The following is a 576,716-nucleotide window of genomic DNA, read 5'->3' on the forward strand; positions in this document are numbered from 1 at the left end:
GTTTGTTTCTTCCAGTGGGCTTGTGGTCTCCCTGGCCTCAGAAGTGAAGCTGCACACCTTCGCGGTGAGTGTTACAGTTCATAAACGTGGCGCTTCCGGAGTTGTTCGTCCCTCTCTGTGGGTTGGTGGTCTCACTGGCTTCAGGAGTGAAGCTGCAGACCTTCGCAGTGAGTGTTACAGCTCACAAAGGTGGCGCAGATGCAAAGAGTGAGCAGCAGCAAGATTTATCGCGAAGAGCAAAAAAAAAAAAAAAACTTCCACAGTGTGAAAGGGCACCCAAAGGGGTTGCCCTTGCTGGCTTGGGTGGCCTGCTTTTATTCCCTTATCTGGCCCCACCCACATCCTACTGATTGATCCATTTTACAGAGAGCTGATTGGTCCATTTTACAGAGAGCTGATTGGTTCGTTTTACAGAGAGCTGATTGGTCCGTTTTTGACAGAGTGCTGATTGGTGCATTTACAAACCTTTAGCTAGACACAGAGTGCTGATTGGTGCATTTACAATCCTTTAGACACAAAAGTTCACCAAGTCCCCACCTGATTAGCTAGACACAGAGTGCTGATTGGTCCATTTACAAACCTTTTGGTAGACACAGAGTGCTGATTGGTGCGTTTACAATTCTTTAGCTAGACGGAAAAGTTCTCCAAGTCCCTACCCGTCCCACAAGCCCAGCCGGCTTCACCTCTCACTGGCACTCGCCATGGGACTTCGTGGCACCTAGCCCGTGCACTCCCGCAGCCCAGAGGGAGCTCATCCCTGATTAAGCCCACCAGGCGGCCGCGGGCTGCGCAGAGTGCGAGTGCGGGGCCTCCAAGCCCACGCCCCGGAACCCGCTGCCGCAGCGACTGCCTTGTGCAGCCCCAGCTCCTGCCTGCGACTCTCCCTCCACACCTCCCAGCAAGCAGAGGGAGCTGGCTCCAGCCTCGGCCAGCCCCAGAGAGGGGCCCCCACAGCGCAGCAGTGGGCTGAAGGGTTCCTTGAGCATGGCCAGGCGGATGCCCGAGGCCGAGGAGGTGCAGAGAGCAAGTGAGGGCTGCTAGCACGTTGTCACCTCTCAATAAGTCATAAGGAGCTGTCAGAGCTGGAGTTCTAATTAGTGTCTGTCCTGGCAATGTGCCAGCACACAGGGGACGTGTTGGAGGTCATCTGAGCTGGTAGGGTAAAAACAAGTATAACTCTCGGGGGGTATCTGCAAGAGAGCCCATGTCTTTGCAGCCACACAAAGGCAGTAAGAGCCACGGGCACACAAGTAAAAGGGAGTGTGTGTTTAAGAAGTCATGTGGCATGCAAAGTGAAAGCAAAGAGGCAGACTTACCCCTGAGGTGGACAGTCCAGCAGGTGTGCAAGGCCATTTCAGAACATACAGAGAAAAACAGGAGAATAGGCAGTGTGTGTTCTTGGGAAAGAGCCAATTTTAGTTGAAAAAGCAGAGGAAACCCCAGGCATTGCACAGTTTTAAGCTTTAGCATTACCATTCTCACAAGCCTTCTGTTTAGGAGGGTCTTTAGTGCCTCAGTTTTACTTGGTGAGGACCCCAAGGTCCTTTCCACCCCCATGAGCCATCCATTAGGGTGAGCTGTGAGATTAGCTTGAGCGAGCACTGAGGAATCATTCTGGGAGTTGGTTAGTAAGCAGGAGAGTAAAAGGGGAGAAGAAAATCATATATGGGGGAGTTAAATGCCTCCAGCCAAGGCAAGTGAAATGTAGAGGTGTCTTACCACTGGAGAACATATCCTAGTCATATAGCACCAAAGTGTGCTAGTGTTGGAAGTTATCCAAGTCATACAGCACCAAAGTATGTTACCGGCGATGAATCCATATGGGTCTGCAGCAACCTCAATTCTTGCTTCCTCAGAAGAAAGAATTCAACTGAGGGGCATAAGGCAGAGTGAGAGACTGAGGCAAGTTTTAGAGCAAGAGTGAAAGTTTATTAAAAAGCTTTAAAGCAGGAACAAAAGGAAGTACACTTGGAAGAGGGCCAAGCAGGCAACTGAAGAGATCAGATCCATGGTTTGACCTTTTGACTTGGGGTTTTACATGTTGACATTCTTCTGGGATCTGCATTACTTCTCCCCTGATTTTTTTTCCCTTGGAGTGGGCTGTGCACATGAACAGTGGCCTGCTAGCACTTGGAAGGGGAGAGGGGAGCATGTGCAGTGTTTCTTGAAGTTGTACAGATGCGTATTTGAGGTATTCTTCCCTTACCAGTTGAGTGTCCCTAGGAAGTATACCAGTTAAACTCCACCATTTTGCCTCTTACTGCACATGCTTGAGCCCACTTGCCCAACTCCTGAGATTTTATCAAGAAGCTGCTGATCACCAGTTTCAGGTTTTTTCCTGTCTACTGAAAGACTGGCTTTTCCTGGCGCTGGCTGCTACCAAGTATTATTTTAGAGAGACAGTTAACAACTGCCTGACCACCACTTGACGGTCACCTGACATTCCTGGTGGTTGGGAGGGGTGGACCCTCTCCTGCCCTGCTCTTGCCTGACTACCTACCTACTATAACAGTAATAACTTTCCACTGTTACTGGTCTCTGGTCCTTCATCAACCCTTGTTTGTTCTCCTCATTTGCTCCATACTTCTATTGAAGTTTTTCAACAAGTCTCTTCATTTGAAACAATCCTGTTTTCTGCTAGAATTCTGACAAACTATCGGGAAACAAATTTCTCAAAAAAGGAATTTTTATGTTTTGTTAGTGATAAACAGATCTCCAGTATAGGGTCTTTCTGTACTTTCATGTTTTTTTTTCTCTTCCTCTTATATTTTGTAGATTCCTCATAGAGATCAGAATTGTTGGTTCATTCATTCATTATTCAATATTTATTTGGAATGAAACAGGGATTTTATTATATTGATGTACAAAACAAACAATATTGGAGCTATAGCCCAGCAATGAGGTGGAGGGAGAGTCCTCAAATAGTAAAAAACTATGAAATTACAATCTGTCTTATCTGACGTATATGTATATGTATAAAGTAGAACATATTCCTCCTATCTAGTTGTAATTTTGTATCCGTTAACCAATATCTAGTTATCCCCCTCTCCAACTCGTCCTCTATTCTATAAATATGTATTATCATGTGTCAATTAAAGTAATAATTTTTAAAAGTAGAGGGGGCTGTGAACATGAAAAGAGGGTGACTAACTGACTTTGGGGGAGAGGTTGATGGAAACTTCCTCCTGAGGTGGGGGAGAGGTTGATGGAAACTTCCTCCTGAGGTGAGATATGTGCTGAGAGCAGAGTGGAGTGGGGAGAAAGCAGGTAGTGTGGTTAGAAGAAAGATTCAAGCACTGCACAGAATGTGCAAGGCCTCAAGCAAGCATAGAACTTAACATGCTTGAGAAATCTAGAAACCAGTGAAGCTAGATGGCTGAGAGCAAGGAGAATGGTAAAAGGTACTATGGAGAACAAGTCGGGGCCAATTAACTAAAGATTTTGCATCCATGTCAAATACAATAAATATTTTGGTCATTGTATTAAGAGCTACTGGAGGCCATTGAATGATTTTAAGCATATGATTGACTTAAAAAAAACCTTGTGTTTTTAAATAATAACTGGCTTCCGTGGAAAGGATGGTTTGTGAGAAAGCAGTAAGATATGAATCTAACAGGGTGGAAGATTTCTCATTCAGGCAAGTGATGAGGGTAGCCTGGGCCAGGATGGACATAGTGGAGATAGACAAAAAGGGACAAATTTGGGAGTTTAAAATTGCCAGGACTTTATGAAAAATAGGATAAGAAAGAGGGAAATATCAAGAATGAGTTCTAAACTTCCAGCTTGGGCAACTGGATGAGGCCTTTCTGAGACAGGGACCATTGGAGGAAGTCCAGGTTTTGAGAGAGGGATGGCGTATGTTTACTGTAAGATGTGCAGCATTGAAATGACTTTTAGGCTGGACACTCAAGTAGTTGAATCTCATAGACAGAGGCAGAAAGTTTCTGACTGACATCTTGAGTGACGAGGAGGGAGAAAAGAATGAGATTGAAAGAGGATTTTTAAGAAGTTTAGAGTGTAACCGAAGTGGGCATTGTGATTAATCCAGGGGGCTTTGGATGAAATACGTCATGCGTTTTGAAACATTTATCAAAGGTTTTAAGAGCCCTTGAATCTCTGCTGCCCATTCCTTCACCTAAGTTGTAATTATACTACCTTTTTCTAAAAGGAAATATTCTTCTTCTCTTTTTCTGTTCCTATCTTGTTGAAAGAAATTAAGCAAAAAAAAAAATCTTAATTTTTTTTCTCATATTCCAAATAAAATACATTTCCATTTTCTAGTAATTGGTTATGAATTTAGTTATACAAATGATAGGTTTTACTTATAAAATTTTTGAATAGAGGTTTTTTTTGTGGTGGCTCTTAATTTTGAGATGTCATGGATCTTCGAGAATCAGATGAAAATAACTCTAGTCTCAGAAGAAGGTAAATATGCCCACATGCAAAATTTTGGAATCAAAGTCATGAAGCCAGAGACCTCCTTGAAGTCCATCATCTATCCAAAGATTCCCTAGAGATATGAAAGTAAATCCTCTTACTTTAAAGGATTACAGAAAACGTGTTTGCTATTTTTATCCTAATTTTGGTGGTACAGCGAATGGCTTTGATTTTGGATGCATTAGGTATTTTTTTAAAGACTTGAATTCCTGATATTTTACATATGTTTTGTTTCAGAACTCATGGCTTCTAATGGTTATATATTTTGATACTTTTCATGGCATTGAGCTTCTCCACAAATGACACAATGGAAGATCAAAGAAGTTTTGAAGAGGGGAAAAAAGCAAACCTTGATTTCACAGTAACTATCTCTAGAGACTAACTTTCAACCTGATAAATTTTTCCTTTGGCAACCAAATTATTTTTTCCTTGTGCACAAACACATTTATTTGATTTCCCTTATTGTTTTCCCCAGGAGGAATACACTGAAACTAAGCTGCATAGGAAGTATGAGAAATCTTTTCTAGACCTTTATCTAAAACATAACAGATTGTAAACACAGTAATGTAAGACATGCAAAATTAATGTCTCTACTTTTCCCATAATTTTTTAATAGCAACCATTCTTCCTTCTGACAGTCCCTTACTGAAACTGTGAAGCCACTGTTTTTTATTGTGGGTTTTAGTTTTTGGCATCCCATTTTACAGCAATATACTGAATGTATGCTAGCTTTCTAGCTGGAACGTTGTTGTATATATAGAAGATTCTTCAAAATGTGCATGTAGTCAGATTTGTTTTATTTAAAGTCAGTCATTTGGCTGTTCTGGCCGCTGATCCCTGGCCCCTGAGAAAGGAGACATTGATTACTGTGACCCATGCCTGGCACACTGCAGGCCCTCATAAGTAATTGCTGCCACGAAGCAAGCCAAGCACGACTTAGTGCTGGTAGAAAATCTAACTCCTCATTGCAGCAGCACCCCTGCTCTCATCCAATGTGAAGGGCAGCAGTCCGAGAAGCGTCAGGTTGGTGAGACCGGCCTGCTTTGTAAACATTTCCTTAGAGGAAAAAAAATAAAAATGAAGGCAGCAATATTTCCAACCCAAAAGCTGGGCAAAAAGGGTGGGAGAGGCTATCACAGAGTTGCCAAGCCAAGAGCTCACGATGATAGTAATAAAGGTAGTAGTTCACAGCATGAAAGAGAAAACACAATAAACAGGACACAATGCTCCTGATGACATGCCAAGGATGTGCCAAATTCTAAATTTGCCACCTAGATATGATAACCCAAAAGGAAGGACAAGGCTTAAGATTGTTAAATAGGTTTATATTTTAAGTTTTTCTCAAATATGTGTTTTTGAAATCCTATGAGACGAACATGCACAATGTTATTTCATTTTTTACATCTTTAGAATTGTCAGCAAGACAACCGCGGTTTTCACACATGTGACAGTGGCAAGTATCAAATACAGATCCAAAAACATTTTCCTTTGTGGTTAGTTCTGAGGGATTATCACAAGGTAATGGTCCCTGAGAATTTAAATATCAGGGAATTTTGAGACCAACACTTAGCACATCTAGGCATAGATATGCAAAGTTGCCTAGAGCAGTCTATTGCTCCAAGGTATAGATAGTGAGTAGGGAGGAGAGGATTCCCTCTGGGGATGCTGACATTAAACACTAATATTTCTGCAATACTACAGAGATAAGTCAATCAGACCAGGGAGCCACTGATCAGACTTACAAGAACAGCAATAAAGAAAGAAACATGGGCAGGCGCAGTGGCTCATTCTTATAATCCCAACACTTTGGGAGGCCAAGGTGGGCAGATCACCTGAGGTCAGGAGTTCAAGACCAGTTTGGCCAACATGACGAAATCCCATCTCTACTAAAAATACAAAAATTAGCTGGACATCCTGGCAGGTGCCTGTAATCCCATCTACTCAGGAAACTGAGGCAAGAGAATCCCTTGAACCCAGGAGGGGAATGTTGCAGTGAGCCAAGATCATGCCACTACACTCCAGCCTGGGAGACAGAGCAAGACTGTCTCAAAAAAAAGGAAAGAAAGAAAGAAGAAAGAAAGAAAGAAAGAGAAGCCTATAATATTAACAATAGCTCATATTTATTGAGAACTTAGTGTTTGGAGCCTCAGTACTATTCATTCCTCATACTTATCCAATTTTGTAAGTATCAGCATTTTTCCTATTTTACACATGAGAAGATTGAGACTTGGAGCAAATAAATAACTTGCTCTGTTCACACAAAGTAATAAAGTATGAGTTCTAATCCAGACTGTCTGGCTGCAGGGTCCATTCAGATGTTGACACCGCACTGTGGGACCAGGAACAAAGACATCTGACTTCCAGCATTCAGTTGCTAATGCCTGCCCATTGTTACAAGGAGAGATACGCTTCAGGCAATCTTATCCTGGTGCCATGGTATCACAGTATATATTTCACTCATTATTTTTTGTTTACTGTTTTGACAAATACTGTTGCATACCTATTATGGGCAAAGCTGTGCAAAGCATTAGGATGCAAGAATGATGAGTAAAAATGATACAAGTTTTTTCTGTCATGGAGCTTACAAATATAACATGGCAATGGTGACTCATGTTATGAAGGATAGGTAAATGGGACTGTAAGAACCTAGACAGGGCAATTTGTCCAAGTCAGCGTGGCCAGCAAAGGGTTCATTGAAGAAACACTATTTGAACCAGATCTGGAAGATGTGCAGCAGCCAATTCCTTGAAGAGGAGATGGGTATGAGAGTACGATAGACAGGAGGAACATTATGTACCAAGTTCTGTGCCTCTGCAGGTACAGCAGATAAGAGATGCTGAAACACCAGGTGGCTGGAGCTGTGGGGGTGCAGGGCTGCAGAGGAAGATAAAGCTGGAGAGGGGTACTCAGACCATGCAGAACCTCAAATGCATTTAGAAGATTTGAATTCATTTATCCTAATAGCAGTGGGAAATCATTGCTGGTGGGTTCTGGGTGTATTAAATGTGAAGTGTTTTAAATGAAACGTCATGGTTAAAATATGAAGAAAGAATTGGAAAATGAAAGCTTGGAGATCATTTAGAGGCATTTCTCACCAGGTGAGAGATGAGGGTGATTTGAACATGGTTATGTTGATGGTGATGGATGGAAGTGTAGAGGTTGGTGAGAGGTTTTAAAAGCTAGAATCAACAGAACTTGGACAAGAATCAGCTAAAAGGGTAATAAGGGAGAAGACATCAAAGATGGCCTATAGGAGTCTATCTTATTTAGCCATGTGAATGCAGTGCCATTTACTGAAACTGAGAACACTAGGAGAGATGGCTTTGAGGGGAAAGCTCCTGAGTTGGTTTGGGGGAAATATTTGTTTTGAGATGCCTTTGAGACATTCAAGTGGAAATGTCAAATAGGTAGATGTATGGGATGAAACCCGGGGCAGAGGCTGGGAATGGGGGATTCAAATTTGTGAGTCATCTGCTTCTATTCAGTGAGGTAAATTAAGTGTGTGGGTGAAGTAGCCTGGGGAAAGATACAGAGCGAGAAGAAGAGGGCCCAGGAGGAAATCTGGAGATTCATCTATTCCAACCCCGCTCTCTTTGATTCCTGCTTTCCAAGCACCTTCAGGTTCCAGGGCGATCTGATTGCAGGGAGAGAAAGCACACATCCTACAGACATCAGGTGTCCTTGTTCCTGTGGCAACCCACTCACAAAGGAGTTTCACAAGTTATTTCTGATAATGATGTAGATTCTTATGTACAGGTTCACATGAGGAGAGAGTGTGTGGATCGTGTGAATGAGACAGTTACATTTGGTGTTTTAAATGAATAGATTGGCATTCTGCTGCTGTCTCACTTTCTTGCATTTCAGGTACAGTGAGTCAGTCTCTCAGAACTACACATGACAGTCTTGGTATCTTTTCTTTCTCTTTCAGGGGGCCATATCCAGCCTGACTCTCCCTCCTACAGACACCACTTTTAGCCTCCATGCAATTTAGTTATTTTCATTTCCCAACTTTCAATATCCATGAAACTAAAAGCAAGGTCCTGCTATCAAGAGGTTCTAAAGAGACTGGGACCTTGAGGAGGATGGGAATGGTTGGAAAGAGGCATTATGTGGTGTTCTAGGGAATCAATGTGGTTTGAATTAATAATTGGCAGTAAAGACCCAATTTAAGGTAGAGATTCTGAATTTGTAGAAGACCTGAACTGTACTGTTACATGACTTTCTTCTTCAAAACCAGGCAGTCAAGCCTTAATTTCTTATGCTCTCTAGATGCTCTTTTTGAGTGAAAAGCAGTTCATAGTTTAACTCCTAACAGTGATTAATGTTTACAGTAGGAAAGCATAATGGAAAAATGTATGATATTTTGGTTCATACTTTTATTATTAAAGGCATTTTGGTTGCTAGTAAATGAACATGTGTTCACATCTCCATAATTATGTTCATATTTGGCGCATTTTGCTTTTCAGACCTTTTGTTTTGCTGTCATGTAATCAAATTATGTCTTACAAATAAAGTATAAATAAGAGCAAATTTCAACAAGTTACTTAACCTTTTTGTGCCTCAATTTCCTCATCTTTCAAACAAGGACAATAATACCTAGAGAAGGGAGAAAACAATTTTCTCCCATTTTTTTTCACTCTCCTCACTTTTCTGCCTCAAAATAGACACTTCTCCCTCTTAGAGATTTTAGATTAAACCTTTCAGTTCTATTTTTCCCCCTTCTCACTAGCTTGTCCCCACAGGATGATAGCAATTTATATATTCCTACATTCAAATAGTACCTGGCATTGTGCCTGGTACATGCTAGAAACAGGATTAAAGTACCAAATATATTAGGTTTTCTAGTTATTATCCTCAACTTGGTGCCTTAACTCTTTGTTTGTGTTTTGTTTTGTCTTTAACAATAACACACTGCCATTCTAGTCTCATTTATAGGTCTACAACATGTTCCATCAGGATGCTTCATTTTTAAATTTGAATTTAACATCACAGATTGTTCATAGATGATTCCTCACTTGACCTCCATTTCTTCCTTTTTTCTTTCTTTCTTTCTTTCTCTTTCTTTTTTCTTTCTCTCTCCCTCCCTCTTTCTTTCTTTTCCCCTTCCTTCCTTCCTTCCTTCCTTCGTTCCTTCCTTCCTTCCTTTCTTCTTCCTCCCTCCCTCCCTCCTCCCCTCCTTCCCCCCACCACCTCTTTGGCTCTTTCTTTCTCTCTCTCTCTTTTGTGACAGGGGCTTACTCTGTCACCCAGGCTGCTCTGCCACCCAGGCTACAGTGCAGTGGTGCATTAATGGTTCACTGCAGCCTCCAACTCCTGAGTAGCTTGGACCACAGGCGCGTACAACCATGCACATATATACAAAATTTTTGTATTTTTTATAGAGACAGGGTTTCACTATGTTGCCCAGGATAGTTTTGAACTCCTGGGCTCAAGCAGTCTGCCTGCCTCAAAAAGTGCTGGGATTACAGGAGTTCTGTTTATTTCTTAGTTGATATTCAGCCACGCTTAGAGAATACCTCTTGTATCTTTAGTAGCCTGGAAACACTGACACAGATTTTTAAAGTTCTACTCATTCTGCTGAAAACCACCGTATCTTTAGATTATCCAGGGAAACATATGACTGTCTTCTGTGTCAATACTTCTGATGCTCTGACTGTCCTACCTGATCTCCTCCCCACTTGAAATCAAATCCCCATTATTCTGCACACAGATTCTCTTGCTGATTTCCTGAGGATATCTCAACCAGCTCATTGGCTTAATTAACCACCACCAAACATTGGTCCCTGATATGGTTAGCTTTGTGTCCCCACCCAAATCTCATCTTGAATTATAATCCCCATAATCCCCAGGTGTCAAAGGAGAGACCAGGTGGAGGTAATTGGATCATGGGGGCAGCCCCCCACCCCATGCTGTTCTCATGTTAGTGAGTGAGTTCTCACAAGATCTGATGGTCTTATAAGGCTGGGCACTTCTCCTTCCTGCCCCTTGTGAAGAAGGTGCCTTGCTTCTCCCTCACCTTTCAACATGATTGTAAGTTTCCTGAGGCCTCCTCAGCCATGCTGAACTGTGAGTCAATGAAACCTCTTTCCTTTATAAATTACCCAGTCTCAGGCAGTTTTTTTATAGCAGTATGAAAACAGACTAATATAATCACCATGGATGTGTAGCCTGTGGAGCCATATGTTAACAGAATGATCTAAATCTCTTACATTTATACAGTGCTTCCAACTTCACAAAATAGTTTATCACCCATTATCTCATTTAATATCCAAATAAGCTCTGCGAGCAATTAACTCAGTTTCAAAATAAGCAAAGTAGTAATTTAAGAGGTTAAGCAACTTCTTCAAGATCCTCCACTTTGTAGGACCTTGGGTGGCAACTCAGAAGTCCTGGTCCTATATAACAGCAGTCCCTAACTTTTTTGGCACAAGGGACTGGTGTTGTGGAAGACAAATTTTCCACAGACCAGTCGGGGCTGAGGGGCAATGGTTTTGGGCTAAAATTGTTCCACGTCAGATCACCAAGCATTAGATTCTCATAAGGAGCAAGCAACCTAGATCCCTTGCATGTGCAGGTCACAATGGGGTTCACACTCCTATGAAAATCAAATGCCTCCACTGATCTGACAGTAGGCGGAGCTCAGGTGGTAATGCTTGCTAGCCTGCTGTGCAGCCCTGTTCCTAACAGGGCAAGGTACCAATCCATGGCCTGGGGGTTGAGGACCTCTGTTTTATAGAACACTTATTTCCATTTAAGCCATATTTTCTTTGAAATTATTAAACAGACACATTTTCCAATCTTAGCTTTACTATTCTATTTACTTTTTCTGCCCTACAGTTTCTTCAACGCTCAGACAGGATTAATAGTATTGACCTCTCAGGATTTCTATCAATCAGCCTGGGCCCCCAGCAAGCATTCAATTATGTTAAAAGAAAGAACAAGAGACCAGAAGTAGAGGATTAAGCTTCAGAGAGAGAAATGAAATGACTATGAGATACTATCTTATGTTTTATTCTGGGTAATTTTTCATCCCAACCCTAGATCTAAGAAGATTTCTAGGGCATTTGGCTGCCTTAAGAGGAGTTTGTAGATCGCCACTAAAACAAAAGTACCTGAAGACCACCACCTCTACATGTGTAAACTCATAGATTAGAATAGGTCTGGTATCTCTAAGATTACAGGCCCATGGGATTAGTGGGGATTCTCAGTCATTTTCAACCCACTCTCTTGTAGTACCTGAAGGAAGTGATCTTAGAAAGATCTGAAAAAAAATTGGTGGATTTGGAAGGTTAAACATTTGACTCTGAGATTTTGGCACCAATAAGATTCTTAGGCCCCAATCATGGCGGAAGGGCTGCCAAACTTCAAGAACTCATAATAGGATAAACCTGAAGGGCTCCACTTCCATTTTAGTGAGCCACATAAGATACTACATTCTCAACAGGGGCCAGGAAAAGAGAGCAGGTTCCCACCATATAATTGAGTTTTAATCTCTAAACATTGCAGTGTGACAGTAACTGCTACAGTTAGCTTTCTTTAAATTAATTAATGTAAAACAATGTGATGTTCCTTACACACCTTCTTTGGAGTACTAAGATTCACATCCATTAAAATGGCATTAGAGTGAGAGGGGAGAAAGGGAAGAGAGATTAATGCTAGTGTGATAAACCATAAGAAAAGGGGAGAAATCTGCATACGAGAGAAGGAAACAATGCCAAAATATGGCTGTAGAGTAAGAGGAATAATTAAATGCCAATGGGAAAAATTTATAAATTTCCATTAATCTTGTGGCTATGGACTGAATATTTGTGTCTCCCCCAGATTCATTTGAAGTCCTAACCCCAAGGTTAAGAGTATTAGGAGATAGGAATTTTGAAAAGCAATTACGACATGAGGGCTCTGCCCTCATGAATATGATTAGTGCCCTTATAAAAGAGGCCCAAGGGGGCTGCCTTGCCCCTTCCATCATGTGGGGACCTGGGATCTATGAACCTGGAATAAGGCCTTCACAAAACACTGAATCTGCCAGAGGCTTAGTCTTGGACTTCCCCACCTCCAGAACTGAGAGGAATAAATTTTTGTTGTTGATAAGCCACTCAGTCTATAATGTGTTATAGCAGCCCAAACAAACTAAGACACTTGTTAACTCTCCTGAGGAGTGGCATTATAACTTTCTGCATAATAGTCACCTACTGGACAACTATTGACAAAGTACCTTTGTTCTTAGAAGCTTGACTTAAGTGGTGCCATCCATCCACAGCAGACTGCCAGAGGGAAAATGATATTTACCTCATTCCTGTGTTCCTTAGTGATAGGAACGTTGTTACTTACTTACTGTTACACCCCCAGCATCTTGCAGATAGAAAGTACTCAATAAACCTTCCCTGAACATATGTTGGACTGAATAATTGAATGAATTCTGCTTTATAAAACCTTTGGAACATCTCCTATAGATATTTCACTATTCACTAAACAGAGGTCCAGTTACTTCCACCAAGGTTTGTCTAAGAGAAATAAATGGGCCTAACCTCCCAATATCAATTTATATCTGTAATAATCAGATATTTCTGAAGCTGCATCTTACTCATTTTAAGTGATCATTGTTTACAAATCAAAACTCAGAAAATACAGATGAACTTTTATTTGCTTTAAAACAGTCAGCAGGACGTAGAACACATAATCAGATATTTCTGAAGCTGCATCTTACTCATTCTAAGTGATCATTGTTTACAAATCAAAATTCAGAAAATACAGATGAACTTTTATTTGCTTTGAAACAGTCAGCAGGACGTAGAACACATAATCACTCTCCATGTGTTTCTTGATGATCGCATGTGAAATAACAAGGATCCTCCTTGTAAGCAATAGTTCAATTGTGTGCATCTGGTGGTAGAGAGAAAGAACGCATTGCCCTCTGGCTTATGGTTCCATTTTAGTAACTAAAAAAATATATAAAAATAGGAAGACTGTGTATAAACAAGTAACTGTAGCATATTTCTCTCTACTGTTGGTACTCATCACTTTCTAATAGAATTAATGATTTAACATATGCTGTTAAGTTGGACTTCATCATAGAAGCCAAGGTTTTCTTAAAAAAATCAATATTTAAATATATTTTGTACTTTAAACTGCTTCCTAGAAATAAATGCAGAAAAAGGATGCAATAATTCAGTCCAGTAAGCACTAACTATGAAACCACTGTGTGCCTGCACTGTTTGGGGAATTTGTCTTTAACCATAAAAGGCAAAATTTTGGTTTTTTTTTTACCCCATTCAATTTACTTGAATATTTTCAGGCTGTTGGAAGTTTTAAATATCTTGATGCTCAATGTGGAAGTGGAGAAAAACATCAAGCAATATGTGTAGCTTAACTGGGGGCAAAATGCAGTTCTTATTTCTTCTCTGCCTGGGAATGGGAAAATAGACATAGATCATCTTATTATTTTTAAAAAAGGTAAAGATTATTTTGTGATCAGCATATTTATATGGAAGCAAAATTTTGGGTGTTTTACAAGGCAAGAATATGTATTAGGCAAAATAGCATCATGCTAACAAAAAGTGTTCAATATATGGCTTTTGTGGTGCTGATTTTTAGATACACAGTACAACTGACAAAACTAATCTCTTTTGTGTTATCACCAAGAAAAGTAGGTCAGTCTATTCTAATTGGAATGTCTGGAAAATCTTAAAAACTCAAAATAAGTGTAATCAAGTTGTTTTTTTGCCAATTAATAGACAAGTTGAGGGAATATATTAAAATAAATGAAGAGCAGTTGAAAATACTTCAGAACGATGTTCTCTCTCTTCTCCCTCTTCCTGCTCTTCCTCCTCTTCCTCTTCTTCCTCTTCCTCTTCTTCTTCTTCCTCTTCCTCTTCCTCTTCTTCTTCTTCTTCCTTTCTCTTCCTTTCTCTCTCTCTCTCTCTCTCTCTCTCTCTACCTCTGTCTCTCCTGGTCACTGGGCTTTCAATTTCTAACTCCTACATCGGTGATGGATAAGAGACTGACTTTAGTAGTTTCTCATGCATCAGAAGCAACAGCTGTTTTAACTGGCAGATCAATGCGACCATTCCTGACAGGAAGTGCACTAGGACAATGAATGTAATCGAAGCTGCAGAATTTAGGGAGGCAGCATACCATTGACCAACTTGGAATGTGGCCAGATTATTGCAGCTAATACTTCTTTCCAGAGGAAGGAACTCACTGCACAAAGTCATAACTTCATCTGGACTGAAGGCCTTTTCTCTCTGGCAGTTCTATCCTTCTCCTCTTAATGATATGCCATAGTTTAGAATTATTTTTTAAAGAAGTACCCAGCATGATATATGAATGCCAACTTCTTTAAATGTATGTTTTGCCATTTTTACAGTTTATCAAACCAGATTTACACAAAATACCTAGGGAAAAATAAATAACAGAACAGATAAGGTAGTTGGGTAATGGTATGGTGAAAGGATTACATAAACTGTTTTTATTTTACAAATTAAAATTCTAAAACAGATCACTTGAGAACTGGACGACTTACAATTCCACTTGAGTGATGTGCATTTATGGAGCAGGTGTTATGAAAAGGACTGGAGCACGGAAAGAATGAAGCTGTCTTTCAACATTTTAATCTCAAGGGAAATCTTACAGAACCAACAGCATAGATGGATACTGAGTGAACAGATGACAAGTGGGGTTGCTCCATTCTCTGGAAAATATGATGATAAGCAACAGATTTCAGCTGTTCCTTAAATTTTTCCTCTACTGGAAGACAAAGCTGCCAAGAAATGAGGATACACAGATTATGACACAAAAATAACCCCTCCACCTGTATCACATCCTGACAAGTCACAGCATTTCTTTGATTCAAGTGTAGGAGACCTACTCATGAAGAGAAATTATCTTCTCATATGAAATATTGTATTCCACAAAAGAATAAAGCAAAACAAATAAGTATTTCTGTGACATTCTTTAGCAATCAGTTTAAAATACCTCTTAACATCTGTAATCAGGGGTTCACATAAATACTAGCATAGAAGGTTGAATCCCACTTTCAAACAACACCACCATCACAACACAGACAGCAATTACCAAAGCTAGGAGAAATTAAAGGCAAAGTTCTAATTACTCGAATTAAATACACATTATTTACTCTAATTTAAATACACATTATTTTTTAGCTCTTGTGATACAAAATGGAACTTATGCCTGCTCCTAACATTTGTGGAGGCCAAGGCAACAATATAAAAGCAGGCCTATATATTACCACATATCTTTTAAATTAAGTAAACAGATCTTTCCATTTACTGTAACAAATACACTTTCACAGCAAATGAAACAAAATCAGAAAATATGTGTAAAGCTGTGTGTTTTACATGACTTAAACTTGGCAAAATACCAAAGCTGAATGAATTTAATGACTATTGCTTGTATTGGGTGTTTAGTTGATGGGCAAATGATGTCTTGATTAATCATACAATTAACAACCATAATAAATATATTATTATATGTTATGGGCTAATGATGTCTTGATAATACAATTAACAACCATAATAAATATATTATTATATGTTTTCTATAAAATTTGTTTTCTTCATTTCAGCAAACTCATTAAATAGGTTTTTGAAATCAAGATTTTTACATATGTAATTTGTTTTCTTATAACATTAATGATCTAAAGAACTAAATATGTAATTATATTCAAAGTATACAGAATTTGAATATATTTTCATCAATAATAAATGTATGTAAATGGAAACATTTTAATTATTTTGTTATCAAACAAAATTATGTCTTCTAAAATATTCTTAAAAGGTAGAATTCAAATTATAATTATTAAACATAAGTACTTTAAAAAATTACTTAAATCTTATTAAATAATTTTATTAAAATAAATCAATTTATAGCTCTACTATTCAAGGTTCATGTGGTTGCCAATGTAAAGAATCAGTATCACACATTTTATTACTAGACCTACAAATACAAAGTTAAAAGAATGTCCTTCAGCTGCCATGTGTAACAGTTGAGAATAGCATACTAAATTTGTGAGTACAGACAGAATCACGAATGGGGAACATATAAAGAAGAAAGGCACATTGGGACCTAAGCAGTACAATGTGGTTGAAGGTGCTGAAAAAAATAGTTGCTGTGGAAGGAAAACCTACCCCAGCTGTTGGGTGATTTCATGAGGGAACTCTCTCGCAGTCCAGCATACAGAGTCCAAAGATGCGTGATGAAGTTGGGCTGATTCCAGCAGGTATGGCTATCCAAGGAGATTCAATCTGCTGGGTGGGAATACAGCCAAAGGAGCCCATAGGCATCAGGCTGTACTAGAAGTAAAGAGATGGATGGAACTGTGGTTTGAAGTGATATACAGCAGAACCTCCTCGAGTAGTGGAAGGGTCCAGGTAACAGAGCTCTACCTCCATAGACAAGCCTGTCAAAGCTAGGCAGGATGTCAGGGCCCCAGCCAAGTGGGCTTGGGTGTAGGGAAAAGCTCTATATCCAGATGGCTTTGAAATAATTAGAGAAAACCAAAGCAGATGTCTGGATGTATACATAGATTCGCTCCATACAACTAGGGTGAGAGGAAAGCAATGATTCAACAGGCAAATGATGGGGGTGAAACAGGAAGCATATGGACCCCTGGTCCCCTCCACTTGCTGATGGTGCAGATTTTAGGCTCTGGTGAAAACTGTTTCTGGTTTTGGTTGAGGTTGACTCTATATAGAAAGGGCATTAATTATTATAGGTGAGTGAAGCTCAGGAAGAGATTGGCTGAACAATATTAAAATAGTTCCATGAGAGGGCAAATATTTTTTAAGTGTACATATGGGATTGGTAGGGAAATTATTTATTATTGGTTTAATCCATGGGTCCAACATATTGGTGAAAGCTAATTTAACTTTCGCTATGATGACATTTTGACCCAATATATGTGGGTAAATTTGGCATTAAAACATTATACAAGTTTTCATTGATAATATCACGTGAAAGGATATATAAAATCAATTTTGGAAAATATTTATCATACATATTAAGACTCTTGAAACTGCTATTTTCTATAAGTCAAAATGGGGCCCTGTGACTCTGCAATTACCTTAATATGGATAGTTTTTGTGACAATGCTGAATGACTGAAATTGTGTATCACTTTTTAGTATCCAGTATAAAATAGATCTCTATTATGAGACTAAGCTGATCCATGGATCAGCTGTGTCTGTGAAAATGCAAATTTTTGAACACAAGATTTTAGAGGAAAGATGAAGTATATTCTTTCAAGTCCAAAAAAGTATTCTAGATTAATTTCACATTCTGAAGATGACTTTCAATGCTTTCAGTAATGCTGACATCGTACAGGATTTCAAAGAAAGTTTTAGATTTGGAACATGGGTTTCAAGCGGCTGGCAAGCAACATGCAGCATTTGCTTGTTCTTACTGGCTTTTAAAATTCCAGATCAACAACTTTGTCTTTATATGACACAAGAGACTCATAATCAAGGAGCCACGTAGTCATTTAGACTTGGGGGTCTGCACTTTATAAAGTAATAAGTGAATCATAGGAAATCGAAATAATTTGTATTGATGTTTTTCCTAAAAAAGATCCTATTTTAAATAATATTTTAGCTCCCCTGACTGATGTAAACTAGGAAATGACCTCTCCTAGGAAATCACTTAGGTGGAAGAATTCATTTTGCTGATATTCAGGAAAACACTTTGATTTTAACTGTAGTTTAATATTATTTCCTGCTTACCTCCTTTACATAAGAGCCAACATATCAGTCTCCCTTTAAAAACATGTTCCTATTTCATTTAAATTATTCTCCCACTAGTCAGCTTCTTGAAATAAGGGTTGGCATTACAGACATAAGCTGTAGTGTGTATTTAAAAAATATATTTAGTAGCATTAACTAAAAATACACAAAAATATTAATACTTAAGTCCAATGATATCTAAAAAAACTGATAATGATATGACATGAGTGTGTGCTCTGCCAGTACTTATTCATAGTCACCTAAAGTGATTTCCTAGCATCACTTTTTTATTGCAGTAACAAAAATAACACACAATGAAATCTACCTTCTTAACAAAGTTTAAAGCATACTGTACAGAATTGTTAACTAATATACACATTGTTACACAGCAGATCTCTAGGAGTTTTTCCTGCCTGTGTGACTGAAATTCTATACTCATTGACAGCACCTCCTCATTTCCCCTCCTTCCTGACCCCTGGCAACCTTCCAGTTGCCACTTTTAATGAATGATCCTTTATTTAATAGTCTGCATTTCTAGAATTCTTCATAAGTACCTATTCCTATTGTTATGAATTTTTGTTTTGAGTTGTTTTTACTAAATAATTGTTTCCAGAATCTTCAAAAGCTTTCCAGGGATGACTAGCCATTTTTTTACTTCTTTGTTATCTGGTGTTTCTGTTACAAAACATAATTCTTAATTAGAAATTTTAATAAGATGAAGTGACAGAAAATGTAATTGGTACATCTTTGTGTATACATTGCATTCTTTAATCTCTGCATCTGACCTCAAGGTAAAAGGCTAATTTTATTCTGTCTACAAAATAATTTGATACGGTATTCCTTGATGTCTATCTGTGCATAATGGCGTCATCCCCCAGTTGGCTCTGAATACTAGTTTGTGAGATAAGACTTCTAATAGTAGTAGTCCATTCCCTACCTGAATCTTAGCTTCTTAGTATTCTCTACAGGAATTTGCTACTACTAGTATGTCTATCTTTTCTATTACAAATTCTTTATATCCTGCCCAAACTCTAGACTTTGCCTTCATTTTTGTTTATGCAAAATCTAAACATGATTGTGTTTTTATGGTACACAGGTCTATCTACTTCCATTCCATTTTCTCACAAAAAGCTCACCAGAGCAAAGAAGACCATTGACATTCTCCCAAAAGCTGTTCCCTCACCATATTACAAAGGGCTTAAAGAAGGAGAAAGCTACCATATCAAATCTTAAATTACCCTATCCTAAAAATGGTTCTCAATACTGTTAATAAGATGGACACCGTAATATAAAGACCTAAAAGGCTTTTGGAACAGGCAGACATAATATAGAATCCTGGGTCATCGTTTGGTCATTGCACAGTCAAGTTACATAATATTCTTGACTTTCGATTTTGTCATTTTTGAAAAAACAATAATAATATCAATCTGAGCAATACTATCAATTCTCTATTGCGAAAATTAAGTTATATGCATATTTAAAGTACCTGACATGGTGCCTGTGCAGATTAAGTGCTGAACACATATAAAGATCTTTCCTTTTGTGTTCTTACTTCGGAACCCTGACTTGTTTTAGTAGTGGCTAAGAGAGACTGTTAAGGAGATGAAGAGATTAGAAAAGACATTGTGTTCAAACGAGGTCTACACGTGGGCAGCCTGAGTGCTTAGCTGTAAGTAGAATTATTTGGGCAGATATTGACACGTGTACCCAGAGCCAGGTTAAAGGATGGGTCAGCTGATCTATTAGAGATACCAAGTCACCACTGGAATTAATTAGAGATATGGTGCTTATGTGAATCCTTTTATGAGTGGCAAAGTGTAAAAATGATCGATCCCTTGAATTGCAACTCAAAACTACTCTGGGCCAGAATCAACCTATCTCCACTAGCTATTCTGAAGTATGCCCCTGTAAGTACATGGCCCTGTAAGTACAGGCCCTGCCACCAACCCTGAGACTAAAGTCTGTAGTTGCTGTCAGCTGAAATGTTAAAACTGACTAGAACACATGGTATATGATATTTGTTGAGAATCAGTGATTTATATCTGAAGTTTAAGCACTGATATGTTTCCAAAGATACTGTCTGGTTCTGAAACATCACAAAAGTAAAACTGAAGATAGAACAGAAACCACAGAAAAATGAAAAATGTTTTGTAGGTATTAATATGCAAGAGATAGAGAAAGAGAGAGAAGAAAAAAATTTAAGTACTAGAAACTTGTAACTATATCCATTAAAATCACTTATCACTTGTGAATGCTGGTGACTAGTGCTGTCCACGTGACAGTACAGATATGAGTGATAATTTCAGATAAATTAAAATGTTATATTGCTTTTAGTACATATCACAAATTCCTCATTTTGAATATAAAGAGAAATACATGTGGAACAAATACTTTAAGAATATTGATGAGAAGGGATGACACTCACATATTTTAATCCTACCCAGCCTGTTTTGCTAGTCGATATTTTAGGGCATAGATATTTATTCTACTTTTTGTACAAAGAAACTCAGAGAACAGACATAATCACATTCATATATCTAAATGCCTACATACACATAATCACATACCTCCATGTAAATATACTCAAGATATAAATAAATAAGAAAACAAGAGCCAAATTATAGGGACTTATAATAGCAAATGGAAATAAAATTTTAAGTGTTATAATTAAACGGGGTTTGGAAACGATTTTCAAAAAGAACAAAATTGTAGAAATTATACTACCCAACTTCAACACTTATAAAGGTGTAGTAATCAAGACAGTTTGATATTGGCATAAAAATAGACAAAATAATCAATAGACAGTATATATGCACAGAAATGGACCTACACACACACACACACACACACAAACACACACATATATACCGACATATGATATATATGTATATATATCAATTGACAAAGATGCAAAGGCAATTCAGTGGAGAAAATAGACTTTTTCAACAAATTGTGCTGGAACAAATGAATATCCAAGGACAAAAATTGACGAGCCTTTGAGCCTAGCAGTGGCATGTGATTAATGCAGGGAGCGGGTTATAGAGGATGAGCGCTTCTGACACAGGTTCCCATTTGTGCTCAGTTTGGGACTGATGAATTCAATGTCTTTTTCATCATTTGTCCACTTCAATCCAAGGACTGACTCTGTGGAACTGACTGCCAAGAAATAAATGTCTTTGCTTCAAATCAATCATTGCAGACAATCTATTTTATTAGTTTGTATATCTCAGGACAGATCTTTACAACACATATGAAGGTGACTTTGTGGTTTTGTGCATTAAGTTTTAAATGCTTTTGTAGAGCAAAATATGGAAAACTGAAAGAATAGGTTAGAAAGGACCAAAAAAGATGAAAAGAAGGACATTTGGAAAGAGAAACACAGTGCGGTGGAAGTCTATATGTAAGGCTACAAATATGCAATTCACTTATAATTACTAAATAAAGTAATAATATTACAAATTATAATTTTTAATGAGGAATTTCATTAAATCTATTGCAAAAGTTTTAAATACATTGATTTTGTCACCTATTATTAGATTAATAGGTCAAATTGCAAACAGACTTTCTAGTCATTTCAGAGTAATAATAAATGGATTAAACATGTAAGGTGTGAATTTGTAGTGGGGTTTTTAACATGATAATATTTACTTCTGCAAATCTTTTATTTGGTTTTCCAAATTGTAATTTACATTAATACTTTCATTCTTGTGTTGGAGTGTGGGTTAGGTTATTTATCCTTTTTTTTTTTTTTTTGAGATGGAGTCTCCCAGGCTGGAGTTCAGTGGGGCGATCTCGGCTCACTGCAACCTCTGCCTCACAGGTTCAAGTGATTCTCCTGCCTCAGCCTCCCGAGTAGCTGGGATTACAGGCATGTGCCACCACGCCAGGCTAATTTTCGTATTTTTAGTAGAGATGAGGTTTCGCCATGTTGGTTAGGCTGATCTCAAACTCCTGACCTCCTGATCCACCCACCCTGGCCTCCCAAAGTGCTGGGATTACAGGTGTGAGCCACTGCGCCCGGCCTATCCTATTTTTTTTTATAATGGATACAGTGTATTGTATTAGAAAAAATGTATATGCATGAGTTGAATATGTTATTAAAAATGTGTGTGTGTGTATATTTTATGGGGGAGAGTTTCTGTTATACGTAAGCATATAGTCTTTGCAGGTTTCTACACCAGATTGGGGAAAAATCAGGCAAAAGTGGTAGACTAAAAAGGCTTCCACAGTATTCTATCCAAAATGATCTGAGGGAGCGTAGAGGAGAAAGATTAATTTAACCAAAGCATCGTGGCTGTACCCAGGAATTCCCACTCCTGAGGTAGATCCTAAGTGGGATGAGGTCTTTTGAATGGAAAAATAAGGAATAAGACTACTGAGTAGTGGTTGAAGCACAGACTTTTGGAATAAAAGACATAAGTTAAAATATTAGCACCACCACTGAGAGGTTGTTCAGACCATGAGCAACTTACTAAACTTCTCTGTGTCTCCTTTTCCTTATCTGCAAAATACAGATAGTAATGGTACCTACCTCCCTGTGCTGTTATGACGATTAAATGAGATAGTAAATATAAGGGGCTTAGTATGATGCCTAATACCTAGAAAAATGCTCAATAGCTGGTAGCCGTTTTATAAATAAAAGCAGGTCACCCATGGGGAGCACAGAAGTTCACATCAAATGATTCAGGGCTAAAGCTTTGACCTGTGGGAGGATGTTGACAACTAACTGGCTTTTACATGAAATCCACCGTAAAACACAAGTGGTGTTGGTCAGCCGACAGCTTACGCTATTCTGTCTAATAAATTAGCCACTAGCCACATGTCACTAAATTTAAATTAATTGAAATTAAACAAAATTAAAAATGCAGTTCCTCAGTCACAGTAGCCACATTTCAATTGCTCAATGGCCACATATAACTAATGAACAGTGCAACAGAAAATCACCTCTGCAGCAAGTTCTGCTGGACAACACTGGCTTAAAAGTTTCATATGGGTTAAACATCAAGGCAACATTCATGAATAGCTGGTGAATTTAACTAATGTCCACGTCAAAATTAATTTTCCTTAAAGAATCTGAGGCTTATCAAAATTTGTTTCCTGATGGTGCAATTTTTCAAGCTGTTAGAGCATTCTTGATCACTGTTTATATCAGTGCATGTGAATGCATTCAGAGAGATTCTATAAAGGAGGCTGTCCTTGCTTTTCTTGATTGAGTTTTTGAATTCTATCATTAGCCTCAACATCTCTGCAATTATTCATATCTGGTTATTAACATGTTATTTCTATACTCCTCCTCCTCCTTGTCTCCTCCCTCACCCCCACATTCTCAGACTTGGAAGCTGGGGAGACTGTGAGATTCTTAAAGTGATCATTATTTTGCTAGCAGCTGGTTCTTAACAGTCCCTGTTTTGAGACACAGGTGACAAGATCTGTTTCCGTGGCTGCCTTGTTCTACTTCTATTCCTAATGGATCACAAGTCTTGGGATAAAGTGATGTTATACATTGTAGTGTCTGCAGGGCAGCACTTTATGGTATGCTGGGAAGAATCTAAATGTAACATGTGTTGCCAATGCATTTACAGTCATTAGTTAACCAAGCCGCCCATGTGCCTGTCTCAGCTCCCTGACCCACATTTCATCCATGCTCTGCTGTTTTTCTCCTGCAGGGTTATTTCCTGAGTAAATCCCAGAGCTTATGAGTCCCCCAGCAGAGAGCTCTGTTCTGACCTCCCTAAACAGGCAGTTTCACCTGCTGGGCTAGTGTTTTTCTGCTTCTTAGTCAATCTGTTAAAATTTTAGCAGGAGATACTTGGATACCTTTTCAGAAAACATATGGAAGATTGTAATTATTTTGGCCCAGTACAATTTTAGAATTGAGAGAGCAAGGAAGAGGCGCAAATCTCCTGCTCATAAATAACCAAATCTGTGGGCACTTTAAAAAGCATTCTGTGCAGCAAGAGAATTTACGTGCCACATTTCACCCTTGGCACACTTTCCAAATGAATTGTTCAAAGAGAAGTTATATTAGGACAAATAGAAATGACGACCAGGACCAGATGTGGATCTTTAGTTAATATTTATGCAACACCCAAAGGGAAGATAGTATTGCACAATAAACTAAAAATGTCTTAGGCAAATAAGGAAATCTTTACCCTGAGGAACTGGCACTGCAAAGGTATGAATTATACAACAAAGGACTGAGAATGCAGAACAAATGCAGGGTAGGTCGGGGCTACTATAAAAAGGAATTCATTGAGGAAGTGGTGAGGTAGCAGATGTGTGGAGCCTACTTCAGGAAAATAAGGGCTTAGCGCTTTTTTGGCCAGTATTGTGTCTAAGGTAGAAAATTCAAGCCAGCCATCCTAATTTCCTTCACCTGTGGAGAGCAACTGTCGCTTTAAATAGAACATACACATATTCAGAACTGATGCTGCAACCTTACATCAAATAAGTACACCTTGATAAACTAAAAACCTATGTCCTCAGATTTTAAATGATCTCCAACAATAATGATGACATCTTTAATCTGATTTTCCTCCTAAAGTTGTTCCAGGAAGGTAGAAAATTCAGGAATTGGCTGCTTCTCAGCCCTTGGAGAGCAATCTAAAAGAGACCATGGCTTAATGCTCTGGAAGGATATTGAAACCTACATTAAATTATAATAGAAAAATTTGTTAAAAGCAACTGGATTTCTCAAACACAGCTAGGTTTTCAGCCTTCTGTTTATCAGGGAAGGCAAGATGTGCCATTTTACAGCCCATCTCCCAGTCACCTAGGCTTCCAATTCAGAGGTATTGGGAGGTGGGGAAAGGAGAAAACGAGGAGATGGAGGAGTGTATAAAATTTATTTAAAACTATTGGAGCCATGGCTGGGCGCAGTGGCTCATGCCTATAATCCCAGCACTTTGGGAGGCCAAGGCAAGTGGATAACTTGAGGTCAGGAGTTCAAGACCAGCGTGGGCAACATGGTAAAACCCCCGTCTCTATTAAAAATACAAAAATTAGTCGGGCTTGATGGCACACACCTACAATCCCAGCTACTGGGGATGCTGAGGCAGGAGAATCGCTTGAGCCCGGGAGGCAGAGGTTGTAGTGAGCCAAGATCGGGCCACTGCACTCCAGCTTGGGCGACAGAGTGAGATTCTGTTTCAAAAAAAAAAAAAAATTAAAAATTAAATTAAACTATTGGAGCCTTAAAAATGAACACAGCTGTGGAAAAGGCTTACAAGCTTTTAGCATGTGGAACCCAAAGCTCTCTAATATTTTTACATATCTGAGTCCTCTTAATAACTGAAGAGACCTGTCCATGTGACTCCCCTTCACGGGTATTCCTGCAGACTTGATGTATTCTGAAAAACTGTGAACCTGCTCCCTTCCTCTCTCCTTGGTTAATACTTCACGATCTTTAACACTAACGACAAACAATAAATCAGCGATGAAAATTTTTGGATTTTCCAGCTGTTACGTAGTTTCTCCTAAGCACATTTATTTTGTTCATTTATTAACAATCTTTTTAAAGTTTCTTCTCCGTGTCCAGATGTTATAGGCTCTGGGTTTTATGTGGAAAAGAAGACTGACAGGATCCCTGACCTCATGGAGCTTCCACTCAGTGGTGCTTCCAGATACTAATACATACTATGAAGAAACTAATACATGGTGGTTGGATAGAGATTGATGGGGGAGAGCCTACTTTATTTCTGAGGTTATGCCATTTGAGCTAAGACCTGAATGGTGAGAAGGAGCTAGAGAAGGTTTGAGGAGAAGAACCTCATGCAGGAGGAAGAGAAAGTGGTTAGTTCCTGAGAAGGATGTCTGTGTTGTACACATATGAACACAACATGAAGCGGGAGGGGTAGTCTGGGCTAAATGAAGGCTTGGCTGGCCATGGTAAGAATTAGTTTTATTAGCTGTAAAACAGGAAGTTGTTGGACATTTAAAAATACAACAGGAAGTTGTGGAACATTTAAAAATTGGGAATGTATAGGTTTTCAAAGGAAACTTCTGCCTAAAGTTAAAATTGGGGAAGGGAGGCATTGCAGGGGTAGAAGTACGGGGACCACTTAGAGGGCTACTGCATTTGTCTATGCAGGAGATGAGGGCAGCTGGGCTGTGGACTCAAGTAGTAAAGATGTGATAGGATGTGTTTTGGAGGTAACTGTCCAGGTTTTTGTTAACAAGTAAAATGAAACGAGGAAGCTAGAAAGCATAGTAATAATGATATACTAGCTAATACTTCTGTAGCACTTTCCTGGTCCCTTTTAGATATTTTACATAGGTTAACTACTTTAATACTCATAATAACAGTACTCATAAGATAAGTACTATTATTATCACTGTTTCATAGATTAGAAAACAGAGTCACAAAGAGGTTGAACGACTGGCCAAAGATCGCCCAAATAGTAATAGCAGAGTATGCACTCAAACTTAAACATCTGATCCCACAGTATGTGTTCTTCCTTCAGTGTTCTAGGACACCATATACATATTTTATATATACTATATATATCTCAGCATGTAAGTGCATTGGAGAGACACAGAGCATCAGGATGGACTAACTGATATGATTTTCAAAATTTTCAAGTGAGCAAAGGTTATGGAGGAAAAGGGTAAAAGATCAGTCCCTACCTGTAAAGACATAATTCCTTTTATTTTTGTTTACATATATTTGTCCAGGGCACAAAAAATGTGCTACTGTGGATGGCATAACAGGTATAATATTAATAAATATTCATCATTTTATCTGTGTGTATCCAATACAGATTTCTCAGATTTCCTTGTGAAATCAGGGAAATATGTAGCTTTGTTCTACAGAAGCCCAGACCACGGTATTTTCTTTCCAGGCCACTGCTAGACACCCAGGGGGCTCAATTTCTTGCCACAGTTTCGGAGAGCTTGCTGGTTAGGTGCTGCTCTTGGTTGGAACCAGTCGGCCCGCATGCAAAACAGACCTGTCTTCCACACCTTGTGGTTACTATGCAGCAGGGGGCGCTGCAGTAGTGTACATCGCGGTGCACCGGAGCTACTCTCCTGGCCAGAAAGCCAACAAGCCGGGAGGAGGCGTGTCAGGCAGCCCTGGGTCCTCTTTGGTCTTGCAACTTTAGTACCCAGAGCTTGTTCTACACAGACCATTCTACACCATATTTCACCATGTTGGATGCTTTCCATCCAGTCCTGCCTCCGAGCGGAAAGGAAAGGGCATTAGCTTACTGCCTTACTAGGTTTAAGTATAATGCTGTACCGGCTTGCACTAGAGGTTTCTCTCCTGTGTTCTCAGGGTCAACCCGACAGTCCCTCTGAAACCACGAAGGGGTCCCCGGGCAGTTGCTGCGGGGTGTGTGTGTGTCTTTCTTTCCCTTTTTGGGGTCCTTTCTTTTTAACCTTACTGAAGGAGGAAACGTTTCTCTCCCTACACGTCTTTCCACTGACATTGTGGCCAACCGTAGGCTAAGAGCTGAAATCTCTCCTTCCTAAGTTGCCTCCAAGCTCTCCAATACTACCTCCTCCCCCCCATTTAGTCTCACACACAGTGTGCGTGAGAGATCGCCAGTGAGTTTGTGACAACCGAAGCTGCAGCAGTCGCCAAACCTGTTCTTCCTCTCCCGGTCTCAGAAGTCTCTCCAGCTGACCGGACTTACGCCTGGCAGCTCTTGGCACACACAGCGCTGTGGCTGAGATTCAGCCGTGCCAGGCGCTGCCAGGCAGCAGCGGGGCGACCGACCACCTCCTCCTCGACCTCCTTTCTCCCAGCTTCCCCTCCCAGGGTGCACTGTATCTACTCCTTTGGGCTGTCTTCCAGCCGTCGCCCTTGGGTCCCGGGGGCTTTCCAGAGTGAAATCGAAGGTGAAAGAAACAAGAGGACGGGAGGCTGGTAGGAGGAGCCTCCAGGCCGGGGAGGGTGGGAGGAGCCTCCAGCCCGAGGGGCAGGGTAGGAGGAGCCTTCCGGGAGGATCTGGGTGGAGAAAGGGGCTGGGCCAAGCCGGGATGGAGGGTTGGTCACGCAGGCGCGGGGGGCCGCGTCGAGAACCCCACGCGGGAGCTTCTGGAGTCTCCAGCCACCGCTTCTCACTTCACTGGAGAAGGGAGCTGGGGCTGGGGCTGGGGCTGGGGCTGGGAGGGAGCTAATAAACATTGAATGTGCAGCAGCTGCCTTGGCGGCCGGAGTCCGCCCGAGCGACACCGGAGCAGTGCGCCCGGGAGGCGGCGAGGGGAGGCGGTTCGCCTTGTCCCTCCCACCCGCGCCTCTTTCTCTCTCTTCCTCCAGCTGGTCCCAGAGCCCGGCTTGGTCCGGTCCCTCTGCCCCCATCCCGCACCCTTCCACCTCCTCCGAGTCCCACTCCTCACCTAGGACGCCCCAAACTGCCATGGGTTAGGGTGGGGATCGCGACCCGCGCGAAAGACCAGCCCTGCGCTTCCGCCGGGGGACGCGGAGCCCAAACGCCGCTCACCGCTTGCGGGCGCCGGGCATGGGGAGTGTGGTGTGAGCCCGCACCCGGGGAGGACGCAGGAGCTGCGGAGACGGGCGCGAGGAGGAGGAGAGGAGTCGTGGATTGGAAGGACCCGAGGGAGGGAGGGTGGGGAAGCGAGGGAAAAGTGAAGCTGGGAGGAGAAGGCGGCGGAAGGTGGAGATTGATGCTTCTGTTTTTTGTTGCCGCTGCTGCCCTCGCGCTGGGAGCCGAGCCGGAGGGAAGGCGGTGGAGAGATGATTGCAGAGTTGGTGAGCAGCGCTCTGGGGCTCGCCTTGTATCTCAACACCCTGAGTGCGGATTTCTGCTATGATGACAGGTAAGGGGCCGAGAGGAGGGGGCGACGGGCTGCAGGGGGCACACTCCGCAGTGGCTCTGAAGCTTCCCTCTTTAAGGCTCAAAGTGCGTCTTGGAGGAACTGGTTCAGCACCTGATGGTTTAGGCGACACGTAAACATTAACACCTAAATCAAACACCGGGGACGTGAGGCGCGCTGGGCGGGCCGAGGGAGTTTCCGCTCCTAGTTTGCAGCAGGTTCTCTCCCTTGCTTCTCGGCTGTTGGCAGACGCTTGAGTTTCTTAGCGGAAATCCCGGCAATTTGGGAAACTGTTTAATGAACGTATTAAATTAAAGTCTTAGGTATTCCTTGATGCAACAAAGCACATTAAGTGATTTTACGTCTGGTTGGGAGGAAGCCTCTCCTCGATCCCTGATAGATCCTCCCTGTCCCGTTTCCTTTTATTGATGGGACACTTTTATTTCCCGAAGTTAAAACACACGTTTGATAGTTGCCAAAATTGTGAAAAGGGAGATCGTTCTCTGCTTTAACTTTCCCTTTTAACGTGTATAGACTTTTACTTTGAGCCAAAATAATGCTGCTGATGGTCTCTCCCGCCGCCCTAGCCTCCTTCACCAATCCATTGGGCAGCACTTTATAAAAGCCTCGGCTTTCTCATTTCTGTTTGGGAGTTGTACATTAGATGTTAGTGGTTCTTTTGTACTAATTGGAGAAGAAGACGCCCCTAGAGACTGAAGTTGTCTTCTGCACTTAGGTTAGTTTGGGTGGCTAATGAGACCTGAACTGTGTTGTCAAAGAAACTGCATCGATTTCTGGAAAATGTCACCGTTGTGTTGGTGTCTCTTCCTATCTTTTAAACGTTATTAGTGTTCAGAAAGTGATGAAAAGCCCCTATATCCATTAGGGAAAATTCCAATTTGTGTCCTTCCGGTGTCTTAATCTGATTACAATTAAAACAGATGCATAATTAAAATATATTAGGGATAACAGCACGCCTGGCTAAACTTATTAACCGTCCTGGGGTGTTTCATGCTCCATTGAAATTAAACCATCCAAAAAGTGAGCACAGATTTACTTTGACAGCTTTTCAGCAGCCTCTCTGAGCTATGAAAAGTGAATGGATCCCCAGGGTTAGGGCGAGGCAGTGAGAGCACTTACGCAAAGTGGTTGACAGTGAGGGGAGGTGAAGGCAGAATCTTCTTCTCGTCGTAATTAGCCACATTCTGTATTCTCTGGTGTGCCCATTCTCCTGCTAAAAGCATCTTCACATCTCTGTTAAAAAATCACCTGATAATAGGTGCCAGAACATCCAGCAAACCCGTCTTAATGCATTTTATGTAGTGCCTACCAGAGGCTAGTTGATAGGGAACCACTGTTAGACATACATTTTTTCTTAACTTTTACGCAGCATACTGATTTTAGCAACTACACAGCATGCTCTGAGAAATGGTCTGTAGGAGTGAGGTAAATTTCTGTTCTCTCCAATTTTGTGTAATGGTGCACCTGCTATTTCTAGCATATTCGTGGAAAAAGCCCTTGTTTCCAAAGATGGGTGACTTTTCACTAAAACCAGCTTGGGTCAGTGTGGGCAGTTACTGGCTCTGTTGGGGGCGGTTTGAATAGTAAGCATTTAAACCAAGAATATAGAGTTTATTTAAAAAAAGAAACTTACTATAATAATGCAACTTGATGGGTGACTTTTCACTAAAACCACCTTGGGTCAGTGTGGGCAGTTACTGGCTCTTGGGGGCAGTTTGAATAGTAAGCATTTAAACCAAGAATATAGAGTTTATTTAAAAAAAGAAACTTATTATAATAATGCAACTTGTTATAGAACACGGTGGTGAATCAAGTATTCCTATTGTATGCCCTTGTTCATTGCTGTCTAATCCTTAAGAAAATACACATCAGAAGAAGCCATTCTTTAAAAATTAAGGTTAAATTTGGATATGCATTTTTCTATAGGTATAATTGTTCTGTGCTCTTGAGTCATCAGAAGTGTTAGGACTGGACCTTGTAACTTGGAAGAATGGTGTGAGTGTGATGATAAATTAGTTGTGCTTTGATGGTTGGCAGTTGTAAGTTTTTCAGATGCAATAGTCTAATGGAGTGTTAAAATTCGTGACTTCTATCTTGTAGCTACATAGGTGAATATAGTATGATTATTTGCCCATATGATTTTATTGATAGCATGCTCAATATGATGTCTAGATAGTATATATTGATAAAATATTGAGGGCCTGTAACTGTGAATTATACTTTGCTACAATTTGAAAAGTGTATTTTACACTGATTTCTTAGCAGAACTACATATGCCATCACATATTCTTAGAATGTGAAATCTTAAGAGCAGCAAACTTTGTTTTTATGTATCCTAGAAATTATGAGACACATAAATAGGAGCACTGAACTTATTTGTTGTATGCACAGCCTGTTCAAGTGATTCATTGTGAAGTTACACTATAAATTGTGGCTTTTCTGATATATTTTCTATCTAACTACTGTAACTCACTGGTGTGTGAAGGGGGAGGAAAGCTGGGGAGCCAAGTGTAAACTGTAGGATGATGATAATTTGTTTATTTCCGCTACTACATTTCAGATGCAAAGATTCATGTTTAAAACATTGCTTAAACTAGACCTGTGGATTCTGCTGCCCTCCAGGAACTTTTGTGAAATCCAGTTCTGTAAGGAGAGGCCAGTGCCAGAAGTGAAGGGAGAAGCACTCAAGGGAGATGGCTGTTATTCCTGACTTGCTTAACTAAATCATTATTGCTGTGGTACTTCTCAAGGTTATCATTTCTTTTAAATATAGTGATCGTTTACTTTATAAACTATATATAATTTCTTTCCATGTTTGATGTAGCTTGGTTGAAATTAAATGGTAACATGAAACTTTCTTATAGCACAATCAATTTCTCTATGGTAAAATTTAATATTTTACAAGTGTTTCTGTGCTAAATTTAAGAATATGCCTCTGATGTGATGAAACAAACAGTGGAGGAGAAGAATTCACAGTATCTGATGAAAAAGGGTATGTGGTTTCAGCTTCATCCTCCCTCCCCTTGCTTTCAATCTAGTATTGAATCTTAAGTTGTGGTTAGAGGAAAATTGAAATTAACAATATGCAGTCTTTGCCAAATTTTAAGTTATGTTGTATGTGATTCCTTAAAGGATTTTCTCTTATTTTCTGGAGAAATTTGGTGTTTAGGTCAGTGGTAAAACTTCTCTGACCCAAAACTCTCTGCATTCTTACGCATTTGTTGAGGATGACATGGCATCACTTTTTTCTTATCCTTTTTAATAATACTGTTATGAGTTTCTTATGGAGATAACACCATGAGAGGAGTCAGTTTACTTCAAAGCAGACAAAGGTAAACAAACCATAACTGTTCTAAACTTTAGAAGTCTGATTTCACTTAGCACATATCTTCTAATTGGTGACATGCCCTTTTTATACATCGACAAGTAAATAAGATAATGCAACTTTTACATGCTTTAAATTCTCATATGAGTAAAATAATTTATTAGTTTGCAAAGACAATTTGCAGGTTTGGAAGTAGAAAATATATTTGCGACTCCTCTGAAAATTTATTTTCTTATTGCCCATTTTGCATTTGTTAAACTCAACCAGAATCATTAATGTTACCTGTAGATCTCTTAGCTATTCCACTGTGCAGTAATTTTTTGAAACTTGGAGAAACAACTACACAGCAGAAGTTTCTACTATGGAATTAAAATTACATCAAGCTCTTAATAATTCACTCCTAGTTAGCTTTTCATTTGGGTATAAATGGAAATCTCAGTTTTTATAAACACATGAGTTAATTTTTTCTTTATAATGATTTTAATATTATTTAAAATGAAGGAATGGAATTTAAGTATATTAACAATTTTTTTAAAACCTGCATTCTTTCTAAAGATATTGAACTATTATTTCTGCTTGATCTTTTAATGTTATTGTTAGTTTGGGTTTTTTGACCTGGTATGATAGGAATCCCTCGTGAAATAATCACTCTGTTAACTTATCTTTAAAAAGTTCTCTCTAATAGACTTGTCTTTGACCAATCTGAGATTGTTATCTTAAGATTCCAGCATGTGTAACTACTGAAGGCAGGCCTGGTATTTAGTAAAAAGCATGTTTAGAAAGAATTACTATATAATTAAGTAAGGGAGAAGCTCTCTTTGTATCAGTGGTTGTCTTATCAAGTGATTATTATAAGAAGCCACTGTATACAGAAGTATGGTCTTACTCTTCAGTTTCCTTCCCAGTTTTCACTGGAATACAAGTTAGAGTTTATAAATTATTTTAGGTGGCATTTTATTTTCTAACTACATTTTGATTGTTTAAACAAACCTATTTGGAAAAAGTTCATTTTGCTGTTTTGAATAAGTATATCTCATCAATAAATTAAAATTAGGTGAAGTCAGTATGAACCGCTTTACCTCCATTGAGCCTGTCACATGATGTTTATCATAGTAATTGACCCACATACATGCATTGAATGGACATGTGCAAATGCCACAGGGAAAATTGCCATCTGTCTCTTAGTTGTTTTCATACACACATACACACACACATACATGCACGATTATTACATTTACATTGGTGATTCTATGGGCTTTTGTTTTGTCATCTGCACTTAGTTCTTCAGTGCTAATGTGCCCCTGTTGTTAATACTGAATTCTCTTCTGCTATAATTTTGAAATAGCAACAACCTTTTGCATTCCAGCATGCATTAGGAACATAGTTTGTCTTTCTAACAGTTTTGTTGCTGCTCAGCACACTAAAAGCACTTTTCAAAAAAATGCCTCTGGTGGTACAACTGTCTTTCGTAGGCTAAAGGTGCGTTGTCTCTAAAGCAGGAACCTTTGTAATATTAGGAAAGGATGACGTTTACCCTTAAGGCTCTTTGAAAAATCTGTGGCTGACAAACCTACTTTCTTATAACTTTATTATACTCATCTGAAGTGCTTTTAACACAGCAACTTTCATCTGTTAACCTTTCTGGTTCTCTCTTAGGAGCAGAGTATTGTATCAGCTTTGGATACTTATTTTAATGGCTTCACAAAAGTGACAAGTGTGGCAGCCTCCAAGGAAAGGAACGGTGGGTTATTGAATGTAAAGACCTCTCCTCTATAAATAGCTGTCCTCATTTAGGAGCTCAGTTTTTTAAAAAAGTGGAGGGATATTTCAGCAGGACTGCATACCTTCTTTTTTTCATTGGGTGAAAAAGGCATAATATTTTGAATAATTGCTGGTGTAATTACATACAGTGCTAAATGTTTCTTTGAAGATATGATTTGTATGTGCTTTTGAGGAATAAACTTACATTCAATAATTCACAAATTATGAATATTACTACATATGAGCTTCTTTGTATATGTAGTGCATAGTACAACTACAGCACTGCTTACCTTGTTAACAAGCATCCCACAAAACATTGTGCATTCTTACCTGTACTTTAGCAGGTACTGTAAAGGGTTTGAATCTGAGAGTCTAATGATAGATCTATACAAATGCTGATAGGTTGACCTCTGGCAGGTGGAATTCCACTTGAATTTATCACTTGATTGTTACCTTTTAATTATTTTACTCATGTTTATTTTTATTGATACTCATATTTAAAAACTTTCATTGGGAGTCTGTTAGCTTCTTTTCCAAAACACTCACTCCTAAGATTCATGATTGGTACTTTGGCCTGGCCTTATTTTGGGTCTGTACTTACTGGTGCTTCATTCATACATGCAGAAGCTTTGGAATGCCTCTTCCAAATGTCTCTTTCCTACTTGTTCAGGACAGTCGTTTTTCTTGGATGTCTGAACTCTTTGAGTTGACTAGATTTGCCTCAACTTGTCATAGGGATTCAAGATTTTTGCCTCAGGTTTTTGGCCGTATTTTCAAGACAGTTAGGTCCAAAAAGATGCAGCTCTTCTAAATTTCTGTCTCACCCTCTTCCTCTCTTTTTCTCCTCTGTGTTTACCTTTCCAGTTATATTTGTCAGTTGTTTTGATACTCAAGGTTTCTAGAATAAAAGGTGTGGCCGGGCGCGGTGGCTCACGCCTGTAATCCTAGCACTTTGGGAGGCCGAGGCGGGTGGATCACGAGTTCAGGAGTTGGAGACCAGCCTGGCCAACGTGGTGAAACCTCGTCTCTACTAAAAATATAAAAATTAGCCAGGCATGGTGGCGGGTGCCTGTAACCCCCGCTACTCAGGAGGCTGAAGCAGGAAAATCTCTTGAAACTGGAAGGCGGAGGATGCAGTGAGCCAAGATCGCGCCACCATACTCCAGCCTGGTCAACAAGAGTGAAACTCCATCTCAAAAAAAAAAAAAAAAAAAAAAAGGTGTAAATGTTTGCTTCAGTCTTTTAGAAGCATTTTGGGATTGGTTTTTTGGGTTTATAACTTTGACTTTTTTTTAATACAGGTAAATGGGAAACAATTAAGTAAACCTATCTGTGTAAACCTGAGAATTTTGAAAAAGGCAGGAGGACTGAAATGATTGTTTTCAAGATTCCACATTAAAAGTTGATAGCATTTTTTAGAGTAGTTTATTTTATTTAAGGACATTTCATAAGTTCCATTAATTTGAAAAGCTAGAGATAATTATTTTAAAGATGAGATAGAGAGGTTTTGATTTATTCATGTCTAAAAAAATTATATGGAAAAAAGGTGAGAATTGAAAATATGAACCCTGGATTTAGATTCCATTTTATTGTGGAATTAAATGGAATTAAAGATATATTTACTTTTCTTGAAGGTTATTCCTGTACCACATTGCTTGAGGGCAGTGCCACTGTATCCGTTTTAGAAGTACCTTAGTATTTGGCAGAGGATATGCTATTTGCTTATGATGATTCGATAAAGCTTTTGTTTCTTAATTTCTTTGCCGGGGCATTTTGTGATGTTGCAGTGAGACATGGTATGAAGTGTGGCACAGCATGTAGTTATAGTCAAGATGACTGGCTAAATTACATGATTTCTGAAATGAAACACACATTAGTGCCCTTGGAATAGCAGCTGTGTGCTAGGTATTATCAAATAAAATGTTTCTGTGAGGTCTTTGTCTTTGATGATTAATCATCATTTTTGTGAAATTTATTATAAAAGTATAATTATTCCACAGGAGATTTAAGTTAAAAAAAAAAACTGGTTCACTATAGCCATGTGATCATAATTTGTTTAATTAGGAAACGGTATAAAAAATTGCCTTGCGGTAACGGAATTGATTGAGATTTGAAACCGAAAAATTCACGACTTTTGATAATGAAAGTGCCTTTTTCCTAATTGTGATTCCAGAGATTATTGATTTCCTTAGAAGTAGAAAATTTTGACTGTACCAGCCTAGGAATTCTCACTTGACATCATTTAGAAGTATTTTAACTTCAAAGGATGTGTTATTTGCTGAAGAGTGGCCACTGGGACGCAATATGGCTCTTGACATTTTGAACAGTGTTAAATGATGGGACTGAAGTATTTCAAACAGCCATGTTTCAACATTGTTTAAAAATCCGGTGGGAAGAATGGCAGTCCATATAACCCTGCATACTTGGAATTCTTTGGTTATTAATTTGAAGTGCAGTTCATAAGTTTATTTCTTACCTAATAAGTTTTTAAGGTGAATAATGCTCATAAAATTTTTACAGCTGTGTCTTATGAAATTCTGTTTCCTTTTTTTGGTTGCTTATATGTATTCTATAAAGACACTGAAAGGATGCAAACTATTCTCTTGCTTTTTTTGTTTTTATGTTAATCTGTTAGGTCATAGATCTGTGTTAAGATCATTGTTATAAAGCATATTGTTATTGAGTTCTATTGTAAACCCAAAATTACAAAACTGGTCTTTGAGAGAGGTAGATAAGTCAAAATACTTTGTGAAAAGTAAACATCTTGTTTTTGTTAATTTCCAATTTGTTCCACAATGAAAGCATGTCTGCTCAGTTTTCTTTTCTGTTAGTTGTGTCTCTTGGATTAAATGTGAGTAAATAAACTCTGGAGTAAGGCTGCTCCAGAGGGAACTCAAGGACTTACTGGTTGTCAGTGCATGTAGAAGTGACATCCCTGCAAATTGTGTCCTCTGCGGGGGGTGCTTTAGGTGGTGGCTATAGAGATTACATTCATAGGCTTGACTGCTTTTCTGTTTGGGGAGGACACTTGTCATTACAGAACCATTCCGAAGAAGGGGTTCTCAAAGTGGGGCTGGCAGCTGAAATTAGCCTATAGTGGTTCCTCTGGGACATTTCTCATGGTTTTGTAAATTGGTTTTTGGCTACTTCTGCATTCCTATCTTCAGCTTTAAGAAACTAGGCCTGTTGCCTTCAGTTGTAAAATGTCTCAAGGTAAAATAGTTGGGTTCAAATGTTTTTTCAAGTATATTTCCTTTAGAACAAGTTCCTCCTCTCCTGCCCCAAATAATTAACTATACAACTGTTCTCCCAAAGCAATGGAAAAGATCTCATTTTGACAAAGCAAGCTGTTTATGACAAATTTTCCAACTAGAAATTTGCAGAAGAAAAGTTCTCAAATGATGAAGAAGCTTAATCAGGCAAAAAGACATTTTTATTTGCAGAAATAGGCCCTTTAGAGGGAGGCAATTATTTATAGCTGATAGGAAAAACTGGTATACCTGAATTCGTTTGGTAAACTTCATTTAAAATAGGAAGGTTATTCTTGTTATTCTAGTGAAAGAAAAAAAATATGGTACTGAATTATGTTACAGATTTATATTAAAGAAACAAAGTTTTATACATTAAACCACTCTTACAGGGATATATACTGATTTAACTAAAGAAAATGAATTTGAGATTTAATAAAAATCTTTTAAAGATACCAGTGTGCAGCTTGAAATCAACTATAGTGTACCATGAATATCTATTTGAAATACCCAGTTGAAATGACCACATTAAGATTGCTTCCTTTCACCTCTCTATTTAAGTTTAAATTTACTTTTTTTCTTTTATAAACAGTGGTGTTTTTTGGCTTTTGTTCCATATTGAACAGAGGATGAAATCAGTATTTCAAAACCTCTTGTATGTCATCAGGATAAATAGTGTAGTATTTCTAGGAGGGAATTATTGGTTGGCCACTTTTCAATACACTCCTGGCATGATGTTGAGGATGCCTGTGGCTGGCAAGGAGTTTTAGACCTGGCCCTCTGATAACTTGCCTCCCTGCTTTCATATGGACAATTGACTTTTTAAAAGTCTTTTTAAGTGCAGTTCAAATTCAAATTCCCAGTTTTTTGGAGCTAGAAGCATCTCCCTAAAGGGATGCTGAGATGGCTTCTTGCCAGCTCTCTTTCTACATACATACATACGTATATATATATATATATATGTTTCTATTAATAGATCAGTGCTACCCTAACTTCAACCTCTGTGGGAAACACATATGGACTTGTTAAAAATGCAGATTTTGGCCGGGCGCAGTGGCTCATGCCTGTAATCCCAGTACTTTGGGAGGCCGAAGGAGGTGGATCATGAGGTCAGGAGATTGAGACCATCCTGGTCAACATGGTGAAACCCCGTCTCTACTAAAATACAAAAAATTAACTGGGCATGGTGATGCATCCCTGTAATCCCAGCTACTCAGGAGGCTGAGGCAGGGGAATTGCTTGAACCTGGTGAGCAGAGAATGCAGTAGGCCAAGATCACGCCACTGCACTCCAGCCTGGTGACAGCCTGTCTCAAAAAAAAAAAAAAAAAAAAGGAAAAAAAAACAATGCAGGTTTTGCATTACTGTTATTCCCACGTACAGCAGATGCTGCAGATTCACTGACCACACTTAGGGTAATAAGGCTGTAGTTCATTTAAATGTATTACAGATAAGCTATCTAAATTCCTGGATTAAAAATGGTTGAGTATAAGGTGTGCTTGTTATGGATATGACTTTAGACAGTTTATTTAATCTGTGTTTTATTTTTCTTATTTGTTCAACAACGGCATCTTTAAGTTGATCCTATGAGTTTGAGGTATTCAGATTTTGAAAAGATAGCTTGTTGAAATCCTAGGCGATGATCTCTATTTAAATAATCTGTCACCATCATATAAAACAATGTCATCTTCTTTGTAAGATGACTGTGGGGGCAGATATTGGATTCTCATTTTGACAAATAAACTGATACGCAGTTGCCTAGGGCTTATGCTCAAGTAGGTGCTGATGCCTAAATGGAGTCTCTAGAGTCAAGTGTCTTTATTGGTTTGTGCTTTTGTTGAACAACCCATTTTGAGGAAATTTGGTTTGCATTGCATGAAGACTTTATAGATTTCAGGCAAGCAGCAAAAATGAGAGTTTAGGTAGCTGAAAGTAGGAAGATAAAAATTTGTTATTGATTATTATTAGTGACATTCAGGCACCAAGTGATGCTCTTCAGTGAAGGTATCTAAGTAAGGTTAGAAATGCTTCGGCCTGTATGACTTTTTAACCTGGTACACTTAAACCTTAGCTTTAAGGCACCTTGGGGGGTTTCTGAATAGGTGAATGCACTATATCTGAAGTTTTAAAGTCCTAGTTAATAAAAACCTTTTTAAGGAACTTGTTGTAAAATGAGTTATACTTTTTCCTTTCTTTTTAAAATACTGTATGTACTGTGTAGTAGAGGCAGGGTTGTGAACGAATGCTGGACCAAGATAAAAGATTACAGTTTTAGTCTTGGAATACCACTGTACTAGCTAAGTACTTGAGCTGCTCAGCTCTCATGAACTCAGTATTTTAATTGGTCAGGAAACAAAAATAATAATAGTAACTGCCAACCACAGAGTGAGACTCAAATGAAATAATATGATGAACGTTCTCTGTGGTTTTAAAAAGCTGCATGGTTATATACTTAGCTGTAGAGTGGTTGGACCAGGGGGCTGAATGACTTGGTTGATCACTGTACATTAAGTACAGCTGTCCCCGCTTATCCTTGGAAGATTTATTCCAAAACCCCCAGTGTATGCCTGAAACTGAGGACAGTACCAAACCCTGTATATAGTATAGTATGTTTTCCTCCATACATACATACCTGTGATAAAGTTTAATTTATAATATAAAGTAGGCACAGTAAGAGATTAATAATAATAACTAATAACAAAATAGAACAGTTATAATATACAAGCACCACTACTCTTGTGCTTGGAGTCCATATTAAATAAAATAAAAGTCACTTGAACACAAACACTGTGATACCTCGTCAATTGATCTGATTAACCGAGAGCTATTAAGTGATGAATGAGCGGGTAGTGTAGACTGTTGGATTCGCTGGACCAAAGGATGATTCACATCCAGGGTGGGATAGGGCAGGATGGCATGCAGTTTCATCATGCTACTCAGAACAATGTGCCCTTTACAACTTATGAATTGTTTATTCCTGGAATTTTCCTTTTAATATTTTTGGACCATAGTTGACCATGGGTAACTGAAACCATGGATAAGGGGGTCTACTGTATCTCACTCTCATCTCCCGTGAGAACAGAGCCATGCCCTACTTTGATGCTGTTGCTGACTTTTTCACTTGGAGTCTGTGGTTGAGCCCCTGCTATCTGAACTACTATTGCATGGCCTGCTCCATCCCCCATACACCGTTTCTGCTTTTACTCTCTATCCACTCTTGTGGCCAGCAGTTTCCAGTCTCATTACAAAAGCAGTTTTTGTTCTCTTCTGTTTCTTTTCTGTTGCTTTTCCTATGTTTCTAGTCATTGTACACGAAGGCTTATTTTGAATAGGCATTCTGGCCAACCTGAGTACTTCTTTCCTTCTGCGGAGTAAACCGACCAATTACAGTGCATCTGGTATAAATAGTCTTTGGTACTTTGGTTCTGCTTGGCAGAGCATATTGTTACTGGGTACTCATGGTCTCTCTCTTCATTGACGACCCTTTTTCTTTTTGGAATACGCTCATATTCAGAGTAGTTCTGGCAGTGTGGCGATTAGGAAAGCTGTTTGTCAGATGAGCTGCAGTTTTCCTGCACCGACGTGTTTGTGTCAATCAGTTTTGTATATCAAGAATTTGCAGTGAGTTTTGTTTAACACAGGTGCAGGGTGGCAACGTGTAATAAATTAGCCTGGTGGTACATTTTGGGTAACAATTATAAAAAATGTCTTTCAGAGTTTTTCAAACAACAAGGAGGCAAAGAGTAAAGATCACAGAATTTTGGAATCAGAGGTCCAGTGATCTAATCCCAGAACTATTATAGCCAGCCCTCCACATACCTGGGTTCTGCATCCATGGATTCAACCAACCATGGAATGACAATATTTGAAAAACAAAGATTGTGTCTGTACTGAACATGTACAGATTTTTTATTGTCATAATTTTCTAAATATAGGATGACTATATTTATATAGTACTTGTATTAGGTATTGTAATCTAGAAATGATTTAAAGTATATGGGAGGATGTGCATAGGTTATATGAAAATGTGATGCCATTTTATATAAGGTCCTTGAGCATTGTGGATTTTGGTATCTGAGAGAGGTCCTAGAACCAAGCTCCCCACTGATACCAAGGGGTGACTGTACGTGCTAATGGTGTTATTTTGATTGTGTTACTTAAACTCCTTTATCCTCTGTTCTCTCTTATATAGAATAAGAATAGCAATACCTACTTAATAGAGTTGTTGGGAGAATTTAATGAGATAAGTTATGTAAAGTACTTGGAACCATACTAGTGTCTAGGATACTTACTAAATATTTCTTTTAAATTATTCATTAATGGTATTGTTGAATAGTTTAAAAATCACTATGTAATAACATCTGAAACTATTATAGGGCATTTAAAGATTTTTCATAAAAGCCAATATCCAAAATTTAAACTTACTTTTGATAATAACTTAGTATTTTAGGTAGATTTAGGGTAACTGAAAAGATTTCAGTGAACTATAATAATTAGGTAATGATTTTGTAATTGAAATTTTATCCTGAATTTTAAGTTTGGAGAAGTGATGTTGAGATTTTACCATTATACACACACACAGGCACCCATACAAGCATGCATGTACATATATGCAAATTTTGCCAATAAAGTATTTGCAGTGTATAGTTAATGAAATGTACATATGAAAAACATTGTTAGATGACTTCCAAATTCTTTACCATGATTGACTTTATGCTTTTAAATTAGATGATATAGTATCTAGGAGTATGTATTAGTCCATTTTCATGGTGCTATACAGAAATACCTGAAACTGAGTATCTTATAAAGAAAAAGAGGTTTAATGGACTCACAGTTCAACATGGCTGGGGAGGCCTCACAATCATGGCAGAAGGTGAAGGAGGAGCAAAGGCACGGCTTACATGGAGGCAGGCAAGAGAGTATGTGCAGGGGAGCTACCCTTTATAAAACCATCAGATCTCGTGAGACTTTTTCACTATCATGAGAACAGCATGGGAAAAACCTGCCCCCATGATTCAATTACTTCCCACCAGGTATCTCCCATGATAAGTGGGGATTATGGGAGCTACAATTCAAGATGAAATTTGGGTGGGGACACAGTCATACCATATGAGAGTATATGCAAAGTTATGATTTTTTACCGTATTGTAAGAATGATTCTATTCTACAGTATATATCTTAGGTAATGACATATCTTAAAAAATGAAAATACAGACTTAGTTTACAGACTTGGTTTGTATTGGAAAAGATTGTGTTAAATTGATAGCCCGAATCTCAGGAATACTTTTATGTACTGTTTGTTTTACAGTAAGCAGCACTGAATATAAAAGCTCTGTTTGAATCCTTTTCTGGGAAGCTTGTTCTCACTCATTCCTTCATACTCTCACCAGGACCTACAACTTGTATTACTTTATTTATAAGTAATTGTGCACTTATGAATATTAATCTTGGCCGGGCACTGTGGCTCAAGCCTGTAATCCCAGCACTTTGGGAGGCCGAGGCGGGCGGATCACCTGAGGTTGGGAGTTTGAGACCAGCCTGACCAACATGGAGAAACCCCGTCTTTACTAAAAAAAAAAAAAAAAAAAAAAATTTCTGGGTGTGGAGGTGCAAGCCTGTAACCCCAGCTACTCGGAAGGCTGAGGCAGGAGAATCCCTTGAACCTGGGAGGCAGAGGTTGCAGTGAGCCGACATCGTGCCATTGTGCTCTACCCTGGGCAACGAGCAAAACTCCGTCTCAAAAAAAAAAAAAAGAAAAAAAGAATATTAATCTCTCTCCTAATTAAAACATCTTTTACATATTTAACATTTTTCTAGGGATTCCCTGTATAAAGAAAATATGTATTAACTTAAAATGTTAACAATTTTTTCTTTCCTCTTCACCCCCATTTCCTTGAAAGAGAAAGATTTTTAACTCCCCAAAAAAACCTAAACATGCTGAAGGTGATCTACTACCGGAGGCAATAAGGCTTTCTCTTTAAAGTCAATGTGTTTCTGATTTCCCCTGCCCCCACCCCAGTCCCTTCTAGATTAAAACAGGTCACAGTTTTATAACGATGGGGTTGGTTATATTTGCTTAAGAAATATAGTTGAAATTGGCCATTTTGGAGTAATTAATAACGTTTGGAGTAAAACATTAGTGATATTGCCACACTTACAGTGGAAAATGAGCAAGTTAATACAATAAACCATATCAACCAAAGATATTTTACCTCAGCCACTATCATTATTCATTTCTTGTATGTTACCTTATTCTCACTTGGAATGTTTACTCTGTTCCTACTGATAACTAAAGTCTAACAGCAAGTGGAAAGCTCCTAAAAAGAACACTTTTGGTTCTTGTTGGATAGCAGCCTAGTTTTCTCTAATCCACATCTGTTCTTTGGCATATTTTTAGACTGTTCAGGTGAAAATTTACCCCGTATCTTAATAAAACAAATTCTGTTACTGATGGGTTAAAAAAAATCGGTCATACTATTTTTAAGTTGTTAATGGGAAAACAAGTCAATTTTGCAGGATGGCTCTCAAGTCTATGGAATTAATTTACATTGGTGCAAGAAACCAACTGTTCAAGACTTTATTAAACATGCTTTCACCAGATGACTTTTAGAACTAAACAGAAGAAGCCAGGTGTGGTGGCTCACACATGTAATCTCATCACTTCAAGAGGCTAAGAGGGCAGGATTGCTTAAGCCCAGCAGTTTGAGACTGGCCTGGGCAACATAGCGAGATTCCATCTCTACAAAAAATAAAATAGCTGAGGCAGGAGGATCACTTGAACCTAGGAGTTCAAGACTAGCCTGGGCAACACAGGGAGACCCTGTCTCTATAAAAAATAAAAATTAGTTGGGCAGGGTGGTGCACACCTGTGGTACCAGATACTCAGGAGGCTGAGATTGGAGGATCACTTGGGCCTGGGGGATCGAGGCTGCAGTGAGCTGTGATTGTGCCACTGCACTTCAGCCTGGGTGACAGAGTGAGATTCTGTCTCAAAATAAATAAATAAATAAAATAAAATAAATAATAATTAGCTGGGCTTGGTGGCAGGTGCCTGTAGTCCTGGCTACTTTGGAGGCTGAGTGGGAGGATCACTTGATCCCAGGAGTTTGAGGTTACAGTGATAGTGAGCAATGATCATACCACTGCACTCCAGTCTGGGCCAACAGAGTGAGGTCCTGTCTCCAGAAAAGAAAAGAACTAACAAAAGACTAGTAATTGGGTTTTTCCACTTTGGAGTTGGATGGGAAGGTGTAGTTATCTATTATGAGGGGAGAAGTTTAAGTATGACCTCCCTATAAATTAACTTTGGTGATATTGAGAGAAGTGGACTTGGAGAGGATTTTGCCTCTTCCTTGCTGATGATACAGTGCTTTCCTTTTATGATATAGAGGAGGGATGATTCTAGGGAAAATTGGATAAACTTTTTCTTTGTGGGGAGAAAAAAGATGCACTGTAATGGAAGATAGATAGTTTCTTTCTTTTTTTTTTTTTTTTTTGAGACAGAGTCTCACTGTGTCGCCCAGGCTGGAGTGCAGTGGCACGATCTCGGCTCACTGCAAGCTCCACCTCCCGGGTTCACGCCATTCTCCTGCCTCAGCCTCCCGAGTAGCTGGGACTACAGGCGTCCGCCACCGTGCCTAGCTAATTTTTTCTATTTTTTGGTAGAGACGGGGTTTCACCATGGTCTCGATCTCCTGACCTCGTGATCCGCCCTCCTCGGTCCCCCAAAGTGCTGGGATTACAGGCGTGAGCCACCGTGCCCGGCCAAAGATAGATAGTTTCAATGAGTATCTTTGTGAATTGGAACCAGAGCATCAAATAAGCTTTTGAGGTGACATCAAGACATGTTAGAATGGAAGTTCTCCAGATTCAACTGTCTATAGAAGTAGCTCTGTGGTATTTAGCCTCTAGGATATATTTTGATTATGTGCTGAATTTTTGGCATGTGTTATAAAACAGTGGCTTGTTTGTATTTTTTAAAATGCTATAATCATAGTAAATACCTTTATGCTTATCTTTATGTACTTAGAATTTGAGTTCTGATAATTTATTTTTTTATGGGAGGTGGGGAGGTTTATTTTTTAAATTGCAGTCCAAAGGAGTAAATTTGATGTTACATTGGACAGTTTATTCAGATACCACAAACTTTACAGATTTAATTAGATAGATAATGGATGATGTTAAAAACTAAGCAGCATCTTAAGTTTAAATTTTTATTTTTATTTCTTTTTCTGTCATCATTATTTATGAAAACTGGTTGAAAATGAAGTTAAAAGATTTTCTGTACATCATAAGATTGGACAGAAATATTATTTACCTTAAAACTTTTTCTGAGTAAAAATTTAAACATAAACTAGAACTCAGCCTGAATTTTTTTTTAAACCATCTTTGGAAGCACATATAAAAGTAGAGTAAATACATCGAATGTAGCTTACCTACTGCATTTGAAGAAAATCTTTTGTGTATGTCTGTAAGCTATTTGTGTGTTTTGAAACAGTTTACCAGAATAGACTGAAACTGGTAGAAACAGGCATAAGTAACTCTGCAGTGGTAGTTGTATTGAAAACTGGAATGGTAGTCTCTTTCAAAATCTTGAAGAGATGGAAACTAATGAATCTTTTTTTTTTTTGGTAAAATAGTATTTTTTTTTGTTCACTTAAATGAAATTATTTGTACTTTAAGTTTTGTTCCAGGAAATTACTTCAGTTGTAGCTAATTTATTGGCACCCTTTACTAACAAATTTCTGTTCTGTATTAAGATTAGTATTAGAAAAAAAAGGAGATGTATGGAAATTAAGAAAGCAACAAAAATTATAAGAATAATTGCCCTTATAAAGAAGTCATTATATGAAAAAGATACTTGCACACGCATGTTTATAGCGGCACAATTCGCAATGGCAAAAATGTGGAACCAACCCAAATACCCATCAATCAACGAGTTAATAAAGAAACTGTGGCATATGTATACGATGGAATATTACTCAGCCATAAAAAGGAATGAATTAATGGCATTCGCAGTGACCTGGATGAGATTGGAGACTGTTATTCTAAGTGAAGTAACTCGGGAATGGAAAACCAAACATCCTATGTTCTCACTCATAAGTGGGAGCTAAACCACGAGTATGTAAAGGCATAAGAATGACACAATGGACTTTGGGGATTCAAGGGGAGAGGGTGGGTAGAGGGTGAGGGATAAAAGATGTTGGGTGCAATGTATACTGCTCAGGTGATGAGTACATCAAAATCTCACACATCACCACTAAAGAACTTACTCGTAACCAAAGACCATCTGTTCCCCAATAACCTATGGAGATAAAAAAAATTCAAAAAAAGAAAATTGTCCTTATATACATGTCAGACAAAAGATTTAATTATATTTGGTAAGAACATTGTAGATTGTTTTGTAGTGTATTCTGAGAACTTATGTCAGAGGCCAGAAATGGCCATTGTTACCAGAAGTAATGGAAGGAAAGGAAAAGTAAGGGTATGCTTACCATTTTAGGTAATCTGATTTCTGCATATTGTAGTGTAAAAATATGATAGTTCTATTCAAAATTTTGGAGAAACATTTGAACTTCGTTTATTTTAAATTAGGAAATCAGCTCAAATAGGCATTGGCCTTTGATTTAAGAGTGTTAAGTCATTCTTATGTAGAAATGTGCTATCTCCCGAGAAAGCATCAGTGTGGGATGCCTTCAGCTCATGCCATCCCCTCTTCCATTAGGAAGCATTTGTAAATGCTTAGCCGTGTTAGGGATCATGTTAGATATTGGGGGCAGTGACTCTGAAGAGATTGTGCGACATAATCTCAAAGAGCTTAGGGTCTGGTAGGGAGACAACCAAGCAAACAGCTACTCTAAAATAGAGACATGCTTATGGCTTGAGTGAGTACATAAGAGGGGCACCTGACCCAGACTGGGAGGGAAGGAGGCACTTGTGAGATGCTTATGCTTGAACTGACTCCTGAAGAACAAATAAGAATTAGATTAATAAAGATGAGAGAGAAGGCTGGGTGAGGTGGCTCCTGCCTGTATTCCCAGCACCCTGGGAGGCTGAGGTGGGTAGATCACCTGAGGTCAGCAGCTCAAGACCAGCCCGGCCAACATGGTGAAACCTTCTTTCTACTAAAAGTACGAAAATTAGCTGGGCTTGGTGGTGCATGCCTGTAATCCTAGCCACTAGGGAGGCTGAGGCAGGAGAATCGCTTGAACCTGGGAACCTGGGAGGCGGAGGTTGCAGTGAGCCGAGATTGTGCCACTGCACTCCAGCCTGGACAACAGACAACAAAGCAAGAGTCCATCTCAAAAAAAAAAAAAAAAAAAGGATGAGAGAGAGGAATATTTCAGGAGAAATATGTAGGGAGAGAAAAGCTTGGTGTCCAAGAAAAGGGAATAAAGCTGGAGGATAGGATGGAGGGAGGGAGAGAAGAGAGATGAGTTGATAGGAGCCAGATCACCAAGGGCCTGGGGTTCTCTGATAACATTTAAACAATTGTCTGAAGTGGGATAAAATCCAACACAGAAAAACAGGTAGCTATTATAGGATTATATTGGCTATATAGGATTATATAGGCTGTATAGGATTATATTGGAGGATTTGTATTGCCAGTGGTGATTAGTATTTTAAAAAGTTAAGAACAAAGATGAAAATAAATTTGGATATAGTAGAAATGGAAAGGTGGAGAAAACTTGACTTTACTTGGTAAGTAGCTGAATGTGGAGGGTTAAGGGGAAAGAGAGGTTTAAGACTATTCTCAGATTTCTGTTGGACAAGTGAGTAAAAAAGAAACACATATGTAGATCACTTTTGGGTGAAGGGAGATGGAAAGACGTGCCTACTTTCCTTAATGAGTAAGAGGAGGAGAGGTGAGATGTCAGAACATCTCTGCTCACAAATGTGTGTTGTGTGGATGCTTCAGAGTTTGGCACGCCTGTATTTGCTACTTTCAATTGGTGCTAAAACTTCGTCATTGCACCTTTATTTTTGCTGGCATATTATTTCTTTTGATAATAAAGACTTTTGGTTATAAGTGATTGTCTCAATATGTTTGAGCTGCTGTAACAAAATACTATAAACTAGGCAGCTTATAAACAACAGGAATTGATTTCTCACAGTTTTGAAAGCTGGGAGGTCCAAGATCAAGGTGCTAGCAGATATGGTGCCTGTAGAGGCCCCACTTCCTTGTTCAAAGTGGCTTTCTTTTTGCTGTGTCCTTACATGGAGGTCGGGGGCAAGGGAATTCTCTGGGGCCTGTTTTCAAAAGGCATGAATCCCTATAATGAGGATTTCATTCAGATGACCTAATCACCTCCCAGATGCCTCACCTCCAAATACCATTACACTGGGCATTAGGATTTAACATAGGAATTTTCAAGGACACACACATTGTGTTCTTGTCATTAGCAGTGACATGAGCACAATTCAGGAAAGGTGGAGCCTCTTGCTTGTCTGAACCAAAGAGCTCTAATGAGGCCATGAGGACTCTGTTTCTTTCTTCATCTCTTGGTCCGGCTATGGTGATCTTCATGACCATTGGCAACCTAGAGTTTTCTCCCTAATTCTCTCTGAAGTGCTCTGTGGAGGACTTTAGGTATCCTGACTTGGGGAATGGTAGGGATACTTTGTCTAGGCCAAGGCCTTGTTCCTGCACTTACAGTCTGGCATATGAGTGGAAAGGAGGCAGGTTTGTCTGTGTGACACTATATGGAATAGGTTCACCAACAGGAAACACACTCTGTTAGGAGGAAGGGCAAGGTATTCTTGGAAGGTGGGAGGATCACAGAGGTCGGTGAAACCTATGAAGTCCTCTTCTGTTCTACTCTCATGACCCTTGGCAATAAGTAGTATTCTTGGTTTCAACTCCATCATAAATGCAATATTTGAAATCATGTAGGCCCACAGAATTATGAGGTGGTCACCTATAGGAGATAGTTGATTCATATAGATATGCGTGCACAAGCATGTGTTTGTGTTGGATTATTATCTGTCTCGAGGGTGAGCATCTTGTGGGGCAAACCCACCCTGCAGTCTGTTTTTTTAAACCAGCCACGCCCATTCATTTATGTGTTGTCTGTGTCTGCTTTCTCTCTACAATGTCAGGGTTTAGTAGTTGTGACAGAGACCTTGGGGCTTGCAAAGCCTAAAATATTTACTATCTGGCCCTTAACCGAAAAAGTTTGCCAACCCCTGATCTAAATGGAAACACATAATTTTAAAACTCTTCTGGCAAACTTACTGATCCCTGAGAGCACATCTGGACATTCTCAGGGGTTCTCCGACCACAGTTGAGAAACACAGGTCTACGATGTAATTGTTAGGAGTGAAAGCTCAAGGTCAGACTTAGAGATGTAAAATTTTACAGACTTCCCTTTCCCTGAGACCACACTACAGTGAGCACTATCTGTGACTTTTGCAGAACTTGGCAAGCATGCTGCCTAGGAGACTATACTAGCAGTAAGTGACTAGATGGCATGGACCCCATGCTACTATAATCGTTACAGGTTTTGTCCCAACTAATCCTATCTGAGTGTGCTGGCGAGCAGCGATTTTCATGCAACTGTAAGTCTTTGTGTGCTGGTCCCATCAGCCCCTGTCACGTGGTCCTGGCAGTCCTGTTTGGCCTGCAGGAAGTGCCTGCTGTTTCATCTCAGAATGGCTGCTTCTACGATGCTCGAGTTGCTGTTTGTTAACTTGGGCCCCCTCTGCCTCCTTAGCTGCAAGCCTGTGTTTCCAAGCAGTTGTTTCCCAGCTGTCTGTTGCTTTGTTACATTGTTTCAGGCTGTGCTTCAATGTGCTCTCCAAGTGTTTTGCTTGACCTCCCCATGGGTATCTGCCTTGCTTTAGCTCAGTGCTAAGCAGCAGTTTGGTATTCTTCTGGTATCCATTTTTCTCATGTGGTCAGCCTACTGGTCCTGATTTTCTGTGATTGAGGTTTTGACACTTGCAAAGTGACTCTGCATCATTGCTTGGTTGTTGACAGACTCGTCTTCATGCTTTTTTGTTCTTTGGGCTACCCAGGAGTCACCTTTGATAAAATGTCAGTAACATACTGCTGTGATAGGATTTTTTTTTTTTTTCTTATTGGCAAGAAAAAGCCATGTTTTTGCCGTGATCTGGATTGCTATCTTCTGTACTTTTTGAGACTCCCCATTTGTCAAATGGTTGCAGTTTGAATGTGGTTGTCCTCAGGTAGGAAAGTCAGTGTCAGGACCCAGGATTGCCTACTGCAGAGTTATATCTGATTCTTATGTTTTTCAGGAATGTTGTTAATTTATGTGGCTAGAAATGTGAATTTTACAAAATAGTAACAATTGGCTTTTCAAAATCTGTAGCTGAAATGTTGGTTTGTAGATTTAAAATAATACATGGGTTAATTGAGTGGAAAATGCTGCCTTGGATATGATTTTTAATAGTGAATTTGAAAAATGACTAATTTTATATGCATGTGAAATGAAATTGTAAGTCCTGACAAGTAAATGGAATATGTTTTAGCCAACAGCTACCTGTACTTAAAAACAAAACCCCAAAAACCTGCTCATTTGATTTTCAGTAAGAGTCTATTAAAAATTCTTAAATCAGAAACCAGGTAGTAAACAATTTCTGTAAAAGCCGATTTTCAAGTGGAGACATTTTGACCTGGAGCTAGTGAATTCAATGAAAAAAACAAAAAACAAAAAACAAAAAAAGCTAAGAGAGACACATTATATCCAATGTATGTTATAATACTTATTTAAAGGGTATCATAATATTTTGAGTTTGGGGAAAGTTCAATCCTAATGTTAATGTTTATGAGGAAATGTGTAATATTCATGCATTTCTATGCAATTCTCTACTTGCCACAAGCCAAAGAAGAAACAATCAATTTACAAATAACACAGAGGCAGTAAATTTGTTGGTGGTGATGCTAGCTAGGCCTATTGTAATTCCATAATTCTGTAGTTTTTTTTCAACCTGCAAGTGGTGAATTGCTAATGTTGCTGGGAGCCAAAGATATGGTGATATGTGAAAGTGTCCAGGCAGCGCTTACATTATGTAAGGCTTGGAGGTATTTTGATGTCAGTAAAATACTTTATGGGAGTAATAGGAAAATGTGTACTGTTGAAATCATATCCAGAAAATTCAGAGTTTATGTTGAATTTTATTTCCCAACTCACATTTGAGGTTTACAAGTTTTGCTTAGTGTGCTTGGTGCTACTCGATCAATTGAGACACAGTTCCTCTCTGGTGGGGGTTCATGTCTGTGTCCAGACATCTTGTTGGCTGTGCTCTAATCACAGTGATCATTTTGAGCTGTTGTTAAGAAAAACATGGCTTCCAACATAGATGCCTTGTTTTCTCCAACAAATATTTAAGCTATATTGCCACCTCCATTTTAGTTGTTTCTCTTTAGATCTGGCTGTCATAATTTATCTGTTTTGCTTCATCCAAGATGATTGCTGTAAACAGGCATAGGGTGCTGTCTTCCCTTCTAGGCAGCCCAGTAATTCCATCTCAGATAATTTCTAGTTACCTGTTGGATACTTACGTGAAGGTCTGAATAAATTATGATCATTACGAACATGATACATGAGTAATGAATTAAAAGAAATATTTAAAAGTTTTATATTTTAAGTCTCCAGGGAGTAAGGCATTGAGAAAATGGGGTAAATATTTCTTGTCGAAGAGAAATCAAATATGGGTGAATCATTGACTACTGGGAGTCCTTGGGTTTATTCTCAGATCTTTCACTTTTTGGCAGTATTCTGGAAGCAAGTTAGTGACTTGACTGAAGCTCAGTTTGCACATCTGTGAAGAGGACAGTAATTTCTGGTCTCATAGGGCTGTTAAGAGCATGGAATGGAATCCAATTCGGCTTCATCTATCTTTATTTTTCATGTAATCTGTCAGGCACCATGTTAGTGGAATGTCTTGTAAATAATGAATCGTATAGCCTCTGGTCTCAAGGATCTCATAAACCTACTGGACAGATATTATGTATTTTGGTTTCCTACATGACATCCAAGTTCATGAATCTTTTGAATTCTTTCCATACAACCCAGGATGCAAGCTTCTGGTAAGACAAATGGATATTTATTAAGATCCTGTAAGAAACAAGGCAGAAAATTAAAGTCATTAGGAGTATAGAAATAAAAGATTTCTTGGGCTTTCACCTCTGTAAACTTGAGGAGTTTGGCTAAGTCAGTAGTTGGAAGCGTAGTAAGGTCAGAAGTCACCGTCAACTTCCGTTAAATCCCAAAGCTTACAATTATTTAACAGAGGATCACCTACGCTAACAGAATGTTGGGATTTTGTTTGTTTGGGGTTTTGGTAAATAATTATATACATTCAGGGGTCTTAGTACTGGGTAGCTTATATAAGTCCAAAAATATGATTGTTAGCCTTGCCTTTTGATTAATAAAATGGGGGAAATATGTTGTTAAAAAAAAAAACGAAAAAGGGCAAGAAACTATTTGAAAACCAGGCATTGGGTTGAATTGGAAGTGAATACACTTCAAAAGGTCTGAGGAGAAAATATTAGAAACCACTGATTTGGATAATGTCTAATAGCTCTTTTAACTCTTAGTCTTTTACCTAAATATCCTTGATATTTACAGCATAGTAAAATCTGGTTTTCCAAGGATTCTGATGAAAGAAAAGAAAAAAAATGAAAACAGATGGACAATCTGAGAAGTAACTAGTGATTGATGGTAAATGTGAACAATGCTTCAGAAAGGAAATGAAATGTCTGCAGCAGATAGAAGTGTGTAAATTTTGCCTTCACTTTAGAGCTAGAATCACTATGAGTGGTAGCATTTCAGAATCAGAAGAATGGAAAGCTCAGTTGATTATCATTACACATAGGAGTAAAAGGAAAGGTTCACATTTTTATTGACAGCTCATATCGAAAAGACAGCTCCTCTTAGAGAGAAGTGAATTCTCCTCCTTCTTGTTGTTTCTTCTGCCACCTTTGCCCTCATACAGCACGCTCTATCTTTATCTTCTTCCCTTTTCCCTCCTCCTTTCCTGTCTTTTCTTATCTTCCTCCATTCTCTCCCCATTTCCTTTCTGTGCTCCCTCTCCTTTCTGCACTCACCTCCTTCACCTTTCATCTGTAGGTGACACTAAACCGAGGTTTAAGAAGAGCCACCTTGGCTGGGTGCAATGGCTTACGCCTGTAATCCTAGCATTTTGGGAGGCTGAGGCAAGTGGAACACAAGGCCAGGAGTTCGAGACCAGCCCAGCCAATGTGGTGAAACCCTGTCTCTACTAAAAATTCAAAAATTAGCTGGGCGTGGTGGCACGCGCCTGTAATCCCAGCTACTCGGGAGGCTGAGGTAGGAGAATTGCTTGAAACCAGAAGGTGGAGGTTGCAGTGAGCCAAGATCGCACCACTGCACTCCAGCCTGGGCAGAAGAGTGAAACTCCGTCTCAAAAAAAAAAAAAAAAAAAAAGCCACCTCACAGAGTTGATGGCAGTGTGAGTGCTGCTTTTTGTACATTACCTCATTCAGTTCTGGACACAGGAGGGGTCTCCAAATCATGCTGCGTGGGCCAGGGAGTCTGATGGAAGAAGTCATACTTGAGTTATGGCTGTCTCAGGGATGCTGTGAGTTGACTAGCTTGCTGGGAGGCTGGAGTCTGGCTCACACATTCAGAACATTTGCAGGTTACTGAGACAACCAGTACCAAGGACTTGTTCTGGAGACTAACCAGATATGGAAAACACTGAGGTAGGCAGAAATCAGTTTGTGATGGGCTATTGATGGTAAACTAAGGAGCTAAATGGAAAGCTCTGGCAAACCCTTGAATGAGAGAGAAATGATCTAACAGAGAATCCTCTAACAGAAGTAGGATGAACAGATTAAAGGAAAAAGTAGGGGGAGACCAGGTGGGAATCTTTCGCACCAAGTCAGGAAGGAAATAGAGTTGTCACAAAAGCTGAGGGAAGGAAGAGGAGGAGAGGCAAATTCAAGGGACTAAAGAGGTTGACTCTTTAGAACTTGGCGATGATGTGAAAATGAGTAAGAAAGAGTTTAGGAGGCCAGGCGCAGTGGCTCACACCTGTAATCCCAGCACTTTGGGAGGCCAAGGAGGGCGGATCATCTGAGGTCAGGGGTTCGAGACCAGCGTGACCAACATGGTGAAACCCCGTCTCTACTAGAAAGACAAAAGATTAGCTGGGCGTGGTGGCACACGCCTGTAATCCCAGCTACTTGGGAGGCTGAGACAGGAGAATTGCCTGGGAGGTGGAGGTTGCAGTGAGCCAAGATAGTGCCATTGCACTCCAACCTGGGCAACAAGAACGAAACTCTGTTTCAAAAAAAAAAGAAAAACAAAAAAAAACAAAAACAAAAACCGAGAAAGAGAGAAAGAGTTTATGAATTTGTCATTGTATTAGTCTGTTTTCATGTTGCTGATAAAGATGTACCAGAGACTGGGCAATTTACAAAAGAAAGAGTTTTAATGGACTTACAGTTCCATGTGGCTGGGGAAGCCTCACAATCATGGCAGAAGGCAAGGAGGAACAAGTCACGTCTTATATGGATGGCAGAAGGCAAAGAGAGAGCTTGTGCAGGGAGACCCCTGTTTTTGAACTCATCAGATCTCGTGAGACTTATTCACTATCATGACAACACCAGAAAGACCTGTGCCCATGATTCAGTTACCTCCCACTGGGTCCCTCCCACAACACTTGGGAATTCAAGATGAGATTTGGGTGGGGACACAGCCAAACCATATCAGTCATAGTGTATGACTGTCTGGCTTCTCATAGTATTTTCTGTGTGAAAAAACACAGGAGGAAAGTAGTTTTGAGAGGATGGATATACAGTTTGTTTTTGGGCATGCTGAATTTGAGGCTCCACTGGCTCTGAAACTTTTGTAGAGTTACAAGCAAATAGTATCAATGTCTTAACAAAATACTTAATTCATTTATTGTGCACTTGATAGGTGCCAGCCTGTGTCCTAAGCATTTCACATGGACTGTCTCATTTATTTCTTATAATAATCACGTGAGGTGTAGAAATCATTATTGCGAGGGAAATTAAGCACAACAATGTTAAGTGATTTCACTAAAGTTACACATTTAGAAAGTGGTGGGATATTGTGTAATTCCATTTGTTTGAAATGCTCAGAAAAGGCAAATCTGTAGAGGCAGAGAGTAGATTAGTTGTTGACTGGCATTGAGAATGGGATTATTGTAAATGAACATTAGGGATCTTAAATGATTTATGGTGATGGTTGCACCACTTGGTAAATTTACTAAAAATCGTTGAATTGTGTACTTGAAACCGATAAATTTTATATGAAAAATAAATATTTAGAAAGTTGTAAAAAAGTAAAAGGATTTCAAATTGGAATTGTTATATTTAATTTTAGGTGTTTTCAGTGGATTATAATAGAAAAATGCTCTTAAATGTAGTAGAGTGCTTCCTTATCAGAAAGGTGCCCTGGAAATTGTGTCTGTCCTTTTTTTTATTTTCCTTTTTAAAAAACAAAAGGTATTTGGGTCTTTTATTTCTATGCTAGTGTTTCAGATGTTTGTTGATTACTACCTACGAAGCATTTTCCTGTTACTTCCTGGAACCTGCTGTTCCTGATCTCTTTCAGGATAATGTGCTAGATAGCTAAGCTGGCTTCCACCTCCCTCATTTTCCTTCGCTTCCTCTCTTCCTGCTGAATTCAGGAATTGTGTTAGGGACCGTGAATTTTTTTTAAAAGGATAATTAAAATGTTGTCACATAGCTCACATTCTAAAATTAGATATTAAAAAAAGTCAGTGGGGGTTTCCTCATAGAAACAAGGGAAGACCTTTACTGAGATTGCTTCTCAGTTTATTGGTCTTCATTTGTTTTTTGGCTCATGGGACTTGAACATAGGTAGGGTACAACTTTATTTACATAGGAGCCAAGAGAAAACTTCCTCTTGCTATCTCTAGGTTTGCTAAAAATCAGCTGACAAAAAGCAGATTAATAGAAAAGGCATACAAATCTGCCGGGCACGGTGGCTCGCACCTGTAATCCCAGCACTTTAGGAGGCCAAGGCGGGAGGATCACGAGGTCAGGAGTTCGAGACCAGGCTGGCCAAGATGGTGAAACCCTGTCTCTACTAAAAATACAAAAAATTAACCAGGCATGGTGGCGGGTGCCTGTAATCCCAGCTATTCAGGAGGCTGAGGCAGAGAATTGCTTGAACCCGAGAGGTGGAGGTTGCAGTGAGCCAAGACGAGATCACGCCACTGCACTCCAGCCTGGGCGACAGAACGAGACTCCATTTCAAAAAAAAAAAACAAAAAAGAAAAGGCATACAAATCTTTTAACATGCATAAGGGGAAAATCAGAGTGATGACACCACCATGCAGTGAGATATGGATGTTTATATCCCCTTTTTCTTAGGGGAAAAGGAGATGGGAAAGTGTGGATGATTTTAGGGGGATAGGAAATGATTTTTAGGGGATTTCGGTGGGCTTGAAAAATATTCAGTGGTCTGGAACAAAGTCTGTTGGCCACGCAGAGCACACAGTGGTTTGTGACAAGTCTGTCCAGGTGTACTGACAGACTTCAGACTTTCTTCCTGCAGTAAGAGTTCAGTGAATGAAAACTCAGAGAAGCAACCAGAGGTAGTTCTTTTCTTTGTTGGGTCTGGACTTTAGGCAGATAAGGAAACTTTAAAGAAGGACTTCATCTTCTGCCTTGAAAGAGAGAGAATTGAGAGACAGGATGGTGGGGGATGGGATGGTAGGGATGGGGTAGGGATATCAACCTTGAAGCTGCCCGTTCAGTTCAGCATGTCAAAAAACCATTTGGGATATTGGTTTCTGAGCCCTAACATTTAGAATATTTCACATTTTACTGTAGCTGCTGTAAAAGGTTCCCTGTGACTGTATCAGCCATGAGTCCTGTAGAAATCAGATAATGACAACAGAAGCAATTACTTCCTTCTCCCCTCCGCTCGTATTATCATCATCTACTTTTGTTATTTTCATTAGGAAGTAGTGTATTAGATCATCCAATGTTACGTGAAATTGAAGAGGGATAAGAGGTGTTTTGATTCTTTTGCTTGGTTTTGGAAAACTTGGTGTCTAAATTGTTTCTTCTTTTTTGGGGTCAAATGAATCTAATTTTGAATGCAATAGGGAATTTTTCGATATATTTTTGGTATATCTTTGGGCAAATGGCAACTTGATATGCTAGTTTAAATACTGTCTTCTAAAGAGCAAGCTTTTTATTTCTAGACATCTAGTCTTATTTGTGCCATCAGAGAGCTTGCTGGTAGCAGAATTAAAAATCATTATGCTATTACCAGTCAGTGGACACTTGTTAAGAGTTACTGGTACATTCACATTCGTATGCTTGTCTGGTACATTTTTTTTTTTTTTTTTTTTGAGACGGAGTCTCGCTTTGTCGCCCAGGCTGGAGTGCAGTGGCGCGATCTCGACTCACTGCAAGCTCCGCCTCCCGGGTTCACGCCATTCTCCTGCCTCAGCCTCCCGTGTAGCTGGGACTACAGGCGCGCGCCACCATGCCCGGCTAATTTTTGTATTTTTAGTAGAGACGGGGTTTCACCGTGTTAGCCAGGATGGTCTCGATCTCCTGACCTTGTGATCCGCCTGTCTCGGCCTCCCAAAGTGCTGGGATTACAGGCGTGAGCCACCGCGCCCGGCCTGTCTGGTACATTTTTGCTGAGTGCCAGTTAAATGTAGGGGTGGACATACTATCAGGTGCCCGGATTTATCACCGAATCTAAGTAATGTGTGTTTAAGATTGCACTATAGTCTACCATGTGTTACATCATTCACTAATAGAAAATGATAACATTGACACAGAAAGCCAAGACTTAAGGTTAGTGAAATGCTTATAAGCCTCTTCTGCTTCTGACATATAAGTACTGTATTGCTCTTTCTGCAATTTGTTGATACAGGGCTCTGCAGTGAGAAAGAAAGGTATATATAGAGGAGATAATACTTACCTGGTCCTGTAGAAATAAAACAGAAATAAAAACCTCCACATGTAAAGCATCACGAATCTTAAGGGTGGAAGCTGATAGGGTGATTTAGGGATGTTTGTACCAATGAGGAATATATATCACCTCTGCCTTTGTGTGCCCAGAAGTTGAGGTCCTTCAAGCAGTTCTGTGATAAAATTCTTTCTCACATTCGGAACCTGCTCCCAAGACAAATGTATTATCTGTTTGCTGATTTTACTTTACAGGCAAAAGGCACTTTTTTTTTTTTTTTTTATCCTGGAGACAGAGTTTTGCTCTTGTCGCCCAGGCTGTAGTGCAATGGCGTGATCTCATCTCACCACAACCTCCACCTCCTGGGTTCAAGCGATTCTCCTGCCTCAGCCTCCCAAGTAGCTGGAATTACAGGTGCTCACCACCATGCCCGGCTAAGTTTTTATTTTATTTTTTTAGTAGAGATGGGGTTTTACCATGTTGGCCAGGCTGGTCTTGAACTCCTGACTTCAGGTGATCCACCTGCCTCGGCCTCCCAAAGTGCTGGCATTACAGGTGTGAGCCACTGCACCCAGCCCGGCAAAAGGTATTTTTTATTTTTTGTACTGTAAGCGTCTTATCTTAGGCACTTAACTTGAACAAATAAAAACCAGCTCTTTAAAATATTCTAAACATTTGACAAATGCAAAGCAGGAAATCAATTATACAATATACTTTAAATTTTCAAGGTACCTCTATTATTTATCCAGAAGACATTCATTTAGTAAATTGTTTAGCACTGAGAATGGGTCAGGAATTTTACTAGGTTTGAAATTACAAATTGTTAGCTCAGTTTTTTATTTAGCTTCAATTATGTTGTAAAAAACCAAACCAAAGCAAAACAGAACAAAATAAAGTCGCCAACAAAGTAGCCTAATTTCCTGTAATCAGGAAATTTTATTCCCTGACTCATATTTCCAGCTTTCTTAATTAAAACAATTAAAAAGGAGTTGGCAACAGTGGTCTTATATCCATGAAACCAAGTAGCAGGAGCAAAAGAGTGCCTGCCCTCTCATTACCAGTTTTATAAATGAGAACTTAACCCATTTATGCCTGGTGTTCCATTATTGGAACACTAAGCTTATGGGAGTTATTTATATCCTACTGCTCAAGGTCATTGCCAAGGTCTGATTTTTTACACACACAAAAATTGCAACCTCTGGCATAAATGGATTAAGGAACACAGAATTAGGCAGTATCCATAAAGACACAAAACTGGTTATTGGGCTTGATTTGAAACTTCATCTAATCCAATTAAAAAGCAAAAATCAAAAAACTGCTCCATCTATTCTTTCACATTGCAGGGTATTGTGGAAGTTGCAAAACTAAGCAAGACATGAACTAATATTAACTACATATGGTAATGCTAGAAATCAGTTAAACCTGAATTATACCTGTAGATCCTCATATCACCGTTGTAAATCCAGGCAGGGGTTTTAATTCCCAGGTTTCAGAAAGGGAAGCTGCAGAAGCCCAGAACATAAAGTATTCATGGCCACAAATCTATTAAGTGACGGAGTCCATATTTGAACCCTGGGCCCCTGTGCCCTGGTGTTGGAGCTTTTGGGATACTGTGAACGTCAAGGGTTGGCTCACCATCTGAATACTAAGCCTGAACTCAGAAGATGTGTTTTTCTTATGTGTAGGTTGAACCACATGACAGGGCCATTTTTGCCTGCTAAGAATGAGCAAAAATTCATATGGTTCAATGGGTACTTCTAAAACATACCCATGCCCTATTATTTCTGATATGTTTTACTTTTATGTTTGTGGAAATTTAACTCCTCATAGGAAAATGGAAGTTGGTAGTATACCATAGGAAAATAGGAAGTTTTAGACAAGTTTATTAAGATTCATATAGAAATTGTGGATCCAAATAAACAGATTAAACATAGGATTTAGGATTTAGCCCTACAGATACCACATTCATGCCCATTCTATAATCTGTAGAGTTTAATCCTATTGATTATAAAAATGAAGCAGTACTTTTCCCTTTTAACATATATATTCAGAAAACTGGGTGCTAGTATATAGAGCTTAATACAATTCTACAGCTTTAGATGATTTTATATATATATATATATATATATATATTTTTTTTTTTTTTTTTTTTTTTTTTGAGACGGAGTCTCGTTCTGTCACCCAGGCTAGAGTGCAGAGGCACGATCTCAGCTCACTGCAACCTCTGCCTCCCAGATTCAAGCAATTCTCTTGCCTCAACCTCCCAAGTAGCTGGGATTGCAGGCGCACACCACCACACCCGGCTAATTTTTGTATTTTCAGTAGAGACGGGGTTTCACCATCTTGGCCAGGCTAGTCTCTAACTCCTGACCTCGTGATCCACCCGCCTTGGCCTCCCAAAGTGCTGGGATTGCAGGCATAAGCCACCGTGCCCAGCCTGGATGATTATATTTTAAATAACCCTGAATCATTAAGCACAGTTACAAAATAAGCAAAGACTGAAAATCAGTAAAATATTCACTTAAAAATTTTAGTGACTCTTACTTTGCAGATGGTAGACTCTTGGGAAATAGTTATTAGTGAATAAGTGAAAATATCATGCAACACAGGTACAACTGTGAGCAAATGCCTTTTCCTTTTTTATACCTAATTACTCATGTAGCAATTTCCTTTGGGCATATGCCTGATTGAGGAAACATGATTCTATGTCTCTCTGTCTTTTTTTTTTTTTTTTTCGTAATGTCATAGTGTAGGGTAAAGAGCACAGTTTTGGCCCCAAGTAACCTTGGATACATCTTCTGATTCCCTTGGTTTTCTAACTGTTGTGACCACAGGCAAGTTATGCATTCTCGTAGATTCTTACTTAACTGCATAATGGAAATGTTTTCTGTATGCTACGAGAGTTTGAAATGAAACGTAAGTTCATGGCAAATAGTACAGGCTAGGCAAACAGTAGTCTTTACTAATTTATTTGTTTGTTGAAACTTTTTATAATTAAATATTTGCAATTAAAGTGATGCCAATTTTGAAGTGCAATTATTCATTTAACTGATCTCTACACTTGCATATTTTCTGTTTTTTTGTCTGTTTCTTGGGAGGAGGAACAGGTTTATTGATACATAATTCACATATATACAGTTCACCCATTTAAACTCAAACTCAATGGTTTTTAGTATATTCACAGGTGTCTGTGACTGTCTCTACAATGATTAGAATATTATAATCACTTCTAAAAGAAACCCTGTATCTTTTAGCTATCACCCACCTATACCTTCATGTCCCCGACCCCAGCCCTCTGCAACCACGAATATACTGTCTATATAAGTTTGCATGTTTTAGAATATTTTTGTAAATGGAATTATATGTGGTCTTTCATAACTGGCCTCTTTTACTTAGCAAAATATTTATAAGGTTTATCATGTTGTAGCATGCATCAGTAGTTCATACCTTTTTATAGCCAAATACAATTCCATTGTATGAATATTAAACATTTTATATTAAATATTAAATATTAAATATTTTCATCAGCTGATGGCCATTTGAGTTGTTTCCACCTGTTGGTGATTGTGGATGAATAGTACTGCCTTGAACAATATTTTACAAGTTTTTCCTTGAAAACCTGTTTTTAATTCTTTTGGGTATATATGTAGCAGTGGAACTGCAGATACGATCATTATCTGTTTAATCATTTGAGGAGCTGCTGCACTGTTTTCCAAAGTGACTGCCTTATTTTACATTCCCACCAGCAGTGTTGATGTCACCAGCGCTTGTTGTTATCTGTCTTTGATTCTAGTGAGTATGAAATGCTATCTCGTTGTTTTATGTTTTCTTGATGATTAGTACTTTTGAACGTCTTTTCACATGTTTTCTTGTCATGTAGTTATGAATCTTGAATAAAGCAAAAAGCTCTAGATTTTGGCTTGTTTGTCTTGTCCAATTCCCAATGGCCTGGTTGAAAAAACATTTTATTTGGGTCTAGAAAACTCAGCAAAGAATGATGTCACAGATGTTTCTCACCTCTGCTGTGTTTTAGCTGTAAGTAGATCAAGAAAGGAAAGCAAGACTAGAACTAATTGCTCATCAAGAAAGGATTTACAAATATAAGTGGTTCTGATACACATTTAAATTAGATTACATTTAACGACAGGTTTTGTAAATGAAGTTAATTTGAAAGGGCACACAGTCATTGGGTTTAATCTGTAAACAGCTATCATCCTTCCTCCTCCATCCAGTTTCTGGTAAATAAAAGTTACTCTTCTAGAAGAGTATTTACTTGCATGTTGCCCATGCTGTCTGTCAGTGGCAGCTGCTGGGTCGGTTTATAAGGGGATGCTACCTGGTTAGGGACGAAGCTCATATTTTTGCAGTTTTCCTATGGACCAGAAAATATTGACAAAGGAGAAGGAAATAAGATTTTCTGCTTGCTTTTGCCCTTATAATAGTTTAAATTGTTTTTTTAATTTTGTTTTTTTCTTTCTGAATTAAATTATGGTTTAGCCACTTGAACTACTAAAATTAAAAAATAAAACTAGAAATAAGACTTCTTTATTATAGTTGCTGCTGAATAGGAACTGTGTCTCCCATTATGCAGTGAACCTATTGTCTGAAAAAGACCCACTACATCCAACAGTTAACTGAGATAATTTCTAAAAATAATGGAGTAAGAGCATAACTGACTAATTTAGCAAACTCCTTGACAAAAATTCCAAGTTCATTTTGATGAGAGAAGGCAAAAATAGAGATTAAAATATGCACGCTATTTAAATATTTATGGAAAAGTCAGTGTCTTGCCCTGACTAAATTTCTGAGATTTCTTTAATAATATGTGTGACTATTTACGTAGCATGTAACCTTTTATTCTAAGTGTTTTTCCATTCACAATTGTGTTTGCCTCTTCATGAGTACTATGTGATATAAATAGGGCAAGCAATATTATCTTCAGTTTAGAAATGAAGAAATTGAGATCCTGAGATGACAGTGACCTACCTGAGTCTGTCCTCTAGCAAGAATTAGAATCTGGGTCTTCTGACATCATCAGGGATTTTTCTCATATACTCTGTGGATGTTTCACTTTTGTTGGATTGCTTCTGGAAGAACTGTAAGGTTTTATTCTGTGTGTATTTTGTAAATTGTTCACCAGCTCTCCCATTTCTGCCATTATAAAGACACTCCTAATGAATTATGCATCAGCTTTTGACTTAAAAAAGAAAAATCAAAGGACTTGGATTTAAGTAGTATTCTCACACAGAAACATACTACTTCTTACTTGCCTTTCTTTTCCCCTAAAATTGTGAAAGAATGATTTAAATACTAATGTGAGGTTGGGCGCGGTGGCTCACTCCTGTAATCCCAGCACTTTGGGAGGCCAAGGTGGGCGGGTCATGAGGTCAGGAGATTGAGACCATCCTGGCTAACACGGTGAAACCCCGTCTCTACTAAAAATACAAAAAAAAAAAAAAAAAAATTAGCCGGGCATGGTGGTGGGCGCCTGTAGTCCCAGCTACTTGGGAGGATGAGGCAGGAGAATGGCGTGAACCCGGGAGGCAGAGCTTGCAGTGAGCAGAGATCCTGCCACTGCACTCCAGCCTGGGCCACAGAGTGAGACTCCATCTCAAAAAAAAAAAAAAAAAAAAAAAAAATTAGCCGGGCATGGTGGTGCACGCCTGTGATCCCACCTACTCGGGAGGCTGAGAAAGGAGAATCACTTGAACCTGGGAGGCAGAGGCTGCAGTGAGTTGAGATCATCCCACTGCATTTCGGCCTGGGCAATGAAGCAAGACTCCCTCTCAACAACAACAATAACAAAATAAATACAAATGTGAAATCTCAGAATGCTGCTGCCTCAAGAATATCTGATTTACTAAACAGAGAAACAGATAGTTTTAAAGAAAAAGTAGCTTCATTAACATTAAAAAATTCTGGGTCTTTCCCCTTGATTTTACTCAGTGTCAGTAAAATCCATCTTAAGAAACAAAGTGGATTTCAACCTTTCTGCCTCAAGTTATTGTCATTGGGATTTAACATGTTCCATTCAACTTTTCTGTAAAACTGTAGTTTTTTCATGGAAAAATGTCTATTCATAGCTTCATAGTACCTAGCACAGAGCCTGACACATAGTAGGCACTCATTAGTTACATTTATGCCACATCAATAAATTAGGATTCAGTTGATCATCATTTGACTTAAAGGAGAAACATAATCACACAAGTAAAGAGACGATTTTAACTATAGTAATTATTGGCCCTCAGGCTCATAGTTTGGTGTCGGAGAGGGTTTGATCATGAGAGTGGTGCAATAAACCTACTCAAAACCAGGGACTCTCCTAGTGGTTGGAAAGCTTGAGGTGTAACAGTTTCTATTTTAATTTAGGAGCTCCAACCGCAGCTTTCTGAGCCCTGTTAGTTATGGTTATGCAAGGCTTCCTGAGAGTTAAGATCTAATAAAGGTTTATTATCTCTCCCTTACCTGAAATGCTTGGAACTAAAAATATTTCTGATTTTGGATTTTTTTGGATTTTGGAATATTCGCACATACATCATGAGGTACTGGGGATGGGACCTATGTCTAAACATGAAATTCATTTATGTTTCATGTACACCTCATATACATAGATTGAAAGTAATTTTATTTTTCTCTTGGGAATGCTGAATAAACTGTACCTGCATTTTGACTATGGCCTGTCACATGAGGTCAGGTGTGGAATTTTCCACTTGTAGCATCATGTTGGCACTCAAATATTTCAGATTTTGGAGCATATTGGATTTTAGATTTTCAGATTTGGTATGCTCAACCTATATGGCCTTTCCTGCATTACCAAACCAAAGCATAGGCTAGAGTACATTCCAAAGCATCTAGGACTTCTGAAAACACACCTAGCCTACTCTGTGTACTACAGGGCTGCTGGTGTGAGCAGAGTATTGGCTTTCTAGCTAAAGAACCACCTGAGTTCCAGCCCCACTTTGTCAAAAGAACCACCTGAAATTCAGCCCCATTTTGTCATTTATCCAGGGTGACCCTGGATAAACCACTTAATTTTTCTGACTTCTGATTTCCTTGTCAGTAAAATGGGGATACAAAGAACTTCTGGATTTGTTTTAAGAGTTAGAGATAATATCTGCAAGATGCCCTGGGGAAAGAAATTTTGTCTGGTTTCTCTCTGACACAGCTCACGTTTGAGCATAGGGCATTGAGACTGTGCAAGGCAAACTAGAAATTCAGAAACAATCATTTATTAACTTTGGAGCCCTAAATGTGAGTACCACGGCATGCATTAAGAATCCTTCATTACATTATGAGGAATGAAGGGAGATGTTGGTTTTAAATAGGAGGAACATAACAATTAATGCTGCTTATTAGACTTGTGATATGGTTTGGCTCTCTGTCCCCACTCAAATCTCATCTCGAATTGTATATGTATAACCCCCCGTGTTGAGGGAGGAACCTAGTGGGAGATGATTAGATCATGGGGACTGTTTCCCCCATGCTGTTCTAGTGATAGTGAGTGAGTTCTCATGAGATCTGATGGTTTAAAAGTGGCAGTTCCCCTGCGCTCTCTCTCTCCTACTGCCTTGTGAAGAAGGTGCTTGCCTCTTCACCTTCCACCATGATTGTAAGTTTCCTGAGGCCTCCCCATGCTTGAGGAACTGTGAGTCAATTAAACTTTTTTGTTTAAAAATTATCCAGTCTCAGGTGGTTCTTTATAGATGTGTGAAAACGGACTAATACAACTTGGAAAGACTTACAACCAGTTGTCAGGTTTATTTTCCATCATTCCGTCTTCTCAAAATAGGTTGGTGTGATTCTCTGAAAACATGGCCATTATTGAATAATGTTACTGTCTTATATTTTGTTTCTTATAGATAGCAGTATCAGTATACTTTTCCATAGAAAATACTGTGTGACTTCATGACCTTGGTGACAATTTTATGTTTGTACAATAAACACATTTCTGCTGTGAGGGATGATACATGCAGGCTGTAGGGCATCAGGCGATCAGGGGATGTGAAGGTAATTGTAGGCTGATCACTGTAGGCTGAACACCTCAAATTTTTGAGAGCTTGTCCTATTAATTATCCAAAATTTCTGAGCATTCTTTTCTAGCAGTAGGAGAGTAAGAAATTATAAATTTGATTTTGATTAAGAGGCCTTTCTCCTTTTTCAACAGTGTTGATTTTTAAAAAGTCTTAAAAAAAAAACAAAAAAACTATCAGTAGAGAATATTTTTAGAAGACATCCAGATATCCAGGTTTGGAAGTGGAGGGTTAGGGGATACTTTTTTTTCCTCCAAAAATACCTTGCTAATCTGTATAACCAAAGTAAGTTTTCTTTTGACCCAGTCACTTTTCTAGACTTATTTTATATTTTCTGTCAGCTTCTAATGCCTAAAGGAGTTTTTGTTAGATGTGAATTTATTTTTAATATTAATTTTTTATTGGACAGGTCACTTTAGAAAATTGAAATTACAGTTTATGAATCACATTTTGGGATGGATAGTCTACAAGATTCTTATTTCCATTAATACTTTGATATCATAAAAAGAAAAATAAAATCCCAATTGTTAATGGTGCACACTATCAACAAAGAGTCAAATTCTGTAAAATATTTGGAGAGATTTATTCTGAGCCAAATATGAGTGACCATGGCCCATGACACAGCCCACAGTCCTGAGAACATGTGCCAAGGTGGTTGGGGTGCAGCTTGGTTTTATACATGTTAGGGAGGCATGAGATGTCAATCAGATACACTTGATAAATACATTGGTTTGGTCCAGAAACATGGGACAGTTCGAAACCAGGGGTGGGTGGGGCATCCAGGTAATAGGTAAATTTAAACATTTTCTAGTTTACAATGGGTTGGGTTTGTCTAAAGACCTGGGATTAATAGAAAGGAAATGTTCGGATTAAGATAAAAGACTGTGGAGACCAAGGTTCTTTTGAAGCCTCATAGTGGCTGCCCTTAGAGGTGACAAATGTTTCCCTTTCACACCTTTAAAAGGTGCTAGACTCTCAGTTAATCTCTTCAAGATTGGGAGGGCTTGGAAGAAAATGATCTAGTTATGTTAATAGAGATTCTTTACAGATGCAAATTTTCCCCCACAAAGGACCACTTTGCAGGGCCATTTCAAAATAAGGCAAAGAAACATGTTTTGGGGTAAAATATTTTGATTTTTTCTTTGTCACATAATGTTATTCTAGAGTCAGATTGGAAAGTAAGCCGTGATATATAGGGTGAAATAAACCCATCTGATGAGAATTTATGATTTGTAGGGCATGACTCCCTAGACCCCTCAGATAGGAATTTGGGCAAACTAAAAACAATCAGTTTAGTTCTCAACACAGATTAAGATTAAAAACACAGGGTACATCATAGATGACTTAATAGTATGCATGAAGCATACCTACCAGATGATAATGAGATGGTAATGACACTTGTGGTTCTTTTTCCTAGCAAAAAGACATTCTTTGTGTTTTTCTTATGTGCCAGGTGTTGGGCTAGACACTTTACATATACTTTCTCCACCAGAGACTTTTCAGTGATGCTGGTAGGAAGGTTATGTTATTTGCATGTTTTACAAATAGGGAAATTGAAGCTTGGAGATGATAGGGATTTTCCTTTTGGTCACATAGCTAGAAAGTGGCAAAGCCAAGTCTGGTGTGGTGGCTCACGCCTATAATCTCAGCACTTTGGGAGGCCAAGGTGGGCAGATCACAAGGTCAAGAGATAGAGACCATCCTGGCTAACACGGTGAAACCCTGTCTCTACTAAAATTACAAAAATTAGCCGGGCGTGTTGGTGGGCGCCTGTAGTCCCAGCTACTCGGGAGGCTGAGGTAGGAGAATGGCGTGAACCCAGGAGGCAGAGCTTGCAGTGAGCTGAGATGGCGCCACTGCACTCCAGCCTGGGCGAGAGTGCAAGACTCTGTCTCAAAAAAAAAAAAAAAAAAAAAAGGAAAGTAGCAAAGCCAAGCTTGGAGCTCAAATAGAGTACCCTTAACCAATTCTACTGTACTGCCTTTGAATTGCTGTGTATCCTTAGAAAAGCCCCTTTTCTTTCCTGAGCCACAGTTGAGTGACCTGTTAAATAAGGAAAACTAGATGTTTTCTTTGTTCCCCTTCTAATTCTGATCTTTTGTGTTGGAACTTTAAAACTAATTGAAAAAAAAAACAACCAGAAAACTTATAATGTTTATTTTCTTTCTCCCATTATAGAAAATAGAAAAGAAGAATAATTAAGCTGTAATTCTACCACCTCAGTATAGAATCAGTCTTAACCTTTCTTCTAGTCTTTTTTCCTTTTCCGTGTATGTATCGATATATTTATTTTACTGAGATTAAAATTACATCACATATATAACCATTTGTATTCTGCTTGTTGGGCTTCGGATTTTCAATATGATTCTCTGTTATTGGTGAGACTGAATCTTTTCCAGAGCTACCCTGACCCCTGACTGGAAAGGTTGGGATCATTCCCAAGACTAGAGGATTCATAACTTAAAATTTTCTGTTTTTTTAAGGCTGGGCGTGGTGGCTCACGGTGGAGGGTGGATCACCTGAGGTCAGGAGGTTAAGACCAGCCTGACCAACATGGTGAAACCCCATCTCTAATAAAAATACAAAAATTAGCCAGGCATGATGGCGTGGGCCTGTAATCCCAGCTACTCGGGAGGCTGAGCCAGGAGAATCACTTGAACCTGGGAGGCGGAGGGTGTAGTGAGCTGAGATTGTGCCATTGCACTCCAGCGTGGGCAACAGAGTGAGAGTGTCTCAAAAAAAAAAAAAATTCTTTTGAAATCCAACTTTCACCTGGAAACCTGGGTGCAGGGAAAGAGACCACTCCATTATATAACTCCACTAGAAAGTATTACCAATTGAAGGATAGTCTAAGAAAGGCCAAAAAAAAAAAAAAAAAAAAAGAGAGAAGGAAATGGCAGATTACTAGATAGCTGAACAGGTTATATCTGGTAAGCACTTTCATGTCTGTTATTTTGGTGTCTCCTTTTAACACTCTTGAGGTATAGTTTCAAGAGGGTAAGTCAAGGATATGAGGTCCCTTACATCGTGGCAGAGCCATGGCTGAATATGCAGTCTTCCTCTCTTACACTGTTCTTCCTGTGGTACCAGGCAGTTTCAAGCATTTGCAATGCACACATTAGAATTGCGCACATTAGAATAGCTGGGAATGGCAGGCCCCACTGCTGTTCCCCAACAACTGCTTACTTGGTTAGGTAGGGTGCCTGGTTCTCTGCTGGCCCTCTGCTTGTGAGAGCTTAGGTAATAGAGATGAGTCCTATTCTGTTTTTTATTTTTGGTACCCCAGAGCCTGGTATACAATAGGAGGAACTCTTACTTAAAATTAATTTATGATTATTTAAGTTTCTTAGTTTTTATAAAAAGGTTTTTTTTTGTTTTTGTTTTTGTTTAATTGATCTTTCTCATTTGAAAAATCAAAAGTACCTGAAGGCTTTTAATGGAAAACAGCAGACCCAGGCTGGGCGCGGTGGCTCACTCCTGTAATCCCACCACTTTGGGAGGCCGAGGTGGGCAGATCACCTGAGGTCAGGAGTTCCAGACCAGCCGGGCCAACATGGTGAAATCCTGTCTCTACCAAAAATACAGAAATTAGCTGGGCATGGTGGTGAGAGGTGACAGCGTGCTGGCAGCCCTCACAGCCCTCGCTTGCTCTGGGCACCTCCTCGGCCTTGGCGCCCACTCTGGTCACGCTTGAGGAGCCCTTCAGCATGCCGCTGCACTATGGGAGCCCCTTTCTGGGCTGGCCAAGGCCGGAGCCAGCTTCCTCAGCTTGCGGGGAGGTGTGGAGGCAGAGGCGTGGGCAGGAACTGGGGCTGCACGCAGTGCTTGCAGGCCAGCGCGAGTTCCAGGTGGGCATGGGCTCGGCGGCCCTGCACTATGAGCAGCCAGCCAGCCCGCTGCACTGGGCAGTGAGGAGCTTAGCACCTGGGCCAGCAGCTGCGCTGGACTTCTCGTCGGGCCTTAGCTGCCTCCCCGCCAGGCAGGGCTCGGGACCTGCAGCACCCCATGCCTGAGCCTCCGCCCTCACCCTGCGGCCTCCTGCGTGGCCCGAGCCTCCCCGACGAGCGCTGCCCCCTGCTCCAGGTGCCCAGTCCCATCGACCACCCAAGGGCTGAGGAGTGCTGGCGCAAGGCCCAGGACTGGCAGGCAGCTCCACCTGTGGCCCCAGTGCGGGATCCACTGGGTGAAGCCAGTTGGGCTCCTGAGTGTGGTGGGGGCTTGGAGAACCTTTATGTCTAGCTAAGGGATTGTAAATACACCAATTGGCACTCTGTATCTACCTCAAGGTTTGTAAACACCAATCAGCACTCTGTGTCTAGCTCAGGGTTTGTGAATGCACCCATGACACTCTGTATCTAGCTACTCTGGTGGGGACTTGGAGAACCTTTATGTCTAGCTAAGGGTTTGTAAATATACCAGTTGCACTCTGTATCTAGTTCAAGGTTTGTAAATACACCAGTCAGCACCCTGTGTCTAGCTCAGGGTTTGTGAATGCACCAATCGACACTCTGTATGTAGCTAATCTAGTGGGGATGTGGAGAACTTTTGTGTGGACACTGTGTATCTAGCTAGTCTCGTGGGGAAGTGGAGAACTTTTGTGTCTAGCGCAGGGATTGTAAATGCACCAATCAGCACCCTGTGAAAACGGACCAATCAGCTCTCTGTAAAACAGACCAATTGGCTCTGTGTAAAATGGACCAATCAGCAGGATGTGGGTGGGGCCAGATAGAATAAAAGCAGGCTGCCCAAGCTAGCAGTGGCAACCCGCAGGGGCCGTTTTCCGTGCTGTGGTAGCTTTGTTCTTTTGCTCTTTGCAATAAATCTTGCTGCTGCTCACTCTTTGGGTCCACACTGCCTTTATGAGCTGTAACACTCATGGCGAAGGTCTGCAGCTTCACTCCTGAAGCCAGCAAGACCACGAACCCACTGGGAGAAAGGAACAACTCCAGATGCGCTGCTTAAAGAGCTGTAACACTTATCGGGAAGGTCTGCAGCTTCACTCCTGAGCCAGCGAGACCACGAACCCACCAGAAGGAGGAAGCTCCGAACATATCTGAACATCAGAAGGAACAAACTCCGGACACGCTGCCTTTAAGAACTGTAACACTCACTGCGAGGGTCTGTGGCTTCATTCTTGAAGTCAGTGAGACCAAGAACCTACCAATCCCAGACACACTGGCACGTGCCTGGAGTCCCAGCTATTCAGGAGGCTGAGGCAGGAGAATCGCTTGAACCCAGGAGGCAGAGGTTGCAGTAAGCCAAGATTGCGCTACTGCACTCCAGCCTGGGCAACAGAGCAAAACTCTGTCTCTCAAAAAAAAAAAAAAAAAAAAGCAGACCCTACCTCATCCACTCCCTATCTTATATAAAAAACAACCACTTTAATCTCTTGGGCTTTTCTTCTGCTATTGGAATAATAATAAGAGTGTAGTCTGGGGGTCACTCAGACTTGAGTTCAAGCTTTGCTAGTTATCAGTATGTGCCCTCCAAAAAGAAGTGGAGGTGCACATGCTTCTATGTCCACTTTAAACAACATTGACTCTAGTTAGATTTGTGAGTGCTTTGTGACTACTGAGCATTCTCTTGAATCCATGCAGAGATTAGCACTTTTAGCACACTGTTTTGTACAGTTGTGTATCACATATTTTTATTGAAGACACTAGTTTAAGAGTTAAGAGTGAGGTAGTTAAGTAATCTCTAAATCAGATACAGTGGAATGAGAAAATAGGTTTGATGGAGCCATCTTGAAAAGAAAGTTGTGGCCGTACATCAATAACCTTACCTTATTGTGGGCTCCTGTCCTTTCGAATTCCAATGGACACACTAGCAAGGTAGGATCTACTTAGAAATTGTGAGATACAATTTTCTAGAGAGGTAAAATCAAACGGGTATATGGATAGCTATTCTGCTTTTTCAAGTATATAAGTCGTTTTGATTAATGTGTTTGCACATGGAAAACTATTGGATTCAGAGTAGCTAGCAGCTATTTCTAGTAGCTTGTGGAAAAGCAGACATCTTCAATAAGGTAATTATTTTAAATGCATCTGTAGCTATGTAATGTGCACATGTGTTTGTAATTACAGTTGGAGAATTTAGAATCAAGTGCTAGACTTATCGGTGTTTATACATTCAACAAATGAAAAAAAATCGAGTATTGGCTGCTACCTTTGCAAATGTGCATTGTCTCAGAGTCTGCAAAGCATACCACTTGATAGTTGTCACAACTTAAATTTGCTGTGTAATGTGTAGCACAAAAGGTTGTGTTGCGTAACCTAACAGGCTTATCGCTGAACTGAGCAAATGTTTCTGCGTAGGTTGCCAACGTGGGGCTCCAGAGTGTCTGGCCCTGTGGTTTTAAGATTTGGCAAGTATGAATTTAGAGTTTTTTCTCATCTTTTAAAGAAAGAAAATTATACGTTAGTGTGAGTACAGTAATATGTTCAGTAAGTAGAAATAACATGCTGTCATGACATAATTTATGAGAAGTATTTAGTAGGCCATATACAAATTTTAGACCAGTGGGAATTTTTGGCTAGGAATTTATAGCTGTTTGTTCTTAACAAAACTGTAGGCATCAGAAAGCCGACATAGAAATACTTGATAATTAGTTTACTTATCAATTTATTGAAAGTTTTAGACTATTACTATAAATAATAGGCTTTATTTTAGGCAAAGTGAAGAAAAATATGGGATACAGCAAAAGCAATGTCTTCAATACACAGTCTAGTTATGTGTGTGTGCTGCAATTAAACTGCTGTGTAATCAGCAACTAGTAAACCAAGTAAGTGTTTAGCTGACAAGGTTCAATTTTACATGGAATGGTTTGTGTGATAAATGACTAAATGGTTCTGACTTCAGTTCTTGGATCATGGTAATATATGCAAAAATAATATAGAGCCAATTCTTGATTAATAGGAAGTTTATCTAATTTGTAAGTCATGAGGGCTTTCCCTTTTCTTTCTCCTTGCTTGTTGTCTCTTTCCCTGGCTTTGCTCATTTTCCTGTTAACGAGGGATGATGCTTAGACAAGGGTTGGGGTCAGGAGAGTGATGGGAATTTATTTGTTCTAGATTTTGGCTAACATTTTTGGAAACTAAGAATTGTTAAAATGTTTTACAGGTGTTATATTTCAAACAGAATTAAGTACTTATGTATTTAAAAATTATTTAGCTTTCTTTACCAATTTCAAGTTGACTCCTGCTGCGTAATACCAATTTTGGAAGTTTAAAATTCTGTATCATACTTTATTGATTGATCTTTCTACAGATTCTTGTCAGAGTAAATGTCTCAGTGGGGCTTATTTTACTCTGGCTACTGTTTCATTGAAGAATAGGATAACCTTTTTGCATTTTGGTTCTCATCATGTTTTTTTTTTATGAGACGGATTCTTGTCCTGTCGCCCAGGCTGGAGTGCAGTGGCGCGATCTCGGCTCACTGCAACCTCTGCCTCCCAGGTTCACGCCATTCTCCTGCCTCAGCCTCCTGAATAGCTGGGACTACAGGCACCCGCCACCACGCTTGGCTAATTTTTTTGTATTTTTAGTAGAAATGGGGTTTCACCGTGTTAGCCAGGATGGTCTCGATCTCCTGACCTTGTGATCCGTCTGCCTCGGCCTCCCAAAGTGCTGGGATTACAGGCATGAGCCACCGCACACAGCTGGTTCTCATCATCTTTAAGGCTAAGGGAATGACTGAATATGGTAGCTATAGAAAGACAGATGAGGACTAATTTTGGTTTCCAGCTGTGTGGAAGTGTAGTTTAATCTGTATTTCTGTAGGTCACACAATTAAGTAATTTTATAGTTCTAATTTGAAACATCCTGGCACCTACCTAAAACACTGTTAGCTGGAGCTTAGAATATGATAAAGCATTGATTTCTCTTAGATGCTATCCAAATAAGGCTAATTGCCTTAAAAGGACCTTGTTGTAAGGGAGTTCCAAAGCTTGGAAACTAATGCCAGCCTCATTGTTGGATGTTAGTGGGTTATATTTACATAATTACAACAATTATAGGCATTGACTAATATATAAGACATCTTTTTAAAGGTTTTTGATTTTAATTGTTCTCAGAGGGAAGATCTCTTTATTTTTTTTCAAAATGTTTCATTTGTGAAATCCTTTCTCCATTATGCATACGTAAATACTGTTAAGAAAGTAAGTTGAGTAATAGAAATGATGCAATTAAGGAAAGCTGAATATTGGAAAGGATCATTTATTTTAAACCAGCTCAGTTATAAGTAATTCATTGCTGTGAGGTGAGGATATTGTATGTGTTTAAGGACACCAAAAATCATTACAGATTTTACTGCTATTTCAGTTCAGCAACATGCGTTGAGTACCTGCTAGGTTACCAGGTATTGTGATAAATGTTTGGGATTCAAAGATAAATAAATACATAACATGCACACTAGCTCCTTTTTCTTGCAGTATTTAGGGCCCTATAGGTGGTCAGCATTAAGCAGCTAATTCCTGTAGTGTGATTTCAGTCTTTTGTGCATGTGTAGGGAGGGTGGGGGATCTTCCCTTCTAAGAACTACTTATGAACAGGCAGTCTAGATGATTAATTTTACTTCATTATCTTTCTGTAAATGACATGCCTTTGACGATATCCTTTGTAGAAGACAGAATTAGTTTCTAGTGGAAAGTTTCAGAGATTATGGTTTTGTTTGTTATCCCAGCAGCAAAGGAAAAACTGGAAAACAGGACAATTGGAGTGAAGAGAAGTAAGGTACGTGGTGACACTGGAGATACTTTATCTAATATCTTTGTGGAGGATATAATGCTATTCTGTATCGAAATTTGTGTACTTCTCTATAGATTATAGAAAGATGGAGCATATTCCAGTAAATATCATATATTTACATAGCTGTGGAACTGGTCTTAGAAAATGTGTGTTCTTTCAACTGTGTGCCAGGATACGAAAAAGCAAGATTTAGCTCACAAATATTAATTGAGGGCCCAGGTAGGTGCAGGTCACTTCATTTTCATTATCATTGCTGTCAGTACTTTAAACCTTTATTGAAGAACTAGTATGTGAATTCATTCATGTCTTCAGTGTCAACTCTGTGTTTATAATGTGCCTGGCCTTGGGCAGATCACATCAGGGTATGTGAGTAAATCTCTAGGCCTTGGTAATAAGAAGGTTAGATGAAAAGATAATTGCAATGTTTGTGATATGATGAGGTTATACGTAGGTTGATATATTAGTTTTCTATTGCTGCTTAAAAAATTACCACAAGAGCGAGCAGGCTTGGCTGTATTCTCTGCTCAGGGTCTAATAGGGCTAAAGTCAAGGTGTTAACTGCTTCTTCTCTGGAGACCCTGGGAAAGATCAGTTTCCAAGCCTTTCCAGGTTGTTGGCTGAATCCAGTTCCTTGTGATTGTAGGAGTGAGGTTCCTGTGTTCTTGCTGGCCATCACCAGAGGCCATGCTCTGTTATCAGAGACCGTTCACATTCCTACTCAAGTGCCAACCCTCCCTCCACCTTCAAACTAGCAGTGGTGTGCATCCTTCTCTTGCTTTGAATCTCTCTGACATCTCTTCTGCCACCTGCCTAAGAAATTCTTTCCTTTTGAAGGGTTCATAGGGACCCTTTTGCCATAATCATAGGAGTAATACCAGGAGATGGAGATCATAAGTGTCATCTTAATATTATGCCTACCACAGTTGCTATTGGAAACAGAAGACAAGTACCAAAATCCAACTTGAGAGGTTTAAAAGTGAGTTCCTGGAGGATGAAGTCCCTGAGATGCCAGGACATGTACTTGAGTTAAAGTCTAGGTCTCTACTTATTTTCTTTGTTATTATTATCCAACCAATATTTACTGAGAACTTGTGTTGGGGCCAAGTCACTGCACTGTCAGAAACTCAATTTCCTTAGTGATAAAGTTGGGATGGTTATATATTTTTGAAGGTCTCTTAAGAGAATTAGAAATAATAATGAAAGGGTCTAACAAAGAAGGGTGCTCAGTTAATAGAGTTTGTATCAAGAGAGCCCACGTGGTATATTGGGAACAGTCTGAGATTCATTGCAGGTTAATTCACACATTCTATTCCTTATTCCACAGATACTTATTGAATCCTAAACCACAGGGCTGAGACTCAAATGAAGTGAGAGAGATACTTGCCTTGAGCACAGAATTTCAGGATGTGCCCCTCAAAACATCTATGTTTAAATCAAATCAATCATATGCTAAAATAATATAAAGTTAATTTAGAAATCTATATCAAATACCAAAATAAACCCAATATCACAATACAGAATCAGTAACCACTTATACTGAGCCATGTTAGAGTCCAAGGGAAAAGGAAAAGTCAGTGATACTGATCTGATCTGTCTTTAACAGTTTTATACATTAATTTTGATTTTTTTTTTTTTTGAGACAGAGTCTTACTCCGTCGCCCAGGCTGGAGTGCAGTGGCGCGATCTCGGCTCACTGCAAGCTCCGCCTCCCAGGTTCATGCCATTCTCCTGTCTCAGCCTCCCAAGTAGCTGGGACTACAGGCGCCCGCCACCACGCCCGGCTAATTTTTTGTATTTTTAGTAGAGACGAAGTTTCACTGTGTTAGCCAGGATGGTCTCGATCTCCTGACCTTGTGATCCGCCCTCCTTGGCCTCCCAAAGTGCTGGGATTACAGGCGTGAGCCACCGCACCCAGCCCCCCTAATTTTGATTTTTTAAAGATGTATTCATTTATCTTGGTCGGGTGCGGTGGCTCACGCCTGTAGTCTCAGCACCTTGGGAGCCCGAGTCAGGTGGATCATGAGGTCAGGAGTTCAAGACCAGCCTGGCCAACATAGTGAAACCCCGTCTCTATTAAAAATACAAAAAGTAAAATAAAAAATAAAAAAATTAGCCTGGCGTGGTGGTAGGCACTACTTGGGAGGCTGAGGCAGGAGAACCGCTTGAACCCGGGAGGCATAGGTTGCAGTGAGCCAAGTTCATGCCATTGCACTGCAGCCCAGGTGACAGTGCGAGACTCCGTCACACACACACACACACACACACACACACACACAATTATCTTGATTAATGAGTTTTAAATTTTGCTCCGGAGATGAATGCCTCCCTCGCCTTATCCTACTCTTGCCCTGGTTGCTTGATAGAAGACTTTGCTTTTTCCATTTAGGGACCATAGGAAATGAGCAATAGGATAAAGAAGTTAAATAAACAGTACAGAAAATGTAATCGGAGTTGAACTTTGCTTGTAATATTATTTTGACTACATCTAAGTATTATTTTAGGTTAACATCCTAGCATTCTTCTCAATAGTTCTTTAGATTCCTCAGTTATTAAAATAATTATTAGCAATTTTCAAGATGATTAACTTTAAAAAAAAACAACATGTCCTATATTTAAAGTACAGAATTTCTTTTTATTTTGGAGTTACTTTAAACATCTTCCAGTATTAGTAAAGTCCCATTATCATGTTCATATAGTAACACATCTGTCAGTTTTTACTTTTTTGTTTGATTCCTCTGTGATTTCAGTAGCTTTATAATCATTCTTTTTAGCTATTGCATTCTATTATGCATGCTTTCCAGTAATGTAAGTGGTTAAGGTAATTGCAACCTAATATCAGAATGACTTTTTCATTTCAAACCTTTACTAGGTTATGTTTTCCTTCCACAGCCTTGTCAGAGAGGGCTAAAATTTTCTATGGTCTGGGCATTATTCCCATGATGGATATTTAGTCCCATGATTGCTATATTATTGCTAGCATTTTAACATTTCTGAGAAGTACAAACCAAGATTGCCACTTGCTATTTTGAATGTATTTCAAATAATAGTCTTTATCTGAGAACAGATAGTTAGAAAAGGAAAATATTGGAAGCTTCTAGTTAATCAGAGGTGAAATGAAATCTCTAACATTAATGAATATCCCAGTTATAGAGCTTTTAAGACATAGTAGGTAAACTTAATCCTTTTCTTCTGCCTTACAAACTAACAAATGCCCTATTTGTATAAACTAATGTACCCATGATTTTAGACATTCTTAAATCACATAAAATGTAAGCAACTAAAGATCAGTTAGAATTTATGACCGGTAAAATAAAAAGTCCATCAGGGAGATAGTATTAATCAATCTGAGGGAATGATACTTCCATTTAGAAATTGTTCTGAATAACTATAAGCATTAAATGAGCAATGCCATGAGTGCTTTTCTTTATACAATTTTAACTAGAATTATAAAATCGTGGTATTGTTTAAACTCTTTATCTTCAAACTTTCATCACATTGATGTAATTTAAATACCAGTTAAGTTTAGCAGTAATTTAGCCAAATGATTAATTCCATCCTACATTATGTTCAGCTAAACAGTCTAACACTTTTTTTTTGTTTTTTAATATCAGGTCTAAAGTGACACCACTGTGAGAGTAATGGTAATAAAAATTGTTACGTGCAGCACTGTTTAGAAATGAATTTGAACCTATATTCAAAGCATCTGTCTTGTGAGACTCGACAGTTCTGTTTACTGCTTTAAAGCAGCCACTCTGTGGGAAACTTTTAAAAATAGCTGCATTATTAATATATTTATTTAAAATGGCTGCCATCTTTATCAACCCCAGGAAGGGAGCAGGAAGTAGATGCCAGTATAAGCAACATAATAGGCTTGCAGTTTGGTTTTGTTTGTATACATTTTGTAAATAGTTCAGGAAATATAAATGAATAAGTAATCAGAAGTCAAAGAGTAAAATAACACAAAGCTTTTCCAGCTACAGGTTTGATTGTTTATACAGGAATTTGAGGTTGACTTAAATCTGTAATGCTCAACCTTACCAGTAGTAAGTCACAAACACCCCATTGAGCTTTGTTACATGCTTTTAAAAAGGAGAATATTTTATCTTTCTAATGCTGTTTCTAATGCCTAAATACCAGTGCCCAAAGGGAGACAGTTCCCTGATGTTATTCTTCCAAGGACCACATTCTAAAGAAAGCTTTTTGGGCAGTGATATGGAATAATAAATGTATGTTGGGAGAAGGGAAGAGAGTCCATTGGGGTGGCAAAAAAACTAAATTCTCTCTCAACTTTCTCATTAGTAATTTACTGGGCAGCATTGAGTTGCTATGGTATTTTTATTGTTGTCTCCCTTAGAAATTTCCAGTTGTTCCAAGGTAAACAAGATAGTATAAGTCCTTTGGTCTAGTATAATTAGGTAATTTTTTTATTCTGTTCATTTGCAAGCTTGAAAAGGACCAATGGCAGAAATTAAGTGCTCCCTTAAATGACTATGCCAGGGCACCAATGTATATTTTATCTTCATTGTTCATAAAAGTGCATCTATCTTTACTGATGATGAATTGGGGATGTCATGGAGGATTGATTTTTATCCTGTAGTTTCAGCTACTTGATCAGACCTCTTTTCCTTCTAGTTAGCTTATTAGGACATTTCTTATTATTTTGATTATGCAAGAAGAGTGATCTAGTGCCTTTTAAATTTTATGATCACTTACTGAGTGACAGGGATATTTACATTCTAAATGAATGCACCAAGAGTTTAATAGTTACTTATACCTTAAAGAGACACAAATAAGGTTGGCTCACGTGTTCATTTTGGTTTTATAGTAGTATTCAGGTGTTAAGTGCTGTGTATGAGGTTAAGAACAGGAAATGTTCTCCTCTGAATCACTTGGAATAAATTGTCTTTGAACTAGTAAGAAAACGTGATAGTTAAAAATGCTGTCATTCATATGGAATGAGAATTCTAAATTGTTTGCCACCAAATATTTAAAAATTTTGAGGCAATAGTGTCAAACCAGAACCAAGTATAATTATTAGTTATTTTAATGTCAACCATAGTCATTTTTATCAGTGATGAAAAAAATTAGTAAAATGTTATTTAATAATTCTTCTTTCTAGTTAATGAAAAATGATACATGGCTGGGTGTGATGGCTCACGTTTGTAATCCCAGCACTTTGGGAGGCCAAGGTAGGTGGATCACTTGAGGTCAGGAGTTCGAGACCAGCCTGGCCAACAGGATGAAAGCCTATCTCTACTAAAAATGCAAAAATTAGCCAGGTGTGGTGGCGCACACCTGTAATCCCAGCTACTCGGGAGGCTGAGGCAGGAGAATCACTTGAACGTGGGAGGTAGAGGTTGCAGTGAGGTGAGATCATGCCACTGCACTCTAGCCTGGGCGACAGAGTGAGACTCTGTCTTAAAAAAAAAAAAAAAAAGAGGATACATAGAAATATGTTTGATACATGCTTATTCTATGAATGAATATGGCAGTGATTGTAAATATCATACTGCCAAACATTTTAAACAGTGCCAGAAAATGTGTTGGAAACTTGAAGTTGAATAAGACACATCTCTAACCTGTATAAGAGCTCAGATTTTCCAGCATCTTTGTGAGCAGGTGTGGCCATATGATTTAGTTCTGGGTGGAGAAGAGATATGTGTAACTTGATTGCTGTTGTTTCTTTTCCTGTTTCCCACTGCCTGAAATGCCAATATGATGGCTGTACCTAGATGGGCCAAAAAGCAGATGCCATGAGTTAAATACAGCAGAGCAACAAGGTAGATGGAGTATGGGTGCCTTATAATTAGGACTTGCCATTTCTAACACTGGACTATATATTTATGTAGATTGATGAAATTCCATCATGTTTAAGTCACTTTTTGGAATTTCTATTTATTTTTATTTCTATTTATTTCTATAAGACATTTTACAATCATTGGTCAATAAACCAGACGTCTAAGTGAGTTGAGTAATGAAAGAAAAGGCCATCTGTTAGGAATAGCTGGGTTGTAATTAAGGCAAGCGTCCAAGTTTATCTATCTTTATGTGGGTAGAACATACTAGATAGGAACCCAGGAAGACTTTCAGATAAAAATTTAGAGGAAAACAGAGTATTCTAGAGTTGACTATAGAACCAGTATTGTAGAACCAGTATTGTTGTTTACTACTCCATAAGTCCTAGTTTCTTAAACTATGAAAGTGTGATTGTTATAAAGATGAAATGGAACATGTATGGTAAATTGCTTTGCAAACCATACTCTGGGTAGTAGTCAGTATGTTTGAACATATACATGTAATGGATGAAAGGAAAATGCAAATTTAAATTGCACTTCCTACTATCAATTGAATATATATTCAGATGGGAAAGTTTATCCTCTGCTGTTAATGAAAATTCTAGCAGATCCTCTGATTTTTCTGTTACTAGAAATCCTTATAATCCCTTTAAATTACAAATACAGTCTCATTTGGGAAATAAATCTTTGCCTCTGGTGTACCTTGCTATAGAAGGGAATCTGCATTCTGGAAAAGTGGGGTGTGATAGGTTTTCATTTGTTGAGCAAATATTTATTGAACAGCTACTATGTAGCAGGCATTGTTCTAGGCTGGGAAACAATACAGCAAGTGACAAAACAGATAAATCCCTGCCTCTTGGAACAGACTATCTAATGGCTACTTATTTCCTCCTGGTCATTTTTTCTTCCATTTACTGGCTCCTGACATGGACTCTTCAGAGATGTAAGAATGGTGTGAAGGATCCGCAGGGAAGGTCTGTGTGTGTTGTGGATTTAAACTGATGTTATGTACTCTGATCCTAGCACATATTCAGAGCTGACTCATTTTCTTATGGGTGTGTCTCGAATTCATTAGAACCTTCCCTGCTGGGATTCTCTAACCACAGCTCGCCTGAAGTATTTTGCCTTTCCCTCTGGCTAACAGTTTCCCCTCAGCCCTTGGTTTTTTGGTTGTCTGTGCCACAGACTTTCTCTATCTGTGACCCTCCCTCTCAGGAAGGATTCACAATGGCTCCATACCGGCTCTTCTTTCTGCCAAGTCTGTGAGTCCATGGAGAACAGTTGCCTACCTTTCTTTGACCTGCTCTCAGAAGGGGAAGCTAAAAGGCCTCTTTCATGCTGCCCGAGCAATCTGGTATTTCTCAGGTTAGAGACGCCAGAAAAAGGTGTCTTCCAAACTCGAGCACAACATAGCCAGCTCTTGACATGGCCTTGAGCTTTCTCTGTCTTGATGTGAAGGAGGTGGCACTCTTACCCCAGCGCTCCTCAGCCTTTATTACCTGTCACTTGTATACCCACTATATCAACAAGGGGTCATGTACTTTAGTGATACCCACTTTGAAATTTGCATTTTGGTTTGCACTTCCCTGTGAGTCTGACACTCATCTCCTGAGGCCTAAGCCTAAACTCTTATTTTAGTATGTAGTTACACATACTTTTCAATATAAAAGTTGTTTATTTGTATTTCATCCCAAGAGTGCTTTCCTGAGGTGGTTTGTTTGTTTGTTTTTTGTTGTTGTTGTTAAATACTTGACTGTTTCCCACAGCTCAGATGTAGAGAAAAAGTCGGAGCTTTTTAGCTTTTTTTAGACGGAATCTTGCTCTGTTGCCCAGGCTGGAGTGCAGTGGCGTGATCTTGACTCAGTGCAACCTCCACCTCCCAGCTACAAGCAGTTCTCCTGCCTTAGCCTCCTGAGTAGCTGGGACTACAGGCACGCGCCACCACGCCTGGCTAAGTTTTGTATTTTTAGTAGAGATGGGGTTTTACCATGTTGGTCAGGCTGGTCTTGAACTCCTGACCTCATGATCAGCCCACCTTAGCCTCCCAAAGTGCTGGGATTACAGGCGTGAGCCACCACACGCAGCTGGTGCTTTTTAGCTTTTCAATTTACCAATCTGACCTTCTTTACCTGCTAGATAGTAGTGAAGGAAACCAATGTGTAATCAAATAGAAGAAATTTCATCCATGACATGATTTAAATCGTAATTTGATGTAAAGTGTGGAGGCTGTAGTGTTTATCTTCCTGTCTGCTCTCCTTTAAGATGTCATGTATATGGGGGAGGAAGTGGGACACTGGGTAGTGGGGAAGAATGGTCCTTAGACCTATGTGGAGTCCTTGGGATTCTTATTTGTTCCTGTGGCTGGTATTACTGGTATTACAGTGATCAAGAAGAGCAATGACCAAGATGCAAGGAGTTCTGGTTTTTCTGTTGAGGAAATCTGGACACATCTCTTGTTTGCATCCCAGTGCCCTTCTCCCAGTCATCATGTATATGTTTCAGCGTGAATGTCCCCTACTGGAGCCCATAAAAATTCTAGGTCCACTGCGTACCATGTGGAGGCCTAGTATGGCCCAGGATAGTTGTCAGTGCCCTAATGCTTTGGGGCTTCTCCTAAGGCGCATCCCTACTTATTTACTGGAGTACCATGGAATGTGACCTCGAGACCCTCCTGTGTCTGCATCCTTATGACCCAAATCCTTCAAGACAAACAGAGGCATGTCTTCATGTATTTCTTCCTGAAACTTTCCCTAGGTCATGCCATTCTTTTTTATGTCTTTAGCCTCGGAGCTAAGCTAAGAGACCCAAATGACAAAGGGGCCTAAATGAAGAAGTTTAAAAAAAAAAAATGCCGTGTTGTCTACAACATTTACATTATATGCCACCACTATATGGTAGCTAGGAACAGGTAGTAACTGTATAGTGTTCAAATGAGAGTAAATAAGAATTTAGTAGTTGCTGTCTAAACGAGATGACTTCCCACTATATCCTGTATATTCTTTTTTTTTTTTTTTAAGGTGGAGTTTCACTCTTGTCGCCCAGGCTGTAGTGCAATGGCGCATTCTCGGCTCACCACAACCTCCGCCTCTCGGGTTCAAGTGATTCTCCTGCCTCAGCCTCCCTAGTAGCTGGGATTATAGGCGCCTGCCATCATGCCAGGCTAATTTTTTTTTGTATTTTTAGTAGAGACAGGGTTTCACCATGTTGCCCAGGCTGGTCTCGAACTCCTGACCTCAGGTGATCTGCCTGCCTCAGCCGCCCGAAGTGCTGGGATTACAGGCGTGAGCCTCCGCTTCCAGCTATATCCTGTATATTCTTCATTCCCTAGATCGAGTCCATTTTTATTAACACCACTTCACCATTTCACCAAGGTCATATGATTTCATTAACTCAAGTTTTTAGCCACTCTAGTGCATCATGATTGTTTTCTACGTAGACAGTTGCCTTTCTGTGACAGTTTTCATTGTGTTTATCTTATTTGCTGTCTTTGTTAGGAAATTTTTTCTGCAGTTGCAATAGTAGCTGTGTGGCTGTAGACCTTGTTACTTATTTTCTGAGCATTGATTTACCTTTTGGTAAATGAGGATAATAATACCTGTATCACACAATTATGAAGATTTAAATGAAAAAGCAGATGTAGCTGGGCGCAGTGGCTCAGGCCCATAATCCCAGCACTTTGGGAGGCCGAGGTGGGTGGATCACGAGGTCAGGAGTTCAAGACCAGCCTGGCTAACATGGTGAAACCCCATCTCTACTAAAAATACAAAAATTAGCTGGGAATGGTGGTGCGTTCCTGTAATCATAGCTACTCGGTAGGCTGAGGCAGGAGAATTGCTTAAACTGGGACCCAGGAGGCAGAGGTTGCAGTGAGCCAATATCACACAACTGCACTCCAACCTGGGCTACAGAGCGAGACTCCGTCTCAAAAAAAAAAAAAAAGAAAAAGCAGATATATGGCTTTTAGTACCATGTTAGACAAGAACTGCCAAGTACTCAATAAATAATTTATTATTAATATTATTATTCCTTTTCATTGTTTCCCACAACCCACCTTCCCTTTCAACCAGGCTGGTGGTGTTACTTTCCTAAACATTCCATGTCCAATTTTGATCTTGGTTCTCAGATTTGGCTTTTATACTATAATTTTTTGAGTGCCCTTCTTCCTCCACTTTGGTTATTTAATTACTACCTATCCTTTCAAATCTAATGCAAGCCCTGTTTAACAAATAAATGCCTTTCTGATAGCTTTATTTTAAACTAATCTGCTCTTTCTTTTAGCTCCCTTAATACTACAGAAAATATGACTCTGTTGTCCTAATGCATCGTGACTTATCTATTCCAGGGATGTATTATATTTTGCATTGTTTCTCATTGTTTTCTATAGTTTTTCTATGTTTTAATTTTTGTATGATGGTTGGTTGCTATATTTCTAAATGTCAGGTACAGGTTTTGGTCAGAAAGGAGGGGGGTGCTGGGCATGGTTGCTCGCACCTTTAATCCCTGTGCTCTGGGAGGCCAGGCGGGAGGATCGCTCGAAGCCAGGAGTTTAAGACTGGCCTGCGTAACAAAACGAGACCCCAAGAAAAGTCTCTAAAATATATATTTTTAAAAATTAGCAGCCGGGCACGGTGGCTCATGCCTGTAATCCCAGCACTTTGGGAGGCCGAGGCGGGCGGATTGTGAGGTGAAGAGATTGAGACCATTCTCGCCAACCAACATGGTGAAACCCCATCTCTATTAAAAGTACAAAAATTAGCTGGGCGTAGTGGCACATGCCGTAGTCCCAGCTACTCGGGAGGCTGAGGCAGGAGAATCGCTTGAACCTGGGAGGCAGAGGTTGCAGTGAGCCAAGATTGTGCCACTGCACTTCAGCCCGGTTGACAGAGCGAGACTGTCTCAAACAAAAAACATTAGCTGGGCATGGTGGCACACAGCTGTTGTCCTAGCTATGTGCCAAGACATAACTGAGGGGCTGAAGCAGAGGATCACAAGTTCAGGGCTGCAGTGGGCTGTGATTATACCACTGCACTCCAGCCTGGGCGACAGAGACTCTGACTCTAAAAAAAAAAAAAAGAGTGAAGGCAGCAAGGGGTGGACAGGGACACATCTGCCAGTTATTTTAAAAATATTTTTATTTATAGAAATAACATAAAGTTTTATGGAACTCTGGCCAGAAACCCTCCACTTAGATTTCTTTGCATGGAATTATGTCACGTGTTGACCCCTCTCTAAAAGTTGCCTCTGGCAGGGGCTAGCAGAAGGTTGCTGCAGACAACCAACAGTATCCCACATACATAGTAAGCAACAGCTTAAATAGCTACTTTCCCTATGGAAACTTCAGTCTGAAAAAGCCCTCTACATGTATCTTTCAGAAAATAACTTTTCAAGTTAATGAAACTACTAACTTAATTTCTGAAGGGAAGTTTATAGTTTTATTTGGGGGGAGGATTTTGATGCTTATTGGCTTTTCTTTGTTGTCAAAGAATGTATACAAAAGATATTGCTATTTCAGGTCTGGATTGAAGAACTCCTCAGAATATAAATCCTTGTTTTATTGCTGGAAGGAAAAAAGCAGAATAAGGCACGAGTTAGCATCTTGAAAGACACAACAGGGATTTATTTTCCCTTCTCTTCGTGTGTGTGCCCTTTAATTTTTTCATTCCTCAAGCAGAACTCAGGCAACCCCAAATTAAAGCAGTTCAGGACGTACATCACATGATGATTACATTGTATCTGGCTGTTCTGGAGATGGACAGATAACAGTTGTTGTAGAAAACCTTTTGTAGTGTCTGAAAAGACAACTGTCACAAAGAATGCTGTAACTCCCCTGTGTTACAAGATAAAGTTAAATTAGATCAGCTGAGGTTCTTTACAGGTAGTGATCTCTTTAGTGGTATTTGAAATGTGTTGACTGAACAGAACTAGAGTGTCCTAAGTGAAGTTTTGTTATCCATGGGAGCCTGTTGTAAATGCCACAGTGTTGTGATGTATGTTTAACTAATTTCATGTTCTTTCGAAGCTCCTGTTCAGTAGCTTAAAATGTTCATTACCAGTAAACATTGTACATTAGCAGACAAGAGCCTAGAGAAAACACCACTTACCCTTTGGTAATGGACAAATAGATAATAGTGGAAGATGAGAATTAATTGTCTTTATGCAGGTGTCACATCAGCCTGCAATAGAACAGGATTATTTATGCTTTCAAAAAAATACCATTGTGCTTTTATGAGATACAGAGCAGGCAAATAGCTGCTAAAGAATAAATTATTTGAATTGGTATTAATGTGGTGACTTAATTCAGAGCATCGAGGAATATAATGCACGTTTCTAACACCCCTCCCCTTTTTCTTAAATTCAAGAAGTACTGCAAAATGATTGAGACTTCAGAATTAGGAACTGTGGCAGAACGATTTGTTCTTTTATCCTGCTTTTTACGTGGGCAGTTTGTTTGCTTATCAGCACTCTTGAAGGTGCTGATCCTAAATTGTCAGGCCTATTGGTCCTGGCTGGAGAGAGCATTGTTTGCCTTATTGTGAGAGTGAAAGCATTATGGAATACATTTAAGAATTTTTATATAGAGGCCTTCATTTGTCTTAGAATTATTCAGTGATACAAAGAGCTTTCATAGCTGTTACTGGACACTAGAATACTAAGAACTGCATGTATATTCAAGAAATATTTTTGCCCATTTGCTCACTTATTCAGCTTTTGATTTGCCTCTGGCATTTTTGTATTGAGACAACTAACATCAACATCTTGTCCATAGGTCTAATAAAGCATGTCCTTTGAGTTAGGTATATATTTCATTTTTATCTTGAGTGCCAGGGCTCAATTAATAGTAGTATTTGGCACTGTGCATGTTTTTGTCTACTGGGAAGTATTTCATTTAATTGAACACATATTTATGGGATGCATCATATTTCAGCACTCGTGTGTATAATGGGGTACAAAGAAGACTATGGCTTTGAGCTTTGTGAGGGACATACACCCACATGAACCTTCCTTTCTCTGCCCCCCATCTGCCTCCAAAACACATTGTAGGCAGAATTCTAAAGAAGAGAAGCTAGGGTCCTGTCCCCTGGCTATTCAAACCTGAATCCAGGCCCTATTGCAAAGGGACTTCGTAGATGTAATTAAAGTCCCAAATCAGTTGGCCTTAAGATATGGTGATTGTCCAAATGGGCATGACCCAGATGGATAAGCAAACCATTCAGAGAGTTTTCTCTAGCAACGGCAGAACAGGAAGCCAGCGATATGCAAAGCCTGAGAAGGACTCTACTCACTCTGCTATTGCCAGTTTGAAGACAGAGGAGGGCCAAATGAAAAGGAATGTGCACAGCCTCTAGAAGCTGACAGTGGCTCCTGGATGGCAGCCAGTAAGGAAATAAGGACATCAGTCTTGGAATAGCAAGGAAATGGAATTTGTCCAACAACTTGAATGATCATGGAAGTAGATTCTTCCTTAAAGCTTCCAGATAAGAGCCCAGTCTGGCCATTACCTTGATTTTGGCTTGATGGGGCTCTAAGCAAGAGAACCCACCTGAGTTATTGCTGAGTTTCTGACCTACAGAACTGTGAGCCAGTGAGTTTGTTTTGTCCTAAGCCTCTACCATTGTGGTGACTTGTTATACAACAATGGCAAACTAATAAACACACACAGAGTGATCATTTCCTTTATACCAGGATATATGAGAGGTGCTAATTAATTTCAGTTTTCAGGACCAAAAAGAAAAGGTTTAGATAATATTAACAGGATTTTAAATTTACTACAAATATCTTCATTTTATACATGAGAAAATAGAAGTTCAGAGAAGTTAAGGTTTTATCCAAGATTTTAGATCTGGCTAGTGGCAGAGCTGGGATAGAAGCTTGTCTCCTGATTCAAGGTTCAGCATTTTTTTAACTGTATCTTACTATGGTGCATAATGACTTCCAGCTTTAAATTGGAACCAAAGTGTAAAAAAGCTAAATAATGGTAATTTCTCTGTCATAATGCCAAGTGTAATGAAGGAAAGAAATGGAAGAAAAAGGTAATTTCAGGAAAGCATTATTATTTTTTGTCTAAAGATTTTAGAGCATGGAATTGAGTGCATTGCTTTGACTTACTCGTTAGGCAATATAGAAGCATTCATACCTTCAATGGAGTATTGTTCCTTCTAACAATATCGACCCACTGCTGAATTCTTCTAATGATGTTGCTATTATTTGGCATATCATGGGAGTAGCTTTTTTACTTAAATACGTTTAGCACTTTCTTTTTAGCAACTATTTGATTGGGAGGATTAATATGATATTGTTTCCAGTAGCTTGTAGATAGTTCTAATATGAAGAATCAGATTTGGTGATCATCCTGAATAATATAATAAACACCAGTTGGGCTAGTATATAAGAAAATTGGGCTAGGTAATATAACCAAAAGAAAATACTGGTGTTAAGTATTAAGTTGGACTTTCTTATTTGTTTTCTAAATTCAATCTAATTAACCGTAGTTTTTAAAAAAAGTTTAGGCCAGACGCGGTGGCTCACGCCTGTGATCCCAGCACTTTGGGAGGCTGAGGCGGGTGGATCACGCGGTCAGGAGATTGAGACCATCCTGGCTAACAGGGTGAAACCCTGTCTTTCCTAAAAACACAAAAAAATTAGCCAGGTGTGGTGGCACGCACCTGTAGTCCCAGCTACTCAGGAGGCTGAAGCAGGAGAATTGCTTGTACCCAGGAGGTGGAGGTTGCAGTGAGCCGAGATCACACCACTGCACTCCAGCGTGGGCGACAGAGTGTGACTGTCTCAAAGAAAAAAAAAAAGTTTAGAAGTCATTTTGGAGCAATGTTGGCATGACTGGAGTGAGTATCCCATCTCTTCTGGTAGGTAGTTAAATACAGTATGCGCTTTGGAGGGAATTGAATCCCAGCTTGGCAACTTACTAATGGTATGATGGTGTACAAATTACTTAATCTCTTCAGACTCCAGTTTCTTCACGTGTAACATGGAGACTAATAGTATTAACTTTATACCTGTCACATAAGAGGTACTCCCTAAGCAAATGAACTGAGTGGATTAAATACATTAGTGGGGGCCAGACTCGGTGGCTCACACCTGTAATCCCAGCACTTTGGGAGGCCAAGGCGGGTGGATCACCTGAGGTCAGAAGTTCAAGACCAGCCTGATCAACATGGTGAAACCCCATCTCTACTAAAAATACAAAAAATTAGCAGGGTGTGGTGGTGCATGCCTGTAATCCCAGCTACTTGTGAGGCTGAGGCAGGAGAATCGCTTGAACCTGGGAGGCAGAGGTTGCAGTGAGCCAAGATCGTGCCATTGCACACCAGCCTGGGCAACAAGAGCAAAACTCCATCACAAAAAGAATCACACACATACACACACACGTATGTATGTGTATATATGTATGTGTATCTCTATATATATGTGGGTAAGCTTCTTATATATAAACCTAATACATAGTTTGTGCTACGCATTGTTTGTCTCTTAAAATGTTTTTAGTGGTAGTTAAATGATATGTTCAGGTTTGATGAATAAGTGTAGCTTCTTGTTTTACTTGACCCCAATAAATAGAATTCCCCAGTGAATCTTATCCTTTGCTTATTTCACGTCAAATATGTGCATAGCACCTCTTTGACGGTGGCTCAGAGTATGTTTGCTGACAACTGGAGGAGTTAAAGTGGGTGGTTCTCTGTTTTTATAACCTTCTTTTCCTGCCTTGGGGACACACGTTACCCAGAATCACACTGGCTTCTCCTGAGTATGCTAAACTCTTTTAATTTAGACTGCTTCTACTTTAGAAACTAATACTCACACATTTGTATTTACACTATGAGAAAACAAAATCCTTGCCCTCGTAGACTTACATTCTCATGGGAGACATGGGAAGCAAACAATTTTTTTACTTGCTTGGTGTCTCTCACCTGAGTTTAAAAATCTGGACACAGCTCCACTTTGTAGATTTGATGCTTTTTTGTTTTTTTTTAATTTGGTATAAAAGCTGTACTGTGATTGTGAGACACAGCCTCAGCACAAAGAACTGAATGTCTTCATCCCTATTGGTCCAGGTGGGCTCCTATTCTCTTGGTCTCTTGCAGCCTTACTTGTTCTGTGGCTCCTCAGAGCAGATATAAGCAGTAGCAATGCTAGTGCTTCAGGAACAAGGGTAAAGATTGTGTTAACAGATAGAAACTGTTTGTTTTTCTTTCTTTCTTTCTTTCTTTTTTTTTTTTTTTTGAGGCGGAGTCTCGCTTTGTTGCCTAGGCTGGAGTGCAGTGGTGCCATCTCAGCTCACTGCAACCTCCGCCTCCCGGGTTCAAGCAATTCTCCTGCCTCTGCTTCCCAGGTAGCTGGGATTACAGGCATGCACCACCACGCCCGCATAATTTTTACATTTTTCGTGGAGGTGGGCTTTCACCATGTTGGTCAGGCTGGTCTTGAACTCCTGACCTCAGGTGATCCACCTGCCTCGGCCACCCAAAGTGCTGGGATTCCAGGCATGAGCCACTGTTCCCGGCCCATGAAACTTTGTTTTTCAATCCTGTTTTGAAGATGGAAGAGAAGGGTTCTCACAGAAAAACATACAGTAGCCAATTCGGATATTTCTGTGATGGCTCACTACATACTTATTTGTAGTTTTTTTTCTCATTCCTTTAATTGTATTTCATTCAAATTTTGAAGTTCCTCTTTTGTTTTATACCACTGAACTCTAAAAGTTTAATCTTTTTTTTTTTAATACAAAGAATGATTGATTTTAAATACTTTCTACAATGCTGGCCATATCAAGCAGCTTTCTATAGAAACTAGCATGCTTGTTTAAGATGAAGAGAAGAGATGGCCCTGGATGTCTTTTCCTCATGTTTTTGAGAAGTGACCTCAGGTTTGGCATTTCTTTAGGGGCTTAGAGGATCTTGTTGGCAATTGGCATTCTGCACTCTGTTCTCCGCACCCAGTACCTCCAGGGGATAGAGATTGCATCAGAAATAATCAAGTTGATTATTTTATGATAATAGCTGATATGTAGAGAGGTTTTTTTAAAAACCTAACGGTAAGTGCTTTGTATGAACTGGCTTATTTAATTTTCACAGTGCTGTGAGATAATAATAGCTATCGTCAGTCCTGTGAGATATTATTATTAATCCTGACTTTATGTCTATTGTCTCTCCTTGTTTCAGACACTATACAAAGTGCTTTATAGGTATTATTTTTCTAATTCCTCCCCAAAGTCTTCTGAAATATCCCACTAGAATATAAGCTGTATGAGTGTTATGACTTTTTCTTCTTCTGGGCTAAATTCTGGGAGAGCATTTAGTATAATACCTATTGCAGGATAGGTGCTTAGTAAATAGTTATTGATTGAACAAATTCCAGTTTTTTTTGAACGAGGAAACTGTTAAGAAAAGTTAAATAACTTGCCCAAGTTCAAGTGATGAAGCTGGGAATTACACCCAGGCAAGCGTGACTTCAGAGCCTGCAACCTTTATCTTTGTGTTATGAGAGTTATTTTTTCTTTGTTAACAAATTTCTGGGATAATGTTGAATTCTGAGGCAGAATGATGTGTTAAACTAGGTTTCTAAAATTAAATATATACACAATAGCAAAGACTTGGAACCAACCCAAATGTCCAACAATGATAGACTGGATTAAGAAAATGTGGCACATATACACAATGGAATACTATGCAGCTATAAAAAATGATGAGTTCATGTCCTTTGTAGGGACGTGGATGAAATTGGAAATTATCATTCTCAGTAAACTATCACAAGGACAAAAAACCAAACACCGCATATTCTCACTCATAGGTGGGAATTGAACAATGAGAAGACATGGACACAGGAAGGGGAGCATCACACTCTGGGAACTGTTGTGGGGTGGAGGGACGGGGGAGGGATAGCATTAGGAGATATACCTAATGCTAAATGACGAGTTAATGGGTGCAGCACACCAGCATGGCACATGTATACATATGTAACAAACCTGCACATGGTGCACATGTATACTAAAACTTAAAGTATAATAATAATAAAATAAAATAAAATAAAATATATAAAGTTATTTTGGAAACTTCAAATTTTTGAAATTTGTAAATTGTCACTTAATGGGAAAGGTTTTAAGGTTTACAATGGCTAATAAAGAAATCATGGATAATGGTAATGTTGCTGGTTCATGGGAGGTGAGTATATTAACATTCATATGAATGTATGTGAATATTAAGATTCTCTGATACATTCAATGTTTGTAGTCTTTTTAAAGAAGGAAAATAGTGTGGAAAAAGTATCTGGAATTGTATGTTGTGTGGAATCTGAAATATTTTTTCCATATTTACATATTTTGGATGGTTCCAGTTAAACAGTTTTGTGTTAAAGGATGAACAAAATGCCAAAGTATTTATAAAAGGAGTGTGTCAGTCTACACTGCCTCTCGATCATTGTGAACATGTACTTTATTCAGACCAATATTATTGGCTATTGGTGTTTAAACGCATTGACATTTTTATATGGGAAAAATGCCATTCCATTAGTAATTTGCAGTCTGTATTTAACATCTTTCCAAATAGTTGTTAAATAGATACATTATCCCTCTCCCCCATAGACTGTCAACTATGTTTTTATATTTATTGGAAGCTCCTTTTTTTTTTTTTTTTTTTCTGAAGGCTTTCTCGTTGCTTATAAGACTCTCAGGCTGGGTGCGGTGGTGACTCACGCCTGTAATCCCAGCACTTTGGGAGGCCAAGGAGGGCAGATCACCTGAGGTCAGGAGTTTGAGACCAGCCTGGCCAACATGGCAAAACCCTGACTCTACTAAAAATACAAAAAATTCGCCAGGTCTGGTGGCTGGCGCTTGTAATCCCAGCTACTTGGGAGGCTGAGGCAGGAGAATCACTTGAACTTGGGAGGCAGAGGTTGCAGTGAGCCGAGATCATGCCATTGCACTCCAGCCTGGGCGACAGAGCGAGACTCCATCTCAAAAACAAAACAAAACAAAACAAAGAATCTTAGGGCTGGAGTTACCCTGAGTGACGATAGGGGCGCTGTTTATAGTCTTGGGAGCATAAACTGGGGAGTGGCGATTCTTTTGGTAAATTGGCTTAGAGACTTCATAAAGACCAACTACCACCTCCAGCAAATTAATCTTAAAATAGGCCTATATAGCTGCATAACATCATCATGTATCTTAGTGGACATGAGTAAACATCTAGGATGCAGAACTTTAAAGACAAATGTGTGCTGTATTTGGGGTTTGCTTTAAATAGGGACAGTGAACTTCATAAATAATCAAGATTTTTAGGGAGCTAGGTTTAGCAACACATTGAGTCACATCTCTTCTGTCTTCTGTTTATCCCTGCTCAGCTGTGCCATGGAGTAGCACAGCTGGCTTTAAAATATCCAACATCAGGTGTCACTGTCTTGCTTTTATTAGACCCCTAGGCTAAAATCACCTTGATCACTTGTTCCTGCTGTTCTCGAGGGCTGCTACAGTGAGAATTTCTCTCTCTTGGTCTTTTCATCATCTTTTTGAATGAGCGGCTCTCTTAAGCCAATAAGATAGAAATATATACCCTGTTGACCTTGTGGCTTTTCTTTTCTGTTAAAGAAGCATTCAGGCAGATACCAGATATATGAGGCGGTCCTTTCAGCTGCTCATCTTTTCCACTCATCACTTTTGCCCTCCTACCCTCAGGAGCCAGGTCATTCTCCGTAGGTGAGCTGTGTAAAATCTATTTTATAGACGTATATAAGGAGAAAATAATTTATTTCTGCAGTCTTCATATTGTCATGCCAGTATGCTAGCTGAAAACATAATGGCTTTTTTTTTTTTTTTTGAGGAGAAGTTTTCTGGTTTTTTAGCAAAAGAGACTGACCATGTGTAAACATTCTTTAAACTGTTTCCTCACTGTGGTTTTACTGTGTGGAGGGCTAAATTTTAAAAGTAAATATAATGTTATAACAATTTGCTTATTACCAGCAAGTTTTTAATATTGACCAATGTTTTATGTATTGGGTGGCTTAATGGTTTTAACTGGAGAAAACTGATTAGGAAGACAGTTATTCACTTCTGTTTGCTGAACTGGAAGGAAGTCATAAAAAAAGAAAACTTCAGAAGCTGACTTTTTTCAAAGAAGATATGAGAAGTTTAGATATAACTTGTGAAATTTAGGTCTCTCTCATGAGATTGCCAAAGGCACAGTTAAATTCTCTGGGAGGCCCAATTGATTATTGTGTAAAGCTGTTTAAATTTTCAAGGATCTTCTAAAATGCATTTCTAGTTTTTGATACAAAAGTTAATTGATTTCAGATGTCAGCTTGTGTCTTATGGTGATGAAAGTGGTTGAGGAAATACAGGTAAAAATAAAGCGTACTATATTAATTGGAAAACATTGATGGAGTTGGAGCTGTCATTGAGTGGATTCTCTAGGGAGTCTTAGTAGGTCACGTTTTTCCAGGCATTGGGGCATTCTGGGATCCAACAGTTAAATCTGTGAAGGGACAAATAGAGATGTCACCAGAATCAGGAGATTGAGATTTATGCCCAAAAGTCCAGATGCTTTCTTGGGAGATACCCCAAAGAAATGATATCTACTAACATTTCTGCCTTTAGTTTATCAGAAAGAAGTTGAGAGAAGATCAGGAATAAGGCATTTCTTATAATAAGAGTAATTGTATTTTTTTGAAGGTACTCCTTTCTTAGTGGCTTCTAGAAATACTGTCATTGATTTTTCATATCAATAGTTTAATTCACTGAGTTAAGAAAACTGTTATTTTTTAAAAAACAAAACAAAACACAAAGAAAAACCCATGGGGTTTTGGGGCTTAGAAACTTTGTGTTATAAGAAGTATAATAGCTATGTTCTGCTAATTTATTTATATAACAAAACTTTTTAAATTAAATATTTGGATTGTAGTAGAGGTACTTGCCTTTAAAAAGTACTTCAGGCCGGGTGTGTTGGCTCATTCCTGTAATCCCAGCACTTTGGTAGGCCGAGGCGGGTGGATCACTTGAGGTCAGGAGTTCGAGACCAGCCTGCCCAACATGGTGAAACCCTGTCTCTACTAAAACGGTACAAAAATTGGCCAGGTGTGGTGCTGGGCATCTGGAGTCCCAGCTACTTAGGGGGCTGAGGTGGGAGAATCGCTTGAACCTGTGAGGCAGAGTTTGCAGTGAGCTGATATTGTGTCACTACCCTCCAGCCTGGGGGACAGAGCAAGACTTCATCTCAAAAAAATAAAAATAAATAAATAAAAGGTACTTCAGCTGAGGCAGTTCATGCAGTAGTGTATCATTTTGGAATGTGGGTAAGCACCCCTGAATTTACATGGCCTGGAAATTTTTTATATTTGATTTTCTCAAAGTGCAGTATAACATACTCATCTCCTTGTGAACAGAAATGTTTGAGGATGGGTTAAATGAACTGTAGAAAGCATCTCAGAAAAAGGTGTTATGCAAGGCATAATTATTTTCCAAGTGCTATCTGAGCAGCTTTCACCAATCAAAGCTTCCTTGAAATAGAGATTACAATCAAAGTTCATCTGTATACTATTGTGTTTGGAGTACATGCCAACATTCCAACTTGAAGTTGCTTTGAGGGAAAAGTTCTTCAAATTCATCAGTGTTGTGGGGAAATGTGATTTAAATTCTGATTACTGGAAGCCTTATTACAGAGGAGGTGGCAAGCAGGTGAGTTGAGCTGTTCAGGATGTCTGTTTCTTATTTGTTCTTTTAAGATATTGCAAAGAAACTGATTGTGGTGTCTATCTGTTGCTAGTTCTTCTCCAGCATCAATTCCCATTTTCTTCTTATAGTCTGGAATTTCCTTTGGGAAACCTCCTATATTCTTTGTCTATGTAGTTCAAGAGGGGCTGCTCACACCCCAACCCATGCTGCAATCAAAAAGGGGTTCATCTGCTGCCCACAGTGACTAACTGATGATTAATTAATCAAAATTGTTCAAATGAAATTCAGTTCCTGGCATTTTTGTTGAAATTATTTAAAAGAAGACTTTACTTTTTCTTCTGGAGTTTTTTTAGCCAATAATAAGCAAGATCACCGGTGTTAGTGGTAGTTCTTTTGCTACCATCACGTTTGAGAGGAAGGCAGAGCTTGGAGCTGGAGATACAGAATCCTGAGGACCTAGTCTGAATACCTGATCAGTTAGGCAAGCCAGTGAACTCTTCTGCTTTGTGTAAACCAGTTTGAGTTGGATTTCTGTCACTTGTAACTGAAATAGACCTGATTGACACACCCTTGTAAGTTTAGTGTCGGAACTGCTTTCACCCCAAGAGCTAACTTTTGTTATATGTATGTCATTGATTTTTGTTGTGGTGGTTGTTGTTAGTATTTTTCTTAAAAAATAAAATAGGGGTTTTTATCATAATAAAAATAGAAATTACTAAATATAAAATGCTGTACTAGGAAAAAAAAACCCTGATATTTGTGCTCAAAGGTGACATCAGATGCCTGTGTCTAGTTTGGGAGTCAGGGTGACAGTACCTCATAAAATAAGTTGAAGGAACATTTCTTCTTTTTGTATTTTGTTAAATAATTTGTAGTTACCTGTTCTTTGAATGTCATAAAATTATCTGTAAAACTATCTAATCATAGGTTGATTATCTCCTTAGTTTTTATTTGGGTATGTTCTACTTTGTTTTTCTAACTTCTTGAGTTGGATACTTAGTATATTTTCTTTATTTACTAAAAAGCTTGTAAAATTATTTTAAAAAATCCTTGTCTCACAATTCTTCTCCTATCAATAATGATTTGAAATTTTTCCATGTATATGAAACACCTCCAAGGACAGATAATGTCCTTGATTAGCAGAGTAGCTGGGTTATTACAGTCTGTCTCAAAGAGTTGAAGGGAAAAGCCTACATATATTCTTTACAAAAAGAGAGGTTAGATGTGCTTGGGAGCAATCATCCTGCCAGTAAAGCTGCGTGAGGGTTTTACCTTACTGATGTGGCCTCCCTGCGTTGGCAGGTATTACTGCTTCCAGATTTGGTCACAGCATGGGACAAAGGAATATACAGACCTCCTTCCTGCCTTTGAATAATTAGCATCAGCAGAGTATCCTGAATAGTGATTAGATATAAACAAAGCAAACAGATAGAGAACCTGGAGAGAGTTAGCTTTTAGGAATGCTTTAGAAATGATCACCAACTCTGTCAAATGTGGAGGCATTTGTGGATTTTGATAGTATTTATTTATTTATTTTGGCCTAGCAGCATTTACTTTTTTTGGAAGACATCCACCCTGTACTGCAAGTGATGGCCCTACTGGCTGTATATACAGATGGGCAACTACGATTCCAAATATCACACAGCTATAGTAGGGTTCACCCAAATGGAGCCCTTTGCCTCCAGGGTCTTTTTCTTCCTGTGAAGAGAATTTGAATCAGTGCTCTAGTGGTAATAATACAAATATTGCTATCTTAGAAGTACTTAAACCTCTATATTTTCTTATTCCAGGTGGTTTTCCTGAAATCAAACTCTGATTTCCAGGGATAAAAAGACAACACGTGAAAAACCCCTGGTATTCTCAGATTTGACATGACTTTCACTGTATACATGGCTTTAACTCTATTTAATAGAATGTTCCTGTGAAGCTGAAAAGTAAGTGGATCCTGTTTTTGACTTAGTGGTAGAGCTTGCAGTTTAAATAATTCCACTGGGAATCTATTAGGAAGCAAATGAGAGCCTCCTCCAGAGATCTTTGAGAGAGGCTTAAGGAAGCATTCCTCTGTTATTTGTTGTGCTATGTTCATCTGGTTCTAAGTCAAGATAAATATTGCTTCATTTGTATAGTTGTTTTCTTTTGCAATTTGCTCATGAGTGAAATCTCTTTAAAACGTTAACATTTGATTAAATATACTTGAATGCTTACAAAGAGTTTTTCATATAATTTATCTTGTTTATCTTTATAGCAACATTAAGGGACTGGTAGATATTTATGTTCCTCTTGGTGAGTTCATTGAAGAGCAATCTGAGGCTTTATATAGGTTAGGAAATACACTTTTTATATTTTGGGAATCCAGCCTGTACAGTGCTTATTATCACCATTTCTGCAGTTATGAGGTTACTCTTGAAGACAAGAAAATATTTATTAATGAATTTTCAAATTGCTCCTTATTTGTATATTTCTCTCTGCTTAATGCTACCAACATTTCCACTCTTTGGCATCAAGTGTTGATAATTCTTTTACTGTCTTCTGTGAATATCTCAAAACCACATGCAAATGCATTGCAAAATGCACAGTCAGATTTTACATCTTGCAAAGGATGCAGGATTCCATGAAGTCAGGGAAAGTGGCTCAGTAAGATCTGCATTAACATATAAACCCCTAGGCAAATTGGTATGGCAGGATTGGATCAGGCAATTATCACCATAGATAATGACAAGAGAAGCCCTTCAAGAGTCTGATTGAAATATCAAAGGATTACGTGAGACTCTTGGGAAATCAAAACCCTTGACTATTTTTGGCAGAAACAGTGTTTTTGTTCAGATTTTACTGTAAGTTGTATGAAGTAAGATTTGTGTGGTCCTGTTATCACTTAAGAAATATAAATTTTACCTTATTTTATATTTATAAAAGAATATGAATAACCTGAATATCTGTATACTTCTCCCAGATATCATATTTCTGTCTCTACTATGAAAATCTGGAATTCTGTGTTTATTCTCCAGTTTTTTAAAAAGTAGTTTTACCCTGTATGTGTATATTCCTTTATTTAGATATGCATGGTTTTGAGCTTTATAAAAATGTTATTGATCTCTATGAAGCCTCCTGTCATTTGCTTTTTAAAACTCAATATAATGTTTTAAAAAGTTATCTTTGTTGTAGTATGTAGCTCTGTTTTATTCATTTGTACTGCTGTATAACATTCTACAATATGACTCACAATATCAAAAAATGGTGTGGATTCATGGAGTTTCTTATGTATTGCTGGTATGAGGATAAGTTGGTATAAAACTTTGAAGAACAACTTGGCATTCACTTCTAAAGCCATTTCTGCAGTTCCATTCCTAGGCATAGATCCTGTATCTAGAGTTATCAATCTGAATTATAAATTTTGTAAAATTATTCACAAAAGCACTTATTTTGTAAGTGTAGTGTAGAATGTTAGATGTATGACCTATAATTAATTCCATTAATCCTCAAATAAAACTGTGGAATCATTTTCCTTTCAAACAGCAGTTTAAATTCAAACTGTATTACCATTAGCATAAGAATAGCTTTTAACAATAATTAAAATCCTAATGGTATCATGAAATAATTTTAGTTTAGTTATCCTTTTGATGTAAATATTTATCCAGTGGGAGAACCTGATTTGTTAAACATTTTATATGAATTTGATTTGAGAAATGCACAGCACCATATAAATATATCACTGTAGGAGGCAGTGTAGCCATAAGGAAAACATACCGGATTGAGTGTCAAGAACTGGTGTCTGTATGGTGCTGTACTGCACAAGCTTCATATGACCTTAATTTCCGAGCATCAGTTTCATCATTGGTTAAAAAAAAAGAGATGACAGTATCAGACTTGCCTCACGGCTGTCTGCCAATTAAGTGAATTAGAAAATTATTTTCAATTATATAGTGCTGGGCAAGGTGAATGATTGCTATTACTGTTGTCATCACTGTTGTTTGAAGCACTGTGCTTTGGGAAGCAAATCTGGTTCACATCTTTTGAACATTTAAATGAAGAGAATGTGTCTCAGTGCTCTAGTGTGTATTAAAACAGCCTTTTAACAAGAATGTTTTGAACCCTGCCCAATACCTGCACATGCTTTTGTTAATACTTCATTACATAAAATGACCAAGAAGCTGTCATAAGAATTTAAAGGAACATTTACCCTCATCTTTAAAATGTATCTTAAAAGAGAGATAAGATTCTAATTACAAATTTTGAACAGTTTATTTTCTCTCTATGAAAAATTTCCAAGAATGATACAAAAGCACTTTTATGTGAAGAGGATACACTGGAACATTGAGGTCTTGATCTCATTTTAGTAACTCTCTGATGTGATTAATTCATAAGCACTGAGTTGTAGCTCATTCCTTCTGGCAAAATTCCAGCACTTGATTGTTACCTTATAAACTTTTAATAAGAGTAATTTTAAAAACTGCACTTGACTCTTGCTTTATGAAAAGCTGGAAATGTAAAAAGTTAAAAATGCTTGACAATTTTTCTGAGCTCTAGTCAGAAACAGTGGCTATGCCCTTTTATAGATGACAGCCCAAAGGCGAGTTTGTAAAACGATAAATAAATTGTAAAGATCTATCGAGTGGCAACTTGGATGGTTTAATGCCTATGGGTTAGAAACCCAGGAGTTAATGTTTAAAGTGATTTGGATAAATGTGAACATGTTTAAATCTTTAGTATTATTCCTTTAAGCCAAATGTGAACGATAGTTATTTTGACAAAGTTTGGGTTACCTCGATAGCCTGATTTTTACAGAAGTACCGTGTATCTCAAATTGTTAACTGATGAATGGGTGGTGCTGCTGGATTATTTCCTGTGTTTTGTGTTTTTCTTAGTTTTAATTTCTTTGTTATTCAAGTTATACTATCACCTCGTCCAAAGTTGGGTCTCAGGATTAGATTAATAAACTAACCAAGTAAATTTGGGAAGTATGACTAACTTACATAAAGAAAATAATTGGGGTTATTTTTTTGTATTATTATTTTAAAATATGTAATCAGCACTTTTGAGAAGCTCTCATTTTGTTGAATCTCTAGGCAGACCTTTGTGGTTAAGCATCATCCTGGAAATTTTTTCTGACAGTCATTTGACCAGGTCTTTCTGTTTATACTCAGTGTCAAAACAACAACAACAAAAATGCGTATGTATCCTCAGGTTTTTATTCAATGAATTATATTTTCTTAGTTTTAGGAGAATATTAAATTGTCTACTAAAATTATGCTTATTTGGCTTGCACTGTGCCCAGGGTTTTTTTTTTTTTTTTTTTTTTCTCGAAAGCTGTCAGTGGCAGATTTGTAGTTAGAAGCTAAGCATTTCTCCAGAGAAAGAGACATTTTAGCTTGAGAATGCAGTAAAGCAGGGGTCCCTAACCCCCAGGTCATGGACCAGTATGGGTCCATGGCCTGTTAGAAACTGGGCCACACAGCAGGAGGTGAATGGCAGGTGAGCCAGCGAAACTTCATCTGTATTTACAGCCACTCACCATTGCTGGTATTGCCCCCTGAGCTCCACTTCCTGTGAGATCAGTGGTGGCATTAGATTCTCATAGGGTGCAAACCCTGCTGTGAACTGCGCATGTGAGGGATCTAGGTTTCATACTTGTTATGAAAATCTAATGCCTGATCATCTGTCATTGTCTCCCCTCACCCCCAGATGGAACCATCTAGTTGCAGGAAAACAAGCTCAGGACTCAGGACTCCCACTGATTATACATTATGGTGAATTGTATAATTATTTTATTATATATTATAATGTAATAATAATAAAGTACACAATATATGTAATGCACTTGAATCATCCTGAAACCATCCCGTGCTCCCAAGCTTGTGGAAAAATTGTCTCCCATGAAACTGGTCCCTTGTACCAAAAAGGTTGGGGACTGCTGCAGTAGAGAAAACAGTAAGGAGTGTGGGGTTTAGTCTCAGATTTCAGTTTTTATTCTTGCTACTCAGGAGCAGTGTGATCTTGATCAAGTTTGTTAGCTTCTGAGTCTGCATTTTCTCACTCTGAAACAACAAAGTACCTTTTTCATTGGACTAAATGTTAAAGGAGATATGGATATAACATGCGTTATTACCATTCAGCCTGGTATGTTATGATGTTTACTAATGGTTTGTTCTTAAGAGACTTGTGGCTGGTCAGATAAGAGAAACTGCAGAGCAATGAGGGTGGGGATGAGTACAGTGTCAGTTGGGATGGAGATGGCTCATCAGGGAGACTCATACAATTCACACCCGTGGCCATCCAGTCCTCACAGATTCAAGCGAGTATTCGCTTAAATTCCTGTCCCACATGTGGTGGGATTCTCTATGGCCTTACCATCTATAGGGGTGCACACAAAACTCACATTTCTCTTAGCCACTGCCTACTACAAGTTTTTGCTGAGGTCTTGATCACTCTTACACTTTGTATCTCCTCCTTATGGTGTCTCTTTTCCACCCCGGAACCCTGCTTGGCAGAAGTGACCTCTTTATTTCCAGGAGTCCCATTAATGCTAGTGCTGTGTACCCAGATTTCATGAAGGTTTTCTGTCAGTGAAGGGTTTGCAGTGCAACCCAGCAACAACTTTAAACAGACCCTTAGAAATCTCATCTTCTTACAGCCGCTTAGCTATTGCTACTCTGGAAAATATTCATTGACTGTTTCTCTTTCTCTCTTTCTTTCTTTCTCTCTCTTTCTTTCTTTCTTTTTCTTTTTCTTTCTCTTTCCTTTCTTCCTTCCTTCTTTCTTTCCTTTCCTTTCCCTTTCCTTTTTTTTTTTTTTTTTTTGGCCAAGTCACGCTCTGTTGCCCAGGCTGGGGTGCAGTGGTGCGATCTCAGCTCACTGCAACCTCCGCCTCCTGGGTTCAAGTGATTCTCCTGCCTCAGCCTCCTGAGTAACTGGAATTACAGGCACATGCCACCAAGCAAGGCTAATTTTTGTATTTTTTTAGTAGAGATGGGGTTTCACCATGTTAGCCAGGCTGGTCTCAAACTCCTGAACTCGTGATCCACCCACCTCGGCCTCCCAAAGTGCTGGGATTACAGGTGTGAGCCACCACGCGTGGCCGACTGTTTCCTTCTACTCTATCTGGAACCAGTTTTCTGGCACATTGCTGGGCATCATGTCTCCTCCTTAACTCACTCATCCCCTACCCCTCCAATGCTCGTGCAGTTCTACTGTAGAGCCATTTATGTGTCTTTTCCCAATGCATCCTGTCGTTTACCGTATACATAATGCCAGCCTTGCCACCAAACAATTCTCTTCCTGAGAGGAATGCCGTGGCCGCTTAACCTCTTTTTCCACCTCCCTGTTATTCAAGTTATTTCCTTTGATGATATTTTAGAGATAGAATATAAGAGATAAAGAAGAGAGAGTCAGCTGGGTGCAGTGGCTATTGTCAATCCTGTCATAAAAGAGAATGCAAACGGTACCAGTAATTTATAAAAAAATGAGTAGAGAAATATGTAAACATAAAAGGAAACATAATATGCCAAATAAAAACACAGGGAGAATGGTGATCAAAGGAAATAAAATTGAGTAAATACTGTGAATTTTAAAAGTGGATATCAATGTACTTTTTCTTATAAAAACAAATTAATGAATAGGAAAATACATGTTTATGTTTTTTAAAAATTTAAGGTAGATATTAGTGGAACAAAAAAAAGATGCATTCCTCTCAAATAACTTAAAAAAGGAAAAATCCATCAAAAGCATAAAACTATGTGAGAGAATATATATGGGTAGTGTATTAGTCCATTTTCATACTGCTATGAAGAAACACCCGAGACTGGGTAATTTATAAATAATTAGTTAATTAATTTTTTAAAGATGTGACAATATTTTGTGCCAAGTAGTATAATAGTTAGTTTTTTTAAATGTGACTATATTTTATGCCAAGTAATATTGAGACACAAATTTAAAATAAAATGCTTTCATCCCTAAACACTGTAAAGCAGACAAAGTTAAACAGATATTCAAGCATAGAAGCTAGAAAAAAAAAACAAGAAAAAAATAATTAAGATATAAAATCTGAGCCACAAACTGAATAGAAGACAGAAAGACAGAAAGTAACATGGTAGAACTAACAGATTAGTACATCCAAGAAAAAGTGTTACAAAAAATAGAACCCTCTAGATCAGTTCTCAAAATTTCCTGTACTGAAAGGTCACTTAGGGGAATTATTAAAATGTGCTGACCCAAGTGGGGAGAGTGCTATCCAGGACTGTCCACTTAAAACCAACCACCCCAGTGATTGTGATGCCTACAGCCTGACAACAATAACCCTTTGAAAACTTGAGAAAATGTTTCATACCCAGCTCTGGTCTTTTAAAGAGAAGTAAATAAACTGAAGAACTTGATAATAAAAGAAGACACAGACAAAAATATGTCAAAGGCTTTTCAAGTTATAAGAAAACATTGTCCACTGTTTTATCCTAATAAATTCTAACCACTCAAAGATATGAATGACTCTCCAAAGAAAAAGAAAAACGTGACTTAAGAAGGAAAATAAAGCTAAACAGATCAATAGCCACAAAAACAATAGAAAGTTGTCAATGAAGTACCTTTTAAAGAGAACCAAGCTAATATGGTTACATAGATAAATTCGCAGAAACCCAAGGGACAAATACTCTTGTCATGGAAAATGTTTCAGAGAACGTAATAGCTTCTCAAATCATTTTATGATGCTAGCATAATCCTGAAAAATACAGCTTAAAAAAAGAAAACCACAGCCCAATCTCACTCATGAATACAGGTACAAAAATAAACTACTTGCAAGAAGACTCTAGGTGAATATTAATATATCATACTGTATTTATGTTGGTTTTATTCTCTGGTGCAATATTCATTTAGTTTTAGGAAAATTATTAGCATAATTCTTTACATCAATATGGGAAAGCAGAAAACATGGGTAACTACACAGATATACATATACACACACATACACACTTTTTTTTGAGATGGAGTCTCATTGTGTCACTCAGGCTGGAGTGCAGTGGCACAATCTCGGGTCACTGCAACCTCCGCCTCCCGGGTTCAAGCTATTCTTCTGCCTCAACCTCTAGAGTAGCTGAGATTACAGGCATGCACCACCACACCCAGATAATTTTTGTATTTTTGGTAGAGACAGGGTCTCGCTATGTTGGCCAGGCTTGTCTTGAACTCCTGACCTCAGGTAATCCACCTGCTTTGGCCTCCCAAAGTGCTGGGATTACAGGTGTGAGCCACCATGCCTGGCCTATACACTTTTTTTTAATGGAGGCTTTCTGTTAAAGTCAGCAGAGAGTGAAAACATGACTTTGCCTCTGCTCTCTCACAAAATCCAACAGATATATCAATGGAGGGATCTTTTACAGGAGCATAAATGCTTAAAGATACTTTATTAAAAGACCACATTTTGCCCTTAAGCTCTGTCAATCGAGAAAAATGATGAGACAAGTCTCAATCATTTTAGGAGGTTTATTTGCCAAAGTTAAGGACACCACGCCGGGGAGACAGGTCTACGCCTTTCTCCGAAGATGATTTTGAGGGCTCCAATTTTAAAGGGGAAAGGGTGAGATATTTAAAAGTACACAATTTTCATGTAAGAGGGGGGTAGGGAAAAATACTCATTCATGCCTTTGGCTCAGTGAATCTGCATTTTTTTTTTTTTTTAACATAAGATGACATAGACAAATAGGGCAGAGGAAAAATGCAGGGAATCTGCATTTTACGTAAGACAACACAGACAAAACAGGGCAGGGGAACAATCAGATACTCATTTGTGTCTGGTGGGCGGGGGGGTGACTGCACCTGTAAAGGTAAGCTATCAATTTACATTGCCATGGTGAAATTTTAACAGAAACACCTTAAAGATCTTGCAGCTCACTAGGCATTTCCTTGTGGGCAAAATATGGGGGAGGCATGTAGCTTTTAATCTTGCAGCCACATTATTTAGGAACCAAAAATGGGGAGGCAGGTTTGCGCGACCCAGTTCTCGAGCTTGACATTTCCCTTTGGCTTAATGAGTTTGGGGGTCCCAAGATTTAATTTCCTTTCATATTTCAAAGCACCTTTCTATATGATATTACTCAATCATCCATTCAATAAATATGTATCAAGTGTTTAGTCTATGTCAGATAGTATGTTGGGTGTTCTCAATTTCTCTCCTTCCCCCAAACAGACTAATGACTCCCTAAAAACAGGTGCCTTGCTGGCCGGGCGCGGCAGCTCGTGCCTGTAATCCCAGTACTTTGGGAGTCCGAGGCGGGCAGATCACCTGAGGTTGGGAGTTTGAGACCAGCCTGATCAACATCAAGAAACCCCGTCTCTACTACAAATACAAAATTAGCTGGGTGTGGTGGCACATGTCTGTAATCCCAGCTACTCAGGAGGCTAAGGCAGGAGAATCACTTGAACCCAGAAGGCAGAGGTTGAGGTGAACCAAGATTGCACCATTGCACTCTAGCTTTGGCAACAAGAGTGAAACTCCATCTCGAAAAAACAAAACAAAACAAAACAAAACAAACAAACAAACAAAAAAAAACAAAGAAAAAACAGGTACCTTGCTATCATATTCATCATTCTCTCACCCAGTCATATCACTGGGGCTCAAAAAGTATTTGTCAGAAAAAGAAAAGAAGAAAAGGAATGAAGAATCTATGTATTAAAAGATAATACTTTTTAAAAGGGGCTGGGGATAGATGATCAAACAAGAGTTTTCATTGGAAACACTGAAAAATGTTCATGAACTCAGTGGGTTTCAACATCATTATTTCTGACCATACCCGGCTTCTTTGGGGTGAGGCCCAAAACGTGTATTGCCATTTTAAGCCAAGGTAAAACAGGTTCCAGTCCTGGCCCGGGCTCTGCTGGTCTAGGATCCCATGACAGTTTCACAGTTAAAAGACTGCTTTGGATCCTAAAGGCTTGGAAGTTTCTCTGTGTCTGGGCTTTCAGTGCTAATGCTTAAAAAGCTCCAAATTTCTACCTATGTTCAATATCACCTCAGGGCAGAGTATGCTTCAAATTTTACTTGGCCCTCTCCTTCTCGCTTTGGGCTATGCACTTTCCACTGTAGGCTTCCTGGAACATAGCAAAGGCATACTCTTATCTGTGACTACATTCTTCCATTCCTAGGGAGAATTCCAATGAGCTAAGTTACTGTGTCTCTCCCAGGTTCCTGTTTTTCATCAACTAAATGCCCCAAAGAAAGAAAATGGTATTGACTAAGGGTCTCCCCTGAAATGATCCTTCCCAAAGCCTGGAAGAGTTGACAAACATCTGCCTGATGATTGATCACTAGGCACACTGTTTTGTCTTAGCTTCTTCACTTCACTTCCTCTTTCTTAGAGGAATCACAATTAATAACAAATGGGTTTTATCTGCCCTTCCATAGTTGCATTTTTTAGCCTACATCTTATGAAGATGATTATTCTAGATCAAGTCCGACGAAAATGCCAAATATGGCAGAGATTCCAAATATTCAGATTACTGTCCCTGTATACCATGTCAGTCTCCTTGAATAAAAATCCCACTTACATTGTAGGCAATACTATTCTTCTAGTCTCTCAATCTAGAAATTCTGGTATCATTGTTGATTCTTCTATTTATTTATTTATTTATTTATTTTGAGACGGAGTCTCGCTCTGTCACCCAGACAACAGACTATAGTGCGGTGGCATGATCTCGGCTCACTGCAACCTCTGCCTCCCGGGTTCAAGCAATTCTTCTGCCTCAGCCTCCCAAGTAGCTGGGACTACAAGTGCACGCCACCACACCCAGATAATTTTTTTGTGTGTATTTTTAGTAGAGATGGGGTTTCACCATATTGGATTGACAATAGCTTTTTTTTCATCTTGGTATTGGCTCTGTATGTGAAGGAATACTGTCTTTACATACAAACATGTGAGGGCTCCTTCATACCTGTCACTGTTCTCTATTTTAAATCATGAGTGAACAACTTGTGTGGTTATGTAATTCTTGAATTACAGTATTGCTGCCTTTTGGAAGATTTGAAGCCAGTCTGATTTTACTCCCCATACTTTGTAGCTTTTTAATTTCTCTTTTTTCTGCTTTTGAGATTATTTCTTAAGTTCTTACACTTTAAAGTTGAACTAGGGTATGAATGGGCACTGTGGCTTATGCCTGTAATCCCAGCACTTTGAGAGGCCAAGGCTAAGGATTGCTTGAGTCCAGGCATTTGAGACCAGCGTGGGCAACATAGTGAGATCCTGTGTTTACAAAAATAAAAAATAAAATTAGCTGGGCGTTGTGGCACACACCTGTGATCCCAGCTACTTGGGAGGCTGAGGTGGGAGGATCACTTGACCCAGGAAGTCGAGGCTGCAGTGAGCTGTGATCACACCACTGCACTCCAGCTTGGGCATGGAGTGAGACTCTGTCTCAAACAAAAAAAAAAGTTGACCTAGGATATGGCTGGATGTTGGTCAGTTTTTATTAATTTTGTCCTTTACTGAATATTGGTTTCTCATCTTTCTACTCCATACGTAGCTTTTCCTCCTTCTTCATCTGTTTTTGTCTTTTCTTTGGTACACAGGAAGTTTGTTTTCTACGATTGGTTCTATTGTTTATTTCTTCTTACGAAAATTGAAATTCTGCTATTCTGAAATTTTCAACTTCAGTAAACCATTTCCTTAAAGAAACCCAGCTCCCCTTAAAGTGATCCCTCCTCAGGTGATCCTCCCCTGCTCCTTTACAAAATCCTATTCTATTCTGTGGTGTCTCTTATTCCATAGAGAAACAAAGGTGAATTTAAGAATGTGCTTCCTGAAACAATTCGTTTCAAAAGTTTGTTTTTCTCCATATTACTTTGTGTTTTAAACTTACTTACTCATCTTTACCTATCAAGAGGTCTGCTCAGAGCAGTTTATCTCCCTGTCCTACAGGATAGCCAGGGGCTTCTCCTCTCAGAACTTGTACAGGAGCGCTAATTGATAGAAACCAACACTACAGTTGAAAGATGCTAGAAGTTAGAAGGGAATCATAGCAGAAGATGGAGCTGCCCAGAATCCAGCACAAGAGTTTGTGTCTGCCGTCACTCCCTCTGCAGTTGCATCTGTAGTGCCAGACCTAATGTGGAGTGCCCGTGTTTTTGCTTTGATCGTAACACCTGGTTTGTGCAATAGCTGTGTCTAATGCACGTTCTTATACTTCAGCATTTGACAGAAAGAAAAGGCCCTAGAACACTTCTGATTTTCTGCTTGTAAAAGAGGCTGTGTGTGTGTTGGGCCTTCTAGCACAGCTGCTCTGAGTTATGCTAAATAGTGTGCGTCCCATCTTCCATGGCCTGTCCGCACTTCCAGCTCTCAGCCCTGCAAATTAAGATGCATTAGTGGAATTTTGCCAAACACCTTTTATTTACATCCCACAATGCTGGGGAGTTTTCTGGCAGTGAGTCTGGTTTTTTCGACTCTTCATGTCTGTTAAAATTAGGTTCCATATTCAATATATACAGGAGAAATTCCTCAAGGTTTCTGGCATCTTGGTGGTGTGCTTCCTTAGTTTATAGTGTTGATGCAGGATTTTCTACAGTTGTATACTTATTGGTCATTACAGTTGGGGTTCCGAGAGCCTATAGTATTTTTTTTCAGTTAAGGCAGAACCAAGTGAGAGGGAGATACAAGAATGATGGGGATCACACACTGCTTAATTATGATAAAGCTGTTTTGACTGTGGCAAGATTGTGACAATTGAGCATGCTAATGCTTTTTCCTTAATGAGGCTTCCACACCCAGTCATAAGCAGTGTGGCTGCAGTCCTCTCCCAAAGAGAGAGCCTGTCTAGCTGCTATGTGGCCAAGACAGCATACCAAAACACACACTGTCTGCAGGCAAGCAAATCCCAAAGAGCTTCAGGGGCTAAGCCATATGCCTAGCTCAAGCCCCAGCTCACAAATCTAGTATGTCTCTCCTTTTCCCTCAGGCGCATCAATTCAGTGGCCACGAGAATCTAGCAATATTACTTTAAGAGCAACTTAAGATGTAAGTGGTAGGCCAGGCATGGTGGCTCACTCCTGTAATCCCAGCACTTTGGGAGGCCGAGGCGGGTGAAACACCTTAGGTCAGGAGTTTGAGACCAGCCTGGCCAACATAGTGAAACCCCTGTCTCTACTAAAAAAATACAAAAATTAGCCAGGCGTGGTGGCAGGTGCCTGTAATCCCAGAGACTCAGGAGGCTGAGGCAGGAGAATCGTTTGAGCCTGGGAGGCAGAGGTTGCAGTGAGCTGAGATTGTGCCACTGTACTCCAGCTTGGGTGACAGAGTGAGACTGTCTCAAACCAAAAAAAAGAAAAAGAAAAAAGATGTAAGGGTAACTGCTGAACAATTATGACAACAACCTACCAGGCTGTGTTCAAGCCATTATCTTGTCTAATGTTTCTGGAGCATAAAAGTCAGAAGTGATGTTAAAGACACTTACTATTTTTATTTTGAAATGGAGTCTTGCTCTGTCGCCCAGGCTGGAGTGCAGTGGCGCCATCTCGGCTCACTGTAGCCTCCACCTCCCGGGTTCATGTGATTCTCCTACCTCAGCCTCCTGTGTAGCTGGGATTACAGTTGTGTACCACCATGCCCAGCTAATTTTTGTATTTTTAGTAGGGTCAGAGTTTCGCCATGTTTGCCAGGCTGGTCTTGAACTCCTGACCTCAGTGATCCACCTGCCTCGGCCTCCCAAAGTGCTGGGATTACAGGCATGAGCCACCATACCCGGCCAAGACACTTATTTTTTATGGATATCTGAGTTTTGTTTTCTTTTAATATAGTTCTCTCATCCCTGAAAAACCAAGATGCCTATATTCTAAGTTACTTTTTATTGAAAATGATATATTTTACCTTAAGTATAAAATTCTACTACGAGAGTTTAATTTGTGTGTGGGTGCGAATTCCCATAGAATTTAAGTGTCCTTGAGTGATTTATTATGTTACCCTTTATAAAATGTATAACTGCAAGTCAAACTGTGACTTTTACTTGAGTTTGCCTAGGAAACGATAAGCCTTCTAATCTGTGAATTTAGTATCCCATTTAATATAATATGACTGTGGTATATGGTTAGACAATTAAATTTCATAGACATATGCATTTGATGATTCAATTTGCTTCTGGTCATTCTGAGTCTATTGTTTATAAGAGTATATCAAAGATTTAGGGTTTCAGATTTTCAAATATGTTTTACTCTATTGCAGAAAATTAGAAGAACTGAGCACTCTATTTTATAGTTCAGTAGGATTTTTCCATCTATTTAAAGGTTCAGTAACTTTCTTAGATAGAATTTAGTATGCCTAAGAAGATGCGTTGATTCTCAGAGCAAGTTAAATAGACTCAACCACTGACCTTACCCTGAGTCATCCCTCAGGTAATTTTATCTTTCATTTGTGTGAGAAAAACCAGGGGGAAGATTGATTTGTCCCGAGCACTTAATCTAAATGAGCCTATAACTCTTTTATCACATAGCTCTACTTTATTTTATTGTTTGAATACAGGGTCTCCCTGTGTTGCCCAGGCCAGACAGGAACTTCTGGGCTCAAGTAGTCCTCCTTCTTCAGCCTCTGGAGTTGCTCGGATTACACGGTGTACTTAAAGTATAACCTTTATGACTATCTAAAATTATCTTATTAGTTGTTTCCTTGCTTATTATCTATTTGCCCTATCAAAACTAAGTTCTCACAGAGCAAGTACCAAATGTCTCGATCACCAAAATATTCCTAGCTAGGAACACAGTAAAGAGTTGTTGCGGGGTGCAGTGGCTCACGCCTCTAATTCCAGCACTTTGGGAGGCTGAGGTGGGCGGATCACGAGGTCAGGAATTTGAGACCAGTCTCACCAACATGATGAAACCCTGTCTCTACTAAAAATACAAAAATTAGCCAGGCATGGTGGCACTCATCTGTAATGCCAGCTACTCAGGAGGCTGAGGCAGGAGAATTGTTTGAACCTTGGAGGCAGAGATTGCAGTGAGCCGAGATCACGCCACTGCACTTCAGCCTGGGCGACAGAGCAAGACTCTGTCTCAAAAAAAAAAAAAAAAAAAGTTGTCGAATGCAAGCGAGTTTGCCTAGAGCCCTTATCCATTTGGGCAGAGGTCAGAAATCAGTACCTTGCAGTATCTTACCAGAAAGCATTTGTTTGATACCTTCAGTATCTTTTTTGGTCTTTCAATTAAATAAGTGAAACATTTATAAATTGTGTTTTAAATAATCACCTGAGATTCTGACTTCCCTTGAAAACTTAAGGCCTTATTACCATGTGGCACCATCAGCAGGAAGTAGATAATGCTGTCACTTATCAATTAGATGGGCCCCAGTTTTTTGTGTGTGTTTTTTTAACTGCTTAGTCACTGAAAGCTTTTGATTTGGTACCCTTGCTTTCAAACCAGTCCTTAATTTTATTATAACCAAGAATAAATAATGGTATAACTAGATGCAATGCTTTTAAATTTGATAACTGTAATGTAAATTATATTGATATATGCATCAAAGATAAGTAATTCAGTAGGACAGAAAGGTTATGCATAAATAACTAATGAACAATAGAAAGTGATAAGTGCTATTTTAGTAGAATTCCATTTAACTTATATGAATTTAAATATCTAGGATGTGTACCAAAGGGGTGGGGAGGGGAAGTAGGTAGGAAAGGAAGTAGGTAGATAGGAAGGAAAGTAGGTAATCAAGAAAGGAAAACAGTAGTGAGGGAGACAGGTGCCATTATATGGGTTCTGTCTATACCATGCCATATTTGCACTAGAATATGGGCAAATCAATCTTCTATTCTCGCAGATTGTCTCATTAACCTTGTTCGTCTCATAGTAACAACATCTCCCTCTGCTGCTGTCAATTGGATATTTAGATGTGTGTGTGTATGTTTTTTTCTTGCACCATGGCGCTTAACTGTAAATTTCCTGCTGCATTTGTTGTTTAACTGAATGAACAGGAATTTGTTTCCAGCTTGGGAGAAAAATGGGCTAGACTTAAGAGTTACTGTTTATCTTGATAAGGGGTTCCAGACAGTTATCTTGGCTAGACCAAAAGTTTGCCTTGCATGCTGAGCCAACTTCATGCATTTTATCTATGTGTACATTTAAATTGCTGTGGCATACCAGAAGAAAAGGTTTTAACTTTTAAGCTGCAGGATCTGGGACTGCTTTATAGAGGAGACAGCATTTTCAGTGGAGTCTTGAAAGACTGTGGAAGTACTGTTTTATCTAATGTTGTAGCCAGTAGCCACATGTGACAATTAAAATTAATTAAAATTTTTTTTTATAATTCTATCTTCACTTACACTAACTACATTTCAAGAACCCAGTCAACTCTTGTGAGTAGTGGCTACCAGTTTGGAAACTGTAAAACATTTCCATCATTGCAGAAAGTTCTCCTGAAAGCGTTAGTAGACATAGTAGTCTGCATCACAGCAGCAGGTAGAAAAAATGTTGGTTTCTGTAAAGGGGAGTAGTGAGTAGTTAACTTCTTAGAGTTAATTATCCCTGTCTCTCTTCCTGGTCCATGTTCCACCCCCTGAAATAAATTTAATTCTTTTTTTTCCCCTGGAACCAAAAGCTAAGCCAAATAATGCTACTTTCCCAAGAAAATTCTGTAATTTTACACCTATTTAAATTCTACGTTGGGTGCTTTTTTTCGCTAATGATCTGTGGAAATTATTTTGGTGTTGACACAAATGGGAAAGTAGTGTCGGAGTGGGGGGAGACAGCTCTCTTTCCTAGGTATAAATGAAAAAAGGATAATTATTAATTACTTTAGAAAATTGTCTTTCTACTTCCTTATTTTCAAAGGTTTGAAAGGTATTTTTTGTTTGTGTTTAAATATAGTTTGGTATTGTCATGAATATGTAGTTTACAGTTTTTCTTCATAAAATTTATATGCCATGTTGGTTTTTTGATGGAAAATGGATCCCAAGTGAAAATGTTATATGTTGCTTTGCTGCTTCTAAACTTTCTCCCACCACTCTTCTTCTCACTGTTATTCCTGAGTTAGTTATATTGGTTGTCACCAGTGACTACAGCTTCTATGTCTTTTTGGCAGTTTGAGAGTCTTGTTTCAAATTGTATATAGTCAAAAGCTTGACAGTGATTTATTACTACTCAACCTAATGTTCTTTTGATTGTATTGCAGTTTGTGATAAAATGTGTTTGTGATAAATAATTAATATTACTCAGACTGTTGGAGTTGCCTAGGTAGTGGTTTGTGTCCTGAGGACTAAAGAAAATTTGTCTAGAATGTAATTCATCCACAGCAAAATGAGAAGTGATATTTCTTTTTTTTTTTTTTTTGAGATGTAGTCTCGCTCTGTCACCCAGGCTGGAGTGCAATGGTGCGATCTCGGCTCACTGCAGCCTCTGCCTCCCGGGTTCAAGTGATTCTCCTGCCTCAGCCTCCTGAGTAGCTGGGATTACAGGCGTGTGCCACCAGGCCCAGCTAGTTGTTGTATTTTTAGTAGAGACGGGGTTTCACCATGTTGGTCAGGCTGCTCTCGAACTCCTGACCTTGTGATCCACCTGCCTTGGCCTCCCAAAGTGCTGGGATTACAGGCATGAGCCACCACACCTAGCCACTGATACTTCTTTAGCCAGGATATTAATGCTTGAGCCCTAAAGTGACTCCAGGAGCCCTTCCCCAACCATTTTCTTAACCTTTTATTTTTTTCTTTTTTCTTTTAATTCTGGCAGTCCAGAGATGAGAATTTTAGGGAAGATTTTTCTGTGTTGGAATGAAAATAATAATCCCTCATTGTGGTATAAGCTATGTATATGTATTTTTAAAATGTAATAATTTGATGTAGTTTAGAATTGATATTGCCCTGCCAATGGTTAGGAAGAATACTCATCCCAAGATATTTTAACTTTTTTTCCTCTATTATTTAAGAAATGAAGAACAATGAAGAGAAATAAAGAAAAGCTAATTTATTCAGCAGTTTACAGGTTGATGCTGTTATATATGTGTGTGTATACATATGTATACATATACGCACATATATACACACATGTGTATATATGTACACGTGTACACAAATGTATATGTGTATATATGTGTATGTGTGTGTATATGTGTGTATGTATATATATGGTGCCAAAATAACAGTGACATCAATGTGATAGAAGTTTATTTCTTGCTTATAAAATTTTTGTGTAATGTCCAGGTGTGGTGGCTCACGCCTATAATCCCAGCACTTTGGGAGGCTGAGGAGGGTGGATTACCTGAGGTCAGGAGTTTGAGGACAGCCTGGCCAACATGGTGAAACCCTGTATCTACCAAAAATACAAAAACTAGCTGAGCATGGTGGCATGCACCTGTAATCCCAGCTACTCGGGAGGCTGAGACAGGAGAGTTGCTTGAACTGGGGAGGTGGAGGTTGCAGTGAGCTGAGATTGAGCCACTGCACTCCAGCCTGGGTGAAAGGGTAAGACTGTCTCAAAAAAAAAGAACAATTTTTTTTTTTTTTTTTGTCTGGGGATGATAAAGTTCCTTTGAGCCATCCTCAAGAGCAGGCTTTCATCTCGTATCTTAGATGCCTGCCATGCCTTCCAGCATGTCTCCAGTCTGGGCTATACCGAGGTGATGGGAGGGGTGGCACACACTTTTCTCTAAGGGCAAGACCTGAAAGTTGTGTTTATTACTTCTGCTCTCTCTCGTTTGCTGCCTGTCATTTTTCTGCAGTTTGCTCACACGGCCACAACCAGCTGACAGGGAGGGTGAGAAACAGTCTTTAGGTATTCACGTCCTCAGCCCCAGCTGAATGTTGTATTCTAAAGGAATAAGAGGAAAAATCTATCAGGGACAAGTTGCTTCTGCCATAGATCAACTAATTGTGAGTCTTGCCATTGGTAAGACACCAAAATGTCATTAGTAAACCAGGGTTTATTTTACTATTAGTAACACAATTTAACCACAATGAAAAAAATTAAAGCAGGGGCTCCTTACTTTTTAGGTCCTTTGTGAAATAAAGATAGAAACAAGATTCCCGGCCAAGCACAATGACTCACACCTGTAATCCCTGCACTTGGAGACCGAGGCAGAAGGATTGCTTGAGCCTAGGAGTTTGAGACCGGCCTGGACAACACAGCAAGACCTGGTCTTTATAAAAAATTAAAAAAAATACCCAGGCATGGTGGTGTGTGCCTCTGGCCTCAGCTATTCGGGAGGCTAAGGTGGGAGGATTGTCTGAGCCTGGGAGATTGAGGCTGCATTGAACTATGATTGCACCACTGTACACCAGCCTGGGCAACAGAGTGAGACCCTGTCTCCAGGGGGGCGGGCGGGGAGAGAAAAAGAGAAACAAGATTTCCATACTCAGGAATCAGGAGTGACGTGTATAGAGAGGAAACTATGTGAGACATGCAAATGGAAGTTAGGAGAGGGCATGTAAAGTAATTAGAGCTGATTTTAGGCCTCATGAAATACATAGAGTTCTAAGTAATGAATAATGGTCACTGAAATTTTTCACAGTCTCAAAAAGAAAAATATTTTTACTGGAGAATAAAAATGTTCTGCTTGAGGCCAGCCTTGGTCTCTAGTAGCAATAAAAGCCTGTGATATATAATGATGCTCATATTTCTTCCATTTTCAATAGCACTGTGGTAGGGAAAGTAAATGTACCAACCCATATCTAGTGGAAGGAGACAAAATTCTGCTCAGTTTCCTTTTATGCTTCGTTTGATTTTTTCTCTGACACATTTATAATTTTTTAGTTTCTTTAGTCTCTAGTTGAGGGCTTGGCAGATTTTCATTTTTTGAGAGGATCGTGTTCTTTCCTTTTGAGAGGAAACATAATTTCCTCTCAAAGTTGTACATGCATGGGTTGCCTGTGTGTGCACCCGTAAAACCCAATTTCTGGTTTTACCAAGAAAATCAGCTATGTATATGTATACAGTGTCCCATTGAATTGAACCGTTATTGAGTTTCCAGTGTTACCTACATAAATATTAATACTAGCTAACATATCTTAGGACTTTCTTGGCTTATTCACGTTAGCATTTTTTGAAACTGCTTGCTTTATGTTTAGGTCACTTTTTTCAACATACATATGCTAAATGTAATGTAGCATGAACTAAAGAGAGGAAAAGGCCAACCTAGGCCTTCCTGATGGTTCCTAGGTGTTACCAAATGGTGTGGTGCTATAAGTAGTCCCCAGGGAATGGCAGACAAACATCCTGTGTCCACTCTGGGTATATGCTGGACTTGAGATTACCTGTGCATTTTATTTCCTGCTTGGTATTTAGTTTGGACACCAAAATCTGCTGGGTAAATGAGTATCATACTAAACAAGCTTTAAAAGGTATACTTGGTCAGGCATGGTGGCTCTTGAATGTAATCTCAGCACTTTGGGAGGCCAAGGTGGGAGAATCACTTTAACCCAGGTGTCCAGGTGTTTGAGACCATCCTGGGCAACAGAAAGATGTTGTCTCTAATGAAAAAAAAAAAAAAAAAAAAGAATCTGGGTGTGATGGCACATGCCTCTAGTCCCAGCTACTTAGGAGGCTGAGGTGGGAGAATTGCTTGAGCCCTGTAGTGAGCTGTGATCACACCAGTGCACTCCATTCTGGGCAACAGAGTGACAGCCTGTCTCAAAACAAAAACATTACTTTAGCTAGTGGTTGTGGCTCACACCTGTAGTCCCAGCTACATGGGAGAATAAACTGGGAGGATTGCTTAAGCCCAGGAGTTTGAGTCTGCTGCAAGCTATGATCATGCCACTCTACTCCAACCTGGGTGACACAGACCCCATCTCTAAAACATAAACAAATAAATAAATGAAGGTGTACCTTAAACTGCCCTGAAAAAGAAGCCAGCCAACACACTTTGATCTACATGGTGCCCTGTTTGTCTGAGTTGCACAGCTCTAGGGGATACCATATTCATAGATTTTATTTACAGTGAAATCTGTGAAACCCCCATGGAGTTGAACATGAAGTCTCTGGTCACACCCTTGAATTTGCTATGTTAGTTGTAGTATGTTATAGCTAGGATGACTTTATCATTTATTGTCCAAGCCAGAACACTTTTTAGAGTGAAAGGGGGCAGATTTTATAACCATAGTAGAATAGTGGGCATGAACTTGGACTCTTTTGGGAATATAGACATTTATAGTTCTTCTACTTATTGCAATCAATATAGAACTGGTTGGTTATTAAGATAGGTTAAATATGCTTTTCTCTTTAAAACATTTCTATTGGTATAGCAAGGGAGTAGAACAAATAGAATCAAAATGAAATATGCTAATAATGATTCTCTCTTTCCATATTGTTTAATTTCTGAAAGAAATCTTTAGAGGATACATTTCTTTTTCAGGGTATTTTTTGGCCACCTTTACAGAGGATTCAAAATGTTCCACTCTTTTATGTGTTCAAATCTAAGTTTCTCTAGCTGCTAAACTGTTAAACTTATATTGAATTCTAGTGTGGTTTTCCCAATAAAATGTTCTGGAGAGTATTAAATGTCTTTTAAAAATTCTTTAAATTTGAGGTTGCCTTGCTCACAAACTGCCAGTAGCAAACGTTTATATACCATCTCATTCCAAATGCCTATTCTTGGCTTTGCATCTCTCTTTATACTAGCTCCATTTCCCATTCCTCAGCTGAAATTTTTGCTCTTGCACATTCATCTCTTCAGTGGCTCCTAAATTGTTGATGTTCATGCTTTGTTTCCATTGGTTTTCACCACGATTTGCCATTTTCTCTCTTTCTGCCTGCCCAGATGCTTCCCTTTCTTCCAAGGCCCCTGTCCTCTGCCTGCTCTCTTTGTGGGGGCTGTACCTCATAATCTAGTGACTCAATTTTATTTTCAGTAATTTGGGTATATTATGAAACATTTTTTCACCCAGATACAAGGATTAAATTTGGTCATATATAAAGATTACTCTTCGCATTGTAAAATACTATGTAAATATTCTTCAGTATTACTCTAGTCTTTTATTTTTGCTCAGATTTTATTAGGGTCTGCTAATTATTTTATGTACAATAGTCTCTCACCTCTCCAACAATATCATATATAGCTTAAGGGCAGAGAGCATATCTAAAGTTTCATTATTCCCCAATCATGACTAGAGATGTGATGAACACAGAGAAGCAAATAATTTATTATTTTTTTAAATATTGAACATTTTACATCTGTCCCCCATCTTCCCTGTTCTTCAATTTCATCCTTCTGACAAAGTTTGAAATAAGATTTGCTAAGTATTAAACTGGAAGGTTCTTTTTATTATGGTTGTCAGTCAATTAAGAATTCTCATGGCTGGGCCCAGTGGCTCATGCCTGTAATCCCAGCACTTTGGGAGGCCAAGGCGAGCAGATCACAAGGTCAGTAGATCAGGACCATCCTGGCTAACACAGTGAAACCCCAGCTCTACTAAAAATGCAAAAAATCGGCCGGGCGCAGTGGCTAACGCCTGTAATCCCAGCACTTTGGGAGGCCGAGGCGGGCGGATCACCAGGTCAGGAGATCGAGACCATCCCGGCTAAAACGGTGAAACCCCGTCTCTACTAAAAATACAAAAAATTAGCCGGGCGTAGTGGCGGGCGCCTGTAGTCCCAGCTACTTGGGAGGCTGAGGCAGGAGAATGGCGTGAACCCGGGAGGCGGAGCTTGCAGTGAGCCGAGATCCCGCCACTGCACTCCAGCCTAGGCGACAGAGCGAGACTCCGTCTCAAAAAAAAAAAAAAAAAAAAAAAAAAAAAATGCAAAAAATCAGTTGGATGTGGTGGCATGCACCTGTAGTCCCAGCTACTTGGGAGGCTGAGGCAGGAAAATTGCTTGAACCCAGGAGGTGGAGGTTGCAGTGAGCCAGGATTGCACCACTGCACTCCAACCTGGGCGACAGAGCGAGACTCCATATCAAAAAAAAAAAAAAAAAAAATCTCACACAGCCTGAAATTTAAAGGCTGAGTAGCTCTCTGGGCAAACAATAGTGGCAGAGGAGGGCATTCCAGACAGAGCATAATATATGCAAAGGCAAGGAATCCCAACATCACGGCAGGGTAGAAAGTGTAAGGAAGTCTGAAATGGTTGAGCGTGTGCTAGGTGATGATATCTGATGGTGGGGGCAGAAGTGGGAAAAGTTGGTGAGGGCAGAGGCTGATGGGCTTGCCGATGGAGAGAACTGAAGGATTTAGGCAGGGGATGTCAGGATATATTAAATAAATCATTCTGATGTCACTCAGATAGCAAATAAGAATGTTTCATGCGATAAGCCTTTCAGGTATAACTCACATTTATTATAACTAGAAACTTGATATTTGGGGCACAGCTGTACATTGTAAAACCTACCAAGATAAACTTATGATTAATATCTCTGTTATTCTATGATCAACAAGTATAGATTAAACTGTAACCAAGAATAGTGAAGATGTGATAATAGATGGCATCTTTTCACAATTTAACTTAGTGTAGCTGTTAAACAAAATAACTATAGTTCTAGGCTGGGTGTGGTGGCACATGCCTGTGATCCCAGCACTTTGGGAGGCCGAGACAGGTGGATCACCTGAGGTCAGGAGTTCAAGACCAGTCTAACCAATATGGTGAAACCCTGTCTCTACTAAAAACTACAAAAATTAGCCGGGTGTGGTGGCATGCTCCTGTAGTCCCAGCTACTCGGGAGGCTGAGACAGGAGAATTGCTTGAACCAAGAGGCGGAGGATGCAGTGAGTCAAGATCATGCCACTGCACTCCAGCCTGGGCAACAGAGCGAGACTCCGTCTCAAAAAAAAAATAGCCATAGTTCTCATGATGTTACATGCCAGAGTTACGGCATTAAGTGAGACTCATCCATTCGACTGCTACTTCAAGAGTAGGGGCTGTCCCTTAAAAGATGGGTATTTTTTAGGTATTTTTTGTACCATTTACTTGTAAATATTTAATTACAGGAAAGATTATAGTTTTACTAATTATCTGTTCTCAGTCTTTTCTATTTGCCTTTTAGCACGTCCACGCCAGTTGTATAATTCAGTTGTTAATGCATTGAACAAAGCACAGTATAAGATTTTTGCTAATATTTAATGCAAACTTGCATGCCTGCTGTGGATAATCTTACAGTGAATGAAAATACCTGGCTCATTTTCCTTATGAAATGAGGTTAACTGACCATTCTGATATCTAAGAAAAATAGCTTTCTCCAGCTTCAAATAGAAATAGCATACTTTATTTTTTTCCCTTTTGCAAGAAACAGAGAATAGATAACTTTCTGATAACTTCCCTAAAATATCAGACCCATTGCTTCATTTTCACAACAGTAAACAGTTTTTTTTTTTGTTGAGTGTTTATGTTATGCAGACCTGATTAAACACATGATATAAAATGTATCATACCGATACCTTGTGATGTGAATATATTAAAAGCGTAAGTAATATCATACAAGAGAAGTTCACAAAGTTAGTTTGCATGCTTCTTTGCTTCTTATGTCAAATGAAAAGAAAGATTAGGAAATGTGCTTTAAAAAGTCTCTTCATAAGCAACAACAAAAAAATGTTTGCGTCATGAGAAATTTGAACTAACACTTCGTTTGGTGGTAAAAATGTGTTTGTATTCTCAGAGGCAAATCTTAAAGAAGGCACGTGACACAAAATGTCAATTGTGTATTTAAATAAAATTTCTCAACATGTAAGAAGTTTTGTTTTTTTTTTTAATTTGGCTTAATGAGCTTTCTGGTTGCAAATATTTTTTGTTTTCTAGTTGCAGTGTGGTGTGGAAGAGGTTTTTTAATAGGGTTATGTCTCATGTTTTTGTTACAAAGACAACTTTTTATTTTAGAAAGCAGGGCTGGAATAATGAATGTTAGCTTTTATTTTGAGTTTTCTAAACTACAGTTTCTTTTTGAGTTATCTTGGAAAAATGTTGCTTTTGCAGTTTTAGATATTTTTTTACCTTAAATGCATTGCTGGTATAATAAAATCTCTTCCCATTCAGAGTAGCTGAAACTTTTCCCAAGATGGATTTGAGCAAAAGCAGGATTAAAAACAAGACAACAAACAAAATAGGACACGAGAGTATCGTTGATGAGTAGATCAAAATTAATAGGGTTCAAAATGCTGAAAATATATCTCTCAAACTTTTCAAAATCAAATTTCTGCAATTATCTTGCAGTAATTTGAAGAAGAAAGAATTTTTATTGCTAGGAGAATGGAAAAACCAACAGTCCTGTAGTACATTTTAAGAAAAGGGTTCTTTGTCACGTTTGAATAGAGTATGTGTGTGGAGTTTGCTCTTTTTTTTTTTTTTTTTTTTTAGCAGAAAAAAAATCTACAAGTTGGCAGTTGGTTGTACAGATTTCCTCTTTGTGGTGGAAATACTGGGATGTTGTGGGAGAAAACCGCTGTCCATCTTAACACAGATGCTAATTGTATTCTGTAATTCTTCTTGGTTGCCATTGCGATGTTCTTAGCTGCCTTTTATTTGTTGTTTCTCCAGGACAGAAGTGATTACTAATTACGTATCATGCTACACAGAAGAAGTAGGCCATTTGGTTTTCTTTTCTTTTTCTTTCTTTCCTCTGTTGTTATTATTATTGTTTTTTTTTTTTTTTTGGAGAGGAAAGTGAAAGGCGGCTTAGAGGTTTTAATGCTGCTGCTCATCTCTACATGCCTAGGCTGCTTCTCTAATTTGCATGGGTACCTTGGGCATTGTCCTGAGGGGCTGGGGTAGTTTGACCTCCTCTTTAGTTTAGTGACCCTTGTCATCTTGCTGTTCATTCCTGGGGCCTGTTTAATGCTAATTAGGCCTTCAACCAGTTGCTGTTTACAACTGTGTGCTTTAGAAAGCAGGGCCTTCCCCAAAGACCACATTGGTGGTCCTAAGCTAAACTGGTAGAATTGAAGACCTCCCCCATCCGCAGAGAAAAGCCTCTTCACACTTCTATTTATTTAGAAATATGTAACAGTCACACCATTAACATAAATAAATAAACAATGAAGGATTGAATATTTGACTCTGATGCTTCCTAATGATGGCTGGATGCTTCTTAGGAAAACTTAACTTTGAGGTCCTAAAAAAACAGATCATCTCAGCCTCTCCTCCCACTGTGAACACTGGGTAAAGATAGGGCAAGAGTGTTTAAAAAGAGGACAGTTAAATGGTCCCAGGTTAAGAAATATTTATATTATGTTTATCTACTGTTTGATTAAACTGATTGAACAAAACGAAAAAATTCAGTGGACTCTTATGTATGATATGTATCGGATGGTACTAAATATAGGTCTCAGAATTGATTACAGGCTTTATTCAGTAGACATTTTATCTTCATTTCAGCTGAGAGCTTTGCTAGCCTTCCTAGTGTTTGGATAAAGGAAGGAACAGGAACTCTAAACAGAGCTCTTTGGCCAATACTGTCTCTAATACTCCTCCTGCCTAATTTTATGAAGTTATTAACTGATGTTTGTACAAGTCAAAGATCTCACTCATGATCACTTTGGAGAGCTGATTACAAAGGCACATTTTGAAACAGAACTTCTGAGATCAGCGTTTGGATAGTCATTGAACCACACTATCTCCAAGAAGAGGATAATGAAAATAAATCTCTGTCCTATGGACATTGATATTTTCTACCTTTTCTAGACTAAGTACAATGTGGATGGCTATTTGTGGCGTTATGATTCAAGGCTTGTGTGATGCACAGTGCCTTTGAGTTACTTCTAAGTAGCCTCTTTATTCCTAATTTTGATAATGTGACATTTATTGCAATGAAATTAACAAAAATTATTGAATGTTCCTTTTTGCACAGAGACAAGATATGGAGTTTATAGAGGGAAATGCCTTCATTTAGTCTTTCATGGGTATAATAAATATAATGTTGACAAGCTACTTTGCTTGATAAACTTGTTTATATAGTTTCTTTCACAATGAAAACAGGGTACATTAGAATTTTTGATTAGAAATGCTTCAATTAAGGGCAAATGAACTTGGATGCTAAATGAGTTTGAATAATTTCCTGGACTTTGAGGGAAATTAATAGGTATTTAAAAAAGCAAGTAGGGCTGGCCATTTAAATAGAAGTCCTTAGAACAATTCATAGTATTAGAAGATAAACCTATTTTTGTGTAGGTGCTGGGTAGGTTTAAATAATTTTTTTGTAGCTGTTTTAACAAGAAGGTATATGCCTCTGTGTGTGTGTGTGTGTGTGTGTGTGTGTGTCTGAGAGAGAGGGGTGGGGGTGGCAGACAGCGTGCTTCTAAGCCTTCCTGAAGATCCTCCCTTGCCTCTTGTCTCCTTCTCATATAAAAAGGGGTTGGCTGGAGGCAAACCTTCCCTTTTGTTGCCATTGATCTGACACTAGGATATTTTGTAGTCCAGTGAGTAGAAATGTGTCCCAGCTGTAAGATTCTGATTGTGGATTTTTCTTCAGTAGGTTACTGATCTTTCTTTATGCCTAAATTCACATTCTTCTAAGTGGAGGATTTACATTTATGATTTCATCTGGGTTTAAAATCTGGCCGGAAGCATGGTTATGTGTTTAATGCAAATCCGGGGGAAGAGTGCTTCCTACTAAGTTGTCATTTCATGAAGAATTTAGCTTACTTATTTTCTCCACCATTTGAAGGATCCTCAAGGGGGTGATTTTTTTCTCAAGGGTACAAGCTTCTGCAGTAAATGAAGTGAAGGAATGGAGGAGCAACTGGGAAGGGTGGGGAGGAGGAGGATCAAAGCAGCAATCAACCTCAAATGGTTCTCTCCTAGTCTTGGTTTGCTCAATTGTTGAAATATGGGATTGCACCTCTCTCTGCCTGCTATGTCCAAGATTGTGATACATGAGAATGTTTATAACAATATTCTACAAGTTGTAGAATGGAGTACATGGATGATGAGAATTCTGATTATAGCTATATTTTCCATTAATTATTAGCAGACATGAATATGTAGAGTGGGCCTGCTGTAAACTGGAGTGGTTCTTTTTTTTAACCAGTTCACATCATCATTCCAAAACACATGTATACTACATATATATTTAAAAATATACACAAATAATACTTGAATAGTATATTTTGAATATTGTAAGTCTAAAATAAATGGAAACCCGAATAATGTGACAGAAATAGAAGTTCCAGATATTTTTCCCATACCCCAGTTAATTATTTTGTGCAACTCTTTCCTTTTTTGGCATGTGGAAGCCACTTTGAAAGGCATTGGCTAGGGGACTATATCTTAGAGAAGGTGTGTTGGGAGAACCTGCATATTAAGTGGAAAGGATACATGAAATTGACATGGTATATTATGGTTAAGTATATCTCCTACATGGAGTTGGGTATTAGGTCTCATGTAATTACTATGATCGCACGGCCTGATACATCGGTGTTTCCTCCTACCTTGTAGAAAATAGAGGGGTACAATTTGATACTGGGGACTGGTTTCCTGCTTTACTGCCAGTGGGAAAGCTGAAGTTGTGAACATTAAAAGGAAGCAAGACTTCTAGCTTTCCTCTTTCTCATTCACCTTAAAGCCACCTCTATTTGTAGGCGAAGGGTAACTTCCTTTTAACTTCCGTCTTGAAGTCTGAAAGTGGTTAGGAAATGTGGGGTTGGTATGTTGTCAGAGCAATTCCATGCTTCATTTTTGTATTTGGAGGTTTTAATTTTTCCAGCGTATTTTCAGCTGGAGTTAACAGCATATTAATTTTTTGGTGGAGAACACTGGCTTTATTACAGAATTCTGCCCTGCAGCTTTCTGAGTTTCACTGATTTCCTTGCGTGTGTGTCTTTTTTTTGTTTGTTTTGTTTTTGTTTGTTTGGTTTTGGTTCCAAAGGCTTTAGAATTTTCAGAAAATAGCTTAGTTTACAATTTCTGTGTCTTTTTGTTCAGTTTCCAATTGGGAATAATAAGAGTGAACAACTGAAGGCTATTACCTGGCATAGAAGGGAAGAGACTTTTCTTAATAGTTTTTGCTTCTCTTAAAGATGTAGTCATGTATAGGATTCATAGAGATCCATGCCAATGGGAAAGAACTCAGTTTTACTTTGAGGCCTCTCTTTAGACCCGGAAGCTGCTGGGAATCTCTTGAGCACTAAAACATTAGATGAGAAAGACTTAGCGGGAAAACTCCATTTTACTTTGATACCAAAGGGATTGAGAAATGCAGTCGGGAAGGAATTTCCCTACCCTATGCTGAATCCTGAGCCCTCTTATTCTTTCTGGTTTCAGCTATTTTAATTTTTAATCCAAAATAAACAAACAACCCCCCCCCGTCCCCCCCAAACACAAAAGAAACAAATAACAAAATAAAAACAAACCAGGGAATATTATTAGAGCACTGGAATGTGAGAATGTAACTTTTTCTTTTCTGTGTATCACATGACTTTTATTTAGTTTACCAAGTTGCTGGCAGTAAAGCTCTTTGTTTTCAAACAGGAAAATATATTTAGCAAAATATATGTCCATTCATATTTGTCTGCCTGTTGTTGGACTGCATAATTTAAGCAGACTTCACAAGATAGGGCAGCAGCAAAAGGAATGGTTTATTACCACATTCATTCTCAAATCCCAAATGCCCTCAATAAAATAATGATATCGAAGATTAAAATGGCAGTCTTTCACTGTCTAACCTGATTTACAATCCTGAAACATGGTTCCCTTTGTCACTTTGGAATTCTCTAGTCTCCTTGATTCTAGAGACCATGATTCAGAGATTATCCTTGTCCATTAAAAGATTTGGTTCATTTCTGCAGATATTTGTTAAATAGCTGCTAAATGGGTAAAAGGCACTGGGTAGAAGTTTATGTCACCATCTCGATTTAAGTATGTTGAAATTCTAAGTGTGGCAAGACTACTTTGTTTTGTGTCCTTTTCTGATTTTTAGATTTCTTCCCATGTTCTGGTTGCTGCAGGGGCTACAGTCTTTTAAGTGTTTTTCATTGCCTGTCGAACAATACAGAAGGTTAACTGGCTCTGATTACTTGATTTGTGTTTTGCTGATGTCTTTCTTTTCTTGATCTCCCTGTGTTCTATTGCCTTAGATTTCCTTTCCACTAAGAAGCCATAGAGAAAATCATCTAATATGTATCTGCATGGGTGTAAAGTGTTAGAAAGAAAAATGCAAGGAAACATCTTACTTTCTAGCTTCCTTCTTCAAAGGAATTATAGTCTAGTTGAGAAATGATGACACACACACCTGAAAAGATAAATGATTAGTCTCCCCTCCCCCAGTTTAAATAATGGTATAAGGCAATAATGGAAAGGTATCACAAGGTATAGTACATTATATGTTGCCCAATAAATTGTAATGGCTCTCACCGTTCAGAAGTGATTCCTTGTATTGTAGTCATTTTATTCACGTTGACATAGAGATCAGTGGTGCTGACTTAATTTTCTCCAATTTGTACTTTGAAAATTACTTCTCCGGCTGGTATTTTTTGATAGTGAAAAAATATATTTGATTAAATTTGGGGTAAAAAAATGAGCATCTGCCATTATTTTGAAGTAACACTGATGAACTAGTGTTAAATGTTTACTTTTTAGACTCTTATTACTGGGAATTCCTTGATTAGAACACTGCTTGGTACATCTCTTCCCTTTGTCTCAACAGTGATCTGGGCCTGGCATCTTTGAAGAGAGTGTCTCCAGCTCCTTAGAGCTTTTAACAAGAGATTTTCCTTAGTCTTTGTTGGGGTACTGTGAAGTCGGAACCACTCCATGTACTAGGGATCTTACAATAAAAGTTTTTGTTTTTGTTAGAACATTTTTACTCCTCAGCTATGCTGTAGTTGATTTATGTATATGGCATTTTAAAATAAATTCCTCATGCATACCTACTTTCTTATTACAAGCTAGAGAAAATGAAAAGTGCTTAATTATAGGAGCCTATATAACCATACAGTTTGTATGTAGCCCTCACACTATTTTGTTTGTTCAGAGAGCTTTATCAGGCTGTTTCTATCAAATATTGTGTTTTCGTTGGGGGCTAGGGTTACATATTTTAATTATCATACCCAGTATGGAAACTGGTGAAACTTTTTCATATTTATATTTTCACTATCTACTAGACAAAGCAGTTTTTATCATTTTCTATCTTTCATGTTTTTTTCTCCCAGAGTTAATTTTAGATGGTGTGAGTCTAATGAGGTGGCTAAGGGACATTATTTATGAAATGTCATTGGACTTATTTTCTGAGCTGAATTCCATTTTACATGTGGGATAGCTTGTTTGTTGTTTTAACTATTTCTGAGTTGGAAAGGGGATATTTAAGGAATTGTTTGTAATGAGGTTTAGACTTTATTCTTAAAGGATTTGAAAAAAATACAGAACCTAGTTATATGTAAATGAATGTATATTTTTCTCTGAAATGTTTGCTAAACTTTTTCAGACAGTTGCTTAAGTTAGATTTACTTCTTAAAATCTTTATCCATTAAAATTATCTTTGACCTAATTCATTTTATGATGTCAGTATGGATTTGTATTTCTGTAATACTCTTAGCGGATTAAAAACAGATATTAGGAATTAAATGTCCTGGCCAGACGCAGTTGCTCACTCCTGTAATCCCGGCATTTTGGGAAGCCGAGGTGGGTGGATCACACGAGGTCAGGAGTTTGAGACCAGCCTGGCCAGCATGGCAAAACCCCGTCTTTACTAAAAATACAAAAAAATTAGCCAGGCGTGGTGGTGTGTGCCCGTAGTCCCAGCTACTTGGGAGGCTGAGGCAGGAGAATCGCTTGAACCTGGGAGGTGGAGGTAGCAGTGAGCCAAGCTATCACGCCAATGCACTCCAGCCTGGGTGACAGAGCAAGACTCCATCTCAAATAATAATAATAATAATAATTTTAAAAAAGTAAATGTCCTTAGACCACCAGTAGGCTAAAATTTTCTTTCCTTACTTCATCTTGAGAATGTATGTCCTCTTTTAAGAACGTGGTTACGTGGTTTCCAAAAGTGGTATTTTGGCGTGAGATGAGAATAGACTTTCCAGTGTCCCCACATTTAAATGATTTCCTTACAAAACGACTGTAATGGATTTTCTTTAAAAAAGTCAGATCTGCTACTATATTTTAAATATGACTTAATAAAAATATGTATTATTTTGGCAACATCTTTTATTTTAGGGGTAAGTTATAGCAATGCTATTTGAGTACAGAGATGATATTACAATATACCTTCTGACCCTTTATATAAATATTTAGAGTAAGGGAAATAAGTATTTTTCTACAAATTCAATGGAAATATTCTAAATTCTTACATCATTGCAACTATTGGTAACTACTAGTGAAGTTGAATTTAGATGGCACAAATTGACTGAATTTTCATGGGTACATGATTTTTAAGTTTTTACTGCAAGGTTTGGTAGCCTAGGAACAGCAATAAGAGCACAGTGGGGTTGCTTGAGTGGTGGGTTAACAATGCTGGGTAAATATGTCTGTTCTCCCCACTTATATTTTGCATGTCTCTTTACCTAATTAAATTTGTTTAGTTACAATCTCCTAGAAGGATAAGAAAAAACTTACTACCTTACTTACCTTTCTCTCCCTCACAGCCTTCCCAGAACTTTTTCATGTTCAGGAGCTAATGTCCTGGTCTTTTCATCTCTGGAGAATGTATAATCACATCCTTAACATCTCCTTGCACTCACCTTAAGCACTGCCCTGCTCTTAGGTTCTTGGCCTACTCTGCTTTTCTTCTCTTTCCAGGGTGCTGAAGTTCTAAACTCCTGCAGCTTTTCTCTCTCTTCACTTTCAGAACCAAGAGGTTCTGAATGGACTTTTACAGGAAAGCCTGGCCTGGAGGAGTGGCTCATGCCTGTCATCTCAGCACTTTGGGAGGCCAAAGCAGAGGACCACTTGAGCACAAGAGTTTCAGAACAGCTCAGGCAACATAGGAGGACTCTGCCTCAAAAAATAGATAAATAAAAGAAAGGAAAACCTGTTACCTACTTCTGTCTGTCACCAGCTCCTCCTAACCCATTTAGGGATGCTTCTTTGAGGTAATACTTTTTTGATTCGGCTTCCTTTTGCCAAATGGCTTCCTCAAGTCTCCAGATTCACGCTTTTGTCGTTTTGAAACCAGTGTCTGATATGTACGATAAAGTTAAATGGGTTTTCTAATCTTGTGAATTGCAGGTGTAGGAGGTGGAGCTTTGCCAAGCAATCATGACCATCTAGAACTGTGTCAGGGGAAAAAAGAGAATTGCAACCTGTGGGGTCTAATTGTGTGTATGCTGAATTTTAGAGGTTATTAATAAAGAGGGAGGAACAAATAGGCTTAAGTATACTATAATGGTTAAGAAACATTTAAAACAATATAAGCAGACACACAGCTTAATGGGTTCTATGAATTAATATTCCCGTGATGAATTAGCAACATGAACAATGGAAAGATTCATTAGAGTTTGTCCTTTCATCTGGTATGATTAATATTTATTTGAAGTAAAATGCCACCCGATTTAAATTATATAGAAATATAGACTAAGCCAGGCTCTCTACTGGAATATGCAAACAATTCTGATTCATGTTCACCTCTGATGAAACAGTGAACTGTGAACAAAGGCAGAGAATCTAAAGAAACTTGTGTTATTAATACTATAGGAAGAATCCTAACTGATGGACATTTGGTTCATCTTCCCTCTTTGAATGTAACCTTGAATCTATTGTAAGATCATGATAGGAATACATAGACTAAGAGTTTGCTTTATGCCCTCAGTTTGCTTTCTGTGTTCTATTATATTTGCTTTTCACATCTAACTGGTAAAGTAGGCAAGACAAGTACTATTAATGTTATCTTTCATTTTACAGAGGAGGAAGCTGCTCAGTAAAGATGAGTAAGCTATCTGGGCACAGTGGCTCATGCCTGTAATCCCATCACTTTGGAAGGCCAAGATAGGATGATTCCTTGAGGCAAGGAGTTGGGGCAACATAGTGAGACCTCATCTCTACAAAAACAGAAAAAATTAGCTGGGTGTGGTGATGTATGCCTGTGGTCTCAGCTACTTAGGAGGCTGAGGAGGTAGGATGAATTGAGCTCACAGGTTCCTTGCACCATACACTCTAGCTTGGGTGAGACCTTGTCTCTTAAAAAAAAAAAAAAAAAAGATGGGTAAACTGTCCATGGCCATGTTGTCATGGACAGTCTTGTGCTTTCAGATGCTGAGCCCAGGGCTTTGAACCAAGGATTTCATTACTGTAATTGTGAGGGGGTGGATTGGGCCTGTAGGAGTTGGTTCTGTCTCTGTTTACAGTTTACTGTCCCTCTTTGAGAGAGTCAATATTTGAAATTTCTCAAAATGCCAGTAATTTGTTTGGCTTTGGTTTGGAAATGTCATTTGATAGCATTTTTTAAAAAACTATTCTTATGAATTCTCTTCACAAGAAGAGGATGTTGATTTTCCTGGGAAGAAGTAAATTGCTGGACCAGACTCAATGTGTTTGAAAAATTTCTTCTTGTGGCCGGGCGCGGTGGCTTATGCCTGTAATCCCAGCACTCTGGGAGGCCGAGGTGGGAGGATCACCTGAGGTCAGGAGTTCAAGACCAGCCTGGCCATGGTGAAACCCCGTCTCTACTAAAAATACAAAAAATTAACTGGGTGTGGTTGTGCATGCCTGTAATCCCAGCTACTCAGGAGGCTGAGGCAGGAGAATCACTTGAACCCGGGAGGCGGAGGTTACAGTGAGCTGAGATCGCGCCTTTGCACTCCAGCCTGGGCAATAAGGGTGAAACTCTGTCTCAAAAAAAAAAAAAAAGAAAGAAAAAGAAAAAGAAAAAATTCTTCTTTTGCTTACCTCCCTGCCTCTTTCCCTTTAAAAAAGAAATATTCGAACAGAGTGTTATAATTGCTGGGGAGCTATTGTGCCACTTTACCCCTGTTTAGGGGAGCCAGTTGAGTGAGCTCATCCATATGACCTGGATGGGGGTGAGCATCATCTCTGGGCTTCTGTATTGTAGGACCAGATGCTTCTCCTTTCTGCTTTTCCTTCATGGAAACATAGCTTATCTTTGACATAGCTTATTCTTTCTACATGACTTCTCCTCTAATCAGTCACTACTTTGAGAAAAATTATATTCCCATACTATGTAATTCCAATTCTTGAGCTTTTTATCTTTCCGTATTACTAAGGTTTTTTATTTTTACTGATATAGCTGTAGGTCATAACATCCCTACCTCCAAACCCTATTTTTGTTATCCTACTTTAAGTTTTTATTTATTTATTTTTACTTTGGACATTGCAATAATCTTGTCTGTATTCTCTGCTACCAGTCCTAAATCAAATGTTATATATATTTCCATAAGTTATGGAATGAATGGTGAAATTAAGACAGGCAGATACTCTCAGATATAAGAATCAGACCTACTACTAACTAACACAAGTGAGAGCTAGGCTCTTTGTCACAGAAAAAGTGGTACAAAGGCTTTTCCTCCTGATAAATACCAACTTCAGAAGGGAAGGGATTTAGTAACTCCACTGCAAGATAACTTTTCCATATATAGTGTTATATATGTTCATAAAATCATGTTCCTTTTCTACTTAAAAACCTCTGATTATTCTATAGGCCAGAAGTTCCTAAGTTATAGTCACTGAACCAGCAGCATCAACATTGTTGGTAAATGTTTAGTAATGTAAATTCTCAGACACCACCCTAGACAAAGTGAATCAGAAATCTGTACTTTAGGAAACCTGCCAGTGATTTTGAGACACTTTTTGAGAACTACTGCTGTAGGTAGCAAGACAAAGCCTGTACTCCTTACCAGGCATGGAGGACCTTTGATAAGCTTTACCTCCACAGCCACTGCTTATGCTATATCTTCATTGCTCTCCTACCCCAACTGTTACCGTTCTAAGCTTCTTATCATTCTCAGAACATGACATGACGTATACTTCCCTGCCCCATGCTTTGCTAAGCTGTTCTGATTTAATCAAGAGTGTTTTTTCTTACCCACCTGCTTGGGAAATTCCCACAGAAGCAAGAAGCAGCAAGGTAGAGGGGAAAGAGTGTGAACAGCCTTGAGTTAAAATCTGTCGACTGTGGTGTTCAGATGTGTCCACTTTTGCTTGGCTTTTCTTATCTGAAAATGGGGCTAATGATACGTTAGCATTATTATCAAGACCGAAAACAAAATGTTCTGTATAAAGCACCTATCTTTCTATCAACTAGAGTTCAGTACTGTAATTTTTTTTTAGGTGAAATTCACATAACATAAAATTTACCATTTTAAAGTGTATGACTCAGTGACATTCAGTACATTCATGATGTTGAGCAACCATCACCTCTATCTATTTCCAAAATATATCAACACTTCCAGAGGAGACTCTGTACCCAGTCACTTTCTATTCCCTCTCCTCTCCTCAATGGTTTTTTGTTTGTTTGTTTGTTTGTTTGTTTAAATTGACAGAGTCTCGCTCTGTCGCCCAGGATGGAGTGCAGTAATGTGATCATGGCTCACTGCAGCCTCAACTTCCTGGGGTCAAGCAATTCTCCCATTTCAGCTCCCTGAGTAGCTGGGACAACAGACGTGCATCACCACACCCAGCTATTTTTTATTTTTTTCCATTTTTTGTAGAGATGGGGGTCTTGCTATGTTGCCTCTGCTCGTCTTGAATGCCTCAAATGATCCTCCCACCTTAGCCTCTCAAAGTGCTGGGATTATAGGCCTGAGACACTGCACCTGGCCTCTCGATGTTACTTTACATTTTATTTTCACATGATACAGATTCTGGAGATGAATATTCTCATATTCATCTTTTATTTTTTGAAGATATATAGTACTTGCCACCTAGTATGTGTACAGTTCTAGCTTAATTATGGTAAATTAAAATGTGCTGAAGATCTAAATCAGACCACAAAATGTGATTAATTTTTGCCAAAGGAAATTAATACATGTTGTCCAGGCGTTCCTCTGAGATTTCTTAAAGTGTGCTATATTTTTATGTTTACTTTGTAAGGGCACCTTTTGATAGAATGAATACACACATATGCACGTAACCACTGCAGGGTTTAATTACACGATGATAGTATGGCTAATTATTCAGAATTGTTTCCACAGTATCCTCACTACCTAGCTATTTACACAAAGCTAACTGTTGCTGATGCAAGGGATAGAACATTATTTCCTTTTTTAGTACCTTTTGGTTCTTGGGTTCTTAAGATCTCAAAATAATATTTAACATTTTTAAAGGACTTAATACTTTTCGTCGTGCTTTCATTTACATGTCCCATTTCATCTTTTTCTCAGGATAAGAAAGCAAAATCAATTGACCCAGTCTTTTTTCTTTTTTTTTTTTTCAAAATTAGAATATATCTTCAGTTCTAAATGTAGGGACAGATTTACTTTGAAAATAGTAAGTTCTAAGAAACATTATTTAATTAATGTTCATTGAGTTTTCCAATGACAAGATGCAAATGTAATATTTCCCTAATATTTTATATGTAGAAGAACATGCTTTCATTATAAATGACTAAATTAGTGTTACTCTGTCAAATGACACGATTTAATTTTAAAAGTATTAGCTGTAATAAAAAATTAACAGCATGAGGAGTTGAAGAATTTTTAAAAACGCCTTCTTCCCGTGCTGTTAGAAATGACTTAGGAGCTATATGGTATGGGGGTGGGAAGGGGAGTTTTCAAGTTGGAACACTGCAGCTCATTAGCATCTTTCAAACCCTAATGCTGTTTTGTTTCAGTTAGATTTATTACACTGTCTTCTTCCCCAATTCACTGCAGCGTGTAAAGGCTCAGTTGGAACAAACAAAAGAGATATATAACCTCTGAACCAATTAGCATAGCTTACAATGTTCTTAATAGGCTTATCTACTGTATATGCGACTTGGGAAAATGACTCAACTTTTATGCTTTCTTGATCCCTAGGGACGTTTTTCAATATCAACTGCTTTGTGCCCCCAGTATGTGATTTTCAGCTTTCTGATAGAAACCCTTCTTTACAATTTGATGGCTCCAGGGTGCTTCAGTCACTCACTTGTGACTGTTCACTTATTTGCCCAGGCTCTGTTGATGCGTGAGAAGAGGGCACATGTGACTTGGTCCCGGGACAGCCTGCTGGCCTCAGCTGGCATGTGGGACAGGGCGCAGGCCCGCAATTTGTTCAGCTAGTGTTGACTCCTGGGGCGCCCTCCTCTCTCACTCCTCCCCTCATCCTTTGTCCTTCCTCTTTTTACTGCTTGTCATTGGAATCTGGTTCGTCTTTTGTTCTTGAAAGGTATAAATGATGCACGTTTCCCCTCTTCCCCATCTACCAACTCACACAGAAAAAAAGGGCCTGTGTTGGGGGGAAACACAAATTGAGGTATATTGTTAGTGACATTTCATAGAGCAGGCCAAGCTCTGCCTTGCATATTTATAGAATTTTGATTCCACAAACAAGTGAAGGACTCTAAATCTTATGAATTTTGCTGGTTGTGTGTGTGTTTTATTTTTTAACAGCATCTATGGTTCTATTTTGTGTTAGGTCAAATGAGGTATTTGCATTACCACCTCTTATAAAGGCTTCTATTATAAGCACATTAAAATGGTCATTACTCCAATTACCATAATCAATGATTTTCCAATTTGAGAAGGTGAATTTAACCACATCTTGAAAGTATATTTATTAAGGGAATAGAGTGTGAACCCGGAGAGACATGCCTTAGCTATTGACTGTTTGACTTTGGGAATGTTATCTAACTGATGTAAGTCGCAGTTTTGCCATTTGCAGAGAAGAAGTAGTTAGTTATCATGGGATCCTTGTGGATATTTATATAAAGCTACCAATAGTCTCTGCCTTGTAATAACCACTCAAGAAAAGGTAGCAGTGATGCTAATAGAAATCCTTTGGAAAAATAAATAAAAGGAGGCCGGGATTCTAAGAGAGGTAAGCCAACATAGAAGAGTTCATCTGTGAATCGCTGGAATCCGAAGTTGAGAAAATTGGCCTGGCGTGGTGGCTCATGCCTGTAATCCCAGCACTTTGGGAGGCTGAGGCAGGTGGATCACTTGAGGTCAGGAGTTCGAGACCAGCGTGGCCAACATGGTGAAACCCCATATCTACTAAAAATACAAAAATTAGCTGGGCTTGGTGGCACGTGTCTGTAATCCCAGCTACTCAGGAGGCTGAGGTGGGCGAATTGCTTGAACCTGGGAGGCAGGGGTTGCAGTGAGCCGAGATCGTGCCACTGCACTCCAGCCTCCAGCCTGGGCAACAGAGAGAGATTCCATCTCAAAAAAAAAAAAAAAAAAGAAGTTAAAAAATTTATATGGTAAGACAGCCTGTATATTCTGTACGTTATATCCACTATAGAAAACTCTCAGTCATATGTTGATATCATGGTCCTGTATTTAACCTAGTATTTGTGTCTGAAGGGTAGAGATAGGTTTGCCTTAAAAGAACATTGGTTTCCACAGGTGCTATGGTTTGTTCACATCCCCTCCAAAATTCCGGTGTTAACAATATGATGTCAACTAGTATGATGACAATATGGTACTAAGAGATGGGCCCCTTAAGAGGTAATTAGGCCATGAAAGTTCTTCCCTGGTAAATTGGGATTATGACCCTTAGAAAAAAAAAGGCTTCAAGAGCACTCAACTAGCTTGCCCTTCTGCCTTCCACCATGTGGAGACACGATGTTTCTCCCTTTCTGGGGATGCAGCAACAAGGCGTCATCTTGGAGGCAGAGAGCAGCCCTCACCAGACAACCACACCTGCCGGGACCTTGATCTTGGACTTCCTAGCTTGCAGAAGTGTGAGAAAATAAATTTTTCTGTAAGTTATCCAGTCAGTCTCCAGTGTTTTGTTATAGAAGGACAAAGCAAACTAAGATAACAGTGGAGAACATGATTAAGTGATTTCCACTGCTTTGCTTTTATATGTTGTAGATTGAGGTTTATGAGTTATCAGCTATTTTGGCTTTTCAGAGGTAATAAGATGGGTTACAATACCAGAACACCAGAAACTTAGAACAGGGCCAGCCACATAGATGGCACTCAGTGTGTGTATCTGAAGTGAGTATGAGCGGCCTCCCATGGGCCTTTTGAGTTGCTGGATTTTAAAAAGATTGGGGTTGAGGTGGGTGTGGAGTTTTGGGAGGAGACTATTTGTAGCCGGGACGACCTGGCTGAATTCATTGCAGTCCTGTATTTCAGTGAAAGCATTGAGAACTAGTGAGGGAAGAACATAGAGCTGGTTACTAAGGTATCTTGAAACAAGGCCGAAGAATGATTTTTATTTGCTATAAAAATTAGTTCTGTAATAGACTGATACCCCAGCTGAAGGCTCTCATGGTAAATTGAGCCCTTTGGCTTCTTGTTTTAGTAGTGAAAAATTTCAAGAAAAGCTAGTGGCATTTACTCCAAAACAAATGAGTAATTATTTACAGTCTTTTACATGCATTTTAACTTACACAACAGCCTCCTTTACATTTTGGTGAAAATAATAAAAATAACTTTAGCCTATTCCAGCAGTTTAATGTAAGTAGTTGGTCTAAGAATAACTTTGTTATGGTGGTAAGCTTAGGGGAAAAGTATATATATTGCATAACATATTTAATAAAGTTGTTCTAAGTGACAGCCTCCTCCTCAGCAGCCTCTTTGGCTGAACTGTGGTTGAAACTTCTGCCCGAGCCTGTTTCTTCTCAGGCTGGTTCTATTAAGCAGAGTGGTCTAAAGACCAAGAGCAGGGTGTATTGGGAGTCTGACTGGGATGTAAGTGCAGTTCTACAACTTACCAGCTACTGGTTATAACCTTGGTCAGGTCACTCAACCCCTCTAAGCCTCAGTTTCCCCAGCTTTAAAATGGGGATATAAAAGTTCCTACTTCATATTTTTGTGAAGTTTTATTGACTTCATCTCATGAATAGATATAATCAGCTCAAAATAAAAGTTGGCTATAATAACAATTATTTAAGATATGTTTGTATAATATAAGACTAAATGTTGGTTCCTGCTGTGATTTATGTCAGAGGATCTGAAGTTTTTAGTTGCCTTTCCGATGCAGACTGTATTGTTCATACTTTACATTGTTCGTAGTATCATTATCTTCCCTGCCTTGCTTTCTGCAACACTGATTGCCATTTTAAAAAACATAATGGGTGTTCCACAAGTGATCTTGAAATTTTTATTTATACCACTGGAAAATGATTTGAAATATTTCCCATATAGCCTAGGTGTTACTGTTGTGAAGCAGTGTGTTGCTAATTACAATTTTAATAAAACGTGTGGGAGGCTGTCTTCACATTAATTGTTTTATTCACCAAGACAATTGTTACACTTCTGTAGCATAATGAATTGGACAATCACTGTTATGTACTTCAGAGAAATAGACTTCCTTGTTGCTAAAGTGAATAGGCTGGTTGAATTTTACAGAGAAATGACCATGTAGCAGCACCTCTGGTACGGTCTCCTGATACATGGTGTTTTAGGAAGCACTGTGTTCTTCAAGTATCACAACATATGTTGGTTGCCGTGTATAAAAAGGTCTAGGCAGACAAAAATGAGTCACCTCAAAAGCGTATAAAAAAATCTCAGTATCTCTATTTTCTGAATTCTGAATTAGATGTTAAATCAATTTTAAAGATAATAGGCGCTGGTTTATCAAGCTTTGAATTATCTGACAGTGGTTTTCTGGCTTACTCATATATTCAGTGCATGTTTTTGAAGGATTTTAGGTAGACAGAACCAGGACAGTATTAAGTCATTTTAGGCTCATGTGGGAAGATTAGATCATACAATTTATATAAAATACTCTAAATCTTATAATTCCTAGGTACCATGAATGGCTCTAAAATTGTTTACAGAGCAGGTATTGTTCTGCTTTTTTAGAGTAGTAATTTTTAATATAACCACCCTAATTTTTTTTTTTTTTTTTTTTTGAGACGAGTCCCTCTCTGTCACCCAGGGTGGAGTGCAGTGGCGCGATCTCGGCTCACTGCAAGCTCCGCCTCCCAGGTTCACACCATTCTCCTGCCTCACACCATTCTCCTGCCTCAGGCTCCTGAGTAGCTAAGGCTACAAGCACCTGCCAGGACGCCCGGCTAATTTTCTGTATTTTTAGTAGAGACGGGGTTTCACCGTGTTAGCCAGGATGGTCTCCATCTCCTGACCTCGTGATCCACCTGCCTCAGCCTCCCAAAGTGCTGGGATTACAGGCGTGAGCCACCACGCCCGGCCACCTAATTTTCATTTTAAAAGAAGTAAAGACTTGGGGCCGGGTGTGGTGGCTCACGCCTGTAATCCCAGCACTTTGGGAGGCCGAGGCCGGTGGATGGCGGGCGTGGTGGCGGGCGCCTGTAGTCCCAGCTACTAGGGAGGCTGAGGCAGGAGAATGGCGTGAACCTGGGAGGCGGAGCTTGCAGTTAGCAGAGATGGTGCCACTGCACTCCGGCCTGCGCGACAGAGGGAGACTCGTCTCAAAAAAAAAAAAAAAGATGTAAAGACTTGGCCGGTTGCCGTGGCTCAAGCCTGTAATCCCAGCGCTTTGGGAGGCCGAGGTGGTTGGATCACTTGAGTTCAGGAGTTTTGAGACCAGCCTGGCTAAAGTGGTGAAACCCTGTCTCTACTAAATATAGAAAAATTAGCTGGGCGTTGTGGTGGGAGCCTGTAATGCCAGCTACTTGGGAGGCTGAGGCAGGAGAATCGCTTGAACCCGGAAGGCGGAGGTTGTATTGAGCTGAGATCACACCACTGCACTCCAGCCTGGGCAACAAGAGGGTAACTCCGTCTCAAAAAAAAAAAAAAAAGGATGTAAAGACTTGCTAGTTAGAGAAGTTGTGACTAATGAACAGCCAGAGGTAAATGAAAATATACATCTGAAACAAATCCAATGATGATACTTGCAGGAAAAATTTTGCTTTCAAGAGAAGTAACCTCTAGCTGATTCACTCTAAAAAGTCCATATTGCATTTATAACTCCAGCAAAAGATACCATTCTTTACCTTTACAACAGAAAGTTCCTCCGTCTGCCAGTCTGTACATCAGTCTGATATTCTTGCTATAAAATATTTTCATGTGAGAATTACTACCAGGGAATTATCTGTAGCAGCTACCTATAACTTTATGTAGAATTCTTATGCTCATGATAGCACTGATTTTAAAAATATATTCAGTGTTGAAAAATGTACTCAGTCCTGCAGACCAGAGATTAGATTGTTACGGACTGAGGGTTTAATGACCTGCCCTGATGGAGAATCACTTGACTCTCTTGGTTCCAGCCTCCATGTTGCAGGAAGAGAGATTGTGCCCCGTTGTTTTCCAGAAGTAAGAAGTGAGCTTCGCATATTAAGGAGCATTTCCTAGGGATTACGTGGAAAGGTAGAAAAGAAAGATGCCCTTTCTCTCACTACTGTAAGTCACATATCTCTGAGATTTTCAGATAGGGGGTACGAGTTTCCCAGGACTACTGTAGCAAAGTACCACAGACTGGGAGGTGGAAATAGTAGACATTTCTTCTTCAAGTTCTGGAGGCTAGACATCTGAGATAGTGTCTGCAGGGTTGGTTTCTTCTGAGAGCTGTGGGATTAGTTCTGTGTGTCTCCCTTTCTCAGCTTCTGGTGGTTTGCTGGCCATCTCTGGCATTCCTTGCCTTATACTCCAATCTCAGCCTTCATCTTCACATAGTATTCTCTCTGCATGTGTGTCTGTGTCCACATTTCCCCTTTTTATAAGGACACCTCAACATATCTTTTTGAGGGGACACAATTTAACCTACAACAGAGGTCTTGCCGATGAATCCCTCAGAGTTGCTTACTGTAGTTGTGGTGTTCTTACCGGCAAGGAACATCAAGTTTCATGGCAAAGCTTTCACCATCACATGTGCCAGCAGGTGTTGTTTCTTTGTCCAGGATCCTAATCCCAGTCAATTTCTCTGGCCTTTTGCAAGACTACATCAGATTACATAGTATAATAAAAAAAAAGTAAAGAGATATAAACTAGTTTAATGTGTGTTTGTAGGTATGAAGCAGAGAGGTTTAGAATTTAAGCTCTAGAATCTAACCTGGTTTCAAATCATGGCTTTCCTATCCCTGTGACCTGGGCAAGGCACGTACACTCTGTCAACTGAAGGTAATAATAGTGTCTCTCTCACAGAGGATTGCTTGCAGAATAAATGAGATATTACTCTTAAAACCTTAACTGTAGTGCCTGGCCTAGAGTGTGAGCATATGAAATGACAGCCAACAAGAAGGCAAACAAAAAGGTCCTGCTGCCTCTTGCAGATATTGGGAAACAGGCCTATTCCAGGCCTGAGGGAAACATCTGGCTCGTTACCTTGCAGTGTGGCTCACCTCTGTCTGCTACAAGTCCTACGCTGTCATGATTCCTGCTCTATTCAGCTTGTGTGTCTGGACAGTTGTTCTCAGCACTCAGCACCCAGCTGGACACCAGACTGCTTTCTCCTCTTTCAAGCTGTTGCATTTATTGTGTTTTCAGAGCAGGACTCATATTTTTCTCATTAAAGCACATTATTGGAGGAAAGGGAGAAAAAGGTAAATGTCAGAATTTGCTTAAGCTCCTGAAGTAGTAAATGCTATTTAACATCCTCCCACCACCAAAATTTGAGTTTTAGTGTTTCCACACTTAAGAGCTTGGAAATGTATGACTTACTGTCATTGATGAGATAATACAAATGACACCTCCACACTTTTTTTGCAGAGAGTAGGGAGACAACAGGGTTTGTCCTTGTCGATTTTTAACTGGTAGAGTCAAATCCTATAGAAACACATTTTTCCTGTTAGCATTTATTTGGAAATATGAAATGTATTTGTGTGTGGCTTAGAGCTGTCCCTGTTGATTGTACATCATTATTAAACAACAAAGAGGGGGTTAAATCAGAAACATACATTGGCATGCTTAGTAAACATGTTAATGGAAGTTCAGGATACTAGCCTATAGTTTTGTAACTTTTATGTATTTGTTTCTCAACAGTATTTATTTATAAACCTTTTAAAAAGAAGGCAAGGGTTTTGACAACTTCCAAAATACTTGGCCATCATTTTTAAGGATCTCCTATATTCAAACTTATATGATAGGCCCCATGGGAGGATTTCAGGCATGGAGTAAGGATGAGAGAAGCTTCTGTGTCCTGAATTGGTGGGTTCTTGGTCTCACTGACTTCAAGAATGAAGCCGCGGACCCTTGCGGTGAGTGTTACAGTTCTTAAAGGCGGTGTGTCCGGAGTTTGTTCTTTCCTCCCGGTGGGTTTGTGGTCTCCCTGGCTCAGGAGTGAAACTGCAGATCTTCACCATGAGTGTTACAGTTCATAAAGACAGTGTGGACCCAAAGAGTGAGCAGCAGCAAGATTTATTGCAAAGAGCGAAAGAACAAAGCTTCCACCGTGTAGAAGGGGACCCAAGCGGGTTGCCACTGCAGGCTTGGGCAGCCTGCTTTTATTCTTTTATCTGGCCCCACCCACATCCTGCTGATTGGTCCATTTTACAGAGAGCCGATTGGTCTGTTTTACAGAGAGCTGATTGGTCCGTTTTGACAGATTGCTGATTAGTGCGTTTACAATCCCTGAGCTAGACATAAAGGTTCTCCAAGTCCCCACCAGATCAGCTAGACACAGAGTGCAGATTGGTGCACCTACAAACCTTGAGCTAGACACAGGGTGCTGATTGATGCATCTACAAACCTTGAGCTAGACACAGAGTGCCGATTGGTGTATTCACAATCCCTTAGCTAGACATAAAGATCCTCCAAGTCCCCACCAGATTAGCTAGATACGGAGTGTCGATTGGTGCATTCACAAACCCTGAGCTAGACGCAGGGTGCTGATTGGTGTGTTTACAAACCTTGAGCTAGATACAGAGTGCTGATTGGTGCATTTACAATCCCTTAGCTAGACATAAAGATTCTCTCAGGTCCCCACCAGACTCAGGAGCCCAGCTGGCTTCACCCAGTGGATCCTGCACGGGGGCACAGGTGGAGCTGCCTGCCAGTCCCACGCCGTGCGCCCACACACTCCTCAGCCCTTGGGTGGTCGATGGAACTGGGCGCCATGGAGCAGGGGGTGGCGTTCGTGGGGGAGGCTCTGGCAGGGGGAAGGCTCACGCATGGTAGGCTGCAGGTCCCGAGCCCTGCCCCGTGGGGAGGCAGCTAAGGCCCCGTGAGAAATCAAGAACAGCAGCTGCTGGCTCAGGTCCTAGGCTCCTCACTGCTGGGGGCGGCAGGGCCCGCCGGCAGCTCTGAGTGCAGGCCGCTGAGCCCACGCCCACCCGTGCGCAGCCCTTGTTCCTGCCAGTGCCTCTCCCTCCACACCTCCCCGCAAGCTGAGGGAGCCGGCTCCGGCTTTGGCCAGCCCGGAAAGGGGCTCCCACAGTGCAGTGGTGGGCTGAAGGGCTCCTCAAGTGCAACCAGAGTGGGCGCCAAGGCTGAGGAGGTGCTGAGAGTGAGCGAGGACTGGGAGGGCTGCCAGCACGCTGTCACCTCTCACTTCTACTGTAATAAGGGACATCAGGCAATTGGGTAAAGACATTTGCAGGAATAGAACTGATTTCTAATTCGATAATTCAAGAAAACTTTTTTAGTTTTCCTCCTTGAAAGATAAAATTGATTTTGACAAAATAGGGTAAAGGAGAAAGAATTCCAAGGAAAAGGCATGAGATATAGAAAAGTGAATTGCTGGTTTGAAGAATTAAGTATAGGGATAATGTTGGAAAGACAGGAAAAGAACTGGTTGTAGAAGGTTGATGATAGCACGCTAAGGGGTTTAGACTTTGTGGTAGAAAATTAGGAGTAACTCCTTTGAACAGGCTCTGCAGAAGAAAAGGCTAGTCTGGTAGCATAGGATACTTAGAGATGCTCCGGCGATGGAGACACATTCAAGGAGCTTCTGTAGTATTCCTGGTTTGTAGTCATGAGGGCTTGAATGTTATTAATGAAAGTCGGAATGTAGAGAGAATGACAAGATGTGTGACATATTGTAAAAGTGTTATCAACAGGACTTAATGCATGTTAGAATATGAGAAGGAATCAAAGATGACTCCCATGTTTTGATCCAGGGTGTCTAGGAACACTGAGTGGCAAATGTAAAGAATACAAGAGGATGTTAAATTTTGGCTATGTCATCCTTAAGTGGCCAGTATGATATTGTATCCAGATGAATGCCTCACAAGGCAGTTGGAAATGTGAAAGACTTGGTGAGAGGAACAAATATTGGACTCATTCTCATTGACAAGACATTAAGACAGCTGAGTTTGTTACAGTAGGTAGCTAGCCAGGCAGGAGCTGGGCTAGAGGAGGCTCCCCACTCTCCACCCACCAGGAATATCAGGCGATAATCAGGTGATGGTTCAGCAGTTATCACAAGGCCTCTCTGAAAATGACGGTTGGCTGCCAGCACCAGGGAGAGGCAGTTTCCTGATGGGTCACAGTTGTTACATGAAAGTGATAATTGATCTCAGGTGCCAGGGAGAGAGGAGTTTCACAGTAGATAAAAACACTTGAAATTGCTAATTGGCAGCTCAGGAATTGGATGAGTAGGCTTGGGCATGCGCATTAAGAGACAAAATGGCAAGAGTATCACCTTCCAGAAGCATTTCACTGGAAAAGGGAAAAATGCTTCGGTTGAGCATGCATACACCTCCAGTAAACACACTGTGCATGCTCACCTCCCAAATGTTAGCAGGCCACCAGGCATGCAGGCAGCCCACCCCAAGGAAAGGATCACGGTAAAAGGGACGCAAGACACCGGAAGTAATACCAACATATAAAACCCCAAATCAAAAGGTCAGACACTGCACTTGACCTCCAGAGTTCCTGCTTGGGTCTCTTCCAAGTGTATGGTCTTTTGGTTCCTGTCCTAAAGCTTTTTAATAAACTTCCACTCCTACTCTGAAACTTGCCTCGGTGTCTTTTTCTGCCTTGTGCCCTTCAGTGGAATTCTTTCTTCTGAGGAGGCAAGAATTGAGGTTGCTGCAGACCCCTATGGATTCATCTCCGGCAGTTTAGATATTTATCACATCCCTAACAAGTTCAGGGACATGAATGCTATTTCAAAGAAAATAGGGTTAAAAACTTCAGGCTCTGGAGGAAGAACTGGAAAGAAGAGAGTAATGAGCTTCAGAGAGCAGAATGAGAAGTGCAGCCTCACAGAATAGTCCAGGAGAGAGCATGAAGAAGTCAATGCAGTAGTCAATAGCATGAAATGTTTTTATGAGATTAAGGAGGTTGGTCACCTTTCAGAAAGAGAGGTTTTGGCTAAGAGTTTAGGGGCCTAGATCAAAGTAAATGGAGTTAAGGCATCTATAAGTGTTCAGAAAGTGGAGACTGCTTTTATTGACTTCCTCTGAAAATTTCTAGAATTTCTTTGAAAAATCATGGTGTATTATTTCTGTTACCTAGAAACTTTTTCTGAAAGATAAATCTTGGGGCTTTTAATGGAAGAGGTGTTACTTCTTCACTCCTGGACTTTTTAAAGCAATGATAATTTTTGTTTTAATAACAAAGGGCGGGCTTTGCAATAGGTGCTTAGCTAAATATTTTTTTTAATTGCTCTTTTGAAGCACCTTATCTTTTCATAAATATAAAAGGGCTTTCTACAAAAGCCTCAAGTGCTTATTGACCAACTGATAGCAATTTAAAATTGACATGTCAGTTTTCAGAAGGAGTAACTTTTTCCGGTATTGAATAGTGCAGTGAGGCTTTGTTGCCCAGAAATTTCAAGTAGCACTCAGTTTTCATAAGAAATCTTGCATTTGAAGAGACTGGAAGTTGCTTTCCATCACAACCATTAGCATATAACAGGCAGACCTAACTAAGAGTGTACATGGGCCCTACGTAAACACAGTGGATTGCTCCTGTTAGAAATGCTTGTTCCCTGGTGCCATAAAAAAATAGCACTTGAACATAAATTTAATTTCCTCAGCAAGGCCATTTTTAGTTTTTATAGAAAGGGTACACTCTCTAGCAGTTTTGCCATGAGAGTACACCAAACAAAGGAGACAGGGTCATTTATAACATGAGGCGTCCACCCTACTGCTGTGTCTGGTTTCCATTGGCTGGAACAGGACCTCACATTCTGTATTTGTCCCTATTGGCTAGCAACGTAGAACTTTCAAAAAGAGGCAAAGGTAGAGGAGAACAAAGGAAGGAGGAAGTAACTTGTGGAATGCTGAGAAAGGTAAAAATACCTTCAGATAAGGAAGAGGAACAAGCTATGACCTAATGCTTGCTTGGACCAGTATAAGCATGCCAGGACAAATATTTAGGCTAAATTGTGGGAGCTAAGAACATAAAGTACTTTGATTTCTTTATTACAGCTAGCAGATATTTAAGAATGTTAGCACAGGTCTTTGAATAAATTTTGCTTCTAAGAGAAGTTATTATGTATTCCTAATTAGATGGGAGGAAAGTCTTTGAAGAGGAACCTCTACATTACTTTTTACACCCCTTAGTAAGTTTACTCTCCTCTCCCCACTTTTTTTTTTTTTTTTTTTTTTTTTTTTGAGACAGAGTCTTGCTCTGTCACCCAGGCTGGAGTGAAGTGGCGCGATCTTGGCTCACTGTAAGCTCCGTCTCCGGGGTTCACGCCATTCTCCTGCCTCAGCCTCCCTAGTAGCTGGGACTATAGGCACCTGGCACCACGCCCGGCTTTTTTTGTATTTTTAGTAGAGACGGGGTTTCACCCTGTTAGCCAGGATGGTCTCGATCTCCTGACCTTGTGATCTGCCCACCTCAACCTCCCAAAGTGCTGGGATTACAGGCATGAGCCATCGCACCCAGCTGGCTTTTCCACTTTTTGAAAAAGCCCTTGGCCTTTCATTGCTATCATCAGTGGTGCTATATAAAATTTTTAGTTTTTTAATTAACTCACCAAGTCTTTATTGAACATCTAGTTGGTGCTAGACACTCTACTCGTTCTGGGAATACTGAGATGAATGATACAGCTTTTATCCTTGATGATGCAGCTCATATCCTTGAGGCATATGCAGTTTAGTAGGGGAGGCAGAGAAGTAAGCAGATAAATCAAAATTCAGACAGTGTGGGATATGAACAAGGTGCTGTGGAAGCATCTAGAGGGGAGGGAAGCACTGGGAGGAATTGGAAGGAAATCTTATTTTGTGCGTTGAGTTAAACATTGTTAGATGGCAGCAATCTAAGTGGTTCACAACTGACAAATGATTCAGGAAATTCTGTTTTCTTTACTGTTTTCTGCCAACTCTGACAGCATTTTTTTAAGACAAGAAAAAAAATGGCTCAATTAGTCACACAAGTACAGTAAACTTGAAATTACTTAAGTAGTAAGGAGTTATGACTGATACTCCATGGCAACCATAGTCAAATTCCTCCAACTTGCCTGCAAGGACCAAAGAAGAATCAGATACAGTATTTGGCATTGTATTTATTTTATCCTTGGTATTTGGCATTTTTGTTTATTCTCCAGTGGGGATAGATACGGAACGTGGATATACAGTTGACCTTTGAATAATGCACAGATTAAGGGCACCAAGCTCCGTGCAGTCGAAAATGTGCATATAATTTTTGACTCCCCAAAAACTTCATTACTAATACTATTGACTATACGCCTTACCAATAAGTTAATTAACACATTTGGTATATGTATTATATACTGTTTTCTTACAGTAAAGTAAGTTAGAGAAAAATATTAACGGAAATATCTTAAGAGAGAAAAAAATATATTCATTGTTCATTAAATAGAAGTGGATCGTTATAAAAGTCTCCATCCTCGTTGTCTTCACATTGAGTAGGCTTCAGAGGAGGAAGAAGAGGGGGGTTGGTCTTGCTGTGTTAGATGGCAAAGGCAAAAGAAAATCTGTATAAGTGGATCCACACTGTTAAAACGTTTGTTGTTCAGGGTCAGCTGTATATACACCATTCTTAAGTACATGGACTGTGTACATATTTTGTCCATGAAAATCTACCCATGATTTTATGACTCCTAGCACAGAACCCTGTTGAGTTCAAAACGAGCTCCTAACATGTACGATTGACAGCTGTTTGAAGCAAACAGGAATTGATATGTTGATCTTTAAATTCTAACTAATTAATGGAAATATTCAGAAATATTCGGAGATATTAGTGTGCTGTTCATTCAATATGACTTTTAAACCTATGAAACATATATAAGGAAGTGATTGTGTTCATTGTCAAATGATTTTTCACTTTATAAAGGGATTTACCCAGGGTTCCTTTAATTTGATAGTTTTACCCAGTGCATTTAATTGTTAGTTTCCAAACCATTAATTCCTTGACAGAAGACTGGAGAGGCAGACAGCTTAAACCAGAGTGTGAGGAACAAGCCTCTAAATTTTATTGTTTGAAATGGAGCAAAAAGAAGGGTAACTAGTTCCCTTTCATTCAGTGTCAATTGTTGGGGAAATATTTCATTTTCATATCCTGTGTGAGTGCTACCTCTAGGAGATAAAGTAGGTATTTCAGTGTAAGTTTCTTCTGTGTCTTACTGCACCAAATATGGACTTAGAAGCATCAGAGACAATGCATGACAGAGACAATGCATGTTTCTAATGACTGATGGAAATAAGGTCCCATAAATCTGTTTCTGTATCTTAGGGGAATTATATATGGTCTTTGACTGTGGGGCCAAATTGAATGAGGAAGCATCATGTGAGGTAGAATGTGTCCTTACAGAAAGAGCTAACAAATACAAAATATCCAGACTCATTTATTCTGGGATAGCATAAGTAGACCAGTGATCTAATACTCCTACAATAGGTGATGGAGCCATCCTAATAGATAGATTTGAGATTTAGACTGGGAAGTAATAGTCTGAACAAAAGAGAGTTTATGAATTTAATTAAGGTAGAACTTTAAAAAAATTAGATGGATGATTAGAAGACACAGAATCATCCAATTTATATTTGTAGCTACCTAAAAATTATTAGGACTTTCTTATAATGGGCTTTAAAAATTTTTAGGTTTTATTTGAGACTGTTTAATAATGATTTGGACAAATTTTAATTGGATGCAGAAATTGGCATCTCTAGATTCAGTTTTTAAAAAACTGAATCTTAAATCTTAAAAATATCTTAAAAAAACTGTTTAAAAAACAGTGGCTGCATCTCTGGGGATTAAAAAGCAATAGAGAATATTAATATAAGTTGAACCAAAATGTCATTAAAATTACAATTACCTCACAGTAAAAATTATTAGCTAAATTACCCAAAAACAACATGAATTTTTTTAAATGTTTCAGAAAAAGAAATATGGTGATATAATTAATATACATGTATCTTAAACTTTTTTCTTGAAGTTTTGTTATGCTTGCTTAAAAAATAGACAGTATAATTTTATTTCTTTAGCGAATATAAGAAGGTGGTGTGTTAACTACAATAAAATAACTTTTATTGATATAGTGCTTTGTAATTTTAAATGTTCTTTTATGTATATCATCTTATTTAATCTTTAACCAGGTAGTGAAGGAATTATTGCTGTCAGTTCGTAGATATGGAAACTGAGCTGAAACATTAAATAAATTAATCATCAAGAATTATAAACCCTTACTCCTTTCATTTCTTCATCTGTTTATTATTCAGACATATATTGGTCACCGTTATATGCCAGGAGGCCCTCTATTGGTATTGGAAGCAAAATTTGTACTTGCGTCTTTTGGTATCTATTCCAGTATTCTTCTCCTGCCACTGCTTGCTGCATCTCAACTGCAGTTCAGAATTACAGTTTAAGTGATAAGCCTTTTTACTGGACAGAGTTTGGGATTAGTTTTTATTTTGTAATAGATACATAATATTTTTCTATTCTAACATTTTAATGTATAGATTTTCTATAATCAGCCTTTTGTTTAAAGTATAAATTTGTATTGGCCAAAAGTTTTGTCCATTACTATATAAAATTACAGTTAAATTCTTATATAATCTCTTTTTCCACTTGGTATGGAAAAGATTCCTCTTTCAAGATTTCTTAGGCTTCTAAATCCATTGTTTGATTTTTTTTTCTAGGAAAGAAGCTATCTTAATTGACTTTTTATTCTGAGTGAATGAAAATAAGATTCAGAAATTATTTATATAATTTATATATTATTTATATATCTATAGTATTTAGAAATAGTAAATAAAAACATTCATGGTAAAGAAACAAAGGATATTACCGCTAATGACCAATAATATGCATTGGTCATAGGAAGAATATTCCAAATCTAGTTTAATAAATTGTTCTTGGTTATATATTTAGACTTATGCTAGGTTCTTCATAAGATTTTTTTAACAGAGAAAAATCTACAGATCTTGCATTGCATGTGATTATAACCTGGTTGGGAAGAGATACTAATAGCTCCATTACAAATTGGAGTGAAATATGTGTAGCCAATTTCCTTGACTATACAGAAGACTGAATGCTTAAGTCCTCTGGGTACAGTTTTGTAGGGTAAAGGAGACAGTTGTATTGGGACTCATTTTAAAGGATGAGCAGATTTCTGCAGGGGAGATGGATATTTTGAGATTGCACACCAGAATTTTAAAAAGTGTTTAAACATACAGTATATAAGTATGTCTACAAATTGGATTTTTAAAAATCTTATTGCTGTTAGGTATTCTCACAAATACTTAAGTCATTCACAATTTTTTCGTACTATTTACCTATCCTCCCTGGGATTGAGTACGTGTTGGAGGCAGGAGCAGATTCTGTGTATGCAATAAGTCATTGCCAGTTGCCTGGAGCACAGTAGTTTTGGGACTAGAGTGTGAATGTGAGTTGGGATTCATATCAGGAATTACTAACATACAAGAAATAATTATTTCTTACCATTTTCCCTGGACTAATGACTCTGAGAAGAAACCTGGAAGAAACATCATATTTGATACGTCTAGTATTTCATCAGCCGTTTTTTATTTGAAGGAAATACTTACGGTATGGGGTCATAGACTTTGAATATTCTCCAAATTAGGCTGGTCCTTTCTGTATATATCATCTTAATCTCTTCATTTTAGAGGAGCTGAAATGCTGAGAATTTATATACAGAATCTTTTTGTGGAGAAATTTAGAATGTTCTGGTCATGCATAATGATACTATTGTTTTGGATATGGAGAGAAATTGTTCATGATTAGAATCTATACATGCTTAATGAGAGAGAAGACTGAATTATAATCAGTTGCTTTTGCATACCAGTTTCTTTAAAAGCATAGAAAAAGTGGACTTTTTTTTTTTCTTTGCTGTGGTCAAAGGAAGCTTATACTGATTACTGTCAAATGTTAGATTTTTATTTTCTTTAAAATATAGTGGATGAGATTTTAATTTGCTTTTCATGTAAAAGGCAAGGGTGCAGTGTTTATTTGAATTCCACATTACAAACTTTTATTTTTAAACAACAGAATTTTTAACAGAATTATTTTTATTTTTTTTATTATTTTTAAAATTATATTTAAAATTAAAATAATTTTATTATTTTTAACAGAATTATTAGAAAACAAAACAAACATTTTACTTACAAAACATTGACCCCAAAATTGGGTCTGTAAGATCCTCTTTCAAGTATGGGAAGTTTTGTATTTTCCAGCAAGGTTTTTATAAAACAGAAATTAACTGTTTTTCATTCACTTTATGCAGGAAATAGTTATTGTGCACTGAAATGGTTAAGCTTTGTGTCCCCACCCAAATCTCATCTCGAATTGTAATCCCCATAATCCCCACGTGTCAAGGGAGAGACCAGATGGAGGTAATTGAATCATGGGGCTGTTTCCCTCATGCTGTTCTCATGGCAGTGAGGGAGTTCTCACAAGATCTGATGGTTTATAAGGTGCTCTTCCCCCTTAGCTGGGCACTTCTCTTACCTGCTACCTTATGAAGAAGGTGCGTTGCTTCCCCTTCACCTTCCCTCATGATTGTAAGTTTCCCCAGCGATGCTGAACTATGAGTCAGTTAAATCTCCTTCTTTTGGCCAGGAGCGGTGGCTCACGCCTGTAATCCTAGCACTTTGGGAGGCTGAGGCAGGTGGATCACTTGAGGTCAGGAGATCGAGACCATCCTGGCTAACACAGTGAAATCCCATCTCTACTAAAAATACAAAAAAATTAGCCAGGCGTGGTGGCCTGTAATCCCAGCTACTTGGGAGGCTGAGGCAGGAGAATCACTTGAACCCGGGAGGCAGAGGTTGCAGTGAGCCGAGATGGAGCCACTGCACTCCAGCCTGGGCAACAGAGTGAGACTGTCTCAAAAATAAATAAATAAAATAAAATCTCCTTCTTTTATAAATTACCCAGTCTTGGGCAGTTCTTTATAGCAGTATGAAAACGTACTAATACAAGCACCTATTTTGTATTAGGCATTTTTCTAGTGATTGTGCTGCAGAAAGATCTGCCCTTGTAGAAATTTTATTCTCATTAATTAATTAGGTTTTGGCCAATTTCTTATATATTTTACAATAATAGTATTAATTTAGTTGCTCACCATACATATTTCTTAAGCCAATATTATGTATAAATTCTAAGTAGTGTTGTCACAGAAAGAAATGGAAAAATCAGTACAAATGTATGTATAAGGAACATTGGGGAAAATTGTTTAAAGCTTTAGTATTTTCAAAGGATGGGTCTGAAGTTTCATATATTTGCAAATCATTTTAGAAACTTAAAATATAATTTAAATTACAATGATAAGAGCTGGTATAAGTTTTTCTGAATGAATGAGCCGTTTATACTATGAAAAGTATTTTTTAATATTAGATCCCTGCTTATAGGTAAAATTACTTAGTACATTTTTTTAAGATTTATTTGAAGTTTTCTTTTCCATGCTCTCCTTCTTTTTTTTTTTTTTTTTTTTTTTTTTCTGAGATGGAGTCTCGCTCTGTCGCCCAGGCTGGAGTGCAGTGGTGTGATCTCAGCTCACTGCAACCTCACCTCCTGGGTTCAAGCAATTCTCCTGCTTCAGTCCCCCCGAGCAGCTGGGATTATAGGCACCTGTCACCACACCTGGCTAATTTTTGTAATTTTAATAGAGACATGGTTTCGCCATGTTGGCCAGGCTGGTCTCGAACTCCTGACCTCAGGTGATCCACCTGCCTCGGCCTCCCAAGGTGCTGGGATTACAGGCATGAGCCACATTCTCTCCTTCTGAAGATATCTTAACACATCTGAAACTTTAAGAGAATGCTAGTACCATAATTTTTCTTTTTAAGTACTACTTTTCACTTACTGATACTTATTAGAAGTAAAATCAGTTATTGCAGTTGTCTCAGACTGTCACTGCATGTAATTTCAACTGCATGTAATTTCAACTGTTTCTTTCTGTAATAGTGGTTGTATTGAGATTGATTCATGAAACCTTAAGTTCCTTGGGAATTAAAAAAAAGAATCCCATAAGAAGTAAGGAGTTTATTTTAAAGTAATGGCCCAACTGGAAATCTGCATGTCATAAAATTTGTCCATTTAATGGTAATGGAAAGCATCAACTGACTTAGCCAAGTTTTTTGAGTGGAAGGGTTATTTAAGGTGACATCTAATCAGTTTGAAATGTATATAGATCCAAAATGAAATGGAATTTTATTAAATTAAACTATTGGATATTTTCTGTATCATGTGGAATAGCTATAATAAAGACAGTTAAGATAGAATTATGGAAAGCATCTTTTACATGTGATAAAAGATGGTTTCTGTAGGTTTATTGAAATAATTAAACACATTAGATTTTTATTTTTGACTAACTCGGTTTGTTTCTCTCCCTCTTCCATTTTCTTTTGCTCTTATTTTTTTTATGAAAATCTTGTAAGCTTATAGAAAAATATTGATAATTAACTATTTTTTAATGTAAGAAATATTACTGATCTTAAAACATGATTTGTAGGATTAAAAACAAATTTTTAAAAATCATAAAATCACTTAGAACAATCTCTATCCCTATAATAGCAACTTTCACTTTTGATTGTTAGATTTAACTGGTATATGTAATTTAGTTATTTGCCGTCACACTGTGAATCCAGTTTTTACCATTCAGTGACAAATTTTCAGAAATATATCAGACTAGTACTTTACATATGTATATATGGATCATTATGTTTATATAAATATTCCCCAACCTCACTGTAATAGTGTTTATCTGTATCTCTTTCTTTTAAAATGTGTGAACTCAGCTATGTAATACTTATGCCAATATGTATAGTTTTAAATATTCTAGCATCTCTGGCAGATACTATTTTCTACTTGAATGCTTATGTTTATTTGGAACTCACTACTCTGTAACAGCAGCTGGTTATGTTCCTGGGCAGGTTTAATAGTCATTTTGTCATACTCAGTCAAAATGTTCTTCCTTTTACATTTTTCGTTAAGTCTTGTGAAGCCACACAGAAGTGATCTACTCTCTTTACCAAGTGTTAACTTTGCATATATTTTATGGGGATGATTCTATCCCTACTTAAGATTTTCTCTTCTCAGGTTAAATATTCCATTTCCTTTGTTCAGGAGTTTCTTATTTGGCCTTCTTTCTAAACCCTTAACCATTCTGCTTATTCTCTGCTTGACACATGCTATTTAATCAAGGTGACATTTAAAATATGGTCCTCCACAGAGCACCACTATGAGTCTCCTACCTCCCTTGATCTATAAACTATATTTTTACAGTTTTATAAGATTTTTTGGCAGTCAGTTTATGATACTGGCATGGGAAATTTCTTGCCTACCCTCCCTACCCTTTTAATCTGTATTTCCTTTATCTGTTTTATATATAGCAATATTTTTAACCAAAAACTTAAGACTGAGTTTTCTATGTACTTATTGATTTAATGTTTATGGTCATTCATTTATGGTTAATTTCAACAAATACTTACTGAGCTCCTGTGTGCCAGATATTCTAGTAGGTGCTGGTAGAAAGTGGTAATCAAAGTATAGTACCAAACTTTTAAATTTCCTCTGGTTTTAATGTTATGTTTATGATACCCTCAGAGGGAACAGGGAATAATAATGAAGATGATAATGATAGCCAGAGATTATAGCATACTTAACAGGTGCTGGCATATTTACCTCTCACAACAATCCTTAAGTCACAAGTACTATTTATTATTCCCATTTTGCAGATGAAGAAACCACGGCTTATTGAGATGAAGGTACTTGCTCATGGTGAGGTCATGGATGGCAGAGCTAGCATTAGATTCCAGTTAATCGGCCTGCAAAGTAAATTTTATTAACCACTCTGTTAAGTAAGAAACAGTGTTACTGAATTTGAAGTAAGGGAAAAAATTTGTTTTTCAGATGAATGACAAAGACTTCCTGGAGGAAATGGGCTTTGAAGAAGGGGAACTATCCATTCAAAAGAAACTCTCACCAGGAAGAGGCATAAAAGAATGAGATGGAAAAGAACAAAGCTCCATGGGAGAATACTATTCGTGTAGTTTGGCTACATGGGGACAGACACATAAGGCATGTTGAGGAATACAAGATAGGAAAAAGATTAGAGACAGATTGTGGCAGACATCAAGTGCCATGACAAAATGAATGTATGTTGTTAGTTTTTGAGCAAGAATGTTGAGCATAGTCATCTCCTGCCTTAAAATTGTTATCTTGCAGTAGTATTCACGGAGGATTATAAAGGAAGCAAGTAGATAAGAGAGAAAAAGAACCAGAATTACCAATCATGATTAGAAGGAACAAAAAGGACAGACACAAAAGACAGGGTGTTCCTTAAATTGTTTGACTTTAAAACCAAATGAATATTGGAGTAAGAAAGAAGTGGTAACTGAAAATCAAGACACTGACAACAGAAATAGTCAGATGTGGTTGAGGAACATTATTTTAGGAAGATGAGGAATTGACCTTTACATTGAGTTTGAAATACTACTGTAGAATCCAGATGGAATTATCTAATGAGCAGTTTGAGAATCAGTGCTGTAGCTCAGGGGAAAGTTGAAAATGGAGAAATAGACCTGATTTTAGCTGTGTAGAGGGGAAAACTGAGTTACATATGGAAGTAAACATACAGGTGCTAAAGAGGATGAGCGGGTGTAAACCATATGACATCAGGACATTGGAGGTACTGCTTCTAGGCTTGGAGATGACCAGTGGCATTTTCTGATAGTAGTGTGTGACAAACATCAGCTTGACTGTTTTCTTAAGGACTTTGTGTACAGTTTTCATGTAAGCTCCTGGTTCATGCATTTCTTTCTTTTATTCTTTTTTTTTTTTTGGAGACAAGAGTTTAGCTCTGTGGCCCAGGCTGGATGGAGTGCATTGGCGCGATCTTGGCTCACTGCAAGCTCCGCCTCCCGAGTTCACGCCATTCTTTTGCGCATTTATTTTTTTTAATTAATTAATTAATTATTTATTTATTTATTTAGAGATGGAGTCTTGCTCTGTCCCCCAGGCTGGAGTGCAATGGTGCTATCTCGGCTCACTGCAAGCTCTGCCTCCCGAGTTGACGCCATTGTCCTGCCTCAGCCTCCTGAGTAGCTGGGACTACAGGCGCCCGCCACCACGCCCAGCTAATTTTTTTTGTATTTTTAGTAGAGACGGGGTTTCACCGTGTTAGCCAGGATGGTCTGGACCTCCTGCCCTCATGATCCGCCCACTTCGGCCTCCCAAAGTGCTGGGATTACAGGCGTCCTTCAAGGTTTATTGATGTTGGCATCTGCTCTACTGAAGATAAATACAGATTTTTTTATTTTTTTATTTTTATTTTGGCTTATTTTATCCCAGTAAGAAGCAGGAATGAAAGTTTGTAGGCCAAAACATTAACTGTCCAGTGAAGGTGTGACCCGGCAAATCTAAAGAACTCAATAAACTTCAGACTGACATGTTGAATCAATCTGAAAGATAACACTGTCCATTCTCCGGAAGGAATAATGGGCTTCATTAACTTGTATTACAAAGGATAAATCTTCACAGGTACATGGACTGAGGATAGAGTGGGACTGGTTTAGTCTGAGGAAGTCTTTTTCCTCCCTCTATTTTGTAATGCTTCTAATAGACCTGTTTAGCTTCACATCTCTCCTGTAAGCAGATTATGCTTATCTTTGCATTTCTGTGATGGAACATAGTACTTGATATAGTAGTGGGTATGTATTAAATAATATATAAAGGCATGAATGAGCAAACTTTGTCTAAAAAGAAGTTAAGGCAATTTACAAATTTTTGTTGAGTCGAATGTGCTATCTTTTTTTTTTTTTTTCTAATTCTTCAGTTTAGAAATGAACAGTGAAGGTTCCTATTTAGAGAATGCTCTAAATAGTTCTCTAAATGTGTAGACCTCAGGACATTGGGAAAACCTAAATCATTTCAAAATGAACGTATATAATATTACCTAAAATTCATTCAGCAAAATTAAGCTTCACTTGTGAAAAATTCATTTAAAATTGAAGATATCCATTTGATACATACGTACAATACCACAGATGTCCCTCACCCTAGAAATGGGCTCCGTTAACACTTGTTAATTCTTTGGGGGGCCGCAGAATTTTCAGGAGACTGCCAGGGAGTCTCCAAAAAAACTCAGGATTAGATGGTAACAGTGGTGATGTGTTTGAAATGTTGTGGCCTTTGAGACGTAGCATGAGTTTGTAATAAGATAGAATATGTGTTTGCTATATCAGACTTCTATTATCTTCCCAAATGCATATGGAAGGTGTCTCCTTTACCTTGGGACCCACCAAAAACCTGCTGTTTTTACATCAAATAATATTAGGCAAAGATTAGGAGGAGAGGAATTTTTTGGCCTATAGTGCTCTCTGAAAATGAAAGGGCAGGCTTACAAGATAATAAACTTCCAATTACTGGAAATATTTAGTAGAGATTGGAAAAATTCAAAAAGATTCTATGTTAGAAGGAATATTGGATAAAATTTGTGTAAGCAAATAAAATTTCTGCTTATTCCAGTCTGCACTGTAGAAATAGTTTAGGCTGAATTGGTGAAAGAGAATATAGCACAGTATATGAACATAGGAACAAAACTCGTAAGAGTCAGGAATTTTTCTTTCTTTGTTTTTTTTTTTTTTTTGAGATGGAGTTTCACTCTTGTCGCCCAGGCTGGAGTGCCGTGGCAGGATCTCGGCTCACTGTAACCTCCGCCTCCTGGGTTCAAGTGATTCTCCTGCCTCAGCCTCCCAAGTAGCTGGGATTATAGGCGCCCGCCACCACACCCTTGCTAATTTTTGTATTTTTAGGAGAGATGGGGTTTCACCATGTTGGCCACGCTGGTCTCAAACTCCTGACCTCAGTTGATCCACCTACCTCAGCCTGCCAAAGTGCTGGGATTACAGGCATGAGCCACAGCGCCCGGCTAGAATTTTTCTTTATTCTGTGAAAGTCTATTGGTTTTTGTTTTTGTTTTTTTATACTTTTAACTTAGTATCTAAGATTTTTTCTACCTTTTCCTAAAGCCATTTTGTGTTTATTTTATTGTTATATAGTATTCTTCAGGAGTTCAGCCTATAGTTCAGTTGTTCTTTTTGGTACAGTTTGACCTATATCCTGTAATAATTCTTGAATGTGTTTCTGTAAGTGGAGTGACAGAAGGCCATTTCTGCTGTTAAAATCTGTTGCCCTTGGCAAAGGAATAAAAGGATCACTTTGTGTGTGTGTGTGTCAGTGTTTACTACTGGTGCCTTGTTTGAATCATCTCCTTCACTGTTATTCATTAGGTCATTTGTGTCTTTAGTCATTAAACTTTGTCTCATTCCTCAGTAAGAGAAAGCACAGTGAGACCATAAAAGATGAAACTGGCACTTCATTTACTCCATAATATGGAATTCACTGCTTCCAAAATGAAACCAAGTTGATTAGATGACCTTGATAATTGTTGTCTTTTTAAACGTTGGATCAGTTGCCTTTTGTGTCTCTTCATTTTATCACCAGAAGGCTCAAGCTTAGTGGCACACACAATTTATTCTTGGCTGTGTATGTTGACCTTTGAGATAATGGAATATTATTTTAGGGCTCTAATTTCTATCTCCTCTATCTTGGGTGGCATTTTCTGTATAGTACCAGGCAGCACCTTTTACTTTACACTTTAAAGGAAGGAATGAGCTACAGCTATGATTTTAAGATGGGAGTAAAATCTCTGTTCTTTCCCCCTGTATCTTATCATTTAGTGCTATATCTCATCTTTTCTACATGAAAATAATTTTGTATTTTTGGACATGGAGCCATACCATTTGGACTTCCCAGACCTATTTTTATTTCTTATTGCAGTACTTGCTATGGAACTGCTGACTGGCTATATATATTTTTATATTTTATCTATGGAAAAGCAGAATTCCAAATACTTCCAGATAATTCATATTATAAGAGTAATTTCTTTTGTCCTTGCTAATATTGTGTTATTTTCTTCTCAGTATAAGTTTTCCATGGTAAGTCTTTGCAAAATTGAAACTGTTTATTACTTATGGGAAGTCCAAAAAATGAGGGATGACTCAACTTTAATGCCTACATGCTTCTCAAGCACATAACATTTTTGCCTGACTCTTTCCATGCACTTGACCACATGCCCTAGACCATGATTCAATAGAAAGGTTAATTGCAAGGTTCTCCAGGTCATTGGTAACAGTGAACAAGGCTGTAGGTGAAGTATTTGTGTTTATTTCCTGTGTAAATGTAAAGGCATCCCCTTGTTTGATTGTGGACATGATGAAGACTCTCTGAATCTCTCAAATACCTCATATGGGAGTGCCCACTAATAGTTGCTTAATGAATACTCAACTATGTTAAATAGTTTTGTAGCATTTTCAGCCATCACTTATTTACTTTCTCATGTTCAACCTATTAGAATTTTATGTTGACATGGGGCTTGTTCTGGAAACAGATCTGTTTTGAACCTTATGGACTACAAGCTAATTACAAGTTAATGTAATGTGAAAATAAAAAGTAGGTCACTTGAAGTCCAGATGGGCAGTGATAGACTTCATCTCTAATCCAAAATACTTGTAGTGGATAAGCTTTCTAGCACTATTGTGTATTTTTTTTTCTGTTTTTAAATTTTGGTGTGAAAAGATAACTTACGGACTACATTTACAGTAGGTACAAAGTAAGGCCTACCTTTTCCTAATAATTAGTCCAGTGGGAATTCTACAGGGTTTAAGTAGCATTTCACATAGATTTTAGAATTATTTATATACATCCTAGATGAGAAGAAAATTCTAGATTGACAGCATCTGCAGTATGCCTCAGAAATGACCATCTAGCCTCTGTTTGAATGTTTTCTTTGAAAGGAAGGCTACTATTAGGACACAATTTCTGTCATTCTTGAACAATTTTAATTTTTAGAAAACTTTTCTTTCAACTGAAAGATAATTTTTTGTTACTTCAACTCGAATTGCTCTTATAATGTTAACTTTTTAATCAGATCAAACATTTCTAATTTTATAACTGTTTAGATAACATGGCTCTGAGATCCTTTTTTCTCTGGCATACTTATAGATAATCTCCAGTTTATCATGGTTCCTCTTGAAATGGGATATTCAGAACTAGACACTGTTGTTCATGATCTCATAGTACTTTTTCTTTCTCTCTTTCTTTTTTTTTTTTTTTTTTTTTGAGACGGAGTTTCGCTCTCGTTGCCCAGGCTGGAGTGCAATGGCATGATCTCAGCTCATTGCAGCCTCCACCTCCCAGGTCCAAGCGATTCTCCTGCCTCAGCCTCTTTAGTAGCTGGGATTACAGGTGCCTGCCACCACACCCAGCTAATTTTCTGTATTTTTAGTAGAGACGGGGTTTCACCATGTTGGCCAGGCTGGTCTCAAACTCCTGAACTCAGTTGATTCACCTGCCTCGGCTTCCCAAAGTACTGGGATTACAGGTGTTGTGAACCACCGTGCCCAGCCCCTCATAGTACTTTGTAAGTGTATTAGGGTTCTCTACAGAGACAGAACTAATAGGATAGATGTGTATATAAAGGAGAGTTTATTAAGGAGTTTGACTCACACAATCACAAGGTGAGGTCCCACGATAGGCCATCTGCAAACTGAGGAGCAAGGAAGCTAGTCCAAGTCCCAAAACTTCAAAAGTGGGGAAGCCAACAGTGTAGTCTTCAGTCTGTGGTCAAAGGTCCAAGAGTCCCAAAGCTGAAGAACTTGGAGTCCGATGTTCTACGGCAGGAAGCATCCAGCACGGGTGAGAGATGTAGGCTGGGAGAATAAGCCAGTCTAGTCTTTCCATGTTCTTCTGCCTGCTTTTATTCTGGCTGTGCTGGCAGCTGATTAGATTGTGCCCACCCAGATTGAGGGTGAGTCTGCCTTTCCGAGTCCACTGACTGAAATGTTAATCTCCTTTGCCAACACTGTCATAGACACACCCAGGAACAATACCTTGCATCCTTCAATGCAATCAAGTTGACACTCAAATATTAACCATCACACTAAGGGAACTATATTTCTTTCCTTCTTTTTCTTTTCTCTTTTTTTTTTCGAGACACAGTCTTGCTATAACGCCCAGGCTGGAGTGCAGTGGAGTGATCTCGGCTCTACTGCAACGTCCTCCACCTCCTGGGTTCAAGCGATTCTCTTGCCCCAGCCTCCTGAGTAGCTGGGACTACAGGTGTGTGCCACCACACCCGGCTAATTTTTGTATTTTTAGTGGAGACAGGGTTTTACCATATTGGTCAGGCTGGTCTTGAACTCCTGACCTCAGGTGATCTGCCTGCCTCAGCCTCCCAAAGTGCTGGGATTACAGGCGTGAGCCATTGTGCCCAGCCAGGAAACTGTATTTCTATGTTATGTTTTTATTCACTCTAAGTTTGTATTAACTTTTACAAACATACTATTGATCCTTAATTACCTTGCAAATAATTAAAACACTCATGTTTTCTCCCATTAACCCAGAAGTCCCTCATCCATTACTGGTGCAATTAATTTGTGGACCTGGATTCTATGTTTTTACAAAAAATTTCAAAAAATGAATTATGACTATTTTTTACAGGCAAGGTCTCACTCTGTTGCCTAGGCTGGAGTGCAGTGGCGGAAAGAACTCCTAGGCTCAAGCGATCTTCCTGCCTCCACTTCTGGAGTAGCTAGGACTATAGGTGCATGCCATTGTGCCTGGATAATTTTTTTTTTTTTCGTAGAGGAAGAGTCTTGCGATGTTGTCAAGGCTGGTCTTGAACTCCTGGCCTCAAGCCATCCTCTTGCCTTGGTCTCACAAAATGCTAGGATTATAGGTATGAACCACAGTGCCTGGCCAATTCTAGGTTTTTATGATCAAGTACATTAAATATCACCTCGTTTGTTTTGATCCTTTTTACTAGTCTGTTGAAAACTTTTTGAATCCTGACAAAGCAAATAGGGGAGTACCTTCTTAAATTTTATGCCATAAGCATCTCACAAAAGTCCTGGCCTAACCTTCTTTCTTTACCATTTAATTTTTCCAGAACTAAAAGATTCATGATGCCAAGTTTGTAAATACTGTTTTAATTATCAACTCATGTTGGTAATGACTAATGATAACAGCTGTCTTTAAAATACAGTCTTCTATTTCTCATATGTTATTATGAGGAAGGTGTTAGCCTCATTTTACAGATAAGGAAAATGAGGCTTAGAAAGATTAAGTAACTTCATTTATATTTTCATTTGTTCAATAATATATTCACTCCAAATTATTTACTGGATTCCTGCTATGTGGTAGGCGCATAGGAGTTTATAATCCCAGCACTTAGGGAGGCCAAGGCGGATGGATCATGAGGTCAGGAGTTCAAGATCAGCCTGGCCAAGATGGTGAAACCCCATCTCTACTAAAAATACAAAAAAAATTAGCCGGGCACGGTAACACGTGCCTGTAATCCCAGCTACTCGGGAGGCTGAGGCAGATAAGTGCTTAAACCTGGGAGACGGAGGTTGGAGACCGAGGTTGCAGTGAGCCGAGATCGCGCCACTACACTTCAGCTGCCTGGGTGACAGAGCAAGACTCCGTCTCAAAAAAAAAAAAAAAAAAAGCTAGATGTGTCCTCTGCCTTGTATCTCTTGCAAGCTACTGTAAAAAGCACTCCTTTACAATGGAGTATTATTCAGTGCTACAAAGAAATGAGCTATCAAGTGATGAGAAGACATGGAGGAACCTTAAATGCATATTACTAAATGAAAGAAGCCAATCTGAAATGACTACATATTGTATAATTCTAACTGTATGACATTCTGGAAAAGGGAAAACTATGGAGGCAGTAAAAGATGAATGGTTGCCGTGAAGGAGGGAGGGATGAAAAGGCAGAGCACAGAGGATTTTTAGGGCAGTGGAACTACTCTGTGTGATATGTAATGGTGGATACATTTGCCCAAATCCATAGAAGGTACAACACGAAGAATGAACTGTAAGGTAAACTATGGACTTTTGTGTAATAATGATGTGTGACTTCAGGTTCATCAGTTTTAACAAATGTACCACTATAGCCAGGATGTTCATAGTGGGAAGCTTGTACATGTGAGGGGCAGGGAGTATATGGGAGCTCTCTGTACTTTCTGCTGAGTTTTGCTGTCAACCTCATAGAGCTCTAAAAAATAAGTTATATTTTAAAAAGAATACTCTTATATAGTCTATATTTCTCCCCTTTTTTGGGGGGTGAGAGGGTTTACAAAGATTGAGGGCTTTATGAAATACCATACTAAAACTTGAATGCCTATAACAAGGTATCCCTTGCTATACAGGTCTGACTTAGCTTATCAGCCTGTGAAACCAAGTAAAATATTCTTTTAGTGATTTTGTGGCAAACCTGATTTTCATTGAACATTTTTCTCAAATTCCCAGTAGCAAATGGAGATTTTGACAATGGTACTAAAAATAGGTGATATTTTCCTGAAATCATTTGATAAAAATACCTGTGACCATCTTGCTCTGGTGTAGTCATTTTGTGCTTCGTATAGCTGGGCACGCTGCAGTACGTTGTATTCTCCACTTTCCACGTGGTAGTCTAGTCTGATGTAACAAATTTTCCTCCTCATCTCTTCACAGCCTGGGACTGAGCCACAGTCTGGAGGCAGGTATGGGAGAAAATGATAGATAAGATGAAAAAGAGGATGGAGGGCATTTAAAAAAGCTTCTTTGAAAAGGTGTTAAGAGAAAGTGCTAGTATTCTGAGCACTTTTAACTTTTACTTCAGGATTCTTTGATGGGACTGGAATTAACCTGTGGTACTTCCTCTTCTGTTGTTTCTGAGAAGTGATGCAGTTCATAAATCAGTTCTGTTATTAATATTATATTATATGCTGAAACATTTCATAAGTCAGTGGGAAATCTTTCTAAAACGTATTCCATATTTACCTTCATAATTGAAGTATATTGGATTTATCCTCTCACAGAACTCGGGACCACCATGATGGTCATTCAGTATTATATCTTCTGCTAATATGTACACACATTCAGGAGCTTGTCTATGGATAGGAATTTTTTTCTCTACACAAAATGGCCCCAGACTGTTAGCTGTATGTTTAAAAAATATATTTAATTTGTTTCTTTCATAATTCACCTGCCAGGTATTACTTTTGCTATTTATATGAGTACTCTGCTAGGCTTTTGCCCATTTCCTGATTTGTTAAATCTAATTTGCTATGGAATTAAAAATCAAAGTGTTTAGCTTGTTAGTATTTCTAAGTGTTAGTAGACAATTATTAGCATAGATGTTTTCTTTAACTCAAAGAAGGACAGGTAAAAATCTACAGTTAGGGAATATAAAATTAATTTAGGATTTGGACCTCTTTCTAATCCTTAGTTCAGATGTTGGTGGTCATTGATTATTTTTACAGAAAAACCCCAGGTAACCCTGTTCTTGAGAAAGGGAATGGATAGATATTATTTTATTCTTGTGTTCTAGTCCTAAATCTCTTCTGTACTTCTCTCTACCCTCTGTTCACCCCCTCCACCACAAAAAAAATAAAGACAGACAGGAAGAATAATGTGTATTAAGTCCTTGTTGCTGGCCATTATTCTATTTTTTTTTTTTTTTTTTGAGACGGAGTCTCGCTCTATCACCCATGCTAGAGTGCAGTGGTGCAATTTCGACTCTTTGCAACCTCCGCTTCCCAGGTTCAAGTGATTCTTGTGCCTCAGCCTCTCAAGTAGCTGGAATTGCAGGCGTCCACCACCAGGCCCAGCTAATTTTTGTATTTTTAATAGAGACGGGGTTTCACCATGTTGGCCAGCCTGGTCTCAAACTGCTGACTTCAAGTGATCCACCCTCCTCGGCCTCCCAAAGTGCTGGGATTATAGGCCTGGGCCACCGCGCCTGGCCTATTCCATTTCTTAAATAACAAATGTTTTGTATGGATCTTATAATGTATGTTATAGAGACTTGGACTTTGAAGAAAGGGAACACAATACTTTACCCAACAGCATAAACAGACCATCAGCCCTCTTTGGCTGATGTGGTTTGGTGGTCAGGCTAATCAGAATGGGACCTTGATATGCTAATAAAAATTTACACCATTCATTATAATAATTTGGTTCAGGATTATTCTCTGTTCTCTTACCTACTGAAGTATCTGGCACTTAGCATGTGCTCAGTAAAAATGTGTTTCAATAAATAGAAATGAAATGCAATTTAGGCTGTTCTGATGAAAATTAATTTATATCACGTCAATATATGCAGAAGAGGTATGATGCCAATATTTCATGTAAGAAAAAGATACAGAAGTTAATAGGAATTATATGCCTGTAACATTTAGTAAAATTAAATGGCCTGAGAAATTGCTGTTTAGTAGGATGTTAGAAATAAATGCTGTAGATGTGATGATTTGTAATTATGGAAATTAGTATTTGAATTTTAAGCTTTCTAGTTAAGTAAGGGGGAGGCTAATTTTCCATGGGAGTATTTTCAGGAAAATCATCTATTAAAAATATACATAGGCCTGGCACAGTGGCTCACGTCTGTAATCCCAGCACTTTGGGAGTCCAAGGCAGGCAGATCACCTGAGGCCAGGAGTTCGAGATGAGCTTGGCCAACATGGTGAAACCCCGTATCTACTAAAATTATAAAAACTAGCTGGGCGTGGTGGCGCGTGCCTGTTATCCCAGCTACTTGGGAGCCTGAGGCAGGGGAATCACTTGAACCCGGAAGTTGGAGGTTGCAGTGATCCGAGATCGTGCCACGGCATTCCAGTCTGAGTGACAAAACAAGACTCTGACTCAAAAAAAAAGAAAAAAAAAAAAGACATACGAGCAGATCAGAAGACACTGTATGTTTTATTGTGATTCAGCTCTTCCTTCCACAGAAGAGGTGATAAACTAAGAGGACTTCCTTAAATTGATTCCAAGTTGACATCCACAGTAAGTTTTATTTGAAAAAACATTTTTTGAACTATGGGTACCACTGGAAATACAAAGTATTTATAACAGGACAAAAACTGTTGGGAATGTGAGATGGGGTATCTGATGTTTTTATTTTCCTGCTGAACATGAATGGGAGAGCATGCAGGACTTCCAGATTCAGTCAGCCACAGGAGTGGAGAGGATAAGCCAGTACAGGGCCAAGAGACACAGGGGAACAATGAGGCTGTTCGTAAAATTGCTTTAGTTTCTCAATTCAACCAAGTTTTCCTTGTCACTGGAGCTTCCTTTTCTGCTTTTCACGTATTTTATAGGTAATTGCTTCCTTTTCTAATCCCTTCTCTTGTAGGCAGTACGTCTATTATTTCCACAATGTGGTAGGGTGATGGAAAAACACCCTATCATAATGTAAAATAAAAAATCTCTCCCAAATATGTGTATGTATTTACATATGCCATATAAACATAATTATTGAAATAATCAAATGGGATACTTTGTCGAAGATTTAACTTTAAGAAACAAATTTTCCTGTGGTAAGAAATGGCTTTTTCTATTTTTGTGAGGTTTGACAGTTTTGTTACTTTTCCTTTATGTCTTCTCAGTGTGTTCACTCTGTGATAGGGAAAGCACACACACACACACACACACACACTCTCACACAGTGTCAGATTGCTGGAGATTAACTGAGTTCCTTCAATACCAGTGAAAGAGAGAGTACACAAATTATTGCGAATGGAAAGTTTTACCATAGCTTCAAAAACTTATTTCAGAATGATGGTTGTAGTAAATTAAGGGGAAACAGCAGGTGATGCTAGACTTGGATAAATTTATACATATCAAGCTGATTTCCCAACTTCATTTTTAAAAAAGAATATTTAAGTAAACTTACTAATCTTATTCCAAAATATAGTTTAAATATCTTTTCATCCAGTGAAATAAATTGGTAAAGGAGCACATATTTCTTTGTGGTTTGAGCTTTGACAACAGTATGTATATCCGGTACTCATCCTGGTGTATCTTTCCTTCTTATGGTGAGTTTAGATTAAAAGGGCAGTTACCATATAGAGGGGTATGTGGGAGCATACTGATGTGTGGTGTTCCTAGGTTAGAACCCACGAATACCATGTTGATATTCCAATAATGGCTTCACTATATGTGTAGTCTTTTGATTTTTAACTTTATGCTACTTTTTCATCTTTTATACTCCATGCCTCTGAAGATTTTTCTTGTTCCCTGCTAAGTTTAGAGTCCAAAGTATAATTTTAATGGTGTGCTTAAAAAAAAGATATTTTTAATTTTGCATTTCATTTTGAATCATCTACTCACATAAAAGGACTTGCAGAGATGGAGAGCCTCAATTATGTTCATAAGTAATTATGCAGCAACATTTGCTTCAAATCATTACACATCTTCAGTGGGGGTAGAAAGTCTTTCTTAATTACTGGCTGGACTGATTTTTTTCCCCTCTTGTTGAATGTATGTGGTCTCCCTGATGAGCTATTTGAAATTCTGTGTGACATGAGTATGTAGCAGTCACTCTTGCTAACTGAAGATTGGAATGTCCTATTGGTAAACAAATCTGTGAGAACCTTTCCAGCCCAATGCCTGGAGCCCTATCCATATTTATGAAATATTAGTGTCTGAAATTTGTTATTGTTTTCTCTGAAAATTTACTTATTAGATCAACACATTAAATCATAAATTTTATGTATCTATTTTTTAAAGCTTGAGTACATTTTAGAGAGCTCTGATGCTCTTATTTTACTGATTGGAAGGTAATGAGGATAAATGATTTGCACCAAGTATTTCTTAAAATTGCTGTTATTTTGACTTGAATCTGGCTCCCTATAATTTTATTATGTGGAGAAATTGTAATATGGGTAGGTCTAATATAAATAAATCATCATAAGGAATACAAGGAGTAAGATGTACAACAAAGACATTGAAAGTTAGCTAACTATGATATCTGAATTAAGTAACTATAGTAAGCTGGTTTTGTTTTGTGTAGAGTTCAAAACCTCAAAGGTGCAATACCTACTTTTTCCCTCTCTCATGTAAGTGGAACAAGAGAAAAGTAAGTCACATCAACCAAGCACCTACTCCTTGACAAGCAGTTGAGGAAAATTGGACTTGAAGAAGTTAAGGAAATGACCTGAGTTCATGCAATTAGTAGGGGCCCAAGCTAAGACAGGACTCATTCTTGCCGGCATTCAAGACTTTTATTGTTCTTTGCATCAAATTATTACGGCTTAAGTGGGGAACATCTCTACAAGTTCTGTGAGTTTGAATAACCCAGGTTAAATTGTATCCTAGTATATTGTGAAAGAGTAGATCGAAGATCTAGAGTTTTAAAGAAGCTTCTTATGGGCCAGGATCAGCTAGTAATGATGTCTGTGCTCAGTATAAGGATGAACATCTTCTTTCTTTTTTCTTTTCTTTTCTTTTCTTTCTTTTATTTTCTTTCTTTCTTTCTCTCTTTCTTTCTTTCTCAGGAGCTCTGTCTGCTGCCCAGGCTGGAATGTGGTGGCATGATCAGGGCTCACTGCAGCAGCCTTGACCTCTCAGGCTCAAGTGATCCTCCCACTTCAGCCTCCCAAGTTGTTCGGACTATGGATGCCTGCCACCATGTCCAGCTTATTTTTTTTTCTTTTTCTTTTTTCGTTTTCTTTTTTTTTTTTCTTTTGAGACAGAGTCTTGCTCTGTCGCCTGAGCTGGAGTGCAGTGGCACGATCTCGGCTCACTGCAACCTCCGCCTCCCCGGTTTAAACAATTCTCCTGTCTCCGCCTCCTGAGTAGCTGGAATTACAGGCATGCGCCACCATGCCCAGCTAATTTTTGTATTTTTAGTAGAGACTGGGTTTCACGGTATTGGTCAGGCTGTTCTCGAATTCCTGACCTCAGGTGATCCACCCGCCTTGGCCTCCCAATGTACTGGGATTACAGGAGTGAGCTACCGTGCCTGGCCCTTTTGCTTTTTCTTTGGCTTTTTTTTTTTTTTTTTTTTCTGAGGCAGTCTCACTCTGTCACCCAGGCTGGAGTACAGTGGCGTGATCTCGGCTCACTGCAACCTCTGCCTCCTGGGTTCAAGCAATTATCCTGCCTCATCCTTCCGATTAGCTGGAACCACATGCATGTACCACCATTCCCGGCTATGTAGAGATGGGGTTTCGCCAGGTGGGCCAGACTGGTCTTGAACTCCTGGCCTCAAGCGATCTGCCCACCTCAGTCCCCCAAAGTGCTGGGATTACAGGCATGAGCCACTGTACTCAGCCAGGATGAACATTTGAAATGCTCTTAGTTCTGTATGGCCTTCATATACTCTTGAAAGAGATATTCTTTGTAAAATAGTCAAATAGTTAAGCCTTTCATATGAGTGATAGACTTTGCTAGGTTGTTTAGAGGAAAAGAAACATCATAAAAGGTTTCTGTCCTTAAAATTTTTTAAATTAATTGGGGCATACTGTTAGCACTCATACTGTTAGCACTTGGACCATACACATAGTACCCAAATATTACTAAATTGGGTCATGCACAGCACAGATTATAGGTGTATGACTTAAAGGAAAAACCTATTTCAATATTAATGTAATAAAAGGAAATTCAGGAACTAATTATTTTCAGGGGCAATAACTTGGAAATTTATGTATTGCTTAATATAGTGATTAAAATACAAGCAGAAGTGTTATTTACTGAAAAGTAGTAGTGCTCTTAGTACCCTTAAAACGAAAATGGAAAAGGTAATTTGACACTGTTATAGAACTGAATTATAATAATGTGAGTATTTTGACTAATAAAGTGTTTAATGTGCAGACTGAAATAACTAATGATGTTTTTCTAGTAGGTAGCAGCATTGTCCATGTTAGGCAGTAAGTCTTAAAACACTTTTAATTTCCTGAGTACACTAAGGTTTTATCAGTCACCTTTAGTTTTGTTTTGTTTTGTTTACAAGTGAGGAATCAGAAACATAATTGATTTACAAAGCTTTTCAGAGTCCTCACAAAAATTTATAATTGGAACTAAACCTACTTCCTAGTGCTTGAGTTACTTTCATGGTAACACTGTAGAAACACAGAGTACTGAAATTTGAAGAGGATTCGAAATCAGTTGTCCTTACCTCTCTATAATTTTATAGACAAAGCAAGGTCTTTTCTTACACAGCTTGTGAGTAGCAAATCCAGGATTATCTGTTAAGGTTTTGTTTGAATTTTTGTTTTTAGAGTGGCTTTTCGTTTTCATTTAAAAGAGAATTTACACCATCCAAATTGTTGGTTTTTGTGAATATCTTAAAAATATTTACAGTGAAGAGATCATTGACTTTAAGAAAAGAGGCATCAAAGTAATCCCACCTCTATGATAGATACTAGTACCAATAAACATGCTATTAGCTAATTTTGGCAAATGTCACCCTTGATTAATCCATATTACTGTAAAAAGTTATATGTATACAATGTAATGCTGTTTATATATCATCATTCTTGCTGTGATAGGTGCTATAAGGGTAAACCAAGGAGACCTCATCTACTCATAAATGTCAGAGGGCTTCTGAAGTCAACCTGAAGCTAAACTTTGAAGGAGGAGAGAGGGAGTCAACTAGGTGAAGGTGGGTGGGGTTGATAGGCAAGGATTAGCTTTAGAGGGTTTTTACAAAGGTACAGAGGGAGGTAAGAGCTCCTTAGCCTTGTGGGGAAAGATAAAAGTCCTGTGTGGCTGGAGGTTTGATATTATGGGAAATGTAGTCTCAGATATAGCCAGAAAGGTGAGCAGAGGCCAGATAATCCTGAACTATGTAGAGAATATTAAAGGTTTTCCTTTTTGTCCCAAGAGCAACGGGATGCACTTAAAAACCTTTTAAAGAATGGAATTACAAGATGAGATTTGCCAGTGCCCTGAGAAAGCAAGCTTACGTTTTTTTTTCTTTAAGGGGAATTTGTTTGGATTTTAAATGTTAAATGCAAAATTGGAAAATTTGAAATGGCATTTTCACAAATTAAACTGCATTGTCTCAAATTGAATTCTATTGTGTTTTTATAATTGTACCTTTGTGTTTCTGCCCAGCATAGTAGCCCTTAAAATGTTAATTGATCCTCGAACAAATCCTTAGTCCTTCCTTAGCCCACTCTCGGTGTCTCTGCAATGCAGGTGTAGCTGTTTTAGGGCCCCATTGGTGCACATTGTATCTTGCTGTTTAGTGTGAGAATAGTTTATTGGTGATACTGACACTAGTTTACAGATAGCTAGATACAATATTAGTAGAACATCAGATATCAGTGGAGTTTTCCCTGCAGAGCAATATGTCCTAGAAGCCTTTTTTTCTTACAATGACACCTTACCATGTCCTAATGGTATCTTGAAGATACACTGTATGTCTTCAGTTTTAATTGTTTTTCTGTTTAGTGTATTTGGAAGACCAAGCAATAGCTGTTAGTTTTATGCGTTAAAAATACATATGAAGTAAAATATTATAAACAATCTAAATGTCAGGGCAATGGATTATGGAATCTTCATTCATTGGAATACTCTATAGTAGTTAATGAAAAAGTTACATAAATATAGATAAATCTTAGAAACCTATTGAATAAAAATGCAAGTTTCAGAATGCTGCTTAGCTTAAGATATATTTCAGTTAAGTTTTAAATGTATACCAAACAATACCATATATTTTACATGGAAAAATATTTAAGTAGTAAAAATATGAAATCACAGGGTAGATAGTCCATATCAACTTCAAGAAGGTGGTAACTTCTGCAAGGGAAGGCGAGGGAATAGATTTAGAGGTAGGTTAAAACAATATTCTGTCTCACTTCTAAAAGAGAAAACATGGTTGAAATAAGTAACAGGAAAATGGATATTTGTTCTGGGTGATAGGAGGTGTATGAGAAATATCAAATAAGTTTAACAAAACCCAGGATATTGCCATTGCTTTGACTTTGATGGCAAATGACAGCTAAAAATGGTTTAAACTATAATAAGGTTACTATATATCTAGAGAAAGGTGGCCTTCTGCCTTCTGGTTTGACCACCTAACCATGATACCATGAGCTTCTCCTGTGCATCAGCAGTTTCTCTCCTATTTTTAAGGTGGCTGCAACTGCAAACATCAAATTCTCAAAGCAGGTCACCCAAAATGGGAAGGGGAAAGAATGAGAGCCCTTTTTTCTGTTATTGGTTGGAAAGTATTTTGCAAAAGAGTACATTATGTCTCATTGATCAGAGCTTCAGAGCATGGGCCAACTCTAATTATAACATACGGCCTGGCAGATCATAAGTAGTAAATAAATATTTGTTGAATGAGTCTGTCTTTAGCAAAGGGGAATGGGATTGCCATGATTGTTTTGGGAGGTTTCTTCTTGTGGGTGATCTTCATCTTCAGGCCAAACTCTTTGTTGATGCTGTTGTATTTTTCCTGAAATTGTCTCTAATACTTAGGGTGGAAATCAGATTATTGGTGGTGGTGGTGGTGGTGTTTTAAAAAAGAGCTCAGAAATTATTAATCTCAATCCTTTAATTTTTCCCATATGGGAAAGTAGATGTTCAAACAGGTCGTGGCACTGCTGACACTGGAACTCTGTCCTTGATTTCTGCTCCAGGGCTGGCTCTGTGTATGTACATTCCTTTTCAAAGACTACAGAAAAATCACCAATGCAGTGAATCTCCTTCAGGATCGTACGAAGAACTTTTGATGAGGCCGAAAAATGTGCTAAGAAAAGGTTTTGAGTAGTATAGAAGTCTTCTTTGCATTCCTTAGCATTATGTCGCTGACTAAAACCGGACTCATGGCTAGGTCTTGCCTTCACAGTTGATAGAAAGTGGGTTATACAGAACGTTTTATCTGTGAAATAGCCAACCATTACCATTTTGAAGTGATCTGAAGATCTGTATGAGCTTCTCAGGCTAGACAGCCAGGTTAATAACCATTTCTTTTCACGGACTCAAACATGCTAGGTTTCTCTGATTATTTTCTTTTCCTGGCCTTCTAGCTGAATTCATTTGGCTGTGAAGTTAAAAAAAAAATCTTTAAAATATAACTCTGCAAGCTAGTGGTTACATAGTAAGATTTCTTGCTAAACTTGCTTCCTCATTCTCCCTTCCCTTCCACAGCTAGACTTTATGTACAAGTTTTTTTTTTTTTTGACGCAAAGTTCCTGTTTTTAATTATGTGTGTAATTTCTTAAATAAAAGGAAACTTATAGTATACATTTTCAGACTGAATAAATATTATACTATTGTACACTGTTTCATCAAGTAATTATATTGTAAATCAGTATCTGAGTGAGGAGCATGGGGTACCTCTATATTTTGTCCTGTGTAATAATTTGTCCTGCATTATTGTCTGGAGTGTATCTTCCATAATTCAAAAAAATTTCTTTGCAAAGCAGTGGTGACGTTTTATTAAACTCATTAATTTATAAGGCTTAGCCAAAAAACAAACACTGAAAGGCACAAATCTTCACTACAAATAAATTATGTGCCAGTGGCGACTACTAATTCAAAGCAGCTTTTGAATTTTAGCAGAAAGTTCTAAACTTCTCTGAATTATACCCTTAACTTAATTTGTCATCCCAAGAAATAGCTTTTTTAAAAGGAGGAAAAAGGGACGGAAGACAAAGGGAAATGTAAAATAGATTAGTCTTGGGAAGCAAATATTTTAGATCCAGTTTTGCAGTCCCAGTTCCCTGTTGGTCCCACTTCCCGTGGAAATTTAATGTAAAACTTAGGCCATGCCCATGGAAGGCACCATGCAAGAGATTTAGTACTACCCCAGTTCTATCCAAGATGGTGTCAGACTAGCACAAAAATCAGTCTAATTGTAGTTAGGCATGGCTGCTTTCTCTCAGTGGAGAGTTTCTTTCTCCCTATGCATTTTTGTCGTCTTTTCCAAAATGTCAATAAACTTTATGGAGTAGAACATCTAATGTTGCCATATATTCTGGAGTGTTTTTTAATGACAAAGTTGTTTATTTTTTAAGGTAGCAAGATGGAAAATATTTTGTTTTACCGTAGCATAATAAACCAATAAAACCAGCTGGACAAACATTTATCAACTAAAGTAGGTGCTAAAGCCAGGCGAGAATCCCAGTATGAAGCTTGATCAAGTGTTAAGAGCCTTATTGCAGTTTATGGCAGAAATTTTCAGAATTACTTGTGAGGCTACAAAGAAGTATCAACTAAAACTAAGTCAAATAAAAAAACTTCTATGTTTTAAAATTTCAGCAGTTTGGGCTCTGACAAGTCTATGCTCTTGAGGTTCTTTCTTGAAGAGATTGTGGAAGAAAAGCAATTAAACATATCTATTTCTTTTTCTCAAAATGCTTTATTCATTCAGTTGATTCATGCTCACAAAATGTGTAGTATATTGCCAAACAACTCTGCAAGGAAAACAAAAATCCTAAATAAATCTGCCAAATATACAGCTGTTAATCTGTTAGCTAATTGGAATATTGACAAATTCAGTAATGCATTCAAGATTTTTTAGCTCAGCTTTAAGAAACTATAATGCTGACCAGAGCTCTGTCTTGACACTCAAGGCTGTTATCCATTACATGAATAATTGGTTTCCAAAACGTGAGGCAAATATAGCCAAGTAAGTAGGAGGACTGGGGAATGTTTTTCCATGGTCTTCTCTTAAACAAAACAAATAAACATAGCAATACAAGAACTGTACCAACAGATGATAATTACCCAGTAGATCTCTTTAAAATGATTTTCAAAACTTAGAGATCTGAGAAAAAATATCTAATTTAAAAACTTGTGGACTTTGGTAATTAAGAAGTTATAACTGTTTAAAGTGTGGCATGTGTGCTGTTGATTTTAAGGGATGTACATGTAACCATTTTAATATTTAAGAATTACTACTAGAAATATAATTAGCATGTCAGATTGCCCATGGATATTATTGCTAAGAACAAGGCAAAACATATTAACAATAAGGAAGCAAAAATGAGACAACTTACAGGAAGACATTAATTAGTAATACAATTGTTACATGAATGTGGCAGATATCATGGACGTTCTATATGGATGACTAGTATTTGGGAAACACTGGATTGTGATTATCCGTCTTAGAGGTGCTGTCCTACAGAGAGAGAAAAAGGTTGAATCTTAAGAGTTAAGTGCCCTTGAAATTTGTCTATTGTAGCCCTTGTAACTCTATAACCTCTGTTTGTGAATATCCAGTAATGGAGAATTCGCTAAGTTCCGACTTGGCAGCCTCCATCATCAGATATATCTCACAGCTATAGTTCCTTCAACATCTAGCTTTTAGTAATTCCCACATCTCAGTCTTACCTAATGATAGGCAATGATAGGTACAGAGTAATCGCTCTTTGCTGGATGGAATTTTAGTTATTTAAAGACATTTATCATCCTCCTTTTTCCAAGTCACCGTTTACTGGATAAATGAGCCTCTCTCCTTCAGTAATTCTCAAAATGACATGATTCCAAAGTGTCCGTGTCATCTTGGTTGCTATTTTGAATGCCTCCTTATTTTAAGGTATCTTTCCCAACAGTTCCCTAATCTTGGATGATTTACTTAATCATTCTGCAAAGAAGGATAGTAATTTAATTCCACAAACACTATGAGATGGTGAACTTGAGTTCTTCTGTTATAAATTATGTCACATAAGCTGTAATTCATAGATATTTATCATCATTTTATTATTTTTTTTTTTGAGATGCAATCTTGCCCTGTCGCCCAGGCTGGAGTGCGGTGGTGCTATCTCGGCCCACTGCAACCTCTGTCTCCCGAGTTCAAACAATTTTCCTGCTTCAGCCTCCTGAGTGTGCACCACCATGCCCAGCTAATTTTTGTATTTTTAGTAGAGCTAGGGTGTTGCCATGTCACCCAGGCTGGTCTCAAACCCCTGAGCTCAGATTGATTCCCTCACCTTGGCCTCCCAAAGTGCAGGGATTACAGGCATGAGCCACCACACCTGGCCTATTGTCATCATTTTAACTCGTAGCTATTATCACTATTAGTCCTGATTATTATGTGTGCCAAATATAATACATAACAATACTGAGAAAATACTTTAAGGGTATAATATCTAATTGTAGACACTATAGCTTTTTGATTATCTATTGTATTTGTTTTCATTGATGTCTAAATTTGCACTGTATTTTGTTGTTGTTCTTGGTGACATCTCACTGACTCATTGACTCTTCCTTTCTCCTAAAATGTCCCAGTATTTTTCCATGCAAATGCTGCTGACTCACATCTTCCTATCCTGTAGCTGCTAGATTTGGATCCAATTTTAGGTCTTAGGATTTAATCCTATTCCTATTAAACTTAGCTTTGTTTAACTTCAGTTGGTCATTTAATTCTTTCAGGATCTTTTTGGATACTGGACCCTGTTAACCTAATCATTCCTCCCTGCTTAGAATAGAATCAACATTTTTTTCTTAAATTAGGCGTTCTTTGCAATCTGATTTTTATTTACCTGATTATGAATGTGATGCATACTCCCTATGGAAATTATCGGTCACTTGTTGGAGTTCTATTGGAGACACAATATTTAGGCAGTTCGCATTGATATGGACATTGCAGTTGGTAAATCGCTGTTGCTCCCTGCCCCTTGAGACTTCCCTCTTCCTTGACCCCCTTATGCCCCCACTTGACGTCACATAAACCTCCGCATGGTCCAGCTTATGGAAGTTTAATGCTGCACATAGCAGAGGCCCTGTAAAGCCCTTCTCCAGTGCTGTGGCCAGTACCCATTCTCTACTAGTTGTTAATATTTTGAATATCACCCCTGGGTATAACATTATATGAGTAAAATACAGTGTCTGTGGGGCTCTAACACCATGTTTCATGTTTTCCTTTGATAATCTAGCAAAAAATAAGAAATAGCAGTAATTTTTATTTACTTATATGCATACATAAAATAGTTGAAACTTCGTAATGCCTCTGGAGAATGGAATAGCTTGTATGCTTGTATATGTTAGTCAGGAAATGATTTTGATAACCCTTTTAATGGGCTTGGTTAAGCCTAGCTAAGTGAGACACTTAGTGGCCTTCCAAAGATATCCACATCCTTATCCTCAGCACCTGTGGATGTGCTAACTTACATGACAAAAGCAACTTACAGATATGATTGAATTAAGAACCTTAAAATTGAATATTATCCTGGATTATCTGGTTGGACCCAGTGCATTCACAAAGATCCTTATAAGGGAAAGAAGGAGGCTGGAGAGTCAGGGTCAAAGGAGGAGATGGGACAAGGGAAGTCGTGGTTGGAATGATGTAATCAATTTCTGGCTTTTAAGATGGAAAAATGGGCCCTGAGTGAAGGGATGCATGTGGCCTCTATAAGCCGGAAAAGGCAAGGAACTAGATTCTCCCCTAGAGCCTCCGGAAGGAATACAGTCCTGCTGATGCCTTGATTTTAGACCACTGAAACCCATTTTGGACTTATGACCTCCAGAATAGAAATATAATAAATTTGTGTTTGTTTATCACTAAGTGGATGGTAATTCATTACAGTAACAATAGGAAACTAACACAGATCAATATCCATTTTGGGGATTGTAATTTAGCCCCTTTGCTAATAATTAAAATTATCTAGCTTTCATTCTTTTAACAATAACTACAACTAACAGGATAGAAAAAAAAAACAAAAGACAATTTGACCAGCCTTCATTCCTTCATCACTGCTGAGACAGGAAGGTTTAGGACTTTGTGTAGTAGGTTGTTCTTTCTCCCAAGCCTACTCAAAATATTTTACTGCTAGTCTGCCATCACTTTTTTCCTTTTCATCCTCGAATTCATTTAGTTTCTAATTAGTAAAGTATGTATATTAGTCATCAGGGACAAAATAAGACCATGTTAGATTAAAAATGGAAGTCCAGTTTTCAGAATGACATTTTGACAAAAACTGAAGCCTATTCTTGGAGCCTCTCATTGAGATATGATTTGGACATATGGTCCACTTTGTCATAACAGCAGCTTTTGTTCTTAACATGAATTATACTAGAAGCTGGCTTAGCATGGGTTTAACCATCTACTGCGGACCAGTTGATGCAAAACAATTACTAAGGCTGAAGTTCAGGAAATAAGATTGGATTTACAAATTAAATGATTTGATTCAATAAATGTGTACAATGGCTGGGCATGGTGACGCACATCTGTAGTCCCGGATACTTGGGAGGCTGAGGCTGGATGATCCCTGGAGCCCAGGCATTCAAATCTAGCCTGGGTAACATAATGAGACCCTGTCTCTAAAAACAAAACAAAAAAAAGGTTACGATGATGACCTCTCAGGAGACTTAAAATATTCAATTAACTGTCTGTCATCCCAGAGTTGAATTCTGAATGTAGAAAAATTACAAAGATTAATTTGGCATTATTGTAATTGTCTGTTTTTGAAGTTGCTATTTAAAGACTGTAAAGGCTTTTGGTCGATAGAAAAGTCAATAAATGCAGACTGCTCCATGGTGAAATCTCTTCCATTCCGACAGCTTTCCAGTATGTTGCACTAATTTTGCATCATTTAAACCTTTTAAATATCAGTAGCTGCCAAAGAAATGGACCAAGGGGAATTGACTAAAACAAAGTTGTGCTGCTTTATTGTGTATTATTCTTTTAGGATTATCTATTTTATTATTTTAAATCAGTAAATTATACATGGGGGCAAATGGCTTCCCTAGTACAGGGATCTCATGTTTGGAGATTATAGAGTAACAGAAGCAGCACTAGAACAGTAGTTCGAAGATGCAATTTTTTCATAATTTTGCTACTTGCTGTGAAATCTTGGTTGAAAATCTTTATTTACATCACAAAAAGATGGGAGAAAGCATTTGTGAGAACACATAATGTATATAAAAAATACTTGGAAATCTAGAAAGTTCTTCACATACATTAAGTAATGGTAGTTGTCCTACAAACTTCCCTATCCTTCTTCTCCCCTCCCTTAGCCATTTTTGGGGTCCAGATGGGATCACAAGATAAGGCAGGCTGGTGCAACCAGTGCTCACTTATTGTGGGGACAGCATCAGTGTCATGTCATCAACACCCTGTGACAACTGTGGCTTTGTTATTCTGATGTTGAATTACTCTCCTATCATTTCCCTCCCTCAAAATGACTAATGCACCATAATCAATGTAAAAACAGTGTTAGTCCCAGAATAGTTGTTTGTGAGCATAATGAAGATAATGAAACTCTTGTTTTGCTTGAAAGTTAGGCTTTTAGTTGAGTGCACTCCCTACCATGATGATCGTTTTCAGCATGTGGAGCCCATTAAGCAGTGTTGGAGCTGGATTCACAGTTTAATGTGCTAACACTGCATCTGTTTCTACCCTGATGATAACCCCTGGATCAGTTTATAACTTATGTAGAAGTTCAAGATGTGGTGTAGTTAATTTCTAAAACAACTGTTGATCTTTATATGTGTGAACCCCCTGGTCTTTTACATTCCAGATGAATCCATTGCCATTTGAATATGTTTATACCTGTATGTGCTTTCAGAGTGGGAAGTAAAAACACATGTCCCCTCTAGGGGCTTTATTTTCACTTAAATTCTTCTGCAGGGTGACAGTGATGAGCTTATTAATATTTTTTCTTGTTTTTTTTTTTTTTTGAGATGAGTAGGACGATGGCTTTATGGTGTACTTTTGTAACCTTTATTAAATCTTCATCTAAAATGAATTGCTGATGGATGATTTCCTTCCTGCTTTGTCAAAACACATGCATATTCTCAGTCCAAGCCATTTATGATGCCATAAGTAAGTTATTGATTCCTCTTGGGAGCTGTGAAATGCCTGGGCATTAAAAATTAAAGAAAGGTGATTCTGTTACTGAGGCTGCATGCCTTATCTCTGTGGCTAGCTAAAAGCAGAGTGCCAGTTCACTGGAGCTTTGAAAAATGACTTTTCCCAATGACCTGCTGCCTTTTAAAGACAGCAGAGTTTGGAGTTCCTTTTTAAAGTGGTAAATGCGCTTAGAGAGTTGTACTACAGTTTTATTCCCATTAGAAAGATTGAACTTCTCCCCAGGATGCCCTCAGAGGGGAAACCATTAGAAGACAGGACCACTATAACATTTGGTCATCCTATTCTGTTATTCTCCCCAAGGCAACTTTTAATGTTTTTCAATGTGAGAATCTATCTATTCTGAGTAGAGTGACCATAGTAAAGTGCATGACATTCCCTTTTTTCCACAGGTGATCAGATTTCTGATCCTAGACTCTTCTAGGTTGTATTTTAGGCCATCATAAATTATAGCCAATTTACTCCCCACCTGTGTAGGGCTGACTTATATGAAGGGTGTAAAGAGGGCACTTTCAAGTATTATGTTGACCTTTATTTTTATTAACAAAGATACAAGAGGTTTCACATTGTCCTGTTGTTTAGAAGTGGCCATCTTTAAAAACATAATAAAGTGTGTAATTGGAAATGCCTGGCTAGTTCTTTTCCTAATTTGTGCAAGAAAAAATAGGCAGAAGACATTATGGTTGTTTTATTAGAATCGATTATCTTTAGTCAAGAAGATGTACCCAAGGTCAGCTTCTTTGGTAGTGTGCAACTGTCATCCTTCTGATGAGTCTGCTTCCCAAAATATCTTAATTAGGCTGTGAACAGTGATATAAGTCCTGTAACTTCTTTTTATTTTATGCTTTTTGATCACCTCACTTAACCTTGCTGTCATCCATCTTTCCAGCTGAGTTTGGCTGCTGTGAACATCATTCTTGTGCTCTTAGATTGGCTATTGGGCTTAATTTATGATTAATGCAAGCAAAATTTCACATGGGTGCAGCGTGGGAGAGAGGAGCAAAGTCCTAGAGAATATGCAAAGAGGAAAGATAAATGATACCAGTAACTGCATGCTATATATAGGGGTATTGACCAACATTTCAGGAAAAAGTGCTCGCCTACAGCATCCAGGAAGGCGAGGCAGGTGAATCACTGTAACTGAAGCAGTCATTTGTGAAGCCCCTACTGTGCGTCATGCACTGTGCTTTGGAGTTAACCTAGTTACCTTATTTACTGTTCACCATAAACAACATTTTTTAGATGAAAACTTGAATCCTAACAGCTAGTAAGTCCAAGAGGAATGATTTCAATCAAAATTTGGCAAACTCTAAAGTGTGTGTGTATGTGTGTTTAACACAGTGTGGATTTGGGGAGTTGCTTCAGATAAGAGATGAATGTAGACTTTTGTTTTCTTCACATATTGGAGTAAAAAGTTAGATTGGTTGTTCTTAGATTTCTCTGAATACCATCTTCCATTCTTATGTTTAAATTTTACTTGTTCATTTTATGCCTTGTGAATTTATTTAATTAGCACGGTTACTTGTACATAGAAAAAATATTATTTTATTGGCAGTGGCCAGGGTGACAGAAATTATGTTTATTGTGATGGTCACGATTGAATAAAAATGATCTCATGGTCCTGGTTTTGGGATTTCTAGTCTTTGCAGAGGTTATCTGATGTAGTAGTCATAGACATGGAGAGCTAAAAAGGCACTGCGCGTATACACCTGTTCCAAGTATATGAATTTGGGGTCAGCAAAAGGCTAAACTATACCATCACTTGAGATTTTACTTTTGTTTTGTTCCGGTTTGTTTTGTTTTTCTTTGAGGTGGAGTCTTGCTCTGTAGCCCAGGCTGGAGTACAGTGGCGTGATCTTGGCTCACTTCAGCCTCCACATTCCAGGTTCAAGCAATTCTCCTGCCTTATCCTCCTGAGTAGCCGGGATTACAGGTGCCTGCCACCATGCCTGACTAATTTTTGTATTTTTAGTAGAGACGGGATTTCACTATGTTGGCCAGGCTGGTCTCAAACACCTGACCTCAGGTGATCCACCCACCTCAGCCTCCCAAAATGCTAGGATTACAGGTATGAGCCACTACACCTGGCCAAGATTTTACTGTTCTTAAAGGGACATGTTAGTGCTTCATAATTTATCTGTTCATAACTGAGATCTGAAAAAGCTGATAGTTTTCACATAACATTTATCATATATGTGTATATATCAAGTGCCTGCTATGTGATTTATTTAAAGGGCTACAGAATAAAACGTGTTAGAGCTCCCTGAAATCTAATTTATTTCTTGATTATTAAAGTTTGGTCAAGAAATGATATAAAGATTAGAAAGTACTACAGTATATATTAGGATGTCAGTAAATTTTAATGCTAGAGTTAATATCTCTCTTTCTCCCCTCATTCTTGGATGAAATATCTCTTGCCTTCCATGACAAATTAGAGTTGCTGGTGGTTTGCAGACCAAATGTTTGGGTACTTTGTGTAAGCTCATCTGTGTTATTTTTAAATTAGAGTGTTTTCCTCCTTGCCTATCTGTTTTTCATCAGCGCTCGCATATCCGTGTGTCCGAAAAAACTCTGATTTAGCTGTGAGGCTGATTTTAATGTAGGGATGTCTGTGTACCCTGTCATCACTGGCAGCCCTGGTGAAACTTCCCATGTTTCGCATGTGTGTTGCTACAATATGTTCAAAGTCTGATCTTTCTCAGATGTATGTGTGTGTGTATAACTATTTTATAGCTGAAAAGGGATGCAGGCAGCAAAGTCTCTGCCAGAATATGTTTTCTATTTAAATTTTGTAATATGAAATTATAGGTTAGCGTTTGGCTCTCATAAAGCTGCCTTTTCCACCCGTCACTGCAAGACAAGTAACACCTTCTTTTGACTCAAGTTTTCCAAGATTCCTTAGTGTTAAAAGAAGACTTTCTTTTTGAAATGCAGAAATTAAAAGAATATGGTACAAAAGTGTTTTTTATAGCTTTATTGAGTCTTGAGGGCAGATATATGGATTCCAGACAAAATGCAATAATAGACTGGGATTTTACTTTCAAATCGTCTTGCAAACACTTCTCACTGGAGATTTATTGTACATGTGGAGGAACACAGGCTGCTTTGAAGGTTAAATGGAGTAGTTTGGAGAACGGTGTTCAAGTCCTTTCTGCCTCTTATTAAGTGTATGCACTTCTTTAATTAACTTAACCCCTCCAACTTCAGTTTTCTAGTTTGTAGCATTATTGAAGATAAATTGAGATAATATGTGTGCTTTGTAAACTTTGTCAATCTCAATGTAAATATGATGTGACACTAGTGTTTTATTGTGTCTGTTTAGTTAGCATTAGTGCCTTGTTGTTGTATTGGCCCCATTGAGTGATTCAAATTTTTTTTTCCTCTGGTAGAGAATCTAGACAAATTCTGTCAGAACTGAGAATAAGATACCTCTTAAAACCCTATTTACAATCACAAAGCAGTTCAACGAGTCATCAAAAACAGCAGCAGACATAGTATATATTGTAGAAATATGGCTTGTACGTGAAATGTAGTTTTCCTGAAACTGAAAGATAAACAGTATATAGCATATGTAATAATATGGTACTGTCTCTATGGTATAGTAGGGCTTATTATTTTTCTAGGGCTGCCGTAACAGACCACCACAGACTGGGTAGCATAAACAATGGAATCTTATGTTCTCACAGTTCTAGACTTTAGAAATCAAGATCATGGTGTCAGCAGGTTTGGTTTCTCCTGTGGCCTCACTCCTTGGCTTGCAGATGGCCACATTCTTGCTGTGTCCTAGCATGGTCTTTCTTTTCTCATGTGCATTTCTGATGTCTCTGTGTGTGTCCAAATTTTTTTTCTTGGACACCAGTCATGTTGGATTAGGACCCACCCGAAATGCCTCATTTTAACTTAACCACCTCTTTAAAGATCCTATCTACAAATACAGTCACATTCTGAGGTACTGGAGATTAGGACTTCAACATATGAATTTGGGGGTGGCAAGGCAGGACATGGCACAGTGTGTGTGGCACATAACAGGGAGAGCAGTAGACAAAGAGCAGTGACAAAGTTAAATTCTTGTATGTGCAGCTCTGATCTTTACTGACCCTAATAGTCTCGAGTAGGACTCTTAATTTCTTTCTTTCTTTTTTTTTGTCTCGCAGTAGCACAATCTCGGCTCACTGCAATCTCTGCCTCCCGGGTTCAAGCGATTCTCCTGTCTCAGCTTCCCAAGTAGCCAGGATTACAGGTGCCCGCCACCACGCCCAGCTAATTTTTCTATTTTTAGTAGAGACGGGGTTTCACCATGTTGGCCAGGCTGGTCTCGAACTCCTGACTTCAAGTGATCTGCCTGCCCTGACCTCCCAAAGTGCTGGGATTACAGGCGTGAGCCACCATGCCCAGCAGGACTCTTACTTTCCAGTGTCCACATCCATATCCACTTACTCACAGAGTCATGATGAGGCTTGAAGAAGATCATGAACCTGAGTACATTTTGTAAAATGTAAAAAGGTGATACAAATACAAGGTAGTATTATAACAGGAATACCTGTGAGGGATAGATTGGCAACATGTAGAATATTTTAAGTATGAAAGGGTAAGGATTATTGCAAACATTTGTGTAAAATAAGCTTCTTGGCTATTCTGTATGGCTGCAGGAGTTCTGGGTAAAGAAAGGTGATTTGGGCCGGGTGTGGTGGCTCACACCTGTAATCCCAGCACTTTGGGAGTCCGGGGCGGGTGGATCACTTGAGGTCTGGAGTTCAAGACCAGTCTGGCCAACATGGTGAAACCCCGTCTCTACTAAAAATACAAAAATTAGACGGGTCTGGTGGCAGGCGCCTGCAGTGCCAGCTACTTGGTAGGCTGATGTACGAGAATCACTTGAACCCAGGAGGCGGAGGATGCAGTGAGCCATGATCACACCACTGCACTCCAGCCTGGGCGACAGAGTGAGACTCGGTCTTGGGAGGACAAAAAAGTTGATTTGGTTAAGACTCAATTCAGAGAAGACAGGAGTATTAGGTGAGCAGATAAGCTAAACATCTGGATAATGCATCATGAATGTCTTTCCACTCCCAAGACTTCGTTTCCTAGAGCCTGTTAGTTTCTCCCTTTAAAACTTTTTCCCCTTTTACTTTCCTGGTCTGGTAGTTTTCAGGCTGAGGAGTCAGTGGATTCACAATCAGTGTTCATAGCCAGAGGGTACTTTTCCTATTTACCCTAGGTGAAGATTATGACCCCACAGGATGTGAATTTTTTTAAAGTAATACTTGAATAGTTAGAGGAAAATTGCCATGTACTTTATCTGTTCTGAAATGTGTACAGCACATGCGTAAAGGCAAGTATTTTAACTGGGTGTATTCTTAGCTTGCCATGCCTGCATCCTTAGAGAGTATATTTGGATAATCAAATCCCTAGGCACAAAGATTATACCTTTTGTTCTGCAAAAGCACATAGACCAAGACCATGCACAAAATAGGTGTTATTGGAATCTGATGGTTATAGTTACGTTCTCTCTTTTAGAATCTAGTGTTCCAGCCGGGCGCAGTGGCTCAAGCCTGTAATCCCAGCACTTTGGGTGGCCGAGGCGAGCAGATCACGAAGTCAGGAGATCGAGACCATCCTGGCTAACACAGAGGAACCCCGTCTCTACTAAAAAATACAAAAAGTTAGCTGCGCTTGGTGGCGGGCGCCTGTAGTCCCAGCTGCTCGGGAGACTGAGGCAGGAGAATGGCGGGAACCCAGGAGGCGGAGCTTGCAGTGAGCCGAGATCGCATCACTGCACTCCAGCCTGGGCGATAGAGTGAGACTCCGTCTCAAAAAAAAAAAAGAATCTAGTGTTCCATAGAGCTCATTCATTTTTGAAAGCATCGAACTTCATTAAAAAAAGTATAATCTCGTATTCATTCCATCCCTTGAAGTCAAACAGTAATCATGTTTTTAATATAGAAAAACTGTAAGGGGCCGGGTGCGGTGGCTCACACCTGTAATCCCAGCACTTTGGGAGGCCGAGGTGGGCGGATCACTTGAGGTCAGGAGTTCAAGACCAGCCTGGCCAACATGGTGAAACCCCATTTCTACTAAAAATACAACAAATTAGCTGGGCGTAGTGGCGGGCGCCTGTAATCCTAGCTACTTGGGAGGCTGAGACAGGAGAATCGCTTGAACCTGGGAGACAGAGGTTGCAGTGAGCCGAGATCGTGCCACTGCTCTCCAGCCTGGGTGACAGAGCGTGACTGTCTCAAAAAAAAAAAAAAAAAAAAAAAAAAATATATATATATATATATATATTGAACTAGTCACACATTGCAACATACCACAAATACCACAAATCCTCAAGACCTTATTGTAGGGGAAACATAGTATTAGATGTAAAAATTTTGAAAATGAACTTTTTAATGTAGCTATGAGTTGATGAAAACCTACAAAATCAAAATTCATAAATTATGTAAACAAATGGACTAAAGTGGTTCATGTATAGTACCTGATTTAACTTTTAGGTGTGAGAAAGCCTTACAGTATCCCTTCTAGTTGTTTCTAATTTCAAATCTGGAAAATTAGAAACAAGTTATTTTCATTAAGCTTTTAAATTGAAACTCTGATACAGTATAGTACGGTGAGAAGGAGGTGAGGTGTACTGAATTATGTTAGGATGTTCTGATATGGATATAGTGACCAACTGATTATGTGCAAAATATTTATACTGTTTTTCATCATGCAAATTGCAAGTCTGTGAAAAGTAGCTCAAGTTGTTTCACTCATTATTTTAATCAGTGAAAGTGCTTAGAGTGTGGTATTTCTCATATTTTCATGTTGTATTAGTTTTTGCTTTAATTTTGCAAAATGCTTTTCATATAACATTTAAAAACATCTCTAGGTAACTCAAGTTTTAATTATACGTGATAAACATTCTTTTAAATGGTTTATTAGTTTTCAGGGTCACAGTGTTTTTTGTGTTTGTTTTTTTTTTTTTTGATATTTCCTGTAGAAATTGTGAAAATGACAGCATTGCTTTATCGGGGGAACTAAAGATATTTTTAAAAATATTTAGCCAACATTCTACTTCCTCATTTTCTCCTACTAAGAGGAAAGAGTGCCAGTGCCATGGCTCACGCCTGTAATCCCAGCACTTTGGGAGGCCGAGGCAGGCAGATCACTTGAGGTCAGGAGTTCGAGACCAGCCTGGCCAACATGGTGAAACCCCATCTCTACTAAAAATACAAAAATTAGCCAGCATTGTGGCGCACACGTATAGTCCCAGCTACTTGGGAGGCTGAGGCAGGAGAATCGCTTGAACCCAGGAGGCGGAGGTTGCAGTGAGCTGAGATCATGTGACTGCACTCCAGCCTGGGCAACAGAACGAGACTCTGTCTTTTTTTTAAAAAAAACGAAAAACAGGAAAGATTGTCTAGGTAAACTTCTTGACTTGAGATGAGAAGGAGCTTCCTCATCATCCATGGAAGCTCTATGAAGGCAAATCTCCAACATCTTGGGGGCTGAGTTTAGCTGCAGCTGGGGCCATTTTTAATCACAAGTTGACTTTTCTTTTTTCTTAGGGGCCTAGGGTTAGGGAGGTATATCTTGCTGTGCAGATATAGCTCATAAAATTCCTTTATTGCTTATCGGAAAAACTCGTAAAGGGATGGAAGCGGGATCCACTAAGAATATTCCTGTAGTTGGAAGACTTAGCATTCGTAGAATTTTCTCAAAACCAGCAGTTATTCGGGGTCGCTGACCATTGGGTGTCTGACAACAGGCTCTTTAATAACTTCCTGTATTCTCTTTTCATTCAACATATGTGTGGTAACAATTTATTAAGTGCCAGCATTTATTAATGCTTACAAAGTTGTCATTTTTGTCCATGAAAGTTTTACAATCTAGTAGGAAGAGATCAAGATAAAAACAAGCAAATTTGGAAAAGTGTTACCAGTGTAATGATAAACGCTTGTCCAAAGCGTAGTGCCTTCCTTTACCCTAGGGACCTAGAAACCTAACACTGCCCCTAACAACCCAGCACCCCACACTGTAATTTATTTGCCCTACCTTAATTTCATACAGGAATCTGAAATACAGTGCTCATCCCCAAAGTAAGATGAGCTTTAGATGCATAGTATTTCTCTCATTCTCTTACCCTATTAGCCAAGTATTTGCATATTAACTGGAGCTTTCTAAATATAATGGCTTATCCCTAAAGAGGTACTCTAATGAAGGGATTATAGGTTAAGTGGCAAATGAGTGCCAAAGACATGTGGCTAAGCCAGTTAACCTGGTGGTTTTTCACAGTTAATTATCATTGAGTGAGTAGAGGTTAGTGGCCTGAGTGAACCACTTTTAGATGAAAGTGATAATTCCCTACATACTTAAAACAATCTAGAATTTTCCAAAACGGTAAATGCAGTTTATCAGTACCAATCATCTCTAATTAGAATTTAATTTATTAACCCAGCAATCCCATTACTGGGTATATACCCAAAGGATTATAAATCATGCTGCTATAAAGACACATGCACACGTATGTTTATTGTGGCACTATTCACAATAGCAAAGACTTGGAACCAACCCAAATGCCCATCAGTGATAAACTGGATTAAGAAAATGTGGCACATATACACCATGGAATACTATGCAGCCATAACAAAGGATGAATTCATGTCCTTTGCAGGGACATGGATGAAGCTGGAAACCATCATTCTCAGCAAACTATCGCAAGGACAGAAAACCAAATACCGCATGTTCTTACTCATAGGTGGGAATTGAACAATGAGATCACTTGGACACAGGGCAGGGAACATTACACACGGGGGCCTGTCAGGGGGTGTGGGACTTGGGGGAGGGATAGCATTAGGAGAAATACCTAATGTAAATGAGGAGTTGATGGGTGCAGCAAACCAACATGGCACATGTATACCTATGTATCAAGCCTGCACGTTGTGCACATGTACCCTAGAACTTAAAGTATAATAATAATTTTAAAAAAGAATTTAGTTTATTAGATACATATTGAGTACTATGTATGTTAGGCTCCAAAAGATAAATAAGATGCCTTTTCAACTTCTAAGGAGTTAGCAATATATTGGGGAGATGAAGTTTCAAGACAATAAATGAATCAAACCTGAAGATCATTGAGAGATTCATGTCCAGCCAAATTCCTGTCCATCCCATGAAGAAGAATCATACATGACAGAGTAATGCCAGTTATTCCTGCTGCTCCATCCCTCAAGCTTCATTCCATCCATACTTAACTGTATTTTCAGATATCAGACTTGCCATGCTCTCTCCTGTCCCAGAGTCTTTGAAAATATTGACTGTTGGCCTGGAAGTATCGCCACAGTTTCCTTTCTCCTTCATTGAACTTTTTACATGTATGCAGATATGCTTTCCTCCTGGAAACTTTTGACCCTCTAAGACATTGGGCATCTGTTTTGTGTTCTCCCATACCAGTCATTATTTGTATTAGATAGTATTTATCATACTACAGGGAAACTCCTTGTACATTTATTTGCCTTGTCTACTTGGCTGAATATTTAATGTCAGGGGCTCTATTTTGCTCATCATTCCATTTTCAGTGTTCTTCACAGTGCCTTGCTTATAAATGAATGAATGAATAAAGGAATGAGTGAGTGATTTTCTCTGGACAGACATTCCATTTTATTGGGCAATGATTTTCAATAGAGACAGAAGAGGGAATGTTAAGATCACCTGTGTGCTATTTTCAAAGCATACATTTCTTCCCACTCCTGAAATATCTCCCATATATCATCCCATTTAAGATCCCTGATATTTGTAGCAAGCAGTCAGTGTTGTTAATGGGAATGTGTCAATACTCAAAGTCAAAAGCCAGCATATTCTGCCACAATAACTAGGAAAGGATTGAGAGGACAGTGGCTTTGCAAATGAGCATTGGTGGTTGAAGCATATTTGGAAAGATGTAATGGTAGAAGGATAGTAATCCAGGTAGAGGGGGAAAAGAAATGGTTTGAGCGGCAGCATAGAGGAAGGGAAGTTTGGCTTAAATTAGCATGCGTATGGAGAAGTGATGGGAGATTGGCCTTGAGGTCATCAAGAGGAAGGCTGTGAATGCGAGCTGTGAAGGTTGTTTATTATGGTAAGAAATAGGGCAGAATGAGGGACCTTTGTGGAGAGGAGTGCTGGTATTAGAGTTACATTGCAGGAAGTTTTTCTATCCATAGCATGCATAATGGATCAAAGTGGGAATGAAGGCAGGCAGGGATAGCTATTTAGTTCAGTTTAACAATATTTGTTGCATGCCTAAGATGTGTTGGACACTGGGAGAAAAGACAATTCCTTTCCAGAGGTGACCTATAGCCTAATGAAGGAAAGAGAAAAAATGATCAGGCAGTTTTAATAAGCATGCTAAGCAATGCAGTCAGAAAATAAAGCAGGCCTGAATGAGGGTAAGAGAAAAGGGAAATTAGAGGCAGATTCAAGGGAAACTTCTGAATTGAATTTTCTCTGAGGTCCTGAACAGCTTTAAAATGTCCTTAACCAATTTAAAAATAGATATAGGAGCAAAACCATAAGAAGCTGTCATGTACAACCTTAATTTCAGTAATGGAAGAATGATGATATTCAATGATGAGACTGTATGAAAAAGAGATGGTTTGTGGAGAAAATTAGTTTGGATTCAGACTTACTAAGCTTAAGGTACTGAAACTACCAATGTTACATGGGAATTACACAGTGCCATACTATTTAATACACTTTTGGTTGCAGATGTCAGAATAGCAACTCAAGCTACTTTATGACTAAGAGGCATTTACTGGCTTATTTGACAGTATAGTACTAGCTTCAGGTATGATTGGATCCGGCTACACTAGGAATTGCCTTTATCTCCTTGATTTTGGTTCTTTTATTTTGGTTTCACCCTCAGGCTGACCCTGTCTTCAGGCAATTCTCAAGCAGCTCTAGGATTTTTAAAATTTCATTCTTAAAAGAAGATGCCTTTTCCTAGTACATAGTTGGTACCATATTGACTCCTGCTGCCCTTGCTTGAACCTAAGTCAATTGTGTGGCCAGTGATGGGGGTGGGGAGATACAGTACATTAACCTTTCATCTGGGGGTAAGGGCAGTGTCATCCTACCCACGTGGACTGAGAATAGATGTGGGCTATTCTTAAAAAGAAAACCAAGACACTGTTACTAAAAGGAGGGGGTCTGCAAAAACATGTAGTGTCCAGTGCGCAATGCTATATAAATTCCAAGCATTTTAAGTTAACATTGCCTTGTTTGATTTTTAACATGACATTTTGTGAAAAGCGTCATTAACATTATCTGTAAACCATAGGTATGGAAATGGAGCTTTAGAGAGGCTAATTCGCAAAAGCAGCACATGTAGTGTTAATAGAAGACCCTGGATTCCATTAATCTTTCTTCCATTCAAATGTGGATGTCAAATGGACAGTTGGAAGTGTAGGCTCGTGAGCAACCCCCAGGCTAGAGTGGGTGGAGTCATATAATGGAGAAGTCATCCCTTGAGTTGCAGTTGTTGGATATGACCACCAAAGAGGTGGAAATTGCAGAGAAAGAGAAGGTCAGGCGATGGGACCAGGAGAGAAACAGCCACATTTGGGAGGGTTAGAACAAGGTCCTCAAAAAGATAGGAAGAGAATGAGAAAAGTAATGAGAAGAGTAATGTGCTAAAGACTACAGTTATCACTTCATAAATGCTTATTGTCTTTTTCAAAGTATCAGGAAAGCTTAAAGGAATTTTTAGTGAAATATTCATGACCATGATCCACTGATTTTGGAATGCTATAAACATGATGAAAATAACACAGTGGGCAGGGCACAGTGGCTCACGCCTGTAATCCCAGCACTTAGGGAGGCTGAGGTGGGCAGATCATGAGGTCAAGAGATGGAGACCATCCTGGCCAACATGGTTAAACCCCATCTCTACTAAAAATACAAAAATTAGCTGGGCGTGGTGGCGTGCTCCTGTAGTCCCAGCTACTCAGGAGGTTGAGGCAGGAGAATCACTTGAACCCGGGAGGCAGAGGTTGCAGTGAGCTGAAATTGCACCTCTGCACTCCAGCCTGAGTGACAGAGCGAGACTCCATCTCAAAAAAAAGAAAACAACATTGTGTTTGCATTGATGGCTAGCATCAGTTGTTTGGTGTTGATGATGATAATAATAGCTAACATGTAACCAGGTGCTGTGACTCACGCCTGTAATCCCAGCACTTTGGGAGGCCGAGGCAGGCAGATCACCTGAGGTCAGGAGTTCGAGACCAGTCTGGCCAACATGGTGAAACCCCATCTCTACTAAAAATACAAAAATTAGCCAGGTGTGGTGGTGGGCACCTGTAATCCCAGCTACTGGGGAGGCTGAGGCAGGAGAATCGCTTGAACCCAGAAGGTGGAGGGATCATGCCACTGCACTCCAGCCTGGGCGACAGAGTGAGACTCTGTCTCCAAAACAACAACAAAAAATTGCTAACATATGTTACCTATGTTACATACTCACATTATATTGCATGTAATCATTTACTCTTCACAATGATCCTATAAGGCAAGTATAGTGCTCTCTAGTTTACAGTTGAGGAAACTAAGGTACAGAGAGGTGAAATAACTGTGTCTGCTGTCTCACAACTTTAGTGTATCCAGTTGGCTACACAATGGATTTTCTTAACTGCTGCATTGCACTGGGCAGCACTGAAGCAGGGCAGGTTAACAAAGGCCAGTCTTTTTTCTTATCTTTCTTGCAAAGAACATTTCAACCTACTGTTATTTATTTATTTTTTTTAATTTAAGTTTGGCCTTTGCTTACTTTCAAGTAGAACAATTGAAAGCATGTCAGAACAGCGCCATTTGATGTTGGAAGAATCTAAGCGTCATTCCTGCTCTGAAGGACTACTGGTCATTACTTACATGGGTGCTTATGACTGAAAAGGTCACGAGACAAAAAAAAAAAAGCTGTGAGAGAAAGACACACAAGGACAGTTTGGGTGGCAGTGTCACATCATTCATCAGTTTTACAATAGTGTTGGCCTTTGTCAACATTTTCTAAAGGAAAAATCATAAGGCAACAAAAACAAAGAGCCACAAATGAACAAACCTGGACACAGGCTAAGACTTCCTTGAAGACTTCAGAAACTATCTTTTTTTTTTTTTTTTTGGAGATGGAGTCTCGCTCTGTCGCCCAGGCTGGAGTGCAGTGGTGGGATCTCAGCTCAGTGCAAGCTCCGCCTCCCGGGTTCACACCATTCTCCTGCCTCAGCCTCCCGAGTAGCTGGAACTACAAGCGCCCGCCACCACGCCCGGCTAATTTTGTGTGTGTGTGTTTTTAGTAGAGACAGGGTTTTACTGTGTTAGCCAGGATGGTCTCGATCTCCTGACCTCGTGATCCATCGTCCTCGGCCTCCCAAAGTGCTGTGATTACAGGCGTGAGCCACCGCGCCCGGCCAGAGACTATCTTTTTGCTTCAAAAAGACAGTTTCTCAGTCCTGTGTTCTCTAGGGAATTCTGCCAACAATTGTTTTTTTCCCATATCTGCTGCTCTGAGTTCCTCCACCTTTCCTAGAGTGGAAAATATCCTGATTCCTTAGTGCCTTTCTGAATTTTCAACACCATTTCACGGAAGCAACCTCAAAAATTATATCAGCATGAAATTTTGTTTTGAGTCAAGGTGTTTCATTAGCTGTGAAACAGCAGAAGAGGTTTTACTATTTCTATTTTGGACTCATAGAAGGAAATGCAAATGAATCAAAATCTATTATGCTTAGGTTTGAATGACTCCCTTTTTCTTATTTTGCTGGAGGATTACTCAGATTCTATTAAGGCCCTGTTGGTCTGTATCTTTCTTAATAGGATGTTGAGGTGGTGTAATGCATCCCTTATCACTGACCTGCATGTGTGACATGACTTGTATATTAAATTCCAGTACATTTTAGTCTTCCATATTTTTTATCATAATATTCATTGGTTAAATAAAATCCTACTTAAGCAGATAACACACATTGGAGAATTTTATCATACTAATGTCTCCCTTAGTATAGTATGTTTTTCACATGGATGAGATACTCTTTTGCTCCTTCATTTTTGTTTTATTAACTATGTTTGTCTTTTTTTCCATGTAAATTTAGGGCTGTGTTTCAAAGTTTTTTTTCTTTTTTTTTTTGAGACGGAGTCTCACTCTATTGCCAAGGCAGGAGTGCAGTGGCGCGATCTCGGCTCACTGCAACCTCCACCTCGAGGGTTCAAGCAATTCTCCTGCCTCAGGCTCTTGAATAGCTGGGATTATAGGTGCCTGCCACCATGCCTGCCTAATTTTTGTATTTTTAGTAGAGATGGGGTTTCACCATGTTGGTCAGGCTGGTCTCAAACTCCTGACCACAGGTGATCCACTTGCGTCAGACTTCCAAAGTGCTGGGATTACAGGCATGAGCCACCATGCCCGGCCTCAAAGGTTTTTTTCTCACGGTAAAATTATGAGATGTGTTAATTGTGTTCTTTGTGTTGAAACCCTTTTTGGTGGAGGGTCTTTGGATGTAGTATATCTCGTGGCTGCTGTAGGCTGCTAGATTTATTGCTATAAAGATAAATTCCAGCAGCTTTGAACAGATTTTTTAATGGGTGAATTTTTTATCAAAAGCCTTTACATAGTTGGTCATGGCATTGAACTAATAGCATGTAGAAATCCAGGTTTGGAAAAGATGATTCTTCATTCTTTGGGATCTGCCACAGAAAGGATGGAGTATTACTCTAAACAAAGCGTGCCTCACAGTTTTTCTCACTGCCTTGACAAAGCCTTATCCCAGAATGGTTTGCCTTTGAGCTCTCCACTGCCCTGGCCTTGATGGTATGAGGGTTTCTGGATTGATATTAGAGATATTTACATCAATATCTAGGTTAATGTCTAGTTGAAGCCTGGGTTTCATTCTCTATTGCTTGAAATAAGCTCTTTCTGGCAACACTCTTTGGCAGTTTGGCAGTTGTTTTTTTTTTTCATATTTCTTTTAAATTTTAATTATAACCCATCAAGTCTTAAGCAATTACTTCTGGGTAGACTCTTGATGAATGTCATAGCAGGGTGTTTTAATTTAATAGATCCAGAATAACATCTGGTTCTAATATTTTAAAAGCCAATTTATATGGAAATTTATTTAATACACAGTCAATACATGGAGACTTGTAAAAATCAAAATCAAAATGGAAAATCAATCTACTGTTCTGTAATAGGTCTTCTTTTAATAAAGGATTTTGCTCATGACTGGGTTCAACTGTTACTAGTTAACACTCAAAATATCAGTTTAGAAAAGGTAGCAACTTATTTCTCATACTGAAGAAATAGGAGGTAGTTAGCCCAGGGTCACTATGGTCTTTTGTAACAGGGACTGAGTTTCCCTCAATCTTACTGCTCTGCTCTCTGCATGATTTCTATTCCTAAGGACACCTTGTGGGCCAAGATGGCTGCTGGAACTCCAACCATTACATATGTGCTCCACTCAGCAGGAAGGAGGAGGGTAGGGGTGGAGGGGAGGGGTGCAGGGGAAGAAGGCTAAGCTTTTCCTTTTAAGGACACTTTCTGGAAGTAGTAGACAAAAATTCATCATATGATCATATTTAGTATGAAGGGAAGATAGGGAAATAAATTTTTTTCTAAATGACCACATGCCCAACTAAAAATTAAAGTTCATTTGTATGGAAAAGAGAGAGAATAGATATTGGGTGATATCCCTGATATAGTGAACCATCCCGGCCACATGGAGTAATTGAAGATTTTCACAGATCTTTTGCCTTTTTATTGAACATTTAGAAAAGTCAACTAGTTCTTATTAGTAGATAATATATGTATTATTATATGGATTAGCATGGTATTTGGCACATTGTATATAATCATCAACTTCTGATCGGCCTATTTTAATTCTAACCCCAAAATGCACCTAATTTCCCAGGTTATGGGTCAGGAAGACTTTAATAAGGGACTTTTCATAGATTGTATCCTAGTCTTTATATAATAATAACAGCGCAGCTAACAGGGCAGAGAGATCATTTGCACTAGGGTGTCCAGAACACTCATGTATATGTAAAGCACTGTTCTCTGCTTCTCTATATAGAAGACAAATGAACAATTATACATGTTTATTAAATGATTTCAAGGTAAAACTATTATCACAGAAACTGAAGCTCAGAAAGGTTAATTGGGAAGCAATCTAGAGAAGCAGTTGAAAACTATCATGCCTAGTCATTTGAACTCAACTAGAATACTAACTCAGTTATTTCCACTGGTGAGATCACCTTAGATGGGTTTCTTAATCTGCTGAGTCTCTGTGATAGTTTATTTTTGCAGTCAGGCAGTGAATGAAAGAGTTAGGACTCAGGAACGTTTTCCCTGAATCCAGAGTTTTTCCAACCTGCTTTTCGGTAATACTCATGTGGAAATTTCTCTGATCACACCTGCCTCACAAGAGAAGGCAGAACTGGTGGAGGGCCTAGAGTTGAACATCATTAAGACAGTCTCCCACAACATAGTCTTTATCCACACAGATGCCCACAGCTCCTTAAAAAGCCCTGATATCAGACTAGGCAAGAGTTTTATAGTTCTGGAGTTCTCATTCCTGTGCCCTTACTAACTCATGTGTCTCTTATATGTTCTGTAAATACAGAGATAGGTTCACTAGGGATACAAAAAGACTCCAAATGCCACTCTGTTCTCTGGGAGGATAGTGGCACAGAGCCAGGATGTTCCAAACTGAATAATTTAATGCCACATTCAATGTTTGTACCTTATCCACATATGTCAGTACTTTTGAGTCTTTAATCCTTTTCTTTATATTCACTTTTTAATTTTCAACAGCTTTATTCTGAGCCATAGTTAGGAAATCCAGCTTTGATATGGTAATGAAATTTACTTTCAAATAACCTTAACATGAATATAACCATTACAGTTTTTACAAAGTGCAGACATCTTTTTACATGTCCCCAGTAGTAGATGGATCATATTTTGGGAAACCCAGAATAGTGGAAAGGGAATTAGCCATGAAGCTCTGTGTTACTGCTCTCAACTTGTGTGACTCTGGGCCAGTTATTAATTAATCTTTCTGAACCACAAACTTTCTCACTTGAGAGATGTAGAGAATAATATCTACCTCATCAGTGTTGCTCTAAAGATTAAATGAGATGTAGCCAAGGAGACCAGCATGGTGTTTGGCAGTGTATCAATTGTTTAGCAATTAGTAGGTCCTTCCTTCTTGAAGTCTGTTTGAAAATATCAGGCATGCAAATGGAAACTATCCTCAAAAGCAAGAATCAGTGAAGCACCATGAAGATTTCTATAGAGGGTAGTAAGTCCCATGAAAGCTAAGAAGTGGGAAAGGCTGAAGTTTATTAGAATGCAGTAGGAAGGGAAACACTGGATAGGTGGAGAGCCATTCTTCCTAGTCTTTCCAGTTATCTGGGCCCTTAATACTCAACATGTGGTCCAAGGACCATCAACATCAGCATCACCTGAGAGCTACTGGAATGTGGACTCTCTCTCTGGCTTCTCCCCAGGCCTACTGAATCAGAACCTGCCTTTTAACAGGGTTGTCAGGTGATTTGTATGTATGAGAAGCACCGGGCACTGATATTCCCTGTAAAATTTATTAATTTATTTCTAGTAGGAGGCTAGTCCTTGCATCACCTGGGCCTTGCTTCTTAAAAATGCAGATTCTCAGGCCCAGCCTCGATCTGGAATATTCATTTTTAGCCAGTATGTCACATGATTTTCAGGGCAGTTGTTTGGCAGACTGCTACATTAAGGCTTAAACCAGTTGAAGAACTTTATTCTTCAAAGATACTTGCATTTCAACAAGGAAGGAAGCTTTTAAGGAAGAGAAAAACAACCCTCATTGTGGTTTTAGTAAGCATTAAGGGGAGGACATGAATTCAGCTTATATGTGCCTGGAATCCCATCACAAAGCTACATAGTAACAAAGCTTCTGAGAAAGGCAGTATCTTATCAATGTCATATTTTTTCTTTCTTTCTGTGTTTTACATTTGATTTTTTTTAACGTTTTGTTTTTTAGCCGTGCTATCAAGACTAATCAGGACCTTCTCCCAGAAACTCCATGGACGCACATTTTCTACAATGATTTTTGGGGGACTCTTCTAACCCACAGTGGCAGCCACAAGTCCTACCGGCCACTCTGCACTCTTTCTTTTCGCCTGAACCATGCCATTGGAGGGTTGAATCCCTGGAGCTACCATCTTGTCAATGTCCTGTTGCATGCAGCAGTCACTGGTCTCTTCACAAGCTTCTCCAAGATCCTCCTTGGTGATGGATACTGGACATTCATGGCTGGCTTGATGTTTGCTTCTCACCCCATTCACACGGAGGCAGTGGCAGGAATCGTGGGACGAGCCGATGTCGGGGCCAGTCTCTTCTTTCTCCTCTCCTTGCTCTGCTACATTAAACACTGTTCTACAAGAGGCTACTCAGCCAGAACCTGGGGCTGGTTCCTGGGGTCAGGACTGTGCGCAGGATGCAGCATGTTGTGGAAGGAACAAGGAGTGACTGTTCTCGCAGTTTCAGCAGTTTATGATGTCTTTGTCTTTCACAGGCTGAAAATAAAACAGATATTACCTACCATTTACAAAGTAAGTGATTGTTGGCTCTTGAGCATTGGATTACTGAGTAATCTACTTGCTTACTCCTTTGCCACCATTTAAAAAGCAAATTTATTCCTCTGCAAGCGGAATTTAAAATAAGTTCCTTTTTGATCTTCAGTAAGTGGAAGTGTCCTTTTGACCTTTGTACTAAGCAGGGTTTTAGTCACTGATTGTTTTATTTCTCTGGTTTCTTACTTTCATGATTTCAAGGGTGGTAGAAGAATAATTTTGCCTTGTAAAGAATATGCACCTTTATTATTTATTGAGTTCTTATTTCTATATTTCTGCACAAATTGTCTATAATCTGATAAATTGTCTATAACGTGTATTTGTAAAAAATAACACGGCTGATAATAGAGCTAGATGCTAGACTTTACAGGGGAAATCCTCTGCCATTTGTTAATATTACTTTTCCTGAGTTGACTTTGGAAAACAATCCTTCCCTTTAGTGCACTGGGAAGTCAAATTCTTAAACAATGAATCATACTCACCTTTTTCTCGTGATAGTGCATAAGAATAGAAAAGTCAAAACAGAAAATGGTTATTATTGAGTTTCTCCCTGTGGCCAATTAAGACCTTTGCCTTAGGGCATATTTGTTCTCCCGTATTCCCTTAGTGGTATCCAGTACAAAGTTGTTTGAAGGCCACAGAAGCATTTTAGGATCCCCATACACTTGAAGAGACTGAGCAGTTTTCTGCTAGAGCATTAAGGAGAGGCATTGAGCGGACGGGGCATCTTGAGAAATTGTCTGCCTTCCCATCTCCCCATCCTCCTTCACTCAGAATAAACTCACCGTTGCTTTGACTTTGGCGTGAAGACGGAACTGGGCCAGGGTTTGCCAACTTTGGTCATGTTTTAGGCAGGCTCCCGCCTATCTTTTGGATACAAGTGAGGAATTAAGGTTTTGGATACTTTGCTATGAGGAAACTGTCAAGTTTTCCTAGTTTTGACTACTTTTTCACCATCGATTTCTAATTTTATTTAAAATTGAGAAGAAATTTAAAAACAAATTGAGGCAAATGCTGTTCGAAACATCAATTTTTTTAAATGCCCTTTTTTTTTTTTCCTCTTAAGAGTCAGAGTGATCTCTGCTGTGCTTTTTCTCTGCTGGAAACCTAACCTTTTCACTTAGAGTATTAAGGGCTTAATGAAGTTCTTTTGTGATTTCAATTAAATGCTGAAACTTTAAAAGAAACTCTGGTTAGAGTTTGATGCTTGAAAACAACATATGGTTTGAAAGTCAAGCTCTTAATTTCAAATCAATTTTAATTCTTTCAAAGAGATTTAGAGAGAGTAATTGTTTTCATCTAACCCAATGTCATCGACAATAGCAAACTTTGTTTTATTAGAAGTACAACTAGGAGAAGTGTAATTCCTGCTCTTTGTCCTTAGGGAGGTTATGATGTATTTGAGGATGCAGGCTTAGTGCTGGCTGTTTCAGGACCTTGCATTAGTCGCCTGTGAAATATTGTGATTTTTTTTTTTTTTTTTTTGACGCGGAGTCTCACACTGTCGCCAGGCTGGAGTGCAGTGGCGCCATCTCGGCTCACTGCAACCTCCGCCCCCCAGGTTCAAGCAATTCTCCTGCCTCAGCCTCCCAAGTAGCTGGGACTACAGGCACATGCCACCATGCTCAGCTAATTTTTGTATTTTTAGTAGAGATGGGGTTTCACCATATTGGCCAGGATGGTCTCGATCTCTTGACCTCGTGATCTGCCCGCCTTGGCCTCCCAAAGTGCTGGGATTACAGGTGTGAGCCACCGCACCCGGTTGTGATTTCTTTTACAGAATTTCCATCTTACCATCTCATAAGTTAGGGAATTATTTGGCTATGATGATTCAGGATTTACTTGCAGGACCTTACGAAGTTCTCTGAGAAATTTACAGTCCTCTAAGCATATTTTCAAGGGCAGAGTTGCCCACTGCAGTACTCCTTCCTAGAAATATGTTCTATACAATATTTGGGACATACTTATAATAGAAAATTAATCTTTGTTTCTCTGAAATTGAAATTTATCTGGGCATCCTGTATTTTATTTGTCAACCTTATTCATGTAACAGCTGCTTCAAAAATAAGAAATGCCACTAGCAAGGAACTCTTGAGACTAAAGAGTGTGAAGTTCCCCATGTTAAGAGAAAGGACTTAATACTGTTGAAGGTTCAGTGTCCTGAGAAGTTTCCAGATGGCTCTTTGCCCAGACTCTCTTGGCGACCACCACTTGCAGGGCTAGGCAATGGCAGCAGCAAGGGTAGTGGTCGGGGGCAGCAAGACTTTGTCTGATATTTGCTATTCTATCGTAGCTCTTTCTGTCATTCTTAGGTTTGGGGCCAATGAGCTTAATAAGAACATTGGAGATAACACATTTTATAGATTTTTGTTGTTGTTGTTGTTGTTTTTGAGACCGAGTCTTGCCCTGTCGCCTAGGCTGGAGTGCAGTGGCACGATCTCAGCTCACTGCAACCTCTGCCTCCCGGGTTCAAGCGACTCTTCTGCCCCAGCCTCCTGAGTATCTGGGATTACAGGCATGCGTCACCAGGCCTGGCTAATTTTTGTATTTTTAGTAGAGGCCAGGTTTCACCATGTTGGCCAGGATGGTCTTGATCTCCTGACCTTGTGATCCGCCCGCCTCAGCCTCCCAAAGTGCTGGGATTACAGGCGTGAACTACCACGTCCAGCCCATTTTATAGATTTTTAAGGACCTGTAGGATCATCTTTGCCACTCTCTTCATTTCCATCTGGGGTGTGGAGAGCCAGAGATGTGTAGGTAACACAGAAAATGATGGAATCACTAGGACTGAAGCACACATCTCTGACTATCTGGTGATATCTTTACTACACTCTGATAGTTTGAGGAACAAATATAGGTAAAGTCAATTGACTGCCCAGTAGAAAGGAAACTAATATGGAATAGAATCTTAACTCAACTTGGGCTGATTCCATGATCTGTTTCTTCATCTGGAAATGAAGGCAGCTATAGTTCTCTCCCAGAGTTGTGAGGCTTATTTGAAATTGTGGGGGTGTTCAGTGTGAGCTGAAGTGTCCAGTATTTGGATGATACCTAATACATATTAGTTGAAGTGAAAGAAGAAATGTCGATGGAAATTTTGATTCTTTATCTTTTGGCCTCTGCCTTCTTAAGGTGAACTGCCAGTAGTCTCTACACATAGAGTTGTTTGACAGCATGTGAAATAAGGACTGCTTAGTAATTGACCAAAGCTGAAGTAAACAGATTTAAGCACAAACTTTCATTTAAAATCTCATGCTTGTGAAGCTTGTAAACACTGACATAGAATCCATATGAAAGTTATAGAAAATTCCATATTCTGTCTGTAAAATATATAGATTTCTATGCCTGGGGTGAGTTAGAGGAGATTCTTTCTGAAGGAAGTAGTCTGAAAGGCTTTAGAAGATCCATTCAACCTTAAAAAATAATCATCTTAAATATCTTGCCAATTAACTCTGCATCCTAGTTATCATGGTTTGCCAGATGAGATAAACTTCCTTGCTCTGTTAAAACATAACTTATATACAAATGGAAAACTGCAGTATACAAATGTTTAACCCTGTTACTCAAATTAGAGAACAAGCTAAGTAATGAAAACCTAAAAATGGTGGCCCACTTAAAGCTGGAAATTATTAAGGCCAGAGGGGCAAGGCTCTTGGCTGAATTTGGCCAGTTTTGATTGCAGTTTACCTTTGTCTTAGGTGTTGCTTAAGCTTGATTCTACATCCGGATGTAGTGATCAGACCAAAGCTAACAACCCCATACTTCCAAACCATTTACGGAATTTGTCTTGAGAATGATTTCTGAGAATGGGAGTTTATATTCTGTTAAAGAATTTTGGTTAATCACCAAAAATGTTACAAGACTCATGCAAATGATGTGCATGTCATCAGACTTTTGCAGTTTTGCAAAGGAAATATGAAAGTTATATTTTTATTTGATAAAATATATGGGAAATAGTAAGTTCTTGGCATGTAGTAGATATTTTATTTAGTATTTAATGAACAGTGTTTATATCTGCCAAGCACTATTCTTAGTGTGCTAAAGATGTTAACTTATTTAGCTTATGTAACAAATGCTCGTTGAGATAAGTAATATGACTTACAAAATAATATGGTTGAATGCTGTCAAACTATAATTTTGTCAGTAGTTAATTTTGTCAGAAAACATTAAGTATAAAATCTTCAGAAGTATGAATAAAAATCAGTGTTTTAGAGTAGTCTTAGTTCTTAGCTTCAGGATTTAGTTTAATATATTTCTTACATTATCCTTGTCCTTCACCATACATCTGGCTTATAGTAGGAACTTAGTAAATTATTGAATTCACACTTAATATTTACCTTTTTAAAATATGTGGCTGAAATGTTAAAGTGAACTCCTGTACTCTCCCCTTTATACAATGAGAATTTCATTCCTGAGTTAGTGGGGTCTGGAAGGTAGGGTTGGAAGACATGTATGTCAGAAAATAAATTTTCTTGACCTCTCACTAAATGATTGTTTTAGCATTACTTAGATTACTTTCACTCACTTAGTTTTATGTGGTCAAAAAATAAGGGGGGAAAAGCCCTTGAAATACACTTAGCCTTGCAAATACATACTAGACTTTTATCTGCCCACAAAATTTTTTACAAGCCTCTCATGACCCCAGGAAGTACATGGGTAATAAAATCAGTAAAAGCAACATTTTTCTTGCCCAACGTCAGTCATTGCTTGCCTAGTGGCCATTTTCTGTGCTTATTTAACATCTGTTAACTGTTTTAATGTGGAAACATCTCTTTCCCCTTTATTAGCCTCATAACCACTTATTCAGTTACAGGTGGAAAATTTTAAAAATCTGAAAGTCAATGTAGCAATACTAATACTAACACAAGATAGTTTAGAAAAATGAAGCCCTTTTAGTTTGATGTTTTTAAAATTTCTCTAAAGATGATTACCTTGGTTTTGCTAAAGTTTATGTAGTTGGTTCCAAGATGTGCATTATCTAGGTAATCTCTTTTTCTTAAAATTAAATTTTGTGACTCTGTTTCAATAAATAATATTGTTATATGGGAAAATTGGAGACATTGAGATTTTCCAGTCATCTCTTTCTAGAAATAATTTTCTTGTTTTAATGCTAAGCAGAAAGTGAATGATGGAGGTTGCCCATGGGCAATGAAGTTTACCTTTGTCTTATGTGTTGCTTAACTTGATTCTACATCCAGATAATAGTGTTCAGATCAAAACTAACAACCCCATATTTCCAAACCATTTATAGTAGGGTTTATCTTGAGAATAATTTCTGAGGGTGGGAGTTTATATTCTATTAAAGATTTTTGGTTCATCACTGTCTGAACACTAAAGGTATTGAATGTAGTGTTTCTGTACTTCTGACTATTTTGTGTGGCTTTCTCTATAGAGAAGAGCATGCGAATAGAGATGCATAGCCTGCAGGTGTTTGCATATTGAATCCACATGTGCTTTTTCCGTTAGTTGCTGGGGATGGCTTTGATGGAATCTGTTATCATTTATGGCATTGTCCCTTTTGTTTCTAGACTAGGTTGTGGTTTTGCCTAAGTTGTGACCCCCCCCCAATATCAATTGCATTGAATGAAATATGATATATTTACCGTTTGTGATTTTCCATACTCAACACCTGTGCCACTCTCCTCCAAGTAGTATTCCCACTTTTATGACCCCCTTTCCTTTCATTTGCCTTACACTTGACTTTGCGAGAATCCAGATGTAGCAAGATGCTCTGATTCTGATCACAATATTTCTTAGCTTTATTGAAACTGTAGGGCTGTTTGTTAGGCCCTTACGAATGAATTTGGATTTCCTCCCAGTAAACTTGTGGCATTTAATATTCATGACCTGTAGTACTATAAAACTTTGAACAGCTGCCAACACTGCTAACCAGATAATACCACAAATAAAGTCAATGTTCAAAAATATTTTACGATTCAAAAAGTCAAAGATTAATAAGATATTGTATTCCTGCAGGCTGGCTCCCTTGTTCAGCTGATTTAAGGTGATTCTGTATTCCAGTTGCAGTTTAAGTTCAAGTTAAGTAATTTAAATTTGGGAGTCTGACTACCATTGCAAGCATCTATAATGCCTGCATTACACTGTTAATACTTGGAACAACGATCTATTCACAAATTATCATTAAAAAAATTCATCTTTGTGCCAAGCGCTATAGTAGGCGATGTGGGGATTCAAAGAGGAATCAAAAGGAACATGCCAATATGCCAGGACTTTATAGAGTAGTATGAAGTCGAGAATAGTGCATGTAAATATAGAATTGAAATTCAAGCTGGGAAGTGGTGAGGGTTATAAGGGAGCCATTGAGAATGGTGGGGGAGTTGAGAGGAAGGGGAGGTTACTTTTGGTTGAGGGGATCAAGAAATGCCTTCTGGAGCAGAGACATTTGAGTAGAACCTTGCAGGGTAAAGATACAGGCATTTGTAACTGGAGAGGTGAGGAAGAGTAAAGGGTACAGCATGAGCATTACACAGAGGAAAACTCACAGAAAATTACTGGGTACCATGGAGCAGTTGTTTTGGCAGATACACAGAGGACATGGGTGATAGAGGAAAATGAGTCAGGTAGGGTAGATTGAGACCACCTGGTATGTATAGTGATATCGGGGCCTTCTGTGCTATATTGTGGCTCCCAAAATGTTGGGAAACAATGCATGGTTTCAAAATGTGCTCCTACTTTTGCTTGTCCATGGAAGGAGCCTAGGGATACGCAGGTCAGCTCCGTGTAGCCACTCGGGAGTCGGGGGTGAGGGGAGGGGGGAACTATCCCATCTGTCTCCTAAATCTGAGGGAGGGTTCCTTTGGTGATGAACTGAAAATCCTCCTGAAAGCTAGAGTTGAAGTTTTATATCTCATTCATATCAGTGTATGTCACATTCTTTTTTTTTTTTTTTTTTTTTTGAGAGACGGAGTCTCTGTCTGTCGCCACGCTGGAGTGCAGTGGCGCAATCTTGGCTCACTGCAACCTCCGCCTCCCGGGTTCCAGCGATTCACCTACCTCAGCCTCCCGAGTAGCTGGGACTACAGGCACACACCACCATGCCCAGCTAATTTTTTGTATTTTTAGTAGAGATGGGGCTTCACCATGTTGGCCAGGATGGTCTTGATCTCTTGACCTTGTGATCCGCCCGCCTTGGCCTCCCAACATGCTGGGATTACAGGCGTGAGCCACCGCGCCCGGCCTACATTTTTTATCATTAAATAAAAAACGTTTATTTTTGGAAGACTAATGTTATTGTACTTTTTACTGAATAATATTTGGCATATTATTCTACAGTCCTCATAAGAAAAATGGAGGTCTTTAAAAGCTTTCTCAGCTGGGTGCAGTGGCTCACGCCTGTAATCCCAGCACTTTGAGAGGCCAGGGCAGGCAGATCACGAGATCAGGAGTTTGAGACCAGCCTGTCCAACATGGTGAAATCCTGTCTCTACTAAAAATACAAAAAAAAAAAAAAAAATAGCTGGGCAAGGTGGAGGGGTGCCTGTAATCCCAGCTACTCGGGAGGCTGAGGCAGGAGAATCGCTTGGACCCAGGAAGGCAGAGGTGGCAGTGAGCTGAGATCGCGTCGCTGCACTCCAGTCTGGACAACAAGAGCAAGACTCCGATAAAGAGTCAAGACCCATCACTGTGCTGTATTCAGGAAACCCATGTCACGTGCAGAGACACACATAGGCTCAGAATAAAGGGATGGAGGAAGATCTACCAAGCAAATGGAAAACAAAAAATGACAGGGGTTGCAATCCTAGTCTCTGATAAAACAGGCTTTAAACCAACAAAGATCAAAAGAGACAAAGAAGGCCATTACATAATGGTAAAGGGATCAATTCAACAAGAAGAGCTAACTATCCTAAATATATATGTACCCAATACAGGAGCACCCAAATTCATAAAGCAAGTCCTTAGAGACCTACAAAGAGACTTAGACTCCCACACAATAATAATGGGAGACTTTAACACCCCACTGTCAACATTAGACAGATCAACGAGACAGGAAATTAACAAGGTTATCCAGGAATTGAACTCAGCTCTGCACCAAGCGGACCTAATAGACATCTACAGAACTCTTCACCCCAAATCAACAGAATATACATTCTTCCCAGCACCACACCGCACTTATTCCAAAATTGACCACATAGTTGGAAGTAAAGCACTCCTCAGCAAATGTAAAAGAACAGAAATTATAACAAACTGTCTCTCAGACCACAGTGCAATCAAACTAGAACTCAGGATTAAGAAACTCACTCAAAACCACTCAACTACATGGAAACAGAACAACCTGCTCCTGAATGACTACTGGGTACATAACGAAATGAAGGCAGAAATAAAGATGTTCTTTGAAACCAATGAGAACAAAGACACAGCATACCAGAATCTCTGGGACACATTTAAAGCAGTGTGTAGAGGGAAATTTATAGCACGAAATGCCCTCAAGAGAAAGCAGGAAAGATCTAAAATTGACACCCTAACATCACAATTAAAAGAACTAGAGAAGCAAGAGCCAACACATTCAAAAGCTAGCAGAAGGCAAGAAATAACTAAGATCAGAGCAGAACTGAAGGAGATAGAGACACAAAAAAAACCCTTGAAAAAATCAATGAATCCAGGAGCTGGTTTTTTGAAAAGATCAAAAAAAAAAAAAAAAAAACAAAAAACTTTCTTTCTCCTGTGTCCCTTCTCCCAACCTTGATGAACAATGTTCAGATATTACTGTGAATGGCTACAAGTACAAAATACCTCTTTGTTTTGGACTGTTTCATACAGGAAGATAGAAAAAACATTTTTTAAAGGGTCCTTTTTACAGTACAGCATGAAATATTCTATCAGCACTGAATTTCAACCAGTTAACTCAATACTCCGTCAGTGAAAATGACACGCAAATTGGATCTTGTGATGAATAAATAATGAGTCTCATTGAAATCTTCTATGCTATTCTCATAACACTGTGTCTGGGATGCATATTACATCACTCAGCTCAATTTTCGATACCTGCTGCCTGGGGGAATCAAATTGACTGAGGGGGATCCGATGGATATCAGGTTACTCATACTCAAGCCAGTATTTTCAATTCACAGAAAATGATGTGGTTTGCACAAATTTGAAATCCATTGTCATTACCTAGAAGTTCAGTTCCTATCTTAAATGCTTAGAATGGTGGAAATGATAACTTATTGTTGATTTATCGAATGAAATTTTATAGAAAGCCAGATTCCATGAGTACATTAGAGATTCCTTAAAAGGCATGAATGGGGTGGTGTAGAAAAAACTGACTTATGTCAAATGCATTGATGGTTCAAATACATTTGAAAGGTGATACTATGGTAAGGTTGCATAGGATTATAAGTTTTATTTTATTTTAAACAATCAGATTTTGTACTTAATGGTCATAGTATTTCTTTCTTCAAAAAGGATAATAAGAAACCAAAAGGGAAGAATAGCATCTTCGAAGTCAGTGATGATTTGGTGGTAGGAAGGTCAGTGTGCCCTTGTTCTCTGGGTTTGTCTTTACAATGCTGCAGTACCCAGATGGCTCCTGTATGCTCTGTTGGTCTGATTATAACTCTTGCATCAAGAGAAATAGCATGAATTCCGAATTTAATACATGTTTCTTCAGTAATTATGGTCTTGATTAGTGAAGTCAGTTTCCGTTCCAAAGGACAATTTCTTTCTTTCTCTATGTGTTGATTCACTTAATTTCAGGAATCAAATAAAATGCAGAGATCATAGTATTTCTCTTTGTTGTGATGGGGGATCTGTGTTGTCTGTGTTTTGGTATGTGGTTGTCAATTTTGCTTATGATTACTGTAAATTAAAGAAAACAGTACAGATAACATGGGGAAAATGAAGAACACCTAAAAAATAAATGACTTAGTTCCTACTTAAGGGAGCACATGGAAAATATATCCTGAATTCCCATCAAACTGTTGCTAAATATAAAGTACAAATAAGTACTTTTAATATAGAGACCTTGATTATATGCAATATCAGTTGTGGATATTTAAACATAATTCAATTTTGTGTATTTAAGAACTGAAAAAAAGATTATACCAAGGTTTCACATGAATGATTTCAGTACATTTCCATAACTTTTATAAAATGGAAAACTCAAAGTTACATGAAAACCTTATTTCTCCTAATTTCAAGATTCAAGTAAAAATTTGCCCATTTATATGATCCACTATATGTAGTCTCTTCTTAAGCTCTCATGACATATTGTAATAAAAGCTAAATATATTTAATATTGTGAAAAGAACTGCTGTTTACTTTGAATAACTATTTGGTATTTGGCTAATCTTTTCACGCAGAGATGCTTATAAGTCTATCGGGGAAAGGCCATTGGACTGGTGCCTGCAGATTTAGATTTAAATAGAAACTCGGTCATTTTCTAGCTGTGTGACCTTGGGGAAATTTCTAAACTTCTTTGAACATCAGTTAAATGCCCTGTAAAATCAGGGATATAATATCTTCGCTGTTTTGTGTTAAGTATGAATATAGTAAATGTGTACTCTTTTGCCACGTCCCTGTCTTATAGCAGGTATCATCATTGTCAGCATTCTATGGCATTTTTGTAGCATTTTCAGTAATGGTGATCTTTTTATCTGTCATTTTATGGAGCACTCAATTAGCATGGCTGCGGCTATTCTAGAACCATATAGAGTAGTTAATGGAATGCATGCTGAACTGTCAATCAGCAAAGAATGGAATGCTTGCTATCCTGTTCACCAGTGCTGATAATTGAAAGAAAGCTGAGGAAAAGCCTTTTTCAAGGTTAATTCTTCTGAACAACATGATTTGATAATTTATCTTTTGTTTGATTGAGATTGATAACAAGTACATATGCCAGTTTTCCTCCATTGGTAATATCTTGCCATCATCATCATCTCATACTTTCAGAGCCTGCTTTCTTTTCCCCTTTGGGCTCAGGAGGGTGCTGTTAGTTATATATCTGAAAATGGAGGGGAGACAGGTTTTTCTGTTTTTCTCCCCAAACCACCCTGTTTCCCATATATTTTCTTTTAGCAAGGTTTATTGTAGGGAGCAGTAGTTCAGTAACTGCAATAGCTTGCAGGTTCAAGTCTCTCTCTTTTTTTTTTTTTTTGAAAAAAAAAGGGAGGCACTATTATCATCTAAAGGTTATTCTTCCCCAACCTGGCAGGCAATGTTGTTGCAGCTGATCCCAGAATCTCTATATAATAAACCTTTTCAGGGAAACGTTGAGTCTGGCTTTGTTGTTGTTGTTGTTGTTCAGTGGTTTATTTTCTCACCTCCTGGAGCGACAACAGGAGGCAGAAAATTTTGTCTTTAAAGCAATACGGTTTTCTGGCTGCCAAAAATATTTCATGAACTATTTTGGACAACTTAATAACACTCAGACCAAATTATTTTTACAGAATCCTATATCTTGGTAACTTTGGCTTACTGAGACAAATCTATAGATAAAATTGGTTTTGGATTTCAGAAAATTCAATACATAAAAATATGATTTACTTGACAGATGATAGATACATGGGGCGAGTGGCAGGGGTGACCATTTACTTTAAGAAAACTTGAGGATTCGTCATGAGTTTTCTTTGAGTACACCAAACTTGGATGATCATCAGCTGCTCATGGGGAAATTATTTTAGACTAGAGATGACAGCACAAAACTGGAAGCTACCGAATAAGAATTTTTTGGTCTACTTACTTTTGTTTGTTTTTAAGGACTTGAGGGGAGAATTTCTGGAGGTGGCAGGAGGGAGACATTTTTAAAAAGCTCTTCCAGTGATTTTGATGAATAGCTAGGTTTGGAACCCACTGATGTACATTGAGAATCTGATTCCCTCCTATAATGACATTAAATATTATAAAAATTTCACAAAAACACCAATATTTTTATAGCTGGAATGGTATACTAGAAACCATTTGTCCATCTCCACAACACCACCCTCTTAAAAGAATTTGAGGCCGGGCATGGTGACTCACACTTGTAATGCCAGCGCTTTGGGAGGCCGAGGTGGGTGGATCGTGTGAGCCAGGAGTTCGAGACCAGCCTGAGCAACATGGTGAGACCCCATCTTTACAATAAATACAAAAATTAGCAGCATGCAGTGGTGTGCACCTGTAATTCCAGCTACTTGAAAGGCTGAGGCAGGAGGATCACTTCAGTCCAGGAAGTGGAGGCCGCAGTGAGCCATGATTGCACCACTGTACTCCAACCTTGGTTACAGAGTGAGACCCTGTCTCAAAAAAAAAAATAAATAAAAAATAAAAATAAAAAAAATAAGAAAAGAATTTGAGGCCCACAAAAATTAGGCCCACGATTAGTTGAGAGGAGAGACAACGGTATATTCTAGCCTCTCCCAACCAGGTTGAATGCTTTTGTCACTGTAAACATATTTCTCTTTTAATGCTTAAAAAATTAGTTTATGGACATTTTCAGTTGGCCATTTGCACTTCAGTTAGACTGGAGACTAGTATTGGAATTCCATGTACCTGTCACTCAAATTCATCATTAATTAATTACAATTCTAATTTTTATTTCACCCTGGGTTCTTTTTTCCTTTGTTAATAATTCCAAGCTTCCTCGTGAAATTGAGCTGTTGGTAGTTGTTTTTTGTTCCCTTCCTCCCAGGTTCCTCCTTCCCTCCCACCTCAAATAGCTTCAGATAGGGTCTCCTTATTTGCATTTTGTCATCCTAGTGCTCCAGCTTGATTTCAGCTCACATTCAAATGGAATGTTTGCTTCTGCAAATAACACAAGCTTAACGCAAAGAGACTAAAATCACAGTGTATTTTTCTTTCTAATTTGGTTATTTCCTTTACTAACATGGTGTTACTGTTTGAAATAGTTTATCCCTCAGTAGAGGTCTCTTCTCTTTCATGCCAAACTTAAGATGGGTTTAGAAGTGGAGAATTAAAAGTAGGGCAGCTCAATCTCCACCTTCTTTCAATTCTACACAGCACCACTGCACAAACTCAGGAGCAAAATTTTAGTCATTAGCACTGGGCACATCATCTGTGTGTGTAGCATTCATCCTGTTACTTGTAACTCCAGAAATGCGGTGGGATTTTTAAAAAGGCCACCGCTAGAGTCTTAAAGTTTCTTTGACCACAGAATATCACTTTAGCTTCTTGCTGTCTTGTGAATACTTGAATTGCTGGCAACCCTAATGTAAAAGTGAAAATGACTCCAAAACTGAGCATATTTCAGAGGTAAAATAGCAAGAAAGGAGAAAATGTGGGGATGCCAATTGAAAAATGGGCTGGCTGAGTGAGAAAAGGGCTGAATTTAAGTTGTCAAAGCAGCAGCCTGAAGTTTCTGGTTCTTGGACAGGATAATTTGTAGTCTTTGATTCTCTTTCATTCTGCAGTATAATCTTCTCCCTGGCTGCTCTGACTTCCATATTGTTCAAGAGGAAGAGAAATAACCCATCTGAATTCACTAGCTTTCATTTGCATATACACACAGCTGGTGGTAATGAGAACCACCATTTATCAAGGCTTAGTGTGTGCTAGCAATGTGTCTTCTGTGCAATATTTTGTTCCATTCTATGAAAGCATTAACCTCATTTACAGATGAGATACAGATAAGATAAACTGAGGCTTATCAAGTGAAATAATTTGCCTGAGGATTCATAGATAGTATGCAGCAGAGAGAGAATCTCATCTCAAATATCTGACTCCAAAGCTCATGGTCTTCCTGTTATACTGTTTTTGTGCAATTTTAGTGAAAATGAAAGATCCAAGTAGTATTACAAAAGAAACAATGATTTTTTTTTTTTTTCACATTACTTGGCTTTGGGACCAATGCTCATTATCTACAGTAGCTTTGAATACAAATAATCTGTACTTGCAGGTGCAAAAGCTAATTTTATGAGTGCTAAAAATACAATGATGGATATTTTCTCTCTGCCCCTAGCAAGTAGCAGACATGTATACAATAACTGTATAACTCTGTGCTAAGTGCTAATATAATTCCTTATGAAATGCTGGAGAAGCACAAGTGTCAAAAAAATTAATTTAGCCTGGTTAGGGAAGAGTCAAGAGAGTGACAGAAAGTAGTGGTGTCTAAGTAGCTCTGCTCATCTGTGTGTGTGTGTGTGTGTGTGTGTGTGTGTGTGTGTGTTTTAAGACCATTTCATGCTTGTGCATTTCATTTAGGTTTAGAGTCGGTGTCCATTTTTTTTTCTCCTCAATGCTGCTCATGTGAGGAGAAATTTGTTAAATTCATATTTATTTATTAATACATATGTACTGTTTTCTAAGTACTAATCTAGATGTTGAGGGTAAAGTAGTGAAGAAAATAGACAAACACCTGCTCTCTCAGGATTTACATTCGTGTGGTAACCATTCTCCAGATAATTTGTGCATTCATTATTTTTACTCCATATTACAAAAAAGTTGAACAACACCCCCCCCCCCGCCCACACCCCGCAGTTGCCTAGTATGCAGTAAGACTGAGTTTCAAAGTAAAAAAATAGCCAGATAATTAGAATATTAGAGGAGTGATACTGATGGATGTGTGAGTGTGTCTAGGCTCTAATTGGTTTGGAAGCCTCCCTGAGACCAGAGACTGGATAGTCTTTTTCTTTGGCATGCCTCTGTCCCAGAAGGGAAATGGGCATTGAGATCTTGGTATTCTGAGCTTGAACATCACATTGGCCTGCAGGGGCATATCATTTCAACTGTGGCCTTGCGCTACATTTAACAGACTTAAAGGAGAGGCTTTGTGCATATACCCTGGAGGTTGGTCTTGACTAAGTTTGCCTCTTGTGTGCCTATGCATTTCACCTACTCTACATGGTGTTTCTCAAAAGCATGCAAGCAAGAATTATTCGGATTCAATTGACATTGAAACATTTGGTTTGTTTCTGAATTTCATATTGCTGCATCATTGCTAATCAACCATATTATTTATGTGTTCTTGACAGGCATTGCTAATACAGGAAAATATTTCCCGCATTGCTTTATATGGGAAATAATGAGTCTGCATTACAGAGGCTCCTTGTAATTCAGATAAATTTTTTTCCTGCAAATTTCATAAAAAATACAAAATTGCTTAGACTAATTAGCAATATTTTAATGTCCAGGAGTGTCCATGTGTCTAATGGTGTCCTAAATTGTGCAGACTCTCTTGTGTGGGTTGTAAAGATCATAAAGACTTTCGATATCTGAGCTTTCCTCTATTTATACAAAAAAGGCCTACATGTTCCCTTATTCAATATCCAAAACCATGAGGCCAGTGACGTATGATTTTGATTTTTTTAAAAATTACTATTCAAAGACAAAGTGCATAAACCCTGCATTAAATAACACTCCCAACATGGCAACACTTCACAATAAGAAAGACTTAGTATTTCTGCAGGAAAATATATGAATATTTACAGTAACTGGAATAAATAAAAACTATAAATTGCCTCATGTCAGTTCAGGTCAGGCTTTTAGTTTTTAATACTTTTATTGAGATGTAATTCACATATCATAAAATTGACTCATTTAAAGAATGCAGTGTATTGATTTTGAGTGTATTCAAAGAACTTTTAACTATCACCATCAATCTTAATTTTATATTTTGGAATGGAATTAAGGATAGGGATTTTGGCCCTGTTTCAAAGATGTTGTGTGTGTGTGTGTGTGTGTGTGTGTGTGTGTGTGTAATTTTCCAAGTTTAACAGGATCTGTAGTGAAAAGTTTTGACTTCGAACCATGTGGGTCAGTAAACCTGGTTAAAGTCTTGTGAAGCCCCTGTTTTTTCACTTGTGCCTTTAGTCTGCTTAGCTGTCTATTCTACTGTATAACAAATTGGCACTGAAGTTTGAGTAATCAGGATATCTTCTTTGGGGTTGTGTATGGGTCAGTATGGTTGGATTCTTAATTTGTTTTTTCAAAACTATGATAAATTGTAGGTCCCTACATAATTGCAATTTTCTGGAGTAATAGTCTTACATTAGCATTTGATTGCTTTCTTGGCTGTGTGTTTGGTACATGCAGCCCTTGATTTCTGAGTAACAGTGGTTTACAGTATAAATATGAATCTGGGTGCTTCTTTTTCTTTCCCATTTACTTGCCTAAGTGATGTTTTACAAATGTCTTACATATGCAACAGGAATTAGGTTGTATTTAAAATATAAAATTGTCTTGTTTTTAGCTTTGATGGGGAGTTTTATCGAATTATAAAGGTGACTGTAAAATTTGGGGTAAACCCAGTTTCCATTCTGTTACCTATTTGAAAAAGGAATCATTTTCAGACAAACCAAACATTTAAAGCAGGGAATGAATTTGGAATTTTTTTATCCCTTTAAATAAATGGCCATCCTAAAATATGCCCAGCTTATTGCTTCCTAGAGGCAAATTCACTACTGAACAATTTTAAAAGAGCAATCACATAAAGTTAATTATGGGGGAACGATTCTATAAAAATTTAATATGCTATTAAGACAGTTGCTGATTTACATCAGATTTATATAAAAGTTGTTTGAACCTGCACCTTTGCGTCCAGCTGGTAGCCTTTTTCTAGATTAATTAAGTGAAAGCCTCTGAAAAATGTTAGACATTTGAGAGAAGTTGTGATTTCGTAGATAAAGGGAACATGCTGTGAAAAGTGTGGCCATATGGCATAATGACATAAACCCTGCAGTTCTAATCAGGAGGCCTGAGTTCTCACACAGGTTTTGCCACTACCTAGTTGTGTAATTGTGAACAACTCATTTAACCTCTCCAGGAGATTTTCCTAATATGGGCATTTCTGAGGATGCTTCAGGACCAAATTGCATGCTACTTGAATCATAATTTAAAATATAATTTTACTGCTAAGCCATTTTTGGGTAAAATCATAATTTCGTCTCTTTGAAATAATCTGATTGGAAAGATGGGCTTCTTGTGCAGATATTATGTTTTTCACTCATTTCTATGAACAAAAGATTAAGTTCCAAAGTGCTTATGTTTTTTTGAAGGCCAGGTAATTTATTGCAAACTGTACTGGGCTATACATTTTGTGTTTCAGCTTTCAGAAGAATCTATTTACATTTAAAATAATACCCCCTTTTCTCCCTTTTATCATGAAGTTATCTTTTCCATTATCTTTTAAACTTAAATACAGTTAATACTTGATTATCTAAAATGGAGCCTTTTATGAGTCAATCCCACTTTCTAATTCTTAACAAATATGGAATAAAATAGGGAATTATGCCATTTTTACATTACCTGTATAATCATTTTATGCATATAATTAGAACTTGACTCTGATTCATTGTTCCATGCAAGAAAAATAATGCTTTTTAAATACTGAAATTAATTTGACAAATAATTTGAAATTAATTTTTTTAATTATAGAGAAATTAAAAGAAAACCTAAAAAAAAATCGTTAAGTGCCATGCTTGATCCTCAATCTCAGGGGTCTGACACTTTCTCTGTAAAGGCCAGATAGTCAATGTTTTTTGCTGTGAGGGCCATATGGAGTTTACTACAATTACTCAGCTCTGCTGTTTATACTGCAGACAAAGAGTGTGGTTGTGTGTTCTGGGCTGTAGTTTGCTGACTCCTGATCTTTCTAAGAACTTACTTGCTAAACTCATATGTATGAGTAATTCAGGCTCTCCAAAGAGATTATGTTTAGGGCAATATATTTGTAGTAATATGAATCATTCCATTTCATACAAGTTGCATGCATTTTACAAGGGACTTTTATGTTCATTTTTACTTTTATCTGACACTTTAACTCTTCTGTCATGAGGATATTAATCTTACTTTAAAAATTATTAAATTAAATCATATATGTGTGTATATATATATATGTTTTACAGCTGAGGAAGCAAATCCTTAGAGCAGTATGATTTGTCCAGGCTGAGCCTGAGCGTGCAAGACCTTTACTCATTTTTCCTACTCCATATTGTATCAGGTATACTAGTGAGCTCATTGAGCAAGTATCTTTGATCCCACTTTGTGTCAGTGAAACTCCTTTACCCTAAAATTTTGAAAATGAGCTAAGTCAGAATTTAGCATTACGGCTATTCTCTGGATACTGAATTCATTCAAAATAATCAGACAAAGTAAACTTTGGTAACAATTACCCCATAAAGGAAGCCCAAGTAAGCAGAAGGTGATTTCCAAGAATAACCACCTCTAGAAGTTCACAGCAGCTGTAAAAATATATCTTCAGTTGAAATTTAGCTTGTGGTGTTAGGGCACTTGATTTTTTTTAATCCTCTTTTTTCCCCACCAAATTATTTAGATATATTGAACAGATTTATTCATTGCTCTTAGTATAAAAGTTAAGCACTTCTATCATGAAGGAGAGCTCACGCTTAAAAAAAAAAAAAAAAAAAAAGAAAGAAAACTGAGCAGTAAATGTTGTAGCAGTTTAGTATCTTTTTTCTTGACCAGAGTTGTTGTTGGTGGTGTTGGTATTGGTAATGGTAATGGTAGTAGTGGTGGCGGTGGTGGTGGTGGTGGTGGTGGTGGTGGTGGTGGTGGTGATGATGATGATGGTGATTAGTATTCATAATGGTGGTGGTGGTGGTGGTGGTGGTATTAGTAATGGTGGTGGTGGTGGTGGTGGTGGTAGTGGTGGTAGTGTTGTTGATCGGGTGGTAGTGTGTTTCTCACAGTGTTTACCTTCCAGGTGGATATGAAGTGATTGACTTTGGCAGGTGGTAGTGATGTTGATGGGATGGTAGTGTGTTTCTCACAGTGTTTACCTTCCAGGTAGATATGAAGTGATTGACTTTGGCAGTGAGTTCTGTGTTTTGTTTTAAGTCTTGGTGAGGAGTGCATTGGTGGTTGTGACATATTTCAGCTGAGAGATAATAGAAAGTTTAATGATGTTAATATCTCTCTTCATGTCTCTCTAAAAATGGGCCGTGTTTTTTCCATCCAAATGAAGAACACATAGGGTGGTTGAATACCATTGGATTTATTGGTTCAGAATTAAGAAAAGGCTGGGTAATGAAATCTGAAAAGCTCAATGTGAATTTGACATTTTCTCCCTGTTTTTTAAACTCATCAGGCCAAAATCTTAAATCCTAAATATTCCATAAATACATTCTAATAAGTATTGTTTAATTAGTCTTTTTAAGTATAACTTTATAATTGACGTTTTTCAAGGTTATTTCAGGTTTTTTTCATTTCGTTTTGTTTTTTGCAACGATTTGTAATATTTACTTCTTTATCTTGATCAGGCTGCTGGCTCTATGAGGCAGTATAATGCCTGCTGCTTTAATAGCAGTGCGACCTGGGAATCCTCATTTTACCTCTTTGTTTCCCCAATGTCCACATCTCATATCTAGAGTTTTCTGAAGATTAAATGCATTAATACATAGACATCTCTAAGTGCCCAACAGTGCTCAGTTAATGTGAGCCTTTTTAAATTTTTATCTATTTTAAGAATGCTTTCCTTCTCTCCAAATTGGCTAATTTAAAAATATGTCATAAAGATCATATGTTTGGCTGTACCTGTGGTTACTAATTTTTTTTTTTAAATATCAAAGTTCATTAGAGAAGTTGTAATGAAAGTGAATACTGTAATACTGTTGTGTAACATTGCAAAGATATATTAGTCCATTTTTGCATTGATCAAAGTTAAATTTTGTTATTTACTACAACAGTAAACTAGGAAGTGGCTGGATTCTTGAGAGATATTTAAAAATTAGATTAAAAATAACTTTCTCTCTGAAACCGCATTCTTAAGTCACAGATTTCTATGCGATTATATAGGAGTTTCTCAAATCCTACAATTGCATCCTTTCCAAATTACTGACAGTTGCTGTTTCAGGAATATCCTGTCTCTCATATCAGTAACCCCTTTGTTTACAAATTATCCTAACACTTCAGCTTACCTCCTAAAGACCCCAGAAGTGAAGTAGATATTTTAAGACCTTTCATTTAGAGCTGGAGATGCCCAGAGGAATTATGTAATTTTATTACTGTCTTCTTGTTGTGGGGAACATGCAAGTCTAACAATTCAAAATCTAGTCTTCCTGTCTCCTCTTTCTCCCTCTCTCATTTCCTCCCCTTACCTGTCCCTCTTTTTCTTCTCTCCTTCCTTATAACACTATATTCTTCTCCTGTTCTTCATTGATTAAAAAGTGACTTAAGGATAAGGAACTTGACTTGGCTTCATAGTTCATGTATATTTAAAATATATTTGAAATTATTTCTACAGTAAAGGATGGTCCTTACTTGCCAAAGGAGCTTTAAATGTTTTCCCATTGTTTTAATGCCCCAATTAATACAGTACCCAGTAGAAGAAAAAACAAAATCAAACTGTTAAAGAAACGAGGGACACCGACATGAAATGTGTAAGTTAAAGAAATGGAGAGCTACAATATCACCTAGACATGTATACTTTTAAAAATCCCAGAGTAAAGAACCCCCACTCTATATTGTTTTGTATAAGTACACAGACACACAGATGAGATTGGGCTATTTGAGCTACGTATTAAGATTCTGGTGTATCTAAAATTGCCCCCAGCCTGTTCTCTTGGTTCATTGTTCTTTTGTTCATTCATTCAGTCATTTGCTCAATCATTCATGTACCCATTCACCCATATGACATGATGTGTTTCTTCTGTGCCAGGTGCTGGTCTAGTTGCTATGGATAGTAAGTCAGTGAACAAAACATAGATAAATCCTTGCCCTTTCAGAGCTGGTATTCTTGTGGGAGCAGTGAAACTCACTTCTGTAAGTGTGAGATAATAAGATTAAGATTGTATGCTTAGTGTCACTTTGGGCCTCAACAACTTCAGATTTGACCTTTACAGTAGTTGATATCTTTCATATGTGATACAAGTTATGAGATTGGTGAACTTTGAGAAAGCAGGGATTAATGTAACCTGGAGAAACTGAATTGTTGTTGCAAGTCTTGCAGAAAAAATAGAACTTAGGCTGGAGGTAAAGAACATTTAAAATTGTGACAATAATGGGTGGATGGATGGGAGTTTGGTTTACAAATAGAATGATACAGGGGGCAGTACCACGAGGGGACTTTGAAACAGTAAAGATATCAATGTAATTTAGGGAAATTTGAAGTTTAGATAGTAAAGATGGGCCAGATTTTGGACAGTTTTGAACACCCAGCTGAGGACATTGGAATCTAAATGTTCTTGCTTTAGAGAATTATCATAGATTGTTGAAGAAGAGTAGTAATTAAAAATATAAATGAATGAGCCAGGTGCGGTGCCATGTTCTTATGGTCCCAGTTACTCGGGAGGCTGAAGGAGGAGGATCTCTTGAGCACAGGAGTTCAAGGCCAGTCTGGGTAACATAGCAAGGCCCTGTCTCTAAAAATAAATAAATAGATAATGAAAAATTAGAAACAAATGAACAAAGTGCCATTCCATGAGCACAAAGGAAGATGGAATTTCTAGTCCTAGCTGTGATTGAGTCGCTGTCTCTTGGTGAACACTTCCAACACATATAGACATCAATTTCCTCACTGCAAAATAAACATTGAGGAGATGTTCTCCAATGTTCTGGATTTTATAGATACAAATTTTTGACCTCTTTGTCTCCTAGCATTGACCAATCTGTGGCTGTATGAACTTTTCCAGTGGGAGTTAATTGTCTCTTATATCAGTTACCACCTTGAAGTCAGGGTGAGAGTACTTTGATGAACAGAGGTCTGTTGAAGAACTGGACTTGGTGGGTATGAAGTGGGTATTGTAGGGTTTAGTGTGGTTTATAGCCGTGGTCCCCAACCTTTTTGGCCGGTTTCATGGAAGACAATTTTTCCATGGACTGGGTGGTGATAGTTGCCAGATGAAACTGTTCCACCTTAAATCATCAGGCATTAGATTCGCATAAGGAGCACACAACCTAGATCCCTCGCATGTGCAGTTCACAATAGGGTTCCAGCTCCTGTGAGAATCTAATGCTGCTCCTTATCTGACAGGAGGCAGAACTCAGGTGGTAATGCCTGCTCACCGCTCACCTCCTGCTGTGTGGCTCAGTTCCTAACAGGCCATGGAGCAGGACCGGTTCGTGGCCCAGGATTTGGAGACCGCAGGTTTACAGCATAGAACCCTGGATTTATAATCAAAGGACATAGCTTTTGAGTCCTAATTCTTCTACCCATTGGGTGGTGAGATTCTCAGTAACAACCTAGCCTTTCTGAATTCTACCTGCTTTTTTGTAAAACACGAATTCACAAAGTTTACAAACATCATGATGTTTTAGAAAGGGCTACTTGAGATAATACATGTAAGACACTCTGTAAAATGTTTAATAAACATTCATAATTAGCGTTGCCACTAATAAACCATTTTCTCCACATCACATCCCAAACTGAGATATAATAATAGAACAGAATGTTTTCTGGGCACTGCTGTCCTTACTGGATGCCGGGACTTCATCTGGGAGGAATAAAGTGATGTAACAGGTGTTTAAATTCATTAGGCAATTATACACAGCCTTCTTTCCTCATAATATCTGGTCTCTCACAGAAAAATATAACGGAACTTAATATATCATTTGGATGACCTGCATTTGTTTAGATTGTTGAAGGAGCAAGACACATGGGTTGATTTGGGATATGGTTCAGAATAGAACAAAACTGGATTTATTAAGAAATATGATCCTTACTGTAAAATTTCTGGTGTGTTTCATTTAGGAGTTATTACAGAAACCTATTCAAGAGTGGAATTTCCTGATATTACTTAAAAGGTAATGTTTGAGTTAGAAGCTAAATAAAGCGTCTAGTACCTCCTGTAATTTTTATTACTATCTGGTAATCAACATTTATAGCACAATGTTAAGACTTTTTATCCTTTACTTTTATTAAGGTTTGACTGGCCCATGGCATGAAGTTGCATGTGTTTTCTGCACTTCTGAATGTTGCTGGAGTTCACTGTTGCACTGAATGTGCCTAGCAGGGCACCATACAAGGGGACAAAGACAGCCAGTGCATTTGAACGAGGGCATGTTTAAGTAGGGAGTAAGAAGCCAGAGATTCCAGTCAGTTAACCGGTCCCTTCCACTTCTTATTCCCCTTTGCTTAATCCGAATTTACTGAGTGCCAGACATGCACCTGGCAAAAACTTTTTGCTTGTCTCCCTGCAGGGTTCCAAGGGCCCTGAGCCAGTCAAAAAATGATCGACAGTTCAGTTAGGGAGAGTTCACTAAACTACAACTGTTAAAGCAGACAGAATTCCCATTAGAAGAATGCTTTTTGGACCTAATCCAATGAAAATAATCTATTAAAACAAGTTGTCTAATCTTATGAGTTAACATGAAAAGAGAAGTGGATGCAGGGTGAATTGCAAAATGTTTGCACGTGTAAGTTCAGTTTATTTAATTTTAAATAATTAGGGCATGGCAATGATTAGTGCTAATTGGAGCTATGTCAGGCTGAAAGAATTATCCAAGTGTGTTTTGAAGACTCATGAGAGATTTTTACAGTAAATCTTATTTAACTCTGGAGTTTGTTTTATTGATAATGCTAAAACTCAAAGATACACATCTTAATGAAAAAAATACGAGATTTTAACACAACCTGAAATAATTTAAAAGATAGTACTATAATGATAGCTACAAAGGCTAGGCATGCTTTAAAAGATTAATGGGGAGTGTTTTAATGGCCATCAAAATAGGTATTCAGTAAATGTAAAATTCTGTTTTAACTGATTTGAAGTAAGATCAAACTTTTGGGTTGTATTGAAGTCTTATTCAAATGGAGAATGAATACTGCAATGATTATATGGGTTTCATAGTTTGAGTACTTTTCTGTTTCAAAATCTTACCGTGAATTTGTGTATTAACTTTCCGACATCGTAATTTCCATTCATGATTTTAAAAGTCAGTATATGATCAAAATTTAATTTCAAATTTCACATTAAAAGAGGGAAAGAAATAAATTAGAGCGATTACAATTACACAAAGATTTCATCTATTTAGATTGGTCACCACCTACAGGCTCCAAAAATTGCATATTTTCAAGTTGCTTTTGGCAAGAAGACGTTTTTGGAGAGTTATCAGAATAGAACCTGAATGAATTGAAAAACTTCTTAATATTTTCCTTTGTTCCCAAACATCTGATGGATTGCCACTTCACAGCCACGTTAATAATTTCTATGTCAACATAACATGAAATACTCCACTAGCTTATTACTGTAAAGTTAGTATAATTTGAAAGTCACACTTTTGATGATTAATTCCAACTAATAAAGTGTGCATTTAAGAAATGCTTATTTGATTGTACCAATATTAATTTGTGCTTTCAGCAAAGTTATTCCATTTATTTATAACAAGTATTGTTTCTAAGCTTACTATTTTACTTTTCAAGAAGATATTAACCATCAGAGTAATAAGATACATAGGTCTGAAAAATGACACTTTGTGAAAACTCAGATTATATTTTTCACCTTTTCCCACGTTACCCATCCCCAGACTCAATTTTTGTTGTTAAGATTTTTTTTTTTTTTTTTTTTTTTGAGACGGAGTCTCTCTCTGTCGCCCAGGCTGGAGTGCAGTGGCGGGATCTCGGCTCACTGCAAGCTCCGCCTCCCGGGTTCACGCCATTCTCCTGCCTCAGCCTCCCAAGTAGCTGGGACTACAGGCGCCCGCCACTACGCCCAGCTAATTTTTTGTATTTTTAGTAGAGACGGGGTTTCACCGTTTTAGCCGGGATGGTCTCGATCTCCTGACCTCGTGATCCGCCCGCCTCGGCCTCCCAAAGTGCTGGGATTACAGGCGTGAGCCACCGCGCCCGGCCAAGATGTTTTTAAATAACTAGCCTTCGGGTACTGTTGATATCAGTACTTTACCCCTTCTCACATATCTTTCTATATCAAAGGGAGCAAACTAAATAGTACGTACCAAGAAAGATTTGGGATTAGAGTTGTTTTTTCTATAATTCTACTAACCATAACTCGATCTGTTACTCTGATGTATCTGAAAATTTATAATGGCCTTTCGCTTATTCTGTTTTCTTTCATGTGGGGGTGAGGGGAAGAGGATGACCCTCTTGCTTGCTTAGTAAACCCAGAATGTTCAACTCAGCGGCCTTTTAAGGATTCCAATTCTGCTTGGTTTTGCTCTGAATTACTAATAGTTACGAAGCCCAAGTAAGTGCCACAATGCTGTCTGGAAATTGCTGAATAGTTTAAAATCACTGGATGTTGAAATAAGAATTATGAAACTGATGGATGCTTTCCTATGTGAAAACTTTAGTTTAAAAACTATAGTCTAGGGTGCGTGCAGTGGCAATCCCAAAGTAATCCCAGCACTTTGGGAGGCCGAGGCAGGCAGATCACAAGGTCAGGAGTTCGAGACCAGCCTGATCAACATCGTGAAACCCTGTCTCTACTAGAAGTACAAAAATTAGCTGGGCGTGGTGGCGTGTGCCTATGATCCCAGCTACTTAGGAGGCTGAAGCAGGAGAATTGCTTGAACCTGGGAGGCGGAGGTTGCAATGAGCCAAGATCGCGTCAGTGCACTCCAGACTGGGCAACAGAATGAAACTTGGTCTCAAAAAAAAAAAAAAAAAAAAAAAAAAACCAAAACCTTATAGTCGGCCTCAGTTGCCCAGTCAAGCAAATGAGCATTTTCTGAATCAGTGTGGCATTCTGAGAAAAAAGACAGTGTATGTGAGTTATGCCCAGATAAATGGCCGCATTTTTACCTGTGAGAAACAGTAAATAATAATTTGTCCATTTGACATTGAATTTACTATTTAAATTCTGTAGAAGACATAGCGTAATTATAGAGTTGGAGTATATTTCCATATAACAACATTAAGCATTGAAATTATATGCTTATTAATGAACATCTATAAGGCATGTATGTTTATTAAGTTCTATTTGTATATATAATATAAAATCTTCTTTTTCTTGCTGGTGTCTTTTGTGTTTTCATAGAAAAACTCCCACACTCATTAAATAGCTGTCTATTATGGTATCTTTGAGAGAAGGCGGCTGTATCTTAGCCTCCCCACTGAGTGAAGTCTCATTATAATTTGTCTCTTTATGTTTCCAAAATGCTGGGCTCACATGCTTAACTCATTAATGAGACTGGAACGCATCTCATAATAGCTGGTTTGTCGCACTAAAGCCACACAGAGTTTAAAGAATGTTGCAGTTTAATCCATTGGTGCAGGAAATGCATTTGCAATGTAGTTGGCCAATTGGGGCAAGATTGATAAAAGAAAGTTCCTTTTCTAAATTCTGTTAATTTTGAGCTCACTTAATTTTACTTCTCCTCCCATTAGTTGTCTTCTTCTTAAAGAACAGGGAAAGGAGTTTAATAAAAAACAAAGTGTTTTCATAGTCAAGAGAAGTATCTTCTTTACTTTCGTTTAAAACTTTTTTTGTTGTTGTTTCTCAGGTCACAAAGGATATTTTCTTCACATATTTTCTTCATAAAGGCTGGATTGTTTTGTGGCTACCCTGATTTGACCATAGCGCACTGCCTGGTGGGAAGGGTTAAACCTCTCATTCTAAGCTAAACAAGATTACTCTGAAGGCTGGCATTCAGGGGCTTGTTTTTAGTGTAATGGGTTAGGGGCTATGGCACACCCCTTGCAGTTCCACTAATTGAACTCTTTGGGTACTTCAGTTTCTAATAGTTAGCTCTAGAAGGGGCTTGCCATGGGTACGCAAGAAATTGCTCACTGCTTGATTTCCCCACGTTAGTTTAATGAGGAAGAATGGGTCACCATGCCAACCAAAACACCATAGCAATGGGTTTAGAGGCATCCTTTCTTGATACTTGCTTCCCATTTAGGGGTTTCTAATATACTACAAACGCTATAGAGTGTCAGACAAAAACCAAATAGGATTTGAAATCAATGTGTCCTCTCGTACAATACATGTAAGTGACTATGTTGAGTTATCCTGAATTTTACTTCGTTGTGTATTCAGACTTTTTTGATTAATTTAGAAGGTAGCAAGGCACTTAATGTTGGTCTTATTTTTCAGTTGTTAATTTTTCTTTGCTAGCAGTTTTCAGCTATTGATCTATCAAAGCTCATCTACATTTAATTTCATTTGGTTTCTAAGAGCTTTTATTCTACTGTAGTAACAACCATTTAAAAATTTATTTTTTAGAACAGTTTTAGGTTTATATAAAAATTAAGAAAATAAGGCAAAGTTCCCATACACCCAGTTTCCCCTATTATTAGCATCCTGCATTAGTGTTGTGCATTTGTTGCAATTAATGACCCAGAGCTGATACATTATTATATCAATAGTTTATTCAGATTTTTTAGTTTTTACCTAATGTCATTTTTCAGTTCCATGGTGTCAGCTGGGATGGCACATTTATTTGTCATGTCTCCTTAGACTCTTGCATGTGAGTTTTTCAGACTTTTTTTGTTTATTTTCTGATTGAGACAGGGTCTAGCTCTGTTACCCACACAGGAGTGTAGTTGCACAATCACAGCTCACAGCAGCCTCAACCTCCCAGACTCACGCAATCCTCCTTCCTCAGCCTCTCTTGTAGCTGGGACTACAAGCACAAGCCACCACACCTGGCTGATTTTTGTACTTTTTTTTTTTTTTGTAGAGATGGGCTCTTACTTTGTTGCCCAGGGTGGTCTCGAACTCCTGAACTCAAGTAATCCTCCCACCTTGGCATCCCAAAGTGCTGGGATTGCAGGTGTGAGCTACCACACCCAGCCAGACTTTGTTTTTGATGACTGACAGTTTTGAGGATTCCCAATTATATATTTAGCAGTATGTCTTTCCATTGGAATTTGTCGGATTTTTGTTTAAATGATTAATCTGGGAATAAGTTTTTTTTAATTTTGTTATCTGTTTTCTTTTTTTAGTTTTTTTTTCTAATTTTCTTAAGTTTTTGTTTGTTTTTGAGACAGAGACACTCTGTCACCCATGCTTGAGTGCAGTGGCTAATCAGAGCTCACTGTAGTCTTGATTTCCTGGGCTCAAGCAATCCTCCTACCTCAGCCTCCTGAGTAGCTGGGAATACAGGTGTATGCCACCATGTCTGGCTAATTTTTTTTTTTTCTATAGAGATAGGATTTTATTATGTTGCCCAAGTGGGTCCTGAACTTTTGGCCTTGAGTGATTCCCCCCACCTTTGCCTCTTAAAGTGCTGAGATTACAGGTGTGAGCCATTGCTCCTGGCTGGGTATATAGGTTTTGAGAGGAAGAACATACATGTAAAATAACATTTTCATCACATCATAACAAGGGTACATACTGTCAACACAACTTACCACTATAAAGTTGACCTTCATCACCTGCCAGTGATAGTGTTTTTCAGGTTTCTCCACCGTAAAGTTACTTTCTCCCCACATCTTCCCACCCAACCAGTTCATACTGTGCCTTTTGGAAGGAAGTCACTATGCACAGACCACATCTAAGGAATGGGAATTATGCTCCCCTTTTTTGAGGTTGGAGAATATATATAAGTTATTTGGAATTCTTCTGCAAAGAAGATTTGTTTCTTCTCTCATTTATTTATTTTTTGTATCACTTATCAATATGGACTCATGAATATTTATTTTATACTTTGGGTTATAATCCACTGCCACTTTACTTTTTTTGATGCTCAAATTCTTCCAGCTTTGGCCATTGGGAGCTCTTTAAGTGGGTTCCTGTGTCTCTTTCACACTTGGACATATCTGTATCAGTGTACTTTCACGTGTGTTTTGAGCACTTTCTCCCTTTCTGGCACTACAAGTTGCTTTAAGCTCATTTTGTATATTTTCTGTTCCAGTCCTAAAATCAATCCATTTATCCAAGGAGCCCTGATACACTTTATTGGAAAATGGTAACAACCATTGAAGGAATAAATACAAAAAAATTTAAGTAAAATTCAGGAAAATATCTTTCAAGTATGATTAAATGAGAGACTAGATGATCATCTTAAGCTGTTATGTGTTTAGCTGGAGATGTACTAATGCTTTCTGATGGATGCTTGAACTCAGTGGGAAACATGATGGTGTACTATGGGTTTAAGTGAACAAAAGAACTCATTATAATCCGAAATACTGAATATCTTAAGATACTTTTTTATGCCCCTTAATCTTTAAATTTTTTCCTCACAAAGTCTGGATATGCCCACTCATTGAACCTCTTTTAATATTTTTTGCGATACCAAACATTATAAAACTCTTTAATCTTGTCTGTTAGTTGGTGTGGGGGAGAAAACAAATGTTTCTAATCTTACAGACAGGATGATCATTAATAAGGAAACCCATTTTTCTTTTAAAGGGAAACAGAACAACTATGACAACTTGATTATGATGAAACTTTGATTAATCACATGGATATGTTCTAGAAACAATTCCTAACCATACTTTCAGCCATGCATTCCTTCTTGTCACATGTTCAGAAATTATGCCTTTGAGGGGAGTATCCAGTGGTAACTATTTTGGGAAGGAGGAGAGCTAAGAGAAATCCTATTTTACTGACATAAGAAAAGTGATGGATGGTGAATATAAAATAGAAGGTGCTAGATTTTTGTTATGTCTGGATAGCCTTTTCTCTGTCTTATAACTTTCAGAAACTGATTTTTATCTACTTTATTATTACAACTACTATCATTGCCAAGGGCTTAATTTGGAATTAAATGAGCCTTATGCTTAAGTAATTTATTCTCGTTAGTTTGCCAAAATGTAGGTCTCATGATGGTTTTAATATTCAACAGCAGGATGTTTACATTTTTCGTTCATTGAGACTAAAATATTCCTTTTCAGTTTCATTTATGTCCCAGAAAATCTGAGATCAGAAGACAATATTGAAGCTGCTATTATTAATGACAGTTTTCTTTCATAATAGAGAGGGGAGCTGTTATAGTTGAATTTTACTTCACTCTTATTTTTATGTATTTAGTCAAAGACCCCCATAGAAGGGAATAATTCACCACAGGGCTTCTGTAGAGGTATCACCACTAACTAATATGGCAGAGTCTTCTCATTGGCTTCTCCCTCATATTTCAGGTGATATGTGGGGAAGATTTTGATGTTTTCTGATAAATTTCACATTATTCATTCATTAAGCTATAGTTATATACTTTCATTCCATTAGTGTGTCAAAAAACTAAGTTGTCAACCAGGAACCTTATATTGGCTGACTTTAATTCTATGATTTTCTATGTATGGCAGTTTCAGGAAAAACTCTCTAAAATTTTATAATTAGAAATATCTATTTTTGTTTATCAGAAAAGTGGGGATTAGAGCTGATTTCCTTTTTTATGTTAAATAACTTTAAAAATGAACATATTTGAACATCTTAAAAATTAGACTTTCGGCCAGATGTGGTGGCTCATGCCTGTAGTCCCAGCACTTTGGGAGGCTGAGGCGGGCAGATCACCTGAGGTTGGGAGTTCGAGACCAGCCTGACCAACATGGAGAAACTCCGTCTCTACTAAAAATACAAAATTAGCCTGGCGTGGTGGCACATGCCTGTAATTCCACCTACTCAGGAGGCTGAACTAGGAGAATTGCTTGATCCCAGGAGGCGGAGGTTGCAGTGAGCCGAAATCGCGCCATTGCATTCCAGCCTGGGTAACAAGAGCGAAACTCTATCTCAAAAAAATAAAATAAAATAATAAAATAAAATTAAAAAATTACACTTTCATAAGGCAGACCTATAATGTTTTGTGAACAATTAGGTGAATTAAAACATGAAGAAACCCTGTCCATACTGGTGTGAAATGTATCTGTAAATTTTTTGTTTGTACAGATGCAGTAATTTTCCCATTTATATTTCTACTTTTACAACAAAGTTGTAGTTAGGAAAATGTTCCTCCAGAACATATGCTACTACTTTAATGTGTGCTTTTCATGGAGAGAGGGAAACAGGCAGAAAACATTTGATGACATAAAGGTGAAAAGGTCAAGTTTCTGTATGTGGTGACAACAAACTGCTTGAAAATGGTGACTTGGAGTTGTGTGGAAGACTTTTGACTTTGTTTTTTTAAGAGATGAGGTCTCGCTATGTTGTCAAGGCTGATCTTGAACTCTTGGGCTCAGGGCATCTTCCTACCTCAGCCTCCTGAGTAGTTGGGACTACAGGCTACTGTGCACAGCTAATTCTGTTGACTTATGAGCCTTTGTGTGGGATATTGGGAGCTAGGAGTTAGCATAATGGTATAAAATGTGTGAGAGAAAGATAGAAACTGACTTTTAAAAGTTTGAGGGTCAGACTTAGTTTAAGAATCATTTATTTGAATTCCTACAAATGTCAGACTCTGTGTTACCCTCTTGGGAGAGATGTGTCAGTTATAGCTTAGCTCTAGAAGAGAGTGTTTTGATATTGTATATCCCACTGCTGTGCATTTTGCTTTTATATTATTTTCCATTGAACTTAAGAGATGTTCTCATAAAATTAAGGTAACAATCGCAAGATAAGTATATTAGAACATGGAAAATATTTTTAATTTTGAGACACTTAATTATAAAATAATAGCTTCAATAAATAACAAATATAGAAAAGTGTAGGAACTGGCCATGCACGGTGGCTCACACGTGTAATCCCAGAACTTTGGGAGGCTGAGGCGGGCAGATCATAAGTTCAGGAGTTCAAGACGAGCCTGACCAACATGGTGAAACCCGGTCTCTACTAAAAATACAAAAATTAGCCAGGCGTGGTGGCACACATCTGTAATCCCAGCTACTCGAGAGGCTGAGGCAGGAGAATCACTTGAATGTGGGAGGCAGAGGCTGCAGTGAGCCGAGATCGTACCATTGCACTCCAGCCTGGGAGACAGAGTCTCCAAAAAAAAAAAAAAAAGTGTAGGAAATGACACATCAGTTATCTACTTGCCTATAACCAAAATTTAGATTTGTTAATATATTAATTGCATATTTTTTAAATCTAGTCAGTGTAAGTCTAGGTATGTCAAGTTGTCAAACCTTTTAGTTTTTTCAAATAAGCTTTTCGAATAAAGGGGAGCCACACACAGATGGGGAGCCACACACAGATTTGAAGCCATCTTTTCTGTTATTCATGTACTCATCTCCCTACACTAGAGGTTTCCTCGTCTCATGTTTGGTATAAATACTTCTACACTTAAATAAAAAATAAAAGGCCTTTCGTACATACGTAAGCATTTGTGAAAAATATTTTTCACAAAAATATTTTTCACAAATAAGGTAGTATTTTTCTGAATGAACTTTATGATTCTGTAGCATGCATATTTTGCAACATGATTTTTCACCAGTCATGCTGTTATAGAATGATTTGGTTCACTGCTACATAATATTATGTTGATATTTATGCATATATATAAACATTTATCTCTCTTTGTATTGTATGTAGTTTATTTCTTTTATTTGCCATATGGATTCAGACATATGGCTATACCATGATTTTTTTATTACCATATTGAAATTTATATCTATTTCTGTTTTTTCTTTTATAAACAATGCTAAGTATCCTTGTATTTAGATCTTAGAGGTTTTGTTAGAATGTAGGTAACTAACTAGAGATTTCCAAGTCATACATGATACAAACTATTAATTTTATTGTGTACTTTCATTTTCACAACTGTACAATTTATATTTCCCCAACAATGTATGAGTCTACCTGTTCTAGAACAGTATCTGTGAAGTCTATCTCTTTAGTTTTGCACTTTATTTAACTTACATTTGTTTCACTTTAATCTTAATTGGTATTAACTCATGAGATTGAGTATCTTTTCAGATCTTTATGGTTATTTGTCTTTTCTCTGAATTTCCTGGCTATATTATTAATTCATTTTTTTTTCTGTTGGGTTTTTTGCCTTTGGTGGCTCATATTTAAGACATTTTTTCTCCTAATATTCTGGGAACAAATCTTATCTTCTGCATGTTGCAGCAATACTTGAATATTTTAACCTTGGGTTCTAACCTCCTTTGTAGTCTGGCCTTTGTGATACTCTTATTGTACTAAGAATTCAATTTGTCCCAGAGCCTGAGAAGGATAATTATTTATGTTTTGTTATGGTTTGCTTGTTTACAGTGAGGCAAATATACCTTAAAACTTTGTGAAACAAGAGTCCAACAACATTTTTAATATCAGTACTAAGAATTAGAGTTGTACAAATATGCAGTGACCCTCAACTTTGGCTGCATTAGAATCACCTATGAGATTTTACTTGGACTGGGGCATTAGTTTTTCTAAAAGCTCATAATTGATAATGATGGACCTTTAAGTTTGAAAACTATCCTTTAAGCCATTATGACTCTTCTCTCAAAGTGGTTTTCTGGACAGAGTAGTAGAATGTGTGAAGCTCCAAGAACACACAGAGTCTCTCTTTTTTTTATGAGAAGTTCATATCCAGCGTATAGAAGAGTGCCTGCAACCTTAATGATAAGTTGAATGAACTAATTGTTTTAGCTACTAAATTGCAATCCTTTTCTAATGCTCCCTATCAAAGATTGTACTTAACTAATGTTTAAATATCCCACACTTTGAAGTCTTATTTTCTTTATATGAATTTTTGCTAGTTTTAGCTTGCAAGGAGATTCATGCCTTATCTATACTTGCATCTGAGAAATACAAGTGTTAGGTCAGTTTGTTACACCAAACTGCGGATACAGAAATGCTAAGGTAAATTGTAGGGTCACCTGACTCCTACTCCTAGTAGTAGCTCAGTAAAAATTTGCTAATTTGATTTAATCCATAAACCATAGCATAGGGACTAAATTAGAAATGAAAACCATTTCCATGCTTTCTTTTATCTTGTTTTAAGGCCATCTCCACAAGAACAGTTGAGATGTTTTATTAAAAATTGGATTTGAAGAGAGATTTGTTTTTTTATCAGAAGCTCATTTATATAGTTGATTTTTTTTGAGAAGAAGTTTGGCTCTTGTTGCCCAGGCTGGAGTGCAATGACGGGGCCTCGGCTCACTGCAACCTCCGCCTCCTGGGTTCAAGCGATTCTGCTGCCTCAGCCTTCTGAGTAGCTGGGATTACAGGCATGCGCCACCACGCCTGGCTAATTTTGTATTTTTAGTAGAGACGGGGTTTCTCCATGTTGGTCAGGCTGGTCCAGAGCTCCCGACCTCAGGTGACCCGCCTGCCTCAGCCTCCGAAATTGCTGGGATTACAGGTGTGAGCCACCACGCCCAGCCTAGTTGATAATTTTTAATAAAATTTTATGAGAAAGCATCAGAGACACTTGAAAATTGCAGTTTCATACTTTGGCTTATACTTTTTTTAATTTTTATTTTTATTTTAAGTTCCTGGGTACATGTGCAGGATATACAGGTTTGTTACATAGGTGAACGTGTGTTTTGGCCGATACTTTAAAAGCCATAGCAAATCACAACACTTTAGAAACTCTTCTACTTTAAACATTTTAAAATCGGCTTTACCTGTTGGTTTAGTTTCCCTTTAAGAGTGTCACTCACCAGCCTGGGTAACATGGCAAAACACCATCTTCAAAAAAATACACACGCACACACCTGTGGTCTCAGCTATTCCAGAGGCTGAGGTAGGAGGATTGCTTGAACCCAAGAGGTTGAGGCTGCAGTAAGCCATGATTGTACCACTGCACTCCAGCCTGGGTGAGAGAGCAAGACCCTGTCTTAAAAATAAATAAATAGAAAGAGTGAGTCATTTATTTCGTCCTTACAGAACTCACCATTAAGTTAGAATAAGTATGTGAAAGCATTTCACTTCAGAACCGTAGTATCTTTTGATCTTAGTGACTGTTAGTTGTTCAAATGAGGGATTATATATGAAGATACTTTAAATGTGAAATAATACATAAATTAATGTTTGTTAGCATTTTATTACTTATGTTTTCTTGTTTTTATGTCATTTTCATTTTCTCAGTACTTAGACATATAATATTTAACATTCAATAGTTTTCATTATTCATATCTTTATAGCCCATTGTATTTAAATTTTCTTTTTAGCATAATAAATGCAATAATATGACCACATCTGGAATCTCAATTTTATTTCGATAATTATTAAGATATAACAAATTATTAGAGATACGTCTATGAAAAATTAAAGAATAAAGTAGTTTTGCCTTGTTATGACATTTCTGTCTTTAGAAATAAAATAGAATTACATCATTGTTAAGGCTAACTACTTCTGGAGTTTAATGACTAGCAAAGAAATCTGACCATGTTTCCTCCTTCGTGTGGCTCTCCTGTCCCTTGGCTTCTCTTCTTGCCTGATTACAGCTGTTTTTGTAATGCTTTCTCTCTTCCTCTCTACATCCCCGATCACTTCCACCACAAGATATTGTAATAGAATGTTCTTAGGCACATTTTAAAAATGGGCTTTTGGTACAAATTCAGAATTCAGTTGTCTTTCAAGATCAGTCTTCTTTATCCATGATATCTTGTCTCCTTTATCTTTGCCAAATGGTGTTTCTCACTTGTATAATCTAAGAGTACTCAATTATGTGATTGATCCGATCATGTTATTACAAGCTCTTAAGCATGGTTTTGTGGTATTTTTCTTTCTAAAATCAAGAAATTTTAGAATTATTATTGCTGGGTAGAATTTCAGAGGAACAATGGAATGGTTTGCAAAAGTTATTCTTAGATGATAATGAGGCTTTGAAGTATTTCGGCAGTTTAAAAGTTAGATTGGTGGGCCAGTCACGGTGGCTCACGCCTGTAATCCCAGCACTTTGGGAGGCTGAGGCAGGTGGATCACGAGGTCAAGAGATCAAGACCATCCTGGCCAACATGGTGCAACCCCGTCTCTACTAAAAATACGAAAAATTAGCTGGGCATGGTGGCACGTGCCTGTAGTCCCAGCTACTTGCAAAGCTGAGGCAGGAGGATTGCTTGAACCTGGGAGGTAGAGGTTACAGTGAGCTGAGATCATGCCACTGCACTTCAGCCTGGCGACAGAGCAAGACTCTATCTCAAAAAAAAAAAAAAAGAAAAGAAAAGAAAAGAAAAAAGTTAGATTGGTGAGGCAGAATGTGATATTTCTCCTTCTACTATTAAAAATTCCATACAGCATTATGTGAATTAATCTTAATCCAACATTTGACAAGGATGTTTTTAAAACAAGTTAATGCTGTGAATTTGGCACTATTGTATCTGATATTAATGAATAATTCCACCGCTTAAAATTGTCTAATTTCCATCTGGTTGCTGTTTCTCATTTTCCTTATTTTACATGTTTAACTTCTAACCACCTATTCTTTTGCTTCTCTTATTTTATACTCAGAATTACCCCCTTTTAGATTAAAAAAAAAACTTTCATACTTTTGAAATGTAAAAATGGACATATCACCATAAAGTGAGAAGGGAACCCTAAATGAATTACAAACTTTTTGTTTTGTTAGAGATAGAAAAACTTCTAAGATCTTAAAAGTAAGATCTGAGTTTAAAATTAGGGAATAAAATAAGTTGTGTTAAGAAGGACAGGGTCACCAGTTAGGAGGAGATTATTGTAGGAATCCCAGTGTTGGCACTTGGGACTAGTGATGACAGAGGAGATGGAGAGAAAAAGGACAGATTCAGGATATATTTGGACGTGAAAGTTGTGAAGACTTGATAATGAGTGGAATGTGGAGGGAAGGAAAGAGGCTATGAAGAAGAAACTGGTTACGTACTGTTACTATTTCCTGATGGTGACGATGATTGGAGGAGGAACTGTTTTATTTCCGTTGGGGAAGTATGAAGTCAGGAGTTCTATTTTGGGTATTTAGAATTTGAGGTATCTAAGTGAATATGCCCAGTAGGCAACTGAATAATTGCCTATGGAGGTGAGGGAGGGTGAAGGTACAGTCATTAGTGTACATTAAGGACGTTTAAAATCATGAACCTTGTTGAGGATCATTAGGTTGAAGGTAGAGTGGAAAAGAGCATTCATAATTAGTTCTGTGGCTTCCAGCAATCAGAGTTGGTGTGGAGGAGAAGTCTGAGGAGCAGAGTCCAGTGTGGCAGTTGTATACAATACATAGACATTGTTTTCATAGAAGTTGTATATGCTTAAGGTATATTGCTCTTTGTGGGTTGTTTTTAAAATTAAATATTTGGTGTATCCTTTGTAAGATTCTAAACCCCCTTCTGAATGTCATTGAGTAAGACAATTCTATACAACGCCAGGATGTTTGCTGTAAAGAATGGCTTTACCATTGAACCATTAAGGTTGGGATATGGTGCCCATTTTAACCCTTCCTGGTCTGCCTCTTTACGACTTAGATTTTTAGATGTCACCTAAGTTTCTTGCTGGGGGAGAAGGACTTTGCCAGAAAATTAGCCTTAACATGATGTCCTTTGACCCTCCTCACAATTTTTTGTCATTCTCTTGAAATAAGTTAGTTCATTATTAAAGAAGTCATTTTATTTTATTTTTTATTTGAGTCGGAGTCTCACTCTGTTGCCCAGGCTGGAGTGCAGTGGTGCAATCTCAGCTCACTGCAACATGTTTCTCCTAGGTTCAAGCTATGGTCCTGCCTCAGCCTCCTGAGTAGCTGGGACTACAGGTGCACACCACCATGCCTGGCAATTTTTTTTTTTTTTTTTTTTTTTAGTAGAGATGGGGAGATGGGGTTTCACCACGTTTGCCAGACTGGTTTCAAACTCCTGGTCTCAAATGATCCACCCACCTCAGCCTCCCAAAGTTCTGGGATTACAGGGGTGAGCCACTGTGCCCGGCCTAAAGTAATTTTATTTTTAAAAGCTGTCATCAACATGAAAAATTTGGGATTCATGAGGAGTGTTTTTGAGTGTTGGATGCCACTGATATCAGTGACAATATGGGGCAGCAGATAAAAGCCTGGTTTATAAATTCTGCAAGGACGGAACTCTTTAAGACAATGAAATGGGGACTGGCTTAGACATAGCTGCGTGCCTTTACTCCATTAGAGACAAGCACAAGAGTCCTGCCATACCACATATTTTTTGACATGACTACTTTTTGTTTTTCTTCAAAATCTAAACTACGATAAAATGAAAGACAACAGTTATTAGGTGCCTTTATCTTATGCAGAGTGCTAAGTACTGTACATTGTGGTCCCCTTGTGACCCAACATGAATTCTGAAAGGGAAATAAATATATTGAACCTACTTTGTAGAGGTCACAAAATTGAAGCTATGATTATTGGTATTTTAGAGAGAAAAAAATAAGAAAAGATAATCAAAAAATATATACAAACTACGATTTCAGATTCAGGTTTTTTTGGAGATTAAAATTTCTCTAGGCGTGCTTGAAAGGTGATGGACATGAAGTCATGTTTTGGAGACATCATGCTGTGTTTTTAACGGTCCATTTAAAAATGTATTTTATCTCTAAGTGTTAAGTGTTCCCATGCTGTACTGATAATAATCTTAATTTTTCCCTTCTCTCTTTTGGTTTCAGAGGAAGAACTTGTCGCTTTTCCTAAGCATTAGTTTGTTAATTTTCTGGGGTTCCTCCCTTTTGGGTGCCCGGTTATACTGGATGGGAAACAAACCACCAAGCTTTTCCAACTCGGACAACCCCGCTGCTGATTCGGACAGCCTCCTCACCCGCACTCTCACCTTCTTCTACTTGCCAACCAAGAACCTCTGGCTGTTGCTATGTCCAGATACCCTCAGTTTTGATTGGTCAATGGATGCTGTGCCTCTGCTCAAAACAGTTTGTGACTGGAGAAACCTACACACTGTGGCCTTCTATACTGGACTCCTTCTCCTTGCCTACTATGGTTTGAAGAGCCCGAGCGTAGACAGAGAATGCAATGGGAAAACTGTAACAAATGGCAAGCAGAATGCAAATGGACATAGCTGCCTTTCAGATGTGGAGTACCAGAACTCAGAGACTAAGTCCAGCTTTGCATCCAAAGTAGAAAATGGCATTAAAAACGATGTATCACAGAGAACCCAGCTTCCTTCTACGGAGAACATTGTTGTTCTGTCTTTATCTTTGTTAATCATACCCTTTGTTCCTGCCACGAACCTGTTTTTCTATGTCGGCTTTGTAATTGCAGAGCGAGTATTATATATTCCTAGTATGGGCTTCTGCCTACTGATTACAGTGGGTGCTAGAGCCCTTTATGTCAAAGTCCAAAAGCGGTTCCTCAAGAGCTTGATTTTTTATGCTACAGCTACACTAATTGTTTTTTATGGACTCAAGACTGCGATCAGGAATGGAGACTGGCAGAATGAGGAAATGCTTTATAGATCAGGGATAAAAGTAAACCCAGCTAAAGGTAATCTTTTATTTTATGCTTTTGTCTGGATAGTTTACACTTTCAGCCTCTTTATATCTTTGCTTCTTGTCTTAAAACACAGTATTAAGGAGGAAGAGGTCCTTTTATGCAGTACCTGTATCTTTCATTCTTTTTATTTTTTTAAAGAGATATGCCATATAACCAATTTAGAGACATATCCAATATTCCTTACTTGGAATAAGAAAATATTTTTCTGTGTTTCTGACTATGTTTGTCCAGAAGAATTAGAGCTCCTGTTGTGTAAACAATATTGACTATTCCAAGAATTTAGAAAAGAGCTTGGTTTTCACATTTTAAAATACTGATAGGTACAGCTCTTTTATCATATAATAAAAGTTAGGCTATCCCACTGAAGTATACTTCAGCTCTTCTATTTTCCAAGCATCGCCTGAGGAAATACAAGACTTTCATTGAAACCTTTAAAAGATTTGGAGATTTCACTGCCTCTGAATCCTGAAAGTATGTCTCTAGATGTCAGTGTGTACACATTCAGGTATGAGTCACCTTTGGCTGCGCAGAGGCTGAATTATCTGAGTGTTGCCAAGCAGTTAGCAAGTTTTTACTTGAGTTCTTAAGTCACTTAGAAAAACACACTTCTCACTACATAATGAGAGTTTTGATTATACCATTCATGATTGCTTTAGATTTAGAAAATTACTTGAGCAAATCTCAGAATCGATAGAGTAGAAAGTAGTTTCCTTTAAAATAAAAAAGTCAAAAGCTATGACAATGGATGACTCTAGTTTAGGCAATTAAATGTATTGGAAGCTAGAGGACAATTACATAAAAATAGATGTAAATTTTTAGTGCAGAAATATATCATAGTAAATAGTACTAAAGAGTCTTGTTCTTCATAAGCCATTTTTATTCTTTTTTGAGACCGGGTCTTGCTCTGTCGCCCAGGCCGGAGTGCAATGGCATGATCTCGACTTACTGCAACCTCCACCTCCTGGGTTCAAGCGATTCTCCTCCTCCAGACTCCAGAGGCACTGAGATTACAGGCGCCCACCACCACACCTGGCTAATTTTTGTATTTTTAGTAGAGATGGGGTTTCACCACGTTAGCCAGGCCGGTCTCAACTCCTGACCTTAGGTGATCTGCCTGCCTTGGCCTCCTAAAGTGCTAGGATTACAGGTGTGAGCCACCACACCTGGCCTATTTTTATTCTTTAAATTATGTTTGCTGATATAGCATTTGAACTGGCATTTTTCTACTCTTTCCAACACAATTCTATATCAGGATTAAAAGAAGGTGTAAAACTGTTCCAGAATATGAAAATGGCCTGCTAATAGGTGTATATATATATATATAAAGACCTAGATACTCCAAAAGCTACTTTGGCATGCTTGTCTGATGAGCACAAATTAAGTCAAGAATTCAGTGAGCAACTACACATTTCTTTAAGGAACTAATTGCTTGTACTTAACACTGTTTAATAAATTGCAGGGATTTTAATGGGAAGTTGAAGCATTAAAGTTGAGCTACTGCATAGCATGTAATTTCTCAATTCTCTGTGAAAAATCATTACCATGTGACTTTTCCTAGGTGGCGAGTACTTCACAGTTTATTGAATGCCTGGACCCAAATCTTGTAAAAATCATTACAATTAGTTTTTGCAGAATAATTATCAGCTAGTTTTTCTGCACTGGTAGATGTAAGGTTATAGAATAAGGCTATGTTGCCAATTTATTTTCCTGCTGTTTAAAACATATAGGGAATTGAAAAAATTCTTGGCATATTATTTGCATCACAGTGTTGTTCTGAGGGTTTATTAAATTTATTAAGTTTCAGGCTAAGCTGCTGTTACAAAAAGCCAAGACAAAAGTGGCTTAAGTAAGATAGAAGCTTTATTCTTTCATGTGACAATCTAAGTATGTGCAAACACAGAGCTGATAAGATGGCGCCATGGGTTCTCAGAATCCAAGCTATTTCTCTTTTATTCCCTTGCCATCTCAGTGGTGTCACCCTGTCCTTATGGTCCAAGATGGCTCATTATCACATTAGCACTTCAGCTGACAGGAAGAGAGGGAGAAAGGGCAAATGGTGGGTGTACCCGATCTTAGAGCATATTGCAGAAATTGCACACACCATGCTTGTTCACAGACCACTGGGCACACCTACCTAAAAGGAAGGCTGGGAAATGTTATCTTCATTCTGGGAAGCCAAGTACCCAGCCAAATTTTATTACACTGCAAAAAGGAGAGGGCAAATACTCAGATGCTAGGGTATAAGTAGCAGTCAGTCAGAATAAGTGAAAACGTTTTGTAACGCTTAGGTATTTTCCAGCATTAGCTGGTATTTTTGCTGAAAGTTACGATTCTAAATAAGATATTTTGGTACACAGTTAGAATGTTTGATCATTTCTTTATTTTTCCATTCACTAAGTAAAACAATTATTAAACATTTCCTTGGTTTCCAACATTTTCAGGTGTCCATCCTAATACTTAGGAAGTGCTGCAGAATTTAGGCACTCCAAAATATTATTAGCTAAATAAATGTACAGCTGACCACTACCATGATAAGTTCTTTCAGACATCAAACACTGAATTCCTGAAACACCCCACCCCACTCATGGCCCAGTCAACTGCCTTACTTGCAGGCTTTACCATCTCAGTTGATGGAATCTCCATTTCCCCAGCAGCTCTGGCCGAGAATTCTGAAGTCATCCCTGCCTCCTCTTTTCCCTTCACAGTTGACCTCCTCTTTTCCCTTCATAGCTGACATCCATTCCATCAGCAGATCCTCTCTGCTCTGTTTGTAAAAATACATCCAGAGCTTGGCCACTTTTTACCACCATCACTGTTGGCATCATGGCCTGGGTGACCACCATCTTTTATCTGGAATATATATATAGGAATATATATATGTGTGGAATATATATATATAAGAATATATATATATGTGGAATATATATATATAAGAATATATATATGTGGAATATATATATATAAGAATATATATATGTGGAATATATATATATAAGAATATATATATAAGAATATATATGTGGAATATATATATATAAGAAAATATATATATGTGGAATATATATATAAGAATATATATATGTGGAATATATATATATAAGAATATATATGTGGAATATATATATAAGAATACATATATAGGAATATATATATATCCGGAATATAGATATAGGAATATATATACATATCCGGAATATAGATATGTAGGAATATATATACATATCCGGAATATAGATATGTAGGAATGTATATACATATCCGGAATATAGATATGTAGGAATGTATATACATATCCGGAATATAGATATGTAGGAATGTATATACATATCCGGAATATAGATCTGTAGGAATGTATATACATATCCGGAATATAGATCTGTAGGAATGTATATACATATCCGGAATATAGATATGTAGGAATGTATATACATATCCGGAATATAGATCTGTAGGAATGTATATACATATCCGGAATATAGATCTGTAGGAATGTATATACATATCCGGAATATAGATCTGTAGGAATGTATATACATATCCGGAATATAGATCTGTAGGAATGTATATACATATCCGGAATATAGATATGTAGGAATGTATATACATATCCGGAATATAGATATGTAGGAATGTATATACATATCCGGAATATAGATATGTAGGAATGTATATACATATCCGGAATATAGATATGTAGGAATGTATATACATATCCGGAATATAGATATGTAGGAATGTATATACATATCCGGAATATAGATATGTAGGAATGTATATACATATCCGGAATATAGATATGTAGGAATGTATATACATATCCGGAATATAGATATGTAGGAATGTATATACATATCCGGAATATAGATATGTAGGAATGTATATACATATCCGGAATATAGATATGTAGGAATGTATATACATATCCGGAATATAGATATGTAGGAATATATATAGGAATATATATAGAGAGGAATATATATAGGAATATATATCTCTGGAATATATATATAGGAATATATATCTCTGGAATATATATATAGGAATATATATCTCTGGAATATATATATATAGGAATATATATCTCTGGAATATATATATAGGAATATATATAGAGAGGTATATATATAGGAATATATATACCTGGAATATATATATATAGGAATATATATACCTGGAATATATATATATAGGAATATATATACCTGGAATATATATATATAGGAATATATATACCTGGAATATATATATAGGAATATATATATATCTGGAATATATATATAGGAATATATATATATCTGGAATATATATATAGGAATATATATATATCTGGAATATATATATAGGAATATATATATATCTGGAATATATATATAGGAATATATATATATCTGGAATATATATATAGGAATATATATATATCTGGAATATATATATAGGAATATATATATATCTGGAATATATATATAGGAATATATATATATCTGGAATATATATATAGGAATATATATATATCTGGAATATATATATAGGAATATATATATATCTGGAATATATATATAGGAATATATATACCTGGAATATATATATAGGAATATATATATATCTGGAATATATATATAGAGAGAGTAATATATATATATATATATTTTTTTTTCTTTTTTTTTTTTGAGACAGATTCTCGCTCTGTTGCCCAGGCTGGCATGCAGTGGTGCGATCTTGGCTCACCACGACCTCCGACTTCTGGGTTCAAGCAATTCACCGGCCACAGCCTCCCAAGTAGCTAGGACTACAGGCATGCACCACCAAGCCCAGCTAATTTTTGTATTTTTAGTAGAGACGGGTTTCACTATCTTGGCCAGGTTGGTCTCAAACTCCTGACCTCGTGATCCACCCGCCTCGGCCTCCCAAAGTGCTGGGATTACAGGCCTTATCTGTAATATTAGTAAAAGACTCTCACCTCACCTCCCAGCTTGTATTTCTTGCCTTTTAGCATGTCTTGTACTTTTTTCTTTCGACTCAGACATGATGTATTGGGTAATAAGAAATGAGGTGAACAGGCTTTATTGTGAGATTTTATGTAAATCTGGTTAGGAGTTGGACTGTATTTTGCTATAGCCGTGGGTGCCAGAGATGCCACATTCCTCTGGTGGCCTTGTTTTTGGTCTTCCCAGTTGTCTGTGGGCTTTCCCACAGACTCAGTTTGCTTTGCATCTATTTCAGCTGTAATCAACTATTATTATACTGCAGCTCTGTTGGTATGGGGGAGGAAAAATGTTCTATTATTTTATGACTAAATCTTCGCCTCTCTGGGCTACTACCTTCACCAAGTGTTTCTTCTCTTTCCTTATGTCCCACTCCAGTTAAGACAGAAAGGCTAGAGGGGGCTGAGTTGAGAGGAATGGTTTTCCCCCACGGCTCTGGGACAAGGCTGAGATCTTTCCCTTACGGAGTTAGTGGTCTTTTGTCATGACAGATGCTCTGGGTATATTTCATAAGGTTTATTCCTCTCCTACTGCCAGAGCCAGGAGAACATCTTTCTTGGCTCTTCCCGATGACACTCTGTTGGGGTCCCGGGAAGGAAAACCCCCAAAAGTTTGGGAGTCCCCTAAGACTGCCACCCTCAGGAGTTTCTGATTCTAAAACTAGTTTATGCTTAGCCTCCAGCAGCTTGTCAAAATGAGTAGTCAATTGTTTCTAACAGTTTCTGTCTCCAGCAGCTTCTGCTCCAGGTAAGCTCTCCTGTGCTGTGTCTCTGGATTTGTCTTTCTCTAGATTTCAGGGTGGTGGTTGGCCCTGTGACCCCAGTTCACTGATGGTTCCAAGACAAGTTATTGATTTTCAGTCTGTTTAGCTTTTTCTTTTTGTAATGATGTGAGTGACAACTTCACATTCTTTAATGTCTCAGCTGAACTCCTGCTTCTATTCACCTTCAAAGTCTATGCTTAACCAGCAGCCATGGTGACCTTTTGGAAACACAAGTCAGGGCATGGTGTTCCACTGTCCCCAATTATTCTCTGGCTGCCAGTTTCTCTCTAATTGAAGGCACATAACAGTGGCGGGGAGGGAGGGAGAGAGTCAAGGGTTCAAAAACTATTTATTGAGTACTATGCTCGCTTCTTGGGTGATAGGTTCAGTTGTGCTCCAGGACTCAGCCTCATGTAATATGCCTTTGTAACAAACCTGCACATATAGCCTTGGAATCTAAAATAAAAGCTGAAAAAATAAAAATAAATAAAATTAGAACAGTTCTGTACTTTAAAAACTCTAGCTAGCTAGATAGATTATAGATATGATAGATATAGATGCACACAGTCTCAGGACCCTGTGTATACTCACCAGCCTTTCCTTCCCTTACTCCACACCAGCCCTGCTGGCCTCTTTGATGTGCCTTTTATATGCTAGGTAAGCTCCTGCCGCAGAGCTTTTACCTTCGTCATTGCTTCTTCCTGCAATGTGTTCTCCTGGTTATTCTCACTGGGGTCTCCCTTACCTCCTTTAAGTCTCTGACCAATTGTTGCATTATCAGTAAGGTGCTTTATGTAAAATTGACTGCCCTGCTATAAATTACAGCCACCCCTCCACCTCTGTCTTACTGAGCATTCCCTATCCTCTTTCCATGCTTCATTTTTATCTTAGCACTTATCACTATTTGACATACTATATTTTCTATAATTATGTGTTCATTGTATGAACGTGTTGTCAGCATACACTAGAATGTACAACACAAGAAGGTAGAGTTTTTTTGTTTTTGTTTTGTTTTTGTTTTGTTTTTTTGAGACAGAGTCTCGCTCTGTCGCCCAGGCTGGAGTGCAGTGGCGCGATCTCGCCTCACTGCAAGCGCCGCCTCCCAGGTTCACGCCATTCTCCTGCCTCAGCCTCCCGAGTAGCTGGGACTACAGGCGCCCGCCACCACGCCCAGCTAATTTTTTTTGTATTTTTAGTAGAGACGGGGTTTCACCGTGTTGGACAGGATGGTCTCGATCTCCTGACCTCGTGATTCACCCTCCTCGGCCTCCCAAAGTGCCGGGATTACAGGCGTGAGCCACCGCGCCCCGCCGATATTTTTACATTTTAAAAAATGGCATAGATGCTGCAACGAGGACTGTGCCTGGTAAAGCAAAGGCATTCAGTAATGGATATGTTCAGTATTATTACAGTCATAGTCCTTCTCTTTAAGGAGTTCATGATCTGTTTACAGATATAATGTACATGCATGAAATAAGGCAAAAGTGTGAAATATTATGCCTTTGATATGCCAGGTAGTGAGGGATGCTTTATCATGAGAGGGTTAGAATCGGGAGTAGAGTTAGTTTCGGATTGTGTGACTGCATCTGTGTGTGACATATGCTTCCATTTTGATACAAGGCAAAACTCTTCCAATCCAGGTTTCTTATATTTTTTTCTGTTTATAAGATGTTAATAATAATTCTGGCTGTAGTTACTTCCTTAGCAATTATGAGACTGTCAGTAATCTTCCTTAAGGCAGATTTTCTTAGTCTAATACATTATTTGAACCTAAGTAAAACATTAGAAACCCTATAAAGCCAGTCTTATGTATGTATGGTTTTCTGAGATTACAGATGGAGTTAGGATTTTTTTTCTTCCTTTGAAAGCCTTTGCAAATTCTGGAATACTTCAGTCTACCATGTGCTTTAATGGAATATGATTTTAAGCCTCATGAAACAGTATGCATTAAAACTGCTGCCTTCAGTAATGGGTCCTGTAGACAGCTGCCAGTCATTAACTGATTGGATGCAAATGACGATGAGTAAACCCTGTCATAGTGACTGTGCTGCTAATTTATGGTTTAAATCTGGATAGTGGAGAAATGATAGCTGATTTGGACTATGTAAACCACAAGTCCTGTCTCATTATGTGGTTTATAATATCAGGAAAATACTAGACATAGTTGATTACTGTAGTTTGCTGATTTCACAATGACTCTTTGCATTTCTGTGCTTAGGAAAAAGCAAATTTTCTCTGATGACGCCTTAATGAGCAAGCCACATTATATCTGAAAGTGTTTCCCCCGTTCGCCTTTAAAGCAACTCATTTTTAAAGCCATATTGATTCGTATTTGCTTAAAGAAAGAATTTCTTGATTCATTACAAAGCAGTTAAATGTGTGATCACCCTTTTTGCTGTGGCCTCCTCTAAATCCCCATGTGGCTCTAGTCTCTGTAGAATTTGGCACCATTGATCTCTGTTACCATAGCTTTTAAGCCACTGCTTGGTTTTGACTATCTTTCTCCAATTTCCGACAGCTTTCTCTCTTCTATGATTTTTGCTTCCTCCCTAAACTAATCCATTCTTCAAGTTTTTTGTTTCTTTTTTTTTTTTTTTTCCTAAAACCTGCCTTTATTTTCCCTTCCCTACAGTATCTAGAACATTTCTTGGTATATAGTAGGGGTCAATAAATATACAATTGAATTTCTAAGTTATGTTCTTTGTGACCGCCTATCTATGAGGAACTTTTCCACCTGGGTGATCTGCCGGGATCTCAAACTGGTCACCTCTCTTCCCTGAAATCAACTTCTTGCAAACTTCCTTATTAATTAACATCATAATCCCAGGCCAACAAAGTTATAGATAAGCAGATCAGTGAGCACATAAACATAAAATAATTGTAGTATATATGGCAGCACATCTGGCTTGCTAAAGGCATTTTAAAATTAGGTTATAGATTCAAAATCAAATAGGTTCTGAGAATGGTTTGTTAACTCTATGTCAATTTGATTTAAAAAAATATGACTATGGTGGTTAATTGTTTGAAAGCAATTTCTTAAATAGTTAAGAACAATTAAGAGTGAATCTGAGGAAAACTTAAGTGCTAAAGGTTGTTTTTAATGCCCATTTTTAATGTAAATATGTGAAATGATAAATACAAAAGATATATGTAAAATTTCATACATATTTGGAACTTTCAAGGTGATTATCCTAGCAGTCTGCATTCACTCCCCCAGTGCAAATGACAAACATTACCTTTTTAGATATAGAAAAACACAGTTGGCCAGGCGCCATGGCTCACGCCTGTAATCCCAGCACTTTGGGAGGCCGAGGCGGGCGGATCACCTGAGGTCAGGAGTTCAAGACCATTCTGGTCAACATGGTGAAAGCCTGTCTCTACTAAAAATACAAAAATTAGCCGGGCATGGTGGCGGGCGCCTGTATTCCCAGCTACTCGGGAGGCTGAGGCAGGAGAATCGCTTGAACCCAGGAGGCAGAGGTTGCAGTGAGCCGAGATCGCGTCATTGCACCCCAGCCTGGGCAACAAGAGCGAAACTCTGTCTCAAAAAAAAAAAAAAAGAGAAAGGAAAAAGAGAGAGTCAAAATTGTTTCAATTTTGCAGCGTCTGACAATTTTTTTCCTTCATAGATTCCTGCAAAATTGGTGGTTCTATTTCAATTTAACATGGCATCAAATTTTAAGAAACAAGTATGTTGTAGGAATATCATTTAGGAAATAACTCACAATTTAAGTGAAACTCAAGCCTCTAAGCCATGTAAAAATTGACTATTTCCTTGTGGATTTTATAGTCTAAGCTTTTGTTTACCTCGAATTGAGTGTCTTTAACTATGATGAGTTGTAATTAACCAGCTAGCTTTGAAATGGTGTAACAAATTCTATTATTATATTTCACCAATAATTTGTCATGATATGTCCAAGGGAAGATAAAAATTTTTCAACAGAAGTTCAGATTTTTATAAAACATGAAATTTACCATTTAAGGCCAGACACGGTGGCTCAAGTCTGTAATCCCAGCACTTTGGGAGGCCAAGGCAGGCAGATCACATGAGGTCAGGAGTTTGAGACCAGCCTGGCCCACATGGTGAAACCCCATCTCTACTAAAAATACAAAAATTAGCCGGGTTTGGTGGCGGGCGCCTCAAACCCGCCTGAGGCAGGCGCCTCCTGCCTCAGCTACTCGGGAGGCTGAGGCAGGAGTATTGCTTGAACCCAGGAGGCGGAGGCTGCAGTGAGCCGAGATCGTGCCATTGCACTCCAGCCTGGGGGACAAGAGCAAGACTTTGTCTCAAAAAACAAACAAACAAACAAAACAAGAAAAAAGAAATTTACTAGTTAAATCAAGGAGGAAAACCACTATAGTATTTTGTTGAAACTGACTGGCCTGAGTTGTGCTGTAAAACACAGCTTTTCATTTTTACCAGAGAGCCTTGGTAAGAGAAACTAGCTAAAAGCATCCCACCAATAAAGGCTGATTGAGAGACAAATAGCAGGAAGTTAAATCTGGTTTCCATAAGGAAATTATGTGTTTTGTCTTCTCAGTCCATATCTTCTCTATTGAGTAGAAAAAAATAGATAAACAACAGGGCTGGCAAGAATAAAAGGAAGGTATCTCATTGGCTGAACTAGACTGAAATATTTTTTAAAAGCAGATTTACATTTACTAAATTGTTAAATTAAGGCCCATTTTAAATATTTGATTCTTGAAGAAATCAAGTATGGTTGTTTTCCATTTGGGATGGGGGAGTTGCAGAAGTTCAGACGCCTTTAAGAATGAATTGGGGCCGGGCGTGGTGGCTCATGCCTATAATACCAGCACTTTGGGAGGCCAAGTCGGGTGAATCATGAGGTCAGGAGTTCGAGACCAGCCTGGCTAGCATGGTGAAACCCTGTATCTACTAAAAATACAAAAAATTAGCTGGGCGTGGTGGTGCGCGCCTATAGTCCCAACTACTCAGGAGGCTCAGGCAGGATAATTGCCTGAGCCGGGCAGGTGGAGGTTGCAGTTAGTTGAGATTGTGCCACTGCACTCCAGCCTGGGTGACAGAGTGAGACTCCTTCTCAACTCCATCTCAAAAAAAAAAAAAGAATGAATTGACACAGAAATGTTTTCCTGTTGTCTGACTCTAATGATTTCAAGTACAGTTTTGTGGGGCAGGAAAAAAAATCCAGACCACAACAGACTCAGTGCAAGTGGTCCTGTGATGTATTATAGATGAAGTGGGTGCCATATTGCTGACTCTTAAAATTACCCACAACAAAACTTTTAGAATCTTTATGGGCTTTTGAAACCTTCAAACCTTAAAATTAGAGTTACTTTAGATTATATTTATCACGGTTTATATGCTAAAATACTTGAGACTAGCATATGATTAAGCATGAAGGTAAATTTTTCTGATTTCCATATTTTTGTGTTTCTTAAAAATGTCCTAGGCCAGGCGCGGTGGCTCATGCCTGTAATCCCAGCACTCTAGGAGGCCGAGGTGGGCAGATCATGAGGTCAGGAGTTCGAGACCAGCCTGGCCAATATGGTGAAATCCCATCTGTACTAAAAATACAAAAATTAGCTGGGCATGGTGGCAGGCACCTGTAGTCCCAGCTACTCAGGAGCCTGAGGCAGAAGAATTGCTTGCACCCAGGGGGCGGAGGTTGCAGTGAGCCGAGACTGTACCGAGGGCAACAGAGCGAGATTCCCTCTCAAAACAAAACAAAACAGAACAAAAACAAAAGCCCTAACATTTCTTTACTTTTATTAAATATATATGAAATATATCATTCATAGTCATATAAGTATGCATATACATCATATTTGTATAGTTTAAGGAATACTACTGAAATATCTATTCTGTAGCTTATTAAAGGAATATTACCAGTGTCTTTGAGGACCTTTCCCTATACTTCTCCTTATTTCTTGTTTAAAAAATGGTTTTTGATTTTTTCACCATTGATTTTATGTACTTACAGTTTTTTCTGTAGGTAACTTTTATCAGTAGAGTTTTCCTCATTTCTAGTTTAAGAACTATTTTATGAATTAATATTGATGATGATAGGTTTTCCTCACTTAGTCTCTTTGATGAATTATATTAATAGATTTTCTAATGTTGAACCTGTTTTGCATTCCTAGATTAAGCCCAGGAATTGATTATAATGTATTATCATTCCCATTTTCTTCTACATTTGTTTTTCATCTGTATTTCTGAGTGATTGTCAGTTTCTCTCTTGTGGTGTCATATTCTGGTTTTAAAATCAATGATCTTAACCTTATAGAATCAGGTTAGGAGCATTACTTCTTTTTCATTCCCTCAAAGATTTTATGTAAAATTAGAATTATTTTTTTCTTCTATATTAGGTAGAATTTACCTGCAAAACTAGCTAGGCATAATGTTTTGGTTATAGATGACTCTTTTTTTTTCCTGTTGATTTAATTTCTTTCATAGTTTTGGAAAGAGCCAAATTTGCTTTTGGGTCAGTTTTAGTAACTTTTTTCTCTGTGTTTTGTTCAATTGGTACAATGTTACACATAATATTCTTGTAATATCTTTCTAAAAATCTCTGCTACAATTGTAGTTTTAAAAGTGTTTTTGCTTGGATACTCTTCAGGCAACAGATGTAGTATTGCCCCAAACTTTGTGAAGGTGGACCTACGCATAAGAATTCCCAAGGAATATTTTTGCCTATTTTCTGTTTGTCCAAATAGGCCAAACAGTCACCCATCTTTTCATTCTCTAAGTTTTTTAAATTTTTTTGTTGCTAGTTAAGTGATGAAGTCTGTTTCCTTTCAGGCAGATCACAGTTTATGTGGCTTCTGCAGTGTGACCTCCTGCATGAAGTTCATTAAAGCCTAAACCTAGGTTTATCTGTTTGACAGATCTAGTGTATGCAAGGTGAATACCATCTTCACAGCTAGTTTACTTTTCTGGAGTCCTGCATTCATGAAGGTTTTTGTTTGTTTGTTTTTGAGATGGAGTCTCACTCTGTCGCCCAGGCTGGGGTATAGTGGTGCGATCTCGGATCACTGCAACCTCCACCTCCCAGGTTCAAGTGATTCTCCTCCTTCAGCCTCCCAAGTAGCTGGGATTACAGGCACGTGCCACCACACCCTGCCAATTTTTTTGTATTTTTAGTAGAGATGGGGTTTCACCATGTTAGCCAGGACAGTCTCATTCTCCTGACCTTGTGATCCACCCGCCTCAGCCTCCCAAAGTGCTGGGATTACAGGCATGAGCCACCGTGCCTGGCCTCATGAAGTTTTTAGACTTCAGGTTTGCCCTTACTTTCCAACCAATTAATACATTCATTTGCAAATATTTTTATTTTTAATGTAGCATTTTTATTGGTTCTGTACAAGGTGTGATTCTCTGAACATAGAGTTTCACTATACTGTCAGAAAATGAGACCTATGAAATATCTTCAAATCTGACACCTATTAAGGAATGATTAGCTATGTTAGAAGTTCTATTTGAGAATAGAGTTAAGATCAGAGCTACTATTTTTGAAATATTTAATTCTCTTTCAGCAAAAGAAAACTTAAAAGAAGCTAAAAATATGTGTAAAAACACTATCAAATTACAGGTATTTGAACCCTCTAAAGCAGGGTAAAATATGTTCCTTCCTTTCTGTAATATAGATACAATTGCTGATATTGTTAAAGAGCAGATTTTCGAGAGGACAAACACCTGTCTTAGTTTTAGCCTTATCACGCACTGGTGCCTATTTCTGGTGATCATGGATTTTGAAGAGAATTCCAGATAAGTCTCAAGAAGTTATGGAAAAAATTGAGATATTCAAGTCATATAATTATTGTAAAAGGATTTGATGTAGAGGAAGTGTGAGCCGTATTTTAATTTTTATGCATGTGGGCATTAAATTAGAAATCTTACTGAAATGGGAAAATTTCCCCTGTCCCCCTCACAGCGCGTGTGAAGAGGGTGTGGCTCACTTCTTCTGATCAAACCTCTAGGGGAACATACGGACAGGCAGGCTCCAACCCCAGGCTCCAACCCCACGGCAGTGCCTAGGGGGTGAATGTTTACAGCTACTGAAGCCCCAGTGGGCATGTTACAGTATGCTCCTTTAGTTTAGCCCTCTATAGGCGGCTTGTGTTAGCTCAATTAGACCCCCTTCCTTATCACAAGGACAGAGGGATTTCTGTATCCCAGGGTTTCTTACCTTGGTGTATCAGAAGAATCGGATTACATGTGGGCTTGGAGAATGAGTGGAAGGTTTGATTAAGAAGTAGCTCTTAGCAGACGGAGGGCCAGAAGGGAGATGGATTTCCCATGGAGTCCGGCTGCTCCCCAGCCTGGGCTCTCCTCTGATTGCTCCGGCCAAACTCTGCCTCATTTGGCTGGTGGATGTCCTTCTGGTATGCCCCTGTCTGTGTCCAGCCTCTTGTCATTTTCTGCAGATGTGTTCCTCTTGCCATCCAGCAGCAGCTTCTGTGTGTCTGCCTGCTAGGGTCTCTGGGTTGTTTTTTTCTTTTTTTTTTTTTTAGAGACAGAGGCAGAGTCTCGCTCTGTCGCCCAGGCTGGAGTGCAGTGGTGTGATCTTGGCTCACTGCAACCTCCACCACCCGGTTTCACGCCATTCTCCTGCCTCAGCCTCCCGAGTAGCTGGGACTACAGGCGTCCGCCACCATGCCCGGCTAATTTTTTGTATTTTTAGTAGAGACAGAGTTTCACCGTGTTAGCCAGGATGGTCTCTATCTCCTGACCTTGTGAGCCACCCACCTCAGCCTCCCAAAGTGTTGGGATTGCAGGTGTGAGCCACTGCGCCCGGCGGGTCTCGGGTTTTTACAGCCCCAGGGTTTGGGTGTGGGGGGGCCAGGGTGGTCTTGGAAAATGCAACATTTGGGCAGGAAGGCAGGAGTGCCTGTCCTCCCCTAGGTCTGTTGGGTGGAGCCCTAGCAAGGAACCATGCCCTCCTCTACCCAGCCCTTCCCCCACCCCCGCCCACCTCCAGCCTCTGTGTCATTTAAAGGGACCACTCTCTTCCCTTCCCAGCACTCTGTTATCATCATCACTTGACCATGGCTTCTCAGTGTAAATTTCTTTGCAGTTTTAACATTATCATCCAAGGGGATCTAGGAGGGACATAAATATCATGTGCTTGCTCAAAATGAAATAATGATCAAACATATTAGACGTTCTTTTTTAAAGAATGATAATATTGTTTTCTAAGTATAAGCCGTATTCTTATTTATTTTTTTCTTTTCTTTTTTTGAGATGGCGTCTTGCTCTGTTGCCCAGGCTGGAGTACAGTGGCACGATCTTGGCTCACTGCAACCTCTGCCTCCCGGTGCAAGTGATTCGTGTGCCTCAGCCTCCCCAGTAGCTGGAATTACAGGTGTGCGCCTGTAATTAACCATGCCTGGCTAAGTTTTGTATTTTTAGTAGAGATGGGGTTTTGCCATGTTTGCTAGGCTGGTCTCAAACTCCTGTCCTCAAGTGATCTGACCGCATAGGCCTCCCAAAGTGCTGGGACTACAGGTGTGAACCACCTCGTCCAGCCCATACTCGGATTTGGTTAGACAGTACCTAGAAGGAAATTTAGAACAACAAAAACATCATCTTGAGAGCAGAACTGTATTGGAGGTTTTATTTTGTCTTGTATTTAAGGATTCTAATTCCCAATAATACCAGCTGCCTCTCAGCCCATTCTTTCAGTGATCTTAAACAGCATAATTCAGTTCCTTTTTGCAAAACACATAAGATATTAAAATATCAGCATTAATATCTTTTTTGGAAGCACTTTAAACATATGTTTTAATTATGAAAAATTTCTCTGTAGACATTTTAAGTGTAGAAAGAAGGAACTGGGTTAGAAATGTAATATATCAGCTCAGAGTCAAGTTTTGACAAGAACAGATTACCCAGGTGTCAAAGCATGGCGTTTTCTTCTTAAGATGCCTGGAATAGCAGAGGAAACTTACAGTCGTTTAATATTTGGGGCTCTGTGTAGGAACTTGGAAGTCATATCATAAAGAAATGTGATTTTTTTTCTGCTCTTCTTACCTCTCCTTGCTTAGGATAAGAGAGTAAATATCTCAACTTGTATTTCATGAGACTACCAGCAAAGACCACAAGGTCTAAGATATTTTGAAATGTTTTCCTTTTTCACCAAGTCAGTTGACTTAATCTCTTTGAGATTTGCAAACAAGTTTTGATGGTTTGCAGTACTGGTGTTGAGTAATCTGAATATTTTCCAAAGATGATGGCATCATGTTACCTTCACAATTGTGGTTAAGAATGAATGGTGGTTGGGTGCAGTGGTTCTCGCCTATAATTCTAGCACTTTAGGAGGCAGAGATGGGTGGATCACTTGAGCCCAGGAGTTTGAGACCTGCCTGGGCAACATGGTGAAACCCTGTCTCCACAAAAAATTCAAAAAATAGCTGAGTGTGGTGGTGCATACCTGTAGTTGCAGCTACTTGGGGGGCTGAGGTGGGAGGATCACCTGATCCTGGGGAGGTCGAAGCTGCAGTACGCTATGGTCACGCCACTGCACTCCAGCCTGGGTGACAGAGTTGAGACCTTGTCTGAAAAAAAAAAAAAAAAGAATGGGTGGTAATATTCATATTCATGTAAATATTTACAATAATTTTAAGTTAGAAAGGAGTTTCTGTGCTTGCATAATGAAAACATTAGTATATTACGATTACTGTACAAACCCATGTATTCTGCATTTTTCTTATCTCTAATCACAGTGATAAATTTAAAATTACTTTTTGTTCTTGAAATGCTATTATTTGGAAGCAACAGTACAGAATTTTAAAATTTCTTTTGCCATTACACTTTAGCACAATGATTTTGAGATAGTTTTTGAGGGCAGTTGATGAAGTCACTAAAGTCCTAATGCCATGCTTCTGTTCTCTGTGGTACCATTCCAGAAGCAAGAGGCTGTGCACTGCTTTGGGCAGAGGACCATCATACTTTGGTTTTGGCTTTTGCTGGTTCTCAGCTCATTCTCACATTGAGCCTGGAGCAGACATTTACTTTTGAGGTTTTAAGTTAAAAATTAGGGTTTAAAGAAGTATATCCTAAGACCCAGTTCTGATTATTTGAAAGGAAAATGTGGCTTCTCTATGAGTTTTAATCATCCTGACATGTCAATAATCTGACAAGATTATTTAAAACTCATGAATAGAATATATGGCTTTATATCTAAGACCACACATCTAGTCATATTTTTTAATTGGTAATATTCATTAATCACTGGTTTTGACATATTTCCTGATTTTTCCTCTATCTTACTTAACCCTCTGGGTACTAGCTTCTTTTTAATACATGGAAGTATAACTTTCTGAATTGTAGTTTCAAGACTTTTATATGTATAACAGCATTCTCTATTTCAATATCATGTTTTTCAGTTCATACAAAAATGGCTCATACTCAAGTACCGTTGTCCCTTGATATATGTGGAGGATTGGTTCCAAGACCACACACTTAAAAACAAATCCCTGCATACTCAATTCCCACAGTTGGCCCTGCAGAACCAGAATATAGGAAAAGTCAGTACTCTTTATACGTGGGTTTCAAATCCCACAAATACTGTATTTTCAGTCTGTGTTTGGTTGAAAAAAAAAATCCACATATAAGTAGAACCAGGCAGTTCAAACCTATGTTGTTCAAGGGTGACATGTATTTGCACAGTCTTCAGAATTCTTGTCTGCTTGTCCTGTACCAGCAAAGAAGGCAAAGAAAATTAACTTCCCATTCTTTTCTGTTGTTAAATCAACTGAAAGTACAGAAGAAATGCTTTAAAATGATACGTGCCCAAGATTTTTGCATATAGCAAAGATAATTGATATTTTATTTTAGAGATCTCAGTTATTTACAAATAATTGTCCTCATTAGCACATGTAAATATTTTTCTACTCACATAAATATTTTATTTGCATTTTTTACTCATCATTTCTTTTTTTTAAAAAAATTCTCTTTTCTCTAGTATTTACTTTTGCCCTGTTCAACACTAGCTACTGGATTGATCACAGTGAATGCCAAAAATTAACATATAGAAGTTAACACATGGAATATTCTCCCTGATGTACTATATTTGAGAGGTACTATATTTATAACTTATAAGCAGATTTTTAAAATAAGATGCAATCTTTAGGATTTTCATTATTTTTTAAATCTTAAAATTGACCTTTAGAGTATTCAATATTGCCTTTAGTTATGTTTTTGTTGCCCTGGATTTGGTTGGCAATGCGATTCTCAGTAGCATGAGCATAGATAATGAATAGGGCAGATTTACTATAAAAGTGTATATCGAATTGGTTATGCTTTTAGTATATAATAATCCATTAATGAAATATACCATCTCCATAATAATGTGCTTTCCAAGGAGTTACACATCTATGTTAATTTAATATGTGACTCAGAGTTTAGTTTAGGCAAGCATCATTACAACTCACTTATTTTTTTTTTTTTTTTTTTTTTTTTGAGACGGAGTTTCGCTCTTGTTGCCCAGGCTGGAGTGCAATAGTGCGATCTTGGCTCACTGCAACCTCTGCCTCCCAGGTTCAAGTGATTCTCCTTCCTCAGCCTCCTGAGTAGGTGGGATTACAGGCATGCACCACCACGCCCGGCTAATTTTGTATTTTTAGTATAGATGGTGTTTCTCCATGTTGGTCAGGCTGGTCTCGAACTCCTGACCTCAGGTGGTCTGCCCACCTCAGCCTCCCAAAGTGCTGGGATTACAGGCATGAGCCACTGTGCTCGGCCTTACAATTCTTTTACAGATGAGAAACTAAGAGAGGCAGGATGCTTAAGGAGCATGGTTAAAGATTCCAAACTTTGCAGTAAGGTAGATGTGGGTATTGATTATAACTCATTTATAGTGGTTATTGTTCCTCCTTATTAGTGTTATCATCTATAGAGTGAGTATAGCAATACCATCTTGTGGTTATGCATAGCATACCTAGCCCAGGGTTTGTCCCACATTACATATTTACTAAATTATTGCTTTTACTATGAAATAGGAAGTAGAAGAGTTAAGTAATTTACTTGGTTGTACCCAAATCTAACTGGTAACAGGGCTAGTACTACAACGTAGATTTCGGACATTTTGTTTTATGTTTCTGTATCAAAGTTCCTTTAGTGACTTATAGTAGGAAACTAACCTCGGGCCTCGGGCCATTAGGTGGCAGGAACATACCTGATGGCTGGATCCACTGTGAGATAAAACAGATGTGGTTTGGGCGATAAAATTAAAAAGGGAATTTAAGGGAGAAAATGGATTCTTTTTGTTCCCCCTGAAGTTGTTTGGAAATCGTAATTCTGTACAAGTCGTCTAAGAACTCTTGGTCTTTCTAAGGGTTCTTCATCTTTTATACCTGAACCAAACTCAAATGATCCCAATTGTGTTAGAAGCAAGCTGTAAGGGCTGCTTGGAGACAATTCTATTCCTGATACAAACTCAGAGGCAACTTGTACTCTTTGGGATTTACCATAAATCAAAAGGAACTGGTATTTTAATGGAAGACAAAATCTATCATTGTTAATAATCAAGACTGCGTACAGCAACTCAACGTCTGTCATCCCTGCTCTTTGGGAGGCCAAGGCAGGAGGATTGTTTGAGGCCAGAAGTTCCAGACCAGCTTGATCAACATAGAAAGACCCAGTATTTATGGAGAAAAAATTTAAAACAGAAAAATAATAATTAAAAAAGGTACTGGTTGGATGACTGCATGGGCTATGCGATCAGCCATATATGAGGAATTTCTAAAAAGCCTTTACTGAATTGGTATAGTTGTTACATAAACAGGACCACTATTTATGACATTCTAGTATATATATTCCCCAAGTGTTCCATTAACTACTTTTGACAGTGTGATAGGCAAAATAGGTTTGTTGCCTGTGATTTGAGGAGAGCCTCAAGGCTTGTTGCTCCCAAATTCTCTCCCTTTGGCCAGTCATTATATTTGAAAATGCAGTTATATTAATTGTCTTTACTATAATACCATGTGCTAGTTTGTCAGAAACTGTGTAGAGCACATTGTTATTAGGGACATAGGGCAAAATTGAGAAGCCATGGGAAAAATTTTGCATAGAGAAGAAATGGATGGAAGACAAGTGCATGCAAACCCCAAAATAAAAATCGAACACTATGAGTGGTACTGGCAGCAGACCTGAGCCATGGATGTGAGGATGGCTCATAGTCAAATTCAGGAATATGGTAGAGATTGCAGATGGTAAAATGCCAAGGAACAACCGTAGATACACTAAAACAAAACGAACATGGGTGCTGGATTATACATGTGGATATTACAGTATGCACATAGATGTTATAGTGACAAATAATGCTGTCTAGACTAACAGTGTTAATATATTATTGAAGTACTAAATTTTATGTTTACATTAAAATTTTTTTCTTATTGGGAATACGTTTAGTTTCAGATCTATCTGAAATAACTACAGATAGGGGAAAGAGAAATAATTGTATCTTGTAGAATTCCTGTAATTAGAATTACATATAAGTACATAGGATATGTGTTGTGATAACATATGAATCATGATCTTTAAATCATAGCCACTTCTTCTACTTAATATTTTAACTATATCTGTTTTATTTACCTACTTACTATTATGTTCTTTTCTGTAATAATCCGAGGTATAATTTCTTCAGAAAAAATAAATTCCTGTAGGCTTACAAAGGCTCTTATTTCCCTGGAGTCACATGAAGTGACTATCATACAATTAGTAAAATGCTCAGTCTACAAGTGTTGACCCCGCCCCATAGTCTTTGCTAATAGATGGAGTGGGAAGACAGTCTACTTTAAAAAACAGCAACAACACATTCATGCTCGTTTTCAGTTCCATGCAGTTAAATGGCTCTTTTTCTCCTCCCTTTGTTTTCTTTTTTTCCTTTTTTTCTCTCTCCATTGACATTAGAAAGTTTAACATAATTAACATTTATATTTTAAAATAATATTTATTTAAATTGTAGCTGGTAAGACCATTCATGGGGCACATCCAAAGTCCAAGACTTCCATTATGGTTAAAGGCAAGGACTTTGGAACCAGACAGACACATCTTTTTGTTCTCTTATCTTTTTGAGTGTCACTTCTGTAAGGCATGGTTTCTTCTTCTATTAATAGTACAAACTGGATGATAATGTAAGCTCATTTGTTATGAGGATTAGGAGAGATCACATATGCATACACAAGTCTAGCTTAAAATTGGCTTTTATTTTATTTATTTATTTATTTATTTATTTAGAGACAGAGTCTCACTCTGTCACCCAGGCTGGAGTGCAGTGGTACCATTTCGTCTCACTGCAAGCTCCGCCTCCAGGGTTCATGCCATTCTCCTGCCTCAGCCTCCCCAGTAGCTGGGACTACAGGCCCCTGCCACCAGGCCCGGCTAATTTTTTTGTATTTTTAGTAGAGACAGGGTTTCACCGTGTTAGCCAGGATGGTCTTGATCTCCTGACCTCGTGATCCACCCGCCTTGGCCTCCCAAGTGCTGGGATTACAGGCGTGAGCCACTGCTCCCGGCCAGCTTTTATTTTTTTGAGACAGGGTCTCACTCTGTCACCCAGGCTAGAGTGCAGTGGTGCCATCACAAATCACTGTAGCCTTAACCTCCCAGGCTGAAGGCATTCTCCCACCTCAGCCTTGACCTCCTAGGCTCTAGCGATTCCCTCACCCCAGCCTACAGCATGCATCACCATGTCTGGCTAAGTTTTGTATTTATTGGGGTTTTACCCTGTTGCCCAGGCTGGTCTTGAACTCCTGGACTCAAGCAATCCGCCCAGCTTGGCCTCCCAAAGTACTAGATTATAGGTATGAGCCACTGCGCCTGGCCAAAATTGGCTTTTAATCTGAATAAAAACAATTCTTAGTAGATATATTAAGCACTACTATATTAAGTGCAAATAAGTTATTTTCTTTTGCAGACGGTTTGTGATAGATGACTGGCAAGATTGCAATTTTTACCTCCTCATGGAAGTAACACTTTGATTTCAAACAAGTAACTCAGCGTTGGTGGAAGCAAAATTTAGGATTTATCCCCTTTTTAATGCAGTTAAGTACTTCAATTTTGGCAGATTCTTACATAGAACTCAAGATTTTCATATAGGGACAAAGACATATGTTAAATTTGTAAGGTTTAAAATGAATTATAGCTGAAGCACGAAACAAGAATGAGAGTCCTTACCACATTTAGTGACTGTGCAGTGTATTAGTAAAATGAAAATGCTGAGATGATAACCCAAAGAGGAGTGATTACTTATGCAGACCTGAATGTTAAATAGGTAAAAATTAAATATTAAGAAATTCATTTATCTTTTTATTTTATCTTTTTTCTTTTCTTCTCTCTCTCTCTCTCTCTCTCTCTTTCTCTCCCTCTCTCTCTCTCTCTCTCCCTCTCTTTGAGACAGAGTCTTGCTCTGTTGCTCAGGCTGGAGTGCAGTGGTGCGATCTCGGCTCACTGCAACCTCCACCTCCCAGGTTCAAGTGATTCTTCTGCCTCAGCCTCCTGAGTAGCTGGGACTACAGGTGCCTGCCACCACGCCTGGCTAATTTTTGTATTTTCAGTAGAGATGGGGTTTCACCATGTTGGCCAGGCTGGTCTTGAGCTCCTGACCTTGTGATCCGACAGCCTTGGCTTCCCAGAGTGCTGGGATTACAGGCGTAAGCCACCACACCCAGCCTCTTTTTTAACAAAACAAAACAACACAAAGACATGTATTTGGCTCACAGTTTTAGAGACTGGGAAGTCCAAGAGTATTGTGCTGGCATCTGGCAAGGGTTGAACTGTAACAGAAGGCAAAAGAGAAAGAGAGCACATATGAGAGAAAAAGCATGAGGGGCTGGGCTTGCTTTTATAACAGTTCACTCTAGTGAAAACTGACCCACTCATGTATTAACATTAATGCATCCATGAGGGCTTCACCCTTGTGACCCAGTCACTTCTTATTAGGACCTACCTCCCAATGCAGTTACATTGGGAATTAAGTTTACAGCATGCTGAGTTTTCAGGGCACATGCAAACCATACATTTTGTACCAGGCACCCAAAATTTATGTCCTTCTTATAATGCAAAAATACATTCATTTCATCCCCAAAGTCCCAAAAGCCTTAACTTGTTTCCATCAACTCAAAAATCCAAAGTCCAGAGTCGTATCTAAATGAGATATGGGTGATGCTCAAGGCATGATCTGTATAGAGGCAAATTCCTTCCAGATGTGAGCCTGTAACATCAAAGCAAGTTATCTACTTCAAAAATACAACAGTGAAACAGGCATAGGGTAGGCATTCTCGTTCTAAAAGGGAGAAAGAGGAAAGAAGAAAAGAGTAACTAGTCCCTACTAAATCCATAACCCAGTAGGGAAAACAATACGAAGTCTTAAAACTGGAGAATAATCTCCTTTGTTTCCATGTCCCATATCCTGAGCACACTGATATAGGGGTTGGGCTCTCAAGACACTGAGAACTGCCACGCCCATGGCTTTGCTGGGCTCAGCCCACATTTCCGCTCTCTCAGACTGGCATCGTACACTGGTAGCTCTACAGTTCTGTGGTCTTCTGAGCCCTCCCATGGCAATATAGGCTTTTTCTAGCCTGATTCTCCAAATTTCCAACCTCCACCCGTTATGCAGTTCCAAAGCTGCTTCCATATTTTCAGGTGTTGTTATAGCAACAACCCTGCTCTAAGTATCAATTTTCTATATTAGTCTGTTTTCTGCTCTTCTAGCTATTTTTTCAAAGAGCAGTGTATGCCAAATTATGAAAAACTCATTATAACTTCTTTTATAATTAATGAATATATATAATTTCTTCAAATTACTAACATAAGAAAAAATCTTAAAAAACTTTCTCAAATCTCCCTGTATTGATTTTGTGAAGTATATCAGAGATATGAAATTGCAATAGTTACTTCAGAGTAAGTTTGAATTTACTCTATAAACTTAAAACTACCATGTATTTGAAATTGGAACTTTGAAAAAATTTAGAGGTATTTATTGTAGCAGATCACAGCATTTCTAGAGGGACCTCACATTTGATTTTCTCTTTAGAACAACTTCAGCAAGATGGGAATATTTAATTGTTCTTCTGCCTTTCAAAGAACATCAAACCATGGCAGACTGTGGACTAAGTACAAGAGAAGCTTTCATTGTGAATTAACATCAAGTTTCTTAGTAAATGGATACCTTTTAGAGGTAGTTTAGTTTAATATCAATGTGAAGGGCCCTTGAGATATAAGAGTTATTCCTACTTCTTCACTTCTTGATTTTTTTTAGCAGAAGAATTTCTTTTTATTTTTGAATATAAAATAACTCCACAGATCATATTTTCTAGAGCTTATCCAGTGATATTTAGAAGTGTCTGTTTGCCTTCTCTTAATATACTAATTATATATGCTTAGTCTTAGGATTGAAGTTGCTTACTTATTAAACAATGCTTATTAAATCTCTGTCACATGTAAAGTATCTTCAGGGCACTAAGAAGAATGGATAAATATACCAAAGTTCCCAGCCGGCATCTTTGAGCAACAACCATTTGTTTACGTAGGCAGGATATGTTCAGTTCCAATATGTTAACAGGAAAATATGACATATAAAATTATATTCCCAAAGAAATGTAAAACATTTGATATACTACTTGGCATTAATTTTTCTCTGGTCTGAAAAATATATTATGAAATATGGATACCAGATAGTTTTATTTTGTTACTACTGAGGGTTTTTTTTTCCCCCTAGCAGTTCTGAGAGGATAACTCATTTGGATAATTTTGTTTTCATATTTATGCTATAGTCCCTAAATTAAAATTATTAAAACATATTAAGTACCATCTTATGATATTCTACCTTCTATTCAAACTCAATATTGAGAGGGTGAAATAGCCTTGCCTCTGACCACATTTGGATGCCTGGAAACATATCTGAATCTTCCTTGTTATTACATCTGCTACTTAGGAGGCTTAACCTCAGTTTTCTCATCTGTGAAATGAGGATAGTAATACTATAGACCCCAAATGTTTGTATTAGTTTAAATGAATTGAGGAGACTACCAAGGATGTAGTAATTGTTAAATAAATGTAAATACTATTATTGTTGTTATTTTTATTATAATTTTTAAAATTTCTTCTTCATCTCCTTCTCCCCTTCCCATTCTTTCGCTCTCTTTAGGCTGTCACAGTGCTGCAATGCAGGCCCTTGAGATGGAGCAGTAGCCCTTCCAAGTTAGAGCAGTTTCATATGAAGTTTATTTTGTTTAAAACAGGAATGAAATGAATACTCTGAATATTTGGAAACTTCATTGGGAAAAAACTTTTCAAAATTAGATTGGGATTTTGGAACAACAATTATATTTTTTGAACTTCAGATAAATGCTTTATTATATTATATCCAGGGTTGAAAGTGTGATTTGCATTCATCTATAGACATACTCTGTTAAAATGTGGACTTTTAGGCTGGGTGCAGTGACTCATTCCTGTAATCCCAGCACTTTGCAAGATCAAGGTGGGAGGATCGCTTGAGTTCAGGAGTTTTTGACCAGCCTGGGCAACATAGTGAGACCCACCTCTACAAAAATTAAAATTAAAAAAAAAAAAAGGCCAGTCATGGTGGTGCACATTTGTAGTCTCAGCTACTCGGGAGGCTGAGGTGGGAGGATTGCTTAAGCCCAAGAGGTTGAGGCTGCACTGAGCCATGATCATGCCACTGCACTCCAGCCTGGGCAACAGGAAAAAATAAATGTGGACTTTTAAAGCATTTGTAACTGTTATTTACACTTCATCACACTTCACTGAAAGAACTTGGAGAATTTTATTTCAATAAAATTGCACTTTTAAAAGATTATATGAAATGAATACACCAATAAAATATACAGGCTTAAACATGTAAAAAATGCACATTATATTAAATGTTAATGAAAATACAAAGTCTTTGAGTGGTCCAAAGAATAAGTACCAAAGTGAAAATTTGAAGATAATCCCAAACATCTGTTTTGAATTATCTTTCTAAAAAAAAGGTTAAGTGTATGTTAAAACCTTTTATTCCTTAAGTAGGATATAGCATAACTGCATCTCTATTTTAAAAGAAGATGATGTGTGACCTTAATTTTATTTTGTTTCCTTTCTTTTCCTACCTTCCTTTTCCTTCTCTTTCTCTTTTTTTTTCCCTTCACTGCAGTTTCAGGTTAATCCCTGTAAGCTTCCTCTATTTTATTCATGTATTAATCCCCTTTTATCTGTATTCTTAACTTCGTTTTCTCTTTGCAGCATAGACAGCTGATCTAACATATTTGATTTGTATGTAATGTATTTGATTTAAAATATACCTTTGATTTAATTGTAATATACACTATGTTAAATACACAGTGATATTTTGGGCATGAATCAATTTTTAATATTTATCATTGTTATGACAATGCATTCCTTTTTTTTAAATTCTCTGTAGGCTGTTATGGTCCATTCATGTAACAGTATTTACATGGTATTAATTGTTCCTAATGCTGCATAGGAGTGTGTAAAGTGAATGACCCACATTGTACTCCCATGATGGACATATTGTTCCTACCCACTATCAGCCAACACTAAGACACTTGAATTTAAACATTCTCTTACGTGCTTTCTAAGGTGAGAATTTATGTGGGAGTGGGATTGCTAGACAGAGGTCCATTTTGACTTAGTCACTTACATTTGTTCATTTGACTGAGTACTGTCAGATGGCATAACAGAATGTCTGCCCCGGGCCACACTGCCACCAGCTGTGCACAGGATTCTTCCCCAACATCCCTACCAGTAGTTGACCTTATCCATTTTTCTATTTTCTTGCCAGTCTAGGTATAAAAGATATCTTGTTGTTATAATTTTCATTTCAGGGGGGTTACTAAGAAATTTGAGTATTAGTTTAAATGCTTGGTATTTATTTTGGTTTTCCTTTTTGTAGAATCCTATTCATGTCCTTTGCCTATTTTTCCTCTATTGGATTTCTTATTTTTTTATTGTTGCTTTGCAGGAGTTCCTTCTAGTTTCCAAGCACAGACACTTCTTTGTTTAGATGTTTGAAATATCTTCTCCCAGTATATTATACATTTAACTTGTTCATAATGTTCTTCACTAAATAGAAGTCCTTTTTGAAGTACCCAAATCCATTAATTTTTTTTTTACATTTCAAATGATATTTGGGGCTCTTTTTAAGAAGTTCTTTTCCATTCCACAGATATATTCTTCTACATATTCTTCTGTTAGCTTTACTTTTTCACATTTAACTTTTTAAGCTATCTGGGGTTTATCTTTGTTTTTCATGAATATGGTATAAAAATCAGTTCTCATTGTTCTCATATATTATGGCTAAAATATAGTTTTTGAGTTTCTTAATAAATGATGCTAAAATATTGATTGTATTTACATAGAATTCATAGATTAATTTGGGGAGAACTGACATCTTTATAATGTTAAATTGCCCCATCCATGAGCCTTGGAATATTCCTCCATTTCTTTTAGGATTTGGTTTGCATACTTCCAGGTAGTCAGAAAGGTCAGATTTCAAAATTGACATGATATTAAAAAGTTGATTGGGTTAATATGATCAAATTTCTTAAAGAATTAACTCATAGAATCAACTATGAAGAGTTATGGCAGCTCTTCAAAAACCTAAAATCTATTTTGATAAACACAGCATTGTGGAGCAATAATTTAAGGAAGATAGGATTTGAGAAGGAATTGTTTTTATATTTGAGGATAATGAAATCCTCTGTCAATGCCCTTCAGCCAAAGACCACTAGGGCCACACCTGAAGTAAAAGTTGGCTTAACTACTTCTTGCGCTGAGAGAGAACAGCTACACCATGGAGAACTCTGAGGCATCTCATTATATGACCTATTATAGGATTTTGACTTTGGTTGGGTGATTTGGAAGAGAGTCTAAGGAAGTGAGGGTTTTATTTTGATTGGATACCAGGATAATTCTATGTCTGGATAAAAAATCATTCATATAGCAAGAGAGGAGGATGTTTGGTAGTTTGTGGGTTATACAGTGACGTTTTCCTTTTTTTGTGTTTATACAAAATTATGAGGTGGTCTTTATTTGTTTTGCTTTATCATGATCTCAGAGTAACCTTGTCTGAAGCTGGTAATTGTGTATAATTGTGTGTGTACAACAGGAAAACAAGATTTTTGCAGGCATCTAGGGCAATTACTTAATCATAAGAAATAGGAGAGATTTTCATTTGGATAAAAAGCAGGAAACCTAGTTTCAGATTGTGACTTTGCCTCAGTTAACCTTGTTGATGATTTTTAATTTCTAAGTTGTTTTCTCACTTTGAAATAGCCATCTCTGCTGCTCATCTGTCCTGTTGGAAACCACTGTAATTTTGCCATCTAGATTACCGCAGTTGCCTTCCAGCTGGTCCCCCTGTTGCTCCTTTAGTTCGCTTGCAGTGAGTACCTTCTCTGCAGAGGAGTCAAGAGTGACATTTCGAAAATGAAAGTCAAATCACAAAATCCCTCACTGAATATTTCCCCCCAAATATCGCACATAAAATAACCCCCAGACTTCTTATCGTGGCACATGAAACCCTATGTGATTGGACCCTTGCCTATCTCTGTGACTTCATCTTGACTTTCCCTCTCATTTTGCAGCCACTCAACTGACTGGTGTTGTTCCTGGAAACATCAAGTTCATTTTTGCCTTAGATCCTTTGCTGTGTTTTCCTTATGTGGCATCAGCAGTCCTTGCCAGGCTTGCTCCTTATCCTTTAGCTCGTAGAGATCATACCTATTTTCCTAAATCTGTGATATCCATACCTAAATTATCCTCATCCATACCATGTTACTTTATTTTACATTATTTATAACACTTATCACTATCTGAAGTTAATTCATTTATTTTATTGTATAGATCCCACCCTCCCTCCACTATCTCCAGCATAAGCTCACATGGGTGGGAATTGACTATTTTGAACAGTACTAAGTGTCCAGCTCCTAATGAAGTTCCTGGCACAATAGGTGCTTAACAAATATCTAATAAATTAATAAATATTTAATACATTAATAGATGGATAAATGAACAATCAACCAAATAAGTGGACATGTATTCTAGGTATAGCGACAGGCATACCTTATTTTCTTGTATTTTACTTTTTTGTGCTTCTCAGATATTGCATATGTTTTTTTAACAAATTGAATGTGGCAACTGCATAAACCAAGCTGGTCAGTGCCGTTTTTCCAACAGCAAGTGCTGACTTCATGTCTCTGTCATATTTTGGCAATTCTCACAATATATTAATTTTTTAATTATTATATCTGTTATGGTAATCTGTGATGTCTGATGTTAACATTGTGACTATGCCCATATAAAATGGTAAACTTAACAGATGTTGCGCATGTTCTGTTTCACTGATCAGCCCTTCCCCAATTTCTCTCCCTTTCCATGGGCAACCCTATTCCTTGAGACAAAAAAAATATTGAAATTAGGCTAATTTTCCAATGGCCTTGAAGTGAAAGGAAGAGTGGCATGTCTCTCACTTTACATCAAAATTTAGAAATGATTAAACTTAGTGAGGAACACATTTCAAATACACGAATGATAAGAAAGTGGAACAGACTTATTGCTGATATGGAGAAAATTGTTTTTTTTTTTTGTTTTTTTTTTGACAGAGTCTCACTCTGTCGCCAGGCTAGAGTGCAGTGGTGCGATCTCGGCTCACTGCAACCACTGCCTCCCGGGTTCAAGCGATTCCCCTGCCTCGCCTCCCAAGTAGCTGGGACTACAGGCGTGTGCCAACACACCCAGCTAATTTTTTGTATTTTAGTAGAGATGGGGTTTCACCATGTTGGCCAGGATGATCTCGATTTCCTGACCTCGTGATCCGCCTGCCTCAGCCTCCCAAAGTGCTGGGATTACAGGCATTAGCCACTGCGCCCGGCCACGGGAAAGTTTTATTGGCCCGGATAAAACATCAAACCAGCCATAACATTCCATTAGGCCAAAACCTAACCCAGAACAAGTTCCTTAACTCTCTTCAATTCTATGAAGGCTGAGAGAAGTGAGGAAGCTGTGGAAGAAAAGTTTGAAGCTAACAGAGATTGCTTCATTAGGTTGAAGGAAAGAAGCCAGCTCTGTAACATATTAAGTACAGGGTGAAGCAGTAAGTACTGATGGAGAAGCTGCAGTAAATTATGTACAAAATATAGCTAAGATAATTGATTAATGTGGCTACAACTAAACAATGGGTTTTCAGTGTATACAAAACAGATTTCTATTGGAAGAAGATACCATATAAGACTTTCAAAGCTAGAGAGGTGTTAGTGCCTGGCTTCATATTTTCAAAGGACAGGCTGACTGTTATTTTTATGGGCTAATACAACTGGTAACCTTCAGTAGAAGCCATTGGTCAATTAACATTCAAAAAATCCTAGGGCCCTTAAGAATAATGCTAAATCTACTCTGTTTATGCTCTGTAAGTGGAACTGGATTTCCGAGATGACAACACATCTGTTTACAGCATGGCTTACTGAATATATTAAGCTTAATGTTGAGTCCTACTGCTCAGAAAGAAATTGTTTTCAAAAGATTATCATTGCCAGTGCACCTCGTCACCGAAGAACTCTGACAGAAATGCACAAGGAGATTAATGCTGTTTTCATGCATAGTAACACAGTATTTGTTCTGTAGCCCATGGATCGATCAAGGAATTATTTTGACTTTCAAGTCTTCTAATTTAAGAAGTAACTTTTTGTAAGGATGTAGCTTCCATAGACAGTGATTCCCTGGATTAGTCTGGGTAAAGTAAATGGAAAACTTTTGGAAAGAATTTGCCATTCTAGATGCCATTCAGAACATTTGTGATTCATGGAATGAAGTCAGAATATCAACATTAGCAGGAATTTGGAAGAAGTTGATTCCAATCCTTATGGATACCTTTGAGGGGCTCAAGACTGCAGTGGAGGAACAAACTGCAGAGGTCGTGGAGAGAGCAAGAGAACTAGAATTAGAAGTGGGCCTAAAGATGTGACTGAATTGCTGTAATCTCATGATAACGTATTTACAGATGAGGAGTTGCTTCTTATGGATGAGCAAAGAAAGTGGTTTCTTGAGGTGCAGTCTACTCCTGGTGACCATGCTGTGAACATTGCTGAAATGACAACAAAGCACTAGAATGTTATATGATCTTAGTTGATAAAGCAGTTGCAGGGTTTGAAAGGATTGAGACTAATTCTGAAAGAGTTCTATTATGGATAAAATGCTATCAAATAACATCACCTGTTACAGACAAGTATTTCGTGAAAGGAAGAGTTAATTGATATGGCAGACTTTATGTTGTCTTATTTTAAGAAATTGTCACAGCCACTCCAACCTTCAGCAACCATCACCCTTACCAGTCAGCAGCCATCAGCGTTGAGGCAAGACCCTCCACCAGCACAAAGATTAAGACTCACCAAGGGCTCAGATGATTGTTAGCATTTTTTAGCAACAAAGTATTTTTTAATTAAGGTATACCATTATTTTTTAGACATCATGCTATTGCAAACTTATTAGACAACATTATTGTGTAAATATAACTTTTATACACACTAGAAAACCAAAAAAAAATTATGTGACTGACTTCATTGTGATATTCACTTTATTGTGGTTGTCTGGGCCTAAACCCACAACATCTCCAAGGTTTTCCTTTATATGTCTGTTGCCAACAAGAGAAGCACTTATTAGTTTATTATTTATTTGAGATATAAGTATCAAAGAAATCAATTTATTTCATTGGAAATAATGCCTTAAAATATTCAAAGGTATGTCTTTGCTATTAGTTTTTTTTTTAATCATCTATATTCTAAGACTACTATCAAAATGGGATACCATTATAATGAGGATTTCCTGGTGCTTAAATTAACATTTGAATGCATTTCTCAGAGAGATTCCAATGTAAATATATTCTCATTTAGTAATCACACAATCAGAGCAGAACTTTGGGAGGAATAGGGGTTTAAAAATTGCGTAATTATTAGAAATTTCCATAGAGGGATATCTTATTAATTTGTGGTAGATATAGAATACCTATGATATCACGCCTATTATGTTTGAAGATAATTATAATTTATTTTACTAGTAGTTTTATTTTACTGGTAGTTTTAGTAGTTTAATTTGACAATATTTTACACTGTTTTGTCTTTTAATTTAAAGGATACAATTTTCTATGGACTCATAATGCCAAGGCCTATGTGAATGTTGGTTTGCAGTGAAAGATGAAATGTGGTATGAAAATGTTAGGCAGAGGGGAGAAAAAGTTTGGAAACAGCCAGTGTCGGATTAGAGTTTTTGCTGTAACACTTCAGTATTAACTTTACAAATTCTTTAGTGCCTCTGTCTCCTCATCTGGGGAATGGGCACTTATGTGTGGAACTGTGTTGAGAGCTTGGTGAGATGATATATGTCAAGTGTGTGGCATGGTACATGGCACTATTAGCTGTTGCATAATTGTGAGTTCAATGCCTTTCCTCTGTTTTCCATTGGAAGCAAAGAAGGTATATGACTTTGCAAACGTGAAGGATTTGTGTTCTCTGTAGATAACATAAGGGCATAAAGTGTATTGTATTTAATGTTATTTTTGTAAGAAATGCTTAACTATTGTAAATTGTAAAGAGTATCAAACACAATAATATTAATGATAATAGCAATATTTATTGAGGGTTTACCATGTTTCAGGCACTGTGTTTGTTTTTTTGTTTTGTTTTGTTTTATTTTTTTGAGAGAGGGCCTCACTCTGTCGCCCAGGCTTGAGTGCGGTGGCGTGATCATGGCTCACTGTAGCCTCGACTCTATGGGCTCAACTCTGTGGGCTCAAGCGATCATGACATCTAACACGCCAAGCTAATTTTTGTATTTTTTTGTTGAGACGAGGTTTCACCATGTTGCCCAGGCTGGTCTCAAACTCCTCTTGAGCTCAAACAGTCCACTCGCCTCATCAGCCTCCCAAAGTGCTAGTACAGGTGCAAGCCATTGTGCCCAGCCTCAGACACTGTCTTAAACAGCTTGTTTATATTAACACACTTCATCATGAAACAGATGAGACACTATTTTCCCACTTTACAGATAAAGTAAACTGAAGCACAGGAGTTTTAAATTTCTTAGAGGCACACAGGCAAATCTGAGATTGAAAGATTCTGTGCTCTTTTTTTGCATTAAAATTGATAACTCAAAACCCTTTCATTTTTCAGGTACAGTCAGTAGTCACCCAACTAAATATATCTCAACACACATGACCCTTCTTCTCATCCTCATCATTTGCTGGGGGACTCTGCTTTCAGGACTCAATACCCCATCTCCTTGTAGGAAGTAAGAAGGCAAGAAAAGAAGCCAAGGTTGAGGGCAAGGTTCACTGGAGAGCCGTACTATGGGGGCAATTATTGGTGCTGTGCCTTTTGTTATTTTTAATATTGAAAAATTACTATTATTTGGGGAGAACAAAGGGTACACAGAAAATATATTTAATTTTCAACATGATTAAGTGTAGAAATAGCGATTTTCAGGGAAGTGAGCTCATAAGCAGAAACAGTATAAAAGAACATTATATCTATAATGTTTTATTGATGTATTCTGATGCCTGGCAAGCTTCTTTATAGCTTTGATCTTGTTTAGTTTTTTTGCTTTTCATCTCCAGATCTTCTATGCCATTTATCAGTTTTTTCATACTTGAATGAAATATTTGTTTATTTTAAGATCATTTCTTGCAGTTTCTGGCCCAGTAAGTATACAATAATTTCAGACCATGAAGACCCCTACTGAAATCTGGAAGAGCATGAAGCCTTTGTAGGTGATCTTAAGATAACATTGTTCTTGGCCTTATGATGAACTGTATATGTATATCTGCTTTGAGACATAATAATTACTTTAATTTTTTAAGGCTTTGATTATATTTAATCTCCTGGCCTGATGAAATGTTAGAGTATAAAGGAAATACATTTTCCTTCTTAAAAATGTTTTATGATGGTTTTCTCTCCCTGTGGTACTTCCTGATGGCCTGATATTATGTCATGTATAATTGGATTGATGCTCAGTCTGAAAATTTCTTTTTCTTCTTGGCAGCATGGGGTAACCTTGGAAATGTTCTGAAGAGTCAGAGCAAAATTTCTGAAGCTGAAAGCGCCTATAGAAATGCTTTGTACTACCGCAGCAACATGGCTGACATGCTTTATAATTTGTGAGTATGCCTTGCTTCTCTGGTTTGGTTCGTCTTTGAAACCTGCAGTGAGAGGGACTATTGATTTAACTGCTGGAAATGGAGATGATGATAGCTATTGTCCTGAAATAGTCTTTTTGTTAATCATGCCTCTGAGACTATTAGGTGGATGGTGTTTGTGATTTCTTTGTTTCGGGCCACATCATCAATATTCATGTGTACTTATATGTTATGCCTGAATTTTTTGGAAGTAGTATGCCATGTAACATAAATATTGGTTTAAATATTTTTTAGTTCTTAAAATGTTTGTTCCATTAATACTTAGATGAGTTCATAAAATAAGCCTGTTATGTATGAGAGTTATGCAAATCATGTGTTGATTATTAGCATTATTATTTTTATGAGACAGTATCTCACTCTGCGGCCTAGGCTAGAGTGCAGAGACGCTGTCATAGCTTGCTGCAGCCTCAAACTCCTGAGCTCAAGCAATCCTTCTGCCTCAGCCTCCCAAATAGCTAAGACTGCAGGTGCCTGTCACCATGCCTGGCTAATTTTTAAATTTTTTTGTAGAGATGTGGACTCACTATATTGCCCAGACTGGTGCCTAACTCCTGGCCTGAAGCAATTCTCTTGCCTCACACTGCAAAGTGCTGGGATTATAGGTGTGAACCACTGTGCCCAGCCTTGATTATTAATGATAGATTTTGTCTTCCATTAAAAAAAAAATTGCTGTATCAAAGTATATATAGAATATGTGCTATACCAGAAAAGTGAGCGAGTAAGGTTATGGTTCTTTTTTGTTTTCCTTTTCATAGGCACTGATGATTATCAGTGAGGTTGGGATAGTTTAGAATGTTCTTGTATGTTGGGTTAGAAAAATCCCTAGGGGAAAAACTGGTTTTGTTCTTTGAGTGGACAGTCCTAGCTGGTACAACGAGATGTGAGTAGATAAATGCAAACCAAACTCAAATCTCTTCTTTGTCTCTTATATTTATGAGAACATTTTGTTTATAAGTAACAGAAATCCAGTTTAAGCTTGCTTGAACACACCAGAGAATGTATAAACTCCCCTAACTGGAAATTCCTGGGTTGACTAGATGCAGGCCTAGTTAGATCTAGTGCCTGATTGTGTTTCAGGAATGTTTCTCCATTTTGTGGCTCTGGTTTCTTCTGGGTTTGCTCCATTTTCTGTGGTACTCTATAACAATGGGAAAGATGATTCCTGTGTCTTTATAAACATAGATAGCATCCTTACTCTTCTCAATTTCAGAAGGAAAGAGAACTGTTTTGTCTCAGTGTCTGTATTAATCCCGGAAAAAGTTGTTGGACTGACCCTCCTGCAGTTCTGTGCCGTCTCTTGGTTGAAACACTGAGTGATGTGGGAGGGGCAACGAGTCACTTCCATTGACAGCACCTCCAGAGTTGGAATGGAATGGAGGCAAAACAGTTCTCTATAGGAAGATGACTGATCCTAGGTAAAATAAGGTGCTTGCGGCTTGTGTTTAATGAATGCTGTGTGATACTGACAGTATTAAACTAATCTGTAAACTTTTAAAATGTGTATTTATGCTCTGGTTAGCTGAATCTTTTGTATTGGCTAAGTCTAAAGGCACAGATACTTAAAAAAATAACTAAAAATAAACAGAAAAAATCTAGATATTTAAGGGAAAGCAGACAGGATGAGCTCAGTTTAATTTTTTGTTCATACGTTGACTTCGTGTTTAACCTCGTAGGCTTTAACACTGGGATCTCAATCTAGCGGCCTGTGGTCTGAATTAGGTCAGCAGATATGTTTTGTGTCGGCTTTCACAGTGTGTAATTTTTTTCTTTGTCACCTGGAATTCTTTCACATGAAGCACACCTGCTCCAGCACACTGTTCCTTCTACTTACTCCTCTTCTGTGTCCTGCTTCACCATGTATCTTACCATCATCTTTGCTGAACTAATTTGAATTTGTATCTTTTTCTTTTCTTGAATGAAAATACATATCTAGGTACTCCTACAAAGGCTCAAGTCCTCTTCATCTAAATAGTGTTATATTACTATATTTTTTATTATTTTTATTTTATGAAAAAGAATCTTATGAGTTTAATGTATTCACACATATGTTCTTTACACTTTTTGCATCTGAAAGTGATGTCAAAGGGGGCCTCTTGCCTTGCAGTATGGGATATTACTTTTCTGGTTCCGATCCTTCATACATTTTTGGAAGAAAAGGAAACTGAACAATGAACACCTCTTCATTGAAATGTTTCTCTCTGTCTTATCCAATAGTCCCTGGTTAAAACGTTGCCCACCTCTTTGTGATACCTGTTGGACAAGGATTCAGAGTGTTTATCCAGGCTTATTCTTTACTGAGAAGAGAAATGTATTCAATTAGAAAATTTCACTTGACATGTAATTTTAAAATTACATCTTAGGACTGTCTGTCTGTGGATGCATATATAAGTCATGACAGCATAGGAATTGACCTTCCCAATTCCTAGCGAAAAATCTGTACTGGAAGAGTGGTTATTGACAAGATCAGTTTTTCCCCGTAATTGTTGGAAATAGGTTATGTCGTAAGTGCCCAATATAGTTCCACGATATTTTTTACTAATATGATGGGTCTTTAAACCACACTTATCTGTCACCCTAAACGGAGAAGCTTAAATTCCACAAGAAATATTGGCAATGATTGGAAAGTATTGGCTTTGACAGAATTCTGATATCAATAATTCTATTTTAAAATAGGTAAATTTTTCAGTCATTTTAAATCAAATATTTTAAAAATACACCAAGATAGATCCTTTGCAATATATAATATTATAAATATGTTTGGTATCATATTTATAGGAACATTTTTTCTACTTATTTGCATAGGTAGAAAAAAGAAAAGTTTTCTCATAGAAAGTTCAGAGACTGTTAAATAGTAAATTTTAGTTTTGAGATGTACCTAATTTGCTCTGGTGTACAGAAGTTAGTCCTTGTTCTATCTTAACTCCTAAAAGAGAAGGAAATTGCTTTGCTCAGTCTTTCTAGGACACATAACGTGATAATACCCCTTTGAGATAATAGCATGCATTAATCACTTGTCCTATCATCAGTTACAGTTATGTCTCTTAAAGATGTTTATGACAGAGGCCTAGAACAAACCTAGTTGTATTAATTGGCGTGGAATACCTACATTTGTTCATGCATTTTAGAAGCTTTAGGGAATCGTAAGCTTCTGTTAGGCCCTCAACATAACTTCTACATCTAAGTAGCACATAGGAATATTGTTATAGGTAAAGACAGAGGAAAAATAGAAATGATCTTGGAAAATATAAAGTAAGCAATAGTATGAGTGATGTAGATTTATATCTGAAATTTAAGGAACATTACCTTATAAGATCATAAATATTTGAGGACAGCTTTTTTCAGGAATGAAATCAAATTATATCCAAGAGGTATATACAAAGAGTTATATTCCATGTTTGTAAAATGATGGGATAATTTTAATTTTTTTTCTTTAGTAGCAGTAGCTTCAATTACCTCTGTGTGCTAAATGTTCTTCTTAGTTCTTTACATATGTTATCATAGCTTTTCTTCAAAGGAAATCTATAACACAAGGAAGCTGAGACTCAGAGGTAATGTGTCTAAGGTCACACAGAAAATAAATAGAGGAGCCAATATATGAACCTAAGACATTCTGATTGTGTATCTGTGCAACACTTGTATTTCTTTTTTAATTTTTAAAATTATACTTTAAGTTCTGGGATACATGTGCAAAACGTGCAGGTTTGTTACATAGGTATACACATGCCATGGTGGTTTGCTGCACCCATCAACCCGTCATCTACATTAGTTATTTCTCCTAATGCTATCCCTCCCCTAGCCCCCCACCCCTTGACAGGCCCCGGTGTGTGATATTCCCCTCCCTGCGTCCATGTGTTCTCATAGTTCAACTCCCACTTATGAGTGAGAACATGTGGTGTTTGGTTTTCTGTTCCTGTGTTGGTTTGCTATAATTATGGTTTCCAGCATCATCCATGTCCCTGCAAAGGACATGAACTCATCCTTTTTTATGGCTGTGTAGTATTCTGTAGTGTATATGTGCCACATTTTCTTTATCCAGTCTATCATTGATGGGCATTTGGGATTGTTCCAAGTCTTTGCTATTGTGAACACTGCTGCAATAAACGTATTTGTGCATGTGTCTTTATAGTAGAATGATTTATAATCCTTTGGGTATATACCTAGATTGCTGGGTCAAATGGTATTTCTGGTTCTAGATCCTTGAGGAATCGCCACACTGTCTTCCACAGTGTTTGAACTAATTTAGACTCCACCAGCAGTGTAAAAGCGTTGCTATGTCTCCATATCCTTTCCAGCATCTGTTGTTTCCTGACTTTTTAATGATCGTCATTGTAACTGGCGTGAGATGGTATCTCATTGTGGTATTTCTTTAGGCAGAAATAAACCAAAGTTTTGGGAAAAAAGCCTCAATATATATGTTTCAAATTTAGAAAAAAATAACCTTTATATGTAGAAATAAAATATTTAGAATTAAATCTATTAGAGAATATAAGGTTTTAGTAACTGTTAGTGAGTTTACTGAACTCATGGTATAGAATTTTGGTAAAAAAAATATCATTGGGTTTGCATACCTGTGCTAAGAGCTGCCTTCAAGAAGAAAGTGCTACCTAAGGCATTTTTAATTCTAAATCTATTAATTATAATATCATTTGATATCATTTGAATCCGTGCTTACAGACAATAGTTATATAATATGAAATTTAAACAGCACTTAATTCTATTCTTAATAACAATAGATATCATGCATTTATTGTACAGCCTTGTATTTAGCCTTTTATTCATGTTGTCAAATTTACTAAAATCTGATATTTCATACAAGAAATTATTAAGACCAGGTTTAACAGATTTGCATTATGATGTTGATTTGTCTTTTCATGTATAATACATTTTCAGAGACAAAGCAGATGAATCGTGGCTCAGTGATTTACACAGTCAGATTTTATAAGTATAGAGTTCACTTTCAACCTCTTCGCTACACCACTCACTGCAATGTGAAATGTAATTGATTTTTAGACTAAGAAAGAGTCAATGTCCTTTTGTTGTTGTTATGGATTTGTTTCGGTCTGTTCCAAATGATATTTAAAAAGGTAATTCAATAGAGCATTAAATATTGTATTAGGAATTAGATTTCAAAATGCAGATGAATTTAACATGCTATAATCAATTCTTGATTATCTTACCTAATGGAAGAATTATGTCTGTTGATGATAGAGATTTTGCTACTATAAGTTAATTGTCATTTTGTTCTGTGTTGTAAGAATCTTAGTAAATATCCAATCTGAGAAGCTAAGAAATGAGCAAGAAAATAAACTAAAAATTTAAGAGTAGAGAAAATATAAATAAATCAGAATGCAGAGAAACAATAGGAAGTAATGCATAATCTAAGATCTTGTTCTCTGGAAGATCAGCAGCTTTGGGTAAGGGTAACGTAGGGCAAAATAAAAAATGTCAAATATACAATTTTAAGACTGAGAAAAGTTATAACTGGATATATGCTTAAAATAATAAAACACTAATAATATATATGAAAATCATACGAATATATATATACTTCTTCTTGGAAAATATTAATGGTCAATATTGGCCCAAGAAAAGATGGGCAATCTCAATCAAAAACCTTGGAAAACTTTGGAAACAATATTAAGGAATTATCTCGACAAGGAACTAAGTCAGGCGTTTCACAAGTGAGTTCTGTCAAATCTTCGATGAAGTGATATTTCATGCAATAATTAGACTTCTTATGTATTTTTTATGAAGCTAGATAAAACTGATTGCAATGTATCTGACTAAATTTAACACACACACACAAGGACAACAACAACAACAAAACAGAACAAAAAGCAAATAAACAAGAACCATACAACCCACAAAAGGCCAGTTACACAACAAATATAAATGTATATACATGTCTTAAAATTAATATAATGGATGTAGCACATATTAAAGATTTAAACACCATTATCAGATAGGCTTTAGTCTAAGATTTGTGGTGGGATATTTAATATTACAATTAAATTACTATACTCTTTCAATTTAAGAAGTCAGAGGATGAAAAAAATATCATCTCTAGAAATGCCAAGAAGGCATTTGACCAGCAGCTGCCTTGGAAAGCAAACTTATAAATAAACTAGGAATAAATAAATAATTCTATATCATAATAAATATCTGTCAAAAGTTAGTAGTAATTACTACATTTAATGTTGAAGCATAGTGGTCATTTCCATTAATATTCAGCTTCTTGGGGTAGTGACATTTTCTTATTCATTATTGTATCCCCCATCCCTAGAGAATTTCCAATTGCACTGATTTTTTTAAATAAGTTATGAAATCCATATCAGAGTAGAAAATATCCTATTTTTCAATAAGTGATAAGACTAGTAATGAGTATTAGGATAACCACATTCTTTGAACTATGTAAGTATATTTTGATCATTATCACTGTATCTGGCTTATTATAAAGAGCTTTCTTGAATTGGACATTTGTTGTTTCATTTTCTTGCAGTTTCAGAAACAAACACATTTATATTAGGGTTGACTCCTGTATTTGTTGTTTCCTAGGACTGCTATAATAAAAATACTACAAGGTACATAGCTTAAGATAGAAATTTATCATTTCACAGATCTGAAAACTAGAAATTCGAAGTCAAGGTGTTGGCAGGGCCATGCTCCCTCTGAAACCTGTAAAAGAATCCTTCCTTGCCTTTTTTTTTGTGGTTTCTTGGCAATCTTTAGCATTTCTTGGCTTGCAGCTGCATAATTCCAATCTCTGACTTCATTGTCACATGATGTTGTCCTGTGTATTTCTATCTTCACATCGCCATCTTCTTAAAAGGACATCAGTCATATGGGATTGGGGCCTACCCATAATAATGAATTACATCTGTAATGATCCTGTTTCCAAATAAGGTCACATTCTGAAATAGTGGAGGTTTAGGACTTCAACATATCTTTTGAGGGGGTGAGGGGGACATAATTCAACCCATCACATTTCCTTACCTCCCTGTTAGTAGCTTCAGTGTAAAAGAGATAGGGCCCAGCCGGTAATTTTTAATGGGGAGAGTGAAAGAGTGGGACAGGTAAGACTCCTTTAAAAAGCTAACATTTTGAACAAATGTCAATGGTGTGTGTGTGTGTGTGTGTGTGTGTGGATGTGTGTGTGTGTGTGTGTGTATATATATATATATATATATATATATATATATATATATATATATACACACATATATATATAAAATGATGCCAAGAAATCTCTTAGGAAGAGGTAGTTTAGGTTGAGACAGCAATGAAAGAAAGATGTGGTGAAGAATTGACACCATAGATTCAAACCTTTTTTTTTTTTTATTTTTTTTTTTTGAGACAGTCTTACGCTGTCGCCCAGGGTGGAGTGCAGTGGCGTGATCTCAGCTCACTGCAACCTCCACATCCCAGGTTCAAGCGATTTTCCTGCCTCAGCCTCCTGAGTAGCTGGGATACAGATACCCACCACCACACCCGGCTAATTTTTGTATTTTTAGTAGAGACGGGGTTTCGCCATGTTGGCCAGGCTGGTCTCGAACTCCTGACCTGAGGTGATCCACCCACCTCAGCCTCCCAAAGTACTGGGATTACAGGCATGAGTCACTGTGCCCGACCTTTTTAGATTCAATCCTAATAAGGGTATGAGAGATGTTCTTGAAAATTCAGGGCCAGGTTTTGAGAATATTTGAGAGGTTACAATGGTCAGAGATTGCAGAATACAATTGGTGAGACTACTTGACGTAGAGTTTAAAAACAGTTTGGCCTGTGAGAAGTGAGGACTGGTGGAAATGTGAGGAAAAGTAATACTTCAGGACAGGGTTTCCTACCAAGCTCCATAGTAGGGATATGTGTTGGGGATAGAGGGACGTGTTTAGTTGATGCCAGGTAAGCCGATTGGTCTCCTAAAATAGATAATTTCAGAGAGATTATCAAGCAGGAGTGCCCAGAAGTGTTGGGCATGTCTGACAGAGCAAATGAGACTGAGAGATTTTGTTATAATGCTGTTGGCTTGAGGTCACCAGTGCTCTTGGTGTACAACTCAGCCGGCCCTTTACTAATTCCTGGAATGAAGTGGGGCAGCTTGCAGGTACCTGTGTTTTCATGTGGCAAGAGCAAGGCCTAATGCCTAGTATATAACGTTCATTTTGTCTTAATTGGTAAATATCAATTAATACACAAATATACTCTTGTGAAACATTCAAATAATAATACTGAAGAATATGGAGTAAAACATAGAAGTCCCTATTATTGCATTCCTCATGTCCTTTTCCTCCTCTAGTATAGATCTTACTACGTTTTTGGTAAGCATTTATACATGTGGTTATGTATACACTTTTAAGTTTTTTCCCCTGCATATATGAATCATTATTAATTTTTGACTTTTTTACGTGTGTGCAGATACGTCAGAATTCGTATAATCGTCTTCATTTTAAGTTGTTTATATTGGAGGTGTTAAGATCAACAACATTAATGAATGCTCAGTGGGATGATTTCAAAACTATATTGCTTCATTTTCCATTTTTCTAATTACAAGTGCAGTTGAGTAATTTTTCTTATGTTAATTGGCTCTTTGTAATTTTCCTGGGGATTTACTGTTTATATTTCTTGTCTAATTTTCTATTGTGTAGGCTTTTTTCTTTTTCTTACTGAGTCGTAGGGTTGAAAACTTATGTGTAAGCACACAAACCTATTTTGCATATATTTTCAACTAATTTTTAACATATCACTTTTACTTATAGCATTTAGTGTAACTTTAATTTCTATATAGAAAAAAATCCCTAAGTTCTCTAATTTAAGCCCTCTGTATTTTGTGTCTCTCTGAAAATGACCATTTGCAGCCTAATATGCTTTTAAATTTGATATTTTTGGGGTTTTAAAGTTATTTTTGCTTCTTTGTTTAGATCATCAGTCTACTCTGGATTCATTATTTTTTTGTATTAAGGTATAATTTTTTCCAATGAAAACTAAAATTCCCATTATAATTTATTGGATACTTACCTATCATCTAGAATAAATTTACCTAAAGTGGATATGTTTACCTATCCAATTATTGGATAGCTACCTATCACTTAGAATAAATCCCTATATAAACACAGTTCATTGCTATGGACTCTATTCTGTTCTGTTGGTAACCCCTGTCAAGATCAAGTTGTTTCACCTACTATGATATGTAGGAAATTTATATTTTAAAAGGCAAACCTCTCATCCTTGTTATTTGTTTCCCACACTTCTTGATTATTCCTGTGTGTTTTATCTTCAATGTGAACTTGACCCATAGACTTCTTAAGTTAACTGGAAGTCCAGTTAGGGTTTTCATCGGTTTTGCAGTGATTGTATATTAAAGTAAGGAGAGCTGACATTGTTATACTCTTGAATTTTCTCTTCCAGATACATGTATTTCTTTTTCTTTCTTTACTTTTTTTTTTTTTTTTTTTTTTTGAGACGGAGTTTCGCTCTTGTTGCCCAGGCTAGAGTGCAGTGGCGCGATCTCGGCTCACAGCAACCTCCGCCTCCCGCGTTCAAGCCATTCTGCCTCAGCCTCCGGAGTAGCTGGGATTATAGGCATGCGCCACCAAGCCTGGCTAATTTTGTATTTTTAGTAGAGATGGAGTTTCTCCATGTTAGTCAGGTTGGTCTCGAACTCCGGACCTCAGGTGATCCGCCCACCTTGGCCTCCCAAAGTGCTGGGATTACAGGCGTGAACCACCGCGCCCGGCCAGATACATGTATTTCTACATTTCTTTCAATTTTCAAGATTTATTAAAATTTTGTATTTGGTTCTCAAAGGTCTCACATATTTGAGGTTAATTTATTCTTAGTTTTTTAGAAATTATTTTTAATAATGAGAATTAGATTTTTTATCTTTTATTCTATTTTAAATTGGTCATTCCTGGTTATTTACATTTTTTCCTAGATATGCGTAATTTCAATTTTTTGCTGTTGTTTCTGTATCATAAATCTTACTTTCATTAGAAGGTTCTTTCTTGGAGTTTTCCCAAATATGTTTTGCTTTTTTTTTTTCCTCTGGTGGGGCCTCTGCACATACTATTTGTGCTGCCTGCAACATTCTCTCTCTTTCCTTCCCCTTCTGACCTCTTTCCACCCCTTATGACATCTTTCTATCCTACCCCCACCTTTTTTGCATAATACCTATACATCCTTTTTTTTCTCAGCTTAAGCAACACTTTCTGGGGAGGTTTCTGGATACCTCTCCCACTTTCAGATGTGAAAGCCTCCTAGGTCTCACAAAGCCACTAATACTTGGCTCTTTTTAATCTGGATTATGTTAACATTTGTGATAGTATGTGCCTCTTTATATAAAGGAACATAGTATCACAAATGTTAACATGACCCAGATTATAAAGAGCCAAGTATTTATGGTATTTGTGATACCATGTCCTATACCATATAAAGGAACAAGGTATCACAAAATACCATAACGGAGAATACATAAATACGATATAAAGGGAACATGATATCATATATATAAAGGGGAACATGGTGTCACAAATGTTAATATCCAGATTAAAAAGAGCCAAGTGTTAGTTGCATTGTGATATTTAGGAGGGAGATCTATCTTTCTTATATTTTTTTTAAAAGATGGGATCTCACTGTGTTGCCAGGCTAGATTTGAACTGCTGGGCTCAAGTGATCTTCCTGCCTCAGCCTCCCCAGTAGCTGGGACTATAGGCACATGACACCACACCTGGCTCAGTGCCCATGTACCATTTTCCCCTAGCACTGAGCACAATATCAGGCACATAGGCTTCAAACTGTGTATATGTTAATAAACTAATGAATGAATTAATAAGCTAATGAGTTAAATCATGCATATGTTGATTAATAACCTAATGGACTAATTAATGAGATAATAAACTAATGAGTAATCTAATAACTGGATATAAATCAACAGAGTTCAAGTTTGCTGACCCCTTGTCCTGTCCTTGCAACCTGTCTGACCCACTTCTTTTCTAGCTTGCATTACTGGCCATGTGTTCTTATCTGATTCTGAATGTTGATTGATTCCACAACTTTTATCTATTATATATGTCTTTGAAACAATCATTGTCCACAAAGCATAAAAGCAGTAAAATTCCCTCCCTGAGACCATTGTTATTGTATACCTACTGATGTGGGATAATGATTTTTTGTTGTTGTTTTTGTTTTGTTTTGTTTTTTGAGATGGAGTCACACTCTGTTGCCCAGGCTGGAGTGCAGTGTCACGATCTTGGCTCACTGCAACCTCTGCCTCCCAGGTTCAAGCGATTCTCCTGAGTAGCCAGGATTACAGATGTGCGACACCATGCCTGACTAGTTTTGTATTTTTAGTAAAGATGGGTTTTCACCATGTTGGCCAGGCTGGCCTTGAACTCCTGACTTCAAGTGATCCGCCTGCCTCAATCTAGTGCTGGGATTACAGGCATGAGCCACCGCACCTGGCTGGGATAATGATTTTGAAATATAGTCTTACAAACTCTATTGTAAAGGATTAAGTTCTCTTTTCTTTCTTCCTACCAAACCTTGGATATATTTTCTTTATTGAATACACATTGAAAACATATTTTAATTCAGAATTGATAAGAGAATATAATGAATATGTTACTTAAATGGATAACCAGCCAAGGGATATTTCAGCAAAATACACTTCAATAGCTCCATTTGTTAATCAGAAAAAATTAAATAGTAAATAGTGAAGTATATACTTGTATTCTGATTTATTATTAATAGGATAAGATGTTTCCTGGTTCTTAAAATATCAGTCTGTCCTTTAAAGGGCTACTTGGGTTATAAGTGGCTATGTAACTGACTTTTGTTCATAGAAACATGTTGTTTAAATTTGTCTTTTAGTTTTTCAATTATAATTTGTAGAGTTACTATCATATTTTTCTGTAGGAAAAACATAAGAATATAAATAGCCTTTTGAAAAAAATTTTGAAAGTAAAAAGTAATTATTTGAAACTAGGGCAAATTGACAATGTTTAATGATTTCATCAACCAGCTATACATTTGTGAATGTAAATTCTTGAATATATTTTAACATTAAATTATCCATTCTTGAGTTTTGGCCAAGACATACTATATTCAAGATATTTAGCTAAGTCGTTCTTGTCAAGATGCCAGACATGGATTAAGACAAGAATTACTACATGATGACCTGGACGTCTGCAGAATGGTAAAGGAGAAGTCAGAAAGGATTTTATGGAGAAGCTAGAGTTAAAATACATCTAGCTTAATTTTTTTATTTAGAAAAAAAAACAAAAGATGAAACATTTTCTTTCTATTGCAGGTTTTATGCTGTTTAGAATCATGTGTGATTATTAGTTAAAATTATAAATTGTATATAACATAAAATTTTATCTTGCAGCATTCATTGGTTTCAGTAAGTTGCTGCAAGTGGTCTTAGGAAAGAAGCTGATCTGTTCAGGTGCCTGGTGCTTGGTTGCCTGGGGTGATTAGTCCTGGAGAGAGCTGCTTATATAAACAAAGCATGCTGAAGGCTAAGAAAGTCCCTCTGTGTCAGTGTTTTTAAGAGATTTCGTTCATTATATTGTCATAGGTACTAGAATGACTCAATCTGAGCAAGTCTATATGGGAATCACAAGTTTGTTTGACAAGCTTGTCTCTCAATGTGTTGAAAACATTTAATTTGTAACAGCGTCAATCCAAGTAGTATTGGATGAATAAATTTATAATGACATTCATCTAAGACAGCCTGATGCTATGAAACCTCTTGGCTGCAGCTCCTCCTTTCCTGGAAAGTGCTGAGACAATTGCTATTGGCATTTGACTCTAAATTTACTTTTCCAGAGCTTTCAAAGTTTCATCACCTCCTGCTCCCTACACACTTTTACATTTTGTACTCAGTTGTTGCACTAATATGGTCAGTTACACTGCATCCCTGCTAGTTTTGGAGGTATCTTTTTTGTCCACAGTTGATTTTGCACTCCTGTTCTCTGATTCACTGTGATTGATTTTACAGTTTAGCTCTCAAGGTGAAATTTATCTTCCTGCCACTCAAAATCCTCAATTCTTATAGCACCTATTTCAGACATCACTAGTTTTCACATAATTCTGAGAAAGAATGAGCAATTCTAAAGTTCAGTCAAGACTGATTATGTCTTTTGAGTATATTTATAAATATGAATTTACATTTTGGAAATAAGGATCCATTAATTTATTCAACAAATACTGAGTACCTTCAGAGTGATAGACATCATATTAAAAGATGGGAATAAGCTGACAAAGTGTAGTTTCTACTCTCAAGTAACTTGAAGTCTGGATGTAAAAATAGAATGTTATGTAATAAAGTGACATCTTTTCTGAGTGATATGCTTATATTATCGTGACAAGGTATACAAAGAAATGTAAATCAGCCTGAAGGAAAGAGAAATGAAAAAGAAAAGAATAGAGGAGTCATACTAGAAAGACAGGTAAGTAAGGTGGTTTGGGGGAATTACTTTTCAGTGTTGGCTAAGTTTGAGGTGACTATTGAACATCCAGTGGGCAACTGGAATGTGTTTCCATAGTTCATGAGAGCATTTTGAGCTAAAGGGTATAGATTTTGGTGTCATAATTATGTAAATTAAAACTGAAAATAAATAATGTGTATGTGAATAATATGCATAAGAATAAATGGAAGAACCATGGGTGGAATCCTAGGGAATACCGATATTTAAGGAGATCGATAGAAAAAATAGAACCCTGGCTGGGCATGGTGGCTCACACCTGTAATCCCAGCACTTTGGGAGGCCAAGGTGGGCGGACCACGAGGTCAGGAGATCGAGAACATCCTGGCTAACACGGTGAAACCCCATCTCTACTAAAAATACAAAAAATTAGCTGGGTGTGGTGGCGGGCACCAGTAGTCCCAGCGACTCCCAGGCAGGAGAAAGGCGTGAACCCGGGAGATGGCGCTTGCAGTGAGCCGAGATTGCACCACTGCACTCCAGCCTGGGTGACAGTCTCAAAAAAAAAAAAAAAAAAGGAAAAGAAAAAGAAAAAGTAGAAACCTAAAGTTGGCTTAAGGAGTACAGTAAAAGACTAAGTTGTGTGATGTCATTGAAGCTGTTGGTTAGGACAGTAAGATGGGAGAAAATGGCCAAAACCATGTACTATAGAGAAGTTAAATATTTCTATGGACTTTTTTGTGTCCCCATGGGAAAAAAAGATAGTGACATCAGTCCTAGGTGTAGAAACTTAAACATGTTATTCACTTCTCCTCCACGTGGTATTCAGAGAACAGCATGTTGCTATCACAAAACTACAGGGTATCATTCAGAGAGTGAATTTATCTTATGAAATATATGGACACAAAGACCAAAGAACTGAGATTCACACTAGGAGGTCTTTGATGGCTGGAGATGTAAATTAATATGTATTTGTTTCTATCACATAGTGAGGTCTTCAGTACCTCCTTAGTTCTTAAATGCTTTCAAATCAAATTGAATCAAACAACTGATTTCACACTCATTCCTCTTATAGCAATGGAAATTGGTGTCTAGAATTGCCTGCTGAACTAACTATTAAGCCTTGCACTCCCCACTCTACCCCAAAGCAGAATTGGGGGAAATCAGAATCCTTTTAGAAATTGGAGCCTGGCAAAAGAAAGATTCACTCATTCCTATGCTCATTTGTATTAAAGGTTTTCTCTTACAAACGTAGCTGCAAAATTGTATTATGTAGAAATATTCATTCAAGAGTGTAGAGTGAGTTAAACTATTTTCCATGTTGGAAAATGGTGAAAGACATTTTTCTGCAATCTCATTAAAAGGCCTTTAATTTTATTGTCGTTTTCATCCAGGACACTGTAGGTAAATTTGAGGGCATATATTAGAAAACCCATAAAAGAGGTTTATAAAGAAGTTCATAATCACATCCTGTTTTAATGCCTTTTGTTTGGTTTAACTTTAAAACTGATTGAAAGTTACTTAAATGGCCAGAAGCTTTCTGTTGTTCCTAAAATTACGCTAACATGGAAAGTGCAGGCTGATGTGCAGCAGAATTTCAAGTAAATTAATTTCAATTTTCTCAGAAGGAGGTTTTGCATTATGAAAAAAGTTTCTTATTTCTCTGCTCCTGAAGAAAAATGAACAGATGTAAATTTATTTGTGTAGTTCCAATCAGTCCTCTGCAGATTTCCAATTACTGTGAGTTAAGAATTATTTCCTAGACACACCAGGAAATATAGTAATATTGTCTTTCACTTAATTTACTTTCTTTCTTGTACAAAACCTAACTGTGGTTTCCCCTATATGATGGAAAAGTTACTTAAAGTGTAATTGAAGTTTGAAGGACATCTGGATATTTAGATGATAGTGAATTTAAAAAATGAATGTGTCATCTGCTGCTTATTTTTTCTTACATATTATTTCTACTAAATAATACATTATTTCTATAGCTAAATTATATCACTCATTTCTTTCAATTCTTTGCTTCAATGTTACTCTCTGAATGAGGCCTCCTAGCCAATTCTATTTAAATTAGCAACCCATCTGCCTCTCTCAGACTTCTGTTCCCCTATACTTTATTCTTTAAAACATTGCATGTATTACCTTCTAGTGAACTATATAATTTACTACCTATAATGACAAATAATGATATTAAAATTAATGTAAACCTAGTTTACTTTGTATATTGCTAAAATGTAAGCTTCACCAAAGCATTGTTTTTATATATATTCTTAGTGTCTGCAATAGTGCTTAGCATATGTGTTCAATAAATAATAGTTGCATGCACATTGATTTAGGTACATATGTTTTCCTTAAATTCCTCATGTGTGAAGGGTGTACATAGATTACTTTAGAATCTTTCCTTCTCTCTTTCTCCCTTCTTCTCTCCCATTTACCCCTGCAGAATTAAAGAATACCTAAGGATGCCCTTTTTGCTTCACATCTCCATTGCTTTTAATCATTGTGCCTCTCATTTCATTTTGCACTTAGCGACCCTATTGTTACAGATGATAAGCTGAGGGTGTTTCATGGCACAGGGTTTGGGTAAAAGTGATGCCATCTTGCTATTCTGATAATAAGGAGGACAGTGTGAGGAAATGTCCAACAGCCATCTAGCAATAGAGAGACAGATGGAGCCTTGTTCTAGAAACCACATGTCATCATCAGACTCAGAGAGTAGGCATGCACTTTTCTTTTCTTTTTTTTTTTTTTGAGACAGAGTCTTGCTCTGTCGCCCAGGGTGAAGTGCAGTGGCGCCATCTCGGCTCACTGCAAGCTCCACCTCCCGGGTTCACGCCATTCTCCTGCCTCAGCCTCCCAAGTAGCTGGGACTACAGGCGCCCGCCACCACCCCGGGCTAATTTTGTGTATTTTTTAGTAAAGACGGGGTTTCGCAGTGTTAGCCAAGATGGTCTCGATCTCCTGACCTCGTAATCTGCCCTCCTCGGCCTCCCAAAGTGCTGGGATTACAGACGTGAGCCACCGCACCCGGCCCAGGCATGCACTTTCTTTAACAACAGAAATTTCTGGTTAGAACAATCCAAGTTGTCTTAAGTCTACAGGGTGACTGGGTTTTAACTGCACTGTTATTCTAAGGACAGCCTTTAAAAGATGGTATTGTGTTTGAGTGTGTCCCCTGTACATTTGCCTGTTTGAAATAAAATTTCTTTAGAAAAAAATCTCTAAATCTTCAAAGACCAACTTTAGTGTTAGGTGCAAACCTGGGCTGCAAAGTGTGTACTCAGTCTCCTGAAACTGGGTGTTGGAGCAGAGTGCAATTTTTTTTTCTTTTTTTTTCTTTTTTTTTTTTTTGAGACGGAGTCTCGCTCTTGTCGCCCAGGCTGGAGTGCAGTGGCGCGATCTCGGCTCACTGCAAGCTCCGCCTTCCGGGTTCACGCCATTCTCCTGCCTCAGCCTCCCGAGTAGCTGGGACTACAGGCGCCCGCCACCATGCCCGGCTAATTTTTTGTATTTTTAGTAGAGACGGGGTTTCACCGTGGTCTCGATCTCCTGACCTGGTGATCCGCCTGCCTCGGCCTCCCAAAGTGCTGGGATTACAGGCGTGAGCCACCGTGCCCAGCCTCAGAGTGCAATTTTTAATCAAAAGCAACAATCGATGGCTTGGAAAAATAAGCAAGTTGGCCATTTCTTACGCCCTGTTTTTTTGTTGTTGTTTTGTTTTGTTTTAAAGAAAAGTCAAGGGAAATAAGACCAGTAGCCTTATTAAATATAAGGGTAGAATGAATAGAAAAGAGAATAGAAGCAAGTGCTGCTGAGTGTATTTGCCAGTTTTCTCTTAATTTGGCATCTTGATCCCCAGACCTCCATCATTCTGTCAACGTCTCTCAGCCCTTTTTCTCCATTCTTCAGCCTTGTCTACCAATTTGGCTCCTGCTTCCATGACTGAAGCCGCTAAATGATGCCTATGGCAATGAATTGCTCCTCATTCTCTATGACCACTGAGTTCAGTGAAGGGGGCCATTCCTTTTCTGCACCAAAATTAAATCAACAAATGCAACTTTAGAAAGATTGTTACAGGCCAAGCTCAGTGGCTCACATCTGTAATCCAGCACTTTGGGAGGCCAAGGCACGAGGGTCACTTGAGCCCAGAAGTTCAAGACCAGCCTGGGCAATATAGTGAGACCTTGTTTCTATTTAAAAAGCAAAAATAGCCAGGCCTGGTGGCAAATGCCGATAGTCCCAGCTACTTAGGAGGCTGATGTGGGAGAATTCCTTAAGCCCAAGAGACTCAGGCTGCAGTGAGCCATGCTTATACCACTGCACTCCAGCCTGGACAACAGAGGGAAACCCTACCTTAATTTAAACAAAAAAAAAAAAGATTGTTATGAATAGTGTTTTTCTTCTAATTCTGAAGTATTCAGGATAAACCTTCAAGTGAATTGTTGCTAAGTTGAAAAATCTATTCCAAGCAAAAAAATATATATATAGCTTCAGACTTTCATTTTTGGAACTCATCTTCCTTATTTTTAACTTAGAAACTGCTTGTATGACCTAACACCTATTCCCGCTGGTCCATAAGATACATGATACCTTTTCCCCTTTCATAATTTATTGCTTTAACAGCAGACTTTCATTAGTGCACTGCTGTTAAGGGACAAAGAAAACACCCACTTTGTTGAACATTTATGTTTAAAGTGAGTGCATTGCACTAAATCTCTGTGTGCCCATGGGGTCATCTCTAACCCAAATTATAACCATATCTGTGATGGAATCTTGCCGTGAAGCTTTTTTTTCTTTTTGTAATTTTTTTGAGTGTGTTGATTTCTGTAGAATTCTCAAAAGCTATTTTTTTTTTTCCTTTTTTCTTCCCTCTGCCTGAACAAACTTGTTTAAGTTAGGTTTTCTGGCTGTGGACTTCCATAGTGTATCATACTATACCAAAGCATTCAAAGCATATCAACTCAGCATTGGCGCTGCTTTTTAAATAATTTATCTTTTCTAATCATTAAACCTCCATAATGGTACTTTCAAAATATGTTTTGAATGAATAAACAAGTCAGTCTAACTACATTGAGTTTTACTGAGCAAGAAAGGTTTTGGCCTATGCTTGTATTCCAGCGTAGGAGTTCCTCTGCAGTGGTTACACACTCTCCAACTGATAGGTGTTTCTTCTCCAAGAAATTACATAAAGATTAGACGTCCATGTTGGATAGCACCTGCAAATAGCAAAGAATAGATAGTAAATCAGTATATAGGTTTAAAGTTAAATCATTTGTGGTTAGTGCCTTTAACTTGTGTTAGATGCTTTTCATTTCTTAATTTTGTTTGTTTTAAATAAAAATTCTCCCAGAGGATGAAGGAAATACTTGAAAGAGATTTGACTGTGATTCCAGAAGATATATATGGACTTACCAGAGTCATATTTGTTTTCATGGGAAGGGTAATGGGGAAAGGGGAAAAGTTGCTTTTTTAAAATTTTTTAAATTAAATTATCTGGCAACCTTGTACTTTGGAGGCAGCTCAGTGAAATACTTCAGAGCATGTCTTTGGCTTTAAACAGACTTGGCTTCAAATCATTCATTTATTGGTCCTGTGTCTGACCTTAGGCAAATTATTTAATCCTTATTCTTCATCTGCAACATTGGGTTGAGTTGCATTATATAATATAAGAGACGTTAATATAATGTCTAGAAATTTGATATAATTATATGATAATAAAATCTGAAGAGTTTGTTAGCTGGTAATTTTATTCTATTTCTTAGTGTTCCCTGGCTATGCCATTTTGGGGCTATGTCTTATCTCACTGGCAACCACGTCCATGAAGAGGAGTGAGTCCAAAGCACAAGAGTAACTCAAGGAAACCCCTTTATAAGTGTATTGGTTGTGATGCATTTCTTGGTAAAATAGAGGTTGACTGTCATTGGGAGGCTGCAGTTTATCTCACGATGCAAATTCAAGATGCTTACATGTTGGGAAGTGCATGTATAAATAAGAAAAGAAGAGAAATTTGTTGACTGAGATAATTAAGAAGCAGTGTGTATATGAACCAGAGAGAAAGGGCGGGTATTAATACTAAGCTAAAAGCAGTCACCTATTCCCAGTGTTGGTGATTTGAAGCCTGATACCTCTGAATTTGAATCTCATCTTGAGTCTTGACAGCTACATTATCATGGACAAATTATTTAAATTCTCCCCCTTCATTTTTAGACTCTAAAGTAAAAAGAATAATAATTGCTATTGCTAATTGCAAGGGTGGAAAGAAATAATATGAAAAACTTAAACCCCAAGTATTAATCTTTATTACTTCCTGTTGAGTACTGTTTTTAAACTAGGAAAATATATTCACACCTATTATTTTGACATGTGGAAGAAAATGTAGTCTTAGTTATATATTCAAAAGGTAGGTACAAAGTAAATTATGCATATATGAATATACAATGTAGTTCTCCGAATCCTAGATCCAACAATAACAACTAGCTGCATAGACTTAAGTTGCTTAACCATTCTGATCTTTGAACCCTTCATTTTAAGATAAGGTTGATACCTTTATGGGTTCATTGTGAGAAATACATAATAGTTGTAAAGCGTCTTATTCACCACCTGTCACAAAGGTAGTAATGGACTAATATGGAACATAAAGGCTTATTTAGATGTCATAGTCCATGTTCAATCTCAGGAGAAGCCTCTTTGTAATGAATACTCCATTTAATCAAGACTTCACAAACTTTTAAATAAATGATACTGTAGTGAGGATATGTTTCTCTTTCTTTAGACTCTTAAGGAAAAACTCATATAAAAATTATTTTCAAAAGCTGCAACTTGTTATTTCTCTAATAATGTTAAAGAATAACGTTTTTGGCAATCCATCTGAAATAATTAAAAAGTCATTTAGATTGAATGCCTACTGTTTCATATTTAACAGGTTAGAATTTAAAAAAAGAACTTTATGAAAGACAGTGGCATTATTATACTTTATTTAGTTGTCCAAGTCTAAACAAAATTCAATTTAGAACAAATAATTAGGTCTGTGTCAAAAGAAGGATACCAGAGAGAGGGCTTAACTGTATTTTCTGACACCTACTTTGCAGTTTTGTGACACAAGTGACACACTCTGAAACAGATTTCAGCTTTGGAGACCTATGTAATAGAATCATGTGCCCTTATTTACCTAGTTTATGTGTGGCATGGTGGTGGTTTTTCTGTCCATCTCCTTTTTTCCATTTTTCTTAGTTCAATGAAAGTATAGAGCAGGGAAACAACTAGTTCAATACCCTTCCCAGTGGAATTTAACTTTTTTTTTTGAAATGGAGTCTCGCTCTGTCGCTAGGCTGGAGTGCAGTGGCACAATCTCGGCTCACTGCAATCTCCACTTCCCGGGTTCAAGCAGTTCTCCTGCCTCAGCCTCCTGAATAGCTGGGACTACAGGCACATGCCGCCACGCCCAGCTATTTTGTTGTTGTTGTTTTGTTTTCTTTTTTTGTTTTTGTGTTTTAGTAGAGATAGGGTTTCACCAGATTGCCTAGGCTAGTCTCGAACTCCTGAGCTCAGGCAATCCTCCCGCCTCGGCCTCCCAAAGTGCTAAGATTACAGGTGTGAGCCACTGCGCCCAGCTGGAATTTAACCTTTTAAAGAAGGGTACATCTTTTAATTTTGCTCACAGTACATATGATATGCAAAAATCACATAGAATAACGTAGCAGTATTTTAAAATATGTATTCAATTATGCCTTTCACAGCAAGTGTGTTAAGCATTTTTCTAATAACTCGAAAGTACGTGTTTTAAAGAAAGTCGGTCATTTACATTTGCATCCTCTATTAGTGCTTTTCTATCCAAAACACTCTTAGTTAAAATGTCATTTTTAACCAGTATTTAACATAGTTTAATTAAGGAAAAGAGAAAGGGAGAGAAATAGAGTATATGATTTGAGAAAAAAAAATATGAGTAATGAGAATTCTTTTGCTTGGTCCTCGAATACAAAGTCTGCTATCCTAAGATAACCTAAAAGTCACAGAAGTGCTTCATGAGACCAGAAACTATAGCTTTGTCTCTGGTATCTCCCGCGGAGCTCAGATTCAATAACTTATATCTCACTGAACTTTTTTTTCTGAGATGAAAATCCTACCTGTTTCTATTCTACTTAAAAATTTCTGAGTTCACCTCTTTCTAGTATTTGGATATGAAAAGGATTCATATGCCTTAAAAAAATACTACTAATGTCATTGTTCTTTTGGACAAACTGATATCTGTGACCACTCTGATGTCTAGGAACTTAATTTAAGAGTTCCAATTTCATACACCTATTACATTCTTAAATTATTTAATTTTAATTAAATATTTTAATTCCAAGTTTTATTCTTGGCAGTTGTCTAATCTGGTTATCACTCAAAACCAGACAACTCATACTTTGTATTTATTTGAATGTAATTAAATGAAGTTTTTATTAAAATTTCTCTATGAGCGCTATATTTGATGTTACATATTTTATAACTTTATATATACATACACACACAGACACACACACACACACACATATGTATATATGGTTTGTCTTTTTGAGATGGAGTCTTGCTCTGTTGCCCAGACTCAAGTCCAGTGGTGCAATCTTGGCTCACTGCAGCCTCTGACTCCTGGGTTCAAATGATTCTCCTGCCTCAGCCTCCCTAGTAGCTGGAACTACAAGCGCATGCCACCATGCCCTGCTAATTTTTGTGTGTGGTGTTTTTTTGTTTGTTTGTTTGTTTTTAGTAGAGACGAGGTTTCACCATGTTGGCCAGGCTGGTCTCGAACTCCTGACCTCAGGTGATCCACCCACCTCGGCCTCCCAAAGTGCTGGGATTACAGCCATGAGCCACCACGCCCGGCAGCATTATACATTTTTAAAAACACGAATAATGCATATGGCATTTTGTCAGTTGGGAAGAGGTTGGTTGTCAAGTGATAAGAAACCCAAAATAACAGTAGCTTAAACCAGTTACACATTTTTTAAATCTGTCTTTTAAAAAGGGAGTCCAGAGATGTGCAGTCCTTGCTGGTTGGACAGTTTTATAAAGGGCTTAGTTTCCAGGACTTGTGTGTTAGTTTTGGTTTGACCACTACCTCCCTCAACACAGGACTTCTGCCTTACAGCTAGCAGCAAAGAGGTGGGGTAAGGGAGGAAGTGCGCTCCTTTCAGGTGATTTCCTAAAGCAATGCAGGATTCTTGTGCTGCTCGTGACATGACCAAACCTGGCTGCATGTTTGATCGTGGTTCTTTTTATGTTTTCAGTTCCAACACAGTGGCTAGTGCATATTAGTTACTTAATTCCTAAGCTCTTGTGTCTCTCTAAATTTTGGAATTACTGTAATTAATTCAAGTAGTAGCGACTTATTTACAGTAAGTGAATTTAAAAAGGATTTTGAATTTAATTCCTTTTATTGCCAGTGTAGTCACTTGAGAATTTTGACTCATATCTATTTTATCAAACAAGATTTGGGAGCATTTGTGTTTCATGAGTGTACCGTGCTATTAAATTATCAGTCCTGTTGAATGATAGAGATTAAAGATTTATTTTTCCAAGTGTCATATTATAAATGTTGCTTAAAACTAAGCATAATTCTTGGGAAAAAAGTGAGCAAATGTGTCTGTGTAATCACATTTAACAATTAAGTTATGTAAAATCTCATTACTAAAGCCATTAGCTAAATAAGCAAATTTGATTAGGAAATTTGGATTAATGCAAAGTTCAAATATGACTGCAACCAATGTTGGTTCATTTCAGTTTGCAAATTTCAAATGCATAAAAAACCTTAGGAAAAAATGTGAGTATCTAAAATTTATGTTTTATCTCTGAGAAAAAAAAAAAACCCTTAGTTTCATAGTCCTTATGTGTGTTAAAGGACAATCAAACGAAATGAAATTCAGAAACATCTTTTAGTTTAAAATGAACATACTTCTTAAATAACTGGGTATTAAAAATATTTTGTGAATCATTGCCTATAAACATTGTTATCTGACTTATTTTGATTATTATTTTTTTTGTCCAGGGAATAGCCAGACTATTTATTACTGAAACTCATTCTTGGTAATATAGTCCTAATTTTCATTTGTCTTAGTTTTTTAGTTTCCCAGATGCTTCCTACATAGATTTTGTCATTTTATTTTCATGAAGCCTGTTATTATTGCTATTGTTAGGTGAAAAATGCTATCCTCTGTAACTCTTGAGTTTTCGTACACATGGCTTGATCTGTCTGGAATGCTCTTGTCGGCATTCCTGACTTGGTCCTTTTTTTTCTCGTCTTCTCTAGGAACTTCACCTCACCTGTTCTCTTGGGTAGGTGTTCCTTTCATGGGTTCCCAAAACACCTTACATTTTATCATGACCCTCTCTACACAGTATTGTGATTGTTTGCTTGTCTGTCTTCACTGTGAGACAATTCACTGAAAAATTATTTATTCATTATTTGGTAAGCTCCTTGTCAATGTTTAGTGTATTGTTAAGAGTGCTGCACATTGCACTTTAATGAAATCAAAGCAAGAAAGAAACTGTTTATCCTTCAGTATTTCCCTGGTTTTGAAGGTATGTGATTCCATGTTAAGCAGAATCCTGTTTCCCTTGCGTGTTGCAGGGACATCAGCTGTGTTACTGAAATATGTACTCTTGAAAAGCATACTTTCATCTCCTAATGTGCTTTATTCATATCCACACTTGAACCTCTCAGATTTCAACCACTTTTTAAGACCTTTGTTAGAACAAGAGGCGAAAGGCCACTTTACTTAAGGATTTGGATGTTTTGATAGTTCTATCTAGAGGGCAGTCTTACTACAAAGAGACACTGACAATTTGGTCAGATGTATTGTCAGAAGTAGGAAAGGGTGTGCTTTTCTGTTTAATTTTTAGAAAATTTAATTTTTCTTTTACCTTTGTGAAAATAGAAATGGTAGGTTAGACTTTTTAATGAAAAATAATGTAATCCTTTTAATTTGCTTTTCTGTAGTATATCTTCTTGTATAGTTGGTGTGTGTGATTAGAAGAGACACAGGGCTTTATTTTCTGAAGAAATGTATTGTAGTTAGTTGATATGAAATTCTAATCAGGGTTTTTCAACTTTAGTGCTGTTGACATTTTGGGCTAGGTTATTCTTTGCTGTGGAAGGCTGTTCTGTGCCTTGTAAGATGTTTAAAAGCATTCCTGGACTCTACCCACTAAATGCCAGTTACATTCCCCAAGTTGTGACAAGCATAAATGTGTCCAGACATTGCCAAATATCCCCTGGGGTGGGAGGAAGTCAGTCCTGATTGAGGATCACTGTGCTAAATAAATGTTCCTCTTCTTTCTCTGTCAATGTTTAGGATCACCTAGGGACCCATATGCCTATTTACATTTAATGTTTGCGTTCAGCTCTGTCCAATCCACTGTTATTGTGGGTTTGACTGTTCTTTATTAATCAAGTGTCCAGATTATTGTGATTTCATAAAATATTATCTTAGACAAAGACAGGGTTGTTAGGGGAGATGGGAGAAAAGATGGGCAAAATGTTCCTAGGGAAAAGAAATACTACACATGCAGTATTACTAGAACATGTGATGATGATCAGGGGAAAAAAAGAGCTAAAAGGATTTAAAAGACAACATTTTGTTATTTTTCTTTTTTTAGTAACATGATTTTCTAGAATTTAGGTCTTAGAAATAGTAGTAGTTCATATCTCCAGGTGTATTTTCTTTCTTTGACCAAAACAAATACTGATTATTTCTCTTTCCCCAATTATTTTTTCATCACTGTCTGCTTAATTTCATTGTCTGTTGTTCTAAAAGATAAATCATTAGAGGAGAAATCTGAGAAGTAAAATATTATTTTAAAAATGCTGTAATAATACCCACCTACACATGGATACATAAAATTGACCCTATTACTTATAATTTAAGAGACTGGAAATATTTTTTTTTCAATTTCTCCCCCAAAAGGCACTTTAAATTCACATTAATATATAGCATGGGCCAGTTTTCTTAATTTTCAGGCAACTCCGTATGATATGGACTTACTGCCACATTAAAATACGTTCTTCCACTGTATCAACCTTATGTGAAATCCTTGAGTTGTAAACATGGAAACAAAATAATGATAACTGCTACCAAAAACACACTTAAGTATATAGCCCACAGACCCTATAAAACAACCACACAATAGAAACTACAAAGCAACAAACTAGTAACTTCATGATAGGATCAAAACCTCACATATTAATATTAATCATTAATGTAAGTGGTCTAAATGCTTCACTTAGGCACAGAGTACCAAGTGGAATGAAAAATATATATATATATATGTCTGCTGTCTTCAAGAGAAACATCTCACACATAATATGACACCCACAGGCTCATAGTAAAGGGTTGGAGAAAGATGTAGTATGCAGACAGAAAACAAAAAAGAGCAAGAGTCACTATTCTTCCATCAGATAAAACAGACTTACTTCATTTATTTGTTTGAGACAGAGTCAATGTCACCCAGGCTAGAGTACAATAGTATGATCTCAGCTCACTGCACCCTCCATCTCCCATGTTCAAGTGATTCTCCTGCCTCAGCCTCCCTCCCAAGTAGCTGGGATTACAGGTGCCCACGACCATGTCTGGCTAATTTTTGTATTTTTAGTAGAGATGGAGTTTAACCATGTTGACCAGACTGGTATTGAACTCCTGACCTCAGGTGATCCGCCCGCCTTTGCCTCCCAAAATACTAGGATTACAGGGATGAGCCACTGCACCTGGCCAGGTAAAACAGACTTTAAATGAGCATAAGTAAAAAAAGTACAAAGAAGCGCATTCCATAATGTAAAGTGTTCAACAAGAAGACTTAACTATCCTAAATATGTATGCATTCCACATTGGAACACCCATATTCATGAAACAAGTACTTTGAGACCTACAAAAAGACATAGCCACACAATAATAGTGGGGGACTTCAACACCCCACTGACAATGTTAGACAGATCATTGAGGCAGAAAACTAATAAATTCTGGACTTAGATTCAACACTGGACCAACTGGACTGATAGATATCTATAGAATACGCTACCAATAAACCACCCAATATACATTCTTCTCATCTGTACATGGAACATCACCCAAGATCGACTACATGCTTGGCCATAAAGCAAATCTCACTAAATTAAAAACAAAACTGAAATCATACCACCCACACTCTTGGACCACTCTTGGAATAAAAATAAAAATCATTACCTAGGAGATCTCTCAAAACCACAGTATTACATGGAAATTGAGCAACTTGCTCCTGAATGACTTTTGGGTAAACAACGAAATTAAAACAGAAATCAAAATTTTTTTAAGTAAATGAAAACAAAGATGCAACATACTAAAGTCTCTGGGATACAGCAAAAGCCGTGTTAAGAGAAAGTTCATAGTCCCAAATGCCTACCTCAAAAGGCTAGGAAGATTTTAAATTAATGATCTAACATCAAACCTAAACTAGAAAAACATGAGCAAGCTAACTGCAAAGGCAGAAGAAGAAAGGAAATAACAAAAGTCAAAACAGAACTGAATGAATTTGAGACCCCAAAATCTAAAAGAATCAATGAACCCAAAAGTTGGTTTTTTTAAAGGATAAAGAAGATCTATAGACCACTATCAAGATTAACAAAGAAAAAAAGAGGGACGATATTAGGTTGGTGCAGAATACAAATAAGTACAAAGAAATATAAAAGATCCTCAGAGACTATTATGAACACTTCTATGCACGCAAACTAGAAAATCCAGAGGAAATGGATAAATTCCTGGAAACACACAGTTTCACAAGATTGAACCTGGAAGAAATAAAAACCTGAACAGACTAATACTGACTTTGGAAACTGAGTCAGTAATTAAAAAAAAGAAAAACACAAAAAACAAAAACTTACCTACCAAATAGATCTGGACCAGATAGAGTCACAGCTGAATTCTACCAGATGTACAAAGAACTGGTACTAATTCTGCTAAAACTATCCCAAAAAATCAAGGAGGTCGGACCCCTCCCTGACTCATTCTATGAAGCCAGCATCACCCTGATACCAAAACCTGGCAAAGACACAAGGAAGAAAACCAGGCTGGGCACAACGGCTCATGCCTGTAATCTCAATACATTGGCAAGCCAAGGTGAGAGGATCACTTGCCCTCAGTTGTTCAAGACAAGCCTGAACAATACAGCTAGACCTCATCTCTACTAAAAATCAAAAAGTTTACCCAGGTGTGGTAGCGCACACCTGTAGCCCCAGCTACTGAGGCAGGAGAATCGCTTGAGCCTGGAAAATCAAGGCTTCTGTGAGTTATGATCACACCACTATACTCCAGCCTAGGTGACAGAGCAAGAGTCTGTCTCAAAAAAAAAAAAAAAACAAAAAAAACAAAAAAACTACTGACCAATATCCCTAATGAACATAGACACAAAAATCTTCAGTAAAATACTAGTAAACTGAATTGTGCAGTACATTAAAAAGGTAAGTCGCCATGATCAAGTAGGCTTCATTCCTGGGATGCAAGGTTGGTTCAACATGTGCAAATCAAAAAAATGTGATTCGCCACATAAGTAAAATTAAAAACAAGAATTATATGATTATCTCAGTATATGCAGAAAAAACTTCCAATAAAATTTATCAGCCCTTTATAATAAAACCCTCAAGAAACTAGACATTGAGGGAACAAACCTCAACATATTAAGAGCCATCTTTGACACACCCACAGCCAACATCATACTAAGTGGACAAAAACTGGAAGCATTCTCTTTGAGAACTGGAATAAGAAAAGATGCCGACTCTCACCACTCCTATTCAACATAGTACTGGAACTCCTAGCCAGACCAGTTAGGCAAGAGAAAGAAATAAAAGGCCTCCAAATAGGAAAAGCAGTCAAACTAACTCTTTACTGATAGCATTAATCTATACTCAGAAAACCCTAAAGACTCTGCCAAAAGGCTACTGGAACTGATAAATGACTTCAATAAAGTTTCATGATACAAAAATTGATGTAAAACAGTCAGTAGCATTTCTGTACATGAATAATATTCAAGCTGAGAGGGAAATAAAGAATGCAATCCCATTTACAATAGCCATATACACACACAAAAATATAGGAATATTTCTAACCAAGGAGGTGAAAGTTCTCTACAAGTAAAACTACCAAACACTGCTGAAGGAAATCACAGATGACACAAACTATGGAAAAACATTCCATGCTTATGAGTTGGAAGAATCAATATCATTAAAATGGTCATACTGCCCAAAGCAATTTACAGATTCAGTGCTATTTCTATCAAACTACCAATGTCAGTTTTCACAGAATTAGAAAAACACTATTCTAATATATGGAACCAGAAAAGAGCCTGAATAGCCAAAGTAATTCTAAGCAAAAAGAACAAACCCAGAGGCATTGCATTATTCAACCTGAAACTCTACTATAAGGCTGCCATAACCAAAACAGCATGGTACTGATACAAAATCAGACACATAGACCAGTGGAACAGAACCTGGAATCCAGAAATAAAGTCTCACATCTACAGCTATCTGACCTTCGACAAATTTGACCAAAGTAAGCAATGAGAAAAGGATTTGCTGTTCAGTAAATAATGCTGGGATAGCTGGCTAGCCATATGCATGAAATCAAATTGGATCCCTCCTTTTCACCATATATAAAAAATTAACTCAAGATGGATTAAAGATTTAAGTGTAAGTCCTCAAAGTGTTAAGAATCCTAGAAGGAAACCTAAGAGACACCATTCTGACCATAAGCCTTGGGAAAGAATTTCTGACCAAGTCCTCAGAAGACATTGCAACAAAAACAAAAATTAACAAGCAGCACCTAATTACAGTAAAGAGCTTCAGCATAGCAAAAGAAACTATCAACAGAGTAAACAGACAGCCTACAAAATGAGAGATGTTTGCACACTATGCATCCAACAGAGGTCTAATATCCAGAATCTATGAGGAATGTCAATAATTGTACAAGCAAAAGACAACACCATTAAAAACAAAAAAAAGAAAGATATGAGCAGACACTTCAAAAGAAGACATGAAAGCTGCCAACAAACATAAAAAATGCTCGACATCACTCATCATCAGAGAAATGCAAATCAAAACCACAGTGAGATACCATCTCACACCAGTCAGAATGCTATTATTTAAAAAGTCAAAAAAACAATAGGTGCTGGTGAGACAATGAAGAAAAGGGAATACTTATAAAAACAGTGTGGAGATTTCTCGAAGAACTTAAAACAGAACTACCATTTGACCCAGCAGTCCTGTTACTGGGTATGTACCCAGAGGAAAATAACTCATTCAATCAAAAAGACACATGCACTCACATGTTCATTGCAGCACTAGTCAAAATAACAAAGCTGTGGAATCAATCTAGGTTCTGTTAATGATGGACTGGGTAAAGAAAAGGGGGTAAATCACCAGGGAATACTACACAGCCATAAAAAGTATATAATTATGTATTTTGCTGTAACATGGCTGCAGCTGGAGGCCATTATCCTAAGGAGATTAATGCAGGAACAGAAAACCAAATACTGCATGTTTTCACTTGGAAGTGGCAACTAAATATTGGATATTCATGGCCATAAGATGGCAATAAAAGACACTGGGGATTACTAAAGCAGAGAGGGAGGGAGGAAAGGAGGAAGGGGAGCAATGGTTGAAAAATTAACTAAGTGGTACTATGCTCAGTACCTGGGTGATGGGATCAGTTGTACCGGAAACCACAGCATCATGCAATATATACATGTAAGAAACCTGTACATGAACCCCTTGAATCTAAAAAAAATTTTAACAAATATATAGGTATCAGGTTTTTTTAATTTAAAAAAAATGTATAATGTGTTCCTGTTTTTCATATAGAAACCAGAAGATTTGGACATGATCTGCATGTAAACAAACTATGTCATTTTTAAACAGTCATGAAAAGTCATAAAAAGCCTTTAGTATGAATGATTTATTAAATTACAGGTCCTCATGTATATCCAGACTATTAGGTTTGAATTTTGGCACCTTCTTACCTGTTGTTTGACCTTAGGTATGTTACTTAACTTTTCTTGCCCAAGGTTCGTTATGTGCAAAATGAAGAAAGTAATAATATCCTACCTCTTAAGATTATTGTTGAATAATAAAGTAATATATGTAAAATGCTCCATATATTCTAAGTGCTGAATAAGTTTCTCTGCCACTATTATTATTATTATTATTATTATTATTATTATTATTATTGTAACTATTGTAACATGAAGGATTTCTGTTTATCATGTTATCAGTAAAATAAAAAAGGGTTTTCTCAATCTAGAAAATAACACTAACAGAACCCTAGTCATAACAGTGCTAGAATTGGCCCAAATTTATCCAGAACTTCCAAAATGGCACTTGACTCCTTTTCAGTGTATCAACACAAATTAACATTATATAAAATTCGGCAAGTTTTACAGCAAAAAGAAACATAACCGAGTACACATGTACCTGGAATTGAAGTATTTCATCTCTTTTCTCTTTTCCTTCTAGAAAGAGCATGAGATTTAGTATCGGAAACTGTTCTAATTCTGGCTTTGCCTCTTATTAATCATAATAACTAGAGGGAGTTGGTTAATTCTCTGAGCCTCTCTTTTTCCCTTTGTAATGTGGAGCTGATAACTCTTTTTACTGTGGGGTGCTTTCAGCGTCTGCCTACTGGCAGTCTCCAGTCCTATTTGGACTCCAGACCTTTCCTTATCCATTCCTGGGCTGGGTAATGTTGGTCCTCTGTCCTCCAGTACAGTAATTTTCTACACCATTTGTTTTCTTATTTGTCTCCCTCAGTAGATTTTGCATCCATAGGCAAGTGCAACTCTGTCTTGTTCACATTTGCAGCATCCATTCTTGGGCATAGTTAATGCTCAATTAAATCCTTACTTAGCCCATAAGAAATCAGTCACAATAGTCATCTATCTTAGACTCACTCTATTGCTAACTTTATTCAGATTATGTAGAGGACGATGATATTCTAATTCAAAGACTCACAGTATATATATATTCCTGGAAATGACTTGCTGAATTCCTCTGAGTGACTAGGATCCGGCCCCTCCCCACAAGAATAAGGCAGGCAGAACAGGGTTGTCCTAGTGTGGTTATTATACTATTTATCATTTTTTTCTTCTTTGTATATTTTATGAATTGGATAATGACAGGAATATAGTCTATCAGCATTGGAATCCCAGGAGGCTAAGTACATCAGTTTTCAATGATTTTGGGCTTTAGGTACATTGTCAGAGATATGTGCTCATTCCCTTCATGTTCATTCCATCTAGCCTAATAGCATGTTTGCCCTTTAGGAATGTAATTATGTGGAGACTAATTAGTGGGCTATTGCCATCATTCAGGTGACAGAAAAGATAAAAAGGGCTCTGACAGAAGCATAAAGATAAACCTTGATGGGCAGAGTAAAGAGCCTTAGAAAATAAGAATAGGTGGGCTTAGTAGACAAAACATGGAATTGTGAAGATAAGTGAAGACCTAAGAGTGATAATCAGGTTTCTCATTTTAGCAACTGGAGTGAATGACTGTGTTAATTACAAAGATTTTTTCCCTATTTTATTTATTTCATTTATTTATTTTTAGGTGGGAGATACTGATTTCATATTTTGGATGTATTGATTTTGAAATTTCAGTGAGCCTCTACCTTGATGTGGCTCAATCAGCTTTTGAAAGCAGATCTGGATGTCAGGAGGGAGATCATTTTTTCAAAATTGTGAGCAGTCAGCATGTACATGAGCCACATTTATGCATTATGTCATGCAGAGACTGTAGTTATCCACAGAGACTGTATTTATTCCTAGAGACAAGTACAAAATCCTGTAAAACACCAACTCCTTTTAAAGGAGTTCATGAATAAAGAGACATTTTCTTTTTCATTCTGTGTAGGAGGGTCTCAAGAAGAGACTGGTCTCCCAGGAGCCCAGGAAATACAGAGTTTCAGGAAGGAAGGTGAATTCAGTAGTCTGAAGTGTAGTAGTTGAGTGGAGTTTCACATAGGTGCACTATTTTGAGGGTTTGATGATTGGTAGAAATTTAATAGGACATTTCAGGGGAATTCTGGGAAGAGAATCTAAACAGGATTTAGGGGTAAATGGGATTGGGGCATTGGTCATATACACCACAGACCATTCTTAAAGAAAATCTGGCTTTGAAGGGAAGAACGATCATAAGCAATAGTTAGAGGTGGATACAAGAATGAATACAGGTTATACGGGTGTTTTCTTCTCCTATGTCTAAGAGGTACACGAACATTTTTGTGTTCTTAAGAAAAGAAAACCGTATGATAAAAGCAGCTGAAGATATTGGACAAAGAGGGGTTGATTGAAGGATTTTAATTTCTAAAGAAGCTAGAAAAAATAGAATTAAATATCTAGATGGTATTTCTCCCCTGGTGCACTTACCCTTCTATCAAGGGAGATGCACCTCTTTATCTGAATTTTTTTTTTCTTTATCTGAATTTTAAAGCAAAGCCATGAAGACATTTAAGGTTGTAGAAAAGTTTCAGAAGTTAGCTAATATGTATGAGTTTAATTAATGGGAAAGCATTATGTCAATAAAATTATTGTCATAAAGAGTATTATTCCTTTTTAAAAATTTTTTCATCCTCTTTATCAATTTTACCCATGTTTGAATAAAACTGACCATTTCCACAAATGCTTAACTACTGCAGGAAGCTTTATTCTCTCTTGTTCCTAGCAGCAGACAAGAACACTTCACAGCACAGCATATTAATTTCATGATCAGATTAACTGTTGTCCAGATTTTCATATATATATATATATATATATATATATATATATATATATATATATATATATATATATGTGAAAGTGATCTTATTGTGTTTGGGAATTCTTTATTCAGATGACTTTGTAGCAACTATGAGAAATAATGAAGTTTTTAATATATGCTTTTGACACAAGTGAGCATTCTTTAATTTTAAATATTTTACCAAGATGCTCATTAAATAATGTATTTTAAAATGCTTAACAGAATAAGTTTTTATTAGTAGTCTTCTCTTTTCTCTGACCTCCCTTTTACCAGCCTTTCACAGACCTCAGCAGCTGCCAAGTTGAATCTGCAATTTGAGATGATAACAGCAGTATTCAGGCTCAATAGATGTGCGGAATGTCTGTAAGATACTTAACTGATTACAAGAGAATGGGGATAGGCCAAAAAGCCCTCTGTGCGAGCTTTTTGAACTTAGTTCAATTCTCCAACACCTTGTTTTCATAGACATGCCTGTAATTGATTTCATTCGGTCATGAGGGTGGGTTCTGGCATGGCTGAGATATTACATGCAGTTACTACCTTAGAGCCTTCTAAGAAAGCCTATGGAATCTTGGGGTCTGCAGAGAAAGATGTTTTTCAGAACAGTGAACTGAAATTTGCATAGTGTTCCGAAATCCAGTCTTATTCAACTAAATCCAAATATCAAGAAAAGGGTGATGTTGATAGCCTTCAGTCTTTTTTGTTGTTGTTCTTTTTTGGCGTCTGATTAAACTGTGACTCTCTTTTTGCTATTGAGCCAGACTACCTTTTGCCTTTCAGGCAGCCAAGCACCAATATTTCCCAAGCAACACAGCTAGTGAGAGAGGCATCTCATGTTTCCACATATACATATCTCACTGCCTTAGGCAAGCTTCATTTCCGAAGTGATGGGAAAATGTGCATGCTCCAAGAAGAAAACCAGGTGGTTAGTAATTCTAGTGGGAGAGAAAAGACAGCTAGAAAAGGGGAAAGTTCAGTGGTGGTAAAAGGCTTTTAGAAAATACCTCCTAATACTTTCTAATGCAGCACAAATGCAACGGATACCTATCCAGTATTTTCCCTCCTGAGGAATCATTTCCTTATATTTAGAATTTATTTTTATATTACCAGGTTAGCATTTTTACTGTGCTGTTAACCATTTTTATTTTTGGAATATAAAATAAAAATTTGTGGTTTTATATATAATAATACAGTCCTTTCTCTAAATTTCTGTTTTCCTCATGCAGAGGGCTACTTCTCCAGGAGAACAGCAGGTTTGCAGAAGCACTACATTATTATAAATTGGCCATTGGGAGCAGGCCTACCCTGGCTTGTAAGTAATACTCAAGTGTTTATTTTTTTATACCTCTTTCCATATTTGAAAATTAACTCTAATTTACAGCCTCACTGAGAAAACACTTGGTGCTCTTATTTCTGAATACTCGCTAATCAGATTATGAACCTCTAACAATTATATCTCAATTGCATCATACTTTAATGTCCATTGATCATTAAAAAATTATGATAGCTATAACTTTTACTCAACTATATTTTAAGCTTAAAATATTTGGAATTTCTTGCTGGCAGACACTATTTCATATGTTCTGCAGTGATATTTGCAGTTTCACTACCATTATTGATCCCATGAGTATTTGTGTCATAAGTATTTTTTTCTTTTTTAATGAGCACTAAACCATAGAAACCAAATTGAAACAAAGAAAACTTTATTTTATTCAAGTGTATATCATCTTCTCACACTTTTGTTTCCACTTTTCCCCCTCAGCTGCATATTTAAATACCGGTATTATTCTAATGAACCAAGGAAGGACGGAAGAAGCCCGACGGACATTCTTAAAGTGTTCGGAGATCCCAGATGAAAACCTAAAGGACCCTCATGCACACAAGAGCTCTGTTACCAGTTGTTTGTACAACCTAGGAAAGCTGTATCATGAGCAGGGACACTATGAGGTCTGGCCAATGCCTCTCTGTCCTTTTCCCTCCCCCTTGTTCTGATCCAGTCTCAGTGGTTTGTAACCTACAGCCTCCTTTGAGCCTATGTCCTTTGAACAACTAATATGTATACACGTTAAACTATTGTCCTTTGAGAAACTAATACATGATGACATTGGAATGGTTTTTTGATCAAATTTGTTTAGAAAAAGCTTCTGCTAAATAAAAATTTAATAGATTTCTTTCCTGTGAGTTTCTCAGAGCAATTATGGTATGTCAATATGTATTGTGACTATTCAAGAATGGGGAAATAACATGTAATGTTTCTCGAGCTTCTTTGCTCACCATTTCTTTGGTTTGATGACCCAAGACACAGTTTCTAGAATTGTTACCCTATGCCCAGTGTTTGATATTTTAAAAAATATATTCTTTGTACTTTAAGGAAGTGATTTGATATAAATGCCACCCATTTCTCTTAATTCTTTAAAAAACTATTATGAAATAAAATGTAATTTTATTATTTCTTAACTGAGGGAAAAGAAACAGTGGTGTAACAGGATGTTGCACAGTAAGTTAGGAGGTGACCCAGACTAGTCCTCCCTTCCTCTGACAGGAAGCCATGCCTGCATGAGTTCCTTATTGCCCCTCTCTCCCCTTCAAACTGCTTTCCCCTGCCCTCCCACTCACGTACTCTTATGCAATGTATTAAAACTATACTATAAGGATGGAGATACAACTTTTAAAATAATTGCATTTAGTAATTTCTGTGGGTTTCAAGAGCTGGAAGATTTGTTAGCTGACATTATATTAGATCCTACCAGGTTTCCTGACTTAAAGTAATTATGCACTTTAGATGACTAATGGGTAACTTTCAAATATGTATATATATATAGTTTTTTTGGTTTTTTAGTTGAGTAATCTGCATGAACTAGAAAATTTGTATTAAAAGAGCATTGCCAACATTCGATGCCTCGTTAAGCTATGGCATTCTTCACTGACTGGGCTGAGTGTTTTCATTGGTGGAATTGAGATAGTATGCCACAAAAGGACAGTTCAATTATTTTCCTCTAGTGAACCATTTAGAAATAGCAGTGGATGGTTTTAACTTTGGAAGAAAGTTATTATCTTATTTTCAGTGACGATCCCTGCACTTTATTGATGATTTATCTATTTTTTTTGTTTTATAAATTAGGAAGCCCTTAGTGTATACAAGGAAGCAATTCAGAAAATGCCAAGGCAGTTTGCCCCACAGAGCTTGTACAACATGATGGGTAAGTAAAACATTAACACTTTTAAATTGATATTTCAGGGACCTGTGGAGAAACAGGAACCCATGTTCGTGTTTAATGGAATTCTAATAAATCATATTAATCCTCACAAAAGAAACGTTCACAATCTGGCATCATACTCAAATTCTGACAGAGCATATTTATTCTGACATGACAAATAAATGCATTAAAGCAGCGATTCCCAACACCTTGGTCATATCCCAGAATTATTGCAAGGGACTCTCAAAAACATCTGGGTATGGAATATTAGCTAGACTCTAGAGACTGTAGAAATAAATAAGCTATATATATGTAATTTTTCAATAATAGTAATAAAGTATACATTAATTTTAGTAAGTGTATCAAATTCATAATTTTTATTAAAATTTAATTTTAAATTCAGAGTAATATTAATAATAAAAACAAGATTATGCAGACAATAGATATGCTACAACAATTATTCTATGTTTTATGTTGAAAAATTGCCTAATTCTTATTAATCAGAAAGTATGTAAGTCTAGGCCATGGATTTTTCTGATTATAAGAGGTCAAGAATGAGAAATTATAATAAAATATCTATCATCTGTGATTGATCCTTGTCTGCCTTGTAGTAAATTGTTACTACAGCTGTTTGATGATGGTTACCCCTGCAAACCACATATTCAGCATATGACACTTGGAAAAAAATCCCTAAAGTAAGGTGGCCTAATGACTAATTAATATTGCTGCTTGGAGATAATAAAGAGAAGAGAAGCATTTTGTCCTCAAATCAAATATTTCTTTTTTTCCAAAGCATAAATTGTAAAGTCAAATTTTCCCTTTTCATTAAACCTGCTTAAGTTGTTTAATATTTCTAGTCCTCTCTCATGCATATAAAATAAATGAGATTAGACTATATAATCTCCAGGATTATTGTACACTTCTACATTCTATATTTGAGGAATTTAATAGTAGCTATATGTCTTGAGCACAGAAAAAAATCCCAAACCTCTCCCAAACTACAAAATACACACCTGGTAAGAACACTCACGTTCTCTTTTTTACAAAGGACAGAACATTTAGAAATAGTTTAGAGATAGGCTGGAGTACTAGACAGTAAACAGAAAAATAAAATTATTTGGAAGAGGTTAAAATATTTATTCCATGTCTCTGGGAATCTCACCCTCAATTTGCCTGTGGAGTGATTGAATATCATATTAAACAGCACACTGGAGTGTTTTTTAATTGTCACTTTTTTCCTCTTTGGTATAATTACTAAAAGGTAAAATTTAGCTTCATTAAATATATTCTTGCCATTAAATTTTTATAAATTAAAACAATGCCTTTTATTATTCAGCATTTCACCATCAATCTGTCTATATGAATAAAATATACATGTCCATAAAGCATGCGCTTAGGATATGTAGATTTATGAGTTGAATTAACTTTTTTATTTTAATGGTAGATGTTTTTGTGTCAAAATAAATGCTGAAAGAGTTGCTTTCTCTAGCTTTGGTTTAACTTATTATTTTATTCTTAATTCTAGTGCTTCCAAGGCCTTATTCCCAGTTTTCCTCACTTATCAAATAAGACATTTTTCTTCAAATTAGGATAGGTGTCTAAGATTCTTGGCAACAGACTGCATGTAGTATTTTGTTGTTGTTGTTAATGGAAAGTGGTGATGATGTTCACTAGAGTTAGCTATTTCAGAAATTCATTCAATTATTTTATGTGAATAAATTTGAAAATTCAGCCAGTACCTTGGGATCTGTCTCTCATATGGTTACACAGATGCTCAGCTCACACAGGCAGCAAAAGATAAGTGTGTCCCTGGGGGTTATTGCTTAATCTTTTGTCTCATTTTCCATTAGAGAAGGAGATGGTTGCTTTGTCCAGACTCTGAAAAGCACCCTAACAATTTTTAAAGGGAGGGTCTTAATATTTAACATTCCAGATTTTTTCTACGATTATGGTGGCTGCCTTCTATTTAATTTTATGTGAAGGTCTGCTAGCCAATCAAGTTTTATAGTTTCAGTTATTCGGGAAACTATAATTTTCTCAGAGAGTGAATTCACCTCCTAATCAAAATGGGTTAAATACCCCAAGTGTTGGCTCTAGCTCCTAATACATTTTGATTAGCCTCCATTTGACAAGAAAAAAAATGACCCAGGAGATAAGCTGCCCTATCAGTTCATCAGTTTCATTAGTCTGTCAGCGTGTGCTGATTATCCTATCAAGTTTATCAACAGCCTTGAATGTGTTTTCTAATTCACACATTTACATATTATTAGTGCCCTTTAGGGATCAGTGAAGGATTATAATGTCTGGCTAGATTTAGCCTGTAAGTGTTCATTTTTCTCATGTGTCATTTACCCCTTCACAACCACTACCCCCAAGCACTTGTGTATAGATATACAAGCATTATATTTTTTCCCATTCTATTTTTTTCTTTTGTTTAGAGGTTAGGAGAAATAAAGGAGTGTGCGTGAAAAAATACAATTATATTTTAATGTGATTATTAGTGTAGTACTAAATTCACTGCAGTTGCTTTTGTTAAAAAACACTCTAGTCCTTTGATTTTAATCTCCCCTTGAACATTTTATGAAAAACATGCTATATACCTTATGCCACATGCCAATCGACTTATCCTGAATGCCAAGTGAATGTGTTTTTCCTGTTTCTGTATTAATAGAAAATAACAAGTTTGATTAATTCCCCAACTTAAATTTTCCATATTTTAAAACTATTCATTTATTTTATTATGGCAGCTTATAAGTAGTTTTTTTAAATGTTTAAAAGCCTATTCTCATTTATCCTCTTCAATTTCATAGGACCAAGATGTTTGAGTAACAATAATTGAGGACACCTTCCCATCCTGAATTAGGTGAATTACAAACATACATAAAAAACATAAACAGATAATAAATAGTATTTTATAAACAAAAGCTAAAATTTTACTTAGGTGCATATAATTAGGAAGATATGAGAATACATGAAATATTAAGAGAACAAATCACAAAATATGTGTTAAATTGCTCCTAGCCAGTTGTGTGACTTAATTCTGTGGACCTCATTTCCACTTGAGAAAACAGGTTAGATTAAATTGAGATTCACCATAAGGTAGTCCCTGAAGTCAGATACCCTCGGTTCAAATTATGGCTTTGATACTTTCTCCCTGAGCATCCTTGGGCAAATTACTTAAAAGAAGCCTCAGTTTCCCTTTTATAAGATTTTGGTAATAGTAGTATCAGTGTGAGGATTGATTAAAGTGATAAAAAAGGTAAAACATATTGGTCCAACTACTTAACCTAGTAAGTGTTTTATAACGGGACTTTCCATTGTAATTATCATCATTTCCTTAGGCTTTTTGAGACGGAGTCTCGCTCTGTCGCCCAGGCGGGACTGCGGACTGCAGTGGCGCAATCTCGCCTCACTGCAAGCTCCGCTTCCCGGGTTCACGCCATTCTCCTGCCTCAGCCTCCCGAGTAGCTGGGACTACAGGCGCCCGCCACCGCGCCCGGCTAATTTTTTTTGTATTTTTAGTAGAGACGGGGTTTCACCTTGTTAGCCAGGATGGTCTCGATCTCCTGACCTCATGATCCACCCGCCTCGGCCTCCCAAAGTGCTGGCATTACAGGCGTGAGCCACCGCGCCCGGCCTCCTTAGGCTTTTAAACTCCAAAAGTTGATTGTATTCTCTGTCACTGTTTTTGTATTTAGCAATGTGGATATGACTACTTCATAGACAAGATTTTTGTCATCATTATGGCCTTGGTAGTCACCACAGTTCAGTGGAGATTCTGTTTAGTTCTATCCTATTTGGAATTACTGTATTTTCTCTCCAGGCTCACTTCCCTTTTTCTCTCAGTAACTGCAGTCAAAATCCTTCTCTTACCATTAGCTATATTAACCTAACTTGGTTTCATTAATAGAGTGCTTCCTCCAAATTAAGATTGTCCTATGTAGGTTAGAGTTTTTTTCTTTTTCTGTCATGATTTATTTTTCATCTAGACCTAACCAAAATTATTCTGTATTCTATTGCTCAGAGGCATTTATTGGATCTCAGTTTCTCTTCTTCTGAAGTTACAGATGTATTTTAGAATCATAGAATGTTAAAGATGGAAGACTCATATCTTAAAAACCCTTATAAAATAATCTCTTTAATAAGATAAAAATTAGCACTCCCCCAAATCTTACAAAGTTCAGATTTACAGTTTGTATTAGAACCAGGAGTATAGTTTCTTGACTTGAATCCAAATGCTTTTTCTGCTTAGTCCTTCTGTGTTACCTAAACTATCATATTTTTTACTATGTCAAAATAGTTTTCCTTTGCACTTAAAAATTAGCAAAAATTAAATATATAAAAACCTCTACAGTTTTACTATAAAGAATGAAACAGCTGCAAAGTACATTGAATATACTGGATACTTAAAATTTTTTTAATGCAGGATGATTTCTGAACACTCTGAGTTTCTCTTTTCTTTTTTTATAATTGTTTCTTACTCCTATTATCTCTACTTAAGCATTGCTTTTGAATAATCCTAAGGGATTATAGGAAACTAAATTAGGCTGCAGTGTCCAATTATTTTTATCTGTTTGAGCTCTTCCAATCCCAGAGGTCGTTTTACGCCTATTTACTATTTAAAATAAAATGACTTGGCTTTCTCAATGCAGAGTAATTGTTGGGTTTAATTATACAAGCAATTTACATCATTTCATCATGGTAATATATCTCGAGAACAAAAGGGCATAATGTATTATACGGAGTAAGAGAGAGCCTAGGGTAACTGTCTTGTCATTTCAGTCTATAATAACTGTTTAGAATAACCTCTGTATGCAAAAAAAAAAAAAATTAAGTCATAAGTGCTGGGACAGCACAGAGGCAGCAGACATATGAAATGTAAATAGTTAATCTAGTTCCTTCTCTCAAAGAACTTTCTGGGAGATTTCACAGTTGGTCCAGAGCTCTTTAGGGCCTCTCTGTAATAATTAAATGCCTATAAATAAAATGGAATACTATTACTCTAACCTTGAAAATATTTTGTCTGTAGCTATATAGGCTATGCTATGCTGACTAGACCAAAGAAAACAAACAAGAGAAACTCAACCTTTTTAATTTCTTATGTGATACTTAAGAAATACATATTCATAATTTCCTGTTCTCTGAAAAGTGTGTTTATGATGAGCAATATGCATTTATCTTAGGGAGAGATTCTTTTTTCCAGGAGAAATGTGTGATAATGGCCCATTGCTTTTTATTATCTTATTTGCCTTTATTTTCATCATACTGTTCTGATTCTCTTATGATAATCTCTTGTTTTATATATCCCTTTTAGTTTTCAGTCCCAGCTCAATATTGGAAAATGTATTTTCCTCCATCATCCTTCATCTAATAAACCTTTTACTTACACAGATTTGAAATTGAAAAAATGTTTTTTCCCATATCTTCAATAAAGAGGAACATTTTGATTTAATTTGTAATTCTTTACAGTAGCTCTTTAATTATGAGATATTTTCCCAAGTTTATTGGGCTGTTCACAGAGAACGAGGGAGAAAAACAATGAATAGGAAACAAAAATGAATTTATTAGAGCAATTTTTTGTATAAAAAGCTTGTGTGAATTTTAGAATTGTATTTTTGAGAAAGAAACTTGTGGTATGGAAGAGTTAAGTGTCATAAATAGCTACAAGTGATGTTTAGTTTTTTAAACTATTATTTAGGTGAGAAGAACTGACAAATCACCTTCTGAAAACAATGCAAATGTTCTCGCTCGTAAATTCAAATTCTACTTTAGGTCTGTACATTATGTTGTGAGTTCAGTCAGCAGAAGGAGCATAAAGGAAGTCTGTTTCTTTCTCAGCCTTCTGTGTGGCTTGTGTTTAACTGAATCATTTATTTTTGTTGGATTCTTCTGTGTGTGTATGTGCATGTGTGTTTACCTCACCTTGTTTCGGAATATATTTAAAGTGGGGATATTCAGAGTAAATTTTTGACATGATGGTTTATATGCTTAATGTTTTCTCCTGTGTTTAGTTGTTCTTAAGTGGATTGCTCAAGGCATTTAGCATGCTGACTGTGAAAGAGATGGTTTTTAACTGTATGAGATTTGAACTTTCACATCTTTCAAGTGTGGAAGCATTAACACTCCAGTAGCGTTAAGCTTTTTATACCACCTGCTTCCCCTATTTTGAGTTCTGGCGATTTTCCTATGATTGCTTCCATTGGCACTCTTGAAAATCAATGAGGCAATCCTACGAATATGAATATGACCATATAACTGGATTAGTCATTAATCTATGAAATCCAAAAAGAATATGAACCTCTAATTTTTAAGATAAGTCTCTTTATTTCATTTCGTTTTTCCATTATCAGAAAGGATACAACCAGGAGACCAATGCCTGGTATATAGAGTTCGCCAGTCCAGAAAGGCAAAATATAGACTTGAGAAATTTTAGAAGTATACTTTGAAGATTATGTAGTCAATAAGATAAGGAAATCATGAATGTTTGGCTATGTATCAAAAATAATGAATATATGAAATTTATGAGCAAAAAACTATAATTTTTTCTCCTAAAAGTTTCTCTTAAAAAAGTGCAGTTTTTAAAATATATTTTTCTACATTTTACACCGTATATAAACTCTACATTATGTACTATGGTTACAGACGCTAATTTGCTAGGCATTAGTCTATACACTACAAAGGCTAGCATCCAGTTCAGCTGCATTAAGTAGGTAATATATTTTGTTTAAAGTTTCAATTAAACCCAGGGCCAGAAGATATATAGCCCCTACGGGGAGTCTGAACACTTTAATGCCTATAGTAGGATTGCCTAAGGATCATGTGTAGGTCTAAATGTCACTTGCTTTCCTGGAAATAGGATATGAGACAGTTGATTATATTTCATTGCTATTAAAACCACAAGAGCCCACCTGTTACATTAATTCATCCTCCTGCCAGATTTGTGGTAAAGAAAAAGATCAAAGCTTAAAAACTTTATATTTAAATTGAATTATAAGGGTACAAATATACTCAAATTAATACCTAATTATATCTTCCTTATTCTCTGATTCCCAAATAGTTTCAATGTGTTCTGTTCAAAAAAATCTGTTTTAAGGCTGGGCACAGTGGCTCATGCCTGTAATCCCAGCACCATGGGAGGCTGAGGTGAGAGGATTGCTTGAGCCCAGGAGTTCGAGACCAGCCTGGTCAACATGGAGAGACTCCATCTCTACATACCCACGCCCGTGGACACACACAACTGTTTTCTGAGACTTTAATATAAATAAATGAAAAAAAAGTATGTATTGTAATCTTTAATTGGGACAATACATGTGGAGTAAAACTTTTACTCAGTAGCAAATACAGGTTGGATTTTATTTAGAAAATTGTGATTTTATGTTACACCTGGAAAATTCATTAATTGGATTTAAAAATCTTAACATTCTAAATGATGCTGACAATGACATCAGTTAGATGAAATAGACATAGTCATGTGGAAGAAGATAATTTTGTGTGAAGGATACAATCTTGAAAATCAGTGTCAAGGAAATGAGAAGATATTCTTACACATATTTAGAATAGGCAACTGTAGGGGTAGAAAGATGTGATACCTATCCTCAGTCATCATAAGGGTCATGGCCAAGACTCCTATAACAAGACAGGTTAACTTGACAAAAGCATAATGAATTTATTTAATGAAAGTTTTACCTGACAGAGGAGGCTTTGGAAATGAAGGTGAAAGACCTAGAGAAAATCATCTATTTCATGCATAGGTTTGATGAAGCATGGACAGCCTTGTAGAAATGTGATTGGACAAAAGGGTACGATCTAGTGTAATCCACTGAGTGGCGAACCCCAGCAAGACCTGTCTGTTCAGATTCTTTTCGGCCTCTCTTTGTAGCATTCCTTCCCTCAAGGTATGGTGCAGCACCCCTTTGGAAAGAGGATCTTCAAGGGAGACGGGAGAGAGAGAGAGTGACCTTTCTAGATTTTATGCCCTGCTGTGGGAGAGAAGAGTTCTAATTTCTGTGATTCACTTAGGGAAGAGTATCTATCTATGACTTGTTTCAGGGAAGACAGAGAGGTGGGAGACAGGAGAACAGGAGGAGTTCAGAAAGGCTTTGTTTCCATGATACTAGAAGGCTTTGTCGGCCTAATATCTTTTAGTTCAAAGCATTTAGCATGCCAAAGTGCCATATTTTGGGGTATTGTGTTCAGAGCCTTAACGCATGAAATATAAATTAAGTTGAAAATTCAGTGCATTACTAATTGTATGTATTTTGCTGTGTACTCAAGTCTGATTTTCCCAGTAAGTAAGGGAAAATTGTTTTCTACATAAAAATCTCATTTAACTCTTCCAATGAGCTGTCATTTAGTTTTAATTTTATCTACACTGATAGAAGCCATCACCATATTCACTTGATCTTAGCCAAAAGGCTGAGAAGCAATAACTGTTGCCATATTCAAATTAAACAAAGAATGAAAATAGAACATGCAGAGTTTTGTTCCGGATTGCATTATTTTTGCCAACATGTTAATTATGGGAACGGGATTTTTGTGGATTATTATAGAATCTTATTCTCAAGTATTCATTAAAAGTTGGATGAATTTTTCAATGTGTGCTATGCCTTAGTAATTAACATTAATATAGCAATTTATAATATAAATAAATTATTCATTGCCTATTATGGAGATATAGTGCTTGACTCAGGAGTACACATGAAATGTATTCCTAAAAGGATCTGTGTGGAGTTGAAAAGGCTTCCATTACACTCTTTTGACTCATAGGAGAGTGCTTTTTCTTTTATCGTTTTCCTGCAGCTATACAACTCCTGTTTCTCTGAATACTATTTTCATTTGTTCTTTCCAGGCTAGTACAGTATTCATGCATTCTTTTTTCCTTTCTCTGGTATAAACTTTTTTTTAAAAAAAAAATAATGCTATTTAGCACTTCTTTGCATGTTTTTAGTGTTTACTAATTATCTCAGTTTTATTAAGCCATTTTATTGACTCCATTTTAATTTTCCTGAAGACAGTATTATATTTTTGGGGAAAAGATCCTCACCTGTCCCCAACATACTCGTGAATATGCACACACACCACACTCACACGTGCACATGCACACACACAATCTCACTCTATACTTTTTGAAAATTCTGAGCATTTAATAGAATTGGCTTTGACATTTGTGGATTGATTATTTTAGTGATTTATTTCCTTGAAAATATAAAGGAAATTGATTAGCCCGGAGAACTTCAGGATCCCTAGTTGTAAATAGAGAAATATTTACACAGGCTTCTGGCTTTTTTTCAAGTTGAAGTTTGATGGAACATCAGATGTTTCTGGTATATGACCTTATATTAGAAATTAGGAACTTGTAAAAGTTTCACTGAAGTTGAACCTACTTCTTAACAATTGATGTTATTCCTTAATGAAACACATATTTTTTTCCATGTCTTTCCTGTGTTTGCTTCAAAACTACACTTTCAGACTTCAAGAGTTTCCCCTTAAGTTTAATGCTATAGGACTTGAAGAGTTGTATATTGAATCTTTTCCTAACTTTTCTCAAATTAAGACTTGGATAATATTACATTTTACTTTCAATACTACTGTACTGTAGCCGCTAAAGGATTTCCAATCAGAAGCAATATATCTGGGGCAACTAGAGGGTGTTATTTTTATAAGAATAAGATGACAAAAATATTGGGATGGAGATACAAAAGATTCACAAAATTTGACTGCTAAAAGTTACACCAGGTTTGTAGCATAAATGTATTTTTAAAAGGGAGACTCGCTAATGTTTCTAGTAGTGTTTCTAATGCTTCTCAACACTGTGAAGTAAAAAATGATCATCGGACTGCAGGTTCTAGAAAAAAAGAATTATCTGGAAATTTCTCTTCAAGGGCATACTTCGTAAAAAAATGTAACATCTAAATTCAAGTAGATACATAATGTGATCAGGTATTTGTCAGCTATTTATCGAGTACTCTCTGGAGCCAAAGCTTTCTGGACTTAGGTTGAAGACAGAAAAATATATAAAAGATTGTGTGTCTGCTTCCATGCATCTCATAGTCTGGTTTTGTAGCAGAAAGATTATAATTGCTTACCTAGCTAGGTTCCGTAAGTACATAAAAAGTGGGAGAGGGAGTTTGAATAAATCAAGAATTGAATACTATTCTCGAATGGGGAAACTCAATTTTGTAAAAATTCTCTTTTTCTCAAATTTATTTATAGATTTTAATTTAATAGCAATAAACATTCTGAAAAGAATTTTATCAAAAACTTGACAAAATGATTCTAAAACAGTGAAATATAGCCAAGAAAGTCTTAATGAATAATAAAGTTTAAGACTTGTTTGTTCTACTAGATACTCAAATATTAGATGAAGTGATTAGAGTGATATTGTACCCATGAGAAAAGAAAACCAGACCAATAGGACAAAGTGGAGACCCTGGAAATAATAACAAATTATTTAAGGTTGTTGTAGATAATAAATGTAAAATTAAATATTGGTCAGGGAAGGAAATTTGTATAATAGTTGATCTAGACAATTGAGTAAATCTTTGGGAAAGAATAACATCAGATACTTGTCTCATACCACATAGCAAAGTATATTTCATGTGGAATACATAGTTCATTTTAATAATGAAACTATATAATTAGAAAATGATACATATCTCCATGATATAGAAAATGTTTTGTGTATAAAAGATACTTTAATAATATTTTGTATAAAAGATAGTCCAAGAATTCTCCTTCTATACATTTATTTTGAGGTTATAATAAGAGTTGTGTTTTAAAAAGATAATTAAAAAATACAATGATAATTGCAGAAGTGCAGTACTTACATAAAATGTTGGGAGGGGAATTTGAATAGACAACAAACTGAATACTGATTTCGAATGAGAAAACTGAATTTTGGGAAAATTGGCATAGTTTTATTTAAAATAACAAAACACTGGAAGGAACCTAGATGCTTAAAACTAGCAAAATATTTTACTATATAATTGATTTTTTTCAATATGTAATTCAAATTCTTGGAGAAAACATAAAAATTTGCCAGTGGCTATCTATGGGTGATATAATTCTTTCAGTCTTATAAAATTATGATCTTTCAGACTTTCTTCAATGAACAGGTATAATGTTTATAATTAGAAAACAGAGTTATAACTATTAAATGGAATAACCAAGACTTGATCTAGATGCAGCCAATCTTGAATAGATCAACTAAAAATTAAGAATGAGGCAGGATATTTTAAACTAGGATATTTTTACCTCTTTATGAAATGAATGTATATAAATATCTGAGCACTGGTGAACCTACAAATGATTATCCATTTTGGAGATTATGGAGTTATTTATTCTTAGCCCTTCATGTTGTAAATGATAAAACTGAGGACCTTTAAAATCACTCATTTTTCTAAAACATACAGCTATTAATGGCAAAATAAGAATTCAAAACCAATCCATCTAAAATACTATTTTGGTATATATGTTTAATTTCCGTGTGTGTGTGTGTAGTTTTCAAAATTTCTCTCGTTATTGATTTCTAGTTTTATTCCATTGTGATCAGAGAATATACTTGATATAATTTAAGGTTTTTTTAGTTTTTCTAAGACTGCTTTGTGGCATAATATGTGGTCTATTCTTGAAAATGATCCATGTGCTGCGGTGAAAAATGTGTATTCTGCAGCCATTGCAAGAAATGTTCTGTAAATATCTATTAGATCCATTTGCTCTATAGTGCCAATTAAGTCGTCTTTCTTTGTTGACTTTCTATTTGGATGATCTGCCCGATGCAGAAAATTAGGTTTGAAGCCTTCAGCTATTATTGTATTGGGGTCTATCTCTCTAGCCCTAATAATACTTGGTTTATATATCTGGGTTCTCCAGAGTTGGGTGCGTATATATTTACAATTGTTATATCCTCTTGCTGAATTGACACATGTGTGGTTATATAATGACCCTCCTTGTCTCTTTTTATAGTTTCTGTCTTGAAATCTGTTTTGTCTGGTGTAAGTATAGCTACTTCTGCTTTTTTTTGCTTTCCATTTGTGTGGAATATCTTTTTCCATCCCTTTATTTTCAGTCTATGTGTGTCTTTATAGGTAAAGTGTGTTTCTTGTATGCAACAGATTGTTAGGTCTTTTTTTTCTTTTTATTTAGCCACTCAATGTTTTTATTGGAGAATTTAGTCCATTTATATTCAATATTATAATTTATAAATAATGACTTACTCTTGACATTTTGTTGTTTGCTGGTCATTTTGTGGTCTTCTTTCTTTACTTCCTTCCTGTCTTTTAGTGAAGGTGATTTTCTCTGGTTGTATGTTTTAATTTCTTGCTTTTTATTTTTTGTACATCTTTTATATGATTTTAGTTTAAGGTTATAATGAAGCTTGCAAATAATATTTCATAACCCATTATTTTAAACTGATGACAACTTATCACTGAGAGAAAAAGATTAATAAACAAGAAAATAGAAAATGAATAACTCTACACTTTAAATTTCACCCTCCTGCTTTTTAACTTTTAATTCTTTCTGTTTATTTCTTATACTGTGCATGTCTCGAATAGTTGTTGTAGTTATTTGTTTTGATTGGTTCATTTTTCAATCTTTCAACTCAAGATATGAGTAATTATGTACCACCTAATTATGTACCACAATTGCAATTTTATAATATTCTGTGTTTTTCTCCATACTTACTACTACCAGTGAGTTTTGTACTTTCAAATGATTTCTTATTGCTTATAAAGGTCATTTTCTTTCAGATTGAAGGACTCCCTTTAGCATTTCTTGTAGGACAAGTCTGGTATTGATTAAATCTCTCAGCTTTTGTCTGGGACAGTCTATTTCTCCTTCATGTTTGAAGGATATTTTCACTGGATCCACTATTCTAGGATACAAATTTGTTTGTTTGTTTTCCTTCAGCACTTTGAATATGTCATGCCCTCCCTGCCTCCACTGAAAAGTCTGCTGCCTCACATATTAGAGCTCCATTGTATGTTATTTGTTTATTTTCTCTTGCTGCTTTATCTTTGACCTTTGGGAATTTGATTATGACATGTCTTGAGGTAGTCTTATTTGAGTTAAATCTTCTTGATGTTCTATAACCGTCTTGTTATTTTGGTATGTAATTCGTAACTCGGTGCTGGGTCATAATTATGAATAATTTCAATAGGTAGATAAACCAAATTCATCAATCAATTAATTAAAGTGAATTTATTTTAAAATTATGTTGCCAAATTAGTTCCTAAGGAACAAATTAAAAGTAACCTATAAAAGGGAACTTATCATAGCAAACCTTAAAATTGCTAAAAGTGCTCATTAAAAGAAAAATGACCAGCACATAAAATAAATTCATTATAAAAATCACCAAAAATAAACCTGATATCTTAGAAGGAAAATAAGCATTACTTAAAAATGGAATGAATACCTTAGCAACCAGCTAAGTTCTCAAACTCCATGGAGAGACTAGAAATTAGGTAGATTAAGATAAAAATGCCTGCTTTTCCAGCAAAGCATCCTAAAATTAGCAGTACTGGCAATGAGATGCTTTCAGTGTATTAGGGGCTGGAAGCCTGCAAGAAATCAGTTGGGACCATTTTGTAAGTGTCCCTGTTCTTTAGAGACTAGAAAAAAAAAATTATAATTTGTGTGAGTCCTTTAGAAAAATAGGCTTTTCCCCCCATGAGCTTGTCTGGCAGCTTTTTAATAAAGAAAGTTCTAAAACGTGTATAATTTTTTGAGTTATAGCTTGGCATATGCAATTTGTTGTCCGCATGTCAGTCACGTACGCATCACTCTATCTGTGTCATAATTTTGCCCATAGCCACTTACTATCTGAGGTGTCACTCACTTAATATTTTTCTTCATTCTGAAGCACGATGTCTATGTTACTACATTTTTAACACAGATTAAATCAAATTCATACATACCCCACATTTTTCAAAAGGTTTTTGTTGTTTTTGTTTCATTTGCACCTACAAGCAAACTTTGGGGAACACTGATAAATTATTTCTTTGTCGCTAGATTGTAAGTAGGAACAAATGATAATCTACTTAACCTTTATGTATACCATCATATGCATTGTTCGTGTTGGTTAACCTGGATTGATGTGCAAGATATATGTTCAAGAGTTTTTTAAGAAGGCATTTAACAATTACTGTAGGAGTTGAGGAAGGGATAATTACTTTTGTCTTCTTTTCTTAACAGTGGTCACATAGGTTTCTTTAAAAATTAGGAAATCTATACTGTCTTAATAATAATTCCCACTAAATGCTCTATTCTTTATCTGCAAGCAGGAGCTGTCCAGTAATTTGAAACATAAGAGTCAGTGAGATGTAGACTATTACATCATCAACAACCCAACATTCTTTCCTTAAGGAGTTAGCCTTTGCCTGGGTTATTTAGACCTGGGGCTTTTTAGGGAGAGAGAGTGACATTATTTGTTCTACATCTGAAACTGGTTTATGTCTGCCTGAAGCCAGCCTGGAGACATCCAAATTCCTTTTGTCTGTGAGTGAAATGGAAATAAATCTGGGTGATGAACCTGATCATTCTATCATCGCACAGCAAATCTTCTCATTCTTATGAAAGTACCTTTATTATGTCATTTCTTACAGAATGAGAAAGGAAAATAGTCATCGTTGTTTCTTTCCTCCTGGGCACCATAAACGTTTTTTTCTATTATTGTAAGTTAAGAAAAATTACGGTACCAGAGAATATGACTTAACCTTTATCTCCTGTCCTATTCCCGACCAAGTGTCTTCGTTTCCTTCCTTATTGAATTTATTGAACTTTCTTTTCCTGTGGCCATTTCCTTTATGGAATTTTTATGATTTCAGCACTTTAACCAAGCTTGTAGAATCCCATATATACCACTCTGTCCTAAAACTAAATGCACTGATGGTACTTTTTCCAGTTATTAAATGTTTTATTCCCTCTCTGAAGACTTTTGATAGTATTTGTGTAGAATGGTATAGTGGAAAGAGCCAGAGAAAACTCTAATCTGAATCCTGAATTTGACATTTGCTTTTTTTTTTTTTTAAATCTTGAGTGAGTTTGTTAAGCTCTCTGAAGCATAGTCAGTTCATTTTGTAAAATGAGACTGATAATAACAGTGTAGGGATAATGTAAAGGTAGAAAATATTATATTTAAGATGTTAGTAGGTACTCAGTAAATAATAAATTTTATATGGCAGGCAGCTTGATGCGATGGGAAGCCATTTAATCATTTTTGGATAGGATTATTAACTGTCCTTGTGCAAGTCACCAATCATTCCTGAGCCTTTGTCTTCATTCATAAAATGGGTATTCCACCCTCTATCAAGGATTGGAAATGAGAAATGTAAAGCTCTTAACCTTGCCAGTGTCAGGAATGTAGCAAGTACTTGTTCTTATAGTGTTTGTTGCTTAAATCTTTATTGAGTTACCTTTTTTTAACATATTTAATTTATCCATAATCTTTTTTTTTTTTTGCATTTTAGGTTTTGCATCTTGATTTTATTACCATTTATATACACCCTTTTTGTGTTAAGTTAGCCTTAGAACTAAAGTACATATTCTAGACTTAGAACTAAAGTGTTACATATTTCCCTCTTAAGAATTGAATTACATATGCGTAGAAAGCAGTTTTAAAGGTCAGTCATAGATTACCATTGCTCTTCCTTATTCTCTTAATTCAATAGATAAGCCCAAGGCAAAGTGAAATGAATGGGCTGGCTGATGGATCACAAGCTAGAAAATGATTTTCTATGAGTGAGAAACAGAGAGCATAATTCTCACCTGAGCTGGGGATTTGGAAAGTTTATGACTATTTTCTATTAGCTAGTGAAGGCAATCAATGAGTTAAGGTCAGGTAGCCCTGAGTTTAAATTGCAGTTTTACCATGTTACATATTCATGATTTTTGAGTGTATAATTTAGCCACACTGCTTCTCAATTTTTTCCATCTTTAAAATCCAAATAGTGACATTCCTTGGTAAGCAATGAGATACGTTTATAAAGCAACTATTATAGAAATTGAAAAACTGTTTCATCTTGCAAACCTACTTTGATCAATTGGTAGTGGTTGAATGGGGCAATGTGTTAAGGCCACTTAGGGAGGCTGAGAAAAATTTCTACATGCCCAAATGTGTGGAGTAAGAGGAGTGGGTGAACATAAGTCAGACATTTGTCACCTGTAACTTGTTACTGTAATCCATAGTAAACACTCAATTATTATTATCATAGTCATCATTGTTATTATTAAGACACAATGAATGGTTACATGAAGTTCTTCAAAGTTGTAATAAGTGGTACCAGAGTAGTCTATTTATCAGTTTTCATATACTTGCCAAGATGCATGATATATTACATTACTCATTTATAGCCCTTTAATATTTTCTTATCTCAAAGCTTTACAAATTATTAAGTTGCTTAGAAGTTCTTACTGAAAAAAATGGACCAGTCATTAATTATTGAGCAAATTAATAGTATTTAAAATAGATTTTAATAATGATAACTTTCTGACTTGGAAAAAAAAGCAAGTATACTTTCTGAAATAAATTTTAAATATTAACAAAATAATGAAGATTTGTATTTCAGAAGTGCTCAGGAATTGGGCTTATCTTCACACTCTTTTTCTGTACAGAAGACCTAGTGTTATTCTAAAAATCAATTAAATTTTTATATGAAAAGTAGAAGCTATATTAAATACAATGGTTGTACAACTTTTTTAAACTGGCCTATAAGCACTTGAAGATCCAAAGTGAATTTCAGTTTGATTTTGTATGGGACCTGTAATTTAGGCCCATATTCCATCTGGCTTTATAATCCGTTTAAGAGATAAATATGTGGATATGTTTTCTCATTAATTGCTTTACATTGTTCAGTATTTTAGGGCTTGTGTATCTTTTCTGTTATATAAATTATATATAGTGTTTTAATATGAAGTGATTCACTTTTCCTAGTACAAATTATTATTTCCTTTATTTGAAACATTTGTTAGTTCAATGTGGCAAGAAAAAATCCATCTGACAGCATGTTAGTTTTTATAGAGATATGAAAATAAAAACAAAATTATTATAGAAATTTATGGAAATTAAAAAAACAATTTCTAATCTATCATTTTAACAACTACAAGCATTTTTGTGTATTTTATTCCAGTCTTTCATCTTTGCTTCAGTATTTCTTTTGTCTTTCCTTAGACATATAATTTAATTTCACCAACTTCTTAAGTGCAGATATGTTTTAAACTTTGAGGGAAAAAAATCAAACATTTTTCAACTATCATTTTTATGATAATATAGTTTAAGGAGTGTTCATCGAACTAGAAACACATAGATATGTGTGAGTGGGTAAAAATGTGTATTTTTATGCATACTATGTATTATTTGTCACCAATATTTTTCACTATCCAGCAAAGCAAAGGGCATTCAAAAGATCAAGAGACTCAAACCAATTCACTTCATCAAACATATTCGTATTTACAATGCCATAGTAATACAAGTTGAATATGATTAAAACAAAAAGGAATGAGTTCTTCCTTTGAAGCAAAAACTATACATCCAATGTGGGCAATTCATTTACAAAAAGCCTCTGATTACGCCTCTAAAAGAAAAAGCTGTCATGATTATGATTACTTATGCTTATATATAAAGGTCTGTCTGGAAGATAATGCAAGTCACCAGTTTACTGCTTGGTCTCAGAAACTGAATAGTGTCTCTACATTTGCAGTGCTTAGTAAAACTACAATATTTAACTTAAATATATAAATTATCTTAAATACAATTGTTGCATCAGTTGAATATTTTGTTCACCATATAATCACATAAGGGAAAGGGGAATGATAATTCATAGGCAGCTGGTATACTTTTGGCTTTATTTCCAACTTTTTTATCCTGCTCTGCTGTTAGTGAAATGCTGTTTGGTAGCTAAAATATATATTATTAGAGTAATGACTCGTGGCCAAAATGCCTCACACTCATGTTGTATGTAGTGCTGGGCATGCTTAATAATTGTCATCTGTTTATTGGATTTTCCAAATGAAACTGGTAAAATTTATTTAGTTAATTTTATTAATCATAATTTTAATTATTTAATTAAAATAATTTTTTTTGTTTGAGACAGGGTGTCACTCTTTCACCCAGGCTTGAGTGCAGTCGTGCGATCAGGGCTCACCGTAGCCTTGATCTCCCCGGCTCAGGTGATCCTCCTGCCTCAGTCTCCTGAGTAGCTGAGTCTACACCTGCATGACACCACACCCACCTAATTTTTTTTCAGAGATGGAGTTTCACCATGTTGCCCAGGCTGGTCTCTAATTCCTAGACTCAAGCTATCCGCCTGCCTTGGCCTCCCTAAGTGCTGGGATTACAGGCATGAGCCCCCTATCCTGGCCTTAATTTACTTGTTAACATATAAAATTCAAATAGTTTCTTTAAAGAAATTAGCAGCAGTGTTTAATCTAAATATATTTTTAACTCTTTCAATTACTCTTTCTCAAAAAGGTAAGTCATTTGTGGATAGGATCTCACACTTTTTTCTTATAGTTCCTTTATAAGGCTTTCCACTTGGTTATTCTATAAATACTTGAATTTCTAAAGGAATAAATGAATATGAATAAAAAAGAACAAAAGAATAAAGAACAAACATAGCTCTCAAAAAGGAAAAGAAATGATGATAAAGGACATATGTCTGGGAATCAGATGTTCTATGTTAAAAATCAAAGCTTTACTACTTATTAAATTTTTTACTTGAGCCATTTTACTTCATTTTCCAAACACATGATTTTTCATCTGTAAAATGGGAATCATGATGACTTCTTTGGGAATCAGATGAGAACATGAATGAAAGTACTTCCCACAGCATCTGAAATTCCACGCAGTATGATGATGATGATGATGATGCTGTTGCAAATAATGTGGAAAAGCTGTATCCTCCCTTTGACCTTCATGATTAATTCTCTTTCCAGGTGAAGCATATATGCGTTTAAGCAAACTCCCCGAAGCAGAGCATTGGTATATGGAATCACTGAGATCCAAGACTGACCACATCCCTGCTCATCTCACCTATGGGAAGCTGCTAGCTCTAACAGTGAGTAACCGCCTTCCTTGGTCTTTAAAACTTGGTTTTCTCCATGCAGACCGGGATAGATGGGTTTGAGGTACTGTTTTACAGCCAGTTATCTAAGCTATTAGGGATGCAATGGTGGTGATACTAACTTTGAACCCTGTACAGAAAATATAGAAAAATGTGTTACTTTGCCTATGAGGTTTGGTCTAGATAAGATGTGAGATGTCTGTATCTTACATCTTGATCTAGATAATATGTGAGATGTCTGTATCTTACATCTTGGTCTAGATAAGATGTGAGATGTCCGTATCATCCCTGTATCAAAACATCTCCTGTATCCCATAAATATATGCACCTATAGAAAATGTTTAAAAGAATTAAAAAATTAAAAAAACAAAACAAACAGATGTGAGATGCCATGATCGTTGATGTAACTTTGAAAAATATAAATGGAGAATCCCAAATATGGAATTACATAATGAATTTGTTCTAATAATCATATTTGCATAAATATTATGTTCTACAAACCAGTGTTAGCCCCAAATTGGCTATACTTAGAACTAAATCTGATTCTTATAAATAGCCAACATTGTATAAAATTCTGTGTGCTGAAATTCCTTCTAATTAAAATCATTCTGTAAGAGAAGGGAGGCTATCTGATGGCCTCTTACTATGTGACAAGCACCCTTGGAGGCCACCATTTCACGAAAGTGACATGAGTATGGAGCATAAAAAATTACTAGTATTGTACCACTATGACCTATAAAAATGGTAATTTCATATATTTCAAAGTAATAGTAATGTCTTTATTTTACACAATAGTGAATAGTTTAAAAGTTTAAGTTTTCTGAGCTCACATAGACAATAGGTGATAGAACTAGGCTTCAATCTTAGTCTGAATCAAATATCTGTATTATTTTAGTTATAGTACCTAATCTCTCTTCAATATTAATAAAAATAAATGAATATTAGAAAAACATAGAGCAAATGATCAGGAAGGTGATTCCTAAGTGAATTCATTGAAAAGTATTTTTGTGTTACTTCAAAAATAATAACATTTTACTTTCCACAGAAGATGGTAGATAACACTTATAATTGTCAAATATCCATTCTAAAATACCACTAAAATACTCTTCAAGAAATCATGTAACGCTTTAGGGGGCCGAGGCAGGCAGATCACCTGAGGTCAGGAGTTCAAGACCAGCCTGGCCAACACGGCGAAACTCCGTCTCTACTAAAAATACAAAAATTAGCCAAGGGTGGTAATGCGTCCCTGTTATCCCAGCTACTCAGGTGGCTGAGGCAGGAAAATCGCTTGAACCCAGAAGGCCAAGGTTGCGGTGAGCCGAGATCATGCTACTACACTCCAGCCTGGGCAACAGAGACTCCATCTCAAAAAAAAAAAAAAAAGAGAAAAAAAAAAAAGAAATCATATAGGTAGACTAAGTAACCAGAAAACATCCCACTAAAAATATTTAGATCTACTTAATAAAATATAACAGATATGTTTTTAACACTAAACTGAGCATGAGTAGTAAGAGAAGTTCCTAGGAGCTAGAAATGAAGTGGTAACTGAATACCAGAGCAGTGAACAGCAGGCAGGTCCTGCAGCTCATCTGGGATTATTTACTGATTGTGGAAACCAGTGAGAAGGTGGTTTTTGTTTGTTTGTTTTCATTATTTCTAGAATAGGAAACAACGCTTTGGGCCAATGGAAGAGCAGGAATTAAATGCCTAAATAAGGCAGGGAAATTCTTACCTGCCTTGAAAGGACAACATAAGTTTGTCCACAAGTATAAGAAGGCAGCGTGAATATTTGCCTATCTCAGAATGGGATCTGGATGGGGAGTGAACAAAGTATCTGCTGGGAATTTGTTGCTCCTGTCCTTTCTTTACCAAGCTTTGGGTTTTGAATTTACCTACATGACCCTGGAATTCCGAAGCCAATAAATTAAATAAAATTTAGTCTACTAAAAACTTTTGCTGAAGAAGTTACTGGAGATGTTCTTCAAGAGAACACAAATCTAGAAGGAATGCTGGAGTGAGGTGCATAAAAGTACTGGGCAAAGAAATTGGTGATGATGTGGGCAAATCAGACTAAGCTTTTAATGAATAAAATATTAAGGGAATACTATACAGGAACAATAGGAATGGGAAGAGAGATTTCAGTGGATAAGAGATACAGCTGATTTTTGCAACTCAGAAAGCAGTTGGAAGTATTATAACTGACTTGCCTGGGAGAAGGAAATGAAAATCTAAATAAACTTTGGAATGGGATAACAATGAAAAGAAATCTGGCTTACATCAAAGAAACCTGGAGAGGCTCAAGACATGGAGGCAGCTGACACAGAAAAGAGTCAGTTAAGGGACATAAAATGGGGTAGTAAATTGCAGCCAATGAATGGAGTATTCAGGTCTCTCCCCTTTGCCCACAAATGCCAGCAACTAGGCACCTGCCTTCAAGGCAAGGGAAAGGGGCCCTTAAGAGGTAGAACAAGTAAATAAAGAGAAGTTCAAGATTCAAGAACAGCTTGCACAGTTGAAGGCAGAATGAGGAGGGGAGTGAAAAGAGGACTGATTGAGGGTCTTCCCATGGAGTACTCAGATCCTTAATACCCCTCCCCTATCCCATGCAGAATACCAGCAACACAGAGTTTACCCCCTTTCCTCCAGCCCACCCTTTTTGCTTACACCTTACCTCTCAAATTGTTGAATTCTGATCCAGGGAAACTAAATCACAGTAAGGAAAAGGTTTTCAAATACCTACATTTAGAGGTCCCCTGTAAATGACTGGCTCCCAAACCAGACAGAGCACAGTGAATCTATTCCATCTAGAATGCCTGTCTGTGCCTTAGGAATTCGATTCAGCTTTTATTAATTAACTCATTCTTAAACATCAATGGGTAACCAAGGATCATCAGTCATATCAGGAAAGACACAAATTAAAAAGACTGGAACTAAAACAAATTATTAGGAGAAGGAACTCTAAATCAGAAGACATCTTTAAAAGAATAATAATCCTTAGAAAGAGACAGAAACATACAGCATTTTATGAAGCAGGATGTCAAGAAAAAAAGAAACCAAAAAAAGCAAGAAAGAGCTTATAGAATTTAAAGGTATGATAGCAACATGATTTTCATTTGGAAGATAGGAGAATAAAGGTAATGAAATCATCTTATATGCAAACAAAAAATGAGGACATAAAAGAATGTAAAAGAGGGAATTATGAAAGAAATCAATATGGGGTCCAAATGGCAGAGAAAGAACAAAGGAAGGGAAAGAACAATAACTAAGAATTGAAGATTACCATCTCTGTTTCTGCTATTTACAGATACTTCTAGTTTAATCACCTGGGAAAAGTTGTTTTACCCTAAGAAAACCTTTTCCCATTTCTGTACTGATGATTCTGTGTGATGTGTGGTGATTCACACAACTCCACATAAGTATTAAATTAATATACCTAAGCTAGATTGATAAATGGCCACCTTTAAAAAAAAATCTAAAAGTTTCAGATGTCTAATTCATTGCCCACCTGCACCCCCCCCAAAAAAAAGTTAGAAAAGAAAAAAAAATTAAACTTAAATTTCCATGATTCTGTATATGCTTAGACCATGGCACTCGATATAGAAACCATGTGACCTTTCTAAAAAAATTTTTCAAGCCTGACTACTTAGGCTTCCTGTACCAAAAATATGATTTTAAAGGCTGTTTTATTCTTTTCAGGAGGCTTTTTTTTTTTTCAGATTTAGAAGTTTTAATTTACCAAACCATATGGAAGGAAAGGAAAGACTCCTATACTACAATCCAAATTTTTAATCCCCCCCACCAAGACTTTTATAGTTTCCGACTTGCTGATTAGATGAAATACAAACCCTATTATGGAATGGCTTAAACTCACAGTGCCAAAACCCCACAACCATCTTTAACAGCTTCTTTCTAAATTATGACATTTGGCAAATTTCTGATCCCTATGGATAGCTTTTGTCTAATTTGGGGTTTCTTGGCCTGGTAACAGCCCACTGGCTTAACATAGAATTTGCAAAGGTAGAAAATACCACACATTTTGACTTCTGAATGCTTTAAATATATTATAAAATGGAATTGGCTGCTAGTTTCAAGAGAAGAGGAATAGAAATTGAGTGGTGTTTTCACTCTTTAATCAAAACTGGCCGAAGGGAAAATATGTAAAAATGAAATGCAACTATATTAGACTTAGACTGGAGAGTAGGATTTTATATAAGACTTATATGTTTACAAGATATATTAGAAAAATATTGATTATTAGTACTTTTATTACAGTCAGTGGAATGATTCACTCAGTACTTTTTTTAAAGTTTGTCTTTAAGAATTTGTGTAATATTTACAGAATTTAGAAAAGTTCAAACGGATTTAAGGTTTCCCAGAATGCTTTGGCACATTTTATAGATCAAATCCTCTTTTATTTTTCTGCCAAAAATGTCCTTTTCCTCTCTTTGCCTGTTCAGATTTTATTTCTTCCGTGAAGTCTTGCCTGACTTTCTTAAGCAGTTCCTTTTTTGTTTTTTCTCTATACTTCATTAGTACCGGTCTCAGTATCTTCATAGTAGGACACTTCCAAATAGAATGACACATACATATGTGTCTGTTTTTTGACACTAGATATGGGGCAGGGGGTGAGTCTTTACTTTTTATTTCTTCAGTACCTGCCATTTCAATGTATTAGTTACTATCCCTGTACCCATGTGCCTTTTCCTTTATAAGTTATTTAAGGGCTGGGGACATGGCTTTTAAATGTTTTTGTTCCCTCCCTCCCCTCCAGTACTCATTCCCTCATTAATCCCTTCATTTGGTCAACACATATATTGAGACTTATTTCTTCAAGCTAGGTATTGCTTTAATCCTCAGTGATCTGTGCTGAAAAAAAATGAATGAGGGTGGCATGATTATAGAGTGAACACACAGTAATCTTCCAAAATCCTAGATGGGGAGATGGGCACAAGAGGGGCGTGCATCTCTTCAGTGCCTGTGCTTGACATGTGATATTTAATAGAAGCTTGATAACAACCCTTAGGGAGTATTATCCCCTTTTTATAAATGAAGAATCTGAGCTTCAAAGGTTTGAGGAACATCCTCAAAAGTCATTTCACTACTAAACAGTAGAATTGAATATAACTTCAAGGTTTTCTGAACTGCCATTAATTTTCTGTCCACATTAAATAATTTTAAGTGTGGAGTTTTTTTTTCCCATTTGGTGTATGTGATTAAACTGATTGGAGATTGGAAAAATAACTTGACTACCTTGTTACTTAGTAAGTTACAAGTTATTTAGTTACTCAATAACTACTTATTCCCCCATCCTCTTTTTATAACTTATTTTTAGAAACTATCTTTGGATACTAGTTTAATTTGAGTGGTTAAACAGAATTTTATTATTAGGCATGATAGGTCATGAACATAAGACTTCAGTTTTAGGCTACTGACAATTTTATATCCTACATTATACTTCTAATACAAAAATTTCGGGGTATCCTGGGGAATAGTTTTGTATTAGAGTCATTGTAGCCTCCATGTTTAAATATAGTTGGACCCAAGTGACATCTCTTTAAAATATATGGAAATTTCATACCAATGTCATGTCCAATTAAAATACTAAACACAAGATGAGTTTGAATTGCTCTGCTTAAAATTGTGATTTATTCCTTGTTTGAACTTTGTTACCTAGGGCAAGTGCCATGAATTTAAAATTGGGCATGCTAAAAGAGAGAAAAGAAGGAATAACATTTCCATTAATATGGTATTTCAGATGGTTTTATAGCTGTTTCTAAAGTTGTGTGGGTTCTGTAGTTGTGTGCGCATGCTTACTTCGTTTCTTTTTGTCCTTTTTATTTAAGCCAAATATTTTTCAGTTTTGTGAGCCAATAAAATTAATATTGACTTAAATTGTAGTAAAAGTTACTTGGCTGTTAGCTTATTTTCCAGATTCAGGTTAGTAGGAGAGAAGGAAGGATATTGGAGACTCTGACAGTAATTCTTGATACAGAAAACCTTTATTTTGGCTACGGCATGAGAGCACTGAGCCAGACTCCTGTGTCTAGCCAAAGTTAATTAGGCTACATAAAACTCCAGTTGTGGAAGTAGTGGAGGTTCCACAGAAAAGTCCCATACCCCAGGCTGAAATGGTGTCAGTGTAGTTTATCTGGAAATGTAATGCAGTGTGTTTCCATGGGCCTTTTGCTATTATTATTTAGAGCTAAGACTTCTTTTTCATTCATTTGACCCTCTCCAGAGAAGAGTTACCTTCATTTTGGAAGCTGACCAATATTTGGGTTTTTTTGTTTGTTTGTTTATTTATTATAATTACTGCACAGACATGTTTAGATTGGAGCTAGTTCAGAACAAATGGTAATTTTTCCTGTTAATCTGATTGAGTAATTATTATGGGTATATATAATTCAAGTTGCTAAATTTATTCTATGAAAAAGTGAAGACATAATATCACATATATCATGCTACTGAAATATTGGATGAAAATATAGAAGGAAGTTTAATCACCACAATATATTCAGCTAAGCCTTTATATGAAGTTGCTGTACCTGAACGTTATGATTTATCAGTCTGGAGCTAATAGAGTTATCATTGTATTATTTTTACTCTGAAGCATAATGAATCTGATAGTTCATTTTTAAGGATCTCCCTTCCACTCCAAATATGCATTTGTTTTCTAGTATCAGTCTTATGATTATTCTACTTGCTGTCACTAAGTGACACAGGAATCTCCAAAATCTCTCAGGCTTTGATTCAACTTTTGTATGTCACTTAGTAGAAATCATCATTAGAGCTATTTCTTTTGCCTGATAGTCTCAGGAGCAATAAAAATTAAAATACTCAAATTCTTTTGAGTATGCCACTAATGTGGCATTAAAGGCCACATGAGATAATTTCAGCTATATCTACATATATATGCTGCTTTGTTTTTTATTATTTATTTATTTATTTTTGAGATGGATTCTCACTCTGTCACCCAGGCTGGAGTGCAGTGGCACGATTTCGGCTCACTGCAACCTCTGCCTCCCGGATTCAGGCGATTCTTCTGCCTCAGCCTCCCGAATACCTGAGACTACAGGTGCATGCCACCACGCCTGGCTAATTTTTGTATTTTTAATAGGGATGGGGTTTCACCATATTGCCCAGGCTGGTCTCGAACTCCTGACCTCATGATCTGCCCACTTTGGCCTCCCAAAGTGCTGGGGTTACAGGCGTGAGCCACTGCTCCAGGCCAGCTTTTTATTTATTTATTTCAAAACAAGTAAGATTAGTTGACCCTTGAACAACACAAGTTTGAACTGTGCAGGTCTACTTATACACAGTTTTTTTTTTTCAATAAATACATTGGAAAATTTTTTGGAGATTTGCAACAATTTAAAAAAACAGGCAGACAAACTTCATAGCCTAGATATATTGAATAACTTTTTTTAAAGTTAGATGTGTCATAAATACATAAAATATACGTAGATACTAGTCCATCATTTACTGCTATAAGATATACACAAGTCTATTATAAAAAGTTAAAATTTATCAAAATTTATGCACACAAACACAGGCTATTATTATATTATTAGTTAAGTTTTGGAGGAGTCAAAAGTTATATGTACATTTTCACCTGCATGAGGGCTGGCCGCTCTAACCCTCACATTGTTCAAGGGTCAATTGTATATTGCTTTTAAGGTAACTTACATTTTGTCATAGTCAGCGACTCTCTGAGGCTGGCGTGCGGGTGGTAAAGGAATTTACCAAGACATTAATGAGTGTAGAAAGACAGATTTATTTAGAGAAACGGGGGAGATACATTGCAAGGGAGCAATGGGCAAGACAGCGGAGGGAAGGCTGTCTGCTATTTGCAAAGAGGTAGGGGCTAGATGGGAGTTTTATAAGGCTGTGCTGCTTTAGGCTGAATGCTTGCAGACAGGATGCTTGGGTCCAGGGGGTGCTGTGAGCAGCGTGCATGTAACAGGGTGCTTGGGTGCTAGTGAGCCATTTGGGGTTGACCTCATTTCTCATAACATTTGCCCTCTACCCCTGTTTCTGTTCCTGCTATCTAAGCCCATTTGTAATTTTTTATTAACTCCCCAGGGGTCCACACATTTTTAAAATTTTATTTTTTATATTTTTGAGACAGGGGTCTCGCTGTATCGCCCCAGGCTGGAGTGCAGTGGCACGGTCTTGGCTCACTGGAATTCTCACTTGGCTCAAGCAATTCTCGTGCCTCAGCCTCTGAAGTAGCTGGGACTACAGGTGCCCGCTACCGGGCCCGGATAATTTTAGTAAAGCTGTGGTTCCGCCATGTTGGCCAGGCTGGTCTCAAGTCATCTGCCCACCTCGGCCTCCCAAAATGCTGGGATTACAACAGGCATGAGCTACCGTGCCCGTCTCACACATTTATTGTTGTTATTTAACTTGTCTGTTTGGTTTCTGTATCTGATCTATCATCGTCATTTAATGCAATATAAATAGCCAGCTGGTTCAAGCCCTCATAATCCCTAGTACTCTGATATTCCATATTACTGGAGGCATATAGATGGAGAAGTGACATGCTTTTTAAATATAGCTTGGCTTTCTTACAGAACTAAAAAAAAAAAAAAAAGGCAGTCCTGTATAAAAACTTGCATTGGATACACATTTTTGTTGAGCCTGAACTTTGTCTCTTTCTGTCTAATAAGCAGTGGTGGTACAAAGACTAACAGCATTCCCTTGGCCTCCGTGTATTTTATTTAGGTGAAATTCACAATAAAAGTCAGTCTACCATACTAGTGACTGGTGGAAATCGTTTTTGTTTCAGAAAGCACAATTATGTAGGTACATTCATTGTATTACCTTACCCTTTAATTTTTATTATAGGCACAGGATCCCATACCACTTGGAAGATTCCACCCCCCGCCCCCCATTTTATAGCTTTCATTTGTTAAATAAGCCCCATTGATACTCTATGATACTTGACTTCATAGCTTCCAGCTTGTTATTCTTTCTGCTACATCATATTGACTCTCCTATCACATAATAAAGCATAAAAACATTTTCACATGAGTTAAACTTTTTAGTTTATGCTTTATGTTTCCCTTGCTTGGTAATTTTTTTCTAATAATATATCAAGTAGAACATTTGAGTATCGCTCCTTGTTAAAACAGCATCTGGTCTAAGCCTATGTTGACTCTTAGGAGTGATGGTACAGACAATATACATTTTTAGAAACATATTTCTTCTCAAGTAGTTGGGCCAATGCTTTTACAAAAGGAAATGTATTTTTTCCTTGTGGCATTTGGTTATACACACACACATACACACACACACACACGCACATAAACGATGCCACATCTGTTCTAAGATGTGAAGGTCTTCGTTTTTGCAGACTCATAAATTGGTTCAAAACCTGCCTGGCCATGAACATGTTCACAAGTTCATAAGGTTTTTGTGATTTCCCCTTATGTTTACCTATGTTACATTTGAGGCTCATGAGGCTCAGCAACCTGAAGCATGAAGCCTGCAGAGCTATGGAGTGTATCCTTAGTTTTTAGTAAAATTGTACTTGCTTCAAACACAGTTAATTCTGGGGTCAGCTTCACATTTTTCCCAAGTTCTGAGCTTCTTATTCATTTCATATATCCCTTGATATATTAAATAAATCCTCATCTCTTGTTTTCTTCATCTTATGAAGAATTAAATATTACATATAAGGTGGATTGTTTTGTGAGGTGGCTCCCTCCTGTTTTCTGAAAGCAGTACTATTTAAATTGCTTTGTTTGTTTGTTTTTGAGACAGGGTCTTGCTCTGTCACCGGAGCTGAAGTGTAGTGGTCCACACCTCCTTGGCTCAAGCTGTCCTCCTTCCTTGAATCCCCCAAGGGACTGGTATGAAAGTTGTGAGCCACCACACCAGCCCTTTAAAATTGCTCTTTAGCTTTTTGGTTATTATGCTAAAATATACATATGTGGTATCTCATGTACATAAATGCCTGACTTCAAAATGCATAAAAACATTTTGAAAAGAAACCTTCATTCAGTTTTTAGATTTTTCTTCTAATACAGTTCTGAAAGGAAAATGCATTTTCTGTGTATATTTTTAAATGAAAAGAATTTTAACATAGCTACTGGTAAAAAAGATTTAAGTATTTGTATTTGTGATAGAAAATAGTGACAGTGGAGTTTACAGCTGAGTTTTTAATTTGAATGTGATGTATATAGTTTTCCTCAAATGTGAAGTTTTGAAGGAACCATTATTATACTCCACACTGAAAGGGGTGAGGGTGAAGGGCATGGGAGACCTGAGTGAATTGGCTTGACCTTTATCTGGTAAACATTTAACTGGTAGAATGTTGGATTGAAGCCAGAGCACCTGAGCACTTACCTGCCTAGTAATTGATTTCTTCTCACAGTGGAAGGCATAATTCTTTTAAAAGGCTTAAAATTGCAGGACTCTCATTTGTACAACATAATTGAGGCTCTTTGTCAAAAGTGACAGGATGAGGTACATTCTTGAGCATATACTGTAATTCAGTCTGCATGGCAATAACAGTACCTGTGGTAGAAGACCTCAATATGCAGAATGACTCATGTGTAAGTAGGACTCTTTTGTCAGTTTGACATTAGCTGTATGGCATAGAGTTTACACTGGGCACTGACTGTTGTATAAAGCCATATATAATGATGTCATATAATGGAGAAATAAGTATTGTGGTTTTTAGAGGTAACATCACCAAGAAATTTTTGTCTCTGAAAGATGAAACCTGAAGATATCATCTATTTTATAGGTTTTTCTATTTCTCATCTTTTGAGATGAAATAGCAATAGCTAAAAGAGAAATAGACTTTCTGTCTGCTTGAATCAGAAATTTACTCACTTAAAGCAGAAAATTACTTGATCCGAAGCCTATGACCTTATGTTGTAAGATTTCCTTGTATATCTCAAAGAGGTTACATCAGCAGAAGTAAAGGATTAAGTTTCAATCTATTGCTTTGGCTCAAGATGTTTTCCTGAGGGTGTCTGTCTTCCCCTTTTCTACCTAGGGTACACATTTGCCAAAGTGGTAATCACTCCACTCTCTCTCTGCTGATATGGAAGAGGACTCTTCCATCCTGACTCCCTCATCATTTTGATACTTCCCTCTCTCTCTCTCTCTCTCCCACCCCTCCCCCTCTCCCTCCCCCTCTCCCTCTCTCTCTCTCTCTATATATATATATAGTTATGTATAGTTATATACGTCTATATTTATATAGGTGTATATAACTTTGCTTTTACACATTTGCCTGGACTGTGTGTGTGTGTGTGTCTGTGTGTGTGTGTGTGTGTGTGTGTATATATATATATATATGTGTATATATATATATGTGTATATATATATGTGTATATATATATGTGTATATATATATATATACACACAGAGAGAGAGAACTATAATATTTTTATATATAGTTATGTATGTCTGTATTTATGTAGGCATATGTAACTGCATTTTTACCTTTATATATTTGCTTTGACTGTAAACATTAGCAAAGCTGACTCAACAAGTAATGCTACATAGCAAGGATTGCTTTTAAGTAAGAATAAAAAGAAGAATTTCAAATATGCTGAAATTTAAGAATGCCAAGAAGATTTTACTACTGCCATTATTTTACTGCTGCCATTTTTGCTTTGATAGGAATTATCAAAGCAGTATTCCTAAAATGTACAAAATCCATTTCCAAAATATATTCCACGTAATATAATACTTCTAGATGTCCTTTGAAAAAAAAATCCAGTAGCCAAATTAGTGTGAGGAAAGATACATACTATATTTCATTCTTAAAATATGTATATATTATATCCATTAAAGGCTCTGAAAGTCTTCTTTGTATTTAAAGCCCTATTTAGCTTATTCATCATATGAAACAGGTTTTTTCAAGTTGAATCCATTTATCCCAAGATAACAGTATTCTGCCAAATGTACTTTGGAGAATTTTATAAGATACCAAACTGAAAGGGAGCAGTCATGCAGAATACAAAAGTTTTAGAAATAAACATAAGTGAAAGAAACTACTATTTACCTGGTAAACTGGTAGACCTTGAGTTGGTGACAGAACACCTGAGCTGTTGCTTACTCAGTAATTTATTACTGTCAAGTGTGCTGTCAGTGTTTAGCATTGGAAAACTTACTAAAAAAGAGTGTGATTCATTGCTCTCCTCTATGATTGATATGATGGGTGGACGGAGATAATAGGAGAGCTCCAGGAAATCAGCATGGAAGTGCCAATGAGGTCAACATTTTGAAAGAGAAAGATTTCTTATTAACATCGAGGCTAGAGCTATGCAGAAAATAGCCATTTGTCTAGATGAATCCAAAAGAAAAGAGTTGAACTACTAGTTGATAATGTTTTAATGCATTTAAGGATGTATATGTAATTTTCAGAATACTAGTTAAAAAAAACAAAAACAACTTTTTTTCATGCTTACAAAACCAGTCATAAGTTTGAAAGAGGAAATTGACTTTATTAATTTGTGATCTTAAGCAAATTGTAATTATTTTCCATTTCTCAAATAGAAACAGCATTTGGTGATTCCAGTATTTAAAATCTTTTCCTCACATATCTCTGGCAAATGTTGTTACTTATATCCTATACAGAATAATACATCAGAGGAAGCAGTTATGACTTTGAGATTTTTCCTTTAACTGGGATGCTCTCACCCTCCACATTTAGCAGTTTGAGTCATAATCTTTTTTTAAGTTTTATCTTATGAATTTATTTGTGTTGCAAACTATTCCAACATGAAAAAAAATATGAGGCACCTATGTATTTTTAACTCAGATAAAACAAAGGCTATAATTTTATGGCACTTCTGATAGACTTTTTAATGCAATTAATTTTTAATAAATATTTATTTTAGAATAGTTTGATTACAGAATTGAAGTTAGTACAGAGAGTTCTCATATTCCCACACTCAGTTTCCCCTATTATTAATATAATACATTAGTATGATACAGTTGTCACAATTAATGTGCCAACATAGATATATTGTTATCAACTAAAGTCCATATTTTATCCAGATTTCTTCAGTTTTTCCTTCATGTCCTTCTGTTGTTCCAGGATCCCATTTAGGAAACCACGTTACATTTAGTAGTCATGTCTCCTTAGGCTCCTCTTGCTGTGACAGTTTCTCAGACTTATTTTTATTATGATGACCTTGACAATTTTGAGGAGTAAAGGTCATATATTTTGTAGAATGTTCCTCAGTTGGTATTTGGCTGATATTTTGTCACGATTAGACTTAGACTATGGGGTTTGGGAGGAAAACCACCAGAGGTAAATTATCATCCTCATGATATCAAGGATATCTATTAGCGATGTGACTTATCATTGTTTATGCTAAACTTGATAACATGGCTTGAGGTAGTTTTTGTCAGAGTTCCCCATTGTAAAGACACTCAGTGTATTCCGTTTTCACGCTGCTGATAAAGACACTCCCAAGACTGGGCAATTTACAAAAGAAAGAGGTTTAATGGACTTATAGTTCCACATGGCTGGGGAGGCCACAAAATCATGGCGGAAGGCAAAAAGGAGCAAGTCACATTTTACATAGATGTCAGCAGGCAAAGAGAGAGAGAGAGAGAGAATGCTTGTGCAGGGAAACTCCCGTTTTTAAAACCATCATATCTCATGAGACTTACCCACCATCACGAGAACAGCATGGGAAAGACCCACCAGCATGATTCAGTTATCTCTCACCAGGTCCCTTCCACAATATGTGGGAATTATGGGAGCTACAAGATGAGATTTGGATGGGGACACAGAGCCAAACCATATCATTCTGCCCCTGAACCCTCCCAAATCTCATGTCTTCACATTTCAAAACCAATCATGCCTTCCCAACAGTCTCCCAAAGTCTTAACTCATTTCAGCATTAACTTAAAAGTTCACAGTCCAAAGTCTCATCTGAGACAAGGCACGTCCCTTCCACCTATGAGCCTTTAAAATCAAAAGCAAGTTAGTTAATTCCTAGATAAAATGAGGATACAAGCATTAGGTAAATACAGCCATTCCAAATGGGAGAAATTGTCCAAAACAAAGTGGCTACAGGCACACACAAGTCCAAAATCCAGTGGGGGCAGTCAATTTTTTTTTTTGAGGCAGATTCTCGCTCTGTCGCCCAGGCTGGAGTGCAGTGGCATGATCTTGGCTCACTGCAACCTCCACCTCCCTAGTTCAAGCAATTCTCCTGCCTCAGCCTCCCAAGTAGCTGGGACTACAGGTGTATGCCACCATGCCTAGCAAATTTTTTGTATTTTTAGTAGAGATGGGGTTTCACTGTGTTAGCCAGGATGGTCTCGATCTCCTGAGCCCATGATCCGCCCTCCTCAGCCTCCCAAAGTGCTGGGATTACAGGCATGAGCCACCGCACCTTGCCAGGGCAGTCAAATCCTAAAGCTCCATAATGATCTCCTTTGAATCTATGTCTCACATCCAGGTCATGCTGATGCAAGATGTGGGTTCCTCTGGTCTTGGGCAGCTCCACCCGTGTGACTGCAGGGTATAGCCCTCCTCTTGGCTGCTTTCATGGGCTGGTGTTGTGTGTCTGTGGCCTTTCCAGGTGCATGGTGCAAGCTGTCAGTGGATCTACCATTCTGGGGTCTGGAGGACTGTGGCCCTCTTCTCACAGCTCCCGGTGGAGCCCCAGTGGGGACTCTATGGGGACTCTGACCCCACATTTCTCTTCTGCACTGCCCTAGCAGAGGTCCTTCATGAGGGCTCCACCCATGCAACAAATTTTTGCCTGGTCATCCAGGCATTTACATACATCTTCTGAAATCTAGGTGGAGGTTCCCAAACCTTAATTCTTGACTTCCGTGCACCTGCAGGCTCAACACCACATGGAAGCTGCCAAGGCATGGGGCTTCCACCCACTGAAGCAACAGCCTCCAGCTGTACCTTGGCTCATTTTAGTCATGGCTGGAGGGATAGGACATAGGACACCAACTTCCTAGGCTGTACACAGCACAGGGACCCTGGGCCGGACTCACAAAACCACTTTTTCCTTCTAAATCTCCGGGCCTGTGACGGGAGGGGCTGCCACAAAGGTCTCTGACACGCCCTGAAGACATTTTTCCCATTGTCTTGGTGATTAACATTCGGCTCCTCGTTACTTATGCCAATTCCTGGAGCAGGCTTTAGTTTCTCCTCAGAAAATAGGATTTTCTTTTCTATTGCATTGTTAGCTCGCAAATTTTCCAAACTTTTACGCTCTGCTTCCCTTATAAAACTGAATGCCTTTAACAGCACCCAAGTCATCTCTTTAATGCTTTGCTACTTAGAAATGTCTTCCACCTTAGGGCCCAGCACGGTGGGTAATGCCTGTAATCGTAGCACTTTGGGAGGCCGAGGTGGGTGGGTCACCTCAGGTGGGGAGTTCAAGACTAACCTGACCGACATGGAGTAACCCCGTCTCTACTAAAAACAAAATTAGCTGGGCTTGGTGGCGCATGCTTGTAATCTCAGCTACTTGGGAGGCTGAGGCAGGAGAATCGCTTGAACCTGGGAGGCGGAGGTTGCCGTGAGCCGAGATCATGCCATTGCACTCCAGCCTGGGCAAAAAGAACAAAACTCTGTCTCAAAAAAAAAAAAAAAAAAAGAAAAAGAAAAAGTAATGTCTTCCACCAGATACCCGAAGTCATCTCTCTCAAGTTCAAAGTTTCACAGATCTCTAGGGCAAGGGCAAAATACCATCAGTCTCTGCTGAAACATAACAAGAGCCACCTTTGTTCCAGTTCCCAACAAGTTCCTCATCTCCATCTGAGACCACCTCAGCCTTAATTTCATTATTCATATCACTGTTAGAATAAACAAAGTTGATAGATCGTAGCTAGATTAACAAAGAAAAAAAAGACAGAGTTTTGAGCATTATTGACTCGAAGTTTTCTTTTTTGTTGTGTCTCTGCCTGCTTTTCGTATCAGAATGATGCTGGCTTCATAGAATGAGTTAGGAAGGAATTCTTTCTCCTCAGTTTTTTGGGATAGATTCAGTAGGATTGGTGCCAGCTCTTTGTACATCCAACAGAATTGTCTGTGAATCCATCCAGTGGAAATCTTTTTTGGTGGTTAGGTTTTTTTATTACTGATTCAATTTCAAAACTCATTATTGATCTCTTCAGAGTTTCAATTTCTTCATGGTTAAATCTTGAAAATTGTGTGTCTCCAGGAATTTATCCATTTCCTCTAGATTTCATAGTAATTTTGAAGGATCTTTCCTATTTCTGTGGGATTGGTTGTAATGTCATCTTTGTTATGTCTGATTATGCTTATTTGCATCTTCTCTGTCTTTTTTTCTTTGTTAATCTAGCTATGATCTATCAACTTTGTTTATTCTTTCAAAAAACCAGTTGTTTGTTTCACTGATAATTTGTATGGATTTTTGTGACTCAATTTAGCTTTGTGGTTGGTTTCTTCCTTCTTTTCCAGTTCCTGTAGGTGCGATGTTAGATTTTGAATTTGACATCTTTGTACCTTCTTGATATAGGCATTTAGCACTGTAAACTTTCCTCTTAACATTGCTTTTTCATCCCAAAAATTATGGTATGCTGCATCTGTTGTCACTTATTTCAATTTTTTATTTCTGTCTTAATTTTGTTGTTTACCCAAAAGTCATTCAGAAACAAGTTCTTTAATTTCCATGTAATTGATTGGTTTTGAGTGACCTTCTTGGTATTGATTTCTATTTTTATTGCACTGTGGTCTGAGAGTGTGTTTGGTAAGATTTTGATTTTTTTTTTTAAATTTATTGAGACTTGTGTATGGCTGTGCATCTGGTCGCTCTTAGAGTATGTTCTATGTGCAGATGAGAAGATTATATATTCTGTGGTTGTTGGGTGTAATATTCTACAGATGTCTATTAGATCCAGTTATTGAAGTGTCAAGTTTAGGCCTAGGTTTTTTTGTTTTGTTTTGTTTTTTAGTTTTCTGCCTTAATGATCTGTCTAACGCTGTCAGTGGGGAGTTAAAGCCTCCCACTATACTATATGGCTGCCTTAAGTCTTTTCATCACTGCAGAAGAACTTGCTTTATAAATCTGTGTGCTCTAATATTTGCTATGTATATATTTAGGATAGTTAAGTCTTTTTGTTGAATTGAAACTTTCATCATCATATAATACCCTTCCTTGTCCTTTTTGGCTGTTGTTGGTTTAACGTCTGTTTTATCTGATATGAGAATAATGACCTCATCTCTTTTTTTTCCTATCCCTTTGTCAGACAGGTCTTTCTTGATCCCTTTACTTTGAGCCTGTGGGTGTTGATACCTGTGAAACAGATCTCTTGAAAACAGCAATTGGGTCTTGATTTTTTAATGTAACTTGCCTTTCTATGCCTCTTACGTGGGGGTGTTTAGATCATTTACATTCAGGATTAATATTCATATGTGAGATTTTAGTCCTATCATTGTGTTATTAGCTGTTTTATGTAGACTTGATTGTATAGTTGTTATATCATATCTGTGGGCTATGTGCTTAATAGAGTTTTTATGGCAACAGGTATTGTTCTTCCATCTCCATGTTTAGTACTCCCTTAGAGACCTCTTTTAATGCTGGTCTAGTGGTAATGAATTCCTTTAGTATTTACATGGCTGAGAAGGATTTTATTTCTCCTCCATTTATGAAGTTTAGTTTGGTGGGACATGAAATTCTTGGTTGGAATTTCATTTCTTTAAGGATGCTGAAAATAGGTCCCCAATCTCTTCTGGCTTGTAACGTTACTGCTGACAAGTCCAGTTGCCTTTAAGATATTTTCTTTTTCATTGACCTTGTAGAACCTGATGACTGTGTCTTGGGGGTGCTTATTTTTTATATTATCTTGCAGGAATTCTCTGATTTTCTTGAATTTGCATGTTGACCTCTCTAGTAAGATTGGGAAAATTTTCGTGAACTCTTACATATCCTCAAATATGTTTTATAAGTTGCTTACCCTCTCTCCTTCTCTCTCAGGAATGCCAGTGAATTGCAGTTTTGATCTCTTTACATAAGCCTATATTTCTTGGAGATTTAATCATTTTTCTTATTCTTTATTCTCTTTTTTGTCTTTCTGCATTGATTCAAATAATTAGTCTTTGAGCTCTGAGATTCTTTGCTCAGCTTGCCCTGTTGTGTTGTTAATGCCTCCAACCGTATTATGACATTCCTTGTGAATTTTTCACTTCCAGAACTTTTCCAGTTTTTTGGTTTAGTTCTTTCTTAAAATGGCTATTGCATCTTTCAATTCTTGGATCATTTTACTGGATTCCCTGGATTCTTTGGAGTGTGTTGTGACTTTCTTCTAGATCTCATTGAGTTTCCTTGCCATCCAAATTTCTAAATTGTACATCTGTCATTTCAGCCATGTCAATCTGGCTAAGAAGCATTTCTGGGAAACTAGTGAGATCATTTGGAGGTAAGGAGACACTTAGACTTTTTGAATTGCCAGAGTTCTTGTGCTGATTCTTTCTCATCTGAGAGGGCTGGTGTTCCTTTATCTGTTTTAGAATTTGCTGTCATTTGGGTGGGACTTTTTATTTTTATATTCTTTATTTATCTTAAGGGTTTGACTGTGAGATATGTATCTATTCATTTGGCTTCAATTCTGGGTCCTAACAGAAGGCCATGGCTCTGCACGGGATCTTTATTTGTGGAAAGATTCCTGCATTTTGTTTCACAGGCAGTGTATACTGGCCGAATTTTTTTTTTTTTTTTTTTTTTTTTTTTTTTTTTTTTTTTTTTTTGAGTAGGGGTAGGGCGGTGTAATTCAAGTTCCAATCCAGTAGATGGTGCTTAAGAGTCATGGCTGGCAGGCGCGAAGCAGGGAGTGGTGGCTCACGCCTGTAATTCCAGCACTTTGGGAGGCCAAGGCAGGCAGATCAATTTGGGAAGCTGAGGAGGGCGGATCACTTGAGGTCAGGACTTCGTGACCAGCCTGGCCAACATGGTAAAACACTGTCTCTACTAAAAATACAAAAAACAGCCGAGTGGCCAATATGGTGAAACACTGTCTCTACTAAAAATACAAAAATTAGCCAAGTATGGTGGTGTGCGCCTGTAATCCCAGCTACTCCAGAGGCTGTGGCAGGAGAATCACTTGAACTCGGGAGGCGGAGGTTGTAGTGAGCCCAGATTGCACCATTGCACTCCGGCCTGGGCGATAGAGCTAGACTTTGTCTTATTAAAAAAAAAAAAAAAAAAGGGGAGAGAGAGAAAAGAAAAAAGGGCCTAGGAGGCAGAGAATGCAATGAGCCGAGACTGCGCCACCGCACTCCAGCCTGGGAAACGCAAGGAGACTCTGGTCTCCAAAAAAAAAAAAAAAAAAAGAGTAATGGCTGGCCGATTGGCTCCTAGCCTAGCACCTCTTTTGTGATTCAGCACCTTTGCAGTAGTGCTCTGTGGTGGGGGAGATGGGAGAGAAGAGATGACCCCCTTATCATATACGTTATTGGACCTTAGGGGAGCCTGCTGCAATCACTGGTGCCGTGCCCTTGAACCCCCGCTTCACTCTTCCCCATGCTCTGAGAGTGACGGCTCTTACCCTGCTCCAACCACAAATCTCAGCTCTGCATTCTGGATCTACGTGCTCTGACCCTGGGGACTTGGGACCTACTGGGCCAGCAGCCTTGTCCTCTGACCCTTTGAGATCGAGCACCAGCTGTGCTTGGTGGAGGCAGGGGGTTTTGGCGGGGAATTGCCCCAGGGTGGGGTTGCTCCCAGGCCACTAGCAAAGCACTCAAAGCAGTATGCCTGCTCCTGTGCAAGCAGCCAAGCAGGGAACCCCAGGAGGGGTCAGTGCACAGGCAGATGTGCAGATCTGACACACCTTGATATCTTAGGAAAGACAGCCCTGTTCTCTCCCAGTCCATTCAGCAAAGTTAAGAGCCATGCAGAGGAGCATGGAGAACCCTTGGATATCGATGCCTATTACCATATTTTGTTGCAGCTGTCCCCATGCAAAAACCCCCTGGGCTTTACACATGCTCAAGTTTGGTCTCTGTCTACTCTCTGGGCAGTCCCCCCTACCAGCTCAACTGTCTGTAGGGGTGGTGGCATCTTGTGCAGCCAGGATCCCAGAAGTCCATGGTAAGTGTGGGTTTCTCTACAGGTTCCTCACTTACCACTTCCTTAGGAGCCATTCAGGGCCAAGGAGTCCTTCCTGTAGGTCGGCCATCCCATGCAGTGCTCTTAGTTTCCTCTCTCTTTAGCCTTGGTGCCTGCGTTGCCTCTCTGTCAACTCTTAGTGTTTTCTCCCAAAAGATCTGTCTTGAAGTATGTTGATTTGCTCCATATTTTGGTCTCACTCGCTTGGAGAGGCTCTTCCTGGGTGTGTCTACTTGGCCCTCTTTTCCCTCCTCTTCTTAGGATACTTTTTATTTCTTTGCTATCAGTTGTAACGTTTCCTCTTTCATTTCTGATTTTTGTTATTCGAATCTTCTTTCTTTTTTCTTAGTCTGGTTAAGAATTTGCTGAATTTACCTTTAAAAAACCGAACTTTCCATTGTGGAAGACATTGTGGCGATTCCTCAAGGATCTAGAACTAGAAATACCATTTGACCCAGCAATCCCATTACTGGGTATATAGCAAAAGGATTATAAATCATGCTGCTATAAAGACACATGCACACACGTATGTTTATTGTGGGACTATTCACAATAGCAAAGACTTGGAACCAACCCAAATGTCCATCAATGATAGACTGGATTAAGAAAATGTGGCACATATATACCATGGAATGCTATGCAGCCATAAAAAGATGAGTTCATGTCCTTTGCAGGGATATGGATAAAGCTGGAAACCATCATTCTCAGCAAACTATCACAAGGACAGAAAACCAAACACTGCATGTTCGTTCTCACTCATAGGTGGGAATTGAACAATGAGAACACTTGGACACAGGGCAGGGCCTGTCATGGGGTCGGGGGCTGGGGGAGGGATAGCATTAAGAGAAATACCTAATGTAAATGACGAGTTGATGGGTGCTGCAAACCACCATGGCACATGTATGTAACAAACCTATGTAACAAACCTGCACATTGTGCACATGTACCCTAGAACTTAAAGTATAATAGAAAAAAACCCAGAAAATTTAGAATTGAAAAAAAAAATTCGAACTCTCAGTGTTGTTGTTATTTTTCTATTGTTTTTCTATTCTCTCTTTCATTTATTTCTGTTCTAATCTTTATTGTTTCCTTCCTTCTGCTGACTTTGGACTTAGTTTCTTCTTCTTTATCTAGTTTCTTGAGGTATAAAGGTAGGTTGTTGATATGAGCTCTTTGTTCTTTTGTAATGTACACACTTATCACTTAAACTTCAGTCTTAGGACTGCTTTTGCTGCATTGTATTTCGTTCTTCTTACGTTTTAATTGAGCATTTAATATGATTTTATTTCCTCTCCTAGTGTATCAATTATATTTCTTTAAAAATTTTCATGGTGGTTGCCCTGGAGTTTGTGATGGACACTTTATACTAAGTATACCTTTAAGTGACATTAAACTGCTTGATGTGCGTACAATTACCTTACGGAGTATTCACAATTCCTCCCTCCTGTCCTTTATGACATCTCTGTCACTCATTCTACTTACCTATATGCTGTAATCATCTAATTAATTATTACTATTGTTACATTAAACAGTTATTTAGATAAGCTCAGAAAAAGACAAATATTTTATTTACCTTCATTTATTCTTTCTATAACCCTCTTCATTTTTTAATATAGATCCAAGTCTCTGATATCATTTTCCTTCTGCCTGAAGAAAATCTTGTAGGATTTCTTATGGGAAAGTCTGCTCATAATAAATTCCCTCAGGTTTTGTATCTAGAAAGTTTATAGTTCTGCTTCATTTTTAAAGGATAGTTTCACTGGATATAAAATTCTAGATTTGTGGGGTTGTTTTTCAGTGTTTTGAATATTTTACTCTACTCTCTTCTTGCTTGATGGTTTTTGATCAGAAGTTCACTGTAATTCGCAACCTTATCCATAGGTAAGGTGATTTTTTCCCCCCTGTTTGGACTTCTTTCAAGATTTTCTCCTTGTCTTCCTACAAGTTTGAATATATTAGGTTGGAGCAAAAGTAATTGCAGATTTGCCATTGAAAGTAATGGCAAGAACCACAGTTACTTTTGCACCAACCTAATAATATGCATAGGTTTAGTATTTTTGGAATGTATCTTATTGGTGGCCTTTGAGTTTTTTGAATCTCTGGTTTTGTATCTTTCATTAATTTGGGAACGCCCTCAATCATTATAACATTAGCTCTATTTTTCTTCTCCTTCTGATATTCCAATTGCCCATATGTCACATATATTGAAATTTTTGCACAGTTCTTTGATATTCTGTACTTTTCATTCCTTTATTCATTGCACGTCCATTTAGAAGTTTCTGTTGACCCTTCGTCAAGCTCACTGATTCTTTCCTTAGCCATCCTGGGTCTTCTAATGAGCCCATCAAAGGCATTCTTTACTTTTGTTAGAGTGGTTCTAAGAACATGCATCTGTTCTTGCATGTTGTTTACTTTTTCCATTAGAGCACTTAACATATTAATTATAGTTATTGTAAGTTCTCTGTCAATTCCAAAATTTGTTTCATATTCCAACATGTAAGTCTGGTTTTGATGCTTGCTTTGTGTCTTTGGACTTTGTTTTTCTAATCTTTTGCCATGTCTCATGTTTTTTTGATGAATGCAGGACATGTTGAATTGGGTAGTAGAAAATGAAATACGCAGCCTCTAATGTGAGAACTGGTATTAATCTGGCTGTGAACTGGGCCTCGTTTAGTGTTTGTTGTAGCTACAGCTGCTAGAGGCTTCAAATTTCTCTTCCGTTCTGATTGTCTCCTCTCTTGCCCTTAGGTTTCCCTTAGTACTCTTTCTCTGAGAGATGCTGTCTTGAGACTCTTTCACTTGTAGTCCACTATTATACAGAAGGCCAGCTGTTGTGGTGGTGAAGTATGAGGGAGGAGGAACATTCTGTCATTAGTCAGTTACATCTCAGTCTTTGAATGGATGGGCCTGTGTCTGTGTCCTGTGACCTTCATGAGTTATTCTACTTGTGTAACTCCTAACATTAGGTGAGACAAAGTGAATAGATTAATTGAGAGGAGTGTCTTTACCCAAAGCTCTGGGGAAGGCTCTGGTAACATCTTTTACCCTGGAGAATAGGCCTCTGTTATTAAGGAGGCTCTGGATGTATTTCACAGGGATGAGTCTTCTACTTCCCCTGCCATCACCAGGAGAGTGGGGGATCTTTTTTTGTTCTTCACTATGAAAACTTAGTCCGGTTCCTGAAAGGTGATGGTTGAGTACCCCCTAAGACTGTGGTCCTCAGGGTTTCTCTTTCTCCTGATAGTCTACCCTCAGCCTCCAGCAAGTTGTCAAAATTACTGTGTAAGTGTGCCTATGAGATTTTTGGCTCGATTTGCTTCTGCGTCAGAAAAGCAGGTCTCCACTATGATTCTCTAGAATCTCCTTTCTCTCCACATTGTAGGGTGGTGGCTTGCCTTTCAAACTCAGTTCTCTGATAGATCTCAGAAAAATCATTGATTTCCAGTTTGTCTAGTTCTTTCTTGTAAAAATAGGAGTGATGCAATTTTTATGACAATTTAGATTTCCTTTTTCCCCCAAAAAAACACTGCGAGAACTAATCTCTGCCTTCTTTGTACTCTTGAGACACTTTCAACCCCTCTTATAGTACTTACTCTAGGTTGTCTAATATAACAGTGGCCCCCATCCTTTTTGGCACCAGGGACCAGTTTAATGGAAGACAATGTTTCCATGGACTGGGTAGAAGATAGGGACTTGGGAGGGACGATTTTGGGATTAGACTCTTCCACCTCAGATAAACAAGCATTAGATTTTCATAAGGAGTACACAACCTAGATCCCTCACAGTGCAGTTCACAACAGGGTTTTGTGTTCCTGTGAGAATCTAATGCTGCCACTGATCTGACAGGAGATGGAGCTCAAGTAGTAATGTGAGTGATGGGGAGCAGCTGTAAATACGGATGAAGTTTCGCTCATTCACACACCACTCACCTCCTGCTGTGCAGCCTGGTTCCAAACAGGCCATGAACTGGGACCTGTCCATGGCCTGGGGGTTGGGGACCCTTGTAATACAACATTGGAGCTGCTAATATTGTATAAACATACTCTCTCTATATCTATTTTTTTATCTCAATCTGAAACCAGTTCAATTGTCCCATATATCTGATATTTATGATTTTGTTTGAATAAACATAGAGATTGACCCTCCCATTCTTAAAACTTGTTTATCTTGTCTGAGTTCCTTTCTCAAGAAACCAGCCATCAGGCCTCCCAGATTGTATCAAGGAACTGAAACTCACCACATCATCTCATCTGATCAGTGAGACGCCAGACCTCTCACCCATCATGATTGCCTGAGCAGCAGCCTGCTTCCTGTTGACCAGCTCTCCTCTTCCTTAGCCCTCCCACATTCCTGTTTACCTGCATGTATTTACATTTCTTCCCTGCTATATAAACACCTGATTTTAGCTGGTCAGGGAGATGAATTTGAGACTAATCTCCCATCTCCTCAGCTATGGCACCCAAATAAAGCCTTCTTCCCTGGTGATAGTCATTGTCTCAGTAATTGGCTTGCTGTGCATCAAGCAACAGGATCTAGACCAAACCCCTGTCATTTCAGTAACAAATCTATGTCTGTGTCTAAATCTGTATCTTAATATATCAGGAACCACCGATATTCGTGAGATATGCCATATATTTTTATTTTCCCATCGCACAAGGCATAATGTGTATTGTATGTAGTAAACGCTTGATTGATGTTTTATTATTTATTTATTTATTTATTTAGAAATGGAGTTTCACTCTTGTCACCCAGGCTGGAGTGCAATGGTGCGATCTCAGCTCACTGCAACCTCCACCTCCCAGGTTCAAGTGATTATCCTGTCTCAGCCTCCTGAGTAGCTGGGATTACAGATGTGTGACTCCATGCCCAGCTAATTTTTGGGTTTTTAGTAGAGATGGGGTTTTGCCATGTTGGCCAGGGTGATCTTGAACTCCTGACCTCAGGTAATCCACCCACGTCGGCATCCCAAAGTGTTGGGATTACAGGCATGAGCCACTGCGCCCGGCCTGACGATGTCTAATATTTCAAAAGTATAGAATTAGTTGTTTATAAAAATATATTTGATCATAAAGCCTGACTTCCTTTTCCATTAGGACTCCATCATTTTAGGGTGGCTGCACTTATATGAACGCTAGTTCTAGACTGCCTGGCTTGTTCAACTACTTATTAGCTCTGTGATTTGGGGCAAGTTATTTAACTTCTCTTTATCTCATCCTTTTTGTCTGTAAAATGAGGGAAAAAGCATTTTCTTGTTGAGCAGTTAAATGAGTCCATACATGAACATAAGGCACTTAGAACAATGTCTGGTCAACATATTGTAAGGACTTGATAGTCGTTAACCATTAGCAGTAAGAATGATATTATTGTTATCATTGTTATTTATGTCTTTGTATGGCATGGAACATTGCTAATTATTTGACCATAACTGTACTCGTTCAGCCTTATCAACCATCATTGCCCACAGTATTAAACTTACAGTAACTCCCTAAGTATGTTCCATTCACTCATTCTTTGTCTTTTCCAAACTTGGTGCTGCCTTGGTCTATAATATCTTTTTCTTGCCTCTCCACTTAGCAAAGTCCTACCGAACTATACAACTTAATCTAAAACACTTTCTCTTTCATAAAATAGTTCCTCATTCTTCCAGGTAGCCTTCAAATTCTTCCAGGCTTCTTATTGCATATGAATAACTACATGATACTGAATTGTAACACATTAATAAATATTGCTTATTTTTTTAGATAATGAAAGTAGATACCATGTTCATTATTGTTACTAGCTTGGTTTTTAGTGCATAATTGTTCAATAAATACTTGTTGAATGAATGCAGGTGAAATGATTCTAAAGCAAGGATTGGCCCAATTCACATGAAGCTTTCAGTCAGGCCGTAACACTCACTGACACATCACTGTCCTTCCCTAAGTTAATTTTTCTGTTATCTGTGCTCTCATGAGAGTAAATAGGTCACCTACTCTCTCTTATTATTAACTATTATCATGTCTATCTTACTCACTAGAATGAAAGCTAGTCTAGTGTATCAGCTTGGTCTTACTTATTTTTTATGCTGAGAGGAGACCTTAAATAGCAGTAAGTATTTGTTGAACAAAATACATCATTTTAGTGTTACATGGTGGACAAAAAAATGAGAGAAGAAAAAAATAAATATTAAAAGTTTGAAGGGATAAATGGCAAAGGTGAAGTTTTACACAACTAATTAGACAAAAAAAGAAAAAATGATGCTTTAAGTGGGTTAAAGTAAGTAAGAGTCTGTAGAAGATATCTTTTTATTTCATTCTGTTGGTTAAATTCTGTTGGCAGAAGTCCTCAGCATTAAGAAGGGATTGAAGGCTGAATTTAAAGAGTCAAATAGTTGGATAACAACATGTTTACATGTAAAATAATTTCTTTATTATCTTTGTCTCAGTAAAATAACATGGTAGTCCTATGAATATAGAAACAATTATTTTGGGAATATAGGCATGAAAAAACACAAAATTTATATATTCATTTTTTATTCACTTGATAACATAGAAGAGTATGATCTTCTGGCCATGTGTTTTGCTCTGATAGTCTTGGAATGGGAATCTCAGCAAAGTGTGTAATATAAGCCATTCACTTCAGAGGGAATTTGTAGAATTTCATGAACAGTGGTCGTGATGTTAATGAGTATGTACAGTATTCTTCTGACAGGTATAACAGAATACAGATAATCCTCTGTTGTTTTATTAGGTATGAATTATGGCAGCTAGAAATAATGTGATCATTTATAGGGATTATAATATTTATGTATTTCAGCTGAAGAATCGGCTTTACATAAATGTGACAGGATGGAGATTAATGTGAAATATTTTCCACATGAAGTGATTGGGTTGAATTTACACTGAAAAAGATTATAGAAGAAGCAAGCTTTTCTTTTTAGAGTTTTGCTGTAGTTTTGCTGAAGTTCATTCTGATCTTAGAAATTACTAACTTCTGCTTAACATAATATCACTTAATTTGTAATACTAATTATTACAAATATTAAAATAACTACTGTAGTAAAAGACATTTGAGAAATCTTTATTTGGAAATGTGAGGATTTTTTAATAATGATATTGTAGATATCCAAACATTTATGAAATTAATCGATTAGTTATTATTATTTTAAAACATCTAAATCTGAAATGACATTCTCCAAAAGAATGAATATGTACAGTTATATGAAATCTTTTTTAGAGATGATATGATTTATTTAAGTGGCCCTTCTTTAGGCACATAGCTTATTCTACTCATATTTTTCTAACTTCATTTGATCATTAATCCACCTAGGCTAGCAATACTTAAAACTGCCTTTTCTACTCTTTCTTGCTTATCTTTCAGTACAGAAGCTATCTGCTGGATATAATGCCTTCTTTGCATTTTTTGTGGACTTTATTTTTCCCTCCATTGCCTATTCAGTACTTTTTATTGTATTGTTATATTCCTAAAAACAAAATAAGGAAATGTTAACATACTCATCTGTAGCCATTTAATTTGAGGAAAGAGATGTGAAATATGACTGATTTGAATAAAATAGTATTTTGAGTAACCTAATTTTGCTTCTGTGAAATAGCAGGTATTTGTATACTGCAATATTCGAAGTCAACTGAAATTCTCCAACTTCCTTATAATTTTGAGATTCATAGCAGCTTGAGCCCTGCTGAGTATTTCAACCTGAGCTTGCTAAATCATGTCAGTATTTCGAAGAGACAGTGGACCTTTTGGAAAATACATATTTCTAGGGCGAGGTGGGCGATGTATTCTTAAACTGTCTCCAGTATATACATGAGTTTTCCAGTTTGATCAAAAAAGCCCTACATTCTTCTAAGTGTAACTTCAGTGTTGAGCATTGGTCTCTGTTTTGTCTTTTCTTCAAATTCACTGAACTCTAAGGCAAATTTTGCCTATGTTTTTCTAAGACATTCCAAAACAAGTGACAATTTGGTTGATAATGAAGTTCTTTTAGATTACAAAGTTATTTGTGTAGAAGCATTATAAGAATACTATTTTTTTATTTTGTTTTATTATTATTTTTGAGACAGCATCTGGCTCTGTCACCCAGGCTGGAGTGTAGAGGCTCCATCTCCTCTCACCGTAACCTCTGCCTTCTGCACTCAAGTGATTCTCCCACTCCAGCCTCCTGAGTAGCTGGGACAACAGGCATCTGCCACCACGCCCAGCTAATTTTTGTTTTTTGGTTTTTGTTTTGTTTTGAGATGGAGTTTTGCTCTTGTTGCCAGGCTGGAGTGCAGTGGCGTGATCTCAGCTCATGCAACCTCCGCCTCCCCGCTTCAAGTGATTCTCCTGCCTCAGCCTCCCGAGTAGCTGGGACTACAGGCGTCCGCCACCACACCCGGCTAATTTTTGTATTTTTAGTAGAGACAGGGTTTCACATGTTGCCCAGGCTGGTTCCAAACTCCTGGGTTCAAGTGATCTGCCCCTCTCAGCCTCCCAAAGTTCTGGGATTACAGGCATGAGCCAGTCCTGGAATGCTATTTTAAATACAACTAAAATAACCATGTACATCTATGGTTTGCCTCTGAGTAAATAGATTTAGGTATAAAAGGTCTAGTTAAGAAGAGAACTTTTTTTTTTTGAGTGTTCACAATGTATTATTGTACTGCACTTCTTAAATATATGTTACCTTATTTAATCTCTTAAGATTTAGCTACTGCTATCCCTATAACACAAAGATCATAATAGCTAGCATTTACTGAGCACTTACTCTGTAACATGCACTGTTGTCAGAGCTTTACGTGTGCTATCTTTGTCACAGTCTCATTGAGAGGTATGATATTATCCCTGTAAAGAATTGAATTTCTGGAGATTTTAAGTAACTTGCCCAAGTAGTCCCGCTTTTCTAGGGATCAACCTTCACGAGATAATCAAGCTCATGTCTGATTCCCAAGGCTGTATTCTTTCCTCTATGTGACTGCTTCTCTTTTTATAACATATCAATGCTTGTTTTAAAATAGAAATTACTTTAGATAATTTAATAATTTAGTATCATAGATAATCCCTCAACTCTTCCAAGCTCCATGTTGGGGTTTTCCATGGCATGACACTACATACCCCAATGTGTACACGAATACCATTTTGAGAAGCTGAGCAGGTCAACATATTTCTTCCAAAGCTTGCACTGTATTTATAGCAGTTGTTGTGCAAGGAATGATGTCAAATTGACTAAACTGCCATCCTATATACCTTTGAATTGCTTTGGTGAAAATTCTCTGATGATTGGGAGTGTCTGTTCAGTCCTTCTTGCATCTCAAAGATAAACCTGCCAAATCAGGTGACAATTAATCTGCACAATGTGATGAAGAGCATTCAGGAGGTTGATGTTTAGCGAGTCCTGTGCAGCTCACATCACACATTTTTTCCTTCTAAGGTCAAGAGTGTCTTTGATGTTGACAGTGGTAATTTAGCTCTGAGCTGAACTACTGTTAAATTGTCTATATAGAGGCAAAGAAGTTGAGACTTTCTGTTCTACCTCACCATGTCACCTCTGTACTCCATGTTTTCCTGTAAGTGGCCCACATTTTCTTGTGAAATTACACATTTTCTCTCACTGTCAGAAAGAAAGAAAGAGAATTTCATTTTGTAATAATGCCAAAACACATGTGTGTGCTTCCACTAGCACACTGTAATGCTGGGACTTGGGAATGGTCCAGTCCGGCGATACGCTTGTCGCTTGTATTTATACATACAGACTTGTTCTGCTGGTCATGTGCCAGGTTCTGGCCATTTGTGCGTGTTTTCCCCTTTCCACCTAGTTTAAAGGTTTCTGTAATCTTAATATGCACCACTGCTAGTCACTTCACACTCTAGAAGCGAAAGTGAATGAGTATTGCTTACTAAACATTGCTGTTTTCTATAGATCTTTCTTTATTTGTAAGTCACAGAAAATTATTGTTCGCAGAAGGTGACTCAAGAATCTTTAGCCTGGCAGGAAGTAGAAATCTGATAAAGTTTAGTTGTTACATAACCCTGTTTGGTCAAAAAATGTGTTTTGAGTTGATTGGTATCAAATTAACATTTGTAAGCTGCTGGTCCTTTTAACTAGTGTTAAATTAAGAAAAATTTTCCATTAAGCAGAATTTCTAAATAATTTTCTTAATTTGGATCTTCTAAAGAGAAATTTTAAGCCACCAGCACTTGGACTGACTAGATAGCCCTTTGCTTTGATGCCTGGCCAATTTTTCCTCCATCTGTGAGTCAGCGTAAGTATGCCTACTCTTTTTTCAAACCTCCCCTGACTCACTCATGCAGAATAGAAGTCCTGCTTTCTGTTTTCTCCTTATGTACTTACTGTGCACTTGTGTAACAAGAGTTCTTTTAAGTATAATCTTCAATTTGATAAGGGCCTACCTCTGGAGTTGGCATGATGTTACACCATGTGTAAGAGTAGGAATTACCCCAGTTTATCTTTTCCTATCCAGTGCTGCACACAATGCCAGGCATATAGTAGGTACTCTCTAAATACATGATAAGGAATGGGTGGATGCATGACTTTGTCTTTAAGCTATAAAGTTAGTTGTTAAATAACATAATGATTCCTGGTAGTGAACTTCTGGAACATGTCTACAATGTAATAGCATGAACTGTGAAGCCAGATAGTTTCTGTGTGAATCCCAGCTCTGCCAAATCAAGCTTCTGTACCTGGGCAAGGTACTTAACCTCTCTGTGCCTCGCTTTCTTCTTTTGTAAAACCAGGATTATAATAGTATTTTAGGGCTTTTTATGGGGATGTAATGTGACCATACATCTGAAGTACTTAGAATAGCGCCTGATGCATAGTAAGCTGCTCTATAATATTTCTGTTCTTACTATATAACCTCCAAGGAAAAAGTAGAATTGCAGTGTGCTGTGACAACAGGCCCCTGGAAAAATGTGTTTTGGTAAGTGGAGAAGATGAATGGAAACTTAATTATGCCTAGCAAATTCCCATGGTCTCCGGCTCTGAAAGGATATCTTTGTTAATGCTCTCTTTGTTAAGAGTGTCTTAGGGAATGGACAGCTGAGGTCACAGTAAGACCTCACTGATGTTGCTAATGGAGCCTAGTGGTTTCATCTTGTGGGACATGGCAGTGTCATGAAGCCATCATTTGACTCATCTAATTGTGAATTATTGTGAGAGAGAAACAGGAATTAGGGTAACTGTAGACTTTTGTCCAAACCAGGAAGGGGGTGCTGTTATAAATACATTGAAACAGTGGGCATAGACAGAGCAGTTTCAGGCAAACCAGAATTACTTAGAAGAACAATTTAGACTTTCAGTACATATGTGGCCTAGTTCACTTAAGAACCTTTCTGAGATACTCTACCTTTGATGTGCACCGTTACCTTGAAACTGCTTTCGGAAGATAAATGTTAATTTATCCCTCCTCTGTTTAATTTCATTCATTAGTACAGAATGTGAACTACACAGTTGATTTTAGGTCTCACTGCTTTCCCCAGTCTTAGTGTCCGCTGAGTGGGCCTGGGAAGAAGAGCTGATTCCTTTACCGCATGGTAGACTGGAAAGCAGTGGAAACAAGAGAGAATGACATGAATTAAGAAGTTACTTTTTCTTTAATCTAAATGTTTAACCACCTCCCCTGAATTGAATTCCATTTTTGAATTGCAACCAGTCATGTTCAGTTAACCCAGATCCTTGGATTTATAACTGAAAAAAAAAAAAAAACTTATTCAGATCAGTGGCTTTTCATGACTGTTTATCTTTACGGTGTCAGAACCGGACTAGAACTTAGGTTTCAGTTATTAAATCCAATGCTGTCTTCAGTACACTGGTAAATCATCAGAGAATTTAGTGTCTAAATAAATTAAACCTCTATGTTCTTAATAGCTGAAGCTTCCTCATATATATAATATATATATAGTATATATATATTGTGTGTGTGTATGTATATATATATATATAAAATTAGAGAATTATTTACATCTGGTTTTATCCTCTTACAAGAGCATTTGGATTTGAGAGCAGCAAGTGGCACCCTGCCAGTGACAAATGGAGGCACTGTGGTTGCCTTCCCATCATCCGCTACCTTTTATGGTGTCAAGGGATTTCTAGCTCTCCTTTGTGACCCAGCTGCAAAACAGCTGTTGTTTAGGCTCCTGCCTTTTCACTCTCACAAGACAGCTTTTCTTACCATCCCCACAGGGTTTAAACTTCTGCAGTACAAGTGTCAACTCCGTTTTGTGAGCTCAGGCCTCCCGTTTGGGAGCCAAACAGCATAGCACTTCTCATGCTATCGCTAAGCAGTTTGGAAGGAATTATCCAGTGAATGCTTATAGTGCTGGTGATAACAAATGAGAAACACCCATTGTAGTTACAGCTGAATGGTTGGAGTCATGGCTAATAGCTAATATTTCAGGGTTTTCTAATTGCACTAATTCCCTAAATGGAGATCACATTGACCACTTTATCCATCTAAAGTAAAGTTTCCTATTGGAAACCAGTTTTTCATGAACTTTTGGTGTCATCTTATGCATCATAGAATGCTAATAAAATTTGCGGGTTTTTTTTTTTTCCCTTATGAGGAGGAGGTGTTACCAATTATGGCAATGGCATGAAGCTCTGAGTATCACTCAGGTCTCAAGATTTAGTCAGATTTACCACGGAAACTATGCCATCCATCATTTAGGCAACAACACTTCATAAGGAGAGTACGCATTTAAGAAAAGTGTTTTGAGTGTTTGCTTTTGCAAGATGTTTAGCATTCTTCGTGCATCTTTGACCACCTACTACGCATCTGGTCCTTGGATAAGTGTTGATTAAACAATTCTACTAAATTGGTTTACAATGAGCAAAAGAGATTACAAATGGTAATTAGAGTACATATGGTAAGTGTCACAACAAAAGTAGGAATCAAGTGTTGTTAGAGCACCCAGGAGGAAAAAGACTCAGCTTAAAGAATTCTGGGCAGGCTTAATTTGGTCATGGCCATAGTTGGCAAGTTATCTAAGACAAATAGATTTTGGGGTTATTTCCTCTTCTAATTTTAAACTAAACTAAAAAAAAAAAACATACACATTAATTTTTATGCCCCCTTATCATTTATGTTTTATGTTATTTTTTAAAAACCCTCATTGTGTCTCCTCTCCTTCTGCTGACACTGCTGCTCCTCTTTCCTTCACAGCCAGGTATGTTGGCAGTTGTCTGTAATTGTTCTATCCATTTCCTTACCCACCGCTCCCCAAATAACACCCACTTCTTCTGGCTTCCATACCTGTTAAACATACCTTCCTGCAGTTACCAGTGATCATGTTATGAAATCTAGTGGATGTTTTTCAGCATTAGACACAATCAACTACTGCTGTTTTCTTGAGACCCTGTTTCACTTTACTGTCAACCTCTTGATTCAGCCTGGTAAACCACACCCTTGACATCTCAGCTATCTCAAAAGTAGGCCAATCTCAACAATTCTCAAAACTAAGCTTATAATCCTACCCACTAAACTTGGCTTTCTTCCATTATTTACTATCTTCTCTTCGGTTTTGGTCCAAAAACTTAGGGTCACCCTTGCTACTCCATCCACCTCTTTGCATTATCTCTGTTCTATCCACATTATTCTGTCTGAATTTATACAAATAAATTTCTCTCATGTCAGTCCACTAATCTTCCTTTCGTTGCCACTTCTCTACGTGCCTTCTGCTCCCATTCCACTCTCTTATCCTCAGTACCCTCAGAGTGATATTCATAAAACAGCGGCTAGCATCTTAGTATGACTGATAAGCCAGGTATGCCCTGCTCTTGCCTGCATTTTCACTTTTTTGTATGGTTCGCCTTCACTCCCCTCTGCCTCACTCAACCTGGGCTTCACACAGTGTTTTTGTTTTTCTGCCACAGATATTTTACCTTTGCTGTGCCTCTACTTAGAATACTTTTGTTTCTGCTTCAATTAGCTAATCATACAAATATTTTGATTTTTAGATCAAGCATCAATTCTTTGGAAACCTTCCTTGAGTATTTCCACTAAATCAGACCAACTGTTATAGGTCAAATGGCCATCGATTGTGTTTGTCATACTCTTAGCACCGGAAGTTTTTCGTGCTTCGTTAGGGCAGGAGTTGTGTGTGCTCCAAATCACCATTTTCATTCTAGGGCTCAACACAGCACTGGGCACATGGTAGGTGCCCAACAAATATTCATCGGAATGAAAGGAATCAATGAATACATTTAATGTATTGTGGAAATTTCATTGTTTTAATTAAAAGCAGACACTTTGGTTTGTAATTCAGAGGTAAATTCTATGCATAATTCTAAAGTCTGAAAACAGCATATTTTAATATTTAAAATGATTTGCATAATTTAAAAATGAAATTTTAGGATATACTTGTATTTACCTGTAACTTTATTGTAAATTTAATTCAAACATAATTTCTACTTGCTTCACCTTAGCTTCCTTAGATGTTGTAATGAAATGTCTGAATACTGTTTTCATCAACTGAGATTATGGATGGATAACCCTTATGATAAGATGTTGGTTTTCCCTCTACTTTGAGCTTAGTGTCAGGATACCAATATAGCAACCTAAGTAATTTTCTCAGGTGGAGTTTAAGATGTGATTGTAACCTATCAAATTATCTCCACTGAAATGTTACTGCAGTATGTGTGGGTGACTCCTTTAAGTTAGAAGGGAAAATATACAAGTGAACAGATGTAGAAAGGAAATTAAAATGGTAACATTACAGGAAGTCTGAGTAAGCTAAACACCTTCATTTATGTAATATTCATAGAAGTCAACCATGTTGTGTTTATACCTTAAAATCTATCTTTTTTTACTCATAATGTCAAAGCTGTGTAGAAAGCAACAGCTCAGTTTGAATTATAAGAATCTCAGGTATTTAAATACATATTTATGAAAGGTGAGTTACTTATAATTTGAATGGTTATTTAAAATGGTCCTGTATGTTTACTTTTTATAATTCTTTTTATTATATTTTTTAATTGAAAACATGATTAAAATGTAAGTGGGTAAGTTTTTTGCTGTTGCTTTTCCCATTTTCCCCCCTTGGCATTCTTGCAAGTCTTTTTCTTTTGCTTTCTTCTCATTGCAAGGTATCCGATTTCCAGTATTCTTATGTCTTGCCAATTCTCGGCCTATGGCACCCTATCTAGTCGGTGTTTCTGAATTTCTTCCACACTCTTTTATCCTAGCATCTCAATCACACAGAACTCTATCACTCCACTACATAGGCACCTTCCTATCAACACTTGCTTTCATACAGTCTTTCCCATGTGAATAAATGATACCTGCATTCACCCATGTACAGCAAGTGAAAATTTGTGAAGTCAAACTAGATGGGCATAGTGGTGTGCACCTGTAGTCCAAGCGACTTGGGAAGCTGAGTCGGGAGGGTCACTTGAACCCTGGATTTTAAGGTTGCAGTGAGCTATAATCATGCCACTACACTCCAGCCTAGGCAACAGAGTGAGACCCCATCTATAAAAAAAATTTTTTTTTAATGTAGAGTCATCTTTGACTCTTCTTTTTCCATTATATCCACACCTGATCCACTGGCCACTTGTCTTTGAAAGAGATCCTGAATCTACTCATTTCTCATTACTTCCACTGCTGTCACTTTTGTTTAAGCTGTGGAGTATTAACCTTCTAAGAGGTCTCCCTACAGACAGTTTTCCACCCAAAATCTAGGGTGTTTTCTAAAATTTATAAGTGAGATCATATTGTGCCTCTATTTCGAATCCTCCATGATGTTCCTTCCTCTTCAAAAGACACTCCAGGGCTCAATACAGCAGCATATACACTAAAAGGGAAAGGACACAGAGATTTGATGGCTCTTGTACAAGGACGTCACATAAATTCATGAAGTGTTCCATATTTGCACAGTTCCCAGAGGCTGTTCAACCCTTTCTTGGTTAACACCTAAGAAAACAATATGAGTAAAAGCAACATGTGGCATTCAAATTGAAATGAATTTTCACTACCAAAAAAAAAAGAAGAAGAAAAGAAAAGAAAAAAGACTAATTTCATGCTCCTTACAGAACCCACTAGGCCCTGCACAGTCTGGTCCCTCCTGTCATACTCCTGACTCACAATTTTTTATGGGATTTGCTCAACTGCTGCTGTGATGTTTTCCTTGATAGGCCCAAAGACTCCAAACATGTCAGATCTTTGCCTGCCCTGCCTACTCCCTTAGGTTACTCTTCAAATATCACTAAAGGCCTTCCTTTGTCACTTTATCACACATAACCCTCCCCCCTCCCCCCGCCCCAGTTGTGCATTGCTCTCTTCCGCATTATTTTTCACAAAGCACTGAAGACTGACAGTGTTACCTACTCATGTGTAAACTAAGGATTCCACCACTAAAATGTGAGCTGCACCAGGGAAGGAACTTTGTCTTGATTACCAAGGCCTGGAACCGAGCCTATCACATAGCAGGAACTTAATCCATTTTTATAGAGTGAAACATCACATCTCTGAAGCCTTCTCTTTCATTTCTCAGTACTTAGATGTACTGTGTTCTTGAGGTACTTACTTTGACCATTAGCGTAGTACATTTTTTTAACAGTCTACACTAGATGTCTTCTTCTCTTCTCATCAGTCTCAAAAGATCCAGTGACTAATCTTTTTATTCACCTTTGAAATCCCTACAGTAAAATGAGCCAATTATACAGATGGTGCAATTAAGAAAATGTTATTAGGTTATAAACTATAATTTACAGCCTGCTTATTTCATTTAGCACTGGATCTTGAAGAACTTTTGTGGTTTAGATAATTTTCTGCACAATCATTTTAGTAGAAACATTGTATTTCATTGAAATGATTTTTGGCTACTCAAGTTCATGCTAGCGGACATTGAGTTCGTATGAACAATATTATAATAAAAATGAATAGCAACTTCTTTGTATTTAAAGGTATTTTCTTAGGACAAATAGGTAGAAATAGAATCAGTTGGCTAGTGTGTCTGTGATTTAATGCTTTTCATATGTGTCAAATTTCCCCCAGGATGTTTTTGTTACATATTACCGTATTTTAATAGCGTGTCATATGAACACCTGTTTTTATGAACCCTCAGGAATATTGAATTCTCTCTTTATTTGGGAAATTTTTTAATAGATGAATAACATCTCCTTGTATCAATTTGCATTTTAGGTAAACCGAATACATGTTTCTTTAGAAATTCTGACCATTATTTTTTGGTATTTGCAAACTATTCCTATGTGCCCTTTGCTCATGTAACATATCTGGCTCCCAGGCTGGAAAGGCAGCTGAGTGTGATGATCCACTTCTTTATCTTGGAGTGAAACTCAGTCTGTTGCAGTCTTTTATTCCCACTTGGTCAGCCATTTAACTTCAGCCAGTTTTGTGACCTCCTCCTTTCCCAGGGGTTAACCTAAAACTGGGAAGCATAATGGTGCTCACAAAACTAGGAGGGAGGCTGTCCTGGCCATCTGATCTGAGCTGACACCACCTTACAGCCTGATGGCTCTGCAGTGGCACTGAGGATGGGCTTCAGGGAAGCTTTGCTCAGGATGACAGTTCTGGCTCTGGAGTCCAGCCTTGTCCTGGGCATAATACCATGGAATCATTCCTCCCTTGTGAGGTCTCTTCGCCTATTCTGGATGTTGTCCTTGAACAGTGTGAAGCACTCACTTTGACCTCTAGCTGCCCTTGGTGTCACTTGATACAATTTTTCAATGAGCTTAAGTCCTATGACACTATAAGTATATTTCAGCCAGCCTCTGCTTTAGGATGTTTAGGAAGAGAGGGCACAGAAGACCAGATATTTATAGAAAGTGGGACTTGGATGACAATTCAGGGAGGACAAACATTAATATCAGTTAACTGTTCAGCCAGATCATTTCTGTATCAGGTAGCTTTATTCTGTCATTTCTATTTATGATGTTGTAATGTTCTATAGCAGAATATGGTGACTGTACTTAACATCAATGTATTGTATAGTTCAGAAGAGCTAGAAGAGAGGATTTGAAATGTTTTCAGCATGTAGAAATGATGAGTATTAATACTCAAGTTGATGGACACCCCACCTCAACACACTCTGACTTGGTCATTATATGGAATATCACATGTAACAGAATGTCACATGTAACACATAAATATGTACAAATATTTGTATCAAAATTTTTTTAAAAAATTTTAAACTATCAAATAATGTTCCTTTTATTTGTAAATGATGGTCATCACAAATTACTTTTTACACTCATTTAACTATAATGCATGGTTAAACAACATATTTTTCAAACTACACATAAGCTTTTGGACCTGTTTTATCAGCTGCTTCCCTTTCATATTTGTTATTGGTATAGAGATAACATTTGAATGTGAAATGAAAATGTGATTTGCATTGGTTGTGAAAAATAACAGACACTCACTATTGTAAGAAATTCCCAAAGAGTAAACACCAGACATATGGAAGTGGCTGCTAGAACACACTACTTAAGAGACTGTTCCTTCCCCAGACTTGAAGCAGCCTCTAAATAAAGAGTAGGGCCACTGAAATGAAGTTCTCTGGTTTGTTCTTGATTTTGTTCTAGTTGATATTCCTACTGATGCTGAAGGTATAGGTAATCACCAATTAAGATACAAATATTTGTTTCAGCATGTGAGCTAGTTCAGAAGAACTATTTTTATCATTTTAGAAACCTTAGCTGGTATGACATTTTCCAGATATGAAATGGAGAAGTTACTACTTTGTTCACCGCTCTGTAATTTACTAATAACATGTAAATAAGTAATTAAGTAGTAACTATAAACTATTAAGTTATATAAAGAAAATAGGGCCATACATGGTGGCTCACACTTGTAATCCCACCACTTTGGGAGGCCACGGCAGCTGGATCACTTGAGGCCAGCAGTTCGAGACTAGCCTGGCCAACATGGTGAAACCCCGTGTCTACTAAAAAATACAAAAATTAGCCGGGTGTGGTGGTGCATGCTCTAGTGACAGCTTCTCTGGAGGCTGAGGCATGAGAATGGCTCGAACCCAGGAGACAGAGGTTGCAGTAAGCTGAGATTGCACTACTGCACTCCAGCCTGGGTGACAGAGTGAAGCTCTTGGAACTCTGTCTCAAAAAAAAAAAGAAAAGAAAAGAAATCATAGTAGCCTATTTATATGTTGACTGGTTATTGTATTTATGGAATACTTGGATGGCTATAGAAGAAAAGGTAAAGATTTGTGTTAGTTTATAGAACACGATTAATGCACTATTTACATTAGGGGAAAAAGTATATATATGTATATTTATACATAAATGTATTATATATATTTACATATAAATGTATTATATATTTATATTTATGTATAGTAGAAAAACATTATTTTCTCCTATTATACTCTCAACCTAAAACACTTCTGACACAAGTGTCATTGCGGGAATTCCGCACAAACCAATCATCAAAGTTACCACAAACCAAGCCGTTGTCCCGCAGACACCAACAGGATGCCCTACTATTAAATTCTGACACTAAACAGAGTTAGTGCAGACCTCACAGGTTAAGGACTCAGTCTCACAAAACTGCTGCCCCACTTTAGGTGCCAATCCAAGTTGTAGGTTTCCAGGTTACCCACAAACTTCTATACAACATGACTACAAATTGGAGGTTCCCATGACCCTCTTCCTGGGTCCAGTTTGCTAGTGTAACTCACAGAACCCAGGAAAACAGATGACTTACTATTGCCAAATTATTACAGAGGATATTTTAAAGGATACAATTGAACAGCCAGATAAAGAGATACACTTGGGGAGGTTTGGAAACATCCTCAGCATAGGAACTTCTGCCCTGCTGGAATTGAGGTGTGCCACCCTACTGGGGTATAGACATGTTCTTATTCACCAATGCAGAAGCTTTCCAAATCCTGTAATTCAGGGATATTTATGGAGGTTTCTTCATGTAGGCCTAATCAATTATTAACTCAGCCTCCATCCCTTCTCCTCTTCCCGGAGAATTGTGGGAAGGGGTGGAGCTGAAAATTCCAAGTTTCTAATCATGGCTTGATCTTCCTGGTGACCAGCCCCCATCCAGGAGCCTATAAAGATTTGCCTCATAAGAACAAAAGACACTCCTTTTAGGCAATTTCAAAGAATTAGAAGCTATGTATCAGGAAACTAGGGTAAAAGACGAAATATTAGAGCAGAAGATTCTCCTAGTACCCCTATGGCTCAAGAAATTACAAGGATTTTAGAAGTTCTCTACCAGGAACTGGGGATGAAGACCAAAATACACATATTTCTTATTATAAATTGAAATATTAAAATTTACATCTTTAAATATACAAAAATATATATACATATTTACATAAACACTCAAAATCATAATGCAATGCAACAATGTAAGGTCTTGGTGCCTTCAGGTGTCATTTAGTAAAATATTTCAGAGTTGTGGTTATCAAGACACACTACAGAGTTGGGTAGTTGATGTAATAAATAATTTGTCACTAAAGATAAGGGACAAATATTTGAGTATAGTTTACTTTTTAAAAATAAAACAATTTAAGCTGAAGCCATAATAGTCTAATTATCTCATATTTAATATTCCTCCTTGCTCTAAGGGGAGTTTTAGAAATGATTGAAGGAGTGTGTGTGTGTGTGTGTGTGTGTGTGTGTGTGTGTGAAAATACGTGTGTATTTTTATATTTGTGTATTTTGTGGTTAGATAAACCATTGATCAGTGATTGGGAGAGATGCTGCTTGCCTTGTACATCCACTCAGCTGCGCACCTGAGCTGAACAGTGGTAGTGGCATCCAGTTTAGCTAAGAAAACAAAATCAATTAGCTTAATACTGATCCCATGATATAGATTAGGCTAAACAAATTTTACTGAATATTTCTCTTACATTTATATGTTTTATTGCTGCCAATCCGAGTGGACCTGACCAGGCACTCTCCTAATTGGGATGGTGGTTTTTTTTTGTTCATGAGTTTAATAAATACTGGTTGTTTTTAATACTCAATACAGTCCGTTTTTCTTCGTTTCTGAACCAGTACATGTGTTCAGACATGTCAACCAGTAAACAAAATGAGGAATAATGCTTGTTTGTGCCGAATGCTGACATAACATAAAAGACACCAGGAAAAATCTGCTGAGAAATGACTTTTTCTTCACTTTAACTGCCAACCCTCTAGAACAGTAACAGTTGAAATAGTAAATTTGATTAAACATCATATTACCTCTTCTTCCTCATGCTTCCCTCCTACAAACCAGCAACCTTTATCCCTGGTTGGCTTATGAATTTGGTTGACTTTTAATTTTATTTACAGCAAGTCATCACTTAACGTAGTTGATAGATTATTGGATGCTGCAACTTTAACAAAGCAAAAGGATGTACAGCAGGTCCTTGAAATAACATTGTTTTGTTTGATGTTGTGTTGTTATAATGCTGATGAGGAAAAAAAAATGATTTCGTCATATGTCATTTCACTTGTAGTTGATGTTTCCAAGAACCGACTGACCACATTAAGTGACGGCTTACTGTACTCTCCTGAGAACTGTCTTTTCCTCTTTATCATTTGGCACTTGGCTAAATAAATAGTGGTCAAAGCAGAAAGATGAGTTTTTGTGTGATGGCACAGTGTCTCCCCCTAGAAAGAATGTTCTCACCTTCAACGTGTTTATTTTGCATCTAGGAAAGCATGAGACTCATTGCATTTAAAAATTTGGTCCACTGAGCAACAAGAGGGTACTGTCCTTTGAGTTTTGCTGCATGTTTTTAAAATTTCATAATATTGTTTTGCCAATGGACTATACAGAGAGATTTTACTACCCTGTTTACTGTGACATTGATAAAAGAGCCAGTTCCTTCTTTTCTGTTCTTAAAACTTAAGTGGAAGCTTCTTTTTTAAATCTTTGCATATGACATTTGTATAGACAGTGCTTTACTGATGATAGCTTTCATTTTACATCTTTTTTCTTAAAGTATCATTTTTTGCAAATTCTTTGTATATTGCTTTCTAGTGATGATTTTGTCAGATGACCATGTGTTTTGGGGGCTGTGTATAAAACAAAATACATTATTTGTCATTTATAACTGCATTTTTTGCACACTGTCGAATATATATATGTGTGTGTGTATATACATATAAAGTAACAGTTAACATTTATTACAAACATATACGTAGGTAGTATAATAGTTAATTTACATGTATCACATCAGATAAATCAGAAATCCTAGGAGATAGGTTTTGTTATCCTTTTTAAAAATTAAGACTATTTTAAAGTAGTTTTAGGTTATTAAAAATTGAGCAGAAAGTACAGAGTGTTCCCATAAACCTCCTCACCTTCCCACAACCCCAGATACACAGTTTCCCCTATTATGATCAACTTACTCTGGTGTCGTAGATTTGTTACAGTTGATGAGTCTATAGTTTATATTGCAGTTCGCTCTTTTGTGTTGTGTGTTCTATGAATTTGGGCAAGTGCTTAATGGCACGTATCCACCATTACTGTATCAGATGAAATAGTCGCATTGCTCTAAAAATCACATGCTCTGCCTGTCCTCTTTTTTTTTTATTAAAGAAATTATAGTTACAAGTTGAAATAATTTTCCAAGGGTCACATAGCTAAACAAGTGTGGGAGCTGTTCTGCTTCCCTAGAATCTGTACTCCTAATTCATACATTAGGCTGCCTGATTTGTTACAGTTACTAAATCATTTAGAGAAACCTAATCGGTAAGATACTTGCTAATTCTTCTTATTTTTAACTTTATCAAGTGTATGTATAGGAAACATTCTGTCTGTGCTTTCCTTTGAAGTTAAAATGTGGGAAACATTGCAGGGAATTTAAAATTTTTAATTACTGCTATTTGACAAGACTTGTGATTTAACGAGGAGTTACTGAATAGAGTAGCATTACTAAATTGATAGAAGAAATGAGGAAGTCTGTTGTCTGATCATTTGCTTATCACTAGCTATAGGTAGTAGAGACATTAGGTTATGTCCTAGCTACTAGAATAATGAGTTAATGAAGGATGTAGCAACAATGAGTTTTTTGTTTTGTTTTGTTTTGTTTTGTTTTTAATGACGGAATGAACAAAAGGAGAGGGAGTATGGAGAAAAGAGTCAAAGCTGCGTACCATGTAGCACAAGTTGTCCAACCCACAGCCTGCAGACAGCATGTGGCCCAGGACAGCTTTGAATGCAACCCAACACAAATTCATAAGCTTTCTTAAAACATTATGACAGTTATGCATGAACCTTTTTAAAAAAAAACTGATCAGCTATCATTAGTGTTAGTGTATTTTATGTCTGGCCCAAGACAATTCTTCTTCCAATGTGGCCCAGGGAAGCCAAAAGATTAGACACCCCTAGTGTAGCAAATTAGGTTAATTATATACCTCTAACTTTAGAAAATTGGTCTTCATAACAATAGTTTTAAAAATATACTCAAAGTAAGAAAAAAACATTGCCTGAAGTTTATGTGGGTAGAGAGTATATAAATTAGGAGCAGGCAGGTAAGGTCATTTGTCTTTACCATGGTCTGTGGCTTTGGACACCACCCAGTGCCTTACTACCCTTCATAGTCACCATATATCTTCATCCCAGCCATGCCAAACAAGATAGAACTGCTCCAGGCAAGTGCTTATTAGGGTTGTTCTCCTATCTTGTGCCATCCTTCTGTGTTACAATGGAGGTAACTGTGGTTCAGAGGCAATAACTAGGTGAAGAATGTATACTTTTAGAATCTGTTTCGACTGTGGTATTCTTTAATGAAAAATCAATTTGTTGTATGTAAACGTTCACCCCTGTTTTTTGCTTATTTTCCTTGTGCGTATGATGGTAATATTTACTTAAAACTACAACAAAGAAAGTGACCTAGCTTTAGATTAAATCCTGGATTAGCAGAATTTTAGTCCTGAGTGATTGCAGCAAGGATAAATAGCTGCTTGAGATTCACCAAATTGTGACTTCTTTTTTTCATAAATGGCCTGTAAATATTTGGCCTGTAATATTTTTCATTACAGGCCTGTAAATATTTGGCCTGTAAATGCCAAATGTTGAGGCCAAGGATAAGCTGTAAAGGGTGCAAAGGATGGCTGTCTCATTTCGTTTAGCCTTGGCCTTAATCAGTCTAGAATGAGGTTACATAACAATTCTGTCACACTCTTCTTAGTACCCTTGGATTGTTTTAAGTATTTTTGGCATACATACATTATAAGAAGTATTATTATTTTCTAAAGGAGGAATGACTGTGTAATTCAATATAATTTGATGAAATATAATGTTAGGTATTTTGAGATGCCTGTCATCTCAAAATTTAAAATGGCCACAGTTCTTTACAAGGAAAAAGAAGGAATGAAGAGGAAGCAAATGAAAGGGAGAAAATAAAATAGAAAATGACAATAATGTTTCTTTAAAACTGTCTTGTCTTTCTGGTTTCTGTGAGACCTTTTTTGTTTTTCAACCTTGTCTCTTGCTTTCCTGGCCTGATCTTTTTGGTGGGCCATTCTCATCTTCTGTTATATATTCTTCATGCCTTCCAGGGTTCAGACCTCAGTGTTCTCTCTCAACACTTTTTCCTTGATCATCCTCACATAGATAAAAACAAAAATTTTTTTTTTCCTTTCCTATGATGATTACCAAGTAGACATTTGGCTACTTCAGTTAGGCCCAGGCAGTGAAGAATCCCTCATGATCTGTTCCTGAATCATCCATTTTCTCTGTTTTTCAAGGGTCGTAAGAGTGAGGCTGAAAAGCTCTTCTTGAAGGCTATTGAGCTGGATCCCACCAAAGGAAACTGTTACATGCATTATGGTGAGTGGTTGATAGTTTTTTTTCCATGTCCCCCACATTTACTATTAATGTTGATATGAGATCTAGGCTTTGCTGGCAAAGAACATTTTAAGAGGAGATGGACTTTGTTATTGCAGATTTAGCCTCATGCTATATTCCTACCTTCTCATTCAAAACAGTCCTATTAGACGGGCTGTGCATTATATTTTCCTTTAGTAATTTTAATAGGATTTTAACAGGGATGGCATTACACAGTTGTTTTTTTTCAAGTTCAGTGTGGAGTTTAAATGAGATCTCATCAGGAAAGCATCTAGCTCCTTGCCTTATGCATACTTTATAATACAACATTTGCTTCTTTTCATTCTAAGTGATAACGTATTGCTCATTGAGCATGTCATTTTGAAGTTTTAGAAGTTTACATTTTGGCCTCAAAAGTCTTGCTTTCTGGAAGATATGGATGTACACTAGCCTGTAAATGCCAAATATTGAGGCCAAGGATAAGCTGTAAAGGGTGCAAAGGATGGCTGTCTCATTTCGTTTAGCCTTGGCCTTAATCAGTCTAGAATGAGGCTACATAACAACTCTGTCACACTCTGCTCTGTCATTAGTAGTGATCATGTGTTTAGTGAGGCAAAGTATATAGCTGGTTTGATATTGTGTAAGATGTGCTTATTTCTACCAGATTTGCAGTTGGAATTTCTTTTAGGGAGCCAAAAAGCATTTACTTTGGCTGATCCCTTGGGGGGAAAATGTGGTTTTTTGATCACTGTTGGCTTTGATGTATTAATGACTATCAAGTAGTAAACTTAAAAGTGGACAGAAATTAAATATAAGGAAATAAAACCAATATACTAGTAGAATATTTAATTCCTTCTCCCAGTTTCCAGCTAATAAAAATAAATCAGTGACAGGCTGCAAGTGTAGAAGAATGGAAATAATAAAATAATGGAGATACTCAAATAACCACAAATCCATTTTTTACTTTATGTTATTGTGTGTCTATGTTTACAAACCTAGGGTTGCAGTGCATTATCTTCCCAGCATTAATGCGGGATGGTACAACTCCTGATTTTGTTTCACAATGCAGCTGTAATGCCATGTTAAAATAGTAGTCAACTAATTTAAGTTTGCTGCAGAATTTATTTTTATTTTTATAGGTTTTCCTATATGAAGTACTTCAGGATTTTCTCATGCCTAGTATTTTTGGGTACCTCAACTGTCCATGAATGTCGTTCCATGGTGATTTTCCCTGAGTGCTAAAAGGCTGCCTGTCATTGCATGTTATAAAATAGGAGGTTTTTTTTTCCCACTATCTGCTGTCTGCATTTCATTTGCCTCATACTGATTCTACTTACTGCATCTTCTAAACTTGTTTCCTATAATATTATAGAGAATATTTTATATATATATATATATATATATATATATATATATATAGGTTTGTCACAATCCATTTCTTTAAACAGTATCATTGCTCCTTTTGAACTGCAATTTCACTATTTTATTAATTTTAAAAGTTGGCCCCCTTATTAATCTGGTTATATCCATCTTCTACTTATAAAAAAAAGTATTGTGAGTTTTACATTACATCATACTCCTAAAATATTTTTTTCCAGTGGTGATAGTAGCGGGTATTTCTCCCATGAAAAATTTTTGGATTTAAACAGAAAGTTCTACAAAAAAAATTTTTTTTTTAATTTTTTTAGATGGAATTTCACTCTTGCTGCCCAGGCTGGTGTGCAATGGCACGATCTCGGCTCACTGCAACCTCCACCTCCTAGGTTCAAGCGATTGTCCTGCCTCAGCCTCACAAATAGCTGGGATTACAGGCACCCACCACCATGCCCAGCTAATTTTTTATTTTTTATTTTTTTTTATTTTTAGTAGAGATAGGGTTTCACCATGTTGGCCAGGCTGGTCTCAAACTCCTGACCTCAGGTGATCCACCTGCTTTGGCCTCCCAAATTGCTGGGGTTAGAGGCGTGAGCCACTGCGCCCAGCCTACAAACTTTTTATTTTGTGTGGTATTTGGAAAGCAGTGATAACAAATGTCTTTAAATGCATGTGTAAAAACCAATTCTTCTTAGAACCCTTGGATTGTTTTAAGTATTTTGGCATACATACATTATAAGAAGTATTTTATTTTCTAAAGGAGGAATGACTGTATAATTAAATATAATTTTATGAAACATAATGTTAGGTATTTTATGAAATTTTATAAGTTTCAATATTTTCTCCTACTTTGGAGTTGGTAATAGAAAGAACTCAAAATGAGGTTCCAAAAAGGAGTAGTAGTTAGGGCAAAATAATCTACAAACAGATGAGAAGGCCATAATTGAGTGCGTGAGATTCTTTGCTCACTGTGCTCAGATTATAAAACATGAAAATTTAAGAGAATCTTAATGATTTTCTTTTAGAGGGATCTATTTCAAAGGATTGAATTTTAGAACTGGAACTGTAAAGTTCTGTTAAAATTATGTAATATAACCTGTCTGTTGAACAAATAAGATTGAAGCCTAGAGAAATGAAGTTGACTTGCTCAAGTTAATTACAGGTAAGTTCTGGATTCCTTGATTACTGTCATGCTTTTTCTTCCATAAAATATATTCTGAGTTCGGGCACGGCGGCTCACGCCTGCAATCCCAGCACTTTGGGAGGCCGAGGCGGGCAGATCACTAGGTCAGGAGTTTGAGACCAGCCTGACCAACATGGAGAAACCCCGTCTCTACTAAAAATACAAAAATTAGCTAGGCGTGGTGGTGCATGCCTGTAATCCCAGCTACTCAGGAGGCTGAGGCAGGAGAATCACTTGAACCCGGGAGGCAGAAGTTGCAGTGAGCCAAGATCGCACCACTGCACTCCAGCCTGGGTGAGAGAGCAAGACTCTTGTCTCAAAAAAAATAAATAAATAAACAAAAAAACCATATAAATATATATATATATACACATATATGTGTGTGTGTGTGTGTGTGTGTATATATATGTATGTGTATATATATATGTGTATGTGTATATATATATATGTGTGTGTATATATATATATATGTATATATATCCTGGTTTGGGGTTTTTGTGGTTTTATTTTTGGGGGTTTGCTTTTTTTTTCCCCAAAATATTGGCAAATAGAGACATAGGTAGATATTTTCAATCAGTAGGCCCTGCTGTGCACAGTTTTAGAACTCAAATTCATGTCATGACTTAGCTTAAAGTTCATAGAGAATGTTTTTTGATAATTTTAATATTTATACAGTGTATCTACTAGGTGCAACCACACTGTTCTGTGTTCAGAAAGTAATACTGTATAGGAAATAAACAGGATGTCATCTTTAGAAGGTGATGAGGTAGGAAGTTGGATACTCCTTGAAACAAGGTAGTCAGATAAAGCATCTTTGAGAATATGATATTTGAAATCTCTATGTTAATCCAACTATTAAAGGGCTACGTTCATACAGAAGAAAGAGAAAGTTCAAAGGTCCAAGACAATATTAAGCTTGTGTTCACAGCAGAGAAAAAAAAACCTAATGTGACTGGATCCCATCGAACTAGGTAGGAAAATGGGAGGAAGGGAGGCCACAGAGGAACCAGAAGTAGAGCCCATAGGGACTTGGAGACTGAGATAAGGAGTTTTGCATTGTATTCTGAGTGTACCGGAAGGGACCATGTGGAGAAGACAGGACTAGAGAAAGGTCAGAATAGAACAAGGGAAACTCTGTAGATAGTTGTTGCAATGTTTTCATCAAGAGATGATGGTGGTTTGGACTTGGAAGTAGTTGTGGGAATGTAAATATTTATACTGAAATTGTTTGTTTACTTCCTTTAGAAGATTCTAACATAAGAGTAGGGATGGTGTGTTTTCCATTTTTGTATCATCAATATATCTACTATATTGCTGTTTACACAGTAATGTGCAATGTATATTGAGCTCAGTTAGGAATATCCTCCATTCTAGAATTGGATCTGGATTACAAAATTGCCTGAAAAGATGTTCTATTTGAATTTTTATTTCTTGTTTAAGAAAATACGTACTATGATTCTCGTATCAGTTCCTTGCCAACTTGCTGGTTATAGATATTCTTAGATTGTTATGCCAACAGATTGAATGAATAATAACACTTCCTCAACTTAAAAATAAATGTTTAAATGAAATATATGTGTTTTGAGTCTTTTTAAAATGCTTTTGCAAATGCCAATGAAAGTGCCAGAGTGAGTGAGTTTTGTATGGGAAATCCACTCTCTTGTGTGATTTTGTGGTTCTGATTTGCTTGTTAGTGAACTTCCAAGTGACTTGGAAAATACCATCCAGTTGGGATTAGACAGAAGGAATTATATTAATTTATATTTGCAGCAATGGTGATTAGAAGGCAATATTTTAAAATGCTATCAGTTACTTGTGTTTTTGTATCCACTAGTTTTGTTCGGGGGAAGAGATTGCATTGCATATTGCCTTTTTAAAATTTTTTTCAGATTGGCTTGCAAGAAAGAAAGCAAGCTAGGCAGGTTTATACAGTTAGTTCAGTCAGTTGGTTAAAGGTTGTGCTGTGTGGTACCTATAGTCTCTGGGATTCAGATTTCTTATCTGAAAAGTGAAAGATTGACATGGACTCCAAAAATGTTTTCTAGTACTCCGATTTCTTGTTGTTTGTAACATATACCCAATTTCTCACAGCTCTTTTATCAAAATTTTAAGGAATGCGTAGAAAATAGGTTTCAAGCTATGGTATAAGTAATAATACAACATTGTGTATTTGTATGTTGTCAAGTATTCCATGTCCATGTGAAGCAAATTATATAAAGTCTTTATTGAATTCAGTTTATAAATCTCAAAGGTGAGGATTTGGTGCCTTGGTGTCTCATGTGGGCCTGTAATTCAAGGGATTCTCTGTGAATTCCCCTGTACTCTCCAAAAGAATGAAGGTCAAGACGAGAAGTCTCTTTAAAAATGACTAGAAAAACCATTGTTTCAGATAGAATACATTATAAACCTTTAGTGTAGGTGCATAGTAGTAAATTTGGTGTCAATTGAAACAATTTAAATCAATGAACATTTGTTATGAGGTACCTACTGTATATAAATTTTGGCACATGGGGAATTCATGAAATATTGAGGACTGATGTGTGAAAAGTTAGAAGGGAGGAGATTGTAATGCTACTGAAGAAAAATACTCTTATATACAACTCGAACAGTTTCTTCTTTTCCTGTCTTCCTATTAACAGTGAGTTTCTAAAAAGCTATGGCCCCATTATATTTGTTATTGATAATGGTGACATAATTCATTTCCAAGGGTTCAGCTGTGTAGTGATGAGTCCTAAGCCTCTTACTTTTAGCCTCCTGCTCAGTATTTATCCAGCACTATGCTAGATATAGGGACACAGTAGAGAATAAGACCAGCTCTAGCAAATCTTACAAACTGGGAAGGAGACACAAATTGTAAAAATAGTAGTTTAATTAGTTTAAAAAATCCATCTTTCTTGCTTGTGAGCTCATAGAAAAGTATAGATTTTTTAAAATTATAATTATCTGTATTATTATTATTTGGCTCTATTATCAGTTTTAGAATGCTACTACTGTACATTTATTAAGCACTTTGCCATCTATCTTATGTTTTCTTGTCCCCGAGTCTTTTTTTTTTTTTTTTTGCTTCATCATCCAACCCCTGTGAGGTAGGAATAGATCCTAATTACATTTGACTGAGAAAATGGAAGTTCAGAATTTTTAAGTGACTTCCTATTTCAGAAATGTTCAATGTGTTTAGTGGAGGAAGAACTTGAAAAGCCCAGCTCTTTCAACTTTTAAATCCGGAACTTTCTACTGTTATTATTATACTCTGTTTTTCTCTAGGATGGTGTCCTAGTCCATTTTGTGTTGCTATAACAGAATACCTGAGACTGGGTAATTTATAAAGAAAAGAGGTTTATTTATGTCTGCAGGCTGGAAAATTCAAGGGCATTGCCTTTGCTTCTGGTGAGGGCTTTTTTCTACCTCATAACTTGGTGGAAGAAGGTCAAAGGGGAACAAGAGACATAAGAAGAGAGAGAACCCAAGGGGCATCCAGGCTTTATAAGAACTCACTCTCATGGGAACTAATCCATAGTCATAAGAACTAATCCAGTCTCACCAGAGAACTCACTACCACTATAAGGGCACCAAGCCATTCAGGAGGGGTCCACCCTCATGACCCAGACACCTTCCTATAGGCCCCACCTACCATCATCACCATATTGAGGATCAAATTTCAACATGAGCTTTGGTAGGAACAGGCAAACCATATCCAAACCGTAGCAGATAGTTCATATATTATTTGTTTCACTTTTAAAAGTAGGCTCTGGAGGACAGTGTTAAAATAATAGGTTTGGTCTTTCAACACTGAGCACTGAAAGTAGAGGCTTGAAATATGTAATGAGTTGAATTGGTGAGTGGCCTGTATTATTTTTTATTATTCATAACTAAAGCTACTTAGAAGATGGTAATGGACTGAGGCTATGTTTTATCCTTTCATTTTTAGTCACTTTAAAAACAGCCAGAGGAATTTTTTAATTACATAATGAACCAAATAATATTGCCTTAATTAAAAATGAAAATAGATTTTGAGTCTTTGCAAAATTACATTGAGATTACAATTACGTTTAATACTTAAGACCAAACCATGTTTTTTAAAAAAATCAATGTTTAGTGTCCCTTTAATGCTCTAAGAAGAGCATCAGCAATACACAGATATGTAATTAAATTAAGGTTTTCCTAAAGGTTGTTCCAAACTATTTCATTTCTCACTTGTGATTTTTTTATTTCTAAATCCCCATTATTAAAATGTATCTAATAAATTAATACAATTTAATCTTCATACCTTCGTGTATTTTACATAAGATACTTTCCAAAGGCTTTTATAATTGAAACTTTCCCATAACTAAAATGGGAACAGGAAATGGTTTTAGCTTAAAAGCAAAGAATTAAGGAAAAATTAAAGCACTAATATGTTTCTGAAAAGTAATATGATAAAAAGACAATAAACCGTTAAAGAATAATTTCTTTAAAGGCAAAAAATAAAAGATCAATCTACTTGAGAGATGAGAAACTATACAACTACAAGGAAAATAGAATATAAAGAACAAGAGATAGGAACAAATGATACAACCGGTTTTAAAAGTTAGGTAACCATCATTCTCAGCAAACTATCGCAAGGACAAAAAACCAAACACCACATGTTCTCACTCATAGGTAGGAATTGAACAATGAGAACACATGGACACAGGAAGGGGAACATCACACACCGGGACCTGCTGTGGGGTGGGGGGAGGGGGGAGGGATAGCATTAGGAGATATACCTAATGTTAAATGACGAGTTAATGGGTGCAGCACACCAACATGGCACATGTATACGTATGTAACTAACCTGCACGTTGTGCACATGTACCCTAAAACTTAAAGTATAATAAAAATATATATATATACTCAAAAAAAAAGTTAGGTAAACATACAATCTCATTGGAAATCAAGGGAATTAAAATATAAATTATAACGAATTCCCTCAAGCTGCTCTAACACATATTCTCAATAATTCTCTCTTGATAATTTATCTTAAGGAAATAAAGTTTTTTTAATGTTTAAGATTATCAGCAAAGATAGTAATTGAGCCTTGACTTTGCTATTTGTTACAGGTAAAATGGGAAAGCATATATCTGAAATATCTGATCTAAATATCTGAAAAAGGGAGATAGCTCAATCAAATGGGATTATTTCCATTTGATGAAATCTTATAAATCCAAAATTAAGGTTATGAAAGATACATAATAATGAGACAACTGCCTATGTTATTATGTTAGGTGAAAAAAATAAAAATTATACATGGAGTATGAATAAATTCTACAAAATAACTATGTCATTAGAAAGCAAAACAAACTTTTTAAAATATCAGAATGTTTAGAATGGATGTATTAGCTTTTTAGACATGCACCCTTTTGTTTTCCTTTGTTCGGAAGGCTTAATGTTTTCTATTTTAAATTTTCTATAATGAGCACGTTACTTTTATGAAGGACAAATACTTTAATAAAATATGAAAGAACAAGCACCTTGGTTTTTTTTTTTTTTTTTTTTTGAGATGGAGTCTCACTCTTGTTGCATAGGCTGGAGTGCAGTGGCGCGATCTCAGCTCTCTGCAACCTCTGCCCCCCGGGTTCAAGCGATTCTCCAGCCTTAGCTTCCCGAATAGCCGGTATTATAGGCACCCGCCACCATGCCCGGCTAATTTTTGTATTTTTAGTAGAGACAAGGTTTTCCCATGTTTGGCCAGGCTGTTCTCGAACTCCTGACCTCAGGTGATCCACCTGCCTTGGCCTCCCAAAGTGCTAGGATTACAGGCGTAAGCCACCACGCCTGGCCAAGAACAAGCATCTTAATCTATTGTTCAAGTAGATAGCAGGATAATTATGGTAACCAACCAATTATCCATAATTATTGAATAGAACTCAACATGTAAACTTTCAAGACATAAAACTTAAGAAAGGAATAAAGTAGAGAAAGATCACTTGCATGGAGTCTATTACATATAATATTTCCATTATGAAATATTCAAATATGATATTTGATGAATATATTATATATTTGACAAATATATATTATATATTTGATGAATTCATAATATAATAGTACATTTACTGAGTACTTTTGTGGCCTGAGAAATTCACATATAGCATCTCATTTAATTCCCACAGTGAGATGGGGAGGGTACATGATTATGTTTATTTTACAGATGAGGAGAGTGACGTCATCAAGCAGTGACTTTGGAGTTTATTACCCAAGGTTTCAATGCCAGTTAATAGTAGATAAATTCTTTACAGGGCCATTTGTGCTATACTGCAATGTTATCATCTCTTATGTCAACGTATAGAATTATAAGACCATGCTAAGATGGTATGATGACATTCTATGGTGATGTCATTTCTCACCCACAAAGTTTTATTATAGCTCTTCCAAAAAACGAGAAAGAAATGAAACTGTGTTGTAAAGTATACTATAGGATTGCAAAATGCTTCACAATATTAGGATGATTAAATCAATTCAAGTAATATGGTGTGTCCTTACTCCAGAGTTATGAAAATTTGCAGAAAATAAAGAGCTTGGCATCATGCTGGGCACATATGTGCTCATTAATGCTAGTGCTGTTATGACTGAAGCTCAGTGTTTAACAATTACATTCCTGACCAAGCACTGGGCACTTTTCTGCATATTTTTGTCAGTTCCTGAGTCCTGTGCAGAAATAACATTACCCCTATTTTACGGATATAAGATTTAAGGTTCCAATAGTTTAAGTGGCACATTGAAGTCCCTATGACTAGTAAGTTGGCAGAGCAAGAATTTGAGCCTCTTCTGACACCCCAGCTCACAATATCCTTGTTCTTTCAAAGATATGCTCTTACTAAATGTGAGCCTTGTGGGTCTCCAGTGGTGACACAGACCCAGAGCCAGATTGCTGATATTATGGAGGACTGCTGGTGAAGAAATCCAGGGAGCTCTGATCATTGTGTTCTTGAAGGCCCCAGGGAGGAAGGGCAGCTTGAGAACCGGAAAGGAGCTCATGGAGAAGTTAGTAAAAAGAAAAGGGGGAGGCAAGGCACCAGACCTCACCCTACATGGTGTTATTTACACTATCTCACTTGTTCCTTCTAATAACTCAGTGAGATTGTACAGATGTGAAAAGTGAAGAAACTGTAACTCAAAACCAAAGAATCAAGACAATAACCAGAGTGGCCTTGCTGCAGGGTTCCAGCCCTGACCACAGTGCTTCACCTAGGAAGGCTGGTCAATCAACTTTTTTTCTGTCCTTTTCTTTTTTTTTTTTTTTTTTTCTTTTGAGACGGAGTCTCGCTCAGTCGCCCAGGCTGAAGCGCAGTGGCACTATCTCTGCTCACGCAAGCTCTGCCTCCCGGGTTCATGCCATTCTCCTGCCTCAGTCTCCTGAGTAGCTGGGACTACAGGTGCCCGCCACCACGCCCGGCTAATTTTTTTGTAATTTAGTAGAGACAGGGGATCACCGTGTTAGCCAGGATGGTCTCGATCTCTTGACCTCGTGATCTGCCTGCCTCAGCCTCCCAAAGTGCTGGGATTACAGGCATGAGCCACCGCACCAGGTCAATCAACATTTTTCAATACAAAAATGAATAAAGAAGGGAAGACTGGCCTTTGGTTAGTTTTCAACTTCCCTTTTCTCATCTGTGCCCCCTTTTTTTGTGTATGGAAATAGAATCCACTTTAAAAAAAAGTGTTTATAACTAGGTCATGCTTTGCTAAGGCGACGTATAGTTATGTAAAATTAGCATACATTCTTTTCAATCTGTCTTTGTATAGGACTCTAGAAGCCACAAAAGCAAGATGATAAGAATTGAATTAAGATGTAGATGTAGGGAGTAGACAATGCCATAGATTTTAAACAGTGACATGGATTTGGAACAAGGCACACCCAGCCCTACTGCAGATTATCTCCTTGAGCATGAGGTGACTTGTGCTGCACTCTCTGCTCCTCAGTGTCATAATCTAGAGAGGATTACTATGGCCTAAAGTTGTAAGGATTTATTTACGGTTTTATAAAGTAACTAGCACATAATAAATGCTCAGTGAATTGTGACAATGGGCATTTATTATTTTAAAATTATAATAAAAACAATATCCTGGAGAATGATTAAAAATATGAAAAAAATTTTGAATAAGGTATATAAATAAAGGGACAAATTAAGGGAAGAAGAGACACAGTAAAAACCTAGGATTAAGAAAAAGAGGACTGTAAACCTCTTTACATGTAAACAAAAAGATCAGAGAAAGGGGATAATTGCAGGAGGATGGAAGATTATAGGTAACCTTACAAATAAGAGAGTAGACATTGTGCTCAACAGTCTAAACAGTTCTTTAAGGGAAAATTAATGGATTGTTTCCATTATTCCATTATTTCCGTAAGTACACGCTCACTTAACTGGGTAAATCACAGGGGCTTTTCTCTGTAGCTACAAATCTCAACATGGCTCATCTTGGAGAACTCTGTAGTGTCTATGAAGTTTGTGTTGTGTGAAGATAAATTGAATACACACACACAAACACATTGGTGGGGCAGGGAGAGAAACAGTTTCTCCAGTCTTACCTATTTTGACTTGGCAAGCAAATCCACTTTGAGGTTCTTGTTTGCAATTTATTCTTCTGCCTTAATTAAAACAATTGCTCTCAAAGCTTGTGTGCCCTGCTATTAACTATTCTGTGCTTTGCTTGACACATCTTGAAATGAATATCTCAGAAAAGCCCATTGAGATGGTGTGGGAGCACACTGAGAAGACCTGGAGCTCTCCTAGGAAAAGGATGTTTGGGCTCTTTGAGCTGCCTCTCTCCATTCTCATTACTGCTCTAACTCAGTCTCAGAGGAGCGGGCTCCTTTCTTTAGTTACTCAGAAAATGTGTTTGAGTCCTCTTGTCTACCTCATCTCTTTCCTTACAACTCCCTAGTGTAAGAATGCACCCCATTCTATAAATGAGGCTGCTCACCTCTGGATCTCTAATGAGGTTGTATTCCTCGTCTAGTTGCATCCTTCTCTTCCTCTTTAAGTGATAAAACCCTGAAGATAGTTTGAAGCCCATCATGAACTTACTTTCTCTTTTGAAGCATTCTTGATCCCTGTTGAATCTGTGTGTTACTTAAACCTATGATGAAATTGTGTTACCTTCCATTCCTTGTCCCTCCCCCGATTCCTTCTCTCTCCCTTATAGCTTCTCGCCTCCTCCCCAGTCTCCCCGCTTCTTCTTAGCCGGCAGAAATTCCCACACCCTGTCAGACAGTCATCATAACTCCCTCAGTGGTTTTCTGGCATTTCATAACCCTTTTGCAAAGAGTCAGGGGAGAAATAAATTCAGTAAAGTACTTCAAACCTTCCTGACCTCCTTTCCAGTTGAGCACAGGGCCCTGGCCTTCTGTTTCTCTAATCTTCTTCACACTAGACACCTTCCTTGCCACCTGTCCAAATCAGGACAAATACTTGGTCTCGTGTTCACTTAGGAACAAATCCAGGGCCTCCCAGTCTCACAATAAGCAGTCCAGATTGATCTCTTGGGTATCTTTTCCTTGTTCACCAGCCACCTGTTTTCTTGGCCGGTAACTGTGGCACATTTATCACATTAGGCCTGTCTCACGAAAACCAGCATTTACTAACTTAGGCTGCCAAGGACATAAAAACACAAAGCAACAAAACGAATAAAGGGAAGGCTAGAGAGATTAGTCTGAAAGAGCGAAAGCATATTTGAAATGCCATGGTGACTCAGAAAAAGACACTCAGCAAGGCTCCTTTCAGAGAGGCAGAAAGAGAAGAACCCCCTCTGTATTTTTAATTATCTCAGAGAATTAGTGTTAACAAGCTACCACTCTTTAGTAGTATCCCCTACCTACAGCTAGTCTAAAACCTGACTGCTGTGTTATCATCAACCCTCTCTTACCAGGAGTGTGTTACTACCCTCTTCTAGTAGAAACACCCCATAAGTGACTTGCTTCAATTCCCTTTTATGCACTCATCTTGTTACCACTAGATGTGACTAAAACCAGTTAGCCCAATTACTTCCATCTTGGCTTTTCCCCATTTCTAATCATCAGAATCTTTGAAAAAGTCCGCAGGTACAGATAGTTGCTTCCGGGATGCTGGCAATGTTCTGTTTCATGATCCAGCTGCTGGTGGAACAAAACCAAACCAAAATTACCTCCATTCAGAAATAGAAATGATGCATTCAGCCTGTGATACCTCACACCTCCTTTTCAAGTTTAGATGAGTTTTGGTGTGAAACTATCTCTGTAATCTCCTCTCTCCTCTAATAAAATGGAACTTCTTCAAGGATAAATATTGTGTTTATCTTTGTATGCCCACTGCAAGTACTACTATATTTTGTGTATAGTAGACACAATATTAATTTGGGGGGTATATTAACCTATGAAAGAAACTATCTTCTGTTTTCAGATTATTTCCTCTTCTGTTCACAGTCTGTTGAATTTATTTCACAATACAATAGCATATAATAGGTATTAGTAGACAAATTGCATAGTTTGAATTGTTCCGAAATTAAAATATATTTGAAGGTATGATTGATATCTGGATTTTTTGTGTTTTCCAAGGGAAATTCAGAGTCCTAATATCAGAGCCACCATGTTGCTCAAATCCAGAAACCGCCATTCATAGAAACTTCACTGTGAATGGTACCTTTGGGAAGCATGTGTGGCCGTTTACTGCACCTCTGCCTAAGATCACTGCAAGATATGGAAATATGAATAGGAAAATTTCTGGTGATAAATGCTGGATAGGTTCTAGCTTGCTCTTGAAGATGAGAGCCACATAGAGATATTATTAATATTAGTTGGTTCAGTCCTTTCATTGAACATACATTTATTAAATCTCCAAAGTGTGCCAATAAGTAAGAGAGAAGACCACTGGGATATCTGGGGAAAGAACATTGCAGGTAGAGGAAATAGTGAGTGAAAAGACTCTGAACCAGGAGCCATTGTTCCTCTGATGTATTACAGGAACAGTAAGAGAGGGTGGGGAAGAACCTGTGCTGATCATAGCAAGCTGTGTAGGCCAGTGTAAGGGTTCTTGAATCAGCTGTAGAATAACAATCCGATTTCCATTTTACCAAGATCACTCAGACTGCCGTTTTGAGAACACCCTCTGGATAGAAGTATGGGCACTATTTAGGAGGTTATTGCTGTCATCCAGGGTGATGTGGTGGCTTGAGACAGAAAGGTATCACTAGAGTTCAGATGATTCTGGACACATTTCTGTGATCAAATGTCATCTTCCAAGGACAACCACTTTAATGCAAATGCTGTTTTCTAGTTGTTTTATAAAAAAGATTTTTATTTGATTTTGAACAGTTTTAAAGCTACATATGAATGATTCTTTTCTAAAGAGAATTGTATCATGACACCTATTGCAGATTGTTTTAGCTCTTTAGTTGCATTGATCCTGAGTGAATTTTTATAATATTTTAGTAAAAAATGCCAGTCACAATTAATCTAGGGAGTTTATATGTAGAATTTTTACAAAGCAGGATTTGAGCCTATGGCTTAAGGCCAGCTTACATTTTTATGGATTTCTGCATTGCAGACAGCTTTTTAAATCCAGGAATTAACGAAAGATTGGTCTTCACAAGCTTGTCATATTGAAATGTTGGTAAAAATCTACTGAGTACTTTAAATGGTTCAGTGAGAGAATTGTCCAGAGAAGAAATGGTATTACTCTGATGTTGAAACAGTTCAATACAAAACAATTGCTCTTTCCCTTTTCCCACTTTAGCCCATGAGGAGATTTTATGCTCTTTGTCTCTGGATCTCTAGAGAATGCTTCCTTATTTTATATCATCTGGTTTTCCCTACTCAAATTACTTTAAAAAATAATTTCTCATCTCATTTTTTTCATTTTTTTCTCCCTGTAATTTGTGATAATTAAGATGATAATAAGCTTGGGTAAGACAAATTACAACCAAAGAAATGAAGTGTAGTAGCAACAGTACACACATGAGAACAAAATAAATTTTACTTACGCTGTTTGTGCTTTTTTAATTTGTAATTCGACTCAGTTATCAAATCATAGAATGTGTTTGCTGTATATGAAAAAGAAGTGGTTTCTCAGAAATCTGTTGTTCCCTGTGAAGGATAAAACTTTTACCTTTCCTTATTTTAATGACTTTTAGAAAGTAAACTGATATTCAATGAATGTCTTATTTATATACATGTATCTATCTATACACATATGTGTAAACTAGTCATTATGCCCCATAATTAGGGAAGACAATGCTGTTATAGATAGCTGGTCGCTTATAGGGCAGGAAAGGGCTCCTTCACACACACACACACACACGCACACACACACACACACACACACACCAGGAGTGTCTGGCGACCATCAGGAGATGATCAGGCAGTTTTTAACTGTTTCTCTAAAGTAATAATTGTTCACAGGTGGCACAAGGGAAAGCTGGTTCCTAATAGACAGAAAACACCTGAAAGTGATGCTCAGCACCTTCCTGATAAGATCTCAGGAGTTGTGCGAGTGGGGAGAAGTAACATATCACCCCAGAAGTATGCCAGCCTATAAAACCCCAAGTCAAAAGGTCAAGCCTCACACTTGCCTTTCAAGTCACCCACTTAGCCCTCTCCCAAGTGTACTTTCCTGCCTTTTATTACTGTTCTAAAGCTTTTTACTAAACTGTCACTTCTGCTCTAAAACATGCCTCGGTATCTCCTTCTGCCTTATCCCCCTCTGTCGAATTCATTCTTCTCAGGAGGCAAGAACTGAGGTTGCTGTAGACCCATACGGATTCGCCACAATGCCAGATGCAAATGATTACCAGAAGAGCTCAGCCTGCTAGCTAATCCCAGATGTCATCAGTGTCCAGAGTATGGTGAAAAACATTTATTTTGTTTTTCCCATAAGACACTGATTCTCAAAGTATGGACACTGAACTGGCAGCATCAGCATCACCAGGGAACTTGTTAAAAATGCAAATCTCAGGCACTATCCCAAACCCACTGAATCTGAAATTCTGCGGTTGGTGCCTTGCTCTCTATTTTAGTTCAAGTCCTCCAGGTCATTCTGTTGTGCTCTAAAGCTAGAGACTAATGAAAAAGGTAACTTTGCAGGCCCTGTAGAATCCATCAGTCTAGACAGACTCTCCAAAGTGCCTGCCGTAATCGAGTTTCTCTTTCCTTTAGTCCTGGCTCTACCTTGTAGTATACCTGCACTACCTGAGCCTCATTAGCTGTTCCTACTCACTGAAACTTGGGGCTTGTCTCTGTCTTGATGGGCTTAACGGTAATTCTTCAGGGAAGAGCACCTGTCTTTCTTGCCATATTTATTACTTCTGCTAGCAGCGATTCAATGCCTTATTGTACAAATAGTTCAGTTCCCAGTAGTGATGAAGATGAGAGGACCGAGATCCACATTCTGCCACATGTACTAAAAGTGGGGTGACCATATTGGGACAATTCTGATTTCCACCATTGCTTCAGCATAATTAATACTCCTTTTACTCTTCTAGGTGCTCTAATTTAGTTGGTAAATTATATTTCAGTGAACCTAAATCATAAGCAATCCTAACATTGTTGGAAACTGGTCTAAGAAGGCGTCACTAAGAAGGAAATGTTTTGGGCATAAAAATGAAAGCTATCTTTTTACAATAGGTAGGCCAGACAGAACTGGAGATTGGGATGGGACAAACTTAGAGGCTGAGAGATCTTAGTGGCTGCAAGTTCCAGACAAAGATGGGAAGCAGTAGGTTCCACTATGGGAAGCCCAATTAATAGTTTGAAGGGGCTAGTGTCTGGTGGAAGTGGTAATAGATAAAGCTGATGGGAGAGGGGTGATGTGAGGTAAAGTATTCCAGAGGGGCAAGGGAAAATTTTGTTTCTTATTGTTGCCCCAATAACATATCACTTTAGGTTCTTTGAGTAGTTCTTAGGAAGAAACCTACTATTCTTTGTTTCCCTGTACAAACACAAGTTCTATGTATTCGAAATGTTTATTGCTCTATTTTCCATCAGTTCTCGGCTATATTTCAATGTAATGTAGCAGAATAATAATTTACTTTCACTTTTGTTTGAAATATTCAAATTCAGTTTAAAAAATACCAGCCAGATGATTCACATTCCATAATATTCTGTGCCTTTATCACATAGCAGAACACTAATGTGGGACTATTGAGATTTGTGGCCTGTTGAGAAGAGAATAGAGGAAAATATCCAGATATCTAACTGATGTGTTGTGATATTGTTTTTCTGAATATTAATATGGTGAATGAATTTTGCAGTTATAAAATGATCATATCGGAATTTTTTTCTGTCACCATTTACCCTACTAAAAATTATATGTTCCATGTAGTTTTTGGAAATTGTTTACAAAGCACATGTTGCATGGCAAAGCTAATTTAAAACATAAAGAAATATTACTAAATGATGATAAAAATAGTTAATTTGATTTTACAAAATTAACAATATTTCCTTTTTTGTTGTTGAACAGCAAAGATGCATTTGGCATTGCTAAAGCTTCGAAGGCTTTGCCCTGGACATTGCTTGTAAAGGGACCCCTTGTTATGGGTATCATTACTTAATTGTTACATTTTTCTAACTATTAATATAGATTACATTTCAGAGTTAATAGCTGCCTGTAAAGGAAAAGAACAATTAATAATTTCCTACATTATCCTTTGTTTGAATACCACATAATGTATTAATGCGTTTGCTTAAATATTATGTTTTGAATACAAGTAGTAATTAATATTGTGTTTTAATTTAAAAAGCAGTTTATAATAACTATAACTGACTGAAGGATGGGGTTAGCCTGGCAATCTTTATGAAGCTATATATGAGGAGATAAGAATATTTCATTATGCCACAGATTATCTGATTCTTATTTTACTGTTATATAAAAAAGCACCATATATTTAAATTTCATTTCATATCTGTATCTGTAGAGTTAGCATATACAAGTATTTCATAAGTAATGTGTTTTTTATTTATAAATGTAACTTATTTATAATTCTGTTTTCTTAATTTTCTAACCCAAGAATTAGTGTTTATTTGTTCTGGGAGATAAGAAAGCCACAGAATGTTAGGCGACAAACTAAGAAAGTGATATGAAACTTTTTGTAGAAATAGATGAGTGATCTCCAAGTCTTAGTCTTAAAATTTTGTCACTTGCTTTTGAAAAAAACAGAAAGTCTTTATAATCGTAGGCTTACCTTTACTCAGCATTGTTTACTAACTGAAGTTTAGAAATACTTAAATGCAAGCAGTGGCATTTATTTATTTATTTATGAATGAATGACAAGGTCTCACTCTGTCGCCCAGGCTGAAGTGCAGTGGCGCAATCTCAGCTCACTGCAACCTCCGCCTCCCGGGTTCAAGCAATTCTCCTGCCTCGGACACCCTAGTAGCTGGGACTGCAGGCACCCACCACTGTGCCTGGCTAATTTTTGTATTTTTAATAGAGACTGGCTTTCACCATGTTGGCCAGGCTGGTCTCGAACTCCAGACCTCTGGTGATCCACCTGCCTTGGCCTCCCAAAGTGCTGGGATTACAGGCGTGAGCCACTGCGTCCAGCCAGCTATGGTTTATTTTAAATCCTTAAAATAGAGGTATTTCTTTTTTATTGAAGAAATGGTCTTTTGCGTTGGAAGACAATTTGTAATATTCATTAAATAAACAGTAAATAATGGGCTCTTTGGCCACCAGAGAGCATTTAGCATTTTTATTTTTTTTGTTTTTATCTTTCCCTTTTATTTTAGGTTCACGTACAGGTTACACATGCATGATACACGTGTGGGATACACGTGCAGGTTTGCTATGTAGGTAAATTGTGTGTCACAAGGGCTTGGTGGACAGATTATTTTATCACTCTAGTAATAAGTATAGTACCCAAGGGGCAGTTTTTTGATCTGCCCCCTCCCAACTTCCACCCTCAAGTAGCTCCTCGTGTCCATTGTTCCCTTTTTGTGTCCACATGTACTCAATGTTTAGCTCCCACTTATAAGTGAGAACATGGTGGTGTTTGGTTTTCTGTTCCTGTGTTAGTTTGCTTCAGATTATGGCCTCCAGTTCCACCCAGGTTACTGCAGAGGACATGATCTCATTCTTTTTTGTGGCTGCATAGTATTCCATGGTGTGTGTATACCACATTTTCTTTATCCATTCTACCATTGATGAGCATTTAGGTTAATTCCACGTCTTTGCTATTGTGACTACTGTTAACAATAAACATATACATGCATGTGTCTATGATAGAACGATTTCTATTATTTCGCGTATGTACACAATAATGGGATTGCTGTGTAAAATGGTAATTCTGCTTTAAGTTCTTTGAGAAATCAGCATACTGCTTTCCACAGAAGCTGAACTAGTTTGCATTCCCACCAGTAGTGTATAAGCCTTCCCTTTTCTCTGCAACCTTGCCAGCATCTGTTATTTTTTGACTTTTTAATAATAGCCATTCTGACTGGTGTGAGATGGTATCTCATTGTGGTTTTGATTTGCATTTCTCTAATGATTAGGGATATTGAGCATTTTTTCACATGCTTGTTGGCTGTGTATATGTCTTCTTGACATTTTCAAAGTTTTATGTTTTTGTGTGCAACTCAGAACTTAATCATTTTTATAACTATTTTTAGTACTTTTAAATTCTTGAACTTTAAACAAACATGAAACCTCAAACAGGAAGAGATAATAATTATACCACAACTTGAAAAACCTGGAAACTATATGGATGGCTTCAGCGTATGTTTGTCATCCTTTAATTTGGTTTTTATTTGAATATCCGTATCAGATAAGGCTTAGCATTACTACCGTTACTGTTCAATCTCAATTAAAAAAGTGGCCTATTGTCTCTGTCTGTATATTTATGGCATTAAAATTGGGCCTAACTTTTGTTTTCTTTACCCTCACAATATGTTTCTGGGATAGCATTATATAATAATTTTTGAGGTACAGTTGAAAGAGTTCTGTGACTCTGTCTGCAGTAATTCTAACCTTGTAAAGCTAACCTGAAAGTAATCTCACAAATCTGAACTTGTTAATATTTATTCCATAATTATTATTAAATCTAATTGAGTAAATTAATGCTTAATCTACCTTCCTATGTTTATCAGTAATTTAATATTAAATATGAGAAATGCATATTCATCAATATGAATATACCTGTTTGTACATATGCGTCAGAGACAGGAGCTAATTAATGTAATAACAATGGAAATCAGCTCAACTCATATTTGTAATATAGCTTTAAATTTATTCATCATATATCTTGCTGAATAGTCTATAGACGATTTCTTTTTAAGAAAAAAAAATGTTTAAGTTAGCAAATAGAAACCTTGAAATGTTCCATAGTTAAGCAAAAAGCATATAAATAATCTCTAAATAATGAGTATGTTATTAAATCTTAGCTTCAAATCACCTTTACCACTGTACTTATTTTTCTTTAATAACAGCTTTATTGTTTCATGGGATTTTCTGAGTTGAAGCTCACTGGTTTTTATACTTTTCAGGTCAGTTTCTTCTGGAAGAAGCTCGTCTCATAGAAGCAGCTGAGATGGCAAAAAAAGCAGCTGAACTAGACAGCACAGAGTTTGATGTTGTCTTCAATGCTGCCCACATGCTCAGGTTAGTTTTTTTGCTGCTGTGCCTCAAAGCCTAGGCTTTGAGAGGGTAATTAATTATACGAATTTTCCCATCATACACCTTATTCCACATTCTCAATGTGAGTCAATCACGCTGCTTAACTATGTAAAAAATTAGAAATATTGTATTCATTATAGGCTATTCAAGCTTATCCAGCCGGTGGCCCACGGGCCACATGTGATCCAGGACAGCTTTGAATGCATTCCAATGCAAATTCATAAACTTTCTTTAAACATTATTATGAGGTGCTTTGCTTTTTCTTTCTTTTTTTTTTAAGCTCATCAGCTATTATTAGTGTTACTGTATTTTATGTGTGGCCCCAAGACAATTCTTCTTCCAATGTGGCCCAGGGAAGCCAAAAGATTGGACTCCCCTGGTCTATGTGCACCATGTGTAGGGCATATGAGTTTTTAGGACTTTCTGAAAATTACTGCGACCTCCTTTCCCTTCCCTCTAAAAACTACTAGTCATAAAATACAAAAAGGAAACTGCAAAATGGAATATAATACATGTCTAATTAAATGTCTCCAAAGCAAAACATTATGTCAGTAAACTGCATCTCAATATTTGTGTTTTTATGTTAATTATATTGACTGTGGCATGTGGATACATTTTAATGTTTAATAGTGGAGAGGATTATCAAATACAAGTATACTTAAGGCCCATGAAATTCTCAAAATAGCCCTGTAATCAACACTATTGCTTTGTCATGAAACAATACATTTTTTTTAACTTTTAATTCTTCTGTTTTCAGAAGACTATTACAAAGGCTAATTACAATGAGAGCAAAAAAACTAAAATATAAGGCCAGATTATCAGGTTTTTTTGTGTGTGAATATAAAGAAAGTCAGTACATCCATAAATGGTTCTTTAGATTAAAGGAGGATGTTTTTAACTGGTTTTAATCAAATGATTTATATCGTTGTTTAAAAAGCATTATTTGTCATGTTAGTTATATATATATGTACATGTAACTCCTCCCATATTCTTACTTGAATATCACTTCATTAAATCCCTACTTAAATGCTTCATTAAATGACTTCTATACTGTCATCTCTGTGCGTGGCTTCCAGGGATAGATTTATAATTACATAGATTACTCTTACAAGGAAAGAATAATAACAGAGAAGTTGGTTCACAATTGGATGGTGACATCCAATTTTTAAAATGAGGACATTTGAAAAAAGTAGAAGGACTATTTTTTTTAGCTTTTAAGATGATTGTAGATTCACCTGTAGTTATAAAAAATAATACAGAGACATTTTAGTTGAATGTCATAATTCAACATTCATGTTAGCATCCCTAAAGTACTTGTTTTGTGATGAACTCAAGAAAGCTGACACCTACAAAGGGAAATCAGGATTCAATTGACTATTGGTATATTTATAAAATAAACTGAAACCAATCTGCAAGAGCCTTCAATGCAAAGATAATTTTTAAAAGACACCTCAATTTGTGTGACAAGGTTAGGTACTGTTACAGAGATAAGGACTTTTTGTTCCTCATGAATAAAACACTATGCTTTCAGCCACAATAAACAATTTGCAAGAATGGGAAAGCACAAATACAGACAGGCAAATTCATCTTGATAATAACAGATACTTTTATCAACAAGGCATTTTGCTACATATTAAATCCATGTCTGAAATTCAAGGTCTACCAATAGAAACCCATTATAAGTGTATTACAAAATAAAGTCCTTGTTAAAGACATCACTTATGATTTTTTCTTAGTTGCCTTAGTGCTAGAAACCAGTGGAAAGTTTTTGTTATATACTGGCAGTGAGGAAATCTTTAGGATTTATTTTCAGAACCTCCTCTCCGGCTTTCTCTGGTCTGCATCCATCATTAAGTTGCAGTCAGTCGGTGCCCTCCTATATTGACTGCAAGAGTGACCACAGCAGCCTGACTTTCTCCTACTCAACTGGATGGCAGTCTTCGTGAATGTTTTTACTTAGCTTTTCTGTTTTTCACCTCTGTCAAATTCAAGCATTTCTGTAGTGCTTGCTGTCAAGCTGAATACCAGTCTGTTTTCTTATCAGTTGAGAACATTCAGGGCTTTGTTTGCCTAAAGGAGTAAGAAAGGTTACTGGTTTCCCCTTGAATATGCTTTTGTCAAAATGGTCAGTTATCAAAATTTTGCTTATTTAATGTTACATGTAAATTTTCTCCTGGGGGTGATGCCACATAGTTCTAAATTAAGTTTGATATTCTTTTCTCAGGAACTATGTCCTTTTGAGAGATATTTAGGAGACAAAATTGACAGGGTTTAGTGACCATTTGGGTGTGAGAGAGACTGGGTGTCTCCTGGTTGTGTCTCACTTGGTTCGCTAGATAAGTGGTTTACCCACTATCCCAAATCAGCAATTTAGGGAAAGTTATAGTTCAAGAAAAGGTTTGAACATACTGATTTAACTTACCTTTTCTTGGCAAATTTCCAATGTAATGACCAAAAGAATCTATAAATGGGGGGAGGGGGAGCGGGAGCTGCTCATTACAAATGTAGCAAAAAGAAAAAAATTGTCATTCCATCTGAATGAGATTAGATTGGAAGAAGTGAGATCCTGAGGCCAGCCATCAAGGGGCAAATCTTTATCTTACTGGGACCTTCAAGAGGTTTGAAATTTGAGAAATTTCCAATAGACCCATTCCAGCCACCAGAAATGGACAAAGATCTTTCTCTGTAGAATAAGCTAATATAAAGTTTTGAAATATATTATTCAATTTGGCAGTTCAGATAAGAATGACAAGTCAGAGGTATCAAAATAAAGGGCCTCAGTGAAGCAGGTTTACATTAAAAACATAAGAGCCTCTTAGAGGGTCTCTAAATTCCTGTCATCAAAGTGCTTCACCAGAACACTCTGAGGTGGAAGTAGTATTAATGTCATTCAGAAAGTTTGCTTGGCCCTTTGTTTTAGAGAACCACAGTAGGATTGCACTTTCCTGCCTTCCTTGAAGCTGAAGTCCTGCATGCCTCTTATTTGTCAATGAATGTATGTGAATGTGATGTATGGCATTTTTGAGCCAAAGCTCTAAGACTCAGTGCTTTTCCCTTTCTCTGACTTAGAAATTGTGGAAATGTAGATCCCTAAGTGACGAAAGAGAGACAAACCTCCCTCCTCACCTGCGCTGGATAGGTTCAATGAGTGAGAAGTAAACTTTGTTGTCTTAATTCAGTGAGACTTAGAAGGTATTTATTCCCAAAGTATAACCTAACTTAGCTGATACAAAATATGTCTGTGCAAAGAAATAGGTAAGTAGAAATAGGAACATTATAATGTCGGGAAAAGATTACTAAGAGATTAATAGGGTCTCTGAATGTATAACAGCAATGGAGGTAGTGTACAATTAATGAGCTAATAATTTAACTAGAAGCTATAAATATTTCCCCAGAAATTGATGCAAAATACTAAAAACATGAAAATGGTGACTGAATAAAAGATTGGAGGATAGATTGGGAACTCACATGCATAATTATAAGTAATTACACTTGTAATTATATATATGTTTGTATAGTTCCACATACTATATATGCTCATAATTATATATGTGTATATAATTATATGTCATTTATATATATAGTATACATATGATAGTTTTATTTATGTATAAATATGCATATATAATTACATACTGTATATTTGTGCATGTAGTTTTATATAGCATATATGCTATATATAATTTTATTTGTGTATATGTAAATGTTAATAAGAACAGAATTTTCTGAAAAAGAGCATAGAGTAGATAAAGAATTATCCAGAGATAGAGAAAATTTCCAAAATAGGATGATCTTCATTCATCATAATGAAGGCAAAATCAATGAAAATGGTTTGTTTCTAAGCTGTTTTCATGTAAAGACCAGCTTTTAGTTGTGTACTAAAGAATCATTCTTGCTATTTTGTGCAGCAACAAGATTTTCTAAAGAGTGTTCTATAACCTACAGACTCTACCAGTGGGGTTGGGAGCTCTACTCTACACAGCTAGGAATAATTCCCAACCACCCAGAATTCCCTTGGGCTCAGCAGCTTTTACAGTTCAGGAGCTGTGCCACCATCACCCACAAGGAACCCAGCAGAGTGTGCATCACATTTATTAGAAGATGATTCTCCTGGGCCTAGCTGCTTCCCATTATGCTTACCTCTGAATTCCATTCTCTTGAGATTGCATCTGATGAGTGGAAACTGAGTCCTGTGCTAAACGAAAGTTAGAAGATCAGTGAATTTCTGGCTTCTGCCTTGCTTGAGAATGTGGGATCCTTGTTCTGGCTGATTACCAATTGTATTCATAGGGAAGATGATCACAGATGTTGAGTGGCCTCTCATAAAGAATGTTGACAATACATGGTGACATTTTTAGTACTTCAAACAAAGTGAAAAGTTACTAGATGCTTCCAGATGAGAGCATAAAAAAGCAGATTGGTTATCATTAAAGGAAAATAAAGGAATTTAAAATGCTAGAACACAGTAGAGTTATATCTATAGCGTTATGAGAAGAAACTATTGAATCATTTATTCTATTAGAAACATTTTCCGTGAATGGATTTATTCAGCTTTTCCAAAGAACTGGAAGCTGGAGAGTACATGAAGATACTTGATATCTGAGAGGAAATATAGAGGGACTAAAAACAAACTTTACATGGTTTACAGCATTCATAGGCTCTAGTGGAAGGGGTGTGTGTGTGTGTGTGTGTGTGTGTGTATGTGTGTGTGTTTAATCTACTTACAGGGTAAGGGATAAAAGTAGCATTTGTTCAAACATCTTCTGTCTGCCTGGCACTATACTTTGCTTTTATGTCTGTCACTCTGTTACCTCTGAGTGTACATCTGTGAAGTAAACGTTATAAATCTTCCTATCTTATAGATGAGCATACTGAGACTCAAAGTCAATACTCTTCTCTGTATTTACCACTGGTAAAGCAGGGGTTAAGGCTTAATGTAGTATGATACTGTTTTTACTTTGTCACATTGGCTCCCTTATATTTTACACCTGACTGATGGCTTACATGCTATGATTCTTGACTTTATTGATAGAGAAAACAATTTACAGAGTAACAGATTGTGGAATGTGTAAATAAATGCTCAGTAGTGAGGGCTTTCCAATATTATTAAATTATACTTTTATAATAAATTTTGTAAAGTAGACAGAGTCATTGGAGAACTCCAACTTTGTATTCTCAAAGAGATATTAACATTTTTAGAAGTATCATCATGATTTAGTCTCTGATGTGGGTCACGCATGCAGCTGAGACGTGTGCACTTTCCTTTTTTCTAGGCCTAAGGGTGGAAACTATCACTGTTCCCCAAAGGTAGTAAAAATAGCAAAACTCTACCATACCAACTGGTTCTAATTTCTTCCCTAATTTCTAGAGAGCAGAGTGAATATATGAGAAAGAATCATTATCTTTTAATTTTTATATTCAAATCACAGAATATTATGTAATCAATATATTGAAAACATAAAATTTAGAAACGCTAACTTCTTTATACATTCTACTGGAAGTCACATAAAATTTAAATTCTTAAATGAGAAAAAAAACAGAATCAAATTGTTTTCACAAATCAGATTGTGTGTGCTTACGTGTGTGTATCTTGGGGATGTGTGTATATATTTCCAGCGCCCTCTGGACCATACATTTTCTTCCTTAACACTTCCAAACTTACCAAAACCACGCGAAAGTCACTGGATTTTTCAATTATAAGTTATATTTTACTTCCAATTTACAATCACAAGGCTCTTATTTCAACCATGCTGTAATGGACCATAGGGTCTTCAGAGCAAAGTGGGGTGGCAGATGAGGTTGAAGGTGGGCGTCTTTCAACCCTGTGCCTTTCCGGTATTAACATGCAAGTGAACACCTGGGGAATGTTGTTAAAATGCATGCTATGATTTAGTAGATTGGGGTAGTACTTGTGATTTTACGCTTCTAGGAAATCCCAGGAGAAGCTTAGAACGTTGATTCTTGGACCACCACTTCAGGCAAGTTCTATCCTGCCATTTCTCTTTCACCCATTGCAATTCCTTCTCCTTATCCAAACATTACACCTTGAACCTAAGTGGTAATTTACTACATGTGAATATAACAGTTGACATTGCCGATACACATACCCTCTCTTTTAATTTTTCCCACTACACATAATTATATAATCTTTCTAGATATGGGTTTAACTCTGCCCTTAGCAGCCCCCGAACAGTTTGAGGCCGTGAAAGAATAGTCTTAAACTGTCATGGGGCATCAAGGAATTTCTCAGAGGGACTTTTTAAAAAATTATATTGTCAGCGTAGTTTTTTCTTCTTATTGCTACACTTTTTCTTTACCGCTCTACTCTTTTCCTTTAAAATTCAGAAGCCATTTTCAGTGTCTTGACAGAGAAGTTTTCATCTAAGAAGGCTTAATGGTCATAAACAATTTATTGTAGAAGTTTCATTGCAAGGATCTTTTCTGCTCCATTGTTTTTACATATGTATGACTCTGGTTTCACTATTTTAAGATCTTCTGTACATTTTTATGTCTTTGATTATTTCAGTTCTACTTCTGTTCCTACTGTATAACATATCAACTAGAATTAAAATTTAGTACTGCTTTGAGTAACTTAAAACTAAGCATCAGAGCCTGGCAAGAATCCAGGAGAACCCAGCTAATTTCCTCTGTTTTTATGTTACATGAACAACAATCTCTCTCCAGTTAAAAAAAAATGCTCATAAGCTATTCTTGAAAATAATTACCAAGACTTTACTGAAATATTATCTTTTGTATGTATCCGTGGTTTTTATATTAATTTTTAATTCAAATTGACAATTCACAACTATCAATAATTGTAGTTAGAGAGTTTTACTTCTAAATGCCACTAGTTTTTATTATTTATATTTCTAAAGAAGAAATTTTAAATTTAGCAGTTTTATAATTCTCACAGAATACATAAAAATGTGGTTAATCGTAAGTGGTTCTTTTAATCAGATTCGCTTCAAACATTTCATAGGGTATATTAAGTTATTCTATTACATTATTGATTCCCAACTTTCTCTTTACATCTTTCTTTATAAGACTGTTGGGCCATAAACATGTGTTCCAAAATATACTTTTCTAAAATAACACCAGGGAGTGGAATTAGATATAAGAAATATATATATTTAACAGATGCAAATTTTATAGTCCCATGTACAAAAATGGAATTCCGCAGTACGCAAATGATGAAATTTGTTTATGAGTTTTGTTATTGTCTGTTTGCTTTCGATCTGAGAGTATATTTTCACTGATGGTAAAAAAACAAAACCAACCAACAAAACAAAAAACCCTGAATCTAAAGACTTAAAATATAATCAACTCACTCCAGTGATTTCTTGGGAATTCAGGGTTTACTTCCTAGTCCAGTTCACAAATACTGTGTGGACTTTTTTCTTCTTCCTTACCCTTCCTGGCCCTGAGAGACCAGAGGTAATGTGAAGAGTGGGAGGTCCCAACAGCTATGATAGGTAGGAGTTGGTAATGAGAAAGGAGCCTCCGTCTGAGTCTCCAGTTGTTGTCTATTGTTGGCATAGGGATTAAATATTTAATGCTCCAGATATGTGACATAACAATGTTGACTCCTAGGGTGGCATGTTAAACGGAGCAAGTTGCCCATCTGGATCCATTGTGGGTTCCTGGTATGAATGATTTTTCCTTCTCACTACCTCACTCCTGGCTTTGTAAAGTGTGTTTTGGTCAGAATGCAAAGTTGTTTACATCTGGCCAGCAAGATTTCTTGCAGAGCCACTGCTTTCCTCTTCACTCACCTTCAAAGCCTTCTCTTAATACTTGGACACTTGGGAAAAGTTTCCACTATATCTAATTGTGAGCTTTTAAAAATGAGATATTTCAGGAAGTAAGAAAGTGGGTATCTGGCACTGTTTTTGCATTATCCTCGTTTTTAAAATGTGGTTAATAATAATAATTGCTTCATGGTGGTATTGTAACTGGTAAATGAAATAATCTATTCCTGGATAGAGGATTTAGAAATTTTCTGTCCCAAAAAAGAAATAGGGAAGGAAGAAGGGATACGAGTATGCAGGAAGTGTTATTTTATTGTCTGCTTTAATAGTCTCGGGAACCTGAGTCCTGCGATCAGTCCCTAACAACGTTATGGTTGAAGTTCTTGACAATATTTAGTAGAATCTCTAAGCAACTGGCAGAATACTGCTAAATTCTTTACTTTTCAAATATTGATTAATGATTCAATCATCCCTACAGTTAAGATTTATTAAGTGCTCCCAGGATGCTGTGTGCAGAGCCGTGTATGAAATACAGCAAACACTGTAAAATGGGCATTGGACACTTCCTCATGAGTTATTCTCCTTTGTCTAGAGAATAAAATGAGGATATAAATGAGCATTCCGTGGGTACAACTGACGTATTCTTTTCCCTACAGTTTTCCATGTTCTGCCATAAACACATGCTGATTAGTAGTTTATAAAGACTGTTTAATATTAGAAGCAAGGTCCTAGAGGGAAAATTAATTTGTGTAGTTATATGACATATATAGTAAATCCTAGTGGGGTTTTTTTCCCACCTCATCAGAATTTCATCAATTCTACTTCTAGCTTAAGAAATTAAGTTTTCTAACCTAGATATTTCCTTTGAGAACTAAAGCACTGAATAATACGAAGACTTTAAAAACTAATAACCATTTTGGGGGGCAGTAAAACCTTTTAAAAATTAAGTTTATTATTATTTTCAAGGCATTTTATCTGATGGATTCCCCAGTTTCTCTTTTGATCCTTATCTACCTCATTATTAAATGTCCATAAAGATGAATATTAATAGTAGCTATACTTTCCATGTTGGGCATCTATCTATTGGTTGATCTCACTTCAAAGTAACTGACTTCTTTGTAGTATTAAGTTACTCCAATTTCCTACCTGCATGCCTTTTATTTTCCTCGGGAGAAAACCTTTCCAGGGCATGACCTAATGAATTCTGGTTCAGATTTCCAAATGAATCTGTACCAAATTGATTCTATAATTTGGTGGAGGGAACCTTTATTAAATACCCTAGTGAGGGAATTTTTACTGTTTCCTACCAAACTAAAGTACTTCTCTTGACATTGAAATTGAGCTTTAACATTTATGAGAATATAAATTGCAACAGCACGTTGTAACATGTCATGGGTCCAGTAGAGCCTTAGGTCAAGGGTTTTTACTTTCTTTATAACCTCTATTAAAAATAGCAGTGTTTTTAATTATTTTTCATTGAAAAATTAGAAAAATATGTCCTACACTCCAGAGAGATGTTATCTTCAGTTATTTCCATAATTTATATGGTTGCATGGGGTATGTTTTTATAGTTTGTATTTGGCTTGACCAAAGTACAAATTCACTTTTATAGATATGGCTAGTTAACCTTCTCTTTTAAAACTTGAATATGTTTTTCTAATTGAGAAAGTTAATTTTTGTGTTCTCTTCATCCTTTTCCTGTCATCTTCTTGTCTCAATAGCTTCTTTACATCACAGCTTCAAGAGAACACCACTCCATTTTAACTGCAGGACCCCCAGCCATTTACCATTATTGTCACATCATAGATATGCTATATACATCATCTGAAATTGAATTTGGCATTTTCCTGTAGCATTTTTTCTGTACCCTTCAAATATTGTCACCAGATTCCAGCTCAACCTCCGCAAGCTTCTTAGATCTTATTACCTGCCATCTTAGAAGGTCTTCTGAAGCAGCACGATATGATCAAAAAATATATTGTATATTAAAGAACGACTGGCTGGACTTCCTTAGAACCCTGCTTCTGGTAATGAGTTGGGTGAACCTAGGTCTTTTCTGTGAATCACAGGAATAGGCAGTGAACAAATCTGTCTGTAAATTTCAGTGCACATCTTATTTGTACAAGTCAGTTGCGCTACTAACAGGATTTGGCTGTGAGCAAGAGAAACTGACTGTAGCTATTTGAAGGCTATGGGAGCTACAGAATTCACTGTAAGCTGGAAGGCTTAAATCGGCAGGAAACAAGGTAGCCTCAGTGGCCCAGAAGTGAGATATACAAAAGCAGTTCTTTACAGGAAGAGTCTGGCTAGTAAATAGTCCCATTGCTTCTACCATTGCGAATGAATTCTGGCCTTGCTTTCATCTTTCTGTCACTTAGGAATGAAAGTCCTAAGTAACGAGAACATCCATTTAGCTGAGGTTAAGTCATGTGCTATAACCCTGGTGTCCAAAGTCCAAGGGGACACATAATCTGGACTTTTTATTTTTTCTGTTAACTACACAGGAAAACATGGAAAGTTCCCTCCATACTGGAAAGAAAGTGTCTTTCTAGACAGATGTGGAATTTTGAAAGTCCTGCAGATCTTTACTGTTTTTATAAAACGAAAGCAATAATTACTAATTTTGACAATTTATTTTTAAAATTGAGATTTTTCTGGGGTATCATGTTGATGCTGGAGAACCCCACCACTATAATATATTACCTAGTTTTGCATGGAAAAGTAGGATAACTTTTCTAATTCCTAATATGTAAATGTGAAATAACACCCGCTGAATAGGATTATGTTAAGATACTATTTATAATGCCTTAAATACATTAACAAGTGCAATGCAAACACTCAATTTTTAAGTCTTTTTCTGCTTGGGCAATTTATTGTTTGGTGTGACCAGAATTTTTTTAAAAATTAACATTATTTTACTGCACAGTGATCCTATTTGTAATTCTAAAATATATGATATAGTTTTATTTTATTTTTTCTTTTACAGACAGGCTAGCCTCAATGAAGCAGCTGAGAAGTATTATGATCTGGCAGCCAGGCTGAGGCCTAATGTAAGTACTTCCCTAATGAGAAACATTTTCAGAGGGATAGACTCCAAGCATATGATAGGTGTAAGAAGCATCATGATACTGGTTTTTTGTTTTTTGTTTTGTTTTGTTTTGTTTTTTCTTTCTCCCTTTCTCTCTCTGAGCTCTTATTTTGAATACCTACTAAACAGCTAATTCAACAGTAAAATCTGCCGGCCTCAAGCTTCTTTTTCTAGAGGTAGATTTGCTGTCTTCTAGCCTGTATAAAGCAACATAAGATTTTTATCACTTGAACACCGGCTTTGGCATCACTCTAAATACTTTGTATTTGGATAACTTTTAAAATCAATTCCTTGAAGGGTTTTTTGGCTGTGGCATTAAATACCTATTATTGTTTGATTCTCATATATAGTCAGACCTCAAGCTGTATGCCTCTTTTCTATTCCACAGCCCTCATTTCTAATAACTGTGCTTTTCAACTTTATCAAGAATGTTTTTATTACAATTTTTCTCTGGGTAATCATGCTTCTATAAAGTAAGATGGATATAAATTAGATCTTTTCTATTGAAATAGAGTAACCATCTATAAGAAAATAAGAACTGGTTTTGCCTCGGTCTTCTAAGCATGTTTTATTTGCAACACATCTCTGAACTCCAACACATTGCTTTTATTTTCATATACCTTCTGCATCTCTCACCAATGCTAAAATCTTCTACCCTGTTCTTCACATCAAGACCATCTATTGGGAAATGTAATTTTGTAACAGTAATGAAAGTGCACATGTGATGTGAGTGCAAATAATGGGATCAGTCTCATTTCTTTATAGTAACTCATCCATTGGGCAAGCATCTATAGAGTGCCTGCTTTGTGGTAGAATACAGAGATTTTGTATCTTAAAGGACCACACAGTGTAGCAGACAAGACTGAACACAATCAACTAATTGAAATACAGTGTAGTGATTCTTATACAGAGGTATATACAGTCTTCTGGGAGCACAAAGAGGAGGATTAATGTTCCCTGAAAGAGACCTATGTGGGAGGTAGCTATTTTTCTTTTCAGGAGATTCATCCACTTGCAACCTTAGCCCTGAATCTCAACGCCTCGAAGTTTTATTTGTAGGGGCAAAAAAACATATCTTTTTCTTAAGCATCCTAAGGCTCATGGCTGAGACCCCTAAAACAAAAGAGAGATTAACAATAGAAAAGCATACAAATGTATTTAATATACATTTTACCTGATATGGGAGCCTTCAGAAATGATGACCCAGGAAAATATTTTTTATAGACATCATGCAGAAGTATGATTAGAAGACAAAAGGTTATGATCTCATGGTAATCAGTTGGGAGGAACTTAGAAAGTCCTGTTTGTTCTTCTTCTCTTTTTCCCTGTGTATTCAGAGATAAAGTGTTAATGAGGGTCTTATTACCTACCACAGGGGAGAAGGGAGGGAGAAAGTTATAAAATAACCCTCCTTCTTCTGCAGTTTTGTTTTTTTTTTCAGCTTAAAATACTAAGTATTACAAGGAACCATACTTTGGGTGGCTATTCTGAATGCTGTCACATTAATTATGAGATGTTTCAAGAATTGATAGGCAGTTTGCAACAGAAGAAAATAACTTAATAATCATATGTTAAGAACAATGACAGCTAAAATTTATTGAGCACTTATTATTATGTGCTAAGCACTGTGCTAAGTACTTCATTTCTCACAACAACCCACAGATACCTTTGTGATCCCTATTCTGTGGAAGGGCTGAGAAGTTAATAACTCACCCACCATCCAAACTAAATGGAATCACACTGTAACCCAGGTCACTGAATACATAAGAGAAAGCTTGGTGGAAAATATCTTAGAGAGGAAAGGCAAGCCAGAAATTTGGAAAACCTAAATAATGATAGTCATTTTATTTATTCAGTAATATTTACAGAGTACCAGGTATTACTTTAGGCAGTGGCTATACAGCAGTGAACAAAATGGTTAGGAGCTACAATCTAGTCTGAGGAGAAGGAGCTAGTATGTCAGACAGTGATAAGTGCTTTGGAGAAAGCTGGAGCAGCACAAGTGGGTTAAGAGTTACAGCAGGGAACGGGGTGGCATGCACTAGGCATGGTTTTGTAAATGCCCTAGTTGGGCAGCTTTGTGTAGTATTTCTAGGAAAAGGGTTGAATTTGAAGTCTTATTATTACAACTTCATTAAAGGCAGAGATCAGAGTTTTTCTTTTTTTTTTATTGCCTTCACATTAATAGAATGCTGTGAATATACATAATTCATGATAGTTAAATGCAATTGTTTTTTGAGTACTAGTCACTTGAGTATCATGTTGATTTTTGGTCAAGTGGTTGGTCAAATGACCATCTTCAGCATATTACAATGGATTCTTGAGAGAAGAACTACCTGAGCTATCTGACCTGAACTAAAAAATGAAAGACACTTGGATACTACAAGACTTGAGTCTGATTTGTGAAATAGTTAATTTTAAAAGACTAACCAAATCATAAAATCAGTATTTAATCTCCAACTCAAAGCCCTTTTTTTCTGAACCCTCAAAATGTTTCTTCATAAAACCACTCCAGACTGCCTTTGAAAATATGTTTATTCAAATGATACTTTCCTTATCTGGCAACAATACTTTTTAAATGGATGGGATAGAATAAAATGTTCATATTTAACAGTAAATAAATGATGTTACCATTGATGGATCAACAGATGTGGTTTTTTCCTAATCTATTTTCAGAATTGTGTTTTGACTTACAGTATGTGGTCTAGGTGAGTAAAACACCACAGCACAGAGGAAACAGTGATAAAATACAACCATGGCAATAATATAAATTTCTCCCATCTAAGTACTAACCAGCCCAACCCTGCTTAGCTTCCAAGATCAGACAAGATAGTAATATAAATTTCTGTTCTGAAATGAAGAGACCTATTTAAACAATAACCGTGTAATGATTTATTAGCAATGACACATCTGATCTGATTTAAAGCATTCATTTAACATTTATCCTGTTCATAGCTGTTTATTACCTTTATTCATAAAAAACATTCTTTGTTATTTCTCTGCTTTTAACTTAATTTGTTACCTGCCTATATGATAGCATAGCGAACAGACTTCAACTGCCGTCTTCTATTTAAATAGTTCCATTGTCTTTTCTAGTTTTATCCCCTACACAGTAATCTAATCTTACTCTTAATTTTTCTTCTAAAGCATTTTCTTCTATTTTTAAGTACCCCTGAGAGGGTAAAAATCTGTAGCTGTATGTGGGAGATTCTGTGAATGTTTCTGCAATGTTCATGTCAGGTCACTACTATACAAAGTAAAATATGAAGCTGCAACCTTCATTACAGTCACATTAAATAGCTTGCTGATTGTCTGTAGGATATTCTTTCTTAATAAAATACCTATTCCATTTCTTCAATATGTCCCATGATGAATTTCTTTATTTTTTCTATGATATGAAAGCCATATTTTCCACATAATTTACTTTGAAATTGTTAAATGTATTTTTGCATCATTTTATATATGAAGAATTCCAGTGATCAAATACTAAAATAATGAAAGATGTCTAAATTAACAGGCACAAAATAAGTTTTATATTCTGATACTGTCTCTTTATCAGAGATGTTTAATACCTTGTTGTTTACCAAAATACATAGTTAGAGAAGTCTATTTATTACAAAATGATACCATTACCATTTTAAAATTTTATTTACTTGATTTTTGGGGCTGATTGTCCTAAAATTAAACCTTATAATACATTAAAACATGTTTCTATAATAGGAAAACTCCTTACCGAAATTGCCATTTTAAGTTTTTTTAGTTTTAATTTTTTTTTGGTTTTAAATAAATTGACCTTTCTTTGGAGGTTACTTTAAATAGACAACAGTCTTCTCTGTCTTCTCTCTCACTAATGGGCATGAAAAAATGCTGACTCTCAAGGACTAGAGGGGATATTAAATGAAACTGCTTTGTTCTTCCTGTGGGAATTAAGCCAAATTCTGCATTAACTTATGGATTTTTAAAAAATGGTTAATGTGAAGAATGGGAAATTTGCATACTACAAAGTCACCTGCTTTTACTTGGCTTTTAGTAAACTCTAGAATTAGAAGAGGGTAATTACCAATGATAGATCTGTACATCTTGTATTTTGGGGAATGTAATTGTTTTTAGTATGAATTTATTCAACTTATTTTTTATCAAGTTCCAGCTTTATGTAAGACTGTGCCAAATGTAGTAGGATTTGAAAGTTATGAAAAATTAACCTTGTCCTTAAGAAATGTACAATCTAATGTGGGGAGGGAGTAGAGGAGAGAACACCGGAATTTCAATCCTCAAACATCAGGGCAGTAAATAATGGCATCTAATAAGTGCTTTGTGAGACACATGAGCTAGGTGTAAGCAAAGCGCACAGGAGAGAGAAATGACATTCAGCTGGATTGAGCTGAAGAGGCACTGAGTCACAGTTGACAAGCTAAAAGAAGGTTGAAATGATAGGATGCTTATAAGTAAGGATTTTAGCAAGAACAAGGAGAGAATTCTGGCAGGGAGAACTATACACATGAACTAGGGCAAGGGGAGGGTATGGAAAGGAAGGGTATAGGGGAAGATAGAAATGGAAACTAGCATAAAACTACATGAAAGGTAGTGGATACCATACTAAAAATGTGGAGTTTGTATTTTAAAATGTTATTAAGCAAAGTGACATAATGAAAATAGTAATTTAGAGTGGCGATTTATATGATGAATTGAAAAATGTCAGTTGTGTTTGAGGAAATAGAGTTGGGAGATACAGCCTTGGGAAAACTAAATAAAAGGTCATGGTAATAGTATAGGCATAAGGTAGTGAAACTAAAGTACAGAAATTGAGAGGAATGGAAAATAACATAAAGATAAATTAAGCAATAGATTATTTCAAAAGATCTGATTAAGATAATTAGTTGGCCACCATATATGTTCCAAAATTTTGATTTTAGGTAACCTAGAAGAAAAGAAATACCACAAATATAAAAAAATTGTAATCAGAGGGCTTTATTCTAAGAACCAAATGTTTAGACTGAGCAAATTCTGAGTGAGAGAATTTGCTTATTCTAATATTCTCATGGGGCATTCCTATCAAGGAAGGAGTTAGAAGAAAGGCCATAGTTAGGGATAGAGATGTGGGAGTCATTTGCAAAAAGGAAATGGTACCAAAGAATTGGGTAACATCAACAATGGAGGGAATATACAAAAGAGAAGAGAATCAATTTCAGGCATTTGGGAATTTCTACATTTTAAATTTCGAATAAGGAAGGCAGCCAAGACAGTGACAGGGCATAGAAACCAAAGTTAATGAGCAGGGAACCCTGCTGTAAAAAAAAGAAAAACAAGGACAGAAAAAATCCATCAACTTCTGAGAGTAAGGATATTTGTGCCCTTTGGGAGTGCAGTTTCACATAAGTGATGTGAGCAGTTAAGGAGATGAAGAATTGGAAGTGGGTGGTGTAAGACTTATGCAGTAATGATGTTTGGAAATAAATATTTGAATTTATTACAAATTAAAGATACATGTTGAGATGTTTGTGTCTGTGTGTTAAATAGGATACTAAAAATGTGTGTGTGCATGTGAATATGAGACTGAAAATGTGTCCAAGGTGAGTGGGGGGTGCAAAGGAAATATCAGAGATATTTAAGGGTTGCTTCCTCCCCAGTGACTGAAGAAGAAAAAGGAGACTGTGAAGATACAGAGGGGAAAACAAAACTAGAAATAGAGGGGAGGTAACTTTAGGTAGTAAATTATTTAAGTTATGGTCATTTGGTTATCTGCTAATCCTGTGGGGGAAGAAAGGATAGAATTTTATGTTAAAGACTCATGGACAACTGCATGTTCTGAGGAGCACAGTAGGTAATATTTGATGCAGGCCTGTACTATCTACATGGAATAAATAAGTACCAATGAGGACACATTTTTTTGGTGATCACTGGTAGATTACTTCTAGTTTGGACTCAGCTCTCTGATTTATATGCTAACTGTTGTATTTGCATTTTGCATTTCTAATATTTAGAATATTTTATAAATATTCCATGTGTATTTAGTATATATGAATTAAAAGGAGAATATCTTTCAAGGATTATGTTATCAATAGAGAACTTCATATATGCATTATGTCTTTCCCAGGTACTTAGAACATAAATTATTTCAGAACATTATTATAAAATCAAAGCCAGTGTTATCCATTTGGGCTCTTTAGCAATGATTATATGTCAAAAGATTAAACTGAGAAACATGGAAAGAGAAGAATCAAATAAATGAGCTTATTGACAAAAAGCAGCTGTGTTATGAGGTAGTCCACATATTCTGTAATGTATTACTTTCAATTTGACTATCATTTTTATAGTGAATATGGTAGTAGGGGAATGACTGTGGAGTGGAAATAACCACTAAGACTGAGCTCTGGGGGAAAAGATTATTTAATTGAGCTATTATTAATTGAAAGGATATAAAATTTCCCACCTATATATGTATGTTCTAATGGGAAAGATATTGTTCAACCCTAATTAGAACAAAAAAACATAAAACCAAGTTTAATGGGACAGATTCAGATTTTAACATATAAAGGATTATTATGTTGTTGGAAAAAAATGACAAGATTAATAATAATTTGTCTGGGAAGCAGTTAAACCACATTTCTGCTTGTAAATGGGGGAGGAACCACATGGTCTCTCCCAAAACTTTCCACAAGCTTCTGTGATGTGGGAATACTACATACCATATGTCTCCTGACTTTTAGGCATTGATTTTATGTGGATCCCACAATCACCAGATTGACTTTATGAGTAAAATATGTTTTAATACTGCACATATATATTTCACTTTGACTGGTTTTTTCAGTTACAAATACATCCATATATTTTGTTTATTTTTTTATTTATTATTTATTTTTCCATAAGTTGGGGTACAGGCAGTATTTGGTTACATGAGTACTTTAGTGGTGATTTGTGAGATTTTGGTGAACCCATCATCCGAGCAGTGTACACTGCACCATATTTGTAGTCTTTTATCCCTCGCCCCCCTCCCACTCTTCCCCACAAGTTCCCAAGGTCCATTGTATCATTCTTATGCCTTTGCGTCCTCATAACTTAGCTCCCACATATCATTGAGAACATACGATGTTTGGTTTTCCATTCCTGAGTTACTTCACTTAGAATAATAGTCTCCAGTCTCATCCAAGTCACCGCAAATGCTGTTAATTCATTTGTTTTTATGGCTGTGTAGTATTCCATCATATACATATACCACAGTTTATTTATCCACTCGTTGATTGATGGGCATTTGGGTTGGGTCCAAAATTTTGCTATTGTGAATTGTGCCACTATAAACATACCTTTTTCAGATAATGATTTATTTTACTCTGGGTAGATACCCAGTAGTGGGACTGCTAGATCAAATGGTAGTTCTACTTTTAGTTCTTTAAGGACTCTCCACACCATTTTCCATAGTAGTTGTACTAGTTTACATTCCCACCAGCAGTGTAGAAATGTTCCCTGTTCATCACATCCATGCCAGCATCTACTATATTTTGATTTCTTGATTATGGCCATTCTTGCAGGAGTAAGGTGGTGTTGCAGTATGGTTTTGATTTGCATTTTCCTGATCATTAATGATGTTGAGCATGTTTTCATATGTTTGTTGGCCATTTGTATATCTTCTTTTGAGAACTGTCTATTCATGTCCTTAGCCCATTTTTTGATGGGATTGTTTGATTTTTTCTTACTGATTTGAGTTTGTTGTAGATTCTGGATATTAGTCCCTGGCGAGATGTATAGATTGTGCAGATTTTCTCCCACTCTGTGGATCATCTGTTTACTCTGCTGACTGTTTCTTTTGCTGTGCAAAAAAGCTCTTTAGTTTAATTAGGTCCCAGCTATTTATCTTTATTTTTATTGCATTTGCTTTTGGGTTATTGGTCATGAAATCCTTGCCTAGAAGGGTTTTTTTTTTCAATATTATCTTTTAGGATTTTTTATAGTTTCAGGTCTTAGGTTTAAGTCCTTAATCCATCTTGAGTAGATTTTTGGGTAAGGTGAGAGATAAGGATCCAGTTTCATTCTCCCACATGTGGCTAGCCAATTATCCCAGCACCATTTGTTGAAAAGGGTGTCCTTTCCCCACTTTATGTTTTTGTTTGCTTTGTCGAAGATCAATTGGCTGTGTTTGGGTTTATTTCTGGGTTCTCTATTCTGTTCCATTGGTGTGTGTGCCTATCTTTATACCAGTACCAGGCTGTTTTGGTGTCTGTGGCCTTAGAGTATAGTTTGAAATCAGGTAGTATAATGCCTCTAGGTTTGTTCTTTTTACTTAGTCTTGCTTTGGCTGTGCAGGCTCTTTTTTGGTTCCCTATGAATTTTAGAATTGTTTATTTCTAATTCTGTGAAGAAGGATGGTGGTATTTTGATGGGGATTGCATTTAATTTTTTGATTGCTTTTGGCAGTATGGTCATTTTCACAATATTGATTCTACCCATCCATGAGCATGGAATGTGTTTCCATTTGTTTGTTTCATCTGTGATTTCTTTCAGCAGTGTTTTGTAGTTTTCCTTTAGAGGTCTTTTAACTCTTTGGTTAGATGTATTCCTAAGTATTTTATTATTTTTTTTTTTGCAGCTATTGTAAAAGGAGTTGAGTTCTTGATTTGATTCTTTGCTTGGTTGCTGTTGGTGTATAGAAGAGCTACTAATTTTTGTACATTAATTTTATATCCAGAAACTTTGCTGAATTCTTTTATTAGTTCTAGGAGCTTTCCAGAGGAGTCCTTAGTGTTTTCAAAGTAAATGATTATATCCTCAGTAAACAGTGACAGTTTGACTTCCTCTTTACCGATTTGGATGCCCCTTATTTCTTTCTCTTGTCTGATTGTTATGGCTAGGACTTCCAGTACTGTGTTGAAGAGTAGTGGTGAGAGTGGGCATCCTTGTCTTGTTCCAGTTCTCAGAGGGAATGCTTTCAACTTTTCCCCATTCAGTATTATGTTGGCTGTAGGTTTGTCATAGATGGCTTTTATTACACAGGGTACATCCCTTGTATGCCGATTTGCTGAGAGTTTTAATCATGAAGTGATGCTGGATTTTGTCGAATGCTTTTTCTGCATCTATTGAGATAATCACGTGATTTTTGTTTTCAATTCTGTTTATGTGGTGTATTACATTTATTGACTTATGTATGTTAAACCATTCCTGCATCCCTGCTATGAAATGCACTCGATCATGGTGGATTATCTTTTTTATATGTTGTTGGATTCAGTTAGCTAGTATTTTGTTAAAGATTTTAATATCAATAGTCATCAAGAATATTGGTCTGTAGTTGTTTTTTTTTTTGTTTTTTTTTTTGAGACGGAGTCTCGCTCTGTCGCCTAGACTGGAGTGCAGTGGCGCTATCTCGGCTCACTGCAAGCTCCACCTCCTGGGTTCACGCCATTCTCCTGCCTCAGCCTCCTGAGTAGCTGGGACTACAGGCAACTGCTACCATGCCCGGCTAATTTTTTTTGTATTTTTTAGTGGAGACGGGGTTTCACTGTTTTAGCCAGGATGGTCTCAATCTCCTGACCTCGTGATCCACCCGCCTTGGCCTCCCAAAGTGCTGGGATTACAGGCGTGAGCCACTGTGCCTGGCCTGGTCTGTAGTTTTCTTCTCTGGTTATGTCCTTTCCTGGTTTTGGTATTAGGGTTATGCTGGCTTCATAAGGGTTCCTTCTTTACCTGACTTGTAGAATAGTTTCAAAAGGATTGGTACCAATTCTTCTTTTAATGTCTGGTAGAATTCTGCTGTGAATCTGTCTGGTCCTGGATATTTTTGTTGTTGTTTTTGGTAATTTTTTAATTACCATTTTAATCTCGCTGCTTGTTATTGGTCTGTTTAGGGTATCTAATTCTTCCTGATTTAAGCTAGGAGGGTTGTATCTTTCCCGGAATTTATCCATCTCTTCTAGGTTTTCTAATTTATATGTGTCAAGGTGTTCATAGTAGCCTTGTATGATCTCTTGTATTTTCGGTGGTGTCAGTTGTAATAGCTCCTGTTTCGTTTTCTTAGTGAGGTTATTTGGATTTTCTCTGTTCTTTTCTTGGTTAATCTTGCTAAAGGTCTATCAATTGTATTTATCTTTTCAAAGAACCAGCATTCTGTTTCATTTATCTTTTCTATTGTTTTATTGTTTCAATTTCATTTAGTTCAGCTCTGATCTTGGTAATTTCCTTTCTTCTGCTGGGTTTGGATTTGGTTTGTTCTTGTTTCTCTAATTCCTCGAGGTGTGACCTTAGATTGTCAATTTGTGCTCTTTCAGTCTCTTTGATGTAGGCGCTTAGGGCTGTGAACTTTCCTCTTAGCGCTGCTTTTGCTGTATCCCTGAGGTTTTGATAGGTTGTCATTATTGTCGTTCAGTTCAAAGAATTTTTAAATTTCCATCTTGATTTTGTTTTTGACCCAGTGCTCATTCAGGAGCAAGTTTTTAATTTCTATATTTGCATGGTTCTGAAGGTTCCTTTTGGAGTTGATTTCCGGCTTTATTCCACTATGGTATGAGAGAGTGCTTGATATAATTTCAATTTTCTTAAATTTATTGAGGCTCGTTTTGTGGCCTATCATATGGTCTGTTTTGGAGAAAGTTCCATGAGCTGTTGAATAGAATGTGTATTCTACAGTTGTTGGATGTAATGTTCTGTATATATCTGTTAAGTCCATTTGTGTCAAGGTATAGTTTAAATGCATGGTTTCTTTGTTGACTTTCTGTCTTGATGATCTGTCTAGTGCTGTCAGTGGAGTATTGAAGTCCCCCACTATTACTATGTTATTGTCTAATTTCTTAGTCTATTAGTAATTGTTTTATAAATTTGGGAGCTCCAGTGTTAGGTGTGTATATGTTTAGGATTGTGGTATTTTCCTGGTGGACAAGGCCTTTTACCATTATATAATGTCCCTCTTTGTCTCTTTTAACTGCTGTTGCTTTAAAATTTGTTTTGTCTGATATAAATATTGCTACCCCTGCTCATTTTTTGTTGCCCATTCTCATGAAATGCCTTTTTTCACCGCTTTAAGTTTATGTGAGTCCTTATATGTTAAGTAGTCTCCTGAGGCAGCAGATGGTTGGTGAGTTCTTATCCATTCTGTGGTTCTTTTAAGGAGAGCATTTAGGTCATTTACATTCTATGTTAATGTTGAAATGTGAGGTACCATTGCATTCATAGTGCTCTTTGTTGCCTGTGTACTTTGGTTTTTTTTTTATTTTTTTGTTTTTGCTTTTTAACATGTATTTTTGTTTCATAGATCCTGTGTTTTGATGTGTTTCCAGGATTCTTTTCAAGATTTAGAGCTCCTTTTAGCAGTTCTTGTAGTGGTAGGTTGGTAATGTGTATTCTCTCAGCATTTGTCTGAAAAAGACTATCTTTCCTTCATATGATGCTTAGTTTTGCTGGATACAAAATTCTTGGCTGATAATTGTTTTGTTTGAGGAGGCTGAAGATAGGGCCCCAAGCCCTTCTAGCTTATAGGGTTTCTGCTCAGAAATCTGCTGTTAATCTGATAAGCTTTCCTTCATAGGTTACCTGGTGCTTCTGTCTCATAGCACTTAAGAATCTTTCCTTTGTCTTAACTTTGGATAACCTGATGACAATGTGTCTAGGTGAAAATCTTTTTGCAATGAATTTTCCAGGTGTTCTTTGTGTTTCTTGTATTTGAATGTCTAGGTCTCTAGCAAGGCCAGGGAAGTTTTCCTTGATTATTTCCCCAAATATGTTTTCCAAGCTTTTAGAATTGTCTTCTTCCTCAGGAACACCAATTATTCTTAAGTTTGGTCATTTAACATAATCCCAGACTTTTTGGAGCCTTTGTTCATATATTTTTATTCCTTTTTCTTTGTCTTTGATTGGGTTAATTTGAAGACCTTGTCTTTGAGCTCTGAATTTCCTTCTTCTACTTGTTCAATTTTATTGCTGAGAATTTCCAGAGCATTTTTCATTTCTAAAAGTATGTCTATAATTTCCTGAGTTTTTGATTGTTTTTTCTTTCTGCTGTTCTGTTTCCTTGAATATTTCTCCTTTCAATTCTTATATCAGTTTTTGGATTTCCTTGCATTGTGCTTTGTCTTTCTCTGGTGCCTCCCTGATTGGCTTAATAACTAACCTCCTGGATTCTTTTTCAGGTAAATCAAGGATTTCTTCTTGGTTTGGATCCATTGCTAGTGAACTAGTGTGATTTTTGAGGGGTGTTTAAGAGCCTTGTTTAGGCGTATTACCAGGGTTGGTTTTTGGTTCCTTCTCATTTTGGTATGCTCTGTGACAGGGAATGCCTAGAGCTGAAGGCTGTTCAGATTCTTTTGTACCACGTGGTGTTCGCTTGATGTAGTACTCCTCCCCCTTTTCCTATGGATGTGGCTTCCTGGGAGCCAAACTGCAGTGATTGTTGTCTCTCTTCAGGATCTAGCCACCCAGCAGTCTACCAGGCTCCGTGCTGGTACTGGGGGTTGTCTGCACAGCGTCATATGATGTGAACCATCTGTGGGTCTCTCAGCCGTGGATACCAGCACCTGTTCTGGTGGAGGTGAAATGGACTCTTTGAGGGTTCTTAGCTTTGGTGGTTTAATGCACTCTTTTTGTGCTGGTTGGTCTCCTGCTGGGACCATCAAGTGGGGGCAGGGCTAGGCGTGTCTGAGCCCAGACTCTCCTTGGGTGGGTCTTGCTGCAGCTGCTCTAGGGGATGGGGTTAGAGTCCCAGGTCCCTGGAGTTGTGTACCTAGGAGGATCATGGCTGCCTTTGCTGAGTCATGTGGTTGTCAGGGAATTGGAGGAAAGCCAGCAGTCACAGGCCTCACCCAGGTCCCATACAAACCAAAGGGCTGGTCTCACTCCCATTGTGCCCCCCAGCTACCCACCCATGCACACTAAACAGCCCAGAGTCTGTGTCTGTTTCCAGGTGGAGGGCGTGAGGTCTTGAAAACTTGCCCCAGGCTACCCACCTCCCAGCTGTGAAGGAAAAGGTTTGGTTCTTCCCCCGCCTTTGGAGTCTGCACACTGGATTTGCGCTCTCCCCTAAGCTCCCCGCTAAGTTCAGGCCGGGAGGCTTCATGCCCCATTCAGGTAGTTACAAAGTTCAGCTAGAGATTTCCTTCTCCCTGTGGAGTTTTACCCCCTGCTCCTCTGGCCACCCTCCTGATGGATCCCTGTGGTGTCAGGCAGGAATGGCCTGCTTGGGGACCGAGCGAGCTCCCAGGGCCTTTCTGCTGCTTCCTCTACCCCTGTATTTCACTCAGCTCTCTAAATTGACTCAGTTCCAGGTAAAGCCAGAAATTCCTCCCTCAAACAGACTTTCAGCTTCTCCAGTGGGGGTGTGTGTCAGGAGAGGAGGGTCTCCCTTTCCTACTTCCACAGTTGGGGCACTCACAGTACTTGGGGTGTCTCCCAGGGCCTTCAGGAGCAGTCCACTTCCTTCAAAGGGTCTGTGGGTCCTCTCAGGATTGCTGGATTGTTCTTGGAGTTGATCTGGAGCTAAAATTCACAGCTCAAACCTCCGCAAGCTGCTCTGTCTGGAGCTGCAATCTAGTCCTGCCTCCCATCCTCCATGATGATCTCTTGTCCATCTGTATATTTTATAGTTAGCAAATGATGTGAGGTAAATTGACAGACACACCCCTCCCCCCAAAATAGGTTTCAATCAAGAGAAGTTATTAGTTTTCCCCCACGTTTTATCTGTTTTTATTAATTGCAACCAGATATCATTGAAACAAGACCTTTGATCTTAGGTTTATTCACACTTACCCAAATTAGCTCCTCAAATACATATTCTACTTCAGTTCATAGATAGGCTTCATCACATTGTTATTACATATATTTTTTGCCATGTCAGTAGAAATTAAGTACCTAATTCCAGCAAGATAGATGTTCATTTCCCTGACAGCTTCAGTTAAGTCAGGATCAATTTTAGTCCCATCCTGCCCACATCTGTCTTCAAACTCCTTTCTACTCTAGATGTCTTTTCCAAATTATGTTCATGCTGCAGTATGCTGCAGTTATTTTCTTCTGACAGGTTACAAGTCTAGCTTGTGGTGCATTGACTTCTCTCTTCTGACATTTTAATTGCTTTGTGTTGTACTTCTGTTTTGCAGATTGACAAATCAGAAAAAAATGTATTTCTGAAGTGTTTACTGCTTTTCTTCTCTTTCTCAAATTGTGTAAGTTTCCATGCTTAGAAGACAAGGATAGTGAATACAACTCCCTTGTTTACTAACTGTTGGCGTGGGCAAGTTGCAGCCTAGACTGGGGTCAGATTGTCGCACTGACCTAAACTGAATTTACAGTTTTTCCAGGCTTGGGGTATTGTTATTCATCACAATCTACATGCAATCATTTTTAAACAATATTTTTTCAATATATATTTGTGTACTCTCTGTATATATGTGTGTTTTAGATTCACAACCAGAAAGATCAAGGGAGTTGAGGCATAGCAGGAACGTAAGTAGCTCTTGGCTATAAAGAAAATCAGCTTCAGTACTGTAGTTTGGGGAACATCAAAACCTTTGGGAAATTTCACTTAATTATGTTCTCTGATTCCAACATATTTCTTTTTACTCACATTTCTTTGTGGGGGTATCTTTTGCATGGAGTTATAGCTATAATTGTTCAAACTGGGACCACACACTAAAATTACAGTTAGTCTCTACTCCAAAGAAACCAGATTCCTGACTTCTTTGAAATTACAGCTGATGTAACCACACTGACCCACATTCCTACCTGGGAGTATCAGTTTGGGTGACTAGTGGCTGTCAACTTCAGAGGGCTATGCCCTTCCCCCATCGCCGGTCACCACATTTCTTATAATTCTCCTTGGTTGTTCCCATAGCCAGCTTCCTCCGTTTCTATTATTTTACAGGTATTTATGCTTTTCTAAATATACACTGAAACATTAAACTAAAGTTGCTTACATGTCTAAGTCTTTGTTCTCTCCCTCCTGCTTCTAATTCTCCCTGTAACACCCTCTTTTTCTGCTTCTTTACCTTTCCTGTACTCCTAACCCCTTATTAACTATCTGAACTCCAATCTATATTTACAGATAAATCATATTATACCTTATCCTAAAGACAAATAAACATTAGGCACATCATGAAAATTAATAGATTGATAGATTAATTTCTATTGAAAGTTCCATGTCCTTGTTAAAGAAGAAATATTCTAAGACTTTTTAAATGGAAAGGAGATTTTATTAAAGACTGTTATGAGAGGGGTCAAGACTATTGTGATAGGGGAGAGAGATTAGGCTCAACTCTATAGCAAAGACAGCTGGGAATTTATAGTGAAAGAGTTCAGAAAATGCTACCCCAAATATGGTATCTTGGCATATTGACGTTGTTTAAGCTGAAGGAATTTGAGAAATGGCATGTGCAGGAAGGACTGTCTGAACTTCCACTGCGGCAGCCATAAGACACTCATGGGAGTGGTGCCCGTGCTATGCCTGGAGGATAGGCACTTTCTTATCTCCAAAGGTGAAGTGAAACCAAGAGGAACCCGAACAAACAGACCTTGCCCGGTTCTCCCCTAGTGTCTTACACTTAGCTCATATCCCTTTGTCCTATCGTATTTCTCTACAACTTTCTAATTTTCATCAAACCTACCATAAAACACACTCAGGTTTATAAGGATGTCTTCAATTCTATATGAAGGCTGTCATATTATGTAAAACTTATGTTAAATTCTTATGTGTGTTATGAATTATTACCTAATTTTTTTTTACCTTGTTAATGTGTCTTTTTTTTTATTTTATTTTTTGAAACAGAGTCTCACTCTGTTGCCTAGGCTGGAGTGCAGTGGTGCCATCTCAGCTCACTGCATCCTCTGCCTCCCGAGTTCAAGCGATTCTCCTGCCTCAGCCTCCCAAGCAGCTGGGACTACCGGCACACGCCACCACGCCCAGCTAATTTTTGTATTTTTAGTAGAGACAGGGTTTCACCACATTGGCCAGGATGATCTTGATCTCTTTACCTCGTGATCCACCTACTTCGGCCTCCCAAAATGCTGGGATTACAGGTGTGAGCCACCATGCCCAGACAATCTGTCTTTTTTTTTTTTTTTTTTTTTTTTTAACAGGGGCCTCAGCCAAAGAACCTAAGATGGGTGGAAGGAAAATATATTTTTCCTCCCCCCCACAATACCTAACTAGCACAGTGAGTGAGATCAGTGAATGGAAAATTTCTAAGGGACAACATCAAGGGTAGGAGAATTCTTGCTGAACTGACTTAGCAGGGCTCTCACTGAAGGTAGGCCAGGTGATCGGATATCAAAAGGTGGGGGATGAGAAATTTGATAAGACAAACAAAGGTGATCAGATATCGAGGGTGGGGGGATTCTTGCTAAACTGACTTAGCATAATTTTTGCGGCAACTGAACTAGCCAGGCTGATGACAAGACTCAAGGATGAGGCCTAGTCCTCTGTATAAAGGCTTAGAGGAGGCTGTCTAAAGTTTGGTCAAAGAGAGACTTTGTCATCCTGGATGACATTAATTTTCTTAGACTGGGTTGTTATACTGTTAAGCTCCTTATTCCTTGGGAAATGTGGGAATCAACAGCTGCTCTTTATTCCTTGAGAAGGATTTGATTAAATATATTGCCATAACATCATGTTTGATAAGCCTGAGAAGAGAACCGAGAAGACTGACATCATCAAGAGGGAAAAAATATGTGCTGCAAAATTTTTCAGTTTTTGTCGTATAAACAGCTATTATTTTCTTAGATACCAAATGCCAACAAATATCTGCTGTGGAGCAGTATTCATAGTTTTGTAAGTAATAGTGAACCTGCATTTTTGGTGATACCAAAAAGTAAAACTATAGAGAATTCAGTTTCTTAACTATATATAATTCTATGTTTTAAGTATTCTTAATTTATATTTACATTTATGTTTGACCAGCTCTCATATGGTTTTTATCTTCACTCTTTTATTCTGTCACTTTCTTTAATGATCTATACTGAAATGACTCTGAGATGCTGCTTTACAACATATTTACATTTCCTTTTTGAAGAGTAAATAACAGGCTAAGGAGGGCAAATATGGTGACATTAGAGACCTTGTAATAAGAAATAATTAGAAATGATCCTTTACACTACATTAGTTTTATTTGGAAAGTAAATTGTTCAGCTTAGGAATGCTGACTTTTAAAGAGAGAAGCAATTTTGAAAAAAAAATCATTAGCATGATTTACAAAATATATATGTATAAGCTACTAATACAATTAATAACTACAAAAAATTAATTGCTTAGATCACAGGAAGAGATGAGAACAGGTCTCAACAAGTTCTAGGATGGATACATTTAGAACATTACTGCTACTTCTATCAGTTATTTTTTTTTCTTATTCATCAGTCCAAGTTGATTTATCATTATCTACTTAAGTGTTTAATCATGTAAGAGATAGTAGATCTTCCCCTATGGAACCTACACTCATACTGCAGTTTATTTCTTGATTATATTTATAATTTTCACTTGTTGTTTATAGCATAAGGATTCTAATAAAACTCACTAAAACAAACCTAATAATTCTCCCAATATAAGAATTTAGTTTTTGTGAGACAAATTATTTCTTTTAAATAGATAGTGCATTTTCCACTATAATTCCAGGAACCAATGGCTGCTTTCCCTTTTTCTCAACAGAGTTCAAGTATCATTTCCCAAATTGTTAAACCATTTATTGTATTTTTGTTATAATAGATTTTACCTTCTACAACTGTTTGCTTTTACTTGTAACCACGGGTACACTATGAAACTATCAGCAAATTAGACAGACCAGCAATAACGAATAAATATATCATAGGCATTCATACTTCCTCACTCATGATTGGATACACTTTTAAAATAATACCAGAAGTTATAGAAACTATTTGGAAAGTGTCAACATACAAATATTGAAAGACCAAAAAGGTTTTAAAATGCATTTCTGTAGGTCACTCTACCTAAACAACAAATCCAAAATACATGGACATATATCTTAATTTATTTGCTTTCTTAACAGAAAAGAGATTATTTAGAATTTATAATTTCTTACCTATATTGAGTTACCATTCTGTACATTCTGCATAATTTTTTATATAGTTCTTTAGGCTAAAATTGAGAGAAATAGATTCCTTAGGCCTTGAGGATGGAATTATTTTGCTACCAAAGGAAGATTCTGTACTTTAATTAGCCTTGGAAAACTTTACTAGAAACATGTGCGTGTGCTTAGTTTTCCCTTCATTGCATAGTACAACATTATCATTTTATTTTCCAGTATACTGATTGACACAGTAACTCCCAACAGTTTTCTCCAGCTGGTGAACTTTAATGAAGAACAGATGATGGATTATACCCTCAGCACTATAGTACCACATCATTACTTTAAACCTATTATGATTACACTTGAATTTGTATAAACTGTATCTCCATGTTTAAAAGTTAGGAATCTTTTTTACACAGTGATATATAAACAAATGTTCACTTAAATGGGAATCATAGTCTTGAGAGGGTCAAAACTGATAATGTGTATTTAAACCACTACTACAGATTCACCTTTCTCTCTCTCTCTCTCTCTCTGTGTGTGTGTGTGTAATGAATGATTAGCTAAGATTTTTATATCTGTAATTTGTAGAATAAACACGATAATGTTGGATACCATAAAATTGTAATTTAAAAAATTATGAAGTGTCAGCCTAACAGCATCTGCACCGATTAAACATTAAAAGTCTCCCCAGTTTTTATAGATGGAGAAACAGGTAATGCAGTTTGCCACAGCTAGTGGCAGAAACAGAATGCAAACCCCAGGCAGCCGGGTTTTTGAACCTGTGTCTAAACTCCCTACTTCATGTGTAACATTACCTACCAAAAGTACAATCACCATTATAAATAAAACCCAGGGCACTGAGATCACTGGACAGTTCTTGTCTAAAATATAGTGATCCAAATTGTCCAGAGTATCTAATCATTAATCATTAGAGTGGAGAAGTGCTGTTCTTCAAAACTGACAAATTCTTGAGGTTAATTCACAGACCCTTGAATATATGCCTATAACCCATCCCCCACCACATGGTCTATGGATTCCAGTTGGAGAAACAACACTGGAAAAGTGAAATGACACAGACTTTAAAGCCACACAAGCAGAGTGTCAAATATATGTCAGTTGCTAAAACAAGCCCTGTGGATATAATGAGAAATAGTGGTGTTGTGGTCCCTATCCTCTCAGAGACAGTAAATGGGCTTATATCATGACCAAAAGTCTTAGCCTTTAATTGTTACATCATTTTTATGAGTATTTTATCAAGATTATAAGTCTGTAAAGTTTGCATCTTCAACAGCTTATGCAACAATGTCTGAAAATGCAAGAACTCAGTCACCTTCTCATGTTGTATCTTCAAAGACTATTTAGGAACTTCAAGAAACATACCAAAGAGTAAAATTATTATTTCTTATTGCATGTAACATGTGATTACTTTGCTCTGGCCTGACTCATTATTATGCTAAATATGCTTGTCACATTTTTATAAAAATAATTTATTTCCTTTTCTTTAACAAGCCCTCAGCAAAACTGAAGCAAGCTAAATGATGTAGTGAAATGTTGGCTTACGATTTGGAAGCCAGATACTTTCAATAACAGATTCTCACTCACTTGCCTGGCCGTTTGTTTGGGAATCCTTTTTATTACCAAATAAAATGAGAGATGGGAGAATGATCTGGATGCATCACATCAGATTTTATTTCTACTATATATGTTTATTTTGATAAATCTAGAGAGATGTTTGAGAAAAAGTTCATATAGTACAGATTTTGTGATTTCAAATCTGGTACAAAATGTTTAAATACACAGGAATCTAAAATTCCCCTACATATAGATAAAGCAACATACATTCACCTTTAAGAAAATTTCCTGAGAAGGAAAAAAATAATCTACTTAGAAATATGCTAAATTGGGCTGGGCGCAGTGGCTCATGCCTATAATCCTAGCACTTTGGGAGGCCGAGGCAGGAGCATCACTGGGGTCCAAGGGTTCGAGACCATCCTGGGCAATGTAACAAGACCCTGTTGTTACAAAAAATAAAAAAAATAGCCAGGTGTGGTGATGTAGTTAGAGGGTACAGTGAACTATGATCACACCACTGTACTCCATCCTGGGCAACAGAGTGAGACCCTATCTCTAAAAAAAATTTAAATGGCTTTAATGAAATTTTATTATTAGAGTATTATAACAAAAAGCTTTTACTGGGTAATTCAGAATTTATAATATTTACTTTTAGCCCTTAATATTAATTTGTTCGATTGTAGTATTTCTTTCATCTACATTGAAGCTGCTGAATATGATGATGTTTATGTAGTAGAAACTATAGCTTGAAGATGTCATATGACTCAATTCTTTTTAAAACATCATTTGAATTTTCAGCTCTGCTTTAATGCAAATGTGTTACCTCCCCAAACATGTGTGCTGTATCATTTAAAGTGTGCTAACACATGCTAGGCTCTGAGAAGAACCAGAATTCTGCCAGATGGGTATTTGTGATGTTCTTAGACAAGTCAGAGTCCCTTAAGGAAGGACCATGGGATTAATCCATACAAAACATTATGATACACACCGTCCCTAAAGTTTGACAATCAAAGTGCAAGTCCTTAAAGCCCATTTTGAACTAAATGTTTTGATAAAGTACTCGTGCAGAGAGTTATACTATCCTTGACAATATAGACTGTGCTTTCAGGTATATATCAAGTTTTTATTTAATACTATATTTTCAGTAATAGCCATAGGTTAGCCTGTGTATGCTATATCTCAAAAGTATAAATCTTAATCATGAAATGTATTCTGTGTACAATAACAGCATCAAATTTATTAAATAAGTATGTGCTGTATTCTGTTCATGATATGGCAGCATATAAAAAAGCTGTTCACTCCCAGCATAACACTTCACAAAGAAACTGGGTTTTTGGGTTTTGCCTTCCTAAATTTATAGAGACATGTGGAGCACATAGGATTTGTCTGTTTACTTGGTGTTGCTATAAATAGCATGCCTCAGTGACGTCCCTATTTGGAAGAGCATTTTATACAGTGAACTTCCAGTGGAATTATGTCATATTCACATGTCCTGGTAGGCAATACCGCTTAGCAGTTTAGGCTCTGGAATCAAAAGGGTTAAACAGTAAACGGGGCTTCATCTACTTCTGGGTCTGGGATCTTCTGCCTGCTGCATAACATTCCTAGATTTCATTCATCCACTCTGTAAAAGGAGGTGGTAATATGATAATTAACTCAGAGGGCTTTTTACGGGAATGGGTAACCCATAGAAAGCATTTAGAATGCTGCCTGGCCCATAGGAAGTGAAGTGCTTAATTATTTACATTACAGGAATTTGTCTGTATATTATTCAAACAGAATGAATTTTAAAGAAGTCAGTTCCGCCTGCCAAGCTACATAGACAATGAGCAGATTGGCATTATCTGTCTCTGGTTCAAACATACTTCTTCCTTAGGGCATTTATACTTGCTTTTTCTAAAATTGCCATGCTTTTTCTCCAAGAAACAATGTGGCTTGCTCGGGCAGTAACTTAAATACCTGCTCAAATAGCATCTCCTATCATTGAGACTTTGCATCCCCAGCACTCCCTCTCTTTTTCTGCTGTACTTTTTCTCCCTGGTGCTTATTCCCATCTACGGTCTGTGTATTTCTTTACATATTTGTGTTATCTGCCTCCCCTCTCTAGAACATGAATTCTGTGATGGCAGGTACTTGGTTCTTCTCACCTTGCTTTCCCGAGCGCGTAGACTGGTGCCTAAAGATTCTCAGTCAATATTGTGAAGGAATTTGTATGAAGCTGTTGTCCTCTCTGTGCCAACTTCTTGTGCTTTCGTAGGGTGGACATCTTGCAGCACTGAGTGTGGTTCTAACATTTTAAACATGTTAAAATTACATCCTCCACTCCCCTCAATAAAACTAGGGCTCTAAATGCAAGCCAACCACAACATGGGATGCTCAGCACAAGACAGCAGTCTTTTACAGTGTTGGAAATAAAATCAAAACACAACAAAACTGACTGCCAAGAGCACATTGAGAGGCTGTACTTCAAGGTTTATTTCAAGGGGAAATTCAAGTGATTTTTAAGAGACTTTCAAAGATAATGTCGACTTTTAACTCTTGCTGAATGGAGAACCTAGAAATCTTCTCTTTTTACCCCCGACACGTATCCTCTGGGTCTTTTGGTTCTCCCCATCTCTCTGTGTGAGTATGAGGAGATGGTGGTCACAGTGAACTAGGAGCTCTATTTAATTTTGAATGAATTCATACTCCTGAAATTCAGAATCACTCAGATAGTTTGAGCTCCTGTTAAGTGTTTATAAATTCAGATTCTGAAACACAGCCCATAGTAGAAGTAACAACACATGTAATGGAATACATGGATACAAATCTTTGGGACAGCTATTATAGAGTTTTTAATGCTAAATAGAATGCACATATAATATAGAAAAGCTGTATAACCCTTTAACTTTGCTTGGCCTAATGGCATACATATTTTTTATCCCCCCTATTATATTACTTTTAAAAACATAACTTACATAATAAAGGTAGAAGCTTTTTATTTCCCTCAGTTTTTATTAAAAACTTGCCAGTCGTTTTCAAAGAAAACCCCAAAATGACATCTGTCTCACTCAACAGGTGATTTGCCCTATATAAGATTTCTTTTAAAAAAAGATAATAATGATGATGGAAACATTTCAATGCTGAAAACAAAGGTATGTGAAAAATTTTAGGATACGAATAATGAGCCAGAAAGTTTTCCTATCATTAGTCAATTTTATAAGAAGAGGAAAAAAGACTAAAATTCAAAACATGTTTTCCTGTGCTATTGTCTGTGGATGACCTACTTGATATTTGGAGCCAAAATAAGAGGAAAACACCAGTGGAGGAGGAAATGACAAATATTACTGGCAAGGCACCTACACTGAAGGGGGACAGTGTGCCTAGCACCTAACAGGACAAGGCACAACTCTATAAATCAGTGATTTTGTGTCAACCATAAGACTAAGAGAAATACCCTGCACTTTTAGAAATCTGACTATGGTGGAGGAATAATTTTAAAGATGTGAATAACAAATTGGCTAAGCCTGCATGCTTTCTGGGGAGAGTATTTTTTCCAGAACTTGTGCTGTCAGTGCAGCTAGCCTAGTCGTGGATCTATTGGGTAAGTAAAGCAAGGTCCAGAGTGTTGACTGCACCTCTTATGTAGGGGTTGGTTGTGATTTTTATCTTTAATGGGGTCATTGAACCCTCTCCATCATGGGCGAAGAGCTCTCTATTTTAATCCTCTCTGCAATTTCTATTTGCTGTTTGTTCTGTGAGTCCCTTTGGCTGAAGAATTTTAAAATAAGGGGGGAAATATCAAGGAGTTTGGTTACATTTTGCTAACTATGCCTCTGAGAAAAGGTGTTGATGAAATCAATGTTTGTTCTGACTTCCCGTGACAGATAAGACTTACCAAGCATTACCCTTTATCTGACTTACCTTTTTCTCATAGCCTTTTTATTTGTCCCAGAGAGAACGGGCATAGTTTTTTAATTGCAGTCAGAGACAGTTTTCATCATGCTACAAACCATTTTACATCCAAGATTTTTCTTTCGGATTTCATTTGTTTTTGAAACCCAGCTTATAAAATGGGGAAATAGTGGTGTATATTCACTTGTATGGAGAGTAATATTTCTTTTGCCTTGAAAACATTGCCCTCTGTGCTATCAAAAATAAAGTGCCATGAAAAATAGTACCCACAGAAAAATATTGACATTTGAGAATTAACCATCTGAGCTCAATTTCTTACAGATCTTTTAAGGCCTTTCCCAACATGGTATTCTTGAACTGTATGTGGAAATAATAGGGTGAATTTACTATCCAATTAAGACTGATAAGAAAGTCATATTTGACATTCATTAAATAAACTCAAGGCTACATCCACTCTGGGACTCTTTGTTTTCAGTTTTCTATAATTTTCTTGCTTACAATAAATGCTAATAAATTTCCTACCACAGTAAAGGCAATAGTGGTATAGTTCTATTATTTACTGCTGATTTTTAAATCTATCTCCTGTCATGGACCTTGATCACAAATGTTATTTGTTGGGAATATAAAAAGTAGTCTTGCCTTTGTGTAATAAAGTGATTCTCAACCTTGGCTGCACATCACGAATTGCCTAGGGAACTTTTAGCCTATTGAGACCTAAGTCTTATCAGACACTCTGATTGTTTTCTTTTTTTTTTTTTAATTGAAAAGTAAACTTTACTGTTGAAAATGCCAACTTGGGGAGGGTAGAAAAATCACACACAAGGCTGCCACTTCACACCTGGAGGGTTGCACGGTGGCCGGGCAGAGGTGCTCCTCACTTCCCAGACAGTGGGGCGGCCAGGCAGAGGCGCTCCTTACTTCCCTATGGCGCAGTGGCCGGGCAGAGGTGTTCCTCGCTTCTCAGACAGTGGGGCGGCCGGGCAGAGGCACTCCTCGTTTCCCATATGGAGACACTTTGATTTTAATTGGTCAAAGACAGAGCCCAGGATCCTTTTTGTAAAGCTCTTCAGGTGATTCTAATGTGCAGTTAAGATTGAGGACCTCTGGTTTAATGCACAGCATTCTGTTCTTGATGGGCGTTGGTTCTGTCACCCAGTTCCAGACAAACTGCTGTGTGACCTTGGGCATCGACTTAGACTCTCTGTGTTTCAGTTTCCTCATCTGTCCAGTGAGGTATTAATTAACAGCATAAAAATGCCTCAAAGATATGGCAAGTTCACTTTCAGACCACTGCAGTAGAGCAAATATCACAACAGAGTCACACAAGTGTTTTGATTTCCTGGTGTTTTGATTTTATGTTTATGGTATAAACATAAAACATGTTTATACCATACAGTCATCTATTAAGTGTTCAATAAACATGATGTTTAAGAAAACAATATACATACCTTAAATAAAAAACATTTTATTACTAAAAAATGCTAACGGTCATCTGAGCTTTCAGATAGTAGTAATCTTTTTTTGCTGGTAAAGCATCTTGGCTCACATTAATAGCTGCTGACCCATCAGGGTGATATTTGCTGAAGGCTGGGCTGGCTGTGGCAGTTTCTTCAAATAAGACAACAATGAAGTTTGCTGCATGGATTAATTCTTCCTTTCACAAAAGATTTCTCTGTAGCATGCAATGCTGTTTGATAGCATTTTACCAACAGTAGAACTTCATTTAATATTTGAGTCAGTCCTCTTAAACTGCTCCACTGCTTTGTCAAATAAATTTATGTTATATTCTAAGTCCTTTGTTATCATATCAGCAGTGTTTACAGCATCTTCCCCGGGAACAGATTTCATGTTAAGAAACCACTTTATTTGCTCATCCATCAGAAGCAACTCCTCATCCATTCAAGTTTTTTCCTGGGCTTATAATAATTCAATTACATCTTCAGGGTCCAGTTCTAATTCTAATTCTCTTGTTCTTTTTACCATTTCTGCAGTTCCTCCTCCACTGAAATTTTGACCCCTCGAAGTCATCCATGAGGGTTGGAATTAACTTCTTCCTAACTCTTGTTAAGGTTGATATTTTGACCTCTTCCCATGAATCATGAATGTTGTGAATGGCATCTGGAATGGTGAATCCTTTCCAGAAGGTTTTACTTTGCCCAGATCCATCAGAGGAATCACTATCTGTAGTAGCTATAGCCTTAAAAATGTATTTCTTAAGTAATAACACTTGAAATTTGAAATTGCTCTTCGATCCATGGCTGCAGAATGGATATTGTGTTACAGAAAGGTAAACAACGTTAATTTCCTTGTGCATCTTCATTGGAGCTCTTGGGTGGCCAGGTGCATTGTCAGTGAGCTGTAATATTTTGAAAGGAATCTTTTTATCTGAGCAGTAGGTCTGAACAGTGCACTTAAAATATTCAGTAGGCCATAGTGTAAACAGATGTGCTGTCACCACCAGACTTTGTTATTCCATTTATAGAGCACAAGAGGAGATTTAGTGTAATTTGTAAGGGCCCTAGGAGTTTTGGAATAATCAGTGAGCACTGGCATCAACTTAAGGTCACCAGTTGCATTAGCCCCTCACAAGACACACAGTCTGTCCTTGAAGCTTTGAAGCCAGGCAGTGACTTCTCTCTGGCTATGAAAGTCCTAGATGGAGTCTCCTTCCAATAGAAGGCTATTTCATTTACACAGAAAATTTGTTTAGTACAGCCATATCCATCAATGATCTTAGCTAGATCTTCAAGATAACTTGCTGCAGCTTCTGTACCAGCACTAGTAGCCTCACCTGGCATTTTTATATTATAGAGATGAACCTTTCTTTAAATTCCATGAACAAACCTCTGCTAGCTTCAGACTTTTCTTCTGTAGCTTTCTTATCTTTTAGCCTTCATAGAATTAAAGAGAGTTAGGGGCTTGTTCTTGATTAAGCTTTGGCTTAAGGGAATTTTCCAGCTGGTTTGATCTTCTGTCCAGACAATTACATCTTTTTTTTGTATCAGCAATAAGGCTGTTTCACTTCCTTATCATTTGTGTGTTCACTGGAGTTTCCTTTGCATTTACAACTTTGCTAACTATTTGATACAGGACACAGAGCTTTTGGCCTGTCTTGCCTTTTGATAGGCCTTCCTCACTGAGCCTAATTATTTCCAGCTTTTCTTTTATAACGAGAGATGTGCAACTCTTCTTTTTACTTGAACACTTAGAGACCAAAAGAGGATTATTAATTGGCCTAATTTCAATATTGTTGTGTCTCTAGGAATGGGGAGGCCCGAGGAGAAGGAGAAAGATGGAGTAACAGCCAGTCTATTGAGCAGTCAGAGCACACACAACATTTATGGAATATATTTACTCTGTTATATGGGCATCCCAAAGGAATTCCAGTAATAACATCAAAGATCACTGACCACAGATCATCAGAACAGATATAGTAATAATAAAAGCATTTGAAATGGCAAGACTTCTCTTCCGGGTTGAGCAGGTATATACACACCTGTGCCCAAAAGTCAAGGGAGCTGAGGGGCTGAAGAAAGAGGCTGATGAGTCCAGTTTCTCAGAAAGAAATATTTATTAGGGACTTAGAAGCAGTATCTCAGGCATCCATGAGATATAGGATGCATGAATCCACCCTCCAGAAAATACCTTTTTAGTTAGCAAATATTTAGGGCAAAGGCTTGTGCAGCTGGTCATATCTCATACTTCCTTGCCAAAATCATGACCACGGGGGAAACTAAATAAGCACCTTTATAAACTATGCTACCAGCATTGTTTAAAGACCTTGCTGCAGAACACTTTGGTTTGTAGGAGTCAAATATCGGTCATCATGGTGGTTTCACTTCAAGATGGCATCACCCTTGCCAGGCAATAGGCTGTTTTCCTACAACTTCCTAACTTATGCTTTTTTGGAGCATCCGTTCGTTTGTACTATTTTATAAAACTCTAAAATGTTTGCTTTTATTCTGCTATAGCAAGCTAAGTGTTATTTTACACAAATTAACTTGATTTCTTCATTATATCCATTGCATGGGGTTGGTGTGAGAATTATTCAAGAAAACTGAACGGCACATAGTAAACACTCAATAAATGTCACTATAATTATTGCATTTATTAGCTTTATGCTACTATGGCTATTATTAGTTTTATGGTGTTTCAGGTGTTAACTAATTCACACACATTTTTATATTTTTTATGCACCTTTACACAAACTAAGTAGTCACCAGGGTACCATAAGTACCCCGAAACTAAACCAAACAAATAGTAATAGGCTGCTCTTAAGCCAGCATGAGGCCTAGGTAGGGAGTGTAAGAACAAAAACATAAGCCATGTACTAATTTTTAGAATATTTATAGTCTCATGGAGAGAATTTCAGTTTGAAGCATTGGACAGTGGTGAGCAACAGGAGATTCTCAAAGCTCCAAATGTGGATCTCGCATAAGCCATGCCCTTTTTGTAGACAATGCTGACTCAGGGTCTTCAGTCATGTACATTGGCTTGATAATAGCAAAAAAAACAAAAAACAAAAAACAAAAAAAAAAAAACTATTTTAATCTCATTTTTGTCCTTCTTCACGTGCTCTTTGTACTCCTTATATTTTGCAGAATTCAGTGCATATATCCTATAATTGCATTTTGCAGGAGCTTATGGGCTCCAACTTGAGTCGTTACAGCAGATAGAAAAGGCAAGTGTCTTCCAGTTCCCACATTTAACATTTTTTCTGTCTTTATTTTCACACCAAATCCTTAATAATGAGGTCAGAAAGGGTATGGACAGTCATAATATTCCATGAGATTGTTAACTGTAGTTTGGATGTTTTAAGTGTGGCATTAACATATCTAATTTTCAGAAGCTTTAGAAAGGGAAGATTAGATGTAGATATACTTTCCTAGATTTAGTTTGTGTCTTGAAGACATTACATAAATCCATGTGCTGAGTGAAGGAGAAAAGAAAGAAACCAATTACAGTTAGAGAAATCAAATGAAATATAATCACCACAGTACTCTATTTTAACATCATATCCTGCTAAGAGTGTCACATTCATGCCCTTTAGAGAGAAAACTCATTTGCTGTAATTTAATATTGAAGGTTCTGTTTCCATTGTTATGCATTGAGAGTCATGCAGCTGACATATCACAAGTCTTTGCATAAAGTTAACCTTTTTGGTTAACATGATTTTCTATGATCAGCTCTTTCTCCTGAATTCCGAGAGTTTATGAATGGCACCATATCTGTCCAGACACTGAAGCAAGATACTTAAAAGCAGCCCTAAGTCCTTCATTTTGCTAGGCACTCTACCTCTCATTTCTCAAATCTGTCTTCCCCCTCCTCATCTTTGCTGCATTGCCTTTGTATTGGCCCTTTCCATGCTCCTACCATTGCACAGTTGCCTGCTTCCTTCTTAGATCCATTTCCTGGATTGCTGCACAGTGATATTTCTAAAGTGTAATTCTAGCTACATCACTCTCCTGAATTAAGTTCACACTTGTCAGATTCCTCTTACACCAGCACTCCAGACATTGAACTGTTCATAAATCAACAAATACATCCAGCCATATCAGGCATAAACGAGATAGCCCGGGGCCTTAACATACTGTGACTGTCAATTTCACATTGCTTTCAATATATAAATTTCAGTAGCTGAACATTACCACTTACATAATTTTAGGGTATCCATAAAAAATAGCTGTATGTTCTACTTAAGTGTCTGGGTGGTTTGTTAATCACTGCAACCAGCCTTCCTCTGTCTAAACGTGCTTTGTTCTAAAGCCCAGCACATCATACTTTGCCCTCACTTCATGCTGTTCTCCTCCTGTGCTTTGCCCCCAAATCCCCTTCTTTAACTCCCTTTTGCACAGGTGACAGTAGTCTTTGGCATTGAACTAAACATTTTAAGATGGTGAAGCATAACCAAAGATGATTTCGAAGAAGAAAAAAACTTACCCAAGATATTATCACCATTTTGTCAAATTTTACTCTATAAATAAATATTTATTTCATTTATTTGTTTTTTCCCCAAACTACTGTTATAACAGTGCTGCAGAAAGTCTCCTTTTGCATATTTCCTTACATATTTTTTTACTTCTCTAAGATAAATTTCCAAAATTATGATTGGGGAGTCAAAGATGAACATTTTAAAATCTTAATAGTTGCTATACTGCCAGATTATTTTCCAAAAAGCATAGCAGTTCACATTCTCACTGGCACAATTGCTGAATTTGAATAATGTCCATTTTTTATGTTATTATTGACCTGAAGAATTAAAGTTGCTATCTTACTGTTTCAAGTTACATCTTTTTGGCTACTACTGTGGTAATAACAGGTATTTTCATTTATGTATGTATTATCATTTGTCATTTTCTGTGAGACTTGATTTTCATATCTTTTGCACATTTTTTAGTGAGTTTTGTTACTGTATTAAGATCTCTGTCTTTTCTACTATGGCATTTGTGTTACCTGTCTTGTTTGAGAAGGCCTCCCTCACACTGAGATTTTGTTAAGTTAGATTTTTAATTCATATGGAATTTATTCTTTTATGGTTTCCAGATGGAGTCCATATTGAGATTGTGTTACAGCTATTAAGAAGCACTCACCCTTCTTTTAAGCTTTCATCTGGAAATAGATATGTGATTAGTGAAAATGCAAGTTGTAGATTTATCCCTGTAGTTAAACACAATTGGCATATGTGCACAAAGAGGAAGGGGGTGAGAGAGTAAGTACCAATGTGTACATATCATTTTTCAGGGGAAGGGAGAAATGGAAACTATTAACATTCTTCTGAAACAACAAATAGTTGTGTGCTTCTTCTCACTGGGTATCCCTAACTGGCCTCTTACTCTCTTCCTGGCCTCCAGGATGCCATTGTGTTAGAGAGATAATCCTGCCTTCTCCCAAAAGGTGTGCTTTTGCAGTGTTCCTCCCACACAAAGGCTAGGCCCAGCAGCTCCCAGCCTCACATAGAGCTTAAAGATCTCCTCCTACCATGTTGGCATCCTGCCCCCCTTAGAGCATTGGCCTCTTCTGCATGATCACAGCTGATTGCAAGCATGTCTGTCCCAGTGTGTTGGAAAACAAAAGAAAGGAAGTTCAGGGTAAGAGTTTCCTTTTATGGAAGGTACACATATCCATTCAGGTCACGTTTCATTGGTGAGAATATAATTATGCCCCTGAATCTAGCCTCAAGAGACACTAGGAAATATTGCATCTAGCTGGCAGCCATGTACCCAGAAAGAAAAGGAAACCAGATTGTATTGGGGAACCAATCAGCAGTCTCCACCATATTATCTATATTATTCTCATTATTTACTCTTACCTTTCTAAATACAAGTTTCTGTGTATAATAGGTTGTTTTGCGTAGTTCAATCAAATAGAAATACCATCTATGTTCTTGCTGTTTCCATGACTAAAAGGGAATGTTTTATCATTTGTCTCTTATCAGGCACCCCTCTAGCAAATAGTGTCAAGTTAGATTTACCACAGCTGTAAAGAGACACATGCAAATTATTGGGTGTCCTTTGTCTTGAGAAATAAACCAGCGGCAAAGCTGAACAAAAGCAGGAAGGATTCTTCCCTCTGTGGTTAAGCAAATAGGTATTTGAAAGCGGTCTTGAAATTTACTGGTGGTAAAGTAGCCACATGTTTGAAACGTGTGTTCAGTATTTAAATATCACTGTGTGTCAAAGGGCTCGCTCTCCAATAGTTTTTCTCTGAAAGATCCCCACATTCTCCCTTGCAGGATATGCAAATAATTCTATGACCCATTCAGGACATTACTCTGTGTGTGTGTGCATGCACATGTATGTGCATGCACACATTCACATGTTTCCCTATCAACGTCTCTCCTCCCTTAGAAGCATGTGGACTAGTCTACGACATAAAGAATAATGAAACACTAGAAAAGAAAATTCTTTCACACATAAGATGCACAGCAATATTTCTTGTCACCAAGTCTATAAAGTAGTATTTAAAAATTACATTTTTACATGTTCTGCCCTTGTCTGAACTTGACCAAAAAAGAAAAAAGAACAAAGTGAGGGAGAAAAAGGTAAAACACAACCCTCCAGATGTTTCTAGACTTTTCCGTTTCTTTTGTGCCCAAAAGCTGAAACTGCTGGTTTCAGTGATTGAAACAGCACTGTGAATGAATTTCCCAAATGTGTTGTACAAAATAGGCAATAAAAGGCACTAATTCTTATTTCACACGTTTTTCTGTGTGTTAAGTAAGTTGTCAGCTTATTGTTGGGTTTGTTTCTGGGAGAGTCTAGAGCAATACCTGGTATGGTAATCCCCTGCTGAATCTGTACAGGGGAAGCTTTCCTTGTGGGCTCTTCTCTTGAACAGCACAGGAAGTAAATTAAGGTCTAGGAAATGAAGAGAGCTAATAAGCTACCTAAATCCAACAGTAGAGAGAAGAGAACAGAACTGTCTTATGTTTCAAAGATGAAGATGAATTTTTTTCCTCTGTTCAATCAGTAAATACTTATTGGGTACCAATTATGAGCCATACATTCTTCTAGGAAATGGGACTTTAAGAGTTAAAGAAGTCCTACTTGCCTTCATGGACTTTTGAACCTAGTGACAGGGAAAGAGACAACAATTAATAATCAAAGAAATATGAACCATACTGAGGGCTAAAAACATATATACATATTGCTATGAGAATGTTGAATGGAGGGAACTAATGTAGACTTGGCTGTTCAGTAAATGAGTGTGCCAATGCCAGGCACCATTCAGGGAAAATGGGGTGTCCTGATAGAAGAGCTGTGGTGTCTGCCTTTGAGGAGCACACAGTTTTGTGAAAGGGAAAAACATTTCTTTACATAGAAGTAGATAATGCAGTCCTGTAGATCCAACATCCGCGTATGCCCTGGGGGCACCAAGTATGGTTAGGCCAGTCAGTTGAGAAGGTTGAAAAGGCCAGAGAAGATGTCCTAGGAGAGGAGAATTGCCTTGGCTGAGCCTTGGAAGAGGAATAGTGTTTAACCAAGCAATACCTGCTCTGGGGAGCATTTCCACTTTTGAAGGAAGATGTAGACAATACTGTGGTGTGTTCAGGAAATGACAGCCACTCTATATTGTCAGAATATAAATCTTGAGATCTATAGTGATAAGTGAAGAGGCTAAACCATGCAAATCAGCGGCGAGATTATCAAAAGCCCCACCTGCCACACTAAGGGGATCCTTTCGTGGTCAGAAAGAAAGTAATACAATTGAGAGATATTTGTTCCATTTGCATTGTAGAGGATGAATTTTGTGGACACGGGTTGGGCGAAGAAAGACCAATACTACTTCAGTATTCCAGGTGAAAAAAGACTTGAACTAGGGCAGTAGTAAGTACAGGAGGGAAGAAAAGGTATATTTGAAAAGTATTTAGGAGATAAAGTGGAGATAAAATGGACAGTGCTTGGTAATTCCTTAACAGGGACAAGGAAGTGAGGAAGAGAGAGAAGTTTCTAGCTTAGGCGACTAAGTAGGTTCTGGTACTAGTTATTTAGATTAGGAATCTTGGAGGTCAAACATATCTGATGGGAAAGAAAATGTGTCAAAGTTGATTATTGGGTATCCTGGAAGCGTGTCATGCAACTGAAGATTAGAGGAGGGTTCGGGGATGGAGATACAAAGAAAGCCTACTTTTTAAAGTCACCGGATAGAACTCAGAACACTTAAAATAGATGCTCTAAACATAAAGTTCATAAAGAGATACTAGGAAATTCTGTGATCTACAAACACTTAAAAAACATGGCACATTAGTGCCAGTTGGGGAAGCTTACAAGGGAATTATTCAAGAGGTTGGAGAATTGTGTGTGTGCATGTGTCCATGTGTTTAAGCTGGAGTCTGCAGTATTGGGTGGCTTAAGTTTGATGTGGGATATGAGGGAAAGAGAAAAGCCAAAATTTCATGGTTTTTTTTTTTGTTTTTTTTTTTGTTTTTTTTGTTTTTTTGAGATGGAGTCTCGCTTTGTCGCCCAGGCTGGAGTGCAGTGGCGTGATCTCGGCTCACTGCAAGCTCTGCCTCCCGGGTTCACGCCATTCTCCTGCCTCAGCCTCCCAAGTAGCTGGGACTACAGGTGCCCGCCACCATGCCCAGCTAATTTTTTGTATTTTTATTAGAGATGGTGTTTCACTGTGTTAGCCAGGATGGTCTTGGTCTCCTGACCTCATGATCCACCCGCCTCGGCCTCCCAAAGTGCTGGGATTACAGGCATGAGCCATCGCAAAATTTTATGTTTTTTGGCCTGAGCAACTTTCAGAAGGATAGAGTTGCTATATCCCGAGACGGGGAAAGACTCTCAAGGAGCAGGTTTGTTGAGTGAGTGAAAGAATGAATTAATAAACTGTAGCTTTACCAGTTTATCACAGTGAGTTACCTAATGATAACATGTTTCTGAGCCTTACTAGATCACTGTAATGAACAAACTGATTTATATTTAGTAACTTCCATTTGCATGTAAGCCATCTATTATAAAGTAGTTGGCCCTGTAATTAGGTTAAATATGCCTCCAAGGCCTCCAGGAAACCCTCTTCACAATATTAATTTGCTTAACAAGATCTTTTATCTTCAGCATTAGAAATGGAAGTTTAAGCTCAGATGAGGAAGACTGCTTCTAGATCTGAAGTCAGAACTTGTAGTTTCTTACTATTATAAAAATTTCACATTGTGAGCATGTATGTGAATAGGAGAAACTCCTTGCAAATGTAAAAGATTTACCCTTTTGAACCAATGCAAACAGATTACTTGAATTCAATTCACTTTACAGGCACTTCACAGATTATTCAAATATGCCTTCTACATATCTGGCAGAGTGTATAGTTTGTTTATAATTTCTAGAGCCACAGTTTGAAATATGTTTTCTGCCACATTCAGGAAGTTTGCCATAATCATACACCAAAATATATGTGGTATTATCAGTGTGAGAAATATGAAGCTACCAGTGAATGGCAGCACGTAGGGTCTCCTTCATTCACTGAAGTCCTTCACTTGGCCTTTAGGCCCTGCATGATCTGGTCTTAGCTGATCTTTGCCATCACATCTCACATTTCTGTTTGCTTTATTCTGTTATCACTCATCAGTGTGGTTTTCTATCCATCTTGGACATTGTATTCGTGTGATTTCATGCTGCTTATAAAGACATACCTGAGACAGGGTAATTTATAAAGAAAAGGAGCTTTAATGGACAGTTAATTTGGACAGTTCCACATGGCTGGGGAGGCTTCACAATCATGGCAGAAGGCAAAAGGCACATCTTACATGGTGGCAGACAAGAGAGAAATGAGAGATCATGTGCAAGGGAACTCCTCTTTATAAAACCATCAGATCTCATGAGACCTATTCACTATCACTAGAACAGCAGGAGAAAGACTCAGTTACCTCCCACCAGGACCCCTCCCACAACACAAGGGAATTATGGGAGCTAAAATTCCAGATGAGATTTGGGTGGGGATACAGCCAAACCATATCAAACATGCCATGCTTAGTTCCAACTCAGGACTTTGAACCTTTACCTCTGCCTTCCTCACCTATTAGTTTCTACTCATTCATCTGATCTCAACAATTATTTTCTAGGGAAGTCTTCCCTCAATTCTAGTTGCACCCTACACTTTGCCTTACATTCATAGTTCTTATCATAATTAATCTTTATATATTTGTATGATTATTTGATTATTCGTTACTCTCAGAAGAGCTTAATGAGGGTAGGGTCCATGTTTTTCTATTTCAGCATTACATACTTTACATGTGGTCCAGTGTCTGTCCATGGTAAGTGCTGAATAAATACTTGTTGAGTGATTATGTGAAGCTAGATGATCTGCCTGAAACTAACTAACACACAACTAACAAGTGGCAGAACTAGGGTCTCAATTCAGGCTGCTTTTCATCTAGAGATCAAGGAGAGATGGGTTTTAGTTTGCATCTGTGTCCTGAAAAGGATATAATGAAGTTATTTGCAAGTAATCATTAAGGGAAAATTGTTCTTCTCAAACATATGCACACACACAAAAGCACACACTCACACATGCAAACACAAATGAAAGCTGAACTTATAAGTCACAAATCAGTCATAGTTCAACTGTACCTAATTTATTTAACTCTTTGCTCCCGGCTTTATTTTTCCCTTGGGCTCACAACTGCTTCCTAGCTATTTGCACATTGTTGTACCATGGGCCACTTCAAACACACCATGTATTCTTTCATTTAACAAATATTTATTGAATACCTGTTCACTGTCAACACTGCCCTAGGTGTTAGGAATGAGCAGTAAAAAAGTAAGTACAGTCCCTTCTATTTATTAAAAAGGATTTTTATTCTGAGGGTAGAGAGACAAAAAATATAAAATATAATCAAATGATGCATGCTATATTTATAAGACATAAGAAAATAAAACGTAAAGAGGGAGGCATACTTTACAATGTATAATCACTCTTTAGCTCCTCTAAATGACGAGATTTAATCTGGAACAGGAAAAGATTCAGCCATGCAAATATATGCGCATGCACAGGAAGAACAGCGTGTATGAAGGCCTAAAGAGAAGATGGAAAGAAGCCTGGAGCAGACAGAATGCCAGTGTTGGAAGTAGCATATGAGAGAGAGAGGGAGGTGCAGGAGCTGAGGCTGGAGAGATTGGCAGTGGTAGATGGGATTCACTTTGGATTTTATTTTAAGTGCAGAGGGAAGCCTCTTAGATAATATGAGCATGAGAGTAAAATGCTTTAATTTACAATTTACAAAGATGTCGAGGGCTACTCTATGGAGAATGGATTTGTGGGACAAACTGGAAGCAGGGAAGCAGAGACAGTTAATGGGCTGTTGGAGTAGCTCATGCTGCAGAGGGGATGGTTTGGTCCTACCCACAGATGGGAAGAAATGGACATATTCAGAATAACTGACTCCAGCCTATCATCCCAGCACATCTCTGCCTTGTGAGCTCTTCATGTTAGTTATTACATTTACTTTTTCCTCCAGCAGCTATGCTAGTAATCTATTACTTTCAGCTTTTTTTCTCTTCCTTCACTGTCAATCAGCAGTTCATCAAATTCTATCAGATAAACAAAACAAAATGGCCTGTAACAATGTTTCCTCTTCATCTCTCTTTTCACTGCTTTAGCTAAGGGTTTCATAAATCCTTGAGTGAAATTTTGTAAGAGATCCCTAACTGCTCTCTTTGCCTCAAGTCTCCAGTCCTTCAAATCTATTCTTCAGTCCTGTCACAAAAGCTGTATCTTTCCAAAACACATGTTTTGTCAAATTCCTGTTAAAAATACCCTTTGACATAGCATTGCTAACAATTCTTTTCACGCTTTTTTGTGTGCCAGAAACAAAGTCATGTTTCTAACACAAGTTTTATCGGAAACCAGATATGTAGATGAGCTCTTAAGCAAGCTCGAGCAAGGGGGACCCGACCCCCACCTTCATGCCCATACACTGCAACTCTCATTACATCCTGACGTCCCAGCATCTCTTGCCATCCATGCTGAGTGCAACATGCTCTGATTTCATGCATTTTACCCTTCTATTCCTTTGAAATTCTCCTCCTGCCCATATGTTCTGCTGTTCTCCCTGGCCCCATGAATCTGTCCTTGAAAATCGATATTAAATACCATCTCTGTGTACTTCTGTTTTTCTAATGGCAAAGAAAATATAAACAACTGAATATCCACTGAGGAGACTCTTTTTAAGATAAATTTGGATATATCATAGCCTTTTAATGAAATACTAGGCTGCATGAGAGAGAAAGAGATATCCATTTCTATTGCTGGGAAATAATGCTTTTTCTTCATAATCATCAGACTTTCTGAATGCCAATATTCTATAAAGATTCAATATTTTTCAGAGTTTTCTGCTTTTCAAATGAATGAAATATAAGGTAATCTCCTTTTTCAGCTATTTCCTAGGGAGCTCCTAACTTCTTGATTAAAAGCCTAATTTCCTTCATGCACAGTAGGTGTTACTCTTTGGCATTTAGGGTAAAGATTTATACCAGTAATGAAAATTTACAAACTCAATAGAAACAACCCATAGGCAAACAAATGAGTAACGTTTAATTTTTTTGTATAATAAAATTCTTACTGCGCACAACATCTTCTCTGTCTCCTCACTTTGCATTTTAAATGTACACTTGTGATTTAGAGCCAAAGTTTAAGCATATGCTGTTTTGAATCTTCCGTGCTATTATTAATATATTTTACTTTTTCTTAGAGTTTAAATTTTTCCAGGATTAGGAAGGAAATTTTAGTGTATAAGCCAGATTTCAGTTTCGTGCTTAAGAAATATGTTTGTATATGTGTTACATGCAAGGATGTTTATGTCTCCTGAGATGCCTCCTGAGAAGAAGCCAAATTAAGAGATTCTCTAAGGCCTATTCTTGTTCTTCATCACTTGAAAAAAATCACAAAACAGAACTTATGTTTTACCCTTTTTTTTTTAACGTTGCTTTTCTTCCAATTTTGGGTAACCTTACCCTTGCAAATAATGTATTCTCACTCTTGATCTAGTTTTATTCCAGTAAAGAAGTGCCATCTGGAAGTTTGCACATTACTACTGAATTATTATAGCTTTTATTTTGATAATATGCTATAAAATAATATCTTACATCTCTGTAAAGTTGTATAATTTTTTTTTTTTGAGATGGAGTCTCTCTCCGTCACCCAGGCTGGATGTAGTACAGTCGCGCAATCTCGGCTCACTGCAACCTCCACCTCCCAGGTTCAAGTGATTCTCCTGTCTCAGCCTCCCGAGTAGCTGGGATTCCCGGCGCCCGCCACCATGCTTGGCTAATTTTTGTATTTTTAGTAAAGATGGGGTTTCACCATGTTGGTCAGGCCGGTCTTGAACTCCTGACCTCAGATGATCCACCTGCCTCTGCTTCCCTAAGTGCTGGGATTATAGGTGTAAGCCATCACTCCGGGCCTTCTCGGAGTTTTTCAACCTGCGAGCACATCGCTGGGTCACCTTCAAGTTTTATAATTTTTTAAGCTTTTTCTGTACCTCCTCTATTACTTATTCCCCATAATACCCAATAAGGGAGGTTGGGCCACTATTTTCACAGTTTGTTATTTGTTTGTTTGTGTTTTTTTTGTTTTTTGTTTTTTGATTGTTTGTCTTTTTAATTTAGAAAAGTGACTTGGTAATGTTAGATAATTTTTCCAAAGTCACAGAGGTAGAAAATGGTAAAGTGAGGATTAAAATTCAGATATTCGTATCCCAATCCAGAATTATTCCCACTTGCCATTTTGGACATACATATATTGTTTTGAAATATGTCTTTGAAACTGTTTCTCCCCATTTGATAATAAGTTTATCAATATCCTTATAATCTGAGATTTTTTTTTCAGCAGAAATGATCTGTCTGATCAACGTAAAATTAGGTAGATAAAACAGCTTGGGAGAAGTCTTGTTGTAATGCTTTCTAAAGAATGTATGTGGGCCTATTCTCTGTTTTACTTATCTGAGATACTATTTTTGTCATTAACAAATACTAAAAAAACTGAGCTGGATTAAGATAATCTTCCCATTTATAAGACCTGATAAACACTGAAATAGCTATTACGAAGCCTCTGGAAGCTTCTTTCAGAAAGTAAGCATGGCACTAACAACACATCCTAAATGCTTCTGATTAACACATTTATTTATTATTGGGTTGTGTTAGTAGCATTCTAGTTCATGTTTTATGGTCTTTGTTTTCCTCATATTTCAGCAGCTAGCTATAAACAATATTGATCACATTTTAAATGTCTTCACTCAATAGAACTTGATAAATGAGAAATAAATTTCTAAATTAAGTAAATTACAGTAACACAAACATTTAGCATGATTGCTTGTGACATTATTTTGCATTTAAAGACAAAATTACAATTGAGCACTTGATGGGATTCTTGGACTACTAGTGTTTTGTTTTTCAATATCTAAGCATTGCAATTTTAACCCTACTGTTTGTAAGCAATGGGCCAGTTGCAAAGCTATAAATTTTGTGTTTCTTCAAGTAAGTATTGATTTATTTTCCTTCTTAAAATACATAAAGCAAAAACTAAAGGCTAAACTGAGAATGATTTCATAGACCCCAAATACTTTTTAATACATGTCAGAAAAATCAGAAAATTCATGTTGGTGCAAATAGGTTTTCAGCATCTCTCAGTAACTCTGTCTGCCTTTCTTTTTGTCTTTCAGTTAGCATTATGCCCCTAAATTATAGTTGTACAATATTGTCAATCCAGTCTATCCAAATACTTGTGATCAACATTGTGAATCACCACCAATGTTTATCAAAATGAAAACTACTACTGTATCACCATCATAATACGTTGGAATCATAGAGTGGAAAGGGAAAAGGAAAAAGAGTGGGAAGAATTGGGTTTGGGACCGAGCAGTACTGCTTACCGCCTTTGTTACCTTGAAGAACTAACTTTATTCTTCAGGGTCCAGAGATCTCTGGATCAATATGGGGATCAGTTAAGATCGTATAAGTATATATGCTTCAAAAAATATAAAAGTAGTAAACAAATGTAAGATACCTGTCAAATAATTAATGGAAGACAGACTTTCTGACCCACTAAGATAGAGGAAGATCTAGGGGCTTTGTATGCAATGCATATTGGACAAATAATTGCATGAGAATAAAAATGACTTGTCTGGCTTAAAGATTAACAGCCAACTGTTTTCACTAGGGAAATTGCATGGGGAAAGCAGGTAATAAATTAACATGAAGATAATTCCAAAATATTGCAATGGACAGTAATACATGTGACTAGTTTAGAGATTGGCATTATCTCCTTGGAACTGGGTAGATTTTTGTCAGTTTCAGGCCCGTAAGGTGCAAATATGCCTGGGAATGCATTTGCCCCCACATCAGAAAAAGTTTCGTTTTGGATAGATAGCAAGAAAAGTTGACACATGTGTCCTTTATTCATCCTGTGAATATCAGTACTGGCAGCAAGGAAGATATGCTATTTTTTTAGTCTTTCTATAAGTGAAGAAAGGAACAAATATATTTAGTCTGTGAAGTAGTAGTGCCTGTGCTCAAATAGAGCTGTATAATTTGCTGCTTAATGATAAAGGGAGAGGATAGTCAAAGGAAGGCAAATTCCTTCCTTCTCATTTTGTGAGGATGAAATTAGACTTTATCTTGGCAAGAGGTAGAATTACTATGCTGAAAACACAGTATCAAAATGAAATTTCCCTGTATTATCAGAAAGGGATTATATCAAAATGCAAAACAGTCATGCATGTGATAAGTGTTCTTTATAGTAAAAAATAAACTGTGGTTTGATACTTCTGATAAATAAACTGTGGGTTGTATAGTGGTTCTCAATTGTAAGCTAAACAAAGTGGAGTATTTCCAACCGTGGATAGCATTCCAGAAGGATGTCAAAGTGCTTCATAGCTGTCTGTGTTTTGTTTATGTTGCTTATCTGTATGTGTCACTTCCTCTCTTCTCTTGAGTTTGAAAACATTTTGAGAGTAAGACCTATTTTCCTTTTTACTCCCAGTAACTTAGAACTGTGATGTACTCAGGAGGCAGTTCCGTAATTGTCATTGACCAACCTTAGGTTAATAGACTAAACTAAACTATTCCAAAGCCAACTCTTAAAATCATCAAAATTTCAATGATTTTTATAATTACTTCTGTCAGTACGGCAATACACAAAGATACTCTCCCCTAGATTCTTTCCTCTGGTAGAGGATAGAATAATGTTCTGAAATGCTGTTGGGCTTTCAAGAAAGAGATAAGAAGTACCTTTCCAAAGGCAAGGAAGAGGGGGTTGGCAGCATTAGAGAAGGAAAAGAAAAAAGAACAACTGCAAACTAGAGGTTGGGATCTAAGTGGTGGGTCACCTGTAGAAGTGACCTGAGGATGGAGGTCCAATATCCTGAGGATAGAGTCCAATAGCAGCCCTGCTTGCTGGCTAATAACTTTGTGCCTGCACCAGTATAGTGAAGCAGAGCCTGTAACTCCCAATATTGAGTCAAGACCCAATGTAGGAATTTCAGGTGTGTGTTAGGCTGGTCTTGCATTGCTGCTATGACGAAATGCCTGAGGCTGGATAATTTATAAAGAAAAGAGGTTTAATTGGCTCATAGTTCTATAGGCTGTACAGGAAGCATGGCACCAAAATCTGCTCAGCTTCTCAGGAGGCCTCAAGGCGCTTTTTCGGATCTCGGAAGGTAAAGCAGGAGCAGGAGAGAGTGAGAGTGAGGGAGGAGATGCCTCACACTTAAACAACCAGATGTCACAAGTACACACGATTGCAGGGACAGCACCAAGCCATGAGGGATCCACCCCCATTTCCCAAACACCTCGCAACAAGCCCCACTTCCAACATTGGGGATTACATTTCAACATGAGATTTGTGTGGGACAAATATCCAAACTGTAGTATTCTGCCTCTGGGTCCCCCAAATTTCATGTCCTTCTCACACTGCAAAACATAATCATGCCTTCTCAATGGTCTCCCAAAATCTTAACTCATTCCAGCTTAACTCAAAAGTCTACAGTTCATAATCTCATCTGACATAAGTCAAATCTCTTCCACCAATAAGCCTGTAAAATAAAAAACAAGCTGGTTACTTCCAAGTAAAATAAAAAAGCAAGTAGTTACTCCCTTGTATAGTTTTCTGTACAAAGGAGGTATAGGCATTGCGTAAACATTCCCATTCCAAAAAAAGAGAACTCAGTCAAATGAAAGGGACTACAGGCCCCATGCAAGTTCAGACCCCAGCAGGGCAGTGATCAAATCTTAATGCTCCAAAATAATCTCCTTTGACTGCATGTCCCACATCCAGGGCACACTGGTGCAAGGGATGAGTTCCCAAGGCCTTGTGCAGCTCTGCCCCTGTGGCTTTGCAGGGTTCAGCCCCAGAGGCTGTTCTCACAGGTCTTTGAGTACCTGTGCCTTTCTGAGGCCCAGAGTGCAATCTCCTGGTGGATCTACCATTCTGGGGTCTAGAGGGCAATGATCTCTGTCCCATAGCTCCACTAGGCAGTGCCCCGTGGGGGGTTCTATGTGGCGGCTCCAACCCAACATTTCCCCTTGGCACGTCTCTAGTAGAGGTTCTCTGTAAGGGCCCCACCCCTAAAGCAGGCTTCTCTCTGGGCACCCAGGCTTTCTCATACATCCACTGAAATCTAGGTGCAGGCTGCCAAGCTTTCCCTCCTGAACTCTGCTTCCCTGCAGGCTTAACATTATGTGGAAGCTGCCAAAACTTACAGCTTGCATTTGCCAAAGTAGCAGCTTAAGCTGTACCTGGGCCCCTTTGAGTAACAGCTGGAGCCAGAGCTGCCAGGATGCAAGCAGCGGTCTCCCAAGGCTGCTCAGGGCAATGGAGTCCTGGGCAAGGCTCTTGAACCCAGTCTTTCTTCCTAGAATTATGAGCCTGTGGTGAGAGGAGCTGCTGTGAAGGTCTCTTTTCCCCATTATCTTGGATATTAGCATTTGGCTCCATTTTGGTTCTGCAAATACCTCTAGCAAGTGGTTGCTCCACAGTCTGCTTGAATTTCTCTCCCTAAAAAGCTTTTTCTTTTTCTTTCTCTGCCACATGGCCAGACTACAGAATGTCCAAACTTTTATGCTCTGCTTCCTCTTTAAATGTAACTTCCAACTTTATGTCATTTCTTCACTCCTGTGTCAGAGAGTAGGCTGTTAGAAGCAGCCAGACCACTGCTTGAACACTTTACTGCTTAGAAATTTCTTCTGCCAGATACCCTAGGTCATCATTCTGAAGTTCAAATTTCACAGATCTCTAGTACATGGACACAGTACCATCATAACAATGGTGACCTTTGCCCCAGTTCCCAATAAGTTCCTCATTTGCATCTGAGACCTCAGCAGCCTGGACTTCACGGTCCGTATTACCATCAGCACTTTGGTCACAACCATTTAACCAGTTTCTAAGTAATTCCCAACTTTCCTTTATCTTCCTGTCCTTTTCTGAGTCCTCCAAACTCTTCCAACCTCTGCCCATTACCAAGTTTCAAAGCTGCTTCCACATTTTCAGGTACCTTTATAGCAGTGCCCCATTCCTTATTACCAATTTTCTGTGTTAGGCCATTCTTGCATTGCTATGAAGAAATACCTGAGACTGGCTAATTCATAAGTAAGAGGTTTAATTGGCTGACAGTTCTGCAGGCTGTATGGAAGCATGGTGCCGGCATCTGCTCAGCTTCTTGGGAGGTCTCCAGGAACTTTTTCTCATAGCAGAAGATGAAGCAGGAGTTGGCACTTCACATGGTGAAAGCAGGAGGAGGAAAGAGTGAGGGGGAGGTGCCATCCACTTAAACAAGCAGATCTTGCAAGTACTCACTATTACAAAGACAACACCAAGCCATGAGGGATCCATCCCACGACCCAAACACCACCCACCAGGCCCCACCTCTAACACTGGGGATTACATTTCAACATGAGATTGGGGTGGGGACAAATATCCAAACTATATCTAGGTGGTAGTACTCTGGCTTTTTGCAAAGGCAGATGCAAATCCTACTAGGAGAAAAGTACCCACAATTTAAACCTGATGAATTCCTTAGAGTAAGATCAAGCAATTTGTTAAAGAAAACACGGACATCACAAGACCCCAAGGAAGTAATCACCATGAATGGGAATCAGCAGAAATAAAGTTTAAACCTCTAAAGCCTACAGATACTGAAATTATCAGAAAAAGAATATAGAATAGCGTTGTATGAAATATTTAAGAAATACATAATAGAATTATCTTGAAAGGAAAAATACTGTTGAAATCAAAACTCAATGATTAAATTAAATAGGTAAGTCACAAATGAGAATATCAGATATATGTGAGTAAATTTCTTAGGAGGCCACACAGCGAAGGAAAATCAGGAATATGAAAGAGAAGTTAAGGAAACAATGTAAAAAGATCTAATGTCTATTTACAGCCACAAAGTATAAAATAGTGACTATCTTGGAATTTTCTAGGGTGGTTGAAAGATACACAGCTTGGGAGGCCAAGGCGGGCAGATCACCTGAGGTCAGGCGTTCGAGACCAGCCTGACCAATGTGGTGAAACCCCATCTTTACTAAAAATACAAAATTGGCTGGGCGTGGTGGTGCATCCCTGTAATCCCAGCTACTCAGAAGGCTGAGGCAGGAGAATCACCTGAACCCAGGAGGCGGAGGTTGCAGTGAGCCGAGATCACGCCATTGCACTCCAGCCTGGACAACAAGAGCAAAACTCTGTCTCCAAAAAAAAAAAAAAAAAAAATGCACAGTACACACACATAAAAGATACACACCAAGTTGAATAAATACATAGAAATATCTTGGCCTACCATGAATTACTGTTTGTCAACTGCAATACCAAAGACAAAGATGATAACCTAAAACCAGCCAGAGAGAAAAGAAAACTTGCCTATGAAGACATGCAGGTCAAGCAAGAGCACATTAAATGCACAACAGTGAAAGATAGAAGACAATGGAATAGTCACTTTAAGCTGTTAAGAAAAATATCTGTAATACTCTCTTATTGTTTAAGATTATCTTTCAAAATGATGGTGAAATAAGAACTTTTTAGATAATCAAAAACTGAAAAATATGGCCACTGGCAGCCTTTTACTGAAGAAATCCCTAAAGCATATACTTCGGATAGAATAAAAATAACTCCAGAAGGGGAATCTAAGATGTGACAAGAAATGCTGTGCAAACAAAACAGTAAATTAATGATATAAATGTAAATAAACCTTGTGTAATCTGATGACAGGGATAATGTTTTGTGTGGTTAATGTTAGGGCAGAGGATGATATAGGCATCTTGCCAGAAATACAGTGTTCATGTATTGACTGAGGATGTATGGCTCAGGGGAACTTTTTCTCTGAGCATGTGGGACTTTGGACTCATACTGACAGGGAAGCTCAGTGGAAGTATGATCTTACAATAGAATATTTGTAAATGTAAATCTTTGTGATATCAAAGATATCTAACTCATACAGTAACATATGCCTTAGTCCATTTTCTGTTGTTATTACAGGATACCACAACCTGGGTAATTTATAAAGAAAAGAGATTTATTTCTTGCAGTTCTGGAAGTTGAGAAGTCCAAGGGCATGGTGCTGGTACCTGCTCGGCTTCTGGTGAAGGTCTTCTTGCTGCATCATAACATGGCAGGGGTATCACTTGGTGAGACAGAGGAAATGTGCTAGCTCAAGTCACTTTTCTTCTCTTTAAAAAGCCATTAATCCCCTCATGGGAGCCCCACCTTGATTCAGACCTTATCTAATCTCAGTTACCTCCCAAAGACCCCACCTCCAATCAACATATTAATTTGGAGATTTAGTTTCCAGCACATGAAATTTAGAGGACCGTTTCAACCCATAGCAACAGTTGTGTATGTAAGTAAACATGGATAAGAAAAAATCATAAAATTCATACCTGTGAACATATCATGTGACTCCAAAACCAATCATTGTTGATAACTTCTATCTACCTATGCACGTCTTTTTCTGCCCCATCCTTATGACCCCCCGTGCCCACAAGAGATTATCACTATTTAAATCACCACGCTGAATTTTGAAGTTTAGTCTTTGATATAATTTGGATTGGTGTCCCTGCCCAAATCTCACGTTGAATTGGAATTCCCAGTGTTAGAGGAGGGGCCCGGTGGGAGGTGACTGAATCAAGGGGATGGATTTCCCCCCTTGCTGTTCCTGTGATAGTCAGGAAATATGGTTGTTTAAAAGTGTGTAGAACCTCCCACTTCTCTTCTTCCTTCTGCTCTGGCCATGTAAGAGATGCCTGCTTCTCCTTCGCCTTCTTGCCATAATTATGTTTCCTGAGGCCTCCCCAGCCGTGCTTTTTATACAGCCTATAGAACCATGAGCCAATTAAGCCTCTGTTCTTTATAAATCGCCCAGTCTCAGTTCTTTATAGCAATGGGAGAATGGACTAATACGGTCTTTAAATGAAAAGTAATACTACTAATCATTAATTACATAGTTCCTTTAATTTACTTGATTTATATATTAATTTTTTATTTATTAAATTCTACTGAATAGACACCAAGTAAAAATGTGATCAGTATTATTTTTAGCTAGCCACCGAAGTACAGGGAAAATTGACATTATAAAACGTGAACTTTAGGAGGCCAAGGCAGGCGGATCATGAGGTCAAGAGATCAAGACCATCCTGGCCAACATGTCAAACCCCCGTCTCTACTAAAAATACAAAAATTAGTTGGGCGTGGTGGCACACGCCTGTAGTCCCGGCTACTCGGGAGGCTGAGGCAGGAGAATCACTTGAACCCAGGAGGTGGAGGTTGCAGTAAGCCAAGATCGCGCGACTGCACTCCAGCCTGGGTGACAGAGCTAGACTCCATCTCAAAAAAAAAAAAAAAGTGAACTACAACACCACTAAGACCACTGGAGCAATGCAATAATAACATTAATAAGTGTGTTACTCAATTATTAGAAACATCTTAGGACATGCTGTTGGTGCCATGTTTGCTTTCTTGGTGAAGGTCCCCGAACTATAAGTAACAGCTGCTTCAGTGATTAAAGTTAGGTGCTAACAAGTGAAGATTGTCTTTCAAAGTTAACTTTACTAAAAAAGTTATTTTAGCTAAAGTTTATTCTTATTAATATGTTAATGAAATTGTATTATTTTCTTCCTTGGTACAGTAAGAACTAATATCAGTCACTTTCTTTATTCATTTCACTTCTGTTCACGTAAGATCCATTCCATTTGTTCTCCCTAAAAGGCCAAGTTCTCTCAGATAATCTCTCATTCCCCAGAATCTAATGCCCAAAAGACTATAGCTGTCTTTTCTCTGCATCACCAGTGTATTAGTTCCTTGTGCATTACTAGAAAGAAATACCTGAGATTGGGTAATTTATAAAGAAAAGAGGTTTAATTGGCTCACAGTTTCACAGGCCATACAGGAAGCATGTTGGCATCTGCTCAGCTTCTGGGGGGGCCTCAGGAAACCTTCAATTATGGCGGAAGGTGAAGAGAGAGAAAGAGAGGTGCCACATACTTTTAAACACACCAGATTTCACAAGAACACACTCACTATTTTGACAGAGTACCATGGAGAAAATCAGCCCCTATGATCCAGTCACCTCCCACCAGGCCCTACCTCCAACACTGGGAATTACAATTAGACATGGGATCTGGGTAGGAACACAGATCCAAACCATATCAACCAGTCACTCCCCAATTCTTGAAATATTTCACTAAGTTTGGTCTCTCAAGAAAGCTCTCTTACCAGGTTTTCTCTTCTGCAACACCTCTGTGGTCTCATTTCAAACATCCCTTCCTTGACTACTATCTCCACCTCTAGTACCAACTTCCCAAATGCATCAGCCACACCCAGGACTTACAGTCTATGGAAATCACCAGTGTTTCATGGTTTTTCACATTATGACTCACACCCCTTTTTAGATTAAATTCTAAGGTCCATCATTATAATTGCTCTCTTACCTATATAACCTCTACTCCTTTGCCTCTTTTTGCCTTATCATATATACTTGGCAAAAATCAACACCCAGTTAAATCCATCTCTGCCTATTCCATGCCTGCATCCTGAAGCATGAATAAAGAAAAACACTTTACTTTTTCTTTATTCTTTATTTTATGGATTTAATAACTCACTTTAAATCCATATCAGTAACCTCAAGTGAGTCCTCAAAGATGGGTGACAATTGTACTGTAGTTTTCTAAACCATTGTACCTCAACATTTTTCTAGACATTTATTCATACCTTACTCTCAACTCTTAAAGTTCTAGTATATCTTCACCTGTCATTATACTCAGCTGACGACCTTGCTTTTCTGTCACTGAGGATATAGAAGTAATCACAGAGAACTTCCACTTGCTTCCATCGTCACGTCTAACCATCTATTAACATCTGTAATGTTACTTTTCCTTCTGTTATTCTAGATAAATTATTCGTGCTTCCAATTCAAACCAACCTCTTCATTTCTTCGCTAGATGCCTTTGGTCTTGACTACTACAGGACACTAATCCAGCAGTTACACTTCCTCTCTTTCTGTCACTGTCTTTCTCCTGTATTAACAAATGTTTCCTCTCTGCCAGATTTTTCCCATCAACATTTAAATATATTATTTCTACTAAAATTGAAAAGCAAAAAACTTCTCAGGCTAATTCCTCCCTCTAGATACCCCTTCTCTCCTTCTCTATAGATTTCTCTCCTTCTCTATAGCTTTCCATTTTCATTTCAACCCACTCAGATATGTTATGTCACCAAAACTGCTCTTATCAAAGTTACTAGACTTTGACTAGTAAGTACAACACTCAGCATCGTTAGATTAATTTGTTCTCAGTTCTAATTTTATTTGTCCTGTCAGCAGCATTTGACACAGAGGATTACTCATTCCTCCTGGAAACAGTTTTTTCCCTTACTTTCCAGAAACTTCCCTCCTTTGCAACCACCTAACTCTGGTACCTCTTGTGGTTTACCCACTTGGCTGGTTCTTCTCCATCAATCCAATGTCTTTAACCTGGGAATCCTCTTTAACCCACTTCACACCCAAACTCTCAGGGATCTTGCCCTCTCTCATGGTGTTAAAGGACATTGAGACACTGATGACTTTCAGTTTTATCTCCCACCCAGGTCTTTTTCTTGGAATCCAAACTCATCTGCCCAATGCCTGCTTAGTGTCTCCACATGTAGAGGCCTGTCAAACTACTAAACTGAATTCCTGATCATCCTCCCACACCTTCCCTTCCCATGGTCTTTCCCATTGCAATAAATGGCTTCATTCTTCCAGTCTTATAAACCAACTTCCACTGCTGCTATCCTGGTCAAAAGACATTACCATCACCACTGACCTATAATACTGAAATTTACTCCTTCTTCATTAATGTGCTTTTAACATATCCCTCAAAGTGACCCTTTTAAGGCATGACTGATGATGCACTTTGTGCAACTCACTTTCTCACTTCTTCACTCAAAGGCCATCTTCTCCTAAGACCTTTCTAGATCTTCCCATTTAATGTTTAAACTAGGGTCCAGCAAACTTTTGTTGTAATGGGCCACATAGTAAATATTTCAAGCTTTGTAGCCATAAGATCTCTGTTGCAGATGTTCAGCTCTGCTTTTGTAGCATAGAAGTAGTCATAGACAGTACATATATGATCAAGTGTGGTTATGTTCCAATCTTTATGGCCACTTAAATTTGAATATAATGCAATTTTCATGTGTTATGATGTATTCTTCTTTTGAGGGTTTTCACTCAAAAGGGTCAGCAGGGGGCCAGATGTGACCCACAGACTAGTTTGCTGACCTCTCCCATATGTTCTGTAAACCCTTCCTTTCTTTTTTTTATTGTTTTTATGTTAAAATGTATCACAATATAAAATGTCACATATTTTACTTCTTTTTGTTTCTTATCTATGTCTTACAAATGTAAGCTCCATGAGACTGGAGTTTTTGACTCTATTACATGCTGCTGGATCAGTAGGTACTGAGTAATTACATCATAAATGAATGAGTGAGTGAATAAATTACATTTAAAAAGGAAAAATTAAGAATATTGGGTGTAATTGATGAGACATACTCTGTTTTATTTAAAAAATTATAATCAGAGAACCACAGGAGAGACACCATTTTAACTATTTACAGTCTACAAAATGCTCCTTCAAGCCTGGGCAACATGGCAAAACCTCGTCTCTACAAAAAAAAAAAACATCCAGGTATGGTGGCACATGCCAGTGGTCCCAGCTACTCAGGATGCTGAGGGAGGAGGATTGCTTGAGCCTGGGAGGAGGAGGTTGCAGTGAGCCAAGATCACACCACTGCACTCCAGCCTAAGTAACAGAGTGAGACCCTGTCTAAAAAAAAGACTCCTTCAGTGAGTTTCTTATTAAAATTTTCATCTTACTTGATTTTTATTCCATTTTTATAAATTTCTTTTTTGGCTCCCCTAAATCCTATTTATTTATTCTATAGTAAGAGGTACCTCAATGTATCAATCCATTGCTTCCTCTCCCCTCCCTCGTGGACAGGTTTTAGAGTTGAATAGACCTGAAGACTAGCCACGTGCATCCCCGCATCTCTGCTGGAGGTTGCTGCTACAAGAGAGCATGCTCATTTAGCATCCAAGACCTCATTTTCCAAGAAATTACTATTTAATTTCTACATCTCTTAGATGAACCAAAGAAGTTAACAAAGTTTTTTAAACTTCTGTCTTGGACTGAAGTAAATAAAAGTGTCAAATTATAGGCATTAGAGCATAGCTTAATTTCCATCAGCCATTTCAAGGCACTGCAATTGGATTTCATTATTATATGCAATGGACATTAAACATTTATGAGATAAATGGCCTATAGTTTAATTAGATAGTAAAGTATTCATAAGATACGTTATCTTAAGAATAATGTGTAATAGCAGAAAAGGATCTTGCCTCTGGTTTCTTACATAAAAGAATTGAAAAGATGTCCCCTTGTACTTCTAGAGAAGTGGTTTTTGTTCTGCTTGTTCAGACGTGAATCATAGGCAGAGATGACATGTGGCCAAGCTTTAGTATAGTCAAATATTTGATCGCTATTTCAAGGTTGTTTCATTGCCAATACAAAAGTATGTTTTTTGAGTAGGTAAAAACATCATTTTGTGATTTTGTAAACGTATTTGACCCATACCATATAATCATTATGATCCCCCAACTTGGTATTACAGATGAGTCTGAAAGAAATCAGAGTGGCATCTGAGAATTAATCATTGGGTTTGAAATAATTTACTTTGTTCTGCCTTCTTTTTCAAGTTTGGTTTTGGTTGTTATTTGTGAGTATGGTTGAATAAGTATGTGATAAATACTTTCGAGGCCAACAGTTGATTGGGCTCTAGGTCTGTGTGATTGCTTTATTGATTGCTGGTTACTTCCTTGCTTCCTTTTTTATATTAACAAGGTAGAACAAGGAGGGGAGACAGGAAGGTAAGGACGTAAGGTTTTCAAAAATAGGGCTGCTCAGAGAAGAGATAAGACATTGGTAGATTAGGTAAAACTATGTAAATTCAGAACTATATAAAAATTTGGAAGCTATTACTCAGAAAATGTCATTGAGCTGGTCTTTAAAACCTTGTAGATAAAAATGTGCTTCTTATCGATAAAAACTTTAACTTAGGAGATGCTAGATGCAGGCCGATTGTGGCAATTTCAGATATTCTCAGAAATAAAGGCAAAATGTGCAGTAGAATGGAGAGATCTTGAGGGCGATAAGTGAACCTTTACTATGTGAGCAGCAGAAGTTCTACCATTAATACTATATTGATTTGCCATGGGCTTAGAGACACACAAGCCGTGTTTATTTATTTTTACATTTTCAACAGGCATAACACCTTGGCAAGTGTCATGGCTTAGAGTACAGCGTGGCTTCACCTTGTTTGGTGTGCCCTGATGGAATATCTTATGAAATTATTATGTGTGAAGACCTCGCATCATTATTTTTCCAGGCATGTATCAACGAAGTCTTGGCCCTGTAAAAGTGCAAATAGAATGCGATGCATCAGTCAGTATGTTTACATTTTACTTTTAGTCCCTGGAAAGATTATAGTTTCTGGAGAAATTGCTGTGCTCCTGCCCTTTATGTTTGACCTGGTCATCCTAACTCAGAGCATTCGAAATACTTTCCATTTGCTGTGTGCATGAAGGCTGTGGTGAATTCACTCAGTGAAACATACTTCTTCATATTCATTCTGCGAGTGGACAGTTACTGCTTTGTACTGTCATGGTGAAATGTGATTACTCTGAATGAAATTGCCACTCCTGCATTAATCCTGCTTGTTCATGCCATAGTCCCCATCTGCTTTGGAAGATGAAAAAAAAATGTCTCACGCATCTGCTATGGACTGAATGTTTGTGTTCCTCCAGAATTCATACACTGAAACCCTAATCCCTAATGTGATGGTATTTGGAGGTGGGGCCTTTGGGAGGTAATTAGAGTAGGTTAGGTCATGAGGGTGGAGTGCTCAAGATGCGAGTAAATCCCTTGTAAAAAAAAAATAGTAAGAGGAAACACAGGGAGTCTTTCTCTGCCTGCACACACCAAGGAAGGCCATGCGAAAACATAATCAGGAAGAAGATCCTCACCAAGAACCAGGCTATGCTAGCAGCCTGATCTCAGACTTCCAGACTCCAGGAACTGTGAGAAACACGTGTTTGTTGTTTAAGCCACCCAGTTTTGAATCTCTGTTACAGCAGCCTGAACTGACTGGGAAACCATCTTTAGAATATGTATGCCTAACCCTAAATTTTCATTTAAATCTACTATTTGATGTCTCTCATATCCTCATTTCCGTGATTTTTAAAACTGAGTATTTTTAATAAATCCTATTTAGGAAAAGCTGTAATTTCCACAATATATAAACTATTATCTCTCAGTTGATCTCCATCAGACAGCTATTTATTGGCAAACATAGACATTAATTAGAAAAGTGATATACATAGGTTAAAAACATTCTTCTGAATTTGATTGTTGTGGCATCTGTTGAGTCTTTACCCCAGTATGTCTTTGCTTATGTCCATGTACACTGTAGTATGTCTATACTTCTTGCCATCTTCATTCATTTTATATATATGTATATATCTGATATATGTGTGTATATATGTATATGTGTGTATATTTATATATATAAAAATATGTACACATATATATATCAGATCCATTTGTGTAGCAAAATGTCTAGGGGAAAAAATGAGTCTCTGCTTGTATCTTCCATGACAATTGAGATTTTAAATATTATAAGCGCAAATCTCAAATTTCAACGTATCTGTGAAATATATTTTAACAACAACATGATTATTCCAGTGACAGGTTCCAATTCCTTGGGATGAGCAGTCATGTATTATGTATTTTTAAACTCATGCCTCACACGTACACAGTTGGATGGGCTGTACAGCTGGAAATCCTTCTGTGTAATATGATTATGATTGAGAAAGCATGCACATGTTCCTCCTTCCCCTTCATGCTAAAAACAAACAAAGTGTAGAATGAATTACGTTGCTTAAATCATATTTCAAATAGAAACAGACAAGGAATTTGGTTCAAAGGAAAAGAAAAAAAGATACTGTATGATTTTGTAGCAGCTATCTAGATTAGTAAGGGCAGCCAGCTCTTGGTGTTTTAGAGAGATAGATGATGCTTGCCTGTTGTGCATATTCTTTTCTAAATTTCTTAAATTCTACTTATTTTTATCCTTTTTGTATTCTGTATGTACTTTGAGACATCAGATATCTTCTTATATAGAACTTTTATTTAGCAGTTTTACTTCAAATGATGAGCTGCATGCTTATTGCAAATTAAGGTGGAGTACTGATTGCATATTATAAAAACTGAGTGAAACAGGTGGCCTCGGATCTAGGTTTTCCTTTTTTTTATTATTTTTTTTTTTATTTCTATAGGTTATTGGGGAACGGGTGGTGTTTGGTTACATGAGTAAGTTTTTTAGTGGTGATTTGTGAGATACTGGTGCAACCATCACCCGGGCAGTATACACTGTACCCTATTGTAGTTTCTGTTGTTGTTGTTGTTGTTGTTGTTTGAGACAAGTCTCAGTGTTGCCCAAGCTGGAGTGCAGTCGCACGAGCTCGGCTCACTGCAACCTCTACCTCCCAGGTTCAAGCAATTACCCTGCCTCAGCCTCCGTAGTAGCTGGGACTACAGGCACGTGCCACCATGCCTGGCTAATTTTTGTATTTTTAGTAGAAACGGGCTTTCAATGTGTTTGCCAGGCTGATCTCAAACTCCTGACCTCGTGATGTGCCTGCCTCAGCCTTCCTATTTATAATCTTTTATCCTTCACCACCTTCCCACCCTTTCCTCCTGAGTCCCTGAAGTCCATTGTGTCATTCTTACGCCTTTGCATCCTCATAGCTTAGCTCCCACTTATGAGTGAGACATATGATGTTTGGTTTTCCATTCCTGAGTTACTTCACTTAGAATAATAGTCTCCAGTCTCATCTAGGTTGTGGCAAATGCCATTAATTCTTTCCTTTTTATGGCTGAGTAGTATTCCATTGTGTGTGTGTGTGTATATATATATACCACAGTTTCTTTATCCACTCGTTGATTGATAGGCATTTGGGTTGGTTCCATGTTTTTGCAATTGCAAATTGTGCTGCTGTAAACATGCATGTGCAAGTATCTTTTCCATATAATGATTTCTTTTCCTCTGGGTAGATACCCACTAGTGGGATTGCTGGATCAAATGGTAGATGTACTTTTAGTTCTTTAAGGAATCTCCACACTGTTTTCCATAGTAGTTGTACTAGTTTACATTGTCACCAGCAGTGTAGAAGTGTTCCCCATTCATCACATCCATGCCAACATCTACTATTTTGATTTTTTGACTATGGCCATTCTTGCAAGAGTAAGGTGGTATCTCATTGTGGCTTTGATTTGCATTTCCCTGAACATTAGTGATGTTGAGCATTTTTTCTTATGTTTGTTGGCCATTTGTGTATCTTCTTTTGAGAATTGTCTATTCATGTCCTTAGCCCACTTTTTGATGGGATTTTTTTTTCTTACTCACTTGTTTGAGTTCATTGTAGAGTCTGGATATTGGTCCTCTGTCAGATGTATAGATTGTGAAGATTTTCTTCCACTCTGTGTGTTGTCTGTTTACTCTGCTGTTACATTTGCTGTGCAAAAGCTCTTTAGTTTAATTAAGTTCCAGCTATTTATCTTTGTTTTTATTGTGTTTGCTTTTGGGCTCTTGATCATGAAATCCTTGCCTCAACCAATGTCTAGAAGGGTTTTCCTGGTGTTCTCGTCTAGAATTTTTATACTTTCAGGTCTTAGGTTGAAGTCCTTATCCATGTTGAGTTGATTTTTGTGTCAGGTGAGAGTTGAGGATCCAGTTTTATTCTCTTACGTGTGGCTAGCCAATTATCCCAGCACCATTTGTTGAACAGGGTGTTCTTTCCCCACTTTGTTTTTGTTTGCTTTGTCTGTTTCATTGACACAAGATAGAGAAAGAGGGAACCCTCCCTAATTCATTCTATAAAACCAGCATCACCCTAATACCAAAACCAGGAAAGGACATAACCGAAAAAGGAAACTACAGACTGATATCCCTGAGGAACATAGATGCTAAAATCCTTAACAAAATACTAGCTAACTGAATCTAACAACATATCGAAAAGATAATTCACTACGATCAAGTGGGTTTCATTTCAGGGATGCAGGGATGGTTTAACATATGCAAGTCAATAACTTTATTGAGTTATTCTGTTTCATTGATCTATGTGCCTATTTTTATACCAGTACCACACTATTTTGGTGACTATGGCCTTATAGTGTAGTTTGAAATCAGGTAATGTGATGCCTCCAGATTTGTTCTTTTTGCTTTGTCTTGCTTTGGCTATGTGGGCTCCTTTTTGGTTCCCTGTGAATTTTAGATTTGTTTTTTCTAATTCTGTGAAGAATGATGTTGGTATTTTGATGGGGTTGCATTGAATTTGTAGATTGCTTTTGTCAGTATGGTCATTTTCACAATATTGATTCTACCCATCCATGAGCATGAGACGTATTTCCATTTGTTTGTGTCATCTATGATTTCTTTCAGCAGTGTTTGTAGTTTTCTTTGTAGAGGTCCTTCACCTCCTTGGTTAGGTATATTCCTAAGTATTTTATTTATTTATTTATTTATTTATTTATTTATTTTGTAAAAGAGGTTGAGTTCTTGATTTGATTCTCAGCTTGGTCACTGTTGGTGTAAAGAAGAGCTACTGATTTGTGTACATTAATTTTGTATCCAGAAACTTTGCTGAATTATTTTATCAGTTTTAGGAGCTTTCCAGAGGAGTCTTTATGGTTTTCTAGGTATGCTGTCATATCATCAGCAAACAGTGACAGTTTGACTTCCTCTTTACCGATTTGGATGCCCTTTTATTTCCTTCTCTTGTCTGATTGCTCTGGCTAGGACTTCCAGTACTGTGTTAAAGAAGAGCAGTGAGAGTTGGTGTCCTTGTCTTGTTCCAGTTCTCTAGAGGGAATGCTTTCAACTTTTCCCCATTCAATATTATGTTGCCTGTAGGTTCGTCAGAGACGGCTTTTACTACATTGAGGTATGTCCTTTGTATGCCGATTTTGCTTAGGGTTTTAATCATAAAGCGATGCTGGATTTTGTTGAATGCTTTTTCGGCATCTATTAAGATGATCATGTGATTTTTGTTTTTAATTCTGTTTATGTGGTGTGTCACATGTATTGACTTGCATATGTTAAACCATCCCTGCATCCGTGAAATGAAACCGACTTGATCATAGTGAATTATCTTTTTGGTATGTTGTTGGATTCGGTTAGCTAGTATTTTGTTAAGGATTTTAGCATCTGTGTTCATCAGGGATATCAGTCTGTAGTTTTCTTTTTTGGTTATATCCTTTCGTGGTTTTGGTATTAGAGTGATACTGGCTTCATAGAATGAATTAAGGAGGCTTCGCTCTTTCTCTATCTAGTGTCAATAGGATTGGTACCAAACCTTTCAACGTCTGGTAGAATTCTGATGTGAATTCATCTGGACCTGGACTTTTTTTGTCAGTAATTAATTATAATTTCAATCTCACTGCTTGTTATTGATCTGTTCAGGGTGTCTAATTCTTCCTGATTTAAGCTAGGAGAGCTGTATCTTTCCAGGAATTTATCCATCTCTTCTAGGTTTTCTAGTTTATGTACATAAACGTGTTCATAGTGGCGCTGAATGATCTTTTGTATTTCTGTAGTGTCAGTTGTAATATCTTCTATTTCATTTCTTATTGAGCCTATTTGGATTTTCTTTTTTCTTGGTTAATCTTGCTAATGGTCTATCGATTTTATATATCTTTTCAAAGAACCAGTGTTCTGTTTCATTTATCTTTTGGATTTTTTTGTTTCAATTTCATTTAGTTCTGCTCTGATCTTGGTTGTTTCTTCTACTGGGTTTCGGTTTGGTTTGTCCTTGTTTCTCTAGTTCCTTGAGGTGTGACCTTAGATTGTCTGCCTGTGCTCTTTCAGAGCTATTGATATAGATGTTTAGGGCTATGAACTTTCCTCTTAGCAGCACCTTTGCTGTATCCCAGAGATTTTGATAGGTTGTGTCACTATTGTCATTCAGTTCGAAGAATTTTTAAATTTTTATCTTTATTTCATTTTTAACTCAATCATCATTCAGGATCAGGTTATTTAATTTCCGTGTATTTGCATGGTTCTGAAGGTTCCTTTTGGAGTTGATTTCCAGTTCTATTCCACTGTGGTGTGAGAGAGTGCATGATATAATTTCACTTTTCTTAAATTTATTCAGGCTCGTTTTGTGGGCTATCATATGGTCTGTCTTGGAGAAAGTTCCATCTGCTGTTGAATACAATGTATTCTGTGGTTGTTGGATGGAATGTTCTGTATATATCTGTTAAGTCCATTTCTTCCAGGGTATAGTTTAAATCCATTGTTTCTTCATTGACTTTCTGTCTTGATGACCTGTCTGGTGCTGTCAGTAGAGTATAGAAGTCCCCCACTATTACTGTGTTACTGTCTCTCTCATTTCTCAGGTCTAGTAGTCATTTTATAAATGTGGGAGCTCCAGTGTAAGTGCATATATGTTTAGGATTGTGATATTTTTCTGTTGGACAAGGCTTTTTATCATTATGTAATGTCCCTCTTTGTATTATTTAACTACTGTTCTTTAAAGTTTGTTTTGTCTGATTTAAGAATAGCCCCTCCTGCTCACTTTTGGTGTCCATTTGCGTCAAATGTCTTTTTCTACCCTTTTACCTATGTGAGTCCTGATGTGTTACATGAGTCTCTTGAAGACAGCAGATAGTTGGCTGGTGAATTCTTAAACATTCTGCAATTCTGTATCTTTTAAGTGGAGCATTTAGGCCACTTACATTCAACGTTAGTATTGAGACATGAGGTACCATTTCATTCATCGTGCTATTTGTTGCCTGCGTACTTTGTTTTTGTTTTTTGTTTTTGCTGTTTAACTTGTATTTTTGTTTTATAGGTTCTGTGAGATTTATGCTTTAAAGAGGTTCTGTTTTGGTGTGTTTTCAGCATTCGTTTCAAGATTTAGATCTCCGTTTAGCAGTTCTTGTACTGGTGGCTTGGTAGTGGTGAATTCTCTCAGCATTTGTTTGTCTGAAAAAGACTGTATCTTTCCTTCATAGACGAATCTTAGTTTTGCTAGATACAAAATTCTTAGCTGAGAATTGTTTTGTTTGAGGAGGCTAAAGCTAGGGCCCCAAGCCCTTCTAGCTTGTAGAATTTCTGCTGGGAAATCTGCTGTTACTCTGATAGGTTTTCCTTTATAGGTTACCTGGTACATTTGTCTCACAACTCTTAAGATTCTTTCCTTCCTTTACCTTTGGATAACCTGGTGACAGTGTGCCTAGGTGATGATCTGTTTGCAATGTATTTCCCAGGTGTTCTTTGTGCTTCTTGTATTTGGTTGTCTAGGGTCTCTAGCAAGGCCAGGGAAGTTTTCCTCGATTATTCCCCCAAATATGTTTTCCCAACTTTTAGATTTATCTTCTTCCTCAAAAACACTGATTATTCTTAGGTTTGGCTGTTTACCATAATCCCAGACTTCTTGGAGGCTTTGTTCATATTTTCTTACTCTTTTTTCTTTGTCTTTGTTGGATTAGGTTAATTTGAAGACCTTGTCTTCGAGCTCTGAATTTCTTTCTTCTACTTGTTCAGTTCTATTGCTGAGACTTTCCAGAGCATTTTGCATTTCTATAAGTATGTCCATTGTTTCCTGAAGTTTTTATTGTTCTTTACTTATGCTATTTCAGTGAATATTTCTCCCTTCACTTCTTGTATCATTTTTGTTAATTTCCTTACTTTGGGCTTCGTTTTTTCTGGTGCCTCCCTGATTAGCTTAATAACTAACCTCCTGAATTCTTTTGCAGGTAAATCAGGGATTTCGTCTTGGTTTGGATCCATTGCTGGTGAACTAGTGTGATTTTTTGGGGTGTGTTAAAGAACCTTGTTTTGTCATATTACCAGAATTGGTTTTCTGGTTCCTTCTCATTTGAGTAGGCTCTATTAGGGGGAAGGTCTAGGGCTTAAGGCTGTTGTTCAGATTATTTTGTCCCATGGTGTGTTCCCTTGATGTAATACTCTCCCCCTTTTCCTATGGATGTGGCTTCCTGTGAGCCAAGCTGTAGTGATTGTTACCTCTTTTCTGGATCTAGCCACCCAGCAAGTCTACCAGGCTCTGTGCTGGTACTGAGGGCTGTTTGCATGGTATCCTATAATGTGCACCATCCGTGGGTATCTCAGCTGTGGAAACCAGCACCTGTTCTGGTGGAGGTGGCAGGGGGGTGAAATGGACTCTTTGAGGGTTCTTAGCTTTGGTGGTTTAATGCACTCTTTTTGTGCTGGTTGGCCTCCTGCTGGGATGTGGCGCTTCCCAGAGAGCATAAGCTGTGGTAGTATGGGGAGGAACAGGCGGTGTGTGGGGCCCTAGAACTCTTAAGAGTATATACCCTTTGTCTTCAGTTACCAGGGTGGGTAGGGAAGGACCATTGGTTGGGGGCAGGGCTAGGCGTGTCTGAGCTCACTCTCCTTGGGCAGGTATTGCTGCGACTGCTGTTGGAGATAGGGATGAGGTTCCCAGGTCAATGGAGTTATGTTCTTAGGAGGATTATGATTGTCCCTGCTGTGTCATGCAGGTTGTCAGGGAAGTGGGGGAAAGCTGGCAGTCCCAGGCCTCACCCAGCTCCCACACGATCTGAAGGGCCGGTCTGACTCCCACCATGCCCCCACCAACAGCACCGAGTCTGTTTCCAGGCAGTGGGCCAGCAGGCCTGAGAACTTACCCCATGCTACCCGCTTCCCAGCTGTGAAAGCAAGTGTCACTGAGTCTGTTTCCAGGCAGTGGCCAAGCAGGGCTGAGAACTTACCCCATGCTACCCGCTTCCCAGCTATGAAAGCAAGTTTCGCCGAGTCTGTTTCCAGGCAGTGGGCAGGCAGGGCTGAGAACTTACCCCATGCTACCCACCTCCCAGCTATGAAAGCAAGTGTCGCTTTCCTTCTTCCCCCGCCTGTGGAGTCTGCACACTAGATTCATGTCCTCCCCCAAGTTCTGGCCAGGAGACTTCCTGATCAGTTCACATTGTTACAAACTTCAGCTGGAGATTTCCTTCTCCCTGGGGCCTTTTCCCAGTGCCTCTGGCCACCCTCCTGAAGGACCCCTGTGAGGCCAGGCAGAGATGGCTTGCTACGGAACCCAGCAAGTGTACAGAGCTTTTTTCCGCTGCTTCCTCTAGCCCTGTATTTCACTCAGCTGTCTAAATTGACTCAGCTCCAGGCAAAGTCACAATCTTCTCCCGTAATCAAGATTTTCATTTTCGCCAGTGGGGGTGTGTGTTCGGGGGCGGATGACCTCCTTTTCCCACTTCCACAGTTTGGGCACTCACAGTATTTGGGGTGTCTCCCGTGTCCTGCGGGAGCATTCCCCTTCCTTCAGAGGGTATGTGGGTCCTCTCAGATTTCCTGATTTATTCCTGCAGTTGTTCTGGAGCAAAAATTCAGCATGGATCCTCCACAGGCTGCTCTGTCTGTCCAATCAGAGCTGCAATCTAGTCCTGCCTCCCGTCTGCCATGATCTCTCACAGTTCTCTAGGTTTTGCATTTGAGTCATGTGAAAGATGTTCCTGTGACATTAAAGACATCAAGAAACCCAGCTTTGAAAATAGGATCGTCTTTACTGAAGAATAATTTCCGGGGTAATATTCTTAAGTTAGTAGATGCACTTTAAAGTCTGTTAGAAATAACTACCACCTTTGAAATTGCTCTGTTACAATCACTGTTTGCTCTTCCCCCAAACCAAAACTGTTGGCATTTTGATAGCCATAGAAATGTATAACACCCAACACTGTGACAATCACACCCATCATAAAAGTTAAATGAACATTCTTGTAACACCCACTGGGACGAGGCAGACGTAGGAGGGAAGGATTGAGCACACAGGATAAAATGTGTCTCTGACAAATTGAAAGTACTCCCTTTATACAGCATTGTTGTCTTAGTTGTCATCTGTGTCTGATTTGTTTTATTCAAAGCCATTTCAAAAGCACAAATACTGTGTTGAAACTGAGATTCAAAATGAATCATTTCCATGATCTGTCAGAATTTGCCTTGCCATTGCTAGATTTTCTGTGTTTTCCCTTGCTATGTCTCCAATTTTGTAAATCTTTTTTGATTTATTCAAAATATGACTGTAGTCAAAATAAGACTACAAAGAACTATCATTTCTGAATTGGGAGTGTTGCATTGCTTATGGGGTTTTGTTTTATGATAGCCTTTTGTGAAGATCATTTGTTTAATTGTATTAATCTTGCATTTTAAGTAAGGACTTATTTTTTTCATTTTGGTTGGTGCCAGAAGGGTTAACATCATGATTATCACTGCTGACAACTTAATCCCCAAATTAATTGAAATTCTGACTCCCCTCTATTGGGGCGACTCTTCACTCCTGGCTCTGCTCTCAGCAGTCTGCTAAAAATGTTTTTTAAAGTACCAAATTGATTTTGATGCTACCCACCAATTTCAAAAGTTCATGTCATATTCTCATTCTGGGAGTCTAAGAGACCTGAAGCAACCTAACAATTCTTGTTGTCTAATATTCTTATACCCGTAAGGAAATAATATCCCCTCTCCCCCACAGCTCAGTCTTAGTATCTCCTTTGTAGACACACCTGATTCTTCCTTTGGAGTAGTAGAATTTGTCTTCATGCACTGGACTGTAAACTCCTTAAGGGCAGTGAATCCATCCTCTGTGCAGTCCTCTTCTATACTGCTTACATTGATGCATGGATAACAGTTTCACCTCCCTCTTTCGGTCTGAAGGGCATAAATGAGACAATGAAGTTACACCTAATAGGTTATAGTAAATGCCAAGTATGTACTTAAAATTACTTCAAGCTACATACAGACTAAAAATATATATTGCTTTTGTTCACTGCGTATCCATTGTCTGGCCGAGCACATATAATAAGTGGTCAATAAATATGTGTTAAATTACATTGAGATTGGTATAGAATTTACCTCTCCTACATCAGGTTTTTCTGCTAGCACATACAAATTTGTCTTCTTTCAGCAAACATTCATTGAGAGTTTATTTTATATGGCAAAGCTTAGCACCAGTACTATAAAGACAATTAGGATAAATTCACTGGCTTTTTCATCTTCCAGCAAAGAAGATAGACACTTATAACAAGTAGCTGTAATTCACTCTGGTAAGTGTAGCAATTAATGCATGTAGACAGCACTATGGGAACATAAAGAAGTAAGCTATGAATAAGAAATTGTTGAAATCTTTTTTTTTTTTTTTAATGAGCAGAAGTTTGTCAGAGAGGGTGGAAGAAGGACTTTGTCAATGGAGCAGTCTACGATAAGGAATGAATGCTCAAAAGAGCCCATGACAGAAATAGAAGTTTCAGGTGGCTCAGACACAATGTACATTGAGAGAATGTTTTGGATGTCAGGTAAAAATGGGGCTTCTTAGTACTGGCTGAAGAATTTGGATCCTTTTCTATAGTCATAAATCAAAACCTCTGAAACATGATTTGCGTTTTAGAAAGACAAATATTAGGTGGGAGATAGATTGGAATAAAAAGAAACTGAAGATAGGGAGAATAACAGGAGGCTGATGGAGGTTAAGGAGTGGGATGAGATGCTAAATTTACATGATGCCAGTAGAAATGAAGAGTAGTAAAGAGAGGTAAAATATGAAACATATTGTTCATCTTAAATTTTTTTGTTGTCCCTGGAAAAGGAACTAAGAAGAAAACAAGGATTCTGGATACAGAAAGGCTATAAAGGTTATTCTGCATGCTGGCTAGCTAGGAGCTGCTGTCCTCCCGTATTCATTCATCCAGGATTTACCATGGTTAATGTTGAGACATCCATGGAGATCCCACTGCCTCTCCCAGAGGTCTACTGTCTGGCTGCCCAGATTTCTATCATTACCTTGAGTGAACTTATATCAAAGATTCTCTGTTTTGTTTATAACAGATTTTTCATTTTAGAAGTAGTGGCTATCTGGTTCCCAATGGAAGCAACAAGGTAGGCAGTCGTATTTAGGACCAATTTTGAGGTAGTTGGGGCTCTGTGTTCCTACCTTTCAAATATGACCATGTAGGTGATATTTTGTATGATGTTATGTTATTATCTTATTTTGTACAAATGTTAAGAACAGGTGGGTCACCAAAGAGGAAATATAAAGAGCTTATAACCTTATGAAAATGTTTTTAACCTCTCTAGTAATCAGTGAAAAGAAATTAAGTGCATAGAAAGATACAGATTGAGTATTCCTTGTCCAAAATGTTTGGGACCAGAAATCCCAATCTCAGATTTTAGCTTTTTCACATTTTGGAATATCTGCATTATACTTTTACCAGTTGAGAATAGAAAATCTGAAATTTGAAATGCATTTTCTTTGAGCATTATGTCTGCATTCAAACAGTTTTAGATTTTGAAGGATTTCAGATTGCAGATTTTCAGATTTGGGATAGCCAGTTCACACTATTTTTGCAACTTTCAATTCAAGAAAACTTTAAAAATTAGACAATACCAAGTGTTATTAAGGATATAGAATAAAGGGACTCCTGTTATATTAATGCATTTTGATACAACTGCTTTGAAAAGCAATTTGGTAATAGCTAGCAAAGTCAAAGATCCCCTGTGACCCCACAATTCTGTTCCTAGAAACTCTTCCCTAAGTATATGTAGACATATGCACAAGAATTGATGGCAGCCCTCTTTTAAAGAGTCTGCATTCCATCATTAAGAGAAGGTATTCAGTGTAATTAATGTGAAGGAACAAATCTTACATATATCAAGATGTCTAAGTCTGAAAAATAAAATGTTGAACAAAATTTCAAGTTTCAAATGAGTGTTTGGCAAGATGGCATTCCAGGATGGATGATGCCTAATATATAAAATTAAAATTTATAAATAATATTTACATTTGCTATGGGTACACAAATAGTAAAAGTGTGAAATGTGTACTGGACTGTTAAGCACCAATTTCAGGATTGTAGTTTTCTCCTGGGGATGGTCAGGAATAGGATAGGGAGAGAGATTTAGGGACTTCAGTTGTATTTATAAAGTTATATTTGTTAGGCAAGTATACAATGTTTGTTGTATTCTGTGAAATTTTTTATGCCTAAAATATAATAAAAAACCTGCATATGGCTTTAGTCATACGTTTCTTTATTCATTTTGTCAATCAGCCATCAATCTGTACTGCTACCTATTTGTATATTCTTTTATTTCTGTCAGAATTATTTAAGTAATCCAGAAAAAGATGATAAGGGCCTGAACCAAGTTGGACAAAAGGGGTAGGATAAAATTCGAAGACAGATTGAAGAGCGATTTGGTTGTAAAGTTATCAAGACTTAACAATTGGATGTGAGTATGTATATGGGTGGGGGGGCAAGGAATCCAAGATAATTTATATAGTTTCTACCTTGCATCAAACCATTAAGCATGCCCATGAAACAAAGGAGGAGAGTGATGTTGAAAGTGAAAGGAATGAGGTATTTAACATTCTTTTTTTTTTCCTGAAGCTTAACAGGTTATCTTAAAAACTTTAGTAATTATTTATTAAATATCTGCCATGTATAAGGCACAAATAAATACAAAGAGATCCATTAAATGTATGCATAAATGCCTTTTCATTAATATGTTTCTTAAAATGTTTATACTATTCATTTTTAAGCATCATGGTACAGTTGCTGCTTCAGTAAGTTCAATTGGGCAAGCAATTTCAACTGAATACAGTTGAATGCCAGTATGCAGCCTTCCTTAAGTTATTTGATAGCTACTTTAAAAAGAGTGAGAATCCATCAAAAAGTTCAGACTGCAAACTCATTTAAGTTTGCAAATTATATTCATAAGGACAGTTGAAGGTAGTTATCTTGAAAATATCCCAAAGATGTGTTGTGTATTAATTGAGTAATAACTAGGTAAGGCTAACTTCAGTCACTCTTTTTAAAAGTTATTTAGTTTACTCAACAGTAAATATGCAAGTCAGGATAATTTTAGCAACATGAATAAATCCTTTGAATGGAAATAAATTTATTTAAACAATTAGAAATATTGGTCTATTATCTCTGTCTTCATCTTTCTCATAACTCCTCTTGCCTGTTGATTATCCTTCATAAAACGGAAATGGCCACAGAGACCAATGGGATACAAGAGAGCCCAACTACTGCAGGGGTATCCAACTCCTGACTAAATAGAATATCTCAACCAAACGCTTTTCTCTTTTGTTTTCTTCTGGGACCCACTCAGTTCGTCTTTTCGGAGTTCTACATTACTCCTGATCCCAGTAGAAACATGGATTCCCAACCCTAAATCCCCACATAGTCTTACTATTCCTTTTCTGTTATTTTCTTTCCAATCCTACATGATAAGCTTAGGCCAGAACAATGATTTTGTGTTCCAATCCTGTGTGTTCACAATACCCTGTGAGCTCAGCTGCATTCCTTGAGAGTCTCAAGGGCCTTAAACTAGAATCAGACCTCCATCATCTTGCCTTTGCTCTCCCCACCACAATATACATCCATTATTTTAAATTTTGCATATTTCCTCCACAGTTGAAGAAATAAGCCAAAGACCACAGTAAAATAACAAGGCAGAAATCCCTAGCGACTTAAAAAATATATATCAAAAATATATCATTTTCTGTTTCAGTATGGCTGCCAGTCAGTCCCTTTGATATAAAGCATCTGTCCTCTTCAAGGAAACAAGGAATGTCTGGTTCTCCTTTCTAGCCTGTGAAGTAGGAGATGGTGTCATTTGTTGTACAGAAGCAGGAGCCCCATGTTACTGGGCTGCAAGCTACTGACTGCTTTGGTTAACATACTGAAAATTTCATCAGTTGTCTTTAATAAAAGACCATGTGTATAGGGAAAGATCTGAGCAGTTGTCATTGAGTTTCTCTTCCCCAGCCCATGAGCTACAGCTGGCAGAGAGCAAGGACACCAGTATGTAATCCAACAGCCAGTTACCTGAAATTTTTGCATTTCAGTATTAGAGTTAGGTAGACTTTGAGTCTGTTTAGAAAACTTTATGTGTTCTTGTTTGGTTATCAAAAGGCTTTTCATACCTTATCCTTCTGTCTAATAACATTTAGTCATTTATGGCTTCTGCTTAAAAAAAAAAAGATTATTTGAACATTTCCTAACTTAAATAATTGAATGACCAAGAGAAGAATTCTATTTTGGGGGAGGATAGGTGTTCTATCCTCCGATATACTTTGTTCTATACATTATAAGCTCTTACAGGAAATATCAATTCACAGAAGCTGTGAAATGATATAATCTATGATCTAGAAATTACCTTTAGAACAGTGCTTCTCAAATTTTAATGAGCTTACAAGGCACCTGGGTTTCTTGTTAAAATTTAAATTCTGATTCAGTAGGCAGGGCCTGAAATTCTGCATTTCTGTCAAGCTGCCAGGGGATGCTGATGCAACTCCCTGGACTATAGTCTGTGTGCTCAGCTAGAAGAACTGAAGGAATTCAGTCCAGTGGGCATCCATTAAACTTCCCTAGCACAGATGTAGAGGGGAGACATGACAGGCTTAAAAGATAAAGCCCCTGTCTTTGAAGAGAGAAAACAACCATGTTGTAAAAAGTAGAGTCTATACCCAGTCTTATTCATCAATTTTTAATAAACACATGAAATTTTTTATGTCAGAATAAACGTTGACTTTCAAAGCAGTTATCTAGGGCGATGATACTTATTACATATGTCACATTTTAGCATATCTGTATAAATTTCATGTTTCCTTCACTCAAGAAGTTATTGTGATGTTTTAAGCATTACATAATGCACATTTGTAGGTTTTTGAAATAAAAAATTTTATTTTACTAAAATAGCCATTTATATTTACACCAAAATGTTATAACTGAACCTGAAATGTATAGCTGCTTAAATATGTTGAATAATATTCTTAAATATTCACATTTTTAGTTTCCATATTTTTTAGCCATTAGGGGAAGCAATTAATGAGTATATGTGGGCTTTGCTGGGAGCGGTTATCCCATGGTAACTATGATTATTTTTGTTTAATGAGTAACACACTGGTGTGGATAATGCAAAATTAAAGTGATTACAAAAACCCCATTACAATTAGCATTTAGAACTCATTCATCAGAACAGATTTAACTTCCTGGATGAGTTTTCTTAGACTAATATTAAAATACAAAATTTGTTTCATCATTTGATGGCAGGTAGGTAACTCCATAAGTGTTTGAAGGACAAAGAAGCCTCAGGCTGCAATTTAGTAATAATAGTGAGGTCTATTTATGTGGCATGATCGACTTTACCATCCATTTTCACATCTACCTCTTACAGGTTTAACCTTAAAAAGGCTAGAAAGCTAGTAAACATGAAGCCAGTTCAGAAATCCTCAGTTTGTAGATTCAGTGGTTGTTCAGGCACACTAACAAGGAGGTTCTACTTTGTGTTTTTGAAATGATAAGGAAAAGGAAAGGAAAATGACAATAATGTGGGTATTCTCATATGATATTTACAGCAACAAAATGCTGGCATCCCATTTGTAAAGGAAACTGAGATTACAAGCCCTCACCCAACTTGTTCAAGTGCCCACATCTCTGTGGTAGAGCTGGTATTTGAACCTAGGCAGTCTGACTCCATAACCTCTGAGTGTTTTTAATAATCCCTTTGAGTTGAAATAATAGATACAGACACTATAGGTGCAGACACTTTGGTAATAAAGTGATTCAAGAAATAATGACTATCCCACAGAGCCATCTGTTTTCTCTCAACCTCATCACTGGGCCTCTTCCATTTCTGGATAGTAAGGAATGGTCTCCAACAGTGGTTCTCCCTCCCTATTTCCACTCTTCCCACTCAGGATAGCAGGAATCTGAACATTGTATCTACTTAGCATCTTTAGTAATTTAGGCTGTGAGCATACTTCACCATCAGTTTAGTGGCTGTTTATTGATAGTTGTGCTAAGCACTGTGAGGGGACATAATTCAGAAATGTGTCCGAGCTGCAAGGAACTCAGGATAATAACAGTGGTGTGATAACAAAGTTCTTTTAGGAAGACAGAGTAGGTGGTGGTATTTTCAGTTTCCAATGTGGAGCTTTTCACTGCACATGTCATTTAGAGCTATGTTTATTTGGATCGGTGTTTAAAATTAGAAGTTGACCATCTGTATTTTTCTTGATAAGTATGGAGTCATCCTGACCAAAAAGGTTTTTGAAGGTCAGGAATAGCTTATATTTGCAGCATTATTTTTGTAAAAGAGAAAATGATATAGAAAGGTTTAAAAATAATGCCCAGTAGTTGAAGATTTAAGGGAATTTTAGTATCTATATCCAGAGACATATGTAGCTATTGAAATCAAAATTTTAAAGACTGCCCAACAACATAAAAATCACAAACATGTATGTGCTAGACTTCAAGCAAAATGAGATAAGGAAAATTGATCGTGATATTTGTAGAGTGTCTAATTTGTACCTGCATTCTGCTATGTATATTTGTTTATTTTTTTCACTGTATCTATCTAACAGCATGCAAAGTTGATATTATTTCAGTATTTCACAAATGAAGGAAGGGCACAGATATGTTAGGGGATTTCACCAAGGTCATTGACAGTGGTTGAACAGGAACTCAAACCCAGATCTCTTAAAAATCCAAAATCCCCCAAGTCAATTTATTCTAGCTATTCTACTCTCCCCTGTAGCATTGCTTTTGGTTCAGAAATAATTGATTTTACGGTAAAGAGTAGAGTCACATGAATTCAGCTGAAAAGTGCATGTCTTGTGAAAACACCAAATCTTAAAAATAATTGTGATTTCGGACTTTAACACAGAATTGAAGGACAATTAATAGTTGACACGATCTGCAAAATGAAAGTGTAATCATAGCATAAACACTTTAATTTTATCTGATATTTGAAATATGCATTTGTGTAACTGCCAAAATATTATCTGCTTTCTGTTAGCCAGAATGTTCCAGGGACAGGAGCAGAACAGCCTTATTTATAAAGAGCAAGCAAAATATATTTTCCTTTGGGAGGGACTTTTGCTGTTGTTAACTAATGTCTGAGAATTTGGGGATGAAAACCTTTGTATTAAACTGGTGCAACATAACTCATGCCATGTAAAAAACACTTTTAACCTTTTTTCCACATGTGATAGCTTTGTATTGCAATTATTACGCATTATTGAAAATTCTATGAGAATTACTTAACTACTTTTTAATAAGTAATATAAAATTTTTCTTAGAAAGGTTTCATTTTTCTCTGCCATATTTTATCTATTTGGATTTTTTACTTCACTCTATGGTAAACATTCATCATTACAGGTTAAACAGTGTTTGGCTTTTAAAAATAAAGACTTTGCCTTGTTGAACAACTCAGGTTTGGGAAGGGCTTTAGTGGTTGCATTTTAATTTTTTTCAGGATTTTTACCCAAAAACATCCGTAAAATTTCATAGTTTATTTTAATTGTTTTGTGTTAAAAGCCTGGGATATTGCTAAGAAGAGAAAACAAAGAATGAATAGATATGGATTTGTCAACTTTACCCACTTATTTTTTATTTCTTGTCATTGAATTGAAATTTTTATAAATTCTTTCCATCTGAAATTGTATCACTTGTAAAGGTTTTTTTCTCAAATAGTACCATCTGATTAGGCTTTTAGATCTTCATATGTTACCTATGCTTTCTCATTAAAGAAAAAATACTATTTCTCTAGAAGCCTGTCCTTTTTAAAGCACAAAGTACACAGCAGGTGTTTGAAAACTTTCCATCTTCCTAGTTATCTTTATCTGTTTGTATAAATTGCTAAATTGCTTTCACAAAATGCCTCTAGACATAAGGGAATTATTTGCATAAGTGGATGAAGATTTTTGTTTTCCATGAAGGAAAGCTTGAAATGGCCTCCTAATTGTTTTCCTTCTTTCTCTTGTTGCAGTATCCGGCTGCTTTGATGAACCTGGGAGCCATTCTGCACCTCAATGGCAGACTCCAGAAGGCCGAGGCCAACTACCTGCGGGCCCTGCAGCTCAAGCCAGACGATGTCATCACACAGTCCAATCTCCGCAAACTGTGGAACATCATGGAAAAACAAGGCTTAAAGACTTCTAAGACCTGACACAGGAGGCAGAAGCCCATCCTCCTCCATTTTTAAAAGCTGGCTTCCTTAGCAGACAGAACTTCCCAGCAGTGCTATGACAAGAGCTGGTGTTAGACTTCAAGACCAGGGCAGAGGTCATTGAGGTCACTACCGCTTCTGGAAGAATCCACTTTGCTGTAGGCACAGCTGTTAACACCAAAAAGGGGAAAGCCGGAAACCTCCTGGAGGATGTCATTGTTACCCATAGACTGTAAACCAGAGCACTTAAAACAGAACCTTTTGGCATTCTTAAAAAGGGAGGGGTGGGTGTGTAAGTCACAGATTTTGTTCATTTTCTGAAAGCTAATTTCAAAATTATGTTGTTCCTTAAACACTGTGAGAGGAAGTCAGAGTGTCCATTCAGGCATGGCAAACAATTAGGGTTAAGTGTTACGAGGGAGTGATAAACACGTAGTGTGAGTCCCAGTGAGCCGCCGGTTGTCCTAACGCTGCTGTCTTCCCTGTTTGGGACAGCCTGCTTATCAATTTCTGAAGCTTAGAACACTTTTTTTAATACTGTGTCAAGATCTGTCAGAATCTGCTATGTTTCTTGACCAGTGCACATAATGTTTTATGATTTGGATGTCAGAGGCTTCATTCTTTTGGACATCATTTGCTTTTTATGTTCTGAAAAGGATATGGAGAGTAGAGCTAACCATACTTCACACTCGAGTTGTATGAGGGACTGGGGAGGCCTTATATGTGTCAGGCAGGCATTTTTTAAATTTTAATATCGTCAATATTTTCCCCCAAACTGCCCAGTAGAATTCATTGTATTAATTCTTTTGAAATTACCTTTGAAAATAGCTATTCCTGGAGAATGTGCAAGCTTACATAAGGATAAAGGACAGGGGAGGAGTTTGTAAGCCTTGCAGTTCCAATAACTAACCAACAGGTTATTAGACAAAAGGGAAGGTGTTTTGTGCTTCTCAGATGTTGCTGGTTTAGGAGTGTGTGATGATGCTTGCCAGTGATTTTGTGTTTTGGAAAGGGTAGGTATCGAATGTTAATCACTTTCTAATGGGTACCTAAACAGCAATGCTGATAAATGTTCAAGGAATTATTTTCATCTTAGTTTGTTCTTCTCAAAAGGCATCAAAAACAACTTATTTGAAGCTGCAATAGAGTGTAGCATTAGCCTGCATGTTTCTAGGTCTTCTGCCAAGTGCTTTTCTCAGTTGAAAACTATTTTTCACTAGCAAAATTGGTATTTTATTTCATTACCTGTTAGTAACTACTTCAATGATCATTTCACAAGAAAAAGACTATAAATTAAGTAGAGAACAACATTTTTATTGAACATTTTTGGCTTGCAATCAAACTTTGCCACTAAAAATTAACTTCATAAAACACTAGTCCGTTATCAACTTCTTCACAGAGAAAGTAGCTATACTATACCCTACATATTTATTTATTTATTATTCTACTATAGCAGAATAACAAAACTTGATGCATTAAGCCAGTTCTTTGCAACTGAAAATTACCTGTTTCTCCTTCCCTTTCACACTCCATGTATATATGATCAGCCTCTCCATTAAAAAGAAGCTGGACATGCAAATACATCATATTATGTTTTCTCCATATTTTATGTTTTTCTATGTATCTGAATACAGTGGGATAAATAATTGAAAGTAGTGTTCCTATGGCATTAGTGTTTTTGTGAGAAGGGTAAATGTAGTGAGAAAGGTTTTTTCATGGCATTAATAAGAAAGCCCTTCTGTAATATATATATTATTTTGTAAACATTTCACTGAAGGGCCAAAAGTTAAATTATAACTAAATCACTGTGTTTTCAGAATGATATTTAACAACAAACCCGTGGTCAAACCAAAATAGTGGGTTGAAGTGTATTATTCATCTTTTAGTGCATTGGCAATTGCAAAAAAAAAAAAGGAATTTAATATAAGGCTATAGAGATTAATTCAGTGTCTAACATTTGTATTTATTTAAATAGTTATTGACCTATGATGACTTTCTAGTCTTAACATTTTATCTTTTTATTGTTGTTGTTCTTCCTTTCAAAGATGTGGTTCTTAATAGGTTCACTGAATGCACAGTTGAGGCACTTCTTGTGACACCAGTTCCCAAGTAGCGTTAATAATTGGGCCTGTGTCATAAAATGCACGGATCATTAATAACTAAATGTCCCTGACACTTTTCACTACAGGGCTGGACTTAGTAACTGACCAACTTCGGGGGGAGGGTTGGGGCAAGGGGGGGTGGGCGTTAGAACATGATCAAAAAATGTCTCCGCTCAGGGATTTATGGTGGATTATTGCAGACAGTGCTAAAAATATAGAGCACAAGACAAGTTTACTAAATTAAAATTTTATTTTTTGAGAAACTGTTATTTGTATAAATTATCAAGATTTGTAGGCTTTCCTTTTGTAGAAATAATTGTTTTATGTGCCAGAGAATTTCAATTTTGTTTTCAACAATAAAGCATTGATAAGAAATATATTGTGTAAGCCGTTTTTAAATCTTCTACAGCAACAACACTTAAACTCTGAAGTTTTAACGAAACTAAGTAAGAGATTAAAAAGAGTAGAGGTTGAGCATCGAATAGAGACACATTGTGGTTAATGTATAATTAATAATCATCATTTTTAAAAGTTATTGTAATGCAAGTAAGCATTGCCAATATCACCCGGTTTACCATACTTAGAAAAAATGACAAAGTTTGTCTTGTTTTCTTTGGTTGATGAGCTATGGGAAAAGAAGCTATGAAATAATCCAAGAAGGGCAAATTTATAAGTTTCTGGCTTCAGTAGGTTGTTTGGTAAAAATCGCCATGTTTAGAAGACACTGAATCTCTAGTTCTGGTCTTGGCTGTAAGCACGCCCCTATTCTGCTGAGAAATGTGAGTGCAGCGCATTCAGGAGTCAGTTATAAGGAAAGGTTGGGTCCTAGACATGGTGCAAAGTGACAGAGAATTCAGCAGTCTTGTTAAAATTGTTATGTCACATGATTATATATTGCCTGTTTCTTCTATTATGGGATAAAAGTTAGCTGTGAGGACTTTTATGTTAAACATCCTATGGATGTGTGAGGTTATTTTCCACTTTTACAGATAAGGAAACTAAGACTCAAAAGTATGAAACAACCTACCCAATGTCACTAAGGTAGCAAGCAGCAAGCCTGTCCCCAAGTTGTCTGATGTGTCCTGAGTCATGTGGGCACTCAGTCATTGAACAAGAGGTCTGGGTATCAGCCCTCTTGGCATTTCTCTAGCGACTTCACTTCCACAAATCACATTCTCTACCTCTCTTTCTGCAGACGATTTGAAGATCAAAGGAGGTAATTCATTAAAAAATCTTTAAAATTTAGAGTGTAACAGTCAGAAAAAAAAAAAGACTTCAATGTTCATGTCATTAAATCCATTTACTTTCCACCTGAGGAATATTAAGCCTTGCAAGTTAAGTGATTTAACAAAGATCCCAAAACTAGATAGTGGCAGCACACACCAGGCTAAAGAAATTTATTAAAAGTTATTGCTATGTGAGGAATTGTATAACTGATTTTTTTAATGAAGGCATAGTTTGAAGTTGAATTGGAGCACTGTCACTGTACTTGGAAACCAATGAAGGCAAGGACCATATTTTTGGGAGGGACTTTATTCTCCAGCTCAGCACATTGTTGAGTAGAAGACCCTAAAATATACCATACATGAAAACTCTATCTGTCATGTGCCCATGAGATATTATTTTTTTTTAAGTCACTTTCTAAAACAGTTGAGATTTGGGGATTTGCTGATTTACTATTTTCACCTGAGTGATACTAGTTTTTCACATAGTATATTTTTCCAGTAAAGAGAAAGAAAATACCTCTAAGTCTTGGCTGCTCTTTCTATTACAAGGAAAGGAATTGGGTTTCCATAAATAACTTAAGAATTAGGATAATTTCAATTTATTTGTACATACCTTTGTAATATGATTTCTCAATTTAAATATTATTTTCAGTACTATAGAATGTGCTTCCTACTATTCAAAACTCAACTTGTTTTAATAAAGGAGTATTGCTAGAAAACTTGGCTTATGCATTGGAACTATTACACACTGTAAAGCTAGAGCAAGCTGAATGGTAATGCAATTGTGCTATTGTGCTTAGTATTGCAGTAGAAAAAGATGCATGTGTACTAAGACTTTAACTTGCTGTGTCATTTTGGGTGGTCTTCCTGCAGGATGCAATCAGAGAGGCCTTGAGAGTCAGCTTTCATTCCATCTGCCGCTTCACCACATATTGGCCTTTTGTTGTTGTTGTTCTATAGAGATTTGAGATGTATTTTTTCTCCCTGGAGGATTGCTGGGTTTAAGTTTCTTGTTAACTTGAAATTCCTGTGAAGTTTTTCTTCCATGTTTCCCAAAACCTTCCCCCAACTTCTTACAGCTGCTCTCTGATGTTATTGTGCTATTTAATTGTCTGCTTCCAAAGAGTGGAGAGATATACTAACTACTTTTTTAGCTAGCAGATTCTCAGATCAAATAAGAAAGTTATAAACATATGAGACAATGTGATGAGATCATTTAAAAATACCTATAGGAATCTAAGTTAGTATGGTATCTAAAATGGTGTTTGGGAAAAGTATCTGGAGGTTCCCAAAAGGAGAGAGGAAAGATGGAGAGATAGGGATAGATACATGGAAAATTGATGTTAATTGTCCTTAATAATTATTAAGCTTTTGTTGGAGAGGTAAAGGATTTGATTAGAACAGTTTGAGACTGTCTGTATTCTTTTTGGTTGCCCAGTAATCTACCAAGATAGGGTCGCTGTATTGGAAAAGAAAGTGTAACAAGTGAGTGAATACAACCACAGGAGAGGCTGGAAAAATGTGCAACCAATTTGAAGTCTAGACTAGAACTAGCTATCTGTTCTGATAGGAAATAGATTTAATTTTTCTCCTACCTTTTTTGGATTTGACAGGTTTATCACTTATTCAAGGCGAAGCTATCAACCATTCTCTAGTCAGATGGAGTGAATAGAGTTCTGTATTTCGAGTAATAGCTCAGGACTTGTAGAAACACTTTTTCTAATAATTTTCTATCATGTCTCTTTCCTTTCCATCCTAGTAGACTCAAAATAAAATAACTCCTGAGTCTTTTCTCTTGGCAATATCATTGAACAACTAGAGACTATAATACAAGTTTTCAAAAATGTATTGAGGGAGAAATCAAGCAATTTAATTTGTTTTCAAAAATACTTAAAATACCCTAAAGGAATTAAAGTGTCTTTTTTGCAGCTGGATATTTCTCTCATATAATATAAGAGACAATTTAATACCAGAAAATCAGAATTGATGAGGGATGAGGGGGCAAGTGTATGTGTGTAGGGTGTGAGAATAGTGCTTACCTTTGATTTTAATGTGAGCCCTTTTTATAATTTCATTTAGCATGTAATGGCTAAATCACAATTAGCTTTTTCATTCTGAAGACAACTTGTTAAGTAGTTAGAGCCAATTAGTAATCTCAATAGATTTTTTTCATTCTTTTTTGTGCTATTTTAAATATGTTGTTATGCTTAATGTCTGTGGACATTTTATGCTTCCTTTACAATGATGACTTACTATTCTATAAATGTGCCTTTGCCATATAGTATAATAATGATAATTTGGGAAATTTCACTGGAATTATGTTTCAGGGTATATTTTTTAAAAACTGTCCTAGGCCAATAAATATTTTGATGTTACTACATACTATTCTATTAAAATTTTATGATTTTGCATTATATGATATGGAACAGTATAACAATATTTTGTTTTATTTGAACCCCTTGATGATATTTATCATCATTACCCATTACCCTGTTGATGATATTTATAAAATGTAGCAAAGCATACATTTTCCTATAAAATTAGTTAAGGAACTTTCTTGGTTAATTTGTTCTCATTTCTGTTTATAGAAGCAATTATTGTTTGAAGTCCTATTTCAAATTTTTGCTTTTTGAGTGATGATGAGGATGAGTTAATCTGTTGCTATTTCTCAAGTAAGTAAAAAGTAATAACTCTTAGAAATCAATCACAATATCCGAGAGCAAGAGAAAACACAGATTTGGTCTAGGCACCATACAAATAAAGAAGGTGTGGCTTAGGGCAGTTAATTGATAGGGCTAAACTTACTCATTCACAGTACAGCAAATGTAACACATAAAATGTTGAGGTAATAGCTGCAGGTTGTATCCTGCAAAGCCCAGTGCTAACCAGAACTTGTGAAATCATCTCTTCTTCAGAGTAGAGGGAAGACACACAGCTCCAACTAAGTTCATTTTGGGTCCCTGGTTTTAGTCAGAAAATCTTAATTTTAGGACAAATTTATGAATCATACCTAACCAAACAAAGCTGGTCTAAGTAAAAGTGGCGCATAGAAGCAATAAGATATATTAAACCATTTCCAAAGATCCAAAACACTGCTTGGGTATATCTTCTGACCTGTCTGTGATGCATCAGTGGTCTAAGTTTCATTTGCCTATTGCAGACTGGTGCAATGTGCAAGATCCCACCAGACGTAACAAGTCGGATGCGATCCTTCATGATGAAAGGACCTTTTATCCCGTAACATGGCATCTTCATTCAACTTGCTCCTTGGAATTTCAGCGCAGTGGGGCCCTTCCCATAGATAGAAATCTGAATGAATAGGGTTTTAATTATTTCATTCCTTCGCTCTCAAGAAAATGTTTTTCTGTTGTAATTATATAAATAATTATATAAATAAATAACATTTTTTTCTTTTTTTAGGCTACGTTTTTGTAAAATTAAAGGTTTTTGGAGCATACTAGCTGGATGAAAGCTCTTTATAGGCCAGAGAATAATTGTAAAATATGAACAGCATGTCACTTTTCCATTGCAGTGTAACAGTAAATACATTTGCTACAAGTATTTATGATTATTAGCTAATCTATTTGATTCCCTTTCATCAACTTTGTCCACTTTCTCTGTTATATGTAAGTGTGCACACACATACAAACACGTAAAAAAACCTACTGCATGCCTGGGAAGTCCATAGCTAAACCAATCTTAAGTATCTGTACATTTGATCCTCCAGGAGAGCAAGTCATTATGAGGAATGAGACATAATTTGAAATGTCTTGATTAAAAGAAGAAATAAAGTGTGATCAATCCTTTGTCCTTGGGTGAATGATTTAGATCCAGACAAGCAAGGGTCAGAAGGAGATGAGGGCAGACATTTCTTAAGATACTGTTAAAAATATCTTGGCACATTTCTTTTTACATTGTCCTACGCTGTCACAATCAAGCTGCTGCTGTGATTCACCAAATGGACTATATAGGGTACTTTTCTGTCCTTATTCTAGGAAAGAAATACCACTTGGAGAAAGAGGAGACAAGACAAATGTAGATTTGTACTTCTTCATTTTCCAGATAAGAAAAATTACCAAGTTGACCTTTAAATATCTTGGTTTTAAATGTATTTTGTCTTGGGGACATTAGCCAATGATCAAACAATACAGATTATTGAATATAGGAAGCAACACACTTGGTAATTCTGAATACTGATGAATACCCCACTGGAAGACCCCAATTATATTGAGAAGTGACAACGTGCTAGCAGCCTTCACTCGCTCTCACCACCTCCTCGGCCTCGGTGTCCACTCTGGCCACACATGAGGAGCCCTTCAGTGCGCCTCTGCACTGTGGGAGCCCCTCTCTGGGCTGGACAAGGCCAGAGCTGGCTCCCTCTGCTTGGGGGCAGGTGTGGAGGGAGAAGCGCGGGCAGGAACCAGGGCTGCAGGCGGTGCTCTCAGGCCAGCCTGAGTTCCGGGTGGGCGTGGGCTTGGCAGGCCCTGCACTAGGAGCAGCCGGCTGGCACCGCCGGCCCCAGGCAATGAGGAGCTTAGCACCCGGGCCAGCAGCTGCGGGGGGAGTGCAGAGTCACCCAGCATTGCCAGCCCGCCCACACCACACTCGAATTCTTGCCGGGCCTCAGCCACCCCCCACCATGGGCTCCCCACGGCCTGAGCCTCCAGGACGGTTGCCGCCCCTGCTCCACCACACCCCGTCCCATGGACAGCCCAAGGGCTGAGGAGTGCCGGCCAGTGGCTTGCAACTGGGCAGCTCTGCCCCTGGCCCTGGCGAGGGATCCACTAGGCGAAGCCAGCTGGGCTCCTCAATCAGGTAGAGACTTGCAGAACTTCTATTATCTAGCTGGAAGATTGTATATGCACCAATCAGCACTCCGTCTAGCTCAGGGTTTGTAAATGCACCAATCAGCAACCTGTGTCTAGCTCAAGGTTTCTAAACGCACCAATCAGTGCTCTGTGTCTAGCTAATCTAGTGGGGACTTAGAGAACTTTTGTGTCTAGCTAAAGGATTGTAAACGCACCAATCAGTTCTCTGTAAAATGGACCAATCAGCTCTCTGTAAAATGGACCAGTCTGCTCTCTGCAAAATGGGCCAATCAGCAGGATGTGTGTGGGGCGGGGGATGGGGTTGGGAGTGGGGGGGTCAGATAAGGGCATAAAAGCAGGCTGCCCAAGCCAGCAGCTACAACCAGGTGTGGGTCCCTTTCTGCACTGTGGGAGATTCGTTCATTCCCTCTTTGCAATAAATCTTGCTGCTGCTCACTCTTTGGGTTGGCGCTGCTCACTCTTTGGGTTGGCACTGCCCTTAAGAGCTGTAACACTCACGCGAAAGTCTGCATCTTCACTTCGGAAGCCAGCGATGCCAGGAACCCAGCAGGAAAGAAGGAAGAAACTCCGAAGGCGTCGAAACACCAGAAGGAATGGACAACTCCAGACCCACCGCCTTTAAAAACTGTAACACTTACCGTGAGGGTCCAGGTCCACGGCTTCATTCTTGGTCAGCGAGACCAAGAACCCACCAATTCTGGACACAATATCAGCTTTCTTTTTTGGTTTTAGCTCTTCAGGTGACCTTTTATCCCCTAACATGGCATGTTATTCAACTTGCTCCTTGGAATTTCAGCGCAGTGCGGCCTTTCCCATAGATATAAATCTGAATGAATAGGGTTTCAATGATTTCATTCCTTCACTCTCAAGAAGATGTTTTTCTGTTATATCTTTTACATGCAAAGTGTTTTACAGTTCTCAAAGGATTTCGTGTCTTTTCTATTTATCTCTTTAAAACAATCTGGCAAAATAGACAGGAGAAACATCATAATTCTCAAATCAAGCTGCAGATGATGATTCAGAAGCTCAGAATGACTGTATGACTTGCCCAAGATTTACATTCAGTATGAAAACACGTCTTTTGTCTCCCAATCTTACAGCTTTGATCTAAACCTAGAGCAAGTATTGAGGGGTATGAGCACGATCAATACATTAGGGGATTTCTGCCTCCTTTCTTACTCCCTTAGCCTTTGAAGTTCAGATGTGATGCAAAAGTGTTTCTATGTAAAAAACTTTTATTCATAACTGGAGACTGTTTCCAACTACATCCCTATATGGTGAGAGGGTTGAGGAAGGAGGAGAGTATCACTTTAATGTAAGGACACATGTGCTCACAAAAATAATTTCACTTTCGTCCGATCACCTACTTTTGTTTACCAGTCTTAGGGGTTTAAATTTCTTCTATTTAAAATGTACCTATTGAGCTTTCTCTTGCAATCTAGGTATCAAAGGTGCTTGGCCTGATTTGGGCCATTCCATGTTTCTATAGGATGTCTGGTACTATTTTCCAGTTTTGGTGAATATCGGGCTCTTGCATTCTGAAACTCTTGAGTCTCTTCTTCTAATGAGCTCTTCTGGCTTTTTCTTCTTTGTATTCTTCCATTCACCAATTGAATAACAGACTTTTTTCTGATTTCCCTGAAATCATTGGCACAGGCCGACATTAAGGGTTTGTAGTGGCAGAGTGGTTTTAATCAAATAACTTAAATTGAATATTGAACAAACTGGTTCTTGATATTTCTCTAGCTGCCAACGATAACTTCCCATTGGTTGCCCATTGCCATGGGTTTTATGCCCCTAGAAGACAGGGTTCTCTCCCATGCTCACTTCAATCTCAGAACTGCTATTACCTTCTTACGGAAAAGTTCCAGACCCGTCCTACTATACAGAAAGCGATTTTCCAAGTGTTTTCCTGAAGCAAAGTTTAAAAACCTGCAGCCGGCTGGGCGCGATGGCTCACGCCTGTAATCCCAGCACTTTGGGAGGCTGAGGTGGGAGATCACGAGGTCAGGAGACCGAGACCATCCTGGCTAACACGGTGAAACCCCGTCTCTACGAAACATACCCGGGCGTGGTGGTGGATGCTTGTAGTCCCAGCTACTCGGGAGGCTGAGGCAGGAGAATGGCGTGAACCTGAGAGGTGGAGCTTGCAGTGAGCCTAGATCGCGCCACTGCACTCCAGCCTGGACGACAGAGCGAGACTCCGTCTCAAAAAACAAACAAAAACAAACAAACAAAAAACCCTGCAGCCTAGAGACTGGATGTAGCCTCTGCACGTTTTGAAAAATGTAAGCATACATTTAGGAATTTGGAGGGGTTTTTTTTTTTTTTGTTTTTGTTTTTTTGGTTTGGTTTGGTTTGTTTTTTTAATCTGGGTTTCTGGCTTTTCTTAACATACAAAATATCTGGCAACGTGGCGGCGTGGGTGGGGGGGCACGTCTCAGCATGGCAACAGTGAGAGTTAGCGGACTAGCTGCTATTCCATTTAGATGGGACTTAAATCTCACATGTGTCACTGTCTCCAGTACCCCTGCTTCTACCTGGCCTCCAGAGGCACTTGAGTATGACTCCTCTTATCAAAGACAATTCCTCCCTTAATAGGTGACTTTGACGTCTGCTGTTAACATGTCTGCTTTTTCTGTACTACATGGTCTTGTAAAGATGCATTGGAAATGTTCAAAAATGATTGTTACCTAGACTTTTTTAAATATTTGACCATTTCTTTAGGATTAAAAATTCCATCATACCAATGTTTTAATTTTTATTTTAATAACCATAAAGTCTGCAGATGAATTGGAGAAATAAGAGGTAATATTGTGAAACATTTCTTTCTTTTTCTCTCAAAAAACAAATTCAGATATAGCCTGGCTCATAAAACTTAATTACTCATTGGTGTTTGGCTAATGGATTTTTGCAATTCATCAGGCTAGAAAAAAGACCTCCTTCTTATGCACTGTATTTCTCAAAATAGAGTTATTTTTCATATCCCTTATCTTGCAACCTTATACTATTCAGCTGCATTTATACAAATAGCTTTAAATGCCTTCTACTGCAGAATTTAATTCTGATTGATGGAAACCCAGACATAAACCTACAAAGAGTGTGCTGCTGTGGTAACAAGAAAAAGAGACAGATGTTTAAGAACGTACATATTCTGTTGAACTTTTTAACTTTACTGAAATAATGGATGAACACCAATAAAATAGCCCCTGTGCAAGAATTTTGCTCTTGAATTTGGTGCATTTGGTAGGTCGGGGGGAGAGGCCAATTAATCAGAAACAGTAACCTTTGAATTCATAAATACCTGATATATGTAAATTGTGAGGTGAATAAAATTGGTTTACTTAATCACCTTCTGTTCAGAAGTCTACGCCAAACCCTATTCAAAGCTCCATCAGTTTAGGAATTTCTTATCTGAAGGGTCTGTTTGCCCTCTCTCTCCCGAAAATTGTCTTCAATGGAGTGAACTTGATTAATGGGCTGTTTCATTTTTCAGGACAAAGCTAACATTTGCCTTTTCCCAGAAACACTAGCAAATTACTTGATTAATATCAAAAAGCTCTCATTCACACATAACCTTTGAATAAACAAGTTGTGATACTGTTGGCAACATGCTAAGAGGTATTCCTGTAAGTAGGCTATAAAGGAAATTGCCTTTGTAATTAAATGTATAAAGAGGGAACCTGTTTTTGCTTGCTCAAATCTATTTTTTTTCTCTTGTAAGTGAAGAATGTATAATGAGGTTGGACCAAAGCAGAATGCAAAAATTCTTTGTCTATGCTAAGGTTTTATTTGCATTTCCCTCACCTCTGGAAGCCCAGGAAGAAAACTGTGAAACATTTATGAAACTTGAAACTTGAATGGAGTTTCTAATTCTTAATTTTAAGGCTTTCCAACTTTTTCTTTTCTTTTCCTTTTTTTTTTTTTTTTTTTTTTTTTTTTGAGACAGAGTCTCGCTCTGTCACCCAGGCTGAAATGAAGTGGTGCGATCTTGGTTCACTGCAACCTTGGCCTCCTGGGTTCAAGCGATTCTCATGCCTCTGCCTCCTGAATAGCTGGGATTACAAATATGTGCCACTATGCCTAATTTTTGTATTTTTAATAGAGATGGAGTTTCGCCATGTTGGCCAGGCTGGTCTCAAACTCCTGGCCTCAAGTGATCTACCCGTCTCGGCCTCCCAAAGTGCTTGGATTATAGGCATGGGCCACCATGCCTGGTCTCTAGCTTTCTCTTAAAGTTCGACAATAAGAGGTAGTCAATCCCATGTTGATTGAAAAATACCTACACCTCCAAAAGACTTTCCTAATAATTAATTACCTGAAAACCAGAGCTGGAATATAAGATGTACTAATGCGACAAAAAAGAAAGGCCTTTGAATCAGAAAAGATTCTATACTAAAATGCAGGAAGGAGAAATGAACTAAAATATTATGCTCTGATCATATACCAAATACTATATAAAGGTCTTATTTCATGTAGAAAATTAAACTACCCTTTACTGCAAATTAATTGCCTATCTATGATTCATTTCTCCCCTGCAGATAACTGCTGAATCCCCACATATAATAGCACTTTGCCCAGATCCAGTCAATGGGCTGTCATTAGTCCAAGCCAGAGGCTGGCAAACTACGGGCTTGTAGGCTAAATCAGGCCCACCATTTATGAGCTAAGATTGGTTTGTACATTGCTGAATGGTTGAAGAAAATCAAAAGAGGAATATTTCATAATACGTGAAAGTTATATTAAATTTCATTGTCCATAAAATGTATAAGAACACAGCCACACTCAATCATTAATGTATTGACTATGGCTGTTTTTGTGCTACAATGGCAGGATTGGGTGATTACAACAGAGACTGGCCATATGGCCTGCAAAGCTTACAATATTTAATATCTAGCCTGTTACCAAAAAAAGTTTGTCGACCCCTGGTCTAAGCCAATTGTGATACTCTTGTATCTTGCTTTTCCAGGCTCCAATCCAGCTGGCAGTGCCCATGTGACAATGAAACACAAGCAGAGGTCTGCCAGAAGGAATTCTGGAAAAGCTTGGCTTTCTTCATATAAGGCTGGCATCTTAACTCCCCTTCCGGCCTTGAATTTGAAAGTAAAATCTGGATGTCAGAACAGCCATCTTGCAACCATGGGGTGATGAATATAAGAGTAAAAGCCAGCACCAGGAGGGGTAAGTAACTTAGTCCCTGATAGGATTGTTGAGCAGCTGAACCAAGGCCAATACCTGCTTACTGCCAGACTTCCTCTCATGTGAGAAAAATTAACCCCTCTCTGTAAGACATTCTTCAGTGGGCATGCATTGAGTCACTTACAGGCTAATGTCTTCCTTACTGACCTTACCTCCTCTTTCTTTCCTTTAGGCACAACCTATTTGGTCTTAATTTTTATAGAGAGAGTTGTGGGGGCCAGAGGACCCATCCTGATATTCTTTCACTACACAGTGATCAGGTAGCTATCTAATATCTCCACAGTCAAAGCCACACTTGAGTTTGCTTATCAGTAAAAAAAAACCTAGTATCCCCAGCAGCATTATTTTGATGTTTGGGGGAATGGCTATGAGACCAGTCTATTTCTCTTTGTTACTATAAATAGCTCATGGCAGAAAGACATCTACATTGTTCCTCCCACATCCTCTCCACTCAAGTTAGATGTCCCATCCTCTGTTCTCCCATAATGTTTAGGTCATGATGCTATCACACTCATTACACTATATTTTAGGTATTATGTTAGATTATGCACTCAACTGTGGATGCCTTACAGACATCAACCATGTCTTACTCACCTCTGTCACTAGCATCTAACACAGTGCCACAGATATTATAGATGGTGAAGGAAAGAAGGCAGCACAGTTGTCATGTAAAAGAATACAACGTGGAACACAACAAATATATTTGTTAATTTATCCAACATTTATTGAGTGCTTAGTATATGCCTTTTTCTAGGTGATGATGGGGATAAAGTGATGAATAAAACCCGTATCATAATAAAAGCAAGCATTTATTGAATACTTCATAAGTTCTAAGATAGAATTCTAAGCACTTTATATATATCGCCTTAATTAATCTTCGCAGTACTCTGTCATTCCCATTTCAGAGATGAAAAACCTGATGCACAGAGAAGTTAAGTAACTTGCCCAAGATTACACAGCTAAAAGTGATAACGTTGGATCTCTATCCATATTCAAATGTGTAATTCCAGGATATTTACCATCATACTTTCAAGCTGCTTCTCTGATGCATTAGGTGCAGGGAATACAATATGAAGAAAACAATTGCCCTCCATTATGGGATTCCAAAGCAGAATAAGTAAGACACAGTTTGCATATTGGAGGAGAGCACAAGTCTAGGGTCAGTCCACTGGGCTTCAGTTTCTGGCTGCAGCAGATACTGTGTACTTCTCAGTATGTTACATAACCCTTCTGTGTCTCAGTTTCCTTATAAATGAATTGGAATTATAATATCTAACTCAGAGTGGTTATAAGGATTGCATGCATTAAATATGTAAAGTACTTAAAACAATGCCTAGAATATTTTAAGTTTAAACCAAGGGTTGAGTATTATTATTACTATTGTTGTGGATGGTTTTATAATTATTATAGTACATAATAATAACAATAGCTATTACCGTTATCCTTATATGTACGGGACAAGTAGTCAGATCATAAATGGTTTAACAAAAATTATATAATGACAAACAGTGATTGAATGTTAAACAGGTGTATTAGTCAGGGTTCTCCAGAGAAACAACCAATAGGATTTGTGTGTAGGTGTTTTTGTATGCGTTTGTGTGTGTGTATGTATGTATTTTTAGTGTGTGTGTATGTGTGTGTGTATTTGTTATAAGGAATTGGCAATTATAGAGGCTGAGAAATCTCAAGAGGTCTGCAGTTGGCAAACTGGAGACCCAAGAGAGCCAATGGTATAGTTCCAGTCTGACACAGTAGCTCCCTTGTTTGTCTGTTGATTCAGAGGCATGAGAAGACTAAAGTGGCCGGATGGCCATCTTAGCTTCCAGTAATGGAATCATTGTTGTGTCTCTTGATGGAAGCATTCCTCCCTTTGTACCTAGGCCAGCAGAGCATAAGGCCACGGGAACAGGAAGCAAAAATTTTGCTAGTGGGTTATTAGGAGTAATAATGAATGCTACAACTCTGATTTCCAACCCTGGATTTCTGGACCTGTAAATCTTGGCTATAGATAAACATCACCATATATTGTATTGGATTCTGATTCTGCACATATATAGCCTTCAGGAGAACCTTGCCCCAGCCCTGCAAGGTATTGCCGCCAAGCTGTCACTGTAACTGAGTCTTCAAAAGTCTATTCCACCATTCTATCAAGCTAGCTGCTTCATGTTGGTGGGAGACATGGTAAGACCAGTGAATTCTATGAGCATAGACCCATTGCCACACTTATTTCGCTATGAAGTGAGTTCCTTGATCCGAGCCATGCTGTGTGGAATACCGTGACAGCAGACGAGGCATTCTGTAAGTCTATGGGTAGTAGTTTCAGCAGTTTTCTCTATGAATTCAAGATGGTCTTTGATACTGAGTCATCAACTGCTTAGCCATGTCTATTGTGCGCATGTTAAAGTTATTGCTTATATAAAAAAGACTTTTACTTTATGACTACACTCTTGATCCTCTGACTTCGTGGATTTTAAAAAGTTTTATATTGTGTTGTGTTAACGTTTGCTGCCATGAAGAAGCAACGTGATGATGAAAACACAGGGATAAAACTATCACCACCACGGGGGAATATGTGTGATTAAACAGGGAGAGCAGTCTTATCTTGAGCAGCTTTTCAATGGACAGAAAGCAGGAGTTTGAGACCTGGAACCAGGAGAGAAATGGGCCTTGAAGGGGGAAGAGGCGAAGACTCCAGTGGTGTGTGCCTCAGACTAGGCCTGGGCAAACTGGGAGGACTCAAGCTCAGAGAAACAACCTTACTAGGCCATTAAGTATAAGCACTGGAGGTGAAATCAAAAGTGAGGTAAAAGGGCCCTGAATCAGAACCTGGATCCAGCCATGCAGTGATTAAAAATGCCAGGGCAAATGAAGGTAGTGCAAGCAACTGCTGTAAAAGTACCCAGAGCGCCCTGGGTTCCTCCTGTGGGCCACAGCCTTTACCTTTCCGAAAACTCAGTGGCCTATGTTGCTTTTAAAGTAAACACCGCATATTCTCACTCATAGGTGGAAATTGAACAATGAGAACACATGGACACAGGAAGGGGAACATCACACTCTGGGGACTGTTGGGGGGTGGGGGGAGGGGGGAGGGATAGCATTGGGAGATATACCTAATGCTAGATGACGAGTTAGTGGGTGCAGCGCACCAGCATGGCACATGTATACGTATGTAACTAACCTGCACGTTGTGCACATGTACCCTAAAACTTAAAGTATTATAATAATAATAATAAAAACAAAACAAAAAAACAAACAAAAAAACAAAACAAAAAAAACAAAAAAATAAAGTAAAGAGTAAAATGTAGGGTGTAGAGGATAAGTAGCATCATCTGATATTCAAAACACCAGTTTTTATAACCCTAAATTTTTTCAGGTTGATTGTGCTTTCTTCATTTCTCTATAGAACTATTCATTTGTTAATTCCTTGCTCATTTCTTAAGGAATGGAGGAGATTTAAAATGCCCTATGTAATAAAAATAAGTTATGCAATGGGAATAGAAGTGGAGAATTATAAAAAAGAAAATATGAATATAAACGGGATATTGAGACAAAGTATATAGAAGACAGGGGACAAAGTTTTTGTTTAATTCTTCCATGTTAAGTGAAAAGCCTCAATTAAAATATAACAGCAGCCCATCTTACAGTATATTACTGTGTAATAAAGTCAAAATGAAGACCGAACTGGGTTTGCATGAGTGCAGTCGTCTCATTCCAGTCCTGTCACTATATAGCTTCATCATCCTTTTCTTTCTTTCTTTTATTTTTTTTCTTTTTTTTGGAGATGGAGTCTCGCTCTGTCACCCAGGCTGGAGTGCAGTGGAGCGATCTGGGCTCACTGCAAGCTCTGCCTCCCAGGTTCACGCCATTCTCCCGCCTCAGCCTCCCAAGTAGCTGGGACTACAGGTGACCGCCACCATGCCGGGCTAATTTTTTGTATTTTTAGTAGAGATGAGGTGAATTTCACCGTGTTAGCCAGGATGGTCTCTATCTCCTGACCTCGTGATCCACCCGCCTCGGCCTCCCAAAGTGCTGGGATTACAGGCGTGAGCCACTACGCCCAGCCTGCATTACCCTTTTCAAACCAATTAGGAGTCCTTCGTCTCATCTTCCTCTCACATAAAACAACGCATCATTGCTTAGTGCAAAGAACCAAAGCTAAGTATCAGCAGTCTCTAGGTCTTCCTCCAGCCCTTGACCTTGGAAAACAGATCTTCAGTTTTTTCCTGTTAAGTGTAGATAATGTGGAAATTAAACATATAATATATCTGGTGCACTTAGCAGAACTCCATGGCATTTGAAAATATTCTATAATGGTAGTTGTTTAAAAATAACATGTTGAAGTAAGTGATCTTTAAGGTCTCATGTAGTCCAGAAATTCATGTTCTTTGAAGTGACTCATTTTTCATGTGAAGTTTCAATAAGCGTTACTCTTTTATCAGAGTTTGCTAGAAGAATGTATCTCTGAATCACATAACTGATTGTATATTTGGCAAAACCACTAGGGAACCCAAGTAAAAGAAATGCAAATCGACAGCAAATCTGACTGTAAAATTTTGTAAATCCTTATAAAAGAATGAATTACCGATGAAAAGCTTTGCCTTGGTTTCATATGAAACTTAGACTGAGACAAACACTTAAACCAAAATAGTACAATGTAAAGGAAAAGTACATAAGCTCTCTCTAGCTCTCTCCCCCCTCATTCTGTTTTGCAGAACACAATAATAATTCTAATAAGAAATGAGTTGGAAAGTTACATTGGATCACAAGAGAATACATACAAGAGAGTATGAAAAAGATGACTTTTCAAATGAGTCTCTTTGAAGTTTATAGGAAGAAAGGCAGAAAACTTTTTCTAGGGGAAATGTTGTTCTTGTGGAGGTGGTTGGGGAGTACTGTTTCTGTGTGGGTGGAGTCTGTCATGGAGGATCCTGATAGCTTCTTGGCTGCTGCCAAAGGGTAGAAGAATTGGGGATGGGGTAGAGGCAGGAATCACCTTTTACTGATGGCCTAGTAAGTAATCAAAACTATGGCAGAAACTTCGCTATGTTTTCTCACTTAATCCTTAATGTCCTGATAGGCAATTCCATTCTTTCAAGTTTAGCAGATGGAAACCAAGATTACAAGAATTGCAAGAATTGCATAACTGCCCAGGATTCAACTGTTTATAGATAAGCAGATATATGGTGATTAGAAAATGAGTTTATCTGACTATCACTTATGCTTCCTGCCAGGCTCAGAGAGCTTTTGTCTTGTGTTGCCAGTTGCATACCTACTTCAGCCAGGCTTAGCTGATATGTATCACAACCACGGTAGCTGCCATCATCGTGATTGGGATACAAGGCTTTTAGCTGACCTTGCAGAGGGAGGAGTGTGCATCTGTTCTTTTATCTCTTTGCAGAGGGTTTGGGGAAGGGAGTGCCAAGGTGGGAAACAATATGGTGAAAATAGCCTGAGGCAGGGCAGAAGAATGCCTGCAGATGGCATCTTGTCACTCCTTTCTCAACTTTCCTGAAGAGAAGGAAGAGGTTACTGACAATAACAATGTAAAAATATCTTGTACATAGCTCTCTTTCCCATCTTTCAAGATGGCGGGTGAAAAGGTTGAGAAGCCAGATACTAAAGAGAAAAAACTCAGAGCCAAGAAGGCTGATGCTGGTGGCAAGGTGAAAAAGGATAACCTCAAGGCTAAAAAACCTCAGAAAAGAAAGCCCCATTGCAGCCGCAATCCTGTCCTTGTCAGAGGAATTGGCAGGTATTCCGGATCTGCTATGTATTCCAGAAAGGCCATGTAAAGAGGAAGAACTCAACCACAAATCCAAGGTTAAAAAGAAAAAGAAGGAGAAGTTTCTTGAAACTGTTACAAACCAGTTGGTGGTGAAAAGAACTGCAGTACCCGGGTGGTTAAACTTCACAAAATGCCTAGATATTATCCTATTGAAGATGTGTCTGGAAAGCTGTTGAGCCACGGCAAAAAACCCTCCTGTCAGCACGTAGAAAACTGCGAGCCAGCATCACCCCAGGGACCATTCTGATCATCCTCACTGGATGCCACAGGGGCAAAGAGGGTGGTTTTCCTGAAGCAGCTGGCTAGTGGCTTGTTACTTGTGACTGGACCTCTGGTCCTCAACGAGTTCCTCTACGAAAAACACACCAGAAATTTGTCATTGCCACCTCAACCAAAATTGATATCAGCAATGTAAAAATCCCAAAACATCTTACTAATGCTTACTTCAAGAAGAAGCTGCAGAAGCCCAGACACCAGGAAGGTGAGATCTTTGACACAGAAAAAGAGAAATATGAGATTATAGAGCATCACAAGATTGATCAGAAAGCTGTGGACTCACAAATTTTACCAAAAATCAAAGCTATTCCTCAGCTCCGGGGCTGTCTGCGATCTGTGCTTGCCCTGACGAATGGAATTTATCCTCATAAATTGGTGTTCTAAATGTCTTAAGAACTTAAATAGCTGACTACAAAAAAAAAAAAATACCTTGTACACAAACATTATTTTTATAATTTATAGAGAACCTCTATGTATATTTTATACATATAAACATATTATTCTAGTAATCTTCATGGCCATAATTTGTGGTTTTGAAAAGGATACTAAAATGCAGGGACCTAAAGTACTAGCCAGTGGCAGACACATTCACAAACCCAGATCTCCTAACTACTTTGCATTATAATCCCAGCATTCTCTAAAAGATGTCTGTTGGTTTTCATGTAACTTTCCAGCTTCACAGGGGAATTGCAAAGCTTACTTCCTATTTGAAATTAAGATCCTTGCTCTCTCAGAAGAAAGCTTCTAAATACAAAACATAATGGCATAGTAATGAGCTTTCCTGACTAAATCAACCATCTCTCATACCCTCAAATATTACCCTCCCTTTGCTTCCCGCAGTGTCCAAAGTAAGTTCAACCCAAACAGTAGGAGGTTGCAGGGCATAGAAATTGGAAGTTGAAAGAGGTTGAATAACATATAAGAATGAGCCCTTATGAATATTGAAATCTTGGTTTAGAAAAACTACCTTTTTGGAAGAGCCCTCTGGGTGAAGAGAAGTGACCCTGTTACTTAGAGACAGATCGGGAACTATGAACAATCTCTTTTTTTAGTTTCTTGTCTTTCAAAATGCATGATCCTAGTAAAACCATTCTTAGCCAATTGAATATCCATTGAACAAAAGACATAGATGGCATTCTGAGTAGGTAGGAGATTCTGAGAATTTTTTTAGATACGGCTTCTCTGTTTCTTGCTTATTACATTTGATCACTGATATCTTGAGATTAGTGCGAGGTTGTCATTGCAGGTGGAATTAATATGTACCAAAAGTTTGATGTAAGAAATAATTTCTGTGCACCTTGTATTGGCTGACAACAGATGAGAAACAGTGCTGTGCAAATATAATAAGAAAACCTCTTTTGGGACTCCTGCAGAATCATGTGGCAAAGCATGGGATTTGGGTACAATGATTTATTCACCTTTATTTCTTTATTGAAGAACATCAAGAGCTAAGAAAATGGAAGACCAACTCAGTTCATCACAGATACTCAAAACTGTAGAAGTAGAGAAAAGAAAACACTTATGGCAATGATTCTGAACTAATACTGAAACTGAAACATTACTTGATCTCAAATTACTTCTTTTAAGTCAACTTGGGAAATGACATAACCATATTTAATTCCTCTGAGAAGAATTGTACAGTTCCAACCATCTGCTAAATTAAGCAGCAGTGATTATAATGAACATTTACAACAGACCTGATACAAAAGGGGATAATAACTTTATACATAAAAGAAAGTCCTAGGAAGCTGTTGCAAACTCCAAGCTGAAGCTCAAAATTAGGAGAACAGATTTTTCAGTGAACTCAAACTGTAATGATAGTGAAGGTCAAAGTGTAATAGCACATTTCTTTAAATTATGTGTTTATTTATTTTAGGAAAACAACCACCAAATATGATCAAACTGATAGTTGTCCAGATTCTTTCTTTTGCATGTCTCACCAGAACTCTGGTTGTCTTTATCTTTTCTTTTTTCTCGTGATAATGTAAATTTTGTTTCTGATTTATTTCCCCCTCTCTGTACAGGTGAAAGAATCCTCAGCATAACCTCTAACGGATAGAACAAGACCCAACAAATTACAATAGCTAGTCTCCTGATTACCAGTAACCTTGAGAGATAATTATTAGTCTAGTGGTTTCTTCTTTGATCTTGAAAAAGTGTTCCATATTTCCACAGTTTTCTGAGAGTGTTTATATATGTGCACAGGTCCACATACTTTTTCCCCAGACTGCAGGTAAAATGATATCAATAATAATAATAAAGTGTTTGGCCTTAGAGGTCCTAGAATGTTGTCTCTGTCCATTCTTCAACCAGGAAACATATTTTCAACGCATAGCGTTATATTATTAAATACTAGCAGAGACTCATCATCAAAAAAGGAAAGAAATTTGTGTTTATGTGTAGCCTCAAATTCACAGAATATAAAATGCCTTAGAAGTTTCTTTTTCCTCCAAATGCCAACAAGGCTAATATTCTAGTGGCACTAAGGCATCTGAGAGAGAACTAATTTATGTTTTAGATTTTCAAAGACATAGTTCTGATTATATTGCTGCCCTACTGAAAGAATATGAAAGCCTGATAACAGGGTGACCTCCCTGTCCTTCCTTATGCACATGCCTGGCACTGCAGAATATACCATTTATTGAATAGGAGTGGTGAGAGAGGGCATTTTTGTCTTGTGCCTGTTTTCAGGGGGAATGCTTCCAGCTTTTGCCCATTCAGTATTATATTGGCTGTGGGTTTGTTATATATGGCTCTTATTATTTTGAAGTGTGTTCCTTCAATACCTAGTTTTATGAGAGTTTTTAACATGAAAGGATATTGAATTTTATTGAAGGCCTTTTCTGCATCTATTGAGATAATCATGTGTGTTGTTTTCATTTCATTTGTTCACATGGAACAAAAAAATAGTCCAAATAGCCAAAACAATCCTAAGCCAAAAGAACAAAGCTGGGGGCATCATGCTACCCAACTTCAAACTGTACTATAAGCCTGCAGTAACCAAAACAGCATGGTACTGGTACAAGCAAAGACATATAGACCAATGGAATAGAATAGAGAACTCAGAAATAAGACTGCATACCTACAACCCTCTGATATTCAACAAACCTGATGAAAACAAGCAATGAGGAAAGGACTCCCTATTTAAAGAATGGTGCTGGGAGAGCTGGATAGCCGTATGCAGAAAATTGAAACTTGACCCCTTTCTTACGACATTTACAAAAATTAACTCAAAATGTATTAAAGACTTAAGTGTAAAACCCCAAAATGTAAAAATCCTAGAAGAAAATCTAGGCAGTACCATTCAAGACAGAGGCATGGGCAAAGATTTCATGATGACAACACCAAAAGCAATTGCAACACAAGCAAAAATTGACAAATGAGATCTAATTAAACTAAAGACCCTCTGCACAGCAAGAAAAACTATCATCAGAGTGAACAGACAACCTACAGAATGGGAGAAAATTTTTGAAATCCATCCCTCTGACAAAGGTCTAATATCCAGAATCTACAAAGAACTTAAACAAATTTACAAGAAAAAACAAACTCCATTAAAAAGTGGGCAAAGGGCATGAACAGACACTTCTCAAAAGAAGACATACATGCAGCCAACAAACTTATGAAAAAAAGCTCAACATCACTGATCATTAGAGAAATGCAAATCAAACCCACGATGAGACACCATCTCCTGCCAGTCAGAATGGCTATTATTAAAAAGTCAAAAAACAACAGATGCTAGCAAGGTTGTGAAGAAAAAGGAATGCTTTTCTACTGTTTGTTGGAGTGTAAATTAGTTTAACCATTGTGGAAATCAGTGTGGCAATTCCTCAAAGACCTAGAGGCAGAAATACAATTTGATCCAGCAATCCCATTATTGGGTATATACCCAAAGGAATATAAATTATTCTATTATAAAGATACATGCATACATATGTTTATGGCGGCACTATTCACAATAGCAGAGACGTGGAATCAACCTAAATGTCCATCAATGATAGACTGGATGAAGAAAATGTGGTACACATTCACCATGGAATACTATAGCTACAGCTATCAGGAGGAATAGCTAATGGATGGTGGGCTTAACACCTAGGTGATGGGATGATCTGTGCAACAAACCATCATGGCACACATTTACCTATGTAGCAAACCTGCACATCCTGCACATGTACCCATGAACTTAAAATAACAGTTGAAGAAATTAAAAATATATTATTTATAAGATTCTTCTTAATAGCCGCACTCATGAAATGCCTTAACTGCATCTTACAGTCTATAGAATTAAGAGGTCTAGAAATTTATTAAAAGTCATAATTATTATAATTGTATGTAGAGATGTGATTGGGAGGGCAAATTCCAGTGAAAACCCAAATAGTGTTTACTAATCTAGCAATATGTTTGCCTGTTAATTTACCATATTAAAATGTTTAAGATTACATAATGCAAAGAATATTCAGATGAGAATTCCTAGTGAGTTAAATAAATACATATCTCCTAAAAGTCATTCTTTCCTGTTATATCACTAACTGTACCTGGTGGAATCAAAGTGGAGGTTTAATAATAATTTTTTTCTCTTCCTGGTATTAGCATATATACTTATGCCATTTTGAAGGGATATTGGGATGGTTCATTTCAAATAATATTGAACTTTGTAGACCCAAAGACCACGAGAAAGTATTTGCCTATCACCCACCCATTCAAAACATTTGTTTTTTCAACAAATATTTCTTAAATACTACCATGTTCCAGGAACATAGTGGCCAAGAAAGATATGGTTTCTTTCTTCATGTGGCTTCTATTCAAAGTAGACCAGACAGAATATTGAAAAGAATGGTTGAGAAGGTACTTTTGACAAATGCCATGTCCAGCTCAGCAAAGTGGCAAAGGTTTCACTAGGGTATGGCTTCTCATGATGCAGTACCCTGCACACAGAACCTCATAGCCTCTCTAAACGTCTTTACACTCTGGCTGGGACTGGCAGCAGAAGTCTTTAGACCCTGGGTACCACATGGGATGGTCCAATGTTCATCTTTGTGGTAGCCTGTGAGGGCGAACACCAGAACTTAGACGATGGGGCAGCAGTGGCAAAAAGAGGAAAGTGGTGAAAATAGTTGTATGCCAAAGCTACACAAGTGGTCATTATTTTTTCTGGCAGGCATACTATTCCTCACATGATGAATGTTAAAGTGAATGCAATTATATTTATTTGAATGACAGGTGATAGGGATTGTTACTTTCACTTTCAGTAAGGCTATACAAAGAAAAGGTGAATGCACATCAGCTGGAGAGGACGAAATAGGTCTAATACTGATCCTGGCCCTCCCTTACTTCTCTAGAAGCAGTGCACCTCTTTCCCGGGGAAATTGCAAGGAACTGTGTGTAGGGCCCACCGGCTTTTATTCCTTCCCTGGTTTGGGGATTCTCTCTCTCCCTCTCCTGCCCCGTGGTTGCAAATGCGGGTCTGGAAGACAGCAATGAATCTGCAAGTAAACAGGTATTTACAATCTACTTCAATGTTCATATACTAAATGTTTTCTTTCTGCCTCAGGTTTTCCAATAGTTGTTCTGTAGTGAATTAGCTCTTCAATTTTGAGGCAATATTTGCACTGTCTTGAAGAAAGAACCAGGTTCTAGCTGAGCATATCTTCTGGAAATGAATGCATTCAATGACTTATTTATGGAAACTCTTGGGGATATAACTGCTGCCTTGACAGTAAGTGAATTATCTTGAGTGGATTTTAGGCTCTAGGATATTGGCTCCAAGGAATGTCTGAGAAGGGCAAGCAAAGCAATATGTTTCATAACAGTACTGGAGTAAGAGTAAAAGATGTGAGGGAGTTCGTAGGTTTAAAAAACTGCCTCTTCAAACTGCTTATATTTTTATTATTTTTGCCAGCTCTATATACAAAAACGATATTCTGACCATGAAATAGTTAACAGAAAAACTAAACAACTAGCTGAAATGTGGGAGTTCAGTCAGTTCAGTGATTTAGGATCAGGGAGAGTAAATAACCCATTTTACTACAATCGATATTCAGGGGAAGAGATATTTCTGGATGTGTTTATTCAGCTCTGTGCATACACATAGCATAAACAAGTATTTCCTTAAGACACAGATTATTTGCAGCAACTGCTAAGGTACAGACACGGTTGAAGACAGATGTTTTTATTAAAACCCATAGATTGTTTGCAAAGCTTGATCTCTTTTTACCTTAAATCTGCCCTTATTTGAAGATCTAATACACCTCAAATTTGTGCATTTTAGATGAAACCAATAGTATACACCTCTGATTTCTAGCTTTGCCACCTCACACAGAATTGTGAAAATATTTTATTTATCTAACCTTTGTGATCCAGTGACAAAATATTCAAATATCTGTGTGGTAAGGCAGCAATAAGAGTTACTGTTCTTGGACGGGCACGGTGGCTCTCGCCTGTAATCCCAGCACTTTGGTAGGCCGAGGAGGGCGGATCACCTGAGGTCAGGAGTTCGACACTAGCCTGACCAACATGGTGAAACCCCATCTCTTTTAAAGTACAAAACTTAGTCGGGTGTGGTAGCCAGTGCCTGTAATCCCAGCTACTCAGGAGGCTGAGGCAGGAGAAGCTTGAACCCAGGAGGCAGAGATTGCAGTGAGCTGAGATCGCGCCACTGCACTCCAGCCTGGGTAACAAGAGCGAGACGCCGTCTCAACAACAACAACAACAACAAAAAAGAGTTACTCTTCTTTATTTCTGTGAATCTGCCCCTACCTACTCTGTGATAAACTGCCACTTTCTCACAAGGACTTGTAAATGTAGAGCTCCCAACTGAGACTGGACATTCCGCCATTCTGGTCTCTTCTCTGATTGTCACAGCGATGCCTCCTGCCCCTCAAAAGTCCAATGTTTGATTCCAGATCTTATTGATCCTGCTTGTGGCTCATACAATTGTGTGTCCAGCCCAGTTCCATTCTGCACCAACTCTGACACCAGATGTGGAAAGTTGAATTAGCGCCAACCAAGCCACATGGACTTATATGTGCCTCAAGGCCTTGCTGCTTTATGTCCTCAGTATCTTACAGATCTGTGGTAATATGACTTTTGTTTTATTTTTTACAATTTCATGAATCTTGCCCTCGATTTTCACAGGTCTATAGGGAACTGGGAGCTTGGCTGGCTACCTAGTACTACTCACATACTTCTCTGATACTTTCATTTTCTGGTGACTATTTATTGAACCCTGTGTGCTAGGCGTTGTGCTGGGTGCTGGAAATAGAGTTTCAGACAAGACAGATGCAGTTTCTACCCTAAGAGACTCAGAGTCTAATGGGCATGATAGATGCAAATAAGTAAATCAATCAATCAATTATTATTTGAAGATGTATGTAAAAAAATAATCTGGAGTGTAAGGGTTGCTACAAAATGGGTAGTAAAGATGGCTATGAGAAGGTGTAATGAAGGAAAATTGAATGGCCTGAGAGGGTGAGGAAATGATTCCTGAGGAAGTAACATGTAGTCTGAGATCTGAGAGATGAGAATGAATTAAATAAGTAAATGGCTGTGCGAAAAACTGGAGAAAAAGCAACAGTTTTGAAGTAATAAAATGTTTTATTTCAGCTAAAATCTTAAACCCGTATCTCTCTCCCTGCCTGTCTTCTCTTCTTTCCAGATAAGTACAGTTGGAATATATCATTCCTATGCAATGACACAGTATCTATTGAAGCTCAAAATGTTCAATTCCTATGATCTTGCAATTTGTTTTCTAGGTATTCATTTTAAAGAAACTCTCACACATGTGCACAGGAGACATTTTCAAGCAACTTAATCGCAGCATGTTCATTGCAATGAAAAAGTGGGACAAATTAATAACCCTCAGTGGAGGGATGAATAAAGAAATCCTGCTTTGGCCAGACAGTGGAATACTATTCATCAGTTGAAAAAAATGCCTTGGAGCTTATGCATTAATGAGGATAGCATTAAAAAATAAAATGTTTAGTTAAAAAAGGCTAGTTCCAAAGGAATATGTAGTATATATTTTATGGATGTAAATTTTTAAAACATAAATAAAACATTATCTATTGTTTGTGGAAGCAAATCCATGTAGTAAAAATAAAAAAACATTGAAGACTTCCAGCAGGGAAGTATGTAGTAGAAACTGCCTTTTAAAAGCACAATCTAGCTACAGTATTGATAATGCATTCACAAGGTAGCTAGTTAGGAAGCTATTATTGTAGAATAGTTGAACAATGACCATAAATTTGATTAGAGAGAAAAATATACAGATTCTAGAGTGATTTAAAAGTTAGAGTTTTTATGGCTATGAGGGCATGAGGGATGGAAAGGAGTCAAGTGATTTTCAAGTTTCTGGCTTGAGTAATTTGTTCATTTGTGCTTCTGTTTATGGTTTTAAGGAACAAAGATGATGTGACAGGGTTGGGGATGGGTGGAGGTAATAAATCCAGTTGTTGAAAAATTAATTTGGATAACTTTCTCTAACTGGGGAAGTCAAGGGTATATGGGAAAGGGTTGAAAGTCAATAGAGAATTCTGAAATGGAAATAAAGTTTGAAAATCATTAGCATGTACTGGAAGATAACTAGTAAGAGTAGAGAAGATTGATTAAACTGAGTATAAAGGGTGAGAAGAGATGGCCTCGGTCTGAGCCCTGAGGTATCTCGTTTGAGTAGTTTGGAAAGAAAGGACAAAAATGGGCAGGAGCTGGGGACTAGGGACTGAGGGAGAAAGGAATAATTATTATTATTTTGTGTGTTTGTTTCTTTAATATGAGGCAAATTTGAACATGTATAAATACTGCTGGGAGGGATTTAGTAGAGAGAGGCTGAAATATGGGGAAAAAAGAAGATAACCAATGTTACCTTCCCCAAAGAAGGTGGAATTCAATGCATTCAACAATGACATATTATTGAATTAATTGATAAATGAATTTGACAAAGGTGCCATTTCTCTAGAAACAGCAGTAAAGGGGTAAAGGATGGCTGTGGATAATAATAGGTTTACTGATTTTGGTAGTGGGAGGTTGAGGATTTTCATATCTGATTGCTTCTATTACTACTTTGAGATAGGAAGTAAAGCCATCTGTGGAGGGAAAGGGAAAGGGAAAGAGAAAGGGGAATAATTTAAAAGTTGTAGGAGAGCAGAGTTTGCAGTTGTTGTGTAGGATTGGAATGAATGTTGGATTGGGAAACAACACAGGATTTCTGTCATTGGCTCAGCTTCAACTTGAGGCTGAAGGTTTTGAATTTGTGGTGTTGCCAATCTCCTAGGACCACACTTGTATATCTACACTATTTGGGTTAATTCTTTCACAAGTGTCTCTTCATTTCTTCCCAGAGACAGTCTATCTTCTAGACGTACCACATGTGTCTGAATTTTTAGTGAGTGTAGAGTATAGGTCAGCTTCAGAGAGCCCTGTTGTTTTTTTAATCTATGTTCAGCATCGTTGAAATAATCCTATACAATGGCAATATTCTAAATCTTAGCTATCATGAAGTGTGTCCTAAGCATACATGTACTTCCAAATTTGTTGTCATTTCTAAGTCCTGTAGGAAAAATTGAGTATTTTCTAAGCTCTCTATAAATGGCAATGTGAGACTAAAGCATTACATATTTTATGAATAATTTATGTAGTCTGTGACACAGGTTTGACCAACCTTGTGCTGGAAACAAGGAACCTATGGTATTCCTTTTAAGTGTGGTGGAGTTTATGTTGTACAAATTTTTTATTGTTATTGTCATATAGGCATATTCTTAATTTGGGGAAATAGGTATTCAGGAATCTGAGAACACCGGAAAGTATTCTACTATGGTTACTGTGGTCTGATTGACTCAGCAGCTTATTGACACACATTTGCTTTTCCCTATATTCAAAAGAACCAATGTTTTCTTTCTAAAAGTGACTTCATCTTCCATCATAAATGCCTCTACTCTAAGGCCTGGTGAGAGAATTCTTTGGAAACCAAAGACCATTTAGTCATGTAGTGTGTATGTGGGGTTTTTCTCTTTAATTTATGAAGTTCTTTGAGTGAGTAAATTAAAAAGTGGTGTGTTAGTATTCTACATTTTGTTATTTTTGAGGAGAATGTTTCATAAGCAAGTTTATAATTTAAAAAATGTTTGTGATCTTCTGTGAAACTTTTAGTTATATGCTATGCAAACTAATTGAACCATTTTACTGGCTTTTGATCAGAAGAATATTGAATAGTAGAAAGGGATAAGAAACTTGGATTCTAATCCAAACCCTGACACTAACAACTATTTCAGTAACTCTTTGTTTGGGTCCCAGTTTCCTGACTTGTGAAAAGAGGAGTTTTATTAGGTGATTCTTAAAACACTTTCCAGATCTTAATCTCAATTTTAGTAGTTGACACAGCTGTTTGGCAGCATGGAAAAAAAAAGTCTAAACACTGTTAAGATTATTAATTCGTATATGGTACAATTTAAATGTGCATGTTCAAGCCTGGGGTTTAAGTTAATAGTATTCATTCATTCATGCATACTTTCACTCAATATGAGTATCAGAAATTTGGGAAAAAATGAAGAATATGTATCAGTCCTCAAGTGGTTCACACTGTAGCAAGGAAGACAGATATGTCAGCTGATTATTAGAATAAACATGAGCAATGATCCTGCTATGATATCTACATTTCAAACTCTCTTTTTAATATATCCAGCCTCCTATGTGGAATCTTCACTTGGCTGGCTCACAGCCCTTCAAATACATACCTCGGATTGAACAGTTGACTCCAGACCCTGCTCTCAAAACCGTTTCCTTCTAATGACCCCATCATTTACCTACTTGCTCAAGTCAGAAGTCTAGGAGTCTTGCCTGATTTCTGCCTCTTCTTCATTACTTCTGCATCTATTCCATCAGCAAGCTCTGACCCAATTCTATTCAGAACCTTCAATTCCCATGGCTACCATTCTAATCCAACCCACCATCATAGCTTGCCTGGATCCCTATAAGAGCCTCCTTACTGTTCTCCTTCTTCCTTCATTCTTCAATTCATTCCAACCTAGTCCCAAAAAGCAGACGAGCAATCAATTAAAAATATAAATTTAATCATACCACTGCCTCCTTGGGGCTCCACTGGCTTCCTGTCGTGTCTTAAATGAAACCTAAATATTGTGTCTTAAATGAAACCTGAATATTGGCATCTATTGCCCCTTCCTATGTATCCAATCTCATCATGGCACTGTACCTTTTGGCCATAAACCTTGAGCCACCCTGGGTTAAGCTCTTCCTACCACAGAGTCTTCACGTGTGGTGTTCCATTGAATGACATTTTCATCTTTCTAATCTTACCAAGTCTGGCTTCTTCTCATTCTTCAGGTTTCAATTCAGACAACCTCTTCTCATTGACAACTTCTCTTACCTTCTAAATAGATTAACCTTCCTTACCTTTTTCTATTTCCACATTTACAGCACTTACCACAATGTTTAATTTTCATTATATTTTGATTCCTTTATTTATTGACTTGCCCACTAGAATGACAGGAAATTATGAGTTTTATTTGCTTAGCATTTAGTCTAATCCTTATTGCACAACTCACTAAAAATTATATGAATAAAATAAACCCAATTATTACTACTTTTTCTATTTTGTGATATAAAAATATTGAGGAAGTGAAAACAAAAGTCATTTTTTGACATTTCTTATAAATAATGTGTCTATACCAGTTACCAGTTATGCACAGATTGGCATGATTAACATAATACGCAATTTGTAGTAAGATCCATTCTTTGTTTTTAAAACCATACATTTATGGAGAACCATAAAAAGAAAATTCTAAATTGAACTAAGTCAAATTCTACTTCAGTATTTATTTACATAGCAAGTTGTGGAAGAGTTTTAATTACTAATCCACTTAATGACTATTTAACAATTTTCACAAGATGGCAGTTCAACTTTTACTCTTGTACTCTTAAAAATAAATAATAATGGTAAAGTTATTTCTGCTCATTAATTTCTCACTCATAAAGGACTACATACTAATGTGCTGGTAAATTGCCAGTGTTGGTGTGAAATAATTTATTTACTTTTTGGTCTTTTCTCTATTACATTGTGATCTTATTTTTTAATATCACATCATGGTCATAAATCCTATGGTTATAAATAATAAAGACAAAGGAAATATAAAAATAATAAAAATATTTTTGCATTTATAAAGTAATTTGAAATTATTAAATTGAGATTCCATCTCAAGAAACTACTTTCTTTGCTCATCCATAAGAAGCAAGTCTTTACCTGTTCAAATTTTATCATGAGATTGCAGAAATTCAGTTAATCTTTAGTGTCTACTTATTCTTATTCTAGTTCTCTTGATCTTTTCACCACTTTTGCAGTCCCTTCCTCCACTGAAGTCCTGAACCCTTCAAAATAATCCATGAGGGTTGAAATGAACTTTTTCCAAACTCTTGTTAAGGTAGATATTTTGACCCCCTCCTATGAATTGCAAATGTTCTGAATGGCATCTAGAATGGTGAATCCTTTCTAGAAGGTATTTAATTTACTTTGCCCAGATGCATCAGAGGAATCTCTGTCTATGGTAGCTATATCCTTACAAAATGTATTTATTGAATAAGAAGCCTTGAAAGTTGAAACTACTCCTCAATCCATAGGCTGCACAATGGATATTTTGTTAGCAGGCATGAAGACAACACCATTCACCTTGTACATCTCCATCAGAGCTCTTGAGTGACCAGGTACATTATCAGTGAGCAGAAATATTTTGAAAGGAATCTTTTTGTCTGAGCAGTAGGTCTTAAAAGCACACTTAAAACATTCAGTAAACCATGCTATAAACAGATGTGCTGTCATCTAGGCTTTGTTGTTCCATTTATAGAACACAGGCAAAATAGATTTAACATCATTCCTAAGGGCCCTAGGATTTTGGGATTGGTAAATGAGAAGTGGATTCAATTTCAGGTAACCAGTTGCATTCGCCCCTAACAAAAGAGTCAGCCTGTTCTTTGAAGTTTGAAGCCAGGCATTGACGTCTTCTCTCCGGCTATGAAAGTCCTAGATGGAATATTCTTCCAATAGAAGGCTGTTCTATCTACATTGAAAATTAGTTTTATTTATTGTAGCCACCTCTATCAATTAGTTTAGCTAAATCTTCAAGATAACTTGCTGAATTTTCTAGATAGCACTTGTTACTTCACCTGACACTTTTATGTTATGGAGATGGATCTTTCTTTAAATCTCATGAATAAACCTTTGCTAACTTCAAACTTTTCTTCTGTAGCTGAAAGGCTTTCATACAATGAAAGAGAGTTAGGGCCTTGTTTTGGATTTGGCTTTGGGTTAAGGGAATTTTGTGGCTGCTTTGATCATCTATTCAGAACACTAAAACTTTCTCTAGAGTGGCAATAAGGCTGTTTTGCTTTCTTACTGTGTGTTTTCACAAAAGTGGCACTTTCAATTTTCTTCCAGAACTTTTCTTTTGCATTCACAACTTCACTAACTGTTTGGAGCAAGAGTTCCAGCTTTTGGCTCATCTTGCTTTCAACATGGCTTCCTCATAAAGCTTAATCAGTTTTAGCTTTTGATATAAAGTGATACATGTGTGACTCTCCTTTCACTTGAACACTTAGCGGGCATAAGAAGGTTATTCATTGGACTAACTTCAGTATTGTGTCTCAGGGAAGAGGGATTCCCAAGGAAAGGGAGGGAGATGGGGGAATGGCTGGTTTGTGGAGCAGTCAGAATACACACTAAACTCAACAATTTTTATGGGCACAGTTCGTGGTGCCCCAAATAATTACAATAGTAACATCAGAGATCACTGATCACACATCACCATAATGGAAATAATAGTAATTAAAAGGTTTAAGATATTGCGAGAATTACTAAAAATGTGACACAGAGACACAAAGTGAGCTGTTGGAAAAATGGCACTGATAGACTTGTTCAAAACAGGGTTTCCACAACTCACAGTTTGCAAGAACTGTAATATATATGACACAAAAAAGTGAAACACAAGATACTGAGGTTTGCCTGTATACCCTGCTTACCAAAAACTGCACATATTTTTACATATAAAGTATAATTAAAAATAAATATATGTATGTTCATATCAGCTTAAGAAATGGAATTAAAATGATTCCTTTGAACCCTCTGTGTGCCCTCCACTGTGATATACGCTTTTCTCCACAAAGATATAATCATCATCCTCAGGTATTTATCATTTCTTTGCCTTTCTTCATAGATTGTTCACAAGTATGTGTATCTCTAAACCATGTATTTTTTTATTGTGATTGCTTTGTAAGTTCATATATATGTAATAATTCTGTATATTCTCTTCCATGAGTAGTTTTTTAATTTGACATTATGTTTTTGAGATTCATCCAGCTGTTTTATATGGCTATCATGTATTCAATTATATTACAGTCTAATATTCCATGATATGAAAATACCACAGTTAAGGATAAGAAAATACTTATCCATTTTCCTGTTGAAGGATTTTCAACGTTGCCTACTTTTAGTTATAAATAATGTTGCTATCAATGTTGCTGTTTCTTAGGATACATTCAACAGTATTCTAGGGCAGTGGCTATCAAGCTGTTTGGACTCCAGCCCTCAACATTAAATTCATTTTACATGGTTGTGCGGTACACATACAAACCTTTCACATGTATACATATATATAACTAAAAAAATTTTTACAAAATAATATTATATGCAAGGCACACTGATATTTTCTATTCCCAATTATATTTTCAAAAATGCTGATTGTGGCCTAATGAATTGATTTTATGTTGCCAAATATCTAATTTACAAAGGAAGAAGGAGGCTAGGCACAGTGGCTCATGCCTATAATCCCAGCACTTTGGGAGACTGAGGCGAATGGATCACTTGAGATCAGGAGTTCGAGACCAGCCTGGCCAACATGGTGAAACTCCGTCTCTACTAAAAATATAAAAATTAGCTGAGTGTGGTGGTACTTGCCTGTAATCCCAGCTGCTCAGGAGGCTGAGGCAGGAGAATCACTCAAACCCAGAGGGTGGAGGTTGCAGTGATCTGAGATCACGCTGCTGCACTCCAGCCTGGGAGACAGAGCGAAACTGTGTCTCAAAAACAACAACAAAAAAGAAGCAAGAAGGAATAATATGGAAATTTACTCAAGGTTTTGTGAGCAGAAGGATAGCTTTAAAGTTATATTAGTGTGGTAAAATTTCCTTTAAATCAATTTTAATCATTTCTGCTTTTTTTCCCCTCAAAATTCCTTTTAATCTGGTAGCTATACATCACCCATCCCTATCAGTTTCTCCGCTTTTCTTTCCCCATTGCTAATGTTGATCCACCAGTCTCCTTGTCTTTCAAAATCTTTCTCTTTGGCTATCTCTAATTTTTTATCATGTAGAAAAATTTAGCCCTAGTATCAATGCACCTAAAAACAGGAGGTTTTGTAACATAGTTCTCAAAATGTAAGTATTCATCCACTAATAAATCCTAAAAGCAATGTAGTAAGGTCACTGCTTTTTCTTTGAAGCTGCATAGATCAGAAAATAAGTTTATTCTGTTAAACTTTTGCTACAATGTGTGTGTGTGTGTATGTATACTTCCTCACAGTGTGTTGCACTGTTTCTCTGACAAAGAGTCCAACCTCTCCCTAGTTTATCACTGAAACCTCCAGGATTTTATTATGTGACTAGAGACCTTGGGATGTTGGCAAGTCCATTGGTATTAGAATTTTGGTGGGACTGAGTGTAATAACTGCCCATTCTTTTTCTTTCTTTCTTTCTTTCTTTTTTTTTTTTTTTTTTTTTTGAGATAGTCACAGTCTGGTACTGAACTCCTAGGCTCAAGCAATCTTCTTGCCTCAGCCTCCTGAGTAGCTGGGATTACAGGTGTGCACCACCAAGCCCAGCTTACCTGCCTACTTTAATGCTTAACTTTACCTATGTCTTCAATAGGGATGAGTAGGTGTTTCTCAGAGTTACTTACTGACAATGAAATCTCAGAGAATTCCCATCTTTCACAGGTTGAGCATTCTAAAATTTTGTCTTGAATGTTCCTGTCAGCCTTGTGGTCTGGTTCTAGATGAACAGGGTCTAGGTTATCATGGTAATCTTGTTTGCTTTGTACTTTACTGCATTTCATGCAGATTCAAGGGCTCAGGCTGGCTCTTACAAGCCTCAGATTGGGGTTGGAAACTCGCTGGTTCTTTTTCCCTGGTAAGTGGTCCAAAAGCCAACCTGGGGTTGCTAAGGGAGGTCTATACGAGCTAGGTGAACTGGTGCTCTATGTGTTTTCCTTATTCCTTCAGGGTAAGCACCCTCTACTTTTCTTCCCTGTTGGTGAATTGTCTTCACTAATGTGTAAGGGTTATACAGGCTCTCGGGAATCCTAAGCCTTTTTAGTCACTTGTGCCAATATGCTCATATGTTGTTCATTTTTTATTTGTTACATTCATTTCCAATTCTACAACCTGCACTCCCCACAACCTTCTAAATCTTGATATTAAAATCTTTGGATTTGGTACACATGTTCAGGAAAAATCTTTCTGTGATTTTATATATGCTTATGAGAGTCTATACATCTCTCCACCTTTTCTTAGCTCTTTTGAATTAAGTGCAACATTTTATAGACATAGAGCTTGGGACATTGAGTTCCCATGTAATTACAGTACTAAAACCCTATAAACTTCTAGGCCATCTCTATTACTTGTCTTTCTGTGAGGCTTATTATACCAATATAATACTCAGAGGCATGTTTTAATCATGATTCATAGGTAATATCCCATCTATGTGTGCATCTTCTAGTTTTAGTATTTTAGGTGTGTAACATAACTAAATATAAATACAAATATGTTACATGCCTAACATTGCCCAAGTCCCAATGTCTCTAGTCAGTCTGGGCCAAATAGTAACATCCCCAGAGGGTTCCAGTGATAAAAGTGGCTGAACTGTTTTACATAATAAAGGATTAGATACCAAAGGGAAAGATTTTGAAATAGCAAAGAGGCTGATGGAGTAGTGTCTTTAAAACTTACATGATAGTTTACCTTCAGCCTCTAGACATTTCTTTCTCCAAGGGATCACTTTTGAGCAGGTGAAGCAGAACAAGGCTCTGAACCAGTTCAAATCTTTATGCCTCATACCCAGTGGTGTGCTGGAGACTGCATTTGCTGACTCAAGGGAGCTGATTGTGTGCAACCATGCCTGACTCTGTCTTCAATAATGACATGCTGGTAGCTTGAAATAGCCATAGTGGGAGCATTTACACCATAGAAATTGGGAAATGTATGCTACAAATAAGTGCTTTTAAAAAGGCCATTGTCAGGCCGGGTGTGGTGGCTCATGCCTGTAATTCCAGCACTTTGGGAGGCTGAGGCAGGCTGATCACCTTAGGTCAGGAGTTCGAGACCAGCCTGGACAACATGGTCAGGTCTTCTAAAAATACAAAAATTAGCCAGGTGTGGCAGCATGCGCCTGTAGTCCCAGCTACTATGGAGGCTGAGGCAGAATTGCTTGAACCCAGGAGGCAGAGGTTGCAGTGAGCTGAGATCGCACCATTGCCCTTCAGCCTGGGCGACAGGTGAGACTCCATCTCAAAAAAAAAAAAAAGATATTGTTAAACATTTACCAGCACATGTCTGCTAATACTTGATCTTTCTTTGCTGTTTTTTTCCCCCAGGAAATAACATGATTTATAACCTACCTCTCCAGAGAGGTTGTGTTAAACTGCAATTTCCAGTCTGGAGTTTCACACCAGTTGCTGTTGCGTTTTTTCATTAGAATAGACTTTCCTGTTATAGCATTGTGTCCATCTACCTCTTCAATCGAAATGGCCAATCTTGAACACTACTTTAATTCTCTGGAGTTTCCACAATCTTTTTCTAAATTCGATGGGCTTTCTCATCATAGCTCCTGTCGGTTCAATATTCATTGACATGCCCTTTGCAGCCATTATAGGCATTTCTGACTGAAATATAACTTAATAATTCAAACTGGATTGTAGCTGAACCTGGTTTTTAGGGTGAATAATCTAGACAATAACTTGTAAGGATTCATCTGAATGTGGTTGGACCCACTTGGAAACATTTGCTCTTGCCTTGGTCTGCACTGGGATCAATCCACACCTCCAGGGAAACAAACAAATAACAACACTAAAAGTAAATTAAAACATTATACACATATACTTACTGAACTTACATAGCACAAATAATGAATATAGACCTTTATCAAAACTTTTGAAATAAGTTTCATCATTCTCAACTGAGGGTGATTGTGCCCCACAGGGAATATTCACCAATGTCTAAGGACATTTCTGGTTGCTGCAATTAGGGGAAGGATGCTAGTCTCTGCTGGGTAGTATGAATATCTGTTGCTAAACTCCTTAGAATGCATAGGAAGTTTCCCAGAGAGAATAATTATCCAGTCCCAAATGCCAAAAATGCCCCACTTAAGAAACCTTACATTGGATTGAAATGGGGCTTACATAACATATCACCTTGCAAAATGTCCTTTAAAATGCATTTTAAGACCCTCTAGTCTGTCTTTGGCAGCTGTGACATCTGTTTCCACAATTCCAATCTCCAGGCTACCCCACCCTTCCTCTCATATGCCGTGCTTCCTTTTCTTATTTGGAACAATTTAGCAATGATTTATTTCTCTCCTTGCCTCCCTTCTCCCCTGCATTCTCAAAAATTATTTTTACTTGCCATTTGACTCAGCAGGGCAAGTGAGTTTCCTTAAATCTCTTCTCCTTAGAGAGAGTTAAAGGAAGAGAGTAAGGAGGGCAGTTGTAAATAATAAACTTGTTATTCTTCTCTCCATATATGGGTGAGTTAAGTTCACCTTAGAATGCATGAGTAATTTTTTTTAACTTTAAATTTTTCTTTTCTATTTTTGTCATGCTTTGTACTTTGTTCTTTATTTGGGTAATTAAAAGGTAGTAACTCAGCAGGTGAATTTTCCCCAGCTGTCAGAATTCCTACTAAAATATGAGATAGAACACCATGACTCAAAAGGGACCTGACAATTAATGCAGCCTTTAAAAGATTTGCACAATGGATGTGCTTCCTTGGAAAGCTTATTTTCTATCCATTACTATACTTTGAAGTAGAATTACTAATTGTTATTCAACTATATTTCATTATCATTAATTGGCTTCCAACATTTGAAAATGATTTTTCCCACTACTTCAGTAGCTAGTAATAGCAGCCCCTAAATCACAGTCTTGACAGGACAGCTTTATTTTTGTTTCCTGATTACCTTGTCTTTACAATTCCAAATTTAGCAAGGTGATTACATGCTTCAATTTCTGTACTTTATGTTTTTAGGAGCAGTGATATGGCAATGCTAAAAATAATCCTATTTTTAAATTGAATCTTAAATCTTCTTCCTCCTAAATGACAATCCCAAATTTTGCCATTCAAAGCAAGATAGGCCCAACTGGTTTCTGGGAAAAGCCAGCACAGTTCTGCAAGGGCATTTATATATGACAACATGACTAGACCTAGAAGTACTTCAAAAATAAATTTGCTTCCTTCTACACAACTCCATCTGCAGTTCATGGAAGTCAAATGTAGTTACATACACCCAAATCACTGGAAACATCTGGAGTCTTCAAGAGAATATTAAATGGGCAGACACTGGAGAATAGAGCAGTTTCTCTTCTTTGTTAAAAGAAAGTAGACGGTGAGATTAAAACCAAGGTTCTGCTACTGTGTAGTCCATAATCAACTCACTTTACATTTTGGAACTTCTGTACAATGGGAACAATTAGTATCTGTCATGACTTGCTTACATTGCTGTATGAATGATGTGGGGAGTTAATTCTTCTCTTAATAAATACTTACTGAAAACCAAGCATGCGTTAGGCACACTAGTACATTAAAAAGTGGTGAATGAGAAAGTAAAGGTTTTTGCTCTTTAGTAGCACTTGTTATCTAATCGAACCTTTTGCCATTCAAAGTGTGGTCTACATACTAGTAGCATTGGCCTCCCTTGGGAGCTTGTTAAAAACCCAGAATCTTAGGCCCACCCCAGACCTGTAGAATCAGGATCTATATTTTAACAAGATCCCCAGTTGATTCATGTGCATGTTAAAGTTTGGTAAACATTTGTTTAGTAGAATTATAGAAAGTAATTCTGAAGTTAGAAAAATGTTTTGTAACTATTTAAAAGCCTAGTTACTCATAGACTAGGTAAAGGAAGACTCAAATTGTATTTAAAATTTCAAAGAAATATATGCACATGTGTTTACTTAAATCAGACAATTTGTGTGAAAACTATACGAAAATATAAATTACCATTTTTATTGTCATTAGGCATTTATTTTAACACTAGAAGAGTTCAAGAATAATGGCAGGAAAATATATGATATCTCTGGAGGAAACCATCCATTGAAGCTCACATAAAAAAAGACGAGAAGGACAGAGTTAGCTGGTTCACATCACTTTAATCATAGAACCATCCTTAGGTGATTTTTGGGAAATATTATCTCGCAGTGCTAGCTCTTTGTGGAATCACAAATGAAAAACATGAAGGGGAGAAATTTCTTTCCTTTTGGGGAAGAAAGTGCAGCTAAGGCAGAGAATAAGAAACAGAGATGAGAAAGGAAATAACAGACATGACGTGAGACAAGAAATGAGACTGAAAGGGAAAGAATAATTTAGAAAGTATATACAGTGTCTCCTGTGGGTACTCCAGACATCAAAAAGAAGAATATAATATATTTCAGGGCTTGATATTACTGAATAGTCAGAACAGCCACAAACTGCTGTCAGCAATTTAGCAGAGACGCTATATCAAGGACAAAATCCACACCCACAACCTTATACTCAACCAAATTGCATGCAATTGCCTATGACAAGTCTTTGTTGGAATCCTCTTATCATGGCAAACATCCTCAGTACTCTAAATAGTGTCAAAAAGGAAAAAAAAAAAGAAAAAACTGCTGAGCCTAGAGCACAAATTTTCTGTAGAAATGAAGAAGAAAAAAAATTGAACGGCTCTACAAGAAACTGTTGCTCATGTACCAGATGGCTGCAAAAATTTTTTAGACAGTACAGATATAAAATACACACTCTGGAGCATTGTTTTCTAAAAGTTAAATAAATAAATAAATAAATAAATAAAGGTGTTTTTTGTTGTTATAGAGCAGCGAGCTTCAGTTTAAGGACGGAGAAGATTCAGGAATGGGCCATCCTATTATTGATTTTTAAGCCTACTAGAAGAAGTTTAAAACTATTTATTTTAAGCTTGCTAGAAGAACACAAGTTACTGGGAACATAGCCAAAAATATTATGCCACAATGTGGGATTAAACACTTTCCAAAGTCTCCTACTTAGGCAGTACACGATTCAGTGATGGAGTGCTTAATAACAGAATAGAACTGATTCCAGTTCACCTTGTCCTTGGGAGGTATTTACAATGCGATACAAATATAACCTCAATCCGTCTATTCAACAAATATTAATTAGGCCGCTACTATGTGCCAGTTTATAGTGAGGTGAGCATGTATTCAATAAAATTGAATGTACAAAAACCATAGTAGCAACTGAATGAATGTCAACCTTGAAACCTGAGAAGTCAACGCCAGACTTATCATAGGACCTATGGCTGGGATATCAGCAATGTGTTTGCCCAGATACTGTCAATGGTGAGATATGTTCACTGTAAGTCTGTCAAGTGACTGGAGGGTTGTATATACAACATTGACCTGGAGAGTGGAGGTTAGAGCAGTGTTAAACAGGAAAGGAAGAACTATTGATTGCCACATTTATTCTAGAGTACCTTTCTGCCTTATTCATCTTTTCAGCAATGAACTCCCTGAAATTAGGAATTGAATTTATCTTGGTTACCATTTATAGCAAGTAGCATAATACTTGACATTTATTTTTTCTAAACTGTTATTGAGCATGTGCTATACGATATTGTTGTACTAGCCACTAGAGAGAATGGAGGAGTTAATAAGAAAATTATGGTCTCTGACTTGTTAACTCTTACTAACAAATGTGGAAGGATATTGATCAAAAGATTTTATTTGAGATGAGGATCCAGTGCTATTGGAATGTGTTACGTGGCTGCCTGTTTGAATGGAGGACCAGGGAAATCATTTTTTAAGGAAGTAATTCAAGCTGAGACCAAAAGAATAAGGTGTTAGCTTGTTAATGTGGAAAAGGAAGAGATATTCCAGGCAGAACAAAGCACATGCACAGGCTCTGAGTCTTGGAGGAGCTCAGCACAAAGAATAAAACGAAGGGTCATCTGATTGGATCTTAGAGAATAAACACAGGGAAAATAGGCCCAGATGAATTTGGAGATTTTTGGCCAGAGGTGAGCATATGCATGGCCTCTGGGGTCATTTCAGGGTCTAATGATTTATTATCCAGCATAATAGGATTTTAAGCAGGGGCCTGATATGATATAATTTTTATTTATCAAAAGATGAATTCAGCTGCTGTGGGAAGACTGGATGAGAGCAGACCAAACTGAATGAGGCAAGATTGGTTAAAAGATAGCAGCAGTGAAAGTCTCAAGATTCTAGTTGAGGAACTGCAGAGAGTGGCTGTCTAGAACTATTTTTGAGACTTCTTTTTCCTGAAATGGGGCAGTCATGATGATAAGTGAAATGCTGCCCAGCTCAAAATATCTACAATTGCTGGATACAGTCCAAGAGATCTTTTGTTAAATATATGGATGATCAGGTTTGAAAGTAAGGGAATTCTTCAAAGTCTACAAATTTAAAAAAAATCAGTCTATCAATCAATCTACAAGGTGTAAACCAGCTTTCAAGATTAGGCTATTTAGTGGCATTGGACATTCCCTAGAGGTTTAGAGCCTGGCTTTCTTTTTTTAATGAAAACTTTCAAATATACACAAAAGTAAAGAGAAATGCATAATGAACTCCAGGAACCCATCATTGTCAACTCAGGACTCATTTCATTTATATCTCTATCCACTATCCCCCTACCTACATTAAATTGTTTTGAAGCATATTCAATAAATTACATCATTTCATCTGTAAATATTTTAGTTTTGTGATTAAAAAATAAATATTCTTCTTTAATCATAGCTGTGATACTATTATTACACCTGAAAAATGAACATTAGACCTTAATAACAACAAATACCAAGTCAGTGTTCAAATGTTCCCAGTGGTCTGGCTTTCTTGTTTGTGTTTTGTTTTTTGAATCAAAATCCAAATGAGATCCAAATTACTATTGATTGACATGTCTTTTATAATCCATAAGTGATCTTTCATTCTGTTTTCCTGACAATTAACTTATTGGAGAAACCAGATGATTAGATTTTTAAAGTTTCCCATATTCTGGAATCTGCAGGGCCTAGATTTAAAGGACCACTCATTTGAAGATCAGGAGATAAAATTCCGGAGTGAAGAGGGCAGTCACTTAGATCAAACAACCTTGCTTGTTAAAAACAAAGTCGGGAAACACAAAGTGACACCCTCAGTAGAGGAATTAAATAATACATTTTTCAGAGATAGAAGAGATATTTGCCTATCTTGTCTTGTGAGCAGAGGAAACTGGCAGAAGGAAAGCAAACACTCTGAAAGGGCACACTTTAAAATCAGTCTTAAGGAATTTACACATAAAAGTATGATAGAATATGAACTCATCATCAAAAATCACCAATGTACAGGGAAAGTAATACCATGAATGAAAAAGATTAGAAGAAACAAACCCAGAATCAGACTATCAAAACCGCTGATTTTGAAATTGTCACATGCAGAATTTGAAGTATTTAATAGCTAAAAAAGAGAGATATGCTAAAAGTATGAAAAAGGAAAAAATTATCTTTGCTATTAGATTAACCACTATCTAATTTTTTACTGATTTCTAAATTAAATGCACATAGTGGTTACTGGTTAGGATAGAAAGAGAAAATTTCCAAATGATCAGTTCTGATAGTCCAATTTGAAAAGTCTGATTTGTCAATAAAGAACTGACTGGAACATTTAGATTTTAAAAGAAGCTGACTTATATTAGAAAATAGAATGTAGAGACACAGTAAACAACAATTACATAGTTGGAAGAAGTAGTAAATAGGAGATATATCTGAAGAAATTATAAAAAATGCAACCCAAACCATTCAATACAAAGAGAAATTCCACTATAAAACTAACTCAAGTTTCAGGAGAAGGTAAAACAGGAAATGGGAGGAGTTGTAATTAAAGAGATAAATGGCTGACATTTTTCTAAAAATTATGACAGACATCTAATCCTATATTCAAGAAGTACTCCCTCAGCCCCCCAATCTCAAGTTGGAAAAATAATAATTTAAAAAAATCCACCTAGAACCAACATAGAATTTAGAACACCTGGGACAAAGGATGGATCGTTTTATTATTTTTTTTTAATTTTTAATTTTTTTGAGATGGAGTCTCGCTCTGTCACCCAGGCTGGAGTGCAGTGGCACAATCTCAGCTCACTGCAAGCTCCGCCTCCCAGGTTCACGCCATCCTCCTGCCTCAGCCTCCCAAGTAGCTGGGACTACAGGCACCCGCCACCATGCCCGGCTAACTTATTTTATTTTTTTTTGTATTTTTAGTAGAGACGGGGTTTCACCTTGTTAGCCAGGATGGTCTCAATCTCCTGACCTTGTGATCCTCCCGCCTCTGCCTCTGAAAGTGCTGGGATTACAGGCGTGAGCCACCGAGCCCGGCCTAAGGATGGATCTTAAAAACAGGCAGAAAGAGAAAAGAGATTACCTCTAACTGAGCTACAATTAGAATTAGATTTGCAGGTAATTTCTCAATAACAACAGATAATTTCTCAATAATGTAATCAAGAAATCCAAACAAGTTATCTTCAAAGTGTTAAGAGAAAATTGTTATTGTAGAATTTGACTCCCAGTAAATTTTTTTTCAAGAAGGAAAATAAAATATAGATGTTTTCAAACAGAGTATGGATCATTATTTATAAGAGATTGTCACTGAATAAATGTCTGAAAAATGTACTTTAAAAAAAAAGGAAACTAATTCCAGAAGGAACAATGATATGCAAGCGTGCAAGAAAATCTAAACAAATATCATTCAAAACAATAATTAAGATGCTTTATGTTAGAGATTCTTAACTAGAGAAACTCTTGAACATGTATACCAAGAAGCATTTACAGAAATGCTCAGTATAGCTTTTTGAGTAATAGCCAAGAACTTAGAAAAAAAACACTTAGTACTCATTGACAACAAAATGTATAAATTAATTTTGCTGTATTCATGCATTAGCTATTAGACAGCAGTGAAAATGAATGAACTGCAGCTATTTGCATCAACGTGGATGAAGCTAAAGAACAAAATACTGAGTCAGAAAAGCAGATTTCAGGCTGAGCACGGTGGCTCACGCCTGTAATCCCAGCGCTTTGGGAGGCCGAGGCTGGCGGATCACTTGAGACTGGGTGTTTGAGACCAGCCTGGCCAAGATGGTGGAACCCTGTCTCTACTAAAAATACAAAAAATTAGCGGAGCATGGCGGCGAGCACCTGTAATCCCAGCTACTCGGGAGAATCCCTTGAACCCGGGAGGCGGAGGTTGCAGTGAGCCGAGATTGCGCCACTGCACTTTAGCCTGGCCTGGGCGACAGAGTGAGACTGTCTCAAAAAACTAAAAAAATTTTTTTAAAAAAAAGCAGATTTCAGAAAACATTCATTTTAACCTATTCTTATAGAGTTTAAAAATAGACAAAACATAATTATACACTAACTTGTTCAGGCTTACATATATGTGCAGTGAAGCTAAACTAAAAAGAAAGAATGATATATAAAAAATTCAGTCAGAGAGGGAAAAGTGATTGGTTGAGAAAACACAGATTCAAACTATTAGTACACCTTTACTTCTTTAGCTAAATGGTAGGAAAGGATATTTTATCATTATTGTACTTTTAAATGTATATATTTCACTATACTTTTCTTATATATCTTATAATGTTTGTAGTGGCTGAATAAATGAGGGAATGCTAAGTATCTCCACTATTCTAGACATGTTATAGATCTGAATATTATAATTTAGATCAGTATAAATAATTTTTCATTCATTTATTCTTTTATGTATGCAGAAGTGTTCTTTTGAGTCCACAGGTCTATAATCTGATGGTAGAGTAGACTCTGAAAATAGATGGAGCTTATTATTTAGCAGTCAGAGCAGGTAATAAAAAGATGCTGAAAAGCAGAAAATGTTACATACTGATAAATGCTCAGGAAAAAAACAAGTAGGATAAAAACAAACGGATAGAGAGTGCCTTGGGGAGTATCGCTACTGAGGGGAAGAGTACTTTATATTAGAAGAAAAAGGAAGTTCCCTCCAAAGAGGTGACCCTGGGTGATCTGAAAACACTGGCTATTTAAATCACAAACTGAGGACAGGATCCTGAACTTATAGTGATGTCTAAGTTGCATTATTTGAGTGTCCTAGTTTCAGCAACCTGCCAGTATTTATCATTCTCTAACAATTTAAGTGCAATCGCGGATAATGGGCAATTAAACAAAAAAACACGTTAGTCTAAATACAGAAAAAGTAGTAGACTAACATTTGGAAATCTTGCATTCTAGGTGGACAAATTATGGAATTTTCTACATCATCAATTCTATCGATTATAAAAGATAGAGTTGGATTGGATGATGTCTAAGATTCTTTAAGTATAAAGCTCTAAAAATGTATGATGAAATAAAGGCCAACTTGGAGGAATTTTTTTTTTTTTTTTTTGAGATGGATTCTCACTCTGTTGCTAGGCTGAATTGCAGTGGCCCAATCTCGGCTCACCACAACCTGCACCTCCGGGGTTCAAGCAATTCTCCTGCCTCAGCCTCTGTAGTAGCTGGGATTACAGGAGAACCCCACCGTGCCTGGCTAATTTTTTGTATTTTTAGTAGAGACGGGATTTCCCCATGTTGACCAGGCTGGTCTCAAACCCCTGACCTGAGGCGATCCACCTGCCTCAGCCTCCCAAAGTGCTGAGATTACAGGCATGAGCCACCACACCTGGCTGAGGATTTTTAAAAAAAATAAGTTATCATTTAGAGTAAGTAAAATACATATATGGGTGTGCAAGAATTAAACTAGCTTGTGGCAACGTGACAATTGTTAAAGCCATTAGTAAACAACAATGTGCCTGTTCAGATATAAAGCAAGTGTTTCTTTAAAATGATAGAATTATCATTAAAATATTTTGTATATTCAAATCAGTGATTATGATATGATATGATATGATATGATATATGGGTTTCACATGCATGAAGGTGGGGATTCCATTAGATGGTGGTTCCATTATATAGACTTTCAGCTTCATAATGGGGTTTTCATTTGAAGCGGTCACAGCCACAAATTAATTTTCTATTAATTGGTGATCTCATCAAGAATGAAGCAAAGGCTATTTAGGTTTCCCTGAATTTAGTAATAGTTTCTCAGACTTTAACAAACCGGTGGTTTTAGCACTGAGTTGTGGGAGAGGAAAATGGAAAACAATCTGTTTTTATTTGTAGCATGATTACAATGTCTGATTTTAGATATAATCTAATGAACTTGGCTACTTTATAATTTTATCAGCCACCTTATCTCACAAAATCAGAAGAAGGCATAGTGGGTCAACTTTCATCAATTTACTAATTATGAGAATAATGTAGCATTCTTTGTTTCCTATTATCTTTGGACATTTTAGTGAGATTAAACCTAACTTTTCAAATGTACTGCTTCTATTGATTATCAACATTTGACAGGTGAGTTAGAAAATGTGCCAAAGTATCTACATACTAGTTTTTCTCTCTTCCCTTCTATATTGTGCTAAGTAGTGGAAATGTTTTTTCTCTATTATTATTTCACTGTCTTGAAAAAAATATTTGAAGTTGGAGTTTTTAAGGAGAGTTAGTTGAAACAAACAAATTCTATAAAATTTTATCTGACTGTGGCTTTAAAACATAAGAGCTTCACTGCGGCCAGGAATAGCTTCCAGGCTACAAATCAACAAGTGACATTTTATAATTTTAGTTTTCATAATCCCTTTTTATTTGAATATATATGTATTTTTTTCTCTCAGTACTCTGTCTAAAGTCAACATCTGTTTGTGTAGTTATAGAGGTTAACTTATGTTTAAGTATGACTTAAATTATGAGAATTGGTGTAAAAAGAAAAGACCATATCTTGGCTATAAGTAACCAGCACTCTTTGCATTTGGGGAAAATGAGAAATAATGAGCAATTTGAAGGGTAATATAGGTATGTGAGGAAAGGTGAAGAGCTAGTCTACTTGCATGTTAATTAAATAGAGTAAGGTTAATATTTTATACCACCATTTGTTTCAATAACTGTATTTAAGCCCATTCAATCAGTCAGTGAGAGATAATGGGCTTCAAGTTCTGAAATGTTGTAGAATCCTGTACTATTTTTCAAAGTGTGAGTCATTCAATATTTGTTCTGCATAAGGCTCTGGTAAATATAGGGTTTCTTTGTCAAATCAGTTCAGAAATTTCTAAATGCCCTTTTCATCTCTCAGAGAATAATAACATACATTCTCATATGAAGAGCTCTGAGAATTTATGCTAAAGAAAAATCTGTTTAACTTTACTTGACTGACATTTTCCTGCTATCCTTGCATATGGATCCCTTTTTGTTATGAATTTTTTTTTTCAGGTAATGCCTGTTACCTTTTTATAAAACTAGAAACATGGGGAAGCTTTGTGTGGTGATAATAGGATGTCTCATTTTTGTTTATAATAACAATATCTAATAGTATAACAAGTGACAATAGCTGACATTTATTAAGCACTTACATGTCAGATACTATTTGAAGCTCTTTACATACATTAATTTGTTTAGTGCTGAAAGAACCACCATGAATTAGGTATTTTAATTTTCCCTATTTTAAAAATGAGGAAACTGGGCCTCAGAGTCCGCAAAATTCACTCCTGTGTCTTAACCCCTAACTTTTCAAGGTGTTACTCTACTTGGCTAAAATAAGAGACTGAATGGAACTACATCTCAGTGTCCTCTTCTGCAAGTGAAGTTCTGCATTTGTCAGAAGATTGTTAAGAAAAACGAAATTTCAACATAAATACTGATGCTATTTACAGACTGCTTACTATGAAAATAACAAAAAGTTCTCTCTCAAATGGAACTATACTTAGAACCTGAAATTATTATTTAAATTTTTATGGCCGGACACGGTGACTCACACCTATAATCCCAGCACTTTGGGAGGCCGAGGCAGATGGATACCTGAGGTCAGGAGTTCGAGACTCGCCTGGACAACATGGTAAAACCCCATGTCTACTAAAAATCCAAAAAATTAGCTGGGCGTGGTGGTGGGTGCCTGTAATCCCAGCTACTCCAGAGGCTGAGGCAGGGGAATCTCTTGAACCCGGGAGGTTGAGGTTGCAGTGAGCCAAGATTGTGCCATTGTACTCCAGCCTGGGCAACAACAGCAAAACTCTGTCTCAAAAGAAAAAAAAAAAAAAAAAAGTATGAGCCTTTCTTGTTTATTTATGCTAATCTAAGCATATTTTGTAGTCATTTTACATATTTGGGCAAATACACATAGCATAATTTTTAGATTAAATTTGTCCACAGTTTCATTTTGGAAGAGATATTTCTGCATGAGACAAGTTTTCTTCTAATGCTGAGATTCTATGATTAATTAAACTGATGATGTAATTTAGTCTAATTTTAAAGATTCACCATGAATAGATTGAAGCTAACTACAAAAGATATACTGTGGAAAACAAAACATTCTTATTTATCTTTTGGGTCCTAAAGCCATGACCTTAAGGAATCCTTCCCTGACTGCCCTTTCCTCCCCATTCTACACCCCTCTCCCACCATCTAATTAGGGTTCCAATAATATTTTTTAGGTAGCTTTTATTTTTTACAGCAGTTTTTGGTTCACTCCTGAGGTCAGGAGTTCGAGACCAGCCTGGACAACATGGTAAAACTCCGTGTCTACTAAAAATACAAAATATTAGCTGGGCGTGGTGGCGGGTGCCTGTAATCCCAGCTACTCTGGAGGCTGAGGCAGGGGAATCGCTTGAACCTGGGAGGCTGAGGTTGTAAAGATTGCACTGCAGTCTTTACTACGGCAGTTTTTGTGCCACAGCGTATTTACCTATTCACCTATTGAAGGACATTTCTGCAAAACTGAGCAGAAAGTAAAGAGTTTGATGTATTCTCTGCCCCACCCTCATACAGACTTCCCCACTACCAACATCTCACACAAGAGTGGTATATTGGCTACAATCCATAAACCTATGTTGATAAATCATTATTACCCAAAGTTCATAGCTTGCATTAGGGTTCACTCTTAGTGTAACACATCCTATGCGTTTTGACAAATGTGTAATGACATGTATCTACCATAGTACCATACAGAACATTTTCATGGCCCTAACATCTTCTCTGCTTCATTTATTATATTTATTCTTCCTTTTCCTTAATCCCTGAAAATCAGTGACTTTTTTTCTCTTGTCTCCAGTTTTGCGTTTTACAGAATGTCGAAAGAGTTAGGATCATTCAGTATGTAATCTTTTCATGTGGGCTTCTTTCACTTAGTAATCTGCATTTAAGGTTCTTCCATGTCTTTTCATGGCTTAATTGTTCATTTTTTTAGCACCAGATAATATTCTATTGTCTGCATGTGCCACAGCATATTTACCCATTCACCTATTGAAGGGCATTTTAGTTGTTTTCAAGTTTTGGCTATTAAGCTACTATGAATAAAGCTACTATAAGCATCTGTGTGCAGGTTTTTTGAGGATATAATTATTTAACTCATTTGAGTAAATATCAAGAAGCCCAACTGCTGGATGTTATGGTTAAGAGCATGTTTAGTTTTGTAAGAAACCTCCAAACTGTCTTCAAAAGTGTCTGTACCGTTTTGCATTCCCATCAGCAATGATGAGGATGTGCTATATCCTCATCAGTTTTTGGAGTTGTCAATGCTTTGGATTTTGGCCATTGTAATAGGTGTATAGTGGCATATCATTGTTTTAATTTACAATTCCCTAATGATATGATGCTGTGCATTTTTCCATATCCTTATTTGCCATCTGTGTATCTTCTTTGGTGAGTTATCTATTCAGGTCTTTGACTATTTTTAATTGTATTTTTTGTTCTCTGATGATGATTTTTAATATTTATTTATTTTAGATAACAGGATTTTATCAGGTATATCTTTTGCAAATATTTTCTCCAAGCCTGTGGCTTATTTTCTCATTCTCTGATAGTGTCTTTAGCAGAGCACAAGTTTAAATTTTTAATTTTGCAGAGTAAAAGTTTAAATTTTAATGAAGTCGAGCTTAGCAATTACTTTTGTGATTGTCTTTGGCCATTTGCGCTGCTGTAACAAAATACCATACATTTAAAGCTTATAAACTGCTTGTAGCTTATAAACATATTTTTTACAGTTGGAAAATCCAAGATCAAGGTGCCAGCAGATTCAGAGTCTGGTGAGAACCTGCTTTCTATTCATAGATGGTGTCTTTTAGCTGTGTCCTCACATGGTAGAAAGGGCAAGGCAATTCTCTGGAGCCTCTTTTATAAGGGCACTAATCCAATTCATGAGGGCCCTACTCTCATTATCTAATCATGTCTCAAATGCCCTACTTCCTACTGTCATTACATTGGGGTTCAGGATTTCAACACATAAAGTTAGAGGAGGATACAAACATTCAGGCCATAGTAGTGTTGTATGTAAAATGTCATTGCCATACCCAAGGACATCCAGATTTTCTCAAGTGTTATCTTCTATGAATTTTACAGATTTATGTTTTATAATAAGTCTATGATCTATTTTGAGTTAATTTTTGTGATGGGTGTAAGGTCTATGTTGAGACTCTTTTTTTTCCTTTTTGCATGTTGATGTCCAGTTGTTTTAGCATCATTTGTTGAAAAGCCTATCTTTGCTCCACTGTATTGCCTTTGGTCCTTTGTTTAAGATCAGTTGACTATACATAAGTCTATTCTGTTCCTGTCTGTCTATTCTTTCATTAGTACTTGTGTCTTGAATACTGTAGTTTTATAGTAAAGTCTTGGAGTCAGGTAGTGTCACTTCTTTGACTTTGTTCTTCTTCTGTATTGTGTTAGCTATACTAGGTCTTTTACTTCTCCATGTACACTTTCGAATTAGTTTATTGATATCCTCAGAATAATGTACTGGGGTTTTCATTGGAATTATCTTGAATCTATAGGTCAAATTTCAAAGAAATAATATCTTGACAGTATTGAGTCTTTCTATCCATGGATATGGAATATATCTCAATTAATTTAGTTCTTCTGTTTCTTTTGTCAGAGATTTGTAGTTTTCCTCACGTAGATCTTGTATATATTTTGTTAGATTCAACAGCATTTAAAAAAGTTAAGTCATTTAAGTACTTCTGAAAAATTTAAACCCACCTTTTCAGGTTTCACTGGGTTTCATCTTTTCAGCTACACTGGGCTACATGCAATCAAAGCCAATTACAGCATTATTTACTACTATATATCTAGTGGTGCATGGTAGACATTTAAGAAATATTTGTTAAATGAATGAAATAGTGAATAAATGAATGCCATATATGTTGAGCTATATTATATAGTGAATATTGGAATTGTCTCCCCAATATCCATTCCAGCCCAAATGAATGGTCTAGTCATATGATAATCAATTACTCCTTGCCAGTGATTTTTTTTCTGAAATGGGTAGAAGCACTTTTACCCACAAAGTGCTAGAAGTCTACTGGAAGGTTCTGGGAAAATTTTTCTCACTGCTAAAAGAGGGCAAATGAGGTTTTGTCCTTCTTCCTCAGTCATGTTGCAGGATCTTGATCCAACATCTGGAATTTATGCAGCCATCTTGTTACCAACTCCAGTATGAAGACAACATGAAGAATGAAAGTATAGAAAGACTGAGAAAAAGTAAATGTCACACTTAGTTTTGAATAAGATATGGTGCTCTTGAATCAACCAATCTTGGAGTCTGCTTTTCCTCTGAATGTCATAGTAAGTGAGATCATAAATATCGTAGTTCTTTAAGCTAATTGTAGTATTTCTATTATGGGAAAAGTTTAGATATTTTAAAATCTTTTTACTTTGAAAAGTTTTTGTTTGGGGACTACCTAAGCTAAAAATAAATAATCCCATTGGTTAGAAGCATAAAGATCCTGACACTCTTTTGTTGATACTAAGGTATATCCACCTCCTCACACTGACTTTCAGGAATACACTATGTGCTTTAGTTCTGCCTTAGATCATTTTTGCACACATATTTTAACTAGATTCTATGAGGTAATTAGTAAGTAATTTTGTTTATCAAATTTTAATGTTATTTTCTTGAAAAAAATCCAGAATATAATACTCATCACCATCTTGAATTATTGACATATAAAAATAATAACCTCAAAATTGACCTCCATTAAAATGTTCCTAAAATATTTCAATATCTCCTGAAGCAGGCTTTGTCTTTTTTAGTTATCAAATTTCTTTACACACACACACTCACTCACATACTCTCTGTCTCACAAACACCCTTTTAAATTCCAACAATTATCTTTGTGCTGCCTGCATAATTTTGAAATGAGGGGAATTTGAACTGTGAAGTGGCTTAAAAGGTTAATTGCCTAATCTTAGCTTCCTTCCTGAAAAGACTGTTTTGATCTATACAAATTTCCTCACTGGAGGCTAGGAATTTTTTGAAATATAATTAAATAAATCAGTCTTATCTCTAAGATTAACTGCTTTTGCATAGTAATTCCAATGTTAGTATCTTGGCAACTGATATTTTTTACATACTCGTTTGTGGGGAAAAAAGGCCTCTGTCTTTTTATGCTATTACATTTGGAAAATTATAATCTGTGAACTTTATTTCTAAAACAAATATTTTGGAAAAATGTCATAAACATTTGCATAAACCTTGTATATTTTGCTCTTCAAGATACTCACAGTCTGGAAATAAGTAAACTCATCTGAAAAGTCAGAGATATTTCAGAAAACAATTCTGCTTTCTATTTTTATTAAATACTTGTGATGACAAAGTGGCCCTTCAAAGGTGTTAGAGAAATACTTCATTTGCAATGTCTTACGTTAAAAAAACCTCTGATAGGTCCCAGTATAATTCTCTAAATTGCTGATGAAAAATTGGAATTATTCTCAGCATACCATTAACATTTAAGCATTGCACATTAAGTAATATGAATTTGAAGCGTTTTATGTCTTAAATTTCCCCAATGTGTTATTGGCTTGCATTTTCACACTTTGCTTACATGATAAAAATAAAGCTACTACTGATTTTACTTGGCTTGGTGTATCCTAAATGATCATACTTTAACATCTACACATTTGAGTGCTTTCATTGGGCTTCAAGAATGTTTAAAATATACTGTTTCTTAGGGATATTAAAACACTAAACTGAAGAAGTGACATTTAAAAACTTGAGTATTGATTTCACTCCTGCATAATTTTTAGGAACTTGAAGAAATAGAGAAAAATTTGTGGTAGCAGTGTTAGAATTAATGTCCTCATTTGATTAAATTATATTTTCTTTTACCAATTACATCCTTAGTTAATGAATTTTAATTCTCCTTCTTTTTCTAAAAGAGTAACCTTCATTAGAAAAGAAAACTGTCTGTGTTTAGACATCTCTGTGAAGAAAATGTCGTGGAAAGAAAAGTACTAAATGAAATTGTCAGGAAGGAAAGAAGAAGAAAGCCATAATGATTGGGTCACAAGGCTTCAAGGTGGACAAAAGTGAAACAGTAAAAGAAAAAGCCACTCCTTAAGTAGTCAGAGAATAAATGGCACAATGAAAAATGCCTATATTTCTGATGCAGGAAGTTTTCTGGGCCAGGGTGGAATTTATCAGCACATGAGGTGGTGATTAAAGAGAAAGAGCAAATACAGTTGACTGAGTTAGGCTGGGAATAGTCATTACCTCATGAGAACATTTAATACGGCTTGTCTCTTAAGGCCAATAAACTAACACATGACCTGGCTGACATGAAGCACTGAAGCAAAATGGGTCAATACATCAGAGCAAGTCTAAGTAGAAAATTGGAATAGAAATTCATTTCCTATTCCCTTGGTCTTTAATTTTTTTTTTAAAATATAAAATCCAAAAGGGTATATTAAGAGTCCAAAGCAATGTTTCTCAAACCTACTTATGGATTAGAAACACTTGGAGAGATTTGGAAATATCAATACCCACGTACCCCAGCATAATTAAATTGGTATCAGGGCATTAGTTTTTTGTTGTTGTTTGCTTTGCTTTGTTTTCTAAGCTTCTTAGGTGAGTCTATGGTTCAGTCTGGATTGTAAGTCACTAGTAAAAAGAATGATAATAAAATGAATATGCATATCCCATTATAAGCCTAAAAAATATAAAATTGCCAGTCAAAATCCTCTAGGTTATTTTTAATAGAATTATCAGCCATTTCTTTCTCTATCTCAAACATACAAGGTATCCATATCCTACATTTTGCATTAATAATTCCTTGTTTTCCTAATAAATATCTCTAAACATTTTAACTTTCAGTTTTCCTATCTTTGGCCTTTATATAAATAGAATTACACTTAATGTATTCTTCTGCAATATAATATTTCACCAAATTACATTTTTGAGATTAATCTCTTTAATGAATCTAGTTATCATTCATTTTAATTGTTGATTAGTATTCTGTTATATGAACGCAATTCATTTTACAAAAATATCTTGTAGTACCTTCTGTAAATCAAGCCTGAGTTTTTTCTCATATTCAATTGATCATAAAGAAATCTTTGAGAGGATATGCCAGCATTCTCTACAAAGTTTCTCTCTAGAAACTTCACAAGATGCTGGGCCTCTGGAATTTTACGGGGTTTATCTTTTTCTGGTACTTATGATCTCCTAAGGTCCTTACAAATTCTACCTAACAAGTCCAATTGCTATGATGACAACATCATAGTAAACAAGCATGGAATAAGAAGATGAACAAGTTCTTCATGGGCCGATTATGGCATAGAGTGCGAGAATCGAAATAGCTTTTTTTTTTTTTTTTTTTTTTTTTGAGACTGAGTTTCTCTCTTGTTGCCCAGGCTGAATGGAGTGCAATGGCGCGATCTCGGCTCACCGCAACCTCCGCCTCCCAGATTCAAGCAATTCTCCTGCCTCAGCCTCCCGAGTAGCTGGGATTACAGGCATGCACCACCACGCCTGGCTAATTTTTTTTTTTTTTTTTGTATTTTTAGTAGAGACGGGGTTTCTCCATGTTGAGGCTGGTCTTGAACTCCTGACGTCAGGTGATCCGCCTACTTTGGCCTCCCAAAGTGCTGGGATTACAGGTGTGAGCCACCGTGCCCAGCCAAGAATCGAAATAGCTTTGAGGCAATGCAGTGAAGACATACTGGGCCTGTAACTGGGGTGTCTGCACACCTACACTGCTGACCACACTGGATATTCCAGAAAGCCTTTTCTTCCTGTAATACCCCAGCAGCATCCTGTAGGGAGAAAGCTTAACATTGTGCTCAGTTTAAGGGAGAGTATCTTAAAGGAATCTGTTGTTTGTCACAGTGCATATCTTAAAGGGAGCATTTGACTGGGATATAATAAACTGAAAACTGGCAGAGTAGGCATTAAGAAAATAGGATGATTCAGTCAGTTGAGTCAGCCAACTTCTATCATCCACTACTCTGATACTAGTGCAATAGGCTCATGCATGAAACAGCAATAGTGTGAGGAATGGCGTTTACACGGGTTCCGCTTCACTAAGAGTGCCACTGTTCAACATTTAACCTGCCAGCAAAAGAGACCAATATTGTACCCCAGTATGGTACCATCCCTTGAAGAGACCAAATAGTTACTTGATAGGAAATCAAGTATATCAAATTTCTTACATCCTGGCAGTCAGTTCTTCATCTTGACAGGAACTGACATATATTTCAGATATAAGTTTGTCTTTCTTGTGGGCAGAGCTTCAGCCATCACCACTCTATGAGGGTTTATAATTGCTTGACCCATTAACAGGATATGTGGTATATCATGCTTAGTGCCAAGAGCCTCTCTAATGCACAAGAGTAGCAATGGTGAGCACGTCTTGGGACCACCTACCACACCACCAGAAACTGCTGACCTGATACAGCAATGGTATGGTTTTTTGACGGAGAAGCTAGGGTGCCAGCTTGGAAATGGCACTCTGTAAGGATAGGGCACTATCCTCTGGGAGGTAGCATACATACACCCTGATTAGCAATCATTAAAAAGTGCTCTGTCACCAGTAGTTAGAATACAAGAAACCAGAAGTAAGGGCTGGATACAAGAATGATCCCACTCTTGGTGATCCACTTGAAGATTTTATATTTTCTGGGCCTGCAACTTTAGGTCTAGAGATCCTTATTCCCAGAGAAGAAACACTTCCACTAGGTGACACAATAAGGTTCCTATGACATTTTATGCCATAGTTTCCGCCTAATTACTTTGGGTTTCTCAATCCAAGAGACCAGCAGGCAAGTAAAGTAGTCACCATGCTGACAGGGCTAATTGATTCTAATCCTTAGGAAAAGGTAGAGTTTCTGTTGCACACTGAAGGTAGGGAAGAATATATTTGGTACCCAAATGATCAAGTTGTGTGTCACTTGATTTCCTTGCCCAATATTGAAGGCAAATGGATAAGGGGAGATGCCATTGACAGAGAAAGGTATGGCAAAGAGGCTGAGTGATAAGTATTTGGGCCACTTCACTATATAAGCCATCTTTATGAGCAGAAGCGTTAGCCAAAGATGAACCTGAAATAGTTAATAGAGAAGGGAAGGACAAACATGAGCTGAAACTCAAAGAATACCTGCAATACTGAGGGCTGTGAGGTGCCCATTAACACTGTACTTATAAATTAACACAAGAAAAGAGATCCTAGGCTGGGCACAGTGGCTCAAGCCTGTAATCCCAGCACTTTGGGAGGATGAGGCGGGTGGATCACCTGAGGTCAGGAGTTTGAGACCAGCCTGGCCAACATGGTGAAACCCGTCTCTACTAAAAATACAAAAAATTAGCCGGGCATGGTGGCATATGCCTCTAATCCCAGCTTCTCGGGTTTGGAGGGCAGTGGTGGGGTGGCTGAGACAGGAGAATCACACCACTGCACTCCAGCCTGGGTGACAGAGACTCCATCTCAAAAAAAAAGAAAAAAAGAAAAGAGATTCTAGAGGAATTGTTCCCAGGTGGGTAAACTTCCATTTGAAAGAGTGGATTAAGCACACAGGTGTAAACTATAGTGTAGGCTTTAATGAACCACCCAGATGCCCCACTTATTCCCTCAGCTGTGAGGAATGTTGACTGCAGACAACTCACCGCTGAATCCCTTGCTTGCCATGGCCCTCACCAAAGAGAGATGTTTCACCCAAATGTATGCCTCCTTCCAGAGGCAACTGCACTGACAGGTCCACGTAGAGGTAAAAATGCCCAGTTCCTTTGCGTCAATTTGGGATGTCTCTGAAAGGCCATCCCAGTTCCAGAGTACCTACATGATTGACTAATCCTTGCAACTTCATCTCAATTTTAACTTCTTCTGCTCAATCTTAACTTTACTCACTCCTTTACAATGTTGTTTCTGAGAGCCCTCCCTATAAATCTCCTGAATGTAGATCTTTTCATCAAAATCTGTTTACTGGGACACTTGAACAAAGACAATATCCTACAATTTTTACATTCTTGTATGTGTGTGTTTTCCCATTCTTTTTTCTTCTTGTTTGTTTTTTAAAACCTGTTTTCTACTTTGTTTTCAAATTTGCCCTGTTTTCAGCTGTGTTCAGTCAACTCGTTTCTTCAACTTGTTTATTAACTTCTTAGCTTCAGATATTTTCTTTTTTCATATACAGAGTGTTTATTTGGTCGTCTTTTATATAGATTTTCATTTCTCTTGTAAATTCTCTAGGCTTTGATCTATTTTGCCACTTTTTGTTTATTGGTTTTACCATATTAATCATAGCTTTTGAAAGTCCTTGTTTGTGTACTCCAATATCTGGGTCATCTCTCCTCTCCTTTCCTCATGAGTGTTGGTCATCTTTTCTTGTCTCCACATTTTTACTAATTTCTTAATATATGTTGGACACTGCAGGTAATGTAACTCAAGATGATGATGTAATCTTCCTATGTTGGCAGATAGGGAGGCTTGGAGCACGTCAATCCAATCAGACATTAATCGAAGTTGGGGCTGGGTTTCAATTTTAATAAACTCAGTCTGCTTCACCCCTGTTCATGTTTGCTGTGCTCCCCCTCCCATTCATAGTTGTTTGTTTCTGATTCTGATAGATCTTTATCTCCCCAGGTTTGGAAGACTTCAGAAAATTCAGCTATGTTTCTCAGAGGTCTGAGCCCAGCTCTCTCGTCTTCCACCTTATATCATTTCAAAATAAGGCAAATTCCATGGAGGTAAGACGAGCAATATTTTTCAATCAGTCCACTTGCGCAAGAATCTGGAGATTTCACTTTGTCTTTCATAAGCTTTTGGCCTAGTTTCCCAGCCTCCTGTATAGCATCAAAACTTAGCAAATGTTCTGTGAGGAAAAGCAGTTGTACGTTTGCAGCCCCTCAGGTTTCCAGTTTGTCACACCAGCCCTGTAGAATCACTAAAAGTTATGCTAGTTTCTCTTTTGCGTAGCTGAGGCTCTCTGATGGGTCACGCCAGATTCTTAGCAAGCACCTAGAATCAGAAAATACCCCCAGGAGAAGGAAAAATAAAAATTCTCGTTCACATAAAAGTGTTTCTTCTTTCTGGATTTTTAGTTTGTTGCTTCTGAAGTTCTCTGAGTCTTTAGAAATGTTGTTGTAATTTATCTGGCTTTGTCCAGTTTTGTAGCAAGAGTGATCTGTTGTCCTGACCTATTCTGTCCTAAAACAGAAGTCATTTCATCATTAGTTTTCAGCTTCATCAAGTATACATACCATTATTTTTATTGTTTGATAAAGTCAGTCTTTCAATACTATATTCATGTTTGCCATTTTCTATGCTCAAAGTACATTTTTACATCTTAGCTTTTGTTCTTGGGTCAGTGTCCTTGAAGTACAGTCTTTAGTAGAAGTTCCTTTAACGAGCATTTGTTGGTGGTAATACTCTTAGTAAATATTTGCATAAAAATGTCTTTAATTCACACCAATTCTTGAAATATGGTCTAATAAACTGAAAGTTATTTTCTTTGTGCACTTTGAGATTTAATCCAATTTTCCCTTGTCTTCCATTGTTGAGAAGCACAGTATATCGTCAGTCTGAATGTAGGCCCTTCGTTATTATTCTGTTTCTTCTTTTGGATTTTTAATATCTTCCTTGTGTATCTGGTATTCTTCAGTTTCCCTGGATGGGTCTGATGGTGCGTTTTTGTTTTTGTTTTTTCTTCAATTGTGCTTGTGATGTATCTGGCTTCCTGAATCTGGTATTGGAGTCTTTTATCAGTTCTGGAAATTTCTGTAATTATGTCTGACTATTCCTTTTCCCTATTTCTCTCTAACTTTCCTTCCAGGATTCCGATTATTTTATTATTTTGCCTTTCTATATCCTTTAACATTTTTACTCTCTTGTCTCTATTCTGCTGCTTTTTATTTTTCCCCAAGCTTCATTGGGGATCCTTTCTTTTGACCTACCTATTAGTTCTCTGTTTCTCTCAGTCTATTCTACTGTTAAGTCTACTCAAATAATTTGAATTGGGTTATGTCTTATCAGTTCTAGAATCAATTGCATTTCTAATTATCAATGTTAAATTTTATAAACAAATTTTAGAACACCTGATTATTGTACATATTTCTTAAACTTACTTTTGTGTACCTCATATTTTTCTTTTAGTGCCACTTTCTAAATAATGTCTTCGTGTCTTTCAGTTCATTTATTTTATCTTCAGGATTTAGTTAGTGTCTAATCTGGAGTTTCTAGATTCAATTTTGACTTTTTGTTTCTAGAAATCACATTTGTTTCTTTACTAATCTGCATGGTAAGTTTACAAATTATCTTATTTCATAATTATAATTTTAATTTAGTATTAATATAACCATTTTAAACATACTAATTTTATATTCTCTCTATTATAAACCTAACATTTGTAGCATTTGCATTTCTGCTTGTACAGTCTGTTGCTTCTGCTTTCTTGCTCATGGTGGCTTGCCAACTTCTGTGTAACTTCTCACATATCGTAATGGGTGATATTATGATCCTTGGACTCTTATCTTTTAGAATATTTGATCCTACATTTAAAGTTTGCTTCTTGAGAGAGAATTTGCATTTGATTTTGCAAGATACCTAGGGCACTCTAACAATTTGAGGCCACTCTAGTCTTTTTGCATGGACTTTTTTTTTTCTATCTTACCTATATGCACTAATTCCAGGATAATATTTGTGTGAGGGCAGGTGTTCTTGTTATTTCTCTTTGTGGGAAAATTTATTCTACCTGGTTCACTTATTATAATAGTCAAGATAGACAGACTAAATGCAGTTAAAAATGAACCCCTGAACATCACAGTAGCTTAGGAAAATGAAGGTTTATTTTTCCTCACCCAAGTCAAATGTGGGGCGGGTGTCCTTCTCCCTTTTCTAACTTTACAGTCTGCAACAAGTCACTCCAAAGGGCCGGGTTTGGAAATGGAGTAGTCATTTCCACCCACATCCTATCGGATAGAATACAACCTTACAGTCCCAAACAAACTGCAAGGGAGGCTGGGGAAATGTAGTGTTCCTCTATGCCCAGGAAGGAGAAAGATTTTGATGAACATATATTGTCTATGTCACATCCACTAAGGTTGAAAGTCTTCCAGGTGTTCAACATTATTTGGGAGTTTCCATTCAGACCTCCCAAGTTAGAGAGGAAATAGTTTTTTGTTTTGTTTTGTTTTGTTTTTATGTTCCATTAAGTCAGGCTTGTGGGCAGATTAAAACAAAACTCTTGAGATGGCCAGGCGCGGTAGCTCACACCTGTAATCCCAGCACTTTGGGAGGCCGAGGCAGGCAGATCACCTGAGGTAGGGAGTTTGAGACCACCCTGACCACTAAGGAGAAACCCTGTCCCTACTAAAAATACAAAATTAGCTGGGCATGGTAGCACATGCCTGCAATCCCAGCTACTATGGAGGCTGAGGCAGGATAATCGCTTGAACCCGGGAGGTGGAGGTTGTGGTGAGCTGGAGATCGTGCCATCGCACTCCAGCCTGGGCAACAAGAGCGAAACTCCATCTCAAAATACAAAAACTAAACAAACAAAAAACCCCTGGGATTGCTAGTTTTGTTGATGCTTCTGGGCTTTATGGGTTTGTACTTTCCTGACACTTCTGGCCACTGAGAGTTTCCCTTCTTTTTTTGCAAGCTCATTCAATGATTTTTTTTTTTAGATTCATGTTTTGTATACTATTGTTAGTTATTCTGCAACAGAAGGGTTTCTTATAACAACTAATCTGCAATATTGATTAAAATGGAAATCAACCTCACTCTCTTTGAGAGATTATTCTGGCCCCAACTGCTAGCTCTACACTATGGTTTCTCCTGTTGAAGAAGAAACTGGGGGATTTCCTCATGTGGAAAGAGTCAGATGTATTAGGGCCAACAGATAGTTCTTCCTGTTTCCTATTAGTACGTACATGCCTCTGTCAATTTTATATGTTACATGGGAAAGCCAATGTACTCCCAGACCAAGTTATTTGAACTAAGTTTCCAAGGGGCTGCTGTTACTCAGCTTTCATTTAAACTAGTACAATGTCACTTATAGTCTTCCTCAATTTTAAGTTCAATGAGTATTGAAAAGCAGAGCTATATATTCTTCTATAGTGTTAAACAAATTTCTGTTTTGGAAAATGGATTAAAATTACCTTTGAAAATGTTTGCATACCTTAACGAACATCTGATTGAGCTCCATTTTGCATTTTAAACCTAAATTAATTAATCTAATGTCTTGATAAATCCTTTTTGTTTCTGTTATAATAATTCTAAGAGAGTCTCAGTTTGGAAAAATTATTTTAAGCCACAGTTTTCTTTACTTTTTTTGTGAACCAGTTTCTGAAACTTCACTGCAAGTGTTGGCTGTAGAGTAGAATCACAATTACATATGTCATACATGGGGCAGACTCAACTTTCTTTAAACTTTTTTCATATCTTTCAGCTCTTCAAATGAACACAGTGACATTCTCTAACTGTTAAAAATTGCTTTCTATATTGTTTTCTTTAGATATTTTACTTTTCTTCCAGTTACTAAGGAAAGTTGATTTTCTGAGCTTATTGATTTAAGCTTACATATTATATTTTCAAGTTTCAAATTCATGACATATATACCAATTCCATAGCCAGTTTGGTTTTGGAGGGTAGTTATTTTCTTCAAATATTACCATTCTTGAAGTTTTTTTCTATTTTAGATTTGATAGATCATATTTCCTTGTCTCACTCATTTATTTCCATGACAGTATGGCTTATTGCACAGATACAACAGACTGCAGTTTCTCAGTGGTACCTATAAGCCAACTTACTAGAGAGCATGTGTTAGTGTCTGCACTAACAATGAAATGCTATTCTGTGGCCATTGAACATGTTTTCTCTTGAAGACTATTTTCACTTTATTCATAATTCCAGCAAGATTCCCAACCTCCGGCATGTAACTCATAGTTATTACAAAGGGGAAAGATTGGCTGCTGAAGATAGATAAACATTGGCAATAACTAGATATAAAATATAGCATCACTCGTTCAGCACAGAGGAAACTAGAGAATCTGAGGAAGGATGATGACATTTGAATTGGAAAAGTCAGAGAAGACCCAACGAGGAGGTTGAAACAGTGTATTATAGTTACCCCATTTTTATACTTTTATATAGCAAGGGAAATTTTTATTCATACGTCAAATGTGTGGAAAATAACATATGACAATTCGAGTAGGTGTATACACACACACACACACACACACACACACACATATATATATATATATTTTTTTTTTTTTTTTTTTGAGACGAAGTCTTGCACTGTAGCCCAGGCTGTAGTGCAGTGGCATGATCTCAGCTCACTGCAACCTCTGCCTCCCGGGTTCAAGCGATTCTCCTGCCTCAGCCTTCAGAGTTGCTGGGATTACAGGTGCACACCACTGCACCTGGCTAATTTTTTGTATATTTAGTAGATACGGGGTTTCACCATGTTGGCCAGGCTGGTCTTGAACACCTGACCTCAGATAATCCACGCACCTTAGCCTCCCAAAGTGCTAGGATTACAGGCGTGAGCCACTGTGCCCAGCCAACATACTGTAGTAGATTTTTTTATATCTTAAGGGAAATCTCGTCAGTAAACCTCAATCAGATTTTTTCATCTGAGAAATTTCTGTGTATCTAAAATTCTTCAAACATTATATGGAAGTTCTTAGACTTACCTTTTAAACCCAGGTTAAGTACTTCTGCTTAATATAATAAACTAGTACCAATGGAATAAGATTTGCAAGTCTTAAGAAAGAAAAAGTAGCCGGGAGGTGGCTCATGCCTGTAAACCCAGCACTTTGGGAGGCTGGTGGGCGGGGGGGGGGGGGGCGGTGGATCACGAGGTCGGGAGTTCGAGACCATCCTGGACAATATGGTAAAACTCCGTCTCTACTATAAATACAAAAAATTAGCTGGGCATGGTAGCACGTGCCTATAGTCCCAGCTACTCAGAACCCTGAGGAAGGAGGATCACTTGAACCTGGGAGGCGGAGGTTGCAGTGAACCGAGATCGCACCTCTGCACTCTAGCCTGGGTGACAGAGCGAGACTATCTCACCAAAAAAAAAAAAAAAAAAAAAAAGGTAGACTATGATAAAAATAATAATTCAGCAGTTCAAATTAGTTTGTACCACCTTTTCTGTGTCCTTTTAATATCAGTGGGCTGGGGGAGGTCCCCAAATGCCAGTGGGATCTTGATCTCAGCTTGTGTTCAGGCTCTTGATACCACCACAAGAATAAATCCAAGGGAGTCAGAAATTAATGAAAGTAGAGAGATTTATTGTACTTTCTTGAGAGAAAAGTACACACTCAAGAAAGGGGAGTGCTGGCATACTCAAGAGAAAGTCACACAGTGAGGCTTGGGGTTTCTATCTTTATGTGTTTCCTTAACCAAGAGGTAGAATATTCATGAAAATTCCTGGAAAAAGGTACAGATTTCTTGGAACTGTAACACCAACCATTTTTACACCAGATAAGGATGTTCTTGGAACTGTCATGGTACTGGTGGGTATGTAATTTAGTATGCTAAATAGCATATAATGATGTCCTAGAAGAAACCTAGGTCAAATCCAGCACCATGTTGGGTCTAGTTGGTCATAGTCAGCGTGCTCCACATCCTGGATTTTCAAGGTCTTATAACCTCTAGTCATGTGAAACTGATGACTAGAATTTTTTATTCTCCTGCAACCACCCTTCGTTATTCCTGTCTCACTTTTCTAATGTGATTGTGTAAGAGTTGCTTTATGTCACTTTGGTATTAAGATTTGATTATGAAGACGAGTCCTCAAAGGGAGAGGATCCCAGAGCTGGAGATAGTATCCAGAGATCCAGAATAACTGACTTCTTATACACAACTGTGTATCTCAGATTACATTTATAAGCCATTTCTCAAATCCAGTTTCTATAGAACTCATCTGGCCAAATACAAATTAAGAGTGTTGATGAAAAAAGCCAAACTCTGTAAAATATTTACAGAGATTTATTCTGAGCCCAATGTGAGGACCATGACCCATAACACAGCCTCAGGAAGTCCTGAGAATGTGTGTCCAAGGTGGTTGGTTTGCAGCTTGATTTTATACATTTTAGGTTGACAGAAGTTACAGGCAGAGATATAAATCAATACATGTAGGCTATACGTTGGTTTAGCCCAAAAAGACAGGACTTGTTAGAGCAGGGGTTTGCAAGTCGTAGATTTCATTCAAAGATTTCCTGATGGGCAATTGGTTAAAGATTTAAGCTTTGCCTAAAGAGTTGAAGTCAGCAGAAAGAAATTCTTGGGGTTAAGATAAGGGGGGTTGTGGAAGCCAAGGTTCTTGTTATGTAGATGAAGCCTCCAGGTGGCAGGCTTCAGAGAGAATAGACGACAAATGTTTCTTATCAGATCATAAAAGGTATTAAACACTCTTACTTAAATCTCTCCTGGATTAGGAAAATACTTGGAAAGGGAAAGGGAATCTCTGCAGAATGTAAATCTTCCCGAGAAGAGATGCCTTTACAAGGCCATTTCAAAATATGTGAAAGAAATATATGTTGGAATAAAATACTTTGATTTCCTTTACCTGTTACCTATTATGTGATGTTATATGAGAGTCAGGTTGGAGTTGTTATCTTACTGCTACAAAGTATCTGTTCTGTCACTCTTTCTATCTCTATTCTAATGTTTTATTTTTGGTTTATGAGGGGTTCCATTTGCATAATTACAGAAGGAAAATCTCTAGGATTTAGACAAGAATCTCAACTTTAAATAAGACCACCGGGTGATTAATTTTCATACCAAATATTGAGAATCACTAACCTAAATTATTTAAAAAGGAACCAGTTGCTGCTCAAGAAAACCAGTAGTTTCTATCAGAGAGGCTATTTTATTGTGCATATATTAAACTCATATAGTGTGTAAATTCATGCTTAAAAAATACTCTAATAAATGCTTTATTGCATCCAAACAATAAAAGAAGGTATTCTTGCCCTCTGAAAATTTACAATGTGGATTAGTTTTATTGAGAGTCTTGTCATTTAGGTCCATTTTAAGAAAAGCAAAAAGAAAAATGCCTTGTTCTTTGCTATAATGGTTGGCAGAAACTCCAAGGAGTGATTTATTGGAAATTAGTGCCAAATTTTGAGGAAGGTAATGGATTTCTCATTGTGTAAAAGAATCCCAATGCATCATTAAAAAACAAAACTTTCCTTTGAATTGTAAATATTCATCTCAATTTGCCAAATTTGCAGGAGTGAAAGATGAAGAGAAAGTCTGTCTTATATTTGGTGAATTGATTATTGCACTGCTGGATGTCCAGGGACAAAAATCAAGCAGGAGAAACAAGTTACTGTTTGGAAAGTGTTAAAAACAACAGCCAGATTGTTTCTTCTTCACTTACTGTGCACGGTATGGGCTGGCACTACTGCCGCAGCTTAGAAATCTCAAATGCTGTCATGAAAAACAAACTAAGCCCTCCAGACAGAATAAAAGGGTGAAAACACAAGCAAAGAAGACCAAGAATTTATCTGTAGCTAACAAAAGAGTGATATATTTGCTAAAGGACTGGTGGAAACTGTTCTGTGAGGAGGGAGTGATCTCCGGAAATTTCTTCCATTTTACTGTCTTTCTTCTTGAGTACAGCATAAATGTTGATTTAATTATCAGTGAGTTCTTTTAATATGTAAAATTTCCTTTAAGACCCAAAAGCCTATGTAGCCTGCATGATGAGTCTTGAAGGGTTCATATATTATTTAGATGTTTTTGAAAGAAGTGTCATCTTGAGGTTTTTACTGAAAGAAAGAAAGCTGAATGGATGAAAGAGAAAGAAAAAAGAAATGACCCCTTGTTACACTAAGCTACTTTTAAGCTATTTACCTGAAGTATGCTGCAGGGCAAGCAACTGTTAGTCAGTCCCAATCTCAATTGCTCTCTCTTTTTCTCCCCTCTCCTCCCTCCCTTCCTTTTACCTCATCCATCTCATAAGAAAGATTAAATATCTGGAAATTTCCTTTTGGAGTAGTTGTAATGTCAATCACTATTATTGTATAGACAATTTCAGCATAAACACAGGTTTAAATTGCTAAAGATATTTTGGTCACAGTGACTGGAAAGATAAGCTTTACCAAAAAAATTGACTCAATTAGCCAGTTTTATAGAAACTGTAAATTCTTTGAATTTCAATGACCAAAATAACCAATTTTATGTTTTCTGTTGTTTGGTTTGTTTTCAGAATTTTTGTTTCCTTTTCAGTTAAACAGAAATATTATGAAATATTTACTCAGTATAGATCAGATTTTATCCTGATAATTTTCATAGTATTTTTAAGGAATTGTGTTGATGGCAAGAATCTATTTCTCTAAAATAAGAAGTTAAAAAATTGTTTTTTTGCTTTTAGCTGCTTAAGATGCTCTTTGCTTTTAGCTGCTTATTAAGTAAATTATTTGCTTTTAGCTGCTTATTATTGTGGTTTAACTTAAAAACCAGAGATGAGAAAAGGGTTGCTACTACCAAGACACATTAATTGTGAATACCTATACAGATATTTTTTGATAATAGACTAATTTGCTAAATAACAAATTACTTAGGTAATAGAAGGTATCATGTTAAAGAGTTTTCACCCCAGGATGACTACAATCTGGATTGTGAAATAATCTTTATTTGTATACCATTTAGACATTTAGCAAGGGTTTGCCAAAGATGACAGAGGAGAAAAATGGGAAAATGAATGTAAAATTAATGTACTGATTAACAATACAAGTTCACAAACAATGTAAGCTCACAATCCTGATTGTATCACCACAAGGGTAAGTTTCTAAGCTTCAGAATTTAGTAAAAATTATGTAGCTAGATTTCTATAAATTCATGCTCATCTGTCAATTCTTGCTTTCCAACCACTAAATCAGGTAGCAATAAAGTGAGCTTTATCAGAGAAGAGAAATAATTCAAACTATTTTATTATTTTAATGTTAATGACTATTTTATTGTTTTATACAGTAGTCTTGAAACCTAATGTTACAGAATGTTTTTGCATGTTCGTGTTCAACATACTATTCTGGATTATGTTTTTGAGCAATAAATAGATGCTTAAAAAATAGTTTTGGAATAATGAATGAATGAAGCCTTCTAAAATATCTTAAGAAGGAAAAAAGGTACCATATTACATATACCTAATGTATGCTACAGAATCTATTATATGCATTACATAATATTTTATATCTGTGATGTATTTGTATAGGTGTATATATAGGTGTATGTATTTGCTAGTGTCTAGTTATTTGAATTGGCTTTACATGTTTTAATCTCTTTAATCATTCACATCCTTGTCATTTACAGACACGAATAAAATATAAGTTCTTCTATCTCTCCTCTTAAGAATCCATATTCTGCTCTGTGCTTTCCTCTATCCCAAGATGTATTGTTCCATAGCTAACTTTTCATTTCATTCTATTTTTCTATACATGTTTTACTAAGGGAGGAGACCACCCCTCATATTGTCTTATGCCCAATTTCTGCCTCCAAAGAAAGAAGAAGTAAAAACTAAAAGGCAGAAATGAAATCCGCAGGCAGACAGCCCGGTGCCACACCCTGGGCCTAGTAGTTAAAGATCGACCCCTGACCTAATTGGCTATGTTATCTATAGATTACAGACATGGTATAGAAAAGCACTGTGAAAACCCCTGTCCTGTTCTGTTCCATTTTAATTACTGGTGCATGCAGCCCGCAGTCACGTACCCCCTGCTTGTTCAATCAATCATGACCCTCTCACACGGACCCCTTAGAGTTGTGGGCCCTTAAAAGGGACAGGAATTGCTCACTCAGGGAGCTCGGTTTTTGAGCCGTGAGTCTTGCCGATGCTCCCGGCTGAATAAAGCCCTTCCTTCTTTAACTCTGTGTCTGAGGGGTTTTGTCTGCAGCTCATCCTGCTACATTACCTCTTCACAGAATGCTTCTATTTCACAGAGGGCTTCTGAATCCCTTCTCATGTTTGACTTAGTTTCCTTTGTCCTTTCATGGTACTTGCTCTAGTAGTCATTTCAAATGCTGTTTATTCTTCTACATGGCCTGGTTCGTAGATTTAATATAGATCAATTAAGCATTTTAAAAATATTTTTTGAGTGATTTTAAAAGATTACTGTTCTTTCATCCCCTGCAAAACCTATTCATTATTCTAGGCTAATGGAGCCCAGTTGTACCCTCCTAATTTTAAAAATGGCTCTCTTTTATCTTCAGTTCCATCTCTATATGATCAGTAATTTTCATTACTTGCCTTAATCTATCTCTCTCTTCATTTTTCTCTCTGGTTTAATATTTGTGCTCCTGGCCCACCTGATGCCTTAGCCTCAGAGTACGTTATTGTATTCCAACTCATACAAATTATGCTCAACTCATTCATGGTCAGACCACAGGTTTTGATATAATCTAGAACTCTTAAACATGAAATTCCAAACTTCTCCAATCTCTTCCAGGACTAAAACTTCTAAACACTTCATTGGAGTCATGCCTTTACATCTTGTTGAAAATACCTTACTGTACATTACAGCCACTCTGGCTTCCAAAAACTTGCTGTGGTTTTCCTAGAGCATTCATCGTTAGCAGGAATTAAAATATTTACTTATTTATTTGCTTAATAACTTCTTTCTCTCTCTGGCATGGAAAGTCTTAGATAGGAATTTTGTCTTGTTAACTACTAAATCCCCAAGCTCTACAATAACGCACAATGTATAGTGGGAATTTGAATAATGTATCTGTTGAATCGAGGAGTGAATAAAATAATTCAGTGAATCAGGAAGTTAATTTTTGTTTCCTTAAGAAACTATTGTATATCAGATTAACCATATATTTCAATCATACCCACATCTGCTCGTGTTGGGTAGAACTGGCTTCAGGCTCAGTTTCTGAGGCAGGAATGATTTCATCATGTGACTAAAATATTGTTTTCCCCAAACCATTTCAGACATGTGCACATTTTGGGACAACAGTTTCTTTTAGAGCATGCTTATGAATATAAATTATAGTAAATTAAGGCAGATTGTCATTTATGATTGAGTGACATTTTTGTGGTCTTGTCTACCTTAATCATCCTCAGTAGAAAAACTGCAAACATTAAAGAGGAAAAAGGACTATACATTTAGTTCTTTGTAACAAAAAGTGTAATTTGGGAAGTGGTGTATATGTAAAAGAAAGTTTTGGAACAAAGCCTGGATAAATGATAGATGAAACTACTTTTGCATTTCACCCAAAACAAGAATTTGCATTTTAGTCGGGGTCATCTGAATAGGTTGCTTTATTTCCTTCCTTTTGCATGTGAGGATGCAACTCTCCTTAAAAAAAGCATAATTCTATTGTAAAATGAGAATTAAGGAATGATATGAGCTTTCAGTCTCTGCTGACGTTACTTATTTACAAAGTATTGTGTAGAATGTAATTGAGAGCTCTAGAATGTCAGGGATAGCATTTTTATTAGTCTTTGTGTTCCTCCAAAAGCAAAGACACTGCCTGACATTTGGCAAGCAATACGTGCTCGTAAAATGATCAATCAGATTTTCATTCTCAAGATCTGACATTTAATATAAATTGTAATTCATTTTCTCATAATTAGTTTGCTTTTTAATTTGTCTTCCATGTTCTTAAAGTAACTTGTTCTATGATGAATTATCATAATACAGTAAATAATAATGTAGCCGTACATTCAAAGTCTCATAGGAAGAATATATTGAAACCAGAATTTTCAGTCTGGATGGGTCTTTAGAGATCAGCCAATCCAAACTTTTTGTTTTACAGATAGACAAAAATGTCCCAGAGAGCTGAGTTGACTTGTCTGAGGTTTTATAGATTTTTAAACTGGACTAGCATCTAGGTCACTCAGTGCTGGGCTATTTCCACTATATTAGATGATTGTGTACCATAAAGTACATTCAGAGAGGAATAAACTTACGCTATCCAACGCTCTCTTGAGCAATCATTTCCAAATTTTTTATGATACATCTTAATGAATAATTTTGAGAATACCCTCAATATGTCTAAAATTGTTTATTACTTACTAAAGTACTATAATTTTATGAGATATATAAAAGAATGATATAAAGAGTAATAACACTTCAAAAATAATTTTATTTTTATTAGTAGTACAAACATCCTTTTCTGTTTTCACCAAAAATTATGAATAAAATTTCAGCAAATACAGTCTATTTGAATATGCCTTATTATTTTTGAAAATGTTGGTTTAAATACCATTTGACAAAGTGTCTTAAAAATCAAGTTCTTGGCCAGGTGCCTTGTCTCACACCTGTAATCCCAGTACTTTGGGATGCCAAGGCAGGTGAATCACCTGAGGTCAGGAGTTCGAGACCAGCCTGACCAACATGGTGAAACCCCGTCTCTACTAAAAATACAAAAATTAGCCAGGCATGGTGGTGCATGCGTGTAATCCCAGCTACTTGGGAGGCTGAGGAGGAATAGCTTGAACTGGGGAGGCAGAGGTTGCAGTGAGCTGAGATCGTACCATTGCACTCCAGCTTGGAGCTTGGGCAACAAGAGTGAAACTCTGTTTCAAAAATAAATAAAAATAAATAAAAAAATCAAGTTCTTGATTATTGGTTTTAATGGCAGTAATAGATTTAAATGGAAGGAACATTTCACGGCTGCAATTAATACAACATGAAATTTACTTTTAAACTGCATTCCTTACTTATGCAAAGATTTATAGGTGAAATTCATCTAATGAATTATCATCTCCCTGGAAGTCAAAAATTTATTCTTGCAAACAAATTCTAGCTTCTGAAAAAATGGCCTAAATATCTAGCACTTTTCTTTAGGATGTTTTGAAAGTTATGTTTTCAAATTTTTTAAGTGAAAAAGTTAAGCTTTTCTCTTTAAATGTTGATATGCCTATATTTCAGCAGTAATGATACATAAAGATCAATATTTCTAAAAGTTGTTTCTCTAAAACACTTTCTATAACATGAAGTTCTTTTGAAAGCCAATCACTTACTTACTAAAATCACAAATATTTTGTAATACCGCTCATTGTAAATAATACATAAACTCATGTTTCAAAAGCCTTTTAGATAATTTTAACATTTTTGGCACCTTTTGTCAGCTCCAACTAGATTATCATTGTTTATCTTCCAATGTGGCTGATAAAGTTTTTCTGCTAGAGAGTATAGGAATTAGTTCTACAATTCTCTTATTGTCCAATTTTCCCCCTTCTTATGACTAGTAATATCTTAAATCCAGATTTTTACAGAAATAGTCTATAGTTTTTTGCCTATTTAATGAGAATTAGTTTATTTAAAACCGGATAATCTAATCAATACATCTCTTTTCTGGTTACATGTGCACTGAAATATGATACTTTATGTTTAAAGCAAATCAATTAATGAGACCTTTCTTATTACCCTCTCCAAGTTGCAGAACTTTCACTCTTTCTTTGGGATAAATCTTCCACGTGACATAATATCATCTAATTTATAAACTGAACATGGTCATCATATGGAATCATATTAATAGTTCAATACCAGTAAACATTAAATGTTTTCATTTTCAAAGTTAAAAACATAGAGATTCTATTTTTTTCTAACATCCTAATAAGGCATTTGCATACACAAGTAGGTGTGTACATCTCTCTTTAGAGATAATGATGTTTTGGTGTTGCTTACCTGATTTGCCTAGTCTTCAAACCAGAATCAAGATAATAGTCTAGTGAGAGTTTACTGAGACCAGGTACCTATCCAGATGTAACTAAGATAATTATCTCTATCTTGGTTGAGTCTGGAATTCACTTTGGGAGTTATCCAAATTTTGTTGATACTTTGAGTATCTTTTTAAATTTGTGCTGGGATATTATTTTCTTGCATTGGGATTGAATTACTGTTAATTATTTTTGATACATATAATTGTTCTAAATTTAAGTTTATTTGATACTTATAATGCACTCATACAATGTGGTCATCAAAATACCAGTTCTAATTGTTTCTTACTTCAGAGATTGCTCTTTTATTTCTATTACTCTGGCACTATTTTCATTTTCTCTGCTGTGAATGTTCTATGAGCTACTCAAGATTATGTGATTTGATGGTGTTTCCCCCAGGTCAGATGGAATGCAATGCTAATTATATTACATCTCAGTGTAGTAGAGCTACACCTCCTTTCTTCATTAAGAATAATTTGTTAACATTTAATTTAAAAATTTTAGTTTTTTAATATTTGCAATTTATAACTTTTTTCTTATTCGAATGTTTCTTCTCTTTTTTATTCATACAGATATTTGTACATATTTGTGAGGTACATGTGATATTTTGTTACATGCATAGACTATGAAATGATCAAGTCAGGGTATTTTGGGTATCCATAACATCAAGTATTTATTATTTCTGAGTATTGGAAACGTTTCAAGTCCTCTTTTCTAGCTATTTTGAAATATATAGCACATTGTTGTTAGCTATAGTTACCCTATTCAGTTACTGAACATTAGAACTTATTTCTTTTATCTAACTGTTTGTACCATTAACTAACTTCTCTTCATCCCCACCAACACCTTTCCCAGCCTCTGGTATCTTTATCATTCTATTTTCTACCTCCATGAGATTAAGTTTTTTAGTTCTCACATATGAGTGAGAACATGTGACATTTGCAAACTATTTATCCAACAAAGGACTAATATCCAGAATTTACAAGGAATTGAACAATAAAGAAACTTTAAAAAGTGGACAAAGACATGAATAGAAATTTCTCAGAAGTCATGCAAAGCGCCAACAGGTATATGAAAAGATGCTAAACATTACTAATCGTCAGGGAAATGCAAATTAAAACCATAATGAGATATTATGTTACCACAATTAGAATGGCCATTATTAACAAGACAAAAAATAACAGATGCTGGTGAGGATGCAGAGAAAAGGGAACACTTATACACTGTTGGTGAAAATGTAAATTAGTGCACCCACTATGGAAAACAGTACAGAGTTTTCTTAAAAAACTAAAAATAGAACTCCTGTATGATCCAGCAATCCCACTACTGAGTATTTATCCAAAGGAAAACAAATCAGTATATCAAAGGGATACCTGCACTCGTATGTTTATTGCAGCACTACTCACAATAGGAAAGATATGGAATCAACCTAAGTGTCTAGTAAAGGATGAATGGATAAAGAAAATGTGGTGTATAAGCACAATGGAATAGTATTTGGCCATAAAAAAGGAATGAAATCCTGTCATTTGCAGCTATGTAGGTGGAACTAGAGGTCATTATCTTAAGTGAAATAAGCCAGACACATAAAATTTAATTCTTTAAAAAAATCTAGGTTATAAAAATTTTTCTTTATCTAAAATGAAATATATTGTATTCAACCTTGAATTAGAGAAGATCTTAAGAGGAATGATATAATTTAGGTATCTGCTTCCTATTGTATTAATTGTATTCCTAAAGTATATTGTATTAATATACCAGAAGGTAGATGTCTGGCTTGCATCATATACACAAATTAACTAAAAAGAGATCAAAGACCTAAATGTAACAGGTAAAATTATAAAATTCTTAGAAAAAATTATTCATCTAAATATTTTTGACCTTGAATTAAGCAAATAATTTTTACACATAATAGCTAATGCACAAGCAAAAAAAAAAAATAGATAAATTGAACTTTATAAAAATTTAAAACTTTCGTGTTTCAAAGGATGTCATCAATAAAGTGAAAAGGCCACCCAAAGAGTGGGAGAAATATTTCAAATCATGTATCTGGTGGGATCTAGTATTCAGAATATATGAATAACTCTTACTATTAAACCAAAAAAAGACAAATAAATCAATAAAAAAATAGGCAAAGAATCTGAATGACTTAAAAAAATTTTTTTTCAGATGAAGTCTTGCTCTGTAGCCCAGGCTGGAATACAATGGCACAATCTTGGCTTAGTGCAACCTCCATCTCCGGGGTTCAAGTGATTCTCTCGCCTCAGCCTCCCCAGTAGCTGGGATTACAGGCATCGGCCATGATGCTTGGCTAATTTTTGTATTTTTGTAGAGACAGCGTTTCACCATGTTGGCCAGGCTGGTCTTGAACTCCTGACTTTAGGTGATCCACCTGCCTCAGCCTCCCAAAGTGTTGGGATTACAGGCGTTAGCCACCGCCCCTGGCCGACTATTTTTTTCCCCAAAGAAAATATACAAATGGTTAATAAACACAGGAAAACATTCTCAACATGATTAGTTATTAGGGAAACACATATGGAAACCATAATGGAATACCATTTCACACTCATTAGGATGAATATAATTTTTTTTTAAAAAAAGGAAAATTGGTGAGGATGTAAAATTGTAACCCTTATATGTTGCTGGTGGGAATGTGAAATAGTGCAACACCCTTGGAAAACAAGTTGGCAATTGTTCAGAAAGTTAAACATAAAGTTTTCATTTGTCCCAACAATTCTCTTAGGTACATACCCAAGAGAATTGCAAAAATGTTTTCACACAAATACTTGTACACAATGTTCATATTAGCATTATTTTTGATAGCCATATAGTGGAAATGTTCATCAGCTGATAAATGGAAAAACAAAATGTAATCTGTCCAATAGAATATTTTTTGACAATAAGAAGGAATGAAGTACTGATACATACTACGACATGGGTGAACCTTGAGAATTGATAAAGACTATCACTTCTCTTCCAGAATAAGACATTTCCACATATATTAAACAATTTAAGCATATATTCTGGGCATTTACAAGCCTCCTTAAACACGTTCATGAAACTCTAAGTCTCAAAGACCCGAAGCAGGAATCTCTAGTCTGCAAGATTAGTAAATAAATAAAATGGCTGCCCTGGCCGGGCACAATGACTCACGCCTGTAATCACAGCAGTTTGGGAGGCCGAGGTAGGCGGATCACGAGGTCAGGAGATCGAGACCATCCTGGCTAACACAGTGAGACACCATCTCTGCTAAAAATACAAAAAATTAGCTGGGTGTGATGGCACATGCCTGTAGTCCCAGCTACTCAGAAGGCTGAGGGAGGAGAATCACTTGAACCAGGGAGGTCAAGGTTGCAGTGAGCCGAGATCCTGCCATTGCACTCCAGTGTGGGTGACACAGCGAGACTCCATTTCAAAAAAAAAAAAAAAGCTGCCCTAGAATTATTAAATTAATGAATATTTTAATAATTCAATTAATCACATAAAATAAATTATGACCAGATAATTATTTTATTATTATTATACTTTAAGTTCTAGGGTACATGTGTACAATGTGCAAGTTTGTTACATATGTACACATGTGCCATGTTGGTTTGCTGCACCCATTAACTCGTCATTTACATTAGGTATTTCTCCTAATGCTATCCCTCCCCCATCCCCCCACCGCATGACAGGCCCCAGTGGGTGATGTTCCCCTTCCTGTGTCCAAGTGTTCTCATTGTTCAATTCTCACCTATGAGTGAGAACATGCGGTGTTTGGTTTTCTGTCCTTGCGATAGTTTGCTGAGAATGATGGTTTCTAGGTTCATCCATGTCCCTGCAAAGGACATGAACTCATCCTTTTTTATGGCTGCGTAGTATTCCATGGTGTATATGTGCCACATTTTCTTAATCCAGTCTATCATTGATGGACATTAGGGTTGGTTCCAAGTCTTTGCTATTGTGAATAGTGCCACAATAAACATATGTGTGCATGTGTCTTTATAGCAGCAAGCATGATTTATAATCCTTTGGGTATATACCCAGTAATGGGATGGCTGGTTCAAATGGTATTTCTAGTTCTAGATCCTTGAGGAATCACCACACTGTCTTCCACAATGGTTGAACTAATTTACACTCCCACCAACAGTGTAAAAGCATTCCTATTTCTCCACATCCTCTCCAGCACCTGTTGTTTCTTGACTTTTTAATGATCACCATTCTAACTGGTGTGAGATGGTATCTCATTGTGGTTTTGTTTTGCCTTTCTCTGATGACCAGTGATGATGAGCATTTTTGCATGTGTCTGTTGGCTGCATAAATGTCTTCTTTTGAGAAGTGTCTGTTCATATCCTTTGCCCACTTTTTGATGGGGTTGTTTGATTTTTTTTCTCGTAAATTTGTTTAAGTTCATTGTAGATTCTGGATATTAGCCCTTTGTCAGATGGGTAGATTGCAAAAATTTTCTCCCATTCTGTAGGTTGCCTGTTCACTCTGATGGTAGTTTCTTTTGCTGTGCAGAAGCTCTTTAGTTTAATTAGATCCCATTTGTCAATTTTAGCTTTTGTTACCATTGCTTTTGGTGTTTTAGTCATGAAGTCCTTGCCCATGCCTATGTCCTGAATGGTATTGCCTAGGTTTTCTTCTAGGGTTTTTATGGTTTCAGGTCTAATATTTAAGTCTTTAATCCATCTTGAATTAATTTTTGTATAAGGTATAAGGAAGAGATTCAGTTTCAGCTTTGTACATGTGGCTAGCCAGTTTTCCCAGCACCATTTGTTAAATAGGGAATCCTTTCCGTATTTCTTGTTTTTCTCAGGTTTGTCAAAGATTAGATCGTTATAGATGTGTGGTGTTATTTCTGAGGCCTCTGTTCTGTTCTATTTGACCAGATAATTTCATTAGAAAAAAAATTATCTGGTCATAACTACTTAGCAGCCATTTTAATATCTATTTATGTATTTATTTTAACACAGGGTCTTGCTCTGTCACTGAGGCTGCAGTGCAGTAGCACAATTACAGTTCATTGTAGCCTCAGCCTCCTAGGCTCAAGAGAACCTCCCATCTCAGCTTCCTGAGTAGCTGGGACTCTAGGTGTGTACCACCACACTTGGCTAATTTTTTAATTATCATTTTTTTTTTGTTGAGGCAGAGTTTTTGCTATGCCCAGGCTAGTCTTCAACTCCTGGCCTCAAGGGATCCTCCTGCCTCAGCCTCTTAAGGTGCTGGGATTATAGGTGTGAGCCATTACACTGGATCTTTAGCAGCCGTCTTTAAAGTATTTACAACATTTAAGTGTCAATAACAACCAAAACAACTACAACATCAAAAGCTAAGATTTATTAAAAATTTATTCTGTGCCAGGCAGTTTGGTAAGTACTAGACAGCATTTTCTCATTTAGTCATCCTTGTTTGGTTGATAAAATCTCATCGCTCCAGAGCACATACCTCTGATATCCTATCACAGATGGTGGCAATAGAAATGACTCTGCCTACACTACAAGTTAATTGTGAAATTTTTAACATGGACAAGGCACTGGAGTAGAAATGTGGAATACTTGTTATTAGTTCAAGCTAATTCTGTTATTAACTAGCTTGTATGACTTTGAGTAGTTATGTTAGATTTCTGTACATCAATTAATTTATTTTTAAATTGGAAGCGAAGTCAGGGTAGGTTATTATTTTAATTTTCTTACAAGCTCTTAGATGTAATCATTCTAATCTAACTTAAATTTGTGTTTGCATCTATATACACATGGTGCTTAAATTTATATCATATGACACATATAATTATACATACACAAATATACATATAATTATGTATCATATAGATGTGTATATACAGACACATAGGTGATTTTGAAGTAAGTAATTTGTATTATTAAAATACATTTAACAAGCGTATTTTTTCCAAATCAGATAACTACTTTTCAGAGGATATTGGAGAGGAATACTAAAAATATCCAGCCTGTGCAGGCTTCAGGGTCAGAACATTCTGGGGATTAGAGATGGTAGGAATCTAAGATAACAAAGGAGGTAGCTGCTTTGTTGATCTAGTTAAGTTAATTCTTCTACAACAAATGTTTTCCCCAAGGTAGGAAACAATTAGTTCTAACCATTTGCTTAAGCACCAGAGGGACTCAACAAAAGGATTAGCTAGAAAGTTTCAAAGGAAGATCAAGTGACTTGAATTTATTTACAGAATAAAAGCCGAGTTTAAACTGGGCTATTCCCATAAAGTCTTACTTTCTGAATGAAAGTGTGACATAGCTCAGGCTTTTGTGCCTTCTTCCTATCTGAAAGTTTTACAAGTCCCATATTGAGGCAGAGGCAAAATATCTAGCTAGAAATTTGGGTCCTCTCTGTGAAACTTCTAATGGAGTAAAAGGAAAGTAGAATTAATACCTAAAGAATGAAAATATTCCCAAACTAAATTTATTTCCTCTGACAACTAGTCAAAAGTGTCCTGGAAATCAAGATGTCCCCAGTCAGATATTTATTACTGAGATAGCGGTTTCATGGTTAGAAATGGAGAAAATAAGCAATTGAGGAAACAAGAAAGAATATAAATAGCAGAAGGAAAAAGATGATGAGAAAGCAGAGATGCTGGTAGTTTTTACTGAGGGAGTAAATTGTATCTTATACAAAGATTTAGGGAATAGTAGATAGAGTATTGTAGAAAATTTTAAATAGAGAATGTAATAAGGATAGTCTCCCCAATTTCCCCTCCCCTGCTTCTGTAGGATTGAACAGGTCCCTTCATGTTTCTATTATACTGTATTTATTTCTATATGCTGTGCATATCTCACATATGCCACATGACACATTGTATTTGCTTACCGGTAAGTTTCCTCCAGCAAGATATGAACCCCTTGAGAGAGGATCATGTTTATTTTACTGGCACCTAGCCTGGGTCTTGGACCATTGCATTCAGCCAAAATTATCAACTGATTTAATGAAAATTTATACCCCACAATCTTTAAATTTTAGGATATACAATATTCATAGTGACTGTGAGTTGATTTTGCCATCTACTCAAAAGGGCACTTTTATGTTGATTCTGCAACTATCAAAATTGCAGGCCCTTTAAATTTCATCCTCTTTGGAGGCTGAAGTAGCCACTCAACTCTACTAAAAGGTAGCAGAAGCTTATAATAGTCTAGAGAATAGAATGACCAAAAAATATATGTTTCAAGGCTTTACAAAATTATGTTACACAAAAGTAGAGAGACTTAGCAAAGTCTCAGCAGGAGTGGTGTGAGGATTGGTTTTGAAGAGAAACGTATAACACACAGATTGTACCTTGGAAATAGTGTAATGCCCTTCAACATGTTTCAGTGTTAAAAGTGGGTCACCAACTGTCCTTACGATTCCCACTGCTTTTTACTTGCCTTATGCATCAAGGCAAATGGAGATCGAAGGGAACTTCATACATAGTTAGAGAAGGATTGTTGTTGACCTGGGTCATAGTGGTTCTTACAGATCAAAAATAGTAAATCCACACCACAGGAAGATGGAGGAGAGCTAATCAAAAGAAAGGCAAAAGGCATTCCACTTGAAAACTATAGTGGAAAAAAGAGAAATGTACAAGAGCAGAATAGTTAGGTCAAGAAAATGATTTTCTCATTTGGAACTGAGAAAATGCTTTCAAGTCTGAAAGTCCCATAAAGAGATCTGTACATTCATCAAACAGCAGGGAGATGAATAACCAATTAAAATCAAAACTAAAATGATAGGCTGCAAGCTAGTATGGGAAACTATGATGAAGTTTTAATTAGAAAAGAAGACAAACTCACTTGGAAATTTTTTTTGTTTTAGTTTTTTCAGAAAACAAGATTATGTATCCTTTATATGAGATTAAACATTCTTTTGTGATAAATAAGACCTCTATCAGTGGTTATTAGCTTTATCAGCAGTAATTATTGCTTTAATTCATCTATTCCTTCATTAACCTTATCTTTAAAAAAAAGCCAGCTCAATTACATTTATTATAAACGAACAATTTCTTATTAAGTAGCATAGACAATTGCCAACCAGGGCTTCTCATGAGCATGAAATAAGAGGCAACACTAAACCAATTTATTTTGAAATCAACCAAAAACAAAGATAATTTAAATTTTATTTAGCTTGTATGTTGTGATTTTAGATAAGTACACATTTTATTAAGCTTTTAAAAGTTATTGAAAATAACTCAAAATATCCATTGCTTCCTTTTTGCAGGGTTTCTCAACAGTGGCAGTATTGACATTTGTAGCCAGATAATTCCTTGTTGTGAGGGGCTGTCCTGTGCATTATAGAATGTTAAGAGGCATCCCTGGCCTCTATCCTCTAGATGCCAATAGTGCTCTCCTAGTTGTGACAATCAAAAATAACTCCAGCCATTGCCAAATGTCCCTTGGAGATCAAAACTGGCCCTAGGTGAGATTTGATACAGAGAAGTCTTAGGTCCTTATTTGATAACCACTCACCTTAAGAAATCAAGCAGCCAGAGAAATAAATAATACATAAAATCAAATAATGCTTTCAACAGGAGAATAGAGGGGATTACTAGATGGAACTATCCATTTTTCACAGGAAGCCAACACTAGATATAATGAGAATTGCAAAGCTGGGCTTTGTCTGAACAGGGCTGTGTCTGAACAGGTGTATATTCTACAGAGCATCAGGTGACATAAATTCAAGGTAAGATCACACACATAGGAAGGTGGAGAGGGATATCTTCTTGAAATCTTCCAAGCTGATCATTTAATTTGGAAAAAAAGCGCTTATAAAGAAAAAAATTAAGGGGCTATGGATTTATCAATTCAGACTGTTTCTAATTTAGTTGAAAGTGCTGCCTATCATAGTTTTGCAAAGTCTGAAGACTGATAGAGTCTACAAACTTTCCAGGCTTGTTAGGAACAGACCTTAAATTACCTGATATGCTGTTCAACTTTTTAAAAAATGCCCCCTGCAGTAATGTGTATTGGGAATTTCCTTCTGTCTCATTAATCTATCACTTTCTAAATTTGGTAGTTGAATTTAATTAAAATTGTTCCTCCCACATGGTTCCATTATCCAATATAGATATTGTTTACCAGTTTTTAAGAAGTTAGCTGCTATTGCATTGGCTAGGCAGACTTAATAGTGGTCATCAATGTCCAGTTTTATTTATTTTTGTCACTATTTTCCACAGGTTTAAATATTAAATCTTGGTCTAAGAAAAGCTAGAATTAAAACCGAATTTGAAATACTGCTCATGGTCAGTAGCATTCTATCAGTTGAAGAGCAAATCACTGAAGAGTGTGACTCACTGGCTTTGAACATGGAACAGCACATCTATCACTAATGGAAGAACTGGCTTCAGCAACACATTATCTGGGACAGAGTAACCAGAAGTGATGTCAGACTATGTGATTAAGTCATTAATTTTCAAGCTCAATTGTGGGAATCTGGGTATTATCTAAGAAAAATGAATAAAAAGCTCTAACACCATAATTTTTATAAACAAGAATGAGGAGGAAAAGAAGATGGTTAGTTTAACTCCACTAAAGTTTCCTTATATATAGCAAAAAGAGAGTGCATTCTAATGTTTCTAGCTAAATAGTTTCCTACTAATGTTGCTACTAACTCTTGTCGCTTTTGAACTAGTAATGACAACAACGGCAATAACTTCAATGACTTTATGAATATCTATTTTATGTCAGTGCTTGGCACTTAAAATCATTATTTCAAATCCTCCCAATAACCTGTAGTCATCTAATTTAGATTCCTGAAAAGAGGAAATTGAATTTTGAAGAAGGTACTTTCCTCAGGTCAAATTATATTAAGTGGTGAAACCTAGAATGAGTAGGTTTGATTACTTCCAAATCCCATGTTTATTTACATTTTTACAATATTGTACAGAACCAAGTCCCCGTGATGAAGACAAGGAAAGAGGCAAGAATGGGAAAGAAGAACCAGCCTGCACACCTGTTGTTTCATAGAGGACTTCTCATACAGAAGTTCTCTATTCTAGTCGGTATTCAGGAATCCTCTGATTCTCTAACCCTCCTAACCAGCTGAATATTTGGGTGAAGGAGTTATTTTCTTCGCTTTACTCATGTCTGCTTGCCATATGACCTCTCTTCTAAGAGTGCTGACTCTTGGCAATGAGATCTTAATGTACATTTCAAATTTGTGGTGTTTTATTTAGGTTTGAAAGACCAAATGTCTGTTGTCCATTTTTCAGTTCCTATTTTTGCTTAGAGATCAATATTACTGCACACATTAATTAGAAAGTTTGGGACTTTGAACATTATCTAGTACTAAAAATAAAATTCAGAGTTGCATTGGAAAATGACAATTATCTTCAACCTCAGTAAGCACAAATTTCTATTTTTAAACATATTCTTTACCTCACTACACCATGGGGAGGGAATTCTCATTTTTAAGAGAATGAGAATCATAAGCACCCCTTTTCTAACAAATTTGTTCCACTCTAAATCAGAAAGATCATCTAAGTGATAAATCTGACTAGTATAAGATTTTGGTGAAATTAGCCAAGAATAAAATCTGAGCTAGTTAACAGTAACCCTTTATTCCTTTTGCTTATTTGTGTATTTGTACATTATTATTCTCTGGCAATGTAGAAGTCAAAGCCAATTAATATTCATTTAAAAATATTTAAGCTTGTATTTACTTTTCATAATGCTCAATGATTTTTATTGTAATATGTATACAATTTTCCATACCTTATATATTTTTATATTTGTCTTATTTATTTTTATCCGTGATGAACACTAAAAAGCACCATGTAGGCCAGGCATGGTAGCGCTTGCCTGTAATCCCAGCTCTTAGAGAGGCCTAGGCAGGTGGATCACTTGAGCCCAGGAATTAGAAACCAGAATGGGCAACATGAAGAAACCCTATCTCTATAAAAATACAAAAAAATTAGCTGGGCGTTGTGGTACACGCCTGTAGTCTCATCTACTCAGGAGGTGAGAGGATCATTTGAGCCTAGGAGGTTAAGGCTGCAGTAAGCCAAGATCATGTCACTGTACTCCGGCCTGGGCAACAAAGTGAGGCCCTGTCTCAAAAAAAAAAAAAAAAAAAAAAAAGGTACCCTATAAAGGTGGTGAGGAATAATATGCCTGTAAATTAATTATAATTTATTTAACAATGTCTAGGAAATAGTTACAAGTTTCCCAGCTATTGCTGTGGGTTCAGTGAGCAGCAAAAGCAACTGGATTCCTGGATTCCTGGATTCCTGTACTCATTGGACATAGGCTGGGGAAGGAAGGAGCATATATGTGTGTTTTTGGGGATTTACTTTTTTTTTTCTCCTGGTCTATTTGTGTTTCTCTAATACTCTGAAACAGAAGAGGGCTGAGTCTGACTAATTTGTGCTAGTTCTGAAACTTTCTCTGAACCTCAACTTTTTCACTTTAAAAAATAGAGTGATTATAACTTCTCCCCAGAGAAGCTGTCAGATTGCATGAAATACTGTGTGTAAAGAACTCGGTATAGTGCGGGACAGAGATGCACCTAATATGAGCTTTTATTATCACCCTTGCCGTTTCAAATGTCCACTTCTCTACCATTGCATACTATACTCTGTGGAATGCTTTTCTATGAGGTTTTAGGGGCATAAATACCTATGGGTTCTAGAAGTATGAATTCTAGTACCGAGATTAAGAATTTTGGATTAGAAAACAGGGAGGCTTGGCTCAAAGGCCAGAAACAGTGAGATGAGAGCTTCATATATCTGAGGATTGAGAGTCTCCAGCACTATAAGACATTTAGGTTCACCACTTGAGGGAGGAGCAGTTTTCCATCTATGTTTTAAAGTTATTAAGCTAAAGTTAGCATTAGGTAAAAGCACAGCTAATGGAAAAAGAAGAAAAAAACCACTGGAGAAGAACAAATGGTTATGTGATTAAATATCTAGCTCTAGCTGAACCAAAAGCTTTTTATTCTCCCAAGTAGTTTTGTGAATGTTTTGGAAGACACCAGAAAACTATATATACCTGGCACATAGTTGATGCTCATTGTGTATTTCTTGAACAAATGAATGAAAAAAAATGAATGGATAATAAATTTTGCCCTGGATTATAAAATTGTAAAAAAGCCACCTAAAAATAGTAATTTACAAGGAGTAGGGAAAACAGTTTTAGACTGTATTGATATTGGTGAGGATTAGAAATGTGTGCTAATTCTGTTAGCATTGAACCTTTTGGAAGATACATGTTGGTTTTCAGAGTTGTCTATTCAAAAGTACATAGGCACAAGGGCAGTAACTTTTCTATCAGGAAAGAATTTAGCTACTTTGCTCAATAAAACATTTTTAGAAATATACTGTCCAAATACAGTACAGAAGCTCTCTGATTTATAGTGAGGTTATATCACAATAAACCCAACGTAAGTTGAAAATATCATGAAGTGAAAAGGCATTTAATACACCTAACCCTACCAAACATCATAGTCTACCTCAAATGTGTTCGGAATACTTAACATTAGCCTACAGTTGGGCAAATTCATCTAATACAAAGCCTATTTTATAATAAAGTGTTGACTATTTCATATAACTTATCAAATGCTGAAAGTGAAAAAACAGAATGGTTATATGAGTATTTACCGTTAATGTACACAGCTGAAAGCACACTGGGCCTGAAGAATGAAGCATTGAACCAAGATTAATTGCTAAATGATGGGGATGCTACAGCAACAGGGTCATCAATTTCTTTCTCTTCCAATGAGGCTTGAGACTAGCTGGAGGAAGTCACTGGGGCATCAGCATGTTTACAGTTTAGCAGGCATAGTGTTCTTCAGGAAGATATCAAGTTTTGATTGTATAGCTCGCTTCTTCTTTTCATTGCATGTGTATTTCTCTATAGGAGGAAAGAATATCCTGTATCTGCCTGTCAGCTCTTGAGAGTCTCTTGGAATTGATAACCATCTCTTCTAACGTCCATATGCCGCTACCAACAGTAGCAAACACCTACACCGGTTTCTTTGCTGTGAACTTTCTTGGTGCCTTGGATATAACTTCTTCCTCTGCCTCAACTTCTTTACTTCTTTCTTCCTCCAGTTCAATCAGTCCCTCAGCCCCAATGCCAACAAACTCATGAATATCCTCTTCATCAATGTCCAATTCTAGCTACTTCCCAAGCACTAAAATCTTGTTCCTTACCATTTCATCAACAGCAGAATCTTTGTTAAAGCCTTTGAATGTGTTCACACGTCTTCAAAATTTTCTTCCAAATGCCATTGGTGCATTGCTGTGCGACATCCTCCCTTGTTGCAACAATGTTCCAGATAGCATTTAGAATGTTAAAATCTTTCCAAAACTATCCGTGTTTGGCCAGATTTAGTCACTTCAGCAGCCTGTGCAAACATTTGGTGTAGATAGTATGCTCTGAATACAGTATTGTGATTTTGTCCATTGGTTGAATGAGTGAAGTCATGTTAGACAGCAGTTAACTTTTTGTTACATCAGGATGCATATCACCAATATGCTGTGCATTGTCTAAGATCAGAAGAATCTTGAATGGGATATTGTTTTGCCTACAGTATTCTCTTGCCTATGGAATTAAACAGTTCAAAAACCAGTCTTCAAGCAATGCTAACATCATCCAGGCTTTCTTGTTATGGTAATAATAAATAGGAAGAATATACTTACATTCTTGAATGCTCTAGGGCTCTGAGAATGGTAGATTAGTAAAGGCTTTAATTTGACCCTACAACATTTCCAACCGAAAGCATCATTGCATTGCATGGTCTTTGAATGCCTCGAATCTTGGCATTGTCTTGGGCTGTTGATGAATGTATATATGCCCTGGCATACGCTTCCAGAACAAGCTTGTTTTATTGACACCAAATATTTGTTCTGGCAAATATTTCTTATCAAGTATCCTATGCAACTCTTCCTTAAAAACTTCGGTACCTTCATTATTGGCATCTGCTTCCTCGCCACGGACCTTCACATTATGAAAATTCTGATACCTTTTACCTTGACTTGCTGTCAACATTTGCAGGTAGACATGCTCTTTTAATGTATTGAAAAGATTTATTGACTTAACCTGGATCGGCAGTAGGCTAAGTGGTATTTGCTTCTGTATCTTGTCTTCTATCCGCATGACAAGTGATTTTTCCATATCATTAACTGACCCAGGTTTTTAATGGTGGTAACAGTGCATTTAACTGATGCTGATGATTTCACTGCATCACGGATTCACTTCTTATCCTTTAAGGTGGTTGAGATTGTGGATTGTGAAAGTCCTAACTCACATGCAGTAGCCATTATTGGCTTGCCACCTTGTTGAGCAATTATTTTGAGTTCTCAAGAGTAATTGCCTTCCACTTCTCACCAGACACAGGAGACAGACTGGCCTATTTTAGACATGATGGGATGCAAAAACATAAAACACAATATCCAAACAATGCTGGAAACTCAGTATACTGTGGAATATCAGTTGTTTACCCTCATGATTGTGTGGCTGATTGGGAACTGTGGATCACTGCAACTGGCCAGAATCATGAGTATCATACTACATAACATCATCCCAGGAAAACATCAAAAATGATATTTAAAGTAAGATTTCTACTGAATGTGTATCACTTTTGCACCATTATAAAGTTGAAAAATAGTAAATTGAACCACTGTAAATTGGGGGCTGCCTGTATTCTAATCTATAATGACAATGTAGTATCTGGGTAAACTAATAGTATTTCATTTAATTATCATGCAGTCAGCCCTGTCGTTGGCAACATTAAACAGAAAAATTTTGTGTTACCTTACAAAAAGAAGCATTATGCATTGGCTTAGTAAGTTCTCCAGACATGATTAATGTATTCAAAGCTTTTTAAATGTTATTTTGAGTTGTCATTCAGTTTGTGATATAAAGGTTCTTGTTGAATTTTATTCTGGTTAAAAGCCATTTTTCTCATGAAAGATAAGTGTGAAATGGTCAATGGCTTCATGTCCCCTCATTGCATGATCTCATATTACCCTGAGGTTCAGGTAATGTTTAATTTAGTTACAAAATGATTTAGAAAATGTAAAGCATTTAAGCAAACATATTTAAAATTATAGACCTCTAAGGAACCTACAGAACACCTCATCCAAACCTGCATTTCAGAAACCAAAAAATGGAGGAATAGGAAGAAAAAGTGTTTGGTTCGAGGTAGTTTACCACTGGCAAACTTCTGTTATTTCTATTAAATTCTGATGCTTTATCTTCATGGGCTACTTCTCTTTCAGATAAATAAGATTATGTAACTTTACATGTATTCTTAACCTTGACTTAGTCATATTTGTATCTTTTCTATTTAATGTATTTATTTTTTTTTTCAGTGAATTGGCTTGTGTGTTTTTTCCATGATCTTATAACAACAAGGAATGTTTTAAGGAAGGAAACGTAAAATAGTGATAATTATTTGGAAGAAGAGCCAACACTTGATATACACCAGTTGATGGTAGTTAACCACACTGGGCTATGCTTTATGCCTCCCCCAGTAACCATTTCCTTAGAACATCCTCTGTTCTTCCCTAAAATACAGTACACTAATTCAATGATAATAAAGTATTGTTTTTGTATACATTATTAAATTTACCCTAATATTTCATTTATACAAAACTGAGGTTTTTCACTTTCCTTAGTAGCTATTGAATAGAAATACAAACTCTTTCCCTTCCATTGATATATTTAAATATAGATGTCTGTATAATCTTCTATTTTATATGCAGCCCTTCTTTATAGAAACAGTATGGTAAATTCAGGGTAGATAAAGTGTTGTATGTTTGATAACCAAAGAAGTCATGTAATGGGGAAATGGGTAATATATTAGTTGTTCTTACCTTACTCAAATAAAATTGAGCCTATATTTCTTTCTGCAATGCCTGACAATTTTCCTCACAATGTTGATAGATAGGAACTTAGTTTATTTTTGTTAGAAAAAGTTATTTCTCTAAGTAACGTGGTTTATGGGAAAATTGTGACAGAGCAATAAAAAAACTAGAGAATGTTAAAATTGCTGCTTGTCGTATACTATGACAAACAATAAAATCCTACAATAATGTTTATCTTATTCTTATCACTAAATCTAGTGAGGTCTTATTTTTGGCATTTTTTGTTTGGTTATTTAGGATTTTTTTGAAATGTATTTTTTCATTTTAAAGAAAGGTATATGTAACATAGTGCCTGCCATTTGAATACTATTGGCTTGGGCTTCCTCATCCATGAAATTAGTGAGTTGATATTTAGATATTTCTAAGGTTACTTCCAGTTCTAAAAGTCAGTTTCCATTATTTACTTCTCCCACATGATACAGTTCTTCTCTGTTGAAATGAATATATTTGTATGTGTTCATTCAAAAGTCCTATTCACATTGTAGTGATTTATTCATTCAAATTTTAGGAAGTGCATTCTGCATGCCTGACATGTTACATGTACTGTAGAACTAGTGTGAGTCAAGCATTGGTAAACTGGTTTACTGGCTAAATGCAGCCTGCTACCTATTTTTGCAAATAAAGATTTTTTTTTTTTTTTTGAGACAGAGTCTCGCTCTGTTCCCAGGCTGGAGTGCAGTGAGTGGCGTAATCTTGGCTCACTGCAACCTCCGCCTCCCACGTTCAAGCAATCTTCCTGCCTCAGCCTCTTGAATAGTTGGGACTACAGGTGCGTGTCACCATGCTCAGCTAATTTTTTGTATTTTTAGTACAGACGTGGTTTTCACCAGGTTTGCCAGGATGGTCTTGATCTCTTGACCTTGTGATCAACCTGCCTTGGCCTCCCAAAGTGCTGGGATTACAGGCGTGAGCCACCGCGCCCAGCCGCAAATAAAGATTTTTAAAACATAGCTACATCCTTTTGGTTGACTATGTCTGTGGCTGCTTTCACACCACAACACAGAGTTGACTAATTGTGAGAGAATGTATTGCCCAGAAAACCTAAAATATTTACTTTCTGGTCCTTTACAGAAAAAGCTTGCAAAACAAAAATGTATTTTATTGAGACTGTTAGAGATTTTTATTGATTGCACTATAATAAGGATTTCTGTTGTTGGTGTTCTTGGAAGTGTGTGTGTGTGTGTGTGTGTGTGTGTGTTTTGGGTCTTAAAAGTGCATCTTTGCTTTGTTCATTTTTCAATCTGTTATTCTCTCTCATACTAGCATTTCAATTGATTTTACTTTAAGTAAATAACCAGTAGCTGTTTGTATTAGTCACGGTTCTTCAGAAAAACAGAACAAATAGGTTAGAGATACATGTAAGAGAAAATTTATTATGGGAATTGGCTCACACTATTATGGTGACTGAGAGGTCCCACAATCTGCCATCTGCAGTCTAGGGAACAAGGAAAGCCAGTGGTGTAATTTAGTCTGAGCTTAAAGGCTTGAGAATCTCAGAGGCCCCACTGGTACAAACCCTGGAGTCTGAAGACACGAGAACCAGGAATTCTAGTGTCCAAGGTCAAGAGAAGATGGATGTTCCAGCTCAAGGAGAGAGAGAGAATTTGCCTTTCTTCCATCTTTTGTTCTATTCAGGCCCCCAACTGATTGGATGATCCGCACCCATAGTGGTGAGGGAGAATCTTCTTTACTCAGTGTCTATCTGAGATTCTGCAACAAAATACCATGAACTTGGTGGCATATAAACAATGGAAATCTATTTTTCATGGTTCTGGAAGCTGAAAATTCCAAGATCAAGATGCTGGCAGATTTGGTGTCCGGTGAGGGCCCACTGCTTAGTTCATAGAATGGCACCTTCTTGCTGTGTCCTCACATGTTGGAAGGGATTGAAGAAGCTCCCTTGTACCTGTATAAGGGCACTAATCTCATTATGAAGGCCTCGCTCTCATGACCTAATCACCTCCTGAAAAACCCCACTTCTTAACACAGTCACCTTGGGGGTTAGGATCTCATCACATCTTTTTTTTATTTTTTATTTTTATTTATTTTTATTTGTGGGGGTGACGAACATTCAGACTGTGGTGCTCAGTATACTGACTCAAATAATATTGTCTTTAAGATGACACAGAGGCCAGGCACAGTGGCTCATGCCTGTAATCCCAGCACTTTGGGAGGCCGAGGCAGGCGGATCACGAGGTCAGGAGATCAAGACCATCCTGGCTAACACGGTGAAATCCCGTCTCTACTAAAAATACAAAAAATTATCCTGGTGTGGTTGCGGGCGCCTGTAGTCCCAGCTACTCGGGAGCCTGAGGCAGGAGAATGCCGTGAACCCGGGAGGCGGAGCTTGCAGTGAGCTGAGATTGTGCCACTGCACGCCAGCCTGGGGGACAGAGTGAGACTCTGTCTCAAAAAAAAAAAAAAAAAAAAAAAAAGAAAAGAAAAGATGACACAGATACATCCAGAAATAATGTTTTACCAGCTATCTGGACATCCTTCAGACTAGTCAAGTTGTTACATAAAATTAACCACCCCACTTCACTTAAAATTATCAAGCCAGTAATGTATCTGTTTCAATTGTCTTGCTATTTAAGATGATTGTAAAAGATCTTAAATAAAACTTGTAATTTTGTCTATAAAACACTGTCAGTGAATTAAAGATTCATTTCCAAGTTCTCTGAAACCCTTATATGTTGCACTAGAATATTTTTCTGTGAAAATCAGAAGAGATTATGCTAATAACAATTTGTCATAGGTTATTATTATTATTAGTTTTTGAGATAGAGTCTAACTCTATCACCCAGGCTGCAGTGCAGTGGCACGATCTCGGCTCACTGCAACCTCAGCCTCCCAGGCTCAAGAAATTCTGGTGCCTCAGCCTCCGAGTAGCTGGGATTACAGGTGCGCACCACCACGCCCAGCTAATTTTTGTATTTTTAGTAGAGACAGGTTTCACCATGTTGCCCAGGCTGGTTTCGAACTTGTGGTCTCCAGTGGTCTACTTGCCTCAGCCTCCCAAAGTGCTGTGATTACAGGGGTGAGCCACTGCGCACAGCCTTGTCATAGGTTATTTTTTAAGTGATATTTATAGTGCTTTTGATAGATTGAAAGCAAATCCTGTTTGATAAGAAGAATGTATTTGGACTGCTCTTTTCAGTCTAAAGTAGACTTTTCATTTAAGAGCCATTGCCAATTTTCCCCTTGCTTTTGTTCTTCCACAGAATGTGTGGCGGGGAGGGGGAGGAGAGATGGAGATAAAATGAGGAAGTTGCAGGAACTCCAATAACACTCTGCGGCACATGATGAAAGAGACTTGCTTAAGTTAACATTTAGGTCTTACAGTTGCTTAAGCTTCACGGTTCCCTTCACCTTCTCAGGAAATTAGACTTAATACACTTTTTACAGTTGACTCTATTATATCAGAGGATGATTAATGAGGATGACATTTACCCTGATTGTTGTGCTCTTCAAAAACATATTCTCCACGAAGAGCTCGCATTTCTAGGCTCCAGATGGAGATGACATTCTTTGGGGGGAAGAAATATAGTTGCACTCTGTTTTGCTAACCACATTTTCAGGTACCAATTTCTATCATGGTACTTCTTGTCAGACTCATCAGAAGAGCTATACTTTCTTGGAAGTACAGCACTCATCAGTTTCTGAGCATTAAATTACATAACTCCTTCCCTTTTTAAAAAGTTCATTGAAGATGCTAAATTCTATCTTAAATTAAACTGAATTTTTTGAAAAATTCCAGGAAACTTTTGCTGGAGAAACTTTAAAGGCTTCAATTGTGACTTACAATGATAATTCAGGACATAAATATCTAAGAGCAGGATTTATTTCCCACAAATTACCTTTCACGTCACACAAACAGGGGGACTAACTAGCTGTTCTGATCTTATAGCAACTCCAACATCCTTGTCACTTGGAAATGGCTTTCAGCCATAGTTGTCAATTGACATCAGACATCTAAAACTTTAGATTTTTTCTGGAGTTACTGGAAGCTAGAAATTGGTGTTACTCTCCTTGTATGTCATTTTATAGGCACATAAGGCAACATTGATTCTGTATCAGATGCAAGGTAGTCTAGTAAAGGAGGAACTTGTGTAAATTTCTCCCCACAACAAACAGATACACTGGTTTTGGGGTCTGGACTAGAATATTTCTTAACTAATGCATTATTAAGTGAGTTCCTCATACATACCAGCATGATATTTATTCTTATGGAGCTCAGAGTTCAACTGAGCTTCAGAGGCCTGGGCTGTGCCTCAGGTCTGGGCATAACAGATCCACAGGACTGATTTGAGGACACCAGATAATGACATCCAACGTGACATAAAATATACTTTTGAGGAAGCAAATGTGAAAATGAAATTTGAGGCAGATAGTTCAAATAAGGCATCTTTCCAAAGGGATGAGGTTGAGAGGCAGAGTCTAGATATGAGGCTATAGGATATACCAGAGCTTCCAGCCAAACCTGAGAGCTTTTGGATTGGACCATGGAATGGAAGGAACTGGGAGAAGGCCCAGGAGGGAGCTGTTAGAAACACTGAGATGCCCAGGCAGCGCTTACCTTATTAATGCAGAATAATCCAGGGGAAGAGCCTCCAAAATAAAGAATAGCCTCAATCATAGAAAACTTTAAGAAAATTGTTTTGGTACTTTAAAGTAAATCATTACTGTACTATCTTAATTTAGAACACCAAAGTAATGTCCAATAGTGACACCTTAAAAATGGTCTTAATGAATAGATGCCATGGACTGTAATTAAATGTAATATGTTTTCATATTTGTTATTACTTCTAATGTATTTAAAAATTTTCTTTGCTCACTTAGGTACAGCATTTTTCTTGCAATGATATTTGCACTATTACTTAGTTAAGTCTTTTCGTATGCATTGTGAAAAATCAACTTTCTTTTAATGCTACAACTACAGGATCACAAATCTCAGGTTATCAGAGTTCCAAATGAGCTTTGAAACATCTCCATGTCACTCTACGCTAGGAGAAATAACCTTTTCTTTTCCATTCTATTCATTGTTAGTTACCACTAGGACCTTATTTCATTGCAATGAAAACTTAACAGTCAGCAAAAACTTATATATCACAACAAATTTAGGAAGATCCTACTCTAAGTCTGTTGAGAATATAAAGGGATTGAAAGAGAAAACTTGTCTCTTAAGATGATAAGTGTATTTCTTCAAATGTATTTCCATATTTTAATGTTTCTAGAATATGATTGAGTCTTTCATTATAAAATAATTTTGCCCGACATAGTTAAAATTTGTTTTATCCTTTAAACTTGTCATTTAATTGATAATATGCCTTGTAATTGATGGTATTTGGGAAATAAGAAAACATTGCTTTTAAGATTTTTAACATTCCCAGGCCGGGCGCGGTGGCTCACGCCTGTAATCCCAGCACTTTGGGAGGCCGAGGCGGGCGGATCACGAGGTCAGGAGATCGAGACCATCCTGGCTGACATAGTGAAACCCTGTCTCTACTAAAAAAATACAAAAAGTTAGCTGGGCATGGTGGCAGACACTGGTAGTCCCAGCTACTCGGGAGGCTGAGGCAGGAGAATGGTGTGAACCCGGGAGGTGGAGCTTGCAGTGAGCTGAGATCACGCCACTGCACTCCAGCCTGGGCGACACAGCGAGACTCCGTCCCCCCCCACCAAAAAAAAAAGAAAAAGAAAAAAAGATTTTTGACATTCCCATGATTCAGAGTTATCTGCCTTTTTGGATCTAATTTCAACCAATAGGTCTGAGATAAACTTGATCTTCCTACTAAAGTGATTGACTTCTATTCACCTCTTCTTTTGGCCGTTTTAAGAACACCTTTGCTTAGCAACTTAATCCCCAGTCAATTCCTTTTCCTGTTTCTCACAGGAACCATTACCGTTTTCTTTTCTTTCTTTCTTTTTTTTTTTAATTATACTTTAAGTTCTGGGATACATGTGCAGAATGTGCAGGTTTGTTACATAGGTATACACATGCCATGGTGGTTTTCTGCATCCATTAACTCGTCATCTACATTAGGTATTTCTCCTAATGCTATCCCTCCCCTTGCTCTCCACCCCCTGGTAGGCCCTGGTGAGTGATGTTCCCCACCCTGTGTCCATGTATTCTAACAGTTCAACTCCCACTTATGAGTGAGAACATGCAGTGTTTGGTTTTCTCTTCCTATGTTAGTTTGCTGAGAATGATGATTTCCAGCTATATCCATGTCCCTGCAAAGGACATGAACCCATCCTTTTTCATGGCTGCATAGTATTCCATGGTGTATATGTGGCATATTTTCTTTATCCAGTCTATCATTGATGGGTATTTGGGTTGGTTCCAAGTCTTTGCTATTGTGAATATTACTGCAATAAACATACATGTAAATGTGTCTTTATAGTAGAATAATTTATAATCCTTTGGGTATATACCCAGTAATGGGATTGCTGGGTCAAATGGTATTCCTGGTTCTAGATCCTTGAGGAATCACCACACTGTCTTCCACAATGGTTGAACTAATTTACACTCCCACCAACAGTGTAAAAGCATTCCTACCTCTCCACATCCTCTCCAGCATCTGCCATCTCCTGACCCTTCAATGATCACCATTGTAAGTGGCATGAGATGGCATCCCATTGTGGTTTTGATTTGCATTTTTCTAATGACCAGTGATGAAGAGCTTCTTTTCATATGTTTTTTGGTCACATAAATGTCCTCTTTTGTGAAGTGTCTGCCTATATCCTTTGCCCAATTTTTGATGGGGTTGTTTGTTTTTTTCTTGTAAATCTGTTCAAGTTTCTTGTAGATTCTGGATAGCAGCCCTTTGTCAGATGGATAGACTGCACAAATTTTCTCCCATTCTGTAGGTTGCCCATTCACTCTGATGATAATTTCTTTTGCTGTGCAGAAGCTCTTTAGTTTAACTAGATCTGATTTGTCAATTCTGGCTTATGTTGTCATTGCTTTTGGTGTTTTAGTCATGAAGTCTTTGCCCATGCCTGTGTCCTGAATGGTATTGCCTAGGTTTTCTTCTAGGGTTTTTATAGTTTTAGGGTTTACATTTAAGTCTGCAATCTATCTTGAGTTAATTTTTTCTATAAAGTGTAAGGAGGGGGTCCAGTTTCAGTTTTCTGCATATGGCTAGCCAGTTTTCCCAGCACCATTTATTAAATAGGGAATCCTTTCCCCGTTGCTTCGTTTTGTCAGGTTTGTCAAAGATCAGATGGTTGTAGATGTGTGGTGTTATTTCTGAGGCCTCTGTTGTGTTGTATTGTTCTATATATCTGTTTTGGTACCAGTATCCTGCTGTTTTGGTTACTGTAGCCTTGTAGTATAGTTTGAAGTCAGGTAGCATGATGCCTCTTTTTGCTTAGGATTGTCTTGGCTATACAGGCTCTTTTTTTGGTTCCATATGTAATTTAAAGTAGTGTTTTCTAATTCTGTGAAAAAAGTCAGTGGTAGATGGATGGGGATAGCATTGAATCTATAAATTACCTTGGGCAGTATGGACGTTTTCACGATATTGATTCTTCCTATCCATGAGCATGAAATGTTTTTCCATTTGTTTGTGTCTTCCCTTATTTCCTTGAGCAGTGGTTTGTAGTTCTCCTTGAAGATGTCCTTCACATTTCTTGTAAGTTGTATTCCTAGGTATTTTATTATCTTTGTAGCAACTGTGAATTGGAGTTCACTCATGATTTGTCACTCTGTTTGTCTATTATTGGTGTATAGGAATGCTTGTGATTTTTGCACATTGTTTTTATATCCTGAGACTTTGCTGATATTGCTTATCAGCTTAAGGAGGTTTTGAGCTGAGATGATGGGGTTTTCTAAATATACAATCATGTCATCTGCAAACAAAGACAATTTGACTTCTTCTCTTCCTATTTGAATACTCTATTTCTTTCTCTTGCCTGATTTCCCTGGCCAGAACTTGCAATACTACGTTGAATAGAAGTGGTGAAAGAGGACATCCTTGTCTTGTGTCAGTTTTCAAAGGGAATGCTTCCAGTTTTTGCCCATTCAGTGTGATATTGGCTGTGGGTTTGTCATAAATAGCTCTTATTATTTTGAGATACGTTCCATCAATACCTAGTTTATTGAGAGTATTTACCATGAAGGAGTGTTGAATTTTATCGAAGGCCTTTTCTGCAACTATTGAGATGATCATGTGGTTTTTATCATTGGTTCTGTTTATATGCTGGATTACATTTATTGATTTGCATATGTTGAACCAGGCTTGCATCCCAGGGATGAAGCCAACTTGATCATAGTAGATAAGCTTTTTGATGTGCTGTTGATTTGGTTTCTCAGTATTTTATTGAGGTTTTTCGCATCAATGTTCATTAGGGATATGACCTGAAATTTTCTTTTTTTTGTTGTGTTTCTGCCAGGTTTTGGTATCAGGATGATGCTGGCCTCATAAAATGAGTTAGGGAGGAGTACATATTTTTCTATTGTTTGTAATAGTTTGAGAAGGAATGGTACCAGCTCCTCTTTGTACCTCTGGTAGAATTTGGCTGTGAATCCATCTGGTCCTGGGCTTTTTTTGGTTGGTAGGCTATTAATTACTGCCTCAATTTCAGAGCTAGTTATTGGTCTATTCAGGTGTTTGACTTCTTCCTGGTTTAATCTTGGGAGGGTGTGTGTGTTCAGGAATTTATCCATTTCTTCTAGATTTTCTAGTTTATTTGCATAGAGGTGTTTATATTATTCTCTGATGGTAGTTTGTTTTTCTGTGGGATCAGTGGTGATATCCCCTTTATCATTTTTTTATTGTGTCTATTTGATTCTTCTCTCTTTTCTTCTTTATTAGTCTGGCTAGCCATCTATCAATTTTGTTAATCTTAAAAAAAAACAGCTCTTGGATTCATTTATTTTTTTGAAGGGTTTTTTTTTTGTGTCTCCATCTCCTTCAGTTCTGCTCTGATCTTAGTTATTTCTTGCCCTCTGCCAGCTTTTGAATTTGTTTGCTCTTGCTTCTGCAGTTCTTTTAATTGTGTTGTTAGGGTGCTGATTTTAGATCTTTCCTGCTTTCTCCTGTGGGCATTTAGTGCTACAAATTTCCCTCTAAAAACTCCTTTAGCTGTGTCCCAGAGATTCTGGCACATTGTATCTTTGTTCTCATTGGCTTCAAGTAACTTATTGATTTCTGCCTTAATTTTCTTATTTACCCAGTAGTCATTCGGGAGAAGGTTTTTCAGTTTCCATGTAGTTGTGCAGTTTTGAGTGAGTTTCTTAAGCCTGAGTTCTAATTTGGTTGCACTGTGGTCTGACATACCATTTGTTATGATTTTTGTTCTTTAGCATTTGCTGAAGAGTGTTTTACTTCCAATTATGTGGTCAATTTTAGAAAAAGTGAGATGTGGTGCTGAGAAGAATGTATACTCTGTTGATTTAGGGTGAAGAATTCTGTAGATGTCTATTAGGTCCACTTGGTCCAGAGCTGTGTTCAAGTCCTGAATATCCTTGTTAATTTTCTGTCTTGTTGATCTGTCTAATATTGACAGTGGGGTATTAAAGGCTCCCACTATTATTGTGTGGGAGTGTAAGTCTCTTTGTAGATCTCTAAGAACTTGCTTTATGAATTGGGTGCTCCTGTCTTGCGTGCATATATATTTAAGATAGTTAGCTCTTCTTGTTGCATTGATCTGTTTACCATTATGTAATGCCCTTCTTTGTCTGTTTTGATCTCTGTTGGTTTAAAGTTTGTTTTTTCAGAGACTAGCTTTGCAATCCCTGCTTTTTTTTTGCTTTCCATTTGCTTGGTAAATATTCCTCCATCCCTTTATTTTGAGCCTGTATGCATGTTTGCATGTGAGATGGGTCTCCTGAATACAGCACATCATTGGTCTTGACTTTTTATCCAATTTGCCAGTCTGTGTCTTTTAATTGGGGAATTGCACCGATTTATATTTAAGGTTAATATTGTTTTGTGTAAAGTTGATCTTGTCATTATGATGCTAGCTGATCATTTTGCCCATTAGTTGATGCAGTTTCTTCATAGTGCCGATGGTCTTTACAATTTGGTATATTTTTGCAGTGGCTGGTACTTGTTTTTTCTTTTCATGTTTAGTGCTTCCTTCAGGAGCTCTTGTAAGGCAGGCCTGGTGATGACAAAATCTCTCCGCATTTGCTTGTCTGTCTTTCGCTTATGAAGCTTAGTTTGGCTGGATATGAAATTCTGGGTTGCAAATTCTTTTCTTTAGGAATGTTGAATATTGGCCCCCACTCTCTTCTGGCTTGTAGGGTTTCTGCTGAGAGCTCTGCTGTTAGTCTGATGGGCTTCCCTTTGTGGGTAACCTGACCTTTCTCTCTGGGGACCCTTCACATTTTTTCCTTCATTTTAACCTTGGTGAATCTGACAATTATGTGTCTTGGGGTTGCTCTTCTCAAAGAGTATCTTCATGGTGTTCTCTGTATTTTCAGAGTTTGAAAGTTGCCCTCTCTTGCTAGGTTGAGGAAGATCTCTTGGATAATATCCTGAATAGTGTTTTCCAGCTTGGTTCCATTCTCCCCATCACATTCAGGTACACCAATCAGACATAGATTTGGTCTTTTCACATAGTCCTGTATTTCTTGGAGGCTTTGTTCATTCCTTTTTATTCTTTTTCTCTAATTTGTCTTCAAACTTTATTTCATTAGGTTGATCTTCAGTCTGTGATATCCTTTCTTCTGCTTGATCGATTAGGCTATTGATACTTGTGTAGGCTTCATGAAGTTCTCATGCTGTGTTTTTCAGCTTCATCAGGTCATTTATGTTCTTCTCTAAACTGATTATTCTAGTTAGCAATTCCTCTAACCTTTTTTCAAGGTTCTTAGCTTCCTTATATTGGATTAGAACATGCTCCTTTAGCTTGGTGCAGTTTGTTATTTCCCACCTTCTGAATCCTTCTTCTGTCAATTTGTCAAACTCATTCTTTGTTCAGTTTTGTTCCCTTGCTGGTGAGAAGTTGTGATCCTTTGGAGGAGAGAGGAGTTTTGGTTCTTGGAATTTTCAGCCCTTTTGCGCTGGTTTTTCCTCATCTTTTTGGATTCATCTACCTTTGCTCATTCATTCTGGTAACCTTCGGATGGGGTTTTTGTGTTGACATACTTTTTGTTGATGTTGATGCTATTCCTTTCTGTTTGTTAGTTTTCCTTCTGACAGTCAGGCCTCCCTGTTGCAGGTCTGCTGGAGTTTGCTGGAGGTCCACTCTGGACACTGTTTGCCTGGGTATCAGCTGCTGAGGCTGCAGAACAGCAAAGATTGCTGCCTGTTCCTTCCTCTGAAAGCTTCATCCCAGAGGGGCACCTGCCAGATGCCAGCTGGAGCTTTCCTGTATGATCCCTACTGGGAGGTGTCTCCCAGTCAGGAGGCATGGGGGTCAGGGACCCACTTAAGGAAGCAGTCTGTCCCTTAGCAGAGCTCAAGTGCTGTGCTGGGAGATCTGCTGCTCTCTTCAGAGCCAGCAGGCAGGAATATTTAAGTCTGCTGAAGCTGCACCCACAGCTGACCCTTCCCACAGGTACTCTGTCCCAGGTAGATGGGAGTTTTATCTATAAGCCCCTGACTCAGGCTGCTTCCTTTCTTTCAGAGATGCCCTGCCCAGAGAGCAGGAATCTAGAGAGGCAGTCTGGTTACAGTGGCTTTGTGGCAGCTTCACTGGGCTCTGTCCAGTTCGAATTTCCCGGTGGCTTTGTTTACACTATGAGCGGAAAACTGCCTACTCAAGCCTCAGTAATAGGGGACACCCCTCCCCCAACCAAGACCAAGCATCCCAGGTCGACTTCAGACTGCTGTGCTGGGAGTGAGAATTTCAAGCCAGTGGATCTTAGCTTGCTAGGCTCCCTGGCAGTGGGATCCACTGAGCTAGACCACTTGGCTCCCTGGCTTCAGCTGCCTTTCCAGGGGAGTGAATGGTTCTGTCTCACTGGCATTCCAGGTACCACTGGGTACAAAAAAAAAAAATCTCCTGCAGCTAGCTCAGTGTCTGCCCCAAGGGCCACCCGGTTTTGTGCTTGAAACCCAGGGCCCTGGTGGTGTAGGCACCCAAGTGAATCTCCTGGTCTGCAGTTTGGGAAGACTGTGGGAAAAGCACAGTATCTGGGCTGGAACGCACCATTCCTCACATCATAGTCCTTCACAGCTTCCCTTAGCTAGAGGAGGGAGTTCCCTGACCCCTTGTACTTCCCGGGTAAGGTGACTCCCCACCCTGCTTCCGCTCACCCTCTGTGGGCTACACCCACTGTCTAACCAGTCCCAATGAGATGAGTTGGGTACCCCAGTTGGAAATACAGAAATCACCTTCCTTTTGCATTGATCTTGCTGGGAACTGCAGACCGGAGCTGTTCCTTTTCATTCATCTTGCCAGCCACACCATTACCATTTTCTTTTCTGTTTTTTTTTTTTGTTTGTATTTATTTATTTATTTATTTTATTTTATTATTATTATACTTTAAGTTTTAGGGTACATGTGCACAATGTGCTGGTTAGTTACATATGTATACATGTGCCATGCTGGTGTGCTGCACCCATTAACTTGTCCTTTAACATTAGGTATATCTCCTAAAGCTATCCCTCCCCCCTCCCCCCACCCCACAACAGGCACCAGTGTGTGATGTTCCCCTTCCTGTGTCCATGTGTTCTCATTGTCCAATTCCCACCTATGAGTGAGAACATTCGGTGTTTGGTTTTTTGTCCTTGCGATAGTTTGCTGAGAATGATGGTTTCCAGCTTCATCCACGTCCCTACAAAGGACATGAACTCATCATTTTTAATGGCTGCATAGTATTCCATGGTGTGTATGTGCCACATTTCCTTAATCCAGTCTATCATTGTTGGACATTTGGGTTGGTTGCAAGTCTTTGCTATTGTGAATAGTGCCGCAATAAACATGTGTGTGCATGTGTCTTTATAGCAGTATGATTTATAATCCTTTGGGTATATACACAGTAATGGGATTGCTGGGTCAAATGGTATTCCTGGTTCTAGATCCTTGAGGAATCACCACACTGTCTTCCACAATGGTTGAACTAATTTACACTCCCACCAACAGTGTAAAAGCATTCCTACCTCTCCACATCCTCTCCAGCATCTGCCATCTCCTGACCCTTCAATGATCACCATTGTAAGTGGCATGAGATGGCATCCCATTGTGGTTTTGATTTGCATTTTTCTAATGACCAGTGATGAAGAGCTTCTTTTCATATGTTTTTTGGTCACATAAATGTCCTCTTTTGTGAAGTGTCTGCCCATATCCTTTGCCCAATTTTTGATGGGGTTATTTGTTTTTTTCTTGTAAATCTGTTCAAGTTCCTTGTAGATTCTGGATAGCAGCCCTTTGTCAGATGGATAGATTGCAAAAATTTTCTCCCATTCTGTAGGTTGCCCATTCACTCTGATGATAATTTCTTTTGCTGTGCAGAAGCTCTTTAGTTTAATTAGATCCCATTTGTCAATTTTGGCTTTTGTTGCCATTGCTTTTGGTGTTTTAGACATGAAGTCCTTGCCCATGCCTATGTCCTGAATGGTAATGCCTAGGTTTTCTTCTAGGGTTTTTGTGGTTTCAGGCCTAATATTTAAGTCTTTAATCCATCTTGAATTAATTTTTGTATAAGGTGTAAGGAAGGGATCCAATTTCAGCTTTCTACATATGGTTAGCCAGTTTTCCCAGCACCATTTATTAAATAGGGAATCCTTTCCCCATTGCTTGTTTTTCTCATGTTTGTCAAAGAACAGATAGTTGTAGATATGCGGCATTATTTCTGAGGGCTCTGTTTTTGTTTTTTTTTAGATGTAGTCTTGCTCTGTCACCAGGCTGGAGTGCAGTGGTGCTATCTTGGGTCACTGCAACCTCCACCTCCTAGGTTCAAGCGATTCTTCTGCCTCAGCCTTACAAGTAGCTGGGATTACAAGCACATGCCACCACGCTGAGCTAAGTTTTGTATTTTTGTAGACATGGGATTTCACCATGTTGGCCAGGATGGTCCTGATGTCCTGACCTTGTGTTCCACCCACCTCGGCCTCCCAAAGTGCTGGGATTGCAGGCATGAGCCACTGCACCTGGCCCATTACCATTTTCTTTAAGATTTTCAGTTTATCCTTGAGTCTTCACTATCAAAAGATGAATTTTTGGTCTCGATCAGATAACATTGGCTTGCTCAAATTTCTTCTTATCTTCTCCACACTAAACTATACTTTTACAAATTTTTACTTTTATTATTCCTGTCAAAGAAAATGGTCTCTTCATCCACATCAGTTTTTTATGTCTTTGCCCCATTACTGACTCCACGTTTCCATATTATCTCTAATGCTCTTCTATTCCCCCATTTTGATTCCTTCTCTTCATGTTTTGAACATAACTGACTCTCTCTCATAATGTAAAATTATACAAAATTTAAAAGATAATTTTATTTTTAAATAAAATTATTTAAAGATAATTTTATTTTTAAATAAAATTATTTAAAGATAATTTTATTTTTAAATAAAATTATTTAAAGATTTTTTTTTTTTTTTTTTTTTTTTTTTTTG

General features: G+C 37.4%; 1 protein-coding gene and 2 pseudogenes across 6 annotated transcripts, besides 12 other annotated features; all 3 read left to right on the plus strand.

The window, feature by feature from the left end:
• Positions 27,142-27,221: a silencer, noted in NCBI's record as "silent region_4686". NCBI's record gives its function as "represses an Ori minimal core promoter by ATAC-STARR-seq in GM12878 lymphoblastoid cells {active_cell/tissue: GM12878}" and the evidence as "EXISTENCE:reporter gene assay evidence [ECO:0000049][PMID:35858748]".
• Positions 27,652-27,801: an enhancer, noted in NCBI's record as "active region_6691". NCBI's record gives its function as "activates an Ori minimal core promoter by ATAC-STARR-seq in GM12878 lymphoblastoid cells {active_cell/tissue: GM12878}" and the evidence as "EXISTENCE:reporter gene assay evidence [ECO:0000049][PMID:35858748]".
• Positions 27,822-28,031: an enhancer, noted in NCBI's record as "active region_6692". NCBI's record gives its function as "activates an Ori minimal core promoter by ATAC-STARR-seq in GM12878 lymphoblastoid cells {active_cell/tissue: GM12878}" and the evidence as "EXISTENCE:reporter gene assay evidence [ECO:0000049][PMID:35858748]".
• Positions 28,072-28,171: a silencer, noted in NCBI's record as "silent region_4687". NCBI's record gives its function as "represses an Ori minimal core promoter by ATAC-STARR-seq in GM12878 lymphoblastoid cells {active_cell/tissue: GM12878}" and the evidence as "EXISTENCE:reporter gene assay evidence [ECO:0000049][PMID:35858748]".
• Positions 28,191-476,151, plus strand: TMTC2 (transmembrane O-mannosyltransferase targeting cadherins 2). Of its 6 annotated transcripts, XM_017018884.3 has the most exons (13): positions 28,191-28,954; positions 98,268-98,411; positions 198,295-198,865; positions 237,103-237,931; positions 271,716-271,830; positions 306,309-306,394; positions 306,845-307,029; positions 308,204-308,282; positions 327,210-327,331; positions 372,083-372,164; positions 392,189-392,303; positions 403,053-403,116; positions 473,495-476,151. In XM_017018884.3, the coding sequence occupies exons 3-13, from the start codon at positions 198,563-198,565 to the stop codon at positions 473,672-473,674; spliced, it is 2,160 nt and encodes a 719-aa protein (XP_016874373.1). In that variant the 5' UTR covers positions 28,191-28,954; positions 98,268-98,411; positions 198,295-198,562; the 3' UTR covers positions 473,675-476,151. The 6 variants fall into 6 exon arrangements, with proteins under 6 accessions (XP_016874373.1, NP_689801.1, NP_001307250.1 ...); NM_152588.3 differs by lacking the exon at positions 98,268-98,411; XM_024448863.2 differs by lacking the exon at positions 28,191-28,954 and having other exon boundaries at positions 94,629-98,411.
• Positions 28,742-28,791: a silencer, noted in NCBI's record as "silent region_4688". NCBI's record gives its function as "represses an Ori minimal core promoter by ATAC-STARR-seq in GM12878 lymphoblastoid cells {active_cell/tissue: GM12878}" and the evidence as "EXISTENCE:reporter gene assay evidence [ECO:0000049][PMID:35858748]".
• Positions 29,152-29,211: a silencer, noted in NCBI's record as "silent region_4689". NCBI's record gives its function as "represses an Ori minimal core promoter by ATAC-STARR-seq in GM12878 lymphoblastoid cells {active_cell/tissue: GM12878}" and the evidence as "EXISTENCE:reporter gene assay evidence [ECO:0000049][PMID:35858748]".
• Positions 97,567-98,111: an enhancer, noted in NCBI's record as "OCT4-NANOG hESC enhancer chr12:83150061-83150605 (GRCh37/hg19 assembly coordinates)". NCBI's record gives its function as "activates a minimal SCP1, AML or CMV promoter by ChIP-STARR-seq in naive H9 embryonic stem cells {active_cell/tissue: H9 hESC(naive)}" and the evidence as "EXISTENCE:reporter gene assay evidence [ECO:0000049][PMID:30033119]".
• Positions 199,041-200,018: an enhancer, noted in NCBI's record as "OCT4-NANOG-H3K27ac-H3K4me1 hESC enhancer chr12:83251535-83252512 (GRCh37/hg19 assembly coordinates)". NCBI's record gives its function as "activates a minimal SCP1, AML or CMV promoter by ChIP-STARR-seq in naive H9 embryonic stem cells {active_cell/tissue: H9 hESC(naive)}" and the evidence as "EXISTENCE:reporter gene assay evidence [ECO:0000049][PMID:30033119]".
• Positions 345,166-345,667: an enhancer, noted in NCBI's record as "NANOG hESC enhancer chr12:83397660-83398161 (GRCh37/hg19 assembly coordinates)". NCBI's record gives its function as "activates a minimal SCP1, AML or CMV promoter by ChIP-STARR-seq in primed H9 embryonic stem cells {active_cell/tissue: H9 hESC(primed)}" and the evidence as "EXISTENCE:reporter gene assay evidence [ECO:0000049][PMID:30033119]".
• Positions 363,175-363,277, plus strand: RNU6-977P (RNA, U6 small nuclear 977, pseudogene; annotated as a pseudogene).
• Positions 415,328-416,527: an enhancer, noted in NCBI's record as "MED14-independent group 3 enhancer chr12:83467822-83469021 (GRCh37/hg19 assembly coordinates)". NCBI's record gives its function as "activates an origin of replication core promoter dependent on BRD2, BRD4, P300/CBP and CDK7 cofactors, and independent of MED14, by STARR-seq in HCT116 cells {active_cell/tissue: HCT116}" and the evidence as "EXISTENCE:reporter gene assay evidence [ECO:0000049][PMID:35650434]".
• RPL6P25 (ribosomal protein L6 pseudogene 25) lies at positions 492,596-493,505 on the plus strand (annotated as a pseudogene).
• Positions 538,674-539,347: an enhancer, noted in NCBI's record as "OCT4-NANOG hESC enhancer chr12:83591168-83591841 (GRCh37/hg19 assembly coordinates)". NCBI's record gives its function as "activates a minimal SCP1, AML or CMV promoter by ChIP-STARR-seq in naive and primed H9 embryonic stem cells {active_cell/tissue: H9 hESC(naive and primed)}" and the evidence as "EXISTENCE:reporter gene assay evidence [ECO:0000049][PMID:30033119]".
• Positions 552,141-552,775: an enhancer, noted in NCBI's record as "OCT4-NANOG hESC enhancer chr12:83604635-83605269 (GRCh37/hg19 assembly coordinates)". NCBI's record gives its function as "activates a minimal SCP1, AML or CMV promoter by ChIP-STARR-seq in primed H9 embryonic stem cells {active_cell/tissue: H9 hESC(primed)}" and the evidence as "EXISTENCE:reporter gene assay evidence [ECO:0000049][PMID:30033119]".

The sequence above is a fragment of the Homo sapiens genome, chromosome 12, assembly GCF_000001405.40.
Source record: "Homo sapiens chromosome 12, GRCh38.p14 Primary Assembly".
Taxonomy (NCBI): domain Eukaryota; kingdom Metazoa; phylum Chordata; class Mammalia; order Primates; family Hominidae; genus Homo; species Homo sapiens.

What these genes read in the sequence shown, in the direction of transcription:
- TMTC2 (NM_152588.3), top strand. Translation starts at nt 28,872, where the DNA reads ATGATTGCAGAGTTGGTGAGCAGCGCTCTGGGGCTCGCCTTGTATCTC. An exon ending in ATGAGCAGGGACACTATGAG is followed by an intron (nt 307,030 to 308,203) that starts GTCTGGCCAATG and finishes TTTATAAATTAG; the next exon opens with GAAGCCCTTAGTGTATACAA. An exon ending in GAGCTTGTACAACATGATGG is followed by an intron (nt 308,283 to 327,209) that starts GTAAGTAAAACA and finishes TTCTCTTTCCAG; the next exon opens with GTGAAGCATATATGCGTTTA.